The sequence below is a fragment of the Monodelphis domestica genome, chromosome 7 (genome assembly GCF_027887165.1).
Source record: "Monodelphis domestica isolate mMonDom1 chromosome 7, mMonDom1.pri, whole genome shotgun sequence".
Lineage (NCBI taxonomy): Eukaryota > Metazoa > Chordata > Mammalia > Didelphimorphia > Didelphidae > Monodelphis > Monodelphis domestica.
In genome coordinates this window covers 97,611,420-98,188,135 of record NC_077233.1, presented here as the reverse complement: position 1 = coordinate 98,188,135, position 576,716 = coordinate 97,611,420, and the positions used below count along the sequence as shown (strand labels likewise).

General features: G+C 37.4%; 9 protein-coding genes and 2 pseudogenes across 23 annotated transcripts; 5 read left to right on the top strand and 6 right to left on the bottom strand.

The window, feature by feature from the left end:
• Nucleotides 1–6,871: 6,871 nt before the first annotated feature.
• Nucleotides 6,872–15,603, top strand: LOC130455376 (15 kDa protein B-like). The gene is made up of 4 exons (XM_056804118.1): nucleotides 6,872–7,225; nucleotides 12,196–12,297; nucleotides 14,122–14,214; nucleotides 15,361–15,603. Exons 1-4 carry the CDS (start codon nucleotides 7,052–7,054, stop codon nucleotides 15,373–15,375), a joined length of 384 nt encoding a protein of 127 aa, XP_056660096.1. The 5' UTR covers nucleotides 6,872–7,051; the 3' UTR covers nucleotides 15,376–15,603.
• A 9,391-nt stretch (nucleotides 15,604–24,994) lies between these two features.
• LOC100018610 (PRELI domain containing protein 3B-like) lies at nucleotides 24,995–25,504 on the top strand (annotated as a pseudogene).
• Nucleotides 25,505–79,493: 53,989 nt separating this feature from the next.
• On the top strand, nucleotides 79,494–84,488 carry LOC100620004 (cathelicidin-6-like). The gene is made up of 4 exons (XM_003341720.4): nucleotides 79,494–79,820; nucleotides 82,345–82,452; nucleotides 82,936–83,019; nucleotides 83,564–84,488. Exons 1-4 carry the CDS (start codon nucleotides 79,635–79,637, stop codon nucleotides 83,699–83,701), a joined length of 516 nt encoding a protein of 171 aa, XP_003341768.2. The 5' UTR covers nucleotides 79,494–79,634; the 3' UTR covers nucleotides 83,702–84,488.
• Nucleotides 84,489–89,394: 4,906 nt separating this feature from the next.
• On the bottom strand, nucleotides 89,395–94,269 carry LOC100617165 (cathelicidin-4-like). Its single transcript, XM_007499717.3, has 4 exons — nucleotides 93,498–94,269; nucleotides 91,496–91,603; nucleotides 90,544–90,627; nucleotides 89,395–90,019 (listed from the first exon to the last, which is right to left on the bottom strand). The coding sequence occupies exons 1-4, from the start codon at nucleotides 93,681–93,683 to the stop codon at nucleotides 89,903–89,905; spliced, it is 495 nt and encodes a 164-aa protein (XP_007499779.1). The 5' UTR covers nucleotides 93,684–94,269; the 3' UTR covers nucleotides 89,395–89,902.
• A 5,257-nt stretch (nucleotides 94,270–99,526) lies between these two features.
• On the bottom strand, nucleotides 99,527–107,793 carry LOC100617650 (cathelicidin-6-like). The gene is made up of 4 exons (XM_007505482.3): nucleotides 104,417–107,793; nucleotides 103,251–103,358; nucleotides 102,487–102,570; nucleotides 99,527–101,958 (listed from the first exon to the last, which is right to left on the bottom strand). Exons 1-4 carry the CDS (start codon nucleotides 104,600–104,602, stop codon nucleotides 101,851–101,853), a joined length of 486 nt encoding a protein of 161 aa, XP_007505544.2. The 5' UTR covers nucleotides 104,603–107,793; the 3' UTR covers nucleotides 99,527–101,850.
• Nucleotides 107,794–117,035: 9,242 nt separating this feature from the next.
• LOC130455491 (dihydrofolate reductase-like) lies at nucleotides 117,036–125,680 on the bottom strand (annotated as a pseudogene).
• Nucleotides 119,343–121,987, bottom strand: LOC107649669 (cathelicidin antimicrobial peptide-like). Its single transcript, XM_056806278.1, has 4 exons — nucleotides 121,835–121,987; nucleotides 120,853–120,960; nucleotides 119,966–120,058; nucleotides 119,343–119,429 (listed from the first exon to the last, which is right to left on the bottom strand). Exons 1-4 carry the CDS (start codon nucleotides 121,985–121,987, stop codon nucleotides 119,343–119,345), a joined length of 441 nt encoding a protein of 146 aa, XP_056662256.1.
• Nucleotides 125,681–163,499: 37,819 nt separating the features above from the next.
• KLHL18 (kelch like family member 18) lies at nucleotides 163,500–240,761 on the bottom strand. Of its 2 annotated transcripts, none has more exons than XM_001367074.4 (10): nucleotides 240,436–240,761; nucleotides 195,404–195,534; nucleotides 193,109–193,249; nucleotides 188,466–188,664; nucleotides 183,611–183,771; nucleotides 179,814–179,950; nucleotides 177,809–178,031; nucleotides 168,897–169,001; nucleotides 168,306–168,417; nucleotides 163,500–167,307 (listed from the first exon to the last, which is right to left on the bottom strand). In XM_001367074.4, the coding sequence occupies exons 1-10, from the start codon at nucleotides 240,562–240,564 to the stop codon at nucleotides 166,921–166,923; spliced, it is 1,725 nt and encodes a 574-aa protein (XP_001367111.1). In that variant the 5' UTR covers nucleotides 240,565–240,761; the 3' UTR covers nucleotides 163,500–166,920. The 2 variants fall into 2 exon arrangements, with proteins under 2 accessions (XP_001367111.1, XP_007499782.1); XM_007499720.3 differs by having other exon boundaries at nucleotides 177,809–178,046; nucleotides 240,436–240,708.
• Nucleotides 233,692–315,177, top strand: KIF9 (kinesin family member 9). 8 transcript variants are annotated; one of them, XM_056805193.1, is made up of 22 exons: nucleotides 240,787–240,996; nucleotides 242,990–243,597; nucleotides 244,777–244,874; nucleotides 248,164–248,329; nucleotides 257,301–257,407; nucleotides 258,117–258,341; nucleotides 273,222–273,305; nucleotides 273,418–273,510; nucleotides 279,434–279,581; nucleotides 280,631–280,695; nucleotides 288,181–288,258; nucleotides 298,222–298,290; nucleotides 298,888–298,992; nucleotides 300,181–300,236; nucleotides 302,910–303,000; nucleotides 303,343–303,473; nucleotides 304,837–305,028; nucleotides 307,490–307,704; nucleotides 309,309–309,485; nucleotides 310,554–310,672; nucleotides 313,488–313,592; nucleotides 314,883–315,177. In XM_056805193.1, exons 2-22 carry the CDS (start codon nucleotides 243,546–243,548, stop codon nucleotides 314,976–314,978), a joined length of 2,472 nt encoding a protein of 823 aa, XP_056661171.1. In that variant the 5' UTR covers nucleotides 240,787–240,996; nucleotides 242,990–243,545; the 3' UTR covers nucleotides 314,979–315,177. The 8 variants fall into 8 exon arrangements, 7 of the variants coding, with proteins under 7 accessions (XP_056661172.1, XP_056661175.1, XP_056661176.1 ...); XR_008913495.1 differs by having other exon boundaries at nucleotides 240,801–240,996; nucleotides 242,753–243,597; nucleotides 310,554–310,677; XM_056805192.1 differs by having other exon boundaries at nucleotides 240,805–240,996; nucleotides 242,753–243,597.
• A 718-nt stretch (nucleotides 315,178–315,895) lies between these two features.
• LOC100024810 (uncharacterized) lies at nucleotides 315,896–428,175 on the bottom strand. 4 transcript variants are annotated; one of them, XM_016424327.2, is made up of 13 exons: nucleotides 384,557–384,808; nucleotides 360,122–360,189; nucleotides 358,344–358,481; nucleotides 357,886–357,993; nucleotides 355,011–355,106; nucleotides 351,621–351,682; nucleotides 345,535–345,672; nucleotides 339,034–339,175; nucleotides 335,748–335,933; nucleotides 326,840–326,935; nucleotides 323,912–323,987; nucleotides 321,365–321,503; nucleotides 315,896–316,385 (listed from the first exon to the last, which is right to left on the bottom strand). In XM_016424327.2, exons 4-13 carry the CDS (start codon nucleotides 357,987–357,989, stop codon nucleotides 316,150–316,152), a joined length of 1,275 nt encoding a protein of 424 aa, XP_016279813.1. In that variant the 5' UTR covers nucleotides 357,990–357,993; nucleotides 358,344–358,481; nucleotides 360,122–360,189; nucleotides 384,557–384,808; the 3' UTR covers nucleotides 315,896–316,149. The 4 variants fall into 4 exon arrangements, with proteins under 4 accessions (XP_016279813.1, XP_016279814.1, XP_007499785.1 ...); XM_016424328.2 differs by lacking the exon at nucleotides 384,557–384,808 and adding an exon at nucleotides 372,079–372,728; XM_007499723.3 differs by lacking the exon at nucleotides 360,122–360,189.
• A 622-nt stretch (nucleotides 428,176–428,797) lies between these two features.
• Nucleotides 428,798–572,120, top strand: SETD2 (SET domain containing 2, histone lysine methyltransferase). Of its 4 annotated transcripts, XM_056805191.1 has the most exons (23): nucleotides 428,811–429,018; nucleotides 456,773–456,811; nucleotides 457,565–457,674; nucleotides 463,433–463,448; nucleotides 465,469–469,901; nucleotides 473,613–473,744; nucleotides 477,727–477,855; nucleotides 484,769–484,892; nucleotides 489,444–489,521; nucleotides 492,879–492,976; nucleotides 495,092–495,218; nucleotides 499,169–499,303; nucleotides 499,921–500,040; nucleotides 501,092–501,769; nucleotides 529,331–529,379; nucleotides 531,633–531,813; nucleotides 537,005–537,674; nucleotides 544,753–544,890; nucleotides 551,883–552,022; nucleotides 554,108–554,219; nucleotides 570,209–570,289; nucleotides 570,540–570,641; nucleotides 571,207–572,120. In XM_056805191.1, the coding sequence occupies exons 2-23, from the start codon at nucleotides 456,806–456,808 to the stop codon at nucleotides 571,366–571,368; spliced, it is 7,821 nt and encodes a 2,606-aa protein (XP_056661169.1). In that variant the 5' UTR covers nucleotides 428,811–429,018; nucleotides 456,773–456,805; the 3' UTR covers nucleotides 571,369–572,120. The 4 variants fall into 4 exon arrangements, 2 of the variants coding, with proteins under 2 accessions (XP_001375978.3, XP_056661169.1); XM_001375941.5 differs by lacking the exons at nucleotides 456,773–456,811; nucleotides 457,565–457,674 and having other exon boundaries at nucleotides 428,807–429,018; XR_008913494.1 differs by lacking the exons at nucleotides 537,005–537,674; nucleotides 544,753–544,890; nucleotides 551,883–552,022; ... (2 more) ...; nucleotides 570,540–570,641; nucleotides 571,207–572,120 and adding an exon at nucleotides 504,458–504,625 and having other exon boundaries at nucleotides 428,798–429,018; nucleotides 531,633–531,748.
• The last annotated feature ends 4,596 nt before the right edge of the window (nucleotides 572,121–576,716 follow it).

The window sequence follows — 576,716 nt, the reverse complement described above, 5'->3', positions numbered from 1 at the left end:
AACTAGTAGTTTCTGAATGGATAACACACACACACACACACATACACACACACACACACACACACACACACACACACACACACACACATATATATATATAATAAAGAATGTTGTATTAAAGGTAGAGAAACAAAGAAATGTTCCTACCAAGGTGTTTCTATGAATCAGGAAGCCAGAAAAAAGAGCTCATGCAAAACTCTTCAGTTTAATTTATTTCCAACAGAACAATCTATATTTCTTGGTGATGTTCTAGACCAAGATAAGTTTTACTTTGTATAAAAATATATTTGCCAAGGTTAAAAGATTTCCTATGTTTGTAAAAATTGTGACAAATATCCATCAGTTCATAGGTTCTTTTATGTCATACAGCAACTTATGTGAAATACGATAGTGGATTTGTTTGCTATTGTAATTAAATAGGCTATTATAACTTTGGGGACTTTGATACTTTTTGAATGTGCATTACATCCTGTACTACTGTTCTTTATAAAAAACTGTTAATTTGTGAAAATCATTTGCTTTGCACTCACAGTGGACCACGGCCAGGTTTGAAGAAGAAATGGATCTCATTTTTTGGTGAGAAACCATTGTATTCTACTTTTCCTTAGCTGACATAGTGCCGTCAATGATTATAAGCTATATATTTTTTATTTTTAAAACTCTTTTATTATTGTTTTTGCTTATATATGCGATATACTATTTCAGTTTTTTCTCCCTTTTTTCCATTTGAAGCACATCCTCAGTATTGAGAAAATTTTCTTGAACTTTTTTTGATTTTGTGGTAATATAAGTTTAAAATATATTTACTATAATGTCAATCCATACCCCAAAAGCTTTAGACTATAAAAATGATGCCATTGCTTGTTTAAAAAAAATTATGGGACTTTGCTTAATGATTCTGTCTGATTCCAGGACAAGAGAATACAAAAAGAATCGTTGCACAGTGCCAAAGAAGCACAAAGTTAATCTGCATACTACAAATCAAGCACAAGATCAGAGATCAAACAACCCTGATGGGATTGATGAAAATTTTAAGCCATGACAGGAGGACTTGAACTTGTTTGGGGTTTGGGGTTTGAGGTTGTGGTTTTTTTTTGACATATGTCAGAGGCAGGTCTTCCTTGTTCCACATTCTACTAAGTATCTCAAATTTGGCTCCTACCTGGCTCCTATAATCTAGTCCCTTTTCTGTCTTTTATGGTGTGGCAAACTTTCTATAGTCCTGGCTACTAACTGGGTAAAATTAAATCACTTTAATTGGGCCCTGATTCAAGGACCTGTTATAGATTTGTTTTTCCTTTACTTAGAATTTTTACACAAAAGACTTCGATAATTTATATTTCATCAGAAATTATTTTCAATATGCATTTAATTTTTTAAATTTCTCTTACCAATTGATTCATATATCTCATAACTCAGGCATGCATCCTTAAGTGATTCCTGTGTTTTTTAATCACCCTCTTCAGGGGGGTATGTTTAATCATTATTATTTTAAATTACAAAGTTTAAATTCCTTTTGAGAAAAATTTAGCTTAAGAAACATGCTACCTCTATGAATCCAGAAAGTGAACTTTTTGGAGAATACACCATGAATATGCCTCCACAGACCACAACCATCCCCTCATTTTCCAATATTTTGCTGCCACAAAGAGCACAGCTATGATGGGCAATTTTCTTAAAGAATTCTTGAAATGTGATGCCTAGGCTCTTTTTTTGGGGTCATGGCACTGTCAACTTAGAAAAACACAGAACCACTAAAGTAGTCATAGAACCAAATCATTAATCAGGAACGAGACAGGTTCTTAATATTTGGCTGCTACACAGAACCATGCACTAAATACCACACAGATCAGATTCAAAACTCTGAGTCTCTAGGGACAGTGTCTCTGAGAGAATTCTCCAAAGATGATTCTGCAAAGAATAATAGAATTTGGAGACTTATATACCTTTGGGGAAATTAATCGTAGCAAACATACACTGACAGTTTACAAGCAGCCCTGAGAAAGAGGGTATAGGCAGAGGCTGGGGTACCAGGGAGTGGTCTACTACAATGGATATGAAAGGATGGCTAAAGGCAGTTGCTAGTCTTCCTGGGAATGGATCTCTGATACAATAAGGGAAACTTCTAAGCCAAAAAGAGTGATTGAGGATTTGAGCATTTCTATCACTTCTATTCGGGACACTTAATGGACTCTCTGTGATTCCTTGTTCAGTCTAAGACAAAGTCAGTGTGGGATTTTCCCTAAAGGCAAGTTCCCAAGGGACAAAGGCAAATTTGGACTTTCCAGAACTCAAGTTGGCAGTACTTAGGTAGTACAATGATTATTAAAATTTTCTTCTTGATCTGTTTTCTAAGTTAGTTGTTTTTGCTATGAGATTCATTAGTTCCGCCCCCCCCCCCCCCACACACACACATACACCTTTTTCTTTTTGTCCTTTCACTTTGCTTTAATTGTTGTTCAGTTGTTTTAGGTGTGTCTGACTCTTAATGACCCTATTTGGGGTTTTCTTGTCAAAGATACTGGAGTGTTTTGAATTTCCTTTATCAGCTCATTTTTACATATGAGGAAACTGAGACAAATAGGGTTTAAGGACTTGCCCCAGGCCACAAAGCTAGTAAGTCCCTGAGGCTAGATTTGAATTTAGGTCTTTCTGTGCCCAGTGATCTATCCATTGCTGCCTGGTCATTAGTATTTTCCTTCTAATCTGAGGGAGCTGGATTAGATGATTTTTATTTATTTATTTAAACATTATCTTATTTGGTCATTTCCAAACATTATTCATTGGAAGATCATTTTCTTTCTTCCTTCCCCCCTCCCACCACCTCTCCCATAGCCCTAGATGATTTTTAAAATTCCCTTTCTGCTCAAAATCCTAATATCCTATAACCTTAAGTCTAAATTTTCTATATGACAGTTCTTTAAATCCTTGAATACAATCTCCCACTGTCTTCTTATTTTCCAGGCTGACCATGCCTATCTCTTTCAGCTGATCCTGATTTAGTATGATCTCTAGTCTCTCTGCCTATGGTTTACCTCTTCTGGACATGCTTTGATTTGACCATGTTCCTCTTAAAATGTGTCACCTTAAATTGAACCCAAATACTCTTGTTTTTTAATTGACTAGGACAGAGACAATGGAGCTATTGCCTATATCCCTTGTTTTAAGTATTAGTCCTACAGAATGAAAGTTTGAATACCAAAAGAACCCTTAGGTGATGAATGTGGCATGAACCTGAAGAGTCAAACAAAGGAAAGGTAGGTGAACTGTGGAGGTATAGGACTGAGGAGACAACCATGTCCTGCAAAATTTTCCCCAGGATTGAAATACTGAAGTATCTCATGTGCCATGTTGAGGTTGTCTGGAAAAAAGTTGCTGATCTCAAGTTTTCTATGGTTTTTGCTTTTTTAATTCAGGACAATAGGAAAACTCTTGCCTTCAAAAAGGACATTATCTGAAAATATGGTTAATTAACTTTATGTCTGTGTCTGAAGGAGCCTGAAAGATGCCAGGCAGAGACTCTCATTTATCCTGAAACTTGGGTCTAATTTATCTCTGAAGTCTTATTATACATTAATTCCCTTCACACACGTAATATTCCAGCAAAAGTGGCTATCTTATTGTTCCTCATAAATGGGACTCAATCTCTTGTCTGTACTTTTACAGTCTTTCCCGCATGTCTAGAAAATCCTCTCTCCTTACCTATTCCTTCTAGAATTCCTAGTTTCCTTTAAGGACCAGCTCAAAAACCATCTTCCACATCAATGGTATCAATCTCAAATAGAAAGGGATCCCTACTGACTATGTATTGTCTTAGAAAATCACAAATTAACATTATTTACACTGTATTATATTTTACATCTGCCTTAGATTGATATTAAGTATCAGTACTAAGGCAGAAAATCTATAAAGGCTAGGCAACAGGGGTTAGGTGACTTGCCCAGGATCACACAGATTGGAAATACTTAAATTCAAATTTGTACCTAGGATCTCTTCGTTCTAAGCCTGCCTCTCTATTCATAGAGTCATCTAGCTGCCTCTGTTGTATTTTATTTTTATTTGTTTTTTTAAACATTTCTCAATTATACTTTAATCTCATTCAGATTGAACTCAGAATTTTGCTGGCCACTTGTTGTTGGCTCTTTCTGATACATCCTCCAAATGCCAGTGACTTTCTCCCAAATCATCTTGTATCAATTTTGCACATACCTATCCATCTATGAATAGTTTATGTCCTCTGGCTAGACCGTAAGCCTCTAGAGGATAAAGACTTTTATTTTTTTAACATTGCTTTCTCCAGGACCTAGCATAGTACCTGGCATATAATAGAAACTTCATAATACTTATCAATTGATTGATTCCATCTGAATTCATCCCTTGGACTTAGGTCAGTAGGAAATCTCTCTGTAGTCATAGGGATTCATAGACCTGAGAAAGACAACTGTGATTTCATGGAAAGAGCACTAGTCTTGGTGTCAGAAAACCTTTGGTTCCTACTGTCCATTTAGTAGTTGTATGACTGTGGGTAGGTCGTCTTACTAGTCTGAGCATGATTTTCATAAAATGAGAGACTTGTTTGTAATGGATTATCAATTCGGTGCACTTAATAGAATTTCAAAAGTTCCTTCCCTGTTATGCAATCTGGGAATTTTGGACCCTTCTTTATATCACCTTCTAATGCTAGCAAAGGAGACCATTAATGGGGCTAAGAGGTTAGAGGAGAACCATGAGAGATTCATGGAAGCTCTGAAGATTGGATTTAGGTATCTCCTGATTTGTAACAATGAAGGTGCTTAGCCTAACAAATTCAGGGATGTCTTAGGATCTTAGCATTATTCCACCTTACTTTGTCTAACAAAATATGGAATGTCTGTACCATGCTTGAAGATTGAGTGTTTAGGCAGATGGCTTTTGATAGAGAAATCGACATGCTTTTTGGACATCCACCTATACAGGCTAAGCCTTTCTCCCCTGTATATACATCACTATTAGGGGGAGATAATACTATTGCTTCCTATATACAGGAATTACAGCACAAACTGCGTGAACTCCATGAACCTGGAGGGGCAGTACAAACCGGAACACTAGACTTTTCTCTTCATGACCTGAACCTTGGATACAAGGTGTATATTAAGAATTCCCAACATATTAGAGCAACTCAGCCTTCCTGGGAAGGGCCATTCCAAATATTGTTAACTACTCCAACATCTATAAAAATTGGAGAGAAGGACTCCTGGATTCATTTGCTCACATGTAAAGAGAGCATCTCCTATTGAAATTGATTAACTGTATCCTATACATGCATTGGAGATAATAATCCATTGAAGAGTGGATGCTGCTTTTTTAACATATTGAATTCCTGAATTTTTTTTTGAAGAAGAAAGAAGAAGAAGAAAGAAGAAGAAGAAGAAGAAGAAGAAGAAGAAGAAGAAGAAGAAGAAGAAGAAGAAGAAGAAGAAGAAGAAGAAGAGAAGAAGAAGAAGAAGAAGAAGAGAAGAAAGAAGAAAGAAGAAGAAGAAGAAAGAAGAAGAAGAAAGAAGAAAGAAGAAGAAGAAGAAGAAGAAGAAGAAGAAGAAGAAGAAGAAGATGAAGAAGAAGAAGAAGAAGAAGAAGAAGAAGAAGAAGAAGAAGAAGAAGAAGAAGAAGAAGAAGAAGAAGAAGAAGAAGAAGAAGAAGAAGAAGAAGAAGAAGAAGAAGAAGAAGAAGAAGAAGAAGAAGAAGAAGAAGAAGAAGAAGAAGAAGAAGAAGAAGAAGAAGAAGAAGAAGAAGAAGGAGGAGGAGGAGGAGGAGGAGGAGGAGGAGGAGGAGGTGGAGGAGGAGGAGGAGGAGGAGGAGGAGGAGGAGGAGGAGGAGGAGGAGGAGGAGGAGGAGAAGGAGAAGAAGAAGAAGAAGAAGAAGAAGAAGAAGAAGAAGAAGAAGAAGAAGAAGAAGAAGAAGAAGAAGAAGAAGAAGAAGAAGAAGAAGAAGAAGAAGAAGAAGAAGAAGAAGAAGAAGAAGAAGAAGAAGAAGAAGAAGAAGAAGAAGAAGAAGAAGAAGAAGAAGAAGAAGAAGAAGAAGAAGAAGAAGAAGAAGAAGAAGAAGAAGAAGAAGAAGAAGAAGAAGAAGAAGAAGAAGAAGAAGAAGAAGAAGAAGAAGAAGAAGAAGAAGAAGAAGAAGAAGAAGAAGAAGAAGAAGAAGAAGAAGAAGAAGAAGAAGAAGAAGAAGAAAGAAGAAGAAGAAACCAATCCAGGTATGATTGATGAACTTCTAAGCCAATACAAAGGACCTGAACCTAGTGTAAGACTCGAAGTTGGGACACTTGACATACATTAAGACATAGGCCTTCCTTGTATCCACACTCCTTGTGAAAGTATGTACAGACAAGTACCAAAGTTTGGCTATCATCCTGGCTCCCTCTATCCCAGAGAATGAAGGTAAAATCAGACCAGGAATTGACACTTCCCTAGCAAAATAAAAATCTGGTCCTTTTTTCTCTCCTATAGTATGGCAATTTACTGTAGCCTTGGCTGCAAATGGATAAGTGAAATTTACTGCATTCTGTCCTACAGACTTGCGGAATTAGAAATTTCTTTAATTGGACCCTAATACAAGGGCCTGTTAGAAATTTATTCTTGCATACTCAAAATTTTGTATACAAAGATTTTTGATATTCTGATACTGATTCTGAATTCTTTATATATATATATATATAATTTAAGGGTTTAATTTTTCTTCCATTATTTTTTTTTCTTTTGTCTTAAGCTAAAGGTAGAGAGGATCTACAATGTTAAATCCTGCAGAAGGGTGCAGAGGTGGTAAAAGTAAATGAGGAGCACACATATTTCCTTCTTACTGAAGCTCATTTCCCCCTGGGGCACCTCTTGACCAATTCTATTTACTGGAACATTGGCCAATGGATGTCTAGTGTAAATGAAAAGAGAAGTTGCCAAAATTTGGGGAGATATCTGAGTAGATTTGGTTTCCTTGTGAAAGACAAGGGGTAGGATAGGCATATAAATAGGGGTCTCTGATTTGCCTTGGCAGACTTACCCTGGACCTAAGAGGAAGAAGAATGGAGAATACCTGGAGAGTCCTGCTGCTGCTGGGCCTGGCTACAGTAGTCTCAGCTACACCTAGAAGGGTGTTCACCTACAAGGAAGCTGCAGTCCTGGCTTCAAGGAATTTTAATCGGGGCTCAAATGAAGGAAGAAAGTATCGTGTTGTGGAGGCCAGTCTTTCTACTCCTGTGAGTATACTAGGATATGTGGATGTGGATGGAGTTGGGTCAAGGGGAAACCACAATAATACATGAAACTATTGGGTGATGGGTTGAATGGGAAAGTGCTGAACTTGGCTCTGAAACTGATGAATTGTGTGACTTTCTACAAGTATCTAAGGAATCTAAGAGCCTGTTGATCAGCTTGGGGTCAGATGTTTTTGCACAGGGACCAGTAAGGCCAGCTCTATGTACTACTCTCCAGAGGGACAGTGTGGCAGAGTGGAAATAGCCATGGATTAAGAGTCAGAGAGCCTGATTCTCAGCCCTGTGGGACCTTGAACAAGTCCTTTAACTTTTCTAGACTTCACTTTCATCAACTATAAAATTCAAAACTTGGATTAAAGCAGGTATTCTTAACCTCTTTGTGTGTGTCAAGGACCAATTTGTCAGTCTGGCAAAGCCTATTTTCAAAATAATGCATTTAAATAATGGAAGGAAAAGCTAAATTTCAGTTAGATGTTAAATAAATATGTAATTTTTTTCTATCCAAGTTCACAGAACTCTTGGGAATCAATTAACCAAAGTAAAGACTTTGGGACTGAATACTTTCTAAAATTTCCTTCAACTTTGAATTGTATGCTCCATCTCCAGGACCTAGGACAGTGATAAGCCAAGAGTAGCTCCTCATCTCCTTTGACTCCTACCTCAGTCACAAACCAAATAATTTCACCATCACTCAAAAAGACTAGAGCCTGAGTTCTGATATTTCCTTTTCTTTTTTGAACTTGTGCCTTCTGTCTTAATATCAATTCTAAGACAGAAGAGCTGCAAGGGTTAGGTTAATGGGGGTAAGTGACTTGGCCATGCTCAGACAGCTAGGAGGGAAGAGTCTGAGGTCACATTTGCACCCAGATCCTCTGGTTTCATTTTAGAATTAACAGCTGCTTTATGTTTTGTTGTATAATGTGTTTGGCTATTTAGTTTAGTAGATAAGCATAGCAGCAGTTATGCTCTTAAGTGTTGTGTACCATCCTTGTTGAGCAATAAGTGGTAGAATTAAGCATTTTGTGATAAAAATAAAAGGTTTACTTCAGTACAAGTAAAAATGATATATATCTGTATACCAGTAATATATACATATATATTTATATGTCCACCAGATATAATTACATTGTTATATCTGGCACTTCACTGTATAGATTTTTAAAAATAAAAATACCTTAATCTTTATTGCACCCCCCCCAAAGTCCTGACTTCAGGCCTTTCACTTTATCTACTGTGCTAGCTAGTTGCCCCTGAAATTTCTTTTCTGATCATAAGATTCTATCCTTTCCATTCTTATTAACCTATTTTTTGCCCTTATAAGGACGTATGTGTTATTTTGATTTATTCCTGTCAGTTCTCAGTCAGACTCTGGACTATTTCCTTCTCTCCTAGTCAATTCAATAATGCTCTCTTTTCCAAGAACTCCCAGGATGCAGTGTAAAGTCCATGAGGGAAGGGGTCATCTCTATTAGAATGTCAGTTCCTTGAAAGGAGAGACTGTCTTGCCTTTTGCTTTGTATTTTGAGCAATCTACACAGAATAAAAGCTTAACAAATACTTTCCCATTCATTCATTCATTCATTCATTCATTCTGTAATCTTGTAACTTTGAATTGTCTCTATTGATGTATCATCCTCCTTTTAGTCTATAAAGTCTAGGAGGTCAGGGACTGTGTCATTTAAGCATAAAGCCTTTTAAACTTTTGTATCAGTACCCAATTTAGTGTTCTGAACACAATGAGCTCTGTCTCTCTATCGCTTTCCCTTCAGTGACTAGGGACATTTTTGGCCAATAGGAGAGGTTTTTAGTCAGGGTTATACATATTTGTCAATTGCAAATGCTTATATGCAGAGTGTGATTTATTAAAAATGAATAGAAATTTTAACATGAAGTAGGGCCTCATTGGTATGGGTTGGACCTTGAGACTGGAATATAGCAAATATAGCATGTATCTGAGTCTCAGACCTCATTTGTTTTGCAAGCCTTGGTAGATAGAAATAGAAGCAGTGGCAGGAAATTGCAGAGAAGTGGACTTGAGCTCCCTGTTAGGAATCCCCCCCAAAATCTTTTTAACAATTAGAGCTACCCCAGAGTGGGACGGGCTGCCTTGGGATGAGTAGGTTCCCCTTCTCTAGAGGCCTTCAAAGAAAGGTGAGATGATGACTTGTCAGGTTCATTATAGATGAGTTGGACTAGATAGTAAGGTGTGGATTGGGCTAGATGACTTCTGAGATTTCACTTCCAATTCTGGTATTTTGTGATTCTTTTCACATCAGCTAATAGAATCTATTTTTCCAGTAACTTCCTCCTTAGGTCCTACTTCCATCTATTACTACTCTGCTCCCCAGTCCAAAACAAAGAGCTCAAAGGATAGTTAGACACTAGCTCATGGCTCTGATGATTGCACCTTACATGAAATTAGGTAGCCTGAGGTACATGCAGCCACCTACTCACTTTTGCTGTTCATATGTTACCCAGACCCCATTGGGTAGAAAGGAAACTAAAAGTCAGATTAAATCCAAAAGCTTCCTAGGATACAGTTCAGTTCCATTAAGTGTCAATTATATGATGTAGATAAAAAGAGAGAAAGAACAAAATTCTTGCCCTCTTGTGGGAAGTTACATCCAGTTAATTTATAATACATTAAAGCTGATTTCACTGTTATCAATATTACTTACTCCCATGCTGGAGCATGCTGGTTATATGTGGGTCTGAAGGGTGGAAGGCAGAATGGAAGCTGTTCACCCACCTGGATAAAGAGATCTCTGGAGACCTTCCCTCACACACCTTGTAATGATGACTAGGGGAAGGCAGATGGCCACATAGAGCTTTCTTTTCTCTTCTACTTCTCATATTCATTCTAGCCTCACACACCCAGGCACACCCAACTCCTTCCATAACATGCCTCTAATTTCCACCCAATTCCTTCTACCCAGGTCAATGACATGGCTATTCCACTTTTCAGATCACAAATCTACCTACCTTCTAAATGCCCCACAGAATGACATGCACACACGCTCTTCCCTAGTTACTCCAAAGTGATGAGAATTGTAGCAGGAACATTCCTGTAAGCCTAAGACAAATCTTTGGTACTTCTTAGGAAAAGCAATGAGGGATAGTAGAAAGAATGTTGTGCTTGGAGGCAAAACGTCCTGGTTTGGAATCCTGCTTCACACTATCAGTGCAACTCTGGTCCTTCAACCTTGATGATCCCTCAGGTTCTTTCCAACTCTATATCTATTCCAATAATAGCTAGAATGTGTATAGGCTAAAAGGTTTTGCAAAGTGCTTAACATATATACCTTTGACCCTCACAAGAAAGGTGCTATTAAGATTCCTATGTTAAAAATGAGCCCTTGCCCAGGGTTACAAAGCTAGGGAGTGCCTCTGGTAGGAATTGAATTCAAGTCTTCCTGATACTAACTTCTACTGTCCTACTTCCAAATATTCTGAGAAAAAGGTTTTCAGCAATTACTTTTCTAGTTATTACTTACATAACAGCTCCCTTTTTTATAATTTTTTTAAAACTTTACTTTCTCTGATTAGAGAAATGCAAATAAAAACAGCTCTGAAGTACCACCTTATACCTAGTAGACTGGACAAAATGACAGCAAAGGAAAATGATAAATGTTGGAGGGGATGTGGCAAAATTGGGACACTGGTGCATTGCTGGTGGAGTTGTGAATTGATCCAACCATTCTGGAGGGCAATTGGGAATTATGCCCAAAGGGCGCTAAAAGACTGTCTGCCCTTTGATGTAGTCATATTTCTTCTGGGTTTGTACCCCAAAAAGATAATAAGGAAAAATACGTGTACAAAAATATTCATAGCTGCTCTCTTTGTGGTGGCAAAAATAAAATGGAAAATGGGGGGGAGGGTGTCCATTGATTGGGGAATGGCTGAACAAATTGTGGATCTGATGGTGATGGAATACTATTCTGATGAACGGAATAATGAACTGGAGGAATTCCATGTGAGTTGGAATGACCTCCAGGAACTGATGCAGAATGAAAGAAACAGAACCAGGAGAACATTGCACACAGAGACCGCTACATTATGGCACAGTTGAATGTAATAGACTTTTCTATCAACAGCAATGCAATAATCCAAGACATTTCTGAGGGGCTTATGAGAAAGAACTGTGGGAGCAGAAACACAGAAGAAAAACATTTGATCAGTCATGTAGTTTGATGGGGATATGATTGAGGTTTTGATATTAAAGGATCCCTCTACTGCAAATATGAATAACATGGGAAAAGGTTTTGAACAATGATACATGGATAACCCAGTGGAATTGCTTGTCAGCTCTGGGAGGGGGGAGAGAAGGGAGGGGAAGAACGTGAATCATGTAACCATGAAAAAAGATTCTAAATAAATATCAGTTATGATTATATCACTTTTAAAAAACACTACTTTCTCACTTAGTTACACTAAGACAGAAGGCCAAGGCCAAGGCAAATGGAATTAGGTGTCTTGCCCAGGGTCACACATCTAGGAAGTGTCTGAAGCCAGTTTGGAACCCAGATCCTCTTGACTCTAGGACTGATGCCCTATTCAGTGTAACATCTTGCTACCCCATAACGGTTTTATTTCTTCATACTTCAAATGGTTTGTGGTTTCATTGGCATGGGCACCTGCCCCTACATTTGCTGCTTCCTCCAGGATCTTTTACCCTGTAAAGAATAACTCCTCCATGTTTCTTGATCTGCCATGACTGAAAAAATTCCTCCTCTTGTGGCTGCTTTTCTGGTGATCAACCTTCCTGTATTCATTTAGGAATTCTTTTCTCCCAGACACACTGGCCCTCCCACTGGCCCTAAACTCTTTCCAAGCAGAATTTGTGCCCTAATAGTCTAACTTTGAGTAAGGCATCAGGTAATGATGAGACATTGATGTAGGACCTTGGAGTATGAGGCTCTTGATGACCTTAAGTTTTTACCCTGATGTTTTAGGACTCACCACTCGAGCTGCCATTGACTTTCAGAATTAAGGAAACTGAGTGTCCTTCAACCGAACGTCAGGATCCAGAAACCTGTGCCTTCCGAGAGAATGGAGTGAGTAGCATTTGGTTTCAGGGGTGGCTTTTTGTTTCTTACACCATAGTGTCCTGATATAGAGCACTCTCAATAGGACTTCCTCTCAAAGCAAAACAAAACAGTAAAAGAAAACAAATTTTTAGGATCTGTCAAGCTACATTTGACATCCATGTTGTTCTGTTCCTCATCTCTACTGAAACTACCTTGTCATTGGTCTTCTGCAATCCATATTAGTTATTTGCATTTATTTTGAGTTCATCTGTCTTTTAGTAACATGTAATTTTCCTTGAAATATTTGGCCTTCCATTATTTCCTTTGGTCCTCATAATTCACTAGATGGTGAAGACAATAAACCATGTGAGAGATAAGAAGTATCTTTGAGAGCCTTTGGTCCTGACTCTTCATTTTCTGCATGAGTTAACAGGCTAAAAAAGGGAGACTGATTGACTTAAGGTCATAAAGATAAGTTCAAGGAGAAGTGTGGCAGGATTATGTCAGTAACTATTTAACAACTAGCTCTCCCCTTCCCCAAAATGTACAGATAAATTTCCTCTGCATTTTAAAAAAACTGTTATCCTCCATCCTGAATCAATACTAAGTATTAGTTCTAAGGCAGAAGAGTAGTAAGGGTTAGACAATTTCATTTAAGTGACTTGCCCAGGGACACATAGCTAGGAAAGTATCTGAAGACAGATTTGAAGTCAATCTCTAGGCCTGGATCTAAATTTACTAAGCCACCAAGTTACCCCCCTTAATCTGCATTTTCAACATTTTCTCCATCAGTTTCTTAAGCCTAGACATACAATTAAACAATAAATCAAGTACTGATTCATAACCTTTGCCAATTTCAAAAGTGTAAATGCTCACACTGAAAATTTAACAAGCAGATTAATTGAGGACAGTTTGGGCTGACTTCAGGATACATGTAGTATGGTGGAAAAACAGAGAGGCAAGGAGACCTGCCTGGCTCTCAGTTCTGATACTAAACCTATGAATATCTCTGACTTCTTTATTTTTAATTAATTATTTATTTACTTATTCATTTGAAACATATTTTTCCATGGTTATTTATTCATGTTCTCTCGTCCCCTCTTCTGGAACTGACAAGCAATTCCATTGGCTTATACATGTATTATTACTCAATATCTATTTCCAGATTATTCGTTTTTATAATAGTCTTTTAAAGCCAAAGCCCCACATCCTATACCCATATAAGCAAGTGACACATCATATGATTTCTTCTGCATTTCTACTCCCACGGTCCTTTCTCTAGATGTGGATAGCATTCTTTCTTGTATGTTCCTCAGGATTGTCCAGGATCATTATATTGCCATTAGTAGCAAAGTCCATTACATTTGATCATGCCATAGTGTTTCAGTTACTGTGAATAATGTTCTCCTGGTTCTGCTCATTTCACTTGGCATCAGTTCATGGAGGTCTTCCCAGTTTTTATAGAAATCAAGCAGTTCATCATTCGTTATAGCACAATAGTGTTCCATCACCAACATATACCACAATTTGTTCCACCATTCCCCAATTGAGGGACAACCCCTCATTTTTCAATTTTTTGCCACCACAAAAAGTACAACTACAAATATTTTTGTACAAATAGGGCTCTGACTTCTTTAAAAAGAAGAACTTGGACCAAAAGCTCTCCAAGGTTTTTTTTCCTTTCTGTGTTCTTTCTCTTTTGAACTGACCAAATGCCTGGGCTGACTTTCTCCTCTTGTCCTATAGTAAAGAAGGGAAGACAAAACAAGACAATAGAGTAACCTTCTTCAGAGGATGAGAAGTGAAATGTTTTTCAAACTCTGAAACATGTTCTTTCTCTATCCTGGTCAGGCGGAGAAGCAATGTACAGCAAACTTCACCAAGCTATCACGTTTTGGGCTCCGTTCCCTCAACTGTGTGGACATCGTCAATGACAATAATCAGGTAAGCTCTGTCAAGATCACCTGTCAAGGAAGAAGGTAGGCTTGTTATTGATATACAAACTAGCATCAGAAGTCTTAAGACTTTTCTCTGCTTTCTTGCCAAACTTGCCCAAGCCATCAGTCTGACTATAAGAACTCTCTAGACTTCAACTTAAACGTCCAAAAATCTCAGCATAAAACCTCATTGAAAGACTTACATCTCAGGAGTCAGGAAGTCCCATCCATCACAAACCTAAGAAGCTAAGAAATGCAAATCTAGGTTTATGAAAATGGAAAACAATGGATGAGCTATTCAGCTGATAAAAGATTCCCAAATATTCTGACCAAAGGTCTCATTAGGTTGGAATATTTAAGGAGAATGGACTGTGTGAAAGTGATTGCACTAATTTTGAATTGCTAAAATATGATCTGATCAGCCATTCTTGTTCACCATTGTTTCATAAGCTCCTAAGAAAGAGGTAAGGAGGGACCTAAGAAGGCTGTCTTACCTTGCTCTCCTTCTCTTTGGTCTCTGCTAGAGTCATATTTGAATCCTTGCTCTGCTGCTTACAAATTAGATGACTTTGGACAATCTCTTTAGGTCTCAGTTATCTCACCAGTCAAAAAAAGGGGGAAGATCTAGACTGGATAAACTCCAAGGCCATCTCCATTCCAATATTCTAGACCCTAGTGGGCTAAAACCTGTTTTTATGTAATCTAATAAGGAGAGCTCAGGTTTGGGAATCAGATGTATTCTATCCTTACACTGGTGAGTGAATGAATGTATGTTATTGGGTTACTCACTTAACTCTTATGAGCTATCAATACATGAATTTGATATATTATGGCTGTTCATTTGGATAGCACTTTGGAGGTTATAAAATACTTTGACATACCTAATACCACTTGATTCTTGCAAGTGTGTGAGTATTATTTCTACTTCTCCCATTTAATAGATAAAGAAAAACAAGATTCAGAAAGGTCAAGTGTTTGTCGTGTTACACGAATAATCTCTGGCAAAGTCATAACAAACATCTTAAATGGAAGTCTTCTGAATCCAAATTGAGTTCTTTACTATCACATGTGAATATAGGACTTTGTGGAAAACTTTAGACCTCATCACAGTTCTTAAAGACTTACATTATTCATTTATATTTTTCTTCTTCAGCCGACTCGTTTTTAAAGAGCTTCATCAAATGAATTCATTGACACCAGCTCTCTTCCACCCCGTATCAAACAGATCTTTGACCAGGCCAGATATGACCTAATATCTAGAATATTGAGTAACTTCTGAAGAAAAGAACTAGAGGGGAGCCAATGAAATGGAGAACTTTGGTGAACATAAAAAGCTGTACTTTTATCCTGATCCTTCCCTGCTGTGGTTGGAAATAAACTAAAGTTGCAATCAAAACTCTTCAGTGTTTTCAACTTTTACTTGAAAGTCTCTGTGCTTGGTCATATTTCCTCTAATTCTAGCACATATCTGGAACTAATTCATTTTTAAAATGTTAAATTTAATTTAATATTTCAATTAGTAAGCAATTTTATTTTCTCTCCTTTTTACCTCTCTCCACTCTAAGAGAAAAAAGGAAGAAAAACATAAATATAGACAAGTAAAATGAATTTCCACATAAGTCATCTTCAGAAATGTAACTCATTTTCCATCTTGAATATCTTTACCAATAGAGCTAACTGACTGCCAGGTTTACTTTATGTTGGAACTCTACTCTTCTCTCTCAATGTCTTCCCTTCTTTAAACTTTAACCCTTTACCCATATTTCCTCAGTTCCCTAGTTCCCCTTTTCAGGTGTTCTACCCATGAGAAACTTCAATGGAGTTGGTGGTCGGCTTCAGAGGCAGCAAGGGGGAGCCCACTGGGGAGTCCCATGGTGGGGGAAGGAACAGCAAGGAGGAACCCAGTGCCAAGAGTACCATTGTATGTTGGCTTGTTGATTAGCTGGGTTTGTTAGCCTTCTGTTTACTATGCTCAGGTTTGTTTGTTTGTTTCCTAGCTAGGTTCCCCAGGTTTATCAATATTATTAGTAACAATAATTATTAATGCTATTATTACATATTGATATAAAATATAAAATAACAATAATAGTAGCTACCCTTTATATAGTGCTTTAAGATAAAGTGCTTTGATGTGAGAATTTATTTTTTATATGCTGTAATGTTTTATATCAGGGTCCTCGATTATTAAGGATATATTAGAGAGAATTAATAAGCCAGGCTCCATTCAGTCTATAGATTTTTCCATTCTTTTTGTCCTGAGGAATATGGCTCTTGCATAGATTCAGGCTATAGGAAAAATTTGATATTGATACTTTTCAGAAAGATAGGCAAAACTTCACCTATCAGTCAGGGGAAGGGCTGAGGATCTGATGAACCACCTCTTAATTAGTTATCACCTATTGTAGCAATGAAAATTAGTTTCTCTGCTAAAAGTATTATATTTTTAGAGGTTTATTAAAGATTAAGAAATAAAGAAAATACAAATATAGAAAGCATGTGTCTAGGCTCAGAGAGCCCATTCTCAAACATTCACTCTACATCTTGCCTGCCTGGTAGAGAGCCACATGTGCTAAGAAGCGGAAGTAGGGAGAGAGAGCAAGTAGGCAGAGAGCCCCTTTAAATAATAATTTGTAATCTCACACTCAGGTGAGATTCCAGGGAATTCTGGGAAGTTCCAAGGACTTCCGGGGACTGAAGTCTGGGATTCAAATCTCCATTTTTACATTCACCGTTTGATCCTATTGGGAAAATATTTTCCCCAAAAGGATCATGAAAACATAATCAACTTAAAGATTACAATAATTTGAGGATAAGACTAAAAAAGAACAAAACCAATAATTGCTAGACGCATTGACAAAAGCCAGTTAGGGGGCAGTCCCCTTTGGCATACAAGTATACATAAACAAATAAATGTTCAATCAACTACACCCAAAGTTCATTCTTGATCGTCTTGTGCAGCTTGTGGTCTGGAGGCATCTTCATGGTGTCTTATCCAAACAGTTCAGTTTCTGGATTTGGAGATCTTTCTTAACCTAAAATATTTCTCAAAAGGAATTTAAACTTTGCAATTTAAAATAATAATGTTTTTACATTTCCCTGTGAAGAGGGTGATTGAAAAACACAGGATCACTTAGGGATGCATGGCTGAGTTATGAGGTATATGAATCAATTGGCAAGAGAAATTTAAAAAACATCAGAAAATTTTGAATAAAAAAGAAAATTCCTGGATGAAAATATAGACTATCAAAGTCTTATGTGTAAAAATTCTAAGTAAAGGAAAAGCAAATCTATAACAGGTCCTTGAATCAGGGCCCAATTAAAATGATCTAAGCAAGTAAGCATTTACCCAGTCAGTAGCCAGGACTACAGAGATTTTGCCACACTATGAGCAATAGAAAAGGGACTATATTATAGGAGCCAGGTTAGAAGCCAAATTTGGGATACTCGTCTGTAAGTATTTTGACAATGAGAGTAGATACAAGGAAGGCCTAAGCCTTAACGTATGTTGAGTCTTCACACTAATATATTCTGTGTGCTTTTTGTGGCACTAATCAGGTTTAGCTTTGTGCTTCATTGTCCCTGTGAAATGGCTCTTTTGTATATCTTGTCGTGGAATCATACAGACTCATTAAACAAAGTCCCATAATTTTTTTAAATAATTAGTGGCATCATTTTTACAGTCTCAAGCTTTTGGGGCATGCATTGGCATTATAGCAAATGTATTTTAAACTTATATTACTGCTAAATCAAAAAGTTAAAGAAAATATTAATACTGGTGACATGTGCTTCAAATATAAAAAGGAGAGAAAATAAAAGACTGAAATACTATGTTGCCCATGCAAGAAAAATATAAAAATAAAAGTTTTAAAATTCAAAAATATAGCTTATAATCATTGACACAGTGTGTCAGCTAAGAAAATATAGAAGACAAGGCTTTCTCACCAAAAATGAGATCCATTTCCTCTTCATATCTGGCCATGATCCACTGTGAGTACAAGCAAATGAATTTCACAAGGTAACTTTTTTTTAATAAAGAATAGCAGTATAAATATGTAGGAGTCAGTATCCCCAAAATTCTCAGTAGTCCAGTTAATTACAATAACAAACACACCATCATTTTTACTTAAGTTGCTGTATGGCATTTTTAAAAGTCTATGAACTGATGGATATTTGTCACAATTTTTACAAATGTAGCAAATCTTTCAACCTTGATAAACATATTTTTAAACAAAGTTAAACTTATTTTGGGTTTTGAACATCATCAAGAATTCTAGATATCAATCTGGTGGAAGTAAAGCGAACTTAAGAGTTATAAGTGAGAGATGCTCCACTTTGGGGAGTCTTTCAGGGGTTGCATATGCCCTGGGATTAACTTCCCAACTTCCGTTCACATTCTTATATGTGGGAGTTGGGGGTTATAATTGTATTTCACTTCAGCTACTAAAATGGGCCTTAACTCGTGTTAGGTACAGGCAAAATGACCAGAGATTATTTTTAAAAATCTAAAAATTGTGTCTAAAGAACCTTTAAAATCAATTTGAGATATTTAGCTCATTAAATTTTCCAAAGGTTGTTATAGCAATTTTCTGATGGAGTCCATCTATCTTCTATGTGACAATTTACAAAGTCAAAAATAGAAAAGCTGTTTTTATATGGGTTTACTCAATAATGTTTGTTCAGCACAGTTATAGGGGAAAAGCAACAGAATTTAACACTAGTTAAAACCCAGTACATTAAAATGATTCAGTGTAACAGAATAGTATTGAATGCAGCAATATATGAACTTAAAATCACAAAGTTAAACCTTAAACAAAACAATCAGCAAAATGCAATAGAATACAGAGATTTTTTATAAAACATCGGAGTCCAGAAAGCCTTAAAGGTATAACTTCCAGTCTCTTTAATATTCCTTGATTTTTTTTTATCCATTTAGATGCTTATTGCCAAAAGGCAGAAGATTGGTAATGATTAGGCAATGGGGGTTAAATGACCTGTCCAGAGCCACACTGCCAGGAAGTGTCTGAGGCCAGATTTCAACTAAGGACCTCCCTTCCCTAGGCCTGGCCCTCAAGCCACTGAGCCACTGAGTTTTCTCCCCAGAGTGAGGAATCTCAAATTTGGCTAAAGAGTTGCAGGGAGCTGAATTTCCCCCCTGGCAATCAGGTGAAGTAAATAAAAGGATCAATGCAATCAAAAGATATCCTCTTAAAGGCCATGCTTATAAGTTCCTATTTGGAAAAGCCTCTTCTTTCTTTTCTTTCTTTCTCCCTCCCTGTGATCCCATGCCCCAGTCCACATGGAGGCTAATTGTAGCCTAAGGAAAAAATCACCCCCATTTTTACCAGCTGGTAGAAGTGAGTCCTGGGCCTAGGGTGATGAGCAGTCTGCTCTGAGGCTAGAGTTTGCTGGGCGGGCAGGTCGTAACCAGGTGAATGAGATCTGGCTTAAACAGGTCCAGATTGCAGGCAACAGGAGCAAGCAGCAGGAGCTAGCAGAGCCAGGCGGGAAGGGCTGGGACCAGGTGAGCTATATTGAATCAAGAAAGTCCGAAGTGGATGGCTACAGGCAGGAACTGATCAAGATGATTTTCTAAAAAAGCATCTTGGAGAAATGTGGCTTAAAAATCATTATCTAGGCTATCTTTTTTTTAATTGAGAGTTTTTTGTCCCATTAGGTCACCAAACTGTTAAGATGAACCACCTCTTAATTAGTTATCACCTATTGTAGCAATGAAAATTAGTTGCTCTGCTAAAAGTATTATATTTTTAGAAGTTTATGAAAGATAAGAAAATACAAATATAGAAAGCACGTGTCTAGGCCCAGAGAGCCCATTCACAAACACTCACTCTACATCTTGCCTGCCTGGTAGAGAGCCATATGTGCTAAGAAGCAGAAGTAGGGAGAGAGAGCAAGTAGGCAGAGAGCCCCTTTAAATAATAATTTGTGATCTTACACTCAGGTGAGATTCTGGGGAACTTTGGGAAGTTCCAAGGACTTCTGGGGATTGAAGTCTGGGGTTCAAATCTCCATTTTTACACTATTAAAGATTTCTTGGGATGAATAATGAACTCCCCCAAATGCACATCATAAGTTTCCATTTGTCTTATGATGGTCGAGTAAGTCATTTGACCACAATTAGAATATCTTGATCAGTCAATTAAATAACTTTAAAATTAAGAAAAATCAGCCTCGAGATCATTTTAATTACTACAAATACCATACTTTGTTTGCAACAACTCTGGGAGGTAAATGCTAGTTTATTCCATATGGCCAATGAAGAATCTGTGGCAGACAGAGGTTAAGTAACTTGCCCAGGGTCACTTATTTAAGAATGGGCTTGAACTCAGGTTTTCCTAATTTCAGGTCCAGTATTTTATCCTCTGTGCCTCCTAATGGCAAACAATTGTTTACAAGTAAGACTTATGCAAATTAAAGTAGAGATCATTAACAGAAGATCATTAACTAGAAGTAAGAGGGATGGAGAAAGTCTTCTTATAGAAGATAAGATTTTTAGATGGGACTTGAAGGAAGCTAGAGAAGCCAGGGAGACAGAGATGAGGAGGGAGGAAATTGCAGGAATGTGGGGACAGACCCTGCAAATAGAGAGAGTGTCTTGTGTGAAGAATGACAAAGAAGCCAGTGTTAATGGATCACAGGGGCTTGTTGGGCTTAAATAAGGTAAGAAGCCTAGAAGGTAAGAGAGAGGAGCTAGGTTATGAAGAACTTTGAAAGCCCAGCAGGATTTTGTGTTTGATCTCAGAGGTGATAAGGAACCACTGAAGTTTATTAAGGAGGGGGGTGAAATGGTAGGACCTACACTTTAGGAAAATCACTTTTTGCAGCTGAATGGAAGGCAAACTGCAGAGGAAAGAGACTTGAGGCAGACAAATGCTTTCCAGTCTATTGTGTAATAGTCCAGCTGTGAGATAAGAAGATCCTATGTGGTGGTGGTATCTGAGATAAAGGCAGCCAGAGAAAGCAGGTCCCATGGAACAGTACAATCTCCCTCTCAGATGAAATGGCTTTCTACTGTGGTTGGCAGTATTTAGGTCAGATTTGCTCAGCTTGGTTCCAGAGGACTGAACTAGGGGCAGAGAGGGAAAGAGGGAAGTCTCAGAGAAGTAGATTCCAGCCAGAAGGAAGGAAAAACTTCTCAAACCTTAGGGCTGTCTAAAAAATGGAATGAACTGCCTCAGAACACAGAGTTGTCTCTTCCTGGAAGTTGTGAAGCAGAGATTAGATGACCACTTCTCAAAGGTAGTAGAGTGGTGATCCCTGGCAGAGATGGATGGGTTGGACAGGATGATCTCTGAGGTTCTATGGTTCAGCTAGGACTAGAGTTAGAGCTAGAGCATTTGGCTACTCTTTCATAGTCAAGGGTTGAATGGGAAGACTCCAAGACAAACCAAGACTATATCCAGGGTCTGAGCTCAACAAAGGATGTGCTAGAATTGCTGCACTTCCTTTTCTTCAGGTCCACCATCTGGTGTCTCCTACATTAATTGCAATTGGCCTGTTTCCTTTGCCAGTGACAATGTGACTACTACTCCCTGATGGATGATGTATCTAAGCAGTAGATAGATTTCAGACACTGAGACCCATTCTTGCTTTCAGCTTCCTGTCATCTGGTCTCTTCTAAAGTGATGAAGAAACCAAGGCCCAGGAAATTAAATGAATGGTCACACAGTAAGTTGGTCAAAGAGCTAAGAGCCCAAGTCTTCTGATTCCTGATCTGTTGCCCTGATCAATACACCATGCTGGAGGGAGGGTGCATATTATGGATGATCTCATAGGTTCTCCCTGAAAGGTAGCCAATCTTTGGTCATGCTAATTAATTCTTCTTTACTCTTTGTTTATGATGAGCTCTAGCCAGAAGAAGAAGTAGTCCAGAGCATGAGTCAAGGTAGGTCCTTCAAGGCTATCTCTGGACTTGTCTGATTTTCCCATTTCAAGGTCCATTTCTCCTCCACTCTGCTCCCTGCTCAAGAGCACATCCATAATCTTGTGATGACATATTTGCCAATGCTTAGATTTCCTGAGTGGGTCCTTTGGCAGGGTGTAGCTATTTGTGTCCTAACTTAATGTCCCAGTCTAGGTTAATATGGCCACATCTTCCTTCTCCATCTACTCTCATTCCCTTCTATAACATGAGAAGGGTAAGGCTAACAGAGTATACTAATCAGAAATGTTCTTGGGTTCTCTTTGCTCTTAAAACCACAGCATTGTTTCTTCTAACAAAAACACAAGGGGAAAGTCCTTGGAAGAAAATTAGGATGAGGGGAGAGAGGAAAGATGGATGACAACCAGCCTAGCAAGACTTTAGCTTTTCTGCTACTTCACTTTCTTCTGGGTCTCTTCCTCCTTTGCTAACCTTAGCAGATGCATCTTGGTTTGTTTGTAAATCTGGGGTATCTTCAAATCACCTGCTGGCACTGCTCTGCCAGGACTTTGTCTTCTAGTCCTCAGCTGTCCCATTTTAATAGATTCAATAAGGACCAAGCACAGCCTAGGACCAACCTCAGGCTAGTTGGTCTCTCCTATCCCTGGTCTAAAAAAGTCCAGAAAAGAATAGTGAGGTGAACTTTCAGAGCTAGATTTATTAGGCATGAATATGAGAGTTCTTCTAGGCAGCACAGGCTTCTGCTGCTCTAGCAAGGCAGTGGGACTCTTTCCCCCTCAAAATCAAGTAAGGGAGACAGAGAGAAACCCAACTTCATTAACCATTCAGAAGTTTGACAAAGATCTTATGCTCTTATCTGAGGATTATTGATGGTTAGTTGAAAGCAATCTTAGAGGTCATCTAGTCCAGTCTTTTCATTTTATAGATAATGAAATGGAGTATCAGAGAGAGGAAGGGGCTCACACAAAGTTTCACACAAGCTGTTGCTATTGTTGTTTAGTCATTTCAATTGTGTCTGTTTCTTTGTGACCCCATTTGGAGTTTTCTTGGCAGACATACTGTGGTTTGCCATTTCTGTCTCCCACTCATTTTACAAATGAGGAAATAAAGACAAAAAAAGGAAGAAATGCCACCTAATAAATAAATTTGGTGTCCAAACTCAAGTCCATTGACTCAAGGTTAAACAATCTTTTTAATACACCATAGTCCCTTTTAATATCTACCTGGCCTATTCCTTCTTGATCTTGGTGGGAACATGCTTTTTGTGCAAAGGGATCATTATTTTGAGGAAGACATCCATCACCTTATTGTCTGCCATATTCTTCTTTTTTTTTAAAGTCCATTACATTTCTTTGAATCATTTGTCTTCTAATCCCATCAGCATATTAACTACAAGTTCATTCCACCATTTTCATGATGTGTGATTAGACCAAGATTGCCTTGTAGTCATCTCTTCTTTTTCTAGTTACAGTCATACCTTGACACACAAGTTTAATTTGTTCTATGACCAAACTGGTAACTAATTTGCTTGTGTGCCAAATTGAACTTCTCCATTTAAATAAATGCAATTGCAATTAATCTGTTCCAGCCCCCAAAAACACATGGATTTTTTGTTTTATGTGTTTTTAAACATGAAAATATATTTTATAAATAACAAATATATTCATAGATAATAATAAAGAATATAAAGAAATAAACTTGCTTATGAAATGTTATTTACCTTTAAGGTCAGATGAAGATGCTGGTGGAGAAGGCTTTCATTTCATGGCCTATCGCTTAAAATGACTTACTCGTATACACATTACCCTAAATTTAAATGCAAAATTGACCTTACACATTACTTATAACTTTATTGCTAAACTTAATTGCTATTTTAAATTTTACTTAATTTTCATCATTTTCTTCATCGAATTTTGAATGTTTTGCCACTTTTCCTTGATTTCACTTAGAGACCATTTCAACAAAAACCTTTCCATTGAAAAGACCCTGGTCACAGTTTGAAGGGGTAAAGAATGCTTGAAGTTACTCACAGACTAGAACACAGGTTGGGAGAATATTAAAATAAATCCCCAGTACCAGCTCTGAAGGCAGATGCACAAAGAACCTGAAGCTTGCAATAGTGCTTCCTTCACAACAGTTACTTTAACTTTAACACCTTCTTAAACTTAAAAAAAAGAAGAAGAAAAAGAAAAGAAAAAGGCTGGAAAATAAGCAAGTAAGCAAACAAAAAATCTCCCCCAAAACTCAGTATAGAAAGTTGTTTTGGTGGCAAAGTAAACTCAGAAGACAAGGTCAATACTGTCACATCAAAAGCTTCCAAGAAAAATACGAGTTGCTCTCAAGCCCAAAGAATTAATGGAGGAGCTCAAAAAGAGCTTTTTAAAAGCTTTTAAAAGGATTTTAAAAAGATTTTTAAAATAAAATGAGAGAGATAGAAGAAAAGTTGGGAAAATAAACCACAGTGATTCAGGAAAATCATGAAAAAAAGAGTCAATACCTTGGTAAAGTAAAAATATACTGAAGAAATTAATATCTTCAACAACAGGATAGGATATTTGGTAGAAAAGGTACAAAAATCCAAAGTGAAGAAAAACTAAAATTGGCCAAATGGAAAAAGATGTACAAAAAAGTTCACTGAAGAGAAAAATGTCATGAGAGGTCGAATTGGCTCTTTAGAAAAAGAGGCACAAAATCTTACTGAGGAAAAGAACTGTTTACAAACTAGAACTGGCCAAATGGAAAAGGAAGTACAAAAACTCACCCAAGAAAATAATATATTAAAAATTAGAATTGAGCAAGTGAACTTCATGAGACATTAAGAAACAATCAGCTCTTTTACCCTACTATCCCCTAGCACCACCCAGACATTCTGCTGGTCTCTGGCACCATGAAAATTTGGATGTCAAAGCACGTTTTTGACCACCTTTGGGAAACAGTTACAATAGCTGCTATGCAGAAAAACCCAAATCCTATGAATCCAAGTGTAGTTGGAGTTAAGGTAGTAGCAAACATCTAGATCCCACCAGAAAACTGCATAGCCATAGACTTCTTAGCACAGAGTGGGGAATGCCTTCTATTGTAAAATCACTTATCAGCGTAGCAAGAATTAAACCGTATGTACAGGGACATTCTGTAGTTGATCCTGTAGAGAAAACAATGGACTTTAAATCCACTAATATTTCATTTACAAATTTGGTTTCAGTAGATGAGAGACTTATATATAAACCACATCCTCAAGGACCAGGAAAGACCATTTTGACTCAAGAAGCCATTATCACTGTGAAAGGAGTAAGCCTTAGTAGTTATCCAGAAGGACTGATGGAAAGTACAATATTATCTAATGCTAATAAAGGCTGTGAAGCAATGGAGTGGGTAATTAACAAATGAAATGCTGAGACTGAAGCATGGACAGCTTCAGCAAGAGGGAGCATGAGGACACCAATGGCAGTGGCAGCATTTGTAGAGGAATGATAATGGCTATTTATATGAAACATTAATAGGTTCACCAGGGTCTCTCCAAGCTGGTAACATATTTATTTGTATTAGTTATTTAAGAGGCATATCTGTATTTTACATAGGTATTCAATTAGCTTGGAGAAAGGCCCCAACTTTTGATGGAAGAGGGAAAGGTGCACGGCTTCCAAACACATGGGATCAACTGGAATTAACATAACCCTAAAATATCATGCAATATCAAGTTTCCAGTTTTCTTGAATATTTAAGGATATTTCAAATGGATACTTTGACCAGAAACTAGCATGTTGAATATCTCCATAAGATTGAATTTTACAGCATTTAATTCATGAGACTATGTGGTTTTGGAACAAGTCCAGAAAGAAGCAGACCTACCTTTTAAAGCATGATTGCCCAAGCAATTTTTGTGTTCTAATAATTTCCTTTGGAAAGAAGGAGAGTATATTACTTGAAATCCAAATGCAGGCCTTTTATACAAAAAGTAACCAGCTTTAAAATCTATGACATTCTGAACTGGTACTTAAGTGATATTTTTGTAGTGAACACTATAATTAAAGTGATATGACTCCCAATATAAAACTGATTGCATTATTTTACAAAGTATTGATTTACCAAAATTTTGTGATTTAATACAGTCATGATCTATCTTGATTTTGCACTTGAGGAAATGTATGTGATTTAGAATACTGAATTCTGGACTTGTGATGTTCACTTTGATGTTTGAAAAGGAACCAAAATTAAAAATAAAAGTTATTACCTGAATTTAGGGGCATCATAAAACTTAAGCTACAATAGCTATTTGCATTTTTAAGCATTTTATATAATGCTTAATTAATTTGTGCAAAAATGACTTAATCATGCATCAGTAATTGGTACAGCATGATATGTCAAATTATTTAACTACAAAATAGCTAATGGCATTTTTTTATTGTAGTAATTGACCATAAGCAAGTCTTTTTTACATGCAGATCCATGGATCATTTGACTTAATTTCTAGTTTGTCTTGAATCCTAGGTCATTTAGCTCTCTTTATAATCCTATGGTGCCACTGCCAAAAGAAGGAACTTAGACACAGCTAAACCACTAAGGGCAGACTGAACTGAAGTTTTTATTTGTGTGAAGTTCTTTCTTTTGGCACAAGATGGCCAACTTGAATACAGAAAAACTATTCCAGAAAATGCTATATTTTGTTTAATATTTCAAAGCAGATAATTATTAACTGCTAAACAATATTGTATGATTCTTATAATTATTTCTGTAATACTAGTTGCCTATAGAGTATTCTAAAAGACAGTTGGAGCTTGCCTTTAACTGTGCTCAACCTAAATTGGAACCTCTTTAAAGATTTCCTACACTTTAAAGGTTTCCAATAGAAAAATTAGTGTGTATATACATAAACCACAGAAACACAAGTTTACCAAACTATTTAAAAATGATTTTTTTATTTAAAATATTGTTTAGCTTGAGACTTTGTTAGAACATTTGTAAAAGCAACTCAGATTCATTAAGGTTTATAATTATTTTTTGTAACAGGGGATTGTTTTTATAACTGAAATGGCACTTCCACTAAACAAAATATAGTAAATGTTAATACTTTAAAAAAGGTTGGTTGTGTATAGTTTTTGTACATTGGACTTGTTCAGAAAAAAAGAGTAACAAATGCTCTAATGATAAAATATTTCTAAACAAACAAACAAAAAAAGAAATAAACAAAGTCAAAAGAATGATAAAAATAGAAGAAAGTGCAAGATATCTCCTGGGAAAAACAACTGACCTGGAAAATAAATACCAGAGAGATAATTTAAGAATTTTTGGAATACCTGAAAGCTATAATGGATGGGGGAAAATGGAGCCACCCACTACATTTACCTTGAGGCCAGAGTGTGAAAGAGATGAAATAGAGCCAGAAGGTGGAGAGGGGGAATATATTGTTTCTCCTCTCTCTTTCCTTAGTAAAATCCACACTAGTTGTCTTTAGAGTTACCAACTATATTCCTTTAGGGACTGGGTTGAATGTAAGATCCAAGACTGAACAGATTCTCCCTCCTTGAGGAGAAAGTATAGCTCTTATCCCCAAGCTTCAGGTCTATCTCTAGATATTATGAGGCAGGCACTTGATCTAAAGAAACAGCTATTTATTCTTAAGGAACACACATAAGATAGGATAAATAGGATTGTTGGGTAAGGCAATGGGGAATTGGGATGTAGGAAGTCCCTAAGAGACTAACAAGTGACCCCCTCCCCAAATCCCAAAAAGTCAGACTGACTGCCTGACCCCCCTGGGTCAGTTGTGAGAGCTGTCCTGACTTATATCTGTTTTATTTATAATATGAGGTTCACAAGGAGCACTTTAAAGGGATAGAGAGGAAATCTTCCTTGAATGGATGACTTTATTATGATAAAGTCCTATCCATTCATTATCTTCCACTAGATTCAGGGGGTCTGGATTCACAGAAGGATGATCAAGCTCAGAGGTTATCTCAGACCAAGCTCTCTGAAGGAGTTCCCAAAGAGAAGTGAGTAACTGCTTGGATCTTCTCAGCTCTTTTTTGTTCTTTCTCTGGAATTCTCTGTCATTCTTGCCCTTTCCTCACTTGAGTTGCTCTTCCAGCATGTTGAATCTGCTTTTACTCAATTACAAAGCCATAATAAAAAAAAAGGAGCTTAGAATCATCCTTCAAGAACTATATTTCCTATAATTATTCAGATTTTCAAGCTCAATTCTCTCAGCTGTGTGGGCATTGTCAAAAAAGCAAAATCAGGTAAGTTCTGCTAAGACCACTTGCAAAGTGAGAAGTCTAGCTTGTTGTCAAAATGCAATTGAGAATTTGGAGTCTCAAAACTTCTCTCTGCTTTCTCACCAAATTTGCCCAAGCCATCAGGCTGACTATAGAAACCCCTTAGATTTCAACTTAAATCTCCAAAAATCTTAGCATAAAACATCACTGGAAGAATAATATCTTAGAGGACAGGAAATCATGTACCACACAGACCTGAAAAGCTAGGAAATGCAAATCTAGGTTTATCAAAAAGGAATACCATTGATGATATTCAAATGATAAAAGATTCTTAAATATTCTGACCAAAGGTCTCATTGGTTTGGATTACTTAAAGAGAATGGACTGTGTGAAAGTGATGAAATTTGTGCTAATTGTGAATTGCCAAAACACGATCTATGAGTCATACTTTTTCATCATCATTTCATAAGATCCTAAGAAATAGAGGCAAGGAAGGTCCCAGGAAGGCTGTCTTAAGCTGCTCTCCTTCTCTTTTGGCTCTGCTGGAGTAATATTTGAATCCTTTCTCTGCCACTTACAAAGTGAATGCCTTTGGACAATGTCTTTGGGTCTCAGTTATCTCATCAGTCAAAAAAAGGGGAAGGGATGGACTAGATCAGCAGTTCTCAACCTGTGGGTCGCAACTCCAGCATGGGTCGCGACCCCGGTGGGGGTTGAACGACCAAAACACAGGGGTCACCTAAAGCCATCGGAAAATACATATTTCCGATGGCTTTAGTTGCTGAGAAATTGCACTACTTAGAAGCAGCTGGCATACCTACATCAGTCATGCCACCACCACCTTTGAAGACAAACGACGTCAACGTCTTGCTGCTACACGTGAACACTGACATTAGGCCGCAACTGCACCTCTCGTAACAACTGGCATCCCATGCCCCATGTGCCATAAACTTTGCGCCTCAGTCTTTGGACTTCAAAGCCATATGAGGGTACACCACAGATGAAAACGCACAAAGACAATAGTCATTCTCGGTTACCGAGAGACTACTACTACTACTACAACAGCAAGATCTCAGAAAGAACGGGGATCCTGCTGCCCGCACATTGTACTAATATTAGTTACCTTTCAGCAGCCCTCCCCCTATGAGGGGCAATGGATTTACCCTGTTGCCTGGAGACCGGACTCAAACAGAGACCCAGAGAGAGCACCCAGGCGCTGGCTCCAGAGGGGTTAAGAATGAGTCCTGGAGCAGATAACCCCTAGAGCGGATAATGGAGCTGAGTAACCCCAGCAAAGTGAAGCCTCAGCTCGAGCTAGAGGGAGATGACAGGAAGAAGAAGGCAGCGTCTGTGGACCCCCTCCCCAGGCAGGACTTACCTCCCGCCCCAGTGCTCAAGCTGCCTCCTGCTAGATTAATATTTCTCAACATATAATTAAATATTGTTTTTGTGATTAATCACTATGTTTAAATTATGTTTGATTTGTAGCAATGAGAATACATAATGCATATCAGGTATTTACATTCCAAATCATAACTAGCAAAATTACAGTTTTGAAGTAGCCACCAAACTAATTTTTTGGTTTGGGGTCACCACAACATGAGGAACTGTATTGCGGGGTCACGGCATTAGAAAGGTTGAGAACCACTGGACTAGATAATCTCTAAGGTCACCTCCATTCTAACATTCTTTCCTAGGGAGCTAAAACCTATTTCTTTGTAATCTAATAAGGAAAGCTCAGGTTTTGGAATCGGGAGACAATTCTCTTCTTATACTGGTTGAGCAAATGTATGTTATTGGGTTACTCATTCAACTCCTATGAACTATCAAAATATGAGTTTGATTATATTATGATTGTACATTTGTTTATTACTTTGGAAGTTACAAAACACTTAGACATACCTTATGCCATTTGATTCTTTTAAGTATGTTAGTATTATTATTTCTCCCATATGGACAGGAATCCAAGATTCAGAAAGATAAGTGATTTGTCCAGTCAGAGGGATAATTCATGGCAAAGCCACACCAAAGACCTAGAACCCAAGTCTTTTGAATTGAAATTCAGGGTTCTTTTTATTACCTTTTGTGAACATAGAACCTAGTGGAAAGCTTTAGACTCCATCTCAGTTCCTACAGACATCATTAATTTGTATTTTTCTTCTTCAGCTGGCTCATATTAAAAAAGTTTCATCAGATGGAGTCACTGACAACAGCTCCCTTCTAATCAAAGTCAGATCATAAGAGTAGGTCAGATAAAACAGAACATCTTAAGTCTTGAGTGAATTCTGAAGAAAAGAACTAGATGGGAGTCAGTGAAATGGAGAAGCTCTGGTTAATATAAAAGCTGTACCATTACCCCTTTCCATCCCTGCTTTGCTGGAAAATAAATTTAAGTTGCAATCAAAACTTCATTGCTTTCAATTTTTATTTGAGAATCTCTGTGCTTAGTCATTTTCTCTAACTCTAGCACATATCTGGGCCTAATTCCGTTAAATAATTTTAAATTTAATTTAAAATTTCAATTAGTAAGCAATTATTTTCTTTCCTTTCTACCTTTCCCCACTCTTGTTAGAGGAAAAAAAGGAGAAAAAATCCCCATGTAAGAACTATGAAAATAGACAAGTAAAATGAATTCCCACATAGGCCATGTTGAAAAATGTGTCTCATTCTCCATCTTGAATCATCACCTCTCTGGCAAGAAGTAGGTAACATACTTTATCATTCATCCCCTGGCATTGTGGTCAATTCATCAAGCATTAATAAACACCTTCTATTTGTTCAAAGTGCTGGGAATATAAAGGCCCCTTCTTTGAAGGAGACAATGTAATGTAAAGGAACATATTCTTTTGTAATTATAATATAATTAATTATATATTATATATTATATATATAATATAATTATATATATATTATATATATAATATATATAATTATAAATAAATTATAATATAATTAATTCTAATTCTAATAATAAATTCTAATATATAATTAGAATGTATAATAATAGTATGTAATAATGGTTATTAAGACTATTGTTACATATTGACATTATGTAAAAATATATAATGATATAATAACAGCATTAATAGTAGCTTGCATTTACATAAATCTTTAAGATAAAATACCTTACAAATATCTCAAAAAACATGAATTTTCTCCACAAAATCCTTAGGGGGGATAAATGCTAGTTTATTCTATTTGACCAGTAAAGAACCTGAGACATCACCAAAAAGGTATTGGTTCTGGATTCCCTCTTTTTAAGGGGAATGGCAAGTACCAAGCTGCAAAGAGAATAAGATCTCCTGGACTGGGAATTGCAGTGTTCCTAGGGCTAAGTTCAATATGATGGGAAAGGGGACACTGAAATTAGAGAAATGGTCATGGGACCCAGAGAGTATTAATACTCATATGGCTGAATCTACCCATAGATAGAATTGATGGTTGCCTACATGTTAGATTGTGAGGGGATATTATAAGTAAGAGAGGGTTATATCTTGAAAGGATGGTCTATAGGGGACAGATGCGGAGGATGGAGGCAGGATATTAACAGGGAAAGAATTCTGGGATGTTGAAAAGAGGGTTGAACTAAAAAACTGAGAAGCAGTTAAGAGTCTCTCTGGGGATTTCCTGACTGCATCTAGGATTCTTTTCTGCCAAGCTACCTAGTGGATTATTTTACCTGTCTGTTGTTAAGACCTGTGGCTCCTGAGAAGATCCTTGAACTGAAGCTAGTCTGACTCAACATCCAGTCAAAATGTAGCTGTCAGTGAGTGGGAGATCTGAGTCCATCTGGACTTAGAATCTTTCCCTGGGCTCTGCTAAGCTTACCACAGACCATTACCCTTTAAAACTAACTTAGGGGGGTTTAGTGCAGAATTAGCTAGAACAGGGACTGGGAATTTTAGGTAATTGAGGTGAGGGTTAGAGTAGACCATCAACTCTGTGACGACTCTCTGTGAGGAGACATTTGGAACCCTGACACTTTGATTAGATGAAATTAGTGTCAGGGTTATCCTATTTCCCTTTCAACCTTTCCCTATTTAGTTAAAATACATTCCCAGTTACTGAGTGGTCTGTGTGTTGATCTCAGACCAAGCTCTGCCCTGGTTTGAGTTTCTGTTGGCCTTTCCACCCACAGTTAACAACCTGATACTGGCCCAATACAATTCATCCTATCCCATCGCCCCAAACCACCGTAATACAGGGGGCAGAGCAATGCAAGCCCCCTTATGCCCAAAACATCTCCCTGTAGCCTGCTCTTAAAGACTGAAATCCCCATCACTGGAGATGCTCCTCTGGATTGAAGCAATATCAACAGAAACTTTCAGATAAGATGTTTATATGTTGAACATTATTAGGTCAGTTGCAACAATTGAACATGAATAGGTTTTTCTAACATTTGGTAGGTCCTGAGGAGACTGACCCAGGAGGAGCATATTTGAGGGAGGTGGTGGAGAATGCCTGCTTTGGGGCATGTATTGCTGTGAGAACCAATGGTCCTCCCTAGACTTTAGGGACTATGGATATATAGCTGGAGGGAGGAGGATGCGTTGTATTGGTGCATTTGTGATTGTATTGTCAAAACAGACCCTCATATCCCTGCTCCCATGGGACAGAGAACTTCCAAACTTGTGTCTGGGTTTTGCCATCTAGTAGTCCAAATCTGCTCTATGTTCCCTACCCCACCCCAAACCTACACTTCCCCAAGAGCCAAAATAGCAGTTCCTCAAAGAGATACTAGCAAGAACAACCCTTTTCATGTTTTCTCCCTAGATATGGTCTAAGAGGGTATCATTCAGTCAATCAATAAACATCTAGCACCTACTATGGGCCAGGAACAGTGCTAAGATCTGGGGATGCAGAAAGTCCTTGACCTTGAGGAGCACACAATCTAATGATGGAGACTATATACAAACAAATATTTACAAAGCAAGCTATATACAGGATCAATAGGAAATAATTAACAGAGGAAAGGAGTAGAGTTAAGAAGGCTTCCAATTTAAAAAGATTATTACAAAAATGAATGATAATAAAAGAAGGTGTCTGGCAAAAGATGAGATTTTAGTTGTGACTTAAAGGAAGTCAGAGTTGTCAGTTGGTGGAACAAAGGAGGGAGAACATTTCAGGCTTGTGAGACAGTCAGAGAAATCATGTCCTGGAGAACAGTGCAATTTCTCTTTCAGATAAAATAGCTTTACATGGTTGTTGGATATATTTAGGTCAGACTTATTCTGCCTCAATTAAGTCGAATTTACTTTGTGAAAACAAGGATGGAAAATAAGGACAGCTCCATGAGGGCAGGGGAGGTGTTATTATCTCCATTTGACAGACTCAACTTAAATACAGCAAACATTTATTAAAAACCTGCTCTTTACATGGCACTGGTCTACCTCATGGGGATAAAAGAAATTAAAAGGACAATAAATCTCTGCCCTCAAGGAGCTGAAATTCTATTGGATGAGAGCAACATTACATGATTGGTTCTTAGGTCACAGGGATGTTGAGTTAAGGAACCAGGCAGAAGGCGTAAAGGCCAAAGTTGTCCCCATCCCACCTCACCTGTGTTCAGTGAACACAGGGAGAGCATTCCATTCACTTTTAAGCCCTTCCCCAGTCCCTATAAACCCAGACATCTAATCTACATTTTTCTTTTCTTGACAACTCATATCAAATGCCCTTCACTTAGGGAGTCAAGAGCCATTTGGCTAACATTAGACACCTACACAAAAGACCTAAGTTGGCACACCAACCACCATCTTGAGGGTTTTCTGGGTATAAGATCCAGAGCCAGAGTTGATAAATATGTATGGGTTTGGTTAGTCTAGTTAGTCTCATTGCTTTTTTCCTTTCTAGCTATGATAGGAAATAAATTGCATGGAGAAATCTTTAAATTATCTGTTGTTTCCATTCAGGGTTTTGTTGTCAGGTTTCTGACTGCCCCTTCCCTTCACTGTTTTCTCTTTCAGGAAGGAAACCAGAAGAAAACTCCCCAATGCAGCACAATTTAGATAAGCTGCCCTAGGCAGGATCTCATCTCTCAGCTGTCAACATTGCCCCTGACACACTGGTGTGTGGTATGTGGGGCAAGCTAGCAACTGAGCCACAAACTCTTTCCAGGGCAAAATCTCACGAATATCCTCTTCCTCAATTCCCCCCTAGACCACAATGACCATAAAAAGGAAGAAGATACAAAAGTGAATACCCTGATCCCAACACTGGGTTTCAGAGGCTCTCCATGGCTGCCTATGCTCAATCTCTATTCCAACACTCATACACATGATTCACTACCATCATTGATTCTTCTACATATTCTTTGAGTCCAGGCCAAAGCTTCCCTCTTACCCACCAATAGGGATAGTCCTCTAAACTCCTAAATCAAGCCTGTAATCAATCTGTCTGCTCCCCAAATGCTCCCATAGAGATGAGAGATGTGGATAGCACATTCCCAAAGCAATAAATAAAATCTACCTAGTCTGTACTCCTTTTCTCTCCCCAGGCTTGGTCAGGTCTCCTGACAGTATCTCGTTGGAATCAGTCATTCTAGGGGAGCAGGAGAAAGCCTGACTTTCCTCAGACCCCAGAGAGAGAACTACCTGGCACTTTCTTAGGAGATTAGGCTTTTCTTGATTCACCATCTATTGAATGAGCATATATGTAGAGAAAAAAGCTCTGACGACATTAAAAAAAAAAAGCAGCCCTTACCTTTAGTCTTAATAACAATTCTAAGACAGATGAGTGGCAAGGGCTAGGCAATCAAGATTAAGTGACTTGAATGGGGTCACATAGCTAGGAAGTGTTTGAGGTCAGATTTGAACCCATAAACTCCCAATTCTAGGTCTGGCTCACTATCCACTGAGCTACCTTGCTACCCCACTAAAGGAACTTGTGTTCAGGATCACAAAACTAATAAGTATCTGAGGTCAATTTTAAACACAAATCCTCTTGACTCTAGGTGTGATGCTCTATCTACTGCTTTAGCCTACTTGCCAGACACTAGCTGTTTAGAGCGATTAAAGATCCTGGCAGAGTGTATCCTCTGAGGATGTTTTTGGCAGCATTCCTTTGTCCTTGCCTTTCTGCCCATCTTTTCTCTTCTCCTTGATTACACATCAGAAGACTGAGTAGTAGAATTTAAGTTCTTTGAGGGCAAGCAAGGACTGTTTAATGTTACCTCCACCATTTGGCATAGTGCCTGGCACCTAAGAGGCACTTGAATTGAATACCTTTTGATTGAGTCTGAGGTCTGTTCTTATTATTCCCTCTGTCCTCCTCACTGAGGTAGAAGCCCCAATTTAATTCAGCAAACATTTATAAAAATTGTTACTTATTATTAACATTATTACTATGTGCAAAGAACAGAAGAAACAATACAAAAATGAAACAGTCTCTACTCTCACAGAGATAGTATTTTATTAGGAGAACATATGTACATTGATAAATAAATACAAAGTTTATAAAGTCATTCAAAGAGTGAGAGAACACTCTTGGGGCCAGTTAGGTGGCTCAGTGGATAGAGAGCCAGGTCTAGAGATGGGAGGCTCTGGATTCAAATGTGGACTCAGACACTTCCTAGCTGTGTGACCCTGGGCAAATCATTAACCTCCATGGCCTAGTCTTTACTGATTTTCTGCCTTGGAAACAATACTTTGTATTGATTTTTAGATGGAAGGTAAGGGTTTAAAGAGGGGGAGCGGATAAGGAGAGAGACACCTCTTATAGGATATGTCCATCACCTGAGTTGTGTCTTAAAGGAAGTTTCAAGTAGAGTTAAAGAGGCATTAATTTTTTTCTTTCTCCATACATCCTCCTTGAGTTTATTTCATATTTAAATTTTTTATTTTATTATTTTTTAATTTTAATAACAAGTTGCCACATAAGTTTTCTGAAGTTATGAGACTCAAATAATCTCCCACTCTTCTTCCCTCCCCACTGCCAGAGCTGACAAGCTGTTCAATCTGAGTTATACAGGCAAAACATATTTCCTTATTTTTATAAGCGAATAATCTTATAAAACCAAAATCCCAATACATATACCCAAGTAAACAAGTGAAAAATCATATGCTTTCATTTGCATTGCTACTCCAACAGTTCTATCTCTGGAGGTAGATAGCATTCTTTGTCATAAATGCCACAGAATTGTCCTGGATCATTGTATTGCTGATAATAGCTAAATCTATGTGAAGATTGGATTTGGCTTTCCCCTGATTGTAACAATGAAGGTAATTAGCTCTTCCCTGATTGTGAAGATTTAAATTGTAACTCATGTCTATTTTTAGACTTTAAAACCCATAAGTGTAAACACTCTACTTAAAAGTTAAGTATGGAGACCTGCCTATTTTTAGATTAAATTACAAAAATTGCAAATATACCACTTAATCATGAAGCGGGAGGTCTGTGACCCACATGTGTGATAGTGGGTGATGAATTAGAATCGACTCACTGCCTTCTGGTCAGTCCTAGAGCAGAGTGTCAACTGTGATTGGTAGCTATAAAATTAGGGGACGGCACAGGAAGTGATGCAAGAGAAAATGTCTTTAAATGGAGCTGTTACTTCCTGTTAGAAGGGAATTCTTCATGCTTTCAAGTTGAGGCTGGTGAAGAGGGGCAGAAGGATCTGCTGACATGGTGAGTGAAAAATCTGACTCTTAACTGCTGGCTTTTCTCTGAAGACACCAGCCTCAAGAAAGACCTCTTGAGAGACACTTCCCAGGTCCTTGGCTTTGCTGAGGCTGATTGAAACCAATTCTCCCTGCCTGGAGGGGCCGGTTGTAAATTACTTAGAGCCTAGGCTAAATATTTTACCCTATCCTCTCTCTGATTTTCTTCTTCATTCTTTCTATATTTTGTAAATGAATTTCTTTGGAATTATTAAATTGCTGGTGACCACTCTTAAATACTCAAGTTCAACCCTTTAAAAAATAACCTCCTTTTCCCCCTTACTTCTATCATAGTTGATCATTCCACAGTATTGCTATTACTGTGTATGTTTTCCTGGTTCTGCTTATTTCACTTTGCATCAATACATATACATGTTTCCAGCTCTTTCTGAAATTATTCTGTTCATCATTCCTTAGAGCACGATAGTATTCCAACACCATCATATATCATAATTTGTTCAGCCATTCTCCAATTGAGGGACATCCCTTTAGTTTCCAATTCTTTGCTACTGCAAAAAGCGCAGCTATAAATATTTTTGTACAAATGTGTCCTTTCACATTTTTAAAGAATCTCTTTGGAATACAGACAGACCTATTAGTGGTATCACTGGATTAAAGGATATGCATTGTTTTATAGCCCTTTGGGCATGATCAAATTGTTCTCAAAAATGGTTGGATCAGTTCACAACTCCACTGGAAATATATTAATGTTCCAGTTTTGCCACATTCCCTCCAAGATTTATCATTTTCATTTACTGTCAATTTGATAGGTGTGAGGTGGTACTTCAGAGTTGTTTTAATTTGCATTTCCAGAGGCATTTCAGAGGTTGTGCTCTTATGAATAGATGAGTGGTAGAAAGTAAAAGATCACATGCAAGTTGATCCTGAGAAAGACATTTAACCCCTGTCTGCCTCCGTTTCATCAACTGTAATTATTTCCTAGAGTTGTCGAAAGGTTCAAATGAGGTAACATTTGTAAAGCACTTAGCATAGTGCTGTGCATGTGCTAAGTATTTAATAAATGCTTGTGTTTACTTCCTTCTCCCATTAATACCTCCCTTCCTTAGAAAGTACTTGTTGTCTTGGAATGACTTGACTTTATATTTATATTTAATATAAGAATTAAATTCAATCACTGAAGAAATAAGTTTTATTAGTTTTTTATTAATATCTTCTTTTCATCATCAATCTCAGGCAACATTCTCTTTAGCTTCTCTTAAACTACCATACATTTAAAGAACACATTTTGATTGATAACTTTTTATGTCACCTAATTTCTCTCTGTATTCTTTTTCTTCCCTCTTACATAGCCATCTCCTATAGCCAATGATTTTTTAAAGTTCCAATTACATGTAAAAATTTTTAACATTAGTTTTTTAAATGCTGAGTTCCAAATTATCTTCCTCCAAAGCTTTCCTCTCTACTCATTGAGAAAGCAAGTAAGATGATAGAGGTTATACATATGGAATCATGTGAAACATAGCTTTATTTGTCTTCTTATAAAAGAAAATAGAAAAAACAACTAAGAAAAATAAAAACAATTTTAAAAAAGTATGCTTTGATCTGCATCCAGACTCTGAGATCAATTCTTTTTCTGGAGGTATATAGCATTTTTCATGATGGGTCTTTTGGAATTACCTTAGGTCATTGAATTTCTGAGAACAGCTGTCATTCATAGTTGATCATCATAAAATATTGCTGTTACTATTGTAAGGGTTAAATTAAGGAGTTTGACAAAGTGAGGAGAGCAGTTTAACATAAACTTTGTTTAATTTAAGAAAGAAGTACAGATAGAAAGATAGAAAAGAGGAAAGAGAGATTATTAATCTTATACCCTATAGATATACCTAAAATTCCTAATAACTACCTAAAATTACCTAAAACTATCTCTGTCTTCTGAGGACAGTTTCTTTTGCCTAGCACACTAGGACTAATCTAACCTATTCTATCTATAAATTATTCACTATCTAACTCCCTAAAATAATAGACAGCCACTACTCACTAACTCCTTCAATCAGTTTTCTATAGCAGCCCAACTGTCAGTAGTCAACTGCAAGCAGATCCTTGCCTCAGAGACAGACCATCTGCTCTCTAGAGATCCCAGAGGCAAAAGACCCTCAACTGTCAGTGGCTGTTTCCTTTTCTCCTCATTCACCAACTCTCCCCCCTAACTTCCTGTCAGAGTTACTTCCTCACATCTCCATTCTGTTTTTCCTCACTGTCCTTCTCTTCCTCTCTTTTTGTTATATCATTCTTCAGCTGTCTAATTTCTTCTGTCATCTCTCCAATTCACCCCCCCCCCCTTTTAGAACCTTTCCCTTAGGATCTTTGTCCTTCTAGTTCTAAATTATCCCCCTGTATTCTAAAAGTCCCTTCCCAGTCACTTCACCCCTTACATTTTAGTTCTTATTCTATTTACTTTTCCAAAACTCCTTTCCTTATCCTCCAACCCTGCCCTTCTATTTCTGATAATTCTTATATTTTCTTTCCTTGATCTATTTTCCAGGCCAGTTGTTTTTGTGATAAGATGCTTCATATTTTCTTCTACTATTTCATTCTTTTGATTTTGCTTTGTTATTTATTGTTGCTTTAGGAAGTCATTAGGTTCCACTTGTCCAATTATAGTTCTTTTTTATTGGAATTTTTTATTTAATTAATTAATTCAGAATATTTTTCCATGGCTACATGATTCATGTTCTTTCCTTCCCCTCCTCCCCCTCACCCTTGTAGCTGACACCAAATTCCACTGGGTTTTACATGTATCCCAATTATAGTTCTTAATGAATTATTTTCTTCCCTGAATTTCTTGATCTCTTTTTCCATTTGGGTGATCTTTATTTTATAGTTTTCTTACATTGTTCATTTTTTCCTAGTTTTTCCTTCAAGTTCTCTTGTTTGGTTTTTGAGGTCCTTTTAAAGCTCTTCCAAAAGCTCCTTTTTAGTTTGTAGCCATTTATAATTTTTCTTTGCAATTTTAGAAGTAGGTATTTTTATTTTACCTTCTGAATTTGAATCCTTGTCTTCTCTGTCCCCATAATAGCCATCAATAGTTGGATTCTTTCTCCTTTGCTTACTATTTTTAAAAACATTTTAGTGGCCAGTTCAGTAGGCTTAATTATTAGCTTTATGCTAGAGTCCCAGGGTTCCTAGGGCATGGAGGAAGGTGCTTCAGGTTTCAGGATTTTTTGTGTGTTTGTTATTTCCTAGGCCTTACTTGGTTCTTCCAATTTCTATAAACTGAGACCACTGACAGCACAGCTCTTCCCAGGACTCTCTGTCCACTGACATGCAAGTTCTGTATTCAGCAGACAAGGTGAAGCTTCTGATCCTGCCCCAGGGCCCACTGCTTGTTTATTATGAATTATTTGTTTTAGAATGTTTGTGTTATCTGGTGAAACTGAGGCCAGGGAAGCTGCTGTATTTTATTATTATTAGCTCATTCCATTATATTCAACTCACACTCAAGTCATATAGTTGTCCTTGGTTGCTCAGCTTAATTCCTGACTTTATTTTCTGTTTTTTACTGCTTTTAGTATTGATTCTGTGGGGTTATTTTTGATTGCTTGTCAGGGGTATTCAGAGAGTGAGGAAGTTTCATGCTCCACTCTGCCATCTTCCTACAATCCTAATCTCATTCCTTCTTCCAGAGTCATTGAAGCCCAGTGGCAAAGCGAAAGTCAAGTGTATCTTTGCCAAGAAGACCCCAAATAGGGTCATGAAGAGTCTGGCATAAAAGCAAACAATTGAACAATACCAAAAATGTCTGCAGGAGAGCTCCTTGGTTCAAAAGCGTGCCAGGACAACATTATCAGTTGATCTAAATAGGCTCAAATGGAAGCAGATGTCAGCATAGTTAGAGAAAAGAATAGTCTTAAAATGGGAAAACCTGGGTTCAGAGTCATGCCTTGCAAATTGTATGACTTGGACAAGTTACTTGCCTAAGTCTCAGTTTCCTAATCTAAAAATGGGAATGATAGCCAATACCTGCTATCCCTACAACATAGGGATATTATAAGAAAAGTACTTGGTACACTTTAATATACCTGGAAAATCTTGTTCTAAGAGCTGGCCTCAATTATTGACACTGTCAGCAGGAAGAGCAAATAGGGAAGCCAGTCTGCAATCTTCTATTCCTTGAGTTATGTAAACACCAGTTCCTGGGCCTCAGCAAGGATTGGTTCTCGTATTCATAAATAGAAGCTATAGAATCTGCTTAGCTACAGGATAGAGATAATTATCAAGAAGTCTTTGCAGGAACCAAGAAGAGAGTGAAGCAGCAGTCTGGAAGGTGGAAGTAGCAATACAGATTTAAGAAAACTTTGCAGTGTTAGAGAATTGGGGGCTGGATGCAATGGTAAATCATATGGTCAACTCTACTCCAACCCCTTTTTTTCTTTGACTACCCCAGGGAAGGGAAACAGTTCATTCACTGGCATTACTGGACCTGGAGTAAGGAAGACTTGAGTTCAAATCCATCCTCAGACTCTTAATCGCTGTGTGACTTTTGCCTCAGTTTCCTCATCTGTGAAGTGGTGGAAATAATAGCACCTACCCCCCAGGGCTGTTGTGAGGATAAAATGAGAAAATATTTGTAAAATGCTTCACTAACCTTAACATTCTATATAAATGTTGGTTATTATTCTTATGGCTACTGTTACAGCTAGGACTTAAATATAGGTCCTTTGACTTTAAACTAAGATGTCTTTCTGCTAATATTTTTCTCCCAAGTATGCTACTTTCCTTGATAGATTTGTAAAAGTGGAACAGAACCTTGAATTCTGCATTGTGATGCCTGTTTATCAATCAATGTGGAGTCTGCCTTGGACTTTGATAGCTCAATGTTACAATATGTGTTCACAATGCTGAGTGCTGAACTATGCTTTATTTTCTTTCAGATAGGGTTATCTTTGGTTCCATTTTTTTTTTTGGTCACAAAACTTCAACTGCCCAATGCCTACAGGGTACAGAAAAAACCCATCTTGTATCCTTAGTCAGGCATTCAAAGCCTCCCATTCCATAGTCTTCTTCAATCTTTTCTGTGGGATGAACTAGTACATCAGATGATTCATGCTGTTTTGTGATGTGAAGAGTCCCTCACTGACACAATTTGAAGCTCTCCCAAAACCTCAGGTGATGAGTATCTATAGCAAGATAAGACAAAAAAGACCCCCAAAACTTCTCCTGGTGGCTTCTGGTGATGAGTTTCTGCATTCTTAGCTAACCTGGTATATGAATATCAACCAAAATGTCTATTGCTCAAAGTATTTTCCATTTGGTAAGGTCAAACCAACTTCTATAGAGTTATTTAGTCAATATTTAGTTAGTAAATATTTAGAATTTAGCCAACTCTTTGAACTTAAGACACAGTTATTAACCTTTAGGCTGAGAACTTAATTCTGCCTTCAACTTGATGCTATCCAGTCCACGGGGGAAATACCAAGTGGTGGCATCATCATCATTTCTACCTTTAGTTGTGAAAATTTATATTTGTAGTTATGAAAGTGTGACATATAATTAAAAGTCTTTTTAGTTCCAATTAAACAATTAGTTAAAAAGTGCATGTCAGGTACTATGCAAGGGACTGGGAATACAAAGATAAAAGTGGAATGTCCTGACCTCAAAGAACTTACATTCTATTGAGGGAAACCTGAGGTAGGTAATCCTTGTTTCAAATTCATTTCTCAGAGAGACTAGAGATATTGTTATTGTAGACTTAAGAGTGAAAGAGAATACTAAGAAATACAGTTTACTGGCAGGTTTTTTTTTCATTTTTTCATTCTTTAATTAATTAAGAATATATTTTCTATGGTTATATGATTCATGCTCTTTCTTTTCCCTCCTCTCTCCTCCCTCCTAGAGCCGACAATCAATTCCACTGGGTTTTACATAAATCATTGTTCAAAACCCATTTCCCTATTATTATCATTTGCAATAGAGTGGTAAATTAAAGTCAACATCCCCAATCATATCCCCATTGACCCAGGTGATCAGCTGTTTTTCTTCTGTGCTTTTCTACTCCCATAGTTCTTTCTCAATTGTCCTGGATCATTGCATTGCTGCTAGTAGAGAAGTCCATTACATTTGATTGTGCCAGTGTATGTCTCTGTCTCCTGGTTCTGCTTCTTTTGCTCTGCATCAATTCCTGGAAGTCTTTCCAGTTCACATGGAATTCCTCCAGTTCATCATTCTGTTCAGCACAGTAGTGCTGAACAGCACAATAGTTCAGCACAATATCACCAACAGCCATTCCCCAATCAATAGACACCCCCTTATTTTCCAGGCTTTTTTTTGCCACCACAAAGAGTGCTATGAATATTTTTGAACAAGTCTTTTTCCTTATTATCTCTTTGGGATACTAAGGCAGCAGTGCTTTGGCTGGATCAAAGAGCAGACTGCTGGCAGTTTTGAATGGACAGTTTAAAAATGTTTTCCTGTGAGGTATATATTTGTATGGAGTCAAGGAGACTGTGTGTATTGATTTGTGATCTATAAGGATCTGCGAAAAATCTGTGAAGACAGAAAGGAGGCGAGAACAAATTTCTTTCTTGTAGAAATGTCCTGAGTTTTATTTCATGAGGAAATCCTGTAAAGAGAAGTTTATAAAGATAATTTCATGAAAATTCTGTGAAGAGCTAGGAAGTACAGCAAATTTTGGAAAGATTATTCTCATGACTGTCAAAGAACAAAAGAAAAAACACCAATCAGGTAGTTAGATGGCATAGTTGATGACATGCTGGAACTGGAATCAGGAAGGTCCAAGTTCAGTTTTGGCCTTCACATTTATAAGCTTTGGGAGCCAGAGCAAGTCAGTAAATCTCTTCTAGCCTCAATTTCCTTGCCTATAAAATGGGGATAATAATAATAGCACCTACATCCCAGGGTTGTTGTGAGGATAAAATGAAATAATATTTGCAAAGTGCTTTCCAAATCTTAAAGCACTAACTAGTATTAGTTTTTTTTTTCTGAGAGAAAATCTTTTTAAATAGGAAGACTGTTCATAAAAGATTTGAATCAGTACCTAGAGTGAGATAAGTGAATGTTGTTTCCAAATAAGTAAAAAGGAGTCATCTAATGTTAGATTGAGAATTTGAAGTGACTTTGATTATAAATTTTTACATAGCCAAATAAATATAGTTCTATATATCTTAATGTTTATTATCAACTGTCTTTGTTAATAAACAATATATAATCTGAGATTTAAGTATTTATTTCAATATATAAAAATAATAATTACTTTGATGAAAAAGTTCTCCCCTCCACTGAGGTAGGGGTTCAAGCTAATTAATTAATGAAAAAGATTATTTTATTCATGAGACACAAATTATCACAATTTATGCCTGAGTTGCTCCAAAGCTTGAGAGGATTAAAGTAAATGGCAGAATAAATCACATGGTAGGCAAAGGGGTGACAAATGAGATATGATCAATTCCATCCATTTACCTACTATTCATGGGTATGTTAGCTTTTGAACCTGCCAGATGTACATATTTAGGCATATATAAGATACTCACCCCCAAAAAGTAATTTGAATGAGGAGGAGGAGGAAGGTATTAGTAGTAGTGGGATTAGGAGAAACTTTATTTTAGACTATTAAACATAGATGGTTCTAATGAACCACACACACACACACACAAAAGAAATAGCTCTATGAAACATTTTCTCTCCCTTTTTCTGTTTCTCCATCAGTTTCTTTGCCCCATTCCTCAGTTTCTCTCCCTTAATTAAGAATATATATATACCTTTTCAGTTATTTGTGGAATTTTTAAAATTAAAATAATGTAAACTGAAACACAAAGTTCTGAGCATGATTGATTTATTGATGAGTTTCAAATCTACCAACAAATAGGATCTCAGTTTCTTCAGGTAAGTTATGAGTTCAAAAGAGTGAGGGGCTATTCTTTTATAGATTTTGTGAATATAAACAAAGAACAGAACAGGGTAGGTAAAATCATGGGGTTGAAGACAATATGATTGGTTATATAGCTGAGGCATGTTGGGAGCAATATGACTGGTTGGAAGTTTGGTAATAAATGGCTAGCAACAACCCTTTCTTTCTCCCATGTGACTAAGAAATGTTCATTGTTTGAGTTTACCTACAAGATAGTGGCTCAGGCTTTTTGGAGCAAACCAGAAATCTCTGAAGGCTAGCTTGGTGGTGGTGAGATTCAGAGTAGCCTGACTCCCTTTGGTAAACTACATCCCCCAAAGTTAGCTAAATTTCAGGAGGCAATTAAAGAATACTGATTAGCAAGAGAACTGAATTTCTAAACTTAAGCCATTACAGGCCAACTGAATTCTGAACTAAATTCCCATAACTAGAGCAATCACAGGGAAAAATCAATTAAGTGTAAATAGAATCAATAAGAAAATGATTCGGAATTAATCTTGGTCATTTCAACACAATATCAGAATAAAAAGGAAATGAAACACAATTTCTCTTGCAAAAATAGGGAACTGAAAAAGAAAAAAAGCACTCTATAGGCAATCCAAAGCTAGGCCTGCTAAACACCAGGTGGGATTAAGCCAATGCTGCTGCTTTAGGAGTTACAAAAGCCCTAGTGGTCATATGACATTCCTTGTTTATATCCAGTATCATTTAAGCAATGAATATCATTGAAGTTTTACAAAGGGATATTTGCTGAAAAGATAGAGAGAAAAACAGGAAAATATAAACTCCTCTGAACATCTAGGGATGCACTCTTCCTAATATCACCGTGATTCCTGAGAAGAGTGGGTTCAAACTTAGAGCAGCTTCTACAAAGCCTGTGACCCACCTAGTTCACTTCCAAATGCAGCATAGCTGATGGATGGGTCTGTGTTTGTGCTATACCTAAACTGGGTCAAGCGCATTACTCTAAAGTGCCTTACTTATGTTTTGTCTCCTCCAAATCCTGAAGCTATTGGACTTCTGGCACCCACTCTTACAATCTCTGGAAGCTGTCACCATTACTCTTTCACCTAAAAGCAAGGGGGGGGGGGGAATCAAAAGGGAAAAGAACAGAGGTTGAATTCACTAGCCATGTAGTAGTTTCGTAGGGAAGTCCTGAGACTTCTTTAGTCCAGAGGTTTATTGTATCTCACACAAGAAAATAAGTCAGGCAAGAGATAGAGAGAGAAAGAGAGATAGACAGACAGACAGAGACTTGCTTTGGTTGGCTAATGTTTTCTGAAATCACTCCAGTTCCATCTTAGCAAGTGATTAAAAGTCTGTCTCTTCATTGCATTGTTAGTGGACAAGAATCAGTTATAGAATGCCAATCCATGCTCCAAAGATGATGCGGTGATTGCATCAGCTATGCATATTCATAAGGACTGGACATGGCTGGTCCCCTGTTATACCAGCAAAAAACAAATTAACAGTGAAGGGGAAAAGAAGCCTGTAGAAAGCTGAACAAGATACAGTTAAGCCAAATGATAGCAAGAGCATTTATACATGAAACTGGCAAAATGACAACAAACAGAAAAGAGATTAGATGTACTAGTATTTTTATTGTGATCTATTTTTTTATTGATGAAACCATTTGGTCTTTAATACCCCAATATCTTTTATGTTATTTGAGAAAACAGAAATGACTCTTAAGAAAATGGAAAATCAGAGAGATATGACCAAATGCTCTCAGAAGAAATATTTTTGGGGGCAGCTGGGTAGTTCAGTGCATTGAGAGTCAGGCCTAGAGACAGGAAGTCCTGGATCTAAATCTGGCCTCAGACACTTCCCAGCTGTGTGACCCTGGGCAAGTCACTTAACCCCCATTTCCCAGCCCTTACCACTCTTCTGCCTTGGAACCAATAAGGCAGAAGGTGAGGGTTTAATAAAAATTAAAAAATAATAAAAAAAGAAGAAATATTTGTTATAGGCAAAGATTTTCACTCAAGATGTCTGACAAAGGGAAATTTATCAGCAGATGAAAAAGATCAAAGGTATTACTAAGAGATTAGTTAGAGAACAAATCATAGAAACAATTAATAATTTAATTGAAGAAAATGACAATGGTGAGACATCCTTTCAAACCTTATGGGATGCAGCCAAAGCAGTACTTAGAGGAAAATTCATATCCCTGAGTGCATATATTAACAAATTAGGGAGGGCAGAGATCAATGAATTGGACATGTAAATCATAAAATTTGAAAGTGAACAAATTAAAACCCTCCAGAAGAAAACCAAATTAGAGATACTAAAAATTAAGGGAGAAATTAAGAAAATCAAAAGTGATAGAACTATCAAACTAATAAATAAGACCAGAAGCTGGTACTTTGAAAAAACAAATAAAATAGACAAAGTATTGGTAAATCTAATTTAAAAAAGTAAAGAAGAAAAGCAAATTAACAGCATCATAGATGAAAAGGGGGACCCCACCTCCAATGAAGAGGAAATTAAGGCAATCATTAAAAACTACTTTGCCCAATTATATGTCAATAAATATGCCAAACTAGGTGATATGGACAAATATTTACAAAAATATAAATTGCCTAGACTAACAGAAGAAGAAATAGAATTCTTAAATAATCCCATATCAGAAAAAGAAATCCAACAGGCCATCAAAGAACTGCCTAAGAAAAAATCTCCAGGGCCTGGTAGATTCACAAGAGAATTCTATCAAACATTCAAAGAACAGCTAATCCCAATACTATACAAACTATTTGACATAATAAGCAGAGGGAGTTCTACCAAATTCCTTTTATGACACAAATATGGTACTGATTCCAAAGCCAGGGAGGTCAAAAACAGAGAAAGAAAACTATAGACCAATCTCCCTAATGAACATAGATGCAAAAATCTTAAACAAGATACTAGCAAAAAGACCCCAGCAAGTGATCAGGAGGGTCATTCACTATGATCAAGTAAGATTTATACCAGGAATGCAGGGATGGTTTGATATTAGGAAAACCATCCACATAATTGACCATATCAAAAAGCAAACCAACAAAAAAATCACATGATTATTTTAATAGACACAGAAAAAGCCTTTGATAAAATAAAACACCCATTCCTACTAAAAACACTAGAAAGCATAGGAATAGAAAGATCTTTCCTAAAAATAATAAATAGTATATATCTAAAACCATCAGCAAACATCATCTTCAATGCAGATAAACTAGATGCATTCCCAATAAGATCAGGAGTGAAACAAGGATGCCCATTATCACCCTATTATTTAACATTGTACTAGAAACACTAGCAGTAGCAATTAGAGAAGAAAAAGAAATTGAAGTTATTAAAATTGGCAATGAGGAGACCAAGCTATCACTCTTTGCAGATGATATGATGGTCTACTTAAAAAATCCTAGAGAATCAACAAAAAAGCTAGTGGAAATAATCAACAACTTTAGCAAAGTAGCAGGATACAAAATAAACCCACATAAGTCATCAGCATTTCTATACATCTCCAACACATCACAGCAGCAGGAAATAGAAAGAGAAATCCTATTCAAAATCACCTTAGACAATATAAAATACTTAGGAATCTATCTGCTGAGATAAACACAGGAACTATATGAACACAACTACAAAACACTCTCCACGCAACTAAAACTAGATCTGAGTAATTGGAAAAACATTAACTGCTCATGGGTGGGACGAGCTAACATAATAAAAATGAGCATCCTACCCAAATATCTATTTATTTAGTGCCATACTCATCGAACTTCCAAAAAACTTCTTTACGGAATTAGAAAAAAACCATAACAAAGTTCATTTGGAAGAACAAAAGATCAAGGATATCCAGGGAAATAATGAAAAAAAAATGTGAAGGAAGGTGGCCTTGCAGTCCCAGATCTCAAACTATACTATAAAGCAGTGGTCATCAAAACAATTTGGTACTGGCTAAGAGATGTTACAGACAAAAGAGTGGTTACCTTAAACTGTGACCGCGAAAATATGGTTTCAGGACAGTGTCTTGAGTTAAGTCAAAAATAAAGTGGTTGCCATGGGAAAATTCCCAAATATTAAATACCCAAGTCAGCTGGGTTTTATGGAGATTTTAATTAATACAAATGAAGAATTAAGGAAAGGGAGAGAGAGAGAATAAGAGAAGTATAGTATGAAGGGCCTAGGCCAACATGGCCTAGGCCTGAGTCTTAAGAGAGAGACCAGTCAATCTTTTTATCAACTCACCACAAGATTTGTCCTAAGCAAGATTCTAGTGTTCAGAGAGACCCAACTACTCCAACTAGTCCGAGCTCCAATTCAGCTACCAAAACTGCATTCCCTTTCAGTCATCGTGACAGAGACCAGCCTCCAATTCAGCTCCATAGCTGAATTCTTCGTTCAGAGGCCTTCTGGCCTCCTTTTAAAGAGAATTTTCTCCTAGGTCGCCTCCCCTAAGTTTTCACATCTACCAGTCACAGTAGACGTTTTCACAGGACTGACCATTCTTAATTCACATCTTCTTTAGTTCTCAACTTCTCTGGGTAGACTAAAACTTCACGCCTCTTTTGTTATTCTTGTCCCTTGCAAGTTTGCAAGTTGCCTGACCTTTTAGTGATTAATTTGACCTTTATAGGTACTTAGCACCCTTTTGTATTAGATCTAAAAATAGACCTAGCTTAAGGGTTTTAGCTTTACTTTAAGGATGGGCTCAGTACCTTTCCATTGTTCAGTACTGAATTCACAACTTTATCTTCCCCTAAAGTATGCCTAAGTATGGGTGGAGTAATGTAAAGTTCTCACATACATTCCTGACTAAGTACCTCCATTGTTTAAAATGGGGAATAGCCTTAACCAAATGTTCTAAGGTAGAGTCTGAGAATTTTTTAAGATTCACAAGTCTGAGAAATCTTAAGATTCACAGAGACAGAAAGGAGGATCAGTGGAATAGACTTGGGGTAAGGGACTTCAGCAAAACAGTCTATGAGAAATCTAAAGACCCCAGCTTTGGGGACAAAAATCCACTATTTGATAAAAATTGCTGGGAAAATTGGAAGATAGTGTGGGAGAGATTAGGCTTGGACCAACACCTCACACCTTACACCAAGATAAACTCAGAATGGGTGAATGACCTGAACATAAAGAAGGAAACTATAAGTAAATTCAGTGAACACAGAATAGTATATATGTCAGACCTTTGGGAAGGGAATAATTTTAAAACCAAGCAAGACTTAGAAGGAGTCACAAAATGTAAAATAAATAATTTTGACTACATCAAATTAAAAAGTATCTGTACAAGCAAAATCAATGTAACCAAAATCAGAAGGGAAATAACAAACTGGGAAATAATCTTCATGACAAAAAACTCCAACAAAGGTCTAATTACTCAAATTTATAAAGAGCTCAACCAATTGTACAAAAAATGAAGCCATTTTCCAATTGATAAATGGGCAAGGGACATGAATAGGCAATTTTCAGTTAAAGAAATCAAAACTATTAATAAACATATGAAAAAGTGTTCTAAGTCTCTTATAATCAGAGAGATGCAAATCAAAACAACTCGGAGGTATCACCTCACACCTAGCAGATTGGCTAACATGACAGCTATGGAAAGTAATGAATACTGGAGGGAATGTGGCAAAGTGGGGACATTAATTCATTGCTGGTGGAGTTGTGAACTGATCCAACCATTCTGGAGGGCAATTTGGTACTATGCCCAAAGGGTGATAAAAGACTGTCTGCCCTTTGATCTAGCCATAGCACTGCTGGGTTTGTACCCCAAAGAGATAATAAGGAAAAAGACTTGTACAAGAATATTCATAGCTGCACTCTTTGTGGTGGCCAAAAATTGGAAAATGAGGGGATGCCCTTCAATTGGGGAATGGCTGAGCAAATTGTGGTATATGTTGGTGATGGAATACTATTGTGCTCAAAGGAATAATAAAGTGGAGGAATTCCATGGGGACTGGAACAACCTCCAGGAAGTGATGAAGAGTGAGAGGAGCAGAGCCAGGAAAACATTGTACACAGAGACTGATACACTGTGGTACAATCGAAGATAATGGACTCCTCCACTGGTGGTAATGCAATGACCCTGAACAACCTAGAGGGGTACGGGAGAAAAAACACTATCCACATCCAGAGGGAAAATTGTGGGAGTAAAAACACTAAAGAAAAACTACTGCTTAGTGACATGGGTCGAAGGGGATATGAATGGGGAAATAGACTCCAAATGAACATCCTATTGCAAATACCAACAACATGGAAAGAGGTTCTGATCAAGAACACGGTCAAACTGCGCATCAGCTATGGGAAGGGTGGGGGGAGGGAGGAAGGGAAATAAAATGATTTTTCTAACCAAGGAACAATGTTTGAAATTAAAAATAATAATAAAAAAACATATTACTAAAAGAGAGAGAAAAAAGATGAGAGTGCATCATCAATAATAGTTAATGGTTTGGTACCCACACACCTATTTTCTCTTCTCTATAATGTTTTTATGGAAATGATCTTCCTATGTCTGAAATACAAAAGGGGAACACTGTTTTCAGATGATTTTCTATAGCAGATCACATTTTCACAAACACAGACTTGGAGGTACAGAAAAAGAATATAAAATACATTTGTGCTTATTTGTATCCCTGAGACATGATGGGATTGGAAACATGTTTGGAAGATAACTCTGGAAGAGAATATTTTAATCAAAAGGAAAAGGATAATCAAAATCAAAAATGGGTTCAAAGTAGCCTTATATATTAAGAAGCTATACTCATGTGAAACAATCCAAAGAATGGAAGAAAGAAGCAAGGAGAAAAAATCGGATTAGAAGATAAAGAAAGGCAGAACAGATAATGCATTATAATACAAATATACTACATACTACTTGCCAGAAAGAAGAAATAAATGGAATGTTCAGGAGACCAGTCACAGAGGCATGATATAGCAATGATGGAGGACTTTAGTTATTTGCACATTTGTTGGAGCTTGCTCCCCACCAAAAACAGAATAATTAATAGTTTAATGGCTTGCTGTTTGGGCTTGCTGGGAATAAAAGGGTATTTGCAGAAGAATTAGATAAGCCATTCGGTACTTTAAGTAATAGGCCCCTTTACTTGAACCTGTAGACACAGGATTGAGTGACACACAGGGACAAAAAAGGGAGGGTATTAGGGCAGTCCTCTGACCAACTGTTACCTTTGTGACAAGGAAATCACTTTAAAAGACTGATATATATTAATTTAAGGTCACCAAGGAATTCAGCTATGTAATTCCTAAATGAAAACTCAAGTCAGCAGTCAACCTTTTATGGAGTTTTTAATTACAAACAGGAGGAAGAAAGGTATTAGAGAGAAGAGAGAGAGAGAGAGAGAGAGAGAGAGAGAGAGAGAGAGAGAGAGAGAGAGAGAGAGAGAGAGAGAGAGAGAGAGAAAGGGGAGAGAAGGAAATAGGGCTTAAATACCCCCTCTGTTTAAGCTGGGCCAAAAGGCCCAAGCCCTTAGATAGCTGAGGCAAAGAAAAGAGATCAGTCCCTATCACTCACGTGACCAAAATGGAGAAACAGTCTCAGGGGACTCCACCTCCAGCCTCCTTCAGAGCAAGCTTCTCAGAGCACAACCTCTCAGAGCAAAACCTCTCCAACCACCTTCAGTCCTCAGACCCTGCTATCTTTAAGGAAACCATCCAAGTTCCCTCCCCTCAGTTCTCACATCTACCAATCACTGTCCATGTCTTCCCTGTGCCAATGGTGGCTCTAGCTTAACCCAGGACCGCCCAGAGGTCTGTGGCTTTGCACATGTCTGTTGAAGGTCATATTCTCAAATAATTAAATCTTGATCTATGCTGCAGCCCTTCCTAAATCCTGTTAGGACTGAGTAGGGTGGAGATTGTATGTTCCAAGACCTGGTTCTGTCATTCCAAGTATCTTTATTGTATCAATTCTAAAATCAATCATGACTCAAAGAACTTCCTATTCTATGCTTAAGCATAGGTCAAAGCCCTTTCCATTGTTTAGCAAAAGGTTTCTGTCCTAAAGTAGTCTTAGGTAGGGAGGAGAAGGACCCTCCCATGCCTAGGGTTTCACATTCCAATAGAGTTTCTTACTATCAGTGGGAAATTTTTTCCAGTATGAAATTTCCCAATGGGGAAATTTCCAACATTCATAAGTCTAAGAAATTTTAAGGTTTACACCTTCAAACTAGGAGAGTCTGCCTATACACCACATGTCAGTCAGAAAAGACCCCTCTAGAATTGTAGGAGCAGAAATACAGAAGAAAACATGATTTATCACTTGTTTATATGGGTATATGATTTGGGGTTTAGTTTTAAAAGGTTACTTTATTACAAAAATGAATAATATGGAAATAGGTGTTGAGTGATAATACATGTATAACCCAGTGGAATTGCTTGTTGTCTCCAGGAGTGGGGATGGAAGAGGAGAGAAAGACAACATAATCATGTAGCCACATAACAATGTTTTAAATCAAAAAGAAAAAAGATGCTTCTAATACTGGACCAAGTCAAAAAAGATACCACATGGTTAAAAAAGATACCACCAGAGATATTATCAGAGAGACTTAGATACAATGGTTTCTAGACCATGACAGGAAGGAGAAAATCCGTCATGATCTTTTGAAAGATTGTTGCCCAGAATTGGTGTATGTTTACTTTGAGTTCTCTCTAGCACACCTGGGTCCATTTTTACTCCATCCTTCAGGACAACTCAGGCAGATTTGGAATCAGAATATCTCTTAGATCAGAGATACTCAGGTGTTTTATGGAGTCAGTAGGGTCCAGCTTAGGCAGGTATGGCTGATTTACCCCCCTTAAAATCATAGAAAGAGAGACATCAAAGAACTAATAAACTAAAAGATTTTAGCCTAGAAGAATAGATTCCAGTTATGTAGGGGAGGAGTTTCCAGAGAAGGAGTAGGACAGAAAAGGAAGTGGATTAAGTTGGAGAAAGGAGTATGGCTAAGGCATAGATAGTTTGTTGGATGAAGAAAGGTTAGGCAAGGGAAAAAATATAACCCAGAGATTTTTCTAAAGTATACCATTTAACAGATGTTTTGTTTAATAATACATATATAATCCAGATTGAATTGCTTGCCAGCTCTGGGAGAGAGGAGGGAAAGAGAGAGAGATAATCTAAATCCTAAAACTTTGGGAAATGTATATGGAAATTTGTTATTACATATAATTAGCCAAAAAAAAGTTGGAAAAAAATAAACTATAATGCTTAACAATAACTTCATTCAGAAGGGCCCATCCATGTTTTGGAACCTGTCTCACAGTGAACCTATATTTTACTGACTTTAGAGGCAAAACAGAACCTTCATCTCTTTTCCATTGTCTAAATTATATTGACTTAAAAATAGACATTAGACTTGCTTCTTAATGTAATTTCTTTTCCTTGTCATATACTAGGTTGCTTCTAATGGATTTGTCTTTTAAGTTTACAGGGATTTTGTTCATCATATAGGAGAACAAGTGATCTCTGGGTAAGGGAGGTGAGAGAGGAGTCAACCAGGAGTTATTCTTCCTCTTATTGGATGTTTCCTTTGAGGAAGAGTCAGATTCGGAAAGGCTCTTTCTTTTCATTGTATTGCCCCATGCCAGGTGTGGACCTTAAAAATTCCCAGACCCTACTTCATAAGATTGGATTAAGACCACTCCCCATTTGGGCAGTGAACTCTACTTAGATCAGAAATGTGAGACCTCTACTCCACCCGTACTTAAGCCTGCTTTAGGGGAGAGAACTCTTTTCTGAACAATGAAAAGTACTTAAACCCATAGTTATAGTAAGATAAAAAAGTTCTTAAGTCATGCCTATTTTGGGATATAATACAAAAGGGTGCTAAGTACCTATAAAGGTCAGGCAACTTGTGAACTTACAAGGAGCAAAGAGGTAAAAACTTACTCAGAGATTTTAGTCAACTCAGGTGTGAACTTAATCAAAAGTTTAGTCTACTCAGGTGTGAATTCAGAATGGGCTGTCCTTTGGAAAATGTCTACTATGATTGGTAGATGGGAGAACTTAGGGGAGGTGACATAGGAGAAAATGCCCTTTAAAAGGAGACGAAAAGTTCTCTCTAAAGACAGTCAGCTGGGAAAGGCTGCCTTGAAGGGTCTCTCTCAAGACTCTCTCGGGGACATTTCAGATTGAGGACTGAGCTGGTGAAGTCAGCTGAGATGGAGCTGGCCTGGTGTCACTAGAATCCTTGCTTGGACAGATCTTGTGGTGAGTGATTAAGGACTGACTGATCTTTTCTCTTAGGGCTTAAGCCTGGGTTGGCCAGGACTGGCCAGGGCCAGCTTATCCTTTTCTCATTATTTCCTTTTTTCTCTCTTTCTATCTTTTTCTTTAATTCCTCATTTGTAATAATTAAAATCTCTATAAAACCCAGCTGACTTGGGTATATTTGAATAATTGGGAATATTTCCCTGGCGACCATCTTATATATTGATTTGAAACAAGACACTGTAGTGAAACATATTTTCTGCGGTCACAACTTACTCTCCACTCTTTTAGTGGCCACAAATTAAGTCTTCCACTATTTTAACTCACTACAGTTTATGACAACCAACCATTTTAATTATTACACAGGCCTGCAGTAACATTCAGGCCAGGACCATTTTTAGTACTCCCCGGCCCTGTTAAGGTCCCTTGACTTGCAAATTATTCCTACCTGTAACAATTTAATTGCATCTTCTTTCTCTTCTGGCCCAAGGCCTGAGCTGAAACTGGAGTTTGTTCATATGGGTTGGTGGAATTTTTAGTTTAGTGATATTCAAGGGCCCCCAGAGATCCAAGAGCTCGTTCTGGACTATTGAAATGGGGGCTGTTCAACTCAGTCCTTCAGCCTGCCTTTCTGAGTTTTCTAGAGAGATATAGAAATGGGTTTGTGCTTGTGACAGGGGTAGAGTTCAGGGAGGAACACAGGAGCATTATTAAGGACTCAGGCCTCCCAAGATAACACCAAGTTCAGGACAAGTTATCTAACAGCTCCCAAACTACCATTGTTCTTTCAGATCAAGGTCACTGTAACTGGAAGGTAAGACAAAATCTGGGTACCTGCTTTTTGGCTATGCCTTTGAAACCCCAAATTATTTAAGTTTCATCAGCTTAGATGCTTTTACCCTATAGCCACTCTCCAGGTCCGTGTGAAATAACTTTTAGCCACCATGTCCTGGGCAGTCATCTTCCAGGGTCTTGTTGCTGCAATCTATTTCTTGCCTGAAGGTGGTTAAAGCTTTTTTTGTCCTCTTTTGTCATTATCCCTTTGGATGATACAAGGTCTCCACTAGTCTTGGCCATGAGACAAGCAGACTTGTGTTCATCTGGCGCCTTCTGCTTAAGTGTTAGGATTGGCTTTTCCCTGCTTCTTCCTCAGCATTATTAGTCCCTACTTCCATTTTGGTGGCATACCTGGTCTACTACCTACTGACTATCTTTGACAGCTAACTTGCATATGAGTATTTGTGAAAGTTGTTGTTTGGGAGAAGAGACCATTAGGCTGATAGTGTGAGTCATAGCTTGGGATGTCCATGAATTCTGAGGGGTTCAATATCCCAGCTCTTGGGCTGTCCTAGAAGACAATGGTGAACCATCAATGGCCCTGAGCCAGCAAGCAGCAGCTAAAGGGAATTATGTCTGTGGTAACACTCACTAGAGTCCCTGGTCCCCAGAAAACTCATCCATTGGGATTATGAGTAGCACAACTAAACTATCTGTAGGGAAGATTTTTGATACAACCCAAATTTCTGGGTATGCTTAGGTTGGTCATTAGTGGATTTTACTAGGCAACTGTGTGATTTTTAAATTCTCTCCATCTTTCTTCGTCTAGCACCCAGGAATGTGCATACCCACACTACATGGGCATGTGCTAGCTAATGACAAATCAGAAACAACTAACTGCACCCCCTGGGCTGTCCTAAGCCAAGCTTGAGCCATCATTGGCACATGTGAAACACAGGAAGTGAGGTAGAGAACAGCCTCTGGAGTTCTCGTGACTTCCTGTGGACAGGGCTAGACGCCAGTTCAATCCTGGAGCTGGAGCTTGGAGGAGCCTCACAAACAGCTTCCCTTCAGATGGTTCACATGAATGATAAGGACTGACTCCCTTCTCTGCCTTGGTTCTCCAAGGCCTTAGCCTCCCGCCTTGGCTCAGCCTGAGCCAGAGAGGTTTTAGAGTTAACCTTCTTTCCTTTTCTTCCTCTCTCTCCCTCTAATAATTTCTTCCTCCTGTTGTAATTAAATCACCATAAACTCCATTCTGACTTGAGTGTTTCATTTAGGATTTTACAAATAAAATCCTTGGCAACCAATAATTAATATATTCAGACTCAACCCCTAAATTTTAACCATAACAACTTTAATACCACAAATGAGCTACGTCTGCTCAGGAAAACCAGGGCTAGAGTAGATCTCTGTTCATTCATATATCTGTTTCTTCTCCTGTTTCTCATCATTTGTATTCAGCTCAGCACAATCTTCTTTATAAATAAAAGCCCTCACATCCCTGGATTTGTGCATGGTTTTTCTGTGTTGTGGACATCGAGATTGCCATACAAAAAAAGAAATCCAATAACTTCATCCATCAAAAGGTTGGTGTAGCAACAGAAGGAATTGCTATTTATGGACCCAATTCTCACCAATGAGGAGAAAATCTGTGCTAGGAATATTGGGAAACTTGAGGGAAAATGACCATTCCATCTTAGAATTTGTGAGATACAAAGAAAGCTGGGAATAATCTCATGTGCACCCTAGATTTTTAGAGAACATATTTCAAAGGGTTCAGAGAAATGATAGGTAAAGATTCCACAGAATATAACTTTTCCTTGGATTAGTCTGCCCCAGTGGGAAACTTTCAAGAATGAAATAAAGAAGGGCAACAGTTGTCCAAAGAGAACAATGTGTATGCACAGGGAATACAACGAACTTAGATTTTAATTTTTATAATAAATTTTATTGATGTATTTCATTTTTATATTATTTATAATTTACAAGATAGCCCCCATTTTATCTCCTCTCAGAGATCCACCTTTGATAACAAATAATTTTTTAAGGAGAAAAAAATTAGTTCCCCCCCCCAACCTAACCAAAGTCTGACAATCTATCTGCAGTTCAACTTAGAATTTAAAAGACATGAGTGAGGGACAGCTAGGTGGCTCAGTTGATAAAATACCAGACCTAAAGTTGGGAAGATCTGAATTCAAATTTGATCTCAGATACTTCTTAGCTGTGTGACCTCAGACAAGTCACTTAATCTTGTTTGCTTAGCTCTTGCCCTTCTATATTAAAATTGTAAAGTAAGACAATTGGGGGGGGGGGGAAAAGAAATGAGCAGAAAAGGAAAGCAAAATCATGACATTGTATTATAAGAATAATTTCAGGAGTGCTAAAACTTAGCATGAGCTCAGAGTGATAACAGCTAAGGAAAACAAAAGAGCTTTTAAAATTGGAGAATTATCATTTGGCATGGAGAGAACAATAATCATCTATTTGTAATGGAGAGAAGGTAAAAACTATTTGTGGAATCAGAACTCTGCATTTGCCTTTTGGTTGTGCTTCTAGAGTCTGACATCACAGCAAAGAACTATGGGTAGACTACACATTGTTTTCCATAAATAACTATGTGGAAATTTCTTTCTCATGAGAGTTTTGCTGCCTCTTGGCAAAACAATGAAAATTATGCCCTCAATTTGTAATCAATTATCCAATCACAGCAGAATAATCTATTAATTTACCATAATATTCCAAAAAAGAAAAAATTCTCCTACATGGCCACTATATAGCACTGGTTCTCCCAATGCTATGTCAGTCTTTTGTACCACCTTGACTTGTACCATTCACATCTGACTTTTTTCCAGTTATGTTAAATTGGTCCATTATACTCAGCGTGGTTGATGAGTTTGACTATGACCATTAGAAAGGGTTTATCTATAATTTATTTCTTCTTTTGTGCAAGAAAAATTTAAAAACCTCAATTATGTTGAATACTCTGGATTAATGCCTTGACATGTTCAAATTTCACTTTATTTTGGTTTTCTTTACCATGGAGAATTTTCTTTGTATTGAAACAGATGGAATGACATGTTTTCTAATGAGTTGTAACCAGGATAAGTAGGGAAGCATTCAGTTACTCTTAAAAAATTCAAGAAAAAAAAGATTCAAATGAACTACATCTGTAGGTACTGAAAGGACTAGTAGATGTGATTGCTGAGACAGTGTCAGTGGCATTGGAAAGAATGGAGAATGGTCAAGATCTGGCCAATCTGGAAATATGCCCCAATTGTTTAAAAAATAAAAAAGTAATAGCTGAATGAGAGAATGGTGACCACAAAATATAGACCCCTGAGCTTGGCTTTGATTCCTTGAGCATTCTAGCATTTATTATTAAAAGAATGATTAGAGAATGTTGAAAAAAAGGAATTGGTGATTGCAATATGATTTCATCAAGACCCTGTTTCTAAAGGAAGAGACTCAGTCATCTTAGGAAGGAATTCTTTCTGAAACTGATTAGGGTAATGATTAGACTAAGAAGGAATATCTTTTTTTTATTAATTCAGTTAGAAGAAGCTCCTCTAGAGTTTGCCTTTGACCAATTTGAAAGGGAAGTCTTTAAGAGGAAGTGATTCTCCAAGATTCACTGAAAATACTATTGTTCTGTTTAAGGAAATTAAAAAAAAACACACTCTAACCTAAGCTTTGTATTCTTGTTTAATCTTGACTGTGGAAATTTTCATTTTTTTTGAATATTATAAATCATAAGTAGAAAAATGGCTTGAGTTAGAGAAATGTTCAAGGCATGGGGAGAGTCTGCCTTTTTAACAGATTTTCCTCTTTAAGCTATCATACTTAGAATTTTATTAGTAATTTTGTCTATGATGTGACAAAAACAGAGTACAGTTTTTCTTCTGCATTAAGATTTATTTATTTATTTAAACCCTTACCTTTCATCTTAGAATCAATACTGTGTATTGGTTCCAAGGTAGAAGAGCTGAAGGACTAGGCAATGGGAGTTAAATGGCTTGCCCAGGGCCACAAATCTAGAACATATCCAAGATCATATTTGAACCCAGGACCTCCAGTCTCTAGACTTGGCTCTCAATTCACTAAGCCCCACAGCTGTCCTCCCACACAAAGAGTATTTAGGAAGACATGATAGCTGAGTTAACATATGTGGAGGATTATTATATGGAAGATGTTTATTCTGTTCAGCCCCAGAGAACAGGGTAAGAAACAAAGTCCATGAGTTTCAAAGGCATATTTAGGACTGACTTAAGAAAAAAAGGTCCTGGTAATTAAAACTGTTCACAATCTTTGAGAGATATTGGAGTTCCCCTTCTAACATTGAGCCTCTATGGTATATGTTTTAAACATTTATATAGATAGATTTATGAAAGAAGAGTTAACAATGTTACAAGAGGGGACAGACTAAAATTAATAGTAGAGTGTTTTGTATTCCATAGTCAGAATCTGATAAATCTAGTGAAAAATGTTAAGAACAGAGAAACATAGAACTTATTTATGTATGTAATAGATATATTTTTGTTGTTCCGATGTTTTTAGTTGTGTCCAGCTCTTGGTGAACCCATTTGAGGTTTTCCTGGCAAAAATACTGGAGTGGTTTGCCATTTCCTTTTTTAGTTTTTAGAGACAACTAAATGGTAAGAAGCAGGGTATTCCCTGCTTTGTTAGGGGACAAGGTTGTTATAGTTGTAGTTGGTGCCAAGTAGCACAATGGAGAGAGTGTTAGACCTAGAGTCAGGAAGCTTTGAATTCAAATCCAGTCTTAAACCCTCACTAGCTATATGTCCCTTGGTCAATAATATGGATGTTTGGTTGTTTTCTTTCATACCAGGAGAGGAACAAAATGACATCATTACCTGGAGAGTGTATCTGACTATGGCAGAGTAGACCAATATGAGCTCAGAAGGTTCTACCACAGATCAGGCACAAAAGCCTAAATGAACATTTGGGATAGAAAAGTCTCTAAATCTGAGCATCTTACGTTTCTTTTGATCTACTGCAATTCTGCTTCACTCATGCAACAAAGCATTTTCTTTTATGTGGTACAGCCCTGTGCCAATATCTCCCAAGTCTTATAATGAATACCAGTTTTCCATAGTATGTCAAGGAAGCTCATCCCCTCCCCCTTCTTCAGTAACTTTACCTGTCTATCAATCATTCCTGACATACCACAGTTGCGCTAGGGTTGCGTTGGGTGTAAATTCTGTACATCAATAAAAGTTACGGTTTGGGGCAGAACCGGGGGAGACCACAAGAAGACCATGGGAGAAAGATAAGGAGAAGAGACAGAGCAGGAGGTGAGGGGGAATAAGGAAGAAACTGGCAGGCTACCATGAAACCATTTTACTTAGGAATTATTGTCTACCCTTCCTAATAAACTTTATAAAATATATATTTCTGGGCAGAAAGGAATATTATTTATTTAATTTTAATTTTTACAGTTAATGGCAACCATAGTCAGGGATTTTTTTTTTTAGAACCTTAATTTTCTTCTGAGAAGAAGTTTTGAGTCAGGTAAAGCTTAAGTTAGATAGAAGCTGCTTCAGTTATCTAGCCTGCCTTCATATGTAAAAGTACCATGGTGGAGGGAGGAAACAGGCTGCTGTTTTTCCCAGATCAGATCACATTGGATTGGTAAGAAAAAACTCCTTCCCTGGTGGCATTCCTCCCCCCACTCCCTACCACACCCCATTTTTTTCTTTCACCTTGAATAGGGGTGAAGGGGGACTCTTTGCCCATAGGTATCGGGTGGATTTTAGGGCCCAACAGGAACTCCTATTCTTTTATTTTCCACAGCAGGAAAGGTCCTAGAGTTCCTTCTTTCAGCCTAGTGCAGTGCAGAGTTGGGGGGAGGAGGGGAATCCCTTGAATGGATCCTAGGGGTCCTTATGGTTTAGGGGATCCCTGGGGCAGTAGGGAAGGGAAAGGAGGCTTTTTGCCCAAAGTAGAACCGGGGACCCAGGCAGGGGAGCGTCTGCTTCACTCTCCCCATGTGGAAATTAAAACTGGGCTTCCAGGCTGTGCATTAGGGCCCAACGGAACTCCCTGCCACCCCAACTTTGAAAACACTTGGCTGTTCCAGGGGAAGGGATTTGACTCCATTTTTCTTTCCCTTCTCCCTTTCCCCCCTCAAACAGTCCTTAAACCTGGGCTAAGAGGCTTGAAAGTGCAATTTGTCTCTACCTCTCTACCCTCAAACTTTGCTTGAAGAATGCCTGCTTGATTTGCATGTCTAAAGCCCATTTTACTTGGGAGGTCCAGTCTTCATTAACATTTTAAAAGGCACTCCAAGCTTCCTGGAAGACTGCATTTAAAAGACAATTATTATTATTATTATTTTGTCTTCTCTTTAGCTGACTACTTGCTTAGATAGGTCTACCCACAGGAACCTTTCACTCTACATGCATTTATAGCACCACCCACTGTCGAGAATTAAAACTTCAGGAAAATAAAAAAAATTCCTTTGCTACTGCTACTAGTGATCTAAAATAATGCTATTAAATCGAATACATTTAAATAAAAGGATTATTAAAAGAGTATATTAATAATATTGAATTTAAATTAAAACCAAATTTCTAAAATTGAACAAAGCCAACATTAAATCAAATGAATTACGTGCAATATTAAGGAATAATTTTAGAACACAATCGTATTAATAATACTATAGATAACAATAATTATTAATTTTCAATAACTATTATTAGTCATTATTATTAATTACTAATTCTTATTATTGATTATTGATACTTGTTATTTATGGCTTATGGTTGTTGATTATTAATAACAATAATTATAATAAATGGCCATTATTAATTATTGATAACATCATTAATAATGATAATAAATGCATATTGTTAATTATTAATAGCAACAATTATTACACTAAGTACACATTCATTATTGATACTATTGCTGTGCTATATTTACTGTTTCCTTACATTAGCTTTTTGTTTTAAACCTCTTATTGCCTTCCACAATAACATTGAAGAACTTTATGTCTCCATTTTTTTATGTTTAGGAACTTTTCATTGTTTAAGCTGCTAATTTAGCAATACTCAAACTAGCTTAAATAGAACATACAGATTAAAAAATATGGGAAATACTGCAACACATCAAAGGAAATCAGGAAATATTCCTCTTGATTCAGCCCTGTATAAACTCCTAAATTGTTGGAATGATCCAAATTTGCCTAAGGAGAATTGGATGACAAAGAAAGAAGGTAGAAAACTTTTGTGAGGCTTGGATGGACATATCTTTTACCTGGACAAAATATGGCTCTTTTGAATTCAAGATCTTGAAAGATTTGAAGTTAGCCATTAAAAACAAAGAGTCCAAAGATTATAAATACTGGTACCTATGGGCCTATCACCTTGATAAGTCAACTATCCCCTCCAGTAAGAAAACCTTCCTTTCTTTGGAACCAAACTATTCTAGCTTAACTCCTTCAGTGAAATCTAGCAAGGAGCATGCTCTGTCGCCCCACCTGGACTGTGAAGAGGTTTCTCCTCATACTAACCCAAACCAGGACTTAAACCCTTCAGCTCCTCTCCCTGTCAGACCTCACTCATCCCCTTCTCCTTCCATCAACTTTCCTCCCAATCCACCTCTGTACCCTCCTTTGCCCACTCATCTTCCCTATTCCCACCCATACCATCCCTACTTCCATCCTTTTCCATATCCTCCTTCCTACCCACCTTACTGTGACCCCTCTAAACCTCATCCATCCTACTCCTCTCCACCCCTTACCTGGTCCCAACCCCCTTCCTCTCCGCCCCTCCCCCAGACCTGCCCCCCCCCCATTCTTTTGCTCTACCTCTCCACCTGCTGACCAGTTTCATTCCACCACCCCACCCCCTTCCCCTACCAGCCTTACTGCAACCCACTCCATTGAACTCCAGAATACAGGTCAAGCAGCAGTTGCCACAGATGATTCAAATAAAGATCTTTTCCCTCTGAGAGTTACCCCTACATATAACAGACATGGAGATTTGGTAAACATTAGACATCATACACCTTTTTCTCCACAGGACTTTGAGAGATTCAAAGAAAAAACACCTTCATATGAAGCTGAGCCTGTGGTGGTGATAAATAAGTTTGAAAGTATTTTTCACACATATAATCCCACATGGCTTGATGTAAAAGATTTGTTCCAGGCCTTGCTAACAGAAAGGGAAACAAATAAGATTCTTTATCTTGTTAATCAGGCCCAAGGAGAGGGAACAGCTCATTGGCCAACTGAAGATCCCAATGGGACCCAAATCCAGAACAAGATTACTTACAACTATGCCAGACTAGAAATGCATTGATAAAAGCTATGAAAGCATGTTCTGATAGGCCTGGTACATGGACTAAATTTGAAAATCTTAAACAAGAAGATAGCAAAAATCCCACCCAGTTTATGGATAGACTTATCGAGCTGGGAGGAAGATATATTGAACTTGATCTGGATAGGGAATGGGACCTTGGACAAATCAGAATGCAATTTGTAAAAAACAGTTGTTAGGTAGTTAGGAATGATTTTATGACTAGCTGTCCAAATTGGCCTACTATGGACCTTGAAGAATTGAAGAGAGTGGCAGTTTATGCTTTTGAGGGACACAAGGAAAAGGAGGAGAACACTGATTTAGTGGAAGCATTAAGGAAGGAAATAAAGGAATTGGCTTCTAAACAGGGTGAGAAGGATAAGGAGAATGCTACTTTAGTAGAGACGTTGGGGAAGGAAATAAAAGAATTAACTGAAACAGTTGTAAAAGCAAAGCAAGGAGAGATCATAGCTCCCTTACAAGAATCCACAAAACAACCACTAACATGTTATTTTTGTGGAAAAATTGGTCATGTGATTATGAATTATAAGAAGAGGAATCAGGAGAATAGGAATAGAAGTTTTAGAAATAGTAATATTGATAGGAGGAATAGTTATTCCAATGAGGAAAATCAAAACTCACATCCAATCACCTGTACTCAATGTGGAAACTCCCCTCAGCATGGGAGACTCCAGAAGTGTGGACAAAGGGATTGTGATGACTGATGGTACTTGGGAGGGGAAGGAACCTCAAAGAGTCTGGAAGTGAATTTTAAGCCTTTTCAGACCTCATTGCCTTATTGATGTTAACTGTTGCAGTTTGTTCCCCTACCCAGAATGAAGAAGTCTCTGTAACTCAATTCTAAATACAAGATGTATGTAATTTAATGATAACTATTTTGTAAGTTATCAAAATTGAAATGTTCTATTACATTGTCTTTATTTGTACCTCCCCTATGACTATGATTGTCCTGAAGAATATCATTGTAAAAGCCCATACACAGCATTTTGTTCCTTTTTTTGCCTTTGTTAATTGTCACACAAAGAAGATGGATGGACTCCATCACTTTGGTTTCAACCTGTATAATGGCTTTGGAGAATTTAATTGTCTAATACTTTAAATTTATTTTAATGGGTATTCAGACATGATTTTTAAATATTTGGGAGTATCCCTACCTCTGACCATTTATTTCCCTGCCTCTTGAGTTATTTTTAACAAGAGGTACAGTTCCATTTGTAGTTATGGTATTGTTGTATTTTCCCATCTCTGCATTTATTGTAAATGCAATGGATGACACACCTGAAGTGATTTTTGCTTCTTAGTCCTCGGCTCCACGTGAAAATGGACGGGATGTATTGGAGACAGTTCTATTACACTGTTACAGTCTCATACCATGAGGAAGGGAGGTGCCCAAGTGGTTTAATTAACCTGTAATGTGTTATAATCTGATCCGGGAGGTGGGAATGATTTTTCCTGTGAAGCCCTGTAGCTTTGAAATGGATTTATTATTTTGTAATTCTCCATCAACTGTACAGAGGTTTTCTCTGGTTTTCTCTCCCACCAAATTTTGAAATGATGGTAATATTTTGTTAATAATATCTTTGCCAAATTTGAAAGATTGGCAAAATCTGTAGAACTTGTGACAAGTATTCATGATTTCAAAGGTTTTTACATGTCATACAGCAAGTCATGTAAATCCTAATGATAGTTGTTTTGTTTGCAGTTATCATTAAATGTGCTCTTATAATTTTGGGGATCTTAGTACTTTTTAGAATGTGTATTAATTGTTGTACTACTGTTTTTAAAAAGTTTTTACCTAATGAAAACTCACTCACACTGCGGATCCTGGCCAAGTTAAGAGTGATATACATTTCATTTTTGAGTGAGCATCTTTTGTGTTGTGCCTCTGCTCAGCTAACACATTGTCACATGGAATGTGAACTGTGAAATTATGGGGGGGGTTTTCATTATTCTTTTTCTCTTTATGTTTGCAATAGGATATTTGATTTTTTCTTTCTTTTTTTCCTAACATTGGTGATGTTTGAAGTACATGAGATTAGTATTAATGTTTTCTTTTAAAACTTGAAGGATAATGTTTACAGTATAAGTTTACAGTATCTATTAGCCCTAGTAATATGAATACCCAAAAGGCTTTCGACTATGGAGACATGCCATTTATTGATAAATGTTATGGGACTTTGTTTAATTATTATGTCTGATTCCAAGAGAAGGGAACAAAAGAGGCACAACAATGCCAAATAGCATGAGGTCAAAAAGGACCTAAAATCCAATCCAGGGAAGATTGTTGAACTTCTATGCCAATAAAAAAGGACTTGTACCTAGTGTTGGAATTGAGTTTGCATAACTTGACATATGCTAAGATGCAGGACTTCCTTGAACCATACTTTGAATCAAGTACCTCAGTTTGGCTATCATCCTAGCTTCTCCTATCTCTGACAGTGAAGGTACAATCAGACCAGGGAATGAATTTTCCCATTTTCTGCTGAAATTTAGTCCTTTTTCTCTTATAGTTTGGCAATTTTCTGTAGTCCTGTCTGAAAACGGGTAAAGTGCTGTATTGCTGCTATTGTCCTACAGGCTTGTGGGACATAAATCACTTTAATTGGTCCTTGCTGTGATTCAAGAACCTGTTACAGGATATTTTTATTTTTTACTCAGAATTTTATACACATAAGATTTTTATTTTATTTTTTTTATCATTTCTGTATTTCTTATTTTTATACAGAATTTAATTTTTACTTTTTTCTTTGGGATTTTTTTGGGTGGTTTGTTTTTGTTTTGTTTTTTCTTTTGACAATTGTTTCATATACCTCATAACTCAGTCATGTATCCCAGTGTGATTCTGGTGTTGGTCAACATCCTCCTTGGGGGGGATTATGTAATTATCCTAAAATGCAGGGTTTAAAATATTTTGGAGAAAGTTCAGGAAAAGAAACTTACCAACATCCAAAATCAAGAAAGTGGATCCTTTTGGAGAAGGTGCTATAAAGATGCCTGAAGAAGCTACACATTGCATTAAAAGATCCAGAATGAACTTTGAGACATAATGAACTGAATTGAAGGGATTGAACATACTTTATTATGAATGTAAACTCTTATGCCAAAGGGGACTGCCCCCTAGTTGGCATTTTGTCAATGCGTCTATCAATCAGTTTTTGTATTTTACTCCCATCTCTAACTATTATAACTCCCTCTTAGAGAAATGTAATATTGTATGTACTTTTAGTTAGAAGGTATTTAGAGTTATAAGATAGTTATATTTAAATGATTCATTGGGGAGATGGGTCTCCCAAAGGATCACAGGGGGTTGTGTCAAGGAAGCTCATCCCCTCCCCCTTCCTCAGTAACTTTACCTGTCGATCAATCATTCCTGACATACCACAGTTGCGCCAGGGTTGCGTCGGGCGTACGTTCTGTATGTCAATAAAAGTTAAGGTTTGGGTCAGAACCAGGGGAGACCGACAAGAAGACCATGGGAGAAAGATAAGGAAAAGAGACAGAGCAGGAGGTGAGGGGGATAAGGAAGAAACTGGCAGGCTATCATGTGATCAGGTTACTTAGGAATAATTGTCTACCCTTCCTAGTAAACTTTATAAAATATATATCTCTTGGTAGAAAGAAATATTATTCATTTAAATTTAATTTTTACAACAGAGACCTTTAGAGTGTCTCTGTATCACCTCTTCTGACCTTCATGTGAGCACTTACCTTGTGTGGATTCTCTATAAAATAGTCTTTTAGCTTGGCATTTGTACAATATGGCCAGCCCATCAGAGTTGATTTGCACTCTTCTAGTAGAGTTTGAATGCTTGGCAGGACCATAGTGTCCCATATCTTATATTGTCTGGTGTACTAGCAGGGAATCAGGAACCAAAGTTTTATAGGTAACTGAGAGGGAGGGAACAGATAAAGAGACACACCACTTCCCTCTCAGGCAGAGCTGTCCCAGAGAAAATGGAGTTGGATATCTGACCAGAGCTGTAGAGTAACAGATAATCCCCTTCAATATCTGTTACTATTCTCTTCTTTAGCTAATTGTTATCTATGATCCCTTTTAGTACATTGAAGAAGATGTCTGTTTCCTCAGTAAGTTAAAAGATCTATTTATTAGAGGATGGGTTTAGTATAATAGGTTATGGAGGAGGGGATAGGAAGTCCCTGATCTATTTTCCACCTAGAGTTTCTTCAGGGTTTTGAAGTTCAGGTCTAGGGACTAAGTCCCATTAGACCTTATGATCTTTGTATATTAATGATGTATTTTATTGAGACAGAGATATAGCTTTTGAAGGAAATCTTCTGATGGATAGGCTATTTCCTTCCCCAAAGGGAAAAAGTCTCTATCCAACAACTATAAAGACAAATGGTTAGTCTGGATCTCTTCAGTTCAATGAGAGATTTGTAACCAGATAAGCTCAGTGAGAATTTCCCCTTTTCTCTTCAGTTCAGAAGGGGAAAAGGCTGTATCCCCAAATGCTCACCTCCTTTTCTTAGCTGGAGATTCCATTCCCATCCCCTGTTGGTAGCCAAAGTTCTATCTCCTTTTTTTTTTCATGAGATTTTACTGCAAAATCCAATCCTTGTATTTCCTTAAGTATCTCTCTCTCTTCCACACTGATAACCTTCAGAATCTTCCTAATGCAATTCAAATGGAAGCCATTCAATTTCTTGGTGTGGCACTGATAGATAGGTAAATCACATAACCTCTGCCTACCTGAAATGACTAATCTCATCTACAAAATGATAATAGCACTGACCTCTCAGCATCATTATGTGAATATAATGAGATAATATTTTAAGATGCTTTGCAATGCTCAAAGCACTACATAAATTCTAGTTCTTGTATTATTATTTTATTATTAATTTAATGACCATCAAAAAGAACATTTCTACATGCAAAATAGAATAGAAAAGCATAATTTTATGTGAAAACATGAACCTCTGTTACATATAGCTCACTGTTTTTTAAAAAAGGCATATAATAAATTCAACATTTCAAAACTTGTCTCTTGCTTGTCTCTCATGAACTTCCTTTAGTTTTCTTCTGTGCATTTAAATAAATGCTTCAATAACTATCTTTTCTCCATTCTCTCTCTCTCTCTCTCTCTCTCTCTCTCTCTCTCTCTCTCTCTCTCTCTCTCTCTCTCTGTCAACTCTATCACTAGTTTTTCTCTCCCCAGAGAATCCCTTCTTCAACCAAAAAAATAAATAAATCCACTCATTTGCCAAATCCTAAAAATTCATGTATTACTCTACCCTCTGAGACTAGTATCCCTCTGATAGGAGATGAGTAACATGATTCCTCATTGGTTTTCTAGAGTTGTGGTTGGTCATTGCATTGATCAGAACTCCTAGTCTTTAAAAAATTTTTTTAAACTCTTACCTTACACCTTAGAATCAATACTGTGTATTGGTGCTAAGGCAGAAGTGCAGTAGGGCTATGCAATGGGGGTTAAGTGACTTGCCAGGGTCACACAGATAGGAAGTGTCTGAGGTCAGATATGAACCTAAGACCTCCCATCTCTAGGCCTGGCTCTCAAACCACTGAGCTACCCAGCTGCCCCCCCCCCCCCAGTATTAAATTGTTGTCATTATGTGTTTGTTTGTTTGTTTTACAATGTTTATTGTATAAGATATCCTGGTAATTCTGCTCACTTCACTCTGCTTTGGCTCATACAAGTCTTCCCAGGCTTTGAGCACTTTGTTTATCAAGTTTTTTGTTGTTGTTCAGTCATTTCTGACTCTTTGTGACCCGATAGACTTTTCTATGAAATTTTCTTGGCAAAGATACTGTAGTGGTTTGCCATTTCTTTCTCTAGTGTGTTCCCTTTTTACAGTTTATAAACTGAGGCAAATAAGTGTTAAATGACTTGCTGAAGGTCACACAGTTAGTAAATGCCTGAGGCTAGATTTGAATTCAGGTCTTCTTGGTCCCAAGCCCAGTGCTCTATCCACTGGACCATAATAATAAACGATGTTTAATTAACACCCATAGTCACTGATTGCATCTGGGGCCTTAAAAGCTCTGTATCAATTTTAAAAAGGAATAATTATATTCTATGTACAGATCATGATGCATAAGCTACAGATGAATAATGCAAATAAAAAAGAAAATGGCTAGTTGGAAGGCAAAATTCAATCTATCAAACATAATTTAAGTTTAAGGAAGAGATTAGAAATACTAAAATAAGTATTTGAAAAATAATGATAATTCACATTTTATACAAAGTCTGTGGAATACAGTCAAAGTGGTTTTTAGAGAAATCTATAATATTGAATGCCTACATTAAATTTTAAAAAGACAATGGAAGGCTAAATTAATTATGTCTGAATCTAAGAATGAGGACAAATCATTGTGCTATTAGTCATGACTGTAAGATCCTATAGCCCAGATCACAAATCAGCCTTGTGTTTCCTCAATTCAGCCAATCTTTCCCAGATACCAATTCCTCCAAATTTTCCCATCAGTTTCTCAGAAAAACTGCTATATGAAATTTCACCAATTCAGAATTCACTTATGAGGGTTCCATTCCATGTCTCATATCCCTATTAGACTGTAAGTTCCTTGAGGGCGTAGGTCTATAGACTTCCCCCCAGTTGAATGGGTGAATGGGGAACAATTTGCTCCAAAACCTATGAAGGTGGCTGAAGTAAGCCTTATGGAGAACTTAGAATTTGACCAGATAGTGAAGATGCAAAGGTCATCTACTGAAACCTAGGCCTTTGCCAGTCATCTTAACTTCTGTCTTAAATGAGTCTGGAAGAAAGAGTGAGGCTAATGACTTTGTCCAACTCTGCCTCACTTTAAACCAATACATGGGCAAGTCAAGATATCAACTGCAATGTCATTGCTCCTCTTTGAAAATGAAGGATGAACTTCAACATAGAGTATCAAACCTAGCTTTAGAACAAAGTTGGGAAGACTACAGTTGATGACCCTAATTCCTTTCCTTTCACTTTCTTCTCTTCAGTCTGGCTCCCAACTTCCTCATTTGACTGAAATTGTTCTTTCCAAAATTACCAGCCATCTCTTAATTGCCAAATCTAGTGGCCTTTTCTCAATCATCTTCCTTCTCAACTTCCTTGCAGTCTTGCAGGGGAGAAAGCCAGCTGGTGTAAAAGTATGGAGTCATAAAGAGTCTTGTGTGAAGAAAGCAAGGAGGCCAATGTCACTGGGTTAGAAAGTACATGGAAGGAAGTACTGGAGGCTGGAAAGGTAAGAGGCTACATTATGAAAGACTTTAAAAGTCAAAGACAGCATTTTATATTTAATCCAAAAGGTAAAGGGAACCACTGGAGTTTGTTGAGTGACATTGTCAGACGTTCTCTTTAAGAAGATGACTTTATATCTAAATGGAGGATGGATTGGAGTTAGAAGAGGCTTGAGGCAGAGAGTCTAGGAACAAGGTGAAAAAAGCCTTTTCCAAGTTGGTGGCAGTTTCAGAAAAGAGAAAGAGACATATATAAAAGATGTTATGAAGGAAGAAATGACAGGACTTGACAAGTATCAGATATAAGAAAGAGAAAGAAAATGAGGAGTCCAGGATGACCCCCTAGGATGTGAGCCTGGGTGACTTAGAGGATGATGTCATTCTAAACAGTAAATTAAGAAAAGGAGAATTTGGTGGGAGATGATGGAGAGAGGATGGATTCAGTTCTAGACATGTTGAACTTAAGATATCTACTGACATCCAGTTTGAGTTGTCTAATAAGTAGCTGGTTATGAAAGAGTAGAGCTCAGGAAAGAAGTTAGGACTAGACAATAAATCTGAGAGTCATATTCATAGATTTGATAGCTGAATCCATGGGAACTAATGAGATCACTAAGTGAATGGTATAGAGGAAGAAGAAAATAGGACCCATGGTAGAGTTCTATGGAATACCTATGTTTAGCAGGTGCATCCTGAATGAAGACCCAGCAACAGAGCCTGAGAAGGACTGATCAGACATGTTAAGCCTTGAAAACCAAGAAGAGGAATAATCTTGCTAGCTCTGAATAGAACCAAAGAGCAAACAGTCATCTACAGAGAAGATGTTTATTCCATTGAGATAAAGAAAACAAAGGCATGTGTGTTAGAACTTGGAACAAAGGCTAAGATTAAAAAGAAGTAGGAAACAGGTTTTTATAGTGTTTTAAGAAAGTGAGGAGGGGATCTCTAGGATTGGGCAAGTAAGGAGAAATCTGCGAGGAACAGGAGATATTTGTGAATAGTTTGGAGTATCTGTCAACACCTTGACCAGGACTTGACTTCAATAAAGTTGAAGAAGATAGCCTCAAAGTTATTTGCAGAGACTCAGGGGCCACTCAGGGCTAGGTTGACTTAATCTCCTAGCAGAAGCATCTGCAAGGTTTATTTCAGGATGGGCACCATTGCCTTATCAGGTTAGTCCTGCTGATCTCATCAGAATCTGAAAATAAGGCAGTTCTAATAACATAAAGCTATCTGAGATAGGATCATATGCAAAGCCATGAGAGTTTGAGTCATAGTCAGAGTTATATTCACATCTATCATTATTTTCATATCCATAGACACATAAGAGAAAAATTAGGAGAGTTCAGTATCAGAAAACTCTTGAGAGAAGAGAGAACCAAGGAGAAGAACAATGCTGGCAGTGTCAAAGGCTACATGGAGTTCATGAAGAAGGAGCAAAATTATTAAGAAAAAGCCATCAGATTTGTCAATTAAGAGATCACTGGTAACTTTGGATAGAACAGATTCAGTTGAATAACGAGGTTAGAAGTCAGACTGAAGAGAGTTGAAGAGAAGGAAAGTAGAGAAATGAGAGGATATAAGATGTTTTGAAAGTAGAACAGACATGACATGGTGATAGATTGGATAGGAGAAATGAGAGTTAAGAGTTCAGGATGACACCTGGGGTTCAAGCCTGGGTGCCTGGAAGCATGGTAGTGTTCTTAGCAGTAATAGGGAAATTAGGAAAGGTGGAAGGTTTAGGGGGGAAAGCTAATGAATTTGATTTGGGATATATTAAGTTTATGATGTCTCTGGGACATCTGGCCTGAGATGTCCAATAAACAGTTGAAAATTTGAGACTAATGGTCAAGAGAGAGGGTGAATCTGGACAGATAGATCTGAGAATCATCTGCATAGAGATGATAGTTGAATCCATGGGATTCAACGATGAGATCACCAAGAGAAATTGAGAGAGAAGAGAACCGAGCCTTGGGGAAAGCAGCTTAGTGAGCGAGAGATCCAACAAAATCTGAGAAGAAACAATCATATAGGTAGAAGGAGAACCACAAGAAAGCAGAAAAAAAAATAAAAAGAAGAGAATTATTAAGGAAAAGAGGGTGATCATCTACTTCCTTTATGGATTTGGATGACCTCTTGTGATTGTTTTAAAGGCAGCTTTTTCAGGTATAAGTTGTACTCCAAGAGGCCCTAAGGTTCCTTTCAAATTTAAAATTCTTCAATTTACTTTGTATTACGTTTCATACCTAATACAAATGCTGACTGCAAAAAAAAATGTAAAGAAAATTTCATGTGAGCTCTAAAAAGGAAATACCTATTCATACTGTGGAATGGGAATTAAATTGAGCTGCCAATTATATTGCTCTCTCTTCAGCAACTGAGACACTCTTACTGAAGAGTGCAGACATAGCAAAAAAAAAAAGAGAGAGGTGTATTAGTGCTGCAGTCATTTTATCTTGATTGGGGTGGTTCTTCTTAAAGGAAATAAGGAAGCTTCCCTCCAGATGTGCCTTACCTAGAGAATTATGGGAATAAAAAGCCCTAACTATAGGAGTTTAGCTGTCTTAAGTTTTGGCTCACTGCCCAGTCAGATATGTTTCTGGCCAGTGATTTTGCCCTGGAGAATGTGAAGGTAGAGGAGAACAACACCTATTTTTAATCCTATTAAGAACACATTTATTTCTATTGTATTTTATGAACCATGTGGTATTCTGTTTCAAAGCCTAAATCACTGTCCTGGTCTGAAGACCTCTCCCACGATAAAGGTCCAGGGAAAGGAATTTTTAAAATTCAGAACATCAAAATGAGAAGCATGAGGACTGGTCTAGGGGAAAGGATTGGGCAGTCCGTGAGTCTGGAATTTTAGGCATAAAAAGGGATATGAGAGTTGGGGGACATGGAAGATAAACTTCCTTGATTTTGCTATTTGCCATGGCTTAGGATAGATTCTGACTATCAGCAGTCCTGAAACTTCCTCAAAGCTGACTCATGAAGAAACCCTGGAAAAACCATTTCCCCATGTCACATGGCCAGCCATCTGTGGGGTCCTCTGGGGTAGAGGTCATATGTGAGAGAAGCCAAGGGCCTTCTCATAAGGATGCAAACCTTCCTTCAACTGACCCCAAATTCACACAGCCCTGGCCCTCAGCACTTTCCTTTCCTCCTTTCCTAGCTTCTGATTCTAAGTTCCTGCTCTGTGAGCCTCTCTCTAGAATGTGAATATCTTGTTCTGCCAAAATCGTATACGTAATTAAAAGAATAAAGAATGTTATCCCTAAGAGATTGTAAAGCTGAGAACATAAATAAGTAGGCTAAATATGCATTCTCCAATAGATTAATGGGAAGCTATAGCTAATGGTGGTACCCTTTCTAACCCCTATGTAGCATTCACTCTAGTCTTATTAAATGCCGTATTTGGGAATGTCCTGTGTTTTCTTCTGGGAATACTAAAAAAGAATCAATCTGTCTTCATGGAGTTCATAGTTTAGTAGTGGAAAAAGATATGCCTAGATTGTCATACTAATACTAGAGAGGATATGTAAAGAGACTATCTACTGAATTAGAGAATCCCACATCTCTGTTGGTAAGGACCTTGGAGAGTGTTTAACTGGATCTCAATCTGATTTGGAATGTCCTTGACAGTTTTCCTAACAACCCTGTTCATCAAGCTTTGTCTAGTAGACCTCAAGGGAAGATGGGGATCTCACTAATCTCCTAAGACAGTCCATTCCACTATGAGTCAGTAAATGTAAATTCTTTGTCTTAGACATACAAATTCAAATGCATCAGTATGGAGACCAAGGATCATGCCAACCAAGGATTGATTTAAGGCAATTGAATTTGTATGTCTAAGACAAAAAAAATGTACATTCATCCTTATTGTGTTTAATCTTTTTATCTGTTTCTTGGGACAATCATCAGCAATGATTGAAAGATAAATTACAAAGTGATTCCAGAACAAGTTAGTCAACAAACATTTCTTAAGTACCTCTGTGCTAGATACTGTACTAAGCTCTAAGGATATGAAGAAAGACAGAAAAGACCAAATAATCATTGCTCTCAAGGAGTTAATGGGGGATCAGACATAGGCAAATAACTATGAACAAATAAGATATATACCAGATTAATTTGGGGTAGTCTTAGACACTAAGACAAAGGACTAGGAAAAGTTTCTTTTTAAAAATTCTTTTAAATTTGATTTTTATTATCATGCAAAACATACTTCCATATTGGTCAGCATTATAGGAGCACTGATATGAAAGAGAGTATGCTTTGATCTACATCTATACAACTCCAACAGTTCTTTCTCTAGAGGTGGATAGCATTCCCCATCATAAGTCTTTCAGATCGTTGCATTGCTGACAGTAGTCAAGTTTTCATAGTTAATCATCATACAATATTGCTGTTACTGTATACAATGTTCTCCTGGTTCTGCTTATTTCAATCTGCATCAGTTTCTACAGATCTTTCCAGCTTTTTCTGAAACCATCTTGTTTATCATTTTTTATAGCACAATAGTATTCCATAACCAACATGTACCACAATTTGTTCAGCCATTCCCCAATTGATGGACATTCTCATAACTTCCAGTTCTTTACCACCACAAAGAGACTGCTATAAATATTTTTGTGCAAGTAGATTGGTTCCCCCCTTTTTTTATATCTCTTTGGGATACAGAGGGAATCACATCAAAGGGTATGCAGTTTTATAGCCCTTTGGGAACAGTTCCACATTGCCCTTCATGATGGCTGGCTCAGTTCAGAACTCCACCAAAATTGCACTAGTATCCCAATTTTGCCATGTCCCCTCCTACATTCTTCACTTTCCTTTACTGTCATATTGGCCAATCTGATAGGTGTGAGATGATACCTCAGTGTTGTTTTAATTTTAATTTCTCTAATTAAGACTAATTTAGAACTTTTTTCATTTGATTATTGAAGGCTTTGATTTCTTCATCTGAAAATTGCTTGTTCCTACCTTTTGACCATTTGTCAATTGGGGCATGACTTGTATTCTTATAAATTTGACTTACTTCTCTATAAATTTGAGAAAGTAGACCTTCATTAGAAAAATTCTTTATAAATTTTTTTCTTATTTTGTTGTTTCCCTTCTAATCTTGATTTAATTGATTTGTTTGTACAAAACCTTTTAAATTTAATATAGTCAAAATCATTAATTTTATATCTTATACTGCTCTCTATCTCTTATTTGGTCATAAATTCTTCCCTTCTCCAAAGATCTGCCAGGTAAACTATTTTGTGTTGCCCTAATTTAGTTATGGTATCACTCTTTATATCTAAATTATATACCCATTTTGACCTTTTATAGGGTGTGAGTTATTGGCCTATACCTAGTTTCTACCATACTGTTTTCCAATTTTCCCAGGAGTTTTTATTAAGTAGTGAGTTCTTATTTTAAAAACTGGGTCCTAAAAGCTGGTTTCCTAATATTAAACCAACCCTGCATTCCTGGTATAAATTCTACCTGGTCATAGTGAGTGATTCTTGTGATATATTGCTGGAATCTCATTGCTAGTATATTATTTAAAATTTTTGCATTTATATTCATTAATGAAATTGGGCTATAATTTTATTTTCCCATTTTTGCTCTTTTTGGCTTAAGTAACATTATCATATTTGTACCATAAAAAGAATTTTTTGTCTTTTTGTCCCTTCTTTGTCTATTTCCTCAAATAATTTATGTACTATTAATCATTTAATTGATTGCTCTTTAAATGTTTGGTAGAATTTGCTTGTGAATCTGGCCCTGAGGATTTTTTCTTAGGGAGTTCATCAATGGTTTGGTCAATTTCTTTGTCTGAGATGAGATTGTTTAAGTATTCTACTTCTTCTCTTGTTAATTCCACCAACTTGTATTTTTAAAAAATATTCATCCATTTAACTTAGATTATTAGATTTATTATTATTTATTAGGAAAAATATCTCCTAATGAATGCTTTATTTCCTATTCATTGATAGTGAGTTTGCCCTTTTTTAATACTGATTATTTAATTTTCTTCTTTCCCTTTTTTAGTCAAACTAATCAATGCTCTGTCTATTTTACTTGTTTTATTATAAAACCAACTCCTAGTCTTATTGATTAGTTCAATGGTTCTTTTACTTTCAATTTTATTAATTTCTCCTTTAATTTTTAGGGTTTCCAATTTAATTTAGGATTTTTAATATGTTCTTTTTCTGATTTTTTTAGTTGCAAGCCCAATTCATTGATCTGCTTTTTATCTATTTTTATTGATGTAAGCATTTAGAGATATACATTTCCCCTAAGCACAGATTTGGCTATATCCCATAAATTTTGATATGTTGTCTCTATATTCTCTATAATGAATTCACATCTATAATTTGTTCTTTGGCTCGCTTCTTTTTAGCATTAGATTATTTATTTTCCAATTAACTTTTGATTTGTCTTTTCATGGAGCCTTGATTATAATTTTTATTGTGTTATGATCTGAAAAGGGTACATTTGTTATTTCTGTTTTTCCACATTTGGATGTGAAGGTTTTATGCCTTAATACATGGTAAATTTTTATGAAGGAACCATGTAGTGCTAAAAAGAAAGTATGTTTCTTTCTATCCCCATTCATTTCTCTCCAGAGATCTATTAGTTCTAACTTTTCTAAAATTTCATTCATTTCCTTTTGTGTAATTGGAAATCTTGTAGCTTTGAACTACATTTCCCAGGAGCCCACTGACTTCCTGTCATTATGTGCTGATGTAGACAGAAGATAAATTGGGTGGTCTTCTGTGGCTAGCTCTCTTTGCTTCCTGTTGGTGGCCTTGGAGGAGCAGGACTTTTGAGCAGATAGACTTAGCTTGGGTGCATGATTTTATTTTGTTAAATAATTACCTTTTTATTCCTTAACTTCTAGTGATTATTAATAAACCTTATAAAATATAGTATTTGAAACTATTGAATATTAATTTTAATTTTTACACTCTACTTCTTTCTTATTTGTTTTTTGGTTTGATTTATCTAGATCTGAAACAGGGGAGTTAAGGTCTCCCAGGAAACGTTTCTTAAAGAAGAGATTTTAGGTAAAACTTGAAGGAAACCAAGGAGGCATAGATGAGGAGGGAGAGCATTCCAAACATGAGGAACAGCTGGTCTAAATGCTTGGATCACACAATTGAGTGTTTTGTGCAAGACACTTTGAGGAAGCTGATGTCATTTGGATCAAAGAATGTGGAGGGTGTAAGTTTAAAAAGACTGGAAAGGTAGGAAATGAGGAATGCTAGATTATGAAGAACTTTGAATGAAAATGAACATTTGATCCTGGAGGAAACAGGGAGTTTCAGAAGCATTGAATCATTAAAATATGTCAATTTTATGTTATTGATCCTTCTTTCTGATTTGTCCAAATATTCATAATCCTCATTCTGCCATGATTTTTTCTTTTTCTTTGGTGTGAGAGATCAGAAAATCTTTGAATAGAATAGTTGAATAGAATAGAATAGTTGGGACATTTGGGTAGTAAGGAAAAGGAACTTTGCTTATTGGCAAAGGGCAGACACTATCTTTGACCTGGAGCTTTTACTAAGCCCTGTAACGGGGGTGGGTGGGGTGGAATCTCTAGTTTTACCTCCAAACACAGAGGGCTCTTGAGCATGGGGATCCTGAGGATACAGAATCTGGCAGAAAGAGGAGAAGGGGTGGTCCTGTGCTCTAGATCCTATTCCTTCTGTTTCTGTGCTTTTTGATAGCATGGAACCCCTGATTCCTGTACTTGGATCCACTTTCATCTCTCTCTCTCTCTCCTCTCTCTCTTTCTGTCTTTCATCAAAGTCTGGTGGCAAGAGATGGAGAAGCCATGACAAGAATTGGAGTTGTTGTTGGGGGTACTGGGGATCTTTTTCATTGATCTTGTTTCCCCTCACTCTATAGGCCCAGCATTTGGCTCCCATTTCCCTGTGTGTATTGATTTCTCCTCAAGGACCACCTGAGCAATTCTAAATTTGAGCAAGAAAATGAAGGCTTGGGCTCATTATTGAGCCAAACTGGGATGCTAAGCCCCTCCCTTGTTTTTGACACAAGATGGAAAATCATTTCACAATCTCGGCTTCCTTCAGAACCTCCTTCTCTGTCCCTACCATGTAACAGGCTAAAATCTTAGAAGTTGGACAGAATGTCAAAGTCCCATATTGCGCAACAGATCAGGAAAGATCAGACATATAAGGGACTGACTGAAAGTCAGTGAAGCAGAGGAAGAAACATGGAGCACTTCAGAAGCATCCTCCTGTTGGTCAGTGTGGCCACTCTCATCCCCACACAGGCTGTACCTCAGTCCAGCCTGAGCTACTCCAAAGCCCTCTCCACAGCCATTCATTTCTACAACCAGATACACAGCAGAGAAAATGCTTTCTGGCTCCTCAAAACCCACCCTCCTTCACCCAGTCAGGTGAGTATTTGTTCTGGTCTCTTCCTCTAGGGGAAAGCCAGACTGACTTCAGTCTTATGCATCTTCCTTTTCCCTCCTTTTCAGAACCAGTTCCAATGTCTTATTGGGAACAAACCAATCTTTTTTTCAGGGACTCAAGTTTTTAGGCTCACAGGTGACAGCAATGACTCAAAAGTCTGGGGGTCATCCTCTCTCAGGTTCCGGAGCAGGGACAGACAGAGTAATATGACAGGCTTGAATGGAGTAGATATTTGCTAATGGGAAAAGGTTCTACCTTAAATCCTGGGATTTGGGGTATTATACTCTTCCTCTTTCTAGGGAAGGGGTTCTTAATGTGGAGTCTTTTTTAATTTAATTTTTAGTTTTAATTCATTAATTAATTTAGAATATTTTTCTATGGTTACATGATTCATGATCTTCCCACCCCTCTTCCTTCCCCACTCCTGGAGCTGACAAGCAATTCCACTGGGTTATACAAGTATCATTCTTAACATGAGGTATAGTAAATTGTTTTTAAAAATATTCTCTAACCATATTTCAACATAATTGGTTTTCTTTGTAATCCTATGTATTTTCTGTATCATTCTGAAGAGGGAGAGGCTCATAGTTTTCACCAGACGGACAAAGTTGACACAAAAAAGAAGCTTCTCTAGAAGTTTCAGGTAGGCTCTCCACCTGACATGAGGCAACTAGCTGGCCCAGTGGATAGATCTCTGATCCTGGAGTTAGGAAGATGAGTTCAAATCCAACCTCTGACATTTACTAGCTGTGCAATCTGAGTAAATTACCTAGTTACTTGCCTGCCTCAGTTTCCTCTACTGTAAAATGAAGCTAATAAAAGCACCTACTTCTCAGGGTTTTGTGAGGATTCAATAAACATTTAATAAATTCTTGTTTCCTTCCTTCTTCTCATGGAAAAGTTTTGGGTAAATGATAGAATTTAGACTTGGAGAGAATGTCAGAGGTTCAATTCACTCATGGACAATGAAATTAAGGCCAAGAAGTGAGATAATTTATTTAAACCCTATACCTAGTAGGTAGGTAAGCAAAGATTTAATTAGGTATTCTGAATTCTAAGCTGCTGTTCTTTCTACGTCACTCTAGTAGGAGACGGAGATATTTCTAAATCTCGGGCTTTTGGCTAGCTTCAAGTCTAGGAAGAGAAGAAGATACAATCTAAGTATGTATACTAGCCAAAAGCTCCAAGTTTGTGTGCCCTACCCTTTCCCACTGTTCGTCTTCTAATGCCTCTTGAGCAGGAAAGGGAGACCTAGTCTGCTTTTGAGAGAGCCTCATGAAGGCTAAGAGGGCTTTGGTGTGGAAGAGCAATCATTATTCAGGGAAGAAATAGAATCCATACACAGACAGGCCACTGACATGAATTTCCCAAACATGATAGTTTTCCCCAGAATCCTCCGCCACAAATCACTATATATTAGTGACAGGCAATTCAAGTTGCCTCCTGCTTGCTGGCCTCTTTGTAGTTGGATAACACTCCTCAGGGTAGCCTGAACCAGAGTAAAATGTATTGGGGAACTAATTAGTAAAATAAATAAAAAATACAATAGAACGTGCATGATATTAAAATGTGGTTTTCTAAGTCAATATGTACCCTTCAGTATTCCTTGTGTGCAGTTTAGTGGATGTCCTTTCTATGTGAGTTCAACATCACTACTCTAGCTGCTGGCCTTTCAAACAGAAGAAGCTAACATCAGTGTCAAAGGAGAGGAGGCTTCTTTTCTGATCAAAATCTCCTTTGTCAGCTGGGTCCCAGGGCCAAAAGAATTAATGAACCAGCTTGAGAGGAGACTATAGTAAAAGAAGCTTTTTGGGGGCTCTAGGAGAATTTAGAAATGCAAAGGAAGGGCATGTAAGAAGGCCTGATAATTTGGGGAACCCTGGAAGGTCATTGAAAAGTATAACTTTAGAGAAATTCAATTCAGCAAGCAATTATTTAGTGTTAACTGCTTTCAGGGTGTGATTTCTTAAGTGTAATCCAACTGTTGTCTTCTTATTCAGTTCTGAGTGCACCCTCCTGCCTGTTTGTAGTGAATTTCCAAGGTGTAGACCTGGAACAGACCTCAGAGACCATCTATTTCAAGCCTCTTATTTTGGCAGATAAAGAAAATGAAGCACAAGGAAATTAAGTGACTTGTTCAAGGTTATCCAGGTAGTAAGTGGCAAAGTCACAATGTAAACCCAAGTTTGTCTGACTCCACAGACACCAAGAACCAAAGACAAGCCACCATCATCTCGCCCTTGCAAAAGACAAAACTGAGATCCAGCTGAATGAAATAGCCTATTTGAAGGTGACCCAACCAATTACTAGCCAAGTAGAGTCTAGCACACAAGATTCTATTGAGTTTCTGGGACTCCTAGCCACTTTTTTCTATAATGTAGGAAATACTTGTTCCCATTGGCCCATGCTTCACAGTCAATGGAGGTGATTTCTTCTCACTCTAGAATCCTTATTCTGCCTCTCTTGAGCAGCCCCATCCCAACAAACCTTGCCTTGTCTTTTCAGGATCCAGAAGAGCAAGTTCCAACACTTCTGAGCTTTACCCTGAAAGAAACTATATGCCCAGTGACTGAAGAGCTTCTGCTAGACCAATGTGACTTCAAAGCTGATGGGGTAAACAGTCAGTGGGAGGATGGGCTTGATGAAACCCTCAAGAAGGTGGAGAGGCTTGTTGGAGCTTCTCTTCATTTCTGTCTTTCATCAGTGCAGTATCTAGGATCTCTATTTAGCCCTGAAAACCTGGGAAGTTGGGTAGCATAGCAGCTATTTTCCCATTTAACTCATGAAGAAACAAAGGGTCCAAAGGAGGGGAGGTCTGTGTAAGGACCTAGACTGCTGGTTGTGATGCCATTAATAGAACTCAGTTCCCCTAGGACCAACCTTAAATGCTGTCTGACCTGTAAGGGACTCAGCTTGGCATTGGGAGGTAACTTCTGGCTGTTACAGACCAGAACCTTCTAGGCTCCTTAGAAGATGAGCAAATTAGTCTTTTCTCCATTTTTTCTTCCTTTCTTTTCTTCTCTTTTTCTCCCTGCTTCTTTTCCTTTATTTTTTGTTCTATTTCTCTGTCTCTCACTGTGGATATCCTCTACACAGCTGGTGAAAGAATGTCAAGGCTCGGTATCCAATGAACAGGACACTGCTGCCATCATCCTCACCTGTGAACCAGTGGCCCCAGTGGTGAGTTCTTTACTCTTCCCTCACTCTTTGGCACACTCTCATATTTTATCCTTCTGGACTGATCCTGTTAGTTGCACGGGTGGGGGAGTGGATAGAGGAATCGGTAGAGGAAGATTCTATCCTACCCTTCCCTGCCCTGGTCCATTGCCTCTATTCCCTGAGAAGGAAAGATATCTGGCCACAGCAGGGAGACCACAGGACATGCCCAGGCTGTTGTGGGCCATCCAGCCTTTCGGACTTCCCTCTAGGGTTTGTACTTCGTCTTAGTAGGCTTACGCTGGAGGATAGTTTTCATTTTAACTTAAATCAGAAAATGCAATTTACCTCCAATCTCACCATGCCCCAACTTTCCCAAAGCACTCCAGGAATCCTAGACCTGAAGGATAGGGGAAGGATCAGGGATTAGGCGCAACCTAAATTGATACTTCTTAGGAGTGAGTAGACATGCCCAGCCTGTTCTCCAAGAGCCAGGACCCTGATGGGAATATGCTTCCAGTTCTGTTATCTGATTCAGATGCTTCCACTCTCTTCTCATTTTTTGCAGCCCTCTCGTTCCAGAAGAACCCCGCTTCCCAAACAAAAGAATGGTTCAAAGAACCGCAGATTCAGAATAGGCGGATACACCATGATTTCCATGAAACAGCCCAGGGTACAAAAGGCCCCATATATGGAGGCTCTCTAGGCACCAATCAATACAATTAGAGCTTGCTTTCTCCTTTACATTTTGTTCTTTCTCTGTTTCTACTCACCTCACCTCACCTCATCTCTCTCTCTCTCTCTCTCTCTCTCTCTCTCTCTCTCTCTCTCTCTCTCTCTCTCTCTCACACACACACACACACACACACACACACACACACAATGTAATTTATAGATATGTATTTTTCTGTAGGTGATACACATATACAATATGAATGGGATGCATAGATATTATTTACATGGGTTACACAAAGATATATAAAGCATATCTGTGAGTGTGTGGGTATCTGTATCTGTATCTGTGTATATATATTCAGGTAGCCTGGTCTTCAAGACTGGAGAATTTGTAGAAGACTTTCTTCCTTGGTAGAGAAAACAATGTCTTGATACTAAAACCTGCCTGTGTGAGAAGTGGAGTTGGTGGAAGAGCTTTGAAGACGAGAGATAGTATTCCTTTCCTGCCTTAAAGAAGACACCCAATTCAAGACACTCTTTCTCAGAGAGACCTATGGAAAGAGAGACAGACAGACTTTGGAAGGCACATAAGCAGGAGAAAACTGGTTCCTCCTCATGCCCCAGCCTTACAATTTGTCTTTGTAGAGTTTTGGGAAATTGCCCCTCGGATGAGAATATGGTGCTTCTCTCTTGGTTGACATTCCTAAAGGAGAATTCATTGACTCCATGTATTTTTTCTAGCATATTCTAACTTATACAGCTTTCCTGGTTTCTGTTTGCTCCATGCTTAGATAAATGGATTTACTCATTCTCCAATATTTGCAATGGTCTTTGTGCAATTGGAATTTGGTGAGAAAGAGGCAACGCTGTTGACATAAGCTTTGGTACCCCTCCCTTCTCAGGGTTTTTGCCAGAATGCTTTAAGGGTATATTCACTGGGCCTTCTCCCTCAATACTCTTTCATTTAGGTTGTCAGGTCCCATAAAAAAATAATAATCTTCATATAGATGACTCCCAAATCCATATATTCAATCCTAATCCCTCTACTCAGGTCCAGTAGGGCATCTCCATCTGTATGTTGGACATCTGAATGTGGAAAACCTATTGATATCTTGAATTTACCATGTCTTCTTTCAACAAGAAAGTCCATTATCATTTCCTCCCCAAACTACCCCTTTCCTAAATTTCCATATTTCTCTGCTTTTTAAAAAACTCTTACCTTCTGTCTTAGAATCAATGCTAAGTATTGGTGCCAAGGCAGAAAGAGTGGTAAGAGCTCAGCAATTGGGGTCAAGTGACTTGACCAGGGTCACACAGCTAGGAAGTATCTGAGATCAGATTTGAATCTAGGACTTTCTAAATCTAGGTCTGGCTTTCTATCCACTGAGCCACTTAGGAGCCCCTACATTTCCGTATTTCTAATGAGGACACCACAATTCTTCCAGAATCCCAAGTTTACCCCCCTCAGTTTCATCCTAGACTCTTTACTCTCCCTCACCCACATATCCAATCACTTGTCAGCATCTCTCATATCCATTCCCTTCTCCCTACATGCTCAGCCCCCATCTGAGGTCAGGTGCTCATCACCTCTCCCCTGCTTTTTTGAAAAGGGCACCTGATTGTTTTCTGTCTTAAATCAGCCATCCACATAACTGTCACATTATCTATTCATGCCATCCCCTACTTAATCAGTATAGTTCCTTCTAGCTTCTATCTTCTAGAAGGAAATACCAACTCCTCTGTTTTTGTTTTTTTTTACAACATATTCCCAACATGCCCAGGCCGACTGACTTCCATCCTGCTTCTCACACTCCATGTCACCGCTGTGCATTTCTTTCTTTTTTTTAAACCCTTACCTTCCCTCTTGGAGTCAATACTGTGTATTGGCTCCAAGGCAGAAGAATGGTAAGGGCTAGGCAATGGGGGTTAAGGGACTTGCCCAGGGTCACACAGCTGGGATGTGTCTGAGGTCAGATTTGAACCTAGGACCTCCTGTCTCTAGACCTGGCTCTCAATCTACTGAGCTACCCAGCTGCCCCCTACTGTTGTACATTTCTGACCATCACCCATACCTGGAATTCATGTCCTCACCTTGGTCTTAAAGAATGCTTCAAAGAATGAAGACTCAGTCTAAGCAAAACTTCTATGTAAAGTTTTTTTCCTGATCATCTTAATAGCTAATGCCCTCCTTCCCTAAACTACCTTGCAATTAATTTCAATTTAGTCTCTCCATAATTATATATACACATTAGGTCTCCCTTATCTGACTCCACTCCAAGTCCCCCACCTCCTTCTCTCCTTAAAACATAAGTCTTTGAGAGCAGGGATTGTTTTATTCTATTTTTTCTCTTTATCCCCAGCAACCAATCCCAAACCTTGAATATGGGAGGTACATAAAAAAAGTTTCTTAACTGAATGTTGATGATGCTAGGATGACAAGTCGTGGTTACCAGCTCAGTGTTTCTACAAAAAGTAACCTGCTCAAATATCTGGGCTTACCCCTATCTGAGCCCATTCTAATGTTGCCATTCATCTTACATGGACTGATGAAGAAGACAACAGTCATTTTTGGCCAGCCTGAACTAGCCCATGTTTGTGATTCAGTAGTTATGGGTGGCTTTTATGATGGGGAAATTAAGATCTGCTCCTCTGATGCAGGAGAGAAGCCACTTGCTAAGGAAGAATCAGCAGTCCAAGAAAATGTGTTTACATGGTGGAGGGGAATGGGAAGGAAGAAGACTGGTAGTGTGGAGCCTAAAGCGTCCAGGGTTCAAATGGTGCTCTCAGGTTGGAGCCCCTGTTGGATATCTTTCTGACCCAGCTCTCCTGCCCAGTGAAACTGCAATGTATATAGAGAGGCAACGGGGGTTGTTTTTAGTCAGTCATATCCTTTTCTTTGATAATTGTATTTAGGTTGCATGGCTATTGTGTTGGTTCTGATTCTGATCCTGAATGCCTAGAGTAACTTAGCAAATTCTGATTCAGGACAAGAGGCCAGGGTTTGATGCTAGAGCACATGATGCTGAGATGAGAGCAGCAAAGTAGAGGAGATGAATCTCTTCTCTGATTCTTGCTTGGCTCTTCATCCTCACCACTCCCTAGCTGGAGAAAATTATTCTTTAGATTACAGCTTAACATTGACAAGCCATTTCAATTTGTCATCAATTTGGAAGAGCCCTAAAAAGTACTTGCTTTTAGCATGCACAGTAGGACTCCTTCTATGTTCCTTCTCACTTTTAAAGCCCAAAGTGGTGTCTAGAGATGGAGAAACCCTGGATCAAGTTAGGGCTGCTTCTCTGGGTCTGGATGTCTCCTGGAGAAATTCTAACATTAATTAAATATGATAAATACTCAGGCTCCTTCCCCAAGGAACTGAGGGCAAAAAGGCCTCTTCCTTATCTCTAACATGAGCCCATCTCTGAATGGGAAATCATTTCACAATCTTAGCTTCCTTCAGATCCTGGCACTGCCCATCTAATCTGAACCACTTACACACCTCTTTAGCGCCTAGGAGAATGCTGGGCATGATGCAGAAGGCATGCAGACACTCCTCATGTCCATCTTGATATCTTGGGCCAGGCTCAGCACTTCTTCAGGTGCTGCCACAGACCTTGCCTGAGAGAGGGAGCTGGTACAAATGTTTTTCTTCCTCTTCTCCAAAGCACAGCCAGACCCAGTAAAATGTTGGCTCTTGGAGAGCATTTTGTTTCTAGACTAAAGGAGTAATTGGAATAGACTTGCTCCTTTTGACCAAGTCCCTATCTTATACCTAAATCCCAAGACCTGAATTCCTGCTGGGATCCGCAGTGGCTGACCTTCTATTTTTTGACTCTCTAGATCATACCTATATGCTTTAGGACTGCCGTACTTTCCCTGAACCTTAGTCTCCATGATCAGATCTGTCTCAAACCTAACAATTTCCTGCATGGCTCCTCATACCCCACTCTGATCTCATGCTAAAATGGTCTTGTTGCCTATTACTGACTCTCTAAGTCCAGGTCCTCACCTCTCTCTTCACAGATCTCATCTAAAACCACTAATTACACCCACTTTCTGGGTCTCGGATCTTCCTGCTAGGCCTCCTTCTGTCCTGGTTTTGACAGGATGCTGAGCTCTAAGAAAATGCTAGCAACCCAATGAAGGCTCCCTGTGATCCCACTCCATAAGCCCTAAGAATTAGTTGCCAGTGAGATGAGTTGGTTGGACTGGTTGTCTTATAGAATGATTGGAGAAGGTTCAGCCCCCTCTGTATAGACCCAGATATCTCCAGAATCTCTAGTCTCTTTCCATTAGCAATAAATGCTTCTGTTTCAGTAGTGTGGATCAATGACCCTTAATGGACCTCAAAATTTTTTCAGTAGTTTCACAAGGGCAAACCTAAAACTAAGATATTATTCTAATACAATGAGTAATAAAATGTAATAATAATATCATTTTTGTTACACATAGTATTTTTATAACACCTATTATGTGCCAGAAACATTGCAAAAATATCTCTTTTATTGCTTACAACAGCCCTAAAAGGTAGCTACTATTATTCTCTTGAACTCATCTTCTTTACTCCAAGCTCAGTGCTTTGTGCACTATGGCACCACCTAGCTGATAGTAAATATCTATAGTCATAACCCCCGTCATTTTTAGGTGTAAAGGGGTCCTGAGATGAAACATTTTGAGAAATACTGCTCTGGCATTATATGGTTCATAGAATATTTTCATCACAAGAAATTTTGGAAATAGGTAGTGCAGATATTATTATCTCCATTTTTTAAAGAGAATGAACCTGAGGTTGAGAAAGATAATTTGCCCAGCGTCACACAGCTAGAGTTAGAGCCAGAAGTTGAACCCAGTTAGTGAAGGAGAAAGAAGAGAGCAATTGGAGTAGTCAGAGGATTTGGGTTCCAAATTGACTCTGCTGCTTTGATCATAGCACTAACAGTGTGATATATTTGCAAAATACAAATTCTCATCTGCAGAATGAGTGGAGTGGGGAAAAATGATCTAAAAGTCTCTTTTGGACTTTCATCTATGACTCCATGGTGCTCAACTCAATGTTCTTTTCACAAAGCTTCTCCACATCTTTAGATCATTGTGTCTGCCTGGGATAGCCAGAAGTTCTGAAGAAGTAATTCAGAACTGTTGGGTCCACATGGATCTTGTCTATTTTCATCATTCCTTCCTTCCCATCCACCCTGCAAAAATTCCAGCTCAATTGGGGCCAGAAATATATTTAAAATATATATACATATATGTTCATTTCCTATAAGAATGATTATATTTTATATCTAAATATACATTTTATGGTGTGCATGGTATATGTACACAGTATATATATATATATATATAGTAATACATATGCAGGTAAACATTTGTGCAAAATATATCCAAAATGCTTATGTGTCTATGTGTGTAGGGCTATTGTAGATTTTAAGTATGTTCACGGGGGTTGTCTGTATGTAGCTAGAATAATGTCTACCCCTCAAAAAGTGACTTATTCCTGCCTTCAGGAGAGGAGAAGGGGCAATGGGGTTAGATGCTTTGCTCTACTCCAAGAGGGGCACTAGGCTAGAATTATGACCCTTCTTCCTGAAATAGTGCTATTGACAATAATCATATTTTTCTTAGGCTTAAGACACATCGAAGAGGCAGAGGTCTCCTGAACTTGTCCCCAAAGTTTCATCCCATTCCCACTGAATACTAGTGACATAAAAGATCATAAAAAATAGAGAATGTCCAATGAGTTCATTTATCCAAGCAGAAAACAAACAGAAACCAGAGGAGATACAGGGGAAAATATAGCAGACAATACACAGACTGAATGAGCTCTGCCACTGGGCGTGAGATGTCTTAGCTCAGCCGACTGAGAGAGAATGGCTGAAGAAAAGTGATGGAGGCTTAAGCCTTTTGAAGATATTCCCAATTCCAAATCCATAGCCAAAGAAGCTCCTCTAACCCATATGACTCGGCAGTCGATAAGCAATAATAGCATGTCCACACATGCTCCACACAGTGCTCTAAAGCACCGACCTTATAATTCACAAGAGTTCTCTAGGACACAAGCTTCCATTCCCTTCCATGTGGGGAAATACATGCAAAGAAGTTTTACCCATGGCTCAATTCATATTCCTCACATGGATGTTTATTGGGAGAGAAAATGGAAAGTAAATAATGCCAGGGAAAAGACAATGACTGACTGCTTTGGACTGGCCTTGGGGATACAGCAGTTCAAGATGACCTAGACGTAAATGATATGTGGTTTATACCCTCTATTATTTCCTTTTCCTCCAAGTAAAAGGTAATAGCTCGTTGGATATTTCCTACGTCTGTAAAGGGCTCTTCTGGAGCGAGGGAGCTGTGGACAAAAGAGACAGTGCAAGACATCAGTACTAATGAGTGAAAGGATTGCCCTAGAGTCCTGTACCATGCAGTGGGGCTAGGCATGGGTACTATGTTCACGTGTAAGAATAACTAGCTTAGTTCATGTCCAATCTCTGGTCCTTCTCCCATCCTTCAGATCTAAGACTTCTAGGGGGGATAGGAACAACTGGGATGTGGTGGTGGGAGGTGCACTTTCTAACTGAATTTGAAACTCTTCTCCAGGGTAAGGCTACCCAGACAGCTGAAAGCCCTGGAGAGTGGCCAGAGAGGCTAGAGGGCCCCCAGCAGCTTGGGTGTCCCCTGTGGTCTCCCTCCTGTGGCCAGCTCTCCCTCAGGTTTCTTTCTCAGAAAATAGGGGCAATGGGCCTGGGTAAGAGTGGCCAGCATGGGATCTCCATGTGTCACTTCCTCTATCCTCCCCTGCACCTAATGGACACATCTAGAAGAATTCAACATGAGAGAGATGGGCAGAGAATGAGGGAAGAGTAGAGAACTCACCAATAGGGCCCCTAAGTCACAGGTGAGGATGATGGCAACAATGTCTTGTTCATTGGATACAGAGGCTTGACATTTCTTCACCAGCTGCTTAGGAGATACCCACAGTGAGAGATAGAGAAAGAACAAGGAACAAAACACAGAAAAAAAAATCAAGGAGAAAGAGAGGAAAAAAATGAAAGGAAAGAAAGGAGAAAGAAATTGAGACATGTCGAATTTGCTCAATTTTCCAGGGGTCCAGAGGACTTTTAGACCTCTGATAGCCAGAAGTGCAATAATCTCCTTATGACAGAGCCCCTCCTAGTCATTGCAAGAGAGGAAAAGAGGAAATAACAAATTTCAAAAATTATTTTTTATTTAAGTGCCTCCTACATGCCAAGCACTGTGCTATGTGCTTCACAAACATTATCTCATTTCATCTTCAAAGCAATCTTTGGAAGTGGGTGCTCTTATCTTCATTTTTGCTCAATTCTAAAACTCTAAATTCTAACTTTTTTTGCTCACTTCTAAAATTCTAAATTTTAACATCTCAGGGGAAAAAATGGTTAAATGGCTTATTCAAAGTCACAGAGCTAATAAGTATCCAAGGTCCCTTTGGAAGTCAGGTCTTCCTGACCCTCAGCACAGTGTACTCTATCCACTCCACCAGGACCTGTTCTTAGAGAGAACTTGAGGTAGGACCCAGGGGCCGTGAGTTCTGTTCCTGCCCTCAGAAACAACAGGCTATCTCCTTATTTGGAGATTCCTTCCTTTGGATCTTTTCTTTCTCCATGAGCTAGACAGGAATATAACAGTTATGCTCTCTACCTCCAGGGTTCTAAAAGTAAACTAAGTTCCAACACCTCTGCATTATAGCAAGGGTATCAGTCTAGAAGATGTATAGACTCCAGCAGGAACCCTCACCCCCATCCCATCCCTTCTCCAATGGAGGCCCATCCTCCCACAAATTGCTTACCCCATCTCTTTTGAAGTCACACTGCTGCAAGGGGAACTCCTCATTCCTTGGGCACATAGTCTCCTTCATGGTAAAGCTTAGAAACTTCAGCCTTTGCTCAAGGGCTCCCTGAAAAGGCAAGTTAAGACTAGATGTGATGGGGATTTAGGGCCAGCATTCTGGTCCTTCCCTGGCTGGGAATTGTAAGGATGATATTAGAAAATAAGTATTGTTTTATTAGTTTAGAGATAAATAAAGTGGCTGCTTGAGAAAAGAACTGGAGTTTGAAGCAGAGCTGAGAGAGTGTGTTAATTTCAACTGCTGACAGTTATAAGCTTTATCTATGTCAATTACTTTCTCTGGCAGTTGGCAGAGATACACACTCAGAGACACTCTCAGGGCTGGAGGAGGCAACATCTTTGCCTCTCTCTCTGTCTGAGGGAAAGATCTGAAGGAGCTCAGTGTTTTTCTTTCCCAAATGAGAAACACTTGAATGTATCTATTGTGGTTTTTGTTTAACTCTGAGAAGACCAAAGAAAAACCTGGTCTTTGAAACCTAACTGGATTCTTGTTGAGACTCAACCAGCTAGCCTTTGCTATTTTATAATTTGAAGGCAAAGTTAAGATTTATAAGGATAATAGCAGTAGTTTTTATTTAGAGAATATAAATTTGAGTTAGTCAGATCAGGGAGGATTAGTGTAGCCTGTAAAACACAGGAGAAGAGGTTCCTTGTGGAACCTGGGAGTTTATTTGGGAGGATTTAGAATCCCTTAGAATTAGAAATCCTTTATTTATCCTTATATGTTTCAATAAATATTTTATGTTTATAATAAGAGTCTCTTTAGCATCTTTGGGCATGGCCCTGAAGGGAAGTTTGTATTTGAGCTTCACTTCATCACTGAGGATACTTTTGATTAGCTCTATCAAAAGTATCCAAACATTTTGAACCTGACTGGCAAGTTAAACAGTTTTGAAAAGTTTTGAACCTATATTTTGAAGTTTTTCCATCTAAATTTTTTTTATAATCTGTCAATTTTATTTTTACAGAATGTATCACCTCCACTGCCTTAAGGGAACAAGGTTTTCCTATAATGTGTCAGCGCAGAAGGAGCCTTGGAAATAGGGGAGAGAGTTCCCTCTGCTAGTCATTGGCTTATGTGACTATGAGTTGGTGAATATACCAATACGGCCTCCATTTCCTCATCTGTAAGAGAGAGACATGCCCAGTAGTCCATGACTTAGGAGAGTGTTGGGAGAATTTCTTCCTACCTCCTTCATCTTTTCCTTTAGTTTTAGCCTCTTTCAGTTCTTGCTCCTGCCCCCTATTTATGCTCCTCCCTCTATAAAAGCTCTCTTCTCTTCTCTAACCTTCTCTTCTCTTCTCTTCTCTTCTCTTCTCTTCTCTTCTCTTCTCTTCTCTTCTCTTCTCTTCTCTTCTCTTCTCTTCTCTTCTCTTCTCTTCTCTTCTCTTCTCTTCTCTTCTCTTCTCTTCTCTTCTCTTCTCTTCTCTTCTCTTCTCTTCTCTTCTCTTCTCTTCTCTTCTCTTCTCTTTCTACAGTCTCTCCTTTGGGCCCCTGAGTCACAGGTGAGGATGATTCCTACAGTCTCTCCCTTGCAATAACCTTTATTCCTCTGGTTTCTATGGTCTCTTCTGTGGGGATCCATCCCTAATGAACATCTTCATCATAACTACTCCCATCATCCCAGTTTGGCCAAGAGGCAACATGGACAGCATGGTATGGTAGATAGATTACAGGACTCGGAGTCAGGAAGACCTGGGTTCAATTCCAACTTCTTCCACACAATTACTATCCAAGGGAACTTGGGCAAATACCTTTATCTCACTTTGCTCACATGTAATACAGGAACTTTAATTATTGTAATTCTTGCTTTACAAAGCTACTTGGCCATTCCCTAGCAACATATTAGAATTGATTTTGAAGGAAAGGGGGAAAAAAGAAAAAGAAGCAAGTGATCAATCTGGATTCTACTTTAAAGGAAGAGCCCAGATGGAGTACTCACCTGATTAGATGGAGGAGGGTGTGTTTCCAATACCTTGAATGCATTCTTTGTCCCATGTACCTGGTTGTAGAAGTGAATGGCTGCAGAGAGGGTGTTCCCATCCCTTGGGGATGACTGAGGCAAAACTTGGGCAGGAATGAGAGTGACCACACTGACCAACAGCAGTACCTTCCTGAGGTGCTCCATGATCCTTCCTCTGCCTCACTGATTCTCAGCCAGTTCCTTTTTATATCTTTTCTGCCATGTTCTGTTGGGCAACAGGGGTTCCTGCCCAACTGGACCTCGGAACTAGATTTCAGCCTGTGGTATGATGGGAACAGGAAGGTATGGTGTCAAGGAAGCCAAGTTTGTGAAATACTTTCTCCCCTAGAGATGTGCTAAAATGTGAGACACTGAAGGACTTTAGCTGCCTCAGTATAGTTGAAGAGAAAGCCTGAGTGTTAACCCCTTGGATCAATGTTAGGATTTCTAGCTGTGTTAGAAGGGAAGCAGATAAGGAGCCCCAACTTTGACCATGACTTTTTCATCTACAGCCACCACTTTGGCCTTAAAGAGGGAGGTAGCAATAAAGAAGGGAGGATCCCTTCCAGAGACTCAGCACCAAAAACACAAGATCGCCACTGCCACATTATGACAGATCTCATAATTGAAGGGGCTCCTTGATATGGTATAATGCACAGGGTATGGAGCCTAGAATCAGGACAACCTGAATTCAAATCTAGTGCAACTGTGTCACGTTGGATAGATCATTCAATTTCTGTCTCTTTCAGTGTCCTTGACTCAAAAATGGGAATGATAGTAGAAGATATCTCATAAGTTTGTTTGGAGGTTTAAAGTGACCATTTAAAAAAATTTAATTTAATTGATTAAATTAAATTTAAAATTTTTTTCCATGGTTACATGATTCATATTCTTTCCCTCCCCTCCTCTTACCCCCCTGCCCATAGACAACACTCAATTCCACTGGGTTTTACATGTGTAAAGTGACCATTTAAAAAATGTTTATCATGGTGCTATATAACTATGTAAATATTTAAGTCTTTTCTTTCTCTAATTTCTCTCCCTTTCCCCCTGCTCTGGAGTACTTTCTTTGTTTGAGGGCAAGGCTGGGATACTTGTACATGGATGAATAAGAGCCATCGGTCAATAAGTGCTGATAGAATTATTTCAGAGGAACCAAGAGAATCTCGATTACAGAATAAAGAAACACTCTATACAGGCTTGCTGCTCTCATTAAAGGAGAGCATACTCTCTGCTAAAGAGGAAGGTGTCTCATTGTCTGTTTCAGAGACTTTATATCCAAAAGAAATTCCTCCCAGAACATATCTGATGCACAGCTATCCAGTCTCTGCACTACCCTAAATTGTGTAGAATCCTTAGGCATGAAAATAGGATATTCAATGAAATTGAGGACTTTCAAGCATTCCTGATGGGGAAAAAAAAACAGAACAGATTAGCAAAATTGAGTCTTAAATAGAAGACTGAAGAGATGTAAATAAAGGTTAAGAGAAAAGAGAAATCATGGGGATTCAATAAGGTTAATCTGATTTCATTCCAAAAAGGGATCTTGATACAAGTAACTCCTGTCAACATTATCATTTTTAGAGCAACTGGAGGGAGTATATGTGGACAGAGGGAATAGATTTGTGTTGAATAGGATAATATGATATTAAAAAAACAGAAAGAAAGAAAATTAAAGGGTGAAGAAAAGGAATGCACTGGGAGAAGGGGGAAGAGAGAGGTAGGTAGAATGTGTAAACTTATCTCACATGAGTGTCAAGGAAAAGTTTTTACACTGGAAGGGAAGACAAGGATGGTTGGAAGGGTATATTTAAACCTTATTTTCATTGGAGTTGGCTTAAAGACAAAATAATATACATACTCAGTTATGCATAGAAATCTATGTTCTCCTACAGGAAAATAGGAAGGAAAAGGGGGAATTAGGAAGAATTGATAGAAGGGACCACAGATTGGGAGAGATACTGGTCAGAAGCAAAACATTTTTAAGGATGGACAGGGTAAAAGGAAAAAAGTAGGGTAAGAGGAGAGAAAAAAGGTTAGAGGTTCAAAAAGTACTTATAACTGTAGGAAAACCTTTACAAGTTTCTTTAATAAAGGCCTCATTGCTCAAACACTTCAAGAAAGGAGTCAGATGTATAGAAAATAAGTCCATCTCCAAATGATAAATGGTCAAAGGTGTGACAGAGGTCTGAACTCAAGGAAGAGTGGCAGGCTGAGGAGCTGCTGAATCTTCTCCCCTAAACTGGGGAGGGCTCCAGGAGGTCTGGAATTTTGAGAAGCCAGAAGGTCTCTGACTGGAAGGCAGTTAGCTCTCTCAGCCTTGAGACAGGAAAGGAGAAGGTCTGACCAAGACTTGATCCTGAGGGAAGAATCATCTATCTCTACTGGTGACTGGACATCCTTCCCCCCATCAATTCCCAACTGAAGTGGCCAGCTGGAGAAGACATTAAGCTTCTGACAAGACCACCTCACAGCTCCTGATGCCCTGGGTCTGAACTATGTCAGTTGGGCCAAGACCAGGGAAAGCCAAGCCTGACTCTCTTGGGGGTCCAAGGCTGCCAAGGCCTGCGTTCCCCAACTTGAGGAGGGAGGAAGGGGTAGTTAGAATAGGGTCACTGATCCCCTCTTTCCTCACAAACTTTCCCTACAGCCATTTCCCTGTGTTATCCCCAACTGAATTAGTTTAGAATAAAGGTTGTTGTCTTTCCCAAATTGACTTGAGTGTGTGTAGGCCAGCTTGAGAGGGAGAGTAATCTCCCTGAGGAGGAAAGCTCTAGACTTTAGTAGTAGAGGAAGACAAGAGCCAGTTTGGGGAAGCAGCCATAGCTGTGGGAAGGCTGAAGGGGGAAACTACTCACTCCCCTTCTCCTCTCTCTGGGCCCATCTTAACATCAGCTGTCTCCCTGGACCCTGCTTTGGGAGAGAAGCTATTCATTCTTCCTCTCTCCTTTTACCAGCAACTAACTCCTCTATTACAAAGGCAGTCAGTTTTCAGATAAAATCATGAAAGCTATCTATAGTCAGATTTTAAAATGCTCTAAATCACTATTGATTAGAGAAAGAGAAATTAAAACAGCTCTGAGGTACCACTTCACATCTATCAGATCAGCTATGAGGACAGAAAGGACAAATGATAATTGACAGGGGTGTGAGGAAAATGTGCCTCAAGTGCAAGAGTAAGGGAGCCAAATATTCTGGAAAGTATTTGGAACTATGACCAAACAGTTATGACATTCCATTTAGCCCAACAATATCACTAGTAAGTCAATATACCAAAGAGATGAAAAAAAAGATAAAGGATCAGTTCTTTTATTGGTGGCAAAAAATTGGAAATTATGGGGTTGTCTATTACTTGGGAAATGGATGAACAAGCTGTGGTATGCCCTTGTGATGTAATGTGTGGTGTAAGAAAGGATGAGCAGGACACTAAGGTGGCTCAGTGGATTAAGAGCCTGGCCTAGAGATGAGAAGTGCTGGATTCAAATCTAGCATCAGATACTTTCTAGCTCTGTGAACCTGGGCAACTGACTTAGTCTCTATTGCCTAGTCCTTGCTGCTTCTCTGCCTTGGAACCAAAACTTTGTAATGATTCTAAGACAGAAGATAAGGGTTTAAAAATGAAAGAAAAAGAAAAGAATTAATGGGCAAGAGGTTCTCAGAAAAAAAAGGGAAAGACAAACTGATCAAAGTAAAATGAGCAGAACATAGTTCATAGAAAAATCAGTGTCATGATTAACCGTAAATGACTTAGCTATTCTCAGCAATATAATACTCTAAGACATTTCCAAAGGACTTATGATGAAAAATGGTTCTCACTTGAAGAGAAATAACTGGTGGATTCTGAATGCACATCAAATCATATTTTTTAAAACTTTAAATTTTTTCAGCATGATTAATATGGAAATATATTTTACATGCCTGCATATGTATAACATACATGAAATTGTTGCTGTCTCATAATAGCAAGGGACAGAAAGGAGAAAATTTTGAATTCAAAATTTTAAAAAATGTTCAAAATGTTTATTTTCTTATAATTGGAAAAATATTTTTTTTTATTTTGTGAAAAAGACTCAAAGCTGCTATATTAGCTTTAGGCATTCTTTCCTTCTCAGTCCTTTTGTTAACTAATCAGTTATATCAAGTCTTTAAATGTGAGTATACCTCGAATGTGTGTTTAATTACCCAAAACCTAAGTCTCCAAGGTCAGATCTGTCTGAAACCAAAACACCTCTCTGTATGGCCCTTCCTTTCCTACTCTGACCTCTTGTGAAAAGTGCCCCTTGCTACTGAGCACTGACTCTCTTAAATCCAGAGGCTCACTTCTCTTATCTTACACCTCCTCTGGACCCAATAATTATACCCAGTTTCTGAATCTCAGACATTCTTGCTAGAGAATCTTTTGTTATTGAGGAACACTTGGAGAGGATGCTGAACTCCTAGAACAGGCTAGCTACACAATAAAGTATTCTTGTGACTCCACTCCAGAGGGTCAAGGAGATAGCATCCAGGTGTGAATTTTAAAACTACTCCACCCTACTCAGACCTTACTTTAGAAAATCTGATTTAGCTATTTCCTGATTAGTAACAATGGAGATATTTAGTCTAACAGAATCAAGTCTGGGGAACTCTACATTTCCCCACCCTACTTAGTTTAACAAGATCAGGAATGTCTGCACCATACTCAAGGATTAATTATCTGAGAAAATGGCCTTCAACAGACATGTGTAGAAACAGTGGACTGACCCCTGGGATGTCCTAAGTCAAGCTAAGTTAACATTGGTATAGATGAGATGAAGGAAAGTGATGTGAAACCGTCTATATAGGGCATGTCACTTCCTCTCTTCAGCCTCGTTTCCCAGAGAGGCGTCTCTGGCTGGCAGCATGCTAAGCATTCTGACATCTTATCGTGGTGGCAACTATTTGTCTGGGTTTTGGCAGTGAGTTTGCCCTTGAGCTAATTCAGGTTCAGGCATCTTGGCTGAGCCCTCTTGGAGTTCAGACTGATTCCTTTCTCTTTTACTCTCCAAAGCCTTACCTTCTAGAGCCTCTAATCTTCCTACCTGGCACAAGCCAGGTGGGAGAAATCCTCCACCCTTTCCTTCTCCCTTGTTCTTAAATTTCTTTCCACTAAATTAAATCACCATAAATTTCCAGACTGACTTGGGTAAAATTTTTTTTTGTTATTTGGGATATCCATGGTGACCAATAATTAATATAGTTTAGGTCACAATGCTAAAATTTTCCTTTACACAGGGACATGCATTGGTTAGGCTTATTGCCTTACAGAAAAAGGCAGATGCCTGGATACAAGAGAAGACAACTCCTCCATCGGAGCTGAACCTTCTCCAATCACTCTGCAAGAGTTAATTCTCTCTGAGCAGACTCAGATACCTTCCACAACCTCCAGAATCCTCTTATTAAGAATGATTACTCCTGTTTCTATAATGGACTTGTTCTCAAAGACTAGGCCAGGGACCCTTAAGGGAAATCAAGACTTTTTCAGAGGTCCCACAAAGCTAAAACTGCCTTCAAAATAATATTGAGATGTTGCCATTTCTGATACAGTAATAATAATAATTTTTATTATCATAGCACCTCCAATTTGCTAAACACATTGTAAACATCTCTTTTGATGCTTATAACAGCCCTGTGAAGTAGATACTATCATTATCCCCATTTTGTAGCTGATGAATTTCAGGGATAGTGACTTGCCCAGAGCCACACAACTAGTATCTGAGACTATCCAAGAAGTGAAATCTTTCTGTCACTAGACCTATTGCTCTGTTCACAGTAGAGCCACCTAAATGATAGAAAATATGAATAGATATAATCCATATTAAAATTGGGGATGAGTACAAAAGCCAGGGGAAGTCTTCAATAAATTTTAAGTGTGAAGAGTTCACAGACCAAACACTTGGAGAACCACAGCTCAAGCACTATAAGGATTTTTTTAGTGTATTTTCTTTTCTTTTTTTTTTAAATAATATTTTATTTGATCATTTCCAAGTATTATTCATTAAAGACAAAGATCATTTTCTTTTCCTCACCCCCACCCCCCATAGCCGACGCGTGATTCCATTGGGTATCACATGTGTTCTTGATTCGAACCCATTTCTATGTTGTCAATATTTGCATTAGAGTTTCGTTTAGAGTCTCTCCTCTGTCATATCCCCTCAACCACTGTAGTCAGGCAGTTGCTTTTCCTCAGTGTTTCCACTCCCATAGTTTATCCTTTGCTTATGCATAGTGTTTTTTCTCCTAGATCCCTGCAGATTGTTCCGGGCCATTACACCACCACCAATGGAGAAGTCCATTACATTCAATTATACCACAGTGTATTAGTCTCTGTGTACAATGTTCTCCTGGTTTTGCTCCTCTCGCTCTGCATCACTTCCTGGAGGTTGTTCCAGTCTCCATGGAATTCCTCCACTTTATTATTCCTTTTAGCACAATAGTATTCCATCACCAACATATACCACAATTTGTTCAGCCATTCCCCAATTGAAGGGCATCCCCTCATTTTCCAATTTTTGGCCACCACAAAGAGCGCAGCTATGAATATTTTTGTACAAGTCTTTTTGTCCATTGTCTCTTTGGGGTACAGACCCAGGAGTGCTATGGCTGGATCAAAGGGTAGACATTCTTTTGTCGCCTTTTGGGCATAGTTCCAAATTGCCCTCCAGAATGGTTGGATCAATTCACAACTCCACCAGTAATGAATTAATGTCCCTACTTTTCCACATCCCCTCCAGCATTCATTACTTTCCTTTGCTATCATGCTAGCCAGTCTGCTTGGTGTGAGGTGATACCTCAGAGTTGTTTTTATCTGCATCTCTCTGATTATAAGAGATTTAGAACACTTCTTCATGTGCTTATTAATAGTTTTGATTTCTTTATTTGAGAACTGCCTATCCATGTCCCTTGCCCATTTATCAATTGGAGAATGGCTTGATTTTTTCTACAATTGATTTAGCTCTTTATAAATTTGAGTAATTAAACCCTTGTCAGAGGTTTCTATGAAGATTTTTTTCCCCAATTTGTTGTTTCCCTTCTGATTTTAGTTACATTGGTTTTGTTTGTACAACTATAAGGATTTTTAAGTGTTTTCCTCAAAAGAACCTTAGGAAGTGGGTAGTTTTGGCATTATTATCTCTGTTTTTACAGAGAAAGACTCTCATGCTCAGAAAGGTGATTTGTCCAAGGTCACACAGTCAGAGCTAGAGCCAGAACCCAGTGGGTGCAGGGGAAAGAGGAGAGCATTTGAAGTAGTCAGGGGACCTAAATTCAAACTTGGTTCTGCTGCTGTGATCACATCTCTGTTGGTGTGATCTTTGCAAAATATAAGTTCTTGCTCTCCAAATCATGAGAGCTGAGAGTAATCAGTTTTTCCTTAGGTTCATGACAACCATTAAAGGAGAAGAGGTCTCTCAAGCCTTTTTCCAAAGGCTTCACTTCATTCCCATCAATTTCAAGTTACACAAAGACCATAATGAATACTGAATATCCATGAAGTCCATTTATCCAAGAAGATAGCAAGCAAAAATCAGAAAAGTCACAGAGGGGAGAATATAAGAGACAATACACAGACTGAATGAGCTCTGCCACTGGGAGTGAGGTATCAGCTCAACCAAGAGAGACAGAAAGGCTCAAACAAAACAGCACCTGCTAAAGTCTTTTGAACATTTTTCCTAGTTCAAGATCCACATCTAATTTGGAAATTTTTATTTAATTAATTAATTAATTAATAATATTTTTACATGGTTACAAGATTCATGTTTTTCCCTCCCCTCCCTCTACCCACCTCCTGTATCTGAAGCTCAGCTCCACTGGGTTTTGCATGTGTCATTGATCAGGACCTATTTCCATATTATTGATGTTTGCATTACAATGATCATTGAGTGTCTACATCCCCAATCATTTCCCCATCGACCCATGTGATCAAGCAGTTGCTTTTCTTCTGTATTTCTACTCCCACAGTTCTTTCTCTGACTGTGAATAACCCTAACCCTCAGAATTGTCCTGCCAGATCCGCATGCAAAGAAAGAAGTTCCCCCAACCCAACTGACTCAGCAATGACAAGATGTGACAGCATTCCACACATGCCCCATGGGTACTCTAGGGCACTGACATCACCAAAGTTCTCCAGGAAACAGGCTCTCCATATCCTTCAACCTGGGGAAATACTTTGAGAAGGGTTTTACCCAAGGCTCAGTCCCCATTGCTCATATGTATGTTTGTAGGAAGAGTGAAATGGAAAATAAAGTAAATCATGCCAGATAGAAGGTATTTATTGGTTGTTCTGGTCTGGCTTTGGGGATAAAAGAGGTCAGGATTATCCAAATTTTGGCCACCTCAAACCACAACCAATACAAAGAAGAGGGTGATATTTGGTAACTCTACTTCTCTTTGTTTTGAAGATGCTTCTTCTGGAGCGAGGAGACTGTAGACAAAAGAAATATTCAAAGTCAGACATCAGTACTGGAGAGTGAGGGGCTTCTATCAGAGTCCTTATCCTTGAAGTGGGCACAGGTTTTATGTTCACTTATAAGATTTGCTAGTTTAGTTCATGTCCAATCTCTGGACCTTCTCCCATCCTTCAAATCTAATACTTCTAGGGGGGATAGGAACAACTGGGATGTGGTGGTGGGAGGTGCACTTTCTAACTGAATTTGAAAGGCAAACTCTTCTCCAGGGTAAGGCTACCCAGACAGCTGAAAGCCCTGGAGAGTGGCCAGAGAGGCTAGAGGGCCTCCAGCAGCTTGGGTGTCCCCTGTGGTCTCCCTCCTGTGGCCAGCTCTCCCTCAGGTTTCTTTCTCAGAAAATAGGGGCAATGGGCCTGAGTAAGAGTGGCCAGCATGGGATCTCCATGTGTCACTTCCTCTATCCTCCCCTGCACCTAATGGACACATCTAGAAGAATTCAACATGAGAGAGATGGGCAGAGAATGAGGGAAGAGTAGAGAACTCACCAATAGGGCCCCTAAGTCACAGGTGAGGATGATGGCAACAATGTCTTGTTCATTGGATACAGAGGCTTGACATTTCTTCACCAGCTGCTTAGGAGATACCCACAGTGAGAGATAGAGAAAGAACAAGGAACAAAACACAGAAAAAAAATCAAGGAGAAAGAGAGGAAAAAATGAAAGGAAAGAAAGGAGAAAGAAATTGAGACATGTCGAATTTGCTCAATTTTCCAGGGGTCCAGAGGACTTTTAGACCTCTGAGAGCCAGAAGTGCAATAATCTCCTTATGACAGAGCCCCTCCTAGTCATTGCAAGAGAGGAAAAGAGGAAATAACAAATTTCAAAAATTATTTTTTATTTAAGTGCCTCCTACATGCCAGGCACTGTGCTATGTGCTTCACAAACATTATCTCATTTCATCATCAAAGCAATCTTTGGAAATAGGTGCTCTTATCTTCATTTTTGCTCAATTCTAAAACTCTAAATTCTAACTTTTTTTGCTCACTTCTAAAATTCTAAATTTTAAAATCTCAGGAAAAAATGGTTAAATGGTTTATTCAAAGTCACAGAACTAAATAAGTGTTCAAGGACCCTTTGGAAGTTAGGGTCCCTCCAGGGTTCTAAAAGTAAACTAAGATGGTAATTCCAACACCTCTGCATTATAGCAAGGGTATCAGTCTAGAAGATGTATAGACTCAAGCAGGGATCCTCACCCCCATCCATCCCTTCTCCAATGTACCTTCAGGCCCATCCTCCCACAAATTGCTTACCCCATCTCTTTTGAAGTCACACTGCTGCAAGGGGAACTCCTCATTCCTTGGGCACATAGTCTCCTTCATGGTAACGCTTAGAAACTTCAGCCTTTGCTCAAGGGCTCCCTGAAAAGGCAAGTTAAGACTAGATGTGATGGGGATTTAGGGCCAGCATTCTGGTCTTTCCCTGGCTGAGAATGTATCACCTCCATTGCCTTAAGGTATGAACCAATGGGAACAAGCTTTTCCTATAATGTGGCAGAGCAGAAGGAGCCTTGGAAATAGGGGAGAGAGTTCCTTCTTCTAGTCATTGGCTGTGTGACTATGAGCTGGTGAATATACCAATATGGCCCCCATTTCCTCATCTGTAAGAGAGAGACATGCCCAGTAGTCCATGACTTAGGAGAGTGTTGGGAGAATTTCTTCCTACCTCCTTCATCTTTTCCTTTAGTTTTAGCCTCTTTCAGTTCTTGCTCCTGCCCCCTATTTATGCTCCTCTCTCAGAGTTCTATGAAAATTTCTTCTCTTCTCTCCTCTCCTTTCCTCTCCTCTCTTCTAGTATTCTCTAGTATTCTCTAGTATTCTCTTCTCTTCTCTTCTCTTCTCTTCTCTTCTCTTCTCTTCTCTTCTCTTCTCTTCTCTTCTCTTCTCTTCTCTTCTCTTCTCTTCTCTTCTCTTCTCTTCTCTTCTCTTCTCTTCTCTTCTCTTCTCTTCCTACAGTCTCTCCTTTGGGCCCCTGAGTCACAGGTGAGGATGATTCCTACAGTCTCTCCCTTGCAATAACCTTTATTCCTCTGGTTTCTATGGTCTCTTCTGTGGGGATCCATCCCTAATGAACATCTTCATCATAACTACTCCCATCATCCCAGTTTGGCCAAGAGGCAACATGGACAGCATGGTATGGTAGATAGATTACAGGACTCGGAGTCAGGAAGACCTGGGTTCAATTCCAACTTCTTCCACACAATTACTATCCAAGGGAACTTGGGCAAATACCTTTATCTCACTTTGCTCACATGTAATACAGGAACTTTAATTATTGTAATTCTTGCTTTACAAAGCTACTTGGCCATTCCCTAGCAACATATTAGAATTGATTTTGAAGGAAAGGGGGAAAAAAGAAAAAGAAGCAAGTGATCAATCTGGATTCTACTTTAAAGGAAGAGCCCAGATGGAGTACTCACCTGATTAGATGGAGGAGGGTGTGTTTCCAATACCTTGAATGCATTCTTTGTCCCATGTACCTGGTTGTAGAAGTGAATGGCTGCAGAGAGGGTGTTCCCATCCCTTGGGGATGACTGAGGCAAAACTTGGGCAGGAATGAGAGTGACCACACTGACCAACAGCAGTACCTTCCTGAGGTGCTCCATGATCCTTCCTCTGCCTCACTGATTCTCAGCCAGTTCCTTTTTATATCTTTTCTGCCATGTTCTGTTGGGCAACAGGGGTTCCTGCCCAACTGGACCTCGGAACTGGATTTCAGCCTGTGGTATGATGGGTACAGGAAGGTATGGTGTCAAGGAAGCCAAGTTTGTGAAATACTTTCTCCCCTAGAGATGTGCTAAAATGTGAGACACTGAAGGACTTTAGCTGCCTCAGTATAGTTGAAGAGAAAGCCTGAGTGTTAACCCCTTGGATCAATGTTAGGATTTCTAGCTGTGTTAGAAGGGAAGCAGATAAGGAACCCCAACCTTGACTATGACTTTTTTATCTATAACTACCACTTTGGCCTTAAAGAAGGAGGTAGCAATAAAGAAGTGAGGATCCCTTCCAGGGAGGGCATCAGGGGACTCAGCACCAAAATCACAGGACCACCATTGCCACATTATGACAGATTTCATAACTTAAGGGGCTCCTTGATGTGGTATAATGCATAGGGCACAGAGCCTAGAATCAAGACAATCTGAGTTCAAATCCAGTGCAACTGTGTCACCTTAGGTAAATCACTCAATTTCTGTCTCTTTCAATGTCCTTGACTCTAAAATGAAAATAATAATAGAAGATATATTATAAGTTTGTTTTCAGATGTAAAGTTATCATTTATAAAATGCTTAGTAGCATGCCCAACTTTATAAATATTTAGTTATTTCCTTCCTCCTATTTCTCTCCCTTTCCCCTCACTCTGGAGTACTTTCTTTGTTTTGGGGCAGGTCTGGGGTACCTATATAATGCTGAGTAAGAGTCATGGGTAAATAGGTGCTGATCGAATTATTTCAGGGGCACCAAGAGAATCTATGTTTTAGAACAATAGAAAGACTCTGTACTGGCTAACTGCTCTCACTAAAAGAACTGAATACATTCTCTACTAAGGCAGAATGAAAAAAGAATCTTAGCTTTGGAAGGAATTTCATTGTCTGTCTCAGATAACTTATATCCAAAAGAATTTATTTCCTTAATAGAACATACCTGATAAATGGTTATCCAGTATGCTTGAATATCTTCAATGAGGAAGAATGATCTGCTGATCAGAAGAGTTAGTCGGGTTGGCCAAGGAGATAGCAACAGAACAAGGGAAATCTACCTAGAAGCTCAATTTGGTTCTGATATTCTTGTGCCACTGGGCAAAATAGAAATGGGAAGGATCCACTCATGGCTTTTATAAACTTATATCAAAATGAAAAGTCCCAAGGGCACCTGGGTGGCTCAGTGGATTGACATCCACGACTAGAGATAAGAGGTCCTCAGTTCAAATCTGGCCTCAGACACTTCCTAGCTGTGTGACCCTGGGCAAGTCACTTAACCCCCATTGCCTAGCCCTTGCCACTCTTCTGCCTTGGAACCAATATATAGTATTGATTCCAAGATGGAAAGTAAGGGTTTAAAAAAAAAAGAAAAGTCCCAGGAATTATATAATCCAATTCCAAAGCTCTTAGATCAAGATGAAAATATCATAAATAGGCAAAAAAAAACAAACTTTAAATCACAACTTGTAGAGCCACAGAATGCAATGGAGTGAGGATTACAACCAAGCATAATCTACCCATCAAAACTGTGTAGATTGCTTAGTCGAGGAAATGGGATAGTCATTGTAAAGAGGACTTTGAAGCATTCCTGATGAAAAGATCAGAACAGAATAAGAAAACTGAATCTCAAATAAAAGGTTGAAGAAATATATATATAATGGCAAAAAGGGAAGAGAAATTATAAGGAATTCAATAAGGTTAAACTTATTTCATTACTAAAAGGAAAAATGATAATGGTGACTCCTATTAACTTTTGCATTTTTAGGTCAGTTAAAAGGAGTATATCTGGGCAGAGAAAACAGGTTTGAGTTGAATAGGATAGCATGATGCCCCAAAAAAGGAAAAAGAAAAAATTAAATGTTGAGGAAAAGGAATACACTGAGAGAAGATGGAGGAGAGAGGCAGGTAGAATAGGTAAACTTACCTCACACAAAAGAGGCAGGAAAATGTTTTCATTGGAGGGGAAGATGAAGGAAGTTGAAAGGAGAACATTTAAACCTTATTTTCACTGGAGTTGGCTCAAAGACAATGTACACACTCAACTGGGCATAGAAATCTATCTTCTTCTACAGGAAAGTAGGAGGGGATGGGGATATGGTGGAATTGATAGAAAGGACTACATGTTGGAGAAGATACTGGTCAGAAGCAAAACACTTTTAAGGATGGACAGGATAAAAGGAGAAGAGAGTAGGGTAAAAGGAGAGAAAAAAAGGATAGAAGTTAATACACAATACTTATAACTGTGGAAAACCCTTTACAACAAGTTTCTTAATAAAGGCCTCATTGCTGAAACACTTCAAGAAATGAGTCAAATGTGTAGAAAACAAGTCCATCTCCAAATGATAAATAGTCAAAGGCAGGCAGTTTTTAGATGAAGTCATGAAAACTATCTATAGTCAGGTTTTTAAATGCTCTAAATCACTATTGATTAGAGAAAGGGAAATTAAAACAGCTCCGAGCTAGATTAGTTCACGTCCAATCTCTGGTCCTTCTCCCATCCTTTAGATCTAAGACTTCTAGGGGGGGTAGGGACAACTGGGATGTGGTGATGGGAGATATACTTTCTAACTGAATTTGAAAGGCAAACTCTTCTCCAGGGTAAGACTATCCAGACAGCTGAAAGCCCTGGAGAGTGGCCAGAGAGGCTAGAGGGCCCCCAGCATCTTGGGTGTCTCCTGTGGTCTCCCTCCTGTAGCCATCTCTCCCTCAGGTTTCTTTCTCAAAAAATAGGGGCAATGGGCCTGGGTAAGAGTGGCCAGCATGGGATCTCCATGTGTCACTTCCTCTATCCTCCCCTGCACCTAATGGACACATCTAGAAGAATTCAACATGAGAGAGATGGGCAGAGAATGAGGGAAGAGTAGAGAACTCACCAATGGGGCCCCTGAGTCACAGGTGAGGATGATGGCAACAATGTCTTGTTCATTGGATACAGAGGCTTGACATTTCTTCACCAGCTGCTTAGGAGATACCCACAGTGAGAGATAGAGAAAGAACAAGGAACAAAACACAGAAAAAATCAAGGAGAAAGAGAGGAAAAAATGAAAGGAAAGAAAGGAGAAAGAAATTGAGACATGTCGAATTTGCTCAATTTTCCAGGGGTCCAGAGGACTTTTAGACCCCTGAGAGCTAGAAGTGCAGGAATCTCCTAATGACAGAGTCCCTCCCAGTGCAAGAGAGAAAAAGAGGAAATAACTAATTTAAGAAATTATTTTTTATTTAAGTGCCTCCTACATGCCAGGCACTGTGCTTTACAAACATTTTCTCATTTCATCCTCAGCAATCTTGGGAGGTAGATACTCTTATTATCTTCATTTTAGAACTGAAGAAACACAGGCAAAAAGATGTTGTGTCTTCTCCAAGGTCACACAGCTAATAGGTGTCCAAGGCCCCATATGAAGTCACATCTTCCTGACTCTTGGCCCAGTGTGCTGTATCCCCTCCACCATCACTTGCTCTTAGAGCAAACTTGAGCTGGGACCCAGGGGTCCTGAGTTCTATTCCTAGCTTTAAAAACAACAGGCTATCTCCTTATTTGGAATTTCCTTCTTTTGTATCCTTTGTTTCTTCATGGGCTAAAAGAGAATATAACTGCTAAGCTCCCTACCTCACAGAATGTAAAAGGTTAACTGAGATTCAAGTCTAACATCTCTGCATCCATGCAATGATATCAGTCTAGAAGATGTATAGACTCCAGCAGGGATCCTCACACCCATCCCATCCCTTCTCCAATGGAGGCCCATCCTCCCACAAACTGCTTGCCCTATCTCTTTTGAAGTCACACTGATCCAAGGGGAGCTCCCCAGTCCTTGGGCACACCATCTCCTTCATGGCAAAGCTCAGAAGCTTCAGCCTTTGATCTTGGGGTTTCTTAAAAGACAAGGAAGGACTAGAAGGTTTGAGGCTGGTTAAGGGAAGGAAATTTGGGCCCTGGCTCTGCACTGGAGGACAAAGTATAACCTCCACTGCCTGCAAGATGTGGCATAATGGACACAAGCACTTCCTATAGTGTGGAAGAGTAGAAGGAGCTATGGGAATAGAGAGCTCCCTCTGTTAGTCATTGGTGTGTGACTATGAATTAGTGATGTTACCAATAAGAGCCTCCATTTCTCATCTGTAAAAGAGAAACATACTCAGTAGTTGATGACTTAGGAGAGTGTGGGGAAGATTTCTTCCTACTTCCTTCATCTTTCCTTCCCATTTAGCCCCCTTCAGTGGCTCAGGTTTTTCCCTCTGCCCCCAATTTAGGCTTCTCCCTCAAGGGTTCTATACAGATCCTCTTCTCTTCTCTTCCTATAGTCTCTAGCTTGGTGATGACATTTATTCCTCTGGTTTCTGTGGTCTGTTTTGTGGGTATCCATCCCAAATGAACATCTTTGTCACGACTTCTTTCCTCAAGGGGCAACATGGACAACATAATATGGTGGCTAGATTAGAGGGAATAAATGGGAATAAAATGGGAATAATAACAGCACCTACCGTATTGTTAGTTTGGGGGATTAAATGAGATGATTATTTATAAAGTGCTTAGCACAATGCCTAGCTAGATAAATAGTTAATTCCTTTCTTTCCTCTTATTTCCTTTCCTTTCTCCATCTGCTGGAATCCTTTCTGTACTTGGAGATAGACCTGTGGTATCCATCCATAACTGAATAGGAGCCCTGGGTCAATAGATGATAATAGGTGTGAAATTATTTCAGAAGTGCCAGGAGACTCTCTCTTATAGAGCATTTAGAAGGCTATCATCGAAGAGACTGACTATGCTGTTTCCTATGGAGGAATGAACATAGAATCTCAGAACTAGAAGGATCCTCATTGGCTATCTAAGTAAACCCATGTCCAAAAGAAATCTCTCCTAGGACATATCTAATGAATTGCTATCCAGTCTGTTTGGAGACCTCCAATGAGGAAGAATGATCAGTCATTAGGAAGTGTTGGCCAGGCTAGCCAGGCTATGAGACAGCTACAGGAAGAAGAAAGTCCTCCTCCGAAGCTCAGTTTTCTTCTAGTTGCTCTTTAAGCACCAACAACTCTGTCACATGATTTTTGTCTTTAAATCAGTCTGAAATGACTCCTACCAATGTATCATCTAAAGTACAAAATGTCCCAAAAGCTACAGTCAAACTATTTTTAATCATAACCAATTTTTTAAAAACCAACATAGGAGTGGAACAACTATCTCTCTTTTGTACAAATGATGGGGCAATGAAAGAATCAGTCTTTCTCTTATCCCCTCTCAGCTTGGACACCCAGCCAGCCTAAGGATCAGTGGATTACTCTTGGTTGTAATCATCTGCATTATAGGATTCAGGGTCATCAGTGAATACTGCCCAGACACCTGACTTCAGAGATGCTCCTATAGACTCAGGATTGTGTTCCCTTTTTCATATGCCTGGCCCATAGTAGTTACTTTTAAAAATGTTTCTTTACTTCACTTGATCTTGCTCTGGTTGTTTGACAATCAGCTCTCCTAGTCATAGCAAAAGTCATCGCTGTTTCTCAGCTCCCTCAGCTTATTCTTGGCCACCATGAAGTAGGTTCTCTCAGAAGTTCCTTCCAGTATCTTGGACTAGACATCATCATAAAAACCCTCTCTCTGCAACAGTCTTCTTATCTGAGCCTTCTCATATATTCTTATGATTCTCTGCATCTAGGCACAGGTTTCCTTGAATTTTGATATCTTGAAAAAGCTCCTAATGAATGAGGTTCCCTTGCTTCAGTAATTATTGGCAACAATATCAGAAGGGTGTCAGCTTTTATGAACAATGATTATTAACATACCTCTAATACATATTTAAATTAAACAGAGGTGGAGAAAGAAGAAAAATCAGAGAAGATAATCTCAAAAGACACTGTTTTGGGATTGGGCAGACAGTCATCATCCTGACTAGCAGGATTAAATAGTGGAGAAGATCAAATAAAGGAAGGAAAAAGTCCAGGAGTGATGAAAGATTATTGGGTAGCTCCATTTTAAAGTACATTTCTTTTTTTAAAACCCTTATCTTCTGTCTTAGAATCAATACTTTGTATTGGTTCCAAGGCAGAAGAGTGGGAAGGGCTAGACAATGGGAGTTAAGGGACTAGCCCAGAGTCACACAGCTAGAAACTGTCTGAGGCCAAATCTGAACCCAGATCATCCCATCTCTAGTCTTGGCTCTCAATCCACTGAGCCACCCAGTTGCCCCCCTTTTTAAGTATATTTCAAATCAGGGATCTCTGAATGGAAAGGGGATGAAGAAGAAAGAACATGCAGCTGTAAAGTTATTTTGTTGTTCAGTCATTTTCAGTTATGTCTTACTATATATGACTCCCTTTTTTTAGGGGTAGTTTCTTGGTAAAGATATTGGAATGGTTTGCCATTTCCTACTCTAGTTCATTGTATATATGAGGAAACTAAAGCAAAAAGGATTAAGTCACCAGTGTCACACACCTAGTAAGTGTGTAAGGTCAAATTTGAACTCAACACCAACCAGCACTCTATTCACTGGGTCACTTATGCCCATGAAGATGGTAAGGAAAATGAAATTGATAGGCTACCATTTGTTTCTTGGCCCTTAAAAAAAAGATTACAATTTGAATACTTTGGTGGAAAGTGAATGGAGATTTTGTGGTCACTCCCTTCCATTACAATAAGTCTACCTATTCCCAAAACTCCAATCCTGTCTCCACAGACTTGAGAGTCCCCATCATGGCACCTCCTCAGAAGACAGAGACTGCTATCAGAGACTGTCAAAGGATTGAAGAGGATGTTTTCTTATTTGGATCCAAGGCAAATTGCTCCATTGCCAAGACTACCCTGATGAAGTGGCAAACCCTGGAAGGCACAACTGTCTGAGCCATCCTGTCTTCTCATTATCATGTCCAGAACTAAGTTCAAACTACAAGGGGCATGCATCAGGGCAGGAGAGAATCCTCCCAAAGCATTCCCTTCATTCTTCATTCCATCCAGCAGGAGAAAGACCCAGAGAAAGAAAATGAAAGAAGGAAGAGAAAAAGGAGAAAGCTGAAAACTCACCTCTATGGCAACTGTGCCACAAGAGTTATAGATTTTATTCTTTATATATCTATCTTTTGTCTAATATTATCTGTGCCTAACCAAAATCTTCCCCATGGGAAGTGAAAATTTTCTTAAGAGTCTTAAGTCTTCCTTAGGCAAGAAACCAAAGGAAGAATGTGAGCTATCCCTGACTCTTTGGTGAAAGATGACAATCTCCAATCAGATTCCAATAGTTCCTTCTTTGGCTGTGGATAGAATTTTTTTTATCATGAGTCTCTTGAAATTATGTTGAAAGCTTGTTTTGCTGAAAATAGTTTAGTCCTTCCCAGGTAATCACCATATAATATTTCTCTTATTACATACACTATTCTCCTGGTTCTGCTCATTTCACCTTAGATCAGTTCAGAGAAATCTTTCCATGTTTTTCTGAACTCGTCCTGTTCATCATTTCTTATGGCTCAATATTTTTCCATTGTAACCATATACCAGAGCTAGTTCAGCCAGTCTCCAATTGATGGATATCAGCTCAGTTTTATTGTGGGCTCATCAACTGTAAATAACTTAACTCCTCTGATCAATGCAAAGATCTGTAAGAGTTAAAATTTGGGGGGAAACTGAGGCAGGTAGAAATTAGTTTCTCTATGCAAGGAGTATTATATTTTTATGAGGTTTATTAAAGGTTAAGGATTAAAGAAAATACAGGATAAGAAAAGCACATGTCTAGGCCCAGAGAAGCCTAGACAACTTCACCTACATTATGAAAGAGATGCGTCTGCTCAGAAGCGGAAGTAGGAAAGAGCCCAGTAGCCTTTACAGCCAGGTTAAATACCCCATCTCACTCTCGGCCCAGGTGAAGTTACAAGGCATTTTGAGAAGTGAGCAAGGACCCCCTGGGAAATGGAGTCCCGAGTTCAAGTCTCCATTTTTACATTTCTCCACGTGATCATTTGGGAAAAAGGACTTTCCCAAAGGATCATAAAAACATAATCAATTTAAAGATTACAATAATTTGAGGATAAGAGAAAAAAAGACAAAACCAATAATTGCTGGATGCATTAGTTGTAGATTAGGGGAAATAGGAGAGAGAGAGAGAGACAGCAAAACCAATATTTTGCTGGGTGCATTGACAAAAGCCAATTAGGGGGAAGTCCTCTTTGGCGTAAGAGTGTACATTCAAGAAAATGTTCAATCAACTGTACCCCAAGGTTCATTCCAGATCTTCCTGTGCAGCTTATGGTCTGGAGGCTTCTTCATGGTGACTTCTCCAAACAGTTCAGTTTCTGGATTCAGAGAGGTATCATCTTTCTTTACCTAAAATTCTTCTCAAAAGAAATTTAAATTTGCAATTTAAATAATTATATATATATTTTACACTTCCCCATGTTGTGGGTGATTGAAAAACACAGGATCACTTAGGGATGCATGGCTGAGGTATGAGGTATATGAATCAATTGGCAAGAGAAATTAAAAGACATCAGGAAAATCCAAATAAAAAAGAAAAATTTCTGGATGAAAATATAGACTATCAAAGTCTTATGTGTAAAATTCCAAGTAAAGGAAAAATAAATCTATAACAAGTCCTTGAATCAGAGCCCAATGAAAATTATCTAAGCAATGATGCATTTACAGAAAGGTACCACACTATGAAAGGCAGAAAAGGGGGTCCCCTTTTCTGGAGCCAAGGTTTGGGCATACTAATCTGTGAGTATTTTCAGAGTGAGTGTGGACACAAGGAAAGCTTATGTCTAACAAAGTTCAACACAGTAACCTTGAGTCTTCACAATAGGTTCAAAACCTTTGCATTGGCTTGGAAGTGCATCAATCCATCCTGGATTGGGTTTTCTTTGGCCCTGTGCAATGGCTCTTTTGTGTATATCTTGTCCTGGAATCAGACAGAATTATTAAATAAAGTCCCATAATTTTTTAAAAATAATTAGTGGCATCATTTTTTATAGTATCAAGCTTTAGGGGCATGCATTGACAAATGTATTTTAAACTTATATTACTGCAAAACCAAAAAGTTAAAGAAAATCTTAATGCTGGTGACATGTGCTTCGAATATAAAAAGGAGAGAAAAAATAAAGAAACCTGAAATAGTATATTGCACATGCATGAAAAATATAATAATAAAAGAGCTTTAAAAATAAAAATGTAGCTTATAATCATTGACACACTGTGTCAGCTAAGAAATATAGAATGCAAGGCTTTCTCACCAAAAATGAGATCCATTTCCTCTTCATATCTGGCCATGATCCACTGGGAGTGAAAGCAAATGAACTGAGCAAGGTAACATTTTTCATTGTTAAAGAACAGTAGTACAAATATGTGGTATCAATATCCCCAAAATTCTCAATAGCCCAAGTAATTACAATAGCAAACAAACACACTGTCATATTTCAAGTTGCTGTATGGCATTTTTAAAAAAATGGATACTTGTCACAAGTTTTTACAGACATAGCAAATCTTTCAACCTTGGTAATAAACACACACCTTTTGAACATCTACAGATAGATTTCATAACAATGCCAAAGGCTGGACATTATAAATTTTGTCTAGTCATTGTAGATCAACTGACCAGATGGTCAGAAGCATTTCCTGTGACCCAAGCCACAGTGGCTTTTGTTGCTAAGATACTTTTAAAAGAAATTATTACTTGCTTTGGACTGCCAGCACGTATTGATTCAGATAGAGGAAGTCATTTTACTGATTCTGTCCTAAACCAGATATATTCTTGCTTGGGGATAACTCCCAAATTCCATGTTCCATATCATCCCCAGAGCTCAGGCCAAGTGGAGAGGATGAACAAAGAACTTAAAACTATGATTGGAAAATTATGCACTGAGACACATTTAAAATGGCCTGAAATTCTCCCTCTGGCCTTATTTTATCTTAGAAGCAGGCCTAGAGGAGACCTACATATCTCACTGTTTGAGATGCTTTTTGGACATCCACCTATACAGGCTAAGCCTTTCTCCCCGGCATATACATCACTATTAGGGGAAGATACTACTATTGCTTCCTATATACAGGAATTACAGCACAAACTGCATGAACTTTATGAATCCGGAGCTTCAGTACAAGCCAGACCACTAGACTTTTCCCTTCATGACCTGAACCCAGGAGACAAAGTGTATATTAAGAATTTCCAGCATACTGGAGCAACTCAGCCTTCGTGGGAAGGACCATTTCAAATATTGTTAACTACTCCAACATCTATAAAGGTTGGAGAGAAGGACTCTTGGATTCATTGCTCACATGTGAAGAAAGCATCTTCTGTTGAGACTGATTGACTGTACCCTATCATATGCATTGGACATAATAATCCATTGACAAGTGGATGCTGTTTTTTGAGAACACATTGAATTACTGATTTTTTCCCTTAATTTTTATTATTGCTTTTCTTTTATTTTGATTAGAATAATTGATTTTTCTCATTTCTTGTACTAAAGGTACATATAATTAATATTATTTTTCTGCAGTAATAGAAGTTTCATATATATATATTTGCTATAATATAAATACATACCCAAAAAGCTTTAAACTATGGGAACCTGTCATTTATTGATAAAATATTATGGGATATGATTAATGTTTGTGTATGATTCCAGAAAAATGGGATAAAAACAAAGAGCACAGACTTAACCTGGAAAGTGCCAAAAAGAGCACACAGGTCAAAATGAAACCAATCCATGTGGGATTGATGAGCTTCTATACCAATATGGAAGGAGTTAAAAGTAATGTAGACTCGAGGTTGCGACGCTTGACATATGTTAAGTTGTAGGACTTCCTTGTATCTACACTCTTTGTGAAGTATTCAGACAAGTACAAAATTTTACTATCATGCTAGCTCCCTATATCCCTGAGAATGTCAAAAATCATACAAGGGAATGACACTTCCCTATCAAAATAGAATTCTAGTTTCTTTTTCGTCTTATAGTATGACAACTTCCTGTAGTCAAGGCTGCAAATGGGTAAGTGAAATATTACTGCATTCTGTCCTACAGACTGTGGGATAGAAATTACTTTAAATTGGACCTATACAAGGGCCTATTTTGAATTTTTTTTCCTTATGTTTTTAGTTGTGTTTTTCTCTTCTTTTGATAATTGACTCATATACCCCCATAACTCAACATTGCATCCTGAGCTGAACTGGATTTTTTTTTGACACCTACTTCAGGGGGGATTGTATTTTAATTTAAAATCCAGAAATTTTGATTTTTTGTTTGAGATTGTATTTTTATAAAAATCCAAGATTTTGATTTTTGTTTAAGAAAAGATCTTCAAGGAAGAAGCTTGCTAACTCCTAAATCCAGAGAATGAACTGTTGCAGAAAGATGCCAGAAAACCCACACTACGTCAAGAAGATCAAGAATGAACTTTGAGTGTGATTGATTGAACTGAAGTTTGATTGAACATTTATTGTAAATGTACACTTTTATGCCAAAAGGGACTGCCCCTAATTTGGCTTTCTGTCAATGCGCCTAGCAAAACATTGGTTTTGCTTTCTTTCTTTTCTATTCCTCCCTCACCATTCTAATTTCCTCTTAGAAAATTGAATATTGTATGCATGTGTAGTTAGAAGTGCGTTTAGGACTACAAGATGATTATGTTAAATGATCAATGGGGAAACTAGTCTCCCCATGATCATCAGGGGGGATTGTGAATCTTAAAATTTCTCAAACTTGTGAATCTTAAAAATTCTCAGGCTCTATCTTAAAACATTTTTGGTTAAGACTGCTATTCCCTTATTTTTCAATGAAGGGACTTTAGTCAGGGATGTAGGTGGGAACTCTAACATTAGTCCACCCATACTTAGGCATACTTTAGGGGAAGATAAAGTTGTAAACTACTGATTGAGCAATGAAAAGTCCCCAACCCATACTTAAAGTGAAGCAAGAACCCTTAAGCTAGGTCTATTTTTAGATCTAATACAAAGGGGTGCTAAGTACCTATGAAGATCAAATTAATCAGGCAACTTGCAAAGGACAAGATTAGTCTACTCAGGTGTGAATTAAGAATAGTCAGTCCTTTGGAAAACGTCTACTGTGATTGGTAGACGTAGAAATTTAGGGGAGGTGACATAGGAGAAAATTTTCTTTAAAAGGAAGAGGTTTAGGCCTCTAAATAGTTCAGCTTCCCAAAGCTGAATTGGAGGCTGGTCTCTCTCTCAGTGGCTGAACTTAAGTTCAGAGTGTCTCTCTGAACACTAGAATCTTACTTGGGACAAATCTTGTGGTGAGTGGATTAAAGACTGACTGGTCTCTCTTAAAGCTGAGGCCTAGGCCAATGGCCTAGGCCCCTTTCCCATTATTTCCTCTTACTCTCTCTCTCTCTTTCCTTAATTCCTTATTTGTATTAATTAAAATCTCCATAAAAACCCAGCTGAGTTGGGTATTTCATATTTGGGAATTTTTCCCACGGCAACCACTTTATTTCAATATAAAATCAAAACACTAAAAATTATCTTTACAGTTTTGACAATTCAAAATCTTGAAACCATTTTTCGGGTCACAGTTTGAGGCAACCATTCTTTTTGTCTGTAACAGATCCTGGACAGAAAAATGCTATTCACCTCAAGAGAAAGAACCAAGGATGTGAATGCAGATCAAAATGTATTTTAAAACATTTCTCTACTTGTGTTTTTTTTTTAATTTTGTTTTCTTTTGCAACATGACTAATATGTTGTAGATTACTGCTCATACACAGCCAATATCAAATAGCTTGCTGTTTCAGGGAGAGGGAGAGGAAGGGAGAAAATTTGGAACTCAAAATTTTTTAAATAACATTAAACATTGTTTTTTCATGTCATTGCGAAAAAACAAAACATTAAAAAATACTTTGGTGGGAAGGAACCATATCTGCCAAGGTAAGCTTTACATACCCCTAATTTCTCAAACCATTTGCTAGCCCATCAGCTATAATATATCTTTAACTGTGAGTGTACCCCAAGGAGTATATTTCCCTTGAATCTCAGTCTCCATGGTCAGATCTGCCTGAAACTGAACAACTTCCTGCTTGGCCCCTCATTACCTACTTGCTAAAAGGGCCACTTGCTGCCCATCCCTGACTCTCTAAATCCAGAGGGCAAATGCCAGTGTTCTGTGCACTATGGTGCCATCTAGCTGAGAGTAAATATAAACAGACATAACCCACTTAGACCAATGATCTTTGGGAAGGCCAGGGGGAAGTCCTCAATAATTTTTCAGTATAAAGGGGCCCTAAGATCCCTTTGAGAGTCACTTCTACAGAACTGTAGAGTTTATAAGATGTTTTCCTCGCAAGAACCTTGGGAAGTAGATAGCACATGTATTCTTACCCCCATTTTTACAGAGAAGGAACCTAAGGCTGAGAAAGGTGACTTACCCAGGGTCAATAGCTAGAGTTAGAGCCAGCAGTTGAGCCCAGCTGGTGCAAGGGAAAGAAGAAAACATTTGGAGTAGTCAGAGTACCTGAGTTCAAACTTGACTCTGCTGCTTTGATCATATCTCTAGCTCTGTGATCTTTGCAAAACACAAGTACTCATATGTAGAATGAGTGGAGTTGGACCAGATTACCTATAGGACTCTTCTGGCCCTGAATTGCTAACCCCATGGTGCTAAAATTAATATGCTTTTCACAAAGATTCTCTGTACATTTAGATCATTATGTCTGAACTAGCCCTAGGATAGTCCCAAATCTCTAAGAAGGTCATTTAGAACTGCAGACAATCAGTTCTTTGGGTCCACTTGGATCTGGTCTATCTTCATCATTCTTCCTTTCCCAGCCACTTCTACAAAATGGCGGCCCAACTGGGACCAGAAATAAAGTGACTGCATTTAGAGTTTACATTCATATCTATTTGTAGATTTTCATGTAAAATAGAATCATTCTTAAAGAAAATATAGAGGTACCACATGCAGAAAAACACATTTATATATACATACATATGTAATGTTTAGGTGTCAAAGTATGTAGGACTGTTGTAGATTTTGTGTGTGTCCACATAGGTTGTCTAAATACAGCTATTCCTGGAATCTTGTCCACTCCTCAAATAGTGACTTTGATTCTTGCCTGGAGGAGAGAAGAAGGGGCCACAAGGCTGGATGCTTGCTCTCTTCAGAGATGAGTACTAAAGCAAAATTATCTTATCTGACCCTCTCCTCCTCCAAATCATGACAGTTGAGAGCAATCGTTTTTCTTGTAGGTTCAAGACATTCAAAGCATTCTCTCAAGCTTATCTCCAAAGATTTCACTTTATTTCCATCAAAGTTACACAAAGACCATAACAAATAGTGAATATCCTACAAGTCCATTTATCCAAGCAAATAGCAACCAGAGATCAGAGAACTGACACAGGGGAGAATATAGCAGACAATACAGAGGCTGAATGAGCTCTGCCACTGAACATGAGATGTCTTAGCTCAACCAAGTGAGAGAGAATGGCTGAAGAAAAATGGCAGGTGCTAAGGACTCCTGGAAATATTCCTGGCTCCAGATCCACAGTGAATCAAAGATATTTCTTCAGCCCAAATGAGTCAGGAGACCACAAGCAGTAACAGCATGTCCACACATGCTCCACACAGTGCTAGGGAGGTATTTGCTGGCTAGACTGGCCTGGACTTGGGGATACAGCAGTGTCAGGATGAGCTAGATGTACACAGTCTCTTATTCTTATGGAAAATCTGTACGTCCAAAAATGACAGTATAAGGTAATTTCTTTTTCCCTTTCTTTTTGGAACTTGTTGTGAAGCCAGGGGGCTGTAAACAAAGGCAAAAGTCTATATCAGAAAACAGCACTGAAGAGTGAGGGGCTTCCATCAAAAGTCCTGATCTGTGCAGTGGGGCTACACATGAATCTGGTGCTTATTCCTCAGAATAGCTAGCTTAGGTCACGAGCATTCTCTGGTCCTTTCTCCATCTTTCAGGTCTAAGACTTCTAGGGGGAATAGGGACAATTGGGATGTGGTGGTGAGAGGTGCACTTTCTAACTTAATTTGAAAGGCAAACTATTTGCCAGTGTAAGCCTACCCAGACAGGTGAAAGCCTTGTTGAGTGACCACAGAGGCTAGATGGCCCCCAGCAACCTGGGTGTGCCTGTGGTCTCCCTTCTGTGGCCAGTGCTCCCTCAGGGGGCTATCTCTATGATTTTTTGCATAGGGGTAATAGACCAGGGCAGGAGTGGGCAGGATGGGGTTTCCCTGTACCATTTCTTCTCTCCCCCCCCTGAAGCTAAGAGACAAGAAGGATAAAATATGAGAGTGGGGTAGAGAGAGAGGGAAGAATAGGGAACTCACCGCTGGGGTCACTGGGGCCACTGGGTCACAGGTGAGGATGATGCTAGGAATGTCTTGTTCATTTGATATAGAGCCTTGGCATTTTTTCACCAGCTGTTGAGCAGACACCCACAGTGAGAGGTAGAGGAAGAGAAGGGACAAATGACAGAAAAAAATCAGGGAGAAAAAGATGGAAAATGAAAGAAAAGTAGGAAAAAATATTGCAAAAAGTCCAATTTGCTCATCTTTTTAGGACTTCAGAGACTTGAGATCTCTCAGAGCCAGAAATGCAGTTATCTCCTAATGACAAACCAAGTCCCTCCCAGTGTAAGAGAGGAAAGAAGAAAATAAGCAATTATTAAATGCCTTCTATATGCCAGGCACTGTGCTATGTGCTTTACAAACATTATCTCATTTCATCCTCAGCAATCTTGGGAGGTAGATACTCTTATTATCTTCATTTTAGAACTGAAGAAACACAGGCAAAAAGATGTTGTGTCTTCTCCAAGGTCACACAGCTAATAGGTGTCCAAGGCCCCATATGAAGTCACATCTTCCTGACTCTTGGCCCAGTGTGCTGTATCCCCTCCACCATCACTTGCTCTTAGAGCAAACTTGAGCTGGGACCCAGGGGTCCTGAGTTCTATTCCTAGCTTTAAAAACAACAGGCTATCTCCTTATTTGGAATTTCCTTCTTTTGTATCCTTTGTTTCTTCATGGGCTAAAAGAGAATATAACTGCTAAGCTCCCTACCTCACAGAATGTAAAAGGTTAACTGAGATTCAAGTCTAACATCTCTGCATCCATGCAATGATATCAGTCTAGAAGATGTATAGACTCCAGCAGGGATCCTCACACCCATCCCATCCCTTCTCCAATGGAGGCCCATCCTCCCACAAACTGCTTACCCCATCTCTTTTGAAGTCACACTGATCCAAGGGGAGCTCCCCAGTCCTTGGGCACACCATCTCCTTCATGGCAAAGCTCAGAAGCTTCAGCCTTTGATCTTGGGGTTTCTTAAAAGACAAGGAAGGACTAGAAGGTTTGAGGCTGGTTAAGGGAAGGAAATTTGGGCCCTGGCTCTGCACTGGAGGACAAAGTATAACCTCCACTGCCTGCAAGATGTGGCATAATGGACACAAGCACTTCCTATAGTGTGGAAGAGTAGAAGGAGCTATGGGAATAGAGAGCTCCCTCTGTTAGTCATTGGTGTGTGACTATGAATTAGTGATGTTACCAATAAGAGCCTCCATTTCTCATCTGTAAAAGAGAAACATACTCAGTAGTTGATGACTTAGGAGAGTGTGGGGAAGATTTCTTCCTACTTTCTTCATCTTTCCTTCCCATTTAGCCCCCTTCAGTGGCTCAGGTTTTTCCCTCTGCCCCCAATTTAGGCTTCTCCCTCAAGGGTTCTATACAGATCCTCTTCTCTTCTCTTCCTATAGTCTCTAGCTTGGTGATGACATTTATTCCTCTGGTTTCTGTGGTCTGTTTTGTGGGTATCCATCCCAAATGAACATCTTTATCATGACTTCTTTCCTCAAGGGGCAACATGGACAACATAATATGGTGGCTAGATTAGAGGACTTGCAGTCAGGAAGACCCAGATTCAACTCCAAACTCAGATACTAATTATCTATGAGGAATCTGACAGATCCCATCATCTCCTTGAGATTATCTTTGCTCATCTGAAAAACAGGAGCTATAATTTACTATTGTTCCTGCTCTTCAGAGTTGGTTGGCCATTGCCTATCAAGACATTAGAATTGATTTTGAAAGACAAGGGAAATAAAAGGAAAAAAAGAAAGAATTCAGTCTGGGTATTACTCTAGGCCAAGTGTTTAGAGGAAGCATCACCTGATTAGATGGAGGAGGGTGGACTTCCAATACCTTGAATACATTCTCTATTCCATGTACCTGGTTGTAGAAGTGAATGGCGACAGAGAGGGTCTTCTCATAGCTTAGAGAGGACTGAGACAAAACTTGGGCAGGAAGGATAGTGGCCACACTGGCCATCAGAAGCACCTTCCTGAGGTGCTCCATCCTCCTTCCTCTGCCTCACTGACCCTCAGCCAGTCCCTTTTATACCTTTTCTGCCTTGTTCTGTTGGGCAGCTGGGTTCCCTGTCCATCTGGGTTTCTTAGCTAGACTTGAATCTATTGTATGGCAGTGATAGGGAGGAAGGGTGTCAAGGAAGCCAAATTTGTGAAATACTTTCCTCTCCAGAGATGTGATGTTAGCATATCAGAGACAAAGGAGGGCCTTGGCTGCTTTAGGTTGGTTGAGGAAGGATCCTGAGTGTTTATCCTCTTTTGGTCAAAGTTGGAAATTCTTGAGGAGGGAGGCAGATCTTCATCTGGAGGAAGGAGATGCACTCCTGGGATCCTGATTTCTTGGGAATGCTCCCAAGGAGTGGTTGTTCTCTTGCCTCAGTCATTATGAACAAGGTCAGATGGACATCAGTTATTAGGGACAATGAATAACATTCCTCTGATACACATATTAAAATTAAACTGAAGTAGAGAAAGAGGGAAATCCAGAAAGTGCATTTAAGGGACACTAGGTTGGGATTAGGCAAAGAGTAAGTAGGTCTAGTCCATCCAGGCATCATTCTGACTAGCAGAATAAATTCAGTGAAGAGAGAGGTCAGGTAAAGGAAGGAAACTTTGGTCCATGAGTGCTCAGAGGCCACTACGAGGGTTTGTTTGTAAATCTGATGAATCAGGAGTCTCCAAATGAGAAGGGGCTAAAGAAAAAACAACATGGAATATAAAGCTGCTATTTCATTGTTTAGCTTCAGTTGTTCATAGAATGTGACATTCTGTGAGAAATTGATATGAACCTCATTATTATGGTTTTTTCCAATGGACCAGAGTTCTAGTTTCTTTTTCCACAAGCTATCTGCCTTGAAGTTGATTTCTTTACCTCTATAGGCCCTTCATTTAAATGAAGACAACTTCTTGCTCTCGGAATTTTGAGGATAAATTGAGAGCAGAGCAATAAAAACAAAACAAAACAAAAAAAAACAAGCAAAATTTAAGAACAATGAACCAAAAGATTCTTCATTACCAGGCCTTGCTTCTGTGCCCTTTCATCTCTGTCTTACATTCACACTCCTACCTCCAACTCCTTATCCCAGCAGTTTTGAAGTTATGCTGGACCACAAAGAATTTCTCTGTCACTAGGCACACAGTATCCTTCCAGGTGATGCTTAGGGGTAATTAGGTGGCTCAGTAGATAGAGTTTCACGCTTGGAGTGGGGAAGACCTCCATCAGGGACAAAGGAGGGCTAAGAGTCTCATTTTAGTTGGGGAAGGAGCCTTAGTGTTTAAGCCTTGGATCAAAGTTAAAATTTCTGAAGGAGGGAGCCAGACCCAGACAAGCAGTTCTAACTTTGGCCATGGCCAAATGTGGCCTCAGATACTTCCTAACTGTGTGACCCTAGGCAAGTCGCTTAACCCCATTTGCCTAGCTCTTGCTGCTCTTCTCTCTTAGAACTGTTACTAAGCCAGAAAGTAAGAGTTGCAAAAAAATAAAAATAAAAAATAAAATGACACTTGTAGGTTTTTCTAGAGGGTGGATGGGCCCCAACAAGGTAAAGTGAGGTTAAGAAGGAGAGAGGTGGTTGGGAACAGAGGATGGTGTGGAAAGAGAACTAAAAACCCTACTCTGATTTAGAAGACACCTGGGTTGGCTTTACATCATAGAACAATAGGATCCAATGCCACCTAAACTGTGTTACAGTAAAAAAAAAAAAAAGAGTTCCAGATGAGAAATCAAGCCTACCTACTGCAGAGATGAGCTATGAGATAATAATAACTAGCATTTATAGTCCTTTAACATCTGCAAAATCCTTTATGTTATCTCACTTTATCCTTACCACAGCCCTGTTCTGTTATGATCCTTATTTTGCAGAGGGAGAAATTGAGGTTGAGGGAGGTTGTAAGATTTGCCCTGTGTCACACAGATGGCCAGGATTTGACGTCAGCTGTTCTTATCTCCAAGCCCAACACTCTTTCCATTATGCCATCAAACAGCCCTCAAGTGAGGTTATAATTTCTAATGTATTTCCAAAGCTCTTCCTGTGGCCTGTTATTATAGGTACAATCTCTGCATCTAACAGCTCTAGGGCCATTCGTCCCTGTTTATTCTCCTTATCTCTTCTGCCCAAACTCTAATCAGACTCATCAACTGGCTCACTGAAGCTCGGTCAACAGAATAAAAACATTTTTAATATCAACTTAAGGGTTAGGGTTAAAAAAGGGATCCATTGTCTATAGAAACCTGTTACTCCTAAAAAGGTTCTCAGTTGTTTCTTTTTTTTTTAATACTAACATGATACAAACTTCATTTTTGGTGGAAAAATTGACTGGAAATAACTTTCAAGTCTTTCATATTAGTCATGTTTTTCATATACTTCAAATTTATACTGAATGCCTTTTTCTTCTTGGACATCAACATACTAACAGTTGAATATTCTTGGAGTTTATATTTCTTTAGATCAATTTCTGGGAAAAATGTGTCACTCTCAAACTCTTGCAAAATTCTTATTATAAACAGTTGCTGATGACCAGGTTTATTCATTACTTCCTTATAAGCAGAGCTGCCTCCAACTATCTAAAGCATGTCCACCTTATCTGCTAGTTCTGGAAGTTCGAGAAGGTTTAATGCATCATCCAGACTGCTGGCCAGATAATGAACTCCATGAGGAGGTTCCTTCAGTTCTCTGCTAAGAACTACATTAATTCTGTCTTTTAATGGTTGACACTTCTCAGGAATGGAGAACCAGGTCTTCCTTCCCATTATCACTAGATTCTATTTACATTCTACTGAAGGAGTTGTGGTGATTGTCTGGAAGTACTTGAATTCGTTCCTGAGCATGGGCCAGGGCAGGTTCCCATTCTTCCCAATGCCCATGTTCTGGGACACAGTGATGATGCAGTTGAGCTGACAGATCATGTCTGCAATGAATCAGATTTCATAGAGTCAGCTGCGAAACAAGCCTGTCTTTGGCACACTGAGCTTTTGTGTGTCCTCTACTCTTTTCTGGGAAATCTTTCTCGTCCCCTTTTCCAACATAAATCCTAGGTATTCAACTTTAGGCATGACCCATTGTAGCTTTGATTTGGAAATTTTGTGGTCTTTCTTATATAGCTCTAGGAGGAGTTTTTTCTGTCCTGGTAACAAACTTTAGCAGAGGGGAATGCAAGAAGAATGTCATCCACATAGTGCACGATTTTGCTTTCTTTGAATTGGATATTCTTTAAATCTTAAATTATGAATAAAGGGCATATAGTTTTCACAACTAGGCAAGCCCATCCTGCCTAGAACGTTATTTTATCATGTGTACAATGCAATACATGCACAAGGACACTATAGAGCCCAAGCCATGATCAATTCAGTGAGACAATTTTGGACTACACCTGGAATATCTTCTTATGCCATAAGAGTCTGTCAAAAATGTGAAATTTGTTTGCAGTTCAATCAGAGAGTTTATAAGACCAAAGGGTTAGGAGGTCGTCCCTTAGTGTATACTCTGTTTGAATGCATACGGATAGATTATATCAACATGCCGAACGACAAAGGGTTTAAGTATTGCCTTGTGATCATAGACAGACTAACTAGGTGGCTAGAAGTTTTTCCTGCCAAAAAGAACAATGCAGCATTTGTGGTCAAAATCCTATTAAAAGAAATCATAACTAGATTTGGGATTCCCACAAAATTGGACTCAGACCATGGGAGTCATTTCACTCAATCAATATTAAATGAAATTTATAAAAATTTAGGAATACAAGCAACACACCACACACAGTATCATCCCCAAAGTTCAGGGCAAGTGGAGAGATTAAATAAAGACATCAAAACATTAATAGGTCAATTTTGTACAGAAACACTCCTAAAATGGACAGACATTCTACTATTATTTTTGTTCCATCTTAGAACAAGACCCAGTGGAGATCTGCACATCTCTCCATTTGAGATGCTATATGGACACACAATTTGGCAAGGAAGGACTTGTAAACCAGCTTACATTGCAATGATAGGAGGAGATTGTCAATTAACAAAACATATACAAGCTTTACAAACAAGAATAGCAGAGTTGCATGAAGTGGGCTTAATACAACAAATAGTACCCCTGAATTACAATTTGCACAACATCAAACCAGAGGACAAAGTATACATAAAAAATTTCAATAAAAATTGATTGCAGACATAAAACGGACTGGACCACATGAAGTATTGCTTACTACCCTGATAGCTATAAAAATCGCAGGGAAAGACTCACGGTTCCACTGTTCCCACATAAAATCAGAAAAATCCAACACTATATAACTTGGAAAAAAGAAGAATTACACAAAAGATAGTGCTGAGACTTCCGGTCAAGATGGCGGCTTAGAGAAAGCTAAAGTTCAGATCTCCGGAAAACCCTTCCCGACCGATCTCAAACTATAAGCTCCTAAGGCGCCGAAATTCAAGACGATCAACAGCATAAACCCTGGGAATCCTCCTCCTGGACCTGGACCTGGATCAGAAGGTAAGGCCACCCTCAAAAGCCAGAACCTGAGATCACTTGGACCTAAGGGGTAGGAGTGCAGAGTCCAAGGCTCCGGGAAGCCACAGCCCCGCCCCGCTCAGAGAGCAGGGTCGTCTGAAACAACAACAACCCTCAGGGCCTTCTATCCGAGTCCCAGTGAAAGTCACTGCCCTCAGCTCCGGAAAGCTGCAGCCCATACCCTGGCAGAGAGCAGGGTCGTCTGAAACAACAGCAAGCCTCAGGGCCTTCTATCCGAGTCCCAGTGAAAGTCACTGCCCTCGGAGCTTCCCCCGCAGAGAGCAGGCTTGTCTGAAACAACAGCAACCCTCAGGGCGGGCAAGACAGCCTCACGGGCTGGATCCTGCTATCCAAGTCTCAGTGAAAGTCACTGCCCTCGGAGCTCCGGGAAGCTGCAGCCCATCCCCCCGCAGGCCGACTAAACAGACTCACAGCCAGCTATTGTAAAGGCAACTTCCGGAAAGCAACCCGACCCAGAGAGCCGGGGGAGAGTGTGGCCTCCTGGTCCGACCCTTCCACTCCAGTTCCAGTGAGGCATACTCAATTTAACCCAGGGAAACCTCATAGAACCGACAATCTGCCCAGGACTAAAGCCTCTGAACACCAGACAGAGATAAGAAAAGCTAATCCTCCACATTTAGAGATGGCAAACTCCACAGAAGCACAGAAGCCCCCAAATACCAAGAAAAATAAGAAGAAAGGGGCGACTTTGGACACATTCTATGGAGACAAAATACAAAATACAGAGGAGATAGAAGATGATATACAAGAAAATGCTCCAAAATCTTCCAAAGGAAATGGAAACTCTCCACAAACCCATGAAGAATTTGAATCAGAAATGACCAAAAAGATGGAAGCCTTCTGGGAGGAAAAGTTGGAAATAATGCAAAAGAAATTCACGCATCTACAAAACCGGTGTGATGAAACTGAAAAGGAAAACCAGGCTTTAAAGGCCAGAATCAGGCAGCTGGAAGACAACGATCCTGTAAAAGAGCAAGAATTAATAAAGCAAAGCCAAAATACCAAGAAATTAGAAGAGAACATAAAATATCTCACCGACAAGGTGACAGATCTGGAAAATAGAGGGAGAAGAGATAATTTAAGAATAATTGGACTCACAGAAAAGCCAGAAATAAACACCAAACTCGACATGGTGATACAAGATATAATCAAAGAAAATTGCCCAGAGATTCTAGAACAAGGGGGCAATACAGCCACTGACACAGCTCACAGAACACCTTCTACACTAAACCCCCAAAAGACAACTCCCAGGAATGTAATTGCCAAATTCCAAAGCTATCAAACAAAAGAAAAAAATCCTACAGGAAGCCAGAAAAAGACAATTTAGATATAAAGGAATGCCAATCAGGGTCACACAAGACCTTGCAAGTTCTACTCTGAATGATCATAAGGCATGGAACATGATCTTCAGAAAGGCAAGAGAGCTGGGTTTCCAACCAAGAATCAGCTACCCAGCAAAACTGACTATATACTTCCAAGGGAAAGTATGGGCATTCAACAAAATAGAAGATTTCCAACTTTTTGCAAAGAAAAGACCAGAGCTCTGTGGAAAGTTTGATACCGAAAATCAAAGAGCAAGGAATACCTGAAAAGGTAAATATTAAGGAAAGGGGAAAAATGTTATCTTCTTCTTTTACTCAAACTCTCTTCTATAAGGACTACATTTATATCAGTCTATGTATACTAATATGTGGGGAAAATGTAATGTATAAATAGGCGGTAAAGAAAGACCAAATAGAATAATCTTTCTCACACAAAGATTCACATGGGAAGGGGAGGGGAAGAAAACTCCTATAAGAAGGAGAGGAAGAGAGGGTTTTTTTTTTTTACTTAAACCTTAATCTCAGGGAAATCAACTCTGAGAGGGAAAAACATCCAGATCCATTGGGATCTTGAATTCTATCTTACCCAACAAGGGTAGGGAGAAGGGAAAACCAAGGGGGGGAGGGGGAGAGGGAGAACAAAAAGGGAGGGAAAGAGAGGGGGGAGGGGGAGGGAACAAAAAGGGAGGGACTAAAAAGGGAAACATCAAGGGAGGGGACAAGGGGGACTGATTCAAAGTAAATCACTGGACTAAAAGGTAGAGCTGAAGAAGAAAAGGTTAGAATTAGGGAAGGCTATCAAAATGCCAGGGAGTCCACATATGACAACCATAACTTTGAACGTGAATGGGATGAACTCACGCATAAAACGTAGACGAATAGCAGAATGGATTAGAATCCAAAACCCTACCATATGTTGTCTTCAAGAAACACACATGAGGCGGGTTGACACCCACAAGGTCAGAATTAAAGGATGGAGTAAGACCTTCTGGGCCTCAACTGATAAAAAGAAGGCAGGAGTGAAAATCATGATATCTGATAAAGCCAATGCAAAAATAGACCTGATCAAAAGGGATAGGGAAGGTAATTATATTTTGTTAAAAGGGACTCTAGACAATGAGGAAATATCATTAATCAACATGTATGCACCAAATAATATAGCACCCAAATTTCTAATGGAGAAACTAGGAGAATTGAAGGAAGAAATAGACAATAAAACCATATAGTGGGAGACTTAAACCAACCATTATCAAATTTAGATAAATCAAATCAAAAAATAAATAAGAAAGAGGTAAAAGAAGTGAATGAAATCTTAGAAAAATTAGAATTAATAGACATATGGAAAAAAATAAATAGGGATAAAAAGGAATACACCTTCTTCTCAGCACCACATGGCACATTCACAAAAATTGACCATACATTAGGTCACAGAAACATAGCACACAAATGCAGAAAAGCAGAAATAATGAATGCAGCCTTCTCAGATCACAAGGCAATAAGAATAATGATTAGTAATGGTACATGGAAAACCAAATCTAAAACCAATTGGAAATTAAACAATATGATACTCCAAAACCGTTTAGTTAAAGAAGAAATCATAGAAACAATTAATAATTTCATCGAGGAAAATGACAATGGCGAAACATCCTTTCAAACCTTTTGGGATGCAGCCAAAGCGGTAATCAGAGGTAAATTCATATCCCTGAATGCTTATATTAACAAACAAGGGAGAGCAGAGATCAATCAATTGGAAATGTAAATGGAAAAACTCGAAAGCGATCAAATTAAAACCCCCCCAGCAGAAAACCAAACTAGAAATCCTAAAAATTAAGGGAGAAATTAATAAAATCGAAAGTGATAGAACTATTGATTTAATAAATAAGACAAGAAGCTGGTACTTTGAAAAAACAAACAAAATAGACAAAGTACTGGTCAAACTAATTAAAAAAAGGAAGGAAGAAAAGCAAATAAACAGCATCAAAGATGAAAAGGGGGACAGCACCTCCGATGAAGATGAAATTAAGGCAATCATTAGAAATTACTTTGCCCAATTATATGGCAATAAATACACCAATTTAGGAGAAATGGATGAATATATACAAAAATACAAACTGCCTAGACTAACAGAAGAGGAAATAGAATTCTTAAATAATCCCATATCAGAAAATGAAATCCAACAAGCCATCAAAGAACTTCCTAAGAAAAAATCCCCAGGGCCTGATGGATTCACCAAGTGAATTCTATCAAACATTCAGAGAACAGTTAATCCCAATACTATACAAACTATTTGACATAATAAGCAAAGAGGGAGTTCTACCAAACTCCTTTTACGACACAAACATGGTACTGATTCCAAAACCAGGCAGGTCAAAAGCAGAGAAAGAAAACTATAGGCCAATCTCCCTAATGAATATAGATGCAAAAATCTTAAATAGGATACTAGCAAAAAGATTCCAGCAAGTGATCAGAAGGATCATTCACCATGATCAAGTAGGATTCATACCAGGGATGCAGGGCTGGTTCAACATTAGGAAAACCATCCACATAATTGACCACATCAACAAGCAAACTAGCAAGAACCACATGATTATCTCAATAGATGCAGAAAAAGAATTTGATAAAATACAACACCCATTCCTATTAAAAACACTAGAAAGCATAGGAATAGAAGGGTCATTCCTAAAAATAATAAACAGTATATATCTAAAACCATCAGCTAATATAATCTGCAATGGGGATAAACTAGATGCATTCCCAATAAGATCAGGAGTGAAACAAGGATGCCCATTATCACCTCTACTATTTGACATTGTACTAGAAAGACTAGCAGTAGCAATTAGAGAAGATAAAGGAATTGAAGGCATCAAAATAGGCAAGGAGGAGACCAAGTTATCACTCTTTGCGGATGACATGATGGTCTACTTAAAGAATCCTAGAGATTCAACCAAAAAGCTAATCGAAATAATCAACAACTTTAGCAAAGTTGCAGGATACAAAATAAACCCACATAAATCATCAGCTTTTCTATATATCTCCAACACAGCTCAGCAGCAAGAACTAGAAAGAGAAATCCCATTCAAAATCACCTTAGACAAAACAAAATACCTAGGAATCTACCTCCCAAGACAAACACAGGAACTATATGAACACAACTACAAAACACTCGCCACACAACTAAAACTAGACTTGAGCAAATGGAAAAACATTAACTGCTCATGGATAGGACGAGCCAATATAATAAAAATGACCATCCTACCCAAACTTATTTATCTATTTAGTGCCATACCCATTGAACTACCAAAATACTTCTTCACTGATTTAGAAAAAACCATAACAAAGTTCATTTGGAAGAACAAAAGATCAAGGATATCCAGGGAAATAATGAAAAAAAAACACATATGATGGGGGCCTTGCAGTCCCAGATCTCAGACTATATTACAAAGCAGCAGTCATCAAAACAATTTGGTACTGGCTAAGAAACAGAAAGGAAGATCAGTGGAATAGACTGGGGGAAAGCGACCTCAGCAAGACAGTATACGATAAACCCAAAGATCCCAGCTTTTGGGACAAAAATCCACTATTCGCTAAAAACTGCTGGGAAAATTGGAAGACAGTGTGGGAGAGACTAGGAATAGATCAACACCTCACACCCTACACCAAGATAAATTCAAAATGGGTGAGTGACTTAAACATAAAGAAGGAAACCATAAGTAAATTGGGTAAACACAGAATAGTATACATGTCAGACCTTTGGGAGGGGAAAGGCTTTAAAACCAAGCAAGACATAGAAAGAATCACAAAATGTAAAATAAATAATTTTGACTACATCAAACTAAAAAGCTTTTGTACAAACAAAACCAATGTAACTAAAATCAGAAGGGAAACAACAAATTGGGAAAAAATCTTCATAGAAACCTCTGACAAAGGTTTAATTACTCATATTTATAAAGAGCTAAATCAATTGTACAAAAAATCAAGCCATTCTCCAATTGATAAATGGGCAAGGGACATGGATAGGCAGTTCTCAGATAAAGAAATCAAAACTATTAACAAGCACATGAAGAAGTGTTCTAAATCTCTTATAATCAGAGAGATGCAAATAAAAACAACTCTGAGGTATCACCTCACACCTAGCAGATTGGCTAACATAACAGCAAAGGAAAGTAATGAATACTGGAGGGGATGTGGGGACATTAATTCATTGCTGGTGGAGTTGTGAACTGATCCAGCCATTCTGGAGGGCAATTTGGAACTATGCCCAAAGGGCGACAAAAGAATATCTACCCTTTGATCCAGCCATAGCACTGCTGGGTCTGTACCCCAAAGAGATAATGGACAAAAAGACTTGTACAAGAATATTCATAGCTGCGCTCTTTGTGGTGGTCAAAAACTGGAAAGCGAGGGGATGCCCATCAATTGGGGAATGGCTGAGCAAATTGTGGTATATGTTGGTGATGGAATACTATTGTGCTAAAAGGAATAATAAAGTGGAGGAGTTCCATGGAGCTTGGAACAACCTCCAGGAAGTGATGCAGAGTGAGAGGAGCAGAACCAGGAGAACATTGTACACAGAGACTAATACACTGTGGTATAATCGAATGTAATGGACGTCTCCATTAATGGCGGTGTAATGTCCCTGAACAATGTGCAGGGATCCAAGAGAAAAAAACACTATTCATAAGCAAAGGATAAACTATGGGAGTGGAAACACCGAGGAAAAGCAACTGCCTGAATACAGCGGTTGAGGGGACATGACAGAGGAGAGACTCTAAATGAACAGTCTATTGCAAATATTATCAACAAAGCAATGGGTTCAAATCAAGAAAACATCTAATGCCCAGTGGATTTACGCGTCGGCTATGGGGGGTGGGGGGGAGGAAAAGAAAATGATCTATGTCTTTAACTAATAATGCTTGGAAATGATCAAATAAAATATATTTTAAAAAAAAGATAGTGCTGAGAAATGAAAACAAAAACTGATTAACATCAAAAAGTACACCACAAAGAAATAATAATGCCACATAATGTTCGAGCATGCCACAGCGAGAAGACAACTTTCCAGCCCAGTGGAAAAGATTTTAAAGCATCCCAGAGGAAAAACATCAAAAAAAGCTGTCAGAAAGAAGATATAAAGAAAAAATAGCTGAAATGGACAGCTAAGACTTTGAACTTTGTAAATTTGTTTATCCAAGAAGAGGACAGATGGAGAATGGGACTTATATGTAAGACTGAGTGTGGCGAAATCATAAAACAAAATTAATTTCACATATTAGGGAAATAGCATGCAATACTACATAACCTAGAAGAAAGAAGAGAGCCATCAGTCAACATGAGAAGTGGAAATCTGAAGAAAATTGATAAGTATCCATTCAACACAACACTACTAGACACAAAACACAAAATCACAAACTGACATATATTGGGAGACTTTGTGTAAATAAACAAGTGTCTGAAATTGCATTTATTCAAAATGTAAATATGTATATAGTTAGTTTCATAAGGTCTTAGGCAAATAGAAAGATCAATAGATATTTCTATTTGACCAACATCAGGATGCAGGAACAATGTATATTATTGTATTATATATAAATAACCTCTATAAATAATGTGTATACTATAATTAGGTTAATAACATAGTGATAGGGTCTATAAATATGTAGCATAGCATGTATATATGTGTACATAAGATTAGGCTATAGATTAGATTAAGGATTTAGAGAATAGTTATAATAAGTAGGGAATAGATTAAGAGTAAGTTAAATTAAGCATAGTTAGTTATCCTTAGGAATAGACTTAAGCTGCATTTGCAGATAGTAAACTTTTAATTGTCTATTGTAAAGCTGATGCTAAAATTGTGTTTAGTGGAAATAAATATAGATAAAATAGTTTGCAAATAATTATAAACAAAATAGGAAAATGTTTGTATTAGTTTAACTTAGCAAGAATAAGTAATATTAGCATTAAGATTCTAATTTCTTTGTAATGATTTTGTTCAAACAATTATTGTACTGTATTTATTGTAAACCTCTCAAACTACCCTTACCCAAAACTTTCCTGCAAAAGATTCCTTAGAGTAGATAAGGTTGGTATAGAAGAGTGATAAAGTAATTGAGGGAAGTTTATTTGGGGGGGGGGAGTTAGTAGATTTAGTAGCTTGGTAAGTATATAAATATAAGTGACCTTGGAATGGTCACAACCAAAAAAGGGGACAATTGTGGAAAGGAAAACTGTATCAAGCTTTGGCATTTCTGCCACTGAGGTGGATCAGAAAGCTGTTGAAATGTTGGAGTGAAGATGTTGATAGCAAAGGCAATTGGAGGGAGGGAGGGGAGATTTAGAGAGTGACAGTTGCTCTCGAGGGACACTCTTTCCTGGCCCTCAGATTGGAAGGATTGCTCTCTCTCTGTCTCTGGATAGAAGTACATCTATTCCTGGATTTTTCCCAACTGTGTGCTCTACCTGAATTCCTGTGGATCGTGGCATTGAACAAAGGGATTTAAGGGGAGTCGCTTGAACTTAAGACCAGACTTTAAGCCTGAAGAGATAGGCCCAACCAGCTCTGAAGGTCAGAATCTTTTATTCCTCTTGATGTCTTCTGCTAAAGACTTTGAACTTAAGAAAGTTAGCATAGATTAGCATAGGTAGGAATAAAAGAATCCCTACCAGCTTGTGAGGCCTAGCCTCAGCTCAAAAGCTGAGAGAGACTCAAACCCAATCTGTGGCAAAGTATAGGGAAATCCCTATTCTCTCTACCCTGAAACCTTCCCAATCCAAACATGTTATTAAATCATCTTTAGTGAATTAAATGCAGTCAGATTATCTTTGAAAGGGTGAGGGAACCCTTAAGGGAGTAAGGGTTTTTAGGGGGAAAGGTTCTCTGTAACCTCAAGTACCCAAATCTTGAGGTGTCCATCCGTGCCTCTCCCCCCTTTCACCCTGGTATAAATATCTGTTTTCAGAGTATTTTCCTACAGTAGCAATTATGATCTCAACCAAAGTAGAAGCAAGAATAGACTTAATTGAAAGAGAAATAAAGAGACTATATTTTGATAAAAGATATCAGACAATGAAGTATTATCAAAAACATTTCTAGCAAGTTTCTCTGATTAAGGAATCTTTTCCCAAGTATATAGGGAACTGAATCAAATTCATAAAAATAAAAGCCATTTCTCAGTTGACAAATTGTCAAGGGATATGAACAGGCAGTTTTCAGGAAAAAAAATCAAAGCTACCTAGAGTAATATGAAAAAAATGTTCTAAATCTTTATTGATTAGAGAAATGAAAATTAAACAGCTCTGAGATAGCACCTTGCACCATCAGAAGGTATCATCTTATAACTATCAGAAATGATAAATATTGTAAGAGAGGAGGGAAGACAGGCACTCTAATCAACTGTTGGTGGAGTTGGGAACTGGTCCAATCATTCCGGAGAACAATCTGAAATGATGCCCAAAGGGATTTAAAACTGCATACACTTTGACCCAGAAATACTGCCTATACCACAAAGAGATCAAGAAAAGAGAAAAGAATATATATGTGAAAAATATTTATAGCAACTCTTTTTTGTGGTGGCTAAGAATTGAAGGGATTACCCAACAATTGCGGAATGGCTTAATGAGTTGTAGCATGTGGTTGTGATGGAGAGTACTATTGTGCTGGGAGAAATGATGAAAGGAAATAAGTAGTATCTATCTAAAGCCATCAGCAAGTATCATGTGTAATGAAGCTAAATTAAAAGCTTTCCCAATAAGATCAGGGGTGAAGAAGGATGCCCATTATCACTACTATTATTTAATATTGTACTAGAAATACTATCTTTAGCAATATAAAAAAAAAAAGAAAAGGTAGTTGAAGGAATTAAATAAAGTAGGCAATGAGGAAATTAAATTCTCTCTCTTTGCAGATGATATGATGGTATACTTAGAAAATCCTAGAGAAGCAACTAAAAAACTAGTTGAAATAATTATTAACTTTAGTATAGTTGCAGGATACAAAATAAATCCACATAAATCATCAACATTTCTCTATATCAACAACAAAGTTTAGTATCAAGAGACAGAAAAAGAAATGGCCTTAAAGACAACTCTGGACAGTATAAAATACCTGGGGATCTACATGCCAGGACAAACACAAGAATTATATGAACACAGTTACAAAACACTTCACACAAATAATGCCATACCTAAATAATTTGGAAAATATTAATTGCTCATTAGTAGGCTGAGCTAAAATAATAAAAATGACAATTCTGCCTAATTTAATTTACTTATTTAGAGTTGCAGAGTTATTTAGAGCCCCACATTAAACCACCAAATAATTATTTTATAGAACTAGAAAAAATAATAACAAAATTCATCTGGAAGAACAGTAGGTCAAGAATATCAAGGGAATTAATTTTAAAAAATTGTGAAGATGACCTAGCAGTACCAGATCTCAAACTGGACTGTAAAGCTATACTCATCAAAACAGTCTGGTGGTATTGGCTAAGAAATAGAAAGGTATATCAATGGAATAGATTAGAAACCCAATATATAGTGATAAATGACTTCAGCAAGCTAACTTAAAGACCTCAGCTTTGGGGATAAAAACTCACTATTTAACAAAAACTGCTGGAAATTTTGGAAAACTGTAGGGCAGAAACTAGGTAAAGACCAATATCTCATATCCTATACCAAGATAGTCAAAATGGACATATGATTTAGATATAAAGAGTGATATCTAACTAAATTAAGGAAACACAGAATATTTTACCTGGCAGATCTTTGGAGTAGGGAAGAATTTATGACCAAACAAGAGACAGAGAATATTATAAGATATAAAATGAACAATTTTGATTATATTAAATTAAAAAGCTTTTGAACAAACAGAAGTAATGTAAACAAGATTAGAAGGGAAATAAACTGGGGGGAAGATTTTACAACAAATGTCTCTGGAAAAGTTCTAATTTCTTAAATCTATAGAGAACCAAGTCTATTCTATAAGAATAGAGGCCATTCCACAATTGCCAAATGGTCAAAGGATACGAACAAGCAATTTTCAGGAGAAGAAATCAAAGGTATCAATAATCACATAAAAAAAAAGGGGGGAGACAGGAGCCTGCTACAATTCCTCCAAACTCATTAGAAAAATGAACCTTTTGATCCACATCAATATAAACAGAAATGCTACAGTAGGCATTGTTGTTTTAATAATTTTTAGTCATGTCTGACTCACTGTGATTCCATTTAGGGTTTTCTTGGGAGAGGTACTGGAGTGGCTTGCCATTTCTCCAGTTCATTTTACAGATGACAAAACTGAGGCAAACTGGATTAAGTGACTGGCCTGGAGGCACACAAGCTAATAAATGCCTGAAGCTAGATTTGAATTGGGGAAGATGAGTCTTCCTGACTTCACGTTAGGTGCACTATCCACTACACCACCTAGTTGCCCCATCATAGAAGGAATATGCTTTGTCATTTGTATTATCTACACATACGTAGACTTGTATTAGAATCATTTCTCAGAGCCTTACTTGCTGTATGGACTTGGGCAAGTCATTAAAAAAAGCACACACACAATCCCTGTCTGCCACAATTTACCCATCTGTAAAATAAGGGTGATAACAGCTCCCTGACTAGGATTGCTGTGAAAATAAAATGATAACATATGTAAATTTTTTGAAAAATATAAAATGCCATGAAAAGTTAGCTCTTATTATATACATATATGTGCCTGCCCAGAAATTGGAGAGCAGTCTAGATCTGTGATTCCATTGCTATCTGGAGATCTCATTGTGATAACTGCCTTGATGCAAATGAAAAACTTGTCTGTAACACAGGGTCACAGAATTGGAGCTACCAGGGACCTTAGAAACAGTTATAGTCCAGTACCTCCATTGTACAGATGTGAAAACTGAGACTGATTATGAGACAGTGGGTGGATGATGGCTCTGGCCATTTGACTTCAAGAAAAGTTAAGTGCTTTGACCCAAGGTCAAACAAGATCAAATAGACAGCTAGTAACAGAGGTGGAATTTGAACCCAGTTCTTTTGACTCCAAATACAGTGTTCTATCCATTCTACTTCATTGTTTTAGGGAGTTGTCTATAGCATTATTAGTGCTAAGAAGTTAAATGAATGGTTCCATCCTCCATTTAGCTACTCAAGTGATTTTCCAAAATCATAAATCTGACTGTGTTACTCCCCTATTCAATAAACTTCAGTGGTTCCCCATCACCTTTAGGAGCAAATACAAAATCCTCTGTTTGGCATTCAAATCCCTTTATAACCCAGCCCCCTCCTTTTCCAGTATTCTTATTCCCTGACACAATTCTTTGACTCAGTGACACAGGCCTTCTGGTGGTTCCAAAAGCAAGACCCTCCATCACTTAACTCTGGGCATTTTCTCTGCCTGTCTTCAATGCTAGAATGTTCTCCCTTCTCTGCCCTGTCTACTGACCTCTCTGACGTCTCTTAAATCCCAAAGAAAATTCCATCTTTTATTGGAAGCCTTTCCCAACTACTCTTAATTCTAGTGACCTCCCTCCTCCCCCACATTAGATTCCAAGTTCCTTAAAGGCAGGGATTCTTTGCTGCTTTTTGTATGCCCAGTGCCTGACACATAGTAAGTAGTCACTTAATAAACGTTTATTTACTGATTAATTGTTCAGGATCACACTAGTCTGAAATAGGACTTGAAACTGGGTCTGTCTGGCTCCATGGCTAGCCCACCATCTATTTCATTACTTTATTTACATATACATATATGTTCATATATATATATAATTTATATACATATGTGTATATATCTATATCTCTCTATCCACCCATCCCTCCTTTTAGGATGAATTAAGCCATAGGGTTAAAGAGGACCATTTGGAGTAATTGGGATCTTAGCAGCTGAGGACAGGGTAAAGAAGAGTGGGTAAGGTATCTTTAAGGCCAGATATAATCTTGGGAAGGGTGCTGGTTGGAATTCTGGGAAGCCTGAATTAGTTGGGTTTCCCAACTGTTGACCTGCACAATAGGGGGTCTCCTGGAGTTTTTTGTTTGTTTGATTTTTTTTTCCCTAGAAGAAGGCTGGTGTTTCTATTCCCTGAAACACTGAAAAAACCCAGTAGCAGGTGAAAGAAGAGAACAGGTTAGAGTTTCTGGAATAAGCTTGTGGGGGAAATCAATTGAAAAGAGAAATAGGCAGTTTTTCCTCTGTGAGGCAGTTGAGAGGGTGAAGTCATTTTGAGGTTTGCTGAGGCCAAAAAGCCTAGCTAGGCCTGGAAGGGCTGGCAGTTGGCAGAGAGACGGATTCAAAACTAAGAGAAACTAACAGAGACAGTAAATTTTATTATAAATAAGAGGGTTATAATTTAGCATAGTGTATTTAGAATAGATCTGGAATTAGCATAGATTAAGGAGTGATAAGAAGGTTCAAGTAAACTTGAGCATGAAGCAAGTTCTTGAAAACTAGAAGGGAGTGGGTAAAAGTTTAGATCCCCTTTTAGATTTAGGGAATCAATCCTAATCATCAACCTTCGTAACCTTTCCTTACCTATTTTTTTTCTTTTCTATTTTTTTAAACATTATTTTATTTGGTCATTTCCAAACATTATTCATTGGAAACAAAGATCATTTTCTTTTCTTCCCCCCCCCCCCCCTCCATAGCCGATGCATGATTCCACTGGGTATCACACATGTTCTTGATTCGAACCCATTTCCGTGTTGTTGGTATTTGCATTAGAGTGTTCATTTAGAGTCTCTCCTCAGTCTTATCCCCTCCACGCCTGTAGTCAAGCAGTTGCTTTTCATCAGTGTTTTTACTCCTACAGTTTATCCTCTGCTTGTGGATAGTGTTTTTTAGATCCCTGCAGATTGTTCAGGGACATTGCATTGACACTAATGGAGAAGTCCATTACCTTCAATTGTACCACAATGTATCAGTCTCTGTGTACAATGACTTCCTGGTTCTGCTCCTTTCATCACTTCCTGGAGGTTGTTCCAGTCTCCATGGAATTCCTCCACTTTATTATTCTTTTGAGCACAATAGTATTCCATCACCAACATATACCACAATTTGTTCAGCCATTCCCCAATTGAAGGGCATCCCCTCATTTTCCAATTTTTGGCCACCACAAAGAGTGCAGCTATGAATATTCTTGTACAAGTCTTTTTCCTTATTATCTCTTTGGGGTACAAACCCAGCAGTGCTATAGCTGGATCAAAGGGCAGACAGTCTTTTATGGCCCTTTGGGCATAGTTCCAAATTGCCCTCCAGAATGGCTGGATCAATTCACAACTCCACCAGCAATGCATTAATGTCCCTACTTTTCCACATCCCCTCCAGCATTCATTACTTTCCATAGCTGTCATGTTAGCCAATTTGCTAGGTGTGAGATGATACCTCAGAGTTGTTTTGATTTGCATCTCTCTGATTATAAGAGATTTAGAACACTTCTTCATGTGCTTATTAATAGTTTTGATTTCTTTATCTGAGAACTGCCTATCCATGTCCCTTGCCCATTGGTCAATTGGAGAATGGCTTGATTTTTTGTACAATTGATTTAGCTCTTTGTAAATTTGAGTAATTAAACCTTTGTCTGAGGTTTTTATGAAGATTGCTTCCCAATTTGTTGCTTTCCTTCTGTTTTTAGTTACATTGGTTTTGTTTGTACAAAAACTTTTTAATTTGATGTATTCCAAATTATTTATTTTGCATTTTGTTCCTCTTTCTAAGTCTTGCTTGGTTTTAAAATATTTCCCTTCCCAAAGGTCTGACATGTATACTATTTTGTGTTCGCCTAATTTTCTTATAGTTTCCTTCTTTATGTTCAAGTCATTCACCCATTTTGAATTTATCTTGGTGTAGGGTGTGAGGTGTTGATCTAAAACTAATCTCTCCCACACTGTCTTCCAATTTTCCCAGCAGTTTTTATCAAATAATGGATTTTTGTCCCAAAAGCTGGGGTCTTTGGGTTTGTTGTATACTGTCCTGCTGAGGTCACTTACCCCGAGTCTATTCCACTGATCCTCCTTTCTGTCTCTTAGCCAGTACCAAATTGTTTTGATGACCGCTACTTTATAATATAGTCTGAGATCTGGGACTGCAAGGCCCCCTTCCTTTGTATTTTTTTTTTCATTATTTCCCTGGATATCCTTGATCCTTTGTTCTTCCAAATGAAGACTTTGTTATGGTTTTTTCTAAATCAGTAAAAAAAATTTTTGGAAGTTCAATGGGTATGGCACTAAATAGATAAATGAGTTTGGGTAGGACGGTCATTTTTATTATATTGGCTCATCCTACCCGTGAGCAGTTAATGTTTTTCCAACTGTTCAGGTCTAGTTTTAGTTGAGTGTAGAGTGTTTTGTAGTTGTGTTAATATAGTTCCTGTGTTTGTCTCGGGAGATAGATTCCTAAGTATTTTATTTTGTCTAAAGTGATTTTGAATGGGATTTCTCCTTCTAGTTCTTGCTGCTGAGCTGTGTTGGAAATATATAGAAATACTGATGACTTATGTGGGTTTATTTTGTATCCTGTAACTTTGCTAAAGTTGTTGATTATTTCGATTAGCTTTTTGGTTGAATCTCTAGGATTCTTTAAGTAGACCATCATGTCATCTGCAAAGAGTGATAACTTGGTCTCCTCCTTGCCTATTTTAATGCCTTCAATTTCTTTTTCTTCTCTAATTGCTAGTGCTAGTGTTTCTAGTACAATGTCAAATAATAGAGGTGATAGATGGGCATCCTTGTTTCACTCCTGATCTTATTGGGAATGCATCTAGTTTATCCCCATTGCAGATGATATTAGTTGATGGTTTTAGATATATACTGTTTATTATTTTTAGAAACGACCCTTCTATTCCTATGCTTTCTAGTGTTTTTAATAGGAATGAGTGTTGTATTTTATCAAAGGCTTTTTCTGCATCTATTGAGATAATCATGTGGTTCTTGTTGGTTTGCTTGTTGATGTGGTCAATTATGTGGATAGTTTTCCTAATATTGAACCAGCCCTGCATCCCTGGTATAAATCCTACTTGATAATGGTGAATGACTCTTCTGATCACTTGCTGGAGTCTTTTTGCTAGTATCCTATTTAAGATTTTTGCATCTATATTCATTAGGGAGATTGGTCTATAATTTTCTTTCTCTGTTTTTGACCTGCCTGGCTTTGGGATCAGAACCATGTTTGTGTCATAAAAGGAATTTGGTAGAACTCCCTCGTTGCTTATTATGTCAAATAGTTTGTATAGTATTGGAGTTAGCTGTTCTTTGAATGTTTGATAGAATTCACTGTTGAATCCATCAGGCCCTGGGTATTTTTTCTTAGGAAGTTCTTTGATGGCCTGTTGGATTTCTTTTTCTGATATGGGATTATTTAAGAATTCTATTTCTTCTTCTGTTAGTCTAGGCAATTTATATTTTACCTTTCCTTACCTTTGCTCAAACCTTTTCCTTAGTACTTATTAAATAGAGTTTTTGGTTTTACAAGCTGCCTCTAAGTATTGTTACTCTCAGCTCAAGCTATTAGGCACCTGCCTGATTGACTACAAGCAGTAAAAAGATACTGTATTTCAATCTCCCCACCTTAACATTCCTATAGTAACAGTTCCTAGCCCTTCTTCTTTACAACATTCTTGACTGTTCTTATTTACAGTATTCTTGATGATAGATTACATTTAATAATCCATCCATCCTTCTATACATCCATTCATCTATCTATCTATAGATCAATTGATCTATCCTTTCATCCATATATCCATCCATCCATCCATCTATCTATCTATCTATCTATCTATCTATCTATCTATCTATCTATCTATCTACCTATCTAGTTTTGTTGGCTAATATCTTAAGCAGTATCAAAGCACATGAATAAAGTTATCCCCGAGTCCATAGTACTGTTAACTTCTGGCCTCTACAAAAGTGCCTGTGATCTGTAGGGACTGGGGAATAACATAAAAAGTAACCCAAGTTTCACCCTCAAGGAGCTCATAATCTAATTGTGGGGGATGGTGTTTAGACTGCAAACATCATACTTGATCTTATTCTATGAAAGAGGGAGAAAGGAAGAAATAATTAAGTCTAAATCCAAAGGCAGTAAAAAAAATTTTTTTAAAGGCAAGCTCAAGGCCAACAGTTGGCTATAGATAAAACTTCAGCTTGGATGAATCCAGTAAAGAAAAATAAATGTGTCTAGGGGATTTTTGATCAAAAGATTGTATACCTAGGGCCCAAAGACCACCTATCCAAACTGTATAAATGGAGATTTTTGAACCCTAGACTTCATTCCTCAGAAATACTTTGTATTTCTCAGAATTCCCTATAATCACTCCTGAGTCTCCACATTGGCAAGATCACAATTGGTATTTAACTGGCAGTAACGCCTCCCACACTCTCTTCCTTTGCAAATGATGCAGCAAGATAGTGGTAAGCTAAGTGCGGGGATTTTAAATGGAATAATCAGCCACGGGCACAAGGTTTTTATTTTGTATCCTCTTTATTCCTTGATTTCTAATGATCCTTAATAAACCTCATAAAATATATTTTTATTATTAGAGATATAATTTAATTTTTAGTTTTGGCAACCACAAGTTGGATGAGAGCTTCTCAATTTTTTTTATGATAGCCTAGATACTTTTTTTAAACCACATTTCTCCTGCCAAGGTTTTTGCCCATCCCACCCACCCACCCACCCTTGCAAAGCTGCTTCTGATTCAGCTCACTCCTGCTGCCTGCTCCTGCCTCCAGCCATCCAGTCCTGACCTTCTTGACCCAGATCACTCACCCGGCCCTGGCCCCAGCCCCGGCCCCAGCTCCAGCCCAGGCCCCAGCCCCAGCCCCAGGCTCAGGCCCCAGCAACTCTATTCCTGATCTCCGGCCTCTGACCCAGATAGCTCATCCAACCCCAGACCCAGTCCCAGGACCCAGGCTTCTGGTAGTTGCCACTGTGTCTTCAGAATCACAAACCAGCTGGTAAAAATGGGGGTGTTCTTTCCTTAGACAAAAATTAGCCCCCATGTGGCAGGGGACTTCAAGGGGGATGGCAAGGAGAAGGAAGAGACTTTTCCAAACAGGAAGTTGATGACAAGTATGATGTATTCTATGAGAGGGCAGTGCATTGCCTATTTCAAAGGATGTTTTATGAGTGCACTGATCCTTTTACTTATCTTACCTAAGATTCAAGGGAGAAATTCATCTCCCTGCAACTCTTTGCCATTTGGACCTGCCCAATTTGAGATTCCTAAAACCCATGTTCTCCCTTGCTATGGGAAATACCACAGTACTGACAAAAGGAATCTCAATGGATAAGAAAAAAAAAAACAAAAAACGAACTTTAAAGAAACTGGAGGTTTTATTTTAAAGCTTTTCAGACTCCAATGTTTTATAAAAATCTCTGTATTTAATTGCATTTTGCTGATTATTTTGTTTAAGATTTAATTTTGTTGGTTTTAAGTTCATATATTAATGTATTCAATACTGTTCTTTACACTGAATCATTTTAATGTACTGGGTTTTAACTAGTTATATTCTGTTGCTTTTCCCCTAAAACAAACATTATTGAATAAGCCCATATAAAAAGAAGGGCTTTTTTCCATTTTGGATTTGTAAATTTTCACATAGAGGCTGGGTGGACTTCATCAAAAACTGGTTACAATTGTATAACAACCTTTGGAAAATTTAATGAGCTAAATATCCCAAATTGATTTTTAAGGGGTCTTTAGACATGATTTTTAGATTTTTTCTCCCAACAACTCTGATCATTTTGCCTGTCTCTAACAGGAGGTAAGGTTCATTTTAGTAGCTGAAGTGAAATACAATTATAATCCCCACCTCCCAATGGGACATCACAGTCTCATTCCAAAGGAGCTGGAAAGTTAATACCAGGGCATGGCTCTCCAAAAGGGAACATCTCTCATTTATAACTCTTCAGTTCACTTTACTTCCACCAGAACAATCTAGATTTCTTGGTGATGTTTTAGACCCAAAAAAGTTTTACTTTGTTTAAAAATGTATTTGCCAAGGTTGAAAGATTTTCTATGTCTGTAAAAATTGTGACAAAAATCCATTTTTTTTTGTCATACAGCAACTTATATGAAATATGATAGTGGGTTTGTTTGCTATTGTCATTAAATGGGCTATCATAACTTTGAGGGTTTTGATACTTTTGAATGTGCATTACCTGATGTACTACTGTTCTTTATAAAAAACTGTTACTTTGTGAAATTCATTTGCCTTGTACTCACAGTGGATCATGGCCAGGTATGAAGAGGAAATGGATCTCATTTTTGGTGAGAAGCTTTTGTATTCTACATTTCCTTAGCTGACACAGTGTGTCAATGATTATAAGCTATTTTTTAAAAACTCTTTTATTATTATATTTTTCATGCATGCGCAAAATACTATTTGCACATTTTCAGTTTTATTTTTCTCTCCTTTATATATTCGAAGCACATGTCACCAGTATTAAGATTTTCTTTAACTTTTTTTGATTTTGCAGTAATATAAGTTTAAAATATAGTTGCTATAATGTCAATGTATACCCAAAAAGCTTTAGACTATTAAAAAATGATGCCATTAATTGTTTAAAAAAAATATGGGACTTTGCTTAATGATTCTGATTCCAGGATAAGAAAATACAAAAAGATCCATTGCACAGTGCCAAAGAAGCACAAAGCTAAACTGCATAGTGCCAATCAAGCACAAGGTCAAAGAGACCAACCAATCCCAATGTGGTTAATGAAAATTTTGAGCCATGACAAGAGGACTTGAACTTGTTTGGTGTTCAAGGTTGTGGCTTTTTAACATATGTTAAAGGCAGGTCTTCCTTATTCCACATTCTACCAAGTATCTCAAATTTGGCTCCTACCTGGCGCCTAAAATTTAGTCCCTTTTCTGTCTTTCATAGTGTGGCAATCTTTCTGTAGTCCTGGCTACTGATTGGGTAAATGCATCATTGCTTATATCATTTTAATTGGGCCCTGATTCAAGAACCTATTATAGATTTATTTTTCCTTTACTTAGAATTTTTACACATAAGACTTTGATAGTATATATTTCATCCAGAAATTATCTTTTTTTCTTGGATTTTTTTTTATGTTTTTTATTTCTGGTGCCAATTGATTCATATACCTCATAACTCAGCCATGCTTCCCTAAGTGATCACTGTGTTTTTCAATCACCCTCTTCAGGGGGGAATGTATAATTATTATTTTTTTAATTGCAAAGTTTAAATTCCTTTTGAGAGTAATTTTAGGTTAAGAAACATGCTACCTCTCCGAATTCAGAAAGTGAACTGTTTGGAGAAGACACCATAAAGATGCCTCCACAGACCACAAGCTGCCCCAGAAGATCCAGAGTGAACTTTGGGATGTGGTGATTTGAACTGTGTGGGGTTTGAATTCATTTGTTTTGTATATATATTCTTATGCCAAAGGGGACTGCCCCCTAACTGGCTTTTTGTCAATTCACTTAGCAATCATTGGTTTTGTTCTCTTTTCCTCTTATCCTCAAATTATTGTAATTTCAAAGTTGGTATGTTTACAAGACCCATCAGAGAGATGACTTCCTCGGCTCTGGGGGGAGACAGGGGTGTATAAATGGAGATTTTGAACCCTAGACTTCATTCCCCAGAAGTCCTTGGTATTTCCCAGAATTCCTTATAATCTCTCCTGAAGTCTCCACATTGGCAAGATCACAATTGGTATTTAATTGGCAGTAATGCCTCCCACACTCTCTTCCTTTGCAAATGATGCAGCAAGTATAGTGGTAAGCTAAGTGCAGGGATTTCAAATGGACTAATCAGCCATGGGCATGTGGTTTTTATTTTGTATCCTCTTTATTCCTTGATGTCTAATGATCCTTAATAAACCTCATAAAATATATTTTTATTATTAGAAATATAATTTAACTTTTACAAAACCTTTGATTTTATAGATGAGGAAACTGAGGCCAAGGGAGCTTAAGTAACAAAGGTTAAGTGTTGAATACAGGATAAGACCTTTGGTCTTCTGACTCTGGAGTCAAAGCTCTTTCTATTATACCACATGGAGGAGTGATATAGTCAGATCAGCATATTAAGAAATTACTTAAGAAGCATATGAAAGATGGATTGAAAGAATGGGTGAAACTTGGAAGCAGGAAAACCAGTTAAGAGGCTTTAAAGATAATCTTTATCAGGGAAGCTAGGTGGTAGAGTGGGTAGAGTGCCAGGTCTAGAATTGGGAGGACCTGCGTTCAAGTCTATCCTCAGACACTTCTAGCTGTGTCGCCCTGGGCAAGTCACTTAGCCTCATTTGCCTAGCCCTTGCTCTTCTCTCTAAGAGTTGTTACTAAGTCAGAAAGTAAGGGTTTAAAAGAATTAAAAAAAAGAAGATAGTCCAGGTGAGGACTGAACCTCAGTGAGACCCCTCTAAGAAGGGAGAAGAGGAAAGAGGTGAGAGATTTTGTAGAGACAGAATCTAGAGAACCTGATAACTAACAGCATGAGACAGGTGAGGAAAAGAAAACCATCAAATATGACTCTGAAGCAAAGTAGGTGCCTTTTTATAGGGGAAGAGTTAAACTATGCTATATGGATGTGTGGAATATTACTGGCCCATAATAAACAGAGCATTCAGAGAAACTTGACAAGGCTTTTATAAGCTGATGCAGAATAAAGTAAATAGAATCAGGTGGGCAATTTACAATGACTATAATAATGTAAAGGAAAACAACATTGAAAGGAACCGGAACTCTGGTCTACTCAATGGCCAATTAACTTCAAAGAACTGATGATGAAGCATGCTTCCCACTTCTTGGCAGCAGAGAGGTGATGAACATGTCAGACAGTTTGTTACCTTGTTTTCTATTTCAAATTAAGTTGTTAATTTGTTTGATTTCACTGTTCTTTTCTTCAAGAGAAGGCTTTATGGAGGATAGAAGAGCCTCTGGCAAGTGATGTTAGCAATGGGGAAAAATAGTATCAATAAGACAATTTTTAAAGTTAACTCGAGTTTTGAACCTGGGTAACTGGTATAATTATGGTTAATAATAAATATCAATTATGTAATTGATATATTAATAAATTGTAATATTAACAATTAATATTAATGTAGTCAGTAATGAAGACTAGACACTAAGAGACCAGTTTCTAGTTTCAAATCATTTCTTTACTTCCCTTTGTCAGGTGGGATTAAGAAAGGTAAAGATTGCTACAGAGAGTTACAACACGATGGAGATTTAGTCATGGATTTATTAAGACAGAACAGGAAAACTTTAGAAACTAGCTTCCTTTCAGGGGAGGGGGGAATGTAAAAAATGATTGTAATCAAAATATTATTTCAGAACTGGACCCCAACAATCTAAAACATTGGAAAATATTCTATAACAAAAATAGTAAGCAGCGTATAGAGCAGATACACACTTTAGCTTAGTCTCTTGCCCTCACGGGGGTGGGATAGGGAGAAAAGAATACACTAACAAAAAGAACAATAACATACAGAATAAATTCAGTAAAGGTTCTACCAGTGAAATGAACACTTTGGCAGATTCTGCCATATATGGTCATGACAACAAATAATATGTTTTCTGAGTACCAGTCTAATTCAGCATGGAGAGATTTAGTACCAAAAGGTTTGTCTCTTTATAACAAATTTTTGGCCATGGAAAATAATGAAACAAAGAAAACTACAAAATGGCCCTTAATCCTATGCCTGTACCCTTCTATTTCTTCAGTAATGGTGGGAGAAAAAGGTATAGAAGGAGCCAAGAAGTATAGTTTTTTTATGTCTTCTATAAATATTAACTTAGTTTAATTTAATTCTAAATGTGAAATTCCTTACTCAGCAACCAATGAGTGAACATAATGGAGGAAGAGATGATCAGTATTAATTCTGACATTTTTGTTATAAAAAACACATTCTTGTTCTAGATGAAAACAGAAGAAATTGGTCCAACCATTATGGAAAATGATTTGGGAATTTGACCCAAAGATCTCCTGAACAATATACCCCAAGCAAATCAAAGACATAAAGAAAGCTCTCTATATACAGAAATATCCATGGTAGTCCTTTTGGTGGTAGCAGAAAAATATAAACAAAATAGATGGTTCATTGATAATACATAAAGATCTTTTCCCTCTTTTGAAAAAAAGTCTCTTTGGGATATATGGATAGTAATGGTATTGGTGTGTCAAAGAGTTGGCATACTTTAATGATCTTTATTTAAAGTTCAATCCTGAATTGCTTTCCAGAATGGCTACACCAATGCACAGGTCTGTCGACAATGCCTTATTTTCTCTGTCCTCACACTTCCCTCTAACATATGTCATCTTTGCCAATCTGATGAATATGAAGGTGAACTTCAGAGTTATCTTAATTCATACTTCTCTTATTATTAACTATTTAGGGCATTTTTATAGTTTTAAAAATTAAAAATATTTAAATCCTTATCCTTTATCTTAGAATCAATTCTGCATATTGGTTCCAAGACAGAAGAGTGGTAAGGGCTAGGCAATGAGGGTCAAGTGACTTGCCCAGGGTGACACAGTAGGAAGTGCCTAAGGCCAGATTTGAACCAGGGACCTCCCATCTCTAGGTTTGGCTCTCAACTCACTGAGCTGCCAAGCTGCCCTTTTCATATAGTTATTGATAGAAATGTAGAGAGTAAGGAGTGGAGTTAGGGAAGATGTCTAAGACTTGAAGTCTAGGCAAGAAGTGTTGAGGATTTGTACAATAGTAGAGGCAGCCTGCTATGAAGAGAAAAAACAGGGTGACTTTGAGAGATGTTGTGGAGGTTGAAACAATAGGCCCTAACAAAAGTTTCTCAATAACGGTGATAGATACCTAAGAACTCTGTGCCATCTTATTTTATGTTTTACATATGTTCTTTGCTCACAACAACCCCAGGACAAAAATTGCACAATTAGTAGGACCTTCATTTGAAAAATGAGAAAACAGGCTCAGAAAGTGGAATCACTTATGGTTAGGTAACTGAAAGTGCCTGAGGTGGTCCTCAAAGCCAGATTCCTTGATTCTGAATCATGTACCTCTTTCATTACATCACTCTTCTGCTGTGTGCCCTGGGGCTATAATCTTGTTTTTGAAGGTACCAGATCACAACCCTAGTGCCCAGGGCTAGCTTCCATTTCTAACCCTTCTCTCCCAATCCCTTCAGATGGGGGCAACTATCTTGTTAATTAAAGACTGGAGCAAAAATGCCCTCAAATAACTAATAAGGGTCAAGGTAAATAATTCAAGAAATGGAGAAGGGACAGCAATACAATGAACCAGGACAATGTGAGGGACTTATGACAAAGAATGCTATCCACCTCCAGAGAAAGAACTGCCAGAGTCAGAATGCAGATGAAAGTATATCATTTTTCACTTTAGTTTACTTGGATTTTTATTTTAGGGTTTTGGTTTTATATGATTATTCTCTTACAAATATGAATAATATGGAAATATGTTTTGCATGATAACATATGTATAACCTAGATCAAGTTACTTGCTAGCTCCAAGAAGGGGGTGGGAAGGGAGAAAAGATAATTTGGATTATATAACTTTGGTAAACTTATATGGAAATTTGTTATTGCATGTAATTGGTAAAATAAAATATCTTTACCAAAAAAAACAAAGAAAAGAAACTGAGAAGGGGAAACACTGAGAGGCTTCCTCCTGAGATCAGTGGTCATTCATCTTCAGCATCCTTATCTCTTTGGCCAACACTAGACACTATTTTAGCCTAAAAGGTACTCTATCAACTGTAGGATCTTTTAATCTGCTTGGACCTTCTTGTCCCAAATGTTTGGTGAGTTGAGGGGAAGGGAAGTTTCTTGGGTGTGAAATTTGGCTCTGCTCCTAAATATCTATATGACCTTGCACAAATCAGTCAACCTTTCTGGGGCCTCAATTTCCTCATCTGTAAAATCAGAGAGGCAGAACTCAATTTCTCTTTGATCTCTGGGGGAGGATTTGGGGTAAGGAAGTAGAAAATTGCCCATGAGATCCTGATATGTAACTTCTGCCTCCTCACTGATTCTACCTCAAGAAGGGTCAGAGAATCTAGGATCTGATAGCCTCTCATGGTGCCACTTCTTTTCATGCCCCAGTGAGGTAAAAGGAAGCATATGGGTAGTAGATGGAAATACCTACTTTGGGATTCAATTGTTTTTAGTCTAATGTTAGATGTACTACACCTATAATAGCTCTCATAATCCTACCTTTTGTTTCCCCCTTTTCATCAGAGTCAAGAGAGATTTATTAAGAACCTGGAACAGAGGGGGCGGAGTCAAGATGGCGGCTTAGCAAGCAGCAAAAGTTCAGACCTCGTGGAAGACCCTTCCTAACCGATACAGACTGAATGCTCCTAGGGCACCAAAATTCAATCTGAACAACAGGACAGAAGCGGGGAACCCTCCTTCTGGACTCAAATCAAAAGGTACGCCCCCCAAAAGCCGGAATCCGAGAATACTCAGGGCTAAGGGGAAGGCAGAGCGAAGGTCCCAGGACCCCTCCCCCACAACCCAGAAGACTGAGCCCCCAGCAGCAGCGGGAACCTCTGAGCAGGCAAAGGTGCTGGTTTGCAGGCTCTACCTTGGGAGCAGCAGGGCGCCAGGCTCAGAGCATCCAGCTTGGACAGCGGGGAGGAAGCCAGGGAGAACCGGGAAGTGGCTGGGTCCCTCCATCGGGCTCCAGTCTCACCCTTGCCTCGGGCACATCCAGACCAATCCAGTTGAACTAATCCCATCAGAACTCCTCAGAGTTTAGGGAGGCTGGCAAAGGCACTTGCGGACAGCGGAGAAGCAGCTGGAGAGAACTGGAGAGAGCCTGGGCGGCCCAGCCTTCCAGGAGTCTTCAGAGCCTCAGTGCTTCATACCACATACAGCCCAACCCAATTGAACTCAATCCAATCAAAAGCCTCCAGAGGACAGGGAAGCTAACATTCCTCCCCTAGAGACTGTACCAAGAGATCTGACAAAGCTCCACGAGGGGAGACTGACAGCCCCAAAACCAAAGCAAAATGAGAGGAGCAAGAGCACAGCCAAATACAGGGAGCAAAGAAGGGATAAATTCAAGCAAACAACAGAAAAAGAAGAAAGAAATTACAATAGACAGCTTCTGCACAGGTAATGAGCAAAGAGCGAATGAAACAGAGGAGGAGGACCCAGCAAAGGAAAAATCAGAAATCCCAGCGAATTGGATACAGGCTTTGGAAGAACTCAAAATGCAATTCAAAACACAATTAAGAGAGGCTGAAGACAATTGGGAAAAGAACTTAAAAAACTAAGATAAGTCATCTAGAAACAGAAAATAGTGTCTTGAAAGCCAAAATCAACCAGCTGGAAAATGAGGCAAAGGAGATGAAAGATGAGGCAAAGCAGATGAAAGATGAGGTGAAGAAGATGAAAGATGACCTCCAAAGAAAATCCGACCAAAAGGAAAAGGACGGCCAAAAAACTAAGGATGAAATCCAGTCTTTAAGAACCAGAATACAACAATTAGAATCGAGCGACCTCACAAGGCAGTAGGACTCTATAAAACAAAACCAAAAGAATGAAAAAATTGAGGAAAATATGAAGCATCTCATTCACAAAAAAGAGGAAATCGTTCAAGGAGAGACAATTTAAGAATTATTGGCCTACCAGAAGACCATGACAAAAGAAAAAGCCTGGACATTATATTACAGGAAATTATTAAAGAAAACTGCCCCGAAATCCTTGAACAAGAGGGAAAAGTGAAGATTGATAGAATCCATAGATCACCTCCTGTACTTAATCCCCAACTGACAACACCCAGGAATGTTATAGCCAAATTCAAGACCAAAGAAAAAATATTACAAGCTGCCAAGAAGAAGTCATTCAGATACCAAGGAACCACAGTGAGGATAACTCAGGATCTGGCTGCATCCACACTGAAAAAAAGAAAGGTATAGAATACGATATTCCGGAAAGCAAGGGAACTAGGTCTACAACCAAGAATCAATTACCCAGAAAAACTGACTATATTCTTACAGGGAAAAGTATGGTCATTCAACAAAATAGAAGAATTCCAAGAATTCGTAAAGAAAAGACCAGACCTGAACAGAAAAATTGATGTCCAAGCACAGAACTCAAGAGAATCATCAAAAGGTAATTAAAAAAGGGGAAAAAAGAAAAACAAGAAAAAAAATTTTTGAGACTCAATAAGTTAAAATGATATGTATCCCTATAAGAAAAGAGGTCATTGGTAACTCTTAAAAACTGTTGTTATTACCTGGGAAACAAAAAGAAGTATACTTAGAGGGAACAGCAACAAACTGTATAGGATGAAAGGACAAGACATAAATAGGTATATAGATATATTCATGCAAAACTATATATGCATAAACATGCATATATATATATATATATATATAACTAGAGCTTAAAAATAGGTTAATATTAAAAGAAATGGGAAAAGAAACAAATGTCATAAAGAAGCTCATTGTGGGAGTGGGGAGAGCATCAATACACTGGAAGGGTAAAGAGGTCGGAGACAGGAAATACTCAACTTTTACGTGATTTGAAAGTGACTCAAAGAGGGAAAAACAATCCAATCCATTGGGAGCAGAGAATAGATTTGCACCCTATAGGGGAGTAGAAGGGTAACAAATGGTCTGGTGGGGAGGGAAGCAGTACAAGAGAGGGAGGGAGCGAGGGGTTAATTTTAGAAAGACTATAGGGAAAACAAGGTGGGGGATAAATAGGGAGGGGGGTAGAAAGGGAAGTAAAATAAGGGTGGGAACAAGGGGGACTGTTCAAAAGCAAACATTGGTGTAGAAGGAAATAGTGAAAGAAGAAAAGGCAGGAAAAGGAGCAGAAATCAAAATGCTGGGAAATACACAGCTAGTAATCATAACTCGGAATGTGAATGGAATGAACTCACCCATAAAACGCAAGTGAATAGCAGAGTGGATTAGAGTCCAAAACCCTACCATATGCTGTCTACAAGAAACACATATGAAAAAGGTAGACACACATAGGGTGAAATAAGAGGGTGGAGCCAAATCTATTGGGCATCAACTGACAAAAAGAAGGCAGGAGTCGCAATCATGATATCCGACAAAGCCAAAGTAAAAATAAATCTAGTTAAAAGAGATACGGAAGGTAATTACATCCTGATAAAAGGCAGTATAGACAGTGAGGAAATCTCTGTACTCAACATGTATGCACCAAATGGCATAGCATCCAAATTTCTAAAAGAGAAACTAGAGGAACTAAAGGACAAAATAGACAGAAAAACTATACTAGTGGGAGATCTGAACCTTCCTCTATCCAAAGTAGATAAATCAAGCCAAAAAATAAATAAGAAAGAGGTGAGAGAAGAGAATGAAATCTTAGAAAAAATTAGAGTTAGTAGACATGTGGAGAATAATAAATAGGGACAAAAAGGAATATACCTTCTTTTCTGCAGCACATGGTACATTCACAAAAATTGACCATGTATTAGGGCATAAAAACATTGCAAACAAGTGCAAAAGAGCAGAAATAATAAATGCAACTTTCTCAGATCACAATGCAATGAAAATAATAATTAGTAAGGGAACATGGAGAGGTAAATCAAAAATTAATTGGAAATTAAACAATATGATTCTCCAAAACCAGTTAGTTAAAGAACAAATCATAGAAACAATTAATAACTTCATTGAAGAAAATTACAATGATGAGACATCCTTTCAAAACCTATGGGATGCAGCCAAAGCAGTACTCAGGGGAAAATTTATTTCCTTGAGTTCATATATTAACAAATTAAGAAGGGCAGAGATCAATGAATTGGGCATGGAAATTAAAAAATTAGAAAGTGAACAAATTAAAAATCCTCAGATGAAGACTAAATTATAGATCCTAAAACTCAAAGGAGAAATTAATAAAATTGAAAGTCAAAGAACTATTGATTTAATAAATAAGACTAGAAGCTGGTACTTTGAAAAAACAAATAAAATAGACAAAGTACCAGTCAGTCTAATTAAAAAAAGGAAAGAAATAAACCAAATTGACAGTATCCAAGATGAAAAAGGAGACCTCACCTCTAATGAAGAGGAAATTAAGGCAATCATTAAAAACTACTATGCCCAATTATATAGCAACAAATATGTCAATCTAGGTGATATGGATGAATACTTACAAAAATATAAATTGCCTAGATTAAAAGAGGAAGAAATAAATTACCTTAACAACCCCATTTCAGAAAAAGAAATTGAACAAGCCATCAAAGAACTCCCTAAGAAAAAATCCCCAGGTCGATGGATTCACAAATGAATTCTATCAAACATTCAAAGAACAACTAATCCCAATATTAAACAAACTATTTGACAGAATAGGCCAAGAAGGAGTTCTACCAAATTCCTTTTATGACACAAACATGGTTCTGATCCCAAAGCCAGGCAGGTCAAAAACAGAGAAAGAAAACTATAGACCAATCTCCCTAATGAATATAGATGCAAAAATCTTAAATAGGATACCAGCAAAAAGACTCCAACAAGTCATCACAAGAGTCATCCACTATGAGCAGGCAGGATTCATACCAGGAATACAAGGATGGTTCAATATTAGGAAAACCATTCACATAATTGACCACATCAACAAGCAAACTGACAAAAATCACATGATTATCTCAATAGATGCAGAGAAAGCCTTTGATAAAATACAACACCCATTCCTATTGAAAACACTAGAAAGTATAGGAATAGAAGGGCCTTTCCTAAAAATAATAAACAGTATATATCTAAAACCATCAGCAAACATCATCTGCAATGGGGATAAACTAGAAGCCTTTCCAATAAGATCAGGAGTAAAACAAGGATGCCCATTATCACCTCTATTATTTAACATTGTACTAGAAACACTAGCAGTAGCAATTAGAGAAGAAAAAGAAATTGAAGGTATTAAAATTGGCAATGAGGAGACCAAGCTATCACTCTTTGCAGACGATATGATGGTTTACTTAAGGAATCCTAGAGAATCAACCAAAAACTTACTCAAAATAATCAACAACTTTAGCAAAGTTGCAGGATACAAAATAAACCCACATAAGTCATCAGCATTTCTATACATCTCCAACACATCTCAGCAGCAAGAAATAGAAAGAAATTCCATTTAAAATCATCCTAGACAATATAAAATACTTAGGAATCTATCTGCCGAGACAAACACAGGAACTATATGAACACAACTACAAAACACTTTCCACACAGCTAAAACTAGATCTAAACAATTGGAAAAACATCGATTGCTCATGGGTAGGACGAGCTAACATAATAAAAATGACAATCCTACCCAAATTAATTTACTTATTTAGTGCCATACCCATCGAACTACCAAAAAACTTCTTTACTGAATTAGAAAAAAACATAACTAAGTTCATTTGGAAGAACAAAAGATCAAGGATATCTAGGGAAATCATGAAAATAAAATGCAAAGGAAGGAGGACTTGCAGTCCCAGATCTCAAACTATACTATAAAGCGGTGGTTATCAAAACAATTTGGTACTGGCTAAGAGACAGAAAGGAGGATCAGTGGAATAGACTTGGCGTAAATGATCTCAGCAAGACAGTTTATGACAAACCCAAAGACTCCAGCTTTTGGGACAAAAATCCATTATTTGATAAAAACTGCTGGGAAAATTGGAAGACAGTGTGGGAGAGATTAGGTTGGGATCAACACCTCACACCCTACACCAAGATAAATTCAGAATGGGTGAATGACTTGAACATAAAGAAGGAAACCATAAGTAAAATAGATGAGCACAGAATAGTATACATTTCAGACCTTTGGGAAGGGAAAGATTTTAAAACCAAGCAAGACCTAGAAAGAGTCACAAAATGTAAAATAAATAATTTTGACTACATCAAATTAAAAAGGTTTTGTACAAACAAAACCAATGTAACTAAAATCAGAAGGATAGCAACAAATTGGGAAGCAATCTTCATAAAAACCTCTGACAAAGGTTTAATTACTCAAATTTACAAAGAACTAAATCAATTGTAGAAAAAATCAAGCCATTCTCCAATTGATAAATGGACAAGGGACATGAACAGGCAGTTCTCAGCCAAAGAAATCAAAACTATTAATAAGCACATGAAAAAGTGTTCTACATCTCTTATAATCAGAGAGATACAAATCAAAACAACTCTGAGGTATCACCTCACACCTAGCAGATTGGCTAACATGACAGCTATGGAAAGTAATGAATGCTGGAGGGGATGTGGCAAAGTTGGGACACTAATTCATTGCTGGTGGAGTTGTGAATTGATCCAACCATTCTGGAGGGCAATTTGGAACTATGCCCAAAGGGCCATAAAAGACTGCCTGCCCTTTGATCTAGCCATAGCACTGCTGGGTTTGTACCCCAAAGAGATAATAAGGAAAAAGACTTGTACAAGAATATTCATAGCTGCACTCTTTGTGGTGGCCAAAAATTGGAAAATGAGGGGATGCCCTTCAATTGGGGAATGGCTGAACAAATTGTGGTATATGTTGGTGATGGAATACTATTGTGCTCAAAAGAATAATAAAGTGGAGGAATTCCATAGAGACTGGAACAACCTCCAAGAAGTGATGCAGAGTGAGAGGAGCAGAACCAGGAAAACATTGTACACAGAGACTGATACATTGTGGTACAATCGAAGGTAATGGACTTCTCCATTAGTGTCAATGCAATGTCCCTGAACAAACTGCAGGGATCTAAAAAACACTATCCACAAGCAGAGGATAAACTGTGGGAGTAAAAACACCGATGAAAAGCAACTGTTTGAATATAGGGGTGGAGGGGATATGACTGAGGAGAGACTCTAAATGAACACTCTAATGCAAATACCAACATGGAAATGGGTTTGAATCAAGAACACATGTGATACCCAATGGAATTGCGTGTGGGCTATGGGAGAGGTGGTGGGAGGGGGGAAGGAAGAAAAGAAAATGATCTTTGTTTCCAATGAATAGTGTTTGGAAATGACCAAATAAAAATTTAAAAATTAAAAATAAATAAAATAAAATAAAAGTCTCTTAAAAAAAAAAAGAACCTGGAACAGATTTTTTCCCCTTCTTTCCTATCTAGCCTTCCTCTTTTCTACTTTCATTTCCCTGTCCTGGTTTAAGCTCTCACCACTTCACCTTTGGACTGTTGCAATATCCTCTCATAGTTTCCTTGACCTTCTCCCTCTTCTAATTCATTAGCATACCAGTGAAGAAACCAGCCTGGGCTTTAAGCTTTCTGGGTTAGCAGAACACATTTAGGGAAATATTGCTATTGAAAGAAAACTTCCTTCTCTACTGATTTCAAATTCTAACTCACCTCTAAAGTCAGCTTTGAGATAGTACTCCCTGAACTTCTTACCCATCTGGCATCACCTGAGTGCAGAGATGTGCCACACTTCAAGTCCCTAATTATTAATAATTATAATTAAATAATTATCTCTCTACTTGCCAACATTCTTAAGTGTTTAGGATTCAACATTTAGGAGGTTTCTGTTGTATGCTGTTAAGGGTAAAATTAGGGTTATTGACTGAATATATTATTTTAGTGGTTGCCAGGGATTTAAATTCAATCCCAATAAAATACTCAAGTCAGTTGAGGATTTTTTATGGTGGTTTAATTACAAAAGAAGGAAGAAATTAAGAAGAAGAGAGAAGAAAGGGTATAAGATTTCTCCAGCCTAGCCTAAGCCAAGGGAAGCTCAGAGGCCTCAGCCAAGGGGCCATCTCAGAAGATTAAATTTAGCTCAGCTTCCAGCCAGGAGGTCCTCCGAGATAAGGGGCTTCCTCAGAAGATAGTGCCTTTTCAAGAGGTCAAGGAAAGAAGGAATCAGCCTAACCACTCACCAAGGTCACTCAGGGAAGATGCCTCACCTAAACCACACTACAGAACCAAAACCTGCAAGCACACCAAAACCTGCAAGCATGCCAAAACGCTGCCCAGAGTTCCCAACTTCATCAAGAGAGAGGAAGTGATGTGGAATAAATAGGTAGTTCTTTACATCACTTCCTGCATCTCACTTGTACCAATCGTAGCTTAAGGTTGGCTTAGAGCAGCCCAGGGGGTCTGTCAGTTGTTTCTATGCAAAGCTCTGTGTGAGGCACAGATACAGATACAAAACCTAGATATAATAACTACCTTCCTGGAGCTCAGCTTAGCAAGGGGGTAAAGCTACCAACAACACAAGATCGCTATAATATACAATGTTGTATGAGAAGTTCAGGTACAAAACTGTTATGTGACATCTTAGAGGGAAAGCCTTTGACTACTGGCTAGGGGGTTCAAGGAAGGTTTTATGGAGAACAGAGATGGCAGCTAAACTAAGTTTTTAAAAGATGGACAGGAATGAAGAGGACAGGATGGGGAAAATACATTCAAAGCCTATGAAAGAGCATGAGCAAAATGGTAAAGAATTGCATACAGTAAAAGTGGGAGAGAAATAGTGATCAAGTGACTGGAGCATAGAATGAGTAGAGTAGATAAGGCTGAAAAGCTGAACAGGTTATGAATGAATGAAGGAATGGAGAAACAAAGGAATGAATGAATGAAGGCCAGGGAACTAGAACAATATACAGAGAACAGGGATACACTGGAGTCTTTTGAACAGGAATGACATGATAAATGATATAGTGGTTAGGATGAATGGGAAATGGAAGGGGCAGAGGCAAGAATTTTTTAAAAGGTTGACCACAGCAATTAATTCTATAGGTAGGTGGTAATAATTCAGCATTTTTATAGTTTGAAGGTCTGCAAAGTGTTTTACATGTTATCTTTCTTGATCTTAACTCTATAATATAGATGCTCTTGAAGATCCTGAAGCTGAGAGGTTACATGCCACTCTCTGGGTCACATAACTAAGGATTCAGGATTCACAACTCCAAGCCCAGCACTCTATCCATTTCACCACCTGGTAAAGAGAGCTTGTATTAGGGTAATGATACTTAAAACAGAGAAGATGGTGCTAGCATTAATCCCAGTTTTATTCTTCTCTTGGTCAACACACTGATTACCATTACCGTGTACCCTTTCTGGGGCTTTCTAAAGAAAAAGTACATGCAAATGACGGATAAATATATATATATATATATATAAAATATAAAAATTATGCCAACCCCAGGTAGGAAGATTTCCCATTTCTCTTGTTTATTCCCCATATTTCTATAGTCTAAGGATATCATTATCTGTTGCTACCCATTGCACTGTCACCATATCTGGTTGTAAGTAGGAGGTTCACAAAGCTCAAAGAATGGACAGATTTATTTAGAGGTCAATACAAGGGATCTGTGATGTTATCATTTTGAGTATGTCTTTCAGTTCAACAGTCATGAATTGCATTCCATTTACAAATTCTCACCCTTTGTGATTCTTGTTTATGTTCTTCATTTACTAGACCCTCTCTGAAGGATCCAGTTAGCAAGCTTGAAGTCTTTTCATATTCCACGTCATCAGTGCAGCTGTTGATCTGTGTTATAGCTTACTCCATTATGTAACTACTGCACCTCCTTTCCAATTGTGTACTTCCTCACCGATATCCCTTAAGTTCCTTCTTGTGCATAGGTCCCAGAAACAAATAGGGCTCCCTGTCGTGTGTCATGTGTATAGAATATACCATCCACCAAGGAATAACATTCATAGGGTTGCCATATAGCCTGTAAAACTTCATTATAGCTTTGTATGCTTCAGCTCAGAATTCCAGAGCTTGAGCAATCCACCAGCCTGAAGCCTGCCCAATGGCAAGGCATACCACAATGCCCAGCCCTTTCCTGTCTACCATTGACCTTCTGGAAGAGCATATGCAGCCCTTCTTTGGCATACCCCTTCATGGGTATGTACCCCTTTATAGCTACCCATTAAGTAGGGTTTTTTTTGCAGAAGCCCCCAGTAATTTGGTGGTGGTGATGCTGGTGTATGTTTGATACGAGTACCTGTCACACGTTCCCAATAGTTCCTTGTTCAGAATTGCTTTACCAGCAATTCTCCAGCAGAGGGAAATAGTTAACTCCTTTTGAAGATCATGACCAAGATTGTTATTTTTTCACCTTTTCCCCTAGTTCTAAGCCAGCAGCCAACACCATACCTGTAGGAGACAGTCCAGAGCTTCTCCTCTAGGCAACTTCTGGATCCAGCCCTAACACAGTGTCAAACAAAAGACCTCTCCCTCCCCCACCCCCACCCCCAGATTTCTCCTTTGTCTATCAATTCTAACCCTAGCCTACAGAAGCTTGCCCAATGATCAAATACTTCCCTTTGCATCTTCCAAATAAGTCCTTAAGCCCAACCCCCCCCCCACCCCCCATCATTCCTTTGGACTGTACAAGTTGCTCTTTGGTCAACTGGGTGAGGTTATTTAAATACCTTTCCTGTACCATTTAGTGTAGGAAGATCAATTTTGGAGGAAGTCAGTACTTCAGCATTTCCACACATGAGAATTCGGTCCTCTAGGATCTGTCTCGATTCTGTTTTCTTATTTCACACTACTCACTTGTCCACATTCCACATGGCTGACAGACTCGGTCATTCATCATTCCTGGTTCTAGAGACTTCTTTACTCAACCTCATGGTCTCCATGTCTAGAACTGTATATTCACCTCTACCTGGGGATATTCCTCTTCTCTTAGGTCAAGTGTCATGTCTTCCCTCAGCCTCTCAGCTCCAATTGATCTTTCCCCACTTAAATTTTCACAATCTGGTTCTCTTCTTTACCTCTGTTACAGTCTACACTGTAACACACTTGGCACTGGAGTATAAGCTCCTTGTAGGAATGGGATTATTTCATTCACTGTCTTCATATCACCAGCACCTGGCACTGTTTGGCATACTGCAGGCACCTGATAAATGCTTGATAATTAAGTTACTCACCTCATAGTTGTCCTTATTAGATTGATAGCTCCTAGAGGATAGGGCTTGTGTGCTTTGGATTTTTGTTCATCCAGGATTCATTATGTCACCCATGAACTCCTATTTAATAAACTCTAAAGGTTTTCTATTACCTCCAGGATAAAATATAAACTTCTCTGTTTGGTATTTAAACCTAGCCTTTCCTTATCTTTCCAGTCTTGATACTTTCCTCCTCTATGAACTCTGTGGCACAGATGTGATGGTTGATCCAAAGGCTATCCAACAAACATTCATGAAGCATTTCCTATGTGTAACTGTTCAATCTGGGGGATGTTAAGATGAAATAATGAGTACGCTCAAGTCTCTCCTTCACTAGGTATTCTAAGAGGCAGAGGAGGAAGAAACGTGTTCCTTTTGGAAGGCAGGACATTAAATGTCAGAGAAGTTTATACTTGATCCTAGTGGTAATCAGAAGCCACTAGAATTTACTAATGAATGATGTGCTCTGGGAAAATAGTTTTGACAGGTGTGGAGGATGAATTAGAGAAGGGAGAGAACTGAGGCAGGAAGGTTATTTAATAGTTCGGTTGAGGTGAAAAGAACCTTAAGTAAGGTGGTAGCTTTTTGAGTAGAAAAAAAAGAGAGGCTGTGATCAACATCAACAAGATTTGGCAACTGACTGGATATGTGGGGTGAAGGAAAGAAAGGAGTAATGGATGGTTCTGAGGTTGTGAACCTTACTAGGATCTGGAAAGAAATAAAGGACTTTGAGATGGGGGTAGACTTAATAAAAGAGAAGTTCTGTTTTAGTCCTGTTAAATTTGAGATCCCTACAGGACATCCAATTCTAAGTATTTTGTAGGTAGTCAATATAGGACTAGAGCTCAGGAGAGATGTTAAGAATTAAAAATAGAGATCTGGGAGTCATTTGCATAGAAAATGATCACTAAAATCATGGACGTCAATGAGCTTATGAAATAAGTGAATATACCGAAAGAGGGCCCAGGGCAGGTACAACAGTTAGGGGCATAATAGCAAAAGAAAATTAGAAGAAAGGAGGACCGGAGGGAAACCAGCAGAGGGGCAAGGATAGAATATCATGATAATGCAGTCATTGCCAAGCACTGTAGGGAAATATGCCTGGAGGCATTTGACACGTTTCCTAGATTATATCAAGTTGAAATCATACTTCTCTTCTCTTGAGTTCTGTGCTTTACGATCTGATGCCTGGGTTAGGTGTATACAAAGTAGGAGGAAGTGAAGAGAGATTTAACTATGCGATGAAGTCTACTAGAATCAGCAATGAATTTTTTAACTGCTTTACCCAGTAAACAAAGATTTCAGTTGGCTAGAAGTCTGGGTGAGGAACCAGTGATGGTTAAATTTAGACAAGTTCTGGACTTAATTCACACCTAGAATTGGAATACTGAGATTGAAACTATCCATTGTTACTCACCTGTAGTAATTCTTTTAGAACTTTTAGAAGAAACAGATCTTTCTCTCCAAAATCAAAATATTAATATAGCTTATGTATCATACAAAGAGAGGAGACACAGATAGCAAGGGGCAGGTAGCATGGTGTAGTGGGTGGAAAACTGACTTTGGAATCAGGAAGACTGAAAATCTCTCTCTCTCTCTCTCTCTCTCTCTCTCTCTCTCTCTCTCTCTCTCTCTCACACACACACACACACACACACACACACACACACACGCGCGCGCGCGGAGCATGTGCACGCCTGAGTTGAATGAATAAAGACTCAAGCCTAGTCCCTGACCCATATGATACAGGAGTCACATCCCCCAAATCCCAACTTATTTTCCCAGCCCCTCAGCCCATCTCAGTGCAACCCTTTTAAGTGAACCAGCAAAAGGGAAAGAAGGTATTAGGATTGTTTTGCTTCTTTATTTTCTCTTTGGTTTTTCAACACAAAAAGACATGCATTCTGTAGAATAAAAAGAAAGCCGAATCACAGAGGGAAATCAAGTGAACAATGGATTATTCCTTTGTGGTCAGGATTCTGGTGTCAGGCCAAAAGGCTGGTCTGTATGTAGCCCCCCACTGCTAAAACACTGGTATTAGAGGAAGGTGGGTGTGCTGATTTCTGAGATAAGATGGAGAAAAGCACAATTACAGGATAAGGAGCTCATATAGTCTGAAATGACTATGATCTTCTTCACCTCTAGGAAAGTGAAGCACAACTATGTTTTCATTCACAGACAACTTGGGAGTGGCATAAGATCTGACCTCATAACCCATTGAGCTCCTTAGTCCTAATAAGTCTTAGTTGATGACATTTCCTAGGGATGTCCTGTTCTTTAATAGTGCCAATTAGACTGGCTTTTATCCCCGGAAACCAGATTGGTATAGCTACTATGGCATCAGTGTAGTCATATCAGACCAGATACAACTCTATGGCAGTGTAGCTGACATTAAAGTATCAAAAGATACTCACATGGTCACCCGTACTCGGGAGCTGGGACTAAACCAATGACTTGGTCTTTCATACATTTGAGTCTTGACCACTAGAGTAGACCTAAATATGATGGCACTGTTTCACTTTAGGGAATTCAGTTATTAATGGAAAAACTAGAATCTGGCATGATATGGGCCCATTTTCATCCAAAGCTATTCATTATGATATCCAGACTTAGTGATCTAGGGATTTATAAGTGCCATGGATAGTTAGTTACTAGTGCTATATTTTAGGATATTGTCTTTAAAAGCTACAAGGGAAACTTAAAAAAAAAAAAACTAAAGATATTGACAATCTTTGTTACAAAATGGAAAAGCTGACTTTTGGTCTCTTGTAATATTCCCAGTGTAAACACAAGATAACAGTGCCTGCTAACTAAATGTAAATTCTCATTCATAGGGATTAAAAAAAAAAAGGGCCCAAGTAACACAACTTCTGGTAAGCAGGCCTTAAAAATGAACAAAAACTAAATTTTATTCCTCATAGCAAAGGCCCAGTATATAATTTTTCTTTTGGAATGATTATTTCCCCTAACGGTGAGAGATATGGGCAAGAAATAAGAGTGGGGATCTTATGTGGAATATGGGTCTGATGTTGGGAAAGGAGGAGAATCCAATTATGGACTCTCCAAGGAAGAGCTAGGAATCCTGGTGCAATGGAGAGAATGCTCCCTTGAAAACCGAAGGCTATGGGTTTGTATGACCTTAGGCAACTCAACAAATTTTGGGGGGCCTTAGTTCAAAATAAAGAAACTGGGTTAGATGACCTCTTTAAAATCTTTTCCAGCTCTAAAAGATCTGTGACCCTATAATTACTCCAGTCTGGTTCTCGAACTCCATCAGGCCAAGATAATAACTACCTTATAGTGGAATCTCCAATGAATAAGTGTCATTTTTACCCCTATTGCCTTCTGGTAAAACTTTTTTTTTAAATAAAATCAATTTTGGCATGAGAAGTTGAAAGAAAAGTCTATTATGCACACTCTTGCAAGTCTCATTTTATTTTCCCAACTTGTTCTGGCTCTGTTACAAAAGACAGTGAGATAGAGCAGGACTTTGACACCCCAGCAAGCCCCAGAAATGCCTAGGCGGTTCCACTTCCCTGAAAAGTCCTTCAAGAAACAGTGATAGCAGTCTGCAGGCTACTCTATTGTTCATGAACTCACTTTGTTATGCCAAAGGTCCCAACTAGGAGTGGATGGGAGGCTAGATGCTCAATGGCAGCACTATGGAAAACACACAGAAATACTGAATTTAGAGGTGAAAGAAGGGTGTTTTTTTTTTTTAACATTTCCATTCTGCATGCCATATATCCTCTTTGCATAAGCCCAAATGGTCCACATTACTGGTCTGCCAAGGACATTTAGAAAAAAATACAAAGCCTTGGAATACTAGACCAGCTGGAAGCACAGAAGACCCACTGGCAAGCTGAGGGCATGGAATTCAGTAAGCTACTAATGGTTGGAAGTATTCAAGCTCTGGAGTGTTTGCACTACTACAGAGTTAGTCATTGATGTACAATCATACAAAGGACAAATGCAGGAACTAATGCCTGAAAAATAAGGGTCAGATAGAGTCCTGCTGAAGTTAAAAGTGGAAATAAAAGGAAAACAGGAAGTTGGATAAAAACAAGAGCTGAGTCCATCCTTAAAGAAGATGAAACAAGGAAAGGACCTAGGAGCCTTGGCTGACTTCTTGGGAGCACCAAGGAAAGTGCCTGATGGCTGAGCAGAGAGCAAAAGGTTCCAGACCAGCTGCACCTATAATTAAAAACTTTTTTGTGCTTGTTGCACAATGCTCCCCATGTGCTATGCATCCAGCCTAAAGACAAATTTAAATCTCAACATCAAATGTCTGCCATCAATACTGGATTAAATCACAAATTGATCCTTGATACAGTACAGGTCAAAGCCCAGCTTGGATTCCACGCATATACCAAGTCCCAGAAAATGTCATATTTCACACCTGCATAAGTGCGTTTCTTTGAACATTTGGCAGTTCTTTGTTTTATACAAAGGTTTTCTGCTTGTGTTTTTTTTATCCTTTTTTTTCTCTTTCTGTAAAACCAAAGAAATGGTTTACTTCCACTTTCTTCCCAACATGAAGAGAGAAAAAAGTTCATATTCTTCAGTTTTGCTTTAAAGTGTCCTTTTTGTTTTGTCCAAATCAAGATGAAAAACTACATTCAACCCCCAAACTAAGACATGGGAGAAACCTATCCGTTTCTCCTCATGCATCTATGCAAGGATATAATCCTATGTGCTCTACTCTATCCATAGAAGGAACATGATTTTTTGCAACAGACAAACTGCTGCCATTAAATATACTGCACTGATATTAGGGTTATTTACCCTAAAAACACAGAGTGTACCCCTTCTCTCAACCACAGACCCACACACGTTACACAGGCTGGGTCACTGCAGCTGCTCCAAGGAAAATCCCACACACTGTGGCTAGCAAATGGCCAGACATCTACAAATGCTGGACATGAAGCCAAACTAGGAAGGACTAGGGGCCCATTTAGGCAAGTTGGAGTGTGGGAGCTGGGTTTGAATGGAGCACTTCATGGGCATCAGCTACTGAAGAGGGTGCTGCACCATGAGATGTCAAGCCACAGAGGGCCCAGTGATGACTGCTTCATGTTGTGCATTTCAGTGATCTTGGCCTGTCTGGCCAGAGCGGCCATGTGGTGATGACTTAAGCACCTGGAAAACCGTACCTCCTGTGATTTCACATTACACCCCAAAGTGATGTGCTGCTGCTTCCCAGGACTGTCACTTGAAGGATAAACCCATGGTTTTGACCCCATCCCACATGTCCCACTTCTTGCTTTAAATGGTGAGGAGGGGAATGCAGCCTACACCAACCCCTCCTTCATGACACACCATGGGGGCCATGTATGTCCAGCGGTTCGTTTCTGGGTCATACATCTCTACTGAGCTCAGGTTGGACTGTCCATCATAACCTCCCACAGCATACAAGCGCCCACAGTTTGCTACCAGGGAGACCCGGCTCCGGCGTGTATTCATTGGGACAATCAGGTACCACTGGTCTGCCACAGAACTGTAGACCTCAGCGATACTGAGGAAGCCGGAACCATCATAGCCCCCACAGACGAACATCTTGCTGCCCAAAGACGCAGCTCCATGACGGCAACGCTTGTTGAGCATGCTTGCCACTGGGTGCCAGGTGGCTGTATGGTGGTTGTAATATTCTACCTATAGTTGGGATGGACAGGAAAACCAAAGTCAAAAGAGAACTGGAGCTCAGTGTCTATGTTAAGTGAAATCTATGATTTCCTGGAGGGTTCTGACATAATTGACTGCCCACTGGTGATTAGAGGATTCTAGGCTAAGCTCTGCTACTCATATGTGGTTTGACCTAAGGATGGTCATTTCTCTTATTTGATCCTCAACTTCCTCAACTATATTGTGGGGATAACACAGCTCCCCTGCTTCTCAAGTGAAGTGTAGAGAATACCTTTCAGGGGCAGTTTAGCCTTTTCAAGTACAAATACGAATTCTAAACATTCAAGTATAATAAGATCCTGAAAAAACTATGGTTCTTCAATGTAAAAGAATTTCAGAATCATTAAAAATGACCAATTTGAAGAATATAAAGAATTATGGAAAGAAATTAAATAACATAAAGAAAGCAGAATCAGGAGAACAGAATGCACATTGATTACTACAAGGACATACTCTAGAAGAGGAGTGGACCAAGAACAGAAGGAGATATGGAAGGAATAAGGGAAACATTGTCATCATTACATTTTTAAAATTAGATAGTTTTCAATCATGTTTTAATTTGGTTTGTTACATTGTTTTAAAAAATAAAATGGGAAAAAAAATCAAATGATACAAAAAAAATTGCTCAAAAACTTAGCTATTAAGAGCCTATCTTGTCCATAATGGTGACCCAATAAATATCAGATGCCTTTAAGAGGAGCACATAAGAGGACTAGAAAATGTCCTTTGAAAATGAGGAATTTATTTTTGTCTTTCTGTTCTATTTGTATTAATTCTCTGGAAGGTAGAAACTAACTATACAGTGAGTGAGGTGACCTGTTTTCTCTCCAAAACTTGCTTTCCTTAAGCAATCCCATAACCTTGTTTTTTTTCCAAGTAACAAAATAATAACTGATGAAGAGGGATGTGTGTATGGGGGAAAGGGGGGGAAATAAAGTGCCCTGAAACCCAAAGAATCTGAGACTCACACTATTGAAGATTTGTAAACCATCATGTCCTCCAGAAACATATATTCGGCCTTCAAATACAGTGACTCCCGCTGCACTTCGATTTGAGCTCATTGGTGTCACTATCGTCCACCTTTAAGAGATGGTCAAGCAAGAAAAGTATATATGAGATTAATTCACCTACTAGGCTTCCCTGCCCTTCAAAAACAACTTGTTAGAACGAACAAGAATCTTACCATGTCTACAATATGAGCTCTGTATATATTTCCATCACAAAGTTAACTCCACTAAGTTTCTCATATTTGTTGCCACACATTAATTAGCATTATAACCAAAACGCTCTAAGAAAACAAGAATGTGAATTAATATTGTCCCTCTCTTAAATGATCCATTCTTCTTCTCTGCTGTGGACTTTTATTAAATCTTTGGCACCAGTCATGAATTTTTATAAGTGCATAAGGTTAAATGGCCAAATGAAGTCTTGTGTACCAAAGCAACATATTCCTTGAATACTTTTTCCAAACTGACATTTAAATGGATGTAAGCCAGATCTCCAAAATGTTCATCGAGGAAAAGTACTAGAAAGCACCATGCTGGTCAAGGAGGTCTTACTTGTCTGTTTCAGGGGAATAGGTCTCCACAGAGTTGAGGGAGGAGTTGCCATCATATCCACCACAGACGTAGATCTGTCCATCTAACACAACTGTTCCCATAGCACTGAAACACAAACACGAGAGAAGCAGGCATTACGCACTCCCAGGCATGCTCCTCCCCATCAATCAAGACCCATCAAACCCTGTCCTAGATTGCAAGCTAAAATGCTCATTAACTATATGCTAATGGCCAAGTCACTGCCCTTCTCTCAGACCCTGCTTCCTCCTCTAAGGGGTATCTCTCTCTCTCTCATTACATTTCTGGAGAAACATGTGGTAGATATTCAATATTCATTCAATTAATCAACAAGTATTTATTAAGCACCTATTGCAGATGCTTACAAAGCACATTTTTTTTTCCTTTTTACTGAACACCTACTTGTATCTGCATTGGAGAAACAAAGAACCAAGAAGAAAAACATTCCCTACTAGAAGTGAACTTACATTCTAATAGGTGAAAGAAGTCTATATTTACATATATACACAGTATAAATGCAAAGTTAATAGATACAAATATATACAAAGTAATTAAATGCAAGTATGAGAGGAAGAAAAAGCCCAGCCATAGTGGGGAGGAGTCAGAAAAGCCTTCACAAAGAAGATAGTGTTTGAGTCATATCTTAAAATATGCCAATGACTCTACAAGTCTTAGAAAGACATGGAGTGTACAAAGATCCAGAGATGTGTGAAGAAGGAAGAGAAGTCAGCCTGGCTGGACTGTAACGTCCAATGAGGCTGGAAAGAGATTGGATTAGGCTGCATAGGGCTTTAAAACTAAACAGAGGGATTTACATTTTATCCTAGGGGGAAAAGGGAACTGTTGGAGTTGGTTAAGTAAAGGAGTTATTAGACCAGATCTCTTCTTAAGAAAAATGGCTTTGGTGGCAAGATGGACTGGAATAGGGAGAGACATGAAAAGGTGAGGGGGGTGACGAGGGTCTGAACTAAGGTGACAACTCTGCCAATGAAGTGCAAGAGATGTAGTAGTTAAAGTTACGACTAAGATTACAAACTGAAGATATTCACAAGATGGCTGTGCCTTTGACAAAAAGAGGGAAGTGTGGAAGAGTTTTAGGGGAGAAATATAATGAGTTCAGTTCATATTTGTGGAATTTAAGATGTCTTTGAGATGTCAAGTCTGAAAAAAATGATTAAGAGGCAATTGCAACCCAGATGTGTCATCTGAATAAAGATGGTAGTTAAACTCATGGAAAATGATGAAGTTTCCAAGAGAGAAAGACTAAAGAGAGAAGAAAGCCTAGGACAGAACTTTGGGGAAGCCCCCCTGTTGGGGAGTGTAATAAGGATCATAAGTCAGGAAAGGATAACTGAGGAATGGGTAAACAGGGAAGAAGTGAGCCAGAGCCAGAACATGAAAATTCAGAAAGGAAAGAAAATCCAGGACGAGAAGGTAACAGTGCCAAAGGCAGCAGATAGGATGAGAATTATGCCTGAGAAAAGACCATCTGATTTAGCAAGTAAAAGATCACTAGCAAATTTAGAAATGCATGGTTTCAGCTGACTGACAAGGTAAAAAGCTAGAATGCAAAAAGTTGAGAAGGGAGTGAAGAGAGAAAGTAGAGGCTGCAAACGTTAAACAGTTTTCAAGAAGTTTGACTGAGAAAGGGAGAGAGATAGGCAGGTGGGTGGTAAAGTTAGATAAAGCACCAGACCCAGAGTTGGAAGGACCTGGGCTAGTCACTAAAATCTCTGTTTGCTTCAGTTTCCCCAACTGTAAAATAAGGAGCATAATGCTTACCTCTCAAGCTAATTATAAGAATAAAATGAGATATCTGCAAAGTGCTCTGCAAAGTTGGAAGCACCTTCTAAATCTAGAATGATGATGGTCCTTTAACAGAAAAAGTGTCCAAATCAAATCCTAGAAGCCACATCTTAAAATGGGTATAATCAAATATAAGAAAAAAAGGAGGGCCAACAGTGTTGTAAGAAGTACAGAAAGGTCAATGAGGAATCGCTGAAGTAAATGGATATGAAACCTGGGAAAAGAAAACAAAAAAATTCGGACATAATATTTATCTTCAAAGCTTTGAAGAACTATCAGGCAATAAGGAAATTAGACTTATCTTATGTAACTTAGGAAGTCAGGGGCAGGGTAGAAGGGCAGAAGCAAGAAGAAAGCAGATTTTGGCATAATATGAAGAATTTTCTAACAATTAAAGTTCTTAAGAGATGGAATGAGCTGATTTTTTAGAAAGTAAGTCACCCCTCCCCCCCCCGACTGGCTACACAACTGTCACAGGTACTGCACTGAGGGACTTGACAAGGTAATCCTGAGACCCTTCTAGACTTCCTCCATTTTGTCTCATACGGAAATATTTTCACAAGCTGCTAACCTCAAAAAATGGAACAAAGGAAGATACTGGCACTATCCTATGGAAACTTAATTGACATAAATCAATTGCCACAAAAAAAAGAGATCAAGAAATCTCAGCCAAAAAAATAATTTATATCCTTGCCTAGCAGAGAGACACTGAGGCAAAGGGCAGCATCGCTTTTAAGCATAAACTCCTTTTTAAGATGTTTCCAGAGGTAGAGGTTTTGAAGTTGTGCCATCTCATAAATCAGTGACAGGGAAATAAGTGTGCAGAACATCTGATAAGAGACTCAAGTAAAATCATCCCTAGGGTACTTATGGATGATAATGGAAGGATGATAGACAGTTAATGGATAAGGCCTATAAAGAATTTTTAATATCAAGATTTTCCTCCATGAATATAAAGAAAGGGAGTTGACTACATTTGGAAGTTAAGTCTCATATTGTATGAGGAAAGGAATTTAAGAAAACAGAGACAAAGGAGAGCAGGGGGATTACAGAAAACACAAACAAGGTTGCACTGGGGGAGATGCAATTTTGAGGGAAACAAAGTATTGAATTCTTAAGGAATATTAAAGGCAAGAAGATACCAAAGCCTAAAAAAATCTCAACCCTTATTCTTCCCAAAAGAAAGTGATCTAAAGAACATTAATGTCTATTGCCCTAAATGCTTACTTTCTTATCTCCACAAAATGCTTTGAAAATAATATTTACACACAAAAAGCATCTTTAACGAAAGTATGGAAGGGGAAGGAAAGGACTTCACAAACAATATTCCACAGCACAGCACATCTTTACAGTCACATAACTAACTGATGACAGAGTAAATACAAACTTCCTCTCTGCTTAATGGATTCACAAAACCAAACACTGCCTTGAGGATTCCTCTTCAATAAGATGTCTTCCAAGCATATGTCAAAATTACATAAGAATCTTTGGAAGATATAAGAACTGAGATAATTTTGATCAATAACTACCATATAATTTCTATTGAATGGAACACAAAACAAGGTGAAATATAGGTTTATGAAGGGTATTTCCCACTATCAAGGCTGCCTAGGAGAGTCTAAATCAAAGAGAATTTCTCATCCTTCAGATGCTGCTTTCTGTGCTGGTTGCATCAAGCCTTGGGCTGTGGCAGTTTCTTAAATGAGATTCATAATTCCTTAAGAGTTTGTCTTAACTTTTCATGATGTAAAAATCAAGTTGACAAATATTGCCTATTATTTATTATTATCTATCTATTATCCAAACTATGTGAAACAGTTTGGTGGAAAATCCAAGAAGGTGGCTCATCAGTATACATATCATTGGACATATATCACAGGCAACACATGGGGTCAAGAATTGAACAGGAGGTGATGAGAAGACCAGATGGCCATTAGTAAACTACACAGAGCTTAGAACAGTTCCCAGTTTCTCCTTAAAATAGATCTTAACACCAATATTTCTCTGATGATGCTATAGAGCTGCAAGAGTGTCTCTTAAAAAATTAGAACTAAAGGTCACCCAGAGGTCAATGGAGGCACACTAGGTGAGGAATGCAACACATAATCAGGAATTACACCAAAGTTATCATCAGAGAGATATACAGTTGGAAAAGATGGGCCATTCACATGGGGGCAGCAAGGGATAACTGAAGAATGGCCTAAAGACTTTACTGGCACTCACACAAAGTCAAGAATGCTAGGAGAAAGCACATTGGATGGATTCATGAGAGGACACAGACAAGAAGAAGGAGAGAGAATGAAGAGGCCAGGATCTCTATTCCTGAAGGAAAAATCCATTATCAATGAAATCACATATCCACTGAAGAATCAAAATAGTTTCCCAGGGAACATTATAGAACCCCTAGAAAAAGAAGCAGTGTTATTAACAAGCTAATGCAACTTCATCAAGAACATGCCAGGCTAACTTTACTTCCTTTTTTGGCAGGATCTCAATTCATGATAGATCAGGGAAATTCTATAAATACAAATGACCTCTGGATTCTTGTGGAAAAGATGGAGATATGTAGGTGAGGCATAGGGAAACAAGGCACAAGAGGAAGTTTTATTTAGGCAGGTAAGAAATTGGAAGAGTCACATCAGTGGTTTCCTATTAATTTGAAAGGCAGGATCCTCCCTTGCAACCTGGCCCCAACTTACCTTTCCAGTCTTATAAATTACTCCATCTGAGTCACTCTAGTCTTGTCAAACTGGCCTTCTTGACATTCCTCCCACATAACACCCTATCTCTTCTCTCTACATTTCAGCACTGACTCTACTTTGGTTTCCTGTAATGGACTCCCTCCTCATTACCTTTCCCCAGTTACCTTATATACACACTTTCCTGTTCTTCATACTGCAGCTGCTAATGACCTCCCTCTGTCATAAAACCACTTTTGGGGGAAGTGAGGTGGCTCAGTGGACAGTGCACCATGCTTGAAGGCAGGTCCTGAGTTTAAATCTGGCCACAGACTCTTCCTAGCTTTGTGACCCTGGGGCAAATCACTTAAGTCCCATTGCCTAGCCCTTACCACTCCTCTGAATTGAAGCCAACAATACTTCATATCGATTCTAAGAAGAGACAGAAGATAAGGATTATTAAAAAACAAATACCTTATACTAATTTTGTATATATTCTGTATGTACTTATATATGTATACATCCCTCATAGAATGTAAGCTCCTGGAGAACTGGAAACATTTCTTTTTTGTCTTTGTTTCACACACACACACACACACACACACACACACACACACACACACACACTGCTTAACATACATGAAGTGCTTAATAAGCGTGTTATCTAGGATACCAACTATTCTTCTCAACTCTGTTTCATCTAAAAATCCAATAAACTCTCCATTATTTGCTTATCCAAGCCACCAATTAAAATGTGGAACAGCACAGTATGATCTGGAAAAGGCATGTGTCTTTTGGCTTCCTGGTCCACCTTTCTGTTTAGTTCACCATACTGTCCCACAGTTCTCCACATATATAGCACTCAAGTCAGAAGAGAATTCACACAGTGTTTCTTGTGAGCTCTGGTGAGTGAAAAGCAGACTGGAAAATACCAACACACTAATCTGGGGCCCATTATTCAGCCTATAAGTAGCAATGACCCAGAAGTGAAATAGAAAAGGCATTCAAAGCAGTAAAGTTGCTAAATAAGTGGCCCAGCTAGTAAGTTTAAAGAAGGGAGGTATTAGTGTAGGGCCAGGAGGTCTTCAAGAAGGTGGTAACCTAGGCCTCAAATGATAAGTAGAGGAAAAAGAACACTGGAGAACCAAAGTTCCTTTAAAAAGCAATTGTAGGGAAGAGAATGCCTGAAAAAAGATTCCTATTCAGGCTTATGGATGTTACCAAGAACATTTTAATGAAGCCTATAATTTAATGAAAATGAAATGGGGCTATATCAAAACTATTAAATATAATAGAGCACTAACCAATGGTAATGTTTTCCCAAATTATATTTCAAATTCTGTTAAAATGAACATGAAGAAAGCAGGCAAGTGAGAATAAGTTAAAGATGATTGATGATGTCCCACTTCAGTCCACTCCTTGCAAAAAAAAAAGGAAAGCAAAAATAACTAAAATTTGGGGATAAAGAACAATGGAACATTTAAAGCCACAGAAATGCTTCAGTATATCCAAAGAGTGGGAAAAGGAAAGTCACCAAAAGCACTGGTGGTGAAAAGAAAGTGCAGATATAGCATTAACCAGTGGATTTTGAGTAGTGGATTATATATGATGCTTAATTTGCTTCCAAGACAGACCACAGTTTAATTCTTTCTAAATTGGATTTGAATAGCACAAAAAGCACAAATTCTAGGACATAAACATAAACACTATTTCCTTAGCTAGAAAAGAAACTACCACATCTATCTAAACAAATGCTTTCAATTATATAAAATATAATTTATCACCATTAATGTAGCAAAAAACTTTAAAACATAGATTATTTGATCTTTCTGGAGGAGAAAATGAGGGATAGAGAGACACAAACTGTGACAGACAAAATTCATACTGGTAATGAGAATTTTTTTGTGATCTATCATTTTACAAGATGCTCTGCTCCCAGAAAATCAAGGACAAGTAGAATGTTCTTCCCCACCACCTCACACTCCATTTATAAAGGGAGGGATGAACATGTGCTTTCATTGGTGAGGGGAGTTTCTAATATGTAAACTCCTTTCACTAATGCAGATCAGCAACTCAAGGATAACTTACAGTCTTACAGAGTTGACTAGACTAAAATGATAAAAGGACAAAATGATAAATGTTGGAGGGGATGTAGAAAAATACTATTCTTTTACTAATATACTACTGGTGGAACTATGAACTGATCCAGCCATTTTGGAGAACAATCTGGAATTAAGCCCAAAGAGTTATAAAACTCTGTATATCCTTTGACCTAGACCATCATTAGATTTGTTTCCTAAAGTGATTAGGCAAAAAGGAAAAGAATCTTTATGTTCTAAAATATTTATAGCAGCTCTCTTTGTGGTGGCAAAGAATAGGAATTTAAATTAAAAAAAAGGAGAGTCAACAGAGAACTAAGAGGTTAACCTGACTAAAGTCATACAGTTACTCTATGTTAGAGACAGGATTTGAATTCATTTTCCTACTCTTGAGGCTATTCTTATATTCCTTACATCATCTTGCCACTCAACCATTTCCAGGTTCTTTATGAGAAAACATCCTCAGAATGTGAAATGACTTGACTAAGGTCCTACAATTACTAAGAACTAGAGTAGAGATTTCAACCCAGGTCTCCTGATCCCAAGTTGGGATTCTTTGAACTACACACCATGCATATAGATAGCTGTTTACAGTGCTGTTCAGTCCATATAACATCTTATGTCATTTTGAATAGCATCCAGACATGTCACAGTACCAATATCAGAATTGAAGTCCGACTTTTGCCTGTGGTTCAGAAGTTAAAATCTCTGGGCTTAATCTCTGGGTAGTGTAAACTAGAAAGTTAAGGTTTAGGGGGAAAAGGGAGACTGTGCTAGTTTTTCTGGGTAACTTCCTATATCTATAAGCCTGGCCTAGAATGTGAAATCCTGTCCACTTAAATACATTTGAGGTTTCTTAGGATCATAAATTTGGAATTGAGGGGGCAGCTGGGTATCTCAGTGGATGGAGAGCCAGGTCTAGAAATGGGAAGTACTAGGTTCAAATCTGGCCTCAGACACTTCCTAGCTGTGTGGGTTAAGTGGGCAAGTCACTAAACCCCCATTGCCTAACCCTTACCTCTCTCCTACCTTGGAACCAATACACAGTATTGCTTCTAAGATGGAAGCTAAGGTCTTTCATAACTAAATAAACAAACAAATAAATAAATAAAAGAAAAAAATTAGAATTGAGAGGGACTTTAGGGTCATCCAATTTCTTCATTTTATAGATGAGGAAAATGAAGTGAAATAAGAGGCTAAATGACTTTTCTAAGGTCCCTCATTGTAAATGGCAGAGCAGGCAGATTTGAATTTGGGATGTGTGATTCCAAATCTAGTCTATGATGGAGCTTCCATGAAGTCATCGAAAATCATTTTGGCTAACTAATCATCCTATCATAATAGTTCCTAAAGCATTTACCAACTGTATAGAGTGGAATTTGGGGAAGGGAGGTCATCCCCCAATGAATCACTCTAATGAGTAGACAGGAGACTTGATAAGATGCTGGCAGAGAAAAGAGGCTTTATTTGGAGAAAAGAGTGACAGCGGGGAAGGGGGGAGAAGGAGGAGGGGAAGGGAAGGGAAGGAAAAGTGATTTTGCTCACATAAGTTGCTTGCTTGGGTCAAAAATGTCCTCTCTTCTTCTAGGTACAATCACAGACCTTTATAATAATCCTGACACAAGATTCTCCTCCTTTCCTCTGTCCAATCCCCCCATTGGTGATGGGGGGGGGGGCATTTCAAATCTTGTCTGATTTTCAACATTGTTTACCCCTAAAGACCCCCATGATCAAAAAAAAAGTGACTATCATGGGACTTTCAGCCTAGGAAAATAAAGATACTTTTGAAATTCTCTGTTCCTTTATATCTTACTCCTCTTCCTAGAGTTGGCAAGTTTCCCAGGCTATAGATAAACTCTTCTCAACATTTTTGAAAACAGGTCAGGAAAACTAAAAATTTTATGGGGTTGGGGCAGTTTTAATCTAAGGAATAGTAATACTAAGAGGTCTTAAAAACTGAGGTTACAAGCCAAATACTACTCTGAGAAGTACACACTGAATGTCATCCCACACACCAACTATATCATATGTTTGAAACTTATATTTTATTTAATTGTCTGTGTATATGAGGCAGTCATCTTCACAAAATCTAAACTCCTTTTTAAAAGGACTATAATAATGCCCAAGTCTTAGTTTCCTCATCAGCAAAATGAAAGATTAGACCAGATGTTCTATAAGGTTCCCTTCAGCTATAAGTTCTGTTTTACATGTTTGCATCTCTCACAGGACCTAGACATTTAACAACTTAATGAATAAAAAAATGAATAAAATAAAATAGGAAGACTGCAGAGCAAATACAAAGAATAAATACCTTCGTTTGCTGTTCATGCTGCCCACTTTGGTCCACGTGTCTGTCTCAGGGTTGTACACCTCCACTGTACTCAGCCGCAATTGGCCATCATATCCTCCGATGGCATAGAGGAGTCCGTTGACCACAGCCACTCCCACACGGCTACGGGCTGTCGTCATGGGCTGACACTTTTCCCACCGATTGGCGATGGGATCAAATACTTCGACCACATTCAGCGAATCACCTGCATAAAAATTTGCTACTCAAATTAAAACAAATGATCCCACACATTGAGATTGCTGCTTTTGAGGAGTGGTTAGACGGTATATTACACTTGATTCTAATGTCTCTGCAGAATGACAAAATGCCATGGATCCTAGATCTGTCCTCTACATTTTCAAGAACTTCATTTGTGGGAACAGCCATTATGAAAATTTCACCCATACTATGCTTTCCAGGACACTAGACAAACCCAAGACCCATTTTGCCCTTAGTAAAGGACAATTTTAAATACTAAAAATCAGTTACAATCAAGGAAACACCTGACAGTGCTAGTGTCACAGAAAGCATCTCAATGTAATTTCCTAGGCTTGCCCTGTAGAACATCCTATTACAGTGATGGTGAACCTTTTAGGAACCCCATGCTGTGCCCCACCCTGCCTAACAGACTATGTGCTGGGCCTTGCCCCACTGTGAGTTTGGCGGGGGGAAGCAGAAACCAGGCTTCCCGAGGCCACCTCCTACAGCCATGGGGACCTGCCCCTGCACTGGCTGTTGCCAGACGGGCATGGAAGGTGGGGCAGGTTAGGCAGCTCAACTCCCAGCCGACCTGTGCCTGGGGAAGCTGCCTCCTTCAGCCATAGGACCTGCTCCTGCATCCAGCTTTCCTTGCCTACTGGGCTGTGACCCATGTGGGGGTGGAAGCAGGGAGGGGAGGGAGCATGAGCCTTTGGAGGGTGGGGTCATCCCCAGACTGGAGGCTGGCAGGGAAGGAAGGAAGCACAGAGGGACAAGGAAGAGTGGAGAGAGGGAGGGGAATAGCTTTGCAGAGGACAACCCTGTTCTGTACATAAAGAGGTCTCTGAATGCTGTCTTTGGCACATGTGCCATAGGTTCACCATCATGAAAACTAAAGCTTTATGTTAACAGCTGGAGAGACACACCTATCACTGGACAAGAATTGCCTTCATAGAGGCAGCATGAACCAGGGGACAAGAAAACCAACTTGAGAACCAGGAAGGCTTGGATGGAGACCAGGAAGACTCAAGTACAGCTCTGGCACAACAGGGCTGGTTGTCTCTTATTTTCTTGATGCTTTAGGCAATTTTCTAAGATTGTATAACATAGAGAAGGAGACTTACTTTAGTGGAAGGGTTTCCTCACTCAGGAGTTACTTTTTGCCTATGAAAGTCAGAGGTCTACCTGAACTCTCTTTTATTCCAGAGATCTCAGTATACACATTTTCTTACAGATGCCATTCCCAAAGGTAACAATTCTAGGTCTGCTCCATTTCGTTGTTACCATGTCCAGGGTGGATTTTTCACATTAAATTGTATATTATCCTATGCTGCAACTAATATCTGAGGAGGGAAATAGATCACCTCACTCACAAAATCCCTGGTCAGGGAGACTGATGGGTAAAAAAGAAGAAATGGCAGAACTTTCTTGTCAAAAGCACTGAGTAGCAACTTGTACCTGGAATAACTCACACCTGGAACTATTATTTTCTTAAAGCTCTGATATTAGAGGTTTTGGCTAAATTGTGTGGGCTTAACAATGACCTGATTGTTAGATTCTTTTCTTTATTCTCTCCTTTCCCCTTAGATTGCAAATCTCTAATTATAAACACAAAGGGAAAAGATGCACATTAATGATACTCAATAAACATTTAAAAAATATAAAGTTATTTTAAAAAATCAAGAAGTGTGCAGAAGTAAACAAATCATCTTCAAGAGTGAAAGCTGACAAATTTCCTGTGATGGGGCAAATGGAACCATTCTCATCCCAAAGGGGAGCTGCAAGATACCTGCTGAGTTCAGCCCCCCTACTGCATAGATGAGCCCTGCAATGGAAGTGCAACAGCGAGGCCGAGTTTTGAAGGCCAGCAGGTGTGGCCGGCGCTCCGGCATGAGGTGATAGTCTTTTGCTTCATCCACCAAGTCCCTGAAATGAAGCACAAGGTAAGAAAGATGGTTTACTTCCACTTAACCAAGATGCAGACTATCAAATTCCAACACAAAGTTCCTTCTCCCCAAGGGAAATATCCAAGTTACCCTTTCTCAAATAGAAATGGGAAAGGCTGTCAAAAACTGTGGTTCTGAGCGATCTCAAAAGGCAGCATCACTGTGTATCGGTGTGAGCTTCCTGGAGTTAATGAGGGCAAGTCTCCAGGCATCTGCTCATTCCTGAGTCAATTATGTCTTGTGTTTTCTGGGAACAAGCAAATGTTTCCTTGCTAAGTACAAGTACACATTCTATTGCCCTGCAAGCCACTTGGGGGTTTAACTGCACTCTGCTGATGGGCTGGAGTTAATAATCAAAAGATTTGCTACTAAGGAAAAAAAAATCAATGGGGAAATTAAAAACCCACCACTAGAGAGCAGAAAGCAGTTTGATCAATAAATCTGCCACAGGAGAGGGAATTTCATAAAGGAAAGAAAAAGGAGGGGTTTGAGATTAGGAAAAAGAAAGGATCATAGGCATAAGGCTTTGCTGAAGGGGGGAAATTATTTCATTACTATAACAAAGAGAAACAATGGTAAATATTCTGAGCTGATAAGATTTTCCAAATCCAGATGCATAGTTGACTTAAATAGGTCTAGTAACATCTGGACTATCAGGCCCAGCCTGCCATCACTCCAAATTATAGTTCTGAGTATAACTTCCCCTCTCTTCAAATTGTTTTGAATCATAACTTTGTCCTGCATGATTAAGTTTAAAATCCATTTGTTCTTTCATGTAACAAGCCCCCAGCTGTAACAGGAGGAGATGTAGCTACTAACTGCCAACTAGGTCAGACACAACCCTTGAGTTCAGAATAAGCTTTTGTCCATGGATTAAGGCACAGGTCATTAGGAGGCACATAAACTGATCCTCACTAGCATGGAAAGGCTTAAGCATACTCAATGTAACAACTTTGGTCACCTGGGGCAAGTTGTTCCCTGATCTTCTGAGGGTCAAAATGCCTCAATAATATGAAATAGGGCTGAAATGAGAGTGTGAGGGAGCTGTACTGGAATCTCCTGATTTTCTAAACTGCTGTCAATACTTATGTCTTAGAGAGGTAGTGTTTTTTAACAGAAAGTACAAAAGATTTTGAGTCAGAAGATGTTGGTTTGAATTCTAGCTTGGACACTTTCTTGTTGTATGATCTGGGCAAGGACTTCTTTATGAGTCTCTATTTCTTCCTGTCAAAGGGGATGGTAATAATATTTTTAACACACAACTCATCATGGGGTTGGCACAAGGAAAGTGCTTTGTAAACCCTAGACTGCCAAAGAAATGCAAGATGCCATTGCTGAGTTCAGAAACAGGACAACATTAGAGGGCCCCTCTTCTTACTCCCAAGCTCATGATAGCTACTATACTGGAGCTCTGACATTTAGAGACCATATCCTAGGAACCAAGACTATTTCAATTTGACTCTTGTGACATAAATGCAAAGCCCTCCCTTTTAAGTTACCTGACCCAAATAAAGCACTTAAAAAAAGGCAGTTATTCCAATCCTGTTGAATGCTATTTTACTTTCATGCTGAGGTTACTGCCCAGTTAGCCTTCCTAAACTTCTCATTCCCACCAGCTGTAAGAACTGAGAGACGGGTTATTTTGTCATAGGTTGGAATGAAAAGTGGGCCTTATGGGTGAGAGAAATGATTTTTAAGCAAAAAGTGGTAGGAAGGTGACAAAATTCAAGGTGTGTTTAGGGAAAGATGACTAGACCAGTTTGGCTACAGTAAAGGATTTAGGAAGAAGTAGGAATAAGGAGGGAAAAGGTGAAGAGGTAGGTAGAATCCAGACTTAGAAGTCTTGACTTTATCCTGAAGGCAACTGTTCTAAACATTCATTAGCTACTGAAGGTTTCCGAGGCAGAGCCCTGGGTTAACATGATAATGAAAAAATGAAGTCAGTGCTTTGATGTGTTCAGAATAAACTATAAAAGGAAGAAACCAGAATAAGGACGGCAAATTAGGAAGCTACTGGATGTAGCAGGAAATGAAGTATAGTGGTAATAGTAGTAGTGGGAAGAAAAATGATTTGGAAAAAAAGTCTCTCCTCTAAGTTTGAAAAGTGGTTTAGGTGGCCCAATTATAGCTTGCCAAGGCCCAACATCATGGAGATACAGTTGGAACCATGACATGATATAGTTCTTGAGGGTCTATGCTGTGGTCCCATCTTATAATGAAGACTTCTTGATACCTAGTAGAAAAGGTACAAGACAGACTTGCTTCCCCACCTCCCCCCAGATGTATTCCAAAACCAACTGTATAAGAAAGCTTAGGATTGAATTTGTAGGTGGGATTTTGAAAAGGTGACTGGGACCAAAGAGGGAAAGGACCAACCCACTTGGGTAAAATCACAGAAAGAGTTGCTGAGTTTGGAAAGGAGAAGAAAAAGAGGGAGTTGGACACAGGAAGGATAATAGTGGAGTGAAAAGAAACAAGGCAGTATGGATGTAGAAGATGAGTATGACAACAGTCTGAGCCCAGAAAAAAGGAAAAAAGGAGGGGGCTGAAAGTGGAATTAAGAAAAGGAAATAACAAATAGATTTAATGTTGTGGCTAAGAATGGAAAGAAAATATTTTTATTACAATGACTATGCAAAATACTGGGTAAGCTGGTAAGTATGCATTTGAGCGAGTAGACTTTCAAAGCCAGATGCTAGGCTGACCAAAATATTAAAGTAGGGCCAGGAAAGCTTTTGGATTGGCATGCCTAGGCATCATCTATTCACCCTAATTTATGGATTCCTAGACCAGTCATAACTTTCCCTCTCCATAAGTCACTGTGGATTTGGAACCCCTTGTTTCATTCTGGAGAACTAAATGAAAACTGCCTGCCCTGAGATGGCAATAAGGGGGAAATACAAATGCCTTCTGTGCCACCCAAGTGGGCTGACTGATGCTGTTCAAGAAGAGAGTTAAAAGAAGCACAGAGGAGATTGTGAAGGAAAAACAAAACAAAACTAGAAGTTTCCTGAGAACCTGTGAAATTAAACATTAAGGGAGGAGAAAGGAAAAAAGAACAGAGAAACCAGGGTGATAGATAACAGGAAGTTTTCTTCTTTTTCCTGGTCTTTCTTTCTGTGAGGCATAAGTCTTATAACCTGGACTCTGGAAATTGGAACTCAGGAGTTTACTCTCTCCTTGCTAGGAGCCAGTGACAAAAAGAATAGTTCTGGCTAATATGAATGTTTTTTAATTCCTTTCTATGCTGCTCCTTGTACTGGCAACATGAATGCCAATTAAAATCATCTTTTATGAGATGAACCATAGTATAATGGTTTCCTTTCAAACATTAAACTTGGAGTCAGAAGACCAGGTACAAAATCCCATCTTTGTCATTCATTAACTATAGGACCATGGGCAAGTTTTTTTTGAGTCTTGGTTTCCTTAGCTATAAAATGGGGATGATAATGCTCAGGCTATCTATCGCACAAGATTAGTAGGAAGATTAAAGGAGATAATGCAAAGACAGTGTTATTGTAACACTGTAAACCCTTTAAAAGCCCTTGGCAAGCATGGTCCAAGCTGTCATTCCCTTCTCTTGAAAGCTGAAGCTCCCTGAAGCAACAGGGGCAGAGAGTTCAAGTGAGACCTTGCTTACCTGCACTTATGACAACAGCGGACCAGGTCATCTTGTTGTACCCGATCTGACAGGAACTGAGGCCGACACAGAGGCAGACGGATTTTGGACAGAAGCTCTGGAAGGCAGGGTTCTCGCTGTTCCTGATCGTACCTAATCCAGGCTAATGCAGCTTCAAATACCTGCCAGGTAAAAGAGCAGTGACAGGCCAGTTTCAAAACCTTTTTCTGAAGGTCATATTTTTTACAAGCTGCAAGTATCTGGGGGACTCCTGCATTTATTAATGGTGTCGCCATTCTCCTAGGTTAACTACTTTGAAGTCATCTTTGACTCCTCTTCTTCAGCCTCCATATCCAGTTAATCATGAAGTCCTATCAATTTATTTCTGTCTTCAAATTCTTTCCTTATTCTCCATTTTCACAGACAATCTTTGTACAGCCTAGCCCCAGCCTTGAAAAGTACATTGCCCTTCCAATCAAAAAACTCCTCATGTCTAGACCTTACAAACCAAATGCTGTTTGGTTGAGAAGATTCTCTACTACATTTAGGCCCTACCCTCCCTGTTCAGTTTTATTCCAATTAATATCCTTTCCTCTAGTCACTGTTCTTAACATACTCAACCCTCTTGTTGGTGTGTTTCTATTCTTCCCTTTTCTTGGAATGGCTTTTCTTCTTTCCTTTGCAGACACAAAGCATTCAATCAATAAACATTCATTAAGTGCTTACTTTGGGGCAGTTAGGTGGTAGAGTGGACAGAGCACAGGGCCTACAGTCAGGAAGACCTGAGTCCAAATTCAATCTCAGACATCTACTAGCTGTGTGAATATAAGCAAGTTAATTCACTTTGTTTGCCTCAGTTTCTTCATCTATAAAATAGACTGGAGAAGTAAATGACAGGCCACTCTGTATCTTTGCCAAGAAAACCCAAATGGAGTCAGGTATGACTGAAATAACTGAATGACAGCAATATGTCAGGCATTGTTCTAAGGCCCTGATCAAGTCCCAACATCACAAAACTGCTCTACTTCATTGTGCTATAAACTCTGAACTACATACTTGGCAAACATTGAGTCATTCTTAAAAAGCAGCTTACAGTTATATAGCCTTTTACAATGTATAAAGTACCATATACTTGTGTGTGTATTTCGAGTACTGTGGACAATGGGAGAGAAATAAGTATGCATATATAAGCATATACAGGATGTCCCAAAAGGCTCATGAGACAAAGAGTATATGTATGTGTATAAATAGAAAAATAGATATATACATTAAATACACATATATTTATGTATATATAGATATAAACTTTTTAGTATCCCTTCAAATCTTAAGGAAATCTAGTGCCTACACATATTAGAAACATGATAAATAGGGTATCAAACTGAAGAATCCTACAATGTGGCATTTAATTGTACTCTCTACGTTTTTTCATGTGTTTTAGTATTATGTCCCCAAACAAACTGAGAACACATTGTGAATGCCTTCTGCATACTCAGTGCTCCCAGCTCCCTACACAGTACACAGTAGATGCTCAATAAATCCTCGTGTAATCAGTCTTAAAATGAGACAAGATAGATAGTAAATCAGTAGTTTACCCTCAAAAAATAGTTTCATCAAATTTTTTTTGCTTTTTTCCATTAAATAGAAGCAACCTCTAAGTATTCTGACTTGAACATACATGTCTCTCTCTCTTTTGCCAGCAATGAATGAGCTTTATCCTCTCTCTTCCTAAAAAGGTAAGTGTGAGCACCAAAAGAGACACACATCTGTTTTGCTCACTTCAAGCAGTACCTAAAATAGTTCCATGAGTCACTAGGCACTTAAAATGAGATGCTACATGTCAACATCTTTGCAAACTACATCGTATTGTGTAATGTAAACTATTGTTATGATCCTAACTGAAGGAAATACTCCCAAGATTGATCTTTCCTACAGTGAGGTGGGTACACAGGCCTCACCACTTTGGGGTGGGCCTGAAGGAAGACCCATAGCTTGACCTAAAATTATACAGTGCATTTCAAAAACTACCTGAGAGAAATCAAAGGGCCTGGATTCATTCACATCCCAGGGTAAGCTTTCTTGTTTGTGCTGCCAACTACTGGCTCCCAGGACCATAAAATGCATGACAGACACCTCCAAATTCAGGGGGTGAGTATACATAAGACAGTAGGTTCCACTTTTGAAAGAACCTTGGGCCAGTATTTCTAGACCAATATTTCCAAGTGACTGGGCACAATCACGTCCCTATCGCTTCACAAAGGGCTCATGCCATAAAGGGCAGCCTTTGAGGGAGCAGGCTAATCATCCTAGAAGCAGCAGCATCAGAGGGCATCCATACAATTCAGCAATGGTGCTTTTTTAAAGCATTCCCTTTACCCTCACAACAGCCCTGGGGGGGTGGGGGGGGGACATCTAGGACAAGTATTTTGAGGAACACCAGGTCTTCACTCATAAGACCTGGGTATCAGGCCCATGGTTCCAGCCCTTAACAGCTAAGTTATTTAACCAATCTCTTGAGTCCTTTCCTCATGTGAAAAACAGATGATAATATACACACTACCTAACCCACAAAATGTGGTAAGGAAAGGGGTGACAAACCATGAAGTGTCATAGAAATATCTTTCCCCATTTTAAAGACGGGAAAAGTGAGGCACAAATAGGTTGACAAAGAGCTATGTTAGTGAGTAACTTGCCCAAGGCTCTGAAACCAAGTTAGCAATCCCTAGAAGACAAAAATAAGTATTTGGCTGGGGCCTAAAGCCCCCATGTCCTAACTCTCAGCACAGTATTCTGGGGCAGCCATGTAGAAAGAGCCCAACTCACAGGATCTCAGGCTGAAAGACCTGGCTCTGACACTTCCAGGCTCTGTGATTCTGGACAAGCCCCTCCACCTCTCTGAGTCTCAGTTTCTTCATCCACAAAATGGAGATAATTATTTCTGCATCATTTACCTCCCAGAGCTATGGTGAGGATCAAATGTGACTATGAGATCACTCTGTAAGATATTAAGTATTGCATGAGAACGAGTCCTAGCCTCACAATAGACAAGTGGACCTGTTCCAAACCTGTCCTTTACAGGCCTATCCTGGATAGTCAGTCTGTTTAGCAATTAGCAGAAATAACTTCAGGTAGCTGCTTCCAGTGCCTTACCAAGCCACCTTAACCTGACCTCTATGTGCCCAGCCCCATCTTGTCCTGTAAACAGAATCCTTCAGTCCATCTGAGACATCGCTGTGCTATTCCTCCCCCAGAATGGGCTGTCTGCTCTGTTCCACCCTTCCTGAAATCTTGTGCATTCTTCAAGGGGTGGTTCGACCCCACATCCTCCATTAAACTTTCTGATGACCCAAGACCACTCCGTCCTGAGTCCCTGAGGTCCTACTGCCTCGGTACATGTCTTATCTCCTCAAAGACTCTGTAAACTCTGGGGGGCCTGGATGCCCCCTGTATCACACCTTTGTGTTTGGCCTCCCCACAGTCTGAGCTGAGTCCAGGGGCCACAACAGTAGGTACTCAGGAAATGTATATTGTAATATGTGAAAGGGAATTCTTTATTCTCTTTGTTTATTGTGAATTAATCAACCAAAAACTTAAACACCCCTACTTAACACTAAGTAAGGCAATTCATAAATCACTTACTTGGAGAGTTCAACCCTTTTAATTCAATCAGTCAGAAACTTGTGAAACCTTTGATAAGAGTTTACACCCTCAGAGGATGAGGTGGATCCCACAGACACTGTCCCCCCAGGCAGTGCTAGGCAATTTGGAAGCTGTGATTGGTCCTTGTGAAAAGGGGGAGGGACAGGAAGTAGAAAAAGGACTCTAAAAAGTCCTGAACTTCCTGTCCAAGAGGCCTTTTGGCTCAAATCTTCGGTGTGGAGCTTTAGCTGGTAACTTGCCTCTTGGAGGTAGTTTTGGACTTGGACCTCGGCTTCTACTTGGGACCTTGGCTCTTTGACTGCTTCTTGGAGAACTGCTCCTGGATCTTCTCCTGTGGACTTCATCTTGGATGAGAGAGTAGCTGGCCTTCACTTCCTGGCTTCTAGAGAGGCCTCCAACTCCTGGAGGAGGCTGTGTTGGTAGAACCTTTGTATAAGACATCACTGGGTCCTCTGGCTGAGGGTTAATGAGCCCTGCTGGGGCTAAGCCGGACACTGGAGTAACATTTAGCGTGATAGGCTAGACATTTTCTATAACCTCTTCTTAGGTTTCTCTACTTTCACTTTCTACCTCTTTATTAATAAAAGCTACTAAAAGTCACTTGACTTGAGTTATAATTTTTTAATCGTCAACCACAATATTCATTTAGAATTCTCATATTTTAGTCAAACCCTTAAATTTAATCCCTACAAATGATAAGAGGAACAAAGGGGATGAGTAGTTTTCTTGAACCCTTCTCACTGTTAAACCATGAACAAACAAATCAAAATTCAATCCAATTCACACAATTACAAGTCTATTATGTGCGAAGCCCCTGTGCTAACGAGTGAGGAGATGCAGATAAAAAACAATATAGTGACTGTGCCCAAAGTGCTAACAATGTAGCAGGGAAAATGTGTAGGTAGAGTGTGACAAGAGCAAAAGAAACTGAAGGAGGAATTCTGAGGAGAAAGAGATGTTTTTGGCTGGGGGATCAGGAAAGACTTCATGTTTCATGAAGGAAGCAAATGAGTCTGATTCTTAAAGAAAAGAATTTCAGCAGATGGAGATGTGGAGAGAAGCCATTCTACTTTACTCTTCAGGGCTCATCTGAAGATACAAAAAGTCAAATCAGGAACCTACTGAGGCTCCACAAAATGTGTTCTGTCTCCTACTGACTGAAAAAAGGCCAAGTTCCCACCTAACACTTTTAGAAAGCTTCCTATTCCCCAAGTACCTGTTCCTCTGATTTCACATTGAGCTCATCCCGAGACACCAACTCAAGGACATCTTCAAAGGGTAATGCCAGGAACTCTTCTGACATAGACACCTCCACAAAATGCTGGTGGATGAAACTGTTGGCTGAGTCATAAAGCACAGCACACATCATGGTTTCAGCAAACTGACGAACACCCAGACAGTTCTTGGGGTGAAGCCTTTGGAGGTGAAGAAAAAAGAGAGAGTTCAGTGATGGGAAAGTGAGATCAAAGTTTTCATCATTTCTTAGGTTCCTTCTGGAAAAGCAGAAAAAAAGTCTTAATCCTGACTCTGCCATTATTTGTCACTGTTTAAACTCTGGGTAAGTCACTTCCCAGGAAGCTGGAATAGAAGATCTCTAAGGTCTAAAATTTGATGTTTAAATTGGATTCTAAACTAGGTTGTGCATCAGCTGATGCAATGAAGTGAAAATAATTAGGCCAAGGGGAGGAGGGAAAGAGAAAGAGCAATGGTAGGCAGAGGAAGAAAATGAGCCTTGGTATGAAATTATAGCAAGGCATTCTCTAAAGACCTGCTGTCTCTTTCATTATAGGATCACAGGATTTACAACAGGAAGTAATGTTCCTCAGAGACAACAGGAAGTAATGTTCCTCAGAGATTCTCCACTATACCCACTCATTTTACAAATTAGGAAAACCAGGCAAAGAAGGGTACAGTGACTTGTGGTCTCAGAGGTGGTAAGTAGGGATATATGCCCAGAATCTCCCTCTCCAAACAAAACACACTACACTTGGGTGAAGAGATGACACACTGCAATATTCTGTACCTAGATCCTTTGCTGAATAACTAGAGCTTCCAGTTCTGACTGAATCTATATCATCTTTCAATTCCAAAATAAGCGGGATTTAAGGCAAATGGAAGATTTCTTCTTGCCAGATCTTGGGTAGATATTAATGGTGACAGTGAGCTAGGCAGGTCCCTTGTCAGTTGACAAAGCACAAGTGCAAAAGACTTGTGGTGACCCACTGATAAAATTTCCAACTGAGCTAACAGGTTTGAGAAGAAGGGAGATGAACAGGCACCAGGTACTACTCCAAAGCTAGGACTATGAATCTGCTTTTTCCTTTATCAGTGGTCTCTAGAAAAAACCTGAAATTCATTGTCAGTGTCTGAAAGTCTGCACTTACTTTTCATGATTAGAATGCTACCGGGGTGGGGGTGGGGATGGGGGGGGGGGGGCAACTGGATGGCTCAGGATTGAGAGCCAGGCCTAGAGATGGGAGGTCCTGGGTTCAAATCTGACCTCAGATATGTCCTAGCTGTGTGACCTTGGGCAAGTCATTTAACCCCCATTGCCTAGCCCTTACCACTTTTATGCCTTGGAATCAATACTTAGTATTGATTCTAAGGTGGAAGTAAGGGCTTAAAAAAATAAAATAAAATAAAATAAAATAAAATGCTATCTTGTCTGACTATTCTTTCTCAGTCTCCTTTGTTGGCCCATCAGCTGTATCATACCACCTAAAAGAAGGTGTTTCCCAAGGTCCTCTCCTGAGCCCTCTTCTCCCTTTTCTTGATAATCTCATCAGCAACCACATATTTAATTACTATCCTTCTGCAGATAACTCTAAGATCTATGTATCCAGGTCTAGTCTCTTCCTCTGAGCAACAAGGCCTGAATCACCAACTACTCAGCAGATATTTCAAAATGGATACCCTTGAGAAATTTTAAACTCAACATGTCTAAAGTGGAATGTACTGTCTTTCCCTCTAAACTATCTCTTCTTCCTGGCCTCTCTATTTCTGTCAGAGGTACCATCATCTTTCTGGTCTTTCAAGTTCATTATCTCCACTCCTCCCTTCCTCACCCTCCACATTTTTAACCAGGTGCCAAATCTTGCTCTTTCTACTTTCACAGCATCTTTCCCTCCTGACTCTTTATTCATACAGCTACTAACTCAGTTCAGGCCCCCATTACCTGCTGCTAAAAGGTTTCCCTCTCTCCCTGTCTTATCACTACTCTAATCCATCCTACATCTTATTACCAAAGTAATTTTTCTTTTTTTTTCTTTTTAAACCTTTACCTTATACTATGTATTGGTTCCAAGGCAGAAGAGCAGTAAGGGCTAGGCAATAGGGGTTAAGTGTGACTTTCCCAGGGTCACACAGCCAGGAAGTGTCTAAGGCCAAATTTGAACCTCGGTCCTCCCATCTCTGGCCTGGCTCTCAATCCAGAGCCACTTCACTGTCTTTCTGTCTGTCCTCTGCAACTTTGTACTGGCCATTCCACATGCCCTTCTTTCTCACCACCATATTACTCTCTTTCAGATACAACTAAAGAATTAAGAAATTTCTGCATGAAACCATTATTGATCTAAACACTAGTGCTCTCCCTCAAATTATCTTGTACTTAGTTTTTTTGAATATATTTGCATTTATTTATTTTATATCTGTGTTTTATATATTTTAAATTTACTTGTCATCTCCATTAGAATACAAGCTATTTGAGTAGGGCTATTTCATTCCTTCTACCCACAGTTCCTGGGCATATAGTAGGCCCTTCATAAATACTTGTCAATCAATTGACCTTTGGGGGGAGGGGTGGGATTCATAGGCAAGAAATAGGATAAAATAGGATGATGTTTTTATTGAACACACAAAGTTCAGTGATCTCTCCTCCATGCTCAACTTCTAAGCCCTGCATATGCTAACACAAATACTGAAATACTGATTGCTCACCCTTAAATGACATTTGTAAAAGTTTATAAACTTTTCTCATAATTACACTATATGGGGTAGCTGACATAAGTATTATTCCCACAGTACAACTGAGGAAGGAGCCTCAAAGCAGTTACCTAACTTGCCCAAGTGTCTCAACCGGATCTTCTGACTTCATACAGAAGGTTCTTTCTGCTCCACAATACTGCATTCCTAGCAATATATCAGGTGAGTACTAAAAAGGCTTTTATGATCAGCACTAATTGAATATGAGGAATCTTTTTGTCTAGCACTGGTTTGCTTGGCCTAGCATCTGAGAGGATCCTACTTATGTCCTTTTTAGCGTAGAACTCAAAGAGTTAGAGAAATGATGGCACATTAACCACATATACTTTTTATATGCTACCACATGGGAAAGCCTCATTCCTACAGCTCAGTTTCCAATCTTAAAAGAGGACCCAAAATTCCAGCCCTGAAACCTGACCAGTCTGATTGCCTATAAGAGTATTACCAAAATATGCTTAATCTTAGAAGCAGAGACTCCCACCCCTGCCCCTTTCAAACCAATGTTTGAAATAATTCCAATAGTTTTTAACCATTTTGTCAGTTCAGTTTCTATAACCCCTTCCCTTCCCTGAAATTTTGTTTTCCTCTGAGTAGGCTAATGCTAAGTGCTTTCTAGGTCTTAAGAAACAGTTGTTGAACTGAAGGAGAAAGAATTTTTTTTTAATCTAAGGATTCTGTTTTCCCTAAGACTGAGGGGTAACTGCAAAGGAACAATATAAGGAACTGGCTGGAAAAACAGGTCGGGCCTTGCTTTCATTTGAAGTCAAAAGGAAGCCTGCCTTCAGATCATCTTTAAACTTTCTTTTTAACTGTGAACTTAATTATCAAATGTAAACATTCCAAAATATAAAAAAGAATAAGAAATGAACTTGTCCAAGAAACTATGAACTTCTGCTACTGAGTGTTTTTTAAGAAGTTTGTCCATATTAAATTTAAGGTCATCACAAATCTGTTTCATTTGTGTCTCTGGCTACCTTTTCTACTCTCTTCTGGGCATTTAAAATGAATAAACACATTTTGTTGCTGCTCCTTTGTGTATGCAGTTACCACTCATAACCTGTGAGCAGAAGGAGACTGGCATGCCCTACTTATCCCCGGGATTGGGAGCTGGGGTTAACTCAGGGGCAGGTGGGAGCAGGATAGAATGAAAAAAGACTCAGTCAGGAGTAAGAAGCCATCAGGGCACTAGCCCAGAGGACAGGCTCATGTGATCACCATCTCATCATTGTCCTCTGTTAACAGCTACTGACACTTGTAGGGCACCTTGAGGTTTGCAATGCCCTTCACTTACACTCTCTCTTTGAGAGAGTATGAGAACAAAACTCTGCAGTAAATACTACTGCAGGGATTATCTCCATTTTTCCACATGAGGAGAGGTTCAGTGGCTTACCCTGGTCATACAGCTAATACAAGGAGGGATCTGAACCCAAGTCTAACAATCTCTCTACTCTGCACTGATTCAGACCTAGTCATCATCAGCCATAATTCACAATGTGCCTCCTTGAAGTAGAGGTTAGAGGATTATGCAGATACCACATTATAGAGGGCCTTCAACACCAGGTGAGAGTTTGAGCTCCATGCTCTAATTGGCAGAGGTTTTGGTTTTTTTTTTTTTTAAAGGCGGGAGATAACTTCCAAAAAGGGTTATTTGAGAAGACTATTCTGGCAGTGGGTAGTTATAACTTCATTCTGATTTTTAAAAATATCATTCCTACAGCAGTCTTTTCTTACCAAGCTTCCCCTTTCATGTGGTACAATGATATTATCTGTAAGGGCTCAGCAAATCCTGGCCAAGGATTCCCAGGGCAAAGGGAACCATTCCCCACCCCTGCTTTCACACATAGGCGGACTTCTACTGCATTCTCTTAGCTCTCTCACCGTTCTCTGAGGAATGTGCAGCAAGCATCTTTGATATTCTGCAGCTGTAGGAAACTGGCCCCCATGAGCAAGGACTGGACATTCTGCTGATCAATGGCGAGGTGGCCATTGTAGGCAAAGTTAATCAAAGCCTCCAGGGCACTAGAATAAAGAATAGGGAAAAGCAGTATAGTTAACCAGAGATTTTTTCTGCCAACTTTATATTCAGCAGGCTGAGAAAAAAAATGAAACAGGACTAAAAAAATCAGACTGTGAGAGACCTTCAACTGTCTCATTCTAGGCCTCTGCCTTCCCTAACTAACCCCTCCATCACATCCAAGGTCCTCTGCCAGCTGCACAGTATTTTATTTCTTTTATTTTTTAAACTGTTACCTTCTGCCTTAGAACCAATACTATGTATTGGTTCCAAAGCAGAAGAATGGTAAGGGCTAGGCAATGGGGTATAAATGACTTGCCTAGGGTCACACAGCTAGGAAGTATCTGTGGCCAAATTTAAACCAGGACCTCCCATCTCTAGGTCTAAATCCACTGAGCCACCTCACTGCCTCCTGAGCAGTACTTTCTAAATGCATTTTGCCTCCATGTCTCTTTGGCATCTCTCTTGAGTTTCACAAATTCTTGCTTCACTTCTTACTAAAGAAGTTCCCTTCTTTAGATCCCTCCACATTTTCCCCCTCTCTGAGACCACTAAGATTCCATTTCTTTTTCTCCCAGCTTAATCCATGCATTTCTATAGAAGTTCTTCACTCTAAGCCCCTGCCCTGACAACAGAATACACTCTCTCACCCTAACTCCTTTATCTTCTGATGCTCTCTTTTCTGGTTTCCCTGTCCCTCCATCTAGCCCAAAAGACTGTCAGGACACACATCACTTTGAAAAATCACCACCCTAGGATTTGGCCTTGAGGAAAAGTCTCAGCAAGCCCATCCTTTCCCTGTTTCTTCTCTCCCTAACACAGAAGGCACATATTCCCAGCTATACTAAAACATACCAATGGCAGTGGATTGCCCTTGCAATGTCTTGGCCCTAAGTGGCATCCGGGGGGTGGGGGTGGGGGATTCAGCCCCACACACACACTTATGGAGGCACCCCAGAGAAAGAACTCAAAAGTCTTGCCCATTTTCTTGGCTCAGCATTTCAAGTGCATTCCTTTCCCCAGAAGTACTTTAGTAAATAACGCTGAGCCATGAACAACTTTGACCTTCACTCAGGGTCTAAGGAAGTTTGATTTCCTTTTGAGCTGAGAGGGCTGTTGCTATTGTCATTCACCCTTCATTTTCAAAGAGGCCCAATGACATCATAGGATCATGTCTCAACTTGTGCATAAAATGGACTTAGTGAGGCAGCAACAGCAACTAGGGGAGTGGCTAGTGCTTAACTAACATCAGGCAGAAACAGCAGAAAGTCTTGAAAATCAAGAGGAAGCTAACATGTATCGTGTAGGCCCCTACATCTAAGGCAGGCTTTCAATTCAACCAAACCTGGACACAGTGGGAGCTCATCAAGATCACTGGGGTTCAAGGCAACATTCTATAGAGTGTCTCCTGTGTCATCTTCATCATCTTCTTTTTTTAAATAGCCTTTACCTTCTGTCTTGGAATCAATACTAAATATTGACTCCAAGGCAGAAGAGCAGTAAGGGCTAGGCAACTGGGGTTAAATGACTTGCCCAGGGTCACACAGTTAGGAAGTATTTGACTCCAGATTTGAAACCAGGACTCCCATTTTCAGGCCTGGCCTCTTTCTACTGAGTCACCTCACTGCCCCCTCCTGTGTTGTCTTTATAAATCTAACCTAACTGCCCTCTTCTCAAATGGTCAGTGTGCAAATCTCTCATTTCAAGATCTCAGATCACTCTCCTCGCTATTTCCAGCATGGTTATTCTGTACAATTTAACCCCAGTAGGTTAATAATGACTAAAAGACTATGAAATAGACAAAAGATTACATTTCAATATGTGACCTGAAGCAAGTCATTTGCCTTCTCTTGGCTTCACTTTCTTGATCAAAACTTAACAAAGCCCACATGTCTGACTGATGGGAACAGAGCTCATCAAAATATAACATTTGTCAAGCACTGGGCTCTTGGTCTACACTGAGACTTCCCCTAATAAGGAAAAGAATATAAGAAATAAATAAATAAAAAGGCAGAACACTGCTCTGGGCCACATAAGCCAAGTCATTATAGCTCTTTTGTGGGCTAATATTAAAGGACAAGAATAAAGAATAAAGACTAATACAACCACAAGAAGCAGATTATGCTATGCAAATACATACTTCAGTCCTTGATAGTTACCTTGGGTCCATTCCTTGCATTACAATCTCATCCTGCTTACATTCCATCATGTCATTGGTAAACATAGCATGAAAGTAAGGGATTGATGCAGCTAAGACAATCCTATGGGCACTGAATTTGTGATCTCCAACCTGCAGAGGGAGAAAGCCAATGGAAAATCAAGTGAGGAGAGGATACAGATATCCAAACCCAGCCTGCCTGCTTAGCAGCCCTTGACATTTGCCATTACACTGATGTGGAGTGTCCTCTGTGCTGCAGCAGACTTCCTCTCTATGCAGCTGCCTCCTCAACTTGGGATTCCTTTAGTTGGAAAGAGGTCTCAGAAATGAAACACCAAAATACCTTTCTGGGAGAGGTTTTCACACAGAGACTGTAGCTTTTAATTTATATGTAATTCTGAAAAGCATCTGATTTCTAAGACCATAATAGATTGGAAGAACAATTCAGAAGAGTGAGGGAGTAGGTTGCTCTCAATAAGAAAGCTTTAAGGTGTGTAGAACACTTTACAAGTATCTCATTTGATCCTCTAGACAACCCTGGGAGGTAAAAGTCCTCTCATTTTAGAGAAGAAAAAAAACCCCAAATAGCCAAAGGTTAAATGGCTTGCACTGAATCACAAAGTCAGTCCGTATCTGAGGCTGAATCTGAACTCAGGTCTTCCTGGTCTAAGTATTATGCTCTATCCATGGTGCCACCTCACAATCACTGGATCAAGTCACAGTGGCTGCAGAAAAAGTCCTCTGACAAAAAAGAGCTAAAAAGCCAGCACCATTAAACCAAATATAAAAGGTTGCATCATTTTTAAAAAGTAGTGCAAAATAGATGATACTTTTCACAGCTAAGGCTAGCAGGAGAATTTTTAACCAAACAAGGGATAAAAGAGATAATAAAAGAGAAAATGGGCAATTTTAACTATTTAAACTGAAAAGATTTTGCATGAATAAAATCAGTGTGCCCAGCTTAGATTTATTGTCAATTGGGGGAAAAAATCTTTATATCCAATATCTCTAAGAAGAGTCTGATATTAAAGTTATATTAGGAATTAGCACAAATATAAGATCAAGAGAGACAACCCCAAGGGTCAAAGGAACTACCAAAAAAATTTCAAATTGCAAACTCTTAACAACCATGTTTACTTATTTGTATACTCATTCTTTCCTCAACAGAACGTAAACTCCCCTTGTAAAAGTAGAGAATGTTTTATCTTTTGTTTATTTTCCCAATACTTATCCTTTGTTTGGATCATAGCAAGAGATCTAAATGCTTGCTGATGGACTAAGAGAAATGCCAATTAAAACAATTCTGACATTTCATTCACAGTAAATAAATTGGTGGTGAGATAAAGCAGATAGTTCATGGTGGAGGGGTTAAGGGGGAAAAAAAGCATACTGTCTGCTTTTGGTAGAACTGTGAATTGGTAGAGTCCCTTTAGAAAATAATTTGAAATTAAGAGAAGAAAATCATGAGTTTTACTAGTTGGTATATAGCCAAGAAGGTAAAAAACAGATAACATAGATAACAAAATATTCATGGCAGCACTTTTTGTGATAGCCACACATAAAAAAAAAAGGAAACAAAGTGGGTACCCATCAATTTGGGAATTAATTTTGGCATATGAACATAATGAAATATGAATGCATTGTAAGAAATTTATAAATGAGGAATTCAGAGAAACCCAGAAGATTTGTATAAACTGATACAGCGTGAAGTAGTTACAAACAAACAAATTTTAAAATGTATAAGATGATTCAACTGACAAAAAGAATACAACAACATAGCTAAGTGTTGCTGGAGAGTTGTCATGCCTCATCTTGTGATGAAATGTGGAAATTCATCTCCCTCCTCTCCTTGGAGAGATCAATTGTAAATGCAGATTGCTGACAAGTATTCAGAGGTGGGGATCTGTAAGTTCAGATTGTTTTTCTTTACCACTAGAGAAAGTTATTGTGTGTTTTGGGGAAAGAGAGCCAGTATCTAGTATAATAACCTCTTTTTACAGATATGGCAGATAGAGGTTAAGCAGCTTGCTTGAGGTTACACAAAAGCAGAGACAGAATTTGAGTGTATTGGTCCAATCACTCCAAATCCAGGCCTCATTCCAGTATATTACAAACTTTGTGATTACCCACTATCCTCAAGAAAAGGTTAAATTCTGCTCAGTAACTTTGACTACTAAAGCAAGATAGATTATATTTCAGAAAGATTTCAATTTCAAAAGATTTTTTTTTAAAGCACTGATACTTGAAGTGGTAGCTGGGTAGCTCAGTGTATTGGGAGCCAAGGCTAGAGTTCAAATATGGCGGCAGACACTTCCCAAGTCACTCAATGTAGACATATATGTGTTCATATATGTGTTCTAGTTCCCTGATTACATGGTAGGCTTAACTACTTGTGTATAGGGATCATGTTTTTATTCATTTCTTATAAATGCTCCTCTTCAATCAACTGATCAATAAGTATTTATTAAGGGACTACTATGTACCATGCACTGTTTTACTGATACAAATACTACCCCCCAAAATGGAAATGAATCCTAAACATCCAATATCACAGTTTTATAAGGAAGCTGAGAAATAAAAACAAAAAATAACTCATGTCAAAAGAATGACTAAGCTACTGATGGTTAGTTGGAACCTACTGACTCTGAAAACAGTATTAGTAATTAAGATTGAGGAAGACCTACACTAAAATAGTAATTAATCAGAACCAAGACAAAGCATTTGTGGACCAAGATTCAGTAAATGCCTATCCATCCACCCACCATTATTATTATTACTACAATGGGCAACTTGGCACAAAACAGCTACCTGCCATAAGAATCAGAATTTTCTAACATTAAATATAGGAATTTTTAAAAAGTAATATTTTAAAATGTTCTTCATCACACCCTTTCATTCAACATATGTTTCATCTAGACAAATGTCAAATCCGCATCTAGCTTGCAACTGAACACAAAGGAGAAGTGAGAATATGATAAGCAAGCTCATTTCCTTACCATTGGTGAGGGATGCCAATTGTTCAGAACCAAGTATAATTGGCTTTGAATCATATATTCTATTCTATCCCACTTTCACTTCTCACTTTGAAGAACTGCCCTTAGTAAGAGAGCATGGGGGTCTTTATCTCCAGGGATGTCTTCCAGTAAATCACAAGGGCAAATTCACCTCAGAACTGGTTCATAAACCAATAAAGGCAAAGTCAGATATTAGACTTCTAAGGCTCCTGAAACAATTGTCTCAATTATCATTCAAGCTTACCAGTGAGGATAATGACACCTTCTTTGACCTTGTTTACAGTTTGTTGTTGTTGTGTCTGACACTTTGTGACCCCATTTGGGGTTTACTTGGCACAGACACTAGAGTGGTTTGTTATTTCCTTCACCTCGTTTTACAGATGAGGAACTGAGGCAAATAAGACTGTGACTTGCCCAGAGTCACACAGCTATTAAGTGTTTGAAGTTGTATTTGCACTCATGAACATGAGTCTTCCTAATGCCAAGCCCACTGCTCTATCCACTGTCCCACATAGCTGCCCTTGTATACAATAAGTACTTAATAAATGTATGCTAAATTGAATACTATCCTACAGAATCATTTATGCTCTCATTTGAAGATTTTCCAAAATAGGAAAACTAGTGGTACAAAAAAAATTTTTTAGGTCAAGGCTCTTGCTCATTATCTAGTCACTCTTTTATTAGAGTATCCCAGAATTCCAGTGCATTTCAAGGTTTAGTCAATCAAACATTTCTTAAGAGCTTACTCTATCCTAAGTTATTAGGAATACAATAACAAAAATTCCGCCATTTGAACGCAGCACTCTTACTAAGCATTTATTGAACATAGATATACAATACAGTATAACCTACCTGTCTAAAAGTGCTTTACATGCAACAGTTAATACCAATAACAACAGAAATATGCAAACTTTAAGGCATGGAATATAGTGTTTTGATTCTAATTCAGTGATCTTTCTATCAGAGTAAGGTGTCATACTGAAAATATACAGGTTCCTTGCCTGTGTTTGACTTCTCTGCTCATGGAGGAGAAGGGACTTCTGCTGGGTTAGGTTTAACAGACTTAAGGTAAGAGGACATGCTAGCTGGAGGTGGGGGACAACATTAACAAAGAGGTCACAACTGTAAGGATGGGGGAAGAATGAGGAAACTGTCTTTATTAGATCAAAGATGTATAAATAATGGGGGATGGGAAAGAGGGAAAACTAGGAAGAATGGAGCCTGGTTTTAAGTCTTGAAAGTCCAGCCACTATAGAGTATTAAGCATTGATATTCAGTATGAACTAGATGACTGTACAAGATGGATTATAGACTCTATCCTGGTTACTCTGCCAAACCCAGATCTGACTAAGTAAGTCACTTTCCAGCCCAAAAGACTCTAGTGGCTCCCAAAGCCTCTACAATAAAATACAGGCTAAAGTCCTTTACAATCTGATTCCTGTCTACCTTTCTGTTTGTCACAAATTAATGACCATTCTTCTTCAAAAACTCCACTCTATTCAAACAGACTTATTTGATGTTCTCTAACACAACTTCTTATGCCTTTGCCCAGCCCATTCCCCTTGCCTAGCAAACTTTCCCTCCTCATTCTCCTGCCCTACCCTGTACCCCTCCCTTACTTCAAGGCTCAGCTGAAACATCAACTCCTACCAAAAGTTTATCATCTTCTAGTTCTTCTAATCTTCTAGTTCTGCCAGTGCTCCATCTCAGAAATTACTTCATAGGTATTGGGTTGAATTATCTTGGTCTGTGCCATTTCCCCCAACAGAACAAGGACTGTTCTGTTTTTGCCTTTGTATGTCTAGTGCCTAGTATACAGGAGGTGCATAAAAAGTGTTTACTAAATAAATAAAAGCCCAGAGAGGGACAGAAGGCTCTAGAACTCCAGGGTAAGAAAGAAAGGTCTTTTTAGACTCCATTAAAATTTCCCATTATCCTAAGTTAAAGAAATCTGTAATGTGTTTTATAGTTTTAAAGGATTTATCTCAATACTGGCTGCCACATTTCTAGATCAAAGCCACAAGGCAAATATTTCCACTTCATTTTGAGTGTTTCAAAAAAGGGAGTCAAGTTTATGATATATATTTTTTTCTCTCTAATGCTCTTCCCCAACATTGCAACTGACATTCTGCTAATGATATAACATTACAAAGTATCCAACTGGTCACCTCTGCCTATATGTAATCCTGAATCCACCATTATTATATATGATTTACTTAAACTTCTTAGGTCTCAAAGTCCTCATCTGTAAAATAGGAAGAGTGTATTGGACTATCGCCAATTAGGATCTATTCTTGCTCTAAAGAGAATTCTTCGCTTCTGCATTCTCTAAAACTCAAGTCATAAAGAGAACTAAAGAAATCCAGGATTTTTAGCCTTAAAAAGGGAAGCTCTAGGAAGTCTTTCAAAGCAGAAATTGAATTAATAGCATCATCCTCCCTATGATGATCAACATTTTGAGTCCACCTAAAGTCTGGCCCAGCAAAAGACCATGCCTGCTTTCTAAGGATCAACTGAACTAAGCTTGGAAAGATTCCTCACCAACTGGCCAGCCCCTTATTGATGAAGTGGTCCTGAGTCCTGTGTGACCCTCTGCTGATTCTTTAATGAAGTTAGAAGAATGATGAGAAGGAAGGAAAAACCTCCTAAGCATCTTCTTCAACTCAATCCAGTTTAATTCAACAAGCACCTAGTGTGTATTAGACACTGCCAGATTAAAAAGGCAAATGATAAAATCAAAAACATCCCTTGATCTTATAGGAAGAAAGGAATATAATTCTATTAGGGGTTGTAATATTTCAATAGATAAGCAAATACTAGATAATTTAAGGAGGAAGCATTAACAACTAGGGGAAGTACAGAAGGCTTCCTATAGGAGGTGGCCTTTAGGCTTAGCCCTAAAGAAATTAAAAGCTGGAGTGAGGAGAGAAAAAATTCCAGGCACGAATTTATTTAAATGTATGTTGTTACTAAGCACATGTTACTGACTGTATGAAGTTGTGCTGAAGTTTTTAATAAAATACATTTAAAAGATTATCCCGGCAACTCTACAGAAATGATGGTGAACCTTTTAAAGGGGCAGATGTGTGAGAAATGTCCTCAGGCACATGTGGAGAGGGAAGGGGCAACAGCCTGGCCCCAAGTCCCTCTGGCTTTCTAGTAATGTACTCTGGCAAACTCTGTTGGGGTGACAGCACATGTGCCCACAGAGAGGGGAGAAACTAGAAGCAGGGACACCAGTTAGGAGGCTGCTGCAATGACCCAAACAGGAGGCCATAAGGGCCTAATCCATAGTGACAGTAGTGTGAGAGGAAACAGACATAGATATGAGAGATATGAGGAGGTGTAGGTGTACTTGACAAGACTTAGCAAATGTTTGGATTTGGCAAAAGAAAACAGTACAGAATTAAGGGTGTGACTCCAGAGAAAGGAAAGTTTGGTGTAAAACCTGATTTAGGGGAATGAATGTATAATGAGTTCCATTTTGAACATGATGAGCTTCAGATTCTGATGGGATATTCAATGGAGAGATCCAGCACGCAGATGGTAATGCAGGATGGGAGTTTAGGGTAAAGAAGATCCTAAATATATTAATTTTCAAATACTTATTGAGGTTTTTTTGTGCATGTGCCTAATAGCACCATGGCTACTTAAGGTCCTGGTAGTCATCTTGATAGAGAGATCTTAACTACACTCATGGGAGCTGATGAGTTCATTGAAAAAAACAGGATATAGAGGAGACGAAAGGACCCAGGACAGGGTTTCCTCTGTTTAGGGCAACACAGCAAAGGAGACACTACAGGAACCAGGAGAGAGAAGTATCACAAAAGCCAAGGGAAGAGAGAATATCCAGGGATATGGGTGGTCATTGCATCCAAAGGAGTAAGGACATCAAGAAGGAAGAGGACTAAGAAAAGATCATTAGATGGTCATCTTGGAGAATGCATTTTCAGTTAAGTGATGTGGTTGGAAGTCAATCTGCAAGAGACTGAAAAGTGAATACAAGTCACCTCCATCCTGAAAAATCTTCCCATAACTTCTAGTCAGGTAGTGGACTTTTCCCCCTTATAACTCACATGGAACTTTTGTCCTGCACCAATCTTATTTTGTATTATAGCATAGTCTAATTAGTTCTTTTTTAAAACCCTATCTTCTCTCAGAATCAATACCAAGTATTAATTCCAAGCCAAGAGAGCAACATGGGCTAGGCAATTGGAGTAAAATGACTTTCCCCAAGTTCACACAGCAGGGAAGTATCTGAGGACAAATTTGAACCCAGGACACCCCCATCTCTAGGCCTGGCTCTCAATTTACTGAGCCACCTACCTACCCTTCAATTAATTCTTATGAGTCATATCTCCCAACTACACGGAGCTTAGTGAGAGTAGATCTTAGTTAAGCTTTGTATCTCCTCTAGCATCTAGCTTAGTGCTCTGCACAAAATTTGTTGAATTGTTGACTATATTTATTTAGATTTAATTTGCTTTGTTGATGATCAAAAGTGCTTTTATGTAGGGTCTCTTGACTTCAAGTTTTTTATTAACCTTAAAATGCACCTTAGTACACCAAGCTTTTATCCAAAAAAATTAAGAAAAGTTAAGCAATATGTTTACCTTTGTAAACTTTACCTATGTAAAGTTTTAAAAAGTAGCAAGGTTTAAAGTTCTATTTTTCTATCAAAAAGAAGAGAAATATTTCTGATTCCTATCAAGCATAATACCCTAATTCAGAAATCTAAACTGAAGTATGTTTTTGAAAATTGCCAAGCTGGATTGGTATATTATACCTCTCCATGTACAAAACATGCATTTAGTGTCCCCACTCACATTCACACTTAACTAGTGAGCATGTCAGAACCAGTGATTTATCCACAGTTGGAAAATTTTCAGTGAATAAAGTCTGCAGAGAAAATTAAAGACAATTATAGGATTGCTGAGGCATATACAATACCCCTGAATTTGCTACTAAGAAAAAAAATCAATTCAAAGGGCAAAGCCCAAACCCCTTCCATTTTAAAAGGAGGTAGCAATCATTTAGAACTTGGCTTTGCTTTAACAAGTGCCAAATCCAGAAAGCCTTTCCTTCTTTATCACTACTCATTTTTTAACACAGACAATGAGAGGTAGAGGGGGAAAGTTTCTCAGATTATTTCATGGGTAAAATGAGTTGACAAAATTTATAACACTCTAGAAGAGGCTACGTAAGCAGAATCAGGAAAATTATTAAACTAATGAGCCAAAATTGATTGTTTCTGCATTTGATGTTATTTGTACCTACTATGTACTATACTTAATTGCTCATATTTTGATAACCTGTTAAGAATTACAAATTATTTTCTTCATTATTACATTGTATTTATTGTTTTTTATTACAACTAAGAAAAGTTCAACTTGTGAATTAAGGATTCTGAGCACTAGTATTCAAGAGGTGGGGTGATGTGCAATCAGTAGAGTTTCGGTTTTAATTCTACCCCAATTTTATACTTCTCTTAAACTCAGTCTCCTCAATTATAAAAGGGATTGTAGTAATATAAGTTAAGGATAAGACTGGTTTCTAGGGTTAGTTGCAAGAAGGCAATTTTGAAATAAGCCCTGGGAAAGGAACTGAATTTCACCTCCTTCTGGGGCAAAGAAAAGAGATCAGTCCCTTTCACTCACGTGTCCAAAATGGAGAAACAGTCTCAGAGGCCCCCACCTTCAGCTTCCTTCAGAGCAAGCTTCCTCAGAGACCAGGAACCACACCGACCCAAAAAAAACTCCACCCCCCTTCAGTCTCCAGACCCTCCTATCTTTAAGGACACCATCCAAGTTGCCTCCCCTCAGTCCTCACATCTACCAATCATTCTTCATCAATTTCCCTGTCAATGGAGGCTCTAGCTTAACCCAGGACCGCCCAGAGGTTTCTGGCTTTTGCACATGTCTGTTGAAGGTCATATTTTCAAATGATTAAATCTATACTCCTTTGCTACAGCCCTTTCTAAATCCTGTTAACTTGAGTATGGTAGAGATTGGAATAATTAAATTTTGATCTAGGCTGCAGCCCTTACTCAATCCTATTAGGACTGAATAGGGTGGAGATTTATTCCAAGTATCTCCATTGTATCAATTCTAAATCAATCAAGACTCAAAGAAATTCCTGTTCTATGCTTAAGCATAGGTCAAAGTCCTTTCCATTGTTCAGCAAAGGGTTTCTGTCCTAAAGTAATCTTAAGAAGGGAAGAGAAGGAACCTCCCATGCCAATGGAGTTCCCATTCCAATAGACTATCAGTAAGAAATTTTCCAAGTATGAAATATCCCAATGATGAAATTTTCAACAATTATAAGTCTAAGGAAATTTGAGGTTTACACTTCTTGGATTTCATCAGAGCTGGAAGTTGTCTCTCTGCCTGCATTTCCATCAAGCTGAAGGAGGGGTTTTGTTCTAAGAGATTCTCCCTGGATAGCCAGGATTTCATGGAGAAATCTTTGACTTCTAGATAGAGGATTTATTTGGAGAAAACTAATTTTCCCTGAGTCCAAAGATCATCTGTCAGTAGTCCAGCCACCAGAATTCCTCTTGGCTAAGGTAATCCAAAGCTTTCCATCTATAACTTTGGGTTACTTAGTACAGCAGCCAAACCCAGGGTTTTTTCCTTTCTTTATTAATTACTGGTGGAAAGATTAGGTTAAGTCAGATAGTTTGGGAAAGGGTTTTAGGCAGGACAGGGAGCTGTAGGGCAGGGCCCAGAGAGGAAAAAGGATTCCCTTAAGCAGGGAATTTAGCAGTTGAGTGGAGGTAGTTTGAAGAGTGTAAGGGTCATACCTACCAGTTTCCCTTATTCCTTTTATTAAAATAAACTTTGTTCTATAAACAAAGGGTTTAGCATTTAATTGACCTTGAGGAGTTCCTAGGTGGGTTGTAACATCTAACATCCTTCTAAGACAATTCCTCATTATAGGACTGAATGTGATATTCCATTGGCACAGAGAACATGCCAGGGAGGAAATTCCCACCATCAATATAGGCTAGCACCTTCTCCAAAATTTAGTCAAACTCCTGACAAAAGGTGATGGATTTTGGGTTGAGACATGGTTTTTGGACATGGTTTGAGAATATGTTTTGCTTCACTATGTATATTTTTTCACATAGCTTTTCTTTTTCTTTCTTTCTTTCTTTAAATGGAGTAGAATGGAGATAAAATAATTAAGTGAAAACTTTTTTTTAAAGGAAGATAACCCACACCTGGAACAGGTACTCTGTTCTGTGTCTGGCCTACCTTAAGTCTTTCAGTGCTAGTTGTGATACCTAAATATTTCCTTTCTGTATGAGGTCCTAATTAAGACATCACCAGGCCTTTGCCTGAAATGCTAAACCATGTTCCAAGATAATCCCAAGGGATTCATTAAAAAAATAAAATGCTATCCACAGCCCAAGGAGGAACTGTTGGAATCTGATTGCAAATCACAGTTCACCATCCTTCACTTTATGTTGTGAATCTTAAAAACTGCTCAGAATGTACCTTAGAAGATTTGGTTAAGCTATTCCCCTATTGTAACAAATGGAGGTACTTGATCAGGAATGTATTGAGAATTTTAAAATTACTCCATCCTGCTCAGACAATGCCTTAGGGGAAGATAAAGCTGTAAACTCCTGATTGAAGAATGAAAAGTCCCCAACTCATAGTGAAGCCAAAACCCTAAGCTAGGCAGTCTATTTTAGATCTAATACAAAAAGGTGACAAGTACCTATAAAGGTTAAATTAATCAGTAAAAGGTCAAGCAACTTACAAAGGGCAAGCTTAGGGAAGAGATGTAAAATTCTCAGAAGATATAATCTAATCAGAGAAGGTGATAACAAAATAAGATATGAACTAAGAATGGACAGTCCTGGGGAAAGGTGTCTACTGTGATTGTTAGATATGAAAATTTAGGGGAGGTGACATAAGAGAAAATTCTCTTTAAAAGGAGGTCAGGAGTTCAGAGGAGCCTCTCTGAACTTAGTTGGAGTTTGGAGTTAGTTTGGTGGAGTTTGGTCTCTGAACTGAGTTCAGGAGTTGAGGATTTCATTGAAGGACTGGAGTTTTGCTTTAGGACGATCTTGTGGTGAGTGATAAAAGACTGGTGAGTGATAAAAGACTAGTCTCTCTAGGCCCTTCCTACTATATTTCTCTCTCTCTCTCTCTCTCTCTCTCTCTCTCTCTCTCTCTCTCTCTCTCTCTCTCTCTCTCTCTCTCTCTCTCTCTCTCTCTCTCTCCCCCCCATTAGCTTTTTTTGTGATTTAAGGCAATGAATTTAGCCATACAACATATGTTATCAAAGAAAGATTCTGTCCCTGCCACTAATACCAGGTAAATCATATCACCACCTAACATCTGTATAATACCTTCAAATATGGAATAATTAAAATAAATTTAATGAAGTTCAAGTCCTGGTTGCTACCATTCCCTCCCAACCCCCATTTACTATTTGGATCTCCCTTAGCAGTCATCTTCTCTGAGTCTCCACTCCCTTATCAAATAGGAATCATACGTATACTGCCTGTTCATGAGGAGTATTGGGAAGAAAAAGATTTTTAAATAACATATTATTACATAAACTTGAGCTCTTATTCTTTGATCTTTAGAGCAAGCCTGTGAGATAGGCAGGGGCCTAGCATTTTCTGCATTTGATGGATCAGGAAACTGAGGCTTAAGATTAAGGAACATGTCTACAATCACTTAGGTTCGTGAAAATTCAGAATAAGGAGATAAGTGACTATGCCCAAACCTCTGAGAATTGGGATAAAGTAATTTTAAAAGGGAGGGGAGGTCTTTTTTAAAGAAGGTTAATCCAGAGCTCCCTGCCAGTCATACTGGGCTTGTCCTCTTGGGTATTCCCTGACTTTCTTCATGTACTAAAATGAACTCCCAACATTTTAAGAATTAGAAAGGGAAAGCAACTCAAAGGAGTTCAACTGTGGGATAAATTGCTATCTTGAGTGAAATGATTTTTGTTATTTACAGCCAAACAATCTGAGCTGGCAGAGAAGGCATTTTTTTATTCAGGCTATAAATGGCACTCTAATCGCCTTACCTCCTCCATTTGTCTTTTTATTCTTCACAATAGGTTACACAATGCTTCTCTCCCTCCTCCCCCTTCTCAGTCCTTAAATGCTAATTAGCTCTAGGGAACAAGGGAGGCTTCTGAGAAGAGAAATGCTAGAGGTGGGGGTGCATAGAGATGCCTTTTGTCTTCTGGAAGCTGTAATATTGGACAGCTAATATTTTAGGATGAGTTTATCTCAGCAGTTAGAATTGAAAGAAAAGACTGACAGGAGAGTGATCTGGTAGGTCATCAGATTTGACTTCCATGAATAACTATTGGATTATATTTTCCAGAGTTTATCATTAAGGGGTATAAGAGAGGAATCTGAAACTGAATCTATCAGAGGAAGAAGACAAGCAGATTCATCATACTGGAAGGCCATCTTGAGCCAGGGAAGGGAAGGAAGGAGAGAGAATTCCAAAGGAAGAAGGGAGGAACTGGGAAGATTCAGACAGTTGAACTCACTTCTCTTTGGGAAGCCTACCACAGAGGTTGATCTGCTCAGGCAGGTCCTATGAAACCTGACCCCAGTATCCAGTGAAGATAAACTAGAGTGAATAGAACTTTGCCTGAAAGCTACTCACCAGAAGATCCTCTAAACCCCTCTAGACAGTCCTTTGAACTTCATAATACCTAGGACAGCTAAGAGTCAGGACAACTCTCACAATTGACCCCAGGAGGGTGAGGCAGGATTTGGGGAGAAGGGTTTCAAGTGTTATTATTAGGGACTTCCTATTTCCCTCCTTCCCAATCACCTTATCCCACAATTCACTTGCCTTACCTTTTATATATTCTTTAGAATAAATAGCTGTTTATAAGATTAAGTGCCTGTTTCATAGTAGTCCAGAAGAGAGATTCAGAATCTGGGGGGAGGAAGATTATTTCTATTTCAACCAAATCTATGAAGGAATAGTAATCTGTGATTCTGAAGGAAACCAGAGTGGGGTTTACCAGGGAAGGAGAAAAAGAAATCTATCTATCCTCTCTCTTCAACCTTTGGGTACATTCCATCTTTACCACACTCTGGTCCTGAAATTAGTGATGGGAGATTCCATTCCTCCTCCCTCCATTACAGGGGTCTATACTGACTTTCTTTCTTGTATATTGAAATAGTTCAACCTGAAATCCACCATCTCTTCCCCATAACAGGGATAGGGAAATGTGTGATTTCATTGTTATAGGCAATTCAGATGAGGAAAACCCTTCTACCAATGTAGGTCTGCAATTTACAATCCAAGAAAACTGCCTAGAGCACTGGCAAGTTCAGAGGCTTGCCCAGGTTCACAAAGCTAGTATGTGTCAGAGGCAGAACTTGAACTCAGGTCTTCCAGATTCTGAAGCCAGCTCTCTAAGGAAAATAATTCATTGCAATCTGACAGATTTTTCAATGTTTGGTGAGGCATAGCACTGTCCTTGGTGCTATGAATATGCAGCTTCAGTAAAATAATAGTCTCTGTCTTCAATATAAAGAAAAAAGACTCATAAACAATAATATAAAATGAGAGAATTATAGAGACATAAACAAAGTACAACATGAATTCCAAGTGAAAAAAGGTCATTACTGACAGGAAGGTTGAAAGAAAACATTATAGAGGAGATTGCATTTTTAATACTCCTAAATTGTCAAAACAGAGAGACCTTAATTTAATTTAATTCAATTTACCATACATTTAGTGAGCTACTACTATATGGAAGGCATTGTGCTGGCATGGAATACAAATATAGAAACAAAAAACTACCTATCTTCAAAAGTTTACATTCTTCAGATTGGGAGATTGAAAAATGTTGTATATAATAAGTTCCAAAGTTAATTACTTAAATTTTATTCAACTATTTATTCAAGGAAGTCTTAGTTCTGTGGATGACTATTCTGGTCAATTATATACATCACTGAATTGTTTCAGTCATGTCTGACTCTTCAAGAGCTCATTTAGGGTTCTCTTAGCAAAGATAACTGGAGTGATTTATTCATTTTACAGATCAGGAAACTTGGGCAAATAAGGCCAAGTGACTTGCCCAAGGTTACATGCTAGTAAGTGTTTAAATCCAAATTTGAACTCAGGATTGGGCCTGGGACTCTATCCACTGTGCCACCTAGATGCCCCAAGCATCATACAAATCTGCTTCTTAGGCATTTTCCCCTTCATCTAGTCTACAGGAAGCTAAATTAAATGTGTTAAAACAGCACCATTCCCACTCCCCTTCTTCATCCTTTCCCTTTGCCCAGTTTTTCATATCACAATAGGTAAAGGCCTTACATCACCCACCTCCCTATCAGGAAATTTTAGCCTCTACCAATTTCTCCTAACATCTGGCTGCCCATCAAATCTTGCCCCTTTTACTTCCTGAATATATCTGAGTCATCTTCCAAACATCGATCTGTTTTTCCTACTTGTAGCCTCAATTTCAATATGTAATATGTAGATAAGAAGGCTGACTAGGTTTAATAATTGGTTCAGTGTTCCAAGTTTTCAAATCACTATTAAATTGCTATGCAGGGTAGTGGAGGTGTGGGATATGAGTAAAGATAACAGGAAGAATCAAAATGTGTGAACAAAAGAATTCTTACAAGGTATATGACAAGGTGTCAAAAGGATGCTCAGAGGCCCTGGAATGAATTCAAGTAGAAGGAAATGACCAAGATGTCAAAAAAAAGAAGCCACATGACATTAAAATCTGTGATATTCAAATACCCAGCGCTTTTAGCCTGACCAAGAACTTTTCTCACTGGTACCTGTGAGATTTAAAATGGTTGAGGTCTTAAACTGTAGTGATTAAAATAGTGGAAGATATAAATTGTGATAGATATAAGAGAGGGTGAGTAAATTTGACTGCAGAAATATGTTTCACTACAGTGTTTTGGGTTTTAAAATCAAATATAAGGTGGTCGCCAGGGAAATATTCCCAATTATTCAAATACCCAAGTCAATTGGGTTTTATAGAGATTTTAATTAACAATACAATGAGTAATCAAAGAAAGAGAGAAAGAGTAAGAAAGGAATAAGTATGAAGGGCCTCAAGCCAATATGGCCTAGACCTGAGTCTTAAAAAGAGAAATCAGTCAGTTTTTTAACACTCACCACAAGGTCTGACTAAACAAGGATACTAGTGACACCAGGCCAGTGTTCTTCCTCAAAGAGTCTTCCAGCCAGAGATTGCTTCAAAGGGCCTCTCTCAAGAGCCTCCAGAGCTCCTACCCCAGAGGGACAGAGTCCCTCAGAGGAGCTCCTCAAGGAACTCTCCTTCAGAATGAGAGTCAGAAATCGAGATCCCTAAATGAGATCCAAGCTCTTATTTTTAAGGGCAAAAATTTCCTCTGTCACCTCCCCTAAGTCCTTACATCTACCAATCACTGTAGAGGTTTCTAAAGGACCACCCATTTTGAATTCACAGCTGAGTAGTTTTAATCTCTTTAGTAAGTCAGGAAAAAATGCTGCTGTGTCGACAAATTTCATTAGAAAAAACCTCTGAATAAGTTATCACCCTTTTAGCCCTTTTAGGTTTAAGTAGTTTACAAGTTGCCCCACCTTTATAGGTACTTAGTATCTCATTGTATCAATTCTAAAAGTCATGACTCAAAGAACTTCCTGTCCCTTCCATAAGCATGGATCAAAGTACTTTCATTGTTTAGCAAGCAGTTTTTTGTCCTAAAGCAGTCTTAAGTAGGGTGGAGCAGGGACACTCCCATAGCTAGGAGCCCCCACACTCAAGTAGAGTTCTCACCATCTGCTAGGGAATTTTTTTAAGTAGAAGATTCCCCAATGGGGGAAACCCCTAACATTCATAAGTCTGAGAAATTTTGAGGTTTACATACCCCAGTGAAGTAGGGAGGGAAGTAGGTAGTGTCTTGCAAAGGAGGGTACAGAAGCTTGAGAAGTGACTTTGCCTACTGTTGTCCAGCTAGTAAGGGGAAAGACAAGGATTCTAAATCAGGTCTCCCAATTCCAAGTCCAGTGGTCTTTCCACTATACCATACTGCATCTCTAGTGTCAAAGGGTGCCAACCCTGAGTGGACGGAACTCTCAAAAGGCAATAGTGATCCATCTGGTCCAACTCCTGAGTCAAATGGAACTGGGGAGGAGGGAAGGGGGACAGAGAGAAGGAGAGAGGGAGAAGGGCAGAGGACAGGGGGAAAGAGGGAGAAGGGGAGAGGGAGGGAGGGAGGGAGGGAGGGAGAGAGAGAGCTAAGGCATACCCCAGCTCTTCCTCCTGACTTCTCATTGTGAAGCCTAAAGCAATGACCTGCCTGAAAATATATGGAGATAAATACCTAGATGTTACCTATGCTAAACTTTTATATCTCAGATTTTATGTAAACTGGTGCTAACTAATTTTCATTTTATCTTTCTGAAATCAAATATACAAATAATTCTTTACCTTTACCTTTAGCAACTGCTAGAAAAAATTCCAAAACTAAGTTGATCAAAGTTAATTCTAAGTTTATATTTCCCAATTATGAAACTAGACCTGACCATCTTTTACTGAAGAAATTCCAACCTTTTTCCTAAATCCTGAAATTCTCAAAGACCTTTTCTTTTTCTTTCCCCATTTTTTCTTCATTATTTCCACGATCTATACTCATGCAGCCCAAATACACTAATAAAGACTATCCCTTAGGAATAGTAATGCTTCTAGCCCAGAGTGCTCAGTCCTCATCTGAGGAAACAAACTCTGTGGAGAGGCAGCCTGGCAACTGAAGAACCAGAAAGTAAAGTTTTTGACACCAAAGTCCTTGGCTCTGATCCAAAGTCCAACCTCAGAAACTGATACCATTTTATCAATGGAAATAAAATTAACATTTGTTTTGCTGCTGCACCCTAAGGACCACAGGACTTTAAAATCTGACTTGCACCTGAAACCTTCTAGATGGATTATCTTCCCAATTAGAATGAGCACTCCTTAAGAGCAGGGACTATCTTACTAATTTTTTATCTTCAGTATATAGCAGATAGTAAGCTCTCAGTAAATCCTTCATTCATTCATTTCTTTCTCAAAAGTCTCCACTCCTTGTCCATCAACTGGGGAATGGCTGAATGACTTGTGATATATAATTGCAATGTAATACTATTGTGCTATAAGAATGGAGCAGACTGATTTCAGAAAAACCTCAAAAGACTTAACATGAATAGATGCAAAGTGAAGTAAGCAGAACTAGGAGAAAAGTGTACAAGGTAGTAATACTATATGATGATCCCTGTGAAAGACTGCTATTCTCAGAAATACTGTGACTCAAGACAATCCCAAAGGACTCATGATGAAAAATGCTACCTATCTACAAAGAAAGAACTGATGGAATCTGAATGCATGAAGCACACTGTTTTTCACTTTATTTTCTTTATGGGTTTTTTTAATATGTGTCTTCTTCCATAACATGATTAATAAGGAAATGTTTTACACAATCACATATGTATGACCTATGAAGAAACTCCTTACTGTCTTGGTGGTGTAGAGAAATCTGAAAGTCAAATTTTTAGAAAATGAGTGTTTAAAATGGTTTTTACATATAATTGGTAAATATATATATAATTAAAAAAAATTCTCCCCTCATTCCCATTGGGATATTCTGCTGTCATTTCCAAATTGTTGCCTTTAACTCATCTTCCCTTGAGGAGAGCAGAGTCAGCTAATACCATCAAACAATTTAATGGGTATGAGTAGCATATAAGACTAATCTGCCAGCTAACAACTAATTCCATCTATCAAAAGACCTATTTGGGATTGCTTATTGTCTGTCACTGGGACCTGGCTGATACATACAGCTGGGCAGTGTAGAGGGGAAAGTATAAAGGGGGACTGAGGCTAGAAGAAACTATACTTCTACAATTTTCACCTATTGTTCCTCCGGGACCAAAGAGAATGATCTAAATCCTTCTTCTACATCCTAGCCCTTCAATCTGTGATGAGAGCTATCATGAAACCACGTCTTCTCTCTTTTGGGATAAACATTCTCATTGGGTGAACCTCATAAGACAGAGATTCAAGGTTCTTCATCACCCTGCTCCCTTCAAAATACTTCTGCTTATAAATGCCATCCTTAAGACATGGCACAAAGCACAGGTCTAAAAGAGACACAATTCAGCAGGACCATTACCACCCAATTTCTGGAAGTTATATCTTTATTAATGCAGCCTAAGATCTCATTAGCTTTTCATGATGCCAGGTCACACCAGTGATTCATAGGATGTTTTCAATTCATCAAACTTTTCCAGATAAATATCTGTTTAGCCATGTATGACCCATGAATCCTATGAGCCTTATGTATTTTTTATTTAAAACACTGTCTTGAGGGCAGCTAATTGGCAGAGTCCAGAGGACCTGGGTTCAAATCTGGGCTCAGAAACTTCCTAGCTGTGTGACTATGGGAAAGTAACTTAACCCCAATTGCCTAGCTCTTACTGCTCTTCTGGCCTAAATTGAATTGACTCTAAGAAAGAAAATAAAAGTTTAAAAAACAAAACACCACACTGAAGTCATCTCTGCTTCTCGTTTTTCTCACAAACACTGGGACTCAAGTCACTATAATATCTAGCAAGGTATAATTTTTCTAAAAGTTTACTTCCTTCTTGATTATGAAGTTTTGAATTGTGCTATAATGGTAACTTGAAAATAAAATTTATAACATCAGATACTAAATGCATTAATACATTTTCTCAGGTTTTGTCTACTGTCCCTTGGAGTGTCATTAACAAAAGGAAATAAATTTCAGGGCATGGCAGGAGGCAAAACTAGGTGTTTAGATCCTTTTTTGTCTTTTTCAGACCCTTCAGTAGATCCTCTATGATTTCAGATATCACCTTGAGACTATTAACTAATTTTCTATAGCAATCTACTGCCTGCATTCTCCTCTTCCCTCTCTCCACAGTCTAGCCATGGTTGGATTATGTACATGTGTAGATGAGTTGTTGTTTTTTTTTTTGGGGGGGGGGTCAAGGTAAGGAGTTATTACTTTAAAAGCTGGACAATTTAGCTGACTTCTTTCTATATTTTTTTAACCCTTACCTTCCATCTTAGAATCAGTGCCATGTATTGGTTCCAAGGTAGAAGAGTGGCAAGGGCTAGGCAGTGGGGGTTAAGTGACTTGCCCAGGGTCACATAGGTAGGAAGTGTCTGAGGCCAGATTTGAACCTAGGACTTCCAGTCTCTAGGCCTGGCTCTCAATCCACTGAGCCACTTAGCTGTCCCCTGACTTTTATATTTGAATCCTTATTACTAGATCTCCCCAAAATTATTAATCCCTGTCCTATGTTTCTATTGCAACTATGTTCAATTCTTCACATTTGAATTACAACCTCCAAGCTGGCCTCCCTGCTTCTAGTCTCTCCTTCCTGAAATTTAGTCTATATTAAATGATCTTCCTAAAATACTAATTTCATGATTTGACTCACCTGCTTAAGAATCTCTAAGGGCTCCCTACTGCCTTGGAAAAAAGTTTAAATTAATGTCATTCAGGATCCCTAAAAGCTCAAATTACCCTACTTTTCCACCTTTTCTCCAGTTCTTCTTTCCTTTCTAGTCAGGCTGCTGACAAAATAAAATCATCTCAGGTACATTTCTTTCTTTTCCTTCTTTAAAAAAACAACAAACAACCCTTGACTTCTATCTTAGAATGAAAATTAAGTATTAGTTCTAAAGTAGAAGAGCTGTAAGGGCTAGGCAATTAGGGTTAAGACTTGCTTAGAGTTACAGTTTGAATCTTCTGAGGCCACATTTGAAACCAGGACTTCCCATCACTAGGCCTGGCTCTCTATCCACTGAGCCACCTACCTGCCCCTATCAGGTGCATTTCAAGATGAAAGTGGAATAAATCAAAAGCAAATTGAAAGTGTAAAATGTGTGCAAAGATTTTCACATTAAACTCATTTCTACATCAGTTCCAATGGAGCTGCCATATTTGGCCTCTGTCACAGATGAGCAGCATAAGCAAGCAGGAATGGCAATTAAGAAAAAAAAATTGATGGCGGGAATAGGTGGCAAAGAAAAGGTCAGTGTCATTCTCTCTTTTTACTAATCCAAATGCTACAGGTCCCTTCCAGATTTAACTCAAAGCCAAAATCCTCTGGCTCATTCCCTTGCATGCCATCTCTCTAAATGTATGATAAACTCCACTGAGGGTGAGACTTCTTTTAAACTACCCTGAGGGTAGGTGGCTTCTTTTGTAAGCCCCAGAACATTTAACCACGTGCTGGGCAAACACAGCATATGGGAATACAAATATTTATTCTTTATTTACAATGCACAGGCTGGGGCAACTAGATAACTCAGTATATATAGCACAGGGTATATAGTCAGTTCAAATCTGGCTACAAATACTTACTAGCTGTGTGACCCTGGGCAAGTCACTTAACCTCTGTTGAAGCCAGCTAGATAGCTGAGTGTATAGAGCTCTGGACCTGTTGTCAGGAAGACCAGATTTCAAATCCAGCCTCAGACACTTAACTAGCTGTGTGACCCTGCACAAGTCATAGAGGTTATTCTGTTTGCCTTAATTCACTGCAGAAGAAAATAGCAAACTACTTCAGAGTCTTTGCCAAGAAAACCCCCTGGACTATATTGGTGTGCTATGGTGCAGGGGGGTCATGGAGGAACAAATGTGCAGCACACATAGCTAGACATTGTGCTAGGCATAGAAAATTCTCTGAAAAAAAAATATGCTGACTGAAATTGAAACTTAAGTTAAAGGGCTAAAAAAATAAAGTAGGTCAGCATCCTTTGGAAGGAATGAGGAAATAATTCAAAAGGAAAGACAGGAAATGCAATGGAAACACAAGATATATTCATGGCTAAGAACCAGCATCTCTGCATAAGAGTCATCCTTAACAATGGAAGGAGAAATAAATAACTAAGCAAAATGTAGAGACCAAAACCCACATTTGCCCTTGCCAGGAAAACAAATGATCCTCCCCTCCCCCCCCCCAATATGACTGGCAATTGTCAAATTAGCTTAGTCCCTCTGCCATAAAATCAGCTGCTCTGAGCCCCCAGCAGTTGTGAAGTCAGGCCTACTTCTCCTGAGATGTACACAGGAGAAGCAGGTCTGACTTCAGTAAGGAATGTGAGAGTAGGGCAAGGAAGGCAGTTAGTACTGACTTCAGGTCAGTACTGACCTTGGAACCCAGTCATAGTTCTATTTGTCAGCTCGTTGGTATAAACTAGCTTGCTAATATTGGTCCCTACTTCTGGCTACCCACTGCCCCAATGCTGCTTCTATCTCTGCTTCTACTATACTTATTCCCTAAAACACTGGGTGGTTCTTTTCCTGGATCAAGGCTTGTGAAACATTGCTTCTGCCTGTGATAACCATTCACCCCAAAGCTTCACCAATCTGATTCCTACTCATCCTTCAAGTTTCAAATAACATCTCCTCCACAATGCTCCGCTGCTCTCCTCCACCCTAAGTATTTTCATATTTTATTTTGCCTGACTTATTTTCATCTATATCTTATCTTTCCACACCAGATAGTAAGTTCTCTGATAGCAAAGATGTATGTTTGATTCATCTTTGGATCTCCCACAGCACTCTGAAGTGCCAAGAACATAAATAGATTCTTGGTTAAATATGGATTGTTTTGGCTTGCTGACATCAGCCTGTACTCCCTTGTCCCTGCTGATTTCTTTCCTATTACCATGGAACAATAGCCATATTCCTTTGACTTTTGGTAACCTCCCAAATACTCTGGCCTTGAACCTGCAATTGCTAAGCATAGGCTATCTGCCAAAAGTTGGACTCATGGGCCTAGTTAATCACAGCCTGCTTCATGTGCCTTAGAACTGATTTAAGGGTCTATTTAATAGCTTGATATGGAAGTAGGAGCAACAGATTAAGATCCTTCTTAACGGGCCTTGAGGTTGAGTCTATGACTTACTAGATGTAGGATCTTAATTCTGTGAGCCTTACTTTTCTTGTTGGTAAATGGAGATGGTATTTCTAAGCCTACTTTATAAAGTTGTCATAGAGAAAGTATTGAGTAAGCCTCAAGAGCTACTTACAGAAATGAGTTTTAAAATTACCATGATCACATTAAATAATTCAGTTTAATACAATAAATCTTCATTAGCCATATGCAAACAGTAAGCAGAGGCTGAAAGAAGGTATTCCAGGTAGTCTCGTGGGGTAAACAACTTAAAAACAAGGGCTTTTGGTCTAGTTGTTCTATCCATACTCACACACACACACACATCACACAGTGAGTGCTTTGCTAAAGCTAACTTGATTGACTTATTTCAGTCAGTGACAGCCATAACAAGTATGCACACTATTAAAAAACTGCTACACTATGATGTTTTCCCAAGTGTTGAAGGTTCAAGTTATGTCTGGCTTTGTTGAGTGATCTTGGCTTCTTTTCAATCCAGCCTCTAACGTGTTCCTTAACATGACGTCCTGGGGGTCAAAGCAATAATAATAGCTGAGTTAAGGAGAGGTTGAACCCATCTGGAAGAGGGCTTTAGATTTGAGTCTAATTCGATTCTTCACCTAGTACCAGACAAAAGTCCCATCTAGAACATTAGCTGAAGAAAATAAATTAACTGTGTAATATATACAAAGCCTTGGAGACTTGGGTAGGGGAATGACAACATAAACAGAAATACAATTCTAATGTTTCAGAGAGCTTATGATTTGACTAGGAAGACAAATTATGCATATAAAAACACTTCTCCCTCCCTCAACAAAAAAAAAATTTTTTTTAATGAACAGGGCTTTAAGGAGATGCAGAATATGCTCAAAATAGGCATAATATGGGAAGCTTCAAAGAGGTAAGCTTGAACCAGAACCTTTGAACCAATATTGGTACAAACCCATCCAGGCCAAAGTCTTTGAGGGCAAGATTCACTTCTTTCACTAGTATCTACAGTGCTTAGTAAGGTACTGAGCAAACTATAAACTGTTCAACAAATACTAGTTACAATGAATAAAAGGGGCTGAAATCCAAGGGCCCTAGCACTGGCATGCAGGCCTTCATGAGCTGGTGTTCAATGTCCATTAGATTATCCCAGCCTTTCTCTGTCTACTGGAAGTCTGTTGCTGTATGGGCATGGAACTGTGCAATGAACAAAATCTCAGCAGTACAGGAGAACCACAATGGCTGTAGTTCACACATCAACATCACAAGAAGTTAGAAATAGAAATGACCTTTAGAGGTTACTAGGTCCAATGGAGACAGAGAAGAATCCCTGCTACACTGAATGACAGCAAAAAATAATCATCTTGTATTATATTAAAGAAAATTTCAGATTTCAAAATTGGAGAAAATATTCAGAAGAAGTAATATGTGCTTTTCCTCCATAACATTTTAATAATTCCTAGTTCCCGCTATTCAGGGAGTAGTCCCATAAAGCACTTAACTTCTTACCCTGTGGTTTCCAACATAGTCACCATTTTAAGCAGATTAACATAAAATCAATTATCTCCTCCCCCTACCTTTTCACTACACTTTTTAAAAGGAATGGAACAAAAATCTAAGGGCACTGTTCTGTATGAAAATGGAAATTGAATGAATAAAAGGCCCACAGAAATCAGCTTATGCTTAAGGGACATAATCCATCCCTGAACTGTTGAAATCTAAGTGAGTTTAGAAGCACCAGAACAAGAGACTTGCTGTGGCTGAAGGATTCATACTGGCCTTAGAGAAGATCTATGGCTGAGTCCCAGGTCTGGCACCTGAAAGCTATACAACCTTGGACAAGTCATCTCACTTCTTCAGACCCCAATTTCCTAATCTGTAAAATGAAGTGACTGGGTTGGTGATTCCTAAGGTGCTTTCCAGTTCTGACCTTCTGTAATCTAGTGAATCATTGATTTCACTGTGGAATCAAAGAACTGAGGGGAAAGAAACTTTAGAGATCAACTATAAAAGTGATCTAGGTACAAGTTAGTTCAGCAACAGGTAGACCAAACACATTTTTAATAACTTTTATAACTTTCAGAAATGAAATTTAAAAGCATTTATGTTAAGCATATACTATGTACCAGCCACTATGTCAAATGCATGGGGTACAAACAGAAAAATGGAGACAGTCCATGCTTTCAAAGAACCCACTTTTAATTTTTAATTAAGGGTGACAAGTTCAAATGGAGAAAAAGTGGAAAGGTTCCTAAAATCCTAAAGGTAGAGCCTGGAAGGAGGGTAAGGCTCAGGGGTCCTTGGGTTATTGAAGTAGGTCAAACAACAGTGCCAAGGGACTGAAGGGGGAAAGAGAAAGGATAGAGGGCAAGACCTACCTCTTGAAAAAGAGAGAAAATGACTCTTATTTATGCAAATACGCACAGTCAAGCAGCAAGAAAACTGGAAACATGATGGTGAGAACTATTTCCAGTACCTAGCGACAGCAAGATGACACAAGCCTCAGTAATAGGCATTCTGATTTTCTCTTAAGTTTTCTGTAGAATTTCCCCCATATTGTATAACAGCTAAATACAATAAAAGTTCAACCAACCTGAAATACTTAGGGATTGTTTTTTTCTATTTAACTGATTTTTTTAGTAAAGAGGTTAACCTTTTGGCAGTTTTGCGGTTGTGAAAAAAGATCTTGTCTTGGATTGAAACAACAACCTGGGTTCAAGTTCTAGCTAAGATAGTTATTAACTGCAGTTCTGAGTGAGTCTCTACTCTCTGTGAGCCTCTAATTGTTCCCTTATTTACTGAATGGGGATAAGAATACTTGTACCACTAGCCTCCCAAGGTTGTTTTGAGGCAAAATGCTTTCTAAACCTTAAAGTGATATTTAATAAGATGAGTAATCAATTCTGTACCAAAAACCATACTAAAATGTGCTAGTAAACTGTCCTGCCTTAGTTACTACACTACAGGAAACAACTGAATCTTTCTTCAAATTAGCATCTTACAATGCTTCAAGGTCAATGTGAGGTCATATAACACTTTTTATTTAGAAGATGTAAAAAAAGTGAAAGAAGGAAGCATAATAAGTGCTCTACAAGTCATTTATTGAACGAAAAATGCAACACAAGTTGACAAGTGGTCATATTATGTGTTTTTAAAATAAATGTTACTTTCTTTTCCCCCCATAAAGTATTTAGAAGAAAAAAAAATCTGGTTACTCTCTTAAGGTTGAGATGACATGAAAGAGAACTCAAGCATCACAGAATTTGAAAGCTGAAAAGGAAGACTTAAAAGGTCAGTCTACTCCTTCCATTATACAGAAGAAATTAAGATCCAGCAAAGAAAAGTAACAAATAGCATAGGCTAAGGAAATTGTATTTTAATGTCATTTCTTGATTTTCTTTTCCTATTATTTCCTGACTCTTCTACTCTTCTATAATCTTTTTTTTTAACTCTTACTTTCTGTCTTAGTAATAGTAACAACTCTAAGATAAAAGGGTAAAATGGGATTAAGTGACTTGTCCAGGGTCACACAGCTAGGAAGTGAGTGAGGCCAGAACTGAATCTAGGCCCCTCCCAACTCCTGGCTGACACTCTATACATTGAACCTAGTTGCCTCTTCTTCTACTATCACGAAGAAAAGAAGAGGGTAAGAAGAAGAGTGGCAGCCTTAGGAAATCTGTACAAATATTAAATACAACTCTTATGTAATACAACGTCTTACTATCCACGTGAACTTGGTCAAGGTTTCAGTTTTCTCATCTGTAAAATGATAATTGAACTAAAAATTCTAGAGGGTCCAAAGACATATATTTGCCAGATAATTATTTCCAACAATGGTAGTTTACAGTTCAACTGATGTCTAGTAGACATCACAAATTCAACATATTAGAAACTGAACTCATTATTTTTCCTCTAAGTCCTCCTCACCTCCAAACTTAGTTACTGCTTTCCAGTGTACTATTTATTACACACCCAATTTGCCAGGTTCATGACCTAGGTATCTCCCTGGACTCTTCACTATTACTCCTCGCCTCCCTTCAATCTGTGGCTGAGGCCTGTCAACTTCACCTTTGCAAAATCTCTTAAAATCACTCCTTTCTTCACCCCAATACTGCTACCTCCCTGGTTCAGGACCTCACTACTTCATGGCTAGACTAACACAATAGTCTGCCAGTTGGCTGGTCTGCCACAAGTCTTAATCTCAGTGCCTTTCCTCTGTTAATTAGTTCCTATTTATTCAGTATATAGTTTGTCCCTATCGGTTTGCTTATTTCTTCCATTAGATTGAGAGTTCCTCCAGGGCAGGGATTGCCTTTTGCCTCTCTTTGTATCCTAGCACTTAGCATAGTACCTGGCACACAGTAGGTGCTTAATAAACAGTGACTAACTGGATTCAACATTTATTGAAGTCTTTTCATCTAAATTCCAAAGTTCTCATTTTTGTCCAAACCACATTCCATTTCTATTATAGTTATTGACACAAGGAAAATACCAAGGAATCATCATTCTCACCATAGTACATACATAAACATGTCCTTCATGAGTTTGCAGCTTATTTTTCCAGACACTTGTTCCATTTAACTTGAGCCTCACAGTTCTTTCTATGGCTATTTTTTTTCTACATCCTCAAATGAGGACTCTTGTAGTTCTTTTTTTTTTTCTGTGTCTAGCACTGTACCCTGAATATCCCAAAAAGTCCTCAAGTAATGTTTACTGAATTAAACTAGATTCTGATCTACAAACCCACTGTTGTAGCATACTTACCTGGAAAACATCTCACTATAATCACTATTATTTAGGTCCATTTTATTTGCACATATCACTGCCCAAGGCATGGAGTCCTCATTCTATGTTTAAAAATACTAATCATTCTTTCTCTATAAGAAAAGATCTTTAAATAAACAACTTAACATTGATTGATCTTTTCCTTTAAAAAGTCAACCGCATACTTAAAACAAAATTTCTACATTTCTGTAATTTCCAAAAACGAGGCTCTGAGGTCCAAGTGTTACAATAGCCCTTTTCAAGTTTATTTAATAAATGTTTGTTGAATTTGTTAAACATGTTTATTGATGGCTAAGTATTTATTTATTATGTATTCTAAGCACTATGGGGATTACAGAAAAGTTAGTACTTGCCCTCAAAGTGCATACAACCAAGTTGGAAGATAAGTATACAAATAATTATATTACAAGGTACATGGTAAATGCCATTTGATAGAGCTAAGACATGCTATAGGAGTTCAGAGAAGGACTACAGGCATCAAGAAAAGTTCTATAGAGTGTAAAAATGGAGACTTGAATCCAGGACTCCATTCCCCAGAAGTCCTTGCTCACTTTCCAAAATGCCTTGTAACCTCACCTGGGCTGAGAGCGAGATAGGGTATTTAACCTGATTGTAAAGGTTATGTGCCTTCTTTTCTACTTCCGCTGCCCAGCAGACGCGTGTCTCATGATGTGAGTGATGTAAACCTCAAAATTTCTCAGACTTATGAATGTTAGGGGTTTCCCCCATTGGGGAATCTTCTACTTTAAAAAATTCCCTAGCAGATGGTGAGAACTCTACTTGAGCGTGGAGGCTCCTTGCCTTGGGAATATCCCTATTCCACCCTACTTGGGACTGCTTTAGGACAGAGAACTCCTTGAGAACAATGGAAGTACTTTGATCCATGCTTATGGAAGGGACAGGAAGTTCTTTGAGTCATGACTGTTTTAGAATTGATACAATGGGATACTAAGTACCTATAAAGGTGGGGCAACTTGTAAACTACTTAAACCAAAAAGGGTGATAACTTATTCAGAGGTTTTTTCTTAATGAAATTTGTCGACACAGCAGCATTTTTTTCTGACTTACTAAAGAGATTAAAACTACTCAGCTGTGAATTCAAAATGGGCGGTCCTTTAGAAACATCTACAGTGATTGGTAGATGTAAGGACTTAGGGGAGGTGACATAGGAGATTTTGCCCTTAAAAATAAGAGCTCAGGGAAGAGCTGAGAGGTCATTTCTGAAACATTCAGATTAGAGAGACTCATTCTGAGGAGACTGATTCTGAAACATTCAGATGGAGGAGGGAGCTGGTGAAAGCAGCTGAGATGCTGCTGGCCTGGTGTTATTAGAAATCCTTACTTAGACAGATCTTATGGTGTGTTATAAAAACTGACTGATTTCTCTTTTAGGACGTAGGTCTAGGCCATATTGGCTTGAGGCCCTTCATACTTATTCCTTTCTTACTCTCTCTCTCTTTCTTTGATTACTCATTGTATTGTTAATTAAAATCTCTATAAAACCCAATTGACTTGGGTATTTGAATAATTGGGAATAATTCCCTGGCGACCACCTTATATTTGATTTTAAAACCCAAGACACTGTAGTGAAACATATTTCTGCGGTCAAATTTACTCACCCTCTCTTATATCTATCATAATTTATATCTTCCACTATTTTAATCACTACAGTTTAAGACCTCAACCATTTTAAATCTCACAGTGAAACTGAATTGGGTCTCTCAGCCCACCTAGCACATGCCTTTCTTACTTGTATTTTCTTAAATTCTCAACCTTTAATAAACCTCTAAAAATATATAATACTCCTTGCAGAAAGAAACTAATTTCTACAGCCTCAGATTCCCCCAAGTTTTAACTCTTACAAGAGGCAGGCCTTGGAAACTGAGATACGCCTTTAAAAAAAAAAAAGAATATCAATAAGAAGAAGCAGATAATCTTGAGGCTGAGCTACAGACACAGTTCTTAACCCTTTACATGTCATGAAGTCCTTTGGTAATTTAATGAAGCCTATGGACTCCTTTTCTGATTAATGTTTGTTGTTTAGTTTATTAATTAAAGAAAATGCTAAATTTCAGTAAGAGGTTAGTGAAAATAAAGATGTCCTTCAAACCTAACAATGGTCTTCTTCAGAGTCCATGAACTCCTGATTAAGAAACCCTATCCTAAACTAGCTCTTACCAGGATACCCTTTTATGTCAGAGACATCCAGTAACCTATTACCTACAGAGACAAACAATTCCATTTTTTGATAGATCTGTTATTAGCAAGTTGTTGAGATAGAGAGCTAGATCTATTATTAGCAAGTTGTTGGGCCAAAATCTTGCTTCTCTTTTAACTTAAGGCCGTTGGTCTTAAGTTCTGCCCTATGTGACAGACCTAAGAGATGGGAAAGAGTATGTGAAGAAAGAGAATAGCACAAAGGTTTAAAAGCAGAAAAAATCCAAGGCACATTTGGAGCCTATGAGGTAAATAAGACTAATTTGGCTCTACTAGATTGTAGGGGAACAGTAAGAAACCAATACAAAGGCTGAGAGGAATCAGACCAAAGAGGGCTCTTCAGCATTTACTAGCTATGTGATCATAGGCAAGTCCCAACTTTTCTGGACCTGCTTCCTCATCTATGAGACAAAAGTGCTATAAAAGGTTAAATTTTATGGTTGAGACTGAATGTAAATATTATTTTGGTCACCAAGGATTTAATTTCTTAAATCCAAAATGAAACATTCCAGTCAGAAATGGAAATTTATGGTGATTTAATGACAATAGGAGGAAGAGAGAGAGAGAGAGAGAGAGAGAGAGAGAGAGAGAGAGAGAGAGAGAGAGAGAGAGAGAGAGAGAGAGAGAGAGAGAGAGAGAGAGAGAGAGAGAGAGAGAGAGAATTCAACTGAGGCTCAAGAGTTCAAGGTTTTTGGCCAAGGGCAGCCTTCCTGAGAACCAAGGGAAAGGGGAGTCAGTTCTTATCACTCACCTATGTGACCGATTGAAGGAAAGTTGTCTGCGGGGCTCCTCCAAGCTCAAGTTTCATGATCGAACCGGCTCCTAGCCTCCCTACAGGAAGTCCCAAGAACTCCAAAGGCAGGTCTCTACCTCACTTCCTGCATCTCACATATGCCAATGGTGGCTCAAGCTTGGCTAAGGACAGCCCAGGGGGGCATTCAGTTGTTTCTGATTTGTCATTTGCTAGCACATGCCCGTGTAGTGTGGGTGTGCACATTCCTGGGTGCTAGACCAAGCAAGATGGAGAAAATCTAAAAATCACAATCCCCCTGATGATGATTGGGGGACTAGTCTCCCCAACTAATCACTAAACATAAGCATCCTGTACCCTAAAAATTTCTAACTGCAGGTTTATACAAAATTTTACCCTCTAAGAGGAAAACTACAATAGTTAGAGATAAGGGGGAAATGAGAAGACAGCTGCTGTAATTATTACATTCAGTCTCAACCCCTAAATTTAACCTTGACAATGCTAAACCAGAAGGCCTCTCTATAAGGTGCTTTCCAGCTTCAGATCTAGGATCAAGATTCCAGATTACTACCAGGTTAAGGAGTTTGGGTATTATTTTGTGCACAATGAGAAACAAATATGAGTTTCTGTGCAAGGGAATATTACTAGATAGAATGTTTTTTGGAAAAATTAATCTTACTGACATGAAGTTACAAAGAAGAAAGACTAAAGGGAAGAAGGCTCCTAAAACATTATGACCATGAGGTGATGAAGGCCCAACAACCTACAGAGGTAGAACAAAAATAAAAAGAAAGGAAGGAAAAGAGATTTCAAAGGAAGAACTTTAGCAACAAGTGGGTGCTAGCTTATCAAATGAATGCCCTCCACACACACTCTCTCTTTTTAAACCCTTACCTTCCATTTTAGAATCAATACTAGGTATTGGTTCTAAGGCAGAAGAGCAGTAAGGGCTAGACCCTAGTGCCCAGGATCACAGAGCTAGGAAGTGTCTGAGGCCAGATTTGAACCCAGGATCTCCCATCTCTGGGCCTGATTCTCAATCCACTGAGTATCCCAGCTGCCCCCTCTCTTAAGGAGTGACAGTCTTTCTTCAACACTTCAAAGAAATGCAATTCAATCAATAACATTAGATAAAACCCCTCCATACTTCAGATGTTTTCATGAGTTGCTCTGCTATGCCAAAAAAGTTCATTCCTTATTAAGGGCATCCATATTTAAGTAGATTGATCCTTGGAAGGGAGACACATAGTCCATCATCAGGCTGAGATGTAACACCTTTCCAACTCTGATAAAATCTTCAAGATTCTTTCAGCACAACCTTTATGAACTCAGGATTACTCTAACATTAGAATGAGACAACAGAGGAAGACTGTAGAAAAAAAAAAGTTGATTTCATGGGAAAGAAGGTAAGAAGATGTCACTTAACTAAACTACAAACAAGGTTATGCACAAGACCAAGACTGAATGCTAACCCTTAATCTTAGGCCACAGATCTATCCAAAATATCACATGAAAGTCAAGAAACAGAGTCAACATCATTCAAATACTTATCCAAGTGACCTCAATGAGCCACTTTTCCTTTAAATATAACTATCCTATGCTAAAAAGCAGTGAAAAGTTGGCAAGCTAATATATATCCAATCTAAGATTTAATAGGTTTCCCCTTGAATAAGATGGCATCTTGTAAACCTATTCACTTATAAATTGGTGATAATGAAATACACTCTCATCGTCACATCTACTATTGGAATTGCACTAAAAGTACTTACAATGAGTCCAGAGAAAGTGAGCATATGTCCAAACAATTTCATTTTCAAAGTAATCAACCATTTTATTCACCTGCATGACGTATTGTCATATGTAAAATATAAAGGAATAATAATGGAGGATGAACTGTTTTTACATGAAATCCCTCCACTGACCATAATGATAAAAAGGAAAGAATAATATAAAAAACTAATAGCAAGATAGTGATGTCCCATAGCTGTTTCTGTCTGAACTCTAATGAAAAAAATGAGTCTATAAAAATAACAATAATAGTGACAAGAGCAGTTCATACTTATTTTATGTAGCACTTCTTCAGGGAGGAAATTCTCTTTACTGATACAGATAAGCACTGATTCTGTACCTTACAATCCTGGGCAACTACTTGAGATACTGAGACGTCAAGTGACTTGAGTCAATATGTATCAGTGATGGGACTTGAACTGAGGTCTTCCTGTCTTCAAGATCAGCTCTCCACTACAGCATGCTGCTCTCCCCCAACACCCCCAGATGATCCACCCACCCACCCACCCACCCCCGCAACAAACCTCTAACACAAAATCTCTTTTAATCCTTATAACAATCACAGAAGGTAAATGAATGCTATTATCATGTTCATTTTACCAATGAGGAAACTGAGGCTTGGAGCAATTACGTGACTTGCCCAAGGTATGGAATAGAGCACTGGGATACACCAGTGCTTAGGCAATAGGACATGGATGATAACTGAAAAGGACTAAACAGAAAGGTACAAAAAGAACCAGAAAATAGTCGGTTTATGAAAACAGAGGAGAGAATATTTGAGAGAAAGTGGAAAGGTCAAGAGGACTAAGGACTGAGAATGGCCATATATGTTAGTAATTAAGAGATCAATGGTAAATTTACAGCAATTTCAGTAAAAGTGAGGAAAGAAAACAGAGGTAACATGTATTTTAGCTAAGTTATATGTGTTAGAATGTGTCAATTTTCTTTAAGCTTTTTCTCAGAATTTCTCTGGGAAAAAAAGAGTACAGAGACAGTAGTACATTTGGCTGAGGGACGAACAGCAGCAAAAAGTGGTGACAGGAAATCACAGAAGAAAGATTAGGAAGGGAGGTGCAGAGGGGCAGATTGGTCATGCCAAAGTTTAGCAAAACTTCTTGAATTAGGAAACTTACATCACTATTAGGTAAAATATCAAATAGTTTGTGTTATTCAGTTAGGAAGCCATGAGCCAAAGAACACATTAACTAGATCCATAAACAGGGCAGTGACAGACATGCCTAGTTTGTCTTGTTACCTTTCTACAGCATTGAGCCTAATACTCATGGACAGAAGCATACAAAGAAAAGCTTTCTGCTTTCTTGACTTACCTATAACAAAACAGTTTTCAAAGAGGGTAACTTATGGTTTCTTTCGGTTACTATGTTTATTACAAAGTGATTGCTTAACCTTTTGTGAACATGTAGTCTGCTCAAAAAACTGACAAATCCCACCACATATAACTTGCTAACTGCTTTCAAATTCTGAAACTCCCTTTTGTCCTAGAAAAGTACACAGATACATACCTTATTTTTTTCACATCTTGAATCAACTGCATGAATCACTCACTACATGCCTTAGTTCCTTTACAATCTACATTTGATTACATCACTCTTCACCTACTTCTATCACTATTCACCTACACCTATCATTATTAATGGGAATGAGAAATCTGCTTTTAGCTTACAAATGAAATCCATTGTGTGATTTGGCATTCCAGCAAACCTGGTATGTGAGTCTCGACAGGAAGTCATTAAAGGGTTATGGCTGAGAAAAATAATAATTTAAAATTAATTATACAATGAAACTCTCTACCTAGCATCACTTCCGTTTTCTGGGCCTTGGTTTTCTCATCTGTACAAAGAGGGATCTTGGATCAGATAACTCCAAGATTTCTTCTAATCCTTATGTTATTTACCTTCTACTCAATGTGCTTTACCGAAGTCATGAGAAGTCAGCAAAACATTTTAATGGGTGCAAAATAATGAAAGAGTGGAGGTTTTATACAGAGGATTATAGGAGATAAGGTTTAGGACTAGACCATAGAGGCCTTGAATGCCAGGTATAGAGAACATTAATGGTGACAGTTATAAGTAAACAAGACAAACAAATATGAGGGTCCTAAATTTAGCATATACAGTGACTACTAGAATTTGTGTCATAAGCTTATACTATAGGAGTCCAAGTGGGTATCTAATGAGGTGATAATTCATAAAAGTAGTGAATGGGTATCATGGCCCTTTAGGATGTTCATCTAGCACTCCCTCCCCAATCAAAATGCAGTCCTTTGGTGGATGAGAGGGAATGCTTTCAGGACTCATAGCAGGGTCTAAACTTTAGGTCAGGGGTTCTTAACTTTTTTGTGTCTTTGACCCCTTTGGCAATCTGGTGCAATTTCTGGACTCCTTAGAATCATGTTTTTTAATACATGGCAGTAACCTCTGTTCTAGAGTATGTTGTTTAATGGGTACTGAAGTCCCTTGTGGCTTCTGTTGGTATGTTAAAAAATATTTTATAAATGTAGCATTAGGCACAATCTTGCTATAGTTTTGTGTCACTGTCCTTAGACAATATATTTTCATATATAGATTTGGTTAGGTGTTTGAAAGTTCCTGTTGATTTTTTTTAAAACGTAGCAACCTAAAAAAAATACTATCTAAAATTACTAATTGATAAGCTGTTCACCCTGAATTATGCATTGAGGATGGGTGCAGTATGAAGAATCAAGGTCCTATAATAGTGAGATTTTGTTAGGGGAAAGAACAAGAAGGAAACATAAAATTCAGGTTTATTTTTGGGAAAGGGAAGAGGTAAAGGGTAAGGAAAATTATTACAATTAATCTTAAACCCTAATTTCTATATATTTTAACCTAACTTATCTAAGCTAAAAACATTAAGTTTCCCCAACACAAAATCTCAGAAAAGGAGTCCAATCGATGGGCCAGGATCTTCAGGTGAAAAACTGTACAAAGCAGATCCCACTAGTGGAAAAGTGTCTAGCTGCCAGCAGCCAGTCCAAGCAGGATTATTCTCTCTTCAGCTGGTATCACCAAAAAGCCAAAAACCTGATGTAAAACCTCCAATCCTAGGTCCTTCAGGAGAGAAGTGAAGTTTCTGTTGGGACCCTAGAATCTTTACCCAGATCTTGACCCTTAGGGTCCCATATGACTCTTCATTCAACCACTTGAAAATTTGCATTACAAAGTTCTTTTGCAAAAGTCCTCTTCCTATTACAATCTCTAATGCAGTTGGAAAGAAGAATGCCTTTCCCCAATTCCACACGCTTGTTTTTGGTCCCCTTCAAGGCTGCTTTTACTACTCATTATAACCATTTGCCCAAGCTTAGGGGAGGGAGTGGTTGTTGGGGAGAAGGAAGACATGACCAATAGAATATGATTTGTCCCAAAGAAGTCTAAGCTTCTGGACAGGCCCACTAACAAACATGCTAGATTCTGACCCAGTGGTATAGAATATATTACAAGATTATATTAAACATTTATTGTACCAACAATATTGCCTGATTCATAGGTGTTTTTATAGTTTCTCTTATCTATTAGTGGTCCTCCTGGGGGAACAATTCTTTTCTAAAGTCACTCATCCTAGCAAAATGAGATGAAGGTGATTTTTCATGCACCCCAGAGCACTCTCTATTCTTTAGTTACTCTTATCACAGGGACAACCCTGACAGATTTGTGTGAGTTTAGGATAATCTGAAATCCAGCCAAATCAGCACTTCTTTTCCTAATCTCATCTGAAACCAGTGGCCATCTGCTGTTATCACAGCATTACCAATAGGATCTTTTATCCTAATAGTATCCACTGGAACCTCTGAAAAGTTATGTAAGTGATTCCCCCAGAGGTATTCTAAATACTAGGCTGGTGGGGGGAAAAAAGACAATCCTATGAAAAGAGGCTTTTAACTGTACTGGCTGGTGAGCAGAAGGGCTCTGTGTGGTTGCTTTTTCTCTCCCCAAGGTTCCTTACTTTGATTTCACTAGAGGAGGGGCTGTGGGACCCATCTCTGGCCTGATTCTGTCATCAGTGACAAGGATGAAAGCACACTTATCAAATGTGCAGAAAACAGAAAGCTGGCAGGAGGTCCAATAGCAGAACTGGAATCCAAAAGTCACTATGAAACAAGGATCCAAATCTAATAGGAGGAAAACCCATTAACAATAAACATAAAATCCCACATTTAGGTTCAAAAAATGAACTGTACAGGATGAGAAAAAGCCAGGTTACAAATAATTTTTTTGTGAAAAGTAACCAAAAAGGGACAGCTAGGTAGGTGGTTCAGTGGACTGAGAGCCAGGACTGGAGTCAGGAGAACCTGGATTCAAATCTGGCCTGACACTTCCTAGCTATTTCTACCTGGGGCAAGTCACTTAACTTCAACAACCTCACCCATACCGTTCTTCTGCCTTGGAACTTGGCATTTATATCCATTCTAAGACCAAAGATAAGGGTTTTTTTTTTTTTTAAAGTGGCCAAGGAATTTTGGTGAATTTTCAGTTCAATGAATTAACAATGTTACATGGTAACTAAAAAAGGCTACTTTGACAGTAGAATATGTGAACAGAAATATAGCATTTAGAATAATGAAAATGCAATATATTCCTTCGTTCTCTGGCCTGGCAGGCAGTATCTGTTTAGTGTCCAGTACTGGGCACTTCATTTTAGCAAGAAGATTGACAAACTGGACTATTTAAGGATACAATCAGGATAGGGAAGAAAACTGTCATATCAAAGTTCAGATGAAGAATTGAGGGCATCTATCCTGGAAAAGAGAAATTTAGAAAGAATATGACATATGTAGTCATATATATATATATATATATATATATATATATATATATATATATATATATATATATATATATATATATATATATATATATATATATATATATATATATATAGTCATAGGGTTGTCATATGGGAGAAAAATTAGGCCTGTCCTTCTTGGCCCCAGAAGAAAAAACCAAGAGCAATGACTGAAAACTGCACATAAGAAAAAGTTTCTTAATAATAAGGGCTATGACCAAAGAGAATGGGCTGCCTCAGGAGGTAGGGAGTTCCTGAGGTTTTTAAGCAGATGCTAGAAGACCACTTGTCAAGAATGTGGTAGAGAGAAGACTGTTGCTCAGGTACAGGATCCTATGACTATTAATACTATATAATGGGATCTCTTGCTTTGGAAATTTGCTTTATCCTCTCTCTCTCAGCAAAAGGAAGGAAAAATGAATGCAACTGCAATCCTGGAATTACTTAATGAATCTGTATCACCAAGCAATACACTTCCCTAATAGAAAAATCCTATTCCTCTAGAATGGAAATTCCTTGAGAGCAGGAACTAAATCTTGGGGTCAACTATATAGTACAGTGCAAAGAGCAATAGGGTTAGAGCCGGGAAGACCTGAGTTCAAATTTGACTTTACATCACAATTGTGTGACACTGGTCAATTCACTTAACCTATTTGCCTCGGTTTTCTCAACTATAACATGGGGATAACAGCAGCACCTCCCTCACATAGCTGTTGTAAGGACCAAATGAGATATTTGTAAAACACATAGCACAATATCTGGCATATAGTAGGTACTATGTAAATGCATATTCTCTTCTTCATCATTTCATCATTTGCCTAATAAAGAAGGGCTCTGGAAATAGCAGACAAGCAAATGCTTGCAGAAAGAATATTTGGTGAAAACATATGTTCTTTTTGTAGCTATAACCCTTTGGCATAATTTTTTTTTACTGTCATTCCCTAGGAGAAATGCTAACAATATTAAAAATATATTTTGGAAAGGTACATTTCAGAAGAGTACATCCCCAAGATAAATGGAATAAAAAGATTACATAGTGTTTATATTTTATACACTAACACAAGAAAAATAAGGTATAGAAATATGTTGTATATCACTTTAATAGAACACATATTACAAGTTATCTTTTTCTCTTAGGTAGTGGTAGTTGTCAGAGCTTCCTGAAATAAACCAACAAAATTGAGTGAATAAAAATTGATTGGTGATAATAGCTAGGATAAATGCTCTTGAAAATGTGTTCTCTCTCTCTCTTCTCTCTCTCTCTCTCTCTCTCTCTCTCTCTCTCTCTCTCTCTCTCTCTCTCTCACACACACACACACACACACACACACACACACACATACACACACTTTAGTTTCTTGAAAGAGCTAAAATGCTGTTCAACAGAGGTGCCAAAGCATGCAGCCTGAAGCACCTGTGCAGCCTACAATAACACTCCTTTTTAAAAATTATTTTTTCCATGGCTACATGATTCGTGTTCTCTCCCTCCCCTCTACCCTCCCCACTCCCAGAGATGACAAGGAATTCCACTGGGTTATATATGTATTATCACTCAAAACCCATATCCTTTTTCCATATCATTCACTTTTATAATAGAGTAATCTTTTAAAAACCTAAACCCCAAATCATATACCCATATATATACACGTGATAAATAATGTTTTTCTTCTGCATTTCTACTCCCACAGTTCTTTCTCTAGATGTGGATAGCGTTCTTTCTCATAAGTCCCTCAAGACTGTCCTAGATCACAATAACACTCCTGAATGTAATCTGAATGAGATTAAAATATAGTTCTATCTGATCATAATGTGTTGATATAGTAATAAATATATATGTATGTGTACATATATATAAATGTGTGGCTTTCTGAAATCAACATGTGGCCTACAGAGATCCTTATGCATGGTTAAGAGGCCCTCATTTCTAGTTAAATTTGATGCCACTGATGTATGATGTCACAATCCTCAAAGTAGTAAGCACTCTCTGTTGCTTGAAGGTTTCATCAGTCTTATGTTGAAAGGTCTATTCAACTGATCTGAAGTTGGAGGCATGTGTGAAGATCTTGAGTCAGCTTATTATTTTGGTACAGTATGAAGTCTTTATGTTCTCGGGTCATCTAATTACTTACAACTTAATATGCATTGTACTGAATACTACTAATAGACCAGGCTAAGTTTAAACCATTTTGGTCTTCTATTTTACATGCTAATAAGATAGTCCAGACTCTGACCCTTTAAAACCCATCAAGCACAAGAGATACAAATGCTTTCAAAGACTCCTTGGTAGAATTGGGGAAACATACTGGAATAAGTCAGGAGAATTAAATGCTAGTCCTAACTATGCCACTAACCGTTAGCTGCATGATCCAATTCAAGTCATTCCCCCTCTAAACAGTCATCTATAAAATGAAAGTTGAAATGAGATTATCTCTAAAGGTCTTTTGAGTTCTGACATTCTACAGTTCCTCTGGTCTGGCATGTTGCAGCCTCAGTTTTTACTCAGTTATAAGTAATTATGAGTAAAAATAAGGATTTTTAAGGCCTCAACTCTCAGTTTTGAAAGCTTCAGTGAGACTCAGACACCTGAAATTTAAAGAAAGGAAGACAAAATTTATTGTACACCTCCCTTTTCTAGACTGCTGGGGATTTTTTTTTTTTAATACTCAGAAGCTATCTAATGCTTAGAGAAGCTGCTGAACATTGTGGTGATGGTGCTTCAACAATACATAGTCAATATGATAAAAGAGGAATATGTTACTACTACTACTATTCTCCACTAAAATTTTCAAATGCTTTATTTTTGCATGGAGCTAACTGAGTTTTCAAATGCTAGGCCATCAAAGCACAAGCTCTATTGCAAGCTGGAAAGACTTCAATGAATGAGTCTAGCAAAGACCAATCTAGCTAAAATCAGAGTACATTATGATCAGGAGGTCTAGCAATTATGAATATTTCCAACCATAGTAGTTTCCAAAACAGAAGTTACTGTTGTGTGGAGAGATTTGAGATCTGCCTTTGTAAATGAACCTTCAATGAGATCATGGCTCCTGGAGGATAGGCAACTATCAAGACCTTGAACTGATGATGAAAACTTACAAAGTTTATGATTTGGTTTGACTGACATTTTCAGAAAACCTTGATTAGACGTATGGAACTTTCAATACTGCCTCACCCCCTCCTTTTCTCATTTCCTATCCTAGACTAAGATAAAATGACCAACAGTCTTTTCAAAAAAAAGAAGTACCCATCCCCATGAAATAATATTCTCGGAAAAAGGGATAGCTTGCTTCTCATAATATACATAGAAGAAAATAATACAAAAGGAGGGAGAAGGGGACACATCATAACCTGAATTCTTTCTCTATTAACCAATCCATAGGGATTTTTAGCTCAAGGGCTAAGGAAGAAATTAGTTAGGAGGCTGAAGAAAAAACAAAAGAACCTGATCTCCTGTAAATATCCTAAAGGTATTACATGTTGCAAAGCAATAACACAAAATGCTGACTCCCATAAATACTCCCCAACTGGACATCCTCCAAAAGCCTCAGGGTGAGCCACAATGAATGCTGCTCAGCTTGTAACTCAATTTTCCAGGGTGTACCTCTCACTGCTACTCCCCACCCACAATGTAGCTGGTGTAAACTTCTTCAGTCATATGATTCACATTGAGGCTTTGGCCAGAATTTCCCAATAAATGGCTGGAAAGGAACCAAGGTTGACTTCTGAATGATTAATTATTCATGCCAAGATCTGCTTGGCTCTGTGCTTTTGCAGGATTCTCCAATATGTCAGTTCTAATCAATCACTCAGGATGAACCCCAAAGGACTGGATGGGTGGGGTCAGGGATGGGTAGGAGTGGATTATATATTTACATTCTCTCTCTCTCTCTCTCTCTCTCTCTCTCTCTCTCTCTCTCTCTCTCTCTCTCTCTCTCTCTCTCTAGCACTTTGGGAAAACTAATTGGCCCATACTCTGTCAGTTATAAAGATTCTTGACATTTCTTTTTTTTTTCTCAACATTTCTTATGAAACACAATGGCTCTTCTTTCTGAACACCTGAACACATTCTTGCTCTTACATTGCTAATAGCATTTTCATGACAATAATAGAGTATTCTTTAGTGAGTAGCTATGTCGATTTCAAATGAGTTTGCTGGTGTAACACTATATGATAATGTATACAGCATACAAATGGCATGTGTTAACATGCCCTCCGATTATATTCCTATTTGAGAATACTTTATTTGCCTTCTCCACCTAAAATTATATCACCAAGTAAAACTTAATATTTAAAAAAAGCTGACTAATTTTCTCAATTCAAATATGCTGTTCTTAAAGTAAGTCTGATGAGAAATTGACTACTTGGTATTAATGGACAAAAGGAAATATTGCAATACTGTAATCTATTCAAATCCAAATATGAGACATAAGAGACACCCCACTAGAAAATAAGGCCTAGGGAATCTTAAGTGAAAAATAAGTAACACAATTTCCTTCTTCATTAGAACAAGATTCAAATCCCACCTCTAATACTTACTAGCTATGTCTAAAGCTAGGTCACTTAATTTCTCAGTCTTCCTTTCCATCATCATCTCTAAAATGGAAGTGGGTATAATATACCATAGTACCTACCTCAGGGCATAGGTGTAAGGATCAAATGAGATATTGCATAACATAGCACTAAAGCACTCTATAAATGCCAACTGCTATTAATTCTGTGCACAGAGGTGATGGTTGAAGGAAAGTTTTGAAATCCTCAAGGAAAAGATCATATCTTGGGAAGATGAGAACAGTCTTAGGGAATGCCAAAACTTAGAAGAAATGTACTAAGAAAGAAGTTAGAAAAGGACAAGCAGAAAAGTATTGTCACTCACCAAAGCCAAAAGAGGAGAGAGAGGTCAATAATATCAAATGTTACTGTAGATGAGGACTGAGAAAAGGCTACTTTCATTTGTCTATTAGATCACTAGTGATTTATGAAAGTTTCCATAAAGTGCTGGAGGAAAAGCCTGATTGCAAAGGGTTTAAGTATGAAAATGATGAAAAGAAGTGGAGGAATGAGAGTAATCTATACTTTGAGTAATGTGAAGAACTCAAAGAACAGGGAAAAGAAAATAGCTTAAGAAGCAAGCACAATCTAGTATAGGAATGTTTTTCTTTAGGACAGGGGAGACCAGAATAAGTCTAAAGGCAAAAGGGATGAAAATAGTATAAAGAAGGCAAGAATAAAGATATGAGAGAGTAGATGCCTAAAAACAAGACTGAAGAAGAGCAAAAAGAGATGCAATGAAGACTAGAAGAATTGGGCTTGGAAAGAAAATTGGTCAGTTATTTTTTTGAGAAAGGCAGAAAGAATGAGAGAATGTGTGAAGACTCAAATTTAGGGATGACAAGAAAGGAAGTTGAGGAAGTTCAAGTTAAATCATCTCTACTTCTTAATAAAGAATGAGGGAGAACTTGAGAAAAGTGAGCAGGAATCAACCAGGGCCTGAATAAAAAAGTGTACTAGAATTGCTAGTGGAATCTTCCTGGTTTTATGACTTTATCCAGTAACATCTGACAGCCTGGGTAAAAAGTGGAATGTTTCTGAGACTGAATGGCAAGGTCAAAGTATATGAACAAAGAAAGAAAGACTTCTAGGACACTCTCAAGGACTTTATAGAAATGGTCAACAATGGCATCTAAATTTCCCAATAAGACCGTGGTGATGGATTTGAAAAAAATCAATTAAAAACCAGAAAAGCAAAAAATAGATAAAGTAGTATGGGACATTGAGTTGGACAGAAAGAATAAAAGAGATCATCTATTGCAATGAAATTTCAGAGTTTAAAATCTTGGAAAGTAGAGTGATTCAAGGGACTGAGATTGATATGTATGTTGAATGTGACTATATACAAGTACTATAAATATAACAAATACAAAAAAAATTTTACTAAGTTCTTATGCTGTGTATACAGCAACTGAAGAGATTTAAATTAAACATGATCTCAGTCCTCAAAACTATACAGTCTAGTACAGGGGTATGATAAATTATAATGCTCAATATTAGATGATGTGTGTGTAAGAGAGTGCAAGACAAAAATTCTAACAAATCTAAGGAAGTTCTTTACCAATAGAAGAGAAAATAAAGGGAAAACCTGAGGAAAGCTTCCTGGAGGAGATGGCATTTGGGCTGGGCTTTAAAGGATGGGTAGAAATTTAACTAATGGGTGAAGAAGCAAGATATTCCAAGAATAAGAGATCACATTAGCAAAGGCACTGAGGCATGAGACAAAGTTGAGTTTGACTCAATGACAGCAGTAAGTGAAGGGGAATAATGATGGGAGGCTGGAAGGGCAAGGCAGTATCAAATTGCTGGAGACTTTGAATATAAGGCAAAATTTTTAAATATTACTCAGTAACAAGGAGTCCCACAGAAGCAGTAACTTCCATTCTTTTCTCTTTTCTATGCTGTTCAGAGGTTAATGAAACTACAATGTTGTTTTTTTGTCTGTAACATTTCCAAGAAAAGTTCTTTTCCTGCTCCCTCCCACATCATAATGAGTAAATCTCTGATCCAACTATCCCAATCCTTCCTTTGTTAATTGGCCTTAAGTTAATACTGCCATAATCACATTATTCCTCTACATACATACATACATATATAAAATAACTTCTGCTGCTTCATGGCAAAATAAAATGTTCATCCACTCAAAGCCTTTCACTTGTGCTCCCATCTGCTCTATCTCTTTCACTTGAATCTGTCCTCTAGCCCTCCAAAAGTAAAATCACCTTCCTCCTCTTCAAAACACTTTTCTACCACAATAGAAGGAACTGATAGTCTGAATATAGATTCACTTTATTTATTTATTCTTCAATTTATTTCCTCCATGAATTTTTCTCTAGTATGAGTGATATATGTCTTGTTTCACAATATGACAAACATCAGAAAAATATGTATTATATGATAATATATGTTCAACCTATATCACATTACCAGCCTTCTTGGGAAGGGGAAAGTGGGGAAAAGGGAGAGACCATGGATTGCAAAATGTCAGAAAATTATTATTAAAAATTATATTATGAATAAGGGGGAGATATATTTTCCAAATTAAATATAGGTTAGAAGAGGTTCTTATAAATCCTCAAAACCCAAGCTTGTATCCTTGACTATACCCAGGAACTGACTAAAACAGAAAAATGGAAAACTCCTTCAATACTATTAAAATATAAAATGTGAAAAAAATATACCCATCTCTTTACAGAAAAGGGTTCCAAACTCAAAATTGACTAACTTGATATACACTCTCCTGATCAAGCAAGCATTTGTCACTAGTCTGATGTGCCAGGCACTGCTAATCCAAAAAAGAAACAAACAAATAAGTACAAATAAGTAAAATAGCCTCTACCCTCAAGGAAGTACACTTTATGTGGAAAACAAGTATACCTAAGTTAGTTAAAAAAAAAAAAGTACCTATCAGATTACTTGTCATCTCAGGGAAGAGAGGAAGAGAATTTGGATCATAAATTGTCAAAAAACAAACGTTAAAAATTGTTTCTACACATGAATTTGGGAAAAACAATAAAATATTACTGGGGTGGGGGGTATCTTCAAAGTAAATAAAACGTGATGGGAAGGAGGAATGCAGAATACTAGCAGATGAATTCAGGGAAGGCCTCATGTAGAAAAACATATTTGAGCTGAGCTTTGAAGGGAACTAGGGATTCTAAGAGATAACATTCAGTCTCTCTTCCAGATCAACACTCCACACCATCACCCCCAACTCCAATGACATCACCTTTCTGTCTTTCTTCTCTTCTGATTCCCAACTTTTTCTCTCACAACTTCTTTTCATACCAAAAGTCCAGCCTCTGGTCTTCCTCTCACAACATCAGATCTCCCAGTCTCCCCTAAACATCCTGTTCCTTCTCAAACTCAGTATTTCTTTTCCTTCTTCCTTCTCTTTCTCTCCTCATGTCTCAAACCCTGATTCCTTCCCCCCACTCCAAGCCTGATGAACAATGTCTAAAGTCCTCACACTGGCTCCATAACCTGCCACTCTGTTCAATGACCCTTCTCTTTCTACTCTCCCACAAACCCAAACCCTCAGAACTTTCACCCTTTCCCATTTCCATCCTTTCTCCTCCAATCTTCGTTCCTGCTCCATTTTTCTCCCCTTTTCCTTTTCATCTCTCCTCTCCCATTGTTCTCTCATCTTTCTCCCTTGATCTCTCTCCCAGTCTCTTTCCTTTCTCTGTCCTCTTTATCTCCTCACTTTTCTCTCCTTCATTTTCTGTCCTCTGCTATAGCTCTCCATTCTGTCAACTCTGACATTTATCCCTTCTCTCCTTTCTCCTTTTCTCTTCCTTCTCTCCTCTTTGCTGTCTTTTTTCCATCTTTTCTCCTCTCTCACTTCCCCGTTCCCCTCTCCTCCCTCTTTTCTCCCCTTCTCCTTCTCTCCTCCATCTTCTTTCTTCTGCCAATATTTCCTTTCTCTCTCTTTTTCCCAATCTCTCCCCTTCTCTCTCCCCTCCCATTTCTCCCTTCTTCTCGCTCTCCACCATTTCTTCCTTCTTTCTTCCACATCTATTCTCTCTCCTCCCATCTCACTTCCCCTTCCTCTCCCACTTCTCCCTCTTCCCTCCTACCTTACTCCCCTTCTCTCTCTCCTCCCCCGTCTCTTTTCTCTCTCTCCTCCCACCTCACTTCCCCTTCCTCCCCCACCTCTCCCTCTTCTCCTCCCCCACTCTTCCCTTCTCTCCCCCTGCCCCAGCACCTTCAGGGTCACATCGCACAGCTTCCCCTGCCTCCGGATTTCCTCCATCACCCCGTATCCCCGGCTCGGCAGCTCCGACACGGAAAAATGCACAAGATCTTCCAGCTCCTCCACTCCGTCCTCCACCATCTTCTCCCACCTCCAGGGCCGGCCGCAACTGCGGCGGCAAAAAGCCTCCCACTCCAGCGACCCAAATGCACAGCCCGGCGGCTTAGGACAGGTGCGGCCCCAAGCGGCCGCCGTAGCTCCGCCCCCGGAAATGCCCAGGCTTCACTTCCGGCCCCGAACCTCCCTCCCTTTTGGCCGGTCCTCTAAAGCCCCGCCCATTTCCTTGCCCCTCCCCCTTGGGTGTTCCCGAAGATTCCTGGTGGCGTCACGTCTCCATAGCGACAGTATACACGATCCCGCGCCACAGATTACAGAATATTCCGTTTCCCGCCTTAGATGCGGGCTACTTGTCTACTGATTTCTCTGTAGCTGCTCCTATTGCTGCTGCGGGTGTTGTCACTTTCGGCCCTTTTATTGCCCTTCGGAGAGGTGTAGGGAGGCCGCCTGTGAACGGTAAGGAGGAGAGCGAACAGGTTTGGGTGTAAGAGGCTCAGAGAAGCACCAGGACCTGATCCTAGAGGAGGAAGAGGAATAAGATGGAGCGGGCCCCCAAATAAAACAGCCCCAATTTCCGGAGCGCTTTAAGGCACTTTTCTCGCACAAACCTGTCAGGATGGTCGAGCATTGTAGAAATGAGAGAACTGAGGCGATTCCAGAGGAACTAACTATAGCCTGTACTTAAGGTCATAGGGTTGAAAGCTGGGTAAGATGGTAGAATGTAGACTATCAAGAGTTGGAAGGGACTGGAAGAGACCGAACTTCCTTTACAGAGAAGGAAACATACACAGCAAGGAGCTTGTAGGTAGGTAGGAACAGAGGTGGTATTTTAATTGGCTTCTAACTCCAAATTCACTATTTGCTATGCTCTGCCAGCTGCAGAGTTGTTAACTCGCGTTTTTATACTACTTTGAGGTTTACTAGGTGCTTTCCCCTCATGATGCTGGGAGGTAAGAAATGCAAGATTGCTTTGCCACCGTTGATATATGAGGAAACTGAGTCCCGAAGGCACAAAGATAGTAAGTGTTGGAGCTGAGATTCAAACCCAGGTTTCCTAAATAAAACACATAGGGTTTTCAAAGGAAGCCAGTTATAGTGAAATTGATATAAAAAAACTCTTTTTCTTTAAAGCAAGTTCATGGACCTCAGGTGAAGAGTGCTTGTTACACTGAAAAGAATAAAAGTCTTCTGGAGAAAGAAGTAAAAATGTTGCCCTACTCATAAGGAAAGAATATATCACAGTTGTAACGTTCACAGAATCACAGACAGATTTAGAGTTAGAAAGGGACGGTAGAGGTCACCAAAGCCAACCCATAACTTTGATATAAGGGAAAACTGGGATGTAAAGAGAAGTGGCTTACCCAAATTATATATACAGCAAACAAGTTGCATGTCCAAGGCTGTCCCAACTCTTATCCAGGATTAAACTGTATAGTGACTTAGTTTGGATTTTTTACATTTTTCCTTATATAATATGGTTCCTAGTTTCCTATTATCCTGAAACCTTTAAACATCCAACTGCTAGTTTTGTTCTAGTTAGAAAGACCTGGGTTTATATTTCACATCTAACATATACTGCTTATACCTCTAGCAATGCTCTAAGCAACTAAGATGTAAATTCAAGGGAAGGCACTAATAATGTAAATTAGTAAAGGATCTCTTATTAATGTAATCCTGGGTCTGGTTTTTTTTTAGTATATATATGTATATATGTACACACATGTATATGTATGTATATACATTTATATAAACTTTTATATTTAAATGCTGACTTGTATTATGTTTCTAATCTACTAAGCCACCAAAATCTTTTTTTCTTACCTGATGTTGTCTAGCATGACTTTCCCATTCTTTACTTTTACAAGTGATTTTTTGGAAACCAAGTGTAGGAATTTATATTCACCCCTATTGAATTTCAGCTTATTAGATCTGGCCTGTCCCTCCAACCTGTAGAAATCTTTTTGGAACCCAGTTTTCTCAGCCAGAGCCTTAACTCTCTCATCTTCATGTCATCTACAGATTTGATAAACATCTCATCTATGCCTTCATCCAAGTCATTAATAAAATGTTGAACAGATCAGGGCTAATACTGAGCTCAATGCAGTCCACTAAAATCACCCAAGATTTTTCACATGAAAATCTACCCTATTCTGCACGTGTACAGTTGGGTTTTTAAAAACTAAGTTATTTGCATTTATCTTGTTCCTTTTAGCCTATTGTTCCAGCCTGCACAATCTCTGGACTTAACAACTAATTGTTCTTTCAGTTATGCCAAACAGAGAAGTACCCAGGAAGTATACCAATAGAGAGCAAGGAAAGGAAAAATTAGGGGTTCCTAACATTGAGGGACACTACTGATAAAAGAAAATAAAGGTAGGGATTGATGACTCAGAGAATACTCGAGTTGGAAGGATCCTTAGAAGTCATCTTGTCTGACTTCATTTTATAGGTGAGGAAACTGAGGCACAAAGTTCAAAAGTGGTTTGGACAAGGCCATTTATCTCATAATTGACTTAGTCAAGGGACTTAAACCCAAGTTTTCTGAATATGCTAGACACTAACAACAGTGGATTCTACAGCACAGACCTGGTATTCTTTCCAGACTATGCTATGTGTGTGAAAGACTGAAAGAAAAAGCTTATTTAAAACAAGAGGAGGTTTTCTCCAGTTGGAGAGTCGGGTGTCTTCATAAAAGTCTCTGGAAAGAGAAAGGGTTAAGGGCTCAACAGGTAGAATGGTCCCAGTGGAGAAAGTGAATCCAGGTGCACATGAGGGAAGTGAACAGGAGAACACATCTGGGTATGAGAAACAACATTCTCTTACTAAAACAAGAAGATGAAAGTGAGTATGGAGACTCAACTACTTTCTGACAACTAACAATGACCATCATTATCAACAAGCATTTTTTGAGCACCTGCTATATGCTGAGCATATTGCTAGACGTGGGGAGGGATTCATAAGAAATAAAAGACACAGCCCCTGCCCTCGAGGAGCTTAAAATCTAAATGGGGAGACCGAGCATTCCAATGAAGCAACATAAGGACAAGCATCGCATCAGTAAGTGCCAAACAACAAAGCATCAACTCAATACCAGGTATTAAGGGGATGCTACTGGGCAGTGTTGTGCTTTGTTGTGTGGAGTGCATGGCAGTGCATGTTGCATGGTGTATTGGATGTGAGTTGGTGGCAAGGAAGGATATTTAATTTGGGGAATTTGTCAATTCAATATATGAAGTTGGTACTTGCAAGTTGTTTAGCGGGAATATGGCAAGTAGGATTGAAGGATGGAGAGGGAGATGGGAAGTGTGGAAGATGATGAATTTGTTCTTCCTTGTGTTGTCAGTCACCAGGGACTTCCGGGCATGGAGAGATCTTAGAGCCCTGAGCTAGGATCCCCCAGCCCCCTTTCAAACGATGTCAAGAGATAGTGTTTATATACTTGGAAAGTATGAATGTCAGAGTATGATATGATTTCCTCCAAATGGTGAGATGACGTAAATGTTTGTATTTTAGTCAGAAACAGCTATTACCATACAAACCACATACATTAAAGCAAGCCAGACAAATTTCTTCCTTTTAAATTCTCCTTAATTTAGAAACACAATGAAAATATTTGTGTGGTTTTTTTAATCATGAAGGCTAATTTTTCCTACACTCCCCCTTCCTTATGCAAATACCAATTCTTCCATGCCCTCTTACTCCATATGATTCTTTTCCATGTCTTTCTTATAAATCCTCCATAGAGACTTAGTCTAATGTGTCAGAGGCATACCTTTAATCCTTTGAATACCTTAGGATGTGGGTGCCAATGTGCCACTAAAACTTTCATCTCTTGTTCTTGCTGTGGTCAGCTTGCTTCCTTTTTGAGATGCAATAGCCTGCATGATGAGTTTTACACCAGTGGTGCTTAAATTGTTGATGTCAAACTGAAACATATTTATCCCTACCATTATTCTTTAGATCATAAGTTTAATTTTTTCTGAGATCAAGGTTTTCCACAATTCATGTCTAAAAAAACATCACCAGGAATTTTTTGGCGCAAAATAGTTGAGTGTTTGCAGCAAAATTTGATGTATTTTTTAAAAGACCAAGGGGAACTAAAAATGAAATATAATTAACCTTGATCTTTACCCTGATATTTTCAGATTATTTTTCATATAGTTAAAAGGTTTGGTGGGCCTATAAAAATTAAAAACTTTTAAAATACTAATGAAAATTCCTTTCTTTTCTCCTTAGTAAAAATGGGCACTCGAAAAAAAGTACACGCATATGTGCGATTCAGACCCACAGATGAATTTGCTTATGATATGATCTCCTTTGGAGAAGACAATAAGGTAATATAATCTACAATGGCTACATTTGCACTGGCTTCTCTTAGCTGAATATAGTTTCCATTTTGTTGACTCATGTTATCCAAGTTGGGTACTAATAATTCAGAAGAGCCCTTTGAAGCCCATTTGGAAATGTTACCCTGGAATTTTAAAGTTGAGAAGGACTTTAGAGATTAGCTGGTCTAACTGCATTTTACAGATGAAAAAACTTAAAGGCTTTACCCTTAAGTTATAGAATCATAGAATTCAGAGTTGGAAGAGGCTTCAATGGCCATCTAGTTCAACCATATCTGGAAAAAAAAAAATCCCCTCTTCAACATACCTAGCAAGAGATCATGAAGCCTTTTCTTAGAAACTTCAAAAGAAAGGGAACATGTGGTCTCTTAAGGCAGTCAATTCCACTTTTGGTTAAATTTGATTGTTAGGGAGTATTTCCTTAGATCAAGATTAAATTTCCCTCTTTATATCTTCCAATCATTTATTCTTATTCTGTCCTCTAAGGCCCAAATGAAACAAATTTAATTCCACTCAATAAGAGAACTCTTCAAAGACTCCTTTGACCCCTTTAAGTTTTCTCTGGACTAAACATTCCCTATTTTCTTCAGCCAGCCCACACATAGCCTGAATTTGAGGCTCTTTCCCATCCTGACTGCCTTACTCAATACACACACCAAATTATCATTAATCATCCTAAAACAATGGTGGTGAACCTCTGGCACTGATGCCAAAAATGACAGAGCATTTTCTGTGGGCACATACATCACCCTCCCTCCCCTGACCACCCCAAACTTTGTTACTAGAAAGCCAGAGAAACTCAAAGACAGAACTATTCCCCTCCCCTTCTCCATGCACCTGAAGACATTTCTCACTTCACCCACCCCTCTGCACTCCATTTCTAGCTAAAAGGTTCACCATCACTATCACTTAGATTTATACAAATTTCTATAAACCAAATCTTTGCAGAATCTTTTAATTGTTATACATTTTCATTAGAGGATAGGAATTTAAAAAGAAACAACCAGAGAAAATAACTTGTACCATTATATGGGTATTTCTAAAAGCCTAGTGGTTTGCTTAACTTAGGTCTTCTAACCTGACCAAAATCATTATAAGGTATGCAAAAATGCTTGGTTCTGAAGGAACAAGCCTCGGAATGCATTTAATTCCCTTAGCTAAGTAAACCAAAGGCCTTGAGAACAGAAATCTAAACAGAAACATCCTATTTTCTGATTATTCCCTGACTCTACTAATTTTGGTCACAAGCTATTAAAATATACATATATATTTTAGGTTGTGCTGGTTATACAATTTTAAGCAATTTTATGAGCAAAATTTTTGATAAAAAGATACTTTTAAAATATGAAACCAAAAGAAACCCTTTCAAATTCAGAATTAGCAATGAAGCAGCTACATAATTACAACCTTATTTCCTGAAATCACAAATATTATTTTACCTTTTATTAAAATTCTTCAAAAGGGGATTAGTCAATCTTTTTTTTCCCTTTGACCATGGAAAACATATAAATACGTCTTGAAGAGGCAATTTTTATTTTGGCATTAGCTCCACAAGTTTTCTGTTTGCTAATTTTTGAGTTTTTGTTCCAAATTTAAACAAATGAAAATACTTTCAACTCCCAAAAGTTTATGGAGAACAAGTTATAGATTCCTGGGGCACTCCACTGGATACTTCCTTCCAACTTGACATGAAACCACTAGTGACTACTGCTTGAATATGGCCTTTATCCATTTCTGAACCCAATTAGTTATATCATATCCCCAAATTTTCCATAAGAATAGTATGAGAAATTTCATCAGATATTTTGCAAAAATCTTAATAAACACTATCTACTAAATTCCCTTGATATCTACTCTTTTGGTAACTCTGTTTAAAAAGAAAATTTAGTTTTACATGGCCTGCTTTTGATGAAGCCATGTTGACTCTTTCTGTTTACTAGATTGTTACTGGCCATCTCTGTACTGCATTCTAGAATTTTTTTAGGAATCCGAGTTAAGTTAACTGGCCATTGTTTGTACCATATTTTCTCATCTATCTTTGAAAATCAAAACATTTCCCTTTCCTCAGACCTGAGGTACCCCTCTCATCTCTGATCTTTCAAAGATCACTGATAGTGAATTCAGCATTCTGCTGGTTATTTCAGGGGAAAAAATTTCATGTCAGAGAAACTTCGATACATGCATAATTTTATCATATAAAGCTACTTTCTGGTCAGATCTCTCTTGACTCTTTTCAGATTTCTTTTACTCCTAAGCCTGAAAAATGGCAAATCATTTAGAATTATTCTAGAAACATTCATGTTAGTGAAAAATTCCTTTAGCAAAATTGTTCAATAAATATTTATTATATGAATCCATATCTTCGTAAAGAAGGTGTGAAATGTGATGTTCTTCTTTAATGGGAGAGTGAGGCTAATGTAGTGGAAAGCATGCTGAGTTTGGAGTCAGGTCTATATGTTCAAAGGTACTTAAACCCTATATACCCTTGCTGTTGTTTTTCAGTTGTTTCAGTTGTATTGGATTCTTTGTGACCCCATTTGGGTTTTTCTTGACAAAGATACTGGAGTAGTTTGCCGTTTCCTTTTCCAGCCCATTTTAAAGATGAGGAAACTGAGACAAACAAGGTTAAATGACTTTCCCAGAGTCATGCAGTGAGTAAGCATATGAGGCCAGATTTGAACTCCAGAAGATGAGTCTTCCTGACCCCAGGCCCAACATTCTGTCCACTGTGCCACCTAGCTGACCCTCTGTGTGCCTCAAAGGTTCCCTCATTTGTAAACTGATGGGGCGAACTGGATGACATCCGAGGTCCTTTCCAGCACTACCTCAACAGTTTTATGATTAGAGAAAACTGTTAGCTCTGTCACTCTATGATACTCTCATGAAGTAATAATAGTAAAGCTAGAGATGAGGACCCTCAGGCTTTGAGATATTTAATGACTTACCTAGGGTCAAATAGCCAATAAGATTCATGGATTTTCATAGAATAAGTTTGAAGGGACCTTAGGTATTACCTAATACAATTCCTTCATTTTATAAATGAGAAAATAGTGTTTTCATCATCAGAGTCTGGATCAGAACCTTGGTCTTATGACTTTTAGCCATTTTCTTTGCACTAGACCTCCTCAACAACTTTTTGGAGGTGTGAGAATCAGAGCATTTTCCAGAAGTTAGTGGCACATTTCCTGAACATTGTCAGGGTTAGGACTAAGACAACCATATCATACAATTTCACCTTTTAAAATTTTTCTTTCATAAAACCACTTGATATTTTTAGAGCGTTGATATTCATATCAAGAAAGATACCCGAAAAGGAATTGTCAACAACCAGCAGACAGACTGGTCTTTCAAATTGGATGGAGTTCTTCATGATGCCTCACAGGACAATGTTTATGATACAGTTGCTAAGGAAGTCGTTGCTCAAGCTCTGGATGGCTATAATGGTAATTTAGTTTTGGTTAATTAACTTTTTTTAAGAACCTATGGAAAAAGTGGGAAGTAAGCTAAATTATAGAAATTAGTGATTTCTTCTAATGACATTTTAATGGCAATTAAAGTTCTAATTTGATGCCTCAAGGAAACAAAGGTGATTTTCAAAAGTTAAATCAACAGAGATATATTAGCTCTGGCAAGTCCTACTATCCATAAAGATTTCCAAGATTAGCAAAATAACAAACTAGTTTTCTGTTATCCAAAGACCCATATTGGGCAAAGGATGATAAAATTTTAACCAGAAAGCAACTCTCATATAATTTATAGTTCATAATAAAAGAGTTGCAATATACTTTGATGAAGAAAATACCCACAGTAATGAAATTGTAGGTTAATCATTAAAATAAATAAAACAATAATAGCATTTAAAATGTATAGATTCACTCTGTGAAGTAGTCATTAGTTGTTTTCTAATATTCATGAAATAGCTTGAACCATATACATTGGAACAATTTTCAACATTGGTTTTCTAATAAGGTATTCTTTATAAAGCAAAGAGAGTTTTTGTGTGCTCTATATGCTATATGAAAAATTCCAAAAAATGTGTCTTTATTTTTTTATAAAGTCAGATCATTTTGCCTTCTTAGTGTCAACTATTTCCAGGAATTTCATTAGCATGACTAAATATAAAAAGTCAAGTATATATTTGTATGTTAGTATTACTCACAAAAGCAAGGTCTGATCTTCATGATAAAATGAGCAAAATAAACCAACCCCCCCAAAACCCCCAAAACTCTTCAGGGAAATAAGAATTTTCTTTCTCTAGTTTTCTTATCCAGTGATTACTAGATAGAGAAAATAGTTTATGATTTATGCCCATCAACTAAATTTCCACATTATCTCATTTCAGAATAGTTGTACATAACAATAAAATAATACTTAGGTTATGGTAACCATCATCTCAAGAATTATAGGACTATACCATTATTCTAAGTAATTTTCACTATTGCCTTGAGGTTATATAGCTCTAGTACTTATAGCTAGAGAAATAGAAACATAGAGAAATTAAAGGAAATTAGAGAAGTCAAAAACATACAAGGAATGAATCTTGACTATTCACTACATGCTCTATTCCTAAATGACCTTATTTTTTAGACAAAGTAAAACATGTTGTGCTCTTCTGTTCTAGATAGCCATTAATGTTCCTGCCAACAAAAAGTATGCCAAAATCATGTTCTGGTAAATATTGAGTTTTATATAAACTGTCCTAGAGCACAGGAAATTGGGTCAAGTATGTTGAAGTATTAAATCTCTGGTGTAAAATCATACTTAGGCAGTAATACTTCCTAAATTTCTTCAGATTGCTTCATACCATTAGCATGAAAATCTGGATAGTAACCATTAGCCTGAAAATCTGGATAGTAATAAATAGATAAAAATTTGATACAGAAGATAAGGTTTAGGCTAAGTACGTTGCAATTATGGTCATAGAATCTGAGACTTGAGCAAGAAATATAGTTGAAGAAGATTCTTTGTATAGTTTGCTCGGAAAAGATATTAATATGAATATGAAAGTTTCTTACCTACCCTGGGTAGCACACATGGGAGAAATAAATAAAAATTTGCCAGGATAGGGAATATTGAAGACTAGAAGGAAAAATTGGTCTAATTAGTGACTTACCAGAATTCTGACACAAGCCTTAATGCACCGGATATATTATAATGGCCAAGCTTATCCCTGGCAAAGAGATGGGCAAAGGCACTTCCTTTATTCTTTGCAAAGTAGGAACTATGAGTGTGGAACATTGTATGTACAGGCAGACTTTGGCAATATTTCTGATTCAGTTCCAGACTACCATAATAAGGTAAATATTGCAAAAGCAAGTCACACAAATTTTTTGTTTCCCAATGCATATAAAAGTTATGTTTACACTATATTGTACCCTACTAAGTATGCAATAGTATTATTTAAAAAAAACAATGTATATATCTCACTTTAAAATACTTTGTTGCTAAAATGCTAACCATCATCTGAGTCTTTAGCAAGTCATATTTTTTTTTGCTGGTAGAGGTCTTGCCTTAATGTTGATGGTTGCTCACTGATCAAGGTAGTGATTGGTTAAGGCTGGGATAACTGTAGCCGTTTCTCAAAATAAGACAACAATGAATTTTGCCACATGGATTGACTCTTCCTTTTACTTGAACACTTAAAGACCATTGTAGAGTTAGTAATGGCCTGATTTTAATATTGTGTCCCAAGGTGAAGGAGAGACACAGGAGAACTGCAAATTGGTCAGAACAGACACAACATTTATTAATCAAGTTCACCATCTTAGTTAGATGCAGTGTGTGGTGCCCAGAACAATTACAATAGTAACATCAAAGATCAGTGATCACAGATCACCATAACAAACATAATAATAATGAAGACGTTTGAAATATTGTGATAATTACCAAAATGTGGCATAGATACGAGATGTGAGCACATACTGCTAGAAAAATGGTGCTGATAGACTAACTCAATGCACAGTTACACAAACCTTCTATTTGTAAAAAACATAATATTTCCAAAGTGCAGTAAACCTAAGTAAAATAAAAAGAGGTTGGGTGTGGAACACTTCATATATAGGCAAATTTTGGAGATATTGCAGATTCAGTTCCAGACTACCATTATAAAGCAAATATTGCAAAAGTGAGTCACACAAATGCCAGTTGGGCATGTAATATCTGATAATGTAATGCCTCTTAAGATGTTTACTACTCTGTGACCTGGTACAAGTCACTTAACTTTTCCAGGACGCAGTTTCCTTAGCAAAGAGTTGGATTACATGGCCTTTGAGGTCCCTCGTAGCTCCAGAGTTAATAAAATTGTATGATAAGTGTTTTGATCAATTGTTTCCCCACCACCACCATTCTTCTTTTTCTTTTTACAAGAGATGCCTCACTCTATGGGGAAGGGGAGAGGGAAAGTAATTTTTTAATGAGCATAGAAAAAAATTCAATAGTCCTCCTCTACCTTCCAGTACTGGAACATGGAGAGGATCCCAGTAAACCTCCTCCCTCTAAAGTTTGCTTACAATATGAAGAAAATGACATTCCAAGAGAGATCCTTCCATTTTTTGTGGAACTGAAAGCTTCAGAAGGTCACTTACCTCTAGAAGAGTCCTAGTTTCTATTATCTACTCAAGGGAATATATTCCTGCCTGCTTAGATAGGGAAGAAGACAATCTCAATCCTGAGTACCTGAGAAATCAGTTTTCTTTCTGAATAATGATAATAATTAAACTGGTTTGACTTTTGAGGAGTAACACTTTACATGTTACACTCCTGTTCTCACTGGCTTCCCTTCTCTTAGTTGCTCCCATCCTTTTTTGAGTATAAGAATCTCTTTTTAAAATCAGCATGCATGATAGTACATGTTCTATTGGTATCTCTAGAATGAGAAAATATATATAACAAAATCATTTTAAAGCCACTAATACTTTTTATGATTTACAATTTAACCATAAGAGCATCAACATATATTTGAAAAAGCAGTTAAAATATGAAATACCATTTATTCAGCCTTAGCATAGTACCCAGCATGTAGTACGTCCATAATATATGCTTTATCTATTTTGCAAAAGTTATATTTGTCATATTTATTGACTCACATATGTATTCACAAATCCTTTGTAATACCTCTAACCCCCCCCCACCCTTAATCATAGATGGAGTCAGTGCTAGAGTCAGGATCTTAAGATTATAATATAGAATGGCAAGAGATTTTTAAAGATCATAGTTTGATCAATTGTTCTTATAAACAAAAATGTATTAAGCACTTACTAATACTAATAATAACAGCCAGCATTTATATAGTGCTTACTTACATGCCAGGCACTGTGTTAAAGCACTTTACAATTATTTCATTTGTTCCTCAAAACAATACTGGAGGGTAGGCACTATTATTATCCCTGTTAAAGTTGAAGGAACTGAGGTGGACAAAAGTAAAATGACTTGCCTAAAGTTACTCAGTTGGTAAGTATCTGAAGCTACATTTGAACTCAGTTTTTTCTGACTCCAGACCCAGCACTCTCACTATACTACCTAGCTACCTACCTATGTGCCAGGAAGTGTACTAATTGTTGAAAATACAAAGGAAAGCAAAAAAAAATAAAAACTGTGTTTGCCCTTAAGGAACTAGCATACTAATGGGGAGATAGCTGTAAATAAATGGTTATATAGAAGACACATGTCAAGTACAAGGAAGAGAGCCTCAGAGGGGACAGCTTCATTAAGAGGGGTATTAGGAAGGTCAGCAGAATGTAGAGGATGAGCAGGGGAAGGGGAAGGGGAAGAGGGAAAACATTTCTGACCTTCAGAAGATCTTTAGTCTAACCTTTCTCATACCTCTCATTTTATAGACAAAAATACTGAGTTCTAGAGTGGTTAAGCAACTTTCTTACAATCATACAGATAATAAGCAGAGCTTTGATTTGACTTCAAATCCAGCTGTATTTCCACTGAAAATGTGGTTTCCAAACTCAACCTAAAGATTCTCCCATTAATGGATAAATGGGCACTGAAAGTCTACTTGTGAGCAGAACCAAGATGGTCAAGAAGGTACACTAACCCACCTGATCTCTACCAAATTACTCTCCAAAAATTATACCTGAAAACAAATTTTGGAGTAGTAGAATCCACAAAAAGATGAGGTGAAATAATTTTTAAACCCAAGACAATGTAGAAAACCAGCACTAGAATGTAGAGTGCTTGGAGTGGAAAAGAGTGCTTATGGTTATTTGTACAACAGACCACAGGCCAGGAGATTATTAAACACACCTCTCCTTCCATCATACCACCTTGGAAGAAATGAAAGCAGATAGATCCTCAGAACCAGCTTTGAAATCAACTGCACAAAAAACATGAAGCTTGGAATAATGCTCCCTTCACCACAGTTACAGAACCCAATTTTAACAGTTTTATTTTTTAAATTAAAAGAAAAAGACTGGAAAATGAGCAAACCAAAACAACAACATAGAAAGTTATTTTGTTGACAGGGAAGACGCAAACTTAAAAGAAGACAACAGAGACAATTTAGCTGCATCTAAAGTCTCTAAGAAAATTATAAATTGCTCTCAAGCCCAAAAAGAATTAGTGGAAGAGCTCAAAAAAGATTTTAAGAATTGAGAGGTAGAAGAAAAATTGGGGGAAAAAATGAGAGTGACGCAAGAAAATAATGAAAAAAGACTCAACAACTTGGTAAAAGAGGCACACACAAAAAAATACTGAAGAAATCAATGCTTGAAAAATAAAATAGGCTAATTGGTTTTTTAAAAAAAGGAACAAGGGCAACTAGGTGGCTCAGTGGTTCAAATGGTTCAAATCTGGCCTCAAACACTTCCTAGCTGTGTGACCCTAGGGAAGTCACTTACCCCTCATTGCCTAGCCCTTACCACCCTTCTCTCTTGGAACCAATACACAATATAGTCATCCCTCACTATATCATGGTTTACTTATCATGGATTTAAATAAAAAAATATAATTCTGTATCTCGGAGTTTTCACTATATTGCAGGATTTTGTAGATGAATACCATACTGTATGCAGTGGAAATGCAGTACACCACTACCATTTGTACAAGTTTGCCAATGTGAGATCGTACACTATTGGCTGATGGAATGAAAGGCGACCAACCACAGTACTGTGTTCTGTATTCTGGGTGCTGATTGGCTCAGTGACTATAGCGTCAGTCTGTTTGCTCTTCTACTACTTCGTGGCTTTTCACCTATCACGGGGGTCTCTGGAACATAACTCCTATGATAGGAGAGGGATCACTATTGATTCTAAGACAGAAGATAAATGAAGAGAAGAACTCCTTAAAAAAGTAAAATTGGACAAATGGAAAAAGACATATAAAAATGCACTGAAGAGAAGAAAAAGGCAAAATTGACCATATGGAAAAAAGGACAAAGATTTACTGAGAAAAAAAAATTCTTTACAAAGAGAATAGGAAGTATAATAATAGAAATAGAATAGGAAATAGATATAGAAAAGGAAGTATAAAACCTCACTCAAGAAAATCATGTCTTAAAAATTGGAATTGGGCAAGTGGAACCTAATGGCTCCATGAGACATCAAGAAACAGTCAATGTCAAAAGAATGAAAAAAATACAAGAAAATGTGAAATATCTCCTGGGAAAAATAACTGACCTGGAAAATAAATCCAGGAGAGCTGATCTAAGAATTATTGAACTACTTGAAAGTCATCACCAAAAAAAAAAAAAGCTTAGACATCATTTTCCAAGAAATTATCAAGGAAAATTTCCCCAATATTCTAGAACCATGTTGGTTAATCTATGGCACATGTACTGGAGGGAGCTCCTCCCTTTCCCCTCTCCACATGCACCTCAGGGCATTTCTCACATGGCCTGCCCTTCTGCCCGCAACACAATGGGAACACTTCCTCCCTTGTCTGGAGTGGGGAGGGGGGGGAGGCTCACATGCAGCATAAGGGTTGGTTGCACTTTGAGTGCTCAGTCTCTAAAAGGTTTGCCATCACTATTCTAGAACAAGAGGGAAAATAGAAATGAAAAGAATCCACTGATCACCTCCTGAAAGAGATCCCAAAAGGACAACTCCTAAGAATATTATAGCCAAATTCTAGAACTAGTCAATGGGAAAATATTGCAAGCAATTAAAAAGAAATAATTCAAATATCATGGAGCCACAGTCAGGATAAAACAAGATTTATGTTTTTTTTTTTAAATATATTTTATTTGATCATTTCCAAGCATTATTCGTTAAAGACATAGATCATTTTCTTTTCCTCCCCCCTAACCCCCCACCCCCCATAGCCGACGCGTAAGTCCACTGGGCATTAGATGTTTTCTTGATTTGAACCCATTGCTTTGTTGATAGTATTTGCATTAGAGTGTTCATTTAGAGTCTATCCTCTGTCATGTCCCCTCAACCTCTGTATTCAGGCAGTTGCTTTTTCTCGGTGTTTCCACTCCCATAGTTTATCCTTTGCTTATGAATGGTGTTTTTTTCTCCTGGATCCCTGCAAGTTGTTCAGGGACATTGCACCGCCACTAATGGAGAAGTCCATTACGTTCGATTATACCACTGTGTATTAGTCTCTGTGTACAATGTTCTCCTGGTTCTGCTCCTCTCACTCTGCATCACTTCCTGGAGGTTGTTCCAGTCTCCATGGAACTTCTCCACTTTATTATTCCTTTTAGCACAATAGTACTCCATCACCAACATATACCACAGTTTGTTCAGCCATTCCCCAATTGATGGGCATCCCCTCGTTTTCCAGTTTTGGGCCACCACAAAGAGCACAGCTATGAATATTTTTGTACAAGTCTTTGTGTCCATTATCTCTTTGGGGTACAGACCCAGCAGTGCTATGGCTGGGTCAAAGGGTAGACATTCTTTAAAACAAGATTTATGAACAGCTTCTACATTAAACAATTAGAGGGTCTGGAATGTGTTATTTCATAGGGCAAGGACTTCAACCAAAGATCATTTACCCAGCAAAACTGAGCATAATCCTTCAGGTGGAAAATGGGTATTCAATGAAATAGAGATCTTTTGAACATTGTTTATAAAAGTTCAGAACTGAATGGAAAATTTGACTCTCAAATACAAGACTCAAGAGAAGCATAAACAATAAAAATAAATAAAATAATATTTTATTTTTAATAAATAATAAAATAATTTTTATTTTATTAATTTTTTTAATTTATTTATTTATTTAATTTATTTAAATTAATTATTTATTTTATTTATTATTTATTATATTTATTAATTATAATAAATAAATAATTATTTAATTTATTTGATTAATTTTATTAATAAAATATTTTTAATAAATAATAAAAAAAATTAAAAAAATAAACAGGAAAAGAAAATCAAAAGGTTTAATAAGGTTAAAGTGTTTGCTATTTACCTAAACAGGAAGATAATTCTTGTATCTCCTAAGAATTTTATTTTTATTAGGGCAGTTATAAAGAGTATACATGGTCAAGGCAAGGATGTGAGTTGAATATGATATAAAAATTAAATTAAGGCCTAAAAAAGGAATTCATTGGGTGGAAGGGGAAGGGAAAATAGAGTGGCTATCATTATAAAAGAGGAACGAAAGAACTTTTACAGTGAGGGGAAGCTGAGGGAGATAGAAGGAGAGCATGTTAATCTTACTCTCATTAGAATTGGTTCAATGATGGAGGAAAATACATAATCAAGTGGGTAAAGAAATCTATCTTATACTACAGGCAAGTAGGAGGGGAAGGGGATAATAGAAGGAGTTAGAGCTGGTAGAAAAGAGGGAAAATTGGAGGAGGTGAAGGTCAAACTAAATGAAGAAATAGGATTAAAAGTAATACATAGTAATGATGAAAAAAAAAATTTTTAAGTCTCTGATAAAGGTCTCATTTCTCAAATACATAGAGAAATGCTTCCAAAGAAAGAACTGATTGAGTCTGAATCCAGTCCAAATTGAACTTTTTTCATTCAATTTTTTATCAAGTTTCCTTCTACAAAAGGATTAACATGGGAAAATATTTTACATGATTGAACATGTAAAATCTATATAAGATTGCTGAGCATCTCAACATGAATGGGAGGAGGGAGAAAGGAAGAGAATTTGAGACAGTATACTTTGAAAATGTTGATAATTGTGTTAACATGTAATTGGGGAAAAAATTAAAAAGAAGAGGCAACTATTTGTATTCTTTCCTTGTCTAATTCTCTATTCATCAGCTTATATAACCTCCCATAGGCTCTGTAGGAAATATGTTTTCCCTTTCCTTAGAATTTTTATTGTTATAAATAATTTTAGTTTTGTTTCTGATTATATGCTTTTAATTGATGGCAGATGGCAATAGGTTTATTTGCCTTGTTAGAACATTTCAGAAATTCCTGTATCCAGAAGCCTACAGTGCATTTGAAGGCATTTTACTTGATCTTTACACAGATGTTTTTTAAATGTTTTTAGGCACAATCATGTGTTATGGGCAAACAGGAGCAGGAAAAACATATACCATGACTGGAACAACTGAAAACTATAAGCATCGAGGCATCCTTCCACGAGCTTTACAGCAGGTATAACCAATTCCTGATAGGAAAGGGAAATGGCAAAATTGTCTTTCCTCCAGGTTCTGAAAACACAAGTATTTATCAAATCCTACTATGAGCTTATCATTGTACTGTGGAGGACACAAAGAGCCATCTAGCTGCCCCTGCCTAAGTGTATAGTAAGCACTTAATAAGTGCTTTTTTTCATTCAATTGATAAATCTGTACTTTTATTCACTAAAACCACATAACCTTTTCTAATTATAAATTTACTAGTTCTGATCTATCTACTCATTAATCATTCAGGATCTTAAAAGCAACAGAGCAATGTTGTTCAATTGTTTCAGTTGTGTCTGACTCTTCAAGATCCCATTTGGGGTTTTGCTGGCAAAGATGCTAAAATAGAATCCTTCAGATCACTTTATAGATGAGGAAAAACAGTATTAAGTGACTTGCCCAGGGTCACACAGATAGTAAGTGTCTGAGGCTGGATTTGAACTCCAGTCTTCATGACTCTAGGCCCAACATAAATTCCACTATACCATCTAGCTACCCTTACCAGAATAGTAAAACACTTTATTGATGAATAGCCCAACTAATTGAATTATAAATCATTTGAGGACAGAACTGACATACTTTGTATCTTCCACATAGTATTTGGCACACATACTAAGTGCTCTTAAAAAATTTGCCAGTTAATTGAAAACACATTTATTGATTTCTAATATTCTTTCTAGGTTTTTAGGATGATAGAAGAACGTCCTACCCATTCTATCACTGTTCGGGTCTCATATATGGAAATATATAATGAGACCCTATTTGATCTCTTGTCTACCCTTCCCTATGTTTGCAACACGGACACACCAATGATCATAGCGGAAAGTCCACAAGGAATCTTTGTCAAGGGCTTGTCTGTACATATGGCTGGACGGGAGGAGGATGCTTTCAGCCTCCTCTTTGAGGTAAGATCAAGTCTCTTTCAGTTATTTCCTCAGGCTAAACTTTCTGCAAAGGGAGCATTTTGTTTTTCTTTTTTTTATTCCAAATTATAAAACTAAATAAAACAAGCATTTCATATACAAAGAAAAAGATTATATGTAGATGTAATTACAAATCTTTTATATGTTTAGCTTACTTTTCTTCATATATACATAATATATCCTATCCACTCTCTGGAGATAAAAATTCACATTTTTTTCCAGTTTTGATTCTATAGCTATGTATAATGTTTTCTTGGTTCTACTCATTTCACTGTTCATTTTCTCATAGAGTCCTTCTCGAGTTTTTTTTTCAAATTATCCTGCTCATCACTTCTGAAGGAGCAGTAATATTCCATCACAATCATATACCACAATTTGTTTAGCCATTCCCCAGTTGATGGACATCCCCTTCCATTTCCAGAAGGTTAATAAATGAAGAGAAAATAACTCCTAAAGTCTACAAGAAAAATAGGTGAAATGACAAAAGAAGGGATTAAAAAGGGAAGAGGAGGGAAAATTGCCATTCCTTGGTGGAAGGGGATCTTGATAAAGAAAACCTCTATGGGAAGAGAGAAGTATTCTATAATTGGATATGGGGTCCTTATAATAGATATAATCTACATGAATCTACTATCTAGAGGGAATACTACCTCTGAAAGATTGCTGTTACTCCGATATCTTGTCTCAGAATAAGGGGAATCAGAGTTTCTGGGGGCAACTAACACCCAGAAGACTGAGAAGGCATGGGCCCAGAGAGAAGATTTCATGTCAGAGGTGCAAAAATGATCATAAAGGAAGTTAATGAAAATAATAAACTGCACAATCATGGACAGAGGTCCCTACCATGGGCTAATATTTCTGCCCTCTTTATCTCCTGCAGGATTGGTATTTGTTGTAAGACTGAGGCAAACAGCAATAACAGAACCTTTTTAGAAGAAGAAACTCAAAATAGAGCATTCTAAAAGCTTTAATTTTATGAGGAAATAAAGAGACAGAGAAGGGATGAATCAGAATAAGGCCAATGAACCAAAGAATACAACATACAGAAGAGGAAGAGAAATAATGAAGAGCAAAAAATTCTTTTTAGAAAAGGCAAAGAAAATAAAAATTTTAAAACAAATTGAAGGGGGAAGAAAAGTTTCATTTTTAAAAGAGGAAGAAAGGGGGAGGGAGATTAGATAACAAGAAGAAAAGAAGGAAAAAATGGAATTAATAAGCAAAGATCCAAAATTAGGCAAAATGGTGACAAATTGGAGGGATGTTGAGAGTGAATGGAAGAGAGCTAGTGAAATTAGGGTCACCTTCAAGTAGATAAATAAGCAAGTAAGCAAAAATAACTGAAAGGGAAAATTAGGTGACTAAGTGGATTGAGCCAGAAAGAAAGGAGGCCCTGGGTTCAAATGTGGCTTCAGACACTTCCTAGCTATGTGACCCTGGGCTGAAAGTCACATAACCCCCAAAGCTGAACCTTTACCACTCTTCTCCTTTTAAACCAATACTTTGTATTGATACTAGGAAAGAAGAAGGAAATTCTTATTCATAAATATAAATATGTATGTATATATATGAGAGATAATTAGAAGAATGTAAATAGTTTAAACTATTCAATAAAATGAAAAAAAGAATGTCTGGACTATTATATATATGTATATATATAAAGAAAGAAACATAACTAAAAGACAGACAGACATAAAATATAAATGAGGAGCTTGAACAGAACTTACTATGCATCATTTGAATAAAAAAAAAGTAGAAGTTGCAATCATATCAGGGAAGGCAAAGTCAAATATAAAACAATAAAGAAGAAAACTATATTAGGAGATGAAATGAAGATGTTGGAGTTTTGCCTAAGCTTACAAGCATACTTCCACAACAAAGTATATCAGACCAAATTCTGATTGGAAAACTAAGAAAAAGTTGTAGTCATTTTTCCAGCTTCCGGGCTAATGTGGCTGCGGTATAGAAGGAACTTTATGACTCTCCCTACTACCAATCACCACAAAGCATCTCGAAAGGACAAAAATCAAAATCAGATGAGGGAAGGGGCTCTACCAACAGGCTCAGCCTTGAAGGTGGACAGGGTTTGTGCATTTCCAAGCTATAAGGGGGTAAAAATTACACCTACCAAAGCGTGAGCTGATCACCCTTCTCCCACACTGCCTACAGTGCCAGAATCAGAGCAAGGCCCAGGGTAATCTCTGAATTCTTGAGAGATGGCTGAGGGTACCACAGACTTCCCCCTGAGGGCAGTACAAAACCTTGGCAGTGAGACTTGAAACCCAAGGCTGAGGAGTGTGGAGCAAGTGAGTGGAGACAGTGTAGAGATGGGCTACCCACAGCAGACACCAGGGAGACTGGAAAAATAGCCTCGGGGCAAAACACTTTGTAGCTTACTACACCAAGAGTTGCCTTCCCCCCTCACTCAGATTTCTGGCTGGGAGGACAAAATAATGCAGAGAGAAAAAAACTAACACAGCAATGGCTAACAACACTTAGGTAGGAACTATAATCCACAAGTACCAAAAGAAATAAACTCCAACAGAAAAAGCCTATGATTCAGGATAACTTCTGTGGATAAAACCAATAGGGTACCAAAGCAATAGCAGAGAGTGACAAACAAGCAAATATATCCAAACTTTCCCCCCCAAAATGGAAATTGGACACAAGCTCTCAAATTCAAAAAAGGGAGTTCAAGAACCAAGTAAGAAAGATAGAAGAAAAATGGGAAAACTGGGAAATAGAAATGAAAGCAATTCAAAAGGAAAATAACAATTTAAAAGAAAGAACTTCCCACTTGGAAAATGAAGCACAGAAATCACATGAAGTAATAAACAAACTGAAAACTGGAACTGACATACTGGAAGCCATGAAAAGAAGGATAGACCAAATCAAAAAGGGAAATCAAAAGATCATAGCTAAAAATCAGTCTTTAAAGACTGGATGTGGGCAAGTGGAAGCTAATCATATCACAAGACAGCAAGAATTAATAAAGCAAAGTCAAAAGAATAACAAAATAGAAGAAAACATGAAATATCTCATTCAAAAGACAACTGACCTAGAAAACAGATCTAGGAGAGAGAATTTGAAAAGCATTGGTCTACCTGAAAACCTGGAAAAAATAGAAGCCTTGACATCATATTACAAGAAATTATCCAAGAAAACTGCCCTGATATTCTTGAACAAGAAGGCAAAATAGACATTGAAAGAGTCCATACCCTATACATTAAATCCTCAAAAGACAACCCCCAGGAATGTAATTGCCAAATTCAAGAGCTTCCAAGCCAAGGAGAAAATATCACAAGAAGCCAGAAAGAGACAATTCAGATATCATAGAGCCCCAGTCAGGATTACACAAGATCTGTCAGCCTCCACACTAAAGGACTGCAAGGCTTGGAATATGATATTTAGAGAGGCAAGAGAATTGGGTCTAGGGGGCAGCTGGGTGGCTCAGTGAATTGAGAGTCAGGCGTAGAGATGGGAGGTCCTAGGTTGAAATCTCTCCTCATACACTTCCCAGCTGTGTGACCTTGGGCAAGTCACTTAACCCCCATTGTCTAGCCCTTACCATTCTTCTGCCTTGGAGTCAATCCAAGACCAGAAGGTAAGGGTTAGAGAGAGAGAGAGAGAGAAAGAGAGAGAGAGAGAGAGAGAGAGAGAGAGAGAGAGAGAGAGAGAGAGAGAGAGAGAGAGAGAGAATTGTAAAACCAAGGATAATCTACCCAGAAAAACTGACACTTCTAGGGGAAAGTATGGGCATTTAACAAAATAAAAGATTTCCACCTAGCTGTGTGATCCTAGGCAAGTCACTTACCCCCATTGCCTAGCCCCTTACCACTCTTCTGCCTTGGAACCAATATACAGTACTGATTCTAAGATGGAAGGTAAGGATTTTTTTTTTTAAAGATTTCCAAATATCCCCAAAGAATAAATGGAAAATTTGATGTCCAAATACGAAATTCAAGAGAAACATGAAAAGGTAAACAAGAAAGAAGGGAAGGGAAATTTAAGGGCATCAGTAAGGTCAAATTGTTTATATTCCTATATGGGAAAATTATATTTGTAACTCTTAAAAATTGTTTTTTGAGTGAGGTGTGGAGAGTATCAAAAGGGAGGGAAAGAGAGAGGGGAGGGAATTTAATAGATTTTAAAGAATAAGGGGGAAATAAGAAGGGAGAAGGGGGTGGGAAGGAAAGTAAAATGAGGGTGGGGAATGGGAGACTGATTAAAAGCAAAACACTGGTGTAGAAGGAAATAGTGAAAGAAGAAATGATAGGACTAAAAGAAGAAATCAAAATGATGGGGAATACACAGATGGTAATTATAACTCTGAATATGAATGGGATGAACTCACCCATTAAACAAAAGCATTTTTCCAGTCCAGAGCAGCTTAGGAAGAAAGAGAGGTCTGCCAACATTCTGGGGTAGTGGCTAGGCAGGAGAGTTAGGTAGCAATGACATTAGAGTTAGGGAGTATTCTAGTACCAAGGGATGGAAAAGGATCTGAGACAGAGCAAAACAGGGCAGGAAGCACAGGGGCAGAGAGAGAACCCCAGAAACTCCTGAACTAGTGATGGGAGCAAGAATGGGCTACTTCTCTGTCACTCAATATCCATTTCTAGAGTTTAGACCCAGGATGGAGAGGAGCAGTTGCTAGTAAGTAGGGAGCTATAGATGAATATTGAGTATAGAAAAAATTTCATAAACTTGCTTGTATGATTCTGAGTCCAGGGCAGAATAGTGACTTCAGTGGAATAACCAGGGTAGGATACTAAGATCAAAGGAAATCCAGTAATTCGGTCATTCTGAACCTGAGGAACCTCCTAGAAGTTTAACTTCTGGAATCTAGACTGAATCTAGCAGCCATTTCCTGAAACTCGGCTAAACACAAGCCAACAGATCCAACTTTTAGAATCAAATCAGGAGGGCAATGAACAGAGAACAACACCCCAGATCACACCACTTTGGAAGCACTGAAAACTTGTAAACCCCAAGTTTTAGTGGTAAAAGCAGCCTGAGAACATGAAAGAGGCTCAAGCTTGGACACACACAACTCCCCTCCAGAAGTAAAGAGATCCCAACTCTAAAATAAAGGTGCAAAATCAAGAAGTAAGATTGGAAGAATGGATAATCAAAAAAACTCAACACTAAAGAGTTACTATGATGACAGAAAATATCAATGCTAAATCAGAAGATGTAAAGATTAAAATTTAGGGGAGATGGGAAGACTGAGGCAGGTAGAAATTAGTTCTCTCTGCAAGGAGTATTATATTTTTTTAGAGGTTTATTAAAGTTAATGATTAAAAGAAAATTCAGGATAAGAAAAAACACGTGTCTAGGCCAGAGGCCTAGACCTCACCTACATTATGGAAAGAGCCGTGTCTGCTCCAGAACGGAAGTCCAAAAAAAGCCAAACCCCTCAAAAGCCTTTGAATCAGCTTAAATACCTTCTCGATCTCGGCCCAGGTGAGATTACAAGGCATTCTGGGGAAGTGGAGCAAAGGCTCGTGGGGATTGTAGTCCTGTATTCAAGTCTATTTTTTACAATCCCTCATGTGATCATTTTTGGAAAAATTAATTTTTCCCCAAAAGGATCATAAAAACATAATAAACTTAAAAGATTACAATAGTGTGAGGATAAGAGAAAAAAGAATAAAACCAATAATTGCTGAACACATTGACAAAAAGCCGTTAGGGGGCAGTCCCCTTTGGCATAAAAGTATACATACAAATAAATGTTCAATCAACCACACCCAAAGTTCAGTTTTGTGCAACTTGTGGTCTGGAGGCTTCTTCATGGTGGCTTCTCCAACAGTTCAGTTCTGGATTCAGTGAGGTAGCATCTTCTTTACCTAAAATTCTTCTCAAAAGGAATTTAAACTTTGCAATTTAAATAATGATTTTTTTTTACATTCCCCCGTGTTGTGGGTGATTGAAAGATTCAGAATCAGTTAGGGATACATGGCTGAGGTATGAGGTATATGAATCAATTGGCAAGAGATATTAAAAAGATATCAGAAAATCCAAAAGAAAAGAAAAATTTCTGGATGAAAATATAGACTATCAAAGTCTTGTGTATAAAAATTCCAAGTAGAAGAAAAATAAATCTATAACAGGTCCTTAATCAGGGCCCAATCAAAATGATCTAAGTAATGATGCATTTACCCAGTCAGTGCCAGGACTACAGAAAGATACCACACTATGAGAGGCAGAAAAGGAAGGGACCAGATTATAGAAGCCAAGTAGGAGCCAAGGTTTTGGGGATACTCGTCTGTGAGTATCTTCAGGGTGAGTGTGGATACAAGGAAAGCCTATGTCTTAACACATGTTAAACATAGTAACCTCGAGTCTTCACACTAGGTTCAAGACCTTTGTATTGGCCTAGAAGTGCATCAATCCATCCTGGATTGGCTTTTCTTTGGCTCTGTGCAATGGTTCTTGTGTGTATATCTTGTCCTGGAATCAGACAGAATCATTAAGCAAAGTCCCATAATTTATTTAAATAATTAGTGGCATCGTTTTTATAGTCACAAGCTTTTTAGGGCGTGCATTAGCAAATGTATTTCAAACTTGTAGCACTGAAAAGTCAAAAAGTTAAAGAAAATCTTAATGCTGGTGACATGTGCTTCAAATATAAAAAGGAGAGAAAAAATAATTTTAAAAAACCTGAAAAAGTATATTGCACATGCAAGAAAAATATAATAATAAAAGAGCTTTAAAAAATTCAAAAATATAGCTTATAACCATTGACACTCTGTGTCAGTTAAGAAAATATAAAATACAAGGCTTTCTCACCAAAAAATGAAATCCATTTCCTCTTTGTATCTGGCCATGATCACTGTGAGTAGAAGGCAAATGAATTGAACAAGGTTAACAATTTTTCCATCTTTAAAAATATAGTAGTACAAATATGTAGATATCAAAATCCCCAAAATTCTCAATAGCCCAATTAATTACAATAGCAAACAAACATACTTTCATATTTCACATAAGTTGCTGTATGACATTTTTAAAACCTATGAATTGATGGACATTTGTCACAATTTTTACAAACATAGCAATCCTTCAACCTTGGTATTTAAACATATTTTTTAAAACAAAGTAAAACTCATCTTGGGTTTAGAACATAATCAAGAAATCTATGTATCATTCTGGTAGAAGTAAAATAGTGAGCTGAAGAGCATAAATAAAGGGGTGCTCCTTTTTTTTTGGAGGCTTATAGGGATACAAATGCCCTGAGATTAACTGCCCAACTTCCATTCACATGTGGGAAGGTTGGGGGTTTATAAAATGTATTTCACTTCAGCTAATGGGCCTAACCTCGTGGTAGAGGCAGGCAAAAATAACCAGATTGTTAAAAAAAAATTCTAAAAATCATATTTAAAAAACCCTTAAAATCAAATCATTTGAGGTATTTAGCACATTAAAATTCCAAAGGTTGTTAATACAATTATAACCAGTTCTGAAGACCATCTATCCTCAGCAAAATAGAAAAAAGCTGTTTTTTCATATATGGGCTTATTCACAACAATATTTGTTCAACACAGTTATAGGGGAAAAACAGCAGAATTTTAAAACTCAGTACATTCAAAATAAATTCAATCAACCTTCAGTTCACAGAATAATATTCAATCCAGTAATATATGAACTTAAAATCACAAAGTTATATCTTAAACAAAACAATGCAATAGAATACAGAAATTTTTTTATAAACCATTGGAGTCTGAAATGCCTTAGAATATAGCCTTTAGTCTCTTCAAAGTTCCTTGGGTTTTTTTTGTTTGTTTGTTTTTAATTATCCATTTAAATGTCTATTGTCCCAAGGTAGAGTAGTAAAGGCTAGGCTATGGGGTTCAAGGGATCCGTCCAGGGCACCATAGCTGGGAAGCATTGGAGGCCAGATTTTAACTAGAGACCTCCCGTCTCTGGGCCTGGCTTCCAGTTCGCTGGGCCACCCATTTTCCTCCCCAAAGTTAAAGTTGAATCTTTGGGCTGAGTCTGCTCCCAGACAGGCAGGTAAAATCAATGAAATTGCCAGAAGAGTCCAAAATCCTTTTAAACCCATTGCTTTTTAGGTTTCTGTTTGAAAAGTCTGTTTCTTCTCTCTAGTCTTTTCTCTCTTTCCCCTTTCTGATACCCCTGTGGTCAATACCCCCATCCAGGTGGAGGCTTAGCCTAAGGGAAAATTACCCGGTCTCCTTTCCCTCTCGTCTCTCCCCTCCGCCCACATGGCCAATACTGTTACCAGCACTGCGTCCTGAGTGATCTGCTCCAAGGATCTGGGTGATGAGCCAACTGGGGTTGTGCTCGAGGGTCTGGGGTGCAGAAATAGGCAGGCAGCGGGCCGGTGAGAGGCCAGGAGCAGGAGCTGGAGCTGCTGCAGGGGTGGGCAAGGCCGGGACCAGGTACCAGGTGAGGACGATCAGGGCTGCAGGCTGCAGGCAGGAAGCGGCCGGGCGAGCCAGATGGGGTGGGCAGCAGGTCCAGAGCCTGTAGCAGCTTTGTGAGGGTAGAAAACCTTGGCCAGAGAGATATGGCTCAAAAAAAATTTTTTTTTCTAGGTACTAGATATCAAAGATTAAATCAGAAGATTCAGAGTTTTTTCTCCCGAAGTGGTTACGCCAACTGTAAAGATTAAAATTTAGGGGAGATGGGAAGACTGAGGCAGGTAGAAATTAGTTCTCTCTGCAAGGAGTATTATATTTTTTTAGAGGTTTATTAAAGTTAAGGATTAAAAGAAAATACAGGATAAGAAAAAACTCGTGTCTAGGCCAGAGGCCTAGACCTCACCTACATTATGGAAAGAGCCGTGTCTGCTCCAAAACGGAAGTCCAAAAAAAGCCAAACCCCTCAAAAGCCTTTGAATCAGCTTAAATACCTTCTCGATCTCGGCCCAGGTGAGATTACAAGGCATTCTGGGGAAGTGGAGCAAAGGCTCATGGGGATTGTAGTCCTGTATTCCAGTCTATTTTTTACAAAGAAGACTTATTTGAAAATGTCCACAAGCAAAATCTCAAAGAAAAAATGCATTTTGAACATAATCCCAACAAGAATTTCTAAAAGAGTTAAAGAAGGCACTTTAAAATTATTTTTAAGCCCAAATGAGATTCAAAGATATGAAAATAGAATTAATAGGGTTTTTTTTAAGGTGCAAAACCATACTGAAGAAAATAACTTCTTGAAAATTGTCATTGGCCAAACAGAAAATATTGACTCCATGGGACATCAAGAAATAATAAAGTCAAAAGACTTGAAAAATTGAAAAAATGTGAAATACCTCTCAGGAAAAACAACTTACTTAGGGGAACTGATCAAGGAAAGATAATTTAAGAATTACTGGATTACTTGGAACTCATGAACAACAACAACAAAAAGAACCTAGATGTCATATTTTAAGGCATTATAAAAGAAAACTGTCCTTTTAGAACCAGAGGACAAAGTAATAATAGAAATAATCCAGTGATCACTTTTTGAAAGAACTCTTAAAATTAAAACTCCAAAGAACATGAAAGCCAAAATCCAAAGCTTCTAGGGAAAAGAAAAAATATTGCAAGCTGGAAGAAAGTCTGGAAGAAAGAAATTAAGTATCAAGGAACCACAGCCAGGATCACAAAATATTGGGCATCTGCTACTCTAAAGGAAAGGAGAGCTTGGAATGTACTTTTACAGACAGCAAAGGATGTAAGATTACAATAAAAAATAACCTACCAAGCAAAATTGAATATAATCTTCTGGGGGGGGGGGGATTGGATATTTAATGAAATAAAAGATTAAAGCACTCTGATGAAAAGGACAAAGTTAAATAGAAAATTTAACATTCAAACATGGGTCTCAAGAGAAATATGAAAAGATAAATATGTAAGTGATATCATAAGCATCTTAATAAGTTAAATTTATATTCCTGATAAATGTAACCCCCACATATTTTTGATATCATCAGGAATTTTAGAGGTATTTAAATTAGAGAACCTAGACATGATTTTATTATGTTTAGATGACCTTAAAAAGAAGAATGGAGGGGGTGTGAAAGAGGACTACACTGGGAAAGAGAGGAAGGTGAAGAATGGGAAGAAATATCTCACATTGATGTGGTACATATGGAAGAGTTTGTACAATGGGAAGTGTATTGGGGGGGGGGGGGAGTACAACACTAAAACTTTTATCAGAACTGGTTCAAAGAGGGAAGAATAAATGTAAACACAGTTGGGTATAGAAACTCATCTTCCTCAACAAGGCAGTAGGAAGAAAATATTTTAAGAGAAAGGGAGTGAGACAAGAAGGAAGATAGTAGGCTTGTAGTCAATAGCAAAACATACCATTAAAGAGAAAATGGGGTTAAAAAAAGAAGGATAAGCAAATAGAATGGAGGGAAACATACAATTAGCATTTATAACTGTGAATGTAAATGAGTCTATCTCGGTCATAAAATGGAAGAGGATTGCAGAATGAATGAAAAACTAGAATCCAATAATATGTTGTTAACATGAAACAGATTTGAAATAGCAAAATACAAAGTTAAAAATAAGGAGTTGGCGTAGAATCTGTTATGTTTTAGCTGAAGGCAGGGGTAGTAGTCATTATCTCAGACAAAGCAAAAGCAAAAATAAATCTAATTAAGAGATAAACAAGAAAACTATGTTTGGCTAAAAGGTAATAGATGATATCAATACAGAACATATATGTACTAAACAGTAGAGCATCTAAATTCTTAAAAGGAAATTAAATAAGTTATAACAAGAAACAGTCAAACTATAATAGTGGAGGAATCTCAATTAACTTCTCTCAGACCTAGATAAATCTAGCCATAAAATAAACAAAAAGGGGGGAAGCTGGGTAGCTCAGTGGATTGAGAGCCAGGCCTAGATACAGGAGGTCCTGGGTTCAAATTTGGTCTCAGACACTTCCCAGCTGTGTGACCCTGGGCAAGACACTTGACCCCTATTGCCTAGCCCTTACCACTCTTCTACCTTGGAACCAATATACAGTATTGACTCCAAGATGGAAGGTAAGGGTTTATATTTTTTTTAAAAATAAACAAAAAAAGGAGCCAATTAAAATTATAGAAAAGTTAAATAATACTGATGTTTAGAGACTGACTGAGAATAGAAAGGAATATACTTATTCCTCTGCTGTGCATAGCACCTTCCAAAATATCATGTATTAGGGCATAAAAACCTCAAAAAAAAAGTAAAATTCAAAAAAATTTTCAGAAAAGTAGAAATATTATACACAACTCATTCTAGACATAATATAGTTTTTTTAATGCACTGAAGGACTTTTTTGAAAGTCCTGGATTAAAAACTAATAGGGTCAAAAACAATTGTCAAAAATTGTTTCCACATGTAACTAAAAAAAAATTAATAGGAAATTAAATAACTTAGTTCTAAAGAAGGGGTAAATGAAAGAAGAAATCTGAAAAAGAATCAATAATTCCATTAAAGGTAATGTCAACAATGAGATAACATACCAAAATCAGTACTTGGAAAAAATGTACATTTCCAAACTCTTCCATAAATAAAAGAGAGAACAAATCAACTAATTGGATATACAGCTAAAAAAAATTTTAAACAACAATTAAACCTTATTTCAATTAAACAGAAATCATAAAAATAGAATTAGAAATCCTAAAATCTAGAAACAGAGGTACTAAAAATTAAAGGAGTTTAAGAAAAAAAGAAAGTTTTTAAAATTGATCTACTAAAACTAGAAACTGGCTTTTACTAAAAAAAAAAATAAAACTGAATTCATAATATCAAAAAATGGAAAAGTGAATTCATAACTAATGAAGAAAAAATAGAAGCAATTATTATATCATACTTATATATATGTCATATAATATGTATAATATATAATGCTGAACTATATGCCAATGAAACTGAAAACCTAAAATAAATGGATAGTTACAAAACTATAAATTGTCTAAATTAATGGGAATGGAAACTAAAATGGGAAATAAAATACTTAAATTACTTTTAGCATAGAAAAAAAGAAATTGATACCATAAATGTATTCCCTAAGAATAAAGGACCAGATGGATTTACATGCTATTTCTACCAAACATTTTACTTATTTTTAGAAACCCTCACCTTCCATCTTAGAATCAATACTGTATATTGGTTCCAAGTCAGAAGAGTGGTAAGGGCTAGGCAATGGGGGTCAAGTGACTTGCTCAGCGTCACACAGCTAGGAAGTGTCTGAGGCCAGATTTTAACCTAGGACCTCCTGTCTCTAGGCCTGGCTCTCAATCACTGAGCTACCCAGCTGTCCCCTCACAGTTATTACCTATACTGTTGGAAAAAAATAGGCAAAGGAGTCCTACAAAATTCCTTCTCTGACACAAGGTCTTGACACTTAAACCATGGAGAGTCAACATGGAGAAAGAAAACTATAAACCAATTCTCCTAATGAATATTGATGCAAAAAAATTTTTAAGTAAAATATTAGAAAAGGGATTATAACAATATATTACAGAGATCATATACTCTGGTCTGACTAGAATGCAGAGCTTGTTCAATATTAGGCAAACTATTAGTATAGTTTACCACATTAACAAAAACAAAAATGATTATGTATTTCAATGGATAGAGTTTTTTTACAACATACAATACCCTAATTCTATTTTTAAAACACTAGAAAACATGGAATAAATGGAACTTTCCTTAATATGATGAGTAGTATCTGCAACTAAGAGCAAGCATTATTTGTAGTAAGGATAAGCTGGAAGCTTTTCCAGTAATATCAGAGATGAAGCAGGAATGTCTATTATCACCAATTCTATTCAATAATGTACTGAAAATGCTAGTTAGAGAAATAAGACCAAACAAATGCAATTAGCAAACAAAATATCACTTTTTTTACAGATGATATGATGGTAAGAGAGTCAACAAAAACAAAAACAAAAACCTAATAACAATGCACAACTTCATTCATTTTTTTTAACATTTGTTTTCTCTAAAATTCTGATTTCCAGGGCTGCAGCTAGGTGGCTCAATGGATTGAGTGCCAAGCCTGGAAATGGGAAGTCCTGGGTTCAAATGTGACCTCAGACACTTCCTAGCTATGTGACTGTTGGCAAGACACCTATTCCCTATTGCCTAGCCCTTAATACTCTTCTGCCTTAGAACCAATACACAGTATTGATTCTAAGATGGAAGGTAAGGGTTTAAAAAAATTTTAATAAAATTTTGAGTTCCAAATTTTCTCCCTCCTTTCCCTGACTCCTTCCCACTCCTCCCCTCTCCTAGGATGGTAAGCAATCTAATATAGATTTTACAATAATATACAATGTCAGCAAAGTTGCAGTATATAAAAGAAACCCCCACAAATCACCAGCATTTGTATATATTGACAACAAAATGCAAAAGGAAGAAAGAGAGAAATATCATTTAAATAATTATAATGTAAAATACTTGGAAACCTACATACCAAAACACATATGGGAAGTATATGAATATAACTACTTCACATAAAGGCATCTAAATAACTAGAGAAATGTTAATTGCTCTTGGATAGGCCATTACTATCTTAAATTATAATACTATCTAGATTTATTTACTTATTCAGTTCATTACCAGTTAAGTTACCAAAGAATTATTTTACGGAGCTAGGGAGGAAAAATGGTCTATAGTAATAAAAGGACAAGAATATCAGAGGAATCAATGAAAAATAAAGGGGAAGGAAGAGAGACTAGCAGCAGAGGATCTCAAACTAATCTACAAAGCTATAATCAACAAAACAATTTGGTAATAGGTAAGAAATAGGTCAATTAGTGAAATAGATACACAATATACAGAAGCAAATGAAAACAGTAACCTAGCATTGGTAAGATCCAAAGATAAAGTTTTGTAGTGAGAACTGACAAAAACTATTGGGAAAGCTGGGAAGTAATCTGGCAGAAACTAAGTTTACGACAATATCTCACACCATATACCAATATAAACTCAAAGAGAGTACATGAGTTAGACCCAAAAGTTGATATCATAAACATATTAGTGGCCCATAGAAGAAATTGCCTCTTAAACATTGTGGGATAATCAAATGTGAAAGATTTTGCTAATAAATTAATGCAATGATCCAGGACAATTCCAAGAGACTTATGAGAAAGAATGCTATCCACATTGAGGGAAAGAACAACTGGAGAAGAAATGCAGAAGAAAACATATGATTTATCACTTGTATATACGGGTATATGATTTGGGGTTTTGGTTTTAAAAGATTACTCTATTACAATAATGAATAATAGGAAAATATGTATCAAGTAATAACACATATATAACCCAGTGGAATTGCTTGTCAGCTTGCAGAGGGGAGGGAGAGAATATGAATTATGTAACCATGGGAAAATGTTTTTTTAATTATGTTTAAAAAATTACCTCTTGGACCAATGGAGAGAGGAAGAGTTCGTTACCAATGAAGAGATTGGTTCATTAGAGATAAAATATATCATTTTTATCAGATAAATTAAAAAAAAAATTTCACACCAACAAAACTAATTCAGCTAAAATTAGAAAGTGGCAAACAATCATTGCAGCAAGTTTCTTTGCTAAAGGTATAATTTCTAAAATATGTAGCTAACTGAGTAAAATTTTCAAAAATAAGAGCCATTCCCCTTTTGGTAAATGGTCAAAAGACATGAGTAGTTTTCAAAGGAAGAAATCAAAACTGTACCATCTCACACTTACCAACTGGCTCTGATGACAAAAAAGGGGAGAAGGGAATACATGTGAAAGACAGTCCTAAAGACCCAAATAGAGGGTTATGATGTTATCCGCATGATGATGTAGTTCTATGACATTAATAATTGAAATATGAACTGGGTACCATTATCATTTGTTATGCTAAGATGTCTTCTTGATTTATTTTCAGGGAGAGACTAACAGGATAATAGCCTCTCATACAATGAACAAAAACTCATCCAGATCTCACTGCATTTTTACAATATATATTGAGGTATGCAATAGCACTTCACCTCTCAGAGGATGGAGATAATTGACCATTTCCCACAATTAATCAGTCTACTGCAGTGTTCTTAGATGTCTAAACTCTATTTGATTATTCCCAGGCCCATTCAAGAAGCTTATCTGATGAGAAATACATAACATCAAAAATTAATTTGGTGGATTTGGCGGGTTCTGAGAGACTGGGAAAGACTGGGGTAAGTAGCTAGGAGAAAATATTAGTATATGTAAAACCCAGTGAAATTGATCATCAGTTCTGGGAAGGGGGAGGGAGGCAGGGAGGGAAAGAGCATGAATCATGTAACCATGGAAAAATATTATAAATTAATTAAACAAATAAATTTTAAAATATATTAATTCATTTAGCAAACATTTATTTAGTACCTGCTATGTGTGGGGATAATATGAAATGCTGGAAGAGATTAAAAGATAAATAAAGCATGGTCTTCCTCAGAGAGTTTATAATAAATGCAGTAATAAAAATGGCATATTCATAAATTATTAATACAAAATATGATACAAGCACAAGAGGATCCACATGAAGTACTATGAAGGTTTAGAGAGGAAATCAGTTCTATCTGGGGAGATAAGGAAAAACTTAGTAAAGGGCTTGGCTTAATACAGAGATTGACCTTTGAGAAGGCTCTTGAATGATAGGACTTCCTGACGTCAAAAAGGGAATCAAAGAAGAGAGCAGCAGGGCTCTTGGTATGCCATCTATCCCAGTCTTGGAGAGCTATCTGAAGTTGTGAAGATTCCATTAATAAAGATTTATTGAGGGGGGCAGCTAAGTGGTTCAGTGGATTGAGAACCAGGCCCAGAGATGGGAGGTCCTAGGTTGAAATCTGGCCTCAGACACTTCCCAGCTGTGTGACCCTGGGCAAGTCACTTAACCCCCATTGCCTAGCCCTTACCGCTCTTCTGCCTTGGAACCAATATACAGTATTGACTCCAAGATGGAGGGTAAAGGTAAAAAAAAAAGTATTGAGTATCAACAAAATGTTTTTCACCATATTATGTACTGTGGGACATCCACAGCAGTAGACTAGGGCCCTGTCTGCCCTCACAGAGCTTATGGTTTGACTAATGGAAATTTGCAGCTGTTGTCACTGGGCATCTCAGAGCATCACATGTTCCAGAATCAATTACAGACCAAGCTCCCACCCTCTTCACCTGCAAGGAACTTACTCTTTCCATGTGAAAAATGACTATACTAGCATGGTGACAAAACTGCTCACAGAAAGTCTCCTCCACACCAATTATTCTTAAATAAGTTTTCTTGATTTGCCATAACTGGGCTAGTACTGGGCATTAGATCAAACCTCTTCTGAAAAGGTCTCCTCTTGCAATGGTCAATGGCTTTATCCCTATGTTGGAGTGTATATTTCATGTCAAACATTTCCTTAGGTGCTTGATGTAGATATAGATGTAGAAAACACTTCTGTGTTTTCTCTTTTGCATAGCTGAGAGAGCCTGGATCCCTGATGGGATCCTACAGAGGACCAAGAAATATTCAGAGGGTCTAGGAAGGGTCAATTTTTCAGTGATGGTGGCTGATAAAAGAATCAAAATTGGGGGGGGGGGGCAGCTGGGTAGCTCAGTGGATTGAGAGCCAGGCCTAGAGACAAGGGGTCCTAGGTTAAAATCTGGCCTCAGACACTTCCCAGCTGTGTGACCCTGGGCAAGTCACTTAACCCCCACTGCCTAGCCCTTACCACTCTTCTGCCTTGGAGCCAATACACAGTATTGACTCCAAGATGAAAGGTAAGAGTTTAAAAAAAAATCAAAATTGTCCTTGTTCACTAACACCTAACAATGTGGTTCTGAGGCCCTAACTCTATCTAAGGGTATAAGTAGCTACCAAAGAAAGAGATAATCGCTAATGAGACAAGACCCTCCGAGAGGTGAGATAAGTGGCAAACAGCACCAGACAGTAGATGATCAGATGCTGAATTGTACAGTATAGCCTGTAAGTTCAGGAGAAGGCGTGTTATACCCTCGCCACTCAGGAGAAAAGTCAGATTGCCATAAAAATGATTAAAGACAACCGCTAAGACCTGAAAAAGAGCCTTCATGGGGGGAAAAAATGGCATGGTCCAAAGTATGATCTGACAATAAGGCAAAAGACACTGAGGTGGACCAGATTTCCCTAAAAATGCCAAAACTAATAGGCAAGGTAGGAGGCAGAAAAACAAATGTTAATAGTCTAAAGCTAGGAAAGTTAGCAAAAAGTAAGCCAAAATAGGCTCTGGAGAGGAGTGGTGGACGTCAGGGAAATGTTGGCTTTTATGACATAACTTCTTTGCCCTTGATGGCATTCTTCTATGCCACTTGTGTACCTGTGGGCAGTGGGCTGCTAAATTCGTTGCACCCACTTCTAACTCTTCTACACTGGCAGGGAAAGAATGGCACCTGCACTGGGCCTCAAAAGAAGTTCAAAGAGTTCAACATATTGAACTATGGTAGGGGGAAGAACTTTCCAAGCATGGAGACTAGTATCTTCAAAGACATGCAGCCCAATAATTGTCTGATCTCCAAGTCACCAAATGGAGTCAATGAGGTTGTTTCTAGCAGAGATCAAGGGCAGGTTGAAGATACTATATAATTGATTACAGTTTGGAGGTTTGGGCAAATTTCACTGACCACGAGCAAGAAAGAAATCAGGAGTCTAGGTAGATTAAATCAAATTTTCATTAAAATATAAATCTGATATGAGGATGTGAAACTAATGTTAAGGTGAAGTCTTTTTAAGCTTTTATGTATTTATATTTGAATAGATTTTTGGATAAAGAACTTATCGCTTTCAGCCTGGACCTAGGCCCTCAATTACAAATAGTGAAGACAAAAAAGTAGCATATCCAAAAGGCATCCTCAAAATTATCTAGTCCAACCAGACACAGAACAGGAACACTATAACACTCCCTTTACAAGACTGTACCTGAGGATCTCCATTAATGGGAAACCCACTAGTTCTTGAATTTATTGAATAGATTTAGTACTTTTTTCTCATATAAAGCAAAAATCTAATTCTAAAACTTCTGACTACTCTTCCTCATTCTACCCTCCAGGAGAAGCAAAACAAGTCTAATCCTTCCATTTATCAACCCTTTAAAACCCTTGAGGTCTACTGTCATGTCTCTTACCCACTTTTCCCTCACTAGTTTTCTCTAAGTGAGACGTCCCTAGTTCCTTTGACTGCTCCACATATGGCATGGTCTCATTCTCTTCTGCTCCAATTTGTCAATATCATTTCAAAATGCTGCCACCATAACAAAATATAATACTACAGATGTGGTCTGATTAGGAAATAATAAACTAGAGTACTTATTCTGGGCACTGTGCCTCTATTGATTTGGCTTAATATTCTATTAGGGTTGGGGTTTTTTTATTGTAGGTTTGTTTTTGATTGTTTTTTTTTTCCTGCCATTGGCTCATATTCAGGTTGTAATACATTTGAAGCCCTAGATATTTTTCACACAAACTGTTGTCTAGCCAAACCTCCATCATCTCATATTTATGCCATTGATTTTTAATACAAATATAGTATTTCACATTAACCCTTTTACATTTCATCTTATGATCACAAATTAGTCATACCTTTTGACACAGAAAATCCATTGCCAGAACTCTTCTAAAAGCATCGTCTAAAAGAAAAAAAACTGCCACGTGTATAAAAATATTCCTCTTTTGTTTTTAAGAGGGAACAACCTAAATGTCCAACAATTGGGAAATGGCTGAATAAATTGTTTTATTAACTTAAAGGAATGATATAGTGTCATAAAAACACAATAATATAAAACATAAAAGGAAATACAGAAATAACAATATGAGGTGATTAAGAGTAAAATAAGCAGAGTTCAAGTGGAATATACACTGGCCAGAATTAAGTGGGGGAAAAGAAAGGAAAAAAATATAGGTCTGCATTGGCAGTGCTTACATCTGGCCTCAAAGGAGACAAACAAAAGGATGCTTTTTGCTGATTCTTTTGGATCTGCCTTGTTAAAGGATACAGGGTTTGCATTTTATTTTCCCCTTTATTTTTTATATTTGCATTATTATTTTGTTTATGGTGTGTTATATTTATAATACTTTAAAAAATTTATCTTGTAAATGACAGCAGCTGATTGAATAATGAGAGGCCTGTGATTGCAAGTGTTATAATGACAACCCATAATCTGGGGTTCCTGATTTACAAATTGGAAAGAAGAGGACCAAGGCAAATGATTATAATTGGACACAGGCAGAATGTTCAATTATTTCCAGGCCTAATTTCTCCACTTAGGAGTTGATCATATCTAGTCCTTTGCTTAAATTTTTCTCAAAATTTTAGATACTGGGTTCAGACCTATTAAAAGAGTCAACAGGCCTCATGAGAACAATCTTAACCATGAGGATATTTTGATATTATGCCATACGAAGAGCAGTAGAAGGAATTAAGAATGTCTAGCATAGAGAAGAAAAGATTTAAGGATGTTATGGGGAAGAAGGGTTAGGCTTCTTGGTCCCAGTAGGCAGAACTAGAACAAATGGGTAGAAGATAGAGAAAGGCAGATTTCATCAAAATAAAAGATTTCATAACAAGTAACATTGATTTTTGTTTATTGGTTGAAAATGGAATAAACTGTCTCAAGAGGTAGAGAGTTCCCCATGCCTGTAATATGTTTAAAGATGGAAAGGACCATTTATCAAGGATGCTTTAGTGTCCCTTTATGCTTACGGTGGGAATTTGGTTACAAAATATTGGACATGCCTTCTGTCTCTCAGATTCTATGATTAAATAAATAACATTACCACCTCTAAATGAATTTTCTTAGACTTTTAGGATCATCTGTAAAGTTGTGAATAAAAACTCTTCATGAAAAATTCTTTTGTTTGGAGTAGTAATTCCCTAAGTCCCAGGAAAAGGAACTAAAGAATCTTAAGTTTCTATTTCAGAAGGTTAAGGTTGAAATAAGACATTCTAAAAGTTTGCATTTCAGCCCTTTAAAAAAACCTTATATATAGTGAGGTAAACTTAGGCTTTAATTTAATTCTTTCAGCAAGAATTTAATGGGTAGCCACTATGTACCCAAGTATGCTAGATGCAGAGACATAAAAGTATATATGAGATATCTGACTTCAGATACTTACTAGTTGTGTGACTTGGACAAGTCACTTAGCCCGGTTTGCCTCAATTTTCTCATCTGTAAAATGAGCTTGAGAAAGAAATAGCAAACCATTCTTGCCAAATTCAAGCCAAATCTTTGCCAAGAAAATCCCAAACGAGGTCACAAAGAGTTGGACACTACAACAAATTATATCCATCACCTCCCTCCTATTCCCACTACCACTACCCTCATACAGGCCTTCATTTCTACTTTCCCAGACCAATAGCTCTGTCACAATTCTTTCCTTATCTGCTCCTCTCTGCAGTTGAGTCCATTTTTCATATTACTATCAGAAAAAAAACCTTCATAGGCATTGGTCTAATCATGTCACTTCTTTGCTCAAAAATCTTCACTGACTCATTGCACAATAATTAAAATTTCTTTACCTGGCATTCAAAGCCCAATATAATCTGGCACTGCCCTACTCTGCCAGCCTTGTCTTATACTGCTACCTTCCATTACTTCCACTCCACTTCTATCCTTTCACTTGTTCTATTCCCTGTGCTTGTTGAATCCCTATGCATTATTTGGAAGCTAACCAAATGCTTCCTCTTCCATAAAGCCTTCCCTAATCCCTATTGAAGAGGGATCTCAGATGGCACTTGTCTTTGAAAGAATCTATATCAGCTAATATTGTGTATTGAAGTTTTCTGTGCTTTTAGTTTATTTCCTCTGTTGGGAACACACCATGAGGGTAGGGAATTATGTCTTATCTAACGTAAAATTATCTCCAGTACTAGTCTCAGCATACAGGAGGTATCAAATAAATGTTCTTATTGTGAAAGAAGAATGAACAGAATTGGTGCCTGACTGAATACGGGTAACAGTTCTGAGGTTCTGAACCTGAGTGACTGGGAAAATAATAATAGCACTGATAGTAATAGTGAATGAAGAGAGCTGGTTTTGACAAATGAACCTCTCTCCATCTGAAGTGAAATGTCTGAACCATTCAACCTATTTTTTTTTATTGTAGTCAGAAGGACAAATCCTGAAGGAAGCCACATATATCAACAAATCCCTGTCCTTCCTGGAGCAGGCTATTATTGCTCTGGGGGACCGGAAGAGAGAACACATCCCCTTCCGGCAGTGCAAGCTTACTCATGCTCTGAAGGATTCATTAGGTAAAGAAATTAGAATTTGTTTAAGTTGCTATGAAGTTGCAAAAGATAAACTTTATGGCTTATAAGCCAGAAGGGAGTCTGGGCACCATTGTCCTTCAGGTCTTATGGAATGTGCAAACAGTAGACATTCACCATTGATTTTGGTTTGAATTGTCATTCAGATGATACAAGGCATTTGAATCCTATCAAGACCACTGTCTCCTTTTCTCTCTCATTCATACATACCTTTCCTAGTGACAATCAAACATAATGGAATGAGTAAAAAGCATGACATATTTTCTTTCTTTTCTTTTCTCTTCTTTGGTACTCTCCATTTTTGTGTTAAATTTTCTCCTATCATCTCTCTCTTCTCCCATTTCTTCTCTTTTTCTTCCCTCTCTCCCAGCTCTCTTCTCCTCTACCTCTCATTTCCCACTGTGTGATTATCTCCACCTCTGGGTTCACCTCATTTTTTTTCTTTGATGGGTGTCTCTCCTGCAATCTGGACACTTTCCCCCTTCTCTCACTAATTATTAGAGGCATTGTGGCATAGTAGATATATTTGGCCTCAGAACTGAAAAGACAAGACACCACCTGGCTTCAGTACCCTGGGAAAGATACTCTTTAATCCAGGAAACCCTCTAAATCTATCAATTGCATAGAAGGCTCCATCTTGCATTGAAAGAGTAAAATCATGTCTAGGTGCTATTTTTATCTTCTGATTACTATAGCAGAGGCAGGTATGGCATAGCAATTAGACCAGAGAGCCTTGAATCAGGAAGACCCAAGTTCAAATCTAGCCTCAGATACTTCCTAGCTATATGACCTTGGGTAAGTCACTTAACTTTTGATTGCCTGACAAAAGGATCCACTGACTCCATTGGAAAATGAAATGACAAGCCACTCCAGTGTCTTTTCCAAGAAAATCACATTAACAGCCATAGTCCATGGGATCACAAAGACTCAAATATATCTAAATGGCAACAATAATGAATGACTATAACACTAACGTAATTGTCTTGGCATGAAATCCTTGTGGTTCATGGCTTCTCTGGCTTCTTCCTTTGCAGGAGGAAATTGCAACATGGTCATTGTGGCAAATATCTATGGTGATGCTAATCAGTTGGAAGAAACAGTAAGTAGATAAGTAGAGGGGGCAGTTAATATTTTGGTATAGATTTTCTAGAAAAAAGGTCTTCCCTAAGAATGTGAATTGCCCTTTGCCTCAATGGATGAAAGAAAGAAAAGAGAAGAAATATTCTTTGTGGATTATATCAATAAATCCCTTTTCCAAAATCACTGCTTTTCAAGGATAAGGTCACTAGGCCCTACTATAGCTTAGTCATTTATTTTGCCAAATATTTATTGAAAAATCACTGTGTATAAGTGACTATGCTTCAGTACTATAGGGGATTTGAATATAAAACCTTCATCTCTTAAGAATTTATTCCATAGAAGACCTAAGACAAACACACACACACACACATACACACACACACACACACACACACACACACACAAAACAAAGTAAAGAGGTACCATTGAGCTGGGAGAATTCAGGGGAAAAGACATTTCTGGTTGAAAGGGTCAGGGAAAACTGAAGAAGATAGGTTAGGATTTCAGAGTTAAAGATGTGTAGGAAGAAGACAATCCAGGTGATAGAACTACCTATAAGCAGTAGCATTGAGATGGGAAAACAGTGACTGTTTAGAGAATAATAAGACATCCAATCTGACTGGTGCATAAAGTACATAGAAGAGAACTGGAGATTAATTTAAAAGGGTATATTATGGAGAGCCTAGACCTGCAGTCCTTAAATCTTTATTCATTAGACAATGCAAAGTCATTGGAGGGTTTAAATAGGAGAATGACATGATCATGGTTGTCCTTCAGGAAGTCTGATCTCACAGCAGCATAGATGAAGAGAGATGAAGTGTAAGATTTAAAATAGTTGTCTACCATAAACTGTGACTTTTAAAAGAGTGGGAGCCATAAACTGTAGTTGAGTTAAAATGGTGGAAGATATAAATTATAGTAGATATAAGAGTGGGTGAGTAAATTTGACCACAGAAAATATGTTTCACTACAGTGTCTTGGTTTTTAAATCAAATATAAGGTGGTCGCCAGGGAATATATTCTCAATCATGAATATGCCCAAGTCAACTGGGTTTTATAGAGAATTTAATTAACAATACAATGAGTAATCAAAGAAAGAGAGAAAGAGAGAAAAGGTATAAGTATGAAGGGCCTTAAGCCAACATGGCCTAGACCTGAGTCTTAAGAGAGAATCAGTCAGTTTTTTTTATCACTCACCACAAGATTTGTCTTAAGCAAGGATGTCTGGGGAACAGAGTCTCCCCAGAGGGAGTTCCAGCCAGAGTAGGCCTCCCAAGGGACTTCTTCTCAAGAGATCTTCAAAGGGCCTCCTCCAAGAGGATCTATCTCCAAGGAATCTATCTCCAAGGATCCAAAGATCTCCCTGCTCAAGAGATTCCTTTTCTTATATAGAGGGTTTTTTCCTATGTCACCTCCCCTAAGTTCTTCCATCTACCAATCACCATAGATGTTTTCTAAAAGACAGCCCATCTGAATTCCAGCTAAGTCGACTAATCCCCTCAGTAGGTCTGAACCAGAGAAAACACTGCTGTGTAGACTAATCCCCTCAGTAAGTCTAAACCAGAGAAAACACAGCTGAGTCGACTAATCCCATCAAGAGAAAACCTGCCCGACCTTTATAGGTACCTAGCATCCCATTGTATCAATTCTAAAAATAGGCATGGCTCAAAGAACTCCTTGCCTTATTATAAGCATGGGTCCAAGTACTTTCATTGTTTAGCAAGGAATTTTCTCCCCTAAAGCAGTCTTAAGTACGGGTGGAGTAGAGGTCCTCCCATTTCTGATCCTGGTGAGTTCTCACATCAAAATGGAGAATGTTTCCAGTAGGGAATTTGTTCCAATGGAGGATTCCTCAATGTGGAAATTTTTAACATTCACAAGTCTGAGAAATTTCAAGATTTACAGGGGAAGAGAATGGGAATGGAGAGACCAGTTAGAGATTATTATAGTAGCCCAAGCAAATGTAATGGGAGCTTGAAGAATTAGAGTGATAGCAATGAGACAAGCAAAGAAGAGAATTCAAGAGACATTATTAAAAATGGTGATGTTCAGGGCAGCTTGGGTGACTTAGTGGATTGAGAGAGACTTCCTAGCTTTGTGACCCTGCACGAGTCACTTAACCCCCATTGTCTAACCCTTACACTCTTTTGCCTTTGAACCAATACACTATTGATTCTAAGACAGAATATGAGGTGTTGGTTTTTTGTTTTGTTTTGTTTTTTTTAATGGTGACATTCAATGTCAAAGGACAGGGAAAATCAATCCTGGGAAATCCTGGGAATTCAAGCCCTGGTGACTTCAATAATAATGTTTTAGAGATCAGTATAGCATAGGGAGTAGAGAGTGGGCCTCAGAGCCAAGAAGGCTCAGGTTCAAGTCCCACTTTTGACTTATTATCAAATCACTTAACCTCCTAGACCTCTAAGCATCTCTTTAAGACTGTAATGGCAGAGGAGTAAACTATATTAACTGAGGGAGTTTCCTTATACTTTGGAATTCCCTTTACTGATGAAATCATAGGTCCAGGCCCTACCTCTAATAACTAGAAATAATTGAAGGAAGGAGCAAGAGCTAGTTTGGAGAAGATAATGAAGTTGGTTTGGGATATGTATATGCTTTGCCAGTGGGAAATTCAAGGATAGATGTCTAACAGAAAATTGCAGATGATATTCTATGGTTCAGAAGAGACATCAAGTCTAAAGATGGAGATTTCGAAGATATAGCCACAGAGATGACAATGAAGAGAGGATGCGATCCCCAAAGGAGACAGGATAGAGAAGGAAGAGGATTGAGGACTAAGCCTTGATGAATGCCTATATTTAGGCATAAGGAAGTAAGAGAAAACAACAGTTGTGTTAAAGGTAGAATAAAAAAGAAATATCAGAATCACAAGTGAAAAAGAGAATCTCAAAGTTATTCTCAATAGAATCAAATGATACAAACAAGTCAAGGAGGATAAATACTAGGAAGGGTTCTTGGATCTAGTGATGATGAGGAAATTCAAAGAAAGTTTTAACATGGTAATAGATGTAGAATCTTGAAAAAACCAGGGTCAAGAAAATGAAGGAGAGACAGACAGACAAAGAGAGACAGAAAAAGAGAGGAGAGAGATAGAGAGAGGAGAGAGACAGACAGACAGAGAATATAAATAAAGGAGCAAATTCCCAAAGGAAGTGAGAAAGATTAATAGCAGAGATGGAAAGATTGGACTCAGAATAAGTCAGGACATACGTTTCTCTGATAATGGATAAAAGAGAAAATCTGTGAAGATATAAATAATGAGGTAGGAGGAGGAGCTTTGAAAGAGAGAGTTCATGTTGGATGACCTTGATTATCTCCCAGGATGCCTCAGAGGAGTTAGTAATAAATTCTCTCAGACTTTCCCTTTCCCGAGTAAAGATCACATCTCCCTCTCTTTTCTGTATGTTATCTAGTTATTCAGTTGTATCTTACTCTGTGACCCTGTAAGGGTTTTTCTTGACAAGGACACTGAAATAGTTTGCTATTTCCTTCTCTAGTGGATTAAGGTGAATACAGGTTCAGTGATTTGCCAGTATCACACAGCTGAGGCTGGATTTGAATTCAGGTCTTTCTGACTCCAGGCCTGGCACTCAAAACTCTGTGCCACCTAGCTTCCCTGTTGAGCCACTTAGCTACCATCTTTATCTGTGTGGAGTTGTCCAAATCAACTATGAGTGAAATCTCTTTGCCATTACTCATTTTTTCCACGGATGTCAGAGCTTTTAACACCTCTGGAACAATTGTAAGCTCTGGAGAGGCCTGGTGGATTTGCCCTGGTCTAATCGGTTTCTCTATGGGAGATTTTCTATTTGAAAACAATATAGTTGCCACTTGCCTCACTGCTATGGAACAACTCTGTACTATGACATGAAAAGTAGAGTCTGAAGTCAATTTGGGTCCATTTCCAACCTGTGGAATAAAGTCAGGTTTTAGGGCAGGGGTTCTTATCCTTCTGGATTATCTTTTAAATGCTCAAAAAACACACAGGATCACAAAGGAAATAAATTACATTGAGACACAGATATAAAAATATTTTTTAAAACAAATTGACAGACCTCAGATTAAGAGCCCTTGTTCTAAGGGAGACTCCCCTACTGCCCTATCAACTTTATTGCAAATCCTAACCTAAATCAGAAAAGAGAATAGCTATAACAAGTAGTGAGGACATGTAGCTAACCTAGAAAGTACCAACCGCTCTGCAAGGAATTCATGAAGGTCGCTTTTGTTCACTGATACTCTATAGAAACATAATATGCCTATCTTTCTGGGAGATGATATTCCTGCAACCTCTAATCCAAAAGGATAAATAAAATAGGCTTGATAAACCAGATTTTTTGCCCTACCATTTAAAGAACAACAGATGTACATTCTAATGTTTAGACTCCTGTTTATGTAACCAGTGAGCCTTTTAAAATGCCTGCTTTATGTCTAGTGCTGTGCTAAGCATTCTGGAAAATGTAAAGGAGTTCATTTCAGCAGTTATTTGGAGGTCAGACTTCTAGCACTGATGAAACCAAATGTATTGGAAGGATCTTTCCAAGTTGCTGAAAGAGCTGAAACAAAATTTGGGTACTACAGCCCACCACTGGGGTGCTCCCTAAGAATACAGATATTGATTGATTTTGCTTTAATGTACAATAAGAAAAAAAACAAACACTTTACCTTTCATCTTAGAATTAATAGTGTATATTGGTTCCAAGGCAGAAAAGCACTAGGCAATGGGGGTTAAGTGACTTGCCCAGGGTTACACAGCTGGGAAGTGTCTGAGGCCAAATTTGAACCCAAGATCTCCTGTCTCCAAGCCTGGCTCTTACTGAGCACCTACCTATCCCCTAATGTACAATTTTGACCGGTTGATGATCCAGTTTCTCAGCCTCCAGAAGGTTAAAAGCAGCAGGTTAGAAAATTGCAAACTTGTGCAAGATATTCTCAAGTGATAACAACAAGAACAGACAGCTGCCTACCTGATAAGAAGGGGGAGTCAGGAAAACTATAAAAGTCTAGCTATCTGAGCCCATGCAGTAAAGAAGAAGCAGTCAGACCTTTGTGCCCAAAGAGGCCCCAAGGGCATTACATCCTAACAGCACAGGAAGCTGCTGAATGTACCTAATGACCCAGTTAGATGGTTCAGACTCCTCGGTTTATAAAAGAAAAAGATACATTTAGAAAGATTTCTAATCTCATATGTTTAAAAGCATTGATTGGTTGAAAGGAATGAATTTCACTTCTCTGAGAAGTTATGCTTAAGAGCATCTTCCCCAAGGATGTTGCATTTTAAAGGAATTACATATAAACTTGTAGCCCATGTGGGGTATTTAAACTCTAGAGCATTCATTGGCCTGACAGGAGTTGACATAAGTTGACTTTCTAGGCCCCTAAGACCCCTCTAGCTGTCCATGCTATGGACTATGTGATCTAATGTCCTATGACTAAAGCTCTACTATTTTTCTAATGATCCAGGACTTTCCCAAGGTGGGACTTTAGCTTTAGGAAGTAGAGAATCTGGCACAATGATTAAAGCCCCAAACTTGTCATCTCATATGAAACCTCAAACAAGGGGATTCGTGTCTGTGATTTTAGGTTAGAGAGCAAATGCTGATAATCATGCCAAGGATTGACATTTCAAAGATTTTTCTGGCCTCTCCATCTGCAGGGGAAAACCGGAGGGCTTTTAAACAACAAGCTTGGTTGAAAATATAAGAATAAATTGCAACAAAATCCTCATTTATACCATACATACATATCAACAAAGGCACATTTGATTTGAATTAAATTGCACTTAAGCAAAAGTTCCCCATTCTTATCCCCAGTCCTTTGTTTTAGCCAAGCTTCCAGCTTACTTTTCAAATAGGAAGGAGTGAAAGCCCCAACCAGGTACCGCACACAGGCCTAAGACACTTCTGTATCCACCCAATCCAGATGTTCATCCTGCTACTCCCTAGTATGTCCCTAGGATCCACAGGACCTACCAAAACTGTAACCAAGCCTCCTTGGCTGGAGAAAAGGTTATACTAATCCTGAAGAGTCTTTCAGTAGGGGGAGACAAAAGGAGAGAGGAAGGACAAAAATATATGGGTTGAATGAGAACTTCTCGTACATATTCCTTAAATGTCTTGATATTTATCCCAAAGACATTACTGTTTTAGTCACAAGCAAGTTTCTATAAAATAAAATACTATTCATCAATCTACAGAGAATCATACAAAGTATTTCCTCTCTTAGTAGACTAAAGAACTACTTAGAAACTCTTGAGTTCTTGGTTCTGACTGTAAATTTGTCCCTGATTTTCTGAGCAAAAATTCAGGAGACTGACTAAACTCAACTCTGCCTCTAATTAGCTACAAGACCTTGGACAAATAACTTTCCCTCTCTGGGCCTCATTTTCTTCATTTATAACCTTGGACTAATTTTGCAAATGATGACTTTAAGTGACCTCAAAGTTTCTTTCCAACTCTAACATTAAATGATTTAAAGATGACCCCAACTCTATGGGGTTATCCTTTCTTCATTCATTTAAAGAAAAGATTTTACTATTCTCTTTATAAGAATTCCACGGAAGACAGATTTATAGCAAGAATATACTGATCCATCCATTTTCTAAACATAAGCAGGATTGATAAATGTCAAGCTGATTAACATTAGCTTAAGTGTCAAGTTTTTTAGCAAGTTTGAGACACATCGGTGAGTAGTCATAAAAGATAGATTTTTTTACCCCCTATAAATACTATTGAAAATTCTGACTTTTTATCTCTTCACTATTACTTACCCCATCTCCAACTATTACTTGCCTAATTATTGAAGCACTTCTGCCAAAAAGAAATATTTTCCCAGAAGTTATTCAGGGAGGGAATGAACAACGTCACCATGTGGGTCCAGTGGCCCCCAGCTTAAACCTTAGGGACCTAATGCTTCTGGAAAGCTACCCCTCCTGGGTATTAGCCCTCCATCATTTATTAAACACTAATTACATGCTTTGCAAATGTCTCTCTACTAAGAGGTAATCAGCCAGATATAAGCAAACCAATAAAAAGTATATAGGAACTGTTAGGTCACACTTTGTAACTAAATACCACAGATTTAGAAGAAAAGAAATTGCCTCTAGCTCCACTGCCACTAATATTCTTCCCTCCTCCTTAAATTCATTAAACAACTCCCTCCCTTACAAAAGAGACAGATGGCAAGGAAAGTTAAAAATCAATATTTGTTTTCTTTCTGACATTATTGAGAAAGTAGGCAAGACTGTTCCACAGCAAAGAATGCATGAATGAAGACTATGATAGCACACTTAGACAGGCATGATCCAATTCTGCCAGAGCTTTGCCACACAAATGAGAGTGAGCATCCTCTTGGAAGGCATCTCCCAGTTTGGCAGATGATCATGAAGTAGACTATGCTCCCTCAGAATTCAGGCTGAACAAGATACTCCCTGTTCCCCCAGAGACCAGGAAAAGCCACCTCATGATTATAACCATTTGTTTTTCAGCTTTCTTCACTTCGTTTTGCCTGCAGAATGAAACTGATCACAACTGAGCCTGCCATCAATGAAAAATATGATGCAGAGGTATTGATTTACATTACTTTGGAGGAAAGTAAAGGTGAAAGGGAAATAATTTTTCCAGCTGTAGGCTGATATGGAGCTGTGGACAGGGAATCCAGAGAACTAAACCTTGAACCAATTCTGCCCCTCTCTAACCCTGAGAGGTTAGGCCAGTCCCTTTATCTCTTGGGAGATATGCTCTATAGTCACATTTTTCTCTCCTCTTCTTTTAATGAAAACAAATTAAATTTACTGTATGAAACCTAATAAGTCCTGGAGATCTAAGAACTTAAGGCCATTGAGAAGGTCATTCTAGTTGGACAGACAAGAAATACACCCACCAAATAAAAATTAATAACATGAGGCAGTGTCTATTCAAAATTAAATGAGGGATGTAGGAAGGAAATACTATAGGACTTTAGTGGAAGAAAGAGATCTCTGGGACCTGGGGTGGTTAAGGAAGGTTTCCCAAAGGAGTTGCTTCAACTGGGCAAGATTCAGATAACTGGAAAGAAAACTCTCCACCTAGAAGAGAAGTATTAACTGTGCTACCACAGGCATGAAAGCAGCCGGAAAAGGATAAGGAATTAAGTGGTTCCATTACATTTCATTATTCTACCTGCATTTTAAAAATTCTTGATTATCCATCACTCAGTCCCTTTACATCAGAGTCCTCATTCAACAACAAAGGTTTATCAATTAAGTGCCTACTGTAGGCAGAGCATGATACTATATAGAAATATGTGGTTCTTCCCTAATGAAGCTTATCATCCAATAGGATAAAAATACTTACAAATAGCAGTAATACAAATGATATGTGCATAAGAGGATTTTAACAAAGCAGTGTTCAATTTAATTCAACAATTGTTAAATTGTTAATGTTATTGTTAATGTTAACAAAAATTGTTAAAACACCTAAAATGTGCTTTTTCAGATCTAAATTCTATGACATTGCAAGGCACTGTGCTAGGTACTAGACATACAAAGACAAACAAGGCAGTCCCAGTCCTCAAAAATACTTATATTTTGCCAAGTAATAACTTAATAAATGTCTAGTTGCTTGTGGCACTGCTTAAGATGCCATGTAACAATCTTGCAAGGCTGAAATTAGAAATTCTCACTTTTAAGAAAGGTATAGTGTATAATAATAATGGAAATGATAATAATAATAATGGAATCATAGGAATAATAATAATGGGGAAAGCCCTGAATTAGCTTTGGAAGACCTAGCTTGGAAGGTCCTAACTCTGCCACTTGCTACTGTCATATGTCCAAGAGTAAGTCACTCCGAAGGTCTGTGAGTCTGAGTTTCCTCTTCTGTAAAATGAGGATAATTATACTTGTACTATCCATCTCACAGAGTTTTGAGGAAAACACTTTGTATTACATACAGCAACAGAATATTGTTTGAAGAACTTGTGAATGTCAACCTCCAAAGAAAGAACTAATAGAAACAAGCTAGACAATGATTTACACACACACACCCATATCTTTTTGTCAAATGATGCCTTCTCTAGTTTGAGGAGAGGAGGGAGTGAGGGAGATACTTTAATGTAGCAAACACAATTTTTTTTTAAAGAAAAAACATTTTGTAAACTATAAAGCACTATAGAGGCAGAACTGTAATATTATCATTATTATTATCAATATTATCATTAACAATTTTATAACATGAAGTTAGGTCAATCCTTCTTCTCTCACCTGGTATCAATCAATCAATAAGCAATAAGGGCTTACTTTAGACTGTGCTAGCATATACAAAGAAGAAAATGTACCAAACCTTGCTCTCAAGGAATTTAAATTCTAATTAACCTATTTACAAGTATATAAAGAATAAATACAAGGGAAAACATTAGCAGAGGGAATCAAGAAAGACTTCCTATAAAAGATGATGTTTTCGTTGCATCTTGAAGAAAATGAGGAATTCTAAGATGAGAAGTGTGTTCCAGGCACAGTGAATGACTAGTGCAAAGGCATGAATTTGAGACATGGAGTTTTTATGGGTAAGGAAAAAAAAGCTATTTTGGCTAGACCATAGGGTATGGGAAGAAGAGTAAAATACAGTATACCAAAGCTATAGAGATAGATAGGTGCCTACCTATTGTGAAGGGCTTTAAAAATTAAACAGAGGGGCTTATATTTTATTCTAGAGGTAATAGAGAGCTGTGGTATTTAGTGAATAATGGAACAGCATAGATAGATTTATGCTTAAGGCAAATCCCTTCTGAGTGTGGAGCAGAGGGGTCAAATACCTTGGAGGTAGCATTCCTAACCCCCCTCCCCAACACTATGCAACACTCCCAAGTTTAGCCCAAACCAGATTAAATGTAATGGAGAAATATTTAACTAAATCAAAACAATACAATGAAACCCAAAGAATATTAGTATGTGTTTTTCTGAGTCAATGTGCCTGCAGGGTTAGATGTCTTTGATATGGAAGGTGGATTGGATAGGAGCAAAGATCTGAGGCAGGGGAGACCAATTGCAACAGTTCAGGGCTGTGCTCATGAAGTCTTGAACTGAGGTGGTGGCTATGTGAGTAGAAAAGGTTGGGCATGAAAGATGCTGTGGAGGCAGGATTAGACATCTGACTGTATATATGGATTTAGGGTGAGTAGTAGTTAAGGGAAGGTTATTAATCAGGAAGACTGAATGGCAATCTTTGACAGAAACAGCAGAAATTGGAGAAAGTAAAGATAATGAGTTCTATTTTGGATATGTTGAAAATGTCCAATAGACAATTAGAGATGTAGGACTAAAGTTCAGAGGCAAGAGTAGAGCTGGATAGAGATCTATTAAAAGCATGGGAGCTGATGAGGTCACCAAAGTGAGAGAATGTAAAGAAGAAGGGGATCCAAGGCAAAGCCTTTGTATATACCTAGAGTTAGAGGGCATGATATGGATGATGACCAAGGAGATAAATAGAGGAGGATAGGATACCAAACAGGTAAGTGAAAAAAGTATGCCATCAAAACCCAGGAAGGAGAGAGAATAGAATCTAGGACGAAAGGGTGGTCAGAAAGGTCAAGTACATTGAAGACCAAGAAAAAATCAGATTTGGCATTTAAGAAGTCAATGGTCACTTTGAAGAGGGCAGATTTGATTGATTAATGGCACAGCAAGGCATATTGCAAAGGGTTGAGAAGTGAATGAGATAAAAGGAAGTAATAATTAGTTACTTTAAATACCATTTGAGTTAAAATCAGCCCAGCTCCTTTCTTGGAATGATAGCCCAACTGAAATACCATTTTAGCAGTCATACAGGAGTAGTGACCAACAGCCAGGATTGCATCAGTATCTTAAAGATCTGCCATTTCTCCTAGATTGCAATCTCCTAGATTCTCCTATCTTTCTGAAATTCTGAAGTTCTGAGAGATTAAATGAGTGGAGGGTTGGACTAGATAATTGCTGAGGTTATCTCATGAGGTCCTGTGCCATTGTCAAATAATGTGAGTCTCTGATCTGTCTGTAGTTATGCCACTAGTATCAGAGGCAGGATTTAAGGCCAGGTCTCTCTGATGCTAGATCTGGAACCTCTGACACAAGGTCCCCTAGAGCTCACTATCAGCATTAGTCATACTTTATTAAAGGAGTAAAAGGAAAGTATACATGTCTTTGACTATACATGTATATGTGTGTTTTATATATATATATATATATATATATATATAATTTTTTTTCCTATTTAAAGAAAAAATCATTGCAAAAGCAACAAATCCTTGCCTGGATTCCTCAATCCCCCAAGTTCTGGACTTTCAAATTCAATGAGATCAAATCTGAAAAAACAAATCATACTGACTTATAAAGAAAAATACAAAATGATCCCCAAACTTAGAGGTTTTTTTTTTACATACATCCTTGATTAATTTCCTTAAAATTGATGAAAAAAGGGGGGTGGGGGGAGTAACCGTAGAATACTATGTCAATTATGGTTGTTTTCTTGTTTTGTTTTGTTTTTGCTGCTCCCAACAAAGTTTCCTTTTTTAAAAAATCCTCCAATAAAAAAAGAAAAGAAAATTGCTAACAAGAGGACACAGCTGAGCTCCTATTTTTGCAATAAATGTTTGCCCTAATGCGAAAGATAAAAGAACTCTCATATCCAGATTATAAAGTAGGAGGCTAATGGAGGGCTAAGAAAAGGTAATGAAAGCCTGTCCCTTCTTTCCCCCATTGTAGTAGAAAGAGCACTGGGCTTAGAGTTAGAAGAACTGGACCGAATCCTGATGTTGATAATTTCTCATTATTTAACACTGGGTAAATCACTTCACACTCCTGAGATTCAGTTTCCTTGTCTGTAAAATAAAGATTATAATATTTGCATAAAATGAGACTTCTAAGTCAAATAGTTAGAGAAGATTTGAACTGGAAGAGTCTTTGGCAAGTCCTAAATTATATATCTGAAGACTCCCCATGTTAAAGGTACTCTGTGGGGTATTCCTATTTCTGCCTTCAGGGAGCTTACTATCTAGTTGAGAAAGACACATATAAAAGTTAATAGTACTAGGCATTAAAGTAATGTTTCAAATAAGTGAAATAGTATTATAACAATTTGGAAGAGACAACTGTGAACTGAAATGCCCAGGAAAGATTTCTCTGGGGAGGCTATAGTTAAATAAGCCCTTGCAGACAAGAGGCTATAATGTTACAGATTTCAAATACAATTAATGTTCATGGCCTATACAACAAATCTTTCCTGAATACTTATTGTATATAGGACTTAATACTATGCACCCTGTAGAGTACAAAAATAAATGACGTGTTCTCTGCCCTAATGTTGAATTAATTACTCACACCCCCCCTCCCAAAAGAAAACCTTCCTTTCACCAACAGAAATCACATGATTATAAATGCAGAAAAAGCCTTTGACAAAATACAATATCCATTCCTACTGAAAACTTTAGAAAGTATAGGAATAGAAGGGATCTTCCTCAAAATAATAAACAGTATATTTTTTAAAACCATCAGCAAGTATCATTTGCAATGGGGACAAGTTAGAAGCCTTCCCAATAAGATCAGAAGTGAAGCGAAGATGTCCATTATCACCACTATTATTTAACATTGTACTAGAAACGCTAGTGGTAACAATTAGAGAAGAAAAAGAAATTGAAGGGATTAAAATGGGCAATGAGGAAACCAAGCTATCTTTGCAGATGATATGATGGTCTACTTAAAGCATTTAGAAAATAAACTAAAAAGCTAGTGGAAATAATTAACAACTGTAGCAAAGTTTCAAGATACAAAATTAACCCACATAAATCATCAGCATGGAGTTAGAAAGAGAAAGTCTATTTAAAATCACTCTAGACAATACGAAGTATTTAGGAATCTATCTGCCAAGTCAAACACAGGAATTATATGAAAATCTTCCTTTCCAAATTTCCCTATTACTGTCAAAGGTAACCTCATCCTCCCAGTCCCTCAGGCTCATCACCTAGGAATCATCCTCAACTCCTCACTCTCACCCCTTCTATCTAATCTCTTGCCAAGTCCTATTGATTGTACCTTTGTAACATGTCTCACATGCCCCCTTTTCTCCTATGACACTATCACCACCCTGGTACAAATCCCCATCTCTTCACACAAGTTTTGTTCCAATAGCCTGTTGGTGAGTCTCTTGGCCCCAGGTCTCTCCCCACTCCAGTCCATCCTCCATTCAGCTGTCAAAGTGATCTTTCTAAAGCACAGGTCTGACAACACATCACTCTCCCACTCAATAAACTCCAATGGCTCTTTTTCACCTCCAGGATCAAATATGAAATCCTATGTTTGGCATTCAGAGCCCTCCAATGCTGCTTTGACCCTCATCTTTCCAGTTTTCTTATACCTTACATTCCTCCAATCCAATGACACTGGCTTGCTTTCTTGAACAAGACTACTCCTATCTTCTGACTCTGGGTATTTTCACTGACTCTCCATTATGCCCGGAATGCTCATCTCTGCCTCTGATTCTTTCAGATCCTAACCAAAATCCTACCTTCTACAGGAAACCTTTCTAGATCCTTTCTAATTCTAGTGTTTTTCCTCTGTTGGTTATTTCCCAATTTATCCTGCATAGAGCTTGTTTATAAATGGTTGTTTGCATTTGTCTCTCCCATTTAATGGTGAGCTCCTTGAGAGGGTAGATATTATCTTTTCCCTTTTTTGTATTCCCAACACTTAGCACAGTGCCTAACATAGAAAGTGCTTCATAAATGTTTGTTGACTAGCAGAACTTAATCTAGTAGGGGGAGCTAATACCAGTACACAAATAAATATATTGCAAAGTGGCATGTCCTAAGTCCCCATGCAAACAGAGCATAAGCATTCCAGATAAGGGAAGGATCACTTCCACTGGTAATGTCAAGAAAGGAAGGCTTCGTGAAGAAAGGGCCTTTCATTTCATCATGAAGAGAACATCACCAGTGCTCTCTCAATTTCCCATTGCTACCTTCTCTCTATTCTCTCTGACCATTTGTAAATTTATGAAGTATATGGATCAGGGGTGTGCCTGGAGCCCACTCCTACTGGAGAGAACTAGTTGTTAAATTTTCAAGGTGAGCATTTACACCTCAGAAACTGGCTAGTTAAAAATCAGGATTTGACTCTTTTATTGATTTCTTGACTTAAGAATGTGATGCAGAGGGGGCAGCTGGGTAGCTCAGTGGATTGAGAGCCAGTCCTAGAGACGGGAGGTCCTAGGTTCAAATCTGGCCTCAGCCACTTCCTAGCTGTGTGACCCTGGGCAAGTCACTTGACCCCCATTGCCTAGCCCTTACCACTCTTCTGCCTTGGAGCCAATACACAGTATTGACTCCAAGACGGAAGGTAAGGGTTTAAAAAAAAAAAGAATGTGATGCAGAAAATTTTAATAATGCAGATTAAATTTAAAAGTGTGTCCTATGTTTCCAAAGATCTGGTTGTTAACATATTTACCACTGGACAGAACAAACAGATTCAAATAAGGGTTTCTCTCCTAAAAACTGAAAGTAGCTAAAGGTCAACTAGCAGAGGGTAGCTACAATATGTCTCATCTCTGTGATAGCTAGAAGAAAATGAGGACTTAGGGGAAACTGGGTCAGCATGAGGTACTTAGCAAGACAAGCAGAAAACCCATACTATAGGGTTAAGGGGATAGGTTATAGGTTAAGGGGAAGCAATTAGAGATTTGAAGCTTTATATTCAGCTCCTACAAATATTAGTTCCTGGAATGTCAGAAGAGGTGCTTAATAAAAATTGACTGATTGATTGAAGGTAAAATTAGATCTATTCTCCCTTACTGCCAAGATGCTAAAGAAGAAGATCATTTTTACCTCAGACCTGTGTTTTGGTTTTTTCTCTCCCTCCCTCCTGAGATGGTAAGCAATCTGATAAAGATTTTACACATACAATCATGTAAAACATTTTTTCCAAATTACTCATTTTATGCAAAAGATATCAAACAAAAAAAGGAAGTAATTAATATAGTATATTTTGTCTGCATTCAGACTCTTATCAGTTCTTTCTCTGGAAGTGAGTGGCATTCTTTTTATCATGAGTCTTTGAGATTGTCTTGAAGCTAGGTTATTCAACTTGTTCATCAAACAGTTTTGCTGTTACTGTATATACTGTCCTTCTGGTTCTGCTCACTTCACTTTGCATCAGTTCATGAAAGTCCAGGTTTTTCTGAAAGCATCCTGCTTGTCATTTCTTATGACATAGTTAGTATTCCATTATAATCATATACCACAACATGGTCAGCCATTCCCTAATTGATGGACATGCCTTCAATTTCCAATTCTTTGCTATCACAAAAAGCTGCTATAAATATTTTTCTTCAGATAGGTCTGGGGACCACTTTTTAAAAACCCTTACCTTCCATCTTGGAATCAGTATTATATATTGGTTCAAGGCAGAAGAACAGTAAGGACTAGGCAATGGGGGTCAAGTGACTTGCCTAGGGTCACATAGCTAGGAAGTGTCTGAGACTAGATTTGAACCCAGGACCTCCTATCTCTGGGCCTGGCTCTCAATCTACTAGACCACCCGGCTGCCCCCCTGGGAACCATATTTTTAACAACTGTTTCATAAAGACTAGTTGTTTAATAGCACTAGAAACATTTTTTTTTAAAGAAGGAGGAATTCAAGGCAGCTAAGTGGTACAGTAGATAAAGCACTAGGCGTGGAGTCAGAAAGATCCTGAGTTCAAATCTAACCTCAGACAACTTACTAGCTATGTGATCCTGAGAAAATCACTTAACCCCACTTCTAAAATAATAAAACAATTAAGGAGAAAATCCATTGTATCTCATGCTTAAACATATTTAGATAAAAATAAGTGCCTTTTTTAAAAAGGTAAAATCATGTCTTGATCCATACGACAAGACATTAATGGAATATTGATTAACAAAGGCATTAAATGTTTTGTGCAGAGACATTGTTCCAAAGGCAAATCCTTTTTTGTTTGTTTGTTTGTTTTTACATTAAATGAAGCCTACCAGGTCATAATTAAGAATCATGGCCATGAATTTTAAAGAGCTTCACATTTTCATCTGTTTTCTATATCCATCTTATTGTTCAGTAGAATCATTTCCTAAGTTAGGCTGTTTACTGGTGGATCTCCCTTTTGTAATTGCATACTCTCTATGGCATTGTCTTTGGGAGTTGTGGCATATTTTTTCCCCCAATAACTTTGTTAATATGCCTGGAAAGGTTGGAAAAGATTAAACACATGTAGTAAGTGGGATTTTTATTAAAGAGAGAGTTCATGGAACTTTTCTAACACACACGATTCACTTTTAAGGCACTGGTACTTTATGTTCCCTTTTTAAAAATAAATATCTCCAAACTTAAAGCTAGAAAGTCACTAGAATGATGGTTTAGAAAAAGAATGTAACTATATGATTTTTAGGTTTTTCATTAAAAATATAAATTGCCCATAGAATTTATGTGTTGATAACTGTAAACCTTAAAATTTCTTAGACTTATAAATGTTGGAAATTTCACCATTGGGAAATTTCATACTTGAAAAATTTCCTACTGATAGTCTATTGGAATGTGAACCCCCTTGGCATGGGAGGGTCTTTCTCCTCCCTACTTAAGATTACTTTAGGACAGAAACCTTTTGCTAAAGAATGGAAAGGGCTTTGACCTATGCTTAAGCATAGAACAGGAAGTTCTTTGAGTCATGATTGATTTTAGAATTGATACAATCTCCACCCTACTCAGTCCTAACAGGATTTAGGAAGGGCTGCAGCATAGATCAAGATTTAATTATTTGAGAATATGACCTTCAACAGACATGTGCAAAGCCACAGACCTCTGGACGGTCCTGGGTTAAGTTAGAGCCACCATTGGCACAGGGAAGACATGGACAGTGATTGGTAGATGTGAGAACTGAGGGGAGGGAACTTGGATGGTTTCCTTAAAGATAGCGGGATCTGAGGACTGAAGGTGGTTGGAGAGGTTTTGCTCTGAGAGGTTGTGCTCTGAGAAGGCTTGCTCTGAAGGAGGCTGGAGGTGGAGGCCCCTGAGACTGTTTCTCCATTTAGGTCACGTGAGTGATAGGGACTGAGCTCTTTTCTTTGCCTCAGCTATCTAAGGGCTTGGGCCTTTTGGCCCAGCCTAAACAGAGGGGGTATTTAAGCCCTATTCCCTTCTCTCTCTCTCTCTCTCTCTCTCTCTCTCTCTCTCTCTCTCTCTCTCTCTAATACCTTTCTTCCTCCTGTTTGTAATTAAACTCCATAAAAGGTTGACTGCTGACTTGAGTTTTCATTAAGGAATTACATAGCTGAATTCCTTGGCGACCTTAAATTAATATATATCAGTCTTTTAAAGTGATTTCCATGTCACATAAACAAACAAGAATTAATAAAATCTTGGTTATAAAAGGCAAAAAAGGAAAAAGTATCCATTTATATAAATTCACTTGGTCCATGGTAGATTAAATTCAATTAATAGTAATTATTGAGCATTTTCTGTGTTCAGAGGCATATCTAATGGTCTTTTTCTCCTTTTGTTTCCTTGCTCTAGAGGATGGTGAAGAATCTGGAGAAGCAGTTGGTTCTGCTAAAACAGGAACTAGCCATACATGACAGTCTGGTAAAGAATTATTTGCCTCTGTTCCTCCTGGATCTGCCCGCCTGCCCACCTGTGGCCTACATAAGTAGTTGATGGGGAACTGCAAGACTGAGGGGAAACCTCTACTCATCAAGCTTTTTTCATTTCTGTTTTCTTTTCATGGTGTCTAGTATGTTTTGTCTGCCCATCATTCTGAGCATCCAGAGTTCCTGCCTCCCTCTTAATGAGGGACATCTGCCACAGAATCCCTATCCTAATGCTGGCAGTTCTCATGCTTGTCCTCATGCTTACAGTCCCAAGTTGAAGACCCTATTTCCCTATTTGTAGCATGGGAAAAGCATTGGATATGATGCCAGAAAATCTGATTTCCTATTTTGGATCTGTAATTCAATATGGAGAAAACATTTAATGGCAAATCCACTGGATTTAGAGTTAAAAGAATTAAGTTCAAAACTCAGTTTTAACAGTGATGGGCTATGTCTTGATACAGGCCAGAATTGAAGTTAGCGGTCCTCCTGAACTGGCATCTCCTCCTTCCCTGTCCCAAGGCAAATATAGTAAAGTAGTTTTTTTTGGCTTGAGTTCATTGTTGTTAATGAAGCATTTTTCCATTTTAAGGCCAATCGTTCTATGGTCACCTATGACCCCATGGATGAAGTCCAAATAGCAGAGATTAACTCTCAAGTTCGCAGGTATCTGGATGGAACTCTGGAGGAAATCGACGTGAGTAGCATTTTTACAGAGCTGCTTGGAGGCCAGAGCACTTGACTCACAAGCTGCTTAGCTAATAGATGGATTTGGGGCATTCTTTAAATATTCCATGAGAAATTAGATCTCGATATTGCCGTAACACAGCTGCTTCAATGGAGGGGTTTAATTGCAGTAGAAATGGTGAGTTTTCCATTCAGTACGACAGCTCCTCTTCTGAGTATGTCCATGTCTATACCTAAAAGGTTCCTCCAAAATCCCTTGCTGCATATTTAAGTTTCCTGGAGATTGGAGGTTGATTCAAGTAAAACTCTGGATTTTTTAGATGTGTGGGGCTGGGTGACAATGCCTTTACCTTACCATGGGGAATAATGATTCATAGTTTTAAGGCGAATCCTCAAAAGCTAAATGAGTACATGTATTATAATATACACACATTAAATTGCCAAAGATGACCCAATCAAAAGCAAGGAAAAACTTAAATCAGGGCTTTAAAGAACAATGTTAAGTTTAGATTCCATTTTTAGATTAAAAGTAGTAATATCCAAAAATAACATTAAATTAACATTAAATAATGAAATTTTAAACATTAATTTCATTGTGCTTTATTATTTGATAACTCAAGGGAATTTTTTTTTCCTGCTTTTAACTCATGGAAAGTATTTTAACTATTGTTTTTAAGACATAAATTAGGTTTTCCTCTACACCTAGGCGAGGCCATATCTGCCAAACTAGAGAAAGTATATATATATATATATACACACATATATGTTCTTTTTACAAATGACATGAGAATTAAATGGATTTGCTTTAAAAATACCTTTTTAGGGTGACATTTGGCTTCATAAGATAAGCTGTATTGCCTTAAAGCAATGGTTTCACTGAAATTTCATGCAGAGTCTAAGGGTCAGTTCTATTTTGACTTTGTATTAGTATACCTATCAGATTGCATTTTTCAAACCTAAATGCAAATCCACTTTTAAAAAGAGTCTTTTGTGTCTATCTGTAGTTTAAATAACAAATGAATCTCTGTGCTAAGACATCTGTATTTCTGAAATATGTAAACTCCAAATAATGTAGTAATAATTAGCTCATGGAACCAAATTTCTTTCATAAAGATTCAGCCTGAATACCAACTGCAAATGGGCTCCAGATATACCCCAGTAAATTCAATCTAACCTGTTACTGTTTTCTGTTTCTCAGATCATTAACCTCCGACAGATCCAGGAGGTGTTTAATCAGTTCAAAATCATTTTAAGGTAATAATGGCCTTCTCCCCAACTATAGAGCACTGTGGAGAAAGAGTATGTGATTGCTCTTCTGGGCTTGGTTACTAAATTGTTAGATCAGCCTGGGATTTAATTGTACTCTCTGTATCAGTTTTCTACTTTGCAACAGAGTAAGAACAATAATTAGTCCCGAGTCATATTTTGAGTAATGCTTTGAGCACATTGAACAATTGTATTAATTCAAAGAACATGTATTAAGCATCTATTAGAAGGAAGATACTGTACTGGTTGCTATAAGCAATATGAAGATGCATTAGAGATTGTCCTTGGCATCATAGAGTTTACAAAGACAGTATTATAACTGATCATTTATTTAATATTATTCATTCAAAAAAACATAGTGGGAAATAATTTTCCATGCAGTGGAATCTTTCCCTTTAAGCACTAAAATGTTTTTATCTTAATTTTCTATTTAAAAAAAAAACTTTCTAAAGTCTATTACAAATGCAAGGAAGGTGTTATTTTTGGGAAAAGGATGGGATAGTTGGAAATGACTATGACATAAGAACAAAAGGCATCAATAAAACTTGTTTTAAAAAAATAAAGTATATTCCATGCTGCCCTACCTTTTTATCAAGGATACTGAGTATAACTGAATGTCTTTTAAAGACTCAGAATTATCAGATCATTACTATGAGCATCAGTTTTATTGCCTAATTCTATATAGTTCTGTAATGCAGGGATGTCTAATGAGATCTATAGGGTTGCTTGCTCCCTATCTGAACTGGTTCTGAATTGCTGGTCTTTTGGGTTCTCACTCTGCTTTTTAGTGCCTGTCCCTTCCCTCAATTCCAGATTATTCCTTGTCATTCTACTCTTTTGTCAATGGCATGTGCACATTAACTCTCTCTCCCCATTCTCGCCTTTAAAATCCACTGCTTCACATTTCAGACTCATATAATGGTAGAACTGAAAGGACTAGGGTTCATCTTTTAGAATCTGCATTAAGTTAAGAAACAAGATAGACTTTTCTGTTACTTAATATGTACAGTCAGAGTGAAAAGACTCAGAATGAGGAAAGTCTGAGGTTTTTTTTCCTACAAAGCTCCAGTTTCAGACTTTAGTAGCAATGGAAAGACTTTCAGAAACTTATTACACTTTCATAGCTATTTCAAATGATTGCTTCCCAATAAGTATCTATATGTCCTAATAAGCTATCATAGTGTGATTTCACTTTAATATTTTTAAAAAGTCATTTCCATACCCATTTTGATAATCAAGCATGTTAAACTCTTGTCTGCTACCTGAACTAGAAACCATTTAACAAACAGAATATGATCATTATAATTATTTAAAAAATATATCCATAAATGTTGAAGTTAATAAGTAAATAATAGGACTCCAGTGTGGAGTCCCTTAGGCTTAGTGGTCCTAATGACCATAAACATGTCAGCAACTACAAACAGCCTGTACTTTTCCACTGCCTTGACTCATTCTCAGCCTGTGTATTCACAGGTTATTACATTGACCCCTGATTGGAGGAGGCTCCTGGCGACTGCAATGGCTGTGTGTTGGACAACTAACTCTACCCCTCACCCAGTTTCTGGTCCCAAGTAGAAAAACTACTCCACCTGAATCTGGCATCAAAAACAATCCTGACTCTGATTAAGAATGCCCCCTCCCACATGTGGTTCTGATTGGCTGTCTCAACTAAACCCACCTTTAAGGTGATTTCCTTTTCAGACCTCCTTCTGAGCATATACTCCCACCAAGGTCTCCCCACTGTACATAGCTCCTTTATTTGACTGACCTTGGTTGGCTTTGTGTGGCCAAGTCTCTATCTGTGTTGTGTGTATGTGTTGCTTTCATTTTTGACTGCCTGTTCATGCTTGCACTAGCTTTCTGAGCATCAATTTTCTTTAAATCCTCAAACTCCATGGCTTTACTCTAATCCAAACTGAAACCAAATAGAGCAGTGAATTTAGAAATGCACACATGCTCAGCCTTTAAGTTTGCCTTTTACCCTCTGTTCAGAGACTTCACTTTCCTACTCAAAAACCCTCAGTGGCTCCCAGTTACCTAAAAAATAAAATATAGATTCCATAGCCTAGTATTTAATGCCTTCTACAATCTAACTCCCACCTTTCCAGATTTATTTCATTCTAATTCCCTTCACGAAACTGTATGTTTCACAAAACTGAACTATTAGCGCTCTCCAAAATTCAAGATTCTGAAAATTCAAAATTTTCCATTCTATGTCTATTCATTCACACAAGCCAACCCACTCTGCCTCTATAAATCTTTGTCTTCCTTCAAGGTTCAGTTCAAGAACCTCTTTTGTCTAGCCTACCCTGGCCCTTCCAGTGTTACTGTTCTCTGCTTCAATTTTCTTTATGCCAAAATTGTTGGTGTCCATCTTGGAATTCCTCCCCATCACACTCAGTAAAATATAAACCCTTGAGGACAGGAAACATTTTGTTTTTGTTATAATGCCTGACATAGTAGGTTCTTATTAAATGTTCTTTGAATTGAATGCCATATCATTTGGTTGCATAATGGAAATATAGCATCAGTAACAAGGTATCCAGTGGGTTTTTTACTTCTAACTTCTGACTTGCTTAGATAAGTGTTCACGTTTTCAACTTGACCTCCAGAGAAAAAGGATTCTTTCACTCAAGAACTATTGTTGTTATTTCTCCAAAGCCAACAAGAACAAGAAGTGGAATCCAACTTACGTAGAAAGTACACCATGATAGACAAGAATGACTTTGCGACCATTTCTGCAGCCCAGAAGGTAGGGGTTTGTGGGGCTTCTCTAGGCTGGAACTCGTGCTTGAGATTCTCCATCACCAGAGCTTTTCCAGAAAAAATGGCTTGCATTGGGGCAGAACTAGTGATAAAATAGGTAAGAGTTAAGATCCACTTTGGACTCCCAACAGGAGCCACACCCTATTAAAGAATTCATCTGAAAACATGCATCAGTGATTAACTTCTGCAAGCGTACCCAGAGGCTGAGGATTTTAGGGATTATGGTTATGAATTCAATTTACCATCCCCTAATCTTTAGGAAGGGGAAACCAATCAAACATGGGACAGGATTCTAATCTTTTTCTGTCTTTGGGATTGTCCTTTTCAGGCTGGACTGATTGATGTGGAAGGCAACATGGTAGGAGACACAGACGGACAGGGGTTTGGGCTTGGTCTGGCACCTTTTACTTCTAAGGTTATGAAGAAAACCAAGGTCAAGAAGCCCTTCAAAGATTTTGGGTGAGTTACCTTATAAGGCTACTTTTAATGCTGCCTATCTGTGTTGGATTTTCAATTTTCCCTGTTGCTCAAACTCTAAATTGACTTGCTTTCATGAGGAAAAAATTCCCAGGTTTCTCCCATGAACTAAGGTTTCTTGTGACTCTCTGAAAGTAGAGCTAATTCACCTTTAACAGAATCTTAGAATATGCTCTGAGAAACCGTATAGTTGAATCATTCCCATATTTGATGGATGAAGCTCTTCAATAATATCTAGATACAGTCATCATTCAGTTTCTACTTTAAAAATTCTAGTAACAAATAACTCATTTCATGAAACAATCAATTTCATTATTGGACAACTAATATATATTAGATTTCTTCCTACCTTATCACCCAACTGAAAATCATGGGATCAGAATTTTGTGAGTATGATTCTGTGTTCTGTTGTCTTTACTCCAAATGAAAACATTCTCATAATTCTAATTCTCACCTGGGAGACAAGCTAGAGAGAATGCTGGGGTAGAGGAGGCTCCTAGATGGCTTAAGCTGGAAGCCACAATGATAATAAAAGACAACTCCCTCCACATCTAACTCTTGAATCAACACAGAATTTTTCTTTCTATCTGGCAAAATGCTTTCCAGAATTCGGTATGTCCATATTATTTTATTTCTAAATACACATTCATAGGGAAGAAATAAAAAAGGGGAAAAAAGGAGAAAAGTTAAGAATTAAGAAAGGAGAGGTATGGCAGGGCTAATCTCATTTCTGAACAGTGAAGTGGAGAGAGGTTTTGTTCCATTATCCAAAGCCAGGACCTAAGTCCTCACTTAATGCACGTTGCCCCAGATGTGAATAGAAAGGCCATCTGTCATGGGAATCTAAGGAATAGGAGAGAGGGGACAACCCTGCCCTCTCTCCCAGAGAAACAAACCAACAATTTACAAGGCTTTAAAAACTTTAAGATTTGGGGGCAGCTGGGTGGTTAAGTGGATTGAGAGTTAGGCCCAGGGACAAGAGGTCCTGGATTCAAATGTGATCTCAGACACTTCCTAGCAATGTGACCCTGGGCAAGCCACTTAACTCCCATTGCCTAGCCCTTACCACTCTTCTGCCTTAGAACCAAGTATTGATTCTAAGGCAGAAGGTGAGGGTTTAAAAAAATACTTTAAAGGTACCAGTTTCTTTAAAAATGAGTGAAGTGAAATGAAGGTTAAAGAACCAGGCATAACAGATAAGCAATCTTCCTTCTTTTTTTTTTAATTATAGGCAAAGGTGGTAAAGGCTAATAATTTCTGCTCTGCCATAGCATATATGATGTCAGCAGGGCTCTACCAGGCCCAGGACATTCAGGATTTCCACTCTATATCCTTCCTTTTTCAGAGCTCTTCTCAAGAAGGAAACTCCTGGTAGTCCTGGGAGTGTAAAGGATGGGGAAAGTGTTTCCACCTCAAAGACTCAGCTGTTATCCTCCAAGGAAGTAGATGTCAAGGATGTGCCCTCACGTGATCGGGAAGCTTCCAGCAGTGAGCCAATTCAGTCCGAATCCCCAAAGGAAGAAACCCGTCCCACTAGGTGAACTCCTTTAAAATATATCTCCTTCCAGAAGCAAGAGATCTGGGCCAAAGTCAACAAGCATTTATTAAGTACCTACTATGTGCCAAACACTGTTCTAAGCATGGGAGATAGAAAAAGACAAAAAAACACTCCCTGCTCTAAAGGAGCTCCTGATCTGATGGGAGACCACATGGTGGACATACCAGATCTATAGTATAAATTGAAGGTAATATCAGAATGCAGGGACTAGGGAAGAGGGAGGGAAGAGGACTGAGAAATGCTTCCTGAAGAAAGGTGATTGTTAGCTAGATACTAAAAGAAGTCAGAGAAACAAAGAGGTGGAAGAAGGAGAGGGGAATAGAACATTCCAGACCCAAGGAACCCAACAGTCATGTTCTCTGATGGGGTCTTAGGTGTAAAGAACAGAAGGTAAGTCAGTTTAGCTAGACGAGGGAGTGTGTAGAAGGGAGGAAATGGTAAGACGACTGGAAAGGAAGGAAAGCATCAGGCTGAAAAGGGTTTTAAACACCAAACAAAATTTGATCCTAGAAGTAAGAAAGAGGCTTTGGAGTTTATTAAGGTAGAGTACATGGTTAGACCTGCACTTTAGTGGAAGATGGATGGCTTGAAGGAGAGACCTGAGGCAGCTAGATGAATTATAAAGCTATTGTATTCATTGGCCTGAGAAATGAGGTAAAGAGTTCCTTTCCCAAGGATAAAGAGAACCAGGCGTAGTCAAGAAATGTTGTGAAGTTAGAAGTGACAAGATTTTATAACACACTAGATATTTCAGATGAGTGAGTGAGGAGTTGGAGAATACCAAATTTGCAAGCCTCGGTGAGTGGACTTGGTGTTCTTGGCAGTAATAAGGAAGAAGAATGAAGAGTTTGAGAGGAAAACAAAATTCTATTTTGGACATAGTGGGTTTGAAATACCTACGAGATATCTAGTTTAAGATGTCCAAAAATACTGCTGGCAATGCAAAATTGGAGCTTAGGAGAGAGATCAGGGCTAGCTACATAGATCCAAGGTTCATCTACACAGAGATGATAGTAGCTATGGAGATAGTTCTGAGGAAAGAGAGAAGAGGGCACAAGACACAGCCTTGGGATGGGAGGGGACACCCATGGTTAGTAGATACAACCTGGGTGAAGATCCAGCAAAGTATACCGAGAAGGAATGGTCAGATAGGTATAAGAACCAGGAGAGAAAAGTGTCACAGATCCCCAGCATTTATCTACGAGAAGAGAGTTAGTTGTCATCAGTGTCAAAGAGAGGTCAAAGAGGATGAAGATTTTTAGAATGCTATTAGACTTGACAATTAAGAGATCATTAATCACTTTGGAGAGGGTAGCTTTATTTGAATGATAAGGCTGGAAGCAAAATTGCAGAGAAGCTAGAGGAAAAGAAATGGAGACAATGAACAGTTTTATTAAGGAATTTAGCCAAGAAGAAGAGGAAGGATGTAGGATGCCAACAACGGTGGCCTGAGCAAGTGAGGATTTTTTAAGGATGAGGGAGACATGGGCCTATTTGTTGTAGCAAGTATAAGGAGCCATATAATCTGACAAGTGATTGAACAATGAGGGCAGAGAATGGGGATAATAGCAGTGGGCAGTCTACTAAGGAAAATGAGATCAAGGTTAAATGTAGAGGGATTTGCCTTGATGTAGAAAAAGACCAGTTCTTCTTTCAAGAGTGAATGAGGACATAATGGGAAGTGGGGAAATGCCCAACTTGAAAAGAAGAGGAGGGGAAAAGAGGGAACTCTTAAGTAAATAGGTTCAATTTTTTTTTTCAGTAAAGTATGAGATGAGGACCTCTGAGTGAGTAGGAAGGAGACATGAGGAGGAATGAAGTTTAGAATAACCACTGTTGTGAGTGAGAAGGCAAATAGATTATGAAATTATAAAATGATTACCTTGCTTCACTGAGATTACCTTACATAAATTTGTTTTAGACCCTGTTGTTTTTTATTATGTGTGTGTGTGTGATTTTTCTACAACTCTCTTCACCAGTATGTATGTGAATAAAAGCAAAGGTGAAGGATGGTGGAAGTAATACAAATCCAAAGCTGGGGCTTGTCTAGATGTGAGTGACAATAAGATGTGAGAGAAAGGGATCCCAGTGTAGAGGATGGTTTAGCATTCAAATGGTTCCTCAAGGCCTCATGTTAAGAAAGAGAGGAGAAAGTACTCAGTGCAGAGCCTGGATTAGAACTAAAGTAGAGGAATTAAAGGTCATGGTGAGGACAGAGAAGAAGGTTAGGATTTATAAGGCACAGGGAATGATGGGATGATAAAATATTAGGAATCTTTTTCATAAAGGAATTTCAGGTTTCATGAACAAAGATGTGGAATATTTTATCCTCCTGTTCTTGGCAAGGAGCCATGGGGCCATGACCACAGTTAATCCAGGAGTTAAAAAAGAATCTACTGTATCAAGATCTTTTAATATTCTCTCCTCCTTGGGTTCCCAGACCCAGCACCCCGCCACCTAAACCATCAGCTTTTGAGGAATTTAAAAATGAGCGTGGCAGTGAGATCAACCGGATCTTCAAGCAGAATAAAACCATACTGAATGACCGGAGGAAGAAAGCCAGTGAGGCTGCCCAGCGGATCAATTCTATCAAGCGAGAAATTGACAGTACCAAGGAGGCACTGAATGTACAGAAAACTTTCCGGGAAGAGCAAGGTAATAAAGGGAATGGTTCCCAAGAGTTAAAAAAAAAAAAGACCTGGGCCAATGGGAATCAAGTCTGAATAGTGAAGGCCTTTGCATCCCCTCCAAAGGAAACCTCATAGGTCTGAGGTTGCATATCAAGGGGGACAGAGTGGAGGGGTGGGGGGAGGGCTCTTGGCAAGGCTAAGCCAAGAGGAGTCCAAGATTCTCAGAAAAAAAAATTAAGGTTTACCATAGGAAAAATATGTTAAAATGTTAAATCTGTGCTGGTAGATTCTTTTCCCTGTTACTATTTTTACCCAGGTTCTTGGTTAGTTCTTAAATGCTGTGTAGCCTGTCATCCCTCATCCTCTATTTCTCATTTTGTGATATCTATGACTGAGATTCCACAATGGCACTGTCAAGCTCCAGTAATGATGCCATTTCACAAGTGACCTTCAGAGTCTGCTTTATCCCGATAAGAACCCGTGAAGCCACAAGATGACGGCTTTCTGTTAGTGGGGAATTAGCCCCTGTCTAAAGCCACCCAAACCCCATTGCTCCTCACCTCTTCTGTAATGGGTAGTAGGAGGGACTGTCTGGCAGTCTCCTGTCATCTCTAGTCACCAGAGCAGGGTTTAGTGGCTGTCAACAGTGGTCCCTTCCCATGACTCAGTGACCTCCAGCTTCTCCTCATTTTGGAGCAGCGGATTTACAGCAAGTTTCTCAGATAATTTTCCCTTTCTCAGTGCTTTTTCATCAGTACACCTGAGAAACCCTGCTTATAGGGACCACTGGAACTACTTGATATTTGTTTGGTAGGATTTTTAGTTCATTCTAATTACTCTAGAAGGAAAAAACTGAGCTCCAGGCTAGATGAAAGGTTGTTGGCCCTGTCTCTGCAATCTAGCTTGAGATAAGGCACTCCTAAACCAATGTAAGCTCTGGTTGAGTACAAGAATTGTCCTGCACACTTACTACCTGAGGGGTAACCATGATGTAATAATAAGGACACTGGATTTGGAGTCACAGCCCTGAGTTCAAATCTAGGGCTCAATTACTTACTACTTGTTCACCTGGATCTTCCATGGGCCTCAAAGGAGGAACCCTTTGTAAAATTAGGGGATCCTCCTCAATAATGTCCTTGATCCCTTTCAGCTCTAAATCCTATGACTGCTAGGCTGTCCTTAGGGTCATGGAATAGTTGATAATAGACTGTCTTCCTAGGCAACAACCTACATCAAGGTTAATAAATATTTTGGTTAATAATATGTGTGGAGGGGCAGCTAGAGGGCTCAGTGGATAGAATGCCAAGCCTGGAGACAAGGGGATTTGAGTTCAAATTTGACCCCAGACACATCCTATTTGTGTGACTCTGAGCAAGTCACTTAGCCCTGTTTGCCTAGCTCTTATTGCTGTTCTGCTTTGGAACTGATACTTAGTATTAATTCTAAGACAAAAGATAAGGGTTTATAAAAATAATGATGTTTATAGAATCACCTCAGCATTTTCAATTGCACAATTAAATAGCATAATAGAAAAGGGGAAAAAACCAGCATAGATCAAGAGCTCTGCCAGTGAGAGGAAATGAATCTAACTTCTCTCTGTGTCCTCATCCTCCAATCTTCAACCTACAGGGGAATATGAAAATAAAGGGCTAATGATCATTGATGAAGAAGAATTCTTACTGATTCTAAAGCTGAAAGAACTGAAGAAGCAGTACCGGGGGGAATACCAAGACCTCCGAGACCTCAAGGCAGAAATTCAGTACTGCCAACATCTAGTAGACCAGTGTCGCCAAAGACTGCTCTCAGGTAAGTGGCCTTCTGTTTGCAAGTCAGCCTCTCTGCACAAGTCTAGAAAAAAGAATTGAGCCTGATGACAGCCAGACATGGGATGGGATGGGATGGGAGAGGGAGCATGGAGGAGCCAAGGTCAATGTCTTAAAGTCAATCTACTGAACTGCTCCTATTCTTTTAGAATGTAGGAAAGAAGTTTTTTAGGTGTGAAGTCCATAGTGCAACTAGCCATTAATGGACAAAAGGATCAGCCATGCCCCTAGTAGACTTAAAAAGCCAGATGCTTTCTTTCAGGAGTCCATCAAGACAACTAATTTGCTCTTAGAAATACTTCCAGCAGAAAAACCCGATTAAGGGACCTAAAGTTGATCCAAAATTCCACATTGTGGGTGATTTGTATCCTTAAAAGGTCACATTCATACAACAGAGTATAGGATACTTTTTACTCTGAAAATGTTTCTCCCAGCCAAGCTGTATGAAGGTGTCAAAGGTCAGAAGGTCAAGCCCAGGACAGTCCTCCTATGCCAGTTCTCTGGCCTTGGCTCTAGAGGTATCAGACCCACTTTGCTTAGGATGTTTGGGCAAGGGTCCATACTTGATTACTACTCCTTTGGAAGGTGTGAAAGCATTCTCCAAGTGTGAAGGTATGAAGAGGCTCTTCAGTCAGACCTAACGGAATAATCATGGGCCACCATCTGCTGGCTAAAGGATAAAGAGCTCTGAGGCCTTTAAAAAGCAAGATTCTCTCTGGGGAGTCATCAGCAGTATAAAAGCCAGCTCTTAGGTGCACCTCTAACAGAATTCAGCCGTGAGCCAACCACGTTAGTGAAAGGAGATGATCAGGAATTGCCAGAGTGGTTCAATAGAAAGAGCTGGTCATCAGACCTTTCCCTTGGCCAGTCTTCAGCTGTATTCAGAGGGTTGTTCTGAGGGAAGCACTCTGTAAACCTTTAAGTGGGCCTCCCCTGAATTAATGTATTTAAAGCTTCTTTTTAATGCCTTATATAAATGTTATGATTGTTATTGTTATGGGAGCAGATTGACAAGCCTCCCTCTCTCATGGTGCCGTCTTCCTTCTTTCAGAGTTTGATATCTGGTACAACGAATCCTTCCTTGTCTCTGAGGAGGTGCAAAGCCCTCCGAAGACTAAGGGTGGTAGCATGAGACTAGGCACGATTCCCCTGAGCAAACTCACATCACTGGTAAGGTAAATGGGGGTCAGCTTGTGAAGCTGGCATGGAGTGGGATCCCAGGCAGCCTCAAGGGTAGAACCCAGCCTTAATTCCCAGTCTCTCCCTGCAGAACCAAGCTTAGTCAGGGCAATGCCCAGCAAAGACGACACAGTGGCTTTCTACAGCATTTGGGCCCTGACTGCTTTAGCTGAATATGACAGAGGGAAAGACTGGTAGTAAAGGTCATTGGCTGAAGTTTCACAGTTCTAGCCTAATGCAGTTTCAAGTCTAGGACTGGGTCAGACTAGCTAGAAGATGGGAAGCCCTACACCAGTAGCGTTGGAGGTATTAGTAGCAATTGCTTTGCTGTCTTCACTGATAGATTTCTGTCAGTCCCAACCATTCAGGCTAATCTATGCTGGAGCTGGGGTTACCCTCCCCACCTCCCAGTTCACCTTCCACTCTCACTGCCATCTTGTGCAGAATGGGCCTCCTTCAGAAAGGGTATAAGCTTCCTGCTAGACTATGTAGCTCAGTTATGGAGGGGAGATGAAGGTCCTCCTACCTACTCTCGAACCCCCAGGCAAACTAGGGCAGTCCTTCAGCTCACTGCAACCTCTCTCACTTCATTTCTCCCAATTCATCAAATTCATTAGTTCCTTTCTAGTGATACAACTCCTGAGCCAGCCTGGATTCCACTGTCAGCCACTTCAATGATGTTCTTACCAACACCCTTGACTCTTTAATTCATTCACTTAGCCAATATTGATTTTTAAAGTAACTCCTAAGAACTAGGGAATGAGAGTTATAACAAGGAGGTACTTACATTGTGATGTGAGGGAAATACAGGGGCATTCAAATTAAGATCAGGACGTGACCTCCACAAAGAAAACTCTTTATGAAAGGAGAAATCATCCAATAAACTGTTATTGAGGACTGAAACAGCCACAAGTCCCTGTACTAGGCCTTGGGGGGGAATACAAGGCTTCCCTGCCTTTTTGTACACCATACCTCAAATGTGAAATGATCTCTCTCCATTCACTCTTTCAGAGATTTGCTCAGGTGCTGTTTTCTCCAGGATGCCCCCTCACTCCCATCACTACAAGGGCCCCTTGCCTCCTTGAATCTCTCAGGTCACATTGACTCTTCCCACATACCTAATAATGTCCTACCCTGTGTTCTATTTTTTTTTTTCCTCTTCTCCCTATTAGATTCTAAGCCCTTTGAAGACAAGGCCATGTCCTTTTACACCACGTGCCCCTAAGAGCTAGCACAATTCCTTACCTTTAGTTGGTCCTTCATAAATATTTATGGATTGCATTGAAACGAAATGAAAATTTAGATATAGTCACTGCCTTCCGGGAACTTAGTCTAGATGGGAACAAGTAAGACCCAAAGGGGACAGATAATGCAAGGCTATACAGATTAAAAGGGCCATAGGAGACAGGAGCCTCCTGTACCTTCTGCCAGGTGAGACCCCAACTCTGGGCCACCTCTTCCATCTACCTTCCTGATCCCTGCAGATGACACCCACTCCATTTCAGGCTGACTTAGAATGGTTCTTCACTACTCAGCAGTCCTGTTGCTGATTCCCTAGCTTTCCCCAAGTTTCTCCACTCTCAGACTCCAGATGCTACCCTTTCCCCTTCTCCCAGAAGATTATCTCACTTCATTGACCTACTTATTGGGGGAAAAACTGAGGACAGATATATGAGATGATCTCTCCTTGGTACCTCCAAGTATTTATTTCTCCACCTGTCCTTTCTTCCTTCCCTTCCTCTCAAGGAAGTGGTATCCTTTCTCCTTTTCAAGGAAGTCTCCCTGTATTCTTGATCTCTTCTCTAGGACTCTGATCTTTGAATTACCCACCATTTTTTATCCTTTCCATTTTTCTTTCCAACATGTAGTCTCTCATTCATGAAATGCTTATCTTCTATGACACTCTACTATCCTAGATTCTGCTCCTACCTCCCTGGCTACAACTTCTTTCCTTTTTGAGAATCCTCATTCCCCTACTGGCTCCTACTTGCAGGTGCTCCCCAAGATTCTGTCTTTGATTATTGCTTTTTTTTTATATTTTTATGTTTTGTCTCCCTACCTAGATTGTAAACTCCTTATACCATCGCCTACAGTGCCTAGCACTTTGCCTTGCCTTTAAGAAGCAGCTGATACACATTTGTGGATTTATAACAGGTTCCCCCTCCAATCCCCCTTAAAGTTTTATGAGCCTCCTAACAAGGAATGCCTTCAGCCTGTCAGAGGAATGAGGCCTTTGTTCCAAGTTGGTCCAGATTGGAGCCTTCGCCTAGCCTTCAGGGTCCTTCCCTTTGGTGTGGTAAAATCTAAATGGGATTTTGGCTTATGGTTCTTGTTCACATGGCTGGGAGTTGCAGATTTCTTCCTCCTTAGGGTGCTCCAGAAGGGAAAGGAAAGAGAGTAACTGTAGATGCATGGGGCCAAAGCTTTGATGACAGGGCAAAGTTATCCCTGATTCACCAGACTACATGTGATCTAAATGTACATTACTCAATCTATGCCCATAGCACACTAGATACAAATTAGAACTAGAATCATTTGTGTCCATGTTTTACCCTATCCCTACCAGATTGTAAGCTCCTTAAGGGCAGAGAATACCATATTATTTATAGTTATATTCTCCCTCACTAAGCCCCTGGCACAGTGCTTTGTACATAGCAGACACTTGATAAATGCTTGTTCAATAATAGATGAATGAATGAACTAATTAATTTCCATGGCCTGCAAGAGTCAAGGGACTCTTATAGTTCTGGGAAGCTGTTCAAGCACTTAATAGACTAATGGGCTGTTCTCTTGGCCTTCTCCATAGGCTGAGGATGATGAAGATAAATTTGGCCAAACCCAACTTTCTAATCTAACTGACTGTCCTGATTCAGTTGCTTTCTACAATGCCAAAATGAAATTGGACCAGAAGGTAAATTAAGAATAGGATATTGTTTCTACTACTTTCTTTCAAAGAGCTCAGGGCATTTCAATGATCTGCTTTCTTTTCAGATAATACTTGCTTTGATTTAATTATGATAAAAGGGAAAGTTCTTTAAGAAAGTATAATGTATCTTACTGTCCAGATATACAACATACTACTGTAGCAGAACTGTATCACCTGTTTCACCTAAATAGTATAAGTCTTCTTATAAATGCTAAGAAGATAAGAAAACACTTCCATTTGGGGATGCCACATGCTAGACACTCTTTCCCTGTAGTGTGTTCTGGGTTCAAATACAGGTAGCTGAGAGAGTTGGTGTTAGCCATGGATTGACCTTGCTGAGATAACTACTCTTCTAGGATGGCAGAGCCTAGAGAGGCAGCTAGGTAGTAGAGTGGATAGAATGCTGGACTCTAAATCCAAAGAGATGAGTTCAAATCTTGTCACAAATACTTAACTAGCTATGGGACCCCAGCTAGTCACTTAATCTCAATCTCAGCATTCTCAGTTTTAAAGTGGGGATCATAATAACACCTACCTCTCAGGGTTGTTAGAATAAAATATGTGAAAGACTTTGAGAATCTTAAAATGCTAGCTGCTTTCAGTGCTATATTCCCCATTTTATAAATGAGGAAACAGACTCAGAAATGGTTAAGAAATTTGCCCTGTTCCTCAAGTTGTCAGAGGCAGAATGTGAAGGGAATCCTTCTTGACTGTACTCCATCCCCTTTACTAATAGCATTATTCTTACTTTTACAAACTCTCCTTTCTTCCCACAAGGTTTTTTTCTCCCTTTAAGACTTTTCCTAAAGGGGTCATGCCTCCAGATATTCAATACAGATTTTGAGATTAGCAATCCTTTTTAATCACAAGTGGTTTCCTCACAGTGTTAAAGAATGAAAAAGTCAAAAAAACAATGTTCTCAAAATGCAGTTGACCTAGGGGGCAGCTGGGTAGCTCAGTGGATTGAGAGTCAGGCCTAGAGATGGGAGGTCCTAGATTCAAATCTAGCCTCAGATACTTCCCAGCTGTGTGACCGTGGACAAGTCATTTTACCCCCATTGCCTAGCCCTTACTGCTCTTCTGCCTTGGAGCCAATACACAGTATTGACTCCAAAATGGATGGTAAGGGTTTAAAAAAAATTTTTTTTTTTAATACAGTTGATCTGAATTTCAGACAAGTGTAAAATGTCAGCAGGTACTATCATGGGTGACACCGAAAGCCAAGTCCTTGTCAGCTGTCCTTCTGACCAGGGATATTTTTTTTCTTTTTTTAAGCAAAACTACTCTAAAACAATGGCTAGCTTCCAGCCTAAGAAGTCTGTCCCCATCGTCCTGAAGGAGAAATCTCCCAGCGACTACAACCTTCCGTAGCTGGAAGGGCAGGATTTGTAGCCCATCGGTCTCCGCACCTGGCAGAGGATGGATCATTGTTGAATTGTTACCCTACCAAGTCTAGCCCACAGAGGAAAATGTTTACACTGTTTTAGGTTAAACTTTTTTGTTTTAATACTTTTTCTATTTTCTATGCAAGGACAAAATAAAAAATGTTTGGGGTTTCAGTCATCTTCAACATGCTTTGTGTCTTCTCAAATCAATCCTGTAAGAGCTGAGTTTGGAGTGAGTAGAATAAAAAGTGATAATAGCACACATAGCCTAAAAGCCAGTCTTATCCTTGGTGCTAAAGGCTTCTTGCCAGTCAGGCTTATTGACTAGTCTCCTTATAGCTAAGAAATGCACACTTGACATTCCACATTCTTGGATTTCTGGGCTTCTCTCCAGCCAAAGAGAGAAGTAGGAATTAGACTGAAAGAGAACTGTGACCTCTCTGCTCCACTGCCAGATTCTGGAGATAGCCCAACTTTGTTAACCTAATCCCAATGGAAGGCTCCCCTGCACTGGCCCTAACAAACCCTGCCCCAGCTTAGTGTTGATTTCAGACTCTTTTACTTAGTGTCAACTAGATAACATCCCACTATTTGGAAACGGAAGAACTGTATCAGCGATAGGCCCAGGTACACAATGGCCCTCTCTTTTGGACTAATTACATGTGAAGCAAGAGGGCCAACTCCAGCAACTTGGCATACTTACTCTGGAGAAGCAAACATGTTTTCATTCATTGGTTTTCTGCCTTAAGCTTCTCCCTGCTATTTCATTTTTTCAGCTGGACCAGTTGCTTACTTCCAGATGTACTTTAATTTTCTTGTGGAAATACTGATAGGTTCATTCTACTCCCCCCACCCCACCCCCAGAATTACCTTAGAATAGGTCCAATACGCTGAAACAAAGCCTGAATAAAAAGATCATTTTTAATCTGTTGATATATTATTCAGTTAGCCTTTTATCTAGGTTGCTGAGTGTTGGCATATCTTTTTAGGAGTATTTCTCAACTATTAAAAGCAGAGGCTGCCTTTTCCAAGATGGGTAGGAATCAGGAGTTTTCTTTGAGATCTGGGGAATCGTTTAACCTGTGATCAGGTCCTCTGGCTTTAATTCAGTTCAGTCCATTCAATAGGGCTTTTGCACAATGCTTATCTGAGAATTGTCACCATTCTCCTGCACTGCGATACTCAGCCTCCACTGTGTAGAGGGTATCAAAAGCCTGCTCAAAATCGCTCCCCTCACAGCCATATTGCCTATACCAGTGAGTATATGCATTGGCCGAGTACATTTTTTGTGCTTTCTCCAGAGTGTGTTTCAGCAGATCAATGATGCTGCTATGGTTGGCACAGACAGTGAGTGAGTGCCTCTGACCACCTGGGTCCTTCATATCATAGGAAGCTGCAAGATAAGAAATAAGTTTTGGAGTTACACAAGGTTAGATTGCATTAACAGACGCATATTGCCCAGATCAGAGGAAATATGTGTTCCATTTTACTCTGCCCCGGGCAATCCATGCCCAGAGTACAATGTTCAGTTCTGGGTGCCACATTTAAAGATGTGCTGTTACAAAGTTTAGCCTGTCCAGAAGAAGGGAATCAGGATGGTGAGGAGACCGAAAATTGGTATACAATAGGTAGGTAAGTAGGTAAAAGAACTAGGACATTTAGCCTAGAGAAGACAAAATTAAGGGCAAACATCATAGACTCCTTCAAAGTTGGAAAGAGTATCATGTGGGATATGAAACAATTATTCCACATAGCTTCAGAAACAACAAGGGCAATGGACAGAAGTTACTGAGTCAAATTTTGCCTCAATGTGAAGTTGGAATAAAGGCAAAGAAATGGAGAATGAAAGACCAGTAGTATCCTCTAAGAGCTGTCCTATGGCAGAACAGAAGGCTTAGGGAGACAAAAAAATAAGCTATCACGAAGGTTGAAGCTCTTTAGGTCTCTTTCATTGTTAAGATCTTCTTACCTTACTTACCTCCTTCCACTTCTCCTATGGATGGTTCCTACTAAAGCTTTTTAAAAATATTTTGATAATTATTTCAAAATTGACTTCCTTTGTAATTGCATGTATTTTATCTAATGCATTTTAAAACACTGTCTTGAGCAATGGTCCTTAAACTTCACCAAGACTACCAAAAGAGTCCATGATACCACAAAGGTTAAGAACTACTATAACATTACCCTTAAGATTCAGTGTAAATTGTCAAAACTCCCAGAGTTCTTCCTCTTGTTTTTACATATGCCTGTGCCTTTCCCCAACTATGAAATACGGGCAAGATTATTATTTGTATGTTTCATGCTCACAATTCGTAGAATTGCTGTGAAATCTCTGAGCCTTCTTCACCAAGGCACCACACAGTCCAGAGTTGTACTAACTGGTTTTAAGAATGGCTGACTTACTAAACATCCTTTTCCAGTAGGTCATATCTAGAGTATCAAAGTGTACTCTTACTTAAGGTATAGGCTATACCCAGCCAGTCAGCTGTATAAGATTCTTGGGTAGAAAATCATTTTTGCTTCATATTGACCTTTTAGAACATTAAAATCCCCCTTTTCCCAACAATTATCACCTAGCCAAAAGCACAGATTTTATCTAATGATTCATCTTAACCAAATTATGAGATTTTATTTTTGTCCCCATTAAATTTTATCTCATTAGATTCAGTCCACTCTTTTAACATGCTGAGACCAATTGACTGTCAAAATGTAACTATGCTTCTCTGCCTTGCAACATTTGTTGGAAATACGATAAGCCCATTAATTTATACAAGTCATTGATTAAAAAGTAATATTGAACAGCACCAGCTGCCTGGGAGACTACATTAAGAAACCTTACTCTAGGTTATTAAAAACAAAACCCTGCAATATGACTTGTGGAATTTCCACTAAAGAAAGAAATGGAAGAAGTGTTGAAATCCCTTCATCTCAACTGAACTTTGATTTATTAAATCAAAAAGAACCTATGAAAAAAATGCCAAGTAGGAAGTTATCTAGCTTCCATGCCAAGATCAGGACTTTGAACAAACACCAGTAAAATAAAAACAAAGGTAAATACAGGTTAAATCCCATTGTGGACCATCCAAATTCTCCTTTTATAATGGTTATGAGGCCATCTGTTGCCAAAGAGTAGCAGAAAGAAAAATAGCAGCACGACAGAGCCAACAAAATGGTAATCCTGCCCATATTTCATATTTAGGGAAAATATAGGAAAGGGGAATGTAAAGGGTGATAAACAGTGTTTGGCTGGGGGGAGGGGGCATGAAGGGGAGGGTGTTGAGGGGCTGGGGGTACTCATATGATCTATACAGGACCTGTAATCTCATCCATACCACTATTCTGATGATGAAGAAACCCATCTACACCTGCCCATCTTTTGCAAATCTTGTCCATATCTTACCATACGTTTATCAGAGAGGATTCATTCACTGTATTCTAGGGGTCTTCCTAATTTTCTTTACCTCTTTCAAAGGGATCAGTGGAGCACATGAGCTATCCATTGATCAGACTTCACTCTCACCATACAACTATCTTGCTCTTTTTGGATCATTTCTGTTTGGCTGCAGCAGATCTCCTACATAATTCCTACCTTGAATATTTCTTTCCAAGGGGTTCACATTCAAATAAGCATAAAGGATAAGCTGACAGCTAAAAGAAGCTGAATGAATCAGGAGATATCAGTTCTAGTCCTTGGTCTGCCACTCATAAGGGATGTAGTGTTTAGCAAATAACCTAATCTCTCAGCTTTGTTGTCTTCATTTGTCAAATGGGGATAACAGTTTTTTGTACCATCTACCTGATAGAATTGCTGGAAAAAGCAAAAGAGATAATGGATATAACCCTAAAGCTCTATATAATTTTCAATTACATAGAGATATTTTGCTGCAATGAGGTTTGTAGTCATAGCATTTGCCCTATTTGGGTGCTTCGTTGTCCCATGGAGATAATTCTTACGTCTTCAAAGGCTATGCCAGCAAGGCAAATCAAGAACTCTGGCAAGTCCTACAAAACTGAAGAGAGCTCAAATATAGGTTTGTGATAGGCTGTCTCTGTGCTCTGAGGAACAGTCTGGATCTCATCCATTTTTCCAGCCTTATTTCATGCCACTCTCCTTCAGGAATACTATATTTCAGCCCCAAACAAAATGTCCCTTCCATAGTCTACCTCCATGCATTTGCATATGCAATTCTTCAAGCCTTGAATTTACCTTCTCCTTATCTCTACCTCCCAGAATGGTTGTCTTCCTTCAAGGCTCTGCTTATATTCTCCTTCTTTCATAGGATCTTGCCTGACTCCTCCAAGAGCTAGTGCTCTGTTCCTCCTCCTTTTTCCTAATGCTCTATTTACTTTTATTGCCTCCCCTCCTCCTTAGAGTAGAATGTGGCTTCCTTGAGGGCAGATAATGGAAAAGGGGAAAGAACTTGGAGTCCTGGTCCATCTTAATCCTTGCTAGTTGTTTGACCTTGGATAAATCACTTAACCTTTGTGAAGATAGAATTAACTCTCCTTTTGTCTATTGTTAGTTAATCAAATCAAGAATTTAAAGTATCCCTACTTAGTAGCTAGCTAACCATTAAGAGAGCTCACAAGTCACTTACTAGTTCACACCCCCAAAGGCCTCAAGCACTAACCCTTCACCCCCTTAGGCAAATTGAAAGACTGCAATTGGTTCCTATAAAGATGGGGAGAGACAGGAGTGATTGGAAAAAGGGGTATAAAAGAAGAGACCAACATGGTCTGGTCTCTTTCCTTCCTTGGTTTTTGGAGAGATTGGTTCTCTGAATCTCCTTTCTTGGCTTTTGGAGAGACTCTTCCCTTGGATTCCACATTGGTAAATAGAACTGAAGAGACACTCTTTTCCTTGGAGTCATTCTGCTTTGGTGGAACTCTGGCTGAGGACTACCAGGAAATCCACATTGGAGATAGGGACTTAGGGAAGCCCCTGGGTGGGGTGGGGGGTGCTAAGTCAGAGCAGCACTTACAGCTAGTAGGCTAGAACAGGCTTTGTCTCCTTCCTATATTTCCCACTTTCACTATCTCTACCTTGTTGTAAATAAAAGCTGCTAATAGTCATTTTGATTTAGGGGCTAATATTTTATAAACAGCAACCACTTTTATAACTCTCATATTGAATAAAACCTAAATTTAATTGTTATACCTTTCTATGCCTCATTTCTGAATCTGTAAAATGAAGGTTCCCTCTAAGTTTTAATCTCTGATCCTCTGACTCTTTCCCTTTTGTCTTTTTATCCTGAAAGTCTCATTATGCCTTGCACACATTTGCCATATTAGATTAATTACCCATCCTTTGTAGGGAAGTTCATAATCAAAAGGGTCCAAGTAGTGATTTTTTTTTTTGCCAGCTATCACTTAAAGTGATTCTAGTCTGTTAGTGAACACTCCCACTGATGAAACCACAGATCCTTGAACTTTTTCACATAGATGAAAAGTGGGTTGTAGCTACCAATCACTTTATAAATGACCTTCAGGTACTCCAAGTGCTCTACAGTTTTGAAGCCCCACTAATCCAAAGCAATGTTAAGTAATGATATTATGCACCACCTACCTTATAAGGACTGTGAGCAGAGTGCTTTGTCAACTTTAAAGTACTAAATAAAAACCTAATTGCATTTATTTGAAATCCATAGTGATAAGGGACCCATTGCTATTGTCTTAGTGGGACAGTGATGAATCCAAGAGCTGACCTCAGAGTCTGGGAGATTTTAGCTTCAGGATCTATCTCTACAATATATCAGCTATCTGATCTTGGGAAAGGCACTCGAGAATCTCAGTGGCTCAGGTAGCCCTCTAAAAAAAGTTGGTACAGAGCAAGTGGCCAGCTCCATGAGTAGTAAGTTTCCTTACTGGGTCTTGCTTATATACTGATGAAATCCCAAGTCCATTCAGGTAAAAAATCATCTGCAGTACCTAGACAATTTGGAGCAAGAGTGAGATTATTTCCCTGCCATTACTACCCTAACCTGAGGGTGCCATGGACCCTGAAGTATTGGGTATTTTGGTGATAAGCTTCTGGTTGATACAATATCTACATTGAGGGACTCTGAACTCTTCCATCTGGGGTCCTGGGATCATATCAACACCAGGTTTTGGAATCCTAAGCATAATAATGTTCCATCCCCAAAATCCACCCTTTCTTTCCTAAGCACTGACATCAATTAGCAGGGCCCTGGAAATACCTAGGAAGGCCAGCCTACTAATCTTGAAAATCTTGAAAAAAATATATATCATACTTCTTATTGAAGGCCCAAGAATGTCTAGCACTGGGCCTTTCACATAGTAAGTCCCCAAAGAATGATTACCAAATGAATGAAGAGTCTTCAGGTTGTTGGTAATGGAACAGTTTCAGCCTACCTGTCCAAAGAGAGAGGGGGAAAGGGTTCCAGGATACACAGCCATAGGCCCTCTGCAGCCTCTTCACCGCAGAACTCTGGGGTCGGATCAAAGAGCAGTGGTTACTTCGGGCCACCAACAGCAAAGAAGTACTATAAAACTGGAAACAAGATGAATTAAGGACCAAAGGACATACAGAGCTCAGGGAAATTACACTGTTCCTTCTGGGTGAGAAGGGAGAAAGGCAGAGAACAACAACAGGCTTTCACCCTTCTGTGTGCCTGTCTAAATCGTCCCCATCCTTCCAGGCTCCATTTAAGCCTTACCTTCTCTGAGAAGTTGCCCTGGACAACCCTGTCCCACAGTAATCTCTCCTTCTGCAGATCTCCTTCATTCTTATCGCTAAGCACTCCTTTCGCATTCAGCACAAACTGCCTTTTAGGTGATCCTTTCTTGTCTATTTCTTGTTGGACCATAAGTTTCTTGGGGTCAGGGATCAACCCCCAGTGAAACCAGGTCCATTCCCTAATTCCTTACCCCCACTCCAAACATCATGGCCTATTTTAGGATCTTCCTCTAAACTTAGTTCTTGCCCTCCCTTTATGAACGAGACCTAATCCGGTCCCTGCACTGTCCTGTTTCAACGACCACTGACTTCAACAGGTACTGTGCTAGGAGTTTGGGTTACAAAGAGAGGCAAAAGTGGTCTCTGCCCTTAAGGGGTTCAGATTCTACTGGGGGAGATGACATAGATGTACAGTATAGGTATATACACAATTCATGCAAAGCAGAGACAAGGTAACCTGGGGCAGGAGAGAGGGAGGCAAAACTCAAGCAGCTATATCAACTAGGAAAAGCCTCATAAAGAACAGATTGCATGAGTTGAATCTTGAAGGAAATTAGGGATTCCAAGAAGTAGAGATGAGGTATGGATAAGGCAAGGGTACAGAGGCCGGAGCTGGACATGGAATGGCCAAGATGGCTAGACCATGTTGAGTATAGAAATGAGTAATAGGATAGGGTCAGACTGAGCAATGCCTTAAATGACAAACAGGAGTTTATATTTGATCCTAGATGCATTAGGGAGCCAGTGGAGTTAACTAAATGGGGGCAAGGGGAGTAGAAGAGACTTTAAATTATACCTCACCCCATACTGCCTCCATTTAAAGGCGAGGAAATAGCCCAGAACAGGGCTTGCACAGGGTGATGAGAAGAGAGCTGGGATGGGAACTAGACTCCAAGGTACAAGTCGTGTCTCACCTCAACCATAAGACCATTCATGGCCAACCTAGCCCATAGTGATCTCTCCCTTCTCTCAACTCCTGTTATACTCATCTGTACCACTCCATTGTCATTTAGCTTAAATTGCCATATAATAAGCTCTCTTATACTCAATCAAGTAAGCTTCTTAAAGGCAAAGGCTTTATTTTTTTAATCATGCCACAGGGCCCAGTACAGAGGTGGACTGTGTAGTAACTGGCTGGATCTTGGAAAGTTCAGTCCTCAGCTATGTCATTTTTAGCTGTGGGATCTTGGACAATTAATTCATATTCCCTGCCTGGGTCTCAGTTTCTATCATCTATAAAAAAAGAGGAGAGAAGGGCAGCTAAGTGGCTTAGTGGATGAGAGTCAGGCCTGGAGATGGGAGATCCTGGGTTTAAATTTGGCCTCAGATACTTTCTAGCTGAGTGACCCAAGGTAAGTCACTTATCCCCAGTTGTCTAGCCATTGGGGCTATTCCTCAGAATCCATACTTAGTATTGATTCATTGATAGAGGGGAAAGTTTTTTTTTTTTTCAAAAAAGGAAGAAAAGAAAGGAAAAGAAAAAAAATAGAGGAGGGGAAAATATTTGCATGAGCTACCTCACTGGACTAATGTAGAGATCAGAAGAGAATAGATATATGGCATACTATAAAGTGTATAAATGTGACCTGGGGACGCTAGGTGGCACAATGAAAGAGTACTGAGCCTGGAGTCCAGAAGACTCATCTTTCTGAATTCAAATCTGATCTCAGATAGTTACTAGCTATGTGATTATAGGCAAGTCATTTAACCCTATCCACCTCAGTCTTCTCCTCTGTAAAATGAGCCGGAAAAGGAAATGGCATACCATGCTAGCATCTTTGCCAAGAAAACTCCAAATTAGGTCATGACAAGTTCGACACAATTGAAGAATAAGTAAATGTGAGCTAGCCAAAAAAAAAATTTTAAACCCTTACTGTGTATTGGCTCCAAGCCAGAAAAGTGGTAAGGGCTAGGCAATGAGGGTCAAGTGACTTGCCCAGAGTCACACATAGCTGTGAAGTGTCTGAGGCCAGATTTGAACCTAGGACCTCCCATCTCTAGGCCTGGCTCTCAATCCACTGAGCCACCCAGCTGCCCCCTAGTTAGCCAAGTTTTGATTCCATGATTTGATTCTGGCTGATGGAAGGAGTGACAATGTCTGCTTGGTTCTTGTCTGAGCAGTACATTGTTTCCTCGGAGGACACAAAAGCAAGTTCAAGCTCTCTCCATTACACTCTTAGCCTTAATGTGGCTTCATCAGCACTTGGCATCAAGAAGGATACAGGGTCCCCAGTACTTGACTCAGGAGCCAAGAAGTGAGTCATTGATGAAACCATGCTGTCCCAAAACACCTGACCTCTGTTGAAAAAGAAAACACAAATTGTGGTCACAGCCATATCCCATAACTAAAACTTTAAAATCTGGCATGGAAAATGGTAGCCATTACTGTTGTTTTTGTGGCTCATTTGATCAGCAGCAGAAAAGCCAAGGATTCTACTCAGTATTTTCCTAAACAGTTTAACCACAAGGGTGACTTCTCTTTACTTATTCCCTCCTTTCCCAGAGACACAAAATAACTTCATTATCACCTGGAAACCCAACTCAAGCAGGGTGCCAGGGAAGGTTCACTGTACTAAGTTTTATATGACAAAATTCAGTTCAGTCCAACATTGATTAAATTCCAAGTGCCAGGCACTGGGCTAGGAATGGATATCTTTCCATGATATTATGCCAATACAAGTGATCTCAACTTATGGCATTTACTGTTAGAAGTAACTGCTGAGTTTTTGCTCATTCCGGAAGAAGACATGGAGCAACCAATAGCCAGTGTAGTAGGCAAAATGAATCCCTGTACCTTTAAGATCTATAGTTTTTCAGAGCTGTGCTAACTGGGGTGCTCTAACTGACAGCAGACCCCTGCCTCTGAGACACACTTCTTGCTCTCTAGAGATCCCAGAGGCAAAAAGCCCTTTGAAGGCTAAAGCCAAAAGCCCTCTCTGTAAGCTCAGGCCCACCTTTATATTCCAGCAACTTTTCTCCAACCCACACTACCAGCAACCAACCCCCAAAGACCAAGTTACACTAGCAGGCACCTTCCTAACAAGTGCCAGTCCTGTCTGCAACTCACCAACGAGCTGTCAGCAACTGACTTAGACCTGAACTATATAGATACAAATTGTTACTTTTATCACTCCTATTTTTGTTATGATTAAGTCCAGTTAAAAATACCAGGGGCAAGTTCTATCTCTATTGCAATAACCTTGTAACCTTCCCTTTTCTAATCCATTCCCTTTCTAATCCATCTTCCATCCAACTACTAAATTAATATTTCTTAACACCCTGATATGGTATTCCCTTCAGTCAAATTAGCCTGTTGATTGTTCCCTACTGTAAAAAGGAATCTTTAATTTAACAAGGGACCTGGAGGTCTTTTTACCATAGACATGTTTAGGGATTAACCAGTCCACAGTGACAGGAAGTAGGAAGGGGCCCCTTGCTGAGCCAACTTCAGTTGCAGGCTGGTAGGAGGTCTGTCTCATAGGCAAAGATCTGCTGACAGTTGGCTACTGAGTTTTGGCTGCAATAGAAAACTGGATCGATTAAAGGAGTGATTGAGTGGTGGATGTCTATTATTTTAGGGAGTTAGGGAATTAGTGAATCATTTATAGATCGTGTAGGTTAGATAGGCCTGGTGTTTACGAGGCGAGAAGAAGTTGTCCTCAGAAGATAGTTAAAGGTAGTATTGGCAATTTTAGGTATATTTATAAGGTATAAGATTAGCAATCTCTCTTCTTTTCTATATTTCCCTCCTTTACTATATTCTTTTATTATCTCTATTTTAATTAAACTAAATTGTTAATTGTCAAAAGCTGATAGAAGTTTTCTTTTCTCTGGCTTAAAAGGTTAATATTAATTTACAACTCTACTATATTCTCATTAAAACTTAAATTATTAAAAGATGCTCTCTTATTTTGTCAAAACTCCTATTTTAACTCTTATACTATATATTCCACCTACCCCTTCCATGCCTTTTTTTTAAACCTTTACCTTTTGTCTTAGAATTAATACTGTGTATTAGTTCCAAGGCAGAAGAGTGGTAAGGGCTAGACAATGGGGGTCAAGTGACTTGCCCAGGGACACACAGCTGAGAAGTGTCTGAGGCCAGATTTCAATTCTAGGCCTGGCTCTCAATACACTGAGCTACCCAGCTGCCCCTCCTTCCATGCTTTTTATGACTATGTCTGTAGTAGACTCTCTCTCCCTCAGATAATCTTATTTGTTTCAAAGCACAATTAATGTAGCACCTCCTACCTATTAACTTCTTTCTGACACACCCAGTTAGTTGTTAAGGACTCTCTGTCTCTTAAAATTGTTACTATAAACTTTTTTATTACATTATATATATTTACATATGTGTGTATATATGCACACTTTGTACTAACTATATACACATGCACATATATGTTAATTATATCACGTCGGTTACCTCTTTAAATTGCTAGTATATACTTTATATTACATATAAACATAATATATATGTTGAATATATATTATATATATTACTATTTATATTTCACACACACACATATATGTTAAAAATTATCTTTCTTCCTTTCTCATCCCTACCAGTGGAAGAATATAAGTTCCTTGAGGACAGGGAAAGTTTTATTCTTTATTTTACATCCCAAGTGCCCAGCATTATGTCTTGCACAAAGCAAATGTTAACTCAAATTGAATTCAATAAGAAAATGTAATGAATGAGAGAAGATTTTTAACTGCAGAAATCAAGAGATGCTTCATGGGGGAGATGACATCTGTCCTAGGCCTTGAAACAAGAGAAGGATTATAGCAGAGATGGGAAAGGAAATAGGTGGCAGGAGGGGTCGGTGTAAATATATAGAGTCAAAAATCGAATGAGTTAGGGAGCAGTGGGTATTTCAGGTTGCCTGAAGCATGGAGTATATGAAGAATAATTCATGTAAAATAGAGTTCTAAATGCTAAATCAAAGATTTTGTATTTTATCCTGGGAGCAAAAGAAAACAATGAAAGATTTCTGAGCAGGGATAGGTCATAACTGCCCCTGTGAAGAGAGACTTTAAACAAGAGGCTATCAAACCACCAGATAGTCCCATTTGCCAATTTTATAGGCAATAAAATCTTTATAAAAATTTTCTATTCCTTTTTCCAGGAGGAAACTCTCCTTGCTTACCTGGTACTGGTCTGAGCAACATGAAGGAATTTCATGGTTGGCACAGGACAGACAGATCGTAGTAACTCCCAGGGTTCTACTCCCATGTTCAGCCCACTACAAGATGACAGAGATTTGGTCAGTATAGCCAACAAAGCTCCCCAAGACTTCTTGTTTCTGCCAACAACATGGCAAGGTCTTTCTATATCCTTTAATTCTTCTGTTTTATCATGTGCCTTTTGGGTATAACTCCATATTAAGGTAGCATATTAGGATCCCAGAGTCAAGAAATTACCTACTGTGAAGATTGGATTTAGCTATTTCCTGTTTGTAACAATGAAGAAACTTAGTTTAACAAAATCAGGAATGTCTTTGGGAACTCTAAATTACTCCACCCTACCATACTTTAGGGGAAGATAAAGTTGTAATCTCCTGATTGAACAATGAAGGTACTTAGTTCTCACCTTATAGTGAAACTAGAACTTTAAGCTAAGTCTATTTTTTAGATCTTAATACAAAAAGGTGTTAAGTAACTATAAAGGTTAAATTAATCACAAAAAAGGTCAAGTAACTCACAAAAGGTGAACTTAACAAAGAAGTGTTAAGTAACGCTAAAGATATAATCAAATCAAAGAAGATGAGAACTAAAAGTATGGGCAGTCCTGGAGAAAAGCCTTTGATATGATTGGTAGACATGAAAATTTAGAGGAGACACAAGGGTGAAAGGTCTATATATTTGGAATTTTTGCTCTCTCTGGCACCTTATTGTCGGTGGAGAGTTAGCCGAGAGCAGCGTGCTGAGCCTTCCGGCATCTTAGCATGGCTACAAGCTATTTGTCCAGTTTGGTGGTGTTTCCTCCTTTACTTTTCCAGCTTTATCCCCTTAGAAGCCTCTAATCTTCTTCAGAGACCTAGAGGCTGGAATTTTAAACTCCCCCTAGCACAGGCTAGGCAGGAAGAATCCTATATCCTCTTCCCTCCTTCTCCTTAAATTCCTTCCCTCTATATTAATTAAATCACCATAAAATTCCAGACTGACTTGGGTATTTTGTTTGGGATTTTTCTCGGTGACCAATTAAAGCTAGATTTTAAGTCACAATCCTAAAATTATCTTGACACTACTCAGGACAATGCTTTCTCCATGGAGCTCAGTGGAGGGTACCCATTGTGTCAAGTCATGGGACTGATTTTTGTAAAGAAATCATTACTTAGAGATTCAAACATAGTCATATGATGCCATAGAATAGTAGATAGAGGACCACTCTTGAAGTCAAGAAAACTTGATTTCTATTATTTGGTTGGCCATGTCCAAATTCTTTAACCTTTCATTGTTCCAAGTAACTTGCTAAGATGATACCATACCAATCTCCAATGAAGCAATAAATATTAATTATGCATCTACTATTTTATCTTCCTACTAAATACCCAGTATGTGCTATGAGAGGCATTGGGGCACAGTGGATAGAGCCTTGGAGCCAGGAACAAATTATTAAGCTTTTAATATCTATGTAAAACACAGTTATAAGTGCTAGGGATACCAGCAGAAAAGTAAGAGTCTCTGTTCTCAAAGAAATCACATTCTAACAGGGGAGACAACACATGGAGAAAGTTTCAGATGAATAGGTTTATTGCCTCTGATAATGACTATTTTGGGAAGTCAATACCCAAGCTGTCTGTATAAGGGCCCCTACTTTCATCTAATAATGAGGCTCTTTTCCTTCCCATCATCCATCCAATAAAATGGAAGAGGAATTTTTTTTAAAACCTTACCTTTGGACAGTTACATGCTGGGAACTATGATGGCAGAGTAAGGGACACTTGGCTTGCCCAAACCCAACAAACAAACAAAAATAGAAAACAAATCACCTCAAAACAAAGAAAAACAGGAGGGACACATCTCACTGGGGTGAGAAGGGGGAGTCACACATCAAGAGCAGCACTAGGGAACCGACAGAATGTGGACCAGTCCAAAGCACTCAGGCAAAGAAATGACAAAGTAGGAAAGCAGCCCAACTTACTATCAAGTGGCCTGAGGCAATTAACTAACAGAGTAGGGAACCGTTGAGTCCACAAGACAATAGGGGAACTGAAAGCAGGGGGAGAATCATCCAGCTGGACAAAATAACAAATGCCTCCTCACAGGAAGCAATCCAAGCAATCCCCTCAAAGTGCATACTGTGGGACCCCAAAGACAGTTGAACCTACCCTAAGCATCAGAGAAGGCTAACACTAGAAGCATGAAACAGCACTCCCTATGCCCCAGGAACAGAGCAAAATGTCAACAAATAGACAAGGTCGTGAGAGGAAAAAATAATAGGAAAATGAGCAAAATACAAGAAAAAAACTAACTTTAAAAGTTACTTTATTTATAGGAAAGATTAAAATACAAATTCAGAAGCAGACAACAGTGGTAAAAAGGAAACATATGAAGCCTCAAAGGAAAGTGAGAATGGACATAAGACTCCAAAAAAGCTCTTAGAAGAGCCTGAAAAGAAGTTTCAAAATTAACTAATAAAAGAAATGATAGAAAGATTCAATAAATTTGGGGAAGTTCACTGAAGAAAACTGCTCCCTAAAGACTAGAATGGGACAAATGGAAATGAAGGCCAAAAAACACTGAAGATTCTATCTTAAAACGTAGAATTGGCCAAATGGAAAAGGAAAGACAAAAGCTCAAGGAAGAAAAAAAAACTCCCTAAAAATTAGAAATTTAAAATTTTTAGAAATTAGAAAATTAGAAATTAGAAAAAAATTAGAAAATTTTTAAAAAGTTAATGATTCCATAAAACATTGGGAAATGATAAGACAAAATCAAAAGAATGAAAATAAAATATAAGAAAATCTGAAATAACTCACTAGAAAAACAGCTGGCCTGAATTCAGGAGAGATACTCTAAGAATTATCAGAATATCTTAAAGCTATGATCAAAAAAAGTTCCTGGATGCCTTATTTTAAGAAATCATTAGGGAAAACTGACCTGATATAGTTAGACAAGATGGAGAAATAGAAATCAAAAGAATTCATTGATCACCTCCTAAAAAAGACCCTAAAATAAAATATCCCAAGACTATTATAATACATCAAAAACTCCTAGGCCAAGGAGAAAGTGCTACAAACATCTAGAAGGAACAATTCAAATATCACAGAATTACAGATAGGATTACAAAAGACTTAGCAGTTTCTACATTAAAGGACTAGAAGACTTGGAATGTGGTACTCTAAAAGGGAAAGGATCTAGGCCTACAACCAAGACTCACTACCCAGAAAAATTAAGCATAATCTTCCAGGGGAAAAAAAACGTGATATTTAATGAAATAGAGGATTTCCAGGCATTCCTGACCACCCCCACCCCCCCAAAAAAAGGAGGATAAAAAGAAAATTCATTAAGCAAATTAGCCACTCAAGAGAAGCATGACAAGGTAAGCAGAAAAGTGAAGATTTAAGGTTAAATTGAGTACATTCATACATGGGAAGGTAATAATTGATATGCTTAAGATATCTACGATACTTGAGATAATTAAGGTACTTAGAGTATTCAAGATATCTAAAGTACTTTAAAATTTTATCACTATTAGGGCAATTAGAAGGAGTATACATAGAAAGAAGGAAGGGCATAAGTTAAATAGTATGGGTTAATATCCTCCCCCAAAAAAATCCAGGGACAAGAAAAAGGAACATACACAGAAAAGAGAAAAAGTAAGATCTAATGTGAAGAGGCACAGAAGAGTCAATACACTGGAGGAGAAGATGGGGAGTAGGGGTAGCAGGCAATGTTTGAAGCTTACTCTTGTCAGAATTAGTTGAAAATGGGAATAACACCCATATTCAATCAGCTATAGAAACCTACCTTACTCTATAGGGAAGGAGGAGAGAAAGAAGCATAACAAAAGGTGGGATGCACAAAAAGGAGGATAAATTGGGGGAGGCAGTAGCCAAAAACACATTTAGGAATAGGGAAAAGATGAAAGGAGACTGTATAATTAGAAATTTGCTCTCCAGGAACTCTCTTTCCCAGCTTCCCATATTCCTTCTTACCTTACATGCTAAGATAGTGTGAATCATAAAAACTGCTCAGACTGCACTTAGAAGATTTGATTAAGCTATTCCCCATTTTTAACAATGAAGATACTTAATTAGGAATGTATTGGGAACTTTTAAAATTACTCCACCCTACTCAAACAGTGCCTTAGGGGAAGATAAAGTTGCAAACTCCTGATTGAACAATGAAAAGTCCCTAACTCATACTTATAGTAAAGCTAGAACCTTAAGCTATGTCTATTTTTAGATCCAATACAAAAAAAGGTGCTAAGTACTTATAAAGGTAAAATTAATCACTAAAAAGTCAAGCAACTTACAAAAGGCAAGCTTAACAAAAGAGGTGTGAAGTACTCAGAGGATTTAATCTAACCAGAGAAGGTGAGAACAAAAGAAGATGAGAACTGAGAATGGTCAATCCTGGGAATTTTTGGCAGTTTTGGCAACCATGTTTTGGTGGTTATAATAGGGAAGATATAAGTTTTATGTAGCTCTGCCCTCTCTCTCTCTCTCTTCTCCCAGAAACACAGCTGGTGGAGGTGGAGTGAGATGAGAGGAAGGAGAATTTTACTCAAGTGTTTTTACTCAGGCTTTTACTTTTGTTCTTTTTATTACTTCTACTTCAAGTGATTATTAATAAACTTTATGAAATATAATACTTGGAGTTATTGGATATTAATTGAAATTTTATGAGAGAAAGAAGGATAAACAAGATGAAAATAAGATGGAGGGACATACAATTAATCATCATAACTGGGATGTGAATGGTATTAACTCACCTATAAAACAAAAAAATAGCAGAGTGGATTAAAAACAAGAATCCCACAATATGCTATCTACAAGAAACACATTTAAGTCAGGGAGACACACATGGAGTGAAAGTAAGGGATTAGAGCAGAATCTGTTGAGCTTCAACTAAAGTAAAAAGGCAGGGATAGCAATCAAGATCTCAGACAAAACTAAACTAAAAATTTATCTAGTCAAAAAAGATAAGGAAGGAAAGTACATCTTGATAAAAGACACCATGAACAATGAAGGATTATCAATAATAAATATATGAGCATAAAATGGAATAGCATTCAGATTCGTAAAGGAAAAGTTACATAACTATGGGAGGAAAAAGTAAAACTTTACTAATAAGAGACTTCAATTTTCCCCTCTCAGAAGTAGATAAATCCAACCAAAAAATAAACAAAGAAGTTAAGGAGATAAATAGAACTTATTAGATATGACATATCACTGGAGAAAAACGAATAAGAATAGAAATATATCTTTTCTTAGCAGTGCATGACACCTTTACAAAAATTGATCATATGACAGAGCATGAACATCTCACAGCTAATGTAGAGAAGTAGAAATATCATATGCATCTTTTTCAGACCATAATGAAATAAAAATTATATTCAACAAAGAACAGTAGAAACTGTTACAGACAAAAGAGTGGTTGCCTTAAACTGTGACCGCAAAAATATGTTTTCAAGGCTTTGAATTGCCAAAACTGTAAAGATAATTTTTTGTATCTTGATTTTATATTAAAAATAAAGTGGTTGCCATGGGAAAAATTCCCAAATATGAAATACCCAAGTCAGTTGGGTTTTTATGGAGGTTTTAATTAATACAAATAAGGAATTAAGGAAAGGGAGAGAGAGTCAGAGGAAATAATGGGAAAGGGGCCTGAGCTTTAAGAGAGACCAGTCAGTCTTTAATCCACTCACCACAAGATTTGTCCCAAGCAAGATTCTAGTGTTCAGAGAGACACAGCTACTCCAAATAGTCTGAGCTCCAACTCAGCTACTGAAGCTGCACTTCAATTCAGCTCCAAAGCTGAATCAATTTCAGCCACCAAGAGAGAGAGACCAGCCTCCAATTCAGCTCCAAAGCTGAATATCCATTCAGAGGCCTTCTGGCCTCCTTTTAAAGATAATTTTCTCCTATGTCACCTCCCCTAAGTTTTTACATATACCAATCACAGTAGACGTTTTCCAAAGGACTGACCATTCTTAATTCATACCTGAGTAGACTAAAACTTTTGAGTAATTCACACCTGAGTAGACTAATCTTGTCCTTTGCAAGTTGCCTGATTAATTTGATCTTCATAGGTACTTAGCACCCCTTTGTATTAGATCTAAAAATAGACCTAGCTTAAGGGTCCTTGATTCACTTTAAGTATGGGTTGGGGACTTTTCATTGTTCAATCAGGAGTTTACAACTTTATCTTCCCCTAAAGTATGCCTAAGTATGGGTGGAGTAATGTTAGAGTTCCCACCTTCCTGACCAAAGTCCCTTCATTGTTTTAAAATGGGGAATGGTCCTAACCAAATGTTCTAAGGTAGAGTCTGAGAATTTTTAAGATTTACAAGTCTGAGAAATTTTAAGATTCACAAAAGAAAGATTAAAAATTAGTTGGAGACAAGATAATCTTATCCTCAAGGATGAATGGTTTGGGGGGACATCTAGTTGGCTCTGCAGATTGAGAGCCAGGCCTACAAATGAGAAATTTTTAGTTCTAATCTCACCTCAGACACTTCTGAGCTTTGTGATCCTGGGTAGACCATTTAACCCCCATTGTCTAGCCCTTACCACCCTTCTGCCTTGGAACCAACAGAGTATTTCTTTTAAGCCAGAAAATGAGGGTTTTTAAAAAGAGAGAGAGAGAATGAATGGGTCAAAGAACAAATTCTAGAAATAATCAACAATTTTATTAAAGAGAATGACAATGAGGAGATAACATACCAAAATTTGTGGGATAGAGTCAAAGCTGCACTTAGTGGGAAATGTATAACTCTAAATGATTACATCAATAAAACAAAGAATAGATCAATGCATTGGGCATACAACTAAAAAATGCTAGGAAGAGGAGAAATTTAAAGTCCTTAATTAAATACCAAATTGGAAATCCTGAAAATTAAGGGAGAGATTAATAAAACTAAAAGAAAACCATTGAAGTAGTAAATAAGACAAGAAGCTGGTTTTATGAAAAATAAAATAGATAAATATTGATTAAATTGGTGTTTAAAGAAGAAAGCCAAATTACTAGTATGAAAAAGGTAAAGTCAGAACCAATGAAGAAGAAATTAAAGGAATTATTTAAGAGTTATTTTGTCCAACTATATGACAATAAATCTGAAAATCTAGATTAAATAGATGAATATTTACAAATATATATATATATATAAATTGCCCATATTAACAAAAGAGGAAATAGAATACTTAAAGAATCCCATTAGAGAAAAATAAATTGAAAAAACCATCAGTGAATTCTCTAAGGAAAATACCTGAGAGTCAAGTGGATTTACAAGTGAATTCTACAAAACATACAGAGAACAATTAACTCTACTACTGCATAAACTATTTGGGAAAATAGGGGAAGGTGGAATTCTTCCAAATTTCTTTTATGATACAAATATGGCACTGCCAACTAGACTAGGAAGATCTGAAACAGAAAGAAAATCATAGACTAATCTCTCTGATGAATTTTGATGCAAAAAAGTAAATAGAATAATAACAAGGATATTATAGCATTTTATCACAAAGATCATGCACCAGGACCAAGTGTTTTACCTCAGGAAGGCAGGGATGGTTCAATATTTTAGGAAAACTATCAGAATAATTGACCATTATCAATAGCAAAAGCTACAGAAACCATATGATTATCTCAAAAGATGCAGAAAAAGCTTTTGTCAAAATATAATACCCACTTCCCTAAAAAAACAGTGAAATAAAAGGAGCTTTTCCTAAAGTGATAAATGGCATCTATCTAAAACCATCAATAAGCATTATCTGTAATGGGAATAAACTAGAATCCTTCCCAATAAGATCAGGGGTGAAACAAGGATGTCCATTATCACCATTATTATTTAATATTGTTCTAGAAATGCTAGCTATTGCAATAAGAGCAGAAAAAAGAAATTGGTGGAATTAGAATAGCCAATGAGGAAACAAATTATCATTCTTTGCAGATGATATGATGAGGGAACTACAGAGAATCAACCAAAATGGTAATAGAAACAATTAACTTCAGTAAATTTGTAGAATGCAAAATAAGCCCACATAAATTATCAGCATTTCTGTTTACCACCATCAAAGTCCAACAGGAAGAGATAGAGAAGGAAACTCCATTTCAAAATAACTGTAGACATTATAAAATGCCAAACAAGTAACTAATATGAACACAATTACAAAACACTTTTCACACAAATAAAGTTGGACCTGAAAATTGGAAAAACATTAATTGCTCATGGATAGGTCAAACCAGTATAATAAAAATGACAATCTTACCTAAATTAGCTTACCAAACTATCAAAAAATTATTTCATAGATCTAGAAAAAATAATAAAATTCACCTAAAAAAAAGTCAAAGACAACAAGGGAATTAATGGAAGAAAAAATAAGGAGGAGGCCTAGCTGTCTGAGATCTCAAACTGCATTATAAAATAGTAACCCTCAAAATAATCTGGTACTAGCTAAGAATTAGATCAATGGAATCAGTTAGGTAATCAATATATAGTAGTTAATGACCATTGCAACCTACTGTTTGAAAAACCCAAAAGATCTGATCTTTAAGAGGAAGAGAGAAGGCAGGAAAGAATCTGGATTGCAATATGTCAGATAATTCTCAAAAATTATTTCTACATGTAATTGAAAGAAAAAAAAAGTTAAAAAAAAACCTTGCATTCTCTCTTAGTATTAATTATAAGACAGAGGAGTAGCAATCGGGGTTAAGTGATTTTCCTAGGTCACCCTGCTAGGAAAGGTCTGGGGTCATATTTGAACTGAGTTCCTCCCAAATCCAGGCCTATTGCTTTATCCACTGCCATACCTAACTACCCAGGGAACAAACAATGGAAGCAGGTAAGGAGGAGGGAAGAAGGAGGCAAGAGCTCAAATCTTTCACCTGGTTGGTCGGAAATTGTTGACTGGGTACAAGAGTCCTGCCACACAGTCTGCAATGTAGGTGTTCATGTTGGACAGGGACACTTGGGTTAGCTTTCTGGGTTCATGGATATTTTTTTTCTCCATGCTGGCTGCTGTTCTCTTCAGGACATCATCATTGTGGAACAGAAAGATGCCATCTGCATAACTACAAAGACAAAGACCACATCAACAGTCGGGGCACTACAGGTCTGGCCAGTGCTATAACACAAAGCAAAGCCTCAGAAATCCTCACTGAGCATCTCTCCTGATACCAACGGTCCCCTAAGCAGGCCAGTTCCCCCCTATTCATAGCATCATAGATTTAAAGGTGGAAGGGTATGAAGAGACCATACTCCAACCCCTTTATTTTGTAAATGAGAAAAGTCAGGTCAGAAATTAAAGGACTTGTCTCAGCATATGCACGGCATACATTTGGACTGATAAGCTTCCACAGCTGGGTCTCCTGTGGAATGAGAGAAGAAGAGGACACTGAGTTTGTGAAGTAATTTTTTAGTGGAAGTAAAGGACTTAACAAGCATTTACTAAGCACCTTTTAGGTGCCAAGCACTTTACAAATATCATGTCATTTGATCCTCACAACAACCCTGAGTAGTAGGTGCTATTATTATCCTCACTTTACATTTAAGGAAACGGAGCCTGAAAGAGGTTGAATGACTTGCTCAGTGTTACACAGCTAGTAAGTTTATAAGGATTTGAGCTCAGGTCTTCCTGGTTCCAGGTCCAACACTCTAGCTGCCTCTCAGAGATAGATGTAAGCAGGCTGCAGCACATTCCATATGAGGAATTTTGACAGAGAAAGAGTAAAGGATGAAGTTAAAGACACAAATGTGCAAAAAAACAGATGGGCTGGTAACATGATGAAAGCAGGCGATAACAGATGGATAGCCCACACATTCCACTGGGATGCTTGCAATGTCAGGAGGAATTGAGGAAGGCTCCTAGTAGGTTGGGTAGATATGCCCGTGATTAGGTAGAGCTTGTGGAAGAAGAAGGGCACAAGTCCCATTTGGCCTCTATTGTTTCTTTTCTTTTCTTTAAACACTTCTTTTCTGTCTTAATAACAACTCTAAGACCGAAGGGCAAGAGCTAGGCAAATGGGGGTTAAGTGACTTGCCCAGGGTCACTCAAATAGGAAGTGTCTGAGGCCATATTGAACCCAAATCCTCCTGACTCCAGACCTCTATCCACTGAGCCACCTAGCTGTCCCACCCCTACTGTTTCTTAAACCTGAAGGTTTTTTTCAGTGTCCTCTGGGGCTCTGCTCCTTTATCCTCCCCCCATCACTCTAAGGTTGCCAGTTACCTCTTAATTGCCAAACCCAATGGTCTTTCTTTTAGTTTTCATCTTCCTTGACTTCTCTGCAACTTCTGACACTAGCAACCAGTCTTCTAATAAAGAAGATGCCCCCCACACTCTGTTGGTTCTCCTATTTCTCCAATTCCTCCAGTTTCCATTGGCTCCCCATTCTCTTGCCCAGATCTTGAAAAGGATGTGTCTCTAGGCCCTCTCTCTTGACCATCACACTTAATCCCCACCTCTAATGGCTTTAGTCCCCATCTGTAGGCTAATGACTCCTCAATCTCTTTCTTTCTCACTCTCTTTATTCTTAACCAGACACCTTAGTTCCAGCCTCATATCTTTAATTCCTTGCAGGACACCCCACTAAATGTCCTCTTAGCAATTCAAATATAACATGTCCAAAGCAAAACTCTGTATCTTTACAACTAAACCAGCTCCTTCTAACTTCACTCCATCCATTTCTGGCACAACCATTCCCACTGCTTCCCTATCATAGTTAAGGTCTAAAATAGATCAGGTTAGAAAGTTTGAGATTTTGATTTTAATAATCTCTTATGAACCTTGTAATCTAATTTAAAACAACTATATAAATTAAAAATCAAAATAATATACTGTAAACCTCAAATTTCCTTAGACTTATAAATGTTGGAAATTTCACCATTGGGATATTTCATACTTGGAAAATTTCTTACTGATAGTCTATTGGAATGGGAACCCCATTGGCATGGGAGGTTCTTTCTCTTCCCTTCTTAAGATTACTTTAGGACAGAAACCCTTTGCTGAACAATGGAAAGGACTTTGACCTATGCTTAAGCATAGAACAGGAATTTCTTTGAGTCTTGATTGATTTTAGAATTGATACAATGGAGATACTTGGAATAAATCTCCACCCTATTCAGTCCTAATAGGATTGAGTAAGGGCTGCAGCCTAGATCAAAATTTAATTATTCCAATCTCTACCCTACTCAAGTTAACAGGATTTAGAAAGGGCTGTAGCAAAGGAGTAAAGATTTAATAATTTGAAAATATGACCTTCAACAGACATGTGCAAAGGCCAGAAACCTCTGGGCGGTCCTGGGTTAAGCTAGAGCCTCCATTGACAGGGAAATTGATGAACAGTGATTGGTAGATGTGAGGACTGAGGGGAGGCAACTTGGAGGGTTTCCTTAAAGATAGGGGGTCTGAAGACTCGGAGGTGGTTGAGGTTTTGGTCGGTGTGGTTCCTGGGCTCTGAGAAGGCTTGCTCTGAAGGAAGCTGAAGGTGGGGGCCTCTGAGACTGTTTCTCCATTTTGGACACGTGAGTAATAGGGACTGATCTCTTTTCTTTGCCCCAGCTATCTAAGAGCTTGGGCCTTTTGGCCCAGCCTAAACAGAAGGGGTATTTAAGCCCTATTCCCTTCTCTCCCTTTTTCTCTCTCTCTATCTCTAATTCCCTTCTTACTCCTATTGTAATTAAACTCCAAAAAAGGCTGACGGCTGACTTGAGTTTTTCATTTAGGAATTACATAGCTGATTCCTTGGCGACCTTAAATTAATATATATCAGTCTTTTAAAGTGATTCCCTTGTTACAATACTTTAAAAAGATACAAAGGACATTAGATATCACTCTGAATGAATATAATCACCATCACCAACTGCAATAGTATTTCATGTTTTAAATGTTTTTGTAATGAGTTATTAGCATTAATCCTCATCCCTGTGACAAAATATCAATGTTTATTATTTCCATCTTACATCTGAAGAAATTGAGGTACAAGAAGATGAAATGATTTACTTATAGTCATCAATTCTTATACTGAGGCTACAATCCAATAGTCTTTCCCTCCCAAGTTTAGTACTCTGTCCTTGGGTAAAAAGCTCTGGATCTAACAAAACTGCACCATTGCTTCCCTCCAGTTGAGATTTCCCTACAGCCCCATTTCTTTAGATACTTAATGAGGTTACCTCTGAAGCCAAGAAAGGCACAACAGAATGTTGTAATGTTGAAGAGGGCACTCGCCCGTCTGGTATGGGGCCACCGTTACAGACAGAATCTGTCCTAAAGGATATTCATCTCTGATTTCCTCACAGAGATGAGAGCCAAGACCTAAGTGAAAAAATAAAAACTCAGATACCAGCAAGTTAATAGAAGAGTAAATATTTACTACAGTAAATAGAAAATGTAATTTTGGAAATCTTAGTCTCTATACATCCACCTCTATTGAAATATGGATGCTGCTATAACAATGATGTAATGAGGAATTGTCTGATGAAAGCCCAGACCTTAAGGTCACGTGCAGTGCACTCAGCTTGATGAAATCCCACTCATGGACTTCATGGCTGCTGGTATTCTATGATCCTATCGTCTGTGTATCACATATGGTAGGAAGAGTTGTATTTTTTAACTAGCTTCTGACTCAGATGCAAACATACTTACTTTTTTCTCCCATTATATAAAACATCTTTATTCTCTGTTATATTATAAAGTTTATTTTAGTTACAGTTTCATTAAAGGTAGAAAATGTAAAAACAAGAGAATGCGTTTTTAAAACAAAGTATGAATACTTTTAAAAGAAATGAAAAGTCATTATATTTTAAAGGTTCCTCTTTCCACTAAGAAAGAATGGTGAGGACAACATGGCAAAAGAGGATAACAATGACTCAACCTTAGATTCTTTCCTGCCTGGCTACATTTGGGTAAAATGGCAATAACTGCCATATTGTCCAGACAGAAAGAGCACAGGTGGCCAGTGGTCTATGTTCTCTACCTGGTTTGACACGAAGCCACAAATGCATGGCTTTATTGTTTATGTCCCTATTGTGTTCCTTATTTCCTGCATGAGAGGAAAGAGTAGAGATGGAATCGACTAGGCTATAATCTTATGAGTGCTGAAAGGGTGGGTCCAGGAACTGAAGTCTATGTTGGAGTTTGCAGATAACCAAGAGTGATGAAGAGGGAAGTCTCAAATGATCTGCTTGACATAACACACTGAACATGATCTCTACCAAAAAAAAAAAAAGGAGCTGCTTTGTGCATTGGTTATAATGTTTAAAAGTGAACTTGGAAATTTGGGGTTACTCTCTCCAGGAATGGAGATTGTAGAAGGGAGATGGTTTGGGGGGATGTTTTTTGTACTTTTGTTCTTCTCAGTAAATATCCCTTTGTGAAAGCTAATTGATGATTACTGGTTAAATGATATTTAGGTTCTAACTACTAGGTCAATTAATGATTTAAAGGAGATATTGTCACTGGTGATTGACCCGGACCGCACACTCTTTCCATTTATTAGTCCACCCAGAATGAAAGTTTAGGGAGTTTGAGGGAACAGACTAATGTAATATTCAAGTGCCTTAGTTCATGGACAAGAGTTGATAAGGAGAGGAATATGGCAAGACAGGTGCTAAGTTCCTTGAGAAAGGAAAGGTGACTTGAGGGTCAGGATACTTGACTGAGTAGAAAATTTTAATTGTGTGAACTTCAAAAGAGGAAAGATTACTGGGTGAAGGAGGCAAAGGAAGAGTATCTGGAAGTGATGGTGGGAAGAGAAGATATTCTGTCTTCCCTTCCAGGATCATGTGAGAGGGCCTGGTCATGAAGAGAGGATCATCAAGGATACAGTGTCATCAGAGTGGAAACAGGGCTTTGGGGGGACTAATAGATGAAATGAGTGTGATAAAGAAGTCCTGTGCAAAAGCTGTGCTTGCTGTAAAACAAATTCCGGAGGGCACAATGGAAAGGGTAGGCAGAGTTGGCCTGGGACATGGATGGAATTTAGTGGAAAAGAATGGGGATGAGAGAACATGAGCAGGGGATGGTTTCTCATAAATGGTTGTTGATTAATTATTATAGAGACAGAGAGTCATTAAAATATGGCAATCTCTGATTGAGCTGTTTAATCTGGCCTCTATGACTCTCATTTTGTTTTTTAATTACACATTAGAGAAATTATTTTTAAAGTAGGGTACTTGTTACAGAATCCCACAAACCAGAACACCTATGTATATACTCAGGAAATGTAATATTTATACAATGATTAAATCAAATGTCTACTCTGATTAAAAGTGAATAAACAAACTTTTTAGAATTGTAAGTCTGATTCTTGTGGTTTCAAAAAGTGAAAGAACTAACAATAGATTACCTTTCTATAACAGCAAAGTGCTTTATGTGATTCTATTTGATCCTCACAATAACCTTATGAAAAAGTCTAATGAAAGTATTATATATATTTTAGGTTTGAAGAAAATTTTAGCATAGGTATATCAAGTGACTGCCCTATAGTCACCTAATACATAAATAACAGAATGACTTGAACTCAGGTCTTTTGACTCCAGAACCATTATGGAATGTAGCTTCTCACTATGCAATGCGTTTTCTAAAGAAGACTGGAAGTTCAATGCAGAAAATGAAATTTCTTTGTTGAAAATGGGAGGGCAGGCAAAGGGGAATCATGCTAGCAAATTTGGTATATGGGTGAATTTTTTTTCCCTTTCTTTTACTGATAGTAGAATATTAATGATAGAAGTAACATAAGTACTCAAAATATAGCAAAAGGTAATGGAAACAGACCTAAGAATTTTCTTGGGACTAGCAGAAAGCAATTCTAGAAAAGATTCTCTATTAGTAAAGCTGGAGCTTAAGTAAAAGTGGGAATTATGAGGCTTGACACATGGTGAAGCAACTAAAAGTTGTAAAGGACTAGAACATAGCCCCAAGGAAGGTTTAGGACATGCTGGAAAGTCATGTTAAAATATGTGTAATTACAATGACTAAACTTGGCCCTGAAGACAAGAGAAAATGCATTTCCTTCCCTTTGAAGAAGTGGGAGACAATTGCTGTGGAATACTGCATATAATGTCAAACTGTCTTGGTGTAGGGGCTACTTTTGCTGAACTTTTTTTCTCTTTCCTCTTTCTTTTATTCTTAGTTACAATAGATGGTTTGTTGGGTAGAGGTGGATGAGGTATTAAAAAACAGGGGTAATAAAAAAATGAGTGTGGAAAGAAGGAAGAAGAGAAAAGGAAAGAAAGCAGTGTTTCAAACAAGTATTAGATGATGTAGTGATTGATAGCAGAAGATGTAAACAAGGAATTAGTTATCTTGTTCAGTGACAGCCCATCTCCATTTCTTGTCTGACATCTCTCTGATGATCCCCTATGTGCCTTCATTTACCTGATTGATTGTTAATAATACGTTAACTCTCTCATTGCCTCTCCCCTCCCATTTTTTTTAACACATTACCTTCTGTCTTATTCTCAATACTAAGTATCAGGGCTCAGGCAGAACAGTCAGAGTTAGGCAACTGGGGTTAAATGATATGCCCAGGGTCACACAGCTGGAAAGTGTCTGATGTCAAATTTGAACCCAAGACTTCCCATCTCCAGGTCTGGCTCTCTAGCCACTGAGCTACCTGGCTGTTCCTCCCAGTGCCCTTTGACTCAACTTGAGTTTTTTAAAGGCCAAGATATATCATAACTAGCAGCCACACAGAACTATTAGAAGAATACTAATGTGAAATAGATAAGCCTTAATTTAATGGAGAAGCTTTAGGCTTAAAAACACATCATTTCCCAAAAGCAATCCAGTCTATTCTGTACTTGTATTCAATTCTTGGCCCAGTTCATCAGCCGTCTATTATGCTTACTCCCCCCAAAAATTGTGCTCTGATGCCTCATTGTGACATGGAAGTGACTCTGGATTCTTAAAGGCTGTGTCAGTGAGAAAACAAGTTGGAACAGGTTCTACTAAGATGGAAGAGCCTCAGATACAATCTTGGTAAAAGCAAGGAATAGTCTGCCTAAGGATGGAAAGATTCATCACCAATAGGCTAGTCAAGTGGAAACAAATTCTTCAGTCATGAATTTAGCCATGATTGGCATTTCATCTGATAATTAATTCATAACAAATCATGAAATATTAATTCATTTCAATTAGATTGTCAGATTTATTGGCATATAATTAGGCAAAATAGATCCTAATGATTGCTTTAATTTCCTTTTCACTGGTGGTGAATTTATACTTTTCTTTTTTGATTCTGGTAATTTGATTTTCTTCTTTCCTTTTTTTAGCCACATTAACCAATGCTCTATTTTATTTGTTCTTTTCCTAAAAAACAACTCCTGGGCTTATTTATTAGTTCAATGATTCTTTTATTTCCAGTTTTATTATTAATTTCTTGTTTGATCATTAGGATTTCCACTTTAGTCTTGAATTGGGATTTTACATTTTTTCTGTTTTTTTATTTTCTATTTTACTGATGTAAGCATATAAAGATGTAAATTTTCCCATAAATACTACTTTGTCTTTATTCCATAAATTTTGATATGTAGTCTTCTCATTGTGATTCTCTTTAATAAAACTGGTTGATTCTATCATTTATTATTTGACCCATCCCTTTTTTAGAATTAGATTATTTAGTTACAATTAATTCTTAGTTTTTCTTTCCATGAACCTTATTGATTATAATTTTTATTATATTGTGATCCATAAAGAATGTATTTATTATTTCTGCTTTTTAGCATTTGGTTGTGAAGTTTTTATTTTCTAACACATGGTCATTTTTTATTCCTTCCTATTTCCATTCCATTTTCTCCAGGGATCTATTAAATCTAACTTTTTAAAAATTTCATTTACTTCCCTTACTTCTTTCTTATTTTTTGGTTAGATTTATCTAATTCTGATAGAGGAAAATTCAGGTCCTCCATTAGTATAGTTTTACTATTTCCTCCTGAAGCTCATTTAATTTCTCCTTAAAAAATTTGGAGACTATACCATTTGGTGTATATATGTTTAATACTGATATTACTTCATTGTCTATAGTACCTTTTATCAAGATGTAATTTCCTTATTTTTAAAAATTAGATCTATTTTTGCTTTAGCTTTGTCTAAGATCATGATTGCTACTCCTGGTTTTTTTTTTTTTACTTCAGCTGAAGCACAATAAATTCTGCTCCATCCCCTTACCTTTACTCTGTGTATGTCTCTCTGCCTTAAATGTGCTTCTTGTAAACACTATATTATAGGATTCTGGTTTTTATTCCTGAAATTTATTTCTATTTTATGGGTGACTTCATCCCATTTATGTTCACAGTTATGATTACCGACTGTGTATTCCCCTCAATCTTATTTTCCCCTTTTGATCCTGCTCTCTTTCCTTTTACTCTGACCTCTCTCCCAAGTGTTTTGCTTTTAATCATCTCTCTACTTCTTCCTCCCTTACATTACTCCTTCTTGTCTTATTTCCCTCCTACTTTTCTATAGGGTAAGATAGGAATATATATCCAAGTGAGTGTGGTTGTTATTCCCTCTCTGAAACAATTCCAATGAGAATAAGGTTTAAGCTTTTCCCATCATATTTTCATCCCCCCTTTCACTGTAATAGTTTTTTCTTACCTCGTGGGTGAGCTAATTTACTCCATTCTACCTCCCTCTTCCCTTTTCTCCTTGTACAATCCTTTTTCATCCCTTGATTTTTCACATATCATTCCATAACAATCAACTTACTTCTATACCATCTGTCTCTGTATCCTCCTTTTTAAGAAAAAAAATTTTTTTATTTTATTTTCCCCCCATTACATGTAACAATTGCCAACATGTTTCAAAGAGCCTGGAATTCTCATCTTCCCTCCGTTCCCCCCCCCCCATCATGTTGATTTGGTAAGCAATCTTACACAGATTTTACATGTGTAATCATGTAAAACATTTCCTCATATTAATCCTATTGTAGAAGGAAACTCAAATGAAAAAAAAATTACTTTGGTCTGGATTTATATTCTAGCCTGGAAGCAAATGACATTTTTTATCATTAGTCCTTTGGGACCATTGTATTGCTGAGAATAGCTATTATTCACAATTGTGCATTATATAGTATTCCTGTTACTGTGTTAAGTATTCTCCTGGTTCTGCTTATTTCACTCTGCTTCAGTTCATGCAATACTTTCGAGTTTTTTTTCTGAGCTCCCCCTATTTGTCATTTCGTATAGCACAATAGTATTCCATTTTAATCATATACTATAATTTATTCATTATTCCCCAAAGGATGAGTATCCCCTCACTTTCCAATTCTTTGTCCCCCCCAAAAAGTGATGCTTTAATTATTTTTGTATATATATGTCCTCATTTTTGTTTTTTAATCTCTTTGGGATATGTATACTCCTTCTAACTATTCTAATAATGATAAAAATTCAAGAGTTACAAATATCTTTCATGGCAAACCATGAAACAAAGCATAACTGAATAGGGAAAATGTGATAATCTTTCATTTGATGTAACAGCTTCAAGAGCTCTAACCATTCAAACTACAAGGTCCAGGCATCATTATCCACTAGCTGCCACCAAGCAGCTTATCTGAATTACAGACCCAGTAACTTGGTAGGAAAAAAGTGGGGGAAAAAGATGGATGAGTGCTTTGTAACCCAAAATAACAAATAATATTGCTAGATTCCCTCCCCCCCCTCCCTATTACATACCTGCTCCTGTGCCACCACTTAGGCTGTGAAAAAGCACAGTCCCACTGTAACAATCTCGGAGTTCTACTTCCTTCCGAAGCCTCTCCATGGTCCTGTAGAGAAGACTCTTTTCACAGTTTGAAGGCTTGTTGTAGTAGCCTTGAAATAGACCATATACAATGGCCACTGTCAGAGGGATTTGGATCCATAAAAAAATATTCTGGGGCTATATCTTCCAAGGAATTCCATCTTAAAGTCTTTAACTCATTCTACTACCACCACCACTTTCTCATAAGAAATTACCTTTCTCCTCACTCTTCACATAGTACTTCACGTTGGGCCACCAGAAGAGGTAAGGGCCAGGGCCTATTTCTAACCCTATTTTCCTGAATTCTAGCAATTCTAGACGCAATATTCAGACTAGAGAGGGGAGAGGGACAAAAAAGTTCCTCTCATTCTATCCAAGAGTAGAAGAAAAAAAAGAAGAAATAGGGAGGAGACAGAGACTGACTCTAACACAGTCTAAATCTGGAAAGCGAATTTAGAGATGAGCAAATGGAAGAAATATTGAGGAAATAGTTGATGTTAAGGTAACCTAAAAGAAATAAGCAACTCTATTGCAAATAATGGCTCAGCTACAAGGACTCCAAGAATCTCTGCAAGAAATTTTTAACAAGTCACAAAATAGAATTGTACTCTCAAGGAAAAAAAACAGAAAGGGAATAAAAAGTTTAGGAAAAAATATGGAAAATCTTACCTAAGTAGCAGACTCTCTAAAAAAAAAATCTTAAAATAGCGCAATGAAAATTAATTAAGTCCATGAGCCAAGAAATATGAGAACAAAATCAGGATACTATAGGAAAATGGTAGATAATTTATGCTTCTCATAAAAAAAAGTGACCTAGAAAACAGGTAAGAAGAAATTATTTTAAAATAACAAAACTTCCTTAAAATCATAACAAAACAAAAAAGCTGAATATCAAATTTAAAGAAGCCATAAAAGAACAACCCCCAATGTATTAGAACCAAAGGATAAAGTAAAATAGAAGGAATTCACTGGTTACTTCCTGAAAGAAGCCCAGATTGAAAATATCTGGAAGTGTCAAAGCCAAAATCCAGGATTTCTAAGTAAAAGAAAAATAATGAAAGCAGCCAGAAAGAAAGTGTTAAAACATCAAGGAACTCCAGTTAGAATCATACAAGATTATCCTTCAACTACCATAAAAAAGAGAAAATATTGTAACATGATAGTCCAAAAGGCAAAAGATAAAGCTTTATAAGGATAATATATACTATAAATCTAAGTGTAATTTAATAGGGGGAGAAAATAGACCTTAAACACAAACATAAGAAGAATTAAGAGAAACCTAGAAAAATAAATATAGTTGAGCAATTGGAAGGAGATAAATTATGATAAATGATTAATAAAAGGGGGAAAAGAGACGTGTCCCTCTAGAATACCATTGCTATTGGACAAGGTGGTATTTGCTTATAATTCCTACTAGTCGGGAACCTGAGGCTGATGGCTTACTTTACCTACCAAGTTGTTTTTTTTTTTAATCAAATTAACCAGTGGTTTACTATTTTTCAGTTCTTCCAAGATGGTTCTAGGATCTAAGGGGAGGTGTGTGATCACTGGCCCCCTGGCCTGTGCTCTGGTTTGTGAGCAACAACTATAATCACTCTTTCTTGCCCTGGAACTGTGACCAGGGTTGTTGCTCCTGTTAGTGCTCCTCCTTGGCCTGGGATTGTGATCTGGAACCATGTATGGGCAATGCAACAGTCTTGCACTCTGTTAACAAAGCATCCCTTATAATATCCTTCTGACCATTTGTCAGAAGTTCTTACCTTCTGTGGGCTGAGAGCTCTGGAAGCCACCCTTACCACCCTTGCCATGCCTGCTTCTTGCTTTCTGTGATGTGGCCTACACTGGACTGCACTAAACTTCCAGTGAGACAGAGATTTCCTGCTGATTTTCTAAGTTGTCTGAGACTGGAAGATTATTTTACCCCATTCTTTTCTTTGTTTCTGCTGTTCTAGAACTTGTTTTGAGGTATTATCTAAACATCGTTTGTAGGGGAATTTGGGAGAGCTCAAAAGAGTCCCTGCCTTGACTACACCATTTAGCTTTTGCATTTTGAACTACAGTGAAGAAAGTTAACCATATTTCTGAACTAAGTCTGGCACTTGGGGAGTGAATTGATCCCTGTCAGAAAAAAGCAGGACAAGGCTGATCAGGAATGGAATCAAGCACTATTCTACTCCAAACATGGGAGAGGAAGAGAGTCAGAGAAATCCTGAGAAAAAGAAAGGAAGGAAGGAAGACAGAAATATGGAAGGAAGGAAGGAAGGAAGGAAGGAAGGAAGGAAGGAAGGAAGGAAGGAAGGAAGGAAGGAAGGAAGGAAGGAACGAAGGAAGGAAGGAAGGAAGGAAGGAAGGAAGGAAGGAAGGAAGGAAGGAAGGAAGGAAGGAAGGAAGGAAGGAAGGAAGGAAGGAAGGAAGGGAGGGAGGGAGGGAGGGAGGGAGGGAGGAAGGAAGGAAGGAAGGAAGGAAGGAAGGAAGGAAGGAAGGAAGGAAGGAAGGAAGGAAGGAAGGAAGGAACGAAGGAACGAAGGAAGGAAGGAAGGAAGTCTAGACTAGGGGTTGAAAGACTTGGGTTCAAGTACTAGTTTTGACATTTACTAGCCAAAGGACCTTGAATAAAACACTTCCCCTCTCTAAATCTGTTCTCTTACCTCCAAAAAAATTAGAAATAGCTGTCCAGCTTACTTTATAACTTTCATTCCTCCTGTAAGGCTCAAGTGAGATAATGCCCATCAAGGCACTTTTGCAAATTATATTTATGCAATTGCAAGGGATGATTGTTATTGTTATTATTATGCATGACTTCTTAGCACAAGATTTTAGATGCTTTTATGAGGTTTCTTACTCTTTTTTTGTCATATGTAAGTAATAAAAGGGAAAATTTTAAAGTTATTCTCATATACAATGGTAGACAAGGCTTAATTCTGAGTTAGGCATCATCTATTGAGACTTTCCCTTCTAATCTGACTGGCTTGGACAAGTTCTTCAGTCACATGTATATATAGCATACATATATATATACACATAGATTACTATTAAGTCTTCCTTCAAAGACTCATTCTTGCAAGTGTACTCTCTAGATGTATGATTCTAGGGTTATATGACATAAGTCCCCTCATCCCAAACCTAGTAGGAGCTAAGGGATCCACATTAACCCACATAGACTTAAAAAAACAAACCAACCCACTTTACTTTCTGTCTTAGAATTGGTACTAAGTATTAGTTCTAAGGCAGAAGAGTGTTAGGGCTAAGTAACTGGAGTTAAGTGACTTGGCCAGAGTCATACAACTAGGAAGTGTCTGAGGCCAGATTTAAACCCAGGACCTACAGTCTCTAAGCCTGGCTCTCTTTCCACTGCTCCCACACAAATAGATTTTTAATATTCAACCACTGTGGGGAAGAAGCTAACTGGTACACCACCACCCCCAACTGTGAAACAAAATATATCTTATTCAGTAATAACCCTTTCTATATAACCAAATATAAGCAAAATAACTAGAGCAGATTACCTGCTACTGGATCTAATCAATTCTTTCAGAGGTGTGGAAAGGCCAGTTAATCAATTACAGGCATTCCCAATCAGCACTTTTACTACTCCAACCATGGGTGAGGAAGAAAGAGAGTCAGAGAAATCCTGAGAGACAGAAAGAGAGGAAGGAAGGAAGGAAGGAAGGAAGGAAGGAAGGAAGGAAGGAAGGAAGGAAGGAAGGAAGGAAGGAAGGAAGGAAGGAAGGAAGGAAGGAAGGAAGGAAGGAAGGAAGGAAGGAAGGAAGGAAGGAAGGAAGGAAGGAGTTTTGATAACTGGCCCTTCTGTGACTTAGATGAGAGGCAGCTCACAGTCTTTTTTTTTTTTTTGACAGTAACCTCCACTGGGTCCCTATGTGTGAGGGGCAGTGTTTTATTTCAAATGGCTATGGCCTTATTTCCTTCCTGAATCAGGGCTGTATTAGAAATTCAGGCAGCTGTATAGCGTTGATTATTTTTGGTCAAAGACAGAACTGGGAAAACTCTAGCCCATGGTTTAATTTCTTTCCTTGTGGAATAAATGCCCAGAGACAATTATTCCTCTTTTTCCTACTTTGCAAGAACAGAACAAACTTTCAAAGAGGGAATATTTTAAAAAACCATCAAATCAACCCCATTCGAGGTAGCATAGAGGGGAGTCAGGATGCTAGGTTTTAAATCCTAGTTCTGCCACTTATTAGCTATGTGACAAGGAGACAACTATTTAATATCTTTGAGACTCAGTCTGTTAAATATGGATGACAATACTTATAATATCTCACATTGTTGCAAGGTAAACACTGTAAAGTTTAAAGTGCTCTATAAACTTGATTTATAGGTCTGTGAATGTGAATGGAGGTGAGAAGAAAGTAGTAGGGAATAGGGTGGGACTATGTGTAAAGGAGGTGCCCAAGTGATGGTCCTACCCACTTAAAGGTAATTTCCCTTTTTGGATTAGAATATTCCTTAATTGAATCAGACTAAAATGTGAACAAAGCCAGTATTATCTTCTTGAATTTATTTAAGTCACCTGGTCCTGCCCTAAGGAATTTGGTGGCAGAGACTGGAGATCTGGAGGAAAGCCATCTACTCTCCAGGCATTAGAGCAAAAGACTTAGTTATATGGTGGATGACAATTAAAAACTGAGATTAAGTTCCAGTAACAGGTCTATCTATTCTTTCCCTATTTTTCCCTTTCTGGTACCTGGTAACCTTCTATTTCACTCCACAAACATTATCAGCAACCTAGATTTTGCCTTGACCTCAAAGATGTCAGGGGTTGACTAAAACTATCTCTAGTGCAATTTATACATAAATGTAAATTCCAGCAATTCCAGCCACTGCCTAAAATATAAGGAATTTATCTAATTGGGGACTCAGATTGTGATTGAACTCCTAACTTCTCATCTAAAATAAACTCCTTAAAACCACAGATCAGAGACCTTAGGGGCCTTTATATTGTTCCCAGGCTTAAAAGGAGCTAATTATGAAGTGCAAAGGCCCAGAGATGGGAGATGGGGTGTCCTATAATAGAAAAGAAATGGAATCAATGTCAGATTTTATAATTTAGGTTCAAAGATCATTGCAGATGAAGGCTGCAGCCATGAAATTAAAAGATATTTGCTCTTTGAAAGGAAGGGCATGGTAAAAACATATTAAAAAGCAGAGATATCACTTTGTTGACAAAGGTCCATACAGTCAAAGCTATGGTTTTTTTTTCCAGTAGATATGAATGGCTGTGAGAGTTGGAACTATCAGAAAAGTTGAGTGCCATAAAACTGATACTTTTAATTGTTTGTGCTGGAGAAAACTTTTGAGAGTTCCTTAAACAACAAGGAAATCAAATTAGTCAATAATTAAAGAGATAAATTCAGACTATTCAGTGGAGGGTCAAATACTGAAGCTGATGCTTAAATACTTTGGCTACATAATAAGTCAGAACTCATTGGAAAAGACCCTGCTGTTGGGAAAGATTGAAGGAAAAAGAAAAAGGAGTCAGCAGAGAATGAGATGGATAGATGGTGTCATTGAAGCAATGAATATGAGGTTGGACATACTTCAAGAGATAATAGAAAATCAAAGAGCCTAGAATGCCATGGTCCATGGAGTCATTAAGTGTTAGACAGGACTGAATGACTAAAAAACCATATATAAGTAATAGCAAAAGTGAATAATAAGAAATAGAATTTATGGTCTCTACTGTTTAGGAATTCATAATCTGGTCTTGAGTGATAGTATATACTAACCAACTTCTCACTATATGCATAAGAATCTAGAGAAGAAGCCTGATTTGGTGAAGAGGGCCAGCATTAAGCCTGGAAGACCTGGTCTCAAGTCCTTTCTCTGATCTAAAGAAGTTGTGTGACCAAGTCAAGTCAGTTAACCTCTAACCTCTCTGTGACTCAGGCAGCTGTCTAATAAAATAAATTTCAGAAGGGGTCACCTACGTACAGTTCAAAAAACTTGAGTCAGGTCTGGACAAAACAACAAAATAAATGCTAAGAGGTTAGAGTCTTACCAAATGCCCAGTTCTTCCCTTTCCCCTGTTTTCCAAATATTAGGTTTGATTCTCGAAATAAACTGAAAAACAAAACAAAACAAAACAAAACGCATTGCTGAAAGTGAGAAGCTTGTTGGAAAAGCTGGACCATAACCACATTCTAATACCCTGTAGTGGTGAAAGACCTAGTAATTAGCCACACCAGGAAGCTACTTGATTGCTTTAGCTATTATGCTAATAAACTGCTTATGGCTCTTAATTACTGCTGTTTAATTTGTTGTCCTTACTAGGAGATCATTACTCTCAGAGTTTGAAGCACAAGTTAAAAGAGAAATAGGCACCTTGGTCAGATGATGGGTTTCCTTCCCCAGGAGAGTAGAAGAAGGGCTTAGAGAGGGTAAGATAAAAAGATCATAGTGAGGTTGCAAGTCAGAACTGGGTTCAAATAGGAAGGAAGGAAGGAAGGAAGGAAGGAAGGAAGGAAGGAAGGAAGGAAGGAAGGAAGGAAGGAAGGAAGGAAGGAAGGAAGGAAGGAAGGAAGGAAGGAAGGAAGGAAGGAAGGAAGGAAGGAAGGAAGGAAGGAAGGAAGGAAGGAAGGAAGGAAGGAAGGAAGGAAGGAAGGAAGGAAGGAAGGAAGGAAGGGAGGGAGGGAGGGAGGGAGGGAGGGAGGGACAGAGGGACGGAGGGAGGGAAGGACGGAGGGATGGAGAGAGGGAGGGAAGGAGGGAGGAAGGAAGGAAGGAAGGAAGGAAGGAACAAGGGAGGGAGAGAGGGAAGGGATTCATAAGATCATGTCTGAAAAGGACCTGAGAAGTTTTCTAGCAAACCCTCTCATTTTACAAATGCAGAAATGAGGCCCAGAAAGATTATGAGACACACGTCACATATAATGTTGTCTGGAGATTGAACCAAGATCCCTTGACTTCCAAACCAATGTCCTCCTTGCTGGGCTAAAGAATAAAAATGTGAACATGACAATAGTGGTCCTACAACATTTGCCATGGTTTTACAGATTTGGATTTTCTTGATTCTATAATTTGGGTAAACAGACATTGGGAGTTGGAGTTTCTGGGTTATATGACCATGTGGTCCTAAATAGGCTACCTATATAAATTTAGTATAGTAAGATTCAGTGGAAAGAACACTAGAATTCAGTCACATCCCAAAGTTTTCATATGAGGAACCATCCGTAACTGAATCCTGTGATCAAATAATTATTTATTGATTATAATAATAATTTTATAAAATCCTTATCTTCTATCTTAGTATCTAAGTATCATTTCCAAGGCAGAGGAGTGGTAAGGGTTAGGCAATCAGGGTTAAGTGACTTGTCCAGGGTGACAGCTAGGAAGTGTCTGAGGCCAGATTTGAACCCAGGAATTCCTGTAGAGAATTACTGTAGGCCTGGCTCTCTTTCCACTGAGCCTCATAGCTGCCCCAATCATTAAAAAAAAAAAAAAACAGTTGAGGGGCAGGTAGGCCCCTACTAAAGATATCTGAGTCTTTTCATCCAACTTATAGCTGAAACTTCCTAAACATGTTGTTTTCTCCTATTAAAAGGTGAATTCTTTGAGAGTAAGAATGATCTTGCTTTTCTATTTGTATTGCCCAGTGCTTAGCAAAGTGCTTTGAATATAGTATCGATTAAAAAGCTTTTCCATTCATTTGTTGTGGTTCTAGATTTCTACGTCCTAATTGTCTGACCTGGAAAAATCAACTCTGTTTCTAAATTTTCTCGATTGCAAAAGAAAATAATGATAAAGGGATCAAATGAAAAAAGTGTTATGAATATCCTTAAGTATTCAATTTTCCTTTCTTTACATAAAAATGTAATTCTTTAGTAAATTAAATATAATCATCACCTTAATTTTTTGGCACTATCAATTAAGTCTGATTGTATTCGTTTTTCTAGTCGCAACATACTGATGACCTCCACTGAGCTTATAAATTCAATTTTTAAAAATCCCCCAAGATATTGTCTAGACACATCACTCTCTATCCACCCCCATTCTCTTGCCTCATCCTTTGTTTACTCAGGTCATACATTTAGTCCTAGGCAGCTAGACTGCCCAGTGAATAGAGTTCTAAGTTTGGAGTCAGGAAGATCTGAATTCAAACCCAGTCTCAGACACTTTCTAGCTCTATAACCCTGGGCAAGTCACTTAAACTCTAATTACCTGACAAAAGGATCCATTGGAGAATGAAATGACAAACCACTCCAGTATCCTTGCCAAGACAGTCCAATGGATAGCTATGGTCCAGGAGTTACAAAGAGTCAGACACAACTGAATAACAATATTTTTAGCCCTGATACCAAGACTAACGTTGATTCCTACCAAATTAAGTCATATTTATTCACTCTAAACATTCTAGCCTCTGTAACCTCACCTTCATTGGGATATTGAATAGCATAAAAATAAAGGCAAATAACTGGGCAATGCATTAGAAACCTTTCTTTAAGATGACCTATATTTTCATCTTGATTTGAGAGTTAAGAGTGCCAAGTTTGAATTTTGACTCTAACATTTATTAGTTGTGTGACCTTGGGCAAGTCACTTGTCTTTCCAGGCTTCAGTGTCCTCATCTGTAAAATGGGAATAATAATACCTGCAATACCTTCCCCCATAGAATTATTGCAATGAAAGTGATTTTCAAATCTGAAAGCACTATATAAATATGATGATGATTATTATCATTATCATCATCATCATTATCACTACTCTTAGGATCCAGGCATTGAATCTGTTTTGAATCTAAGAGCCCATATTTGTCCATCTTGTCTATAAAGATATTGCAAAGGACTGTGTCAAACATCTTGCTGAATTCTAGATATATGCTAGGTATCTATAGAATTCTCTTGATAAATCAATTTCTCTAGAAAAAAATTTATCCACAGCACTCTCTTTTTTATGTGGAGCAAAGTCACTTCAATCTGAAGACTCATTGGTATAGTCTCTTCATGAGTAATGAATGTGACTCTTAGTACCATTTCATTTTGAGCAATTATTGTGAATGTTTTTCCATAGAAAATCCACCCGAAATGCTAGAAGTTTTCTGCTATTTTAAAAAATATCTCAGGATTACAAATGCACCACTTGGTTGTCCAACTTTATTTTCTTGTTCTTAAATACATCATCAGATCAACTCTACTTCTGCCAATATGTGTACTCAATTAAGGATAACATGGAGACAAACTCAAATAAATGGGTACAATTCCAAAGGATTGGGAATCACCTTTAAAATTAGTTTTATTGATTCCATTTGATTTTTTTATCCTTGTCACTTTAAAGATATACCACCCCCAAACTAGACATTCCATCATAACAAAAACAGTTTAATGGTGGTTTCTCACTACTGCATATAGAAGTCATACTCCTCAGAAGGAGGACAGGTAGCTGGCTCCCTTACCCTTTCTTCATTTGTTTCTGCATTTTCTTGATCACTTTGGGTTCACTGTCCACACAGATAGCGCTGAGTTTTCCATCTCGGGAACAGAAGGGATTCCTGGAAGAAAAGCAAACCAGCCTTGGGTGAAAAGGTGAAAAGGACATGCTTCGGCAATGGACAAACCTGCTGGGCATCACCTGTACACAATTCTCTTAGCTTGGCATGATCTCAGAACATTGTTGATTCCATTTCCAATTTCATTTGGTTATTTTTGCTTGGGGTTGCCTTTTTTGAAAACAAAAAAGTACTTTTATTGATGCTTTTTGTTTTTTTTTTAATGCCTTAATCTTTTCTGAATATTTCCCTCCCACCCTCACAATAAAGAAAAAAGTTAGGCAGTCCCTTATACTTATGTACCATTCCAATTATTAGGACATTTTTCTAAATATGGTGCTGAAATCTTTATCTCTGTAACCTCTACCCATTAGTCATAGATTTGTTCTCTAGAATCTCTACCTTTAGTCAAAACTGCTCTGCTCAAGTGTCTCACTCTACAAGAGACTTCCCTTATCTCCTCAGTTGTTAGCAATCCTGTCCCTCCCCCAACCAAAATACTTTGTATATGTTTTATAGTTACATATCCTAGCACATGGTATGTGCTCAATAAATATCTATTTAGTTAAAATGAATTGAAGCCTAAGTTTAATGTCACCTACTCAGTCTGTTAATGCCTACTCAGTAACCGCCTTATAGATAGACACACAATATTCAGGTGTAAATGATCTCAGCAATCTAGTGTTTGACAAACCCAAAGACCCCAGCTTTTGGAATAAAAACTCGCCATTTGACAAAAACGGTTGGGAAAAACTAGAAAATAGTATGGCAGAAGTTTAGTATGGACCAACATCTCACACCCTATACCAAGATAAAGGCAAAATGGGTATATGGTTTAGACGTAAAGAGTGATATAAATAAATTCGGGAAGTTTACCTGTCAGATCTACGGAGAAGGAAAGAATTCATGACCAAACAAGAAATAGAGAACGTTACAAGATGTAAAATGAATACTTTTGATTATATTAAATTTCAAAGGTTTTGTATAAGCAAAACTAATGTAACCAAGATTACAAGGGAAATAACTGGGGAAAACATTTCATAGTAAGGTTCTCTGACAAAGGTCTCATTTCTCATATATATAGAGAACTAAGTCAAATTTACAAGAATACAAAAAGGAAGGAAGGAAGGAAGGAAGGAAGGAAGGAAGGAAGGAAGGAAGGAAGGAAGGAAGGAAGGAAGGAAGGAAGGAAGGAAGGAAGGAAGGAAGGAAGGAAGGAAGGAAGGAAGGAAGGAAGGAAGAAAGAAAGAAAGAAAGAAAGAAAGAAAGAAAGAAAGAAAGAAAGAAAGAAAGAAAGAAAGAAAGAAAGAAAGAAAGAAAGAAAGAAAGGAAGAAAGAAAGGAAAAAAGGAAGGAAGGAAGAAAGAAAGGAAGAAAGGAAGAAAGGAAGGAAGAAAGGAAGAAAGAAAGAAAGAAAAGAAAGAAAGAAAGAAAGAAAGAAAGAAAGAGAAAGAAAGAAAGAAAGGAAATTAACAAATGAATGAAAAATGAATGAATGAAAGGAAAGAAGGAAGAAAAAATTAATTAATTAATTAATTGATTAATGAAGGGAAACAAAGGAAAGAAAGAAGGGAAGGAAGGAAATAGAAACTAAAAAAATAAGGCTAAAGAGCAGCTAGGTAGCACAGTGGCTAGAGAGCCAGGTAGGAGGTCCTGGGTTCAAATATGGCCTCAGACACTTCCTAGCTATGTGACTCTGGGTATGTCATTTAACCCCCAGTGCTTCTGTCTTAGAATTAAGACAGAAGGTAAAAGATTAAAAAAAAAAAAAGATATGTCCAGTGAAATATGTTATAGGTAGGCATATATGCCATAGTCCTGGAAAACAAAGAATTACCTTTTTAATGGAAAAAAATTCACTTTCACTTTATTTTATTTTCCATTCTCAAATCTCTCCCTTCCTCCCTTTCTCCATCCCTCCTCTACTCCTTGGGAAAGCAAAAAAAGGAAAACAAAAAAATTTCACACAGATGAAGTCATGAAAAGCATATTTCTATATTAGCCATGTTCCCCACCACAGAGAGAGACAGACAGACAGAGAAATATGCCTCAATTTGTACTCCAAGCCCATCTCTATCTGGAGGTAGAAAGCATTTGTCATCATGAGTACAAAGATAAAATTACTCTATGAAAGCAGAAACATACTCAGTTATTACTACAGTCACAGCTGGAAAAGAATTGTATTTTGACAATTTGTAGCGATTAGCTGCTATAGAATTCTAACCAGTAAGTAGCCAGTTTGTTCATTATATGCAGAGAGCTCAAGTTAAAACTCCATTATGGAATCAATGCTTTTCTGAAGAGTTCTCCAATTCTCACTCTAGAGAGAAGTTCTTAAACTGGGATTTGCAAACTTACTTGTTTTTTCCTAATGACTTTGATAACTGCATTTCAATATAATTGGTCTCTTTCGTGATCTCATGTATATTATTTTATGCCTTGAAAAAAATTATTTTGAGAAGAGGTCCATGAGCTTTACAAGATTGCCAAAGTGGTTTATGACATAAAACTGGTTAAGAACAAAGAAGTGCAGGTGAAAAATGAATTAAGTGAGGTGTGATGAGAAAAAAGCCAATACTGAAAGTGGTAAGTCATTACTTGAAGATTCAAAGTTAATTATTACATATTAGAGAAAAACTATAATTTCACTAGAGAACTCTAGATGGAAATCAGCCTGTCCTGATGGGAAAATGAAATGTCTAATAACTGCTAGCTCGGGACAAAGGCGTATTAGATGAAGGATCAAGCTAGAGTTGTTTCAGGCAGTAGTAAAGCTCCATTACCTATCTATTTTTCCACAGGTTCCAGTAACAATGCCCAGGTTGTGCCACAATTCCTGAGCTATCTGGTTGCCACATTGTCCAACTTGAAGCCAAACAGTAGACATTTTCCTGGGGAGGAAGACAAAATGAAAATAAGAATTCATAATATAATATCACAATAATACACATATAACCCAGTGGAATGGAATTCTTTATTAGCTTGGGAGAGGGGAGGGAGACAACAAGAATCATGTAACCTTGAAAAAAAATTTTTTAATTAAAAAATATATAATATCAAAAGCCAGAATAATTACAAACCAGAATAATCCTGTGCCAAGGACCCCAAAATGGAGGTGGGAAAGCCTGTTGTCTTTTGTCCTTGCCCATCACTATCTCTGCCCCCTGGGATAGGTTACTTAATGTAACCAATCTTTTCACTCCACATAATGGGGCAACTAACAGGTTGTATAATCACTTACCCTACAGAGGTATCCAGGGATGAAAAACATTCAAATAAAGATGTGAGAATCAAATTTTATTTGCCCATGTTGAAGATTCCCAAGTAGGGAATACTTTGGTACACAGAAAATGCTTTCTTAACAATGGAAGAGACCAACCTACAAAAATAAGTCATACTAAAGATTATGACAAATTAGAGAATAATAACTGTGATTACACAATAATAATAATTTCTTTATATTCCTTTAAGATTAATTAAGCATCTCCCTCATAGCCCCATGAATCAGATAGTGCAAATATTTTATCCCCATTTTACAGATAGGAAAACTAAGTCTGAAAAAGGCCTTTCCAACTCCTAAATGTTGAGGGCAGAGCCTAGATGGCGGCTTAGTAGCAGGGAAAGCTGAAATTGCTCTGAGAATCCTTCCAAACCAATCTTTTAAAAGTTCCTCAAAATGACAGGAGTTAAAAACCAACTCCTAAACATTACACAGCTGCTAAGTGTTGCAGCCAGGATATGAAGACTAAATAAAATACCCAAATAAAATAAAATAGCCAAAAAATGTTATAAGCAAACCCTACAGGGAAAACTGCCACATGCCAATCTTGATCTGTGAACTGGGGGTTCAATGCTCACTCTGAAAATTACTTTGGGGAGCAGCTGGGTGGCTCAGTGGACTGAAAGCCAGACCCAGAGATGGGAGGTCCTGGGTTCAAATCAGGCCTCAGACACTTCCTAGCTGTGTGACGCTCAGTAAGTCACTTAATCCCCATTGCCCAGCCCTTACCACTCTTCTGTCTTAGAACAAATACACAGTATTAATTCCAAGATGGAAGGTAAGGGTTTAAAAAAAAATTTTTACATGACCTTAGGCATAAGCAGCAAAGAGGCATAGTAGTTGGACCTGGAATCAGGAAGACCTGAGATCAAAATCCAACTTCAGTGAGGCAGCTAGGTGGCTCAGTAGAATGAGACATGGGCTTAGAGAGGGGAGGTCCTAGATTCAAATCTGGCCATAGGCACTTCCTAGCTGTGTGACCCTGGACAAGTCACTTAACCCCCATTGCCTAGCTCTTGTCATTCATCTGCCTTGGAACTAATAGGCAGTATTGATTCTAACATGGAAGGTAAGGATTTTAAAAGAAAATCCAATCTCATTTTACTTACTGTGTGACCCTGGGAAAGTCACTTAACCTCTGACTGCCTCAGTTTTCTCATCTGAAAAATGGGGATAACAATAATACCTACCTCTCAAGATTATTATTAGGATCAAATGAAATATTAGTAACATGTTTTGTTACCTTAAAGCATTATGTAAATGCTAGCTATTATCAGGTAAGTTATTTAACCTCTTTCCCATATGTTAAAAAAGGCAACAATACTGATACCACTACTTAATGGGCTGTTGTGAAGAGATTAAATGATTTTATAAACTTTGGGGTGATATAGAAATATGAGTTATTAATTATAAATCTATCTTTGTCCTGGACCAGGAGAGGCCAGCTCTTCCTATGAGGAAAAGGGGATGGAAGGTCAAGTCAAATCCCTTAAAATCATAAAGATGTTGATTTTCCCTATATTTCCTCCTATAATTAGATTCATCCAGGAGAGAGATAGTTGCCCTCCATATGCCCCACACCATAGCTTAATTTCAGTGAGTTCCCTTGAGGACCTCTTTCATCTCCCTGGATCTCTGAACTGTGCCTCAAATTCTTTGACCCTAATTTGTGCCAAATCTTCAGGAAAAGGTAGTTTCTATAGATTCTGCTTAAGTCTCCCTGAGAAACAGTCACTGACCTTTCTAATCCATCTGTGTGCCTAGCACTGGAAAGTGCATCTCACAATGTTAAGCTCTGTATCTGTATCTGCAAAAAAAGAAGGAGGGGGCACTATTTTACTAAGCATGGCGGGCATGCCTCCAGTGGTGCTCATCTTTGCGTTAGGGAAACTGAAGCAGAAGAAAGGAAAGGGATTGATTTAGAGTTACAAATAAATCAGTGGCCAAATTGGATGCCAACTTATCATTCTCAGATCTGTAGCTTCCTAGTTCAACCCAGAATTATGGCTTAGTATGTTGGAAAGAGAACTGGGTTTGGAGTTGTAGGGTATGGCTTTTAATATTGACTCTGCTCTTCACTGACTTTATCTTGGGCCACACTTAATCACCCTGGTTTTGAGTTTCCTCATTTGTAGACTAAAAGGGTTGGCCTACATCAAATAGGGGCTTTTCATCTATTTTGTATCATGCAATCTGTCAAGTGATAGTCTGATGAAGTCTATGAAGCCCTTCTCAGAATAATTTTTTTGGGGGGCATCTGGGTGGCTCAATGGATGGAGAGCCAGGCCCAGAGATGGTAGATCCTGGGTTCAAATTTGGCCTCAAACACTTCCCAGCTGTGTGACCCTGGGCAAGCCACTTAACCCCCATTACCTAGTCCTTACCACTCTTCTACCTTGGAACCAATACACAGTATTGATTCCAAGAAGGAAGGTAAGGGTATAAAAATAAATAAACAATTAAAGACATATATACTTAAGATTCCAAAGGAAACCATTATCTTGAAAAATAGCCATCAAAGTATAAGTTAAAAAAAAAAAAGGCCACAGATTCTAGGTTAAGAACCCTAAGTTTAGTTGTTTATTTCTTTTTTTTATTTTACTTAATTAATGAATTTAGAGTATTTTTCTAAGGTTACAAAAATCATGTTCTTTCCCTCCCCTCCCCCAACCCCTTCCCATAGCCGACACACAATTCCACTGGGTTTTACATGTGTCATTGGTCAAGACCTATTTCCATATTATTGATGTTTGCACTAGGAGGATCATTTAGAGTCTACATCCCCAATCATATCCCCTTGACCCATGTGATCAAGCAGTTGTTTTTCTTCTGCGTTTCTACTCCCACAGTTCTTCCTTTGGATGTGGATAGTGTTCTTTCTTGTAACTCCCTCAGAATTGTCCTGGGTCATCGCATTACTGCTAGTAGAGAAATTCATTGAGTTCGATTGTACCACAATGTATCAGTCTCTGTGTACAATGTTCTCCTGGTTCTGCTCCTCTCACTCTGCATCACTTCTTGGAGGTTGTTCCAGTTCACATGGAATTCCTCCAGTTCATTATTCCTTTGAGCACAATAGTATTCCATCACCAACATATACCACAATTTGTTCAGCCATTCCCCCATTGAAGGACATCCCCTCATTTTCCAATTTTTTGCCACCACAAAGAGCCCAGCTATGAATATTCTTGTACATGTCTTTCCCCCTATTTTCTCTTTTGAGTATAAACCCAGCAGTACTATGGCTGGATCAAAGGACAGTCTTTTATCGCCCTTTGGGCATAGTTCCAAATTGCCCTCCAGAATGTTTGGATCAGTTCACAACTCCACCAGCAATGCATTAATGTCCCGACATTGCCACATCCCCTCCAACATTTAGTTGTTTCTAAGATCCCTAAGAATTATGAATTTTTCCATGTGTAGACACTTTTTCATATGTAAAATTAGTCTGTATCATTTTCCAACTCTCAAATGTTATGATTTTATCATTTTCAAAAGAGGCCTATACCTACAAAATGGAAAATGATATATTAGAGGATACGGACATTGTAATATTTTTAAAAATACAACTTCAGGAGGGAAATTAATAAGTTAGGAATGTCTAGAGGATGACAATCAGGATTGTGAAGGATCTCAAGTGCATGCTATAGAAGGATAATTTTAGAAAATACAGATGTTTAGCCTGAAGAAGAAAAGACTTGAGTGGAAATGGAGGACATGATAGCTCTCTAGGTATTTGAAGGGTTGTCATGGTGGGAAAAGGATGAGCTTGTTTTGTTTGGCCCCAGGGAGCAGAGCAAGGAATACAAGTTGCAAGACACAAATGTAAGCTTGATGTCAGGAGAAACTTTTTTTTTTTTTTAATGTCTTAATTATGGTTATCAGGGGCAGACACCAGGTAGAGAGTCAGGTCTAGAGACAAGAGGTCCTGGGTTCAAATTTGGCCTCAGATTCTCCTAGCTATGTGACCCGGGGTAAGTTATTAACCCCTATTGCTTAGCCCTTACCACTCTTCTGCCTTAGAATCGATACCCAGTATTGATTCTAGGATAGAAGGTAAGGGTTTTAATAAAAAAAAAAATTATGGCTATCCAAGAGTGGAGTGAGTTGTCAGGAGGAAGTGGGTTCCCATTTACTGGGATGTTGCAAACAAAGGCTTATTTATTACACCTTGGTTATATTGTAGGATAGCTTCTTAGTCAGACAGGGGCTGAGTTAGGTCATAGCCCTTTGGGTTTCCTTCAGAATTTAAGATTCCAAGACAGAGTAAATCTGAGAAAAATTGAAGTGATGTGAACAAAGCAGAGATAGATAAGTGTAAAAAGGAATTCTTTATTCCTTTTCTCTGATTTTACAGAGAACCTGGAGGTCCTCTTACCAGAGAGATGCGTAGAGATTAACCAGCCCACAGTGAAAGGAAGTAGAAAGTAGAGAGGCGGCAGGAAGTGAGGTAAGAAGGGGAGATAAAAGGGTCCAGTGTCAGTTGGTCAGGGTCAGTTGCTGACAGTTAGGTGCTGGGAGTTGCAGGAAGTTGGCTTCTGGCAGAGTGTTGGATTGGTGGTTGGTGTTTAGTAGTGGGAGTATAAAAGGCAAGCCTGAGTTTACTGAGAGGGCTTAGCCTTTAGAGGGCTTTTTGGCTTTTGGTTTGGGCCTTTAGTTTTTTTTTTTCTTTCTTAAATTTTTTGGGAGGTGGCTGGTCTTTGTTGACAGACCTAATTGGGGTTGGATTAAACACTGATTGGGTTGGTTTTAATTGGGTGAATTAGGATTTAATTTAATTGGGGGAATTTTGTGGATTGGTTGTTATTAGCAGTAGTTATAAGCAATTGTAGGTAGATATAGGCAATTTTAGATAGTAATTATAGGTAGTTATAGGACAATTAGTTTAGACATTAGGAAATTTCTTTCTCTACCTATTTACTATATTTCTATTGTTTACTATATTCATTTTACTATATTCATTTACTATTTCTATTTTGATAAAACTAAATTGTTAATTGTTAAAAGCTGCTAGAAGTTTTCCTCTCTCTGGTTTAAAGGGATAATATTAAATTACAACTCTACTATATTCTTATTAAAACTTGTTATTAAAAGCTGCTCTCTTATTTTGTGAAACCCCTATTTTAACCCTTATGTAAGGCCAGGGATAAGGACTTTATATATATCAAATTGGATTAATTTAGGGACTCATGTTTCAGTCATATCTGACTCTTTATGACCCCATTTGGGGTTTTCTTGCCAGAAATTGGAGTAGCTTGCCATTTCCTTCTCCAGCTCATTTTAAAGATGAGAAAACTGAAGCAAAGGTAAATTATTTGCCCAGGGTGACGCATCTAGAAAGTATCTGAGCCAGATTTGAACTTAGGAAGATGATTCTTCCTGACTCCTGACCTGGTAATCATTCACTCTACCACTGAGGGCTCCACACAAGATCACCTATTTAGTAAGTAGCAGAGACAGGTTTTGATCGTAATCCAGATCCATAGTTCTTTTTACAACACAGGGAGCTAAGGAATTTTATTCTAACAAAAAAAAATCACTTTTACTTATTTTTCTCATAATTTCAATCTAATAATCTCTTTTTAGCTGACAAAAAAGGGGAAGAAAGAATAATCAGTGGTGCACAAGGCATTACTGTTGTCATTAAGGAAAAAAGGAGGGGAGGGGAAAAGGAAAAGTACAGCCAAAGTGGCAGAATTGTCGAAAGTATTGTAGTGGGCTCACCTCCACAAATTCCTCTAAATAGATTTAGAAAATACAACAGACCAAAACCTGATGGAGAAATCCAGAAAAATTCACAAGTCATTTTTCCAACTCAGCACAGCATAAAAGACAGATAGGTCTGTGAACAATAAGGATGGGTTGAGACCTCGCTTAGAATATTCTAGCACCCAGGGAGAAGTTGTGCACCCATGCAAAAGAAGATTCCAGACCATACTAGGGACATTCCAGACCCATAACAGGGTACTATGATGGGGACAGGTGCCTACTGGCAGCACTACCCAGTTCTGGGTGACAGATCCAAGATAGAGTGAGAAAGGAACCTACCACAAAGGGGTGGCTTTCTAGAGTCTGGAGGCCCTGGGTGATATTCCAAGAAAGAAAAAAGTTCAGAAGCTATTGGCAGCAATGATTTAGCTCAGACCCAGACTCAGATCAGGGTTTTACTCTCAGAATCCAATTCAGCCAGCAGAAGAATACCTAAGGTAGAAATTTCCAGGCCCTAAGAGCGCTTATAATTCTGCCACTGAGCCAACAGAATTTCTTGGCTGACTGATAGAGGCAGAGACTAGTAGGAGTCTCTTCTTGCACAGATTCTATCAGATCAAGAATTTGCAAAGACCAGACCTAATAGGTAGTGATCGGACTTTGCCCTGGATGAGCCCACTTTGAGAGCACTAAAAGCTCTCAGGTCCCTAGCCTGTCCCTGAGATCCTGAAATAACACAATTCTCAATAGCCCCAATAAAACAGCAATAGAACAAAGATAGACCTTCCATACTCTGCTGAAGAGCCCAGCCCCAACATTAAATTCAAAGTCAGAAAGTAGGGCAGAAGAATGGGCAAACAAAAACAGAACCCACCATAACAAAGAATTATAGTGGCAGGTATAATCAAAACACAAATGAAAAAGAAGAGAATGACTCCAAAACATCTACCTCAGAGATATCTCAGAGAAAAACACATCTTGGGCACAAACTCAAGAATTGAGTAGAGGGTGTTCTATGAACTCCTTCAATGTCTATTTTTCCCCCTTGTTCAAGAAATCCAGGGCAGTTTTCTTGGATGATCTCTTTTACTATGGTGTTAAGGTTTCTATTTATTTTTGGCTTTTCGGGTAGACCAATGATTCTCAAATTGTCTCTCCTTCCTCTGTTTTCCTGATATGTCACCTTGTCAGTGAGATATTTTATGTTTTCTTCTATTTTGTCAGTCTTTTGACTTTGCTTTATTAATTCCTGCTGTTTTGCAATATCATTGGTTTCCAATTGCTCAATTCTGGTCCTTAAGGTCTGGTTTTCTGTTATAATCTTTTGGTTTTCTGCTTTAACCTTTTGGTATTCGGCTATGGTTTCTTCATTATTTTTTAACCATTTCCCACTTCTATAACTAGAAAAAGCTTATCAAACCATCCACCCAAAAAACAACTCCCAGAAAAGTAATTGCCAAATTCCAGAACTTTCAAGCTAAGGAGAAAATCCTACCAGAAGCCAAAAAGAAACAATTCAGATACAAAGGAGCACCATGAGGATCACACAAGACCTGGCAGCTTCCACAGTAAAGGACTGCAAGGCCTGGAACACGATATTCAGAAAGGCAAGAGAACTGGGTCTTCAACCAAGAATTACCTATTCATCAAAACTGACTATATTCTTCCAGGGGAAAGTATGGGCATTCAACAAAATAGAAGATTTCCAACTATTTGTAAGGAATAGACCAGAACTAAGTGGAAAGTTTGATATCCAAACACAAAGATCAAGAGAAACCTGAAAAGGTAAATATGAAAAAGAGGGAAAAGGAGAAAAATGGTTTATTTTTTTAATTCAAACTCTCTTCTTTAAGGGCTACAATTAGATCAAATTATATATATTAACATATGGGGAAATGTTATTTGTAACTCTCAAAAAATGTTTTCATTATTATAGTAAATAGAAGAATCAGGAGGCGGAGTCAAGATGGAGGCCTAGAAGGAGCAGAAGTTCAGACGTCTGAATACCCTTCCTAACCAATCATAAACTGAATGCTCCAAGGGGACTGAAAAACAAACTTAACAACAAGAGAGAGCCAAGGAACCCTGCTGCTGAACTTAATTCAAATGGTACGCCCCCCCAAAAAGCCGGAATTTGAGAACACTCAGGTTTAAGGGGAAGACAGAAGGAAGGTCCCAGGACCCATTCCCCCTCCCACCCAGAGCTGAGACTCCCAGACTCCAGCAGCAGCGGGAACTTCTGGGCAGGCAAAGGTACTGGTCTGGAGGGCGTACATTGCAACCAGGGCTGTGATAAGTTCAGAGCGTCCAACACAGATGGTGGGGAAAGAGCTAGAGAGGGAGCATAGACCTGGCAGCCTGGCCAGAGCTGTGGATATCCTCCATATTTTCTCCAGTCTCCCAGGAAGTTTTGGATTCAGAGCACACCCAGACCAACCAAGCTGAACTTAATCCCATCAAAAGTCTCCAGAACTCAGGGAAGCCCAGGCTCCACGCCCATCCTCACTGACTGCTGGATTTTAATCCAAATAAAAGCCTCCAGAGGACAGGGAAGCTCAAACCCCAACAAGCCTCTGCCAGAGACTACACCGAGAAATCTCCTGTTAAAGCTCCAAGAGGAGAGACTAACAGAAGCCCCCAAGTAAAAAAAAAATGAGAGGAGCAAGAACACAGACAAATTCGGGGAGTAAAGAAGGGGTGAATTTGAACAAACAACAGAAAAAGAAGAAAGAAACTACAATAGACAGTTTCTACTCAGCAAATGGAACAGAAGGGGAGAGATCAGCAAATGATAAATCAGAAATCCCAGAGAATTACAGAACTAGTAATCATAACTCTGAATGTGAATGGAATGAACTCACCCATAAAACACAAGTGAATAGCAGAGTGGATTACAATCCAAAACCCTACCATATGCTGTCTGCAAGAAATACACATGAGGAAGGTAGATATGCATAGGGTGAAAGTAAGAGGATGGAGCCAAATCATTGGGCATCAACTGATAAAAAGAAGGCAGGAGTCACAATCATGATATCTGACAAAGCCAAAGTAAAAATAAATCTAGTTAAAAGAGATGGGGAAGGTAACTACATCCTGATAAAAGGCAGTATACACAATGAGGAAATATCTGTACTCAATATGTATGCACCAAATGGCATAGCATCCAAATTTCTAAAGGAGAAACTAGAGGAACTCAAGGATGAAATAGACAGAAAAACTATACTAGTGGGAGATCTGAACCTTCCTCTATCCAAACTAGATAAATCAAACCAAAAAAATAAATAAGAAAGAGGTGAGAGAAGAGAATGAAATCTTAGAAAAAATTAGAGTTAGTAGACATATGGAGAAAAATAAATAGGAACAAAAAGGAATATATCTTCTTTTCAGCAGCACATGGTACATTCACAAAAATTGACCATGTATTAGGACACAAAAACATTGCAAACAAGTGCAAAAGGGCAGAAATAATAAATGCAACCTTCTCAGACCACAATGCAATGAAAATAATAATTAGTAAGGGTACATGGAGAGATAAATCAAAAATTAATTGGAAATTAAACAATATGATTCTCTAAAACCAGCTAGTTAAAGAACAAATCGTAGAAACAATCAGTAACTTCATTGAAGAAAACAACAATGGTGAGACATCCTTTTAAAACCTATGGGATACAGCCAAAGCAGTACTCAGGGAGAAGTATATATCCTAGAGTTCATATATTAGCAAATTAAGAAGGGCAGAGGTCAATAAATTGGGCATGCAAATTAAAAAAACTAGAAAGTGAACAAATTAAAAATTCTCAGATGAAGAGTAAATTAGAGATCCTAAAAATCAAAGGAGAAATCAACAAAATTGAAAGTCAAAGAGCTATTGATTTAATAAATAAGACTATTAGCTGGTACTTTGAAAAAACAAATAAAATAGACAAAGTACTAGTCAGTCTAATTAAAAAAAGGAAAGAAAAAAACCAAATTGACAGTATCCAAGATGAAAAGGGAGACCTCACCTCTAATGAAGAGGAAATTAAGGAAATCATTAAAAAGTACTATGCCCAATTATATGGCAACAAATATGGCAATCTAGGTGATATGGATGAATACTTACAAAAATATAAATTGCCTAGATTAAAAGAGGAAGAAATAAATTACCTAAACAATCCCATAACAGAAAAAGAAATTGAACAAGCCATCAAAGAATTCCCTAAGAAAAAATCCCCAGGTCCAGATGGATTAAAAAATGAATTCTATCAAACATGCAAAGAATAACTAATCCCAATATTATACAAACTATTTGACAGAATAAGCCAAGAAGGGGTTCTACCAAATTCTTTTTACGACACAAACATGGTACTGATCCCAAAGCCAGGCAGATTAAAAACAGAAAAAGAAAACTATAGGCCAATCTCCCTAATGAATATAGGCGCAAAAATCTTAAATAGGATACTAGCAAAAAGACTCCAGCAAGTCATCACAAGGGTTATCCACTATGATCAGGTAGGATTCATACCAGGAATGCAAGGATGGTTCAATATTAGGAAAACCATCCACATAATTGATCATATTAACAAGCAAACCAATAAAAATCATATGATTATCTCAATAGATGCAGAAAAAGCCTTTGATAAAATACAACACCCATTCCTATTGAAAACACTAGAAAGTATATGAATAGAAGGGCCTTTCCTAAAAATAATAAACAGTATATATCTAAAACCATCAGCAAACATCATCTGCAATGGGGATAAACTCAAAGCCTTCCCAATAACATCAGGAGTAAAACAAGGATGCCCATTATCTCCTTTCCTATTTAATATTGTACTAGAAAAACTAGCGGTAGTGATTAGAGAAGAACAAGAAATTGAAGGTATTAAAATTGGCAATGAGGAGACCAAGCTGTCACTCTTTGTGGATGATATGATGATTTACTTAAAGAATCCTAGAGAATCAACCAAAAAGCTAGTCGAAAAAATCAACAACTTTAGCAAAGTTGCAGGATACAAAATAAATCCGCATAAGTCATCAGCATTTCTATATATCTCCAACACATCTCAGCAGCAGGAACTAGAATAAGAAATTCCATTCAAAATCACCTTAGACAATATAAAATACTTGGGAATCTATCTCCCGAGACAAACACAGGAATTATATGAACACAACTACAAAACACTTTCCACACAACTAAAACTAGATTTGAGCAATTGGAAAAATATTAACTGCTCATGGGTAGGATGAGCTAATATAATAAAAATGACCATCCTACCCAAACTTATCTACCTATTTAGTGCCATACCCATTGAACTTCCAAAAAATTTTTTTACCAAATTAGAAAAAAACCATAACAAAGTTCATTTGGAAGAACAAAAGATCAAGGATATACAGGGAAATAATTTAAAAAATACAAAGGAAGGTGACCTTGCAGTCCCAGATCTCAAACTATATTATAAAGCAGTGGTCATCAAAACAATTTGGTACTGGCTAAGAGACAGAAAGGAGGATCAGTGGAATAGACTTGGCGTAAGTGACCTCAGCAAGATGGTCTCTGACAAACCCAAAGACCTCAGCTTTTGGGACAAAAATCCATTATTTGATAAAAACTGCTGGGAAAATTGGAAGACAGTGTGGGAGAGATTAGGTTTGGATCAACACCTCACACCCTACACCAAGATAAACTCAGAATGGGTGAACAACTTGAATGTAAAGAAGGAAACAATAAATAAATTATGTGAACACAGAATAGTATACATGTCAGACCTTTGGGGAGGAAAAGATTTTAAAACCAAGCAAGACTTAGAAAGAGTCACAAAATGTAAAATAAATAATTTTGACTACATCAAATAAAAAAGTTTTTGTACAAACAAAACCAATGTTACCAAAATCAGAAGGGAAATAACAAACTGGGGGGAAATCTTCATAACAAAAACCTCTGACAAGGGTTTAATTACTGAAATTTACAAAGAGCTAAATCAATTATACAAAAAATCAAGCCATTCTCCAATTGATACATGGGAAAGGGACATGAATAGGCAGTTTTTAGTTAATGAAATCAAAACTCTTAATAAGCACATGAAAAAGTGTTCTAAATCTCTGATAATCAGAGAGATGAAAATCAAAACAACTCTGAGGTATCACCTCATACCTAGCAGATTGGCTGACATGACAGCTATGGAAAATAATGAATGCTGGAGGGGATGTGGCAAAGTGGGGACATTAATTCATTTCTGGTGGAGTTGTGAATTGATCCAACCATTCTGGAGGGCAATTTGGAACTATGCCCAAAAGGCGCTAAAAGACTGCCTACCTTTTGACCCAGCCATAGCACTGCTGGGTTTGTACCCCAAAGAGATAATAAGGAAAAAGACATGTACAAGAATATTCATAGCTGTGCTCTTTGTGGTGGCAAAATAAAAAACTGGAAAATGAGGGGATGACCTTCAATTGGGGAATGGCTGAATAAATTGTGGTATATGTTGGTGATGGAATACTATTGTGCTAAAAGGAATAATAAAGTGGAAGAATTCCATGGGAACTGGAACAACCTCCAGGAAGTGATGCAGAGCAAGAGGAGTAGAACCAGGAGAACATCGTACACAGAGACTGATACACTGTGGTACAATCAAATGTAATGGACTTTGCCATTAGTGTCAAGGCAATGTCCCTGAACTATCTGCAGGGATCTATGAGAAAAAACACTATCCACATGCAGAGGAAAAACTGTGGGACTAAAAACACTGAGGAAAGGCAATTGCTTGACTACAGGGGCCAAGGGGATATGATTGGGGATATAGACTCTAAATGAACATCCCAGTGCAAATACCAACAACATGGAAATGGGTTCAGATCAAGGACACAAATGATACCCAGTGGAATTGCATGTTGGCTATGGGAGGAGAGGCGGGAGGGGAGGGAGGAAAAGAAAATGATTTTTGATCCAAGAAGTAATGTTTGAAATTTACCAAATAAAATAATGTTTAAGGAAAAAAATGTAGAAAGAATGAAGCAAGAAGTCAGAGAGAGGACAAGCTATATAGCCTGAGCACTGAGTAATTTACTCCCGGACCCTCTGAACAGGAAGAATTAGTTTCAGTCAGCCTCAGCAAAGATGAGGACCCAGGAAGTCTCTTCAGAAAAACCAGCAGTTAAGAGTCAGTCTTTCCCTCACCAAGTGTCAGTTCAGTCAGCAGATTCTTCTGCCCCTCTTCCCCAGCCTCAACTCAAACGCATGAATAATTTCATTCTAGCAGAAGTGGAAGTCCAAGTTGAACTCCTCGCTCCAAGAATCCCAAACTCTGTGTAGCATTCTCTCTTTTAAAGGCATTTTCTCTTGTCACTTTCCCTAATTCCATGTCTACCAATCACAGCTGATACTCTGCTCTAGGACTGCCCAGAAGGCAGTTAGTGGATTCTGATTCATTACACACTATCACACATGTGGGTCACAGACCTCCCACTTCATGATTAAGTGGGAGATTTGCACTTTTGGTGATTAGATCTAAAATGGGCAGATCTTCATTCTTAACTTTTAAATGCCTTGTTTACACTTATGTGATTGAATCTAAAAATAGGCAGGTCTCCATACTTAACTTTTAAGTAGGGTGTTTACACTAATGGGAATTAAAATCTAAAAATAGACATGAGTTACAATTTAAATCTTCATAATCAGGGAAGAGCTAAGTACCTTCATTGTTATAATCAGGAGAGAGCCAAATCCAATCTTCATACCTGGGAACTTCAGTGAATATCATCCACTCCTTTTAAAGGCACTCAGGATCATAAATCCCAAATAATGCCTAGGCATTATTTATACAGCAAACAACATAGGAAGCACTTAGACCTGAATTCCCTGGGTCAGGAGAACCCTCTTTCCCTTTTCCAGTTGATCCTCCCATTTTCCTCCACAAGAATAGGGATCCACACCATTCCTATGGCTCACAGTCATGCTCTGGAGGCAATCCAGAAAGGGAAAAATTCAGGGCTTATCCCCATTATTTACCACTGTGGCTCTTTTGCTGTCCCTCTGCTCCTGGATAGTTATGTGGCTCTTCATGGTATTACATTGTCTCCCAGTATTCACCACTTTGACTCAGTCTTACTGTTTTTTGACATTTTATCCACAAAGATTCTCCAGTGGTTACTCCTCTTTGAGAAAGGATGCCAGCTCTTGACCATTGGTTCTACTGAGAGAATGCAATGAGCCTTTAAGTAACGATGTCTTAGTTCTCCTAGGATTCTGGGACCAGAATCACTATGGGCTATGCTTTATAACAGGTCTCAATATAGGCACTTGTGGTACTCAAATAAGGAGGGAGGGGACACAACGCCATACAAAGATCTGTGCACAAAGCCATACTTGCCCTGCAGGAAATTTTCTAACAATTAATGTTGAGGGATTTGTTGATGAGTATTGCTGCCAATTGTAAAAATGGAGATTTGAACCCCAGACTTCAGTCCCCAGAAGTCCTTGATACTTCCCAGTATTCCCTATAATCTCGCCTGAGTCTCCACCTGGAAGATCACAATTTATTACTTAAAGGGCTCTCTGCCTCTCAAGAGCTCTCTTCTTCTACTCAGAGATTGCAACATGTTGTAAGTAGGCTGTGAATGGGCTAAACGTGCCCTAGGCACGTGGCTTATTACTTTGTATCCTTGATTTCTAATAATCATTAATAAACCTCATAAAATATAATACTTTTATTACAAGAGACTAATTTAAATGTTATACAATTATACTTATCAAAGCAGAGATATTTTGAATAATCAACTTATTATATGCTTGGAGCATAGTTTCATAATGTACAAAAACCAATGGACCCTGAATAACACTTTCAGCAACCTTTTTTTCATTATAAAGATTTACCATTTACATGTAATAAAAAATTTCCACACGTTTCCCAAAATTAAATGACCCAAATTGCCTCCCTCCCTTCCTTCCTTCCCATTCTTCTAGAGCTGGCAACCAATTCGATCTGGGTTATACATGCATTATCATACAAAACATATTTCCATATTGGTCATTTTTGTAAGAGAATAATTATATTAAAAAACCCCAAATAAACTAAAGTGAAAAATTGTATGCTTTGATCTGCATTCTGACTCTAACAGTTCTTTCTCTGGAGGGAGATAGCATTCTTTGTCATCATTCCCTCAGATCAGCAACCTTTTAAAGGTTTTAGTTACGAGCCAAAATGAATATACTGTTGAAATTTTACAGAGGGCAAAGGGGAAGGTAAAGATTTACACATCAAAGAATCAGCTGCAGAAAGGGAAAATGCAATGATTAGGGGAAAATAATGATCAGGTAAAATAATTAACTGCTGAGCAAATACTAGAGGCTAAAGCTAATATCCAAGCTGGAACTTTGCAAATAGATAAAACAGGAACTAATCAGATAGCAAGGGGGCTATAATTGGTTCCTCAGCTTGATGTTGCAAATTTATATGATTTCAGGCAAATGGCAGCAATACTAAAATTCTCTAGACATTATTTTCCTCTCAGATCTACTCATAGTGCTGTAAAAATAGATCTTGCACCTTTATATGAAGTGATGAAGAGTGAAGTTAAAGGAAGTAGGAAAATGACATACACAATGACTTTAAGAGTAAAAAGGAAAGAACAACAAAAACTAAAATAGACTCTAGAATTATAATGACCAAGATTGGCTCCAAAATATAGATGAGAAAATGTTCCTCTTTTCCTCTTTTCGGAGGTAGGGAGCATTGCATGTCAATCAAGCACAGTTGTGTTAATTGGTTTTGCTGAACTGCTTTTTTTCTCTTTTAAAATCTTTGTTCAATCCTAGTGCAAACATCAACAGCATGGAAATAGGTTCTGATCAAGGACACATGTAATACCCAGTGGAATTGCACTTAGGCTACGGGAACGGGTGGGGGAAGGGAGGGGAGGGAGGGAAAGAATATTATTTTTGTAACCAAGGAATAATGTCTGAAATTGACCAAATTAAAAAAAAATAATAAAATCTTTGTTCACTAGGTTAGGGAAATGGAAGTGATATATTTGAAAATGAAGATAATTTTAAAATAAAAATGTCAACACAAATAAAATGTTCTTATTAAAAAAAACAGAAAATGGATCTATAACATTGGAAAAGTAAAATTATAACATCATAATTTGAATAAGAAACACTCTCTAGTCCTATATTACAGGCAATAGATATACCTTTGACTGGGGACTAACCATTGTATAGGCTCATAAGGACTCAACTTATTGACCAGTTCCCCATTATATTCTCTACCTACTACCCCATCCTCAGCAAATCAGTCGTGGCCCCCATCTAGAACAGTCATCTGGGATCCTGGAAAGACCTAACCATTGTCTCTTCACTTGCTTCCCTAGTGCCATACAGGAAAAGAACTAAAATATCCAATGCAGAGGGCAGTTAGGTAGCAGCTAGGTGGTAGCTAGGTGGCTCAGTGGATTGAGAACCAGCCCTAGAGATGGGAGGTCCTGGGTTCAAATCAGACAGCAGATACTTCCTACCTGTATGACCCTGGACAAGTCACTTAACCCCCATTGCCTAGCCCTTACTGCTCTTCTGCCTTGGAACCAACAAACAGTATTGATTCTAAGATGGAAGATATGGGTTTTAAAAATAATTAAATAAAAATAAAATAGTCAATGTAGCACTCAAATAATCTCACATGTCTGAGCAAAAATCACAATTATCCCCAAATACTGAGTTATGCAGATACAATAGCCCAAACACAAAATTCCCAAAATTTATCAAAGATTATTCCTTAGCACCCAACAAATGCCTATCTTGGTGCTCAATAATGGCCTTCCAACATAAAAGGGTAAGAATAGGGAAAAAAAGAAAGACACATTTTTGTTTTCCTATCTAGGAAAGAAGTCTGTTCCATACAGAGCTTCCCAGAACACACAGAGTTCTCCCTAAAGGGATGTAGAACCTAGGACTGACTAGAAGCCACCCCTCACTCCAGGTGACAAACCAAACCAATTTGACTTGGTGTTTGCAAAGCAAATCTGGGTTAGAGAAGGGGGAGGGGCTTGAGGCACTTCACCCTCTTTCTTTGCCACCAGAGGGACTTTGCAGAGCAGCAGGTTTAATCATTAATGCCAAAGGAAAGATTGAGTCCCTACAGCAATCTCCTGGCACTTGGAAATCTTCCCCAGCATTAGGAATCTGGGATCCACTGAAAGTCACCCCCTCAACCTCAGGTGAGAAACCAAACTGTCCTGGGTGAAAACTCTCTTATGAGTTCCTCAGCACATAAAGTCCTCTTTCTAGCTTTCAAAGCTTTCTAGGTTTCCCTTTTTTACTCAGGGCACATCCACCTTTCTCTTAAGTAAATCCTACTTTGCAGAGTGCATTGCTGTCTTCAGAAGAACTGGGCTCACTGGGGAGTATTTCAATTCCTTTTCCAATAATGGTGATCTGGTCTTACATGCAGGACTCTCTCATTAGAATCTTTAGTACCAGATCTCCAGGAGGGGGAGGGGGGAAAGGGTGATAGGCAGGGGAAGAATTTGGCTCCAACTTTTTAAAAAGTTTTTTTTAAATATATAATATAATATATACCATATACTTTATATGTATATAATAAAATAAAAAATAAAAAGGTTAAAAATAGCTTTTTTTCACATAATTCAGGAACAAAATAAAATATTTAGTACCAAATGTTGAAGGAAGAGGGTGACATGAAACCTGTTCTCCTGTAAACATTTCACTGGTTTTGTAAACACACCTAGCTCTCCTTTTGTTAGTGATTCCACATTCTTTGTTCTCTGTGGGTCACAGGGATTGGTGCTAAAAGGTCTTAGTTGAAATGGAATTATATGGCTTTTCAGCAAAAGATCTTTTTCTTGCTCTATGAAAGGCAAAAACATCCTCTTCAACAACTTACCATTTGGTCCATAAAGTCCTTCTACTCACCAAAGCTCACAGTCAAATGTGATTTGTGGGGCAATAAAAAACAAACAAAAAACCCTTTGGTTTTTCTAGACCTTCTCCTTCCTCTTCCCTGGTATTTTGTCCCTTTTCTGGAATCTCCTAAGCTTGAAATCTTTTAGGCTGCAAACTTCCATGCTCCATGCAACATTGCTAATTGGTACCTTCCTTCCTATGATATCAAAAGTGAGAAAACTACCAGACACATCTGAGTAGAGCTTTATCCTCTCTATAAAACCTTATATTCCTTACCTTTTGGAATGCTTAAAGAAAGGAGTTGCCTTATGCTGTCCCAGTAAGGTGGTTGACCCTTGAAATCATGATAGGATTTTGTGGATGGGATTAGATATTACAATGTAGGGCCAATATCAGAAGAGTAAACTTTGGGAAGGTTATCTGTGGCTGACAGGCCCAGTCCAGGCTGAGCTTGTCCTGAGATAATAAACCGAGACCACTATATAACAGGGACAATTTGTTGTATGTAATAAACAAGGGAAGGTGAAAAGGGGATTTGGGTTAATCTAAACTAAGGTCAATCTACCTCAACCCACCAGATCTAAATATCCTTTCACAGCGATTTCTTCTGAGTGAATTTCCTACTCTAATTTCCCCTAACTGCCTAAATTTCCCATCCTTGAGTGGAGGAATTGTCTTTGGAAACCAAGTTTTACTGCCTTAATGGAGAAGGATCACCAAAGTACTCTGTACTGAACTTGGGAGTGGCAAGGGATTCCACAATGAAGTATCTCCTCTTATATTCTTTCATAAAGCCTGTCACACCATCATTAGCTCAGCAAAATGGCACAGTGGATAGAGTGCTGGGTCTAAGAATCAAGAAGGGGGGCGGAGTCAAGATGATGGCTTAGACACAGCAAAAGTCCAGACCTCTGAAAACCTTTCCACACCAATCAAAAACACAATGCTTTGAGGGGACAGAAAATGAAATCTAATAACAGGACAGAGCTAGGAGCCCTCTTGCTGGATTCAACTTAAAAGGTACAATCCCCCAAAGCCTGAATTCTTGAACACCTGCTTTCAAGGGAAAGGAAGAAGGAAGGTCCCAGAACCCCTCCCCCAACTACTCTGCTGAGCCTCCAGCTGTGGCTGGAGTCTCTGGGCTGCAAGGGTGCTAGTCCAGAGGGAGTGCCTTACTGGCACAGTTGTTCAGGGTGTTGAACACAGGTGGTGGGGAGGCAGCTGGAGGAGAAGCACAGAAAAGGCAGCCTAGTTGAAGCCAAGACACTCTATCTTGCCCCACTTCTTGAGTTACTCTGCTCTGGTTTAATTTTATCCATAGGGCAGATAAGAAGCATTCAGAGGGCAGGGAAGTTCAAGCCCCATCACCCCTTCCCCATAGACTTCTCTGACAGCCTTACTGACTAAGCTCCAAGGGTGAAGGCTGCAACCACTATAGGCTACAACCTAGATAACAGGATGGGAAGCCCAGCTCCTTTTCAGTTTCTGCTGCCAGCTGGGGAAGATCTAATCTCAGGGCTCATCAATACCATCAACCTGACCTGGTCAATCAGCAGAGCAGAGAAGAAGCCCCTTTAGAACAGAACAGCCCAAACCCACAGATCCAGCAAATAACCAGAGGAGCAAGATTACAGGCAATTACATGGGGAATAGGAGGAAAAAAATATGAGTAAACAACAGAAAAAGAAAAAAGAAATTACAATTGAGAATCCCTTCTCTATATATCAACTCTATTTAAAATGCAATGTTGCCTATGTTTTATTGTACATCTTATTTATTTTATTAAATATTTACCAACTATATTTTAATCTGATTCACTCAGAAGTGTGGCTAGAGCATACAAGCAGCAGGTTGCACATTTGACAGCTCTGGTATAGAGAGTTTGAAGAGAAAAAAAGAAGTTTGAAAGAACCAATGGAAAAGTATAATCGAAATTAAAACAAGAAAGGAAAGTTTGGCCACATGTAGCTTTGACAGCTCAAATGAGTAGTTAACATGACTTTGTAGTCAACCTAGTATTTATTCATGACTGTTCCTCTAGTAGCATTAAATAGCACAGTTCTTTAAAGTCTCTATACCAGAGAGCAACATTTCTGAGTGAATCAGATTAAAATATAGTTGGTGAATATTTAATAAAATGTACAATAAAACACAGACAACATTGCATTTTAAATAGAAATTATTACTTGGTATAGATTCTGAGACAAAAAGTAAGGGTTTTTTTTAAATGAGAGGGAGGGTGGACCTATTTTTATAAAAGTATTTATTGCAGCTCTTTTTGTGATGGGAAAGAAATAGAAACTGAAGGGATGTCAATGGGGAATGGCTGAACAAATTGTGGCATATGATTATAATGGAATGTTATTGTGCTATAAGAAATGACAAACAGAATTATCACAAAAAAACTTGGAAAGACTTATATGAAATGACACAAAGTGAAATGAGCAAAACCAGGAGAATATTGTACAAACTAAGAGCAATATTGTACAATGATCAACTTTGAATGCCTTAACTATTATCAGCAATGCAAAGATCCAAGACAACTCCAAGGTACTCATGATGAAAAAAAGTTATCCTTTTCACTGCTTCATTGCTATAGAAGAAACTGATAGAGTCTGAATGCAGACTGAAGCACACCATTCTTTTATTTCCTTCATTAATTTTTCTTTATACTAAGCAACATATGTCTTATTTCACAACATGACAAACATAGATATATATCTTGCATGATGACACATATACAATCTATATCAGGGTTGGCAAACATTTTCAAAATTATGTGCCCAAAGTGCAACTTCAAGCACTTGTGAGCTTGATTACCTCAGATATCATTACCTCAGATATCAAAGGGTGGAAGTACTCACTTTGGGCAGCTAGATAGAGGGGCAAGACATACAAAAAATGTCCTTAGGTGCTGTGGAGATTGGGAATAGAGCAGCCTTCCCTGTGTAGCCCTGGCACTTGTGCCATGGCTTCACCAACAGGGACAAAGTCTGCCATCTTGGGGAGGGGGAGAGATGGGAGGGAGGGAGAGAATATGCATCACAAAAAGTCAGAAAATGATTAAAATTGTATCTATGTGTAATCTGGGGGGGGGGAACATTAAAATCTAAAAAAACAGTTTTGTTCATTGGTAGAAAAAAAAAAGAGTACTGGTCTTACTGTCAGATCAGGGTTCAGATTCTCTCTGATAACAGCAATAGTTTCAAAATTAGTTTCCCTAATCAAATGAGGAAATATATGTAAAGTGCTTTGCAAACCTTGAAATACTACAAAAATGTTAGTGGCGGTTGATGGTTATAATGATGACTCTTCCCTTTCTAATCCATCTACCAAGTAGCTGCCAAAATGATTTTCCTAAAGTTTAGTTCAGGCCATGCCATTCATCTGCTCTGTAAGCTTCAGTGGTTATTTCTCATCTCTAGGGTCAAATATAGATGTTTATGTTTAGTTTAAAAAGCTCTTCAGAACTTTTGTCTCTTAGCAGTCTTTCTAATCTTATTATATATTACTCTATCCACACACTGTTGCCTGATCAAACTTAACCTTCCTTCTCTTTCTCACATATTATATTCCATCTCTCTATTCTAGAGCCTTTTCATAAAATGTCCCCCATGAGTTGTGAATTGATCCAACCATTCTGAAAGGCAATTTGGAACTATGCCCAAAGCGCACTAAGACTATCTGCCCTTTGATCCAGCCATACTACTGCTGGGTTTGTACCCCAAAGAGATAATAAGGAAAAAGACTTGTACAAAAATATTTATAGCTGCACTCTTTATGGTGGCAAAAAATTGGAAAATGAGGGGATGCCCTTCAAATGGGGAATGGCTGAACAAATTGTGGTATCTGATGGTGATGGAATACTATTGTGCTTAAAGGAATAATAAACTGGAGGAATTCCATGTGAACTGGAATGATCTCCAGGAATTGATGCAGTGTGAAAGGAGCAGAACCAGGAGAACATTGTGCACAGAGACTGATACACTGTGGTACAATCGAATGTAATGGACTTCTCCATTAGTGGCAATGCAGTGATCCTGAACAACTCGGAGGGATTTACAAGAAAGAACGCTATCCACATTCAGAGGAAAAACTGTGAGAGCAGAAACACAGAAGGAAAACAACTGCTTGATTACATGGGTAAATGGGGATAGGCCTGGGGATATAGACTCTAAACGATCACCCTAGTGCAAATATCAGTAATATGGAAATAGGTCTTGATCAGTGACACATATTAAAAAAACCCAGTGGAATTGCATGTCAGCTATGGGAGTGGGGTGGGGGCAAGAAAGGGAAAGAAGATGGATTTTGTAACCATGGAAAAATATTCTAAGTTAACAAATTAAATAAAAATTTCCAAAAATCTATAAAATAAAATAAAAAATGGAGTTCAGGGGAGATAAAAAAAATAATAATAAAATGTCCCCCATGCCTGGAATGCACTCTGTCCTTCTTAGAATTCCTAAATTCTGTCAAATCTTAATTTAAACCCTATCTTCTATATAAACCTTCCCTGATCCCTTTCGCTGATAGTACCTGCCCCTGCAATATAAATTATTATGTGTTTTATATGTACCTGGTTATTATGCATATATTTTAATGTATCTAATTATTTAAATGTTGTCTTCCCCATTAAAATGTATAACTTAAGGACAGGGTCTATTTTTTGCCTTTCCTTGTTTTTCCCGCTCTTAATACAATACTTTGACCCACTTTGATAGCTTAATAAATGTCCTTATTCCCCACATACTTATATATGTATTCATTTTCTCCCCAGAGAAAATACAAGCTTTTGAAGGCAGGGACTATTTCATTTATGTCTTTGTTTCCGTAGGACATTTAAGGTATTTTATAAATGTTTGTGGCATGACTTGGGGTGAAGTTAACTCCTCTACTCCCAATTTTTCACCTCTGTAAAATGGAAATGGTGTCTATAATATCTAACTCCCAGAACTGACGCATATTGAAATAAGTAGAACCGGTTGAACATTATTATACACAGTAACAGCAATATTGTATGACGCTTAACTATGAAAACTTGGCTACTCTCAGCAATGCAATGATCTAGGACAATCCTGAAAGACTTGGATGGGGAATGCTATATACCTTCAGAGAAAGAACTGTTGGAGTTGGATAGATGCAGATCAAAGCATACTATCTTCAACATCAGTATATTTATGGCTTTATTTTGGGGGTTTGGTTATGTATAGTGTGTTCTTACAACAATGACCAATATGGACATATTTTGCATGTTAATAAAAATAAAAAAAATTTAAAAATATCTACCTCCTAGGAGATTGTTGTTGTAAGGAAAATACATTGTAAAACATTAGAACACTTTATAAATGTGAGTTGTCATTGTAACACAGCTGGGGTAGATTGACCTATGAGAAGCCAGGTCTTAGAGCAAGCACAGGTATTCCCTGCTTGGTTTCAACATCAAGCGAGCCTTCATATGGCCACTAAAGCCAGAACTTATGACTCATGGAATACCAAGCTGGAATTTAGTAGGTATACAAAGGGAGCTGCCTGCCCCATGTTGCTTTGTTCTCTTTGCAACCATGAGGAGGCAGGAATATTTTGAGCCACCTCTGACAGCCCAGTGGGATGAAGGGCAACTGCCCTATCTTCTACCCAGCTATGATGGCTATAAGAACAGGACAGTCTCTCTCCCATATGTTTGCTTTTTTTATTAGTTGAATGAACACTTTGAGATCCAAGTGTCTAAGAGACTTTGTGAATTCAGGAGGTTCCATCTAGAGGTTCTATCAGAGATCCTATCAGTGGTCAGAGCTCAGTGACAATAGTACCCACCCAAATGGTAGTAGTTGACAACAGTGGGAACTTCTATAACAGAAGCAGAAAGATGTATCAAATGTAAATAGAAGCAGAGCAATAACCCCTACTAGTGGATCAAAGAAGCAGCAACTTGAAAGGCTAGTCATGTTTAGTATCTCAGCCCTTTAGGGAGCTACACCAAAAGGGAACTCAAAGGAAGGGAGAGGAGAACTTCCAGTGAAGAAGTTGTGAATTGCTCTTTTGCCATATATACGTTTTCTACATGTGTACCTCACCACCACTGCACATCAAATTTGTGCTTATTATCTTCAGGAATATTGTGTGCATTTGGAGGATAGTTTGCCCAAGGTTTGGGGCAAATGTTTTGCAACAACTGTCCTTAGTATACCATATTTTTTTTTAATTACCCTTATCTTCTGTCTTAGAATCTACTAAGTATTGGTTACAAGGTAGAAGAGCAGTAAGGGCTTGGCAATTGGAATTAAGTGATTTGCCCAGGGTCATACAGCTAGGAAGAGTCAGAAGTCATATTTGAACCCACATCTTCCTGTCTCCAGGCCAGGCTTTCTATCTACTAAGCCACCTAACTGGCCCCTTTAGTTTACCGTCTTAATAAGTGCCTTTATGAGGAGGCTGATTTATCAATGGAGAGTATATCCCCATTGGGACTCAGATGAAAGATACCAGAAGTACTGGTCCTTAGGATGACCCCTAGAATCTGAGTTATATAAGTCAGCCTCACTCTGAACCCAAATCTGCCAGTATAAATTGGAGTTAGGGAACTAAGTCCCAAAAGAGGGAAATTATCATCATCATCATCACTTATTATTATTATACTATGCATTCTTAGAGGCAGGAAATCAGATGATGCTATTCTTAGCATAATTAAATTAATAAAACAGATCAGGGCTTTATTTACCCTAGCACAATTTTAAGATATTCTGAGATTGACACATAATACCGCCAGTCTGTCTTTTCCTTAAAAGGCCTGATTTCCAAAGACTTGCAGTTTTTCAGGGGAAAAAAAAAGAATAAAATAGCTAAACCTTTATTTGGGCATTTTAAGTCTCAGCCTAGGAAGCCTATTTTTCCAATAATTGCTTCAAACATGCCCTTGGGTCAGTTATAAATAAGGCACATGCAACAATATACAAACTTTATTTCAAAGCCTTTTTTGCTTATCTCCCCAAAGGTTCATATCCAATTTGACAAGGCTGAAGAAGTAATTTATGTTCAAATCAAACTGAAAGAGCCCAGTAAGCTAAATGTCAGAAATCCCAGACAACTAGTTTTTTAATAACTTACTGGCTGGTCAAGGAAGATGGAATGGTGATAAGGAGCTTGGAAATTGTACTCAAGAGATATTGAGTTTAGCTTCACAAGTATGTACTATGCCCACTTTGAATGTGGTACTGTGCTGGGTACTGAAATAGGAAGATTAGGAGTTTAAACTCTGCTCCCATCCATGGGGGCTGAAAATTAACAAATGTTCATGTTATATAAATGGCTATATAAATGTAAACTATTATTTAATAGCCTTCATGAAATTACACTAGTCCTTCCTCCAGGGGCAGTCATGCTTATCAAATTGTCATCACAATGGAGAGTTTTAATGATCTGTGAAGAAATGATTCAAAAGAACCCATGAAAACTTTTTCCCTCAGAAGGGGTTTCTTAAGAGAGTTTCTGTGCTGTTCCAGGCTGAAACCCAATATGTCCCAACATGTCCCTTCAACCAGAAGCCCCCAAGTGATTGACTCTACTCAAGCACACCCCCCAAAAAAGGAAGAAAAAAAAACAGAAACAGGTTGGGATGCTAATAGGGTCACTATAGTCTCAGCTTTGCAAAATCAGCACTGCAGAAGCTGCTTATGACTTCTTAGGAACTTTGCAAATTGGAATATGCTGCCATCCAGTGAACAGTATATCCTAAGTTTAGTGTCTTTGAAATGCACATAGCCAGGCTTCAGTCATAGGAATGGGTTTACTGAAGAGATATTAGTATGCACTTCTAGGCATTATCCTCTTTGACAACAGCAAAACTCTTAGGCAGGACAAAATTAGCAAATTTACAACTCTGTACATGTTGTACACACACACATAAAGAAAAGAAAAAAATAGGAGAGAAGGAAAATCAGGGGCAACAGTAGTAGAACTTGGGACAGGCCTATAAGGAAATATAGAATGATCACATACACACAATTCTGGTTTTTGTAATTATTTGGTATCCACTCTAGCTTTGCCTTGTTTAGAAAGAAAATGTTTTACTTTACTCTATATATTTATTTTCTTGTTTTGTGGGTAGTTAAGTCTAAGATTTTTTTAAAGATAGAATTTTTTGTTAAAACAGAAAGCTTAATAATATTACTAAACATTATTTTAAAAAAGATATCTATATCAAGCAAAGTTTTAAAAGAAGTAAAGACCTAAATGCAATTTATCTTTCTTAATCCTTAACTACATCATGATTTGCTATTTAAACTAATGTTTGTCTTATGAATACGTACTTTTTTCAATAAATAAATTCTTCCTTCACTAAGAGACAGTCATCCAGTATCACATAGCTCTTTGGAGCACTGGATTTGGAGGCAGAGGATTTGGGTTTTAAGTCCTGGCTTTACCCCTTATTATCTAGTGTGACCTTGGACAAGTCACTTTATGTCTCTGAGACTAAGCTTCTTCATCTTTAAAATCAAGGAGTTGGATTTGACTGAGGTCCATCTAATCCATAATACCTTGATAATCTTACACTAGCTCCAACACTCACCTATTACTCCTCAAAACCTTGCCACCATCACCACCAATTTTCTCCTTTCCTTAAAAGGTATCTTTCCTCCTTGCTAAGACTATCTGTGCTCTTGATACCATAGAGACAAAGAACTTTGAAAGTCTTAAGAACTCTGATCAATCCAATGACCAACCAGAGGACTTATGATGAAACATGCTAACCACTTCTGACAGAGGTGGTTAGTGTTCTGGTTCTGTTCCCTTGGCTGTGTCATATATGTTCTTCCCAGGAAATCTCTGCAAGCACCCCCTTTATCATTAAAATTTTTTTTTATTTTTTATTATGCAAAATATACTTCCATATTGGCCTTTGTTGGGAGCACAACCATACAAGAACAAAACCCCAAAATAAAACAAAATAAAACAAAATACACTGATGTGAAAGATAGTATGCTTTGATCCACATCCATCCTTAACTGTTCCATAATATTTCTAAACTCAGGTATGCAATTTAAATAAACTGAGTCAAAATCTCCAAGCTGTAAAGAATTAGGTTTTATTGTAAGAGGGCCAAGTCCTGCAAAAAATCCAAACACATGGTCATGACCAGAAGACCCTGACTATTGTGAGAAGACTTCTTTTATCCCCAAAGAATCAAACAAGTTTTTATACCAGTACAAAAATAGTCCAAGAAAATAGTCAAAGCCCTCTAAAATTAGAGATACCCACAAGCAATGTTCATTGGTTAGGTTAACTAGGAGCCTTCCTTATGGGTAAAAGAAATCATTTGACCATGACTTAAGAGTCACTTGATAGATATTGGGGGTGGGGGGTGGAGGGAGTGGATGTTCCTGGGCTTAGTGATGTACAAGATAAGAGTGGATGGTAATGGGTAGTACCTGGTTCTGAACCTTGAGCCAGGCCTAGTGATGCATACTAGATCACAAGTTAGGGTGCGGTAGTATTAGAAGGGTAGGGATGACACTAAGTGCTGGGAGCCATCAGACCACGACAACTTGACAGAGTCACGCGTGGTAGTTGGGGAGACCACAGAGTGGTCCTTGGCGAGATGTGATTGCCCACTCAACCCCCTTTTACATGACCTCTTTCATCAATGCCCCTTACCTATGAATTGACATGATTATTATTCCCCCTAGTCTCAAAAGAAATAATGCAGGAGCAAAACACATGTACCCTAATTCTCTAAAACATCACCAAAAGATCAGACCCTCAAACCCAATCCCAAAAAGACTATCATGGGTTAATTTTTACTTAGGTACATAATTCCCAGCAAAACTGCAGCTACAGGCCAACCCCAAAACTTTCTCATGAAGCCAGCACACAAATCAATCATAGAGGTCCATACAATATGTACAGGTACAGTACTGGTACACTAAGCTTCAATATGCCTCAGTGACTCAATTATACAAATCAGTAACTCAAACTCCCTAGTAATCCACCTGTGACGAAATCATTTATCTTGTATTCTGTCTGTAATCACAACACAAAAATATAGAATGTTAACCAAGTGATTTGTTATAAGTTAATGTATTACTTTTCTAATTATCTCTCTTTGATTTTGTATACCTGCAAGCCAAGAATATGGATATAAAATAAATCCCAAGCCTGGGAGTGTCGGAGCAGCTGAGATACAAAGCAGTCCTATGGCCATAATGATTAAGCTGTCTTCCCTTTGTTGTTTATTTTGTTTTACTTACTGCCACCTGTCGGGAACCCTGGAGTTGCCAGTGAGGCTGGACCCTGACCACTGCAACTAAGGCTTATGCTAAAGCAGTTATTTACTTAATTCAAAACCTTAATACTTGTACAAGAATATTCACAAAAAGCCTACTAAAATCATGACTTGTCCTAACCATCTTAGAATTACAATTATGATGATCTCAAGACTACTACTAACATTAAAATCTAATCCTCATATAAGAGGGTTGGGGTTTTCTCATTAACACAAATCCCAACAGTTCTTTCTCTGGAGGTGGATAGCATTCCCCAAAAGTCTTTCAGAATTGGTCTAGATCATTGCATTGCTAAGAAACCAAGTTTTCACAATTGATATTCATACAATATTGCTGTTATTGAGTTGGATGTTCTCCCAGTTTGGCTTATTTTGCTCTGCTCAGTTCATGCAGATTTCTCCAGCTTTTTCTGAAATCATCATTTTACATCTTATAATGCTCTCTATTTCTTGTTTGATCATATATTCTTCCCTTCTCCAAACATCAGCTGGGTATACTATTCTGTTTCCCTAATTTAATTAGGCTATCACTTTATATCTATGTATCTATTTTGACCTTATCATGGAACAGAGTGTGAGATATTGGTCTATTCCTAGTTTCTATTATACTGTTTTCCAATTTTCCCAGCAGTTTTTGTTAAACAGTGAGTTCTTATTCCAAAACTGGGGTCTTTGGGTTTATCAAACACTATGTTGCTAAGGTTATTTTACCCTGTATAATGTGTATCTAAAGTATTCCATTGACCTACCATTCTACTTCTTAGATAGTTCCAGACTATTTTGATGATTATTGCTTTATGCTACAGTTTGAAATCTGGTACTGCTAGGCCATCTTCCTTCATATTTTAAAAATTAATTCTCTTGATATTCTTGATCTTTTGTTCTTCCAGATGAATTTTGCTATTATTTTTTCTAATTATTTGATAGTTTCATTAGTATGGCACTCAATAATGTAAGAATTAAAATTAAATCTCAATAATAAAAATATTATATTTAGGAGATTTATTAATGATCATTAGAAATCAAGGAATAAAGAGGATACAAAACAAAGACCATGTGCCCATGGCTGATTAGCCCATTTAAAATCCCCATGTTTAGCTTACCACCACCACCATGCTACCTGCAAGTTCAAGAAAGAGCCAAGAGGACCACCTACTCACTAATATCCTCTGTCTACAGGAAGTACATAATGACAGGAAGTCAGTGGGCTCCCGGGAAATGTAGTTCTTTTTTTTAGGGTAACAGATTTTCAAGTATATAATAAGTAAATTAATTTAGGTAGAATTGTTATTTTTATTATATTAACTCTGCCTACCCATGGGCAATTAATATAATTATTTTTCCAGTTGTTTAGATATTACTTTATTTGTGCAAAAAATGTTTTGTAATTGTGTTCATATAATTCCTGGGTTTGCTTTGGCAAGTAGATTTTATTTTGTATTTTATATTGTTGAGTTATTTTAATGGGAATTTATCTTTCTATCTCTTGCTGCTGAAATTTATTGGTAAATCAAATAAATGCTGATGACTTATATAGATTTATTTTGTATCCTGCAACTTTACTAAAGTTATTATTTCAACTAGTTGATTCTTTAACATTCTAAAACATCATATTGTTTACAAAAAGTGATACTTCCTTTTCCTCACTGCCTACTTTAATTCTTTTAATTTCTTTTTCTTTTCTTATTGCTAAAGCTAGCATTTCTAATACAATATAAAATAATAGTGGTGATAAAGGGTATCCTTGTTTCATTCCTGATCTTTTTAGGAAGACTTTTAACTTACTTATATTGCCAACCCCTCCCCCCCAAATAACCCAGCTTCCTCTGCCAATGAAAGTTGACATCATTTTTTTGTGCATAACTTATAGTATTAGAAAGTTGCCTAGATAAAGCAATGAAAACTAAGTGATTTGTCCAGTATGTGTCAGAAACTGGGCTTGAGTCCAGGTCTTCTTGGCTTTGGGGGCTAGTTCTCTATCCACCACATCAAGCTGCCTCTTACTAGTGACAATTGTTATTGCTTGTTGGGAGCTACACATAGACTTTTGGGACACTGTATAACACTTTAACATTCACAAGACATTTTGTGTACATTATCATATCTGATCATCACAATAATGCTTTGAGTATATGCTCCAGGTATTATCCTCTTTTTAGTAATGAGGATACTGAGTCTCAGTGATATTATGTAACTTGCTCATGTCTAAAAGCTAATAAAGGGGCAGCTAGGTAGCACAGTGAATAGAACACTAGGTCTAGAATTAGGAGGTCCTGGGTTCAAATATGGCCTCAGATACTTCCTAGCTATGACCCTGGGCAAGTCACTTAACTCCAGTTGCCTAGCCCTTACTTTTCCTCTGCCTTGGAACTGATATTTAGTATGGATTCCAAGATAGAAGGTAAGGTTGGTTTTTTTTTTAAAAGCTAATAAGTATTAAAGCTGGGCTTTCAACTAAAATATTTCCTGACTGAATTTCTTCATGCTCTATTGATATTAAGAAGCAGCATGAAGAAAGCATGAAGAAAGAAGCCTGTTGGTAATTGACTAAGCGAATTGGCAAAGATGACAAAAGATCATAAAGAAGATTCAGCAAGAAAGAGTGTTAGAGGACCTATGAGAAAACGGGCATCCATGAATATTTGGTGGGAAGTTGTGAAGTGTTCTAACTATCCTGGAAAGCAATTTAGAATTATTCTTAAAAAAAAAAAGGAAGGGAGGAACGAAAGAATGAGCAAAGAAAAAAAAAGAAAAGAAAGAAAAAAGAAGGGAAGAAAGGAAAGGAAAAGAAAAGAGAAAGGAAAAGGAAACCGGGTATGCCCATACTTTTTGATGCAGAAATTCCACTGATAGGTATCTGCTTTAAGAAGGTCAAAACAGGAAAAGAAAAAGAAAAAAGTGTCCCATTTACAACAACATAGCGAAGGTAGCACTTTATGTGGTTGCAAAGAATTAGAAACTAAGTAGATAGCCATTGATCAGGAAATGGTTGAACAAATTGTGGCACATGGATGAATTGGATAACATTTACTGTGCTGTCAAAAATGTCAAAAATGAAGAATTTAGAGAAGCTTAGGAAGATTAATATGAACTAATGCAGAATGAACTAAGTAGAATATATTTTGACTACAACAATTTAAACAGGACAAAATCCTGAAAATGATCTCTGTGAAATTATAGTGACTAAACCGGGTATTGGAGAAGAGTTGAGTAAATGCGCCTCTTTCCCTTTGTTTCAGAGGTGAAGGACCATGGATATACAATGTTGCATATACTCTCAGACAAGATCATTGTGTTGTTTCATTGGTTTTGTTTAATTTTTTCCTTTTTAAATCTTTATTATAAGATATGGTATGCTAAGTCAGAAAGGGGGATAATTATATTTGGAAATTGAATGTGATAGAAAATCAAAGGATAATGGTAATTTTAAAAAATTTTAAAGGGAAGAAAGAACTATATTGATATCATGTGAGAGCCAGTACAGCAGTAAAATTATAGGTTCCCAGTGTCTATTCCTGTTATTATTAGCAGGAAAACTCACAAATTGTCAATTTGAAACAATTGAAGGATTTCTAAATATCTAATAATCAGAAAGGTACACATGAAAAATTCATATCTATTTCATTATACTCACTAAATTGTCAAAAATGCCTTAAAATGACAGAATTCAGTACTAGCAGCAAACTGGCAGACTATTATATTATCCTGTTGGTGGAACTGTGAGTAGGCATGTGCTTCTTGGAAAATTATATGGCAATTACAATGAAACCTATAAAATGCTTGATGGTATAGTATCTGATACACATCCTAAGGACATAATTGAATGGTATAAAAGACCTGATTATATTAAAATATTTAGGAGTTTTGTCAATAGTAGACTGGCTAGTTGGTGAATTCTTTGACCAAAGCAGACATGAAATAGATAAAATTACAAAATAGTTTTTGATGATGACAAAGAGATAGAAAATAGGGCAGATGATGGTAAGAAGCATAATTTTCTTATTTATAAACATTAATAGTTACTGTTACTATAATTTTTAGGTTCTTGTTCAATGACCAAATGGAATAACTAAATCATATCAATCTTGATCTATAAACAAAGTCAGAAAACAAAAGGAAGCATTAGCTAAATGGAAGGCTGAGTGACAGGTTCTCTTTAGAGGGGGCAAATAAAGGGTAGACAGAGCTGGTTTTATTGTTCATCAAAAGCCAACAAGAAACATCATTCCATGGTCCATTTGACCATGGACATAATTACTGATCATGGACAAAATATCTGTTGCAGGAGATAAAGAGATAGAAAATTTTATGAAGCAGTTGATGAGATATTCTAAATTAAAATAACATAAAGTTTGATAACTTAAATGTAAAAGCAGGTATGTTATAAAATACAATATAGGAGTAAGAAATGATAGAGGCAAAACACTTTAAAACCATACAGAAACCTTATACCTATATACAGTAATACTTCAGATTTCATTGACATCGGTTATCATAAGTTTCGGTTTTCATTGATTTTTTTTCACAAAAAATTTGTCTCAGTTTTCATCAGTTGCCTCGGATTATGGATTTCATAGGTGTGCCCACTTGACCTTGATGCTAATTTTTCAAAAACAAAGGGTAACTCAACTCATGCATTCTCCTGTGCAGTGTGAGCAATACATGTACTAAAAAGCAAATAAATCCATTTATCCATACAGATAGCAAATAAAAATCATATAAAAGCATATGGAGGAGAATATGTACTTGACTATACAAAATGAATGAGCTCTCTCATTGGGAGTGAGATATCTCATCTCAGTCAAGCAGAAATTCTCCCATAGTACCTCAGCTGAGAAGAGAGACTTAATCAAGGTAACAACTCCTCTACATGTATCTTCTTTCCAAGTCTTGCCAGATAATGCCTTGATACCTAAGGTCCTTATGGAGGGGGATTCCCCTTCCAAATAATAACCTCTCTCTCCCTTCCTCGCTGTCTTCCTTATGCTAAGAAGAGTATTCAGAAAGGTAAATGACGTGTTAAATGTTCATTTATTCTTTACATTAGTCTTTTATATGCATTTTATATTAATTTCTTATTGTTTTTTGTATTAAACTATATCTATTCTCTATAAAATGTATTTTTGGTATGTATTTTGGAGTACCTAGAATGAATTAATTGGATTTATGTTGATTAATATGGAAATAATTTCCTCTGTTTTCGTTGCTTTCTGATTCTGCTGATTTTTTTTGGAAGGATTATCAAAGAAAACCAAGGTATCATTGTATGTGGTTAAAGGGCTAAAGCTATAAGGAACCTTAGAGACCTTCAAGTCTAACTCTTTCATTTTAGTGACAAGGAAACTAATGCCCAGAGAGAGATTCAGTGACTTTCATAACTAGCAAGATTTGAACCTAGGTTCTCCTGACTTCAAATCCATCTCTTTCCAATACATGGCACTGCCTTCACATCCTTTCAAATATTTCATTTGAAATATTTTGCTAAAGTAAAATCACAAAAATGAAATTGGTTATATTTTAATGAGAATTATCCTGAATCACTATATTGGTGCCAGACAGTCAAATAACTGAGTAGTTCTACCTGCAGCTCACAACTCCTGAACAGGAGGATTCTGTCAGCATTGGCCTCTCACAATAGCAGAAACTACAAGTGTGCACACATAGAGCCACTAGTGATTTTCTAGTTGCCAAATCCAATAATGGTAACTCTTGTTTAATTTTCATTCTCTAGTGATTGTAGCATTTAACACTGTTGATAATTTCATCCTTCTGGATGTTCTCTTTTCCCTTGATTTATGAGATATAACATTCTTGGTCCTACTGTGATCTCTTTGAGAATTCCTCTTCTGTCACCTTCACTGATTCCCTTTTCTCTTTCTTCTCCTTGACATGGGTTGTCTCTCCTTCAGGACTCTCATTCACATGTACAGTTTCAGCTTGCTTTTACACTAAATGATCCCTATATCCATGATGCTACTCCTGACTTTTCTCCTGTGTTCCAAATGTATATTTCCACATGTTTTCAGGGCATTTCCGTCTGGATGTACCATTAGTACCTCAGACTCATTATAACTTTTCCCTGAAAATCTGTTCTACCTTCATTATTTCTACCACTGGTATTCTAATTAGTTTCCAGTGTCTGAACTTTGGAGTTATCTTCAGAGTCATTATTTGCTTTGCCACTTTATCCTAAGGATTACAGGACCTTTTCAGCTGCCTTAAAACTGAAACCTTCCATATATGTCCTCTTTCCCATTAGAATATGAATTCCTTCAGAGTAGCCAATTGATAAACTGAAAAATCCCACCTATTGGGAGGCAAGAATTCATTATTTTACAAAAACTGTTGGGAAAATTGGAAAGCAGTCTGGCAGAAACTTGATATATAAATCAACATATTATACTATGTATTAGGACAAGCTCAAAAGGGGTATGTGATTTAGGCATAAAGGGTAACATACATAAATCAGAGGAACATGGAAGAAATGATCTGTCTGATCTATGGATAAGGGAAGAGTATATGACCAAACAAGAAGAGGTTCACAGGGAGAAAAATGGGCCATTTTGATTGCATAAAATTTTAAAATTGGTATATAAGCAAACAAAACCAATTCAGCTAAAATTAGAAGAAGCAAGAAATTTGGGGAAAAAATCTTTCTAGCAATTTTCTCTGATAAAAGTCTTATTTCCAAGATATATAGTGAATTGATTCAAATTTATAAAAATGAGTGCTACTTTCCAATTTATAAATGTCAAAAGATATGAATAGGTAGTTTTAAGAGGAAGAAATCCAAGACATCAATAGCCACATTTTTTTTTCAGGGGTCAAAACTTTCTGATTTAATAAACAATGAAAAGTAATATATTTTTAAAATAGCTGTACCAGAATTTTCTACATAATTATCAATTAGAAAATAACAACTTTCTCCTTCCCTTAAGTACCCAAAGGCCATGGCATAAACATAGTACTTTTTAAAAAAATTCTAAAAAATATACATATATATGTATATATTCATACTAGAGAAGCACTTTAAGTATTTATGAACTGAGAAGAACATGCCAACGACAACATTCTTGCAAACCAAAAACTAATTAAAAATCTGGTATATGTTGCCCTAAGGCAAAGAATCATTATTTAATCACTAGTAAAATTTGAGTAAATTTTCAAACAATTACATTTAATACAAAACTATACCTATTAACACAATCATCACCCTAAATCTAGATCTCTTCTAATTATATGACCTATTAAAAATCCAAAACAGCAATATGCAAGGTAGAAAATTCTGATGTCCCAGGATGTTGTGAAAGACACTCTTCAAATATAATGAAAAGAGAATCATATACAAGGCAGTAAAATAGAAGCACGAGTTTCAGTTATAAATTATCTATACACTTTGAGATTAAGGTTTGGGAAAACTTTTGGAAGGAATGAAGAAAAAGAAAGAAGAGAGGGGGAGAGGGAGAGAGGTTTGGGGAGAGCAAAGGAAGGAAGAAAAGAAGGGAAGAAGGAAGGAAGGAAGGAAGGAAGGAAGGAAGGAAGGAAGGAAGGAAGGAAGGAAGGAAGGAAGGAAGGAAGGAAGGAAGGGACAAAAAAAGGGATGGAGGGAAGAAGGGAAGAAAGGAAGAAGATCCAGAGAGAGAGGAAAAAATAAGGAAACATTTATTTAGTTCAATAGCCACATTTTAAAAAATGTTTTATACCAGTAAAGTTAAATTCAAATAGAAACAGGGGCCACTAATCCATACATAAGGACCACATATCAATAGTTTAAAAATGTAATGTTACCTATATTTTATTGTATTTTTATTTATTTTGTTGAATATTTTCCAATTACAATTTAATCTGATTCAGGATGTACTTAGTGTTGTAAGCAGCCAATCATGTGCTGATACCTCTGCTCTAGAACATCATTAGAGAAATGCAAATTAAAACAACTGGGATGCCACTTTGTAAATTTGACAAAAAAAGTTAATAACAAATGCTTGTGGAGCTGTGGGATTGGTGGGTGGGAGGAGGAGGAAGGGGAATGAGCACATTAATGCACTGTTGGTAGAGCTTGAACTTGTCCAGACATTCTGGAAAGCAATTTTGAATTATGCCCCAAAGCTATCAAATTTTATTTATCCAGTAAAGGAAAAAGACCCATATGTAGAAAAAACATTTATGGTACCTCTTTTGTAGTGACAAAGAATTAGAAACTGAGGGGGCATCCATCAACTGGGGAATGGTTGAACAAGTTTTGGAATATAAATGTTAGGGAAATATATTGTGTTTTAAAAAATGATGGAGATGAATTCAGAGAAATCTGGGAAAACCTGTATGAACTGAGGTAGAACAAAGTGAGAAGAACCAGGAGAACAATTTACCTAATAACAACAATGATGACAAAGACCAGTGAAATAAAGACTAAGGAACTCTGGTCAGCACAATGACCTGACCACAGTTCTGGAGGATTCATGATGAGTGTGTGTGTTATGTCATTTACACATATGTGCCAAACATATGACATTGTTTATCTTGACTGTGATATGGAAATCACATTAAAAGACTGATATATATTAATTTAAGGTCTCCAAGGAATTCAGCTATGTAATTCCTAAATGAAAACTCAAGTCAGCAGTCAACATTTTATGGAGTTTTTTAAAATTACTAACAGGAGGAAGAAAGGTGAGAGAGAGAGAGAGAGAGAGAGAGAGAGAGAGAGAGAGAGAGAGAGAGAGAGAGAGAAAGGGGAGAGAGAGAGAGAGAGAGAGAGAGAGAGAGAGAGAGAGAGAGAGAGAGAGAGAGAGAAAGGGGAGAGAGAGAGAGAGAGAGAGAGAGAGAGAGAGAGAGAGAGAGAGAGAGAGAGAGAGAGAGAGAGAGAAAGGGGAGAGAAGGGAATAGGGCTTAAATACCCACTCTGCTTAGGCTGGGCCAAAGGCCCAAGGCCTTGGATAGCCGAGGCAAAGAAAAGAGATCAGTCCCTATCACTCACATGACCAAAATGAAGAAACAGTCTGAGGGCCTCCACTCCAAGCACCAGGATCCAACAACCTCTCTCCCTCCACACAGGAAGCCCCAGCCTCCTCAGCTCTCCTCTACCTCACTTCCTGTCTCACCTGTGCCAATGGTGGCTCTAGCTTAACCCAGGACCACCTAGAGGTCTGTCCCCTTTGCACATGTCTGTTGAAGGTCATATTCTCAAATAATTAAATCTTGAGCTTTGCTGCAGCCCTTTCTAAATCCTGTTGCCTTGAGTAGGGTGGAGATTGTAGTTTCCAAGGCCTGATTCTGTCATTCCAAGTATCTCTATTGTTATTGATCAGGAAATAGCCAAATCCCATCCTCTAAAGAATGGTTTGAACAGGGTTGAGTAGTTTTGAAATTCATAATCCCCCCTGAGGCCCAAGGAAGGCTAACCTCTCCAATGGGTCTTGTAAACATACTAGCTATGAAATTACAATAGTTAGAGATAAAGGAAAAATAGGAGAGATAGAGACAGCAAAACCAATGTTTTGCTGGGCACAATGACAAAAGCCAATTAGGGGTCAGTCCCCTTTGGCAGAAGAGTGTACATTCAAAATAAATTCAATCAACCTTCAGTTCAAGCAACCACACCCCAAGGTTCATTCTTGATCTTGATATAATGTAGGTTTTCTGACATCTTTCTGCAACAGTTCATTCTCTGGATTTGGGAGTTAGCAAGCTTCTTCCTTGAAGATGTTTCTCAAACAAACAAAAAAAAACTTTTCAAAATCTTGGAATTTTATTAAAATACAATCCTCCCTGAAGTGGGTGTTAAAAAAATTCAGTTCAGCTCAGGATGCATTGTTGAGTTATGGGGGTATATGAGTCAGTTACTAAAAGAATTCAAAAACAATAAAAACAAAACAAACAAAAAAACAAAAATATATAAAGGGAAAAATATGGAAGAAAGTTGAACTTTTTGGGAGAAAGGGAAGAAAAAAAATTCAAAATCAGAATCAAAATACCAAAATCTATGTATAAAATGTTGAGTAAACAAGAATAACTTCATAATGGGCCCTTTTAAAGGTCCAATTTACAGTAATATCTATCCCAAAAGTCTGTAGGACAGAATACAGTCATATTTCACTTACCCATTGCAGCCAAGACTACAGGAAGTTGTCATATTATAAGAAGGAAAGGAACTAGAATTTTATTTTGATAGGGAAGAGTCATTCCCTGGTCTGACTTTTTTCATTCTCAAGGATATAGGGAGCCAGCATGATAGTCAAATTTTTGTACTTGTATGAGTACTTCATAAAGAGTGTAGATATAAGGAAGTCCTACGACTTAACGTATGTCAAGCGTCTCAACCTCGAGTCCACATTAGTATTTCCTGTGTGCTCTTTTGGCACTATTCAGGTAAAGTCTGTGCTCCTTGTTTTTATCTCATTTCCTGGAATCAGACACAAACATTAATCATAGTCCCATAACATTTTATCAATAAATGGCAGGTTCCCACAGTCTAAAGCTGTTTGGGTATGTATATTTAAACTTATATTACTGCAGAGAGAGAAGGAAAAAAATTTAATTGTATGTACCTTTTGTACAAGAAATGAGAAAAAGGGAAAAAATTCAAATATTCAAAAGAAAAGCAATAATTAAAAAATAAGGGAAAGAGAAGAAAAAAATCAGGAATTCAATGTGTTTTTGAAGAAAACAGCATCCACTTGTCAATGGATTATTATCTTCAATGCTTATGATAGGATACAGTCAATCAGTCTCAGCAGAAAATGCTCTCTTTACATGTGAGCAATGAATCCAAGAGTCCTTTTCTCCAACCTTTATAGATGTTGGAGTAGTTAACAATATTTGGAATGGTCCTTCCCACGAAAGCTGAGTTGCTTCAGTACGCTGGAAATTTTTAATATACACCTTGTCTCCTGGGTTCAGGTCATGAAGTGTAAAGTCTAGTGGTCCAGCTTGTACTGCCCCTCCAGGTTCATGGAGTTCACGCAGTTTTATGCTGTAATTCCTGTATATAGGAAGCAATAGTAGTATCTTCCCCTAATAGTGATGTATATGCCAGGGAGAAAGGCTTAGCCTGTATAGGCAGATGTCCAAAAAGCATCTCAAATGGTGAAATATGTAAGTCTCTTCTAGGCCTGCTTCTAAGATAAAATAGGGCCAGAGGGAAAATTTCAGGCCATTTTAAATGGGTCTCAGTGCATAATTTGCCAATCATAGTTTTAAGTTCTTTATTCATCCTTTCAACTTGACCTGAGTTCTGGGGATGATATGGAACATGGAATTTGGGAGTTATCCCCAAGCAAGAATATATTTGGTTTAAGACAGAATCAGTAAAATGACTTCCTCTATTGGAATCAATATGTGCTGGCAGGCCAAAACGAGGAATAATTTCTTTTAAAAGCACCTTAGCAACAAAAGCTGCTGTGGCTCGGGTCGCAGGAAATGCTTCCAGCCATCTGGTTAGTTGATCTACTATGACTAGACAAAATTTATAATATCCGGCCTTTGGCATTGTTATGAAATCTATCTGTAGGTACTCAAAAGGTGTGTAAGCCAGAGGACGGCCACCGAAAGATTTGCCACGAAAGGTGTGTTGGTTATATGCCTGGCAGGTAGAGCAGGCTGAACACACTTTAGAGGCTATAGTAGTTATACCGGGGGCTATCCATACTCTTTTAACAGAGTCCACGATGCCCTGGGTACCAAAGTGACCATTTTTATGCACAGATTGGCAAATTTGGTGATAGAAACTTCTAGGGAGCAGGGGTTTCCCTTCAGACGATACCCACACTCCATTAATCTGTTTTGCTTTAAATTTTTGTTTCCATTTTTCCACTTCATTTTCATTATAGGCAAGTGAAATTTAAATCATCAGTGGTTGTTAATGTTAAAATTAATCCAGGTCCTTCTATGGCTGCTAGCTTTGCAGCGGCATCTGCTCAGTCATTTCCTCTAGAGACAGGGTCAGAGCCACCTGTATGGGAAGAGCAATGAACTACAGCTAGGGCTTCAGGCAGTTTGAGAGCAGAAAGAACTTCATTAATAATTTCTGCAGTAGCTATGGATTATCCAGCTGAGGTTAAAAATCCTCTCTGGAGCCATAGCATCCCGACTAAGTGACAAATGCCAAAAGCATATCTAGAATCCATATAAATTGTTGCCTTTTTTCCCTTGGCAATTATACAGGCATGTTTCAGAGCTGTGAGTTCTGCCCCTTGAGTGCTAATATTAGAGGGCAGCGAAGCTGACCACTCAGTGGCAAATTCTGTGACTACAGCAGCTCCAGTGTAGCGTATGCCATCTCTCATAAAAGAAGAACCATCAGTAAATAAGACCAGATCTAAGTTGTTTAAGGGAGTGTCCAAGAGATCATCTCGAGGCTTTTCTGCCATGGACACTAGTGTTTCACAACTATGTAATGGTTCTCCTGAAGTTGGTAAATCTGGAAGCAAGGTGGCAGGGTTAAGAGTTGAACAGTGCTTCAAGATAACGTTTTCATTGTTTAACAAGGTTATTTCATACCTTGTAATTCGCTGATCAGAAAATGCCTGTGTTCTGTGTCTTAGCAACAATGCTTCTACCTCATGTGGGCACATAATTGTCAATGGCCATCCCAATACTAGATCAACAGTTTTTGTCATTAGTAAGGCTGTAGTAGCTACTCCTCTAAGACATGGTGGTGCTCCTGATGCTACTTTGTCCAGTTGGGCAGAATAATAGGCAATTGGGTGCTGAGAAGGTCCCAAAGTCTGAGTTAAAACACCTGAAGCTACCCCTCTTCGCTCATGTACATACAAAGTAAATGTCTTGTTGTAATCTGGGATGCCTAGAGCGGGGGCAGACAGGATAGCCTTTTTTAGATCTGATAGAGCTGACAGGTATTCTGGTTCTAATTTGAGGGGTTCAGGGACCGAATCCCTTGTTAGTGCTATAAGGGGTTAGTAATTTCCCCATAACAAGGAATCCATTGTATACAAAACCCTGTTGTTCCCAAAATTGCTCTCAACTGTTTCTTAGTGGTAGGAGCACTTAAATTTTGAATATTCTCAATTCGTCTGGGAGAAATCAAGAGGGCACAAGCAGACAGGATGAACCCCAAATATTCTACTTTAGGGAGGCACCACTGAACCTTATCCTTCGAAGTCTTATGACCTCTTTTGTGCAATTCCAAAAGAAGGTGCTTGCTATCTTCCTGACATGTTTCTGCATCTGTTGAGGCCAAGAGTAGGTCATCTACGTACTTGATTAATTTGCTGTTTTTAAATTTTATATTATCTGTATCTTGGCTCAAAATTTGCTCAAATAAGCTCAGGCTGTCTACAAAACCTTGTGGCAGATGACTCCAGCAGTATTGAAGGCCCTGCCAGGTGAAAGCAAAGATATGCCTCGAGTTCTCATGTATGGGTATCGAAAAGAAGGCTGAGCTCAAGTCTACTACTGTAAAGTATGTAGCTGTGCTAGGAATAGATGTAAATCTTGAAATTTCTCAGACTTGTGAATGTTAAAAATTTCCACATTGAGGAATCCTCCATTGGAACAAATTCCCTACTGGGAAACATTCCCCATTTTGATGTGAGAACTCGCCAGGATCAGAAATGGGAGGACCTCTACTCTACCCGTACTTAAGACTGCTTTAGGGGAGAAAACTCCTTGCTAAACAATGAAAGTACTTGCACCCATGCTTATAATAAGGCAAGGAGTTCTTTGAGCCATGCCTGTTTTTTAGAATTGATACAATGAGATGCTAGGTACCTAAAAGGGTCAGGCAAGTTTTCTCTTAATGAGATTAGTTGACTCAGCTGTGTTTTCACTGGTTCAGACTTACTGAGGAGATTAGTCGACACAGCAGCATTTTTTCTGGTTCAGACTTACTGAGGAGATTAGTTGACTTAGCAGGAATTCAGATGGGCAGTCCTTTGGAAAATGTCTACAGTGATTGGTAGATGTAAGGACTTAGGGGAGGTGACATAGGAGAAAAACCCCTATATAAGAAAAAGCAGAATCTCTTGAGAAAAAAAATTCTTTTGGAGGATCTCTGATGAGGATCGCTTGGGAAGAATCTCTTGAGAGAGGCTCTGGAGAAGGGAAGCTTTTGGAGGACAATCTCTAAGGAGGTCTCGCTGGAGCTCCTCTGAGGGGACTCTGTCCCTCTGGAGGCTCTGGAGAGAGGCCCTTTGGAACAGTCTCTGGCTGGAAGGCTCTTTAAGGAGGACTCTGGCTGGAACTCTCTCTGGTGAAGTCAGCTGAGATGGAGCTGACCTGGTGTCACTAGAATTCTTGCTTAGACATACCTTGTGGTAAGTGTTAAAAGACTGACTGACTGATCTCTCTCTTAATACTCAGGTCTAGGCCATGTTGGCTTAAGGCCCTTCATACTTATTTCCTTTTTCTCTCTTTCTCTCTTTTCTTTAATTCCACATTTGTATTAATTAAAATCTCTATAAAACCCAGTTGACTTGGGTATTTGAATAATTGGGAATATTTCCCTGGCGACCACCTTATATTTGATTTAAAAACCAAGACACTGTAGTAAAACATATTTTCTGTGGTCAAATTTACTCACCCTCTCTTATATCTATCACAATTTATATCTTCCACCATTTTAACTCACTACAGTTTAAAACATCACTCTTTTAACTGTTACAGTTTAAGGCCTTCAACCATTTAAAATCTAACATAGAATAAATAATAGTATTGATATTGGAAACTACGGAGTGTCTTTTTATAACGTGATTGTTCACAGCCCTCAAATCCTGCACGAATCTATAGAGATGTTTGCCATCAGGCCCTCTTTTTGGTTTTTTAATGGGCAGGATGGGCATGTTGTATTCAAATTTACAAGGAATTATTATTCCCTGTGCAATTAATGAGTTAATTACTGGGGTAATTCCCTCAATTGCCTCTTTTGAGAGGGGATACTGAGGAATGGAAGGAGGTGGGCTAGATTTAGTTTTTATCTGCACAGGAACAGCCGACTTAAGTAAGCCTACATCGGAAGAAGATGTGGCCCAAAGAGACTCCGGTATATCTTCAGGTATTGCAAAGGTGGGATGCTATTTTTTCTCCTGACTCTCTGAGAGAATTACAGGGAATAAATTTAAAGATTCCTCTGGTACTTCCAATGATAAAGAACCATCTGGGGAGCAGGTTATTGTGGCTCTGAGTTTGCATAGAAGGTCCCTCCCCAGCAAATTTAAAGGGGAGTCAGGCATCAAAAGGAAGGAATGTTGTACCTCTAGGGGTCCTACAGACACCATTCTAGGAGGAAGTCTTTTAACTCTTTGGGATATTCCTGACACTCCCATTACATTCTCTGAGCCAACAGAATAACATTGTAAATCAGGTGTTCTCTTTAATACAGACCAGGAAGCTCCAGTGTCTAATAGACAATCATAATAGGTGTTACCCACCTTTAAAGTAACATGGTGTTCATTAGTATGGGGGGGTAGTGGATAGGGACAATGGGTAGTAGGACATTAGGGTCCGGAAAATCAAAGGTTGTATCCTCTGATTCCTGTGCCCCAGCCCCCCTGCCCCTGGACACCTTCATTGTGTTTGGGAAATTCCTTGGATACCCCCCTGAAAAGCACCCCCCTGAAGGGCACCCCCCTGAGGGGCATTCGCGCCTCAAGTATTTTTTGGACGAGCACCATTTTTTATATTTTGTTGTGGAGTTATTTCATTTGAGTTATCATTTTCCCAATATCCATTCCTATAGTCATCATTCCTAAAGTTGTGGTTTTCATTGTCATAATTATATTTATTTCTATAATTATTACTTCTATAGTTGTTATTAAACTGAGTATTCCTTCCTATAATCTTGAGAAAAGCTCTACACTGTACCACATTGTGGTCCTTCTTCCCACAGAAGTGGCAGGTAATGGATTGATAATTAGATTTCTGGAGAGGGGCAAGTGTCATTGGTTCATTATCATGCCCACATTCTAATTTAGTTATCCTATCTATTACACATCTCATTTTTTTCTTCATTTCCTCCATGTCATCATTATTTTCTTCCTCCTTTTCTTTGTTTCCCTTTAAAACATATATAGCTGTTTTTTGCAATTCTTCAAGGTCCATATCTGACCATCTTGGGCATTGTGTTCTAAAATAATTCTTAATTGCTTTGCAAGAGTTATTGACAAAGATCCTTTTAACTTGTCTTAAGCTACTCTCTTTAGTTAGGTCCCAATCTAAGTATCTGTCCCCAAACTCAATTATTCTATCCATGAATCTGGAGGGTGTTTCTTCCTCCTTTTGTTTAATTTTTTCAAGTTCCATCCACTTATCTGTACTGTCTGCACATTCCTTCATTGCCATAAGGATGACCTCTCTACAATGATATAGTTTTAGATAATCCTCAGGATTGTTATAGTCCCATTCTGGATCCTGAGATGGCCAATGTGCTGCATTAAGCCCCCGGGTTTTGTTGACATGAGCAATTTTTTTTTTCACGTTCAGTTAAAAAAGCCTATAGCAAGTTCTCAACGTCCTTGTAAGACAGATTATACTGAAAAAATGTCTCCCATCTTTTTTGTTACTAGAAAACGATCTTGTTCATATGTGGGGATATTTTGTATAAATTCATTTATTTCTTGGGGAGTAAATGGTATCCTGTGTCTTAAAGTCACCACATCTCCATTTGGTCCTATTTCAGGTACTTCTCTTAGAGGAAACAGGCCTCTAGTTGAATTTTGTACCTGTGGGTCCTAGTTTGACAAGGACAGGTTTCTCTAGGAGGACGAGATCTCCTTTGCATTGGAATTTGGTTTTCTGTAGGAGAGGGAACATGAGAAACTGGGATTGCAGGGGAAGGGTTTTGGGGATTAAATTCAGTCAAGATTTGCACTATACGAGAGAAGCAGTCTGTTAACTGAGCTATAGGGAAGGTTTTTTCCATCTCTATTTCAGGGAAGGAAATTTCCTCATTCAAAGGTTCAGAAACAGGTTTGTTTCTGGTAGAGTGGGTGTTTGCCAATTGATCCTGTAAGAAACATTTTAGATCTTCTAATTGGGCTTGCATTTTATCCTCAATTTTTTTCATTTTAGCATCTCTAAATACAGTATTGAGGAGTACAAAAATGACAGTACATATTAATATAAAAAATTGGAGGTATCCTGTATTCCTCAATGCCCCTAATTCTTCAACTGCCATATAAATGTCAAAGAATGTAGTACTCATTTATATATATATATATATTGTAATTATTTCTCTAACAGTTTTCACAAAACATGTGGGGAGCAGGGCAAAGCAAAAAACTTTCCACAGGGTTTTTTTTTTCTAATCTAGGAAGTTGTTCCTTAAGGGAAAGGATATTTAGAAACAGTTCTCCCAGCCAGGACTTTAGGGTCCTGTTGCTAAGATTTAAAACAGCTGTTTTCTATCTAACTATCAGAGTCACACAGCTGGGAAGTATCTTAGGTCCGATTTGAACCTAGGACCTTCTGTCTCTAGGCCTGGCTCTCAATCCACTGAGCCACCCAGCTGCCCCTTAAGATTAAAGGGAAGAAAAAGAAAAACTGCTGATTCCAATTTAACTTAAGGAGAAAAGAGAAGAGAGAAGTTTTTTATACTCAATTGTTCTAGCGGCTGTGTCTTTAAGCCGAGTTAGCTGTTAAAAAGGACTAAGTGGTGAGAAGGTAGAGTAAAAAGGCAAGAAAATTCAGAAGTTTATTGAGAGAATTCTTTAGACTCCCGTGTGGTCAGCCACAATGTGATATGGAAATCACATTAAAAGACTGATATATGTTAATTTAAGGTCGCCAAGGAATTCAGCTATGTAATTCCTAAATGAAAACTCAAGTCAGCAGTCAACCTTTCATGGAGTTTTTTTTAATTACTAACAGGAGGAAGAAAGGTAAGAGAAAGAGAGAGAGAGAGAGAGAGAGAGAGAGAGAGAGAGAGAGAGAGAGAGAGAGAGAGAGAGAGAGAGAGAGAAAGGGGAGAGAAGGGAATAGGGCTTAAATACCCACTCTGCTTAGGCTGGCAAAGAAAAGAGATCAGTCCCTATCACTCACGTGACCAAAATGGAGAAACAGTCTGAGGGCCTCCACTCCAAGCACCAGGCTCCAACAACCTCCCTCTCCCTCCACACAGGAAGCCCCAGCCTCCTCAGCTCTCCTCTACCTCACTTCCTGTCTCACCTGTGCCAATGGTGGCTCTAGCTTAACCCAGGACCACCTAGAGGTCTGTCCCCTTTGCACATGTCTGTTGAAGGTCATATTCTCAAATAATTAAATCTTGAGCTTTGCTGCAGCCCTTTCTAAATCCTGTTACCTTGAGTAGGGTGGAGATTGTAGTTTCCAAGGCCTGATTCTGTCATTCCAAGTATCTCTATTGTTATTGATCAGGAAATAGCCAAATCCCATCCTCTAAAGAATGGTTTGAACAGGGTTGAATAGTTTTGAAATTCACATGACTAGACAGGCTTGTAATAGCTTCTGTTGTTCTTGCTTTTTAACGGGGGGGGGGGGGGAAGAGAAATTAGGAGAGAACGAATGTAATCTTGAAAATAAAATAATAACATTTTATTTTTAAAAAATCAACTCTTTGAAGGTAGAGACTATCTTATTTTTCTATTTGGATCCTTATTGCTTTGAACATATTAAATGCTTAATAAATACTTTAAAAATTAATTTGTTCATTAACTCTTCTCTCCTCCTTACCTTTCAGTTCTAATTAGTTATAAATTTTGTCAATTCTACCTTCACAATATCTTATATGCATTCTTTCCTGCCTATTTCCACTGTACTACTTTAATAAAGATTTTTTTTTACCACAAAACTGGTCTATTAAAATAGATTTCTAAACTGTATTCCACTTTCCATTCTCCTTTCTTAATACAATTTAGTCACTGCCACCATATTCTTTTAAATAAATAACTCTATTTGTACCACGCCTTTGCTGAAAAACTTCTACCCAATCTCCCATATATATGATTAAATCTGAATTCCTTGTCTGGTCTTTCCTACCCTCTATAACTGGCTCCAACAGACCCTTCTGGACTCCTTACACTATTACTATTTTTTTTATCCTATGATCTCAGTTAAAGGTACTCTACACTCTTTTCCAAACATATTCCTCAGTTTCTCACTTCCATGCCTTTGTTTATACCATTCCTTGTACATGCAATATCTTCCTTGTCATCTTATTTATTTTAGTACAAATTATTATTCAAGGCCCATTAGGCAAGTATGGTCAAGCTAAGCTGCTTCCCAGGGAAGAAAGGAAGGCATAGTGGAACAGATAGGACCACCGAACCAAGGATTTTGCCAATCCCTGTCTACGGGTTATCTAATTTACTTATGATTAGTGTATTCAAAAGTGCCTGGGAAAGGGGTTCTGAATCTTAAAGGGTTCTAGAAACTTAAAGGGGTCTAGGATCTTAAAGGGGTCTAGAAACTTTAAAAATTGTTTTTGATAACTATATTTTAGTATAATTGTTTCCTTTGTAATCCCAGGTATTTTATTTTCTTTTATGTATTCAAAAATCTCCTGAGAAGGGGTCCTTAAGCTCTACCAGATTGCTCAAGGTGTCTGTGACACAAAAAATGAAGGATCCTGGTCCAAGACTGCACCCTTCTTTCTCTTAATCCTAACCTCATGCTATTCAGAAGCAGTTTGCCATTCTAGATAGGACTCTCACTCTCAGAGAACTTTAAATTAAACTGAGATATAGATGGATGACAAAGGGGATTAGCATTTATTTCCTCATGTCTTTTTAAAAAAAACCTTGTATATCTTCATTGATTTGTGTTCCTCTAACAAATCATAATTGTTGGATCAGTAAAGTGTGGAGCTATTTTTATTCCTTGAATCCTTGAGTGGTTTATCAATTAATTAAAAGACATGTCCTAGGCATTTGCTATATCAAGTATAAAAACATTTATTAGAGTTTGCTATGTGTCAATCTCTGCCTCCTAGGAGTTTACATTCTACTGGAGGAATATAATATGTACAACCATTGTCAGAAATGAAATATAGATAAAATGAGTTTGAGTGACTTGTCCAGGGCCACAAAGCTAGGAGTTTCTGAGGTCAAATTTGAACCCAGGACTTCCCATCTCTAGACCTGGCTCTCAATCCACTTAGTTCTATCCTAGACTGGTCTCTTGAAGAAAATAGGACTTGAACTTGACCTTCAAGACAGCAGGGGGTTCCAGGAGGATAAAAACTGCTTAGATGTGGGGTAGATGTGAAGGCACAGAATTGGAAGATGGGATGTCATAATAATAATAATAATTATAATAATTTATATATTTATTTAGTTAACATTTATATAGTGTTTAAGGTTCCTAAAGTGCTTTACATATAGTACTTCACATATTATTGCATTGTCATGTAACAGCAAATAAGCAAGTTTAGCAAGATAGTGAATGTGTAATGGGAAGGTATGGGAAATTATTCTGAAAAGTGTAAAGAGTGAATCAACTCTCTTTGCCTATCAATCAGCAGCTTTTGAGTTAATCAATCAAAAACTTAAGTATCTCCACTTAGTACCTTATCAGTCACTAAGTATGAGAGTTCACAAGTCACTTGCTTGAGTGGGTGACAATTCAAGAGACCACTGCTCTCCTAGGCAAATTGAAAGACTGCTATTAGTTCCTGTAAAGTCGGGAAGCAACAGGAAGTGATGAGAAAACTGCTTTAAAAAGGCCAGCTTGAGAATTCAGTCATAGGTCCAACTGGAGGAGGTGACTCTTTCCCTGGATTCTGCATTGGCTTGTGGTGGTGAGTAGAGAGATTCCTTCCTTGGTTCTTTGGTGAGGAGACCCTCTCTGCTAGTTGGTGCTTTAGTGGGACACTCCCTTTAGCATGAGTTCTGATGAGATTCTTGTTGGTCTCAGCCTCATGTGCACTGAAGGTTCTCAGTGGATTCTTCAGCATCTCTTTGGATATAGGTTTCCCAGTTAGGACCTTAGATTCTGGTGAGATTTGCTTTCAGATTCGCATTTGCAGTCTGGAGACATTAGGATTCAACTTAGGGTATTTGTAGCTATGCTGTACTTTCTGTCTCTTTATCTACATTTTTCCTCTTTCCACTCTTTTCCACTATGCAGTACTTTCTGTCTCTTTATCTACATTTTTCCACCTTCACTCTTTCCACCTCCAGCTATAAAGTTGCTAAAAGTAATTTTGACTTAAACTGTAATATTTTAAAATTGGTGACCACAATATTACTTTAAAATTCTTATATTTAACATAAAACCTAAATTTAAATTCTTACAAAAGATACCCATGAGCTACTTTGGGATGAACTTTAAATGCCAGAGGCTTTTTTATTTCATTCTAGAATCAACTGAGAGCCAATGAAACTTCTTGAGCCAAAAAGTGACTTTTCTTCTGTTAAATGTTCAGCGAATGCTTTCTTTGTTTGAATTACTTGCCTCTCTTTTCTTTCTTTCTCCTACTCTCCTGAACTAGATAGTATACACAGCTATGATCCATAGGATTTCAGGGTTTAAAACTGCAAGGGAATTTGGAGATCATCTAGTCTACTGACCTCAATTTTATAGGTTAGGTAATTGAGACCTGAAGAGAAGAATTGACATACATATCCAGGATTGCACAGGTAGTCAGTAATAGAGAGGAGGATTCAAATTTATGTCCTCTGATACTCCAAATTCACACAAGGCCCCTACCTGCATTGCTTGCTATATTTATTGAACATAGTTTAATAGGGTCTTAATTTTAAAATGTAGATCATTATAATATTTGATATTACTAGTGTTCTCAAAAAAAAAGAAAAATATGACTGATTTTTTAAATTTGGTTCCTGATATTTTCTTTCTAAGAGTCATTGGTCCTTGATATAAAAAATTGGGTCTATACCTACAATAGTGCCAAAGATTGAATACTGCTTACTAACAAGTCAGTCTACACTATAGCCCAAATTGCATATATACACTGTATAGTGAGGATACATTAAGTAATTGGAGTTGATAATTAAGTTCTGGTTGCCATGGTGGTGGAGTAAGAAATATTTGAAGCCTGACAACCACCCTTAAAATGACCATAGAAGAACAAAAACACCTCAAAATAAATCCTAGAGTGGCAGAACCAATAAAAGAAGGGGTGAAGCAGTGCTCTGGCCCAGAATAATGTGGAGAGACAGCCAGTGGGGTATGAGAAGAGAACACCGAATAAGTCATAGTCAGAGGCATGGAATATGATATTTCACAAACCAAAGGAGCTATGGATACAACCAATGATCTCCTACCCAGAGAAAATGAGCATAATATTCCAGAGGAAGAAATGGATATTAATGAAATATAGGACTTCCAGGCATTCCTGACAAAGGAGAAAGAGTTTAAATAATTCAATGATCAAATTCAACACTCAAGAGAAGTATAAAAGAGTAAATAATAAAAGCTCAATGGAATCAGTGGGGTTAAATTAATCACATCCCTGCATGGGAAGATAATAACTAATATACTTAAGATTTCTATGCTACAAGAAATATCTAAATTACTTAATATATTTAAGGTAACCAAGGGAAACAATGGAGTTAAACTGATTACATTCCTTTTGCAGGGAAAGTACTAAGTACTCAAAAAGACTTGATATAAGAGGCACTTAGATATTTTAAAGTAATTAAGGTAAATAATGGGGTTAAACTGGTTATATTACTAGTCAGAAAGTGATAGCTAAGATGCTTAAGATACCTATGATACTTAGAGTACTTAAGATATCTAAAATACTAAGGCACTAAAGATACTTAAGGACTTTATCACTATTAGGGTAATGAATAGGAGCATATATAGACAGAGAGCATAGAGCAAGTTGAATATGATGGAATTATCTAAAAAAATCAAGAGAAAAGAAAAAAGAATACACTGGCAAAAGAGGAGTTGGGATAAATTATCTCACATGAGGAGGCAGGAAAATAAATGCAGTAGAAGGGAAGATGAGAGGGTGGTGGACAATGCTTGAACAGACTAAAAGGAAGGGGAACTCAGGGAGGTAGGTAAACAGAAAAAAAATGGGATAGGGAAAGACTGAAAGGAGAGAAAGAGAAGGATAAATAAGGGTTAAATGAGATGGAGGGAAACATATACTTAGTTGAAGAGGATAGCAGAGTGGATTAAAATAAAGAATTCCACAATATGCTCTCCACAAGAATCTCATTTAAAACAAAGAGACACACATAGAACAAAGGTAAAGGGCTAGAGTAAAATCTATCATGCTTCAGCTGAAGTTAAAAGAGCAGGGGTAGCAATTATAAACTGAGACAAAGCAAAAGTAAAAACTGACCTACAGAGATTAAAAGAGATAAGGAAGAAAATTACATATTGATAAAAGGAACCATAGATGATAAAGTAATATCAATATTAAACACATATGTACCAAATGGCATAGTGTCCAAATTTTTAAAGGAGAAATTACATTACTTACATAAAGAAATGGTTTAAAAATAAACAAAGAAATCAAGGAAGTGAATATAATTTTATAAAATTTAGACATGACAGATCTCTGGAGAAACTGAATGGGAACAAAAAGGAAAATACCTTTTCTCTACAGTAGATCATATTATAAGACATAAAAGCCTCGCAACCAAATAGAGAAAAACAGAAAAATTATATTCATTCTTTTCAGACCATAATGATATTAAAAAGTAAACTGAATGGGCAGCTGGGTAGTTCAGTGGTTTGAGAGTCAGGCCCAGATATGGGAGGTCCTGGGTTCAAATCTAACCTCAGACACTTCCTGGCTGTGTGACCCTAGGCAAGTCACTTAACCCCTATTGCCTATCCCTTACTGCTCTTCTGCCTTAGAACCAATACACAGTATTGATTCCAAAACAGAAGTTAATTTTTAAAACAACAAGAAAAAAAAACCTAAACTCAACAAAGAGCTGGAGGAAAAAAGGCTAAAAATTAAATGGAAACAAAATAAACTTATCTTAAAGAATGAATGGGCCAAAGAATAAGTAATAGAAATAATCAACAAAGAGAATGACAACAAAGAAGCAGCATACCAAAATTTGGGGGATGAAGCCAAAGCAGTACTTAGGGGAGAAGTTTATATCTCTAAATGCTTACAACAATAAAACAGAGAGAGCATATCAATGAATTGGGTATGCAACTAAAAAAACTAGAATAAGAACAAATTAAAAATCCCTAATTAAGCACTAAATTAGAAATCCTGAAAATCAAAGGAGAGATGAATAAAACTGAAAGTAAGAAAATAATTGAATTAATAAGACAAGGAGTTGATTTTCTGAAAAATCAACAAAATAGATAAACCATTGATTACTTTGATTAAAAAAAAAGAAAACCAAATTACATACCAGTATTAAAAATGAAAAGGGTAAAATTACAACTAATGAAGTGGAAACTAAAGTAGTTATTAGGAGTTATTTTTGCCAATATGCCAATAAATCTGACTTACCCATCTTTCCCTGGCATATTGGTCTCAACTATGAAGAGAGGAGTAAATACTGACATCAGAAAAGTATCCTGATTCTGCCAGGAGCCATCAAAGACCACGTTGTTTGTCACAGTCCATGTGGAAATTGGGGACTGCAAAGCAGCCCCCAGGAAGGATGGAAACACCCTCTGAAACCCTCCTAAGTGACTTTCGTTATTAACATCTCCTTATTATTGGAATTGCCGTGATTATTATTCTTACTTAGCCCCACGAAAAATAGATGAGTGCAACATGCTTGCAAGGTTAATACAATGTCCCACTCTGACCCCCAGGATATTACCAGGAGAGTCCACTTACAAAATTAAACCTAAACATTCTTATATACCCACTTTATAGGACCCTCTTTTCTAGGCATAAAAACTTCTGGCAAATCTGTGCTCTGAATTCCCTAACCTATATCTGGGTCATGCTGATTCTACCCATTGATCCTGCCCTTAGCAACAGTGTTTCATTTACTATCTCCCTAGGCTGTCTCTCTGTTGTTAGGTTCTGTGGAAACATGTATGTTGAGAATGAAACTGTGTGCCAAGTAGATGTGTGATGATGAGGGTATAAAATAAAGCCAAGGCAGAGCAGTTTATCCTGTGAAACCTGTGCTGCACTATCCCACCTCCAAGATCCCATCCCCTGTGGGAGGCTGGCCTACCCCAAGGCATAATTCCAAGAGGCTCTTCTCAACAAAATGTAGGTTTCATTATCAATGTGGATAACATTGATTGAAAAGGAAGGAGATAAGCACTATACTAAGCACTTTTTACAATCATTTCTTTTGATAATGAACAACCCTGCAATTTAGGTACTGTTGATATTATCCCTGTTTTTATAGTTGTGGAAAATGAGGTAAACAAGTTAGATGACTTGCCTAGGGTCACTCAGCTACTGTCAGAGGCTACATTTGAACTCAGGTCTTCCTGACTCTAGGCTTAGCTTTCTATGCATCCTGCCACCAATAATTCATATAAGGAAAAAAAACCCTAGGGCAAAGAAGATAAGGAGACACCCAAGGTTAACACTAATCTCATTCTGATGATTTCATCCCTTAAAAGTTCAGAAGTCCAGAACTATGTCAAGATCATAAAATTCTATTTTGGGTGATGCTCTTCCCACCCTCTGATAATAATTTCATAAACTGTTTCACTAATGTGACCCTGATTTTTCCACCTGCAATTATGTGTGTGCCTGGATGGAAACTCAATGTTGATGTTTATTATATAGAAGGGGAGGGACATCAAAAACCCACTTCACCTCCTTCATCCTCTCCAGCTGACATCCCCTCCTCCAGATCCACTCACATCAGTTAAATCCAATCACATTACTTAAATCAAAAGTGGATTCTGACATGTTCCATTAATTGAAGAAGATATTGAGTAGTGTTAAGAGTGCAGGAGTTGGGAGCAGCTAGGTGGCTCAATGGAGAGAGAGCCAGGCCTCAGACACTTACTTTTTAGCTTAGTGACCCTGGACCCTTCACTTCACCTCAATTGCCTAGCTCTTGCCTCCTGACTCAGAACCATTAATTATGGTTCTGAGTATGGATTTTAAGGCAGAAGAAAAGGGTTTAAAAAAAGAAAAAGAATGCTGGACTTGGATTCCTAGGCTTGTTGGTGTCTAGAATGTTTCACAGTGGCCTGAATTGTAACCTGCTCAGGTTACAGTTGAAGCATTACATGCAGTTGAGGCAAATAATCGAAACAGGACACTGACAAGTTCCATATCTCCAGGAGGTAACAACCAGAAAAATGAAGGTGCTGTAGATCATATCATATGGAGACTGTTTAATAAAACCAGAAATATATAATTTGGAGAAGAGAAGAAGGGAAACATTGCAGTTGCCTTTTGAAGAATTTCAAGGGCTGTCATGTGTAATGTATGGCCAGAAAGACACCCACACAGAAGAAATGGAGAGAGAGAGTTGAGAGTATGGAGAGGGGGAAGATTGACCTTCCCCTCTCTTCCCTTTTGGGGAAGGTAACTCAATTTTTGTCTCCCTGAGGCAAGGAGTATGTCTCCTCAGAGAATGGTTCTGGGAGATGGAGGTTAAGAACTAGAGGGAAGAGCTTTGGTAAAATGACACGCTGCCTCCCTTTTTGGTCTCAGCTATTGCTGAAAGGCAGGATGGACTCTTCTGCCTTTTGGGTCCCTCAGGCACACCAACTACAACTTTTCCCCCCAAGACCTGGGGTTACTCTTCAGCCCAGGAGAGAGGATTGCTCTTTGGATCTATTTGTTTGGATCTCTAGGATCCTGAGCTAACCCTCCTCTTTGGGGAGAGGTATGGTTCTCCCCAAATCTTCAGCACCTCTTCCTAGTATCAGAAACTAGTCAGACCTAATTCTAAGTAGTTGTCACTTTATTTGGGTTCACTCAGGAAAGGGAGAGGTAAAGGTATCAGATAAGGAAAAGGGGTAAGCAGGAAGCCCTATTGACTGGCAAACAGACCCCCCCCCAAGATCTCAGGGTTCAGGCTCTTGATTTTGACCCCTCTTCCAGTCAGCTGCTGGTTTGACCCCTACTCCTGAGCTAAGTAGCTTGAGTATTGGAGTCCAGGAGAAGTTAGGGAGAGAAATGGAGAATAAATCTTTGGAGAGAGGATTTCTCTGTGGATGGCTTTCTTCGAAGTCCCAGTCCACAATATCTTAAGCTGAGTGAGAAATATCCAGGGTTCAAAGGGAAAGCAGTTCATCTCCAGAGAGACCCAAGCTTCCTTCCAGCTTAGGAGATCTGTCCCTTCTCCTTGGCTCCTAGCTGGAAGAAGTGAAAGAGCAGTTGGAGTTCTCCAAGTTTCTGTTCTCTGAATGGAATCTTGAGTTTTTTCTCTTCTTGCTCCTCTCCCACTCTCTCTCTCTGCTCCTTGCACAATTGGATTTGATTCCTCTCTTACACATGTAGATGGGGGAGTAAATTTGTCTTTTTTGACTTCACCTTGGAAGGCAGAATTATGAACAATGAATGAGTAGAAGTGAAAGAGGAAGATTTTTAACTTGATATAAGAAAAAAATTTCTAACAATTGAAACTGTTGCAAAGTATAAGAGCCTGGGAGGTAGTAAGTTCCCCTTCACTGATGTTCTTCAAATGTTTGGGGTGTTCAGGGGGTACTCTTTTTAGGGCTTCTGTCCTCCTCTGGTGTCCATATGCCACCCAGCTCTAGCCTGTGGTTACAAAAACTGTAGTATGACCAGCTATATATATATATATATATATATATATATATATATATATATATATATATATATATATGCTACAGTTTTACACACACACACACACACACAGCCCACAGGCTTTAAATCTGTTGGTGATCTCAAGGGATGTCTACTCCAAGCATGGCAAGCTTTCCCTGGGCAAAATGAGTAGATAAGAATAATTTGCTCCAGAGGCCATGAAGACAATTAAAGTAGGTAAAGAGGAGCCCCTAGAGCAGTGATGGCAAACCTTTTAGAGGGGCAGGTGATATGAGAAATGCCCCACGAAACCTGGCTGCATATTCCTCTGGCTTTCTAGTAATGAACTCTGGGAAATTCTGTCCTGGGGCTACAGTGTGCATGTCCTCTTTGGTATGTGTGCCATAGGTTTGCCACCATAGACCTAGCGCTTGATCAGACAGAAGGATTCTATGACAAACCACTCCTCTATTTCCATAGCTGGCCCTTTCTCCTCTCATATACCAAATATTCTCTTTGACCCTCTTCTTTTCTTAGTGATTTCATCTATTTTCTAGTTTCCTCTCAGTCCAAATAGTATATACCTTCCTAGATTAATTTTCTTAAATCACAACTGCTCTAAAACTTTCAAAGCTTCCCTACAGTTTAGAGGATTAAGTCTAGACTCTTTGGTCTGGTGTTCAAGGTCTTCAGTTCACCTTAATGAATATTCATTAAGCATCTATTGGGCTAGGGAAGATTCAAGTTTAAATAAATTAAGGCCTTACTTTAATGGAACTTCTCTAGATCTATTTCTCTAATTATAGAATGATAGATTTAAAGCTGCAAGGAAATTAAAGACCATCTAGTCCAACTCTCATTTTATAGATGAGGAAACAGACCCAAAAAACATATTTAACCTAAAAAAGGTGAAATGAATAGTCAGGTCACAAAGGCAATAAATAACAACAACAAAATTACCTTCTTTATATGTTGTGTCCCTTAAGTAGAATAGAAGCTCCTGAAGGGTAGAAACTGTTTCATTTTTCTCCTTATCTTTCTGGCACTGTGCCTAAAATCTAGGTGCTTGATAAATACTTTGTGGTTCATTGACATGAGACTGAGGTGGAAAGAATTGCCCCTCAAGTCATGGAGAATAAACTCAGGTTCTCAGACTAAATCAAGCATTTTCTAATGCACCACCCTTGTACCTTCCTATCCTTCTGTCCCTGAAGCATGTCCACAGTGCTCAAAGACCTACAAAATGAACTATTATATTTATCTTTTTCATTGTTTCTTTTGAAAAGTGACAGACATGTCCTATACACATAATTGATGGAATGGAATTAGTTAAGCCAAAGTATAAGTATGCTATTAAGCCAAACCATAATCTTGGCAGATTAATCTCCATTTACACAGCCTTCTGGCCTACTGGCCATTCTCAGCAACTTTTCCTCTACCAACTCTATGCCTTTGCATGTCTGCTCTCCATGTCTGCAGCATATGCCCTCCCCACTTCCATCTCTTAAGGCTTAACATTGGTGGCACCTCCTACTGGAAGTTTTTCCTGGTCCCTGATATTGTTAGTGTTTCTCTCTTCTCAAGTTATCTTATATTATTTAGGGTATGTATATGTTGTATGCATCCTGTGAAAAGCAAGGTCCTTGAGAATAAGGGATTCTTTCATTTTTGCCTTTGTAGCACAGTGCCTGCACAAGGAGCAACTAGGTTATTTGTTGGTTTGGTTTGAATTAAACAGGACATTTTCAGTTGGGAGTTAGGATCAAAATAATTCAATTCTGTTTAGTAAGGGCATTGATAAGCTGAAAGATAACCAAGAGAGTGAAAGACCTTGAATCCCTACAATATAAAGATTGGCTGGAGGAAATGGGGGGATGTTTAGTCTTGGATAGAAGAAAGCATGATGACTTTCTTCAAGCATTTGAAAGGATACCAAGTACAAAGGATATTATTAGACTTGATTTTTCTGACACCAAAGGGAAAACCCAGTAACAATGGATAGAAGTTGGAAAGAGGCAAATTTGGGCATTCCTGATATTAAATCAAAAAAGTTTTCCTAACAACTAGAGCTATAGGAAGTAGTGGGTTCTATTCAATGGAAGTTTTCAAAAGAAGTTAGAAGACCATATCTTGGATATGCTATATGAATTGAGCAAGATGGTGACTGAGCTTCTTCCTAACTTTGAAATTCTGTGATTCCATGAAGGAACACTACTGGAATAGGTCACACCTGAAATGAGCTTCAAAGGCAGGAAAGGAATATTAAAGGTAAATATGAGGAGGTAGTTCATGATGGCACTTGAGTTTGGGAAATAACAAGAATTCTAGTTTGGGTGAAACAGACAATGTGTAAAGGGCAGGAATGTGATATAAACCTGCAAAAGCATCTTGAAACCATGGAAAAGGCCTTTTAGTGCCAGGTGAAATGCCAGGTTAATTTTCATGTTATCCTAGGGACAACAGAGAGCTACTGAAGGTTTTGGACTAGAGGAGCAATAGAATCATCTATATGTCTAAGGAAGATTGTTTTGACAATGGCATAAAGGCTGGATTGAAGAGGGGGAAGAATGGAGTTAGGGAAAACAATGAGAGCACTACAACTAGAGTACTATTATGGGCAATAGCCCAAAAAGTGGTGATGAGAACCTGAACAGGAATGGTGGCAGTGGGAATGGAGAGATAAGGACAGATATGTGAGATGGTTTAGGGACAAAATCCAGGAAAGGATCTAAAAAGAAAATACATGGTATCAGGGATCTATACACAGTTGCACAAAGTTTGGATAACAAGTAAATTAAACTAGAGATCCTAACACAAGGAGAGATATCCTCACTGGTATCACTAGAATCATTGAGCCTTGGTGGGATGAGCCTGGGATCATGTAGCAGGGTTATTTTAATCAGAAGAAACAGTATAGGTAAAAGGTAATGATAGTAGAATAGCAGCATATATTTAGGACAATTAATTTCTTGATTTATTTTAAATTTCATCTTTTTTTTTAATTATTACATTCCATCTTAGAATCAATACTTTGCAGAGGTGTGAAAGAGAATTTTTTGTTCTTTTCTGAGTTTACACTTGTAAAAGGGAATTCTTTATTCCCTATGTCTATTTTGAGTTAACACTTAAACAATAACTTAAATACCCCTACCCTCCCTAGATTGTGAAGGTCTTTGTCCACTTTGGGGTTGAACCAACAAAAGCCTGAACTAGATGGAGGAGTTTGCAAGTCACTTACTACAATGGGTGACAACTCGAGAAACTTGTGAATCCTATGATCAGAGTTGACACCTTCAGGCCTTTGATAAGATTTCACCCCTCCAGAAGGTGAGAACTGGTTCCCACAAACATTGCCTTCTGGATAGTGCTAGCACCATAAAAGCCATGAATCCTTCAGCTTGATTCAGTCTTGAATCCCAAAATCTATATAGCTAGCCTGTCTATTGGCCCTCCTCCAAAAAATAATATTTTGTAGAGGAAATATATTCTAGGTAACTCAGACAGGGTGGAGGAACTGGCAAAGTTCTCCACAGGGTCCAGCCAAGAGGCTACAGGCTTCAGTTGATGACAGACAGATTTTAGTTTCTCAGGTTGGCTCTTGTCAATAAAATTGATATATTTAAGACTCTGGCACTCAGGAACACAGCTGTCAGGAATAGATGATCTCCGGTGGATGAATCTCTTGGTGTAGATCAAATTGAATGGAAAAGAGGAATCACACAGAGGCAGGATCTAACAGCTTTACTCAAAAAGTCAGTTAGTTCTATCACAGGAAGTTATCTTTCCAGCTCCAAGAAACATGAATCCAAAGATTTTCCCAGTAAACTGTTCCTCCTTTTTAAATATTCCCCTTTAGAACCTTTCTTCTTGTTTTCCACAGCATGAGCTGTATGAACTGACTGCAGAGTAAAAAGCAAACCTCTACCTTTGCAAACTCTTCATTTATTTTCTATATCTTAATAATACCCCCTCTGCACAAAGATAAAAACCCTATCCATTTTTATCTTCTGTGCACTAAAGTACTTACCTTAAGCCCTTAATTACCCACTTATTCTATAGTCTAAATTCCCAAAAAATAAACACTTACTCTCTCTATGCTACACCTATTTTAACTTGCCTATTCTAGGGATTTCAACCAAGGAAAGTAAGGGTAAGGAGAAAGGAGTTTACAAAAGTTGTTACAAAATGTAAAGTCCATTCAATATTTGTAAATTGAAAATAAACCAAAAGCATGAATATAACCTATCAATAATACACAATGCTATGAAATTGATAAGCTAAATATTCCAGTAAACTCTTCATCACCAAATTTTCTATCAAATCCTTATAATGCTGAGCTAATACATACTCATAATCTTATCTAAAAAATATAAAAATCTAGTAGAAAAAATAGATATACTTACAATAAACTCAATGGAGCATAATGCTTTCACAAAAAATAATAATCTAATTTTTAAAACTTATGTAAAAATGCATTTAAAAACAAATCTAATATGAACAATTCCTAACAAAGTCTCTATTCTACTTGTTAACTAATATATTAAACCAACTTTTCTACATTAAACTATAAACTAAGTATCCCATCATATCTTTCTAACTATTCACATGCTTTTTACAGTATCTGTACATATCTGTATATTACATATGTACAAATCTGTAAAACTTCTGCTTTTAAGCAATTAAACATTTTTACATAGATACATCCATGTACAGAAAAACCTATATATAAATATACATATGTACATTAGAATTAATACAAATATTTACAAAGCTATATCCATGTGTGTAATATGTATTTTTATTGTAATTTATGTTCCTGCATTACTTCCTAGTTTTAATCCTATGTATTCCCTGATAGTACCTAAACAGAAAATCCAAACAAATTTCCTATTTAGATAGTACCTTATGGTTCTAATACCTAACTATCATTATTTTCTTTTCATAGCATATCCAGTTATTTATCTGGATATATACAAAACATAGAGTTCATACGGATTGTGGGATATGTTCCCTATATATGTTTGTTGGATGTATCATACTCACTTAGCCATCAGATTTTTTCTCTTCTCATGTTGAGTGATGGATCTCTTCTGTCTTGAATGTATGTTGAGTTGGATGCAACCAAAATGAAAATGTTTTTGTGATTTATGATGCATTGTATCTTACAAACTCCATCTGCAGTCCTCATCTGCTCCTCTTCTGTACAAAATTTACAGTCACTGCTATCAAGTTAGTTAGCTCTTCTTCTGCTGCTTTCTCCTTGCTGCTGTTAAATCTTGCTTTCAATCTTTTCCTCTGGATTGCTTTCCATCCTCTTCCCCTGCAACATCCTCTCCATGTGAACTTTCTGACTATAGTCTTTATTTTCCTGATAAATCAGCTTTCTTTTTCTAAATAATCATTTTCTATCTCACCTCTTTCTCCTTCTCCTAACTCTATCCCCATCTCTGTTTCTCTTTCATTATCATTACTACTGTGACTGATTTTTTTTTAAACCCTTATATTCCATCTTAGAATCAATACTGTATATTGGTTCCAAGACAGAAGAGTGGTAAGGGCTAGGCAATGGGGGGTTAATTGACTTGCCCAGGGTCACACAGCTAGGAAGTGTGTGAGGCCAGATTTGAACCTAGGACCTCCTATCTCTAGGCCTGGCTCTCAATCCACTGAGCTACCCAGCTGCCCCCTTTGACTATGATTTTGACTGTGACTATGAACATTAACAAGTTTCACATGGGAACAATGAGTATAAGCACCTTTCTCTAGGATTTTTATAGCTGAAGGTGTGGTTTTGAATTACTCAGAAAGGACCAACCCACTTTTCCTCTGTTGTTGATGTCCTAGCAAAATTTCTAATGAATACTGTCTCCTAGTCTGATATTATGAAGAGAGAACTCAAAAGGCCCAGTTTGTTGTAGCAAACCCATTTGATGAAGCTCTTTAAGTCTGTTTTGTAATGTTGTTATATATGAAGCAACCTGAATATCTCCACCCAGCAAAGAGACATAAGCTGGCTTATACATTTTAGCTTGTAATGGAGCATGGCCATATAACATTTCAAAAACAGAATTATGCAGGTCTACACTAGGTCTAATACAGAAATAAAAAGTGCCAGTGGAAGGATTTCTGAACACTTTGAGTCTCTGAACAGAGCTTTCCTAGCATGGTCTCTAATTCTGTTAACCCTCTCTACCTGTCCAGAGCTTTGTGGATGGTAAGGAGTATGAAAACTTATTGTGATCCCCATATTCTCATAAGCCTGTTTTAAAATTCCTTCTGAAAAATGAATGCCACCATCTGAGTCAATAAAGCATGGAACCCCAAACCAAGGAACTATCTCCTTAAGTAGCACTCTCACTACAAATCGTGCTGGGTTCTTATTTGAAGGAAATGCTTCTAGCCAATGTGTAAGTCTGTCCACCAACACTAGACAGTATTCATATTTCCCAGTTTTAGGCATATCTATATAATCTATTTGTAGACTTTCAAAAGAAGTATATGCTAGAGGTCTACTCCCTAATCCTTTCTTTTTAAACACCCCTTGATTGAATTTCATACAAATAGCACATTTCCCACAGACTCTGCCTGTGGCATGTAATTCCAGGTGCAATCCAGTTTTGTTGTACCGTATTGATCAATGCTTATGTGCCAAAGTGTACTCTACCATGGATAGAATTACAAATATGGTAAAAGAACTGCTTTGGTAACATGGGTTTTCCTGTGTCTGACAACCATATCCCATTTACTTCCTTAGCTCCAAATTTACCTTTCCATATCTGAACCTCACATTGTAAGTTTTGGTAAGATCTGTTTTTTCAATAACTGAGAGATTCATGATATACATTGGGGCTCTTTGGGTAGAAAATTTCACTGTTATATCTGCTCTGTTATTAGCCTTTGACACAGAATCTTTCCCATAACCATGTGCATGACAATGAATCACAGAAATTTGCTTTGGCTTTTGTATGGCCTCAAGCAGCTCTGTATTTATTTTCTTTCCTACAGATGTTACAAAGCCTCTATTTCTCCAGATTGCTCCTGTTGCCTAGCAGATTGAAAAAGCATATTTCGAATCTGTTAAATGTTTATAATCTTGCCTTTCCCAATTTTTCAGGCTTCCTTCAAAGCAACCAACTCAGCTCCTTGAACACTAATATTGCTAGGTAATGGTGCATACCACAGTCTTCCATTCTCTGAAACCAGAGCCCCTCCAGTGTACCTAACTTCATTATGTACATAAGATGATTCATCGGTAAATAAATCTAGGTTAGCCTTCTCTATTGGAATATCTTTTAAGTCTAACCTAGGTTGTTCCACCAATTTCACACCTTTTCATCACAATGATGTAATGGTTCACCATCCATGGGCAAATCAGGTAACAATGTGGCTGGATTTAACACATTGCACTTTTTCAAAGTAATGTTATCATTGCTCAAGAGAACTATCTCATATTGAGAAAATATTTGTTCAGTAAACACTTGTGTGTTGTATTGTAATGCCTCAATTTGGTGAGCACAGTACATTGTCAGCTTAGAACCCAACACTAAATCTGCTGATTTCTGCACCAGCATTGCAGTGACTGCAATTTCCCTGAGACATGAAACCTTCTCTGCAACCACAGAATCTAACTGGGAACTATAATATGCTATGGGCCTGAAATTTTGTCCCAGAGTCTGTGTCAGGACACCAGAAGCTAACCATTTGGTCTCATTCACAAAGAGATGGAATTCTTTACTATAATCTGCTATTTCTAAGGCTGGGGCTGTTATAATAGCCTCTGTGAGCTTTGTCAGAGCTTGTAGATTCTCAGCTTTGAGTACTAAGGATTCAGATATTGCATTCTTGGTCAGATCTGTAAAACACTTTGTTTTTACACTATACCCTGGGATCCACTGGCGACAAAATCCTGTTGTACCAAGTGCTCTCAGCTGCTTTTTGGTCTTTGGAACACTGAGTTTTTGTATATCTGATATTCTCTTTTGGGAGATACTCCTACTACTCCCTGAGAGAATAAAGCCTAAATACTCAACTTTAGGTAAGCACCACTGCAACTTTGCCTTGGTAATCTTTAGTCCATGCTTATACAATTCACAAAGAAGCCTTGTACTATCTCTAAGACAGACCTTTGTATTCAGGGATGCTAGAAGGATGTCATCCACAAAATGGGAAGATAGGCTCAGGGACTCAGAGAACCCTTGTGGCAGATGCTGCCAGGTCATCTGAATCCCCTCCCAGGTAAAAGCAAATATTATCTGGCTATCTTTATGAACTGGAATAGAAAAGAACATGGAGCATAAGTCCACCACAGTGTAGTATCTGGCTTAGTTGGGTGTTGATGAAATTATGGTAGCTAGTCTTGGAACAACAGGATGGGTTTTTATGATATGATCTCTTAATAGACAAATGTAATGGACTTTTATTAGTCCTTATCCTTCTTGATCTCTCTGCTGTCTCTGATATTATTCTCTTCCCCTTGATACTTTCTTTCCTTTAGGTTTTCATAAGATCACTTTCTTTTGGTTCTCTTTTTGTTAGTCTGCTCTTTTTTCAGTCTCTTTGCTAAATTGTCATCCATACCCACTAATCTTAGAGATATTTCCAGGTTTTATCCTGGGCCTTTTTTTTTTCTCCCTCTATATTAGACATCTCAAAATGAATATCCTGGTAGACATCTTAAACTCAATATGTCCAAAAGGTAACTCATCTTCCCCGCTCACCTTCCCCTAAATCTCACCTTCATCCTATTCACTATTACTGTTCATATTATACCACCATCCTCCCAGCTACCTAGGTTTGCAACATGTGTCATCAACTCTTTTCTCTCATTGTTTCTCTATTCCCTCCAGGCCCTATCCGATCTATTGCCAAGTCCTGTTATTTCTACCTTTGTAACATTTCTCATATATGTACCTTTTTTTTCCTCTGAAACTATCATTGCCCTAATCTTTATAACTTTATACCTGGACTATTATAATAGCCTTCTGGTTAGTCTCCTTGCCACAATTCTTTCCCCATTCCAGTTCATCCTGTTCTGAGATATCAAAATCATCTTCCTATAGCAAAGATCTGACCATTTCATTATCATCTTCAACCAACTATAGTGATTCCCTGATACTTCCAGAATCCAATATAAGACTTTCTATTTGCCTTTTAAAAGCTTCGTAATTTCTTTCATACCTTTCCCGTATTTTTTAGATCTTACTTCCTGCTGTGTACTCTGAGATGCCATAGGCATAGTTCTGTGCTAAACTTCACTGATATACTATCTCCTGGATTCTAGGTGTTTTTACTGGCTTTCCTTCTGTGCTAAGGAATTCTCTCATCTTACTCTTAACTGCCTTAAAGTCTCAGCTAAGGTCTCACTTTCTATAAGAATCCTTAGCTAGTCTTGCTTGAATTTTTGGATAATCTTTGTATCCCCAGCCTTAGCATAATGCCTGACACATAGTATATGCTTAAGAAAAGCTTGGTAATTTGACTTGACCTGGTCACTGCCCTTATGAAGCTCACAATCTAGCACAGATATATAAAACTTGCATAAATAATTATGATGCAAAATAATATATAATACATTAAAAGTTTATTACAGATGTGTTATTTATAAGGCAATGATCATTAAAGATGAGGGAATCTAGATGATGTCTTGGAGGTAGCATTTGTGTCAACTTTTAAGAGTATTTATCAAACAAAAAGAGAGATATTATAGACATAGGGATAGTATGAACAAAAGCACAAAATTGAGAAAAAGCACAGCATGTTCTGAGCTGCTCATTTTGGCTAGTGCTTAAAGTTCATGACGAAAGAAGAGTGTTGGTGGGGAAAGATAACATGCTGCCAGATTGGGAAGGGTCTTAAATACTATGAAAGGGAGTTTGAATTTTATTAGATACAAAATAGGGGTGCACTGAAAACTTTTAAAGAATATTTTATTTTTCCTCCAATTACATATAAAAACAATTAACATTATTTTTTCCCTTTAATTCTGAGTTCTAAATTCTCTCCTCTTCTCTTCCCCTTGCCTGGGAAAAGCCCTCTGATATAGATTTTACATGTGCAATCATATAAAATACAAAAGTATTAGTCATTTTGTGGAAGAGAACTCAAACCAAAAAACACAGAAAGTGAAATATAGTATGTTTCAGTCTGCATTCAGACTATCAGTTCATTTTCTGGAATTGGATGGCATTTGTCATCATGAGTCCTTTAGAATTGTCTTGGATCATTATATTGTGCTGAGGAAAGCAATCATTCACAATCGATTATCATACCATATTGCTGTTATTATACACAACGTTTTCCTGTTTTGCTCACTTCATTTTGCATCAGTTCACATAAGCTTTTCCAGTCTTTTCTTAAATTGTCCTGTTTATCATTTTTTTCCTTTTTTAAATAGGCAATGGGGGTTAAATGACTTGCTGAGGATTACACAGCTAGAAAGTATGTGAGGTCAGATTTGAACCTAGGACCTCCTTTCTCTAGACCTGGCTCTCAATTCACTGAGTCACCCGGCTGCCCTATTATTTCTTACAACACAGTAGTACTTCATTACTACCTCATGCCACAATTAGTTCAGCCATTCTCCAATTGATAGAATTCTCAATTTACAGTTCTTTGCTACCACAAAAGAGCGGCTATATTTTTGTACAAATAGTCCTTTTCTTTCCTTTGATCTCTTTGGGATATAGATCTAGTAGTAGTATGTACTGAAAACTTTTAAGCACTAGACCAAATGACCATTTTTAGGCATAAAATTTAGTGTGCCATTATAACAAAGGATGGCCTGGGAGAGCTAGAGGGTAGAGTGTCTGTTAGGCTACTCTAGTAGCTGACACATGTGGTAACCAAGTCTACACTAGAGTGATTGCACTGGAATAAAGACAGTATGGAGCTGACCTGGTTGAGGATGAGTACAGTCAACCTGGCTCTAGGACATGATTTAGCCATTCCTTGATCTCTCTCATTGAGTCAGGGACTGGACAGCTGAGTTGCTGATACTCCCTACCTACCATGATCTACCTTTCTTAAGGATAATTAGATCATTACTTTTGCTTCTATGAACAAGAATAAATATTATCCTATAGCTCTATTCAGAATCCCTGACTCTGACTTGTACAATGATGCATAAGCCACAACTTCCTTCCCTGACCACCACGTTTATCCTACATACCCTCCAGTGTCTAGAACCTACTTTTTCTTACTTTTCCATTATGCTCCCTAGAACCCTTGTTCCATTGTTAACTACCTTTCACAGTAGACCTCCCCATGGAAATTAGTTTCTATATGTTTTGTATTTACTTGTAAATGTACACGTTTTCCCCATTCTACTTCCAAAAGAATGAGAGCTCCTTGAAGGCAGAGGCTGTTTTGCTTTGTTTTTGCATTTCAAGCATCCATCACCTGCTTAGTTGTTGTTCAGTCATGTCTCTGTCTTTACAACCCTAATTGAGATCTTCTTGGCAAAGATACTGGGGTAGTTTGTCATTTCCTTGTCCAACTCATTTTACAGATGAAGAAACTGAGACAAACAAGATTAAGTGACTTTTCCAAGGGTGAAACAGTTAGTAGGAGTCTGTGGCTGGATTTGGACACAGGAAGATGAGTTTTGATTCCAGACCCAGCATTCTTCAGCAACTAGATGCCCAACTTCTGTTTGGTATAGAGTAAGCATTACTTTGTTGAGTCCAACTAAATAGGAAAGAAAGTCAGATAGCACAGTTCACAAAGATAAAATCCATAAGACATGGGAAGAGATTTGATGAGAAGTATGGCAGAGGAAAGAGTCAAAAGTGGTATTAAGTTAAATGTTTAGGAGTATCATTAGCAAATGGTGAAATCAGAAAGAGCAGGTTCAAGAGGAAAGAAAAGTATTGTTTTAGAAAAGCTGAGTTTGAGGTGCAAGTGTGATATGCAAGTATAAATGTCTTGTAGACAGCTAAAGATAAAATTTGGAGCCAAAGAGATAAGGCTCTGAGATTTGGGGTGGGGGTAGGGGGTCATTTGAAAAGAAGTTAAAAATAAAATCATGAGAGCAAAGGTAATACTAATGGATAGTTTAAAGAAAAAAAAGAGACTTGAGAAAAGAATCTTGGCATTCTGACAGAGACAACTGGGGAAACAGATAAGAAAGTGATTAGAGAGATCAGAAAGACCAAAAAGTTGTGATGTCCTGAAGCCAAGGGGCAGATCATCTGGAAGGTATGGGGTAGTCAGTAGCATCAAATGCTTCTGCAAAGATGGTGAGTGCTACACTGAGAATACGATATGGGAAGGAAGTCCATGAATCTGGAGGCTATAGAGAGGAAATAAAGGCTGTGCAAGGTCTGTAAGATGGAATTCCTGAGTTCAGAGTTGAAGTTCCAAGTAGGCCAGTTTGGCTGAACAATGGAATGCATGATGGAGAGTAATGTCAAAAGGAGGCTGGAGCCAGACCCCTATTTGGGGGAACATTCAGTAATCCAGTTCAGTTAGAGAAAGTGATAATAATCAAAAGGGACATTGTTTGAGATAAAGCTAGAATCATGTTGGAACCACTCTGAAGGACCTTGAACACCAAGCTAAGGAGTTTGTCCATTAGGAATTGTCAGTGTAGGGATCTTATTTTGTAAATGATCTTGTATATCATGTATTAAATAACATAGCTAAGGTACTGTGCAAATCTTAAAACACTAGATAAATGCTTTTTTTATTGTTATCCACAAACCTATTAACAGTTTCCCATTGCTTTTCGAAGGCAGACCAATATTTTTTAAAATTCCTCTCAAAATATTGGACATAGAAGATACTCCATACATTTCTGTTGAGTTGATTTGATTTTGTCAGTGATTTGTTTTATGGTTTTGAGCAATTAAGACAAGGGATTTTCTATTTTTTAAAATGTGACTATTATAGATGGCATGCTTCACTGGAATACCAGAACTGCTACATTTAAGATGTTTTGAAAATACATTGTTCTATAAATGGGACATAAAATCTTGAAATGGAATCAGTTAAATCACCAGCCTTAATATCTAATAGCAAGGAGAATCTTCAGCTGTATCATACAAGTTCTACCTCCCTCCCCCATATTTTACTGATTAACTAGACGGTGCACATCTATTCAAGTTTCATTTCACTATCTTTGGTACAGTCTTGCTTAACCTTTCCATCCCATGCCATTATTTATTTATGAAGAAAAAAACCTCATCACATAAATGTTTAAATTAAGAAGTGCAAAAAGCAAAAATGATTAGCTGTTGATGTTTTACTGGTTTTCTTTTACTAATAAAATAAACTTGAGCCCTTCAAGCAATTCTAGTTTAATGCTATCTTCTTGTCTTTTCCAATATCTACCTCACAAGGTGATTGCCAGGAAAGCACTTTGTATGAATAGGAGCTATTATTATATCCATGGGTCACACAGTTAATAACCCTTCTTAGGAAATTACCTCCTTTGACTAAAGGAAAATACAAGAAATTCCCTTTAGTTTACATTATTGTATAGCTGAGAATTCTTGGGGTCAGGAAATCCTGGAGATGGGAAGACTTGGGAAGAGATAAAGCAGATGCAAAGTAGGGAACATCTAGAGGAAAATGAAAACTACAAAATATCACCTAACAAAAAAATGAAGAAAAAGGTGTAGTGCTGGAGAGATAATGCTGGGTAACTTTTTTTAAAGTGACATTTCAGTTTTAAAGTTCAGAAACTTAAGGTCTTAATTTCCACCTTTCCCCTCATTGGGGCAGTGTAAGGTATTTCAGATGTGCAGGGGCTGTATTCAAATTATAATTACACCTCTTTCTAACCTCTAGAATTCATTTGCTGGGCCTCGGTTTCCATGCTGAAAACTGAGGACTAGACTGGATGACCTCTAAGTTTTCTTTCAATTTTAAGTCTCTGAACTAATGACCCTCTGACTTCTCCCGGGCTCAGGCCCAGGAAAAAGATAGGAAGAAAAAAATATCACAGAAGTTTTGATTTTTGCCAACTTCCTATGCTTCCTCCGATTTCTGAAACATGCGTTTTGCTCGGAGAGGGGGGAAAAGGCATTTCGAGGAAAGAGGGGACAGGGTGGACAGATTCATACCCAGAAGGACCGGCCGGACTCACCCCACTTCCCTGAAAGAGGAAAGAAACGGGAGGGGGGAGGGGCGGCGGCGGAGTGGACCAGGCGATGGACCAGAGAGGAATAGGAGTGGGCGTCCAGAGAAAATGTGATAAAAACAAAGAGTTAGCAGCGGACCCACCTCACTTGGGCACCCCACCAACAGCCGTTCCCGTTCCCCTCCAGTCTTGATTCTCCCTCCTCCCCACGAGGCTGCTAAGGCTCCCAGGGTGTAGGCTGGGAATGGGGCGGGGGAGATCAGTCTGGTGAGAAAGAGGAAAAGGAAACAAGGGGGGTGCCGGGCAAAGAAGGGGAATGGGAAATGGGAGGGAAAGAAGAGGGAAAGGGGGAGGGGAAAGAGAAGAGGAAGGGGGAGGAGCGGGAAGAGGAAGGAAAGTAGAGGGGAGGAGGTGGGGACGAGGGGCGGGGAAGTAGACAGCCTCTGGAGGACGCCGCCACTCCAGCGGGCTCCCCCAGGCTGCGAGGGCCCGGACGCGGCCTCCGGCGGGGGGCGGGGTGGAGTCAAAGCTCGGCTTGGAGCGAGCGCGCTAGGATTGGCTGCGCCGCCGGCAGGGGGCGGCTAAGAGCGGCCAGGACTGCGCCAGGCAGCGGGAGAACCCACCTGGAGCCAGGCCGGGGGTGGGCTGCGGAGGTGGTGCTGTGGAGGCACCGTGGCCTGAGCGGCGCCCCGCCCCAGGGCCCAGCCGCCTCTCACCGCCCACGGGACGGGAGGGGGCGCCCCCGGCTGCGGCCTCCGTCTCCCGGGCGGCCAGTGTGTGTATCTCTTTAAGGAGTCGGGAAAGGTGGGGGGAGGAGGTGGTGGCGGCGCCTGCGAGGGGGGCGGGGTGGCTGCGTGTGTGAGCGTCTGTGCCGACGCCGCCGCCGCTGCCGCCGCCGCTGGAGAAGCCGCCTCCTCTCCACCCCCCTTCCCCTGCTTCCCCCTCCCGCCCCCCTCCCCCGTGTCTCCCCAGCCTGCGGGGAGGGGGTTTGGGTCGCTGCCGCTGCTGCCGCCGCTTCCAGCTCTTCCCGATGAAGCAGCAGCAGTCGCTGCCGCCGCCACCGAAGATGGGGGATTTCTATGACCCAGAACACCCCACCCCTGAGTGAGTATCTCTCTGCTTGCGCGGGGCCCTCCCTCCTTTCAGCCTCGCCGCCGCCGTTATCCACCTCAGACGCGGACCGGGCGGTGGAGGGGGGTGGGGAAGAGTAGAGCGGTACGTCCAGGCCTAGGGTCGAGTGAGGCCTTCTCGGGGCCGGACAACCCAGGGCCAGGGCGGAGGGTGGCGGGGGGGGGGGGGGAGGAGTGAGCGCTCCCCGTGACTGGGCGCCGGCGGGGCGCGGGCCCGCTTCTCCTCAGCGGAGCTGGCTGTGTGGCGGCGGTGAGAGTAACGGGGCCTGGGAGGCCGCCGAGCGCGCTCACGGGGGCGGAGGGGGGAGAGTGGGAGAGGGTGGGGTGCAGAGCCACGGGCCTACGGGGTCTGCGTCGCGCGCCGCGATGCGCGGCGTTAGCCGAACCGGCAGTGAGGGAAATGAGTTGGGACGGAGGGCCCTGGAGAGGTGGCGGCGCGAGCAGTTGGAGGTGCGCGCGGCGGTTTGCCGCTGCAGGGGGCTGGGGGGGAGGGGAAAGGGAGGGCCGGGCCGCGGGTGCCTCGCGCCGGAGCTGGTGCGGGGCGGTGCGGGAACAGTTGGAAGCCGCGGGGAAGGTTAGAGGAGGGAGGTGGGGGGAGGGGAGCGGGCACTGACTACCGGGCTCCGAAGCCCATCCTAGGCCCCTGGGCGAATACTAGTCAGGACTTTTTCTTCTCTTCCCCACCTTCTCTCCCTCTATCTCCACCTCGATCAACTACGTCTGCCTCCTTTGAGGTGTCTTGTCCATCGGGCTTCCCCTCCCCGGCGCCGTCGGAGGAGACGCAGGCAAGAGCTAGGCCGCAAAGCCTCGGTCTCGGGTTGAATCTGAGACCCGAGGGCGGCTCCTTCAGCCTAGGCATCTAAAGTTGCCTAAGGGAACCACTTCACTTAGTAAATTGTGTTGGGGTTCCCACTTTCACCCGTGTCCTATATTCGTCCTTGGGCAATGTCTTATCCATGGTTAGTTTTTTCCTTAAATTTCTTAAATACTATTCTTCTGAAGCCTTTTGTATTGGGGATAAAAATCTTGTACCACCAGGTTTGATAATGAAATGTTACTAAGTTTGTTTTGCTTATCAGAAATGAAGCATAGTGTAGAATTACAGTGCATTTGGGGGAATTTTACAGGCTTCCTTTTTGGTCTGTTTCTGAAAATACACCTGTTAACATTTCTCTTGGGAGAACTTTGTTCTCAACTTGAAAGAAGGGAGACACCGCGTTGAATATTAAACAATAGTCAGAAAATTGAAAGATAGCCTTGTTTCGAATTGTATCTTTACACTGTGCCCTTTAATACTGACCTGATCGAGGTGTACCCTTTCCCTTTCAGAAGACTCAAGGTCTCCCCAAACTGTCTTGAGGACAGAGTAGGTTTTTTTAACCTGCTTTGTCCTCCTATTCTTGCTTTAGAAGTCTATATGCAAATCATCTTGAAAGTATTAAAATGTTTCACTTCACTGAGGATTATTATACTGACTTCGTTTCTTTCTTCTTTTTTTTGCTATTACTTTTTCAACATACAAAAATTGAGTGACCATTTTATGCAAGGCACGGAAATACAGACAAAAAATGTTAGATTTGGAAGGAGCATACATTCTAGTTTGAGGGATAAAATGAACTCAAGTAAATTCAAAGTGATTTTAAGAAGGTAAAGAGTGCTTATAAGGCAATTTGAGAGGAAATCAGGAAAAGCTTCAAGTAGGATATTATACCTGATCGGTGCTTTGAATCTGACTTTTTAAAAAGGTGTAGGTTAGGAAGGAGTGCATACCAAGAATGAACTACAAAAGTATAGTTACCAGGAGATGGAATGGAATGTAAAGGATAGGACAGTTAGCAAGCCTCTTTAAGTGACATGATCAGGACTTGAAGGGATATAAGGGTGGGTACTGTAATATGAAACTATTGGATAAGTAAGTAGGAACCAGACCTTAGAAGCCTTTAACTACCAGGCTAAGTTTGTATTGCATCTTTGGGGCAACAGAATCCCCATTGAGGTTCTTTATTTTTGAAACTTCCTTGCAATCTTTTCTCCAAGTGTCTAATACTTTCATCCTCTATGAATACAACAGGTAAGGAAAATAAATGTTAGATGATGCCAAGGCATCATCTTGAGAACAGATCCATTGATACTCCCTATTGCCTCTAGTAATAAAATATAAATTTCTCTAAAAACTAAATAGCTTTTAAAGTGTTTCACAGTGACCCAAACTCAGTTTTCCAGCTGGATTAGTGGATTGTGTGCTGAACTTGGAGTCAGGAAGACCTGAGTTCAAGTTCTGGCTTTATGACTGGGTAAGTTACTTAACCTCTCTCAGTCTGTTTTCTCATCACTAAAAAGGGTTTAATAATAGTTAACAACTTCCCCTCCCCTTTAGAGAGTTTTTGTGAGGAACAAATAAGATAACTTGTACAAACATTACATATTTGCAAATATTAGATGCTATATGCATGCTAACCATTAAGTAAAGTAAAGAATGTGCATTAAGCATCTTCTGTTAGGCTCCTTGATAAATGCTCTCGGAATATAATGACAGATAAAAATAAAAACAGTGCCACTGTTCTTAAGGAACTCACCAAATGATGATGCTCTCTAGCTACACATACCTTTTCTCTGTTTCTTACATATCGCATTCCATCTCCCATCTCTGACTTTGTTTTGATTGTCCAGCTAGGCAACTGGTGGATACAGTGGATAGAGCACAAGCTCCTTGAGGCAGGGAGACTTGAGTTCAAATTTGGTCTCGGATGGTTACTGTTTGACTTAAGCTCTGTCATTTAACTTCTTAAATCACTTAACCTCTGCCTTAATTTCTTTGTCTTAAAATGGTAATGGCACCTATCTCACAGGATTTCTGGGAAGATTAAATGAGATAATATTTGTAAAACTTTTAACACAATGTCTGGTGCATAAATTTAAATGCTTGTTTTCTTTTTGGTTCCTCTCCCTTCCCCCACATTCATAGACTTGTTCCTTTCCTTCTTGTCTCCTAATTTCCACACATATCCTAACTGCTAGTGCTCTCCATCCATCCTTTACTCCCTTGGGCTTATTTTTACTTTCTTTTTAAAAAAATCTGCATATATATTTCCCTGTTAGTCTATAAGTCACTTATGAGTTGAGATTGTTTCACTCTTTGTGTTTGTATTTCTAAAATCTAGTAGAGTGCCTAGGACATAGAAGCTTAACACATGTTAATTGATTGGGTATTGGGTCAATTCAGAATAGAAAATATTAGTCCTGCCCCTCTTTAAACATCCACACTTGGATATTTAAACAATGTAGAAAATTATGTCAACAAAGATTTTCTTTCATTATACTCAGAAACATCTTTACCCTAAATAATTTTGGTGTGATTTGTTTAGCTGGGCACAGTATTGGTGTTTAATAACTGCACTTGTAAGATAGCATAGAAGAACCCCATTCTGCCATATTTGGCTGGGTTTCAATGTAGATGGGATAGATATACTGTATAGCAGTATATAATCTAATCTGGTCTGGTGGAAGACACTTCTTATAGTTTAACTCAAGCAAAAATTTGGGATTCATCAAAACATTTTGTGGTGTCTTTTTCAGTTGGTGATCCAGCAGGTTTAAGGACCAATGAACCTGCTTGGTGTTTTGAGGGGAGAGGAAGAGGATACTTTTCCTAGGGTACAGACAAACTGGGAAATGCAGACTTAACTTTAGCTAACTTCATGTCTGTCCCATTGGTACTGCTACTCTTTCCCTTAATAACCTCAAAGTCATTTGGGCCAAGGAACATTATTGTGTCTGCTGTGTATATGGCATATACTGAGTAAATACTGGAGATGTGGGGCATGTCTTTTAAGGGAACTTACTTTCTAGTTGAGGTAGCAATAAATCAAGCATTTATTAGATACTGTGGAGGAGAGGTGCTACAATCTGAGGATAAGAAGACAAAACTGAACTTTCCTTCCTTCCTGGAGCTTGCACTTCAGTGGGGAATACATCATTTATCCAAATTTATTTATATATGTATATATTTCATATATATTAAAAACCATGTGTTAGATGAGTGATGTATAAAGCACTCATCTAACACACACACACATATGCATATATATACACACACACATACATACACACATACATACATACAATAAGACAGTATTTAAGGGGAAGAATATTCTATATTTAAGGGGAAGAGTTACCAACCACGATGTTAAGGAAAGTTTTATGGAAGAGGTGAGATTTGAACAGGGATCTTGATTGAAGCCTAGATATGATTTGGTAGAAAGAGTGGAGGAAGCTTTTGTAAACAAGTACCTTTTTTAAACCTCAAAATTAGATAGAGAATTTCATGTTGCCTTATAAACAATATTCCTGTAAGAAGTTGTTACAAGAAAGGAGAAACTGAAGCACAGAAAAGTTATTTATTTAAGAGAACATTTGGTGACTGAACTTTCTGTGTCCACTTGAATAAATTAGGCTGTAGACTTTCCTTGTATAAAATCGTCTGAAACAGTAATTTTGTTTCAGGTCAAAAGCTACAATCACTTGAAATCTATCTGTTTACATCAGGGAAAGCAAAGAGAATGGTCAGCCTATCATAATCCATATGTTTGTAATGCATAAAGAAAATCTTAATTATTATTCAAGATATTTAAAAAAAAAACATGCAAGTTCCCAGGTCTTATCCAATGTTGTTTCTAAAATGTAGCTGATTGTTATGTTAAATATAAACTAAAGCCATGCTCTCCAAAGGAGAGTTATTTATATTTATATTTAATGCTATGGAGGAAGATTGCTTCCTCCAATTATGGTATCTTCTACCTGGCAAAGAGAATTTCTGCTGACTTATAATGGTTTTCTTCAGTGTATATTATTATATTTTGTAGAATCCTACATGTCAGAGTTGCAAGGTGCCTTTCAGATCATCTAGTCTAAACTCTTACAAGACCAAAGATAAAAGTTGCTTGATCACAAACCTACCTGATTTAAAATGTTTACCAAGATGTTGCATTTATCATGCCATTAGCTCAGAAGTTCTTATATATTTTTTAGATTCACTTACCATCTGTTGCAGTAAAATCTTTTTTTTTGATTGATCATTACTTCAGTGTTTAGTCCAGTTAATGCATTGTAAGTTCAGGTGGATGCTTGGGCTATGTGAATAATTCCTGTGGACACTATTAATATTTTCTACCCTAACTTCTTATTTAAGAAATTTACCTTTCCTTCCCCTAAATGAAAAGGTCATCAAAGTGCAGGAATTTGTGTCCCAGTGGTTTTGGGGGAATAAGTGCTAACATTGAGAAGAGATAACCTTTCACTTTCAAAGATTACCATCTTTTCTTCTCCCCTCCCCAACTCCAAGAGAAAAAAAAAACCAAGCCCCTCCCCTCCAAGACATCTCAAATCCTTGAAGATGGGTTGGCTTGCTTGAGATCAGTTCAGCTGATGCTTCTCTCACTTAGTTCATATACTTATATATTCCATTAAGAGCTGATTTTTGATGGCAAACTTGGATGATAGAGTATTCGTCCATTACATTTGAGATTTTATGTATTTATATATGGAGTAGATAAAATAGTAATTTTGCTAGAACATGCTTCAGGATATAATGTAATGATTGAAGGAGTAGTTTTCTTAGAAAATCATCAGCTTAAACTTTGTTGCATCCTGTGAACCTCTTAAAATTGCCAATTGGAAAATATAATTCTGATGTCCACTATTCAATTTGGTTAAATTTATCAGATTTGAAACACAAAGTAGAGAATTTATGTTTGTTTTTTTTTGTTTGTTTCTAGAAATTTTATTCTTAGGGAGAGTGAATTTGGCTGTTACTTTTACAATGAAATATAAACTCCTGCTTGCCATTTAAAACTCATCACAACCTTCTTCAATCCATCTTTCTAGCCTTATTACAAATTACTTCCATTTATGAACTCTACAGATCAACCGAACTGACCTTATACATGGAACGTCATTTCCTCCCCCATGCTTAACATTTGGCTGTTCCCTATGCCAGGAATACATACTCCCTCCTTACCTATTTGTCAGTCTTTATATATTCATTATCTTCAAAGCTCAATTCAAAGACCATCTTCCATATGTAGCCTTTCCTAATAAACCTTTCCCCACAAACACATATACTTATTTACTCTCTCAGGAGATTTTTGTTTTATTTTTGTCTTTGGAGTCTCAGGCAGTTAATGTATGCTTTGTGGGTTGAAGAAGAAACTTAGTTTGACTTTAGACTGAACTTTTTGTTAGGATTGATTGAAGATGAACTTAATTAACCATATTAGTAGAAGTATGAAGTTGGTTATTTTGGATCATTGTTCTTTTCAGCTTAAATAAACTAAGTTAATTTATTTTGTGTTCATTTGGCCATATGTTGTATTTTGGTAGGTAAAAATATTGTTAACTTTTTAATTAAAGTTAAAGTTAACATGACTTTTTTTCCTGCCCTGCTCTTTTGGGGAGAGTAATGTTAATGACATTGAATACTTACAAGATTAGAATATCCTGGAGAACATATTTAACCACATCTATTCAAAAACATGGAAAGGTATTCCCCCAATCATATTACTATTTGGATGCATTGGGGAGGGAGTAATAAAATTTAAAAAAAACATGTTTTGTTTTACACTTGCATGTTTCTTTGAGAACTCCTTCCTCATTAGAGAGGCTACTGTTGATTGATCTCATAGAAAATGAAATTGGTTGGTAGAAGTTGGCACTTGGCTTTGGACCTGGCCATATAATTTTTTTAATGGATCTGTTATTGTTATTCTCTCTAAAGGTTCTTTAGTTTTTCTAAGTAGTGTTTGAAAGTATTTTTTTTTTGGCTATATTCTTATAAATTCTTTCATTGAGAAATTTGTAGGAAAAAATCTTCAAGTAATGCTTTATTATATAACTAGCATTTATAAAGTACACTAAGGTTTGCGAAGAATTTTACATGTTATTTCATTTGACCTTTACATGAACCTTTTAAGGGTAGGTGCTATTTTATCTCTTATTTTAGAGATAAGGAAACTAAACCTGAGAGAAGTTAAGTGACTTGGTTAAGATCTTGAAGCTAGTAAGAATCTGAAGCAGGATTTGAATTCCTGTCTTTCTGATTCCAAGTCCAAGACTTTATCCACTGCTCCATCTAGCTATTTCTATTAAAAACTTCAAAGCTTTCTCTAAATAGTTTAAGACAAAGCCATTCCCATAGCATTTAGTTCCTATTCAATTTGTCTCATATTGGTTACTTTTTTGGACCAAGTACTCAAGTGTATAATCTTTAAGTTCTAAAAAGACTGATAGTTGTATTATACAGACTTGAACATATAACAGTTGACTATTTTTTCCTGTTTTAATTTAAACAAGTACCACAACAATAGTAGCTATGATTAGTAGATTTACCTCTGTTTAGGCCCAAGGATGTTTTTGTGGTGAGGGACCCCACAAAAAAGGCCCCATAGTAAGAAGTCCATCAATTTTAGGTCCTTATTCTGTTCTAGGGTCCTTAGTAGGCCCTGTGGATAAAAAGAAAAGCCCAAAACAGTTCCTTTCCACAAAGAGTTTATGTGGAGGGGTCAACATATATAAATCAGAACATACAAGATAAAAACAAGTGGAAGCTATAACCTTAGAGGGATCTCACTAGCAGCTTGGGAGGTACTTGGATATTAAATGAGCTAGTTCTTGCCTATGTAAAATGGAGAGTTTTAATAAAAAGAAGATTGTTAAACTTTCATTGTTTTCTGGTTTTATTGTAGATTGGAAGGGAATGGTAATCATGCCTTTGGGAAACAATCTTGTAGTTGAGCTAATAGAAGAAAATCTTTAAAGAAAACTACATGAAAAAATGCTCTGATATCTGATTTAGATAACCCTTTTCAGCTACATTATTGAACCCTTTATTTTTAAAAGCCTAATCTAATCTAATAGATGTTCTCAGTTTTTCCAAATGTGTGGTCCTCTTATTTTTGTGTTCAGTCATCTAGAAACAAAATTCTAAAAGGAAACTAGAACCAACCGAAATGTACGTAATTCAGATTTAATGAGTTAAAAAAAGAATGAAACTTTTTGATGTGTTGTGTATTTATGCTGTATATCAACAACAGTAAGAACAACTGGTAGTTAATGAGAAGATTTTGTAAAATATGAAGGGGAGATTAGAGAAATAGATTAGGACCTTTGGTAGCAAGTTAGTGCTAAGAACATTTCTCTTAGTTACTCTTTTTGGAGAGGTCAGTGAAGAGCAGAGAGGAATTCAGGTAATTGATAGATTAATTTAAATGGTAGAGTACAAGGGCTTAGCCAGTGAGGATTGAGTCACACTCTAAACTTTCTAATGCCATGACCCTGCAATACAGTTCCTCATGTTGCGGTGACCCCAAACCAAAAAATTATTTTGGTGGCTACTTCAAAACTGTAATTTTGCTACAGTTATGATTCAGAATGTAAATACCTGATATGCATTATGTATTCTCATTGCTACCAATCAAACATAATTTAAATATAGTGATTAATCACAAAAACAATAATTATATGTTGAGAAATATTAATCCAGCAGGAGGCAGCCTGAGCGCTGGGGTGGGAGGTAAATCCTTCCTGGGAAGGTGGTCTGCAGATGCTGCCTTCACTTTGCTGGGGTTACTCGGTTCCCTTATCCGCTCCAGGACTCGTTCTTAACCCCTTTGGAGCCAGTGCCCCGGTTCTCTCTCTGGGTCTTTGCCTGAGTTCAGTCTCCAAGCAACAGGGTAAATCCATCACCCTTCATAGGGGGAGGGCCGCTGATAGGTAACTAATATCAGTACAATGTGCGGGCAGCAGGGTCCCCGTTCTTTCTGAGATCTTGCTGTAAAGTAGTGCAATTTCTCAGTGGCTGAAGCCATCAGAAATATGTATTTTCCGATGGCTTTAGGCGACCTCTGTGTCACGACCCACAGGTTGAGAACTGCTGCTCTAGAACTCTTTTCTAGCTTTGAAAATCTTAAATACTCTGAATCCTAGAACATAGAATGTCAGGGGTTCAGGGAAGGTAGAGTGGAGCTAGAGCTATGGCTTCTTATATGACTTGCTGCTCTCTCCCTTTGTCCAGTCAAGTCAACAAAGCATTTATTAAGCACTGTAGTAAGTACAAGAGATGCAGGGAAAGGCAAAGGACAGTTCCTACTTTCATGGAGGTCACAGTCTAAGGGAGAAGAAAACATGCAAACTAGGTACAAACTATATATGTTGTGTGTGTGTGTGTGTGTGTGTGTGTGTGTGTGTGTGTGTGTGTGTGTATGTACTTTATAAATTGGAGATAATCACTAGAGGGAAGTTACTAGGACTGAGAAGTACCTGGAAAGGCTTCTTAAAGAAGGTAGGAAGCCATCTCTATACAAATTCCATTAAACAGAGCAGTATTCCTTTGCTTTTGTTAATGTCTTATGATACTAACTCACTAACCTTGCCTGGACAAGTAACTGCCCAGTTTAAAGTGCTGACATCCTTTTTATTCCTTGTTTTGAAATAAATAAGAGAAAACTCATACATGGATATTATTGATGTACCAACTTGACATATTGGTCAAGAAAACATATTAGTGTGCCGTTAAACTGTGAGACTTGTGTTTTAGCTGAACTGCTTCTTTTCATGTCTCCCAGAGGCAAATGCACCAGGTTTTTAATTTAAATCATTTAAAACATTATTATAAGGTTACACTTAAGCATCCATTATTGCTAATTATTTTTTTTATTTGCTCTTGCTGTTTTAGAAAAAGCCATTACTCATACTTGAGCTCTTGGTTATCTACACTAAATGAAGTAGAACTCTACAACAGCTATATAGTAAAAAAAAGGCTTTTATTTCCTCCATTTGTCGTTTACACCCTCTGCTACACTCCCCCACACTCAACATTTGATACAGAAGACAAACATTTTCCCCAGTTTCCTCAATCTTTCTGGTTAAGATTTGAGTTGAAATTTATTTTGTCCTTGTCAGAAAAGAGACAGCTAGCTTTGAAAGAAGGGTAAGGAGGAAATGCTGCATTTTTAGCAGCTGACAAGTCCCCCCCAAACCCCCATCCCTTGAGTATGTTTCTTAACTGCCTGACAACCACTACTATATATGTTGTTTCTCCCTTGAGAATTTGAATTTCTTTAGGGCCAGGGCTGCCTCACTTTATGTGTATCATTGAGAGACTTCGCACGGTTCCTTGCACTTTGTTGTTGTTTAGTCATTTTCAGTCATGTCCAACTCTTTTGTGACCCCTTTAGGGGTTTTCTTAGCAAAGATACTTAGTGGTTTGCCATTATCTTCTCCAGTTTATTTTACAGATGAGAAACTGAGGCAAATTAAAATGTTCATTCAGACCTCATTACCTACTATCATCTTGTTTCCTTATCTGTAAAATAGGTTTAGCTTTATCTCCAAGATTTAGGGGTAAAGGGAAGCACTTTATAAAAAGTGATGCCCTGCATAAATATTAGTTTATTGGCATGCAAAGCTATTACTTCTCTCAATATTTTATCAAAATTGTAGGTGACATGTCAGTGGGCTATAATAGCTGCTGCGGCTTTTCATCTGGTGTCAGATACACAAAAATGAAAGATCTGAAAACTGGAAGAAATTTTTAGGTGTCAACTTAAGACTATTGATGAAGAACTTGTTTTCACTTTATTCCAGTAACACACAAGCAACATTAAAATGCCAAATCTCTTGTTTCATGCTAGTCTTTTCAAAAGTACTAAGAATTGCTAAAAAGAGGTGGAAAATTTGAAAGTGCCAATTCTTTTCTTTAATATATTTAATATATATATAATTTAATATATTATGTCTCTTGTTTTTAGATCACCTGCAATTTCTCATTGTAATTGTCCCCCCTGTCCCTTCAGAGAACCATCTCTTATAAAGAGTGATATACAATATTCAATACCTGTAGTCTCTCTCCCCTACAAAAAAGAGGGGATGTGCTTTCTATCTTCTTTTGGGAACAAGCATGGTTATTATAATTTCACAGCTTTCATTCTCAGTTGCTTTGTTTTAGTTACTTCCACTTAATTATTTTAATAATTGTATATATGATTTTCCTGGTTCTTCACTTTGTTATGTTTGTCTTCCTATGCTTGTCTGTACGCTTTCCTATAGCATGGTAATATTCTATTACATTCTTATAAACCCTCAAAGATTAACAAAAATTGTCTAAAATGGTGGTATATGCTTGACATCCTCTCTTTACCTTTTATCTGCTATAATTGACTTGGAATGTTGTGTGTCTTTTTCTCTTCCTCTTTAAAAAATGTACTTGCCTATGGGTAATGGTAATTGTCTTCACAGAATTCACCATCTAATAAGATATTGTAAATGCATAAGGGATGCCTACTTTATTTCAGATCTAGGGTAAGAGAAGGCCTTGACTGCAACAGTTTTTTAAGTGTCTTCATTATTACTATTATTTTGAAGTACTAGGGAAGAGAAGTGGTAATAGTGAATGGCTGGTCATCTCAGGCCGTGAAATGTTAAGCAGTTGTTTTGTTTTGTTTTTCTAATCTGTCTATACACTAGCCTGAGCTACAATTACTTTTCTGGCTTATATTTGCCTTGGGTCAAGGGAGGAAATTAAATGTTGCTTTTTAAAGACATCAATTTTTCTTTCTGTGTTTTATTGCTGGGAAAAGAATAAGCAATATCCATTAAACTTTCTGTTGGCTAAGATTTTGATGTTAATTCAACAAGTTTTAAGCACCAGCAATATGCCTATCACTATATATGCATAGATACAGTGGAGATGGGTATGAGTCAGAGTGAGTCACATTCCCCCTCACCCCTTCCTCTAGGAGATGAGGTAGGTAAAATAGAAGCTTGACTTGACTTAGCCTGATGACCAAGGTGTGAGCTTAATACCCCTATCTAGTGTCTTGGTCAGTCTTCTGAGCCTCATTTTCTTCTGTGCCTCAAAATCTAAAAATGTAATTCACTTAGTATAAAGTGTATTTTTTAAAGAGGGCTAGTAATGTTAGTCTCAGTAAAATGAGGACCTTTCTGTTTTGAATATATTCTGTGAGTTCTATTTTGAACTTTTAAAATATAAATTGTTTTGCTTTTTCTGAATTTTGCAGAGGTGAAAATTATTTTATCTTTAAGGTAGCTTTTTTAAAAAATAAACATTATTTGGTCATTTCCAAACATTATTCATTGGAAACAAAAATCCTTTTCTTTTCCTACCCCCCCCCCCCTTTCCCATAGCTGACACATGATTCCACTGGGTATCACATGTGTTCTTGACTTGAACCCATTTCCGTGTTGTTGGTACTTGCACTAAAGTGTTCATTTAGAGTCTCCTCAGTCATATCCCCTCCACCCCTGCAGTCAAGCAGTTGCTTTTCCTCGGTGTTTTTATTTCCACGGTTTATCCTCTGCTTGTGGATAGTGTTTTTTAGATCCCTGCAGATTGTTCAGGGACATTGCACTGTCCCTAATGGAGAAGTCCATTACCTTCAATTGTACCACAGTGTTATCAGTCTCTGTGTACAATGACTTCCTGGTTCTGCTCCTTTCATCACTTCCTGGAGGTTGTTCCAGGCTCCATGGAATTCCTCCACTTTATTATTCTTTTGAGCACAATAGTATTCCATCACCAACATATACCACAATTTGTTCAGCCATTCCCCAATTGAAGGGCATCTCCTCCTTTTCCAATTTTTGGCCACCACAAAAAAATGATTATTCTTGTACATATCTTTTTCCTTATTATCTCTTTGGGGTACAAACCCAGCAGTGCTATACCTGGATCAAAGGGCAGTCAGTCTTTTATTGCCCTTTGGGCATAGTTCCAGATTGCCCTCCAGAATGGTTGGATCAATTCACAACTCCACCAGCAATGAATTAGTGTCCCTGCTTTGCCACATCCCCTCCAGCATTCATTACTTTCCCTAGCTGTCATGTTAGCCAATAAGGTAACTTTTTAGGGGAAAGTCAAGCATATGTTTTTAAAAGACTAGTAATTTATAGGTAGCAACTAGTCCTTGAATATTTGAAACATGGCAGGAATTGGGATATAATGAATTTATTACTGAATTTGTTTAGTATAATTTTTCATTGACCTTTAGTTTTGTAAATTACATAATATAGTTTGTTCATGATCATCCTTATATGATTTACTTTATATTGCAAATATGTTTACTCTTGTCATCAAAGTCTTTCCAGAGCATGAGTACAGGCAATTTTAATATTCTTTACTACAAAACCTAATTGTAAACCTAAGTATTGCTGTTGGTTTCCAGCGTCAGATAGGTTTTTTTTTTAATTTTTTGATTTTTTTTCCATTTGAATTAATTTATTTAGTCAATTTAGAACATTATTCCTTGGTTACAATAATCACATTATTCCCCTCCTTCCCCTCTCCCCACTCTTCCCACAACCAATGCCCAATTTCATTGGGTATTACTTGTGTCCTTGATCAGAATCTATTTCCATGTTGTTGTTTATACTAGGATGTTCTTTTAGAGTCTACATCCCCAACCATATATATCCCTTGGACCCGTGTATTCAAGCAGTTGTTTTTCTTTGGTGTTTTTACTCCCACTGTGTTTCCTCTGGATGTGGATAGTGGTTTTCCTTGTAGGTTCCTCTAAGTTGTTCAGTGTCATTGCATTGCCACTAATGAAGTCCATTGCATTCGATTGTACCACAGTGTATCAGCCTCTGTGTACAATGACTTCCTGGTTCTGCTCCTCTCACTCTGCATCAATTCCTGGAGGTTGTTCCAGTCCCCATGGAACTCCTTCATTTTATTATTCCTTTGAGCATTCCATCACCAACATATACCACAATTTATTCAGCCATTCCCCAATTGAAGGGCATTCCCTCATTTTCCAATTTTTTGTCATCACAAAGAGCGCAGCTATGAATATTCTTGTACATATCTTTTTCCTTAATAATTATCTCTTTGGGGTACAAACCCAGAAGTGCTATGGCTGGATCAAAGGGTCAGATAGTTTTTGAATAAAGTTTTATTTGATACAAATTATGGTTTCAGACATTGTTTTTTCAATTTTTTTCAGCAAAGGTTCTTAAAAATATATTTTAAAAAACATTCACAAGACAGATAAATTTAATGTGTGAATATAAAATATTCTCCCCTCTCCAGCAAGCAAGTACTTTAGTGAAAAATCTAAAAAAAATTGAAGAGTCAGTAATTCAGCAAAACTAACCCATATTAGCTAGGTCTGACAGTAGATGCAATGTTCCCCACCTGTAGTCTTCTACTTGTGCAAGGAAAGAAAGGAAATGTATTTTCTTATCTCTTTTCTGGATGAGTTTAATCATTATTAACAGCTTTCAGTGTTTAGTTCTTCCATTTACATTGTTGTCATTGTTGCTTTACACTATATATTTTGAGGGAATGATTCATTTGTAGTTACAAAATCATTCTGAAAATACCCCCAAATCTGTTTATTTCAGTTTTGTTTGCCAGTTATAAGACAAAAGTTATGAAGTAATTGGATAACAAATCATCTTTAAGTCATGTTTATTTGAAGAATTTTAGTATTAATTTTTTCACTGCTAAAAAGAATTTTTTGATTCTTATAAAAGTTTTTCTGATTGAATGTTTTTTGTGTGCATTTAATTATCCTTAATGAAAATGAAAGGATAGATTTTGTGTAGCAAACCAAACCTTCAGTTATTTTCAGAATTATGAGCAATCTAAAAACCCCTTCTGTATGGTCTTGATAAAGCATTAATTTTGCAGATCTGCTGTAACATGCTTGCCCTTGCATCAGTTGAGATCTTAATAAGAGTTCATGGTGAAGTTCACCACATGAATGAAACAGGGATTGTCTTCTTCAAGATTTCTTTTGGCATAAAAGAGGGGCTTAATGAAAGTATTTGCCCGTGGAGAGAATGCTCTAGAAAACCTATATGGAAGGTTTTCTGATAGCTGGCAAAATTTTCCAAATATACCAAATGTGAACTATATTGTATTTAAAGTATCAAGCTCCAGAAAGTTTCTTGGCCACTCAAAAAGTGATTCAACATATATTCAGAAAACCAAATGGATAAGGAATGTATATTGCCCATGTTATAACAAGAATTTATATGGGTATTGTGTGTATGTATATCTCTTATACAGATGCTTCAGATAGTCAAGATAAACAGCCAGAATGTTGCATTTTGGAGAATATTTTTTTTTTAATGGAGGAAGACCTTTAGTTACTGAAACTGATCTTCTATAGGAGATTAATGAAATCATGGAGAAAAACTGAGTTGGAAGAAATGATGTGGAGAAGATTACCATGTCACAATGGTTTTCTTGTTCTGAAAAATCTGCTAAATAACACTGATAAATCTAGGATATTTTGTTTGTCATTTAAGGCTCTGCATAATCTGGCCCAAGTCTAATATCTTTCCAGATTTATTCCACGTTACTCTCATGTGTTCTATATACCAGGCAAACTGGTTTATTTGTTTAATGTAAACAGTCATTCCATCTTTTTCAAATGCCTAGAATTTACTCCCTCAACTCTTTGGATGTTTAGTTCTGCTGCATCAGACCTTTCTTATTCTGAGCTCTTCACATCCTGATATTACTTAGTATTTAATTATATACATGTATTTTCCCCAGTAGAATTAAGCTCTTTGAGGAGACTATATTTCTTATTTATTTTGTATCTCCAGAGCCTATGCATTGCCTTGAATATAATAGTATTTAAATTATTGAATTATAATTGACTCATGGACTCCATTGAATTCAAATGAAGGACCTTAGATATCTTTCTTCAGCCAGCATGTATAATCTAATAGGACAACCATATTCAGGTTTAAAAAATAGTTTTAGTAATATAAATCCCAATCTTTAAAGTAAAAGTTCAATATACAATTTCAGTCATTACTGTGGGGAAAAAAAACCTCACCAAAATTTGGGAGTTCTCTTGGTTACCAACATTTTCTTCTTTCAGTTTTATAGTCTGGAAAAGACCAGCTTTTTTGCTTTTTCATTTTTGATTTCCTCCATTTAGGGAAAATTAGGCCAAAAGAATAAAGATGGTTTCTTTGCCTGCTAAGGAAACAGCTAATTTAAAAATCCCTTTTAAAAATTCATTTGTCTTTGATCTAGATACTTAAGTGATATTTACTATATCTCTGATAGAACTTTATTTGAATCCTCATCAACTAAAAAGTACTTATCTTTAGCACAGAGGCTTATTATGGTTTGTCCTGGCCAAAGAAAGGTTTGTTTAAGGCTGTATAAAGCCATAGTATTTTATTTCTTTAATCTTTTTTTAAATCTTTTAATTGACTAATGAAGCCAAGAGCTGAAGTCACAAAACTGGTTAATGCTAATATAGAGTAGTGCTATAACAGCTCACATTTACATAACTTAAAACAGTGCCATACAACCCTCAAAGGTCGGTAGATTTAAGTGTTATCTTGATCTTACTAATGAGGAAACAAGCTTTTAAGAAAGGAATTTGTCAGGGGCCACACACCATATTAAGAGTCAGAACAGACACATACAATTCCAGGTCTCCTGACTTGCAGTACAAGTCTTTCCACCTTATACCAAGCTGCTGTTCCAATGTCATAGTTGGTTTCATACAGGAATATTTAATGCATGCATATATCACAGCTAGTTCTAACGAAATTAATAAGGATTGATGTTGCTGTACATTGAGATAGTTGGCAAGAAAATTACCTATAGATGGCGCTTTCCTTTCTGGGGTTTTCATGGCACTATTCTCCTTAACTGACTTCTCTTTTCAAGTCTCCTCTGCTCATTTATCATCACATTTCCCTAACTGGACATATTCCCTAAGGTTCTGGCATGGGCTGCCTTCTCTTCTCCCTCTATATGCTCCTTCAGGAACTAAATAGCTTCTGTACATGTAACTTATTTCTTCATAGATGATTCCCAGTTCTACAGAGCTACCCCTGGCTCTTCCCTGGGCTTCAGTTTCTTTATCAGTTGCCATTTGTATAATATAAACTCAGTGTCTGGACATATCTCAACTCAACATATCTAAAATAGAACTTAACCAACTTATAAACTTCTTATAAAGTCTTATAAACTTCTCTATTTCTGTGGAAGACTGCCATTCTTCATATCTCATAATTTTGGCATCATCATTGTGTTCCTTACACCACTTATCCAGTTAATGCTAAATCATGCTATTTTTATCTTCATGAAATCTCTTGCAGCTAGTTCCTTCTATTTATTCACAGAGTTGCCACCTTAGTTCAGACTTTAATCAGTTTACATCTAGATTATTTCTGTAGCCTGATGGGGCTCCTCGCTTCAAAATTTTCACTACTTTAATTCATTTTACACAGCAGCATCACAATAATTTTCCTTAAGCTCAGATCTAGCTGTACTACTCTACTATTCAATCAGTTTCACTAGCATCTTACTGCCTTTAGCATAAATTAAAACTTTTCTTTCTTTTTATTTATTTGTTTGTTTTTTGTAAGGTCCTTATCCTCAGTCTTGGTGTCAATAGTGTGTATTGGCTCCAAGGCAGAAGGGTGGTAAGGGCTAGGCAATGGGGATTAAGTGACTTGCCCTGGATCATATAGCTGGGAAGTGTCTGAGGCCAAATTTGAACCTAGGACCTCCTGTCTCTAGGCCTGACTCAATCCACTGAGCCACCCAGCTGCCCCCCTTTTTAGTTTTTTAAAAGAAAATATATGTGATATATCCCCAATTTACCTTTCCAACTCTGGGCATTAACTGCCTCTCCTGCACTCTTGTTCTTTGGCACTCCCATCTTATGTCTCAAAATGCACTCCTACTTCATGCCTGCCTCATAGTATTCCTCTCTTTAAGATACAGTTCAAACACCATCTTTTACATGAAGCCTTTCCTAATCTCCCCAAATGTCAGTGCTCTCCTACCAGTAGTATATTTACTTATTCTGTGTGTATACCCACATATATTTATGTAGTATATATTTTCATATTCTCTCTTTCATTAGACTGTAAGCTCATTATGAGTAGATTTTTAAAAAAATTCTTTGGACTTGTATTCCCAGTACCTAGCACAGTGCCTGCCATATAATAGATGCTCAACAAATGCTCAATTGACAACAAAGCAAAGGAATTCTTGGCAAATGCTGTCTTTGATTCTAAATTGTTTTCCTTAATAGGTCTTATCTTTTTTAAAAGCACTTCAATTAAAGGCTACTGGCTACTGGAGGTAATATTTAACAAGTAAATCTATTAGAAGATTGGAAACCTTAATCTGCATTAAAAAGTTCATCGGTTAAGTTCGAAACCTTCAAGAACCAGCCTATCCTAATATAAAGCAGAAGTTTTGATCTTAATGGGAACAGAACTTGCAGGGAGCAATCCCAGTTGAAGTTCATGCCCCAATCAAATGGCAATGTATGTAACTTGTTTTTTATTGAAAAGTAAAGTTAAAAGATTGGGAGATTCCTTCCAGGATTTTGAGGAACATCATTTTTACTCTTTCTACAGTTTTGCCCTTTCTGTACTCATAGCACTTACATAGAAGTAATAGTTCAGAGCTGAAATGTCTAAAATAAAACATTAGGGGGAGTTACTGGTTTATTTAGTCTGGAAAGAATAAACTTAATTTTTGTGTGTGTGTATATTAATATGTTATCAGAAGAATGGTGAGAACTAGGCAATTAGGGTTAAGTGATTTGCCCAGGGTCATACAGCTAGGAAGTATAAGGCCACATTTGAACCCAGGTTCTTCTGATTCCAGACCTGGCACTCTATCCTGCCCCTAAAGGAAGACTTAAGGAGATTATAGTCTGCAGAATCTTATGTGGAATTCTCACAATTAACTAATATTTGCCGACTTGTACTTTTCATTAAAATACCTTTGCTCTTCATAATACCATACTCTGAAGAGTCTTATTACTTTATTGTCAAAACATATATTATATGCCTTGCTTTTAAAGATGATAAATTCCTGGAGATTTGACCCAGGTTTCTAATTCTAACTCTGTGAATGGTATAGATATCATTCACACTTAGGAATTATAAATCATTTTATGTTATTGAAAATCTATATCCTGGTAAGATTGTAGAATGGAAATAAGATTTAACAAAACTAAAGAATAAAAAGCATATCTATATATTTTGTATTTATATCACTTTCATTTTTTTTGTATGTGTATATATGTGTGTGGGCATACATAAATATATATAAATATAAATATATATGTATTTATTGTAGCAAGACTTGGAAAGAAAAAATATAAAAAACTAAACATGTTTGAAATAATTATGCAGTGTTCCACACCTTTCGTCTCCTATACCTATGAAGAAGGGAGATCTCATTTCTTTTATTTTGATACTTCAATAGCGTTCAATTGTGTTTTTTTAAAACATTATTGTAGTTACTATGTATAGTTTTCCTTGTTTTGCTTATTTCACTTTACCTTAGTATAAGTCTTCTCATGCTTTTCTTACTGTTCATAATCATCTTATAGTAAGGTAATAGACCATTGACTATTACAAATGTTGTGTTATAGTTGGGTGTATATAAGAACTTTTAAAAATCATATCATTTGTATGACTAGTAGACATGAGATATTATGGATATATTAATCTCTTAGCTAAATTCCATATTGTTTTCCAGAATAGTTGGAGCAGTTGATACACTATTGATGAAGCTTTCTGTGATCTCTCCAAATTTGATTACTTCCCAATTCTCATTCCGATTTCCATTTATCTTTGCCAATTTAAGAGAGAGAATTTCAGGGATTGTTTTGATTTGCATTTCTCTTTTCAGTATTTTTTAAAGTAGCGATTGTCAAACTATGATTCACAGACCAAATCTCAACCAGCTACCTATTTTTGCTGGCTCATAAGCTGAAAATGGAAATGGTTTTTACTTTTTAAATAAAATTTTATCAGAACCATCCCGTTATAGTCATTTTCCTTCAAAACTTTATTGTTTCTGTGGGAGGGGTTGACCAACATGATTTAAGATTAAATTATTTGGTATCCAATTCATTCTAAATCTTTTATTCAGAGGCCTTCCATTGAATGTAATTTTTGGTTGAAGATGGTTTTTAATTAATTTTTTTTTACTTTTTAAAGTTTATAAAGTTTTTATGTCCAAGGACATGGACGTTTTTTGAGAAAATACTATGCATAGCTAAAAAAAATATACTCGTTTCTGTTCTAACAAATCGTAACTTTTAAGAGATTCTCAAGTCCTTCACATATATTTTTCCTATTCAGTTCCCAAACTCCCCTTTGGTTAGAATTGTTTAGGTCTGAGAGGGAGGTACATTAAGGTCCCCCACTATTAAAGTTTTACAGAACTTTTCTTTCAAGTAATTAAATCCTATCCCCATTACACTTAGGACTGTTTCTGTTTTCTCTGGATCTAGTCTTATTGTTCCCTTATCTAAGATTGCTGCCCTGTTGTTTTTTAAAGTTTTAACCAGAAACATAAAGCATAAAAGATTTTGCTCCAGGACTGATTTTTAATTATGACTGTTTAAAGTGTTGCTTGTGTATAAACTACCTTTGGATTTGGAGTAAGTGAGGTTCCTTGTTAGCCCATTCCCTCTTCCTTTTCTTCCATATTTGTGTAGTTCTTTTATTTTACTTATTCCAAATTCCTTTTTAGTTTTCTTTTTTTTCCTCTTGAGATTATCAAGTATAACAAAGTTACTCCTAGGCCTTTGGCTTGTTTATTAATTTTTTTCTGTGATTTGTGAAGACATTGGGATTCTGAAAAGACATTTCTTACTATTAGAATAGAATAGAAATATTTTATTTGTGGTATAGACCCTTCCTCAGAACTTTGTATCTTTTTATGTTTTTTACTATTAGAAGACTTTAGTTTACTCTTTCTTTAAACTTACTCCTTAAATTGGGACTTAAAAATATTTTAGGGCCGGTTGTGTGCAATTGAAAGGAGCGTTGGGGATTTTTATAGTTCTGATCTGTTTTCTCTGGGATCTCTGAACACTGATTATGAGTACTGTGATCTTCAAGGGTCATCTGGGCAGCTCAGGTTACTGAAATGCAAACTTAGAGCAGGCACAAACTGGTCTGATTATTTGCCCTTCTGATCTGAGCCTTGCAGCTCTCAACCTAGTTTGGAATGGACAATACTATTGGCTTGACCTCTGTTTGGAGTTCCATTAGATAGTGTCAGGCCCCAGCTCTGACAATGAGAGGCAGGATCAGAGTGATAGCTATAGGCCAATACATAGTCTCAAGCTTATTCCTAGGCATGTGGAGTCTGAAAGACAAAGTTGAAGGCCTACTCTGAGTGTCTGTTCTCAGATTCTATTGGCTCTTTCTCTGAGGTCATAAAAGTTAGGCTTGAAAAATAACCTACTGTGGTTTTTCTTTAGATTTCTTGATTCCTTCTTGATAGGATAGTCTTCTTTGACTTTTATTGGAATAATTTTTTACAGAGCAACATTCATTACTTTCCTTTGCTGTCATGTTAGCCAATCTGTTAGGTGTGAGGTGATACTTCAGAGTTGTTTTGATTTGCATTTCTCTGATTATAAGAGATTTAAAGCACTTTTTCATGTGCTTATTAATAGTTTTGATTTCTTTAACTGAAAATTGCCTATTCATGTCCCTTGCCCATTTATCAATTGGAGAATGGCTTGATTTTTTTTTTTATAACTGGTTTAGCTCTCTATAAATTTGAGTAATTAGACCTTTGTCAGACATTTTTGTAATGAAGATTGTTTCCCAATTTGTTGCTTCCCTTCTAATTTTGGATTTATTAGTTTTGTTTGTACAAATAAATGTTAAATTAAAAAAATTTTTTTACTAATTACATGTAATAACAAATTTCCACATACGTTTTCCAAAGTTATAGGATCCAGATTGTCTCCCTCCATCCCTGGAGCTAGCAAGCAATTCAGTCTGGGTTATTATACATGTATTATCACACAAAATATATTTCCATGTTGTTCATTTTAGTGAGTAATCTTATAAAACCAAAACTCCAAACCATATATATGCACAAATAAACAGTTGAAATATTTTATGCTTTCATCTGTATTTCTACTCCAAAAGTTTTTCCCCTGGAGGTGGTGATATACAACTTTGAAAGACTTAAGAACTCTGATCAATGTAATAACTAACAATTGCAGGACACTAATAATACCCACCTTTGGACAAAGATGATGGCCCCTGCAAGATGCAAAATGAGTCCTTTATTTTGAGATGTGGCCAATATGTGAGAATTTGTTTTGTGTGTTGACTATACAGACTTATTCCATGAGTTATCTTTTTTTTTTTGTTTTTAAACCCTTACCTTCTGCCTTGAAACTTGGTTCCAAGGCAGAAGAGTAGTAAGGGCTAGGCAATGGGGGTTAAAGACTTGCCCGGGGTCACACAGTAGGAAGTGTCTGAGGCCAGATTTGAACCTAGGACCTCCTGTCTCTAGACCTGGCTCTCAATCCACTGAACTACCAAGCTGCCCTCTTTTCTATCTTTTTTAATGGTGAAGAAGTAAAGAAAATGTTTTAAGAAAAAAGAATGAATTCCCATTGCCTTCCCCTTAACACTCTTCTGCCTTGGAAGCAATATGCAGTCTTTATTCTAAGGTGGAAGGCCATGGGAGTCAAGTAACACATAGTTAAGAAGGCCAGATTTGAACCTAGGGAAACCTTTGATTTAAGTAATTTTTTAAATTTAAATTTAAATTAAACCAAAGAGTCTAATATTTTTCCCTTAAAGAAACTTGTTAGCTCTAAATTTATTGACTGGTTTTTTTTCCAGTAATCTTTTTAGGACAGAAAAGGAGTTATTTTACAATGCTTTCTCTTAGTCAACATCACCAGAAGTCAATTAAATTCAAAGATTTCCTAAAACCAGAGGACATATAATGGTAAAGAAAAAGAAGTTCCAGTGCAGTTTAGGTAATACAACCTCTTTTAGCCTGTTTCCTGGTCTCTAAGTAGGGATAATTATACTTGAAATATTTATGATCACAATGTTGTTGTGAGAAAGTACTATAAAGTCCTATATAAATGAATATTTAATTTACATTTAAATAATAAAATAATTTACAAAGTATTTGGTAGTTCTGTTCCCTTTTCACTTTAATTTTTTTTCTTAAAATATTTTCTTTCCATTAATCAGAGTTCTTAAGTCTTTTAAAGTTGTCTTTTCAGTGTTGTAGAAATTATTCTTTTGGTTCTACTTTCTTCACTCTTGCAACTGTTCATTTCCTATAAAGTTTTCCTAGGTTTCTGAAATGATCTCTTTCTTCATTTTTTATAGCTAATAGTATTCCATTACATTCATGATATCATAATTTGTTCAGCCATTCCCTATTTGGTTTCATCCTAGTTTCATCCTAGTTTCCAGGTCTTGGGCACTACAATAAAGAGCTGCTACAAATTTTAAAATATAGGCCTTTTTCCTCTTCCTTTTGTCCCTTTGGGGGTCTTTGACCCCTCTTTAAAAAAATTTTTTTACATTAAAGTTCACAGGTATTTCTGCCCTTTCCTCACCTTCTCATACTAGAGAAGATATAATTTGACAAGAAAAGGTAGATATTAAACTATGTCTTGCTTGTTTCTGTTTATCAGTTTTTTCTCTGGAGGTGAAAATACACAAGTTACTCTTCAAACAATATTTATGTTTCTGTATATAATCTCTTGCTTTTGTTCAATTTCTTCTTCATAGCTTCATGAAGGCCTTTTTGTGTTTTTTTTTTCTCCTTAATTAACATGTTTGTCATTTCTTATGATAAGGTAGTATTCAATTACAGCCATAGCCACAGCTTTAGTCATTCCTCAATTGATGGGCATCCCCTCAATTTCCAGGACTTTGCCATACCACAAAGAGAACTGCTATAAATATATAACTCTTTCTGTGTAAAAGGTTAAAATTTTCCGTAGAATTTTATTGTAGTTGCTACCTAATTCACTCAATGTAATTGAGAATATATATATATATTACTACAGAATATATATATATGTGTGTATATAGTCTATAATTGGCTTTGATATAGTTTAATAGTTTAGAAATTCTCAACTTGGGATCTGTGGAAATATAGATTTTAGGAGGTCTGAGACTTTGGAGGGGGAAAGTGCATCTTTATTTTCACTAACTTCTTACTGAAATTTAACATTTCCATCAATTATGAGTAAAAAATATTATACTGAGATGGGGTCCATTTATTTCACCAGATTGCTGAAGAGGTTCATGTATAAAAAAGGTTATGAAGAAGAACACCTAGTATAGCTTTAAAAAATAATCTCATTACATTGGGAAGACTGATGATTAAAAATGCTGCATTTGGAAATTATTTGAATGTTTCATGTGTTTTGTTTCTTTATATCCATTTTTGCAGACTAGTGTGTATTTCTGTGTACTTTCTTACTCTTTCAAATAAATGAGATAAATGTAAAAGCTTTTTACATGTAATTTTCATTATTTTAATTTCCTTTCAGGTTCAAGTTTTTACTTGACCAACTATAACATTTCTTTTTCTTTACCTTTATATGTCCTCTGGTTTTAGGAAATCTTTGAATTTAATTCTGGTGATGTTGACTAAGAGAAAGCATTGTAAAATAACTCCTTTTCTGTCCTAAAAAGATTACTGGGAAAAAACCAGTCGTAATAAATTTAGAGCTAACAAGTTTCTTTAAGGGAAAAAATATTAGACTCTTCAGTCTTAATGCTAAACAGAATTGTAAACCAATCTTTAGCTTAGTATTGAGACAGAAAATATAGTATATGGCATATTAGAAAGACCATGGAACTTGGATTTATAAGAACTTGGTTAAATATGAGTTCCAGTGCAATTTAGGTAATGCAACCTCTTTTAGCCTATTTCCTGGTCTCTAAGTAGGGATAATTATACTTGAAATATTTATGATCACAATGTTGTTGTGAGAAAGTACTGTAAAGTCCTGTATAAATGAATATTATTATCATTCAACTTTCATTTACGAAACTTGTTGGTAATTTTTTGTTTATAATACCAGATGACAATTTTGATGACAATGGTAGTAAAAATTGCCCCCATTTATATACCATTTTGCAGTTGCTGTAAAACTTTGATTTCCTTTGATCTTCATAATGAGCCTACATAGTTATTTTTTCTACTTCATAGATAAGGAAACACTGTGACTTGCTCAAAGTCTTGACAAAACTAGTGTCTTGAAAATGAGATTCAAATTCGGGTCTTCCTGACTTCAGGTTGGATTTTTTCCCCTATAGCATGTTCCCTTTCTTGCTACATACTTTGTTATGATTGTGTGAGGAAATTGGGTATTACAGGGCAAATTATTTTAGTTCTATAAGCTCAAGAGAATCTATTCTGAGCTTATAGAAGAGCTATCACATGAGCTAGTTATATAACTGGTCAGTCAATAAGCATTAAGCCCCTCCTATGTACTGTACTAAGTGCAGGAGATATAAAGAAAGGCAGAAGACAGTCCCTATTCTCAAGTTTATAGTCAGATAATATGCAGGAAATTATGTACAAACAAGATATATACAGGATAAGTTGGAGATAGTCAACAGAGGAGAGACCCTAGTATTAAGGGGGATGAGAAAAGCTTAAGAAAGTGAGATTTCTAACTAGGACCATAAGGAAGGTAGGTGGTAGAGATGTGGAGGGAGATGAAGGAGAGCTAATTCCTGTAGGTGTCTTGTTCAAGGAATCAAGGATCTGGTTCAAAGAGCTCATGATAGGGAATCTGGTTTAAGAAGATTGGGAGGATGGGCAAGGTGGATAAGATGAAAGCCTGAACAATAATAGTGGCAGGTTCAGAAGGGAGAAGAAGGGAAAATGCAATAGATCAGATTTGGGAAGTAACCCTCAACAGAATATGGAAGTTAGGAAGAAAAGAGGATTTGGGGGAGAGACAATGAATTTGGTTTTGAATGTGTTGAGTTAAAGAAGTCTACAGGATATCTAGTATGTAGTGAGAGATGGGAGATTAGAGGTCATCAAAGAAGTTGCAGCTGGATAAATGAATTTGAAAATGATCAGCATAGACATGGTAATTGAATCCATGGGAATTGATGAGATTACTGAGTAAAATAGTATATATATATATATATAAGAATTTTAAAAGGGACTTGGGGAATACCCAAAGTTAATGGGCATAACCTGACTAAATCATACAGGCTGACTTCTTTATTGCTAATGACAATTCTTAAGGCTAGGCTAAGGGGGTGGGGAGGATAGCCTCTGCCCTTAAAAGAACTTACATGGTAATGGATGGAGATGATATGCAGATGTATAAGTATAAACAAAATTAAAATTTAAAAACAATCATGGGGTGGAAATGAGAGTGAAGATATTAGCTACTTGGTGGAAATCAGGAAAGGACTTATTAGAGACAGTGCTTGAACTTTGTTTGTTTGTTGAAGGTAATGAAGGATTCTTAAGAGATAGTTAAGGAGTAAGTACATTTCAGACATTGGGGCTCATGAGACCTGTGGAAAAGCTCAGATAGGAGGAAGAACCTCCAGTGTGAGGAATATCAGATTTGTCGGTATAAAAGCGGGCTATTGTATCTAAGATGGTAAAGGTAAGTTGGAGCTGATTTGGAAAGGACTTTAAATGTCCAATAGAAGAGTTTAGGATTGCCCCTAAAGGTATTAAACCACTGGAATTTGACTAGTGAATTTATGTATTTAGACCTTTAGCAGCTGTGAGGTTGGATTGGAGAGGGGAGGGAAGGAAATGAGCATTTGCACTTATGATGTGCCAGGCACTGTGCATTTTATAAATATTACCTCACATGAGCCTTATAACAATCCTGTGAGGTGGGTACTATTATTCCCAAATTACAGTTGAGGAAACTAAGGCAGGTTGAGACATAGAATCTGAGGCCACATTTAAATTTAGATTTTCATTACTCTAGGCCCAGACTCCACTGACCCACCTAACTGCCAGAGACTTGAGACAGGAATACCAATTAGAATGCTATTTATACCCAGAAATTTCCATACATTCTAGTAAAAATTGATTATATCTAGTAAAAATTGTGTTCTGGGCAATAGTGAAACATTGTGTATAAAGAGGAAAGGAGGAGAAAATGGTATAGTGTTCAGCTAGAACTTAAGGTTCATGCATTGTTATGGAAGGAACTTCCTCTATCTACTTTTGCCTTTTTGGATGGCAGTAAAGGAAGAGTCATGTACTGGATTGATCATAAACATTTAGACCTGTGGTATTTCCAGTTAAAAATAATTATTTAATTATTTTAAGTTTAGATAACTTTAATATCACCTACATTTTTCATTGGATTCTTCCCTACCACTTTCAAATTGCCCTCTTTATAATCAAGAATTAAAAAAAAGAAGCAAGTAAAGTTTTTTTTAAACCTACTAATATACTTTAAGTCTAATATATGGAATTCTACTCACTCATGGTCTCCTACCTCTGTAAAGAAGTAGGGGGAGAGGTGTTTATTAAAAATAAAACAAAAACCCAACCCATACCATATGTCTTAATATCAGTTTCAAGGCAGAAGAGTGGTAAGGGCTGTAGGCACTTGGTTAACTGATTTGCCCAGGGTCACATAGATAGGAAGTATCTGAATTCAGATATGAACCCAGGAATTCCTGTCTTCTGGCTTTGGCTCTCTATCCACTGAGCCACCTACTTAGTTGCCCTGGGGAGATATCTTCTAATATCTCTTCTTTGATGCCAAGCTGGTCATTTCAATTTTTTAGCATTTAGTTTTGATTATTTTGCTCTTCCATTTATATTATATATTACTTTCCTGGTTCTTTGTAGATCCTATTTCACTATACTAATGTTCTTTTTATGATTGTCATTTTTTAAGGTCAGAGATGACATCAGTCTTTTGTCCTTTCGAATGCAGGTAAAAAATGTGACAAGTTTTTTCTTAGCTATATGTAGTCTGGTTTTTGGATTGATTATAGTACTGATTTTTAGTACTGTCATAGCATATTAACTTGCCCTTTTGGTGTTCCTAAAGCATCATGCTTCTACTTTTTATGTATTCGCTCTCTTTGCTTTTGTTCATAAAACAGCAGATTTGGCACCTATCAAATCAAGTTACTTGTCTGTGTCCACTCACCTAACTAGCCAGTTACCAAATTCCACTGGCTATGGACTGACTGGTTTTTTGAATCTCAGTATGGGGCCCCTTGTCCTTTTTTGTAATATCTAGTACAGAGTTGTCATGCTAGACTATAAAAATGTGGAGGTGTTCAAATCTGTTAAATACATTTATTTGATACTGATATTAATTACATAATGGTGAAAGTTGTTTAGGAATTTAATAAAAGTCAGTAGGTCCAGATAAATTAATGCAAAAAATATTTACTAAGTGTCTACCACTGTAGAACATTGCTCTGTGGCCCTAGGATAGGACAATGATAACAAAAATTGGTAACAATTTAGATAAAAGCTCCAAGTCTTCTGTTGGTCCTGTTTGGATCTTAGTTTCTAGGGTGCCAAGTGATAGGATTGTTTTTCCAATACTTTCTTTGGATTTACCGCATTTAAAAATATATATATATATATGTAGTATATGAAAAGTTAGCATTATGCTGTCACTTATTTTAAAATTGGCAAAAGACAAAGTTGTGAAATTTATTTACACCTTCAGAGTTGTAATATCCAGGAGAGGCAGCCGAGTGCAATAGAAAAAGTGCTGGATTTGAAGTTGGATGATCTGGGCTCCAATCTCTGCTCTGCTACTTACCTGTGTGACCTTGGGTGAGTCACTTCTGTGGGCCCCCATTTGACCAGTTAGTAAAACTTAGAGGGTTATTAGGTATTGTCTTAACTGCTTTTGCCTTGTTGGTCATAAGTTTGAAAAAGGTGGGTGGAGCTCTTAAAATTCCTATTGGTATTATTCTGACCTCCTTTCCCTTAAAACTACTATTTCCAAGAAAAATATAATTAAAAATTTTTTTATTTTAAAAAAATTGTGAACTTGACAGCCACAAATATTTTTATATTCACAGGATAGATAAAGGAGATACTGAAAATGTAAGGTTGGTGATGGGGTAGCATGTAGAGATTTGGCCATTAGCAAGGAGAATGAATAGTCACCTTTTATATGAGATGAAGAAATGGAGGCGATTGTAAGGGAAGGGGAAGGACTAGCAGAATAAGACATTTTTATGTTTAGGCAATCTGGCTTCTATTTCTTCTGACTTTGACCATTTCATAATTCTTTATCTCATTAGAACTTTGTCTCCTAAGAAGTGAACTCCATCCTATCTCAGCAATTATGCCCCAATAGGAAGTGCTTTTTCTGTTCTAAGAATTCCTTATAGATGGCAGTCTTTCAGCTGGTTGAATATTTGTGAAAGAAATTTTGTTTTTGTTTGGCCAAGAAATTGAAAACTGCTTGAGGAACAAGACTATTTTCAGCAATAATTATGTGATAGTAATAATGTGTTCTGCAGAGAATACCCAAATTTCTTTCATGCTTTATCTAGAAACACTGTAGCCACAGAAAAGTTTCACTTTTCCTTTGTTTCCTCTTTTGTGGGTGAGTTTTGTATATTTGTTTAAACTTATTTAAATAAAAGGATATAACGTTGTGACTAATAATTCACCCCAACCATCCATCTATGTTAAGTCCACACTACAATTAATATGATTAAACAAGAGTAGAATAGAAACACTCACAAATAAACAGTAGATATCTGATTGGGAAGTAAAATAATTTTATAGGGTCAGATGTAGAAGTGGAAGTTAGAATTTAGGCTGTTTTTAAAGCACCTATTGTATTCCTGGCACCTAACGGTGCCAGGAATACAAAGACCAAAATGGCAGTCTATAATGTGTTTTATATAGTAAATCAGGTGAGTCAACTTATTCATATTTATATACTAAAGTAATACAAGGTATTTGGGGTATAGGGAGAAAGCTACCAGCTGGGAGTGATTTGGAAAGACCAATTGTAGAGGGTAGTCCTTGAGCAGGTAGGATTATTCCTTATCCTACTCAAATTCCAGTGGTTCCCTGATGCTATTATAATAAACAAAACAAGACAAAAACTGACTTTTAAAGCATTGCATAGCTCTTCATAACCTGTCCGCTTCCTATCATACTTATAGCCTATTACCTACATTTTCATACTTCTTATAACCTATTCCCCTCCAAGTACACTGATCCAATAACACTGTTACTGTTACTCATATAAGACACTCCATCTCACAACTCTGGGAATTTTCATTAGTTGTGTCTCATGCCTGATATGCTTTCTTTCTGCTTTTTCTTCTTCCTGCCATGGTTCAAGTCTCAACTAAATCTTGCCTTCTACAGGAAGCCTTTTCTAATCTTTTTTAATACTAGTGCTTGCCCTCCAAAATTAGTATCCAGTTATCTTGTATATCTTGTTTGCAATTGTAGTTGTCTCCCCCATTAGCCTGTAAGCTCCTTGAGGGCAGGGACTTTTTTTCACCTTTCTTTGTATTTCCAGCACTTGGCACAGTTTCTGATATGTAATATGGGCTTAATAAATGCTCCTAACTTTTTCTATTTTTGTCAGAGAGAGATCTCCAGCAAGCATCTGAATAAATGAAGTTCCTTATCACTGCTTTATTATACTTCTTGGCCAAGTCTGTGATCTGTTTCCCAAAACTTCCTATCTGTTTTTTCTTTCTGCCCAGGCTACCTGTGGTATATATTATAATGATAAAAATTAATTCTGTTTCTCCTTCCATTGACCTTCAAATAAATATTCTCCATCATGCTTTCCCCCATCTGGTTCTTTTTCTTCTTTTATATGTTTGATTATACTGTTGTAACACACATTGCTACTTTACTTACCTCCTTTCCCTTGTACTTGATCATATTTCTTCTTATTAAGATGTACCTATCTAGTGCTGTGGTGTACATATGCTGAGTCAGATTTTTTTTCCCTCAAAAGGTTTCAGTTATACACAATGTGGTCAAATTTTTGTTAGACTCTCTACTTCCTCTTATTTGTTACCTAAACTTTGAAACTATGGGGTTTTATTACTGGCTTCTTTAATTGGTTTTTATTGAACTTTAAAATTTTGTTTTAAAATTCAGTTAATTTGACAAGGCAAAAAGGTACACAGAAAATAAGTAAATGTACAGCAAGATTGTCGTTCTCTGAAGCCTTTCTTGTTTTTTCCCTTCTCCCCATAGTTTACATCACTTAACTTTTAAAATTTCTCCTTTGTATTATAGATAATCTTATTTTTCTTATTAGACTTAAAAACTTTGTGAGGGCAAAACTGTCTCGTTATTTTCATTTTTATTATATTGGGTCATCAGTTTGATCAGTGCTCAACAAATATTGAATAAGTGCAAAATATCTGGTTCATGTAATAAATTTCATAGGTCTTCAAAGGTGGGAGAGAAGAATCATTAAAACATTTAGCCACTTAACCAGCTTTTTTTTTTAAACCCTTACCTTCTGTCTTAGAATCAATAGTAAATGTTATTTCTAGGGCAGAAGAGCAGTTAAGGCTAGGCAATTGGAGTTAAATGACTTGCCCAGAGTTATACAGCTAGGAAGTGTCTCTGGCCAGATTTGAACCTTGTCTTACCAATCTCTGGGGGTGGGGGTGGGGTGTCTTTATCCACTGAGATACCTAACTGCCCCGTAACCAGCATTTATTGTCTCTTACATGCTAGGAACTATGCTGAGTGCTAGGAATACAAAAATAGGTAAAAAACATTTCTATCTCTCAAAGAACCCAGTTTTATAGAGGAGATAACATGTAAATAAGTATGTGCAAACAAGTTATACATAGGATCACTTGGAAACAATCTTAGTTAGAAGGCAAAAGTAGCTGTAGGGAGGGCACTATGAAAGGCAAAAAAAGGAGGGGTTGTTAAGCCTTGAACTAGCTGAGGTAGATGAATAACAAATACTTGTTCTTAGGACAATTTTATTGTTAGGGGTAAGTACAGAGATTATTTACACTGGGGGGGGGGGGCAACAGTGAATTGACAGGGCTGGATTGACCCATTCCCCACAGAATTCATCCCTACAAATATTAGTTGGGAATATGAGTGATAGCCCCCCCAGCCCCCACCCCCATAGAGATATGCCATCTAGACAGGACCCTGAGGGAGCTGACTAGGCCAAGTTAAACCAGAAGGAAGTGTGCCCCCTGGATCAAAATCCTATTATTCTGTTTTTTTCCTTTTCCAAAGATGAAGTTTTATTTTCAGTGTTTTAATACAGTTACATATGAATGTTAACAGCCTGATTTTGACAGTAAATTTTTAAATTAGATTAATTTAAATTCCTCTTCATATCTAGAACAGCCAAATCTTAAAACCAGTTCTTAAGGAAAGTTCTTATGATTAAAGTGCTCTGCTGACTCTCATTTCAAAAAACTTTGATTCTAAAGTTTTTTAGCTTAAGTTCTTATGTTCCTATATAAGGTGATGGTATAGTATTTTAAAAAAGCAGAGAAAATCTAGCAAATATGATATTGGAACTTTGATAATGTTTGATAGTGATTTAAGTCATCAGCTTAAAAATAATAATTGAAATCACTGAAGATCACTAAAGGAAAGAGTATGAAGAAAAAGGAAACAGTAGATAGAGAGGCTAAGGGATACTAAAACCATCCAAAAAGGACAGAGCAGTTATAGGGGTGAGAGGAAATACTATTGGAAAAATATGAGGGAACCTAAGAAAAGTAGTTCCAGGAAAGAAACTAGACATATCTGTTACTGATTATTTTGAAAAATTCAGAAATGTTTTGTTTTCATTTTCCATTACTTATTTTGATTTTTTAATGTAGTCTTTCCTAGTATTAGTGCAATAAAGTGTTTTACAGTGTTTTTTTACATATCTTTAACTACATTACCAGCTTTTTAAAAAATGAATTTCTTTATGTTTAAATATTTCAGAATCATATTAAAAATTTTTTTAATGGCCAATTCTAAAACTTTTGAATTCCAAATTCTCCCAGTTCTCTTCCCTATCTTAAGAAGGCAAGCACTTTGATTTCAGTTATTCTTGATAAGTCAAAAAATTTGTTCACGTTAGCCATGCTGCCAAAGAAAATCCATAACAAAATAATAAAAATAGTTTTAAAAATATGGTTCAATCTACATTCAGAGTTAATCATTTCTCATTGGAGATAGACAGCAGTTTTCATTATGAATCTTTTGGTATTATCTTGGATCATTGTCCTGATCAGAGTTGTCAAGTCTTTCAAAGTTGATCATCCTTACAGTATTGCTATTACTTATAATGTTCTCCTGGTTCTGCTCACTCCACTTTGCATGAGCACATATAAATTTTCCCAGATTTTCTGAAAGCATCCTACTCTTATATTTCTTATATTCTTATATTCCATCACAGTCATGTGCCACAAATTGTTCAGCTTTGTCTCATTTGATGGGTATCCCCTTGATTTCCAATTCTTTTCCACCATAAAGAACTGCTGTAATTATTTGTCATAGGTGTTTTAATTTGCATATCTCTAATCAGTGATTTAGAGCATTTTTATGTGACTATTGATTTCTTCTTCTGCAGACTGTTTATATCTTTTGACCACTTACCAATTAGGGAATGGTTATAAATTTTACTCAGTTGCCTATATATTTGAGAAATGAGACCTTTATCACAGAAACTTGTTGCAAAAGTTTTTCCCCCCGTTTCTTATTTTCCTTCTAGATTTGACTTGAATTAGTTTTGTTTATGCAAAACCTTTTTAATTTCATGTAATTGAAATTCTTTGTTTCCTGTAATACCTTTAATCTCATATTTGGTCATACACTTATCCATAGATCTGACAGATAACTTTTTCCATGTTCCCCTGATTTACTTATGTTATCATCCTTTATGATGAAATCATTCATCTATCTTGATCTTACCTTAGTATATACAGTGTAAGATGTTGGGCTACACCTAGTTTCTACCAAATTACTTTGTTTTTCCAGTATATATTGAAAGCTCTAGAAGGGCAGTAACTGTAAACTACTTTTCTTGCCTTATACAGCGTGCTTGATTAGTTGTTGAACGAACAAAATTGTTAATACCAAAGTGTGCTTAATACTTAAATGAAAATGTGTGGTTTGGTAGAACGGTATATTATTAAAAACACATGATATCACCAATGCATTTGTTTCAGACTGAAAAGAAACTTTTTCATTTGATTTGGTGGCTGGTATTTAAATTCAACTATAGGCCAAATAGGGGGTAGATTCTGGTGCATGTGTTTAATTGTGTAAAATGTATTCCTTTGTATGTTGTGGTGGCATATAAATTTCATTGAAACATTGAAAGTATTAGATTTCAAATCCAGGTGATTAGAATTAGACATATTCTTCTATTCAGATTGCGCGTTTTAAAATGATCTTTCCTACATTGAGTCCTAAGAGATTTAGTGCTGTGGAGTAGAGCATAATAAATAACTCTTAAGCATTGCCTTCTTCAGTTTTTATAAATTCTCAAATATTTACAAGGTGTTTTTTTTTTGTTTGTTTTCTTTTACATGTGTTCTTGGCTGGATTACAATAGAGAAGAAGAAAATGAGGTGAGTACTCTTGAACCAATTTTTAAAAGGTTTTTGAATTGACTTGCTTTTTTGTATTTTAGTGCCTATTAGATTTGGATATGAGCCACAAAAATAAATCTAATTCTACAAGGAACTACTATTTTTCCTTGGAACTATAAACTAATGCATTGAACAAAGGTTAAAGGATAACTTTGCCTAGTCTTAATCTTTAGTAATACTTAGGGCTCAGAGATCTTGATAGTTTCTGTTCTTACTGAAACCTTTTTGTGTACAACTTAAAACTGATTTCAAAATTCTTTGCATTGATACAAAATAATTACCTAAAAATAGTTTTACTAAAATAAATGTGGTGATAAACTGGCTATTTGCCAAATTGATTTTGTCAGGTATCCCATATTTGAGTTAAAATGAATTTTATCTAAAATTTCCAAAGAACTGTGGTTTGAATTACATTGTCATCCCCTATGTATTACATCTTACAAAAGTTTAGTATTCATTTTGGTGGTTTAAATTATGAAATAAAAAATTCTTCCTTTGACAATTTGTAATTCTTACTTATAAAGCAAACTCAGAAGCTATTTAGGATCTTACACTTATTTGCTTATTTGTAGTCAGGCAAATGTGAGTATTAACAGAAAAAGGGAAAAGCATTAGTTCTTAAGGAAGTGAAAAAGATTGTTAAAAAGCACAAAATGATATGGAATACCAAAGTCATAGTTGTATTATTAATCAAAACAATTTGAGGCAACCTTTAAGATTGTCATAACTACTACATTTGTACACAAATGGATCCATCATAATGATAATGGGAAAAGCCTTTGGCTGGGTCATTTAGGAAGCCTGGGCCATAGTTGTGGCTGCTAATGCCAGCTGTGGGGCCCAGAACCTTCCCGGTATTCACTCTTTCTCTCCTTGTAAAGTGAAGGTTGTTGGATTAGATTCTCTCTTAAGATCCTCTAAATGTATAATATGATTTGTCTCAGAAAGAAAATAACCCTTTTCTGATTTGTGATATTACTAGCTTTTGGTATTGTTAGTTTTATGTTAATTGCATTCATCACAATCAAAAAAGGATTTTAATTAACATGCTTTTTTTGCTTTTTTCTATAAAGTAGATCCTGAGGAATATTTGTGATTAAACTTTTGAATGCCATCATTTTGGCTTCATATATCTGGTGAATTTCAAGTGTAGTGTGAATAGAAGTTTGTTTCGGGGACACAGGGAACCTCCTGTTGGTCAATTTTCTTGGAACTACTTTGATCTGGGATGGCTCCATGGCTTGTTACCCATTTCTTCTTACTGTATGCCTCAGGACTTTGAGACCTACCTGTACCCTTGGGTTTGAATCTTGATTCTGCTATGTACCACCTGTGCAACCTTGGGCAAGTCACTTAACCTCTTTTAGCCTCGGTTTCCTCATCTGTAAAAAGAAGGGGTTGGACTAGATAACCTCTAAAGTCCTTTCAAGCTCTGAACCTATAATCAGTCATGTGATCTATTCTACTTAATTCTTTGAGTCTTTACTCTGCAATGACATACATGTTTCTGCTTTTCCCTCTACCTTGCTATTTCTGAAAAAGCATGCCACCCTTTTCAGGTTTTCTAAAGAAAACAGAAGCTTAGCTTCTTCTCTTATGCTAACATTACACGGATTGTCTGTATTACTATCATCCCCTAGAATTCCCTTGCAGAGCCAACAGCCACCTTCATCTCTTTCCTGTATCTAAGCTGTCATTCCTTGTTGAACCTTTCACAAATTCCTCACTAGAGGGAGTCATCATCAATTCTACCTACTTCCTCATGTTCTCTTTCACTCAGTTCTCCAAGAGTTTTCCTAAGAACTGGTTTTCCAGGATCTTATCACTGAAGTTGTATTACATAAAAATTTTTATACATATGATCATAATCCCCACGACGAGTAGGAAAGTCATTTTCTCAGACATTAGAAGGCTTTGAGTTTATTTTCACCGTCCATTGAAAATTCACACCAAGCAGAAAACTGTTGTAGTAATGACTACTTGTTTTTGTTCAATACAGGGAAAGATTGAAAATGTGCAGAAAATGGGTTTCATCAAAGGTCCAATGTTCAAAGGTGTTGCATCTAGTCGATTTCTGCCTAAAGGCACCAAGACAAAGGTGAACTTGGAAGAGCAAGGACGACAGAAGGTTTCGTTCAGCTTCAGCCTTACAAAGAAAACTTTGCAAAACAGGTTTCTAACTGCACTTGGAAATGATAAGCAAAATGACACTCCAAACTCCCCAGCTATTCCCCTTCAAGCAGATTTTGTTCCCAAAATTAAAATGGACCCTGGAGATACTTCAACTATTACAGAAGAATCTTCCCCACCAAAACCAAAGGTGGAATTGGGCAAAATCCATTTTAAGAAACATTTGCTTCATGTAACATCTAAGCCTATGCTAGCTGCTGTCACTCCAGTAGCAGCATCACCACCTCTTCCCATAATACCATCACCAATAGTAACAGAATCAGTAGTGACAGAGTCACCACCACAGTCACCCCCTCCACCACCCCCAGCCCTACAAGTTAGAACACCATCACCACCAGCACCAATGTCAGTAATAACAGCCTTGCCACAAATACCAACATCAGTACCAGTGGGGACATCATTACAATCCCCACCAATAGATGTAGCAATCAGAACCTCAAAAGAGTCTTTAAATACAGTAGTACTGGAATCTTTAGAATTGGACACTAAACAAGATACATGTTCTTCTGAACTATTAGATATAGTATCTCAGAATGTGTCTGAGAATGTAGATGTATCTCCACAAAAAGAAGATTCCCATATTGGGAAGGAAGAAGAAACTCCAGATAGTTCAAAGAGTTCTCTGTGTTATAAGAAAACAAGTTCTAAGAAGAAATTTTCACAGTCTGAAGGCATGTTTCTAGGTTCAGAATCGGATGAAGATTCTGTTCAGACTTCCTCAAGCCAGCGGTCACATGATTTTAAGAATTCAGCAAGTGTGGAAAAGGAAAGAGATTCAAAAAAGAGCTTACCTACTTTAAAAGTTGAAGATTTGGGGAAATCTTCAAGATCTAAAACTGAGAGAGATGACAAGCATTTTAGTTACTCAAAAATGGATCGAGATTCTCGCTATGTGTCTTCCCGTTCTAGATCAGAAAGAGAGAGAAGGCGGAGCAGGTCCCGCTCCAGATCTGACAGAGGGCCTAGAACTAGTTCATCCTATTCCCGATCAGAGCGCTCACATTATTATGAGTCTGAACGAAGGTACCATAGGAGCTCCCCTTATAGAGAGAGACCACGGTATTCCCGTTCTTACACAGATAATAGGATGAGAGAGAGCTCTGATTCAGAAGAGGAATATAAGAAAATATATTCTAGATCCAGTGACTCAAGACGTACATCTTCTCATTCTTCATTTTACAGAGACTCAAGGACATCAGCTTACTCTAAATCTGATCGGGATAGCAAACTTGAATCTTTCCACATGGACGCAGAAAAAAGGGGAAAGTATTCCTCAAAACCAGAAAGAGAATCTAAAAGGACTTCAGAAAATGAATTAATGAAAAGATGTTGCTCCCCTAATGAGATGGGATGTCGGAGAGGTGCATCTTATTCTAAACATGAGAGTAATACTTCCCGTAATAAGTCTGCCCCATGGAAGAGTACACAAAAGCCTGATAAATTTAAAAGTTCTTTCTGTTGTACAGAATCAACTGAGGAAATTAAACATCAATCTCATTCTTTAAATTTACAGACTACTTGTTCAAAATCTAATGAATTAAGAATGGTTGTAAAAATTCCTGAAAGAGATAAAACTATGTCTCCATCTTCAACAAATCGATTAAATGATTCACCTACTTTTAAAAAGCGAGGTGAATCTCCTATTTTTAAGTCTGAATTTATGGGAAATGATAGCCATGATAGTATTAAGGAATTAGACACTTTATCTAAAGGGAAATATGATCCATTAAGAACTTATTGTCCCATGGAATTAAATGTAAATGGATCCCCTGGGGAGGGATCTGATTTAGTAACTTTCTGTGCCTCTAAAACTGAGGATATTTTTACGTCTTCGGATGATAGTATAAATAGATCAGAGGTATCTCCTTTGATAAAAACTAATAAATCATGTGTATTACCATCAAATGGATTTCAAAGTATAAACAGGTCTAAAGAAAAAGATTTGGATGATTCTTCTGTACAGCACAGTGAGTTAAATAGCTCACTTAAAGAAATGGACCTTTCAGTTCCTTCACAACAAGATAAATTTGAGTCTTTTCCAGTTATAACTGTAGATTACTCTAAAACAATTAAAGAATCTGTTGATTTGAGAGTTTCTTACTGTAAAACCAAAGATTTGGACTCCTGTAATACTTCAAATGACAATAGTCCTTCTTTGTATCAATTTGAAACTGAAAATATTGAGCCTACAGTTATAAAGGTTATCCCAAACAGTTTTATGAACCAAGACTCAGACTTACAGTCAGTAATATGTGACAATAAAAACCGTAAGAATCTTCATTCAGTACAGCCTACATCTGAAGAATCTGAGCAGAACCTTAGGGTAAAGTTGGCATCTGTTAACCCTTGTGACTCAGATTCACCTGTAGAAAGTTCAAGTCTTGCTTCTGTGTGTAGCCTTACACTAGGAATGAAAGTAGACAATCCATCTGTTATACAACATGTTGAAGGGAAATTGCCTCCTGGTTTGGATGCTTCCCCACAAAACCAAAGCACAGAATTTCTCAAACATACAGTAATAGAAATGATAGAATTGAATGAACAGCAAATAACTCCTGAAACAGGAAAAAGAGTTGTACCTTGGAAGAATAGACATAATAGTGGACTGCTTATGGAATCTTTGCAAACAGAGGATGAGGAGGTACAAGAGGAAGCAAATGCTTCACTCCCCAGTGGAAGAGAGAAAGCTGCATCCACAGAAGAGTCATTTAAGAAGCAGGAAGGAAGTAGAAACATGCTTATTTCTGGTGCTTCAGAGCCTTTGTTTTCATCTTGTGATATGAGTGGACTTGTAGAAGGAGATAGTATTGCTCATGCCCCTAAATGTGACAGTAGTGGCAATGCATCAGAATTTGTATCTCCCATCCATGCAGATTATTCTGATTCTTCACAGAGCACAAGTGATGAAAGTGATACAGAGGATACAGATTCTGATGACAGCAGTATTCCAAGGAACCGTCTTCAATCTGTTGTTATTGTGCCAAAGAAGTCTACTTTGCCTCTGGAAGAAACCAGTCCTTGCTCATCTCAGAGCAGCCAAGTTAATAGGCACTATTCTGACCATTGGGAAGATGACAGACCAGACTCAAGCAAATCTTATGATGAAAGATTTGAGGAAATGATGAGCAAAAATTTTTCTCAGACCGAGAAATTCTCTCTTCCTAAAGGAGTAGATAAAAGCCCCGAAGTTCCTTATATAGAGTCGAACAGAAAACAGATGGACGACTTTGAATTAGAAACTGCTCAGCCTCAGAGTGATGGCGTTGATAGTACAAGTCAGGCAGATGTCGTATCTGATACTATTGGTCTGCAAAATCTAGAAGGAACTGCATCTAAAGAGTCATCAGTTGTAACTAAACCCATCCTGAGGCAGCAAGAGGAACTCCCACCTTATTCTTCTGAGGGCCTTGAAGGTACCCTAATGAAATCTCGACAACAGAACAATTTCCCTAATAGGCCAGATAGTAGACTGGGAAAAGCAGATTCAGATAATTTTTCTTCTTCAGGAGACTTCTCTAGAGTAGATGGTTTCCATTCAGCAGAAGACCTCGGGAATCTTGGTTGGGACTTCTCCCAACCAGAAAAACCCAGTACCACTTATCAGCAGCCTGATAGCAGCTATGGATTATATGCTGGGTGCAATTATCAGCAAAGTTCAGAACAGTACCGTAGCACACATAATTACTGGCAGGGCAATGGCTTTTGGGATCCGAGATTGGCCAATAGGCCTCCTGGGATTGTGTATGATAGAATACAGGGACATATACCAGATTCCTTAACAAATGACCATGAAGAAGAGGATGATGAAAATTGGAATGATCCTCGCAGACCTCATTTTTCTAACCAGTCTAGTAAATTTCTTGCACAACTTCATAAAGAGAAAGGATCTGTGCAGGCGCATGAAATAAGTAGCAACTCTAGTAAGGACCTTTCAGTTGTAAATGAAAAAAAAGTCTCTCCAAAGAACCTGGAAAAAGGTGATATGAAAGATCGAGGGCCTCCAAAGAAAAGAAGGCAAGAGTTAGAAAGTGACTCAGAAAGTGATTCTGATATGCAAGACAGAAAAAAAGTGAGAGTGGAGGTAGAGCAGTTGGAAACATTGCCTTCAGGTTCAGCATTAGTTGGTCCACTGTGTGTTATGGATGACTTCAGGGACCCACAACGATGGAAGGAATGTGCCAGGCAGGGGAAAATGCCTTGTTATTTTGACCTTATTGAAGAAAATGTATACTTAACAGAAAGGTAAGTGACACAGCAGGTACTCAATAACAATTTGTTTAATTTTTGCATCCTCAATCTTGGGTGGGTTTTTCCCCCTTGTTTATTATTTGTGGTTTTTTTGTTTATTTGGCTTGTTTCTTTTTTTGAAGCTGACAAATCAGAGGTCTAATGGCCCTTATTTTTCCATTGCATGGAATAAAAGTTTACTCATCCCTCTTTTGATTTGTAAAGAGGGTGTGTGTGTTTTATTATTATTTTTTAATGTGTAGATACTACTTTGTGAGAACCTGTCCATTTTAGGCCTGTACCATTTTTTTTTTTAATGTGTGACTAGAGAGGAAACGTAACAATTTATAAGAAGAGTTTAGAAGAATGGGAGTTGTCTGAACTAAAAAATTTGAGGTTCAAATTTTTCTTAAGGTTCTTCTGTTGTATTCCTAAATGAAGTATATCTACTTAAAATTTTTGGACTTTCATAATTTTCCTTTGCCCTTTCTGTCCCTTGACAGAATTTGATTAGACTCAGATAATATATTAGAAACAAAAATGCATGAAGTCTTTTTGCCTCATAAACCCACAATACCAAGTAACTCGCTCATAAGTTATGTATATAATTATCCAAATTAGCAAGAGAATGAAAGTACTTCTAGGTCTATTAAAAATTCCCAGTATGACTACCTCTTGATTTTTAAAAGATTAATAAGTAGGTTCCTTTAAAATAACTTGCTAAGGAATCTTCTGTTTCAGTTATCCTATGCATTAATAAATTACCCTTAGACTCTTTAAGATTAAGTTCTTTAATGATCATTAGACTCTTTCAAGATTAAGTTCTTTAATGATCAATGATAGAGCTCCAAAAGTGAGCCACTGGCCCATAAAAGAAGGAGAACATTGCAATGATATTTATTCTTCTATTTGATAGTTTCAATATAGCTAGGTCTTCCAAAGGATAAAAAGCCCAAATCTCAGTTACCTTGAATATTTGCCATTCTAATTATTATTTTTTTATTCAAAATAATACCATATTTTTGTGAAGTTTCTATTAACTCTTATTCAATCAGTTGTGGAATATTAAGAATTATTAGAGACTCTGAAGGCTGATTTCATTGAACTTTCCTACTCAGTGGAAAAATCAAACCTACAGTATTTAGGACAGCCATTTAACTTCTGCATAAATTCCCTTCATAAAAGGGAGCTCATTACCTCTTAGGGCAGCCTATTCTTGATTTGAGTAGCTCTTTTTTGTTAACAAGTTCTTACGTTATTTGGAATCTACCCTTTAAAACCTTAAGTTCATTGCTCCTAATTTTGCCCTTTGAAATAATATGAAATGATTCTGCTCCCTTTCTTATATGACAGAAGCTTTCTAAATCTTCAAATCTTATGTCTAAGTTGTCTCTTTTACAGCTTAACCATAGCTAGTTCTTTCAGTTCTTCATGATTTCTAGACAGACTCTTCACCAAATTGATTACTGTCCTTTGGATGTTTTGTTTTGTATTCTGTTTTAAAATGAGACACTGCACCTGAAATAATAATTCAGGTTTTTTGACCAGAACAAAATATAGTAGAATAGTTACTCCCCCTGATCTGGATGCCATATCTATATCTATATGTAGTTGATGGTAGCTTGTATTAGCCTTTATTTTTAATCAGCTGTGTCAGTCAGCTTAAGTTGAAATAGTTCAGGAGCCTCTTAATATTATGAATAACATCCAGATACTCTCATCAAATGGTAATATATTTTATTGGAATTTTTAATGGGTAACACTTCCCAAATGATTTTAACATTGTTGGAGTAGGCCACAGAGATCATAGTTCAACCCTGTAACAATTATTTAAAGGCTAACTATGGTAACCTGAACAAGTAATTACTTGTTGAAGGCCTTCAACAACAGAACTTAATCCTCTAGAGGAAAAGATTTAGTAGTTACTCTTTTCCTTAGGTTGAACTTAAATTAACACCACACACACACACATACACACACACTCTCTCACACACACTCAATTGATCACCTTATTCCCTTGGGCCAAACAGAAGTATAATCCCACTTTAAGGAGAAGATCTTTCATATACTTTGGCAGTCACATCATCTCTCACCATCCTTATTATGGCTAACTATCCCTTCAGTTCAGCCTGTTTCACATTTTTGTTCATTTTACTTTGTTTATTGGGGCCTACTTATGAACTTTCAGTAGTACTATTACTTCCCTTATTCTCAATACAGTATTTTACTATGAATGCAGCCTAAAATCTCATTAGTTTGTTTTGCTATGAAGTCATACTCCTGACTCATATTGAGCTCCCAGATATTTTTCATATAAACTGTTTGCTAACTGTGTTTCTCCCATCTTGGTACTTGTACAATTGATTTTTTTTTAATCCAAATGCAAAGCTTGATGTTTTTGGTACATTGGGAAGTAGCTCCATAAATAGTCCTTTTTGAGATAGGTAAAGAATGGACTTAAGTGCCATAAGCCAATTATTTCTGAAAGTGTGACATCTGTAACACTATTTAAATGTTTCACAAAGATATGAACTGCCACATATACAAAGAAAAAAGAGATAGATTAGAATTAAAGGATTAAAGTGAGATGATTTTCTCCTGTTTGTCAGATGAAGGAAGTAAACCCTTTTTGTGGAGATAGTTTTATTAATAAAACTATCATCAAACATGTTTAAGTTAGAGTACGAATTGTGCTATTAGAAGTCATTTAGCTCTTCCTCAATCATGAGAGATATTTCTATATCCTTTTTCAGTATTTCCTGTTATTAAGGGTTCTGATGGAGATGAAGAGAGAGCTAATCACACTTTTAGTTGAATGTATACCTCCCCTCCCTCCCCCCCCTTTTTTTAAACCCTTACCTTCCATCTTGGAATCAATACTATGTGTTGGTTCCAAGGCAGAAGAATGGTAAGGGTTAGACAATGGGGGTTAAGTGACTTGCCCAGGGTCACACAGCTGGGATATGTCTAAGACCAGATTTGAACCTAGGACCTCCCACCTATAGGCCTGGCTCTCAATCCACTGAGCTACCCAGCTGCCCCCTACTTTTCCCCTCTTGGAAGAATTAGACAGATGTAATTGAATGAACTCCCTTTTTTCCTTGGTTTATTTATATGTGTTTCTATCCCCCACCCCAAACCAACATATGGGTATGATGACTGCTATGTTACAGAATTACTGTTTTTCTTTATCATCATTCTATTTTGTTAGACACCTGTGAATAGTAGTTTTGAAGGACCACAAGGAAGAATCCCCAAAGCTCAACAGAGAGGGTTCAATAAAGAGTTAACATTTATCTGCATATTTTGTATTTCCTCCCTAATTTTATGACATACACCTCTTTCCCCCTGAATCTGAAACTTGCTTTTAGCTGAACCTTAATTAGCCAGCTGAGTCACTCCAGCCTCTTTTATTTCCTCCTAATAAGCCTAGCCAGATTTTGTTTAGTGATTTGAATAACTTGGCGTAAGGTCCTAACAGACCTGGAGGAAGGAATCAAGCTTTGGGTTCCAAGAGAACATTCTTGAATTAACACATACCATTACTTGTTAGGGCCTTGGTTGACTAAAGTCATATTGTTTTGAATTCTCATTGTTATTAGCGATTTTAATCTCATTTAGAAAGCAAAAAAATACAATGAATTTATTTAAGGCTAAGTTTTACTTAAGAGATCAGTTATTTCATTTGCTCTTAGTTAACCCATTTTTAAAAATTTTACTCATTAGAAAGAAGAATAAATCCCATCGGGATATCAAGCGAATGCAATGTGAGTGTACACCTGTTTCTAAAGATGATAGAGCTCAAGGAGAAATAGCATGTGGAGAAGATTGTCTTAATCGTCTCCTCATGATAGAATGGTAAATATAATTTTATTTGGAATACTAGCTTTTTCTTCCAGTTGTCTTATTACATGCTGTGTGCCTTTAATATTTTGTCTGCTCTGTCAGATCACTGTCATTAGTACAGTTGGCTGTAGAGACTGTCATTCTTTATAATGGGATCTTAAAGAAAGTTCTGTTATGATGAATGGCATTCTGGAATTCCAGATGGTCCTTCTTGGGACAGGGCAAATAACTTAGTGTTTGTTTTTTTTTTTTAATCTCTTTTGTCATTTGCTATCTCTTCTAGGTATCCTGAAATAGTTTAACTGTTGGACAACATTATAGGATGACAGGAGATTTTAGAAGTATTAAAATAATTTATGGATAAGAAAACTTGAGGCCTACAGGAGTTAGTTGACTTTAAGCAAGGAACACAGCTAGCAATTGGCAGCCCTGGGAAAAGTTAAGTTAGACATTTCCATTATATGATAAAATTGGCAAAAAGTTTTGAGAACATGTTGTTTAGAGTAAACTACTTTGGGTCGAGAGTTAGACTATGCCAGCACTTAGTAGCTATTACTGTTTCCTTTGTAAATCTCTACAATTTAGCACTGCTTAATAAATGTTTACCTAGTGATGGACTACAGTACCATCTCTGGCCCCTGTTGGCTGTGTCACCCTAGGCTAATTACTTAACCTCTTAGAGTTACAGGCAACTCTTAAGAATATAAGATGTAGAGAAAGTACAGATACTCATTGGTAGAAAGTTCCCTTATTTTAGGGAATCTGTATAACAGTAAAATTATGAGTCCAATCCCATGCCTTACCAGAATGATATTTTCAGGAGTGGCAGTATAAAAGTTTGTATCTTTAAGTACCTAGATTTAGCCTTTCCTCATTGGTACACAGCATATTTATTCATAACATAATGGCAATTCTAATAAAAGATTTGGATGTAGATTTATGGATTATGTAAAGTTGGAGATGTAAGAGTCACTTTAAAGGATAGGCACATTTCTTTTGTACATTTTGTGTACTCAACTGGCGTGAGAGTGGATAAAAAAAAGTCTGGCTTTTCATTCTATTCCTAGCTTATGGATTCCAGACTTGTATTCAGACATGATTTTGAAAATTACTGTTTTCTAGTGCTACTTTCTATTACATCAGCTCTTTTTCTCTACCATCCTTCATGTCCATTTCATTATGCATGCTCAAAGCCCCCTTTTTGCCTTGATACCTAGGCTACTTATATTTTTTTTTAATGAAAGTATTTGTTGCCTTCAGCAGTTCTTCTGGAAGCATGAATCATGACTACTTAACCTAACACTAGATCTAACTTCTATACATCAAATAGAAATTAATGAAATGTTCATTTAGATCCCTCTTGCTGATGTATCCATTTATTTGGGGGTGGGGTGTTAGTAATATAAAAGATGTGATTATTCTGGCAACTGGTAACTGTATACATTTGATCTTATATATTCATATAGTATTGTAAGGTTAAAAGTCATTTTCATCAACGAATGAGGTAGATAATATAAATGTGTAGTTTTATAGATGAGGAAACAGTTTTAGATTGTGATTGGTTCATGATCACACAACTGGTAAGTGTCTGAACTGACACTGGAACACAGATCCTCTCACTGCAAAACTATTTCCACTGTAGCACTCTAAAAATAATGAGCATTTATGTAAAGTTGTATATATGCCAACAATGTTGAGGTAGCTTAGTGTAGGTATGATTATGCCCATTTTACAGATAAGGAAACAAATGCTCAGGGAAATCAGGTGACTTGTCCAGGGTTGTAGAGCTGGTAAGTATCATAACTTGGGCCTTGAAGACAAGTCTTCAGGCTCCAAAAGCAATTTTCTTTGTACTTTGTAACTCATCACCTTTGTAGGAAAAAAGGGGGAAAGTCAATATTCATCATTATTTTTAAGATATTGTCATCTTTTTTTATTAGTTTCAAAGTATAGTATGCTAATAGCCTTGTTAACCCTTATATGTAACCCAAAGTGAGTTGGTATGGGAGAGTGGGTGCCATAGGTATTACTCTGGTTTTCACTTTTCTGAAGAAGAAATCTTCATAAAGATAAAGAGAAAAACTAATAACTAGAATGAATCTTATTGCCTCTGGTCCCTCCTTTTGCTAGTCATTTCTGCCAGACCAGTTTTACCTAAAACTTTTCTATGATCCCTCAGAATAAATTCTTCTTATTCTACTTTTCAAACTTTATCCCTAATTACTCTTCATCTTTAAGAATACACTGGAAATATTTCTTTTGTTAAAGCTTCTCCTCCTTACTGCAACTTGGAGTTCTGTCTTTCATGCTATTTTAAACAATTGTTTTGTAACATCTCTTCTATAGTCTTGAAATGATATTTACATCTTGTTTGATGTTTCATGTATTTCTCTTCCTTTATTAAATTACTTGAGGACAAGAAATAGATCTTGAACCTTTTTTGTCCTTCATTGGGAACCAAGTTGGTGTCTTGATTTTTGTTTAATTTGGGCCATTCCTTTTGAGATACTAACCAGAGGAAGAAGTAATGGCTCTTGTCATTAGTTTGCATCCACTTTGAGCAGAAATTCTTAATGGTCAGACCTGTGTTCATGTAGCAAAATCTTTCCTCAAATATTTACCTGTAGACTGAATATATCAAGTGGCCCAAACTAATGGGAAGTAGAGTTGATGGGGATTATAGAAAATAATAAATTGTACAGAGTGGTAAACATCTTTATATTGGTTCAGTCTTAAGAAGATAGCCTGTATGTACAGGTATGAGATAGGTAACTAGTATTACCTTTTCTAATATTCTAGAGAATACTGCATACATTCAATATTAAATTATCACATTTAATGCAAAATCGCTAAACTGACAACAATCAGAATTCATATTATCTATGTGTAGCAGAAAGAGAAATAAAAGAATTTATTTGACCTTACAGTGTTACCTTGATGCACTAGCACCCTAAATCACAAGCAACTTGAGATATGAGCAGTCATGATATGAATTTTTTGCTTTAAGTCAGAAGCAGATATTTGAATCACAAGCTTCCACCTGTGGTAGGCACCTGAGGTGGATGAAGTAATCAGTACAAGAGAGATTAAGGAAATGTTGAGGATTTGGGAAAAAATTAAAGTTTATTGAACAGACACACCCAGAAAAAGTTGCAACAGGTCGTGCATTGGAGCTGTGTGATGACATTTGTTTCACACATTATTGAAACATTCTGAAAGGGAGGAAGAAAAAAACTTCCATTGAAAGGTTTTTGTTGAAATGGCCTCTTAAGTGAAATCAAGAAAAGTGTTTCAAACAGCCAAAATTCAATGAAGAAATTATGATGATAATTAAGTAAATTTAAAAAAAATAGCAATTAAGTTTAGCAATAAAGTTACATATCATAAGTAATGTGTAAGGTCAGTTTTGCATTTAAATGTAGCGTTACATGTGTAAAGAGTAAGTTATGTTAAGCGATAGTGCACGAAATGAAAACCTACAACAGCATCTTCTTCACCTGAACTTGAAGGTAAATAACATTTCACAAGCAAGTTTATTTCTTTACATTCTTTCTTATTATCTGTAAATATATTTATGTTATTTATAAAGTACATTTCCTATTTTAAAACATATAAAACAAAAAATTCGTGTTGGGGCGGGGGGCTGGAACAAATTGATTGCATTATGAGGAAATTTGATTTTACATGTGAGCAAATTGTGTTACAAACTTGGCCATGGAACAAATTAAACTTGTGTGTCAAGGTACCACTGTATTTCTGAAATTTAAAAATGTAGCTACAAGCTAGGCATTTAACCTCTCTGATGCCTAGTTTCCTCATTTATTATGCAGGAATAATTCTTTACTACACAGAGTTGTGAAAAAAACATAGTCTCTTTAAGTGTAAACAACTGCTTTTAGGTATATGTAGTGTATATGAGTGGGGTATCTAATTATTAAACCGACCATTTTGAGTTTGTTCCTAAGGATTAATTTTTACTGTCATCTAATTTCAGTTCTTCACGTTGTCCAAATGGAGACTATTGTTCCAATAGACGATTCCAGAGAAAACAGCATGCAGATGTGGAAGTAATATTAACTGAAAAGAAAGGCTGGGGTCTGAGAGCTGCCAAAGACCTCCCATCGTAAGCCATCTCTCTGTTCTTTTCCTAACCAAACTTTCCTGTTATTGTGTGTGCCTTGTAACTTGAACATACAAGGTACAGAGAAAGGAATTTTCTGTTGTGAGCTTTAGTAACTATCTAGTTAATGAGATTATCTAATAAATAGTAAAATCAATTTGAGGAACAATTTCTTAGAATGTTTGCAATTACAAAACATCGTTTAATATTGCCAAAATGTAAATACAAATATTTGTTTTTATTGTTATACCATTTACTTTGTTTTGAATTGGTTTATTATCTGTGTTTTCTCTCCTTTGCATTAAATCATTAAAATAAATAAAATGCATTGCTAAGTACTATGTATTCCCTTTATACTGTATATATCAGCATGATAGGGTTAGATAGGTGAGAGAAATCAGCAGTCACATGGAGTTGAATAAGTATCCGATTGGAAGAAAACAGATATGAAGGGAAAATTTGGAAGGAGGGATAAGGAAGCAAGAAGTAAGGAATGAAAGATATCTTTTAAACCTTCCTTTTCATTCTTTTGCTTTCCAACTTGATTTGTAGCAGCTTATTATACAGGCAGAGGAAGCAAATTTTCTTGCTATTTGAAATATATCCTGGAATATTTACTCTAAGAACACTTTACTATTATACATTTAGGGTTTTTGATTAAGAATGTTTTTTGCATCTTGTGTAATGCTTTGCTTTAGTTTTTTGTTGTTGTTGTTGTTTTTTTTTTTAATAACATATAGTAGTACCTCAGAGAGCCAATATTGCATAATGGTGAAATTTTTTAAATTGAAATTTACTTTTCAAAGACTATAAAATACAGGCACTCTTTGGGGTATTTTTGGTTTTGATTTTAAGGCAGTGCTTATACATTTTATTGTCTATTAGGAAAAGTCTTGATTTTCAAGATTCTTTTTGTAATCTTTTTTTCTTCTAGATTCTCTGCTGTAACAATAGCATCCCATAGTTTCATCTGACACCCCTCTGCATATGATTTCCAAATTCTTGTCTCTAGCATTGACCTTTCTGAAGGGTAGATTCATTTTTCCTATGCCTAATGAACCCTTAGACCAGATATTCTGTTGGCACTTTAAATAAACTATATCTGAGAATGAATTCATAATTTCTTTAACTGCACCTCCGAAATACCTTCCTGATCTTTTTATACTATTTCATAACTTTATGGCTTAAATCCATTGTTATTCTGGTCTCACCTTTCATATCTAGTAAGTCATGCTCATTTGATTAAGTTAGCCTTCTTCTTTCTATTGCCATTCCTATAATTGAGGCCTTCATGACTTCTCACTTGGAATTATTAGTTTCCTGCCTCCTTCTGATCTTCCTGCATACTCGTACCAGATCAACATTCCTAAAGCCCATCTCTGGTCATATCACTCCTCTGTTCAAAGTAATCTAGTGATGAGGCTCATAGGTGCCTCTGTGGTTAGAGTAGGTGCCTGGATATAGGACACCTTGAGTTCAAATATGGCCTGACATTTCCTAACTATGTGACACTTAACCCCAGTTGCCTAATCCTTACCACTCTTCTGCCTTGGAACTAATATCTGCATCAATTCTAAGACCAAACATGAGGGTTTTAAAAAAATAAACAAAATCTGTGACTTTCCAGCCTGCTACCAAACTGGGAAGTCACAGTGTTTTATTTGTTTGTTTTTTATTCATAATAAAGTGAGCCCACTTTATTATAAGTAAGTAAAAGGCATTAGTGGTTTCTTTCTTTCATAGCAGTCATTTTCATCCCCCTCCTCCCAAATTGAATCTTTGTGACAAATAAAAAAAATTAAAGGCAAGTATCTGATAGAGAATGTGTCAGAGAATATACATACAATATCATTTTAGTAGTCTCCTGTCTCTTTTGCTGCTTCTTCATGAATGGGTTTGTGTGTCATGGGGAGGAGAAGGCAGTCTTTTTGTTTATTACACCTTTTAAGAAATGAACAATTTAATGGGGAAAAGCAATAGACAAAATGAAGTTGAAAAGGGGGGAAGAGGGAAAGTGGTTGGAGGGTATTTTTGTGATATTTGTGAAGTCAACCAGTCAGTCTAACAATAAATATTTAAGTGCTAGACATATAAAAAGAGTTAAGAGACAGCCCCTGTCCTCAAGAAGCTTACAGTCTAATGGGGTAGATAGCAAGCAAACAAGCATATACAAATAAGCTGTATGTGAGATAAATAGTAATTAACAGAAGAAGGCACTAGAATTTAAAATGGTTGAGAAAGGATTCCTGTAAAAGATAAGATTTTAGTTGGGACTTGAAGAAACCAAAGAAGTCAATAAGTGAAGTTGAAGAAGGGAGAGTATTCCAGTCATGGTTGATTGCCAGAGAAGATGCCTTGAGGAGAGAGAAATGAAATACCTTACATATGAACAAGCAACCAGGAGACCAATGTCACTGGATTGAAGAATTCATGTTAAGGGAGTAAGTTCTAAAAAGATTGGAAAGAAAGAAGGAGAGTAGATAATGAAGAGCTTTGAGTGCCAGATGATTTTGTTTTTTATTCTGGATAGGAAACAACTGGAGTTTTGAGTAAGGAGGAGAGTGACATGGTTGGACATGTTAAAGAAAATCACTTTGGCAGCTAAATGGACGATAGAGCAGAGTAGGTAGAAAACTGAAGCAGATGGACCTACCAGCAGGTTATTGGAATTGCCTTAAGCATGAGGTGATGATGGCCTGCACCAGAGTGGTCTCGGTGTCAAAGAGAAAGGTGTTGTAAAAGTGACATCCTCAAACCTTTACAGTTGCTCAGACATGGTGTGAAAGAGTTCTGGGTTGACAGGTTGAGTCACCAGTGATGGTGAACCTCTTAGATACCGAGTACCCAAACTGTACCCCTCATTTTGCATTTAAGCCCCTCCCCCTCCTTACCTCAGACAGGGGAGGGAGGAAGCATTCACATTGGACTGCTGGCCAGAGGAGTGGGTGATGTGAGAAATGTTCTCATGCCCTTAGAGACAAGGAAGGGAGCAGCTCTCTGGCACACATGTCCTAGGTTGATCAACATGGCTTTAATAGTAATAGGGAAGATTGGAGAAGTGGAGGATTTAGGCAGAAAGATGAGTTTTGTTTCAGACATATTGAGTTTAAAATGATATGTATTTGGAGACATGTAATTAAAGGTGCAGAGAATTTGGGACAATATAGAAGTGACAAGATCACCAAGGAAAGTGTTATGGAAGGAGAATAGGGCCCAGGAGAGAATCTTGGGGATAACCACGGATAGATGATTCTGGAGGAGATCTAGAGTTGAAATCAAGCAAAGTTAGCTGTAAAATTCTATTTATCCTTCTATAAAAGGAGATTTGGGGAAGAATTTTCTGCTCTATTCCTCCACTTAGAGGAAAGAAGCACATTTGAGAGTAATAAGGAAGTGTTGGGTATCACAAGTGATTCCCAAAAAGATATGATTTCTATTGATGACCTTATCCTGGAAGAAGCATGAAGTTCTTGAAGTTAAAAACGAAGCAGAGCAGATAGAAGTAGTGAGATTAGTGACTTTTTGGATCTTGGAAATTTCTTTCCAGAATGCTTGGACCAATTCATAGTTACACCAGCAGTGCATTTATGTGCTTTTTTTTTTTATTCATGAAAGCCCTTCCAGTCTTCTTTTTTTCCCCTCTCACTACCAATTTGATGAATGTGAGGTAAATCTCAAGAGTTCTTTTAATTTAAAATTTCTCTTTAATTTGGAGTAATGATGTCAAACTCAAATGAAAACAGGGCTACTAAACTATACATAAAGATCTTGCTGGCTGTGTATTGATCTAGAAAGTCACCTATTAGCAATTTATGTTATTTTCCTAGGTTTTGGAGATACAAAAGTCTCTACTCAAGGAACTGATATTTTATTGAATAATAAACAAATCACATTTATTGGAATATTAGATGCTTTAGTCATTAAAAGGATGAATAGGGTTTGAATAAGTTCAAAGTGGAGGCTGAGGAAGAGGACAATACATGCCAAATGTGGAAATTGATGTTCATAATGTCGTAAGGGGGTATTGGTGGATACTAACTACACAAAAGTTTGGTAGATTCTACAAAACTGAATAGGAAAAGGACTGGTAATGTAGTACCAGATTTCACAAACCTTTCAATTACATTCTAAAGAGATTAAACTTTTATATTCTAAGCAGTATGGAACTACTGATGATGCTTCAATAGGAAAATGGCATGATCAGGTTTAATGGCAATGTTGAGGAAGAATTAGAGGTGATATAGGTGTAGCTAGAAGTTTTTTGTTTTTTTTTTATAATTGTTCACACCATTATCTCTTGCTTGAACTATCTAGCAGCATTAATTATGGAAGAGAAGAATGTAAGAAAGATTGCAGTGGAAAAATCAGTAACTCTTGGTGACTGATTATGGGGAAGCAGATGAAAGGGTCATTGAAGATTTTTAATCCAAAGATGACTTTGTACCTGGATAATTAAAAAATGATGATGCCTTTAAAATGCACATAAAATACTTGTTTATATGGATTTATGAGTTGCGGTTTTGGTTTTAAAAGATTGGTCTATTGCAAAAATGAATAATATGAAGATAACCCAATGGAATTGCTTGTCAGCTCTGGGAGGGGGGAGACAACAGAGAAGGGAAAGAAAATGATTCATGTAAACATGAGAAAATAATTTTTTAAAAATAAGAAAACTTTAAACTGCAAAAAAATTTAAATATAATAAATAGAAGGGTGGATCAGTGGAATAGAATAGGGGTTAACTGCCTCAGTAATCTAGTGTTTGATAAACCCCCAAATCCAAGCATTCGGGTTAAGAATTCAATATTTGACAAAAACTGTTGGGAAAATTGGAAAATAATATGGCAAAATTAGGCTTAGATCAATATCTCACATCCTATAGATATGGTCAAAATGGATATATAATTTAAACATAAAGAGAGATAAGTAAATTAGGGGACCATAGAATCATTTACCTGACTGGTCTATGGAGAAGGGAAGAATATATGACCAAACAAGAGACAGAGAACATTATAAGATGTAAAATGAATGATTTTGATTATATTAAAAAGACTTTGTATAAGCAAAACCAATGCAACCAAGATGAGAAGGGAAACAACAAACTGGGGGGAGTGGTAATTTATAACAAATTTCTCTGATAAAGGTCTCATATAGAACTAAGTCGTATATAAAGAACTAAGTCAAATTTATAAGAATCCAAATCATTCCCCAGTTGATAAATGGTCAAAGGATAGGAATAGGCTGTTTATAGATGAAGAAATCAAAGCTATCAATAATCATATGAAAAAATATTCTAGATCCCTCTTGATTAGAGATGTGAAAATTAAAACGACTCAGAGGGTACCACCTGACACCTATCAGACTGGCCAATATGACAGTAAAGGAAAATGATAAATGTTTTAGTGGATATAGCAATATTGGGACACTAATGCATTGCTGGTGGAGTTCTGAACGGATCCAACCATTCTGGAGGGCAATATGGAATTATGCCCAAAGGGTTATAAAAAAATGCATACCTTTTGATCAAGTAATACTATTAGTTGGTCTGTGTTTCAAAGAGATTTTTAAAAAGGAAAATAGACCCATTTGTGCAAAAATATTTATAGCTTCCCTTTTTGTGGTGGCAAAGAATTGGAAACTAAAGAAATGTCCTTCAATTGAGGACTGGCTGAACAAATTGTGGTATATGATAGTGATGGTAATGGAAAAATATTGTACTGTAGGGAATTTTCAACAGCATGATTTTTGAAAGAGCTAGAAAAATCTATGTGAATTAGTGCAAAGTGAAACAAGTAGAACCAGGAGAACATTATACACAGTAATTTCAATATTGTAGAATGATCAAATATGATAGATTTTGTTAGTAACAGCAATACAATGATCCAGGACAATTCGGAGGGACTTATGACAAAGAATGCTATCCACCTCCAGAGAAAGAAGTGTTGGAGTAGAAATGCAGATAAAAACATGACTTGTCACTTGTTTATTTGGTTATATGTTTTGGGGTTTTAGATCATTGATGTACAAAAATGAATAATATGGAAATTGGGTTTGTGTATAATATACATGAGAAAAAATTAAATGCACATCTAGAAAAAAAGGCTGGTTTTAGATAAAGATGAGCCATGTCTAAATTTGACATAATCATGGAATGTAATGGAGAGAATTGTAGTAGGCAAAGTGTGACATGGAAAGTATAAGAGGTTAAAACTGAAAATAAAGATATATGTTATAGAAATAACGCTGTATGTTATAGAGGTGTCAGTTTAAAACTAAAGGAAGAGATCATTGGGGAGTGTGTTTTCATAGAATTTTAGGGACTGTGCACATTTTGGGTAGGAGAATGGTAGAGGGAGGCGGTGAGAATGGAAGCTAATAAGAACCAAAGCTGTCAGAACATAGAAGGAAATCCAGTTTAGTGGATAGTAAACTAAGGGAGGAGGAATTACCTGAATGACCAGGCTAATGTTAAATAATTCAAAAAGAAGAGTTGAGAAAAGGATACTGAATTTTTAAGATGACTTTTGACATATTTTTGGTTCAGGAACATTGGATTGAGATCTTTAGTAACCCTAGAATAATGTTAGGAAGAGAGTTAAGAGAAATGAGTCAAGTAGTCTTTTGTTTGATTTAATTATACATGCTAATTGTTTTCCTCCAGAGTATACAGCTTAAAAATTATTCAAGTAAGTTCACAAATTGCTTTAAAACTCTTAATTGGTTGTGTCGATGATGATAATGACTATACTATTTAAAGCTAAACTAGCGTGCTGCTCATCAGCATGTCTAGTTAGAATATATTGATTATGTAAAGTAATAAGTTTTAAATTTGCATGATTGAGTAGCTGTTTGGAGCTTTAATACAGGAAATTATGCTTATTCTCCTCCCCCCTCCCCCCCACCCCGAATATTGTAGGAACACCTTTGTCTTGGAATACTGTGGAGAGGTATTAGACCATAAAGAATTTAAAGCAAGGGTGAAGGAATATGCCCGTAACAAGAATATCCACTATTATTTCATGGCACTGAAGAATGATGAGGTAAGTTTACTCTCAGGGATTGTTTCTCCAGGAACGAATAAAGAGAAAGAAGAGCTGTTTTGCTGGATTTTTAAATTCATTATATATATTTATTTAAAATGATAGGGTCCAGAGGGTATCAATAATAGTTTTAGTAGAAGAGATACTTGATAGTCTAATGAAAGTGAAAACTATTGATATCTGAATCCATTTACTCTGAAAAGTAAAAGGGAAGGAACAAAAAAAGGGGAGTGTTATTTTTATGTTGCTCTCAGAATAAGAAATAACTTTTTATACTGTTGTAAATCTGATGGCTAACTAGTATACTAATGGGGGTCAAATGAGTGAGAAGTCCAGATATAATTGATATGCATCTGTGCCTCAAGCTGCTATAAAATTGGACTAAGAAGTTCTGAGCTACAGCAGGCATAAAACTGATAAGATCTCCACACCAATACCAGTCTAACACCCCTCTAGATGGGAAGTACTTTTAGACTGAGGAGAAATGAACCAGGTCAGGTTGGAAATGGAGAGAGTTAAAGCGACTATACAAATCAGCAAGTGGCATCAGGCCTGTTCAATAGCCAGATATACTTCCTACTTGGGCAAGCTAGGGAGACAACCTTTTTTTTTTTTAAATGAGTGAGATGGTATTTTAGGGAAAATTTAGAACCAGAATCAAGTGACCTGGGAACTTTGAGAAAGGTCTCTAGGAGTAAGACAAATTGTGGGTATTGTTTATGTTATTATTTTTGTTCTAATATCTGTCCATACTCTTTTCTTTTGTAGTAAATTTAATAATACTTGGGAAGTAATAATGCAGTACACTCTGCATTATTGATAATTAATATATGTTCTAGAAAGTGTTTGAATTTCTTAACACTGAGACCAAGAAGGAAAATGCAATTTTTAATCATATTTTATATTTTATATCAAGATGTCTGTTTTGGCAGTCTTCTACTAGTTAACAAATTTGAAGGCCTACTTTGTATGTTACTATAACTGTTGCTAGCCAAGAAAGTAGCCTTCTCAAGAATTTCTAGAGCAAGAGTTATTGACCATTTTTGTGTCGTGGATCCCTTTGGCAATATGAAACCGATAAATCTCTGGATCTCAGAATAAGATTTTTAAATACATAGAATATGAGATGGCAAAGAAAACAAATTAAATATATTTAAATAGAGTTATAAAAATACCAAAAAGAAAAATTCATTAGCCCCAGATTAAGAAACCTTGTTTTGTTTTGTTTTTCCCCAACTGTTAAGGAGAGCAATTTGCAACTATACCCAAAGGACTATAAAACTCTGCATATTGTTTGATTCTGATTTTTGATCCACTACAAAGTCTGTATCCTAAAGAGTTTATCCTTTAAAGAAAATAAAAGGCTGAGGAGAGTAGGGGGAAGGTCTTACTCATACAAAAATATTTCTAGCTGCTCTATTGTGGTAAAGAATTGGGGAATAGCTGAACAAATTGTGGTATATAATGATGTTGGATTATTATTGTGAACAGGCAGTGGTGGTGGCTCAGTGGATTGAGAGCTAGGCCCAGAGATGGGAGGTCCTCAGTTCAAATCTGGCCTCAGACAGTTCCTAGCTGTAGCTCTTACCATTCTTCTACCTTGAAACCAATATCCAGTATTGATTCTAAGATGGGAGGTAAGGGTTTAAAGAAAAGAAATGTGCAGTGTGAATTCAGAAAAAGCTGGAACAACCTATATGAATTGATACTGGGTAAAATAAGCAGAATCATGACAACATTGTACACAGTAACAGCAATAATCAGCTGTGAAAGATTTATTAATTCCTTATTCTAAGCAATACGACAATCCTGAGGGACTTAAGACAAAGAAAGCTATCCACCTCCAGAGAGAACTATTTGAATTTGAATGCAGATCAAAGCATACTATTTTTCACATTAGTGAAATTATTTTTATTTGGGAATTTGGGTTTTATATGAGCATTCTCTAACAACAGAGACCAAGATGAAAGTATATTTAATAGATTAATACATTACAAATCAAATTGCTTACTATCTCTGATGGGGGAGGAGTGAGGGAGACCATGTGGATCTTAAAATTTTGGAAAACATTTGAAAATAACTATTATGTGTATTTGAGAAAATAAAATACATTTAAGAAGAAAAAAGCATAAGGACCATTCCACAATTAATAATCAAAGACTATGAATAGAAAGTTTTTAGGTGACATTCAAATTATCAGTAGCCATATGAAAAAAAAATTGTAAATTAAAACAACTCTGTTATGAGATTGACAAAATGGCAAAAAAGGAAAGTGAAAAATACTGAAGGCTGTAATGTTGGTGGAAATAAAACTTGGTACAATCATTTTGAAAAAGAATTTGCAAGTATATTTTTAAAAAATTTAAGCTTTGACCTAGCAATAATATTACTAGATCCATATTCAAAGAAATCAAAGAACAAGATAAAACAAATAATAGGAATCTCTGGAGGTGCTCATCAATTGGAGAATGGCTGAACAAGTGATAAGAATATTCATGTAATTCATGAACACTTTTGTGCTTTAAGAAATGGAGTGGTTTCAAAGGAACCTGAGAAGACTCACAAAGTGATGAAAAGTGAACAGAACTATTGACCAATCACAATCCCTCTTCATGAAATGTGCTCCCCATCTTCATACAGAGAGTTGATGAACTCTGAGTTTATATTCAGGCTTTTTTTCCCCCCAGGGTATGGGTAGGGAATATAGGCAATGCAAGATTTTATTTTGAATATACATGATTGTAATGAGTTTTGTTTTTCTTTCTCATTGGGGTGGGAAGGAGAAAAGAGAATTTGGATCTGAAAATAAAATTGAATTAAAAAAGAAACTTTTAGAAAGAAGTAGTTTATAGAAATAAGCAAAAAAAGATTAGACTTATCAAAGAGAGAAGTAGATGATTTTTGGGTTCCTTTTTACTTCTATATTGTTGGCCACTGGTGGTGGTGGGGGGGGGGGTGTGGAGGAGAGAAATTACAAGGCATGCAGCAAGAGAAGAAGCTGGAGCTTGATCAGCTGTCAATCAAAGGAAAATTCCATTTGGAATGTGACCTGGAAACAGTTGAAGGCACGAACCAACTGCTTGACTGGATTTTGGGGCTTTTGGGCTGATGGTGGTGACTTTGAAAGAAGAAGCTGGGTTTATCTCTGGGACTTGGGATAATCAAGCTGGAGGTGGCCTGGCTGATTTGAACACAGAAGAAGAAGGACAATAGTCCTTATATCTCTCTCTCTCTCTGACTTGCTCTGTTTCATGCTAGTGACTGAGTTGCCATTTCTCTTGATATCCTCCAACCTAAGACTCAGTGTAGATAATAGGGAAACCTCTAACCCTCTTACCTCATCCTCTATTTTTCCTGTTTTCCCCAATAAACCCTTACTTGAGATAAAGAATAGAAAAGAGTATTTCCTTGGAAACATCATACCTCGCCCTGAGTAATTTAGAAGGAGGCTGAAGAAGAAGGGAAGGGGAAACTGGAAGGGAGATTGGAAGAGGGAGGAAGGGAGGTATAAAAGGGAGGAGGGTAGGCAAAGGAATATAACTACTTGATCTATTAATTATATAATATTCATCAAATATATCCTCCAAGATTATCTATTACAGGGGTCTGTGCTAAGGATAGACAGCTGGGCCTGCAGTCAGGAAAACCAGAGTTCAAATCCAACCTCAGTCACTTAATAGCTGTTTGACCCTGGACAAGAGTCACTTAACTTCTGTTGCCTTAGTTTCTTTAACTGTAAAATGGGAATAATAATAGCGCCTATATCCAATAGGTATATGAAAAGATCTAATGAAAAAGTTAAATGCAAGAGCATGTATATATGATATTTAGTTTTCTAGCCTCTTGAATAGAATTTTAAACACCATTAAAGTAGTGTAAAATAGTTTAACTCTGAGAAATAATAAATGTATTTTTATACATGTAAATTATTATAATGGATTTGTTTCTGGAAAATCTATATGCAAGTCAAATATAAATCAAACAGGGTTCTTAGGAAGATGAAATCAGATCTTTATAAAGCAAGTAATAAAATATTAGATCATTGTTAACAGTATTTTTTGTATGTTGTGGAATTTAAAGATGAGTTTTTATAGACGTTACTGTTATAGTAAGGGATGATGGATAAAGAAGTGGCCTTTTAGTTTGGAAGACCTGGGTTCATCTTCAGCAAGTCATTTAACTTCTTAGCTCCTCCCACAGTTCTGTAAGCCTATAAAAGTTAAAGATTAGCAATTTATAGTCTATTAGTCAGAGGAATTTCCACACTCAGTGTGCCTGTGTGCCAGATATACCCAAAAGTCTGGATTTTCTTCATTTCCCCCAAATGTTGGAGTTCTCAGATCTTCTACCCTGGTGGTGTATATGATAAGGGTTGTAAATAGAGATAAGTGGGGCTATTAGGTTGAGTGAAATTTGTGTTTAGGTAAAATATGTGTTTAATATTGGTATTTTGGGGGAATGTTTATTTTAAGAAATTCACCTCAAAGCTTAATGCAGGGTGGGGGGAGGACTTAATTGGTTTTATCCATTTTTTTATAAATTGCATTGCAGATAATAGATGCCACTCAGAAAGGAAATTGCTCTCGTTTCATGAACCACAGCTGTGAGCCAAACTGTGAAACACAGAAGGTAAGGAGCATATTACTTTAACTTCAAAACCATAGCTCTGATGAAAAGATCAAGTACCAGTACACATTATATTGTATTCAGATCTTTTAGCACTTCTTAATTAAATACAATTTTAGCTACCATTAAAATAGCATAAAAATATTTTATTTCTATGAAATTATACATTTATTTTTTACAAACTTATATCATCATACACAATATATTACCTGAAAATTTGTATATGTCCAATTTTATATAACTTATTTATTTACTTTTGGAACTTTTACCTTCCATCTTGGAATCAATATTAAGTATTGGTTCCAAGGCAGAAAAATAGTAAAGGTTAGGCAATGGGGGTTAAGTGACCTCCCCAGGGTCGCACAAGATGGGTCGGTTTGAGGTCACATCTGAACCCAGGACATCCTGTCTCCAGGTCTGCTTCTTTATCCATTGATCCACCTAGCTACTGGGTTTGACCAACCCTATTACTTCCCTCCCCCCTTCTTTTTTTCTTTTAATGAAACTTTTTATAACAATCTTTGGTAGTTTAGATTATCCCCACTCTTTCCCTTCCTCCCCATTATTTATGTCATGATTTTTCTACATTAAAATCTTTTTACATTAAGGCACTCTGCTTTATTGATCCCCTATATAGGTTACACTTAAATATAGGCAAATCTTCTAAACTGAGATTTTTTAAAAAGGGGAATAAAGATTATTCTCCTTGCCATTCATTGCACTTTTAAGGAGGGGTAATAAATGTACCAAAGTCTTAAGAGGAGACTAAGAAAAGTGAGTCTGTGTCATTTTCCTCTCTATTTTGCCCCTTCACCAAAAAAAAAATTCCTTAGACAACCTTAGATGCTTCATGGAATAACTGCAACAGCAGCAGCCCAATTAGAGGCAAAGCTTGTGAGATAAAAAGCATGCATTTGGGGGTAGGGTGGGGTGCTGAGGGAATGCCAAGCATAACCTAGCACTTCTCTTCACTTTCTGGGATATGGGATGTAAAGGAGCACTGATAGGCTTCAAAAAAAGAGATGCTGCTTTCTGTGCAATGTGAGGAAGTTATAGGGATCATCTCTCAGTGAACTGCAAGGCTGAGTACTAAGGAAAAAACTTCATTTGCAATTCACATTTAGTGAGAGAGAGTATAGACCATATTTGAACCCCCACTGTTTGTTCTTTATTATGAACCTCAAATAATTTTCTCTTGGAAAATTACTTTTTATGTTGATTGACAGGAAATTTTTAAATTGTGCTCCTTACTGACTTTCACTACCCTCAACCCTAACCTACTTGATTTTGCAGACCTTTAACCTTTCTACTCCCTGTCTTTTGGCTGCTTCCCTACTGCCTACAAATACATCCAAGACTTCCCTTGTCCCCTTTCTTGAAAAACTTTCACTTATTCCATCCAACATTTGAGAAGGTCATTTCACTCCTTTTATATCTCTTTATTCACCTGAAACTTCTCCAAAGTTAACAGTAATCTGCTAATTGTGAAATCTAATGCCTTTCTCTAGCCTTTGACACTGTCAATCACCCTCTTCTCTGTAGCACTCTTGTCTCTGGACTTTTGGAACACTGTTTTCTATTTCTACTCCTCCTACCTGTTTGACCTCTCCTATTTTGCCTGCTTTGTTAAATCTTCATCCAGGCCATATCCACAGAGTGTCCCACAAGGCTCTATCTTGGACTCCTTTCTTCCTCTATACTGTTTTGTAATTTGGTATTCTCATCAATTCCTATGAATTCAATGATTATCTCTGTCCTGATTTCCAAATCTACTTATTCAGCCTTAACCTCAATCCTGACCTCTAGTCTCACATCTCCAACTCCCTATTGGACATCTTGAACTGAATGTCCCATAGACATCTTAAACTCAGCATGTACAAAACCTAACTTTCCCCTTTTCCCAACTTAGCAATTTTTATCTAAGGTACCTCCATCCTCTCAGTCTTTTAGTCTCACAATTTAAGTATCATCTTTGACTCTTCATTCCCATTCCTCAAATCCAATCTGTTGCCAAGTTTTATTAATTCTGCCTTTATTTGCAACATTTCTCATATATGTTCATTTTCTGCTGACCCTCCCACCAACCTGGTATAAATCCTAATTCCCTCAGACCTCCTCACTCATTTCTATCTTCCACATAGCTGTCAAATTAGATTTATTAAAGCCTAGGTCTGATGATGACTTTTCCTTATTAAATTTCAGGAACTTAATATTGCTTCTAGAACCTCTTTGTGCCATTTCTGAAACCCTGTGTATTCCTTTTCATTTCTGAAACCCATGTATTCCTTTTCAGAAAAATGTTTTTAAATGCACAAAATATATTCAGAAAAAAAATTTTAAAGCAAGTTCATGGATCCTTTACTCTAGGGGGCAACATACACTTATCTGTTTAGCCTTTGAAGTTCTTTATAATTTTGCCTCACTTCATTTATATATTATGATTCTCCTTTCTGCATCCTGTGATTGAGTTGTATTGACTATTTTTTTCTGTTTCTTTTACATGTCATACTCTCTTCCTTCTTCTTGCCTTTGCCCCCTATGTCTAAAATGTTTTCTCTCTTCACCTCCTCCACCAAAGAGAATTCTTGTCTTTTGGGATGCTGCTGAAGTACCACTTATTGCAGGAATACTTCCCCAATCCACCTAACTACTGGTGTTCTTCCAAAATTCTTTACATGTAATTAGTTAATATGTATTCTGTATGTATATATACATGCACATGTCCTCTGTTAGAATGTAAGCTTCTTACAAATAGATATTTTCATTCTTTGTATCCACAGTATTTAATGTAGTGTCTAATACCTAAGTAGGTACTTTATAATTGCTTTGATTGAAATACTTCTCCATTAATAATGTTCCTATGACTTAATGATAAGTAAGGTAATGCCTATGAGAGGCAGGACTAAAATTGCTCAGGGGTTAATACTGCTGATTTGTATTTTTTTTTTTAACTGTTATGGTTCTGTCTTAAAATTGATACAAAGTATCAGTTTCAATTCAGAAAAGCCTTAAGGACAAGGCAGTTGGAGTTAAGTGACTTGCTCCAGGTCACACAGCTAGGAAGCCTGATCCTGCTTTTCTAACAGTTTCATTGTCTAATGAAAGCTTAGTTATCATATTGAAAAGAATACAGCCAAAACAAATTTGTAGCTATATGACTGCACACAAATCATTTAACCTTTCAGCTTCAATTTCTTCCCTTGAAAAATGGCTATAACACTTGTATTATGGAGTAATTTCTTTTATTTAGACTTCTATATATTTATATTCTGAAATGCCCGGTGCAATATATTTTCTTAAAATTAACCTTTTAAATTTAAATATTAAAATTTTTTTCCCCTTCATCTCATACTCTTTCAGTGGACTGTGAATGGACAGCTGAGAGTTGGCTTTTTCACTACTAAGTTGGTTCCTTCAGGTTCAGAGTTAACATTTGACTATCAATTTCAACGATATGGGTATGTTTAAATTTATTTATAACCTCTCTTGGTGGATTAAACTTTGGTTTAAGGTGAGGGAAATGATGTTATGTGAAATTAAAAGGTTTTTTAATTCAATGTAGAGTTTAAAACTAATGAATAAAATTAGATTTTTGGCTGTTATCTAAATTTAGTCTTTTCAGTATAGCCTTCTTCAGTATTCCTAAAGGATATTTGAAAAATAACAGTTTAGGAATTTATTACAGGAGATAAAATACTATCTTACTGATGTTAAAATTACTTATTGCATTGTCTTCACAAGACTGTAGTGAATATCAAATAAGAGTATATCAAAGTGCTTTGCAAACCATGTGTCAGCTATTATTAATAACAACCCTATCACTTATTTTTTTATAACCCTTGTTCATACCATTTATCTTGCATACATGCAAACAATTGCACATTCCTTTATATAAACTTTAGCAGTATGGGAATAGGACTCAAATTATTATAATTTTCTGGTGACTGGTTATCAAATGATAGCTACACAAATATGATCATCTCCTGACCACTAGTGACATTCTGTAGCAACTAGCTGATGTTCTTTTGTGCAGCATTCCCCTCTTATTTATATTTTCTATTGATTTTAGATTTGAGGAACTTCCAAATATGCAAACTAAATTTTTTTCTTGTGTATATACTACTAGACTCAGTAACTTGGAGATGTACCTATTCAGGAAGACATATATTTTGTGAATAGTGTGGTTAGGTGCCTTGTATTTCCAAGAGCTCTTCCTACTAGATATTTCCAACCAGACATTTTTTCCTTAATTGAATAAGCTTCTTTGCTTCTGTAAGAAAAACCATATGCTGACTACATCAAGGTTCTAATTTACTTTTTATTAAATTGTAGATTCCTCTTTTTTTCCAGCTTTGCTGTTTTATATTAATTCTATTGTATTGAAGTTCTCCCTAAGGAAATTTTTTTGGGAAAGGGAGATGATATTCCAAGGGAAATCCAAAATAAGAAACCAAATGATCCAAAACAGCTGAACTCTGTTTTATTTGCAAGAGTATAGATTCACTTATGTATTGCCTTTTTGGTAACATGCCCAAAGTGGAACAAAATACAACCATTTTTCCTTTTACCCTAAGTCATTACATGACTCACTTAATGGAGTAATTCAGATATGGTGGGAGTTGGGCAAAGAACAGTGAGACTCATACCTCCTCTGTTCGTAAAACTATCTAGAGAAAAAGGTAGCAAAGCTGCTTAGGAGTTTTAATTCAGGTTAAAAGTAATGACAGTTGGGGCAACTAGATTGCCAGGTCTGTAGTTGGGAAGACCTAGGTTCAAATCTGGCCTTAGATACTTCCTTGCTGTTTGGTACTGGGCAAGTCTTACACTGATTGCCTAGCCCTTGCCCCTTGCCCTTTTCTCTTAGAGTTGTTACACTAGAATAAAAGATAAGGGTTTAAAGAAACAAAAGTAGTGAGGTCTGATCTGGAATGGTACAAGAAATGGTAAGCAAAGTAAGCAAGAACTTGATGGGTGATGGGTATGGTAATTAAGGAGGAGCAGTGAAACAATTACAAAGTTTTGAATTGAATCACTAAGAGAATAGTAACACCATCAAAGAAGAGAGAGAAGTTCAATGTTCAGCATTGAGAAAGGCCTGCAGTGGTGGAAGATGAAGTTCATATGTGGGATATAAGAATAGTTAGATGATAGCTTATGTTCTTTTAATTCTTAATGTGAAAAGTCACAGAATCTTAAAATTGATAGAGATCTTGGAGACTCTATAGATTATGGCCTATCCCTGAAAAAGAATTACTTCTGTGATACCAAGTACATTATCCCTAGCATCTGCCCCACTGTCTGTCATGGAGAGTAGGTGCTTAAGTGCTTGTCAAATGGAATTTTACCTGAAGCAATAGCTTTTCAAATACTATAATCGTTGTCATGTCCCATTTTGTTAATATTTTTCTATAAACTAAACATTTCCCAATTAATTAAACCAATCCTCATTATAATATGGAATAAAATTCCTTTTGTGTGTTTACAAATATTTTCTGAAGACAAAACAATATTTAAAAATTTAAATATAGTGTTCATTCAATTTAATTGACATCTTTCTTGTGTTCCATTGTCAGGAAAGAAGCTCAGAAATGTTTTTGTGGCTCAGCAAACTGCAGGGGTTACCTTGGAGGAGAAAATAGAGTCAGCATTCGTGCAGCTGGAGGAAAAATGAAGAAGGAGCGATCTCGTAAGAAAGACTCTGTAAGTGTTCCATCCTCTCTTCATACCTTTGTAATACTTAATACTTCCTATTTTTTCTTTAAAGACAAAAAATTATCCAAATATCTCAGTAATTGAGGGGAAATATAATTTAGAGGGTAAGAGTTGCAGAGTTCTTTGTAATTCTCTAATCATTAATATTGAAAGAAGTTGTCTTCCATCCTTTTAGTTACTATTGAAGATCATTTCACAAATAGCTGGGCCATTGTCACTTCAGGAATTTAAACCTTTTGGAACTTTTTGAACATTGTTTCATGATTAATTTGACTAAATTGTTTTTATTCTAATTGTGAGGAGTTTTTTTGGTATTGGTTTCATATGCATGCTTACTTAGATCGTGGGCTTTAGAGGGATAGTAGCAAGCCCCAGAAGATATTAAACATTGCTATATAGCCATTTTTAGGTGTAGAAGAGGAATTATGTTAACCTGGAGGGGAAAATTAAATGCCAAAGTCAAAATAGACAAAAATTAAAAAAGGTTCTTCTTAGGCAATTAATTTTTAGGACCTTAAACATAAATAAAGCTCTTAAAACAATGTCTGGCACATAGTAAACACTATATAAATGCTTGTTACCTTCCTTCTCCTTACCAACACAAACTTGAGACCAAAGGTTTTCCTACATACGTTTATTGTTCAGTATAGAAAAGGAGAAGAATGAAAACGATATTTATTTCTATATGATGTTCATGGCTTTCCTAAGAACTTAAGAGTTACATATGAATTGGAACATAGTTTATACCCTTGAGATGACTGTCTCTGTTATGAGCGTCCTATGAGCGTGCCTTTTAATAATTATGTAGAACAAAATTAGAAAGAAAAAAAAAGGTAAAACAAGTAGAACAAATAAGTACTGTATTAATTGATGACACACTACTGATAGGTGAAAGAAACGGTTCCAAAGAAATATCATGGCCATTATATAATCTTACCTGATTATTACCTACTGATGAGAACACTTTAAAGCTGTATTGTGCTATACTGAATGAAATTCTTAAAAATCAAAAAAACTCAAATTACATTTTCATGTTACCAGTCATGTTCATGTGCTGGAAGGATACAAAATTCTATGTTTTGTGTATTATATTTCTGATATTTTGGGAGTGAAAAATTAATCCCTTTCTACAGAAATTGTTTTTGTACCATCCCTGACCCAGTTCTTTTATTGTTGGAGAAACACTTCAATTTCAAACCTTCACATTTTACTCTGAAATTTTTTCATTTACTTTTGCTTTTCTTTACAAATCCTCAAGATAGTAAATTGCCTGGCTAAAAAACCAAATTTATTTTTTGTGAACAGTCCTGAAAGCCATCAGCAGCCACTAAATTTAAGTGTTTAACTACATCTGCTATTAATTTGAGATGGATAGTGGAAATGGCTATAAACTTAATCTACAATTGAACTTCAAAAAGGAAAAATCTTTGTTCTTCATAAATGGTAATAAACATCAATCTGTATCTCTTTTGTCCTTTCTCCTCTTTTCAGAGATATAGCATTGGTTTAAGGCTAAATGGAATCATAATAGGTTTAAATAACTCCACAAAAATTGCCACATTTTCTGTTAATTGTTCTTGATATTTTTGTGTTGGTGTCATATAAATAGAGAATAGCTTCCCACTTGGACTTCAGATTCTTTAATATACTCACTAAGTTGGGTCTCTTTTTCTGTATATTATTTTGTTTGTAAGCTATGAGTGTAGAATTGAGCCTATGTGTTTATGATAATCAATAAAGGGCAATATGTGTCATAGCACTTTTTTGAAATAGTATTGAATTGATAAATTTCTTTTTATGCTATTGATTTTTTTTGGCATATCTTTTTTACTTAGCTAGTATTTTGTTTTTTTGTTGTGGAAGAGTTTTATTTAAATGCAAGCTACTGAATGCTTTTGTATTTGTATATTGCTAATGTAATTGTATAAAATTTATAAGCATATATTTTCCTTTATTTGTTGGGTTCAGGAGTCACTGGTTTTCTCATGCTTTGATGTAAATGTATATTTTATGACACCAATTTTTTTTTTAATTAAAAAAAATTTTTATTTGGTCAATTTCAAACATTCCTTGGTTACAAAAATCATATTCTATTCCTCCCCCACCCTTCCCCTTGCCAACACGCAATTCCACTGAGTATTAACATGTGTCCTTGATCAGAACCTATTTCCATGCTGTTGATGTTTGCACTAGGATGTTCCTTTAGGGTCTGTATCCCTTTTCTTCATGTTTTTGTTGTTATTTGTAACTCTTTTAGTTGGACTGTATGCTGTTGAGATTTTCACAGCATTTACCTAATAACTGTTAATCAGTTAAGCTTCTGTGATGTTGTCTGCCTCTCCTTGAGAGCATGTTCCTTGATGACTCTACTTTTACTCCTATGATTCTTAACATAATCGTGATTATTGCATTATATTTCTATGTACAGGTCTTGACTTTTTTAAATAAAATTTTAAAATATTTGGAGGGATTGCATATAAACTTATAGCAAAATACTAGCTTTTAAAAATTAGTTTTTTAAAAAATATAATTGCTCTACTAGTTGGATTATTGCCATTAAACTCCAAATGTCTTTTCAAAATTTCTAAATATGACTGTCTTCTTTTCAGAATTATTTTGGACTTGAATACCATTTTTCAAAATATAATTTCTAGAGTTGGATGAAAGTTAAGATTTTAAATAACCTAAGGATTTTATATATTTCCTCTTTAGGTTTTAGGAGCTCTTTAATTCCTTTTCTTGTTTTAATCTAATTTAGGTTTAGGAATAAAGTGTTTGTTTTTGGTGATTGTCTTATATTGATTGATCAGCAGTGCATTATTTTGTGACTTAGAGCTAAGGTTTCTGTTGACAAAAAGTAGTATGGAACCTTGGCCTGTTAACAGGTGAGATAATTGCAATTTTTTATGTTATGATATTGACACATCTCATTTCATATGTTCACTTTACTGGTTAGCACCATCAGCACGTAACATTTCAAGCAGGTGGTGTATTTGTATTTCCGATTTGTTGAAGTGCTTCTTAGTAGAAGGGAATAGTGTATCATTTATTTCACTGATGGATGTCATGCTGTTCACATGAGTTTTCATAGGAACAGCTTACAACCCAATGCCAATTTGACTCTTAAGAGTCTTAGGAATAGTTTTTAGTTGGTCTGCTATCTCAGCTTATGGTATTGCCAAAGCCCAGTTGTCCAACATTTCTGGGTTTTTGCCAGGTCTTCATAGTTCTAGTAACAGTCTTAGGCTCCTGTCATATAGCACCCTAGCTGACATTCCCTTATTTTGCAAATCTATCTTTTCTTCCAACCTCATAACCCTTCTTAGTGTTAGTCTTGCTTTCCAAATCTATTCTGCATTAGTGCTGCCAGACTGATCTTCTTAAAAGACCACCCATTTTAATCATACTGTTATTCAGACTCAGTATTTAGAAATTCAAAAATTTCTGCTTTTTTTCACCATAATTGGCCCATATCTTCTATTCCAGCCAAGTTGATTTCCTTTGCATTCTTTATTTATTTTGACTTTTGCCTTTTTACTTACCTTTGCTCATTCTTTCTCTCTCTCTCTTCCCTATCACCTTCCCTCCCCACCCACCTAAAATCTCTATATCTATTCTCTATCCAATTTTATAGTCTGTCTGAAGTCTTATTTTTTCTATAAAGCTTCATCTTTTTCAGGAATACAATTGGAGTCAATATATAATTTTTTGTTGTTCTTAAAGTGTATTAGGTTTGCTTTTTTTTTTTTAATGTAAATTTTAAGTTCCTTGAAGACCAGGACCTTTTCATTCCCTAATAACTTCTATAGCTTTTTGCAAAAATTTTGCTAGGTATTAAGTCAATATTTGTTGATCAGTTAATTTCCCTCGTCTTTTGAAACGTTATAACTTTTTTTTTTTGGTAATCTATGTTTTTTTCCTCCCTTTTTTCATGTTAGGTGGATGGAGAACTTGAAGCACTTCTAGAAAATGGTGAAGGCCTTTCAGATAAAAACCAGGTGCTCAGTTTATCAAGGTTGATGGTTAGAATTGAGACTTTGGAGCAGAAACTAACCTGTCTCAAACTTATACAGGTGAAAATTATTATTTTATTTCACTTTAAATCTGAAGCATGAACAGGGATATTTAATCAGTTACCTCAAGTCAAAATGAAAGGATTAATTCTTACTGGAATAGGTACATTTCTTCATATTGTGGTATTTATAAAGAATTTTTTTAAACTTGAAAATATCAAAAATTATTAATTATAAGATTAATTGCAGCTAGTGTGTGTCTGGAGCAGGTCTTCTCTGCCTCTTTAGCCATATCTCTCTTTTACTTTGCCATGGTACCTCTTTTCAGACAATGACTAAATCTTAAATAAAAAATTCATTTAAGGCATACTTACATTGTTATAACTTATTGGTATGGATGTTAACAAACTAACAATTGATTTCTTGGCCACATAGAATTTGAACAGTTATTTCATTAACCCTAATATGCTTCTCTCTTAATGTGTTTGTTTTTTTATTTAGAATACAATCTTCCCCAAAATGCATTAATATATTATATAATATTGTACCTTTATAGTTAAAATTTGTAGCATTGATTCTAATTGTAGTAATTAAAGTATAATGTTTTGGTTGATAAGAGTAGGAATGTTCCTATATATTATGCTTTGACTTTTCTTTTCCTTTTCTTGATTTTAAAGAATACCCAGTCTCAGTCCTGCTTAAAGTCCTTCCTAGAATGCCACGGGCTGTCTCTTTTGTGGATTTGGATGGCAGAGCTAGGTGATGGTCGAGGAAACAATCAGAAACTACAGGAAGAGGTCAATTATTTTTACTCCTTATTCAAGGCCCTCCTTTAATTTTTAAAACTAATATTTATGTTCTTAGTCTTTACATGTGACTGAACTCTGGTAATTTAATACTTCTTTTATTAGTTAGTTGTGGGAGTAAGAACTTAATTCATTATATACATTTGGGGTTCTATTAAATATTAATAATAATGAACTTAACACATCTACTTTGTCAGCAATATAAAAATGTAATGCTTAATTTTTCTTGTATACATTAGATTATACTCTAAAAGTAAATATGTTCTATGATGGGATCTTTCCAATCAATGAATTTTTTGGTTTGTTTATTGCCCTTATTTATAATTTTCATTGGAGTAGAGAATTTTGGTAAGAACATTCTTTCTGTTCAGGTAGATTCACATTTGTTCCAGCCTTTATAGGCTGGGGTCACTAAGAGGTTAAATGACTTGCCCAGGATTATATAGCCAATATATGATAGGTTTGGGACTTCAACCCAGGTGCTTCTGACTCTCATGTAGATTGCATACTTTTTACACAGCCTTTCTTCTTAAAAATTGTATTGTTTAATGAAGAATATGCTTTATTTTCTCAGCCTGCATAGAGGGGGGGAAATGGAAGATCGTGTGACCTGATATCTTTAGAGATTATTTAGTCCAAATTGTTTAATTTTATAGCATAAGAAACTGAGTCATACAGCTAAGCCTGGGGACTAATTCTTTTTATTTCAGGGATAGGAGAAGGAATTCATACATTTTGAACTTTTTTTAATAGCAAAGAGTTCTATCATACTTTATAGAACCTTAATAAGAGACTGTTAAATATTTTTGGATGGCCCCTTTAACCAGCTTGTATGGGTGTGATTCAGTCTTGATAAATTTTTTAGTGTAGCTTTCCTTTCATTTTATAGGAAATTCATACTGTATATGTTATATCCTTGAACTTTTGCATAAACTTGTGTTTGAATAAAAGCATTCTCATGAAATTCTTAAGCTTTGATCCAAGGGTTTAAAAATTAAACATTTTAAAGTGATGAACTTTTGTTAAAATTCTGTTTAATCAGATTATAAAGACCTTGGAACATTTGCCTATTCCTACAAAAAATATGTTGGAGGAGAGCAAAGTTCTTCCAATCATCCAGCGCTGGTCTCAAACCAAGACTGCTATCCCCCACTTCAGTGAAGGTGATGGTTATTCCAGTGAAAATACTTCACGTGCACACACACCACTCAACACACCTGATCCTTCCACCAAGCCCAGCACAGAGGCTGACACAGATACTCCAAAGAAACTTGTGTTTCGTAGACTTAAAATTATAAGTGAAAATAGTATGGACAGTGCAATTTCTGATGCTACCAGTGAGCTAGAAGGCAAGGATTGCAAAGAAGACCTTGATCAGTTAGAAAATGCTCCTGTGGAAGAAGATGAAGAATCACAGCCACAACAGCTGCAACCACAGCAGCTTACCCTACAACACTTGCCACCAAGCAAAGGTGACATTGAAACCCCAGTGGACAGCAGTAAACCGCCTGCCTCAGAGCCAGAAACTGAGCATGAAGCTGAGGCCAAAGAGAGTAATGGCCCAAAGCTAGAAGAACCTATTGCTATGGAAACGCCTTCCCAAGATGAAGAGGAGGGTGTGTCTGATGTGGAGAGTGAGAGGAGTCAAGAGCAGCCAGACAAAACAGTGGATATAAGTGATCTAGCCACTAAACTCCTAGATAGTTGGAAAGACTTAAAGGTAAGAATAAATTGTGATTTGTTTTTAACAATGTAATCGATTTGAATTTCATTGAAGGAGTCCAGATTAAATTATCTGGTTTATATTTTACACACAAAAAGGGTTGCTTTCTCTGAATTGGCAGTGTCTATTCTAAATTTATTTCCGTATTTTGCCTTGAATGTAGCCTCGAGTAATATCAGGTTTACAACAGTCAGCCAAATAATTTAGCTAACTCATTTTCCCCATTGGTAGTACCTAATGGCTTTTGTTCACTTTCAGTTTACTGTCACAGTTAAATAGCCTCATAATAATAAAGGGTCAATATTCACATAAAAAAAATGTCACTAATTCAGCATATCTTTAGGATCATTTTCAAAAATAAAGGTCTGGTTGGCCCCAGTATCTTACTCAGTGATTGAGCGCCACTTTTATGCATAAAATGTATTGAATCCCAAGCCAATAGGGATTTCCTTATCTCTGAAAATCTTCCTTCATACGTGTATTGTGAAGAAAGAGAATAGAGATCAGTGAACCTTATTCCTTTTCCATGATCACTCTTTAGAAGAATATAGTGAGGTGGACAGTGTTCATAATATTATCCCATGGTGATCTGATTCTGGTAGATCACATTGTGAACTAAGGTGAGTCTAGAAACTGATCAGTTGAGGATCTGAATTCAGATCTGAATTTCAAGTTTTAGTTACTGTGAGAACTTTAGGTTCTTTACCCTCTTATCTTTGAGAATTGTATCATTCCATTGCAAACCCTTTATGGCTGGCAGCACTATGATCATCTGAGGAATCTCAGAATTATTCAAATTTATTAGATCTTAAGAAACAAGAATCACAAACTGCTGATTCAAATCCAATGGAGCTACTGCTTAGAGGCAACCTGTGGGGTTTTACCTAATCTAAGTTCTTCCCTCTGAGATTTGATAAAATTAAGGCCCTCCTCAGATATAGACTAAAGTAATTAGGAGGTGGGGGTTTTTTCAAATTATACTCTATAGGTCCAATATCTATTCATTGTTGTGTTGAAACTCTTAATTAACTTTTGAGCTATTGAGATGTATTGTTGTAGATTCTCCTGTGCCCTTGACAGCTTTGTCATTTATATGCCACTGTTCCATTCCTTAGCTGCTCACTGTAACAATTCATGGAACACCTCCTCTTTCTCTCTAATTTTATAGAAAGGTGGAAGGATTCACAGTGAAAATACCTAGGATGGAATATGAACTTTGTAATAATTAGAATTATTAGTTAAAAAAAAAAGGATGCTGGGTCATTCTTTTAATAAACTTTTTTTGAGCACCTGCTATATGCAGGAGACCAGGCTAAAAAGGCAGGAGAGATCCTTTGAAGAAGAAATGTTGGGAAGGGTTAGCAGATTCCATATGTAAGTTGCCAACACATTAGGTAACGTGAAGATGGGAATAATATGCCAGAGGAAATAGTAAATGTTGTTCTCCCTGCTGCAGAGAAATTAGAGGATTTATACTTCAAGTTTGGTTGCCTCAGTGAGTAATGGCTTCAGTGGTGGATTTTGTCTTATCTCTTTGCCCAATATGTTTTATAACAGTAAGTGTAATTGTTGTGATTATCTTTTTTTTAAGGTATAAACATAATTTTTTAAGCTTCTGGGTTTATGTTAAACCTTCTGGAGAAATATTTTTGCTTGTTTTTTATATAATTAGCATATAGATTGGTGTAATTTCGATGAGTCATAGTTGTGTGTTCATAATATTATTAACCCAGTGAATTGTGGCAATTTAAAATTGTCCTCCAAAACTAAGATTTGTGAAGTTGACTTTGTTAATTCCCCCTCTAACCTTTCCAAGACTATTGGTACCTAAATAAAAAATTTCACAGTATCATGCAGCCTGATGATCCTATAACTATAAGCTTGAGATTTAAGATTTTTTCTAATACTTAAGTAAAAATGTGTACTTTTAATTTTATACTTTGTCTTCATCTTGACACGCCTGTTACCTAGAGCCACTGAATATAATCCTCTTTCTCCAAAATTTAGTTTGTTCTGAAATCACTCTCCATACAGATTTGCATTTCTGTATTTGCCTGTGAGCTGTGCTCTTGTTTGATGCTGAGAAAATTTTAATATAACTATGACTTCAGTTATCATTTATCATGGCTCTGATATCAGAAATGTGGATTAGTTTCTTATCAGTCTGGCTGGCCTTTTTATGCATCTGAAAACACGATACCCATACAACAAGTTATATGTTGTCATAAACTTAAATGTTTTGTTTTGTTTTTTAAAATATGATTGAACTATTGTGTTTGTTCTGTACTCTCTGGGCATTGAGTTAACTACTTCTGTCTGACTTTCACCTATGTAAGAAAATAGATAGCAATTGAAAAGAAATGTCCTTAAAATTTGAGGACCTAGCAAATATACCACCCAATAGATTATGTATCTGCTGTTTTATTTCACTCAAGCCATGGCTTCTTGACCTTTTGGGGCAATTGAATTATTACTAGACATATGTTTCACTTTACCTTACCCCTAAAAGGTGAATTCACAGGTTTTCTTAAACCTGATTTTACAGTAATTATAGAAAAATATGGATCATCGTTAGAAATAAGTCTAGGAGAGGGTGGGATGAGGGTATGGAAGACTCATGACTTAAGCTTTGTCCTCCCAGATCTGATGATGATCCCCCTTGTAACTTGAACCATTTCCATCTAGCTTCTCAGGGCAGCAAGGAGCTTGTTAACATCACCAGCTGACCATGTGTCTCCTTTTCTCAACTCCATTTTCAACTCCGTGCTGAAGAAAAGAGAGAACCTAGCGTGCATTCTGTGAAGAAACAGGAAGATGGTTGGGAAGCTGGATGATGCATGAAAAATATAATAGGTGAAAAGAGGACAGAAGTGGTTAATTCACTGGCGCCGGCGTTATTTTGGTGCGTCCATTGCCGACAATGGACGTCGTTCCGGGAAAATCCCGACTCCTGGCGTGAAAGGATTAAGTGAGCTATCTTTTCTATACCTATATACACAGGACAGCTGCTTTGCCTATACAAGGCTTACACATTTTCACTCCCTAAGTTATAGAACCTGTGAGGTACATAAGAACATGTACTTCTTTGTCACACACATAACCACATTATACATATTCACATGCACAGTCTTTACTGGTCTACATTTTCAGCAGGGGCACCTGCATGCAATTCTATTTGAAAGAGGAATTGTTGCATAGTATCCTTATGCTGAAAATGTACACAAGGTCCAGCTGGTCATGACAGTTACATCAGGTTAACAGGTGATATTTAAATGCATTTCATGTTCAAGATGACCGAAAACATCTGTGTTCGTTTGGATCCTGAGAAAAGGAGGTAAGACTCCAGTGAAATGATTAGTATCCATTGACATTTTGAGTAACTGGAGACTGCAGTGGCTAATATTTCCAGAGCCTTTCTTGTTGGTACTTGTAGTGGATATGTAGTCAGAACATAGAAGAAATTTACTTATTGCTTCTTAATAATAAGAAATTTAGAGGTATGGGTCCTTGCAGAATTATAAGTGTAGTACATTTAGACACCAACTTTTAACCTTTCGATCATATCCATCTTTATCTTAAGACTTTTTATTCACAATAATACATAGATATTTATATTGAGTCAGATACATAGTTCATTCTGCCCTAGAATGGGCCCTCAGAAAGGCATAATTGTCCTAACTGACAGCATACTTGATGTGTTAGTGTTATATGGCCCAAAAGAACTTGAAGAAAAAATGTGAAGGATCCAGAAGTCACAAGTGTATATGATTTAAATAACCATAACTAAGGCAGAAATGTCAATATGGAAGTAGTATAAATTATAACTTCAGTTGCAATTTGGGAAAAAAAAAAGTCCTGGATTCTCTATAAAACCTTGACAACATCTACAAGGGCATTTAAGTTCTGCTGTTTGTTGTCAGTGATTTTTTTTTTTAAGAGAAAGTATTAAGAGAACAATTCCCCTTAAAGTATGTGAATAGGGACTTAAATAAAGAAGCCAAATTGAATTAAAATTGGGTTTTTCAAATATTTTTACCTTAAAGCATTAATAAGTAGTCACATGCATGTCTTGCTAGGATAAGTCAGTCCCCTGTATATTGCCCTGTAGCTTATCTGACAATAAGTTTTTATTGACATAAAAATTTTTTTTTCTATAGTATCCCCTAGTACCTTTCTTCCATCCCTTCCAGAAAGTCATGCCACATAACAATATTCTTTTAAAGAAAAATGAGAGTAAAAAATTCACATAATTGATTAATACATTGAAAACATTTGAAAGTATTTGCATTGCACACTCTTTGACGTCTTACCTCTGCAAAAAGGTTGAATTCAAATGTCTTTTCATTCACTTATAATTTTTTTTCATTCTCTGCATTTAAATTGTCATTATGAATATTGTTTTCTTGGTGATTTTCTCTGCATCAATTCATGAAGATTTTTCCATGCTTCTCTGAATTCATCACCTTCCTCATTTCATACCATCTTAGTCATATTCCATTATATTAATTTGTTTAGCCCTTCTCCAATTGATTGGCATCCACTTTGTTTCTAATATTTTGATATATATAGGAACTTCTTGTCAATAGCCTTCTTGGAGTTCAAGCCTAGTAATAGAATCTTTGGATCAAAGAATATGGGTATTTTAGTCACACACATTATTTGTATAAATCCAAATTGTTTTCTAAAAGGGTTGTACAGATTCACAGACCCACCAGCAATTTACTAGTGATCTTTTTCAACCCTGAATCCCTTCAAACCTTGATTATTACTTTCTTTGTCATCTTTGCCAGTTTGTAGACTATACCACAAAGTCTCTTGGCAGTTTGATTTGCTTTTTCTCATTATTAGTGATTTGGGGCATTTTTTATGTGGTTGTTAGTAGTTTGCATAATTTTTAAAAAAGCTCTTACCTTCTTTCTTAGAATCATTACTAAGTATTGGTTCCCAGGCAGAAGAGTGCTAAGGGCTAGGCAATAGGAATTCATTGGCTTGCCCAGGGTCACACAGCTAGGAAGTGTCTGAGGCCAGGCATGAACCCAGGACCTCTCATCTCTGGTCCTGGATCTGAATCCACTGAGCCACCTAGCTGCCCCACCTGTGTATAATTTTTTTTTTTTAGTTTACCATAGAACAAATTCCCATGTTAAACCATCAGAGTTGTCATTTTAAATGAAGTATTATAAAATTTTTCGTTTTTAAGTTACAAATTCTATCCAGTTTCTTAGTCATCATGACTGCCTTTTGGTTATGAAAAAATATGGTCAATTCTAGAGAAAGCCATGTCTATAAACAATGGTTGGAATTACCTAAAAAAATAACCTCAAAGAAACTAAAAAAAAAAAAAAATATATATATATATATATATATATATATAGTTGTTTTATATACCTAGAACTTAATAGATGTGTAATAAATGCTTATTAAATTGAGTATATAAAACAATGTTGGAATTTTAAGTGCATATCTGAGACTCAAAGAAGTTTCTAGTATTTTTATAAGTTATCTAGACTTTCAGGCAATAGTATATTCAAAATATTCCAGATAAACAGTTATCTTCTTTGTATATTCAATTATTCAATTTAACAAATATTTATTGAACAGTTTACTATGTATAATGCATGTGGTAAGTGCTGGGAATGTTAAGATGCAAAATGAAGGTAAAGTGTAATAGAATGAGAACATATATATGGGAAAATACAAACGAGTATTTTAAATGGATAGGGGAGGTCAAAAGAATAAAATTTAGAATCGATCCCTCGTAGGCAAGATCTCAAAGAAAACAGTGGTATTTGAGCTATGTTTTGGAAAGGAAAAGAAGGATGTTGGGAAAGAATCTGTTTTGTACAAAAGCCTGGAGTCAAGAGAGCAGAACAAGATCTGGAATTGACAAGTAGTACAGTTTTGCTAGAATGTTAAAGATAGTAGCCCAGAAGTTCAGGAATTGGGCTTTAGACAATTGTGATGGGGCAGGAAGATTAAAACCAGATTTGTAAAACAGGTAGGTGGCATAATGAACAATATGCCACACCTGGGAGAATCCAAGTTCAAATCTGGCCATAGACATTTATTAACTGTATGATCCAGGCCAAGTCTCTTAAACCCCCTTTCTTAGCCCTTGCTCTACTGTCATAGACTTGTTACTAAGACAGAAAGTAAGGGATTTATTTTGGTCAGTGAACAGTTAAGTGTAATTAGACGGGTGCCTTAGGACATTTCTTTGTTAATAGTAATGAAAAACAGATTGGAAAAAGTAGTGGCTAGCATACTGATAATGAAAGCAGTAGCAGTGTAAAGGAGGTAATTGGGAAGAGATTTTGGAGGTAAAACCAACAAATAGGTAACTAATTGGCTGTAGGGAATAAAGAAATGGGCACGTTAGACAGAATGACTACCGTTAACCTTGAAAATAGATTATATGCACTTTAAAGAGTTAATGGCTGCTTCTGCTTGGGTCACACTATCACTTGTTACTCAATAAGTATTTGAGTATATACTATCTGAAACTACTTAGATAGTAGACAAAGAAAAGTAAAACAATCCTTTTTCTCATGCAGGCTTGCTTCATTCACAAATCTCATACTATGGAGATATATTTTTAAATTAAATTAATTAATTTAGGATATTTTTCCATGGTTCCATGATTCATGTTCTTTCCTTCCCCTCCTCCCATGGATATATTTATAGTATTGTTTTGATAACTCTTAATTGCACTAAGATCTATAGTTTTTTGTCTTTTTTCTGCCATACTTAAAAGGTAGTGTCAACTTTACTTGCTTTCCATTCATGAATTTTTTTTACATCTCTAATTTTCTTTCAAATTTTATTCACAAAAACTTCTTTTCTGAATGAAGTCTTTTTCAAGCAGAATACTTTGTAGCCTCACAATTTACTGAAAGGAAAAAAAAAAAGATCTGCTTCTTTCCTACTCCAGAATTCAAAACCACTGATACTATCTCAGGCAAACCCCTACAAAAACTACTTGCACTACTTACTTCTCCTTTTTTTACTTTTACTTGCTTCACAACTCTTATGGTCCAGCTTCCAGTCTCATTAGTCTAAGGAAATTATTTTTTCCAGTTACTAGTGATCTGATTACCCCTCCCCCTTTCCTATGCTTCTAGAATTTTCTGCATCATTTGCCACTGTTAGTGGCCTTTTTCTGTGATTCTCATATGATTCTACTTTCTTGGTTCTTTTCCTCCTACCTGACAGCTTTTTCTTATGCTCCTTTAATAGATCATTCACAACATGGCCCCTAACTGAACTCTCTTATTATTTCATATTGGCTGAATTGTTATCTCTATGCAAACAACTCTGATCTTTATATCCAACCTTAGTCTTTCATGAGCTGGAGTTCTGCATCAGCTACGGCTTAATATACATTTAGAACCGTACTGTGGACATTTAGAACTGTACTGTAGACATTCTAAAATCAACATGTCCAAAGCCAAAGTAAGGTTGAATATCTTCCTCCAAAGTCTTCTCTTTCCAAATGTCCTTATTTCTGTCCTAGACATCACATTATCCTTCAAAGAACCTTAATTTTATTCTCTTCTCCTTGCTTTCTGACCAACATAGCTGGTCAATTACTGAATCTTATTGCTTATATCTCCACAACATATAACATATCTGTTTGCATTCATTACATTCAGATGGCTTTCACCCTAGTTAAGACCCTCATATCATTTTTGACATGGACTATTGCCTTCTAATTTGTTGCCTCCCTAATTTTTTCACCTCTCTAATCCTTCCTTCACACAGCTACAATTTTTATTCTTTTTTTTTATTTAAATTTTTATTTTTAAAAATGTTAGGTATCTCTCTTCACCCTTCCCTCCCTACCTTAGAGAAGGCATTCTTTGACCAAGAAAAAATGTATGTAACATTCTCTTGCTCTGCTCATTTCAGTCTTCATAATTTCATGTAGATTTTTCCATGTTTTAAAAAAATTAATATGCTCATGTCTTACAGCATAGTAGTATTCCACCGTAATCATATACCACAATTTGTTTAGTTATTCTGCAATTGATGGACATCTCCTCAATTTCTTGTTCTCTGCCATCACAAAGATAGCTGCTGTATTTCAGATATTTCAGAACACATAGGTTCTTTGCCTTTTTTTCTAATCACCTTAGGAAACATCTAATAATGATATTAGTGAGTCAAAAGCTATATATATAAGTGTATACAGAAAGGATTAATTCCAATCCAGGAACTACATGAACCTAATTATAAAACTTTTTATACATATAAAGTCAGATTTAGATAATTGGAGAAATATTGTTTATGAATGAGCATAACTTTATGAATGAGTCAATATAATTAAAATGACAGTTCTAATTAATCTGCTTATTTAATGCCATCCTAATTAAATTAATAAAAAAAACTTTCAGAACTAGAAAAATAATACCAATTCACATGAATAAACAAAAGATCAAAAATGTCAAAGGAATTTATGGGGGGAAATGTAAAAGTCTAGAAGTATCAAATTTCAGACTATATTATAAAATAATAATCATTAAAACCATCTGGTGCTGGTTTAAAAAAACAGAAAAGTAGATCAGTAGAAAAGAATAGACATACAACAGACAATAGTAAAAGATTATTATCCTTGTATTTGAAAAAATAAAGACCTGAACTTTCAGGTTAAGAATTCACTATTTTGTAAAAATTACTGGGAAAACTGGAAAGCAGAAACTACATATAGACATCATATTACATATTATAGAACATATTAAATCATTTATCAAGGTAACATCAAAATGGATACATGACCTAGAAGTAAAGGAAGGTAAAGCAAAAAAGCAAATTAGAAAAATGGGGAACATAATACCTATCAGATTTATGGTTAAGAGAAGAATTTATGAATAAATAAGAGATAGAAAACATCATGAGATATAAAACATAATTTTGATTACATTTTCTCTTGGATACTTTCTTGTAGCATGATGTCAAGGATTTTTTTCTGGTACTATCCTTCAGGTAGTCCAATAATTCTTAAAATTGTCTCTTCTGGGTCTATTTTCCAGATCTATAGTTTTTTTTAATAAGGTGTTTCAAATTTTCTTTTATTTTTTCATCCTTTTGATTTTGTTTTATAAAATCTTGATGCCTTGTGAAATCATTAGCTTCTAGTTGTTCAGTTCTAATTTTTAAAGACCAGATTTCATCCATGACTTTTTTGATCCTCCTTTTCCTTTTGAATGGATTTTTCGTCTTTTACTTTTTTTTTTTAGCTGTTCAGTTCTGGCTTTCAAGGACTATTTTCTTGTTTTAGTTCATTTGTTTCTGTTTCCAGATGACCTATTTTACTTTTTATGTAATAGTTATTTTCCATTTTCTTTAGTCTGTGTTATTTGTTTTTTTTTCCCAATTCTTTTTTGAGCTCTTCCAGCACCTGAATCCAGTTCACTGGAGTTTCTGAGGTTTTGCTTAGTGTTCCTTAGTTTAACCAACTTAAATCCTATTGGTCTGTTAAATGGGATTTTATCTTTTACTATGCTCACTTTGAAGCCTGTTGGGCATGTTTGTGGATTATATAGTTCAGGAGAATAGTGATCAGCTCTTTTTTGTTAAATGTCGTGTTTATATTTGAAAAATGGAAAATGATTAGTGAGTTTAGAGAGGAATCAGAAAAGATTCCCATAAATAGTTTTCAGACTATACCCCATCCTCTCCTTCCCCACTATTTCCAAACATCAGTTTTACTAAAAGCTTTAACCATTTTGCTCATTACAAACCTCAGAGCCTTTGTTCCATCGGTTGTTTTATTTTTTTCTGAATGGTAGTTTTCAATCCCAATTTCTTTTTTCTTCTTTTGCTGTTTACTCATATTCTTTACTTGTATACTTGCTTCTCTGGTTATTTGCTGGCTCTCTGTGTTTGAGCTTTTCTGCCCTCTAGAGAAGTGGTTCTCAACCTTTCTAATGCCGTGACCCCACAATACAATTCCTCATGTTGCAGTGACCCCAAACCAAAAAATTATTTTGGTGGCTACTTCAAAACTGTAATTTTGCTACAGTTATGATTTGGAATGTAAATACCTTATATGCATTATGTATTCTCATTGCTACAAATTGAGAGGTTGAGAACCGGTGCTCTAGAGGCTTCTTCTCTGGGCTGCTGCTATACTGGATTTGACCAGTTGAGCCGATCTTGGTTTGGGGCTAAAACTTCCAGGCAAAGGCCTGAGATGGAGGTGTGATGACTGAAGGCTGTGATCAGCCAGCCCTTTCCTCTGTTTCTCTCCTCTCCATGTTCCTTGCCAGCTGTGGTCAGAACCCTGAGCTTCCCATAGTTGTGGTAGCAAGGTACAGAGTCCTGGTTGGTGCCCTTGCCCTGAGATCCCACAGATTACCAAGTCTCAGTACAGTAGGTTGGGGAGGGGCATTGGGACCTTCCTTTTTTTTTTTCCTTATACCTGAGAATTCAAACTTTTCTGTGTACCTTTTAAGTTGAATAGAGCAGGAGGGTCCTGCATCTCTGTCTTATTGTTGGATTTGGTTTTCTGTCCCCCTTGAAGTACTTTGTTTTTGATTGGTGTGGAAGAGTGTCAAATTTTGCTGTTTCCAAGCCGCTATCTTGACTTTTCCCCCATAGGAAACTTTGGGAGTAAAGGCATCATGCTAGAGAAGAACTAGGGGACAGATGAAGGAATGATGACACATTCAAGTAGGCTTCAAATAAATATGTTCACAATGGAATGGCTAGAGAGATGAGAACAAGGAAAGAATACTAGTATGTTATGGAAATGAAAAGAGAGAAAGTAATTAGCTCATCAAAAGTACTGAAAGTGGGTAGAAATTTTTATTATTGTTTTCAAAGAATTTATATAAGGAAATGTAAATATCACATATTCCTAATTATCTCTGGATTCCTAGAACTGGGAGGTATATACAGTTCTCTTATCACTGTATAGAAAGGGGTTAAGGGAAGATTTTAGCTGATTGATTGCCTTGGGAACTGCTTTCATTTGTCCAGAATTCATTCTTCTTTCCACCTTTATTATGAAGATTGTTTCCCAATTTGTTGCTTCCCTTCTAATTTTGGTTGCATTGGTTTTGTTTGTATAAGAACTTTTTAATTTGATGTAATCAAAATTATTGATTTTACATTTTGTCATTTTTTCTAGCTCTTGCTTGGTTTTAAAGTCTTTCCTTTCCCAAATATCTGACACATATACTATTCTGTGTTCACCTAATTTGCTTATCGTTTCCTTCTTTATATTCAAGTCATTCACCCATTTTGAGTTTATCTTGGTGTAGGGTGTGAGATGTTGATCCAAACCTAATCTCTCCCATACAGTCTTCCAATTTTCCCAGTATTTTTTATCAAATAGTGGATTTTTGTCCCAAAATCGGGAATCTTTGGGCTTTTCGTAGACTGCCTGGCAGAGGTCACTTACCCCAAGTCTATTCCACTGATCCTCCTTTCTGTCTCTTAGCCAGTACCAAATTGTTTTGATAACTACTGCTTTATAGTATAGTTTGAGATCTGGTACTGCAAGGCCACTTTCCTTCACATTTTTTTCCCCATGATTTCCCTGGATATCCTTGATCTTTTGTTCTTCCAAATGAACTTTTTTATGGTTTTTTTCTAATTGTAAAAAAAGTTTTTTGGTAGTTCAATGGGTATGGCACTAAATAAGTAAATTAATTTGGGCAGGATTGTCATTTTTTATTGTTAGCTCTTTCTACCCATGAGCAATCAGTGTTTTTCCAATTCTTTAGATATTGTTTAGGGTGATTTTAAATGAAAATTCTTTTTCTAATTCTTGTTGCTGAGATGTATTGGAGATATATAGAAATGCTGATGACTTATGTGGGTTTATTTTGTATCCTGCAACTTTGCTAAAGTTGCTGATTATTTCGATTAGCTTTGTGGTTTATTCTCTAGGATTCCTTAAGTAGACCATCATATCATCTGCAAAGAGTGATAGCTTGGTCTCCTCGTTGCCTATTTTAATACCTTCAATTTCTTTTTCTTCTCTAATTGCTACCGATAGTGTTTCTAGTACAATGTTAAATAATAGAGGTGATAATGGGCATCCTTGTTTCACTCCTGATCTTATTGGGAATGCATCTAGTTTATCCCCATTGCAGATGCTGTTTGCTGATGGTTTTAGATAAGATACTGTTTATTTTTAGGAAAGGCCCTTCTATTCCTATATTTCTAGTGTTTTCAATAGGAATGAGTGTTGTATTTTGTCAAAGGCTTTTTCTGCATTTATTGAGATAATCATATGATTTTTGTCGGTTTACTTGTTAATATGGTCAATTATGTGGATGGTTTTCCTAATATTGAACCATCCTTGCATTCCTGGTATGAATCCTACCTGATCATAGTGAGTAACCCTCATGATCACTTGCTGGAGTCTTTTTGCTAGTATCCTATTTAAGATTTTTGCATCTATATTCATTAAGGAGATTGGTCTATAGTTTTCTTTCTCTATTTTTGACCTGCCTGGCTTTGCAATTAGTACCATATTTGTGTCATAAAAGGAAATTGGTAGAACTCCTTCTTTGCTTATTCTGTCAAATAGTTTGTTTAATATTGGGATTAGTTGTTCTTTGAATGTTTGATAGAATTCATTTGTGAATCCATCTGGTCCTGGGGATTTTTTTTTAGGGAATTCTTTGATGGCTTGTTCAATTTCTTTTTGTGATATGAGGTTGTTTAGGTAGTCTATTTCTTCCTCTGTTAGTCTAGGCAATTTATATTTTTGTAAATATTCATCCACATCACCTGGATTGGCATATTTATTGACATATAATTAGGCATGATAATTTTTAATGATTTCCTTAATTTCCTCTTCATTAGAGGGGAGGTCTCACTTTTCATCTTGGATACTGTCAATTTCTACCTTTAGAAGGAGTGGCATTCCACTTTGTGGACCTGGTGGAATTAAATGAGAGGATTTTCAGAGCTTTCCAGGGCTTGAAGATGTAATATCAGTTCCTTAGATTTTTCTCTCTTAAGATTTTACAAGCTCCAGGTAGGAAAATTAGTTTTATTAGAAGAGAAAACTTCATCCTTCAACTTTTTCAACAGAAAAATAGGTTTCATAAAATTTTAGAAGCAGAAGAGACCTTTTATATTTAGTCCTTAAATGCTTACTAGTTATATGACTATAGGTATGCAAACCTGACATTTCTCAATCTCAATTTCCTGTATTGCAAAATGAGGATTCAATGAGATTATCTCTAAATCCAGTATCCTTTCCACTATATTATACTTCTCAAAAAAAAAAAAGTGGAGGTTTAAGTTACTGCCTTACACTATTTATATGGCTAGTTTTCAATCCTTAGTTCTTGTAGTTTAAAACCCTCCTCTTTCAGAGTAGCACCATGCCTTTTGAATTCTGTTTTAAGCCATTTAACCTGTAGGCCTTCAGTTTCATTTAAGAATTGTGAGGGAGAAAGGGGTTTGTTTTTAAAAGGGTTGGACCAGATTATTTAAGAGTGTGGTCACTAGGAATTTAATTAATTCCAAAGAGATTTGTTTACAAATTGTAGAAATAGTGAAGTAAGAAATCAGAGAGAGGATAAGGGTAAGATATCTAGCTTAAACACTAAGTAATTTTCCCTTCTCCAGCCAGCACCCCACCCTCCAGAGAGTTTCTTTCCACTCACCTTGGCAAAGCTGAGGACCCGGGAAGTTTCTCATGAGGATAGGTCTTTTCCTGAGGCTATCTCTTCAGAGAAAAATCGGCAGTTATGAGTCAACTTTTCACTCACCACATGTCAGTCCAGTCAGGAACAGGGTCTCGGGTCCAGTCAGCAGATCCTTCTGCCCCTCTTCACCAGCCTCAACTTGAAAACATGAAGAATTGAATTCCTTCAGGAAGTTGTCATTCCCTTTTAATGACATTTTCTCTTTAGTCACTTCCTGTGTCTTCCCCTAATTTTATATCTACCAATCACAGTTGAAGCTCTGCTCTATGACTGCTCAGAAGGCAGTCAGTGGATTCTGATTCATTGCCCACTATTGCACACATGGGTCACAGACCTCCCACTTAATGATTAAGTGGTATGTTTACTCTTTTGGTAATTAGATCTAAAAATGGGCAGATCTCCATACTCAACTTTAAGTAGGGTGTTCTAAAAATAGTCAGGGGTTACAATTTAATCTTCATAATCGGGGGAGAGTTAATTAATTTCATTGTTACAATCAGGAGAGTTAAATTTAATCTTCAAAGAACTATAAAGATGTTTTCAAAATGCCTGTTCTGGCAAATCATCATGGGGTGTTAGTGACCTATATTCCCAAAATATAGGTATCCGGTAATTCCCTACCGGTATCTAAATTGTGAATTTCCTATACTATATGTTGCTTTTTTAAATGTCATTTTGATTTTAATAATCAAATATATAAAATTTAAAATCTTCAACCCCATTCTGCATAGGAACAAGAAATTTGCATATACCTCCCAATTTTAGGAATCCCTAGCTAATTAGGGACATGAAAATTTGCTATTTCTTCATATAAACAACTTACTTGAAAAAAGCAATGACTACAATTTCTACCCACTCCTAATATTTTCAATAAACTAGGAAAACCTTTAGCACGTTTATAAAAATAAAAATTTATTTCGCTATTAAAGCCCTATTTACAAGTATGACATAGCTTATCCTTCTTGAAGTCTCTGCAACATTTGACACTAATGATCTCTTGGATTCTCACTCATCTATGAATTTTCATGGCACTGCTTTCTCCTAGTTGTTTTACTAGCCTAATCAATCCTGAATTTCCAGACCTCCTTCTTTCTCTGCTAGAACTATCTTCTCTAACCCCCATCCCCTCCAAAAAAGTATAGCAAGCTAACTTAAGATATAGTATTCTTTATTTTAATATTCATTTAGTGATCTTATTAGTTGCTTATGTTTGAATTATATATGCAGGTGACTCCAAGATTTATGAATCTAGCTTCAGTCTGTACCTGGAATTCCATTCCCATGTGTTTATTGCCTTTTGGACTTTATAAACTGAGCATCTCATACAGAAACTCATTGTCTTCACATCCCTACATAAATATCCCTCTTTTGAGCTTCTCTATTTCTGTTGTAAGATTTTCAACATCAATATTAATCCATATTATTCATTCTCCATTTTTTATTATAACGTTACATTTATTCTTACTTTCCTATAATATCTAACATGCATGCTCTAGTTCAGTTCTTATATTACTTCTCCCTTTTACCCGTTATATTATCTTTTTTTTTCTTCAAACCGTTACCTTCCATGTATTACTAATACTGTGTATTGGTTCCAAAGCAGAGGAGTGGTAAGGGCCAGGCAATGGAGGTTAGTTAAGTGACTTGCCCAGGGTCACACAGCTAAAGAGATGTCTTAAGGTTAGATTTGAAGCTAGGACCTCCCATCTCTAGGCCTTGCTCTCAATCCACTGAGCCACTCAGTTGCCCCCTGTAGTAGCCTCTTAATGAATCTCTTCATAATGTGTCTCTCACTAAAATGCTTCATCCCCATAGTAGCCAAATAGCAGTTCTTTAAGCTTTGGTTTCACTGTATCTGCCACCTGCTCTCAAACCAATAGCTCCCCTTTACCTCTAGGACCAAATGTAAACTTCTATCATACCTTTAAAAGTGGCAACTTGTCCCCAACTTACCTATATTTTCATTTTATATAATTTCCTTTTCAAACTGCACTGTATAATCTAACCAAACTGGGCAACAGTGTTCTTCACATGGCCCTTCTGTTTTCTGTCTCTAACTTTGTACTGGCTGTTCCTCTACCCCCATGGAATCTTACCCTTCAAGTCTCAACTCAAATAATATCTTCTACACAATGCCTTTTTTGGTTTCTTCTTACTTTTTTACTTTGTGTTTAACTTTGTTGTATTTATTTTGTATTGTTCTGTTTGTTTTTATATATACACATTATACCCTACAACAATGTGTAAATTACTTGATAGCAAGGATTTTTTTTTCTTTATTAAAAAACATTTTGGGTTGAAGTTGGTTATCCATAGCACCTGGCACATAGCACATATATAATAAAATACTTGTTAACTGATTGTTGGTGATTTATAGCCCACCTTTATATAATGGCTTTATAGTTTAAAAAGTGCTTTCCACCTCATATGACAGAGACAATGTTACTTTAGTGTAAATGTTCATCCCATTTTACAATTGAAGAAATTTGACACTCAGGCCTTATGACTGGTCTTAAATCTCAAGAAATAGCCAGTGTTTTTTTTCTTTTTATCCTATTCTCTCTCTCTCTCTCTCTCTCTCTCCCCCCCTCCTTCCCTCCCTCCCTCCCTCCCTCTCTCCCTCTCTCCCTCCCCCTCTCTTTTAACCCTTAAGGACCTTCCGTCTTGGAGTCAATACTCTTACCTTCTTTCTTAGAATCATTACTAAGTATTGGTTCCCAGACAGAAGAGTGCTAAGGGCTAGGCAATGGGGGTTAAGTGATTTGCCCAGGGTCACACTACTGGGAAGTGTCTGAGGCCAGATTTGAAGGTAGGACCTCTCATCTCTAGGCCTAACTCTGAATCCACTGAGCCACCCAGCTGCCCTATCCTTCTCTTTCTAAGGAACAAGTCCAGACTAGTCTTCATTCTTTGTTTTCTAACCAGAATTGAAGCTTCTTTTGGAGCTTTATGTTTTCCTCCAAATAACAGAAAAACTGAACTATATTTGAAACCACAAGTCTCTTACATACAGCTTACTTCTTTAAAAGTATATAATAAATTCAACATACTACTTTCTAAGCTTTCAATTTATCACTGAATTTTTGGTGCATTTAAAATAATACCTCTGATATTTTTTTTTGTTTCTTTTCATTTTCATGTGGAGGCAAGAGGACAACACTATTGTTGCCTTCTTAAATAGCTATTCTCCCATGTATAAAAAAAAAGAAAGAAAAGAAAAACTCAACCCTTATAACAGTTAAGCATAGTCATGAAAAACAAATCCAAACATGTACTAAGTCTAAAACATGCATCTTTACAGTGCTAGCATGTTTTACATTGTTCCTCCTAAGTTATGGTTGGTATTTGCATTGACCAGAGTTCTTAAGTTCTTCAAAGTTTTATATGTATTGTATTGCTCTAGTTTTCATTTCACTATGTATCAGTTCACATGAGTATTTCCTAGTTTAATAAATTCATATAACATTCCTCAGTTAATAGATATCCCTTTAGTTCTCTGCTACTACAAAATAACTGCTGTAACATTTTTGTACATATTGTCCCTTTTCTCTTTTTTGATATATAGACCTAATGCTTGGATGTCAAAGTGTAAAATGTATAATGTCCAAAGGTATAAAGATATATAATGTAGTGACTAGAGATAAAATTTCAGTTTGCTTTCTAGATGGTTGAGTGAATTCAGTTCTACCAGTAGTATATTTAGCCCTCACTATTTTCCTATACTCCCTCCAGTAAGTATCTTTTTTGCCAGTTTGAAAGATATTAAATAGTACCTTAAAATTGTTATAATTTTTATTTCTTAAACAGGGATTTGGGGCATTTTCCCTGTCTATTATAGTTCCTTGAATTTCTTCCTTTGAGAACAGTATTTTTCTGGTCTTTAACCATTGAACCATTGGAGAATGGTTCTTGTTCTCATATATTTGAATCACTTCCTTATATTTCTTATATATCTAGTATATCAGGTATCAGAAAAACTTGATGCAAAGATTTTTTTCTTTGGTTAACTGTTTCTAGTTTTTTAACTGTATTCTGTTTATACAAAAGTTTTTCAGTTTTCGGTAATAAAGTTTTTTCACGTTGCCCTTTTTGTTTCTCCATATTCTTTATTTGGTCATAAATTTTTTCTTTTCTCAATGGTGGTGAAAAATCTTTCCTTATTTGTACTTCTAATTTGTTTATGATGGGTTTTTTTTTTGTTAATTGATGTATCCATTTACAACTTAACTTGAATCTGTTCTCAGTTGTTGACCTAAACCTAATTTTTTAAACAGACATTTTTCTAGCTTCGTAGCAGTTTTTGACCAATAATGACACCTTACCTCTTAGCAATTGAGGTCTTTAAGCTCATCGAACTTGATACTACTGCTAACCTTTTTCTTCCATATATTGTGTACCAGTTCTTTTCTATTTATCAACTCTGGTTTTTTGTTTTTTACTGGTTCCAGAGAGCACATCTTGGGATCTGGAATTACTGGGTCCCTTTCCTTTCAACCTTTTTAACTTTTCTGTCAGTATTTATTAAATACTTCGTGTATACCAGTAACTGTGGTAAGCACTGAGGCTATGGAAATGCTCCCAAGGAACTTAAAATCTATTGGGAGTTAGGGGAAATAACTCACCAAAAGAAGCTGAAAAGCTCCAGGAGGGTAAGAAGGACTGAGCTTCCTCAGGTTCTAGGTATAGGGTCAAGGTAGAGCCTAAGGCATAAGAGAGGGTGGTAAATTAAAAGGTGGCAGATCTGAGTCTAAATGTAATCTTTGGTAGCTCAAAACAAGTAAATTAATTTGGGGAGTGTTGTCATTTCAATTATTTTGGTGATACAGAGAAGATATGAGTTTTAGAATAACCAAATTTAAATCAGTTTTTAACAACTGGCACAGTGCTTGCTACATATCATATGCTTAATAAATGCTTGTGCATTGATCCTAAGATATTGTTGTTGTTGTTGTTGTTTTAGTGAAAATTTTTTATTTAATTAATTAATTTAGAGTGTTTTTCCGTGGTTATGTAATTCATGTGCCCTCCCTTCCTACCCGTATCCATTGTGCAATTCCACTGGGTTTTAATTGTGTCATTGATCAAGACCTATTTCCATATTATTGATAATTACACTAGGGTGATCATTTATAATTCATATCCCTAATCATATCCCCATCAACCCATATGATCAAGCACTTGTCCTAAGATATTATCTTGAGGGGTATAGGTTCCCATACCTAAATGCCAAGTACTTTCACACACACACACACACACACACACACACACACACACGCACACGCACACGCACATGCTCACAAACATATATATTCACACAGAGTATGTGTAATACATATTGAGAGGCAGCGGCATATACTAGAAAGAAATTTGATTTTGTTGTAAGACTTAGGTTAAAATCCTGACTTGGAACAATTCACTTGAACATTTTAGTCTCAGTTGCCCCTCTCTATAAAATGAGGACTTTTAATCTGATTGTTCTTTTTTTTTTTTTTTTTGAAAATTTTATTTAGTCAATTTAGAACATTATTCCTTGGTTTTAAGAATCATTCTTTCCCTCCTCCACCCTCACCTTCCCATATCTGATGCTCAATTCCACTGGGTTTTCCATATGTCCTTGATCAGAACCTATTTTCATGTTGTTGATGTTTGCTCTAGGATGATCATTTATAATCTACATCCCCAGTCCTATCCCACTCGACCCATGTGATGAAGCAGTTGTTTTTCTTCGGTGTTTCTCCTCCAAGAGTTCTTCCTCTGAATGTGGATAGTGTTCTTTCTCGTAGATCCCCCCAAGTTGTTCGTGATCACTGCATTGCAACTAATGGAGAAGTCCATTACATTTGATTGGACCACAGTGTATCAGTCTCTGTGTATAATGTTCTCCGGGTTCTGCTTCTTTTACTCTGCATCAATTCCTGGAGGTCGTTCCAGTTCACATGGAATTCCTCCAGCTCATTGTTTCTTATATAGCACAATAGTATTCCATCACCAACAGATACCACAATTTGTTCAGCCATTCCCCAATTGAAGGGCATCCCTTCATTTTCCAATTTTTTGCCACCACAAAGAGCGCAGCTATGAATATTCTTGAACAGATCTTTTTCCTTATTATCTCTTTGGGTATAAACCCCAATATGCATTTTATAAAAGATAGCTTATTCTTCCTATTATATGTAATAATAATTTTCAACATACATTTTCTGAAATTTTAAGTTCCAAATTGTCTTCTTCACTCCCTTTCCTCTCCTTTCCTGGACATAATAAGCAATTTGATCAGATATACAAATATTATCATACAAAATGTGCTCTTGTATTGGTCATTGATGTAAGAAAATATTCATATAAAACCCAAATCCCAAAATAAATTCACAGATAAACTAATGGAAAAATAATATGCTTCAATTTGTATTCCAACTACAACAGTTCTTTTTCTGGAGATAGCTAGCATTCTTTGTCATAAGTCCCTCAGAACTGCCCTTTGCTGAGAGTAGCTGAGTCTTTCAGAATTGATCATCATGAAATAGTGTTGTTACTGTGTTCTGCTTATTTCATTCTACATCAGTCCATGTTGATCTTTCCAGCTCTTTCTGAAATGATCCTGTTCTTTATTTCTTATAGCACAATATTATTCCATTACCATCATAAGCCAGTTTATTCAGCCATTCCCCAATCAGTGGACAACCCCATAATTTCCAATTCCTTGCCACCACAAAAAGAGCTGTTGTATTTTTGTATAAATGGATCCTTCCCCTATCCCCTCCCCTCCTTCTTTTTTTAATCTCTAGGAGACAAACCTAATAATGGTATTACTGCCTCAAAGAGTATGCACATTTTTTATAGCCTTTTGTTCATAGTTCCAAATTGCTCTACAGAATGGTTGGATCAATTCACAACTTCACTAACAATGCATTAGTATTCCAGTTTTGTAACATTTCTGTCTTTCCTTCACTGTTATATTGGCCAATCTGATAGATATGAAGTGGTGCCTCAGCATTTTAATTTGCATTTCCCTAATGAAAAGTATTTTACAACATTTTTTCATATGATTATTGACACCTTTTGTCTCCTCATCTGAAAATTGCTTGTTCATATCCTTGGACCATTTGTCAGTTTAGAAATTACTTTTATCCTTATAAATGACTCTGTTCCCTGTATATTTGAGAAATGAGACATTTGTCTGAGAAATTTGCTATGAATTTTTTTCAGTTTGTTGTTTCTCTTCTAATCTTGTCTACATTTGGTTTTTGTACAAACCTTTTTAAATTTAATATAATCAAAATTATTCATTTTGCATCCTGTAATGTTCTCTGCCTTTTATTTGGTCATAAATTAAGACTATGGATCTTAAATTGTTGACTGACTTGTGTTCTCTAGTATGATAGAATAAGAGATAGTAAAATTATAAAAGAATGCATGAGGGAAATTCTACAGGTTTGAAAGACCCTAGAAAATGGATCAAGGAATCTGAGAGAGACCTGTAGAAGTTTTACATGAGAAAACCTACAGTAATATATTTATTTTGGGTTTTCAAATGGACTTGAATTTTCATGATTGTATAAATTTGTCAGCTATGGGGGAATATTTATAGAATTTCAATGGAATAAAATGAAAAAGAACCTTTTTTCTACTAAAATCATTCAATAGTTCCAAATTCTTTTTTTTTTTTTAAGAACTTCTGGTTACTATTTTCCTCTTCAGTTCATCAACTATAAGATATTTCTAAGTCCCTGGTAATGATTGATGAAGCCTGATAGATGGGGACAGACAAATTGGAACGGATTTCACTTTTAAATATAAATTTGTTCTAAATAAATTAGATTTTTTTTTATTATGGAGGTTACATAAATAAAACTTCATGATGAGATTAAGCCCGACCGTTACAAAACATACAAAATTAATTCTCTGTTCCTGTTTTAAAAACGATGCAAAATAAACCTCCTAAATATTTGTTGTATTCTTATAAATTTTCACTCCCTTTAACAAATAGGAAAGTAAAGCTCAGTTTTTCAGAATTAAAGGTAAGAATATAGCTTGAAATAGAGCAAGGAAGAATTTATTAAATGCCTACTGTGTGCTAATCATTCTGTGGATGCTTTTCAAAGAGTATTTTAGTTGATCCTCACAGTAAACCAGGATAGTAGATGCTATTAATAGCATTGTCTCCATTTTGCATTCATGGAATCTGTGGCAGAGATTACATGACTTGTCTAAAGTTACATAGCTAGTAGATATTTGAGACTAGATTTGAACTCAAATCGTCTGACTCCAAATCCAGTGCCTTCCTTCTGTTATTTCCTGTTTGTCCTGTACAAGCCTTGTTTGGTCATACTTGTTTGCTTTCTGTGACTACATAAGATTATGAGCTCCTTGATGGCAGGAACTACCTTTTCTGTTTCTTTGTTTCTCTATGGTAAGGGTTTAATAAATGCTTATTGACCAGCTGCCCAGGGTCACAGTTCTTGAGGCCAGATTTGAAGTAGAATCTTCCTGAATTCATGCTCTGTTCTCTGTCTAGGAAATCTAAGGAATGCAATTCCATTCCTTATGTAATTATAGTAGGTGTTAAAATTATATTAGCATCATGTAGATCACTATCCTTGGAGGCAAAATTCCAACTGTACCTGAATCCTGCTTCAAACAGTAATTGTTTTACTCTTGCCAAAGTCACTAAAATTACTCTAGGCCTCAGATTCCTCATTTGTAACATGAGGGAGCTTTCTAGTCTCATTGACTTCTAAGGTCCCTTTCAACTCTAATTCTGTGATCCTTCAAGGTTTTTTTTTGGTGCTTACCTTTCTTCTTAGTATCAATATTATGTTTTGGTTCTAAGGAAGAACAGTGGTAAGGACTAGGTGGTGGGTGTTAAATGACTGGTTCAGAGTCACATAGCAAGGAAGTATTGGAAGCTAGAGTTGAACTCATGATCTTCTGTCTCCAGACCTGGCTGTCAATCTACTGAGCCAACTAGCTGCCCCCTTAAAAACTGAATATTGACCCTGCCCTTAAGAAATGTTTGTTTTTGTTTTAACATAAGGGAGTTCACTTCTTAAATTAGAGTTTTTAATCTGGACCAAGTGAAATAATATGATTTTAGGTTTTCCCATGATGAACTATTCCAATTTACATCCCATTATTTACAGTTTCTAAAAACACTTTTCTCTAATAACACTATATTATAAAAATTCACAGGTAACAGGTAAGATACCCAAAGACTAAGAGATCTAAGTAACTTTCTTGCATAGGGTAATAGCAGTTGTTATAGTTTAAATATGAACCTAAATTGGACTCTTGGTCCAGTGTTCTTTCTGCTTTTTGATAGTTGATGTTTACACTTTCCTAACATTCGGTCAATGAAATATTTATGAAACCCTGCAGTGTGCCAGGCATTGGGCTAAATGTTTCGATTACAAAAGAGGCTCAAGATATAGTCCCTGTTCTGAAGGCTGATAATCTAATGAGGGAGATAGCATGAAAACAAATATATACAAAGGAAACCTTATACACAGGATAAATAGAAAATAATTTAACAAAGGAAAGGTTTTAGAATTGAAGAGTTCAGAAAAACTTCCTGTGAAAGATGGAATTTTAATGATTTAGTGGAGGAAGCTAGGAAAGTCAGGCAAAAAGGGAAGAGGAGAGTATTCCAGGCATGGGGGAAACCAAAGAAAATCCCAGAACTGAGAGAACTGAGTGTTTTGTTCATGATACAGCCAGGAGTGGCCAGTGCCATTGCATTAAAGAGTGCTTGGTGTAGAGTAAGATGTGAGAGAATGGGGCTATGTTATGAAAGGCTTTGAATGTCAATCAGAGGATTTTATATTTGATTCCAGAGGTTGTAGGAGCCATTATAGTTTATTGAGTAAGAGGTGTGACATAGTTGGACCTCTTTATTAGGAATATCACTCTGGTGGCTGAATGGAGGATGAATTAGAGTGAGGAGAGACTTGACTCCGGCAGACCCACCAGTGACTGTTGCAGTAATTTATGTGTGAGGTGTTTACAGCCTGCATTGGTGTGGTAGCAGTGTCAGAGAAGAAAAAGGGTATATATGAGAGCTGTTGGAATGGTGAAATTGACAGATTGTTATTACATCTCAAGATCCAAACTTGTATGGACCGGTATAATATAGAGTATTACTTGGTTTGTGATCTAAAAAAAAATTCAGTTGATATAAGTCTATTGCTATACATGCTTATTGTAGTGTTGTTTCTTGCTTTTGAAAACATTTTAGATTGTTTGACATACAAGTTAATGAAAGTTGGTTTGTGTAGATCTGTGATTTTTATATGTAATCAGTTCTTTAAAATGCAGTCTTAGTTTCTTAAGAAAATCTAATTGCGGGGGCAGCTGGATAGCTCAGTGGATTGAGAAGCAGGCCTAAGGACGGGAGGTCCTAGGTTCAAATTTGGCCTCAGCCACTTCCTAGCTGTGTGACCCTGGGTAAGTCACTTGATCCCCATTGCCTAGCCCTTATCACTCTTCTTCCTTGGAGCCAATACATAGTATTGACTCCAAGATGGAAGGTAAGGGTTTTAAAAAAAGAAAGAAAGAAAGAAAATTAATTGTAAAGGCATATTAGATGTTGAAGTAAAACTGCAATGTATACACTGAAATAGATGTACTACATATAAGGAAAGCTCTGAGGTAGAACTTAAATTGTTTCTATTATTTTTTCTACTATACAAAATTTCAGTAATCACTTTAAGCCAATGTCAGAGATAATTTTTTATTATTACATTTTTAGGAACATGTGTAGAATCAAGAAGTAACTTAAGAGGTCATATATTCTAATCTCTATATTTTTAGGGGCACCTAGGTAGTACATTGGATTAAGGACCAGGTCTGGAGTTAGGAAAACCTGAGGTCAAATGAGATACTTATTAGCTATGTAACCCTGGGCAAGTTACTTAGCCTCTCTCTCTCCCTCAGGTTCCTCAACTATAAATATAATAGCACCTTCTTCCAGGTTTGTGAGGATAAAATGAGATATTTGTAAAGTGCTTAGCACAGAGCCTAGAACATAGTAGGTGCTAATAAATGTTAAATATAATAAATATATAATATTTTATGGATATATAGGAAAGTGAGATATATATATAGTGATACATAAGAAAGTGAGAGCAAATACTTGTACCTGTACTCTTATTTCAAATCCAGTATCCTTTCCACTTCTTTCACATATTTGGCAAAACTCTAGAAATAATAGCCTTCCTGAAAACTCCAGAGCTCAATATTGATTAACACAATTTGGGAAGAGAGCTCTCAAGTACTTACCTCCAGGTTTTCTTTCAGTTCTAGTCATTTTATTTGTACCACTACCTGTGTGAATAGTGGGAATAAATTACTTATGTCCTGCTTTCAATAGTATTTGGCACAGAGGTACTTGATAAAATGTTTTAAAAACTGATATTTACTGATTTCATCTTTCCAATTTAGCAGTTTTACCCAAATGGATTTTTGAGTAGGGGCAACATAGTTAATCTTTGCCACTGATTTCCAGTGATTTTGTGTACCACACTTTCCCTACTGTGGCACATTGTTTTGAAAGAAACGAACACTTTTAAATGACCTGGAATGTTATATATTTATTTGGAAGATACATTTTCGTTTTAGTTCATTATAATTATGTTCTGGTCTCATTTGTTGCATTGTTTAGGCATATTTAAAAACTCGTCCATAAGCCTGAGGACTTTTTCAGGGGTGCCTATTTTTTCTTTGTGCTGCATTTACCTGATTACCCTCTGGATTACTTGGATTTTGTAGCCAGGAAGGTTCGCAGTGTGGAGTTTAAAAACAACAAAGGGAAAAAAGTCAAGAATGGAATTAGGACTAAAACAAGGAATCAAAAGCATTCATCCCAATAGAACATTTTTATGCCTGATTCCTGAAGTGAGAAAAATCTGAATGTGTTTGTTTCCATGCATTTCATGGCTGATGAAGAACCATGTTTTATTAAAGTACCCTACCAAACTCCCAAAGTGTATACTTCTCTAATCATACTTTCCAGCCCTAGTTAGTAAGATGTTACCTAGTCTTGAGCACTGACTCTATTTTTCCTCTTCTATTCTGTTTCCCTCCAACTCTGATCAAACAACCCGCCTTTTAGAGAGATCTTGTTATTCTCATGCGTCAAATCTTACAACAGTTTTATCAGGGAAAAGATTTTCCACATTTACTTTTTCTATTGTCATTTTCATTTTTATTTCAGAAGGGGTTGTGGGTGTTTAATAGTTTGTGCATTTAGTTTTTGGGGAAACCCTCAAAGAGACCTAAGGTATTCTTGATTAGATTTTTTAAAGTATATTAATAATAACAAAGCTTTTTTTTTTTTCAAATGTACCTTCTTAGTATCATTATTTAAACTTTTACCTTCTGTCTGAGAATCTATACTAAGTATGGATTCCAAGGCAGCAGAGAGCTAAGGGTTAGGCAATGGGGGCTAAGTGACTTGCTCAGTGTCATTAAAATGGTAGGAAGTGCCTGAAGCCAAATTTGAACCCAGGTTCTACCCAGCTCCAAGACTGGCATTTTATTCAGTGTGCTTGCCTAACTGCACCTAGAACATCCATTCTTAACTTAAGGTCCACAGATCCTATTGAATCTCAAGAGAGTTTGGGATGGGGGAATAGAGAACTATTATGAACTTGCATCAAGACAAAAATCCTTCCATTATTATGATTTTTTAAAAATTCATCATTCTAAGAAGGAGGGGTCCATATAAGACTACTAAATGGGTTGATGACCCAAAAACGGCTAATAATCCCTGAGAGTGTGCACAGTAGAAGGGATAACCAGAATGGCAAGGTAGATCTTGAAACTGTTAGCAGAGGAATGGTTGATGGGAAATTCTTTAATAGTATATGGTGGTGATCTTGAAGCATTTTATTTTTTAAAAATCCTTATCTTCCATCTTAGAATCAATACTGTGGGCCAGATTCTTAGCATTAGGATGTAGAACAAGAACCTAGAAGTAGAGATTATAAGAAGGCAGCCCATTCTAAAGAGTACTATAAAAATGAGAGCTATCTAGCAAGGAAATAGGTTACTTTAATAATCCAGCAAGCAGAGACTACTGAATGTTAGTGTTAAGCAAGGGAATTTTCCCTAATTTCCCTCAAATTCCTCTTTCAGTGGTCAAGCCAAAAGATTGAGAGGGAGATTGAACTAGATACTACTCACTTAGTTCTTTCTAACTCCCAGTGCTTTTTAGAGCTATGGAATAAAAAGTTTTACAGGAATTTCATAAAACTTCAATGTTTTCAAATAGGGGAAGCAAAGTAAGGAGAAAGGTCGCTAAGAATAAGATAATAGATCTAGGCATAAATTCTCCACTAACAGAATTTAAAATGGTTCCCCCCTCCAATTAGCAGTAGCCCCCTGAGGCTATACATTTTCGAAAAGTATTCAACTGCTATCACATGTAACACATAATATAATTATAACCTATTAATAATTATAGTAACATCATGCTACACTTAAGTATGAGGAAAAACCTTTGTAGTTTTTTTCAAGGAAAATATAGTTAACTCTATATATAAGGAGTCTGAGACAGAAACTAAAATCAATAGGAAAATTCATGAGAAAATTAAAATAAGCTCCTTCTGGTCACTTAATCTGGTAGCTAAAGAAGACTGTTAGATAAAACTGAAAGTGAACATTTTTAAACTTACTGTTCATAAATTTTTAGCATTTATCCAGATTTCTCTAACTCTTAAGTTGTCTAGAAAATATTATTTAAACCTAATTAATGTGAACATTAATAAACTTTTGTAAATAATATGTCTGCCCAATCCTTCCTGCTTCTCCCTTGCCTTGTAAAATTATCCTTTTTTAAACAATTGAAACCCTTCACAAAACTAACCTTCCCTCTGGTTTGTTTTATTAGGAAGTGTATCGAATTCCCAAAAAGAGTCAGACTGAAAAAGAGAACAATGGTATGTATTCACTGGTCCTCTATAAATAGGTTTGTGTGGCACCAAATGTGTCCTTTTTCTTCCTATTTCCTTAGTTGCACTTTGAGAATTTTTATTGTTTCTTCTTTTTATCTTTGTTTCCTTAGCACTTTGCATAATGTGCTTAATAAATATTTGAGGATGAAGAAACTTTTCAGAACTTTAGTGCCTTCATCTATACAATCGGGTTGAAGTAGATTTTCTCTAAACTCCTTTCCAGCTGCAAATTTCTATTTCAATGTAATATTTACATGTACTATTTATTTATTATATTTAATGAAAATTTAAATTCTTTTTCCAAAAATCATATGAGTACTATCACTATTGTTTACCTAGATTTTTTTAAATGCATTTGATAAAGTATCTCATGTTCTTCTTGTAGAAAAGATGAGAGAGAGAGAGAGGTGAGCTATACATCGGTAAATTTAGATGGCTTCAGAAATGGTCGAATAAGCATAGTCATGTGCTGCTTCATGTCAACATAAAGTTACGCATGGATCTTAACTTGGCCCTGTGCTGTCTAATATTTCTAAAAATGATTTGGATAATGGAACAGATGGCACAAAACTAGGTTAACCAAAGTTCAAAAAGATCTTAAAACATTAAAAATTCATATTGTATTACTAAAATAATATTTAGTATAAATAAATAGGGCAACTAGGGGCAGCGGATAGAATGGCTCAGACCTATAGTCAGGAAAGCCCAAGTCCAAATCCAACCTCATATAACAACTAACTGAGTGACCCTAGCAAGTTATTTAACCCTTCTTTCCTTATTTCCTGATCTATAAAATAAGCTAGAGAAGGAAGAGGCAAGCCATTCCCGAATGTTTACCAAGAAAAACTTCAAATGAGGTTGCAAATAATCAGACAGTTTTCAGTTGTGACTTGCCCAGGGTCGCTCAGGTAGTTAGTGTTTGAGGTCTGATTTGAACTCAGGAAGATGAGTTTTCCTGACTCCAGGCCTTGCACTGTATCTGCTATTTCCCAATTGCCTGAAATAAATATTAAGGCTTATATTTGAGAAATCTGCTTTGAAAGTATAAGATAGGGGAGACATGCTAAGATGGAAGTTTGTTTGAGAAAGATCTAGGGCTCTTCTTGGTTATTAGTCAGTAGTATGAAATCACTTTTAAGATTTTGAGCTGCCTTGAGACATAATCTTCCGGGGATAAGGAAATGATAATCCCACTGTACTTTGTCTTAGCCAAACTATATCTAGAATATTAAGTTGAATTATAGGCATCTCATTTTAGAAGGGATATAAGATAAGACAGAGAGTGCCCAGAGGAGGAAAACTGGATTATTTGATCCTAAAAGATAAAAATTTAAATGAAAAGGTAAAATTAGCAAGAAGAGAATTTAGGCTTATTCTCTTTAAATACATAAGGCTACCTTAGGAGATATTGAGTGCTTTCTCCCTTCCTTGAGATCTTCAACCTGAGAGTTTTTGGATATTGGGTACTGATTGTACTTGTAATTTATTTTTAGGTTATCTCTTATAACTTGTTATATTCCTCATATGCCTTTGAATTCTTCCTCATTTTCCCTGGATCATTCCTGTTTGGGAATTCTAGCCGGGTTGTCTCAGCTTAAGGGAAATGGAAATCACCCAAGTAGGTTTCTGTCTTGAGTAACTATTGGATTAGGCTGGTCACTAATGGATTTTCAACTCCCTTTTCTTCATGCTTATTGCTGATTACCTGTTTCCCTCTAGTCAGTGGCTCTGACCACTACATTAGTTTTTTCTTCTTCCCCTTTCTTTCCTTCACAAGCCTGGACAGAGTCAGATCTCTTTCAGAATCTGAGATTCAAGTAGATTCATTACCCTTATGGGTTCATTCTGAGTCATAAACCTAAGGCCTTTTTTGTGCTCACCTCTGGACGCAGGCATCCAGGATGTTTTTAGGGACACTAAAGAGGAGGTCTAAGTATTAAAAGTTAATTAGTGAGATTTTAGTATGTTGAGGGGTGGGATGGAGTTCTGCCATGTCTTGTGAAATAAGTTATAACTATTCTGTGCATGAAGCATAATTTCTTTCTTTTGAAGTGTTAGAGAAATTTTTTAGAAAAGAACTATAATTGTCATCTTGTTTGTCATTCGTAATAGTATCTCTTTTACAGTTGTCATCCCATTCAGGATAGATAATGAGTTCATTTATTTAGATTTGAGATTTTAATTTACTTTAATAATAGCAAAGAGGAAGCATTTACTGACTGGTTGTTTTTCTTTCAGGTGATAGGGGAAGGGATGCTATAGGTCTCAGAGACCAAGCAGCTACCCCAAAGACTCCTAACCGATCCAGAGAAAGAGAACCAGAAAGGCAAACACAAAGCAAAGAAAAAAAGAAACGAAGGAGTTCCCTTTCACCCCCACCTTCTGCTTATGAACGAGGAACAAAAAGACCTGATGATAGGTTGGTAGGAGCAGCATTTACCTTATAATCTGATCAAAAATAGAAGTACCTAAGCAAACATTTTGTAATTTCAATAGGAGGGTTTACAAGTAACAATTGATAGAGCTAATAATATGTATTTTATTTTCTTTTTATGTTTTTTAACGTCAGATTTTGTTTATGCGTGAAAGCTACTGTAAACAACTGATAACTGCTGTTTTTTTTCCTTGTATGACATTTGAATGACATCATGGAAAATATTTTACCCTTTTAAGAAAAGGTATTAGGTTATTTTTCAAAAGTGGTAGAATTATGTCTTTGTAAGTGCTTTATTCTGGATATGGCATTTTGAGGGGTAGAGCCAAGATTGCAGCTGAAAGTGAAAGTCAAAACCACTCTGGTAATCCTTCTAAACTAATCTTTAAAAAGCACCTAAGATAATAAAAGTAAAAAAAAAAACAGCAAGATGGAGTGAGGGGGCTCTCCTACTGAAGACAACTTGAAAGGCAGGCAGAGAGAGTTGGATTTTCTTGGGATGAGGGGGAACTGAAAGTAAAACTGCATACAGAGGAGTGCTGACTGACACCCTACCCCCATTACCACCCCAAGGTTCCACAGCTGGACATAGACTAACTTCAGGATCCCAAGACATAGGCTACATCAGCAAAAGAGCACCTCAGATCTGCCCTTGAAGTCCCAGCCCCTGGTACTAGCCTGCAGTGAGACCCAGAAGTCCATAGCACTTGTCTCTTTCAAGCTAATGCTGCTGTGGTAAAGATCAAGCTCCAGGGCAAAATATCTCACAGTGCCACCTATAAGCCAGAAGCAGAGGAGACAGAATCTGTAAGCAGGTTTTAGAATTTCCACTTTACAAGCAAAAAGCAAAAAACAAAAAAACATCAGCAAACCTTGGAAAATTTCTATGAGGACAAAGAGCAAAGCACAGACCCAATAGGGTATGGTGAGATTCAAGTAACCACATACAAAATTGTAAAAAGGGGAAATGGGGGGGAGGGGTCTCAAGTTCCTCAAGCTCTAGAAGAATTTTAAAAGGAATTAAAAAATCAAATAAGACAGGTCAAAGAAAAATGGGGAGGAAAGAAATAAAAGTAATGTAAAAAGAAAATGGGTTAAAAAGCAAAATTGGTCAACTACAAAAAGAAGTTGAAAAATCCAATATAGAAAAGTTTCTTAAAAACAGAATTTAACCTACTAGGAAAAAAGGCAAAAAAAAATCCAATGAAGAAAAGAGTGCCATGAAAAGTACAATGGACCAAATGGAAAAGGAGGATCAAATGGTCATGGAAGAAATTCAGTATTTAAAAATTAGAATTGGGCATATAGAAGCTAATGACTTCACTAGACATCAAGAAACAATAAAACAAAATCAAAAGAATGAAAAAGTAGATGAAAATGTGAAATGTCTTATTCAATGATATGGCATTTTACATATACTAATTATTTAAGAAAGGAAAGATTGGCTAGAGCAGAGATTTTGAACTAATAAGTGCTTAATAATAAAAAAATGTATTCCCCCCCCCAAAAAAAATATTAAAATGAATGGAGCCAAGATGGCAGAGAAAGCACTTTCCTGTTCTCTCCAGATTATTCTCCTACCAACTTTTAATATGACACCTCAAAACTAATTCTTGTGAGGCAAAACCCAAAAAAAGAATGAAGTGAAATAATTGTTTAGCCCAAGACATCTTAGGTCATTCAGCACAAAAGGTGTCACACCAGGGTGAGAGTGGGGCACAGACTAGCAGCACCAGCTTCTGTAGCTCAGCCCATGGAAAGTAAATGGTCAGACAACTGGTCAGGAGGAAATTTCAGGGGTCCCTTAGCTTGCTCTGGGTGCCGACACACAGATCCAGATCCTGGAATGTAGTCCGAAGTTGTGGTTTCAGGGTGATCAGGAACAGCTGCAAGAGAGTTAGGCACCCTGGTGTCAGTTCCATGGAAGAAGAGTGTGCTTATGGGGTTGTTCACAGACTAGAGCCAAGGCCATATGTATTAAACACACTTCTTCTTAGATCATACTCCCTTTGAAGAACTGAAAACTTATTGAAACCCCCAAGCTTTCTTTTAAAGCAGCTATTAAGACAGAAAAGAAAAATGACAAATTTAGCAGGGGTATGGAAAAATTGAAACACTAACACACTTTAGGGAAAGTTGGGAACTAGTTCAGCCATTCTGGAGAGCAATTTAGAACTATGCCCAATGAATTATAAAACCATCATGCCCCCTTACCCATCAGAGCTGTTACTAGATTTGTATCCCAAAGAGATAAAAAAAGAAAAGATTCTATATGTACAAAAACATTTATAGCCGCTCCTATTGTTTGTAGTGGCAAAGAATTGAAAACAAGGGAATGTCCATTTTTTGGAGAATGGCTGAGTGATATATGGTTGTAATGTGCTATAAGAAATGATGAGCAGGGTGATTTTAGAAAAACCTGAAAAGTGAAATGAGCAGAACCAAACAAATAGTAACAGCAATATTATATGATGAACAACTGTGAATGCCTTTGCTATTCTCAGCAAGTCAGTGATCCAAGATAATCACAAAGGATTTATGAAGAATATGCCAGCTGCTTCCAGAGATAATTGATGGAGTCTGAATCCAAACCAAATTATAAAATATTTCACTTTCTTGCTTTGCGGGGTGGCGTTTCATGTTTTCTACAAAGAACTAATATGGAAAAATGTTTTGAATGATTATACATGTAAAATCTATTTTAGGGAGGGGGCAGGAGAAATAGTTTAACTCAAAATTTAAAAAACACCATGAATATTAAAAATTATTTTTATAAGTAATTCTGGAAATATTTTAAGAGTTAAAATTATCCATTTATTATCCATATATACCAGGTAAGCCTTTTTAAAAGTTGATTTTTTTTGCTATTAATATTTTTAAATATCTATAAGCCTTTCATTTATATGTGCCCCAGCATATGTACTTCTACACTTCTCTCCCCTTACCCCCACCCCCATTCCCCATTTCCCTTCCATCTATTCCACCTAGCATATTTTGCTTTATTTTTTAGTGGACTGATGATATCTTATTAGTGTACTTCAAGGAGTTTTTTAAAACTCTTGCCTTCTCTCTTAGAATCAATACTAACTATTGCTTTCAAAGCAGAAGAACAGTAAGACCTAAGTAATGGGGGTTAAGTTACTTGCCCAGGGTCACACAACTAAAATGTGTCTGAGGCTAGATTTGAACCCAAGACCTTCTTTCTCTATGCTTGACTCTATCCACTGACCCACCTAGCAGCCCCAAGAATAATAATTTTTTAACAAAAGTTTCAGTATGCAGTTTTTTAGTTTTTGCCTCTTCCCTTATAGAGTAATAGGAACAGAAATGCCTGGTCTGCTAAAGAGACTCACTATTTTTATTATTTTAGTTAACTCCTTGTCTTTATCTTTTGACAAGATCATACTCCCTTTCCTGCTTTAGAGAATTATCAAACTGACCATTAAGGTAGGTCAGTGTGTCTGTTGTAAACTATGTATAACACTTAAGGTCACCTTAACAAACTTTAAGCACAAAACCAAAAACTCCTTTTTCTTAAAAATGTGTTTACATTCCATTTGGAGCTACAACTTGATGACACACTATGGGAATCTGGGATAACTTATCATAGAAGACCCAAATTGATCCTTGAAGGGAGCTAACAGTTTTGAGATGGCAGAATTAAGTAATTAAAGATCTAGGTATAGGACATTGCCTCTTCCAAAGGCATAAGAATGACAGATAGATTTCAAGAGTTCAAGGAATGATAAGTAAGCCGGTTGATCTGGAAGTTTGAGTAGTCATATAAAGTACAAAAAGGTATGTTGGAAGCAAATTATAAAGAGCCTATAATGCCAAAGTGAAGCGATTTGTATTTTATCCTAAAGGAAATGAATAGAAAGTCATTGAAAATTGTTTAACAATGAAATTAAATTGTTAGACCTCCGTATTAGAAAGATGAATTTGACAAGTATAGGAAGAGTATCTTGAAACAGAAAAGACCTGAGGTCAGAAATGAACAGGAAATTTGAATTCGCAGTCAGATAAAAGGACTATCTTTTCTGGGGCATAGAGGGAGCTGAACATTAGTTCAGTCATTCATCAACAAACAGTCCTTTTTGGACCCCTGCTGCTTCCTCTCCGCAGGAGGCATCTCTCTCCTTTGCGTCACTGAGCAATATTCCTCTCTCCCCTCAACTCCTCCATACCCTGCTACAAACCTTCTTTATCCCCTGTTCTTTCACTCCTCTCATCTTTTCCCAATAAATATTATAGGTCAGGAACTAATTCTGAGGTCATTGTAGTATTCTTAGGAGAGAGTGAAGTAATTTGGTAGGAGAAAATAATGCAAATGAGGCTGTGAAAATAGAATTTAAAAATATGACAACTTAAATGGGAAGTGGGGATAAGGGAAAGGGGGAAAACCAGGGATAATTCTAAGGTTGTGGATCTACAATCCTTGAATACTAGAATGATTATAAAATGGGTACATTTTAAGAAGAATTGGGTTCATTGTAGGGAAAATGAGTTCTCTTGGGCATGTCTCTTAGGTGTGAATACCCATCAGACATCCAGGTAGAGATATGTAGCATATAGTTGGTAATGAGAGTCTTAGTAGAAAAATGAGGGTTGGATAGATACTGGATATAATAATTATTCCCATAAGAGATGAATAAATCACCATGGCATACCCATAGTTATGGAATAAGACAAAGATAATCCTGAAAAAGAAAGGAGATTCAGGGAAGTAATGTTATAAACTGAGAGAAGAACTAACTGGTCAACTGAGACAAAAAAAATGACTGCGAGAAAACTTTTTATTGAGCAGTTCTTTGTAGCCTTGGTGTAGTGGTTTGTCATATGGTTGAGATTGGAACCTGAATTACATAGGATTGAGAATTCAGTACAAAATGTGAAGGTAACAGTTACAATATATAATGGTTCTCTAGGGGTTTAGTTATAAAAGGAAGTAGAGCCATAAGATGGTAACCTTCAAGTCAACGTCAAGAGAAGGTAAGTAGAGACCTAGGCATGTTTTCTAGGCCACATTCCAAGATCCAAGTGATGTCCAAACAGAGAGGGTTGATCAAAAGGGACAAGATTCTGGATGATATAGGCTATAACATTCTTTGAAGTGCTCAAGAGTTTTTTAAATGGATAAAACCTTTCCTGATCTTCTCATCTATTTCATTTTCAGATATGATACACCCACTTCTAAGAAAAAAGTTCGTCTTAAGGACCGCAATAAGCTTTCCACAGAAGAGCGCAGGAAGCTATTTGAACAGGAGGTGGCCCAGCGAGAGGCCCAGAAGCAGCAGCAACAAATGCAGAACCTTGGGATGACTTCCCCCCTGCCCTATGAGTCTTTGGGCTATAGTGGTCCTCATCATAGCTTTGTCGGCTACCCTCCTGGTTATCCCATGCAGGCCTATGTGGATCCTAGCAATCCTAATGCTGGGAAGGTGCTATTACCCACGCCTAGCATGGACCCTATGTGTTCTCCTGCCACCTATGAACATTCCCAGAATTTGGGACATTCAGTAGAACCAAGTCTCACTACTCCTCAGCCAGTTCCAGTAGTGCAACATGTAGCAACACCAATGGAGGTTTCAACTTCACAGTACGTAGCACAGAATGAAGCTGTTGTTCATCAGGAATCTAATGTAGCTGTTTTGCCAGCATCTGCCTCAGGTCCTGTACAGGGACAAAGTTATAGTGTTTGGGATTCTAATCAACAGACTGTCACTGTGCAGCAGCCATACTCGCCTGCACAGTCTCAAACAGCTATATATTACCAGGGGCAGACATGTCAGACTGTTTATGGTGTGACATCACCTTATTCTCAATCAACTCCACCAATTGTACAGGTAACTAATTTTCAAAATCATCATATCTTTGTTTACATTCTGCTTACTATATTAGTTTCACCCTCTCCGTTTTTTCTGTTATCAGGTATTCCATGGTCATTTACATCCTCAGGTCTTTGACATTAGCTATCATGATTGAGAACTTGATATTTTAATCACAGAAAAGTTTGAGACAGCCTGCTTCTTTCCTTCTTCTTTTCTTCACCTCACCCCCCTCATTTTGTATTCATTGTTTTTGTAGTATCTTGAATACTTTTCGATACAGGAACTAATACATAATCTTTTATGCCCAGGATCCTTTATTTTTATTTTATTTGTTTCTTAAACCCATACCTTTCTCTTAGAATCGATACTGAATATTGATTCCAAGGCAGAAGAGTAGTAAAGGCTAGACAATGGGTTTTAAGTGACTTGCCCAGTGTCACACAGCTAGGAAGTATTTGAGGCCAGATTTGAATCTAGGACCTTCCCTCTCTAGGCCTGGCTCTCAATCCCATGAGCCATGCAGCTGCTCCCTTCAAGGACCCTTCATAAAAATAAAACATTAGAATTAATAATGATGAAATTTCGAGGAAGAGACAGGAATCAACCAGTATAAAAATAAAGTCTTGAACTATTGTGTTCTTTGTAATTTTTTTTTTTACAACTTAGGAGTTGAAGAGTTGGTATTAGACTAGATGGCATCCATTTTATCCAATATTTGACTAATTTTTGCTATATGTATCATGTTTTCTTACAATACTTGGTTTTTAAAAATCTAAACTTACTTTAGTGTACTTTATAGATCTCTGAACCAGACATATTTTTGTTAACTTCTTCCTTTTTTATACATCACACTTGTCATATTTGACATTTCCTAGACCAGACATTGTTTTCTTGCACATTTGAGTGCCTACCACTCATACAAGTGAATTCATTCCTGATGCATATTCTTATATTACTTTGAGTCTAGTCATATAATATAAATTAGTTCATGAAGGAATTTTAGAGAAGTCATCACTGAGACTAATCACTTCATTATATAGTTGTGCGTGTATGTATGTGAAGGAGGCCCCAAAATGCTAAAGGACTTAAAGTCCATGAAGATAATTAGAATCTTGGTGTTGTGCACCTATGAGTTGGTCCCTATATAACTTACAAAAGACACATAAGAATGGTAGTTCGAAACAATTGACACTCTTTGTTATCTAGAAGTTGTAAAGTAGAATCCAATTTCTCTATCCCAATGCACCAAGTGATTTCTTTCAGAGTTAGTAATTAAATAAATTCCTAAATCTTCATATTTACTTTTTTCTCTTCCTAGCCAATCTGCCCATCATTCGTTACCATCTATTCGTGAGTCAGGCCTAGTTAATCCTCCCATTGTAATTGAGCTGAAGCCTCACATGTGCTGAAGAAATCTTTTCTTTCTCTTTCTGCCATGTCATCTCAGTTGAGAAAAGTGGACATTAATTAGGTCTGTACCTAACTTGATACTGCTTCACAATATCATTTTGGGGTAGTATCTGAAATTTTTTTTTACTTTTTTTGCTTTTGTTTTATTTTTACCTTATATTGATTTCCATGCACTTTCCTTTTGCCTCCACTACATACGGCCATCTTTCATAACTAAGAATAAAAAAGAGGGGAAAGGCAGTTTACAAAAACAGCTAGCACATAAACTGTGCCTGCCTAGTATAATTTCATAGTATTTAGTTTTGACTTTTTTCCCCATTGACATTGTTTTGTTTTCCTGTTTCTGTTTATGTCACTGCATCTATTTATATGAGTTTTCTCTGTTTCTTTGAATTTTTCATTAGTCTGCAATTTTTCAAGACATAGTAATATTCTGTTACATTCACTTATCTCTTGTTTAGCCATTCCCAGTGATATGCATCTACTTTGTTTTGAAACCTTTGCCACCACAAAAGAGCTTCATTGGATTTTTAAAAAAATTTGTTTTAAAAAAAACCCTGCCCTGGGGGCAGCTGGGTAGCTCAGTGGATTGAGAACCAGGCTTAGAGACAGGAGGTCCTAGGTTCAAATCCGGCCTCAGCCACTTCCTAGCTGTGTGACCTTGGGCAAGTCACTTGACCCCCATTGCCTAGCCCTTACCACTCTTCTGCCTTGGAGCCAATATACAGTATTGACTCCAAGACAGAAGGTAAGGGTTTAAAAAAAAAAAACATCCAATATAAATGAATTCTACTTCAGTCTAGAAAGGAATATAAGTATTATGAATTATTGATTGAACATTCAGTTTCTTCATTAGCATATTTGGTCTCTAGGATGATTTTTATCTCTTCTTCAGCACTGACTGTTGCTGTCTTTTGTCATACTTTGCCAGTTTGAAACTTGAGGGGGTGTTTTGATATTCATTTCCCTTAGGGAAGCTAGATGGTATCATGGATAGAGAATGTTGGATTTTTAGTTAGAAATATCTCGGTTCAAACCCTGGTCCAACAATTTAATAGTTATGTGACCTTTGGCAAGTCATTTAATCTCTTTCATCTTCCTCTGAAAAATGAGAGTAATAGTCCTTACTTCATAGGGTTAATATGAGGAGAAAATGAGATAACTCAAAGTTCTTTGCAAACTTTAAAACTTATATAAATGCTACATTATGCTATCATTTTATTTAAGGCCATCTTTCAAGAAAAATATTAATTTATAATTCTTTTGAAAATTTCATGTCTTTTGATCTACATGTCCTGTCAAAAGTGGTGTTAGTCTTAATATTCATGTTAGGTTCTTATGTTTCTTGGATGTAAGATCCTCATGTGGAGGCAATGATACAAAAAAAAATCATTTTTTCCTCCTATCAACATTTCCTTATCCTAGTTGTTTCAGTTTTTAGAGAAAAAATCAATTTCATATAATTGGAATTATCTGTTTTATTTTTTGTAAGCATACTTGTATCTCCTTTTGAGTTAAGAATTCTTCCCCATCTCCTAATCCAAGATGTGAAAATGTTTGTTTTGGTTCTCTACTATATTTTTGTGAAATATTCAAGTCACAGTTACTTTGTGTTCATTGTATTACACATTTTTTTAAGATGTTAATCTAAACCCAAATTCTGTCCAACTACATTCCAGTATTTCCATAAATTCTTATGAAATAGAGTGGTTTTCTCCCGTGTAATTTATATTGTCAAATTTATCAAACATTGAGCTTATTGAATTTGTTTCCAACATGTCCTTTTGTAATATCTTTTACTAACCTATTTTCTCTTTTGTAATTAGTACAAAATAACTTTGGGAAATATTTTTCACCTTTCATTCCCCTTTATTTTCCTTCTACTTTTAGATCTTTTACCCTTACTGTATTTGTGGGGAATGTTTTTTCCTTCTCTATAAGTTATCTCCTTTGTTTGATGGTTTTATCACCAAGTCCAAGTTAGATTTATGTCAAAAATGCTTGAAGGTTTCAATATTAAGAAAACAGTATAATCATATTGAAAACACAACCTCATGCCACTATCTGATAGAGGGTGGGGAAAGAAACACCTTTTTTAGCTCTAACATATATTTGTAATTTTTTTAAGATTACTAAAATAGGCATTGACTCGTCATTTTTAATGTAAAAACAGAAATATCTGAAACTCTTTACTATGAGGAAAGCACTATCTTTTCTAGGAAATGCAAGAATTAAGGATGCCTTTCACAACTACTTGATGCAGTTCTAGAAATATCAGCAACTGCAGTAAGAAAAGAGAAATTAAAGACAAGCTTAGAGGAAAGAAAATATTTTAAAACTGTGTATTTGCTACTGTGGACCTGCACTAAACTGAGGTAATAGCTGTATCAGAGAGAAGGGGATGCATGTGATAGATCTTAATTGACAGGTTTCAGCAAAAGATTGGATATGGAAAATAAAAAGTTATTGGTAGGATGGTGATGTCTTTTACAGTAATGGAAAAGTTAGGAAAGGAGGGGTTGAGGGAGAAGATAATGAGCCTGGTTTTAGACATGTTGAATTTTAAGATGTCTATAGGTCTTATAGTTTGAAATGCCTAATGGATAATTGTAAATTGGAGACTAGTTCAGCAGGAAGGTTAGGTCTGTGTATAAGTGGATTTGAAGATCATCAGCGTCAATATGATAGTTGAATCAATGGAAATAAAATGGTATTTAAGGGCTTGGGACAGAGCCCTGTGTGATACCCATAGTTGGTAGAGATGACTTGAATTTAGATCCAACAAAGGAGACTGGGGAGCAGTGAGACAGGTAGAAGGAGAACCAGTCTCACAGAAACCCAGAGAGAAGAGACCATTAAGGAGAAGAATGTCAAAAGGTGTCCTTCTCCAGAGAAGGATGACAACTGAGAAAAGATCATGGGATTTGGCAATTTAAGAGACTTTAGAGAAAGAATTTTGGTTGCATTACAAGTTTGGAGGCTGAATTGTAGAGAGTAAGAGGAAAGAAAGTAGAGGTAATATATTGGTGACGGGAAAGATTACTTCTTAAGTTTGTTTTTAAATTATTATTATTTTTTAAATAAACCTTTTTTTTTTTAAATACTGTGTATTGGCTCCAAGGCAGAAGAGTGGTAAGGGCTAGGCAATGGGGGTCAAGTGACTTGCCCAGGATCATACAGCTGGGAAGTGTCTGAGGTCAGATTTGAACCTAGGACCTCCCGTCTCTAGGCCTGGCTCTCAATCCACTGAGCCACCCAGCTGCCTCCTACTTCTTAAGTTTAGCTCCAAAAGGTAGAATGCATGAATCAAATGAGGAATTTTTGATGATGAGCGAAGACATGGGCGCAGTAATAGGCAATAAGTAGAGTGCTGAGCCTAGAGTTAGGAAGACCTGTGTTCAAATGTCTCCTCAGACACTACCTTGGGCAAATCACTAAACCTCTGCTTCAATTTTCTCAACTACAAAATGGGGATAATAATAACCCCAATTCTAAGGACAGTTATCAGAACCAAATGAGATAACATTTATAAAGTGCTTAGCATAGTGTCTAGCATATAGTAATATTCCATTCCAGGGAGAAATTAGAGGTAAACGGAAGAGTAGGAATTCTAAAGGAAATAGTCATTTCCCATTTTTCAACATCAATAGTTTTTTCTGAATAGGTAAGGTTAAAATTGTTTAGAATTATTTGCTGTTGTCTTACTTAGTGTTGATTTTGGTTAGTATTCTGACTATGCATACAGATAACTGGGAAATGATTCTCCAATTCATGACCATTTATTTCATGCCTACTAAGATATAATTAATTTTATGTTATGCTAGTTATAAATATCAACTAATTGTTGTTTGATTAGTTAGTGCTTACCATGTCCAGTAAGGTACTCCAAGCATCTTTTTTTTAACCAAAGACTTCATGCTGTGTAGGATTGCAAGTAAATCTTTTCCTATATAAGCTTTTAAACATTGCTGTGTCTTCGTACTTAGTTCCATTTACAAACATGTTTTTACTGTTCTCCCTTAGCCTACCTTTGCATTAATGTCACTATGTATAAAGTATATATTAAAGTATATATTAAGTATATAATAAGAATTTCTCTGCTTCCTTATCCTCTACAATAGAATGTTATATATTTTCAGATGTACCAATAGAGATCTTTTTATAAATACATGAAATGTTTCTTGTTAAGATGAACATTTAAACCAACTTTTTTGTTTGCTCCTCCAAAGAAGACTTATGAGACATCCTTACTTTTAACTGTAATTTCTTTTTATCTTCTCATTTCATTTATGTTGAGAATGTCATTATTTGAAATGATTCCTGTTCTCTGGTAGATTATCCATCTCATCACTTGTTAAAGGATCTTATGTAGAATATGAATAATTAATTGATTAGTTTAACAGTTAAGTTAATTTCTAAGCTAAAATGCTCTTAACTCTGATCCTTAGCCACTATTCTGACAAAATTACTCATCAAGTTCAAGGAGACTACATTTAAACGCAGTCCGTTTTTACTTCTGCCATCCCTTTCCAGCTTGTTAAAATCTGCCAAATCTTGTTTCAGTGGCATAACCAAGAAACTAGCTTCAGTGGAATATTGAAGTAGAAAAAAAGATAGCATTTTTTCCCCCAATATAGAAAGGTTTGGTATGTGAAAGGTTAGATTTCTAAAAGATGTCGTTTAGAGCTTTAATAGGCAAAAATAGGTCAAATGGATAAAAATGAAAATGTCTTAATTAGGCACTTCCTAACTATTTTAATAGATTGCCTTGCAAGCTGAGTTCTCTAAGTGCTCAAGCAAAGACTATGATCATCTACAAAACATACTATAGAAAAAAATCCTCCAAGTCCCAATTAGTGGAGAAGCTTGAGGCTATCAGCACTCTTAAGTTTAGCAGTTATAAGATCAGTAGGCTATGCAGATCTGGTGTCCATTGCTAATTTCAGTATTAATATGATGAATTTTCAGGAGCAAGAGGACCTTAGGCCCAAGTAAGGATTATATGGCATAAGCTAGAAACAACAGGTCGCCATTACCTTGCTGATTGGTAATAGATTTGTACCTGTTAGTAGCCTCTGTATTTCCAGCATAGGTGAGATGGGGAGAGAGAGTCTTTTTTCAAAGAAAAAAAGGAATCCTGAATTGGGAGTAAAATAATACTTATGTTACTACCAAGGTTGCTTTCAATTCTTTAATTTCTGTGATTCTCTGAATTTAATCTTCCCACACTTGGATACATTCATTCCTTTTGCTGTTTTCTGAGATGGAAGAAGCAGTACTAGAATTATTTTCAGTGTTGTGGTGTTTGGCTTTTTTTTTTTTTTAGAAGTTCAGCTAATCATCTTTTCTATATTTTCTTCTATGAGACAATAAGCAAGTTGGTGTTAGGAACAAAAAAACCCTTGAAGAAAAGTTTTTAAAGCATTGGGTGATTCCATTTTGGGCTTCACTGCACTTTTATTTTTTTGGTTATGGACCCTACATTCCCTTATTATTTTTATCATATATTGATAATATTAATGGGCCTAGAACGTTTGTAGAAATTTTAAAACTTTGTTTCCAAATGTGATAAACTAAACCCTCTTTTGTTTCAAGAGGTAAAATATGACAATTTAACATTTTAATATCTTCTAATTAATGTGCCATTTATCATAATTTAATTTTCCTTATTTCTCTGTTACAGAATTACCCACAAGCAGCAGGGCTTCAGTATATTCAAGGGCAACAAATTTTTACAGCTCACCCACAGAGTGTAGTAGTACAGTCAACAGCAGCAGTGACTACTATAGTAGCAGCAGGGCAGCCTCAGCCCTTACAACAAGTAAGAATATTTTGCACATGTTTAATTTTTTCTCACTTATTGCTCACCTTTTCTGCCAATTTCTTACTTTGGTTTCTCACAAGTTTCTTAGGTATTTCTCAGAGTACATTCTTCTTGTGTTGTTTGTTTGTTTTTGCATATTTCACATTGAGAGGTAGCACTTTACACCTTAATCTTTATCTCTTTATTGGTGCAGCTTTTACTCTCATTTCATTGGTATTTTATTGATTATTATTACTTGACCATTTCATTGTCATAGACAGTAATTTGGTGGAAATAATAAGAACCTTTGGGGAAATATGACCACTTCATGTAAATGGTTGTGATAGAGGAGAGGAAATAGTGAGTACAGTGGTATGTATATTCTTAGACTTTGAGAAAGTATAAATAGGCAACAAGGAGTTTTAAAGGGTTCAGAGGAAATATAGATGGGATCCCAGGAACTATATTCTATAAGGGAAAACAGTCCAGAAGGGATGAAAAGCTCTCAAAGGGAGATCTTAAAATACAAATAGTAATAATTTTGTGTATGCCATTCTTCAAATCACTATATCCACAAGTATTCAGCTTCCATGTTCATGAATTATCTGTCCATAAATTTCTCTTCCTTTTGCCTCATTCTTCTAAATCCTATTGTTCATCTTTGACTTCCCATTCTTCTGCCCTTTAAAATCCTTCTAGCCTATCTTACATTTGCCCTGATTTTACTTTGTCCTCTTGCTTAGTTTGATTCTTTATTTGTTGAATATTACAAACCTCTACTCCCTTCTAATTCCTTGCCTCTGTTTTTTCCACGCTTAACCCAGCCCCATTCACCAGCTTCCTTCTCTTTTATTGCTCCCATGCAACTGAAGGAAGCTGAACAAAGTCAAAGAAAGATACTTAACCAGTCATTCGGCATTTTTTTAAATGTTAGCTCAGTTTGTCCATTATTGTAGAAGGCCAGGGCATTTACTCTATGCTAATTTTTTAATCTCCTTCCTAATGGAAATTACTTCAAACCCCCTCTCTTCTCATTCTCTCAACACTATCTCCTCCCTATATCCTGTCAGCAGATTTCTTCTTTACTAAGAATCTAGAGGCCATTCACTGTGAACTTCTTCCTCTCTTCTACATTCTACTTTTCAAAGCCTCTTGATTTCATCTCTCTATTCTTTTTTTAAATATCTGATGAAAAGGTAGTCTTCACTAAGGTGTTCATTTACTTTTACTCATGTTCCCATCCCCATTTTCAAGCTCTTCCTTTCCACTGCCCCTTTCCTTGTGGCAAACATATACAACTATAGATCCTTGCAGTCCTTCAGGCTATCATCCTATATCCCGGCTATCATCCTATATCTCACCATCCTTTTTTCCACCCAATCTTATTCCAAAAACTATCTACTCTTTGTTACATTTGCTTTCTCTGCTTTTCTCAATATTTCTTGATCTGACTTCTAATATCGCCATTTATCTGATACTGACAGCAATCAGTCCATGTCATGTGAAGTAAGATTGCTATCAAGGGGAAAAATATCAATTCAGTTGTGAATTCTTACAGTAGGATGATGGAAAATTGATCATAATTATCTTATAAAATGTTGAGAAGCTATGCAAAGAAAACAGTTTTTAAAATGCTCAGCAAAAAAATATATTATTAAACAAGTCTTTGCAATGACATTTGAGAATGAAATTGAAGGTAGGATGGAATTGGGTAAAAAAGTTAGGGGGGAAAGTGTAAAAATAGTGAAGAAAACAGAAACTTAAAAAAAAAAAAGATGATAAATCTGGCCTCAAACACTTCCTAGGTGTGTGACCCTGGGCAAGTCACTTAACCCTTACCTAGCCCAGCACTTAACACTCTTCTGCCTTGTAACTAATACACATTATTGATTCTGTGGCAGAAAGTAAATGTTTTTTTTAAAAAGTCACCAGGATTAGATCAAATATAGAAAAGAGGACTCCATTCTAGAAACTACACAGTTTTGAGAGTAACAGATCAGCAGCATTCAGGGTTTCTAAAAGGAGTACCACTCAACTCCTGTGTTTCTCTGCTCTTTGTTTCTGAAAGAAGCTGGAAGAAATTGTGCCTGTAAGTTCATACAGATTTGTGGACTTAAACCTTAAAACTGAACCTAAACCTAAGCAAGCATTTGTTTTATTCTGACCTTGCCTCCTAATTGAGAAAATAAGAGACTTATTTGCTCTGAGTTTCCTCTTCTCCCATTGTCTCTTATCACAACTCCATGATATTTTCTCTTGCTCCTTATTCCTTAACTTTAGTCTCTAATGAGATGGCCCTTTCTCACAAAGACACTAAACTTGCTATAGGTGATCTTGATTCCATCCTCTTATCTTCCTTTATCTCTCTCTCAGCTAGTCCTGGCAAAAACTCTCTATACTTATTGCTTCCACTTGCTTCTTACTTGTTTCTCTACCTTTTACAATTTGACTTCATCATTCAGTTGAAACTATTCTCTCCAGATTTACTTGTAATCTCTTTTTTAAAATTTATTTATTTCTTTGTTTGTTTTTTTAAACCCATACCTTCTGTCTTGGAATCAATACTATGTTTAGGTTCCAAGGCAGAAGAGTGGTAAGGGCTAGGCAATGGGAGTCAAGTGACTTGCCTGGGGTCACACAGCTGGGAAGTGTCTGAGGCCAGATTTGAACCTAGGCCCTCCCATCTCTAGGGCTGGCTCTCAATCCACTGAGCTACCTAGCTGCCCCCACTAATTGCCTATTAGACATTTCAAATTGGAGACATTCCAAAAAATGTCTGAAAGAAAACTTGGTGTTTTTTCTCTTCCAACTGTATGTTTTTCACTCTCTCTTTGTGACATGAACATTCTTCCATTCTCCCAAGCTTATAATCTTGATATTATATTCTTCTTTTCTCATCTCTTATGTCCATCCCCTCCTATAATATAGCCATTTCTTTTGTTTTCCAGGCCTTTTTTTGCCTTTTTTTCTCCTACTTCTGTTCTCCAAACACTTGCCAAAATAGATTTCCTTGGTTTAGCAAAACTAGACTTCTTTTTGTTACTTACAAATAACACTAGTCATCTTCACATCTGTTCTTTTTCATTAACCATATCATGCCCAGAATTTATTCTCCCTTTGGCTTCTCATAAAATTCCATATTTCCTTCAGACTTTGGCAAAAGTGTCATCTACATGAAGACTTTACTGTTCTCACTAACTGCTAGTGACCTCCCAAATAAGCTCATATGTATTTTGTATTTATGTACATGTTTGTCTTCTCCATAAAAAAAAAAAAAACACCTCTAGAGTAGGGCCAGTTTCATCTGCCCACAATAATGTCTAGCAGATTGTAGGAGCTTTATAAATGCTTCTTGTTCAGTTGTTTGAACCAACCACTTACTTTCTCATTACTTGTTCATAGTGAAAATTCGTTCTGGGCTATACATGTATTATCATGCAAGACATTTCCATATTGTTCATTTTTGTAAGAGAATAATCCTATTTCAAAGGCTGTCCAGCAGTCTGTGTTCTTGACTAGGTGTGACAACTTAGGCAGATAAGGAATGGGAGACAGCTGCATGTTTTAGACCTGTTGCACAGGTGTGAACAGGAGCTGTTCCTTTGACACAGAGTTGTCTTTATTTTTATACTTTAGTGGTTACATTTTTTCTTGGCATACAGTGTTATTTTTCAACATACATGATTTCTTACAGATAATTGGATATGTCACACATTAACTTTTAACAAATCGATTAACATTCTATGACCAACTTGCATATCAAGTTGCTACAACAAAGCAAAGCTTGCTAGATATAAATGTCACAGGCAAGATAACCAGGTGTCAGTGCCCACTGATCTGTGGGATGACCAGCTAAGAAAATCGTTGTTGCTTTTAATCAACTCATAATCAGAATCACTTAGAATATAAGTAACAGAAACAATGCTGCTAGGTGCAGGGTTAAAGGATAAAATTAACACAATCCAAATTTAGGTATTTTCCAATTTCCTGCTTTTATTTCTCTATGTTTCATTATAGTATCTTAGTAATGTTACTGTGGCTTCAGTAAACAGAAAAAACCAGTGAAGTGTGTCATATCAGCTGATGCTTAAGAAGTGATTAATATTCCTGTTGTCCCTGGCTTGCAGTAGAGGGTAGAGAATCTGCTTAAATCTGGGCTGGGTAGGAAATGAGGAGGGGGGTTTCACCCAAATGGATACATAAGAATTTGGGGGTTTAATTCTGTAAATAATAATCTTTGGTGTGGTATTCTGGGTTAAAGTGGGATATATGTATTAATCCTATAAGTGTTTTGCTATCATTATTTTTCCTGAAACTAGGGAGAGAACAATAATCACAGCAATTCCAATAGTAAGAGAAATTAGTGAGTGAAGTTACATAAAGGGGGGCTAAGGGGCTGTCTCATCTTTTCTGGAGGTCACTTTGTAGCCTTCAGTTTCCACCTGTGACCATGTCAGACAGTGTGGGATTGATGTCCCCCTACAATCATATACAACCAAAACCCCCAAATAAAAACCCAAATAAATCAAAATGAAAAATCATATGCTTTTATCTGCATTCTGACTCCAACAGTTCTCTCTGTAGGTGGATAGCATTCTTTGTCATAAGTCTCTCAGAATTGTCCTGGATCATTGTATTACTGAGAGTAGCTACATCTATCACATTTGATTTGTATCATTCCACAATATTTCTGTTACTGTGCATAATGTTCTACTGGTTTTATTTATTTCACTCTGCATCAGCAGCTTTTACTGAAATCATCCTGTTTAGCCATTTCTCAATTGAGGGATGTCTCTTTAATTTCCAATTCTTTGCCACCACAAAAAGAACAGTTATAAATATTTTTGTACAAGTAGGTGTCTATATCTACCCACCTAACTACCCCCTAGTTCCTTTTGTTTTATCTCCTTGGGATACAGATGTAATGGTATTACTGTATCAAAGGATATACATTATTTTATAGCCCTTTGGGCATAGTTCCAAATTGTCCTCCAGATTATCTTTGGGAATAGTGTTTCTCAGCAAAATACATCTTTGTATGTTCACACATTTGACGGAAGGGTGCAGATAATACAAGTTCCTACTCTGGCTTTTATTTGGCCTTTTATATAAGCATTTGATGCAGTGGAGCAAAAAGCTTACCTTACTTTAACGGCCCTCCAACAAGTTTTCTCCCTACATGTATTAAATTACACAACATTCTTTAAAAAGATATCACAACCAAGAACTTGTTTTAGTCCTTTAGTTACTAATATTAAGCAATACTTTAAACATACTATACATGTACAAAATGTTTGCCACTTTCTTGAAGACTGGACATCACAGAATCTCAATCAAAGGTCGATTCCCTATAAATAATGAGGTCCTCCAAATTTTTTATTTTGGTGTGTGTACAACATTTTGGAGGTTAGTTACTAGAAAGTTTCAGTGCCTATTAAATTAAATCAGTCAAGAGTTCAGCTGTTAAACCAAAAGGCATAAAGAAGACTCATTGTGATGCACATGATAGATGATACAGCTTGTCGAGTGTATGTACATATGTGTCTAGCTTAGATCAACATTGCAAATAGATAATTAACTGGTCCCAGTATTGACTAGGCAGAGGATTGTGAAGGGCTATATAGAATTTGGTACAAATTTTTGCTGTCTGTTCTCTTAGCCTATGTTAGGCTCTGTTGAAGTTAAATTCCAGATTCTTTTTTTCTCCTAATAGAGTTTATTATAGTTGAAGTAACATTAGTAATATATACAAGACACGGTACATGGAAAAGGATGTATATTCAAGTTAAATTGTGTTGAAAAACTCACCTATATATAATCTTCAGATCTTGCCCTGCCCAAACAATCTCTCTTTAATGATTATTTTATCTATTCTGCCAATGACCACCAAAAAATCAAGGGGGAAGGTAAGGTTGATGAATACAGATGCTATGTGAGGATTAACCAAAAGAACTGGAGATAATGCATCTGGACAGGAGACTGTGGGAAATAAAGGGAGTGTTTAATTTTTTTCAGGCATTTCAAGTAACTTCTTAATTCCCCCATTGAAACCTTCCTTGAAAGAAAACAGTTATACAAAACTATCTAATAAAGTGATTAGAATTCAAAATTTGTGTCTTCACATGTCTTCATGATGGGGAGAGGAGCTGTTTAATTATCTCTTCACTGAACCCTTCATATTTTCTTTTTCCCAGTTAAATAGATTTTGGCTGGTTCTTGGTCAACTTTTCAATCAGATTGTTGTGGTGTATAATTTTGGTCCTTATAAACATATGAAGCATCATGTTTTTCTGAATTATTGATATTCATCCTTACATAGTAATTCATTTGCATTCATATGACAGTATTTTCATATCCTTGGATACATTTCTAGCTTTTTGCTGCCACAAATAATAATACTCTTATGAATATTTTGGTATAAGTCATTTATTTCTGTCATTGGCTTTCTTGGAGTAGCTCTCTAATAATTCAGAATGCTTTCATCTGGGGAATAGCAATATTTGAAAGCTGAAGAAGCCAGCTTTTTCCTTGCCGGAAAGAAATGCTTCATCACATTTAGCTTTCTGGAAGTGGCCTCTCTCAATTGTTAATGGGTTCCTTTAAGCAAAGGCTGGATAGTTACTTTTAACATACAATGTTGTGCCATGTATAAGTTGTATTGGTTGGCCTTCAAGGTCCCTTCTAGCTGACATTCTTTGGTTCTGTAATAGTAGTTATACACAGTGCTGATGCAATTTAAAAAATAAGCCTAAAGTGATTTTCCTTATTCCCCTACAAATGCATTCTCTTGCAGATAATGGTAGTCATTGTTCCTCTGGCCAATGACTACGTCATATTAAAATTTTTAGAATCTAAATACGTCATATAAAAAACTCAGTCCATCAAGATTACCTCTTGTCTTTGACATTTGTACATTTTAATTGTTCATTACAAAGAGAGAAGTTATTTTGACCTATTCATCCAGATAGGTGGTATATCACTGACTACAAATTGCTTTTGACTTTCTTTAGCCGGAGTTAGTTGTAACAAATAACCTCCTGGATTTGCCACCACCATCACCACCCAAACCAAAAACCATTGTCTTGCCTCCTAACTGGAAAACGGCCCGGGATCCAGAAGGAAAGATCTACTATTACCATGTCATCACAAGGTAAAATCGTGTTTGACACCTAAATGTTGTTTTTCTTGTATAATGGTATAGTTGCAACTTCTTAAGAGTAGCAAATTTTGGTCATATGTTTGTCATTGCTTGGTATTCCAGAGACCTAAGTAGAATGATAGTAATTGATTTTTAAGGGTAGTCTATAATACACAGCTATCAAGATGCAAACACATTTGTTAAAGTAGCTCAGGAATTAGCTCAGTGACTTTAATATGTCCTGGAAAAGATTAAAGGATATGGTAATACAGTTTATCTTGTTATTTTATTAGTAGCCTCACTTTCACTTTTGAGTTGTCACTCATGTACATTGGTGACTGTTCCGTAGAGAGAAAAAAAAGAGGCACAATGTCCAAAAGTTTGTGGAGCAGCCAGTATCCTCTTTGTCTCTGTTTTACTTCCATTCTCTTGAAACCTTTAAGGATCTCAAACAGTGCATGAAGTAGATGTTGCTAATGGATTATTTTAAGCTAGTACGTCTTTCATGATCTCCAGTGCCATTCATGCACCAGCCTTGAAGGACAATGTTGGAGGTGATGTTGGGACCTCTCCAATCTCAATGTGTTCCAACAGCAATGACTTGAAGTGTCATCAACCCTTCTTGATTTTCAGAAGGCAGCCAAGATAGATTTATAAGCAGTAAACAGTATGCATTCTCAGGCTGCTCTCTGGCACAGTGGAAGGGGAAGATTCCAATTTTAAGATGTTTTAGTTTTAAGAATTTTATTTGCTCTAATAGGTTTTGAACAGTAATACATATATAACCCACTGTAATGACTTGTCAGCTCAGAGGGTGTGAAAAAACATAAATCATGTAGCTATGGGAAAATACTCTAAATAAATTAATTTTTAAAAAGGAATTTTATTTGCTCTGTAGTATTTATGGTATTGTAGATTTCACTTGTTATGAAAAGTAAATATTGTCCAAAATCAATGATGGGTTAGGGTTTTTTGGGTGGTTTTTTTTTTAATATATTAAAACAAAAGTTCACAGAATTATTGAGAAAAATGTGTTGTGTCCTACTAATTTTACTTTGTGTACTGCATTTTATGGATTATTCCATGGTTATTGTGTTAAGAAAAGTATAGAATTTGTTTTGTTACAAAGAATGGATCTCTTCTTGACCTTTTGGCTAAGATCAAGTGTTATAAAGAAAAATATATTTTAAAAAATCTCTAGCAAAAGATTATAGTTTTGATGATTGCAGCTTATTTCTTATACGTTGTACCATTTTCTAGGAATGTTACCTCTGCAAAAGAGAATTAACTATATAGTAAAATGTTTTGCAAATCTTAAAGTGTTTTAAAAATGTAAACTATATTTGTTTGTTATTGAAAGTGGTTTGGATTCAACCTTTGTTATAAGTCTGTTGTTGATACTTTTAAAAAATTACTCCCAGTATGATACATACATACATAGGTACATTGGTCGTGCTTTATCTAAAGTAGCCAGTGGCCTTGACAGGTTTGACTACAAATTCTTCCTATACTAAAAGCATACCTAATGGGCTGCTAGTGACTCAGATAGCCAGGCCTAGAGTCTGGAGGTGCTGGGTTCAAATTTGACCTCAGATATTTCCTAGATGTTTGACTCTTGAGCAAGTCACTTAACCCCAATTGCCTATCCCATACTGTTCTTCTACCTTAGAATCAATACTAAGGCAGAAGTTATAAGGATTTTTTTTTAAAAGGCAAATCTATTTTATATTGGTACAGGCCCACATCAATGTATATCTTAAGTTATTGCAATGGCGTGCTGTTTGGTCTCCTTGACTCAGGACTCTCTCTTCTCTAGTCTACCCTCCACTCAGTATGATCTTCTGATGTTATATGACCATTCCACTTAGCCAATTGATGTCCATTCAGGTTTGTTTTTAGCCTATTAAGGGAATAACCCAGACAAGACTAGAGAACAGGATTCTCCAAGAAGTATTGCTACTGGGAAACAGATTCAGATTCTCCTTGGCTTTTTTTTGTTTTTCCATGTTATGTTGAGCTTTGCTTATTGCTAGAGACCACTTCGATTTTAGACCTATTTCCTTTTCTCTAAACTGTCACTATTCACCTTTTTTCTAGGCAAACTCAGTGGGATCCTCCTACTTGGGAAAGCCCAGGAGATGAGGCCAACCTTGAACATGAGGCTGAAATGGACCTGGGAACACCAACTTATGATGAAAATCCTATGAAGGTGAGTATGACTTTTTTTCCTATTCACCAAAGCCGAGGTAGTCTATTCATTGCTCTTTACAGAAATTATCATCCTCGTTGTCTCAGGATTTCTTTAAAAGATGTTGTCATTCTTTTAATGTTATATCCTCACCTGCAGATTTCTGTCAATGTTCATTGATTTTATCCTGGTTAATTTACTCTTGTTCTGAAATGAAGTTAAACTTGTTATATAATATCTCCACAAATATGTAAGTCTAGTTTAAAGAAGAAAAAAGACTACAAGTTCCATTTTGCCACCTTCACCCCCGCCCTCCCCCCCAAAAAAGGCTTTGGGGGGGAATAAATTCAAAGAAGGGATCATTTCTCCTGCCTAACCTTAGATCCAGTAGGAATAATTCAGAAACAGGAGATGGTTTGAGATTTGAAGCCTTCTCAAATCAAATATTTTAAAAATATATCTTTTTAAAAAGTGTTTATACAGTAGTTTTAAATCTCAATACTCATAACAAGAAGGCAAATTACTCAAAATTGAAACAATCTGGAAAAAGAGACAAACTAAAGGGTTTTGTTTTATTTAGTTCTAGTATTAGAGTAATGCAGCCAATGGATATTCTTATGCATTTGAGCAAAAGATTTTGAAGAATGAGGAAGATACAAAAAGTAAAATAGAAGAGAATCTCCTGCCATGTATTTTAATGTTTGTTGGAGAGATAGAAAAAGCAAGATAAGAATAACTGGAACTCAATAGATTTGCCACTCTACTATTTACTATTACCTATTGTACCACCATATTCTCTAAATTAAAATTCAAAGGACACCTCATGTCTCTTGACACAAGAGTTTTTGGAAGTAAAATAGAATTTTTTCTCCTTTGGTTTTATTTATTATAACTTTGGAGGAAGAGGAAAAATACAAAACAAAGATACTTAGAAGGAAATTTCTTTTAGAGGAACTTGCCAAAATTGTAGGTCTAGTTGTATAAAACATATAGGAAATTTTCAAAAGAATCTTAACCATAAAGCTGTAACTCGCTTAGTGTGCTACTGTAGTGTAGAATTTAATTACTCACATTGTTTGCTTGAGAGTGGTCATACAATGGGGGGAAGGGGGGATACACAATTTTCACTCCATCTTATCATAAATCCATTTGGTATACAGAAAGAATGACTGAAAGAATATATCATTTACATTCTCATCTACAAATTATTTGTAATCTTAAATGCTCATACTTTTAAGAGGAAATAATAATAAAACTTCTTGTGTCGCCTAGTCTGATAGTCCATCCTTTAAATTAGAACATTTAGTTTTTACCTTGTGCATTATTTGGAACTACAATTACTTCATTTTTCTAGTTAACCTGGGTAAGTTGCAGCCTTATATCACTTAATTCCATGGACTAGAAAAAGAAAGTCATAATGTTACTGACTTTTAGTTACTTATTGAGTTATTTAAGGCACCGTGGTTAGTGGGATGAAATACAGAAGTAAAAGTATTAAATTACACCCTTGCTTTTCACAGAGTTTTTATATAAGTATACAAAACACTCCATAATCTAAAGTGGGGGCATAGTCAGAGGACAGAAGGGGGTGCGTATGAGAGAAATTAAAAAGGTCAAATCAGCAGTTTGGCAATAGACTAGTTATGGTGGGTAAAAGAGATTGAAGAGTTGAGCTTGACATCTGGGTTGCAAGCCAGAGTGACGAGAAGGCTGGTGGTAGCCACAGGAATGAGAAAGCTAGGAAATAAGGTTTAAGGGAAAGATAATGAGAATAGTTTTGGATATGTTGAATTTGAAGATGTCTCCAAGTCTTTTAGTTTGAGACAGGAGATTGGAGGTGAGTGGAGAGGTAAGGGCTAAATAAATAGAAATGATAATTAAATCCATGGAAGCTGAGATCATTAGTTAAATAGAATAGAGGCAGAAGAGAAGAGGACATGAGAGACAGAGCTCTGGGCATGACTTAAATGAAGATCAAGCAGAGGAGACTGAGAAGGTGCTGACTACAGGGAGGAAAACCCAATGAAAGCAGCAAGGGGAAAAGGTGATCAACAGTGGCAAAAGCTACATGTGAAGAAATGAAGAAGGATGAGGATTATGAAAAGGTCATTAGATTTGGTGATTTATTGGGGGCAGCTAGATGGCTCAGTGGATAAGAAAGCCAGGCCTAGAGACAGGAGGACCTGGGTTCAAGTTTGGTCTTAGAAACTTCCTAGCTGGGTGACCCTGGGAAAATCACTGAACCTCCATTGCCTAGTCCTTAATGCTTTTCTGTGTTGGAACCCATACACAATATTGATTCTTGGACAGAGAATTATTTTTTTTTAAGTTATATTTTATTTGATCATTTCCAAGCATTATTCATTAAAGACATAGATCATTTTCTTTTCCTCCCCCCTACCCCCCACCCCCACCCCCCATAGCTGATGCGCAAATCCACTGGGCATTACATGTTTTCTTGATTTGAACCCATTGCTTTGTTGATAATATTTGCATTAGAGTGTTCATTTAGAGTCTATCCTCTGTCATGTCCCCTCAACCACTGTATTCAGGCAGTTGCTTTTCCTCGGTGTTTCCGCTCCCATAGTTTATCCTTTGCTTATGAATAGTGTTTTTTTCTCCTAGATCCCTGCAGATTGTTCAGGGACATTACACCGCCACTAATGGAGAAGTCCATTACGTTTGATTATACCACAGTGTATTAGTCTCTGTGTACAATGTTCTCCTGGTTCTGCTCCTCTCGCTCTGCATTGGACAGAGAATTATTGACTTTGGAGAAATGATTTCTGACTAAATGATGAGTTTGGCAGCTAACTTTAGAGAATTAAGAAAAGTGAGTGTAAAGAAAGTGTGGAGGCCCTTATTGTAGACAGACTTCTTAGAGTTTAGTCATGAAAGGAAGGGGACAATAATTACATTTTTGAATCTTGATCATTTTTAATGCCATCTCTGAACTAGAAAATCAACACCTGTGACCTGACAGAAAGGTAGAATTCAGAATAATTGAAGTATAAAAGTATGTGGGTATGATACTATTTATTTCTGTGGAGATCTATAATAAATTTTCAATCCAGGTTTTTATTTTTTATTTTTATTTTATTTTTCATTTTTAAACCCTTACCTTCCATCTTGGAATCAATACTGTGTATTGGTTCCAAGGTAGAAGAGTGGTAAGGGCTAGGCAGTGAGGGTTAAGTGACTTGCCCAGGGTCACACAGCTGGGAAGTGTCTGAGGTCAAATTTGAACCTAGGACCTCCCATCTCTAGGGCTGGCTCTCAATCCACTGAGCTACCTAGCTGCCCCCTCAATCTAGGTTTTTAGCTCATCTTAAAGGACCAGAATAAGTTTATGTTTAAATTTCTCAAAGGAAACATAATTCATTTGTTACCTTATAGAAGAAAAAGACCACATTCCAGTTATTTTCCAGGTTTGAAATGCACTATTTGGCCATATCTTCTCTTCCATAAATCATTTAACAAGTAATATAGAGAATAAAGACATCATGATGGTTGTAGGGGTCCGAGAGCCTGGACAGAGCAAAATCAAGAAAACTATATCTTGGACAGCTAGGTAACACAGTGGTTAGAGCATCAGGTCTGCAGTCGGAAGGACCTGGATTCAAGTAGGATCCCAAACACTTCCTAGCTGGGTGACCTTGGGCATGTCACTTACTCCAGCTGTCTAAGGGAGAAAGAGGGGAAGAAGGACAATAAATTTATTTTTCTTCGGTAATGATTTATTTTACTAATTAGAAGTAAAAATGTTTTGGAGTTCCATGTTCTCTCCCTCCCTCCTCCTTCCCTAAAAATGGTAAGTAATTTGGTATTGGTTATACATATAATATCATACAATACTTATTTCCATTTCATCGTGTGAAGGAAAACATATTTCAAAAAAAAATAAAAAGAGGGGATAGCTAGGTGGTTCAGTGGTAGAGAGCCGGGTGTGGAGACAGGAGGACCTGGGTTCATGTCATTTAATTCCTGTTTCATACCCCTAGCCACTTTTCTGTCTCATAACCAGTGCTCAATATTGATTCTAAGACATAAGGTAAAAGAGGGTTTTTGTTGTTGTTGTTGTTGTTGTTGTTTGTTGCCCATGAAGAAAATAAAGTGGAAAATGGTATGCTTTGATCTGCATTCAGACTCCTTCGGTTTTTTCTCTGGAAGCACATAGCATTTTTCATCTTAAGTCATTTGGGATTAGCTAGCAACTTTGTTGTGCGGAAAGTAATTTAAGTCATGCACAGTTGATAATCGTTTTCTGTTACTGTGTACTGTGTATAACATTCTCCTTGATTTGCTCACATCAGTTCACGAAAAGTCTTTCCCGCTCATCATTTCTTATAGTACTCTAATATCACAATCATATACACAATTTATCTTCTCTGTTTCCAATTCTCTGGCACTACAAAAAAAAAGCTACTTATAAATATTTGTACAACTAAGTCCTTTTCTCTTTTTAAAGAATCTTTGTGGGGTGAAATTGCTTGTCACTTCTAGGATTGGGGAAGAAAAAGTGGAGTAAGACAACAAGAATCATGGGGGGGGTGGTTAAAAATAAAAATAGGTAACTAAATAAATCTGGGTATAAGATAGAGGTATTGATGAATCAGAGGGGAGGCACAGTTTTTTAAAGCCCTTTGGGCATTGTTCCTAATTGGTCACCAGAATGGTTATCAGTTTCCAATTCCACCAACAGTGCATTATTGTCCCGATTTTCCCACATCCCCTCAACATTTATCATTGTCTATCCAATCTAATAGATATGATGTGGTACTTCAGAGTTGTTATAATTTGTGTTTCTCTAATCAATAATGATTTGGTACATTTTTTCATATAACTATAGATAGCTTTAATTTCTTTGTCTAAAAACTGCCTGTTCATTTCCTTTTTCGTTCCTCTTTTGGGGAATGATAGGTATTCTTGTAACTTTGACTCCGTTTTCCATATAATTGAGAAATATACCTGTAAAATTTTTTCTCAGTGTTCTTTTTTTTTCTTGTTTTCCTTTTAATCTTGTTTCTAGATGTCATCTTTAATTCTTGTTTCACAGTTTCCTACTTTAAGATCTGGACTTCACTATAAAGTACCACAAATCATTTCTTTCTTTGTTTTTTCCATTATTTAGACAAATAATGTAGTCAGACTTATTCCCCAAGATCAAACTCTTAAGTTGGGAGTGATTCCTGCCTCAGCAAAAGTCAAATGGGATTTGCGAAGTATAATCTTTGACATATAGACAGAATTTGTAAAAGGAAAATAAGTGAATATAGAAAAATCTCTTAAATAATTATACTGTTCCTTTACATCATGAGGTACCTTAAGTTTCATTCTTAATTTCAGAAATAAATGCAGTTTAGCTGTGAACAAGTAGTTCCATCATTTTGTATACAAAAGAAACTTCAAGGAGCTACTTTTGAATTGTATTTTTAAAGATAAAAATCTTCTGGATCTGAAATTAACTATGCTCTTAAGTCGGCTATGAAGGTTTTGTGTTTTTTCCAGTGGAACTTTGTCTTCCATAGTCATATTTATAGCAGGTCCCTCTAACTTCTCTTTTAGTAGGGGAATGCTTCATTTTGTTCCTTAGAGAAGAATTGGCCAGTACCAGAGACCAAAAGGCCTTTTTTTAAACACTTAACTTCTGTCTTAGAATCAGTATAGTGTATTGGTTTTAAGGAAGAAGAGCAGTAAGAGCTAGGCAATGGGGGTCAAATGACTTGCCCAGGGTCACACAGCTAGGAAGTTGTCTGAGGTAGATTTGAACCGAGGACCTCTCATCTCTAGGCCTTACTCTCAATCCACTGAGCCACCCACCTGACCCCCAAAAAAGGGTTTTTTAAATAACATCAATATCTACCCAAAATAATTATTGTGAAAGATTTTGAACAGTATGGAGCACTGTTAAAAATCTCCCAAGTTGATAATGGTTTCCTGTGTAATCTTTTATTTTTATTTTTATTCATATAACAAACATTTATTTAGTGTCTACTGTATATAGAACACCATCTTTGTAATCTTTTAAGAAGCTATAGATCCACCTAACTATACTATCATATAATCCATGTTTCACCATAACAGTATAAAATGCCTAGTCAAAGTTTGTGTGCATTTTGCCAGTAATGTTATCCTGATCAATCTGGTAATTCTACCAATTAAGTTAAAAACTAGTCTGGCAATTTTTAGAAAATCCATGCTAGTTCCTGATAATCATTGCTTATCTTTGTAAATGCTTATAATCTATTTAAATTTATTTCAGATTTTGCCAAGGAATTGCCATTAAGTTTATCAGACTAATTTAGAGTTAATTTCTTCATTTTGAAAATCGGAGCACTATTCCTGTGTCTCGAGTCTTTTGGTACCACTCTTATCTCTCCATTCATATATCCATTTCTTCCTTCACCCAGTCCAGGAGATATGTTTTCATTTAGAAGAACTAGGGATTCTCTTTGTCTCTACCTTATCTTTGTCCTCAATTCAATCTTTACTTTTTTTTATTTCTTTTCATCTAAAATTTATTTTCTTTGGTTTAAAATACTAGTAAAAGTTTTAAAAAGAGACAAAATAATCAGTAGTCAATAAACATTTATTAAGCATCTTCTTTGTACTAGGCTTAGTGATAAATGCTATAATATCTTTGCTTTTAGCATCTTCCCCAAACAGGAAGCCTATCATTTTCTTATTTTTCACCAAACCTTTTAGTTTTTAACATACAAAGCTAATAGGAATAAATTTTTAAAACTACTTGTGAGTAGTCTCCTTCCATTTTTAATAAACTTTGAAAATTTATTGTGCTCTACTTGTCTCAGCCCATATCTACTTTAGAGCTCTGGTTACCCTATTTGGGATATTAATTTTTCTTTTACAGAATTTTTAAAAATTCACTGTTACTCATTAAACATCCGATAGTATGGTTTGCATAGTTTTCTCAAATAGCAAATAGAGTTCAGTAATATCCAAGGTTTGTTTGGGTTTTTTTTTCTCTATATCATGAACTAGAAAAATATGACATCGCCTGCCCTAAAGTACATTAACTTGATACTGAGCTTAGATTTATTTTTTATTTTTTAATTTTATTTGGTCAATTTCAAAAATTATTCCTTGGTTACAAAAATCATATTCTATTCCTCCCTCCCCCCACCCTTCCCGTTGCCGACGGGCAATTCCACTGGGTGTTACATGTGTCCTTGATCAGAACCTATTTCCATGCTGTTGATGTTTGCACTAGGATGTTCCTTTAGGGTCTGTATCCCAATCATATCCCCCTCGACCCATGTAATCAAGAAGTTGTTTTTCTTCAGTGTTTCTAATCCCACAGTTTCCCTCTGAATGTGGATAGTGTGCTTTCTCGTAGATCCTCCAAGTTGTTCATGAACACTGCAGTGCCACTAATGGAGAAGTCCATTACATTCGATTGGACCAAAGAGTATCTGTCTCTGTGTACAGTGTTCTCCTGGTTCTGCTCTTTTCACTCTGCATCACTTCCTGGAGGTTGTTCCAGTTCCCATGGAATTCCTCCACTTTATTATTGTACTTGGATATAGTCCAAGAAGTTCCATTTGAACATTTGGGCTCTGGGTATTTTTACCAAATGAGAGAGAACTGTAGTGTATATGTTGTGAGGTTCAAATTAAGTATAAGTGGGGGAAATGGTGTCAATAAACTCTTTTGCAGCTATAACTATGTTGTGAGAACTTTGGTTATATTTCCAAAAGACTCATTTCATTTATAGGGAAGAGGAGACATATGGTAAAGTGAAATGATCCCTATTTACAAAGAGCTGACTTTCCAGTGGAGGAGACAGAAAGGCTCCATCCTGAAGATGTTTAAGTTGCTTCTTGAAGAAGGAAATTCCATTAAGCGGATCTGAGAACATTGTACATTCTAGATACAGCAAAGAAGAGGTGGAATGTCCTGTATGAGGAGAAGAGAGGTTATTTTGTTTGTATTTCAGAGTGGAGAGGTGGAATCACATCCTAGAGGATAGAATTATTGCCAGGAAGATTATGAGGGACTTTAAAAGATAAATGGAGGAATTGATATTTGATCATAATGTAAAGAGGCAGTGGAGTTTTAAGTTAGAGAGGGACATAGGTCTTTACTTAAGGAAAATCAGTTTGGCAGCAGTGAACATGGTAGATGGAAGGAGATCAAGAAACCAAAGAAAGTGAGGACCAGTTTGGCCATTGCAATAAATAATATATTGTCCAGAGGTAAAGGTAAATAACTGTAAAGAGAAACAATTGCAATACGTGTTGTGGAGACAGGATAGTAAGATTTGGCAAGTGGTTAGATAGTACAGAATTCTGCTACAGTTATGAATCTGATAGACTGAAAGGATAGTGGTATCTTTGTCAAAATTAGGTGACTTGTAAAGAGTTGGATTTAAAGGCAAAGAACTCTGTGTAGAGTTAAAAAAAAAAAAAGATTAGTAAGATAGCCCCTTTTCCTCTCTGAAATGATAGCAGGAAATATGTTATTAGTGTAAGGGGGGTAGGTTGGACTGGATTAAATTTTAAAATAGGGTCACCAGGAATTTAATTTATTCCAAAGAATTTTATTTACAAAATACAGAAAGAATGAAGTAGGAAATCAGAGAGAGGATAAGGTAAGATATCTAGCCTAAGCACTAAGTAATTCATTCTAGCTCTTGGCTCAACCTGGGCAGGGAGAGTTAGTCCTTAGCTGAAGAGACTTGGGGGGTTGTCTCTCTCAAGAGGTAGGTCTCTCCTGAGGCTAGTTTCTTCAGAAAATCCAGGACAGGAGTCAGCTTTTTCATTCACCACTTGTCATTCCAAACGGAAAGATTTAAGGACTGTCTCACTAGGAACAGGGTCTCAGGTCCAGTCAGATTCTTCATCAGCCTCCAACTCGAACTCAGAACTCCAGAAGAAGCTGAAGTCTCTATGAAGATCTCAAGACAATTCTCCCAGGAATCTCCAAAGATTCTCCTCCATAAGAAGTTGTCACTCTCTGTTAAAGACACTTTCTTTTGCCTCACTTCCTGTGCCTTCGTCCAATTTTTATGTCTACCAATTATTGTTGAAGCTCTAATTTAAGGACTGCCCAGGAGGCAGTCAGTTTGATTCTAATTCGTCACGCACTATTGCACACTTGGGTCGCAGACCTCCCGCACTCAAATGTGAATGGGGTATTTACATTGGTGATTAAATCTAAAAATGGGCAGATCTCCCCACTCAACTGTAAGTAGGTATTTATACTTTTGGTGATTAAATCTAAAAAATTGGGCAGGGAAGTTAATTTCATTTTCTCAATGAGTGGAGAGATTTAATTTTAATCTTCACATTGGTATCAGTACTTTTAGAAACAGTGGTGAGTTGCAGAAGAGAGTTTTTCTGTTCCCATTGCTATATGAGGAGAATTCATCAGAATTTTAAATATAGTGGATAAGTGGGGCCAAATGAGTTTGATCTATCAGCCAGTGGGCTATACTACTACTATATCACTTGGCATTTATGTTTTAATTCTATTCCCTTCTGTATATATTGCCTTGTTGATGGATTTTTTTAAAGGCATGTTTGAATGGAATTTCTTGTAAGTCTTCTTCGATTATGGTCCTTTTTTATCTTCAAAGTTTCTTCACTGACTTTTTTTTTTTAAGAAAACTTTTTAACTTAATGAAATCAACAACAGCTGTGGCTATCTCCCCTTTTTTTCTCTCTTTTGGGGCATTCCTCAGACAAATGGGAATTTTGGCTTTTGGGGTCTACTTTTCCATTTCTCTTGCTGACCCTAAAATGGTTTCTAGGAGTTGATAATTTTTCAGGCTTTTGTTTTTTACATGCTGATGTGGACAAGAAAATAATTCACATTAAATGTGGAACTAATTACAACTATATTTTTGTTAGTTCTGAAATGTCACACATTGAATCATTTGGTCCTTATGTCTATATGCTTAAAAATGTGGATTCAATTTTTTTCCTCTACCCAAAGCTAAAAATCAGTTATTTTTTACAGAATGTGACCCCACTAAAGCATTACTTTCTTAGGAATTTATTGTGGGTACTTCATGACACCATACTTAAGTTACTTGGCATTTCCTGTTGTTCATCTGAAATAGCAGTAGATTTCTAGTCTTTGTAGTATTCCAGCTTAGGCTAGTTATTGAAGTTAATTCAATTTAACAAACATTTATTGAGTAAGTCCTTTATGTCAGACATTGGAAATTCAAAGAAAAATCTCAATCTGCCCTCAAGGAGCTTGAATTCTGCATCTGTGGAAGGTGATTGGAATGAACTAGGGCCTAGGCAACAATTCCATGGGGCCTGCTTCACAGTACCTTTTGGGAGGGAGGAGGGGAAGGTAATGGCAGGATTTGAAAAACAAAAATTTGATCAAAAGCAAGACTAGCATACTGTTCCTAGGCCTTGTCCTATAGCCAAACTTAACCAATTTGAAAGGCAATAGATGAAGTAGGGTAAAACAGATCCTAGTCACTATAGTTAGGCTTCTTTTACTTTCTCAAATGCCTTCAGCGAAAAGATGGGAAAAAAAAGCTGAAACATCTAAGAAGCAATAACAGAGAATTAGGGGTGATACTAATAAATTATGCTGGGGTAGGGGGCAGCTGGGTGGCTCAGTATATTGAGAGCCAGGCCTAGAGATGGGAGGTCTCCCCCTCCTCCAGGCCATTCTAGATGAGAAAATGTTGGTCAACAAACAAAATTAAGGAGAATTATTTTACATTCCTAGATAGATTTGGAAATGTTTTTATATCCACCAGTCTAGTAGATTTTTACCTTTAGACCTCTTGATCTTGAGGAAAATCCTGAAAGACATGATATCAAAGAATTGGAAATCTGGGCAAAAATAATGTGCTTTATTTTCAGTATATAGCTAAAATGCATTCATGTGAGTGTGTTTTAAAGTAAAAGCTAAACTATGCTGAAGTATTTAGGGAATTTTCTACTCCAGTGTGCCATATAACCTTTATCAGTTGTATTAAAAAGCTGAAACATCAAACTATAAGTATTTTAAAAGCATGGGTAACCAGAATATATCCAGACTAGTGGCAACTAGATAACTCACTGGGTAGAGTGCCAGGCTTAAGAGTCGGGAGGTTCTGGGTTCAAATTTGGCCTCAGTAGGTGTGTGACTGGACAAGTCCCTTAATCCTAGTTGCCTAGTCCTTAAAACTATTCTGCCTTTGAACCAATGCACAGTATTGATTCTAAGACAGTAGGTAAAGGATTAAAAAAAAGAAAAGAAAAAAAGAAAGATTAGCTATATTGAGTTTAAAATGTCTGTATGACATCCAGTTCAACGTGTTTTAACAGACATTTGGTGACTGGAACTATAAGAAAGACTGATAGATATGTAGCTCTGGGACTCATCTACAAGGTGTCAGTAATTGAACTCATAGAAGCTGATGAATTCCATGGGTGAAAGAGTTTAGAAAAAAGGGCCCAGAACACAGACTGGAAAGGTTGACCATGATTGAAGATGAAGCAAGGTAGAGTGAGAAGGAACTGAAAAATGGATGAGGAGAACCAAGAAAAGAGCCATCATTAAAACCCAGAGAGGGAGGGGCAGCTAGCTGGCACAATGGATAGAGTACAGGTCTGGAATTGTGAGGATCTGAGTTCAAATGTTTTGCCTATGAAACTGTGGCAAGTCACCCCCATTTGCTTAGCCATTGCCTTTCTGCCTTAGAGTTGTTACTAAGACAGAAGGTAAGGGTTAAGAAAAGGGTGGGTGGGACCCAGAGAATGAGAGAGAGGGGAAGTAGTAGAAACTGACCAAAAAGGAAGGGAATATGGAAAAATTGGGACACTAATAACACTGTTGGTGGAACCATGAACTGATATAGCCATTCTGGTACCATACCCAAATGACTATAAAAGTATGCATACCTGTTTGACCCTTGTCAAACCTTGACCCAGTGATACCACTACTGGGTCTGTATCCCAAAGAGCTCAGAGATGGGGGGGTGGGGGGAGAAAATACTAGTACAAAAATATTTATAGCAGCTCTTTTTGGAGTGGCAAAGAATTGGAAACTGAGGTGCCCATCAATTGTGGAATAGCTGAACAAGTGTGGTATGTGATTATATAATGGAATACTATTGCACTACTAGAAATGACAAATAGAATGGGTTCAGAAAAACCTGGAAAGACTTATGAACTAATACAAAGTGAAGTAAGCAGATCCAGGATAACACTGTATACAGTAACAAATATTGTCTGATGATCAACTGTAAAGGAATAAACCATTAGCAAAGCAGGTTTCCAAACTTCACAAGGGTCTAGAGGTAAAAAATGCTTTCCACAGCCAAAGAAGGAACCGTTGAAAGTCCAATTGCAGATCACTGCATGCCATCTTCCACTTTATAGCCTTCATACTTTTTTTTATTGCATGTATTACCTGTATATTCTGTCTTGGCAAAAGCAATATGGAACTATGTAATGCATGACAGCACTGGTATGACCTATAATAGGTCATTTACTGCCTTAGAGGAGGTGAGGGAAATCAAAATGTCAGAAAACAATTGTCAAAACTTGTTTCTACATGTAATCAGGGGGAAAAAAAAAGATGAGTGAGGATTAGAAAAAGACACTTTGGCAATTGAGATCTTTTGTGATGTTTGAGAGGATAGTTTGAATTTAATGTCAAAGTGAGAAGCCAGCTTTTTGGGTGGGTGGGGGCTTATTAGAAGAGTATGAGAGGTGTGTCATTTTTAAGGGAGTAGTAGAGAGACATAGAACAATGATTGCTAAGATAAAGAGACAAAAGTATGGACAACAGTGTAGACAGTCTGCTGAAGATTGATAGGGATAAGGCTGTAAACCTTGAGTGGTTGACCATGACCAGGAAAAGAGACATCTCTTCATTAGAGACCAGAGTAAAAGGGCAGATGTCACACCAAGGTGGGGAAAATGGGGAGCTCTTGGAGACAGACTTCAATTTTTTTGATGAAGCTAACAAGAGTAGGCTTTAGGAAAGAAGTGAAATTTTGGAATAACTGCTGTTTTGACCTATATATCAAGAATTAGGGAAAATTAGAAACCTTGTTTTACCTAGTATTAGAGCCCAGTTGAGATCAGCTATCAAAATATGTAATGCCCCTCAGATGTGGTTTTGTGATTTCTTTCAGTTCCATTCAGTAGCATATAAGTAGGATCTAAAGAGGCAGATAGTGAGAGTAATCTAGGGTTAGAACTTAGCTCTCCAGCCATCATGATTTATGTGATGGCTCTTAATCTGCAAATGGGCTTTCCAACTCCCCTTTCCTCAGCTTGATTCTCAGTAAGAGTTCGCTATAAATAGCTCTATTTAGAACCAGCTGTGTGCTGTTCCCTAAGCCATCTTGATGTCATGGCATCAGCCTTAGTTTCCCATCTTACACCAGATCACACATTTGGGGCCAGAACTCCCTGAAATGCTATAATTCCTTTATTAGAATGTAACTTTCACTATTAACATTCAGAGGAAAAACTGTGGGAGTAGAAACACAGAAGAAAAACAACTGCTTGATCATATGGGTCAATGGGGATATGATTGGGGATGTAAACTCTAAATGATCATCACCCTAGTACAAACATCAACAACATGGAACTTTTTTTGATCAAGGACACATGTAAAACCCAGTAGAATTAAGCATATACTTCGGGAAGGGGTGGGGCTAGGGGAGGGAAAGAATATGATTCTTGTAACCAAGGAAAAATATTCTAAATTAACTAATTAAATAAAAAAATTTCCCCAAAAAAAGACTGTAAATTCCTTTGGGGCAGGAACTATTATTCATTTATACCCCAAGGGTCTTATTGCCAAGGGAACAGAAGGCTCTTGAGTAAAAGATGTAGTAGGGTTGAGTCTGGCAGGATTAGAAGAGTGGAATAGTTTAACTACAGCAGGGATGATAGATGGCTTTGGATGGTAAGGTGGAGGGATTGGAAAACAAGATAAGGACAAAAAATGAGTGGTATTAGGAAAAGGAAGACTTAGGGAGAGATTTAAAAAAAAAAAAGATAAACCATAATGAGATGATAGAAAAAAGGGAATTCTGAATTCTTCAATATAGAATCAAGAACAAAGGTATGAATCATTCCTGTGTGTATAACTAGAGATGTGGATAGGTCATAGGAATTTAGTAGCCTGAGGGAGTAGAAAATTAAAATGTTTGAAGAAATAGCAAGCATGTCTCCTGAAAGTCCCCTAAGAATGAGGGCAAGAACTGAATAGAGAGGAAAGCCCTGAATTCAATGTGAAGGTAGAAAGACAACGTACTGGGGAGTTAGTACCAGATTGGGTGAGAAATTTTAATTGAATGAACCTAAAAAGCAATAAAGATAGTTAAGTCTGGAGAGAATGGAAGAAGTGTGTGGAAATAGCAATTTGGGAGGGGGGTGTTATATCCTTACAACCAGTAAGTTGAGGTGTATAAGTGAAAATGTAGTTAGTATTAGAAAGTGTATCCAGCAATGCAGGGTCCTCCAGAGGTTGTGTACATGCCAGAAGATAGATAAGGCAAGAGAAAATGTGGGTGGCATTTAAGATGGGAAAAAAATTACAAATCGTAGAGTAGAGGTTCTAGAGATCAGAGGGGAAGGAATGTGCTAGTCTGGAGTGGCTACTTGGGTAGTCTGGAATTCAATGTAATATCACAGGGCTAGGAAGAGTAAAGAGGGAGAGGAACATGTTATCCTTTGGTAAATGAGTCTGGTGAAGACAGTGTCAGTGAGATGAAGTCAAGCCTTTAGAAGGCTCAAGGTCAACACACTTTTCCCCCTCCTAACTTTATTTGTTTTTGTGTCACAAGAGAATTCTCTGTCTTAGGACTAAATGGGGCAAGCCTGGTAGTGTTACAGCCACTGTGGAACCTAGGAACTTACTGGTAAGGAAGCAGGAGACATAAAGAGGAGATAAGAAGTAATGAGTCCTGCCCTCGTTTAAACCTGGCTAAAGTATATTACCTGTATTAATGAACTTGATGTTGTCCCAAAGTATTGTAAAGAGATGAGGAAGTAGGGGATATCCTTCCTTCCTTGAACTAGCCTTGAACAAGGCCTGACCATTGGGTCTTTCTGTTCATTTTGAAGTCTGAAGATGAGGTGATATGTCCTGGCATCATTAAAGTCCCTTCCTATTGTAAAATTCTATAATCAAATGAAAACAGTTTGAAAAGTCCAGGCAATCTGTTATTTGATTAGGTTGTAGTTTGAGCTATTGTATGAGCTGGTCCAAAAAACCTTTCCATTACAGGCCACAAGATTTTAATTTAGTCACCCTTTGAGCTTAGTTTAAGTGCTGACCCATTTTGAAAATTCCAAGACCACAGAATAAGCAGTCAGTAAAAAGTGATTCCATCATGCTACCAAGGGTGTCTTTTCAGATTCATAGTTTCCCAGATGTCTTTATTGTTGCTTTATAGTTGAGCAGTTCCATCTTCAGCAATACTCTTGTTTTTGGAACCAAGAGAAGACAGATCAGTGCATTGTACTACATCAGGCCAGCCCTGTTGACACTGTAATGATTCAATTGAACCATTATTAAAATGTGTTTATTAGATTTTTGCAAACATGCTTCATTAAGTAGTTGACAAGGAACATAACTACTTTAAAAAAATACTCTGTGAAACCCTCCTAATTAAGAGTCTGAAGGAAGTAGGATGTTAATATCTTTGAGTATAGGCTTTAAAGTCAAATTGGCTTTTCCTAGGAAACTATACTGGTTATTTTTAGCAAATTCCTTTAGACCCCAACCCACCAAATGTCTTGTTAATCATCTATTGGGTTACAATATATCTCTTTATTTGAATTTTTTTCTTCATAGATATCATTGGTGTAACACATGTTCAATGTTATTGGTATTCTTCTGCATCTAATCTAATTAATTACCCCATTGGAAATAAAGGGATGTGACCGATTCCAAGATCTCTGCATGATACACATTTATTTAAGGGAAAATTTAAGTCAGTAATTGCTTTTCAAAGGAACTTTGAACCCGCTTTTTTATATAAGTGCTGTCGTGTTTTATGTTTCCTCTAGTCTTCCAAAAAACCCAAAACTGCAGAAGCAGATACCTCAAGTGAATTGGCCAAGAAGAGCAAAGAAGTGTTCAGGAAAGAGGTGAGGACAAGATCAAAGCTTGTGATGTTTGGTCATCAGTTCTTCCTTCTATTCCAAATATGCCTAGGGACATACACATTCACCTGGAATAAAGGGGACCAGCAGGTATAACCATCCAAGGATTTATATTAATGGTTATACTAATGTCCTTTTTAGGGACTAGATTCATACCTAATTTCACATAACTCTGTGAATATCTATATGGTTGGCTTCCCAGAGTGACAATTGTTGGGTCCTTCTTCTATCACAGATGTCCCAGTTTATTGTGCAGTGCCTGAACCCTTATCGAAAACCTGACTGCAAAGTGGGGAGAATAACCACAACCGAAGACTTCAAACATTTAGCCCGCAAGGTATTCTCCCAATCCCTAGCTCCCTGACTCCCATTCTTCCTCATTTCACTGAGGTTGGGTAATCTCATGAGACCTGAAGGGATACCCTTCATTCTCAATGCTTTGACTACTTTGATCTGGGGTTAAGACAGTTGCCCTTTTTGAGTGCCCTAGGATAGGGAAGGATGGCTAGTAGCTGCTAGCAGCCAGGCTTCATATAAATGTCAGTTAAAGCCGAAAATCCTTTCCATCCTTAGCAGTTTCAAGGGTTTCCCCTTTTCAGTTACCCATTTGCTTGTTCATACATGTGAGTAACACTGGGCAGTCTACTTTTTGTTCTTAAAGCCACTTTATAAACTTTTCAGCATCTTTGGGGCGGGGGCAAAAAAATTTATACACTTTCTTCCTTTGCCTTTCCTAGTATCCCAACATTTGGTACAATGGCTTTCTGGAAAATGTGCCTTATACTCTTGGCTAGCTTTAGATGGCAATTAGGGTTTAGTCCCAGTATCAGTTTAAAACCCCACGGGACAATGGTCTTTCTTGCTCACTTTATCCTTTTCCTTTGGGTGGGCACTTCATACAGCTGACTCACGGTGTCATGAACAAGGAGCTGAAATACTGTAAGAACCCTGAAGACTTGGAGTGCAATGAGAATGTGAAACACAAAACAAAGGAGTACATCAAAAAGTACATGCAGAAGTTTGGGACTGTTTATAAACCCAAAGAAGACACAGACTTGGAATAATTTATTGGGTCAGCAAAGGCGGGTTAAAGTGGGAAGACAGAAGAGAAAAAGTTAACTCAGTGAGAGAAATCCATGGGCTCCTCCAACCCATTTCCCCAACCTTGTCAGGGCTGTTGCCACTGATGACTCTTGGCACTTGAACCCTCTGAGTCATGAAAAGTAAAGAAATCATATTCCATTTAAGACAAAACAAAGCCACAGTCATATGCTATTGGGGTAGGTGGGCCAAGACTGTCAGGGACCAGGAGAGAGACTATTCTTTTCAATTTCCTGGGCCTGACCCATATTCTCTAACTTGGGTCTCCTACTTGGCGGTGCTGTTAGCGCACTGACCCATGCGCACCAACTTCTTCCCCACCCTGTGTGCCGGGGAATCTGTATTATATTTTAACGTATATGTGAATATATTGATAAATATTTTTTTTTCCTGGGTTTTTGTTTTTGGGGGTTTTTTTGTTTGCTTTTTTGTTTGTTTTTTTGTTTGTTTTGTTTTGTTTTTTGTTTTTGCTTTTAGCCTATGCGTGCTAAGATCACGGGAACACTTTGTAAGGATAGTTTGGGTTCTCCTGCAAGGTTTAATCTGTTATCATGTAAATATTCCAGAGTAGGCTACCTCTAAGTTTCTGGTCAGCCTCATGCTATGTTGATAAGATTGATTTTACTGCTTAAAATCATTTTACTTTATCCAATTTTTACTGAACTTTTTATGTAAAAAAAATTAAAATAAAATCAATTAAAGAACTTGGCCTACACTTCACCTATAAAATTAATTTGTTTAAAAAAGCTTCAAGAACAAAATAGGCATAAGTTTTCTCTTCTGGGCTTTGTTATGTGGGACTGTTTGTTAGGGCAATATAGGGAAATTGGTTGAAAGGAAAAGAATACCCTGTATTAATATGTGAGAATATTCAGAGTATTCTCAATGTGGCTTTATAGTTCAAAAGACAAATCAATTTGATCTGCTATAACCTTTATATCCTTGACCTAAAAGTATGTAATGGAATGGACTTTTTTAAAAATGATGATGCTAACCAAGTGTCCATTGTAAATCTGAACTGAGTTCTTTCATTGGATGATGTCATTCACATTCAATCTCCTTGGGATCATTCTTTTACAAAGTGGATGTCCTAGATTAGCACCATAGAACAGCAAAAATAACTGACTGGGGAAGAGATTTTTCTGCATATAATGGGTAGAAATCATGTGGAGCCAAATTTTGATTCAGTTTTTTGAAAATTTCCCTGATCTTTTCAGAAGTGAGATGGGCTGCTCATCTCAGATAGTAGATTCTACTTCAATAAAGACTACATGGTCATTTGTCAGGGGTGTGGTAAAGGGAATTTCTGTTCATGTTGGACTGGTTGCTTACCAAAGCCCTGGGTATACAGGGTATTCAGGGAAAATGAGCCTCTCTTGTATGAGGACTTGCTGAGCCCTTTTCTGTCTTACTCCAAGAAGCTGTATCATGCACAACAGCCATGCCACATAGCAGCTGGTAAGACAGTCTCAGCAGATGGACTAAACCAGGTTGAAGGTTACCAAAAGGCTTCAGACCCTCCAGTGAGCCAAGTGTGTGGAGACGTGGGCAGATGAGAAGGCAGCAGAAGCAGGAACCCTAAGGACTTGGTCAGATGTCAAAGATGGCAAGATCATCTACTGCACCGAGGGCCCTCACCAGTCATCCTGACTTCTGCCCTGCCACAAGATGATTCTGGAAGAGTAAGGTGGACAACTGAGCAACTGCCTCATTTGAATATCACCCTATGGTGTCATTGGTCCCCTTCAAAAAAGAACAACTTGGTCATTCTTGGTATACCTACCACCTAGATTTGTTTAGAGCCCATAGCAGACAGTAACATTAGGGTCATTTGAGGCAATCCTGCCTGGTCAGAACCACATATTAGATCTAGAAGTGATCTAAAAATTCATTCAGTTGAACCCTCACTCCCTTGTCTCCATTTTAAAGAAGAGAATACTCAGGACTCAGCATCTGTGAGACTAATCCCACCCATTTCTTTGTCACTTTGCCTAGCCAAAGAGAATACAAATAGAAGGTACCAAGGATTCACAATGCACTGAAGGGTCCCCTGACTTGGGATTGGGGTATGGAGGGGAGGTAGGAATGTGAGGCTTCCTCTCCACCTCAGTCGCAGAGAAGTAGACATGCCTGTCTAACTTTAAAGGATTTTCTATTCACTAAGTCTAAAATTTCCCATTTTCCTATATAGGCTAGAAGAAGTAACATTTCTTACCCCTGGGACCATCCATCTAGTTGAGACTGTGCACATGTGTACGATCACTCATAGTACATGGTGTCCACTAAAGCATTTGAGAAAATGGAGAATCCTGAGTGCTATAGGGGAGCCTGGAAGCAGTGATAGCTAGTTCATGCTTCTGGAGTGCTTGAAGATCTAAGTCCTTTGCCTCAGCCCAATGCAAGTAGGATCTCATTTCCCCTTTACAGAAGGCCTCCAGGGTCTCAGAAACCCTTTCTGGGAGATGTGTGGACAGAATCCTCCAAGAATGTAAGGGGGTGGAGGTACAACCTGTTCTAGTGCTGGGATTTCCTCTCAATAAAATAGGGGCTCCATTAAAGAATTCCAAGTTTTTACAAAGTGGTTTCATCCTAACGTTCCTGTGAGGTAGAAGTACAAGAATTACCCATACTTTACAGATGAGGCATAGAGGTGGAAGGAGTTCGAGTAATTCACAGTGAGGTAAGTCAACTGGGGCTCAAACTTGAGGATATGAAATAAGGATAATATCTCTGGCAGCTGTCTCACAAAGTTGTGGGAATCAAATGAGATCATGCAGGGGCAGCTAAGCTTGGGAGCTAGAGAGTCAGACCTGGAGATGGGAGGGCCTGGGTTCAGATGTCGTCTCAAGTGCTTTATAGCTTTGGGACCCTGGGCAAGTCACTTAAACCCATTTCTTAGCCCTTCCTGCTCTTCTGCCTTGAAACTGATACTTAGGATCTGCAAGGGTTTTAAAAAATAGTAATAAAGTCCATTACAAACCTTAAAGCACAATATAAATATAAAAAACTCTTTGGAGTGCTAATGTCATCTCATCTGTTGTGGCTTCTTCAGTTTTCTTAGAACAAGATCAAATTGCTTATCCAGGGAGGTTTCTAGGGTTTCATGGAGGCCTGAGGTACTACTCTGCTTTCTGAGTAGTGTTTGTAACAAACTAGTATGTGTGGGTGACATGAGCTAGTTCATCTAACCCCTGATCTCAGCCTTTGTGCCAAGGAGTCATACTAAGGGAGTGAGGCCAAGGACAGACTTGTTCTTTTGCAAGAAAGTTGTCAAATGATAATAAATTTGGTGCAGGAAAGTTGGTGAGATGGCAGAATATAAAGAGGATTGGCTTGAGGAAATAGGAGAACTAGGTTATAGGAGCTTCCCAGACACTTTCTACTGTGGGGCAAAAGGTATGATGTATGGAAAATACTTGGTTTACAAAGCAGAAACTGGTACTTACTATTAAAACTAATACTAGTTACTGATTAGCCAGAACTGGCTTGCCCTTCTCCTGAAGTTGGATTTTTCTTGAACTGCATAGTCCCTTGCTTTCTCAGATATGAACAAGGTGGTTCTGAATCCAAGGCCAAAAAAAAAAGCTACCTTTTCCAGTTTGAAAATAAGTTTAAAAGCATTTGAAATATCCAATTGATTCTTCCCAGCAGGTCTAGGCACCTTCAGTACATTTTGTACATTTTGTAAAAGACAAGGGCCTCTTTGCTGGCCAAGCTGCTCTTCCTGTTGGCTAGATCTCTAAGGCCCTGAGTCAGTATGAAGCAGCTTCTTAGGTGGAGGGACTCTTAGAACATGGGATGTCATAGCTGAGAGGGGCTTTGGAATCTTTATTTTACAGGTGAGGACTATGAGATCCACTAACTTAGGTATTGAGTGGCAGAGCTCCATTTCAAACCCATGTCTTATTGCTTTTTTTTTCTTAATGTCTCTCCTAGCTGGCTTTTCCTATTCCTCTCCTTTCTCTTCACCTGTTTAAGGGAGTATAAGTATACTTAGTAGTATAAGGGAGATAGGAAAATGGCAAGGGTTTCTGAACTACCACCACCACCATCCTTTTATTTCAGAAACTTAAGTACCTTTAGGAATGATTCCAAGACAGGTAACCCCCTAACTGGCACAACAGATTCTCAAAGCTCTGAAATAGCCTTTTTAGTAGTGGTTACTGTGGTTTGATCCATGAAAAGGCTGGGATTGAAAAACTCATATCTCTGGTCATCATAATGACCAACCATGATTCCAGAAGCCTCTTGATGTAACAAGCTGCCCACATTCTGAGAAGTGATTGATTCAGGTTGCAGACAAACCATTTTTTCCTCAATTTTCAAATGAGACCTAATCAGGAAAAGAATTTTTGTTTGACTATAGATGTTTGTAATGGGAATTTTTGTCTTTCTGGCTTTTTCAGATGGGAGGAAAGGTAGGCAGATATTTTTGTCTGAAAAGAATTTTTTTATTAAAATAAAATTGACAGATGGCTGATGGGCCATTTGATAGTTATCAACATCCATTTTTATGGTAAATTTAAAAAGAAACTATGATGCAGCTAGCTCTAGTCACTTCCTTCATTCCCCAAGGAGTCACCAGCCCTCAAATGAGAACTGACTTCTTGATTGTAGAACTCCGGTGGAGTCAAGAGTTGTACAGAGAAGTTTCTCAAGAGTCCAGCCAGCCTGCCCTATGCACCTTGCCTGGACATCTGTGAGATTTAGAACTAGAAAGGAATTTAGACAGTAAATAGGCCCCCAACTCCTTCATTTTATTGGCAGCCTTCTATTGTCACCTCTGTTCTAGGTTCTTGTCTGGGGAGGGAGCAGGAAAGGGGAAATCCCAACTAGCCCCGTCTAAACCTGGATGACAAAATGGCCTCAGACACTGATGGATAAAGGGATCAGGTAAGTGACTGAAGTACAGCTAACAAAACACTTGCTGGTAGTGAATAGAAAATTATATTTATGCCAGAATGGCTCATGGAAGAACTGGAAAGATTACATTTAAGTGGCCTCTTGTATTTAATTTGATATACTTAAGAAGCTATGCATTTTGAGGAGGCTATAAGTTTCACCTGACTCCCATAGACATGACACAAAAAAGAACTAGATTGGTCTCAACTCATTTCTAGCTGTTATATTTTATGTTGTAAGAAGCCCGTCAAAAGGGACAGATAGGTGGCCTAGTGGAATGAGAGCCGGGTTTAGAAATGGGAAGTCCTAGGTTCAAATTTGACTTCAGACACTGCCTAACTGTGTGACCTTGGGCAAGTCACCTAAGTCACTTAACCTCAGTTGCCCTGCCCTTGCCTTAGAACTGCTA

Excerpts from the sequence above, each read along its gene's own strand:
- KLHL18 (XM_007499720.3), bottom strand. The coding sequence starts at position 240,564 with ATGGTGGAGGACGGAGTGGAGGAGCTGGAAGATCTTGTGCATTTTTCC. Across the intron at positions 195,535-240,435 it reads TGTGCGATGTGACCCTGAAG|GTTGGAGATCACAAATTCAG; the intron begins GTGCTGGGGCAG and ends CTCCCTCTGCAG. Across the intron at positions 183,772-188,465 it reads ATGTGAAATCAGAGGAACAG|GTATTTGAAGCTGCATTAGC; the intron begins GTACTTGGGGAA and ends TTTACCTGGCAG.
- SETD2 (XM_056805191.1), top strand. Across the intron at positions 500,041-501,091 it reads ATCAGAAACTACAGGAAGAG|ATTATAAAGACCTTGGAACA; the intron begins GTCAATTATTTT and ends CTGTTTAATCAG. Across the intron at positions 554,220-570,208 it reads ATGATGAAAATCCTATGAAG|TCTTCCAAAAAACCCAAAAC; the intron begins GTGAGTATGACT and ends TGTTTCCTCTAG.
- KIF9 (XM_056805193.1), top strand. The coding sequence starts at position 243,546 with ATGGGGAGACCGAGCATTCCAATGAAGCAACATAAGGACAAGCATCGC. Across the intron at positions 244,875-248,163 it reads CCTTTGGAGAAGACAATAAG|AGCGTTGATATTCATATCAA; the intron begins GTAATATAATCT and ends TGATATTTTTAG. Across the intron at positions 307,705-309,308 it reads AACTTTCCGGGAAGAGCAAG|GGGAATATGAAAATAAAGGG; the intron begins GTAATAAAGGGA and ends TTCAACCTACAG.
- LOC107649669 (XM_056806278.1), bottom strand. The coding sequence starts at position 121,987 with ATGGAGCACCTCAGGAAGGTGCTTCTGATGGCCAGTGTGGCCACTATC. Across the intron at positions 120,059-120,852 it reads GTGACTTCAAAAGAGATGGG|CTGGTGAAAAAATGCCAAGG; the intron begins GTAAGCAGTTTG and ends TCTGCTCAACAG. Across the intron at positions 119,430-119,965 it reads TGGCCCCAGTGACCCCAGCG|CCCCCTGGCTTCACAACAAG; the intron begins GTGAGTTCCCTA and ends CTTTGTTTACAG.
- LOC100024810 (XM_056805200.1), bottom strand. The coding sequence starts at position 357,989 with ATGTCTACTGTTTGGCTTCAAGTTGGACAATGTGGCAACCAGATAGCT. Across the intron at positions 345,673-351,620 it reads AGGGAAGAACTGGGCATTTG|GCTACTACAACAAGCCTTCA; the intron begins GTAAGACTCTAA and ends GTCTATTTCAAG. Across the intron at positions 321,504-323,911 it reads AGTCAAGTACTGGGGACCCT|TTTTATAGTACTTCTTTGCT; the intron begins GTATCCTTCTTG and ends TCTTGTTTCCAG.
- LOC100617650 (XM_007505482.3), bottom strand. The coding sequence starts at position 104,602 with ATGGAGCACCTCAGGAAGGTACTGCTGTTGGTCAGTGTGGTCACTCTC. Across the intron at positions 103,359-104,416 it reads ACCCTCCTCCATCTAATCAG|GGAGCCCTTGAGCAAAGGCT; the intron begins GTGAGTACTCCA and ends TTGCCTTTTCAG. Across the intron at positions 102,571-103,250 it reads GTGACTTCAAAAGAGATGGG|CTGGTGAAGAAATGTCAAGC; the intron begins GTAAGCAATTTG and ends TCTCCTAAGCAG.
- LOC130455376 (XM_056804118.1), top strand. The coding sequence starts at position 7,052 with ATGGAGAATACCTGGAGAGTCCTGCTGCTGCTGGGCCTGGCTACAGTA. Across the intron at positions 7,226-12,195 it reads AGGCCAGTCTTTCTACTCCT|GACTCACCACTCGAGCTGCC; the intron begins GTGAGTATACTA and ends CTGATGTTTTAG. Across the intron at positions 12,298-14,121 it reads GTGCCTTCCGAGAGAATGGA|GCGGAGAAGCAATGTACAGC; the intron begins GTGAGTAGCATT and ends TATCCTGGTCAG.
- LOC100620004 (XM_003341720.4), top strand. The coding sequence starts at position 79,635 with ATGGAGCACTTCAGAAGCATCCTCCTGTTGGTCAGTGTGGCCACTCTC. Across the intron at positions 79,821-82,344 it reads ACCCTCCTTCACCCAGTCAG|GATCCAGAAGAGCAAGTTCC; the intron begins GTGAGTATTTGT and ends TTGTCTTTTCAG. Across the intron at positions 82,453-82,935 it reads GTGACTTCAAAGCTGATGGG|CTGGTGAAAGAATGTCAAGG; the intron begins GTAAACAGTCAG and ends TCCTCTACACAG.
- LOC100617165 (XM_007499717.3), bottom strand. The coding sequence starts at position 93,683 with ATGGAGCACCTCAGGAAGGTACTGCTGTTGGTCAGTGTGGTCACTCTC. Across the intron at positions 91,604-93,497 it reads ACCCTCCTCCATCTAATCAG|GGAGCCCTTGAGCAAAGGCT; the intron begins GTGAGTACTCCA and ends TTGCCTTTTCAG. Across the intron at positions 90,020-90,543 it reads GTGACTTAGGGGCCCTATTG|CTCCCTCGCTCCAGAAGAGC; the intron begins GTGAGTTCTCTA and ends TTTTGTCCACAG.